Below are 548,877 nucleotides of genomic sequence, written 5' to 3'. Positions count from 1 at the left end.
AGCAGTGTTGGCCCTGCTGGAAGGAGCCCAAAGCCAAAGCTGGCTCAGCACCCATGGCCTGAAGTCATTCCATTGGCTGCGGGGGGGGGGGGGGGCTGAAGAAGGAGACTCCTGCTGCCTGCTGCTTCAAGGAGGGAGAAGGGAGTGAGAAAGAGCAAGTATGTATGTGTGTGGGAAAGTGAGAGAGAGCATGTGTGTACGTGAGTGGGAGAGTGAGAGAGCATGTGTGTATGTGTGTGGGAGAGTGAGAGAGAGCAAGTATGTATGTGTGTGGGAGAGGGAGAGAGAGCATGTGTGTATGTGTGTGGGAAAGTGAGAGAGAGCATGTGTGTACGTGAGTGGGAGAGTGAGAGAGCATGTGTGTGGGAGAGTGAGAGAGAGCATGTATGTACATGAGTGGGAGAGTGAGAGAGAGCATGTATGTATGTGTGTGGGAGAGTGAGAGCGTGAGAGAGCATGTATGTATGTGTGTGGGAGAGTGAGAGAGAGCATGTGTGTATGTGTGTGGGAGAATGAGAAAGCATGTATGTACATGAGTGGGAGAGTGAGAGAGCATGTGTGTATGTGTGTGGGAGAGTGAGAGAGAGCATGTATGTATGTGTGTGGGAGAGTGAGAGAGAGCATGTATGTATGTGTGTGAGGGAGTGAGAGAGCATGTATGTGTGTGTGAGGGAGTGAGAGAGCATGTATGTATGTGTGGGAGAGTGAGAGAGAGCATGTGTGTATGTGTGTGGGAGAGTGAGAGAGAGCATGTGTGTATGTTTGTGACAGTGCATGCATGTATGTATGTATGTGTGAGAGAGAGAAAGAGCAAGCATGTATGTATGAGAGGGAGCAGGTGTGTGCATAACAACCCCATTTCCTATCTGCCTGCTAATCCATGACAACTTCAGGGCACCTGGGGGATATTAAAAATTCTTATTAGTTTTAATTATTGGAACTCATTTAATGTGTCTATTTTGTGAAATAATGAAAAGATTTTATAATTTTAGTTATTGGATGTTATTCTATTCATTAATTGTTGTGAATTATTCTTTTTATTGGTATGGGGTTACTAATTGTATTGTTTTATGAGGCATGGTAATGTTTCTGTTTTTCCATTTTTGCAATGCATACAGAATTTGGCTTGTTGTGGTTTCCAGTTCAGTTTTTGCCTGTACATTTCTATTTATACTTTATGCTCTCTTTATTCTGTATTTGAGGGTCTATCTGTGTTTTCCATGTGTGACTGAGGTGAGGTATTCCAATAGTGTGTAGTTTCTAGGTAGGGATTTAGAGCAGTTTGGCTTGTTCTGTTTTCCTAACAGGGAGTGGATTGGTATATTAGGCCTGGAATAATATTTGCAGTGTAACCTTTTCATAGGTAGGGTTATTGATGTTTGAGTGCTCACAGTTAGTGCTGTTTTGATATACAAAATGTAGAGAGTGAGAACATATGTATGCATGTGTGTGTATGTAAGAGAGAGCATGTGTGTGTGTGTGTATGTGAGACAAAGCATGTGTATGTGTGTGTGTGTGTGAGAGAGAGCATGTGTGTGTGTGTATGTGTGTGTATGTGAGAGAAAGCATGTGTATGCGTGTGTGTGTATGTGAGAGAGAGCATGTGTGTGTGTGTATGTGTGTGTATGTGAGAGAAAGCATGTGTATGTGTGTGTGTGTATGAGATAGAGCATGTGTGTGTGTGTATGTGTGTGTGTATGTGAGAGAAAGCATGTGTATGTGTGTGTGTGTGAGAGAGAGAGCATGTGTGTGTGTGTGTGTATGTGTGTGTGTGTGAGAGAGAGAGAGCGAGCGAGCATGTGTGTGCACAACACCCCCATTTCCTTTCTACCTGCTAATCCAGGCTTAACCATTCCACTGAATATCCCTGTAACTTGGTCGGATAAGCTATGTCCAGCTAAGTTAATTAGCCGGATGGCCTTTGAATATCTACCCCTACATTTCCCCTAGGGGTCCTGACCTTATATAGGAACTGGCAGCAAACAAACACTGCAGCAGCCTCACGTGGGGGCTGTGAAATACAGTAGACGGCCCGCTCCTCTCATACTGCTCTACCCGCCCGATCTCTCTGCCAAATACTCTTTAGCAGGGTCCCAGTGGGGCCCTACACTTTTACCCACTAAGACTATTTGGCACCTAGTCACAAATTTACTTACATGAGATTGTATAAAAGGTGTAACCCTTTTCTCTGGATTGTCACTGATTCCAAGGACCCAGAAAAGAGTTTCTAAAACAGGGCCACCTCCTCAGTCTGTTTCTCCACATTCTCTTCCCAAAGGGTGGGCCCTTTCTGTGGGGGAGAAGGAAAAGCTTCTTGGCCCAGGCAGAGATGTTTGATCTCCCTTGTGTGTGAGTTACCCTAGCTTTTCAGGAGAGGTGCACTTAGAAACCAGACTGGGCTCACTGGATGGGGGTTTCACATTAGCGAACGAATCAGCAGGTGCAAAAAAAAAAAAATAAAGTGTCCATTTACATCCAGTGTCCTCATCTGTACCCAAGCCAGGATTTAAGGGATCTCTACCCCTGGGCATTGGTCCCTTCAGGCAGGAGCATGAAACTTGCTTATTCTCCATGGAGGGGGATGATAAGTGCCCCAAGTGGGCTGGATCCCCTACCCAGCACCTGAGGTCCATGTTGAATCCCAAACTCCAAGCTGGCAGTGTCCTGTGTCCTAGGGGTGGAAACTCCGTTGGGGATCTCCAGATGTCCTTTTTCTCCTCTTCTCCCGCCTCTTTGAAAACAGATGCAGCCTTCCTGAAGGAAAGGCCCATTACAGAACGCAGTCCTTCCAGCTTCCAGCTCAGGGTAAGGAAGAGCGATAGGAAATATTTCCTTCCTTCTTACCAAAACACGTTTCTCTCTGCACGGTCACTGCAGCCTCCTCTTAGAATGGGTGAAGAGGTTACACAGCTCCTCCTGACCCTCTGAGCAGGGGATTCTGCCTGCCAGAAGGCTTAGGGCAAGGCTGTGAAAAGCTTCAGAGAAACTGCAAAAATCCTGCTTCTTTCTCTTCCCTACAGTCCACTTCAGGGGACCTGGCAGGGCAATGTTTCTCCCTTCTGTGCTAAACCGGGGGCCTAATATGGAGAGCACATTAAAATCATTCCTTCTCTCTCAAAATCAAATCTGCAGTGCCCCACACTAACTGGAGATACCCCCCCTTCCCCCTCCCCCGCCAATGGACTAGGAGATCATCACTCACAGGCAAGTTTCTGGGGGAGGGCCTAAGGAGGAATGCTGTATCCACATAAGTTGATGTAAAATCCTAAGGGCTAAGATCTAGGGCCATCTAGTTGCTGACCAAGGGTCACCACACTCCCCCCCCCCCCCCAAAAAAAATGTGGGGACAGGCAACTTCCATAGATTTTTCATAAATTTAGCATAACAATGTTAATAGATGTTACAATACCAAGTCTGGCCACCTGAGGGAGCTCTAACCCAGTACAGCCTGTAGACTCTAGCTTTAATGATGATAAAATTACATCACTTACAAAAGACACAATACATTTGAGACAACTCCCTCTTCTGGAGGATGAATATTTCCTTGCAAGTTGTTACCTACTCTACTACACTTTCCCATATCCTGTATGGCAGTGGGAACCACCATAAAAATAGAACAAAGTTAAAGCACAATTTTCCAAAGTTCCCCTTCCATCTGCCTGACACATGGAGTCCCAAGGTTTAAGGAGGGCTCAGTCCTATCCAAAGCCACTATCCCATGCAATCCAGCAAGGAAAAATTTCAGAAAAATTGCTGGATACCATAAGTACTTGAGCTACACTTTCACCTTGTGGACACCAGAGGGGTATTCCAACTCGGCAGTGGGAACACTATCCTGCCAGCAGGGGGTTCTTTACCCAGCTAATATGCACCCTATGTCCCTCTTACACATCACACCTTAATACAAAACCCAAGCACTTCACTTCACACTTCTGCCTGAGACATACAGAAGGCCATGTCCCACAGTATAACCACATGTATTTCACCTTCTACCATCTTTCATCATACTCTTCTGTCACATTCCTTTCATATTACCTGGAAAAGGAAAAGCCTTTATAATAGGGACACAGGACAATAATTGGAACTTGGAAGAAAAATAAGTTAGCAGCAACTGGTAAGATGTCCTGTTGGAGGACTCCCACCTAAAGGAATGAATGGTTAAGCAATTGATTAGACAAAAAAATAAAAAATCAACGAACATCACTTTTTTTCAATTTTTAGCTTTTAATATTTTTTCTAGAATGTTTTTTTTTTCCAACAATATAACTTTGACATTGCAACAAAAGTTTTGGCTTCAGCCAACATATTTTTTTCCAAAATTGCTTTTGTCAAGAATACATAAATAAAACAATCCTGGAGGCAACCCTTCACCTCAGGGTAACTCCCCAGAGTCCATCAGGGCTGGTCTTCGATGGCCTCTGGACTGGCCAGGTCATCTACTTGCCAGTAGAGATCCTCAGCTGAACCCAGTCCATGCCCGCCCACAGACTGTAAGGTAACAGTTCTTTCAACAACTGCAAATCTTCGGCTTTCCAGGCCTAACTGGAACCGGTGTCTGTAAGAAAATCACAAACAGAGAAATGTCCAGGCCACTTCTGGAGGTGTCACAGTGAAGAACTCCCTGCCACTCAGGATAAAGATTTCATTCTTCTTCTGTTGGACATGGCTTGACTGGCGAGGGCTCATAATGCGAGGGTCCAGCGTCTTTACTTCCTTGCCATTAGGTAGAAGACAGTCAGGTCATACTTGACTTGCTGTCTAGTTTTTTCCTGATAAATGACAACTGCATGTTTGTATGTGTTGTTTCATCCCGGCTATTTTTCTGTCCAATTCCCTTGGTGATCTGGATGTGATCTTCCATACTCTGGATCTGCAGAGCCTTTCAGATCACATTTATCAGCGTATTCCGTAATCCAAGTGTCCCTTTGTACTTCAGCGGAATTCATGACATGAATTGGCACGAGGGCTAGTGCAATCCAAATAAAGCGTGAGACAATTGGTTCAAGTCTCCTGAGAGCCGACCAAAGGGTGCTCTGGCACCCTTTGGTCGGCTCTCAGGAGCCCTTTTGCAGCCTTGACCCCCTGCCACTACCCTCATGCCCTCTGAAGGCATTTTGAGGAGAGACCAGACACCACTGCAGAAGAGCATCAGACTGAGCCAGTCCAAGGCACCGGAGCCTTCTCCACAAAATGAGGACGTCTTAGGAAGGATAGGAGGAGAGACAGAGGGGGAAAGGAAAAACCTAGGCCACACAATGCCTTGAGGTGATTTTAATTGAAAACTTACTGGAAAATTGCTCAAGTTGTATGCTTGAAGAAATTAAACAAGTTGCCTCTCCATTAATATGAACTAATGTTTCCAAATCAGTTGCTGTATTTTATAAGAAAGGGGAGTATGAGGTAGAGACCAGGCAAACCCTAACAGGCTGAGGCCTACACTGATGAACAGCAGAGAGGTCGATATTCAAAGGGTTTGTCTGGCTAACATTTGGAAAAAGCCCCTAATGGTTCAAATTCTGGGCCCTCCCCCAGCTACATTTTTATTAGGGCACGCCGACCCCCAGTTTTATAACATGCGCGCACATGTACGCCACACGCGCTCCTTTTAAAATCTACCCCAAAGTGTTTGCAGCCATGACATCTCTCAAGTTGTCCCCATAAATATTAGGTACCTCAAGGGCATGGTGGACATCAATGCAGTCCTCTTAACATGTTCATTATACTGTCCTTGAAAGAAAATATTACAGGATAAGGCATCTAACCATTTTTGCAATGCATTCCTCGTGTAATTTCCATGATTCTGTTCTCCTATCCAATAATCTAAGGAGCTAATTTGAGGCACCTCCATATGCTTTAGTATTGAGAGGCGCTAAAATACGTTCTGAGATATCTGTGAGATTGTGAAGAGCTTATAACATGAAATGGTAGCTGGGAATGAAATGAGGCGGTAGGTATCAGTATTCTTCACCAGCAATCTTCTGGCCCCACTTCATCCCAATGAAGGAAAGAGGAGAATCTACAGGTAGCAGAATTCATTTGGTGCAACACAATAAAACCTGATATTATATCTGATTCTGGGAACAACTCTGGCAATGCAATCCAACAATCCCAAGAATGGTCTGTACTTTAGGAAAATATGGAGAACCAGCTAGCATTAAACCCAGGGGATAGATACGCAAAGGCTATAAGATACTTATCCATAGGTTCAAAAGTTACTGTCCTCATACTATAATGGTGCAAAACTTCAATAAATATGTTTGTGATACTGACCCGACACCCCTGACATGGTGCTGCACTTTGCCGCAAAACTGTGTCATTAACCCCTGACGTAGATTTCCATCGAAACCCAGTGCCGAGTTAGGGTGTTAGTTGAACATAGAAGCTAAGTATTTGTTCACTATCACGAACATGTTTATTGGAGCTTTGCACCATTATAACAAGGGAGTTATGAGAATTTATTTGCACAAGATGAATGTTCATATAGGGCCAGATTTTCAAAAGGCCCGGTGACGCACATAAAGCCCCGGGACGCGTGTAAGTCCTGGGGCTTTACTAAAGGGACGGGGTGTGGGTGGGGTGGGGCGGTCCGGGGACCAGAGTGGAATCAGACTCCCGGCACAGCGGCCATATTTGCCACTGTGCCGGTGATCGCGCGTCGGCCAACTCCCAGAGGCAAGCACAAAAGGTAAATTGAAGGTCAGGAGGGTTAGAGTACGACTGGGGGGGAGGAGGGGGTGGGAAGGTCAGGATAGGGGGAAGAGAACGGGGGAATAGAACGGGGGAAGGCAGCGCGCAAGTTATAAAATCAGGCGTACATGTGTGCATACCGGGTAGCGTGTGCACATGTACACCCGCGCGCTCCTTTTAAAATCTACCCCATACTGTACATTTTGGACCTATGGGTATCTATCCCCTGGGTTTAACCCTAGATGGTCCTACATATTTTCATAAAGTAGAGATCAAGATATCATTCCTGAAATCCTTGTAGTTGCATACAGCATGCAGTTGTCTGACAAAATGATGCTGACCTTAGGGTCATTTGGCACCATTATCAAATCAGAACCCAGCGGGGCAGGAGCAACTGGGCATCACCTGTGCCCCACAGATAGAGTAGGGTGTGACATGGATGGAGGGTAGGGGCTGTGGAGATAGCACAAGACTCGGGTCTTGCCTATTTCGGTGGCACTGAAAGTAGAAGTTGGTGGGAGGAAGGGAAAAGTGGCTCCTTCCATTCCTTTGCTTGTTTTTCTTTGCTTTGAAAAAACAATGGGAAATGAAAAATATATGCAATCACAGTCATTACTGGAAACTACAAGCTTAGCGAAAATCTGTGCTCCCTGAAGACAATCGAATAGTTCTGAGATGGGGAGTAAAGGATAACAACTGATCCTGGTGATAGCATTAAGGCCCCTGTAATTAATACAGGGCCTGAGAGCCCCATCCTTCTATCCAACAAAGAAGAAACCGGCCCTGCCGGAGAAAAGGAGGGCCGGACGAAACCCCAGTCTGGTGCCAAAAAGGAGTAGACCCACCCTCAAGGTGGCATCTTCCTGGGTAGAAGATCGATGGTAAAATCATAAGATCTATGCGGTGGTAAGGTTTCTGCCTTTTGCTTATTAAAGACATCGGCATAGATGGTATATTGTGGTGCAGGCCAGACATGATAGTGGCCAGAGCCATGATAATGGGTGGCTGGACCAATGCTAAGTATGTTTCAGTACAGGTAGGACCGCACTGAGCCAACTGCAAGGTGCCCCAGTCGATGGACGACTGATGTTGCTGGAGCCAGGGCAGCCCTAAGATAACAGGATTGACAGCCCTGGATCGCACGAGAGTGAGGGTCTCCTTATGGAGAAGACCTGACCACATAGTAAACAGCAGTGTCACGTCAGAGATTTGGACTGGAAGAGGCTCTCCTTAAACTGACAAAATGGTGAGAGCATTCTCCAAGGTAGTTGTGGACAGACCATACCGGTGAACCAATGCTTCCTTGATGTAATTTCTGCCTATTCCTGAATTCAAGAAGGCCTCTGTGTGGATTGAGGACAGCCCCAGGTCAGGCAGACAGGTACCAGAATCTGTGGAAAGGGTGGAATCCGACCTAGAATGGCCTCTCCTATCTACCCTAGGCACGGAGCAGTGATTTGCAAAGTGCCTCTGGCCAGTGCAATACAAACAGAGCCCAAGTTGCCTCTGCTTTTACTTCTCTTCTTCAGAGAGTCTCGAGGGATCCAGATGCATGGGTTCCTCTGCAGGGGGTACCAGCTCCAGATCAGGAGAAGGCTGCAAGGGATGTTGGAAGCGAGAAGCCAGGCGGATAGGCTGTTGGGAGGCCTTATTCTTCTGGGTTCACTCTTGGAATCGCAAGTCTACTCAGATAGCCAGGGCAATCAGACCGTCCAGGGTGAGCAGAAGGTCACGACCAGCTAGCTCATCTTTGATCTGACCAGACAGCCACTGCCAAAACAAGCTGTCTGGCTATTTTTGCTGCAACAGAGTTCCAATAACAGGATGTGAAATTGAATGGCGTATTCCCCCACCATGCATGGCCCCTGATGGATGCACAGTAGCTTTGCAGCTGTAGATGAGATGCGGCCAGGCTGGTCGAACACCAGGCGGAGCTCTTCCAGAAAGTTGTCCAGGTTCTATAGGATCAGGAAGTTGCATTACCACAATGGAGAGGCCCATGCAAGGGTTGTGCCGCCCATGAGGGAGAGCTTATAAGTGACTTTAACCTGGTCTGAGGGGAACATAGCTGACTGGAGTTCAAAGTGCATGCGGTACCATGTCGAGGTACCTGTGTGGCAGTGGCAGTGTGGCATGGGTCCACGGGGGCCGGTGCTGGGATCAAGGCCTCTATGGTATCCATCTTCATCACCAGTCCTTCGAGTAACCCAGTCATTTTGTCTAGGACTCCTTGTTGCTGCTGAATATGCTGAATCAACCTAGAAATAAGCTGCAGCATAGACAAGTCTGCCGCATACATGGCCTCAGCAATCTGTAAGGAAAGTGGACCCCTGTGCTGTGGTGTGGTTGGTGCAGCCTAGTAGGCCACTAGGCCTACACAGACAGTTGGAGAATGTGTCCTGGGACAGGATGGAACAGGAGCTTCACCTTTATGAGCCCCTTTCCCCATAGGTTGATCCCTTGGGTTCCAGGTCTTAGACAATGGTCCCACAGGGCAAGAATAGAGAGAGAGCCCGGGGCCTAGCTGAGATCAGGGTAGGCGGCAGTCAGAGTGTAACTGGGTACAAGCCAAGGGTTGGGGAAGGCTGCAAGCAAGCAAAGTCCAGGTCTGGGCAGTGGTCAGTGGCAGGTGAAAGAGTACATCCGGTCCAGTCAGTGGTCAGAACCAAGAAATCAGTCTGATGCAAGGGTAGGAGCAAAGCAGGGATGACTAAACAAGGCAGGGCAGGCTGGAGAGACAAAGATAAGATAGACTGGACGAGGGCAAGGCGAGGCAGGGCAGGCTGGATGAGGACAAGACAAGGAAAAGTTGGATAAGACAAGGCAAGGCAGGACCGGGTAGAAACCAGGAACAGAAACACCAGCAACACGCACTGCAGATCAAGGCAGGAGCCCTGTATTGTGGATTAGTGTAAAACTGGGCTACCAGGCTGCATCTCCTTTGTCTGATTCCACAGTATCCCTGACACTGGCATCATTAGGTCGCAGTGTCCAGGTCACCTGTGTGTTTAACTGTTCTTATCTCATTTTCTGACTATCAAACACAGTAAATTTCTTCCATCAAAAGGAAAATTTAGATAAACTCTCAAAGCAAACAGGATGTGCACCGGACCCTTCTGTCTTCCTGAGCAGCTTTGAACTCTGTTTATAGAGCGCCCTGAACAAAAGGAGATAAAAGCAGCTGAGAAGAATGGCTCGGTTGTGTTATAGGATGCAGGTAACTATGTCACAGAGGTGCATTTGTGTAAAAAAAAAATCCATCAAAGGAATTAGTCATGTCTTGAGCAATTTTTTGAGGTTTGGGCTAGAGAGTGAGCTGATTAGTGAAAAGGAATTTCAATTCATTGCAAGAAACATTCATTACGACCTGCAATTTGCACTCTATCCCCAGGAAGTTACCCCATGGAGCCGCCATGCTGTTCCTCCTGATGCTGATCCCCTTAGGCATGCTCATACACCACATGCCTTGTTAAGAAGGCCCCGTGGTGGGAAACCTCAACCCAGTTCTCCCTGATGACATCAATATGGCTGGGTATTTAAACCCCAGCTGTGCTTCAGTCTGATGCCTCAGCAACTGGTCTCCTGCCTTGATCTGCAGTGTGCGTTGCTGCTATTCCTGTGCCTGGTTCCTGCCCTGCCTTATCCAGTCCTCCCTGCCTTGCTCTTATCCTTGCCTCGGACTAACTTCTTGGATCTGACTACTGCCTGGATCTGAACTACTCTTTCGCCTGCCCCCTGACCACTGCCCAGATCTGGGCTTCGCTTGCTCACCACCTGCCCTGACCCTTGACTTGTACTCTGCCTGCTGCCTGCCCTGACCTCAGCTGGGCCCTGGACTCTCTCTCTATCCTTGCCCCGTGGGACCATCGCCTAAGTCCTGCAGGCCCCCAGAACCCAAGGGCAAAACTAGCGGGGAAAGGGACTGGTAAAGATGAAGCTCCCGTCCTGTCTCAAGGCACATTCGCAAGCTGTCAGTGGGGGCCTAGTGAGCTCACCCACTAGGCTGTGCCAACCACAGGGGTCCAGTCTTCTTTCAATATCCCAGTAATGCACGATAAAGACCACAGAAAAACCTTGTGTGCTATTTTGCTTCTCGGCTTATTTGTATAGAATGCCCAATGCAATAGCAAAATAGCGAGCTAAAAAGAACTAAACAGCACAGGCACTTCAATTTTACTTTACTACTTAGGCCTTTAAGTTTTTTAGCTCATTAGCCTGATGAACATTTTTCTACCTGCAAGTCTATAAGTGAATTTTCAAAAGGAAATATCTTTGCAAAGTTTCCTTTTAAAAATTTGAGCATTATGAACAAACGGGTACTTTTGTACCCATGTGCTTTGCACCTGCAATATGCATGGTGAATTTAACATGCAATCACAGCATATATTTTACCTTCACTTTATGCAGGTAAAATAGCACACATAATTATACTTGTATACAGGAGAGCTAATTTCCAAACCAGGTTTTAAAGAGCATTACCTGAGAGAGCTGTTGAATATCTGGCTGCAATCAGTACTTGCCATTTAGCTGGATAACCCTTGCTGTAGTTACACAATGTTAGGTTCCCTACCACCCAGGAAAGAGATCTAGGTGTCATACTGGATAACACATTGAAATCGTCGGGACAGTGTGCTGCGGCAGTCAAAAAAGCAAACAGAATGTTGGGAATTATTAGAAAGAGAATGGTGAATAAAACGGAAAATGTTATAATGCCTCTGTATTGCTCCATGGTGAGACCGCACCTTGAATACTGTGTGCAATCCTGGTCGCCGCACCTCAAAAAAGATATAATTGCATTGGAGAAAGTGCGGAGAAGGGCGACCAAATGATAAGGGGCATGGAACAGCTCCCCTATGAGGAAAGGCTAAGGATGTTAGGGCTGTTCAGCTTGGAGAAGAGACAACTGAGGGGACTTGAAAGAACTTGAACAGGTTAATGTAAATTGGTTATTTACTCTCTCAGAAAGACTGTGAACAGGTCTGTTAAGAAGTAAACTGCTAGAAACCCCACCAGTGAGATACAAGTGTACTGTGTTATATCCATCCAGATGGTCTATTTTGTTTGCTGGGCATTCACATAAAGAAACTGTCAGGTGTTTGCTATTGTAGACTTGGCCTACTAACTGCTAATGTCTTTTCAGCACGTTTTAAAACTTGCAGTTTTTATAACTTGGGTTTTTGTATGGATTACAGTTTGGTTAATAATGTTAACTGATGTGTTTGTGGCATTTGTGGACCCTTGGTCGTACTGCAGATGAGTCTTCCCACGGGGAGGGGCCCCGTGGGGAACCAATATGATATGGCTAGATTCTAGAGATGGACACAGAGCAAGGATACTTTTATTAAACTGCAAATGCTGGTAATGATACTGTCCGAGGATGGACCATGCTGGCATCAAGCTGTAGTTCAATCCTTGAATGTCAAGTAGCAGCATCGCGGCGCCTTCACCCGGAAGTAGCGAGGCTCGATGGAGATCCCGTAGAATGGGGCTGGCTGCAATTCAAGGAGTGCTCTTAGAAGGCTAGACGTGTAGCAATACGCACAGCTTGGCATAGGTAGTAAGCTCTGTTGAAAAGAGAGCGAAGAGGGACCCAGGGTCGAGCAGGAAGATTACCCAGAGCTTGATAGGCCCCGAGGAGCGAGTACCTACAAATATTGAGGGTAGGTTGTAGAGTAGAAGATGGCTTCCTCTGTATGATGGATGAGCGAACCGGTCCGTGGCACAGGATTCCCAGAGCTGGATGGGCCTCGAGGAGCAAGTACCCACAAATACTGAGGGTTCCTGGAAGTAGAGAAACAGAGAGGACCCCGGAGGAGTGGGTATCCGGTTAGTAGAGCGAGAAGCGAAAGGCCCCCGAGGAGCGGGTACCTAGAGCTTCCGCCAGCGAACAATCCAAAGGCGAGGTAGGCACTAAGTGGGGTGCTTAGTGAAGGTTAGAGTAGCGAATCGAAGTCCTTGCTAACTTGCTGGACTGCAGCGGAGCGGAGGTTCAAATAGCGAGCGGTGCTGATGTCATGCGGTGGGGCCGCCCCCGAATTTCTCGCCATGACGTGTACAAGAACATGGGTGGCGCATGTGCACCTTAGGAGACCCCCAAGGAAGGCATCGCGGATGGGAACGCCCATGCTGGTCCAAGAACGCCGAGAGGCATGGCAGGCCGCAGCGGAGACAGCCATTCTTCCAATAGACCAGGAGAGAGGAGAAAGAGAGGTGAGGCAGAGCTGTCACAGCTGTCTGCGACCGATGGCCATAACAGTAACACCCTTCAAAGGGCCCCCTCCAAGACTTCTCCCAGGGGGTCTGGGTTTTCGAGGATGAGAGAGATGAAACTGATGTTCCATAGTCTTGTCTGTGATGTTAGCCAGTGGTTCCCAGGAGTTTTCTTCTTCTCCATAACCTTCCCATAAAATGAGGTATTCCCATGTCTTGCCTCGTTTGCGGACATCTAGAATGTCATCCACTGTATACTCGATGCCGTCCTCAGCATCCAGATTAGTAGGTTCTGGGGTCTTATTGGAGAACTCAGAGAGCTTTACAGGTTTCAACAGAGAGACATGAAAGGTGTTGTGTATCTTCATTGAAGATGGTAATTGTAGACCGTAGGTTAGATTACCTAGGCGACGAAGAATAGTGAAAGGTCCCACAAAGCTAGGTGCAAAGCGTGCTGATGGCAGCTTGAGATGAAGGTACTTGGTGCTTAACCAGACTTTATCACTGGGCTGGAACTGAGGAGCCTCTCAATGATGAGCATCGTAGGTTCTTTTAGTTCTCTGTCCTGCTTTCTGGAGCAAGTCTTTTATTTGTCTCTATAGCTGGGATAATTCTGTAGCAGTGGCTTGTGCTGCAGGAGATGCCACGGATATTGCAATTGGCAGAGGTGGTAAAAGTTGTCGTCCATAGACGATTTGAAAGGGGGAGGTCCCCGTAGATGAGGCAGGATGTGAATTAATGGCAAACTCTGCCCAAGGTAGCAGTTCGGCCCAGTAACTCTGCGTAGAATTTACATAGGACCGAAGGAACTGTTTGAGTGTCCTATTCATTTGCTCAATCTGACCATTAGACTGAGGATGATACGAGGAGGTCAGATCCAGGGAGATGTCAAATTTCTGACATAAGGATTTCCTGAACTTGGCAGTAAATTGGACTCCTCTATCCAACAGTATGTGTTGCGGCATGCCATGAAGATGAATTATATGCTTGATGAAGAGTCTTGCTAACTCTACGGCTGAAGGTAGGCCTGGTAAAGCTACGAATTGTGCCATTTTGGAGAAGTGGTCTACCATGACCCAAATAGTGTTGTTGCCAAAAGACCCCTGCTGGACTTTTGGCAAGTCTTGTGGGGGACAGAAGGGTCCCCAAGACTTGCCAAAAGTCCCTGGTGGTCCAGCGAGGATCCAGGAGCGATCTCCTGCACTCAGGCCGTCGGCTGCCAGTAATCAAAATGGCACCGATAGCCTTTGCCCTTACTATGTCACAGGGGCTACCGGTGCCATTGGTCAGCCCCTGTCACATGGTAGGAGCACAAGATGGCACTGATGGCCATGTGACAGGGGCTGACCAATGGCACCGGTAGCCCCTGAGACATAGTAGGTCAAAGGCTATCGGCGCCATTTTGAAACCGGCAGCCGAGGATGTGAGTGCAGGGGATGGTTCCCGGACCCCCCACTGGACCACCAGGGAGTTTTGGTAAGTCTTGGGGGGGTCAGGAGGGTGGGGGGTTGTAGTTAATTTAATTTTAGTGGGGAAACAAATAGGAATTAACGTATAAACGTATCGGGGGGCCCCCTTGCAGAATGCAATGTATCTGCCCCCCGATGAATAAGAATCCCAAATGCAACGTATGGCATCCCTCTGCACATCCCTAGTGTCTGGAGATCTTGGGAAAAGATCAAAATATCATCAAGGTGTACAATGACACACTGATAGGCCGTATTGCCAATCTTCAAAATGGCGCCGGCGCTACCTTTGCCCTCACTGTCATACGGGCGACCGTTGCCCGTATGACATAGTGAGGGCAACCGTCGCTGGCGCCATTGGCAATACGGGGCCGTATTGCCAATCTTCAAAATGGCGCCGGCGCTACCTTTGCCCTCACTATGTCATACGGGCAACGGTCACCCGTATGACATAGTGAGGGCAAAGGTAGCATCGGTGCCATTTTGAAGATTGGCAATACGGCCCGCGTGCAGGAGGTCGCTCCCGGACCCCCGCTGGACTTTTGGCAAGTCTTGTGGGGGTCAGGAGGCCCCCCCCAAGCTGGCCAAAAGTCCCTGGGGGTCCACGGGGGTCCACGGGGGTCCGGGGGCGATCTCCTGCATGCGTGACGTCGGGAGCCAGGAACCAAAATGGCGCCGGCGCTACCTTTGCCCTGTCACATGATAAGGGCAAAGGGCCACCGGCGCCATTTCTCAATGCAGCTGTGGCCAGAGAGCTGGAGATTGCGTCGGGACCCCCCCCCCACTGGACCCCAGGTAATTTAAAACATTTGGGGGGGGGGGGGTTCAGGAGGGTGGGGGATTTGTTTTAAAGGTTCGGGGTGGGTTTTAGGGTTTTTTTGGTGTGCTGGTTTTCCCGTGCCCTATTTAACGATACAATACAAATGCCCCTGACGATAAATCGGGGGCATTTGTATTGTATCATGCACTCTAACGATTTTGGACGATTTTAAAATTATCTGACGATAATTTTAATCGTTCAAAAACGATTCACATCCCTAGCAGACATCCAGGATCCCGGTGTAGTTCAGCTACCAAAGTCTTGAACTCTATAGCGTAGTCTGAGAGCGGCTGATTGCCTTGCTGGAGATGGAGTAGAATAGAACCAGCAATGGTAAGGCGAGCCCGGTCATCAAAGACAGACTTAAATAATTTCAAAATTCTGGTAAATTGTTCAGAATAAGGTCTTCATGTTCCCATAGGGGTGAGGCCCAGGCCAGAGCTCTCCCATCTAGCAAAGAAAGGATATAAGTGGTCTTGGAGGCCTCTGTGGGAAAGAGAGTGGGTTGTAATGAAAAATGCATACTGCATTGGTTGATGAATCCTCTGCACTTCGGTGCTTCGCCGGTGAAGCGGGTAGGTATGGATAACGGAACGGTAGTCTTGAGGGTCACCGTTGAAGACAGTTGTTCCTTCACTGGAGTTGCAGCAGTGCTCATTTGTACTTGTAATTGATGAAAGGCGACAGCCAGGTTCTCCAGGGTCTTTTGTTGCTCAGTCATCCGCTGGGCTAGGCCAGGGATGGCCTGCAGACTGAGAGCTGAGCTGAGTTCATGGAGTTAGCTATCCAATGTGTTTGTGGTATTTGTGGACCCTTGGTCATATTGGAGATGACTCCTCCCATGGGGAGGGGCCCTGTGGGGAACCAATACGATATGGCTAGACTCTAGAGACGGACATAGAGCAAGGATACTTTTATTATACTGCAAATGCTGGTAGTGATGCTGTCCGAGGACGGACCATGCTAGCATCAAGCTGTAGTTCAATCCTTGAATGTCAAGTAGCAGCATCGCGGCACCTTCACCCGGAAGTAGCGAGGGTCGATGGAGATCCCGTAGAATGGGGCTGGCTGCGATTCAAGGAGTGCTCTTAGAAGGCTAGAAGCATAGCAATACGCCCAGCTTGGCATAGGTAGTAAGCTTTGTTGAAGAGAGAGCGAGGAGGGACCCGGGGTTGAGCAGGAAGATTACCCAGAGCTAGATAGGCCCCAAGGAGCGAGTACCTACAAATACTGAGGGTAGCTTGTAGAGTAGAAGAAGGCTTCCTCTGTAAGATGGACGAGCAACCCAGTCCATGGCACAGGATTCCCAGAACTGGATGGGCCTCGAGGAACCCTACAAATACTTGAGGGTTCCTGGAAGTAGAGAAACAGAGAGGACCCCCGAGGAGCGGGTATCCGGTTAGTAGAGTGAGAAGCGAAAGGTCCCCGAGGAGTGGGTACATAGAGCTTCCGCCAGCGAACAATCCAAAGGCAAGGTAGGCACTAAGCGGGGTGCTTAGCGAAGGTCAGAGTAGCGAACTGAAGTCCTTGCTAACTTGCTGGACTGTAGTGGAGCGGAGGTTCAAACAGCGAGTGGTGCTGACATCATATGGTGGGGCCACCCCCGAGGTTCCCACCATGATGTGTACAAAGACGTGGGTGCTCGCGCACCCTAGGAGACCCCAAGGAAGGCATGACGAATGAGAACGCCCATGCTGGTCCGAGAATGTCGAGAGGCGCGGCAGGCCGCAGCGGAGACAGCCATTCTTCCAATAGACCAGGAAGGAGGAGAAAGAGAGGTGAGGTAGAGCGGTCGCAGCCATCTGCGACTGACGGCCAAAACATTAACATCTGGAACTCAAACAAAGAAGGCTCTGATCCAGGTCCTCATTTACAATATCAGTATCAACAAATCATCTGAGATGCGGCACAACACATCCCAGGGAATATTGTAATCCTGTGTTTCATATGGGCAAGATCAAATAACTAGTGCAAACAAAGTGGCCCCTAGGTAAATGACAGAATGGGTTTAATTAAATAATTAAGAGAGTATAAAATGAGCCGCTTTTCAGTTTTCACCCCAAACTGCATCCCAGACTTCAGAGCTCTCAAGAGTCCAGAAGACGGAGGACCAGAATATGGCATCCCACTTCTTTCCAGTGCTGCTGATAGCCCTGGTGTTAGGGACTTGCTGTTTGGCTGACGAAAATGAGGATTCAGGTGAGTGCTTCAGTTTCAGTTTCACATTGCTGGGTGGGGCTCTGAGTTTAGGTCAAGACGAAAGCTTCTGTGGAGGCGAGAGGTGAAGAGAGCTGGGACTGCAGGGGGCAAAAAAGGCGGCTGGCCCTGGTGTCAAACTGAAAGGGGCATGTCCCTCCCCTCGAGCTTTATTGCAGCTCATGGATCAAAAAACAAAATAGCTCCCACACATTGACATTTCCTATTTTGTTCAAACAAATGCGCATCCCTGTTATCAAGTCCTGAGCTGTTCGGAGCTAGTACTGCTCTGCATGTGGCCTTGCTTGCTTCGGCTTTCTGTGCAACTTGAGTTGTTTCCTGCTCGTAGATCTGTTTTACCTTGGTAACAAAAGCAGGGCTGTTTTCTGCTCTTGCAAAGAAGAAACCTTTTTATGTTTTCCTTTAGAAGGCATTCACTTATCTAAACAAATTCTGGCGTGTCACAGAACTCAATCAGGAAGGATATCAAATCTGTTAAAGTATTAAAGTTTGAAAGTTTTGTTAACTGCTCAGCCTCTGCCAATTCTCAGTTGAATCCCATGAAAACAGCACACTGAGGGGCCGATGCAATGCAGTCCGCCCCGCTTAAACCTGTGCAGGGACGCGGGGTTTGGACGTGCATCCACAGCCCCTTATTCTATAAGGGAATTAGCGGGTCCAAAACGCGCGTCCAACTCCCCCACGAAACTAATAGCGTTAGCAAAGCAGGTGCTCAATACTGAGCGCCCGTTTTCCACAAAGATTTATTGCATTGGCCCCTATGTAGGGAGGGATTTTGGAAGAGATCTCTGGGAGTGAACAGGTGCTTACCCAAGGAAAAAAAACGTGCTGTGATCAGAGAAAAAGGGGCACTTCCAAAGCTAAGGTTACGAAGGGGCTGGTGAAGTATGGAAGAACATAAGAACATAAGAAAATGCCATACTGGGTCAGACCAAGGGTCCATCAAGCCCAGCATCCTGTTTCCAACAGTGACCAATCCAGGCCATAAGAACCTGGCAAGTACCCAAAAACTAAGTCTATTCCATGTTACCATTGCTAATGGCAGTGGCTATTCTCTAAGTGAACTTAATAGCAGGTAATGGACTTCTCCTCCAAGAACTTATCCAATCCTTTTTTAAACACAGCTATACTAACTGCACTAACCACATCATCTGGCAACACATTCCAGAGTTTAATTGTGCGTTGAGTGAAGAAGAACTTTCTCCGATTAGTTTTAAATGTGCCACATGCTAACTTCATGTAAGGGGATTTCATTTTGAAAACCCTGCACCTGCTTTACCCTGTGCACTTTGCATCTGCTCAGCACACGGGAGAAAGACTGCCCATGGTACCTGCCTGTCACTGAATTTTCCAAGAACATCTTTGCAGGGATGTTCCCTTTGAAAATCAGCTGGCAGGCCGATAGGAAAATTGCTGTATTTTGTGGATTACCTCATTTCATTTATTTGAAAAGAAATAAACAAACTGAAAAAATAGAGGAAATAAAATGCAAAAAAAAAATAAATTAATGGTGTCAGGTCGGGCCTCACCCCCCCCCCCCCTCACCCAAGTTTATGTTTCTAAACTAGCTCCCTCCCACCCCTTCTATCCCCAGAATCCAAAGGAGGCAGAAACCTCACCTATGCCACAATTCAAAATGGCGCCAATTGGTCCAGAGTCAGCTGGAGCCATTTTGAAATATGGCTCCTGCTCTGGGCATCGCTCCTGCCACATGTGAACTCTGGCAATGGGGTAAGATGGGTCAGAGGGTCCAAGGCAGCTTTTTAAAAACATCTTTCACATGTTCAGTCGATGTGGGGTGGGGGGTAAATGAAATGAAAAACAAACTGAATTTTGTTTGGTTTTCTTTTCCTAAAAAAACAAAATAAAATAGGAAAGGTTGTTGACAGCTCCTATTTTGTTTTCAAGGAAAACACATCCAGAATTCCCCAGGGTAATTTTGTAAGAGCCAACAGATATGTACAGGCTGTGACACGCAGAAGATTTTCCAAGCGACCTTACCCGCATGCATTTTGCTTGGAAAATTGCGTCCTGTGAACCGACCTGCACGCGAGCTTATGCCTGCTAAATCTGTGCGGGTGATTTTGCTGGGAGAATTTATGTACATCTTTTTTAAAATAAAAGTATTAGGAGCATAAATGCAAATCCTGCCCAGATCCCGGCTCCCTGGAACGCCTGGGATCACCTGCTGGTATGGACATGGGTTTCCCTGTGTATCACGCAGGCGGTTTTGTAACATGACATGTCTGCACGCTACAAAAAAGATTCACTGGTTTTATGTGCAGGAATGGCTTTAAGTAATGACTCCCATATGAATATAAGGAGTCACCAAAGAGACTGAGATTAGTTCTCTACCCCCTTTAGAGACAGGACACAAAATGATAGGCGTCAATTTCAACGAAGACTTAAGGGAGAACGTTCCAACCATAAGGACAGTGACGCACTGTACAAGTTGGCTAGGGAGGTGGCAGAGGCTCTGCATTTAGGTTTTATAAATGTATTTTATTTTTATTGAGACAAGATAATACTTAGAAAATGAAAAGATCTTGTTCATTAATATTAATACTTTACAAAGAGCTCTTATCTAGTGAATACATTTTGGACTGGTTTCAATATTGCAGAACTTGATAACAGGCCCCAACCAAGAGGACTATTTGGCTGTTGGACAAGTTCATTACTCAGACGGCAGTGTGGCAAGAATAATATCAGTAAAGCTCAGTGCCTTAAGCTACGCTGTTGTTACGAGAGGCAAAAGTGTTATCTACCTTTCCTCGGAGCAGGTAATGTGTCCCTCATTTTCAAACTGACTGAATCTTTCTAGAGAAAACTGGGTGAATTTTTGCAGTTCAGAGCTGTATGTACTTAACTCTTACCCCCCCCCCATTCCTCCACCCCACCCCGATTTCAAAGATGATTGGTTGTGAAGAGGCGTTGTTAGCAGTGTGTGCAAGGCAAACTGAAAGTAGCTGTGATGGGGTACAACCCGGTTACACTGGCTTACGTTCTTATCCTGTAATCCTGGCAGATGTTTTACACTGAGGAGCCAGGCCTTTGCAAAGCTGATGTGGAAAACCCTTAGCACTGAAGGAGAGTCCTAATGCTAATCAGGTCCAAGGATCCCCTAGGGAGCAGCTGATTGTGCTGCACCTGCAGACTTCCCCCTAATTAGGAAGCAGCAGAAGTCCCCTTGAGAAGCTTTGCTTGCTGCCTAGACAAGAGCCAGATGTTGAGGGAGACTGTTGTACAACTTCCAGAAGAGCATTTTAAGACCCCAAATGAGTTTTCTCCCTGAAAGAGAAATGCTAGAGGTGCTGAGAGACTTCAGAAGCCCTGCTAAAACGTCAACAAGGAAACCACTCTAGAAGAAGGGCTACCTGTCTACAGACACAGCCTCCTGATGGTTTCTGAAGGTAGAGAAAGGGCTTAAAGAAACCACCCGAGATCCAGGTGCTCTTGCAAATACCCTCTACATAGATTGTGCTAAGGACTACAAATAGAAAGCTGGCACCTTCCAGAGTCCATGTGAATCGGAACCAGAATCGGGTCAGATTTCAGTTCCGATTCACATCTCTATAGATGTGAATCGGAACCAGAATCGGGTTGGATTTCAGTTCCGATTCACATCTCTAGGATCCATGGTAAAACTATTTTATAATTTTCTGCCTGTTTGATCTCTAGAATGTGCTTTAGTATCTTCCTAAATAAACCTTCACTGAGCCATTCACTTGGCTGGCAGACCTGTCCTGCCTACGCCCCCACTCCTGTCTCCCTGAGCAGCTCACCTGGCTGGACAAGTTGCCCCAGGCAGGTCTTGAGCACTTCTTGATTCTGCAGGTGAACTCATTTTGTAAAACAGCAATAAAATTCAGGCACATCTTAATAGAAATAAAAGATTAAATATTCATTTATGCTCCTTTCAACACATCAGACTCTTCATCAAGGTACACAATACTTAATTCCACATCTTCATACTCACAAGCAAAACTGATCAACTTGCCTCCACATTTTCCATAGCATCTATTTATGTCACGATATGATAACATTAATGGCTCTTGGGCCTCTGTCACCATCAGAAGTCCTTAGACAGAACTGCACATCTGTGAATCACTGTACCTCATTCACAGTCCTTTCTAAAAAAAAACCCCCAAAACATATTAGTCATAGTTCCAGAACCAATCTGTTCGATTTCCATACTTCTCCTCACACTCTGCGCCCCCATTCTCTTCATCATGCACCCACAGACTTGCTCAAGCATTCCAGCCCCTTTCCCTGTCACCAAAGCAAGTACTGTGTCATCTCTCATTCCCATGATACGTAAGCTTCTTTCACACTGTTTCAATCTAAACATTCAAAAAACTTTATTGATATCCCTTATTTCACCAATGGCTCTCTTATTTTTACAGATCCAGCTGAAGAATGATTGTTGCAATCATCATACAAGAAATCTCTTCTGTCTACCAGTGACCTAAAGAGAAACTAATAAATAATAGAAAATAATAATTTAATAAACTAATAATAAAAGAAAATCACAATAAAATCCTTTGTAGCAGATCATTTGTTGCATTTCACTTAAGTTCGTATATAAATTGCTCCAACACTAACTTAATGTTAAACTATACAATTCATCTATTTAAAATCTTGGGCTTTAAATGCAAACCACACAATGGTTTATTGTCACAAGAATCCCTAAAACTATTCTCCTAAATTTAACAGTAGGAGATGATATTACCTAGAGATGTGCATTTGTTTAAAACAAATAAGGACTCCATAACCGAATCATGCATATTCATTTTGGTTTGTTGAAAACTATATGAAATGGCCGGTGCCCCAACAGTCAACAAAAATTTGAATTTGCATTCAAACTGCAGAGGGGTTTTTTTCCCTCTTGAAGGCTGCTAGCAATCAGCAATGTCACATTTGACTCTAGACCAGGTCTTTCCAAACTGTGGGTCAGGACTCCAAATGGCATCACAAATCCTTCAGCTGGGGTCACAAGTGCCTCAGACAGCGGCACTCTTCAGGTGCCAGCAGCAGCAGCATTAGTAGTGAAAGTCAGCATGGGGCCTTTGAGCCACCACATAGAAGCCCTGCAGTGGCACTGCCCTCGCATGAATTTCTGTGGTAACAGGAAGCCCTGCATGAGGAGACATCACAGATCCTGTGCTGACTTTCATTACTGATGCTGCTGCTGCTTGCAGAACACCATTGGGCTAGGGACCAGCCATGAGGGGAGGGGAGGAGAGGGCTCAGTTTGATGGGCTTATGGGCATTACCACTGCTCCTTTCTCTTCACCACCGAATCTACCTAAGAGAAAAATGTTCTCACCAATTGTCATCCATCTTTGGCCCAGGACCCACAGAAAAATGTTTTCGCTGACCCTGGCCATGAGGATGTTTGGAGGGAGGGCTGTTGGAAGGGAGGGATCAAAGGAGAGGGATTGGCTGTGGAGGGTGAGAGTGAATGACAGAAGATCGACTGGAGGATGTAAGAGAGGAGCTGGAGGATGAGAGAAGGGTTGCAGGGGAGGAGATGAGGCTGGGAGGTGAGGAGGGATGGGAATGAGAGGGAGAGGAGAGGAGAGAGGGGATGATAGAGGCTCAGTTGGGGATTATAAGAAGGGCTTAGGGGTGACAGAGGATGTGCTGGTGTGGTGCAGAAAAGGCTGGGGTAGATGAGAGGAGTTGAGGGAGGCAAGGGGATCAGCTGGAGGGGCAGAGATTAGGAGAGGGGGGTCTGCTGGAGGGAAGGAGGTTAAGAAAAGAAGCTCTCTGGAGGGGGTAGAGGTTGCATGAGAAATCAATGAGATGGTGGAGGTTCAGCAGGAGTGCAGAAGGGAAGACGTAGGCTGATTGTTGGAGGGGGACCACGTCTTTGCTGATTTGTTTTGATCATTCTTTAGGGTCATGGTAACTTTCAAGTTCTAAAATGGGGCCACATTGGCTAAAGGTTTGGGAAGTCCTGCCCTTGCCTGACAGAAGCTGGGGCAGGAAGGGAAAAGAAACAAGATAGGAAGTAGGACCAATCAAGGTGAAGCATTTTTTTAACTAGCCTATCCTAGCTGGCATCTGCATGGATTCACAGTGATTTCCTTTCATTTCAACCTGAATGTGAAAGAACGTTTCAGCCGGGCTCATCAGCTCACTCGTCTCTGGAGTAGAAGGTGCTTGGATTTTGAGATCTTAGAGCTGAAGAAAAATTGGCAAAAGACAGAAGAGACTGGGACTAGAAGAAGTAAAACATGAGATGGACTACAGCTATGTAGTCTCCGTTTATTGGACACACACTTTGTTACTGTCTTTCTTACCTTTTATGTGTTTTGCAGTGATACAGCTTACATAATGGTGAATTTTAATAGCCAGGCGTGCCCCTAAATCAGGAGAAGTGCACACACCTAGCATATGTGCGTGTCCACCTGATTTTATAAGCCGTCCACATACACACACATGTACTGATGCACGAATATCTCACAATAAAAAAAAGGGGAAGGGGAATGTGGGTGGGGTCTGGGCATTCTGGGGCGGGGCCAAGAGATATGCGTGAAAGTAACTTCTTGCCTGGGCATGTGCCCAGGTATATTTGAGCGAAAATGTACTTCTACTATGGAAGAGGCGTAAGTCTTTATAAAACTATTTCCAGGCATCTATGAAGCGTTTGAGTGGTGTAGGTTAACTTCGAGGAGTACAGGCTTAAGAACCAGGCGGGGCTGGAGGACCTAGCTCTAGCCTGGGCAAACTGGTGGACGAAGTGGTGAAACTGGTCATGGCCTGGACGCACATCTGTTTTAAAATTATCTCGCTTGCATGTCCCAAAGCCGACTTATCCAGCTATGTGCGTACAAGCTTAAAATTAGGGGCACACATACGTATGCCAGGGCTATTTTATAACATGCAGGTGTACCTGTACGAGGGATATAAAATCGCTGCGTATCTGGCAGTGTGCCCGTATACACATGTTTATGTGCGCCCATATAACCGTAACACTGCAGATGGAAAAGTAAAACTCAGTGCGAGTTCTTTGTAGTGCAATACAACATAGAGATTTGTAAACTTCGGACATACATTGTAGTATATGTGAACTGACTAGGAAAATGAGTAAAGGAGCCAGTCTTGAATTTTGCTCCTAGGAGTCTCATCTTGGCATGGGAAAGTATGTTAAAACGTGTGTGCGGTGGTCTACTGCTTTTTCATGAACTGTCATCATCTGTTGGAAAAGCAGTGTCATTATCTCGACACGAGCAGTGAGTGTGAGAGTGGTGAAAAGTGGAGAACACACGCTAACACTAAACTACAGTATTTGTCAAACTAAAAACAAATGCCTTTGCACAGGCAGTGGGCAGTGGACATTGGGCAGGGGGGTTACTCCTAGTGAATGCGTCAACTTTCCATCATTGCACTGGGAATGGGAGGAAGAGGAAGGTGCAGAGGAAGCAACTGCAGAGGGAGAGGAAAAGTGTGGCCTCCTTTTGGAAAGACGCCGCTAAGTAGAAATTCGAACACATCTGGTAGCTCTCCCCTGCCCAAGCTTAAAAGATTTATTTTTCTCATGGGTAAAACCCAGGCACAGGCGGCATCAAGCAAGAAGTACTGCCTGCTGACACTGTTAGCTCTATTCCTAAGGTGCAGGGACAGGAAAAAGGCAGAGTCAGTGGAGGATGGAGGATGTGCAAAGGTAACATTTTGTTTTGATTTGTTAATTCATTTTGTAGATCGACAAAATTGGTTTGTTTAATATCGAATGAAAAGGAAAACAGTGTATTCTGTTGAAATGGTTGATGCCAGACCTGCCTATGATTGACATGTGGTAGATTTGGCTTGGGGCATCATCTAGTTCATTGAAAGCTGGCTCCTATGCTAAAACTCTTAAGCAAATTTGGGGGCTGTTTCTAACTTTGGTGCCAGGAGATATTCGCCTACGTATCGAAGACTCGTACTTTCATCACCTACCTGGAGAGAGTAGGTGGCACCTGTAAGGCTATATGATGGACATGTAACATAGGACTTATAAACTCTTGACAGTATATATCCATGACTGAGTACTATATTATATACATCATGAGTGGGAAGGGGGAGGGGGGGAGGATTGCTAGACATGTTAAATTGGTTGCTTATTGGTATTGTAATGCACTTCTATTTCTTACAATAAACAACCAGTCGCACATACACACACACCCAGACACACACCATTTAGACCCCATGACTACTCTCTGTCTCTTCCACACCTGTGATCTCCCCGATCAGTATCTCTCTCACACCATTCACATCCTGACCAGTCTCTTTCTCTCTTTCACACACCAGTCACCTCCCTGACCAGTCTGTCTCCCTCACATACACAAACACATGCACTCACCAGTCATTCCCTGAACAGTATCTCTCTCTCTGACTCACACATATACACCAGTCACCTTCCTGATCAATCTTTCTCCATCACACCAGTCACCTCTTATGTGTATGTGTCTCCCTCACAACACATACACATAAGAACATAAGAACAGGCCATACTGGTTCAGACCAAAGGTCCATCAAGCCCAGCATCCTGTTTCCAACAGTGGTCAATCCAGGCCATAAGAACCTGGCAAGTACCCAAACACTAAGGGGTAGATTTTCAAAGGGTTACGCGCATAAGATACGCGTGTAACCCCTGAAAACCTACACCTGCACGTGCCGAGCCTAAGCCCCAGGACGCGCATATGTCCTGGGGCTTTAAAAAATGGGTGGTCTGGGGCATGGCCGGGGGCGTGGTGGCAGTTCGGGGGCGGTCTGGGGGAGGGTCAGAATCCTCCTGCACAGTGGCCTGTGCCGGAGGATGGAGAGCTGGCGCACGCAAGTTATGCCTGCCTCTGGGGGGGGATTCAGGTAGGGCTGGGGGGTGGGTTAGATAGGGGAAAGGAGGGAAAGGTATGAGGGACCAAAAAAAAAAGTTCCCTCCAAGGCTGTTCCGAATTCGGAGTGGCCTTGGAGGGAATGGGGAAAGCCATCGGGGCTCCCCTCGGGCTCGGCGCACGCAAGGTGCACAATTGTGCACCCTCTTGCTCGCGCCATCCCCGGATTTTATAACATATGCGTGGCAGTGCGTGCATGTTATAAAATCAGGTGTACATTTGTGTGCGCCGGGTAGCGCGCACAAATGTACCCCACGCACGTAATATTAAAAATCTGCCCCTAAGTCTATTCCATGCTACTGTGGCTAGTAATAGCAGTGGCTATTTTCTAAGTCAACTTAATTAATAGCAGGTAATGGACTTCTCCTCCAAGAACTTATCCAATCCTTTTTTAAACACAACTACACCAACTGCACTAACCACATCCTCTGGCAACAAATTCCAGAGTTTAATTGTGCGTTGAGTGAAAAAGAACTCTCTCAGGTTAGTTTTAAATGTGCCACATGCCAACTTCATGGAGTGCCCCCTAGTCTTTTGATTATCTGAAAAGTAAATAACCGATTCACATCTACCCATTCTAGACCTCTCAAGATTTTAAACACCTCTATCATATCCCCCCTCAGCCAGCTCTTCTCCAAGCTGAAAAGTTCTAACCTCTTTAGTCTTTCCTCATAGGGGAGCAGTTCCATACATACCATTCACCTCCCTGACCAGTCTGTTTTCCTCACAAACATATCAATCACCTCCCTAACCAGTCTCTGTCTCCCTCACACACACCAGTCATCTCCCTGACCAGTCTCTCTCTCAGTCATACACGTGCTCTCTCTCACATTACACACATTGCTACTGAAAATACATTCAGCCATGTATTTTCAGTAGCAAGTCTAAAGTTATCTCGGTAACCAGTCAGATAATTTAGCTGAGTGTATTCTGCTGGTGACTTGTCTTACTGAATATTCAGCTAAAGCAATGTTTTTGAATCAGCGTGCCATGGTGTGCCTTCAGACCTGATCAGATATGCCATGGAAAAGTCACTACTGCTTGATGCTCAGATCCATGCCTGCATCTGGACTCTGCTCTCAAAACCTCACAGGAACAAAAGACACCAGTTGTGGCACTTAAAGGTGTAAGAGCTCCTTTCTGAGAATGTGTTTAGCTAGGAAGAGGATGTATGAATGATTATAGCGTGTGCCCTGGAATATGGTAATTAATAAACTGCATGCATGGCATGGATCACTGGTCACTGCTTAGTGCAGCACACACAAGTCACCCAGTGCCCTTTCCTGCAAATCCTTCCAGCTTCTGTCCTATCACCAGGTTGAGTGAGATAGAAAAAGTATTCGCTGAGCACTGGATGTAACTCATTCTGAGTGTTGGGAGCAGCAGGAATAAAGGAGCTCTGGCAGCTACATGCAGTAACCAAGATAACTAAAGGAGATAGCTGCCTGCACCACACTGACTTCTTCCTTATCCAGTACTTATATTTAGAGGGAGATGATCCATTGTGATGGGTTCATCATTTATTTATTTATTTATTTAACAGTTTTTTATACCGACCTTCATAGTAAATTACCATATCGGATCGGTTTACAGATTAACAAAAGGGAAAAACAACAAGAGTAACAAATCCACGTAAACGAAAGATAACAATAAGTAGGAATAAGTCAAAAATTACAATCAACAAGGGGAGAGAACTTGGAAGCTTGCAACAAGCTGGAAGGAAGATAGGCCGGTAAAAGAAATTTTACCATAGAAAGTACAAGTTAAAAACTTAGACGGTGTTTTAACCTTAATGACTCAGAGTCCATTTATTTATTTATCATGTTGTCTCTGCTCCCTCTCTCCCACTGTTTTGAAATTTGGAAGACATTGATGGGATTTGCAGTGCTTCTCTAACTCTTCTTTTGACCATAGAAGTCCTCTCCATGTCCACACTGCCTGTTCAGTAGAGACTGGTGTGCCACGCAATATTGAGCTTGAAAAGATTGGGAAACATTGAGCTAAAGTTATCCTGGTAACTTTACTGCTTGCTGACCAATTAAATATGGATCTCTTTATGCTTTGGGGTGTTGATGCCACTTTTCTTGCTGGTTACTCTGTACATATACCTTGGGTTTAACCCCATTGTTACTTCTGCTGTGTGCCTCTCTTGGTGCTTTGTTTTTGCATCTGCTCCTGCTGGCTTCAAAGTTCTTTTCACATTCTCTTCCGGTATTTATTGACTATTGGTCTTGCCATGCAAATCTGAGGTTTTTTTGTACTTGCTGCACTTTTCATAGCCTTTTGGGATGTTTAATGATATACATTCATTTCAAACAAATAAGGAATCCAGACTGAAAAAAAACCCCCTTTTTCATTTTGGCACATTTCAAATGAAACAAATGCCTGGTGGCTCAAAAACAAAAAACGTTTGGGCTTTTCATTTTGGGAAATGATGCTCATTATTTCTGAATAGTATGTACTGTTTGCAAATAGAGCACACTATTCAGGAATAGTCTGTGCTATTTCCTAAACTGAAAAAGGTCCCCCCAAAATAAAGAAACAATGAAATGAAATTCATCTGGAAAATCCTCCCTGATTAAAGAAAATGAACTGAAATGGAAGTTTGCGACCTGTTCACCCCTAGTGTTTATGCTACTCCTGGAACTGCTTTAGGGCCTTGGGATGTTGGGATGCCACTCTTCTCTCTACCTTACTCTACATCTATGCTTGGGGGTTTTAACACCAGCGCTCCTTCTGCTTTGCCCTTCTTTTGGTGCTTTGGGGTGGTGATGCCACTGTAGGTGCGTTTTGCTCCTCTTTTGGTACTGTGGAGTGTCAGTGTCAATGTTGTTGGTGACCTCTGTCCCTCTTTTGGAGCTATGGGGTGTTGATGCCACTCTTGTTCCTGCCTTACCCCTTACCCTGTGCCTTGGGATTTTGATACCACTGTGCTTACTGTCTCGCACTGCACTCGGTACAGTGGAGTTTTGATGCCATTCTTGTTGCTGTCTTGGTTTGCACCTGTGCTTTGGGGTCGACAATAAGTATCATTTTAATTATGAAAACAATCAAATCAATCTTGAAACAAAAATAAGGGATCTTGGTGTTTATCTAGACCCAGAACTTAATTTCAAAAAACATATCGCAACAAAAACTAAAGAGGGCTATAACAAATTATTATTGTTAAGAAGATTAAAACCGTTACTAAATATCAATGAATTCCAAACTGTAGAACCAGCATTAATTTTTACAGGTATTGAATATTGTAATGCCTTGCTCCTTGGTTTACCCCAAGCCACAATCCGACCCTTGCAAATCTTACAAAGCTCAGCAGCGAGAATACTAATCGGTTCACGCAAACAGGATCATATTACCCCAATATTAATCAACTTATATTGACTACCGATTGAACAATGGGTTCAATACAAAATTTTATGTATTTTACACAGATCAATTCATGGAGGTTGAATGATTAAATGCATCTATACGGCTTCATACACCACAGCGAAACCTAAGATCAGCAAATAAAGGACTATTATCTATGTCATCATTGTCCTCGGCCAGACTGACCTCAGTAAGAGATAGAGCAATATCTCTCGCAGGGCCCAAGATATAGAACATTCTACCAGAAGAACTAAGGCTTGAAAATAAGTACATAGAGTTTAAGAAAAAGCTCAAAACATGGCTTTTTAACCAGGCAATTAAGTAGGGCACAAAATGAGCAACTTAGACATCATTCTTTCGCAAGCAGTCTTTACATTCATTTGAATGATGTTGCAACAAACTGGATTTCTATGTATATTAGTAATTTTAATTCCCATATTAGCAATATTTTTATTGCTAATATGGGAATAGGAACTACAATTAAGGTAAAAATGATTGGTTTTATGTCAAAATTGTATTTTATTTGACTATACTTATATTTATTGTGATTTTATGTTTATTTTAAATATTGTAAACCAATGTGATGGTTTTTCCAAACACCGGTATAAATAAATTTAACAAATAAATAAATGTCATAGCTCCTACTGCTTTTCTCCTCTCTTGGGGCCTTCGGGTTTTATTTATTTATTTAATCTTATATACCATAAATCAACATTTCTGTGCAGTCTACAGCCACAGTTTATTGCCTCTGCTTCTACTGCTATGACTTTTACTCAATGCCTTGAATGTCAGGATCATTTACACATGTCACGGGTGATCTGCCACTCCAACCCATCCCATTGGTTTAAATCCTTCAGGCATGCTGCATGGAACTTACCCATTTACTTCCAATGCTTTTGTGCCATCTTGGATGCTTTTTTCAAATATCTTATCAACTTTCCTTATGGCACTTACTGACCATTGGCCTCATCTGGTATTTAGCATTCAATGGATCATACATATTTTAGACATTATTCCCAAGTATAAGAGAAGGTCTGCTCTCACTGCTTAACTCCATCTAAGGTCTGAGGCTTGGTCTGAAAGACTTGAGTACCTGAGTGGCATCAAGCTTTATGTATGCAACATTTCTTCCATCCATCAGATAGAAAGGGAATTAGTGTTGGGTTGTCTTGGTGCATTGGGGTCTTATTACTTCAGAATAGGCAAAGCAAAGAAGAAGGCATTCTTCAAACTTGACACCTTTCCATAGCTCCTTACCCTATTGAAGCTGTAGGGGAGCTATATCAAGACTGCTATAGACCTCCTGTAAAGGCTTTGCCCTGCCCAGGGATAGTAAGTTCACCATCTAGATGGTTCAATTCAAGTTTGAGGACAAATTTGCATATCAGGACCACTACAGATGAAGAGTTTTCTTGGGCAGCAGCAACACAGTAATAATGGATGACTTCAATTACTCCAGGATTGGCTGGGTGAATGTCACATCAGGACATGCTAGAGAAATAAAGTTCCTAGATGAAATAAATGATTGCTTCATGTAGCAGCTAGCACAACAACCAAAAAAAATCTATTTTAGACCTAGTACTTAGTGGAACACAAGATTTGGTTTGAGAGGTAACAGTGTTAGAGCCACTTGGCAATAGTGATCACAACATGATCAAATTTCACTTAATAACTGGAGGGAGGACACTAAAGAAATCCAATAGATGCAGACAGCATTTAACTTTCAAAGGGTGACTGATAAAATAAGGAAAATGGTTAGGAAAAAATTAAAAGGAGCAGCCGCTAAGGTTAAGAGTTTACATCTTGGAAGTCCAAACCATATGTATTCCATGCATTAGAAAAGGTGAAAGGAAGGGAAACAACTAACGGCAGGGTTAAAAGGTGAGATGGCAGAGGCTATAATAGCTAAAAGAACAACTTTCAAGAAATGGAAAAAGGATCCGAATGAAGAACACAGGAAACAGTAGAAACATTGGCAAGTTAGATGCAAACCATTGATAAGGAAGGCAAAGAGAGAATTTGAAAAGAAGCTTGCCATGGAAGCAAAAGCTATAATAAAGACTATTATAGGTACATTCAAAGTAAAAAGCCTGTGAGAGAGTCAGTTGGACAATTAGATGATCAAGGGATAAAAGGGACAATTAGGGATGACAAAGCCATAGCAGAGAGACTAAATAAATTCTTTGTTAGGGATGTGCATTTGTTTCATTTGTTTAATTCATTTCATATGTTTCCCATTATATACCAGTTAGATATGCATTCATTTCATACGTTTCATATTACATGCTTGTATAGGAAACGTATGAAACGAATGCACATCCCTATTCTTTGTTTCGGTATTCACTGAGGAAGATGTAAGAGATATATCCATGCTAGAAATTATATTCAAAGGGGATTATTCAGAGGAGCTGAAACAAATCTTGGTGTACCTGGAAGACATAATAGGGCAAACTGACAAACTAAAGAGTAGCAAATCACATGGACCTGATGGCATACATCTAGAATGTTGAAAGAACTGAAAAATGAAATTGCATTGTTGCTATTGGTAATTTGTAAACTATCATTAAAATCATCTATGGTACCTGAAGACTGGAGGGTTGCCAATGAAATGCCAATTTTTTAAGAGAGTTCCAAGGGTGATCCAGGAAACTATAGACCAGTGAGTTTGACATTTGTGCTGGGCAAAATGGTAGAAACTATGATAAAGCACAAAATTACTGAATATATAAATAGGCATACTTTAATAGGACAAAGCCAAAGTGAGTTTAGTGAAGGGAAGTCTTCCCTTACCAATGCTACATTATTTGAGGATGTAAATAAACATGTGGATAAAAGAAAGACTTGATACAGTGCAAGAGTAGCCAACTCTGGTCCTCAAGAGCCACACACAGGCCTTTGAGGGAGGGCAGTTTTCAGACAGCCAGTTAATATGGCTAAAATGCTCTTTCGTCCTTGCAAATCACTTTGAAAATTGACCTGTCCCAGTTGCCCCTCTGCTTTTTTGTGTGGGTGGCCGCAAAGGGCAAAATAGCAGGCATGCTTTTGGAAATGTCGTGCACGCATGCTCTCTTCTTGCACCGACCTTAACGTATCCATTGCAGCTAAAAGTGTGCGCTCTGTGAACAGCCAACATACTTCTTAGGCACTCCAAGGGCAGTTGTCACATAGGACAGTTGACTTTTTACTTGCATAAATGGCTTTGAAAGTTATCCTCTCCCTGTTGAGTCTTATTTTTTAATATATGGGCTTTACATGTCAATATATGCATTTTAATTATTTAATAAAGTAGTATATCATCTCTTTCTTATAGTTTTATATTTATAAATTTTTTAATGTATTTATTTATTTATTTATATGGTTTACAATTTATTCTTTGCACAGCATACTTGCCTATATTTATATCTATATTTATTTTTGTTCATTACCACTAACATCTGCCTTTTCAAAGACATTAACTTACTTGGGGGCACCTACTGAGGACCACACAAAGATTAAGTGCCTTCCAGGATCTTTGGCTAACAGAAATACAAATCAGATTGTGGGTGTGATCAGAGAAGAAAGCAAGGCCTTTATATTTTTTGATGAGTTCCAATTCAGTAGTTTCTCGCTGGAAAGTCCCTTTGAAGTTCTCTGTAGGAGTATGGCAATCTTAAGGTCAGGTAGAGAATGTCCTAGAAGGTTGGAGAATATTTCAACCTTTCAGGATGTTCTCTGTCTGACCTTAAGGAAACAACTTCAAAGGGACACTCTAGCGAGAAACTGCTGAAGTGGAACTCATCAAAAAACTTAGCACCGTCACTCTAGGTCTGAACGGAGACAATGACTTCATGGCTCACTACAGCTATCTATGGGGCCGATGCAATAAATGGGCACAGAAAGTGGGCTTCTGGGTGTGCAATGCAATATATAAATGAGGGGTCGGGCTGCCAAGGAGGCACTAGGAACAACAACAACAAAAAATGCGAGTTGGGGTAGTTTAAGGGTCTGGGAGGAAAGGGGAAGAGGGGAGGGTTAGGGAAGTTCCCTCCCAGTCTGCTCCTTTATTGGAGCGAACATGAAAATCCGGGGCGCATGTGCGCGCAGGTATCCCATTTTATAACATGCGCATGCCGGCCTTTAAAAGTCTGGCTTTAATTGAACCATCTAGTAGCTGGTATCCTTCGAAGTTTGCCTTAGGATAGCTGGTGCTCTGGCTGTTGCCATTTTTCTCTGGTAAACCTAATGATTAGAGGTCTTGAAATGGGTAAGGAGCTTGGTTTACTGGTATGGAGAGTTCTTTTTCTTTGTGAAGCGCAGGGTGCCCTGGAATGGATTTGTCCTGTGAGAGGGCCCGGGCCTTGGAAAGTGTTGTGGCTCCTGTGGTGTCTGATCCTTGAAAATGCTGGGGAGAAGGAGTAACTTTCACCTAGGGGCTGTACACATATCTGCAGCAGGTCTCCACGGTGAATATCCTCTAGCACATAAGAGCAATGTAGGTAAAGGAAGTTGGTAAGTCAGATCCGAAACTTCAGGATAAGGATTAACTCTAAGGGCTGGGTCGCTCAGGCTTAGGAGTGAAGCAGGGCAGAACAGTGCAGCACAGACAAAATTAGAAGCAGCCAAAAAGCTTTTCTATAAACTTTGAGAGAGCTCCAAAATTCCATGTCCCTCTCAGATCAAGCCTGGAGAGGAAACACTGTGCTTCTTGCACATGATCAGAGCAGTGGAGGAAGCACCCTAAGGTAACAAGAAGACCGGCTTGGAGAGGTGTCAGCAGCACATTATAGGGGTGTGAATCGTGTGATCGATCGTCTTAACGATCGATTTTGGCTGGAGGGGGGGAGGTAAATCTTATTGTCGTGTTTTTGTTTTTTTTTTAAATCGTTAAAAATCGTAAATCGGGGGAGGGCAGGAAAACCGGCACACCAAAAAAACCCTAAAACCCACCCCGAACCTTTAAAACAAATCCCCCACCCTCCTGAACCCCCCAAAATGTTTTAAATTACCTGGGGTCCAGTGGGGGGGTCCCGGCGCGATCTCCCTCTCTCTGGCCACGACTGCGTTAAGAGCAATAGAGCCGGTGGCCCTTTGCCCTTATCATGTGACAGGGCAAACGTAGCGCCGGCGCCATTTTGGTTCCTGACTCCCGATGTCACATGTGCAGGAGATCACCCCCGGACCCCCGCTGGACCCCCAGGGACTTTTGGCCAGCTTGGGGGGGTCTCCTGACCCCCCACAAGACTTGCCAAAAGTCCAGCGGGGGTCCGGGAGCGACCTCCTGCACGCGGGCTGTATTGCCACGGTCGCCCGTATGACATAGTGAGGGCAAAGGTAGCGCCGGCGCCATTTTGAAGATTGGCAATATGGCCCGCGTGCAGGAGGTCGCTCCCGAACCCTCGCTGGACTTTTGGCAAGTCTTGTGGGGGTCAGGAGACCCCCCAAGCTGGCCAAAAGTCCCTGGGGGTCCAGCGGGGGTCCGGGGACGATCTCCTGCACGTGTGACATCGGGAGTCAGGAACCAAAATGGCGCCGGCGCTACCTTTGCCCTGTCACATGATAAGGGCAAAGGGCCACCGGCGCCATTGCTCTTAACGCAGTCGTGGCCAGAGAGAGGGAGATCGCACTGGGACCCCCCCACTGGACCCCAGGTAATTTAAAACATTTTGGGGGGGTTCAGGAGGGTGGGGGATTTGTTTTAAAGGTTCGGGGTGGGTTTTAGGGTTTTTTTGGTGTGCCGGTTTTCCCGCGCCCTATTTAACGATACAATACAAATGCCCCTGACGATAAATCGGGGGCATTTGTATTGTATCGTGTACTCTAACGATTTTGGACGATTTTAAAATTATCCTACGATAATTTTAATCGTTCAAAAACGATTCACATCCCTAGAGAGCAATACAGCAAGAAGAGAAGCTGTGAAACTCCAGGGGTGCACCTCGAGGGCAGTGGTAGGAAGAGGAAGAAAGGTATTAAAAGCCTGAGGAGTGGTGCAACAAGCATGGAAAACAGGTCAAGAATAGCTGATCCATAATTACCGCACATTTCCAAGGGTAATCTATGTTAACTTTAGGTGTAACGTTTCTGCATGGAGGTAAAGTTCCTGGACCAGCAGCTACAACTCTTAGCAGAAGGCACTGGGTGAGCTGCACGGAGCGGCAGTCATGACCAAAAGCAGCTTGCTGGGCAGACTAGATTGGTCATTTGCAGGGCCCTATTCAAAAGCCATTTAAAGGGATAACATACGTATGAAATACGTATGAAGCTAAGTTTCTTTAGTTTCATCGTGAGAAATTCATAGAACTTAAATTTCAGTAAGTTGCGTTGTAAGAAATACGTCCATTGTAAGAAATAAGTAACCCCCCCCGGCTTATTTCCTTTCCGTTTGCTGTCAACCGATGTGACATCACTGATCTAATGTCAGTATATAAAAATGTATAAATAAATAAATAACATAAGAGTTATCCGCCTAAATGGCTTACCTGGTTATATTTTGCCCTTGACTAGTTACCCGGCTAGAATTTAGCTGGATAAAAAAGGGGCGTTTCAGGGTCATTCCAGGAGGGGTAGAGTTATCCTGAATATCGGGCATATCCGGCTAGGTTAGCTGGATAACTTTAGGCGTGCTACACAGCAGGCCTAACGTTATTTATTTATTTTATTTATTTAAGAGTTTTTATATACCGTCATTAAGTTATTCACCATCACAACGGTTTACAAAAGGGCACCAGTAAAAAAATATGGGTTGTACTTTACATAGGTGGTGCCAGTAGTATTCGGTAACAATAAGGCGGTTATTAGGGGGATTAAGTGTTTCATAGCAATATGTCCTGAAGGTTGCCTACAGTTAAAAAAATGTTGAAATAATTCAGTAAGGATTTATAAAATTAGGCATTCGGTGCTTTATGCCGCATAACTTTTACTTCATTGCCCGCATCAGTTTTCTTTCTTGAAGGCTTGTATGTAAAGCCAGGTTTTGAGCTGTGTTTTGAAAAGTTTGTGATTGCTCTGGAATCTAAGGTCAAGGGGCATGGAGTTCCATAATGTGGGACCGGCTAGAGGCAGAGCTCGCTCCCTTACTTGGGTAAGTCTTGTGGTTTTCACAGAAGGAATGGGAAGGAGTGCTCTGTTTGCTGACCTTAGATTTCTGTGTGGGACATGTACCCTAAGTGCTGTGTTCAGCCGTTCTGCTTTATCGTCGGGGATAAGTTTGTGTATTAGGCACAGTGCTTTGAACTGTATTCTTTGTTCCATGGGAAGCCAATGTAGGGTGGCGAGTGTATCTGTTATGTGATCTCTTTTGTTTTTTCCAGTGAGAATTCTTGCAGCAGCATTTTGTAAAATCTGTAGAGGTCTTACTGTAGTGTTAGGTAGGCCTAGTAACCAGGGCATTACAATAGTCTGTGCTGGCGAAAATCAGCGATTGGAGCACAGTACGGAAATGTGGTAATGATAGTAATGGTTTGAGTTTTCTTAGTATCATGAGTTTAGCATATCCTTCCTTAACCTTTATTGATATGTGTTGTTTGAGGCTTAGTTCATTGTCAATTATTACTCCAAGATTGCGAACTTTCTTTGCTAAGTCAATTTGTTTGCTTGTTATTGAGAAATATTGGGGTTTGTGTAATGTTCATGCTTTTCCTTTCTAAGTGTATGAATTCGGTTTTATCAATGTTGATTATTAGCTCCATTTGGTTTAGAAGTTGTTTTATTATTTCAAGATACATCATGGCTAGGCCTATTGTTTTTTCAATAGTTTCATCGATTGGTAAGATTAACTGGATGTCGTCAGCGTAGATGTAGTGTATGATTCCAAGTCCAGCGAGGAGATGGCATAGTGGCAGAAGATATATGTTAAACAGCATAGCAGATAGTGCTGACCCTTGTGGTACTCCAGTTTTCAAGGTAATTTTGTCGGATAGCGTGTTTTTAATTTGAACTTGAAATGTTCTGTTATTTAGATATGATTTAAACCATTTGATTGTTTTGTCTTGCAAACCTATTTCTTCGAGCCTTTTGATTAGTATTATGTGATTCACTGTGTCAAAAGCTGCAGATAAATCTAATAATAATATCAGAATATCCAGCCTCGTGTGGCCCCATAACTCGCTACTTACCCGGATATCTTTGAAGGTATCCAGGTAAGAAGCGTGACTTAGGGGAAAAAAAAGCTCCAAGTAGAGGGTCCCCCTGGCCCGATGCCCACCCTCCCACCACCACATGTATGTCTCCCGCTCCCCCTTTAGCTGTGCCCACAAGCTGGCCCAAACTTTTAAAGGTTGGAAAGTTGACAGCTTCCATCTGATGATCACCGCCGGCCCCTCCCCACTAAAAATACTTTAACTGCCCCTCCTTTGCACCCTTACTCATCTCCCCTCCCCCACCCTTGGCTGATACCCTTCTACCCACCCGTTACTTCCCAAAGTGACCCCCTCTTCTTTGTGCCGGGATCGTTCTTCTTAGCGATCCTGGCCGCGTCTAATGTAAAGTAGGCTGTTACCTACGTAACTCTTCCAGGGTTACGTAGGTAATGATGCTAGAAGCGTAGCGTACCGGCGTTCAGTGTAAAATTGCTTTCAATCAAGCCCACACACTAAAAGTGAATTACCCACATCTTCCAAGAAGGAGGTATAACTGTACATGAGGGAATGTGTGTGCATACTCTGCCAATTACCCGAGTGTTTTCAGAGTGAATTTGCACGTGTAAATTCACTTTGAAAATACTCAGCAAAGTCTGTGTGTGCAGTGTGCGTGCGGACTTTACCACTGTGTGGGGGCTGTTTGAAAACGACTCTCTTACTGTTGGACAAATTTATATACAGTCATAAGGGAAACGCAACAAGCGATCTGCTACAAAGGATTTTATTATGGTTTTATTTTTCATTTTAATTTTTCACTTCTTGCTGTGGGAATCTTAGGTTTTCTTCAGCTCCTCCGGTGGATTCAGGGGACTCCTGAGATGACGATGGTTGTAACAATCATTCTTCGGGTGTTTCTGTAAGAATAAGAGGTATTGGTGACATAAGGAGTACCAATAAATTGAATGTATTGGTTATAATAGTTTGGAAGAAGTTGATGTCCTGTATGTAGTCTCTGTGGTGCTGGTGTAATAGCTGAGACGACTGAGTCCCTAGTGATCCTGCCCAGGTTTTGCTAAGTATGTGAGGTCATGGCTGAGACATACTGAGAACGGCAGCAAGCCTTGTCCATTAGAAAGGAGGTGTGCGGAGCCATTTATCACCCGGGGATGTAAGAAGAAGCAAATAGGCAATATTTCATGTGCAGGGAATTTTATTTTCAGTTTTATTTTATTTTTCCTGGGAATTTCAATGCCATAACAAAAAAGTCACTGGATAAATGTGTTTGTTATAACATGAAAAATGAGTGTAAAAGTCATTTTTCCACTTATGATTTTTGTTATAACAATTAAAAATAAAAGCTGAAAGTGGAAGTCCCTATGCATGAGTGTTAGGTAGAAAACTGCTAGCAACTTGGTCTGACTGCCAACAGTTATTTGGGGAACCTGTGAGTCCCAGACTGAAATATATCCAGGATTGCGGGTACAGTGGAGTTCTACCAGTTGCGTAGACCTTTTGCTGCATAATTCATTTGAACACCGTCAGAAACAGTAAAGATAGATCTGAATTTAGCAGCCAAGAGGGTAGTGAAAAATATCGGTTGTCCCAGAACATTTTAAAAATCTGTATCATTGCGTAGAACCTGAACTGTCAGCAGAATGCGTGTAATAACTCAAGATAAACTGAAATGGGTGATGCTGAGGGACCCTTCTCAACTACTGTCAGGTGAAGGAAGGAGGGGACCCAGTTTGGTTCAACCGGGAGCACTGGGGGTGCGTTTTTTGGGCATTGAAAGAGTATGGGTGGAGGTCTGGGAGGGTCATTACATTTTGCAGAAGAGGGCACTGTTGGCCTCTAATTTACTTTTTAACTTTGTCTGGAAGGAAGGGTGATTGCAGAGGAGGCAACAGGCCGATAGGACCCATGGCCCCCACGATTTAATTGTGATGGGTGGGCAGTGGGGATGTGCTTTCATTGAAATAAAACGTGAAATTGTACCAACATTTCCCCATGTTTTGTTTTGAAGCTACTGCTGCTTTAAATAAATAAAGAAAAAAGAAAAAGAAAAAAAGCACTGAATATAAACGCAGGTCCACAACGAGGGGCCCATCACACTCACACATGACATTACCTTCCTTATAAACGTAGTAGCACCGATCCGAAACATACGTGCAGCCTAGTCTCCGGCAGTCCCAGTCACTGATACCAAGGAAGCCGCATGGTATCAAATTAAGTGGTGCTGCTTGAGGTTCATCCTCGGTCTCTGCAATATTCAAGCCAGTTTAAGATTTGTTAAAATCAGTAGCCAACTGTTTCTTTAAAAACAAAACAAAAAACCCATCCAAGTAAGGAAAGGCTGCAGAAGTATGGCTTCAGGAATCTTTCCAACATAGATGTCTATAAGGGGGGTTGGGAGAAATTTAGGGTGCGAATGCATGGAACATAGTAAATGACAACAGACGAAGATCCAAATGTTCCATTAATCTGCCCAGAAAGTGCCGTTCCATGCAGGTATATCTCCCTGTGCCTTCTATTAAGGCAAGGCTTCCTGTCCTGCGTGCCCCACAGCTAGTCGGGTATTTCAAGATAGCCACAGTGAATGTGCATGAGATAAATTTATCTACACTGTGGGCCTGATTTTAAAAAGCATTTACCTGCTTAAAATTGGGTTTTACATGTGTAAATGCACTTTACCCGTGTAAGTGGGCTTTTGAAAATTGCTACAATAATAGTTACATTTGCACATGTAAATCCTTTAGAAAATTACCCCATATAATATGTAGATTTATCTCATGCATATTCATTGTGGATATCCATAAAAATCCGACTGGCTGTAGAGCCCCCAGGATAGGTTTGGGAAGCTATGGTTTAAGGGTAGTAACTACTGCTCCATACAGGTTACTCCCATTCAGAAATGTCACATCTAAAGTTAGCAATAGGTTACCCCTTGTCTTCATTTCCATCTTCTAGCCATTAGGGATCCTCTGCGTTTATCTCATCGCCCTTTCAATTTCATTACTACTTTTGTCTTCACCATCTCTTTCATGCATCTGTCATTCTTTCCGTGAAAAAAAAAAAATCCTGACATTGTTCCTGAGTCTACCCCCTTCTACAGCTTTCTTTCCATCAGAAAAGGTTTGATTCTTTTGCATCATTTATACCTTTAAGATACTGAAAAGTTTGTATCATATCCCCCTGTCTTTCCTCTCTTCCAGAGTGTACATATTTAGGTTTTCCACTTTCACCTCGTAAGTCTTTCAGTGCAGGACGCGCCCCATTTTGGTCACCTTTCTCTGGTCTGCTTCTATCCTGTCTCTACCCTTTTAGAGATATGGCTATTACAAATGAATGCATTACTCCTCTTTTGTCCTACTGATTTTGACTCTCTAAGAATCGCAACATCCTTGTATGTGTGAGTGGGGGTTCTTTGGGGTGTAATATGTGTAAGGGAGGTTGTGAGGCGGGGCTGAATTATGGTTGTATGTGTGTGGTGGTGTATTTAGGGGATGTTTGGGAGTAAACTGTGGGGCTGTGGGAGTATGTGGGGATGAATGTGTGGGGGGAGTTTATGTGTGGAGTTTGAAAGTATGGGGTGGAAGGTGTGTTTGAGGGTTATATGTGTGATAGTGAGTTGTGTGTTACTTTGGGGATGGAAGTGTGGGGGAGAGGGTTTTTTGAAGGTATTTTTTTTTGTATCATCTGTCGCCGCCAAACTTCAATTAATGTCCCCTGTCTCTGACTGCCTGTATTGCTATGAATCAAAGTGCAGGATGGATGAGGTAGGGAGAAGGTCTTTCGGAATGGAGCACTACCATTGGTCAGCATCTGCAACAGAGATGTGCAGAAGCAAAATATTTTTTGGCTCATTTATTCATTTATTTTGTAGGTCACATTCATTTGTTTGGTTCAGCTCAGATGAAAAATCATTTTCATTTGTGTGTTGCATTCATTCATTCATTTTCTGTTAAAGTCAAAGGGGGAGGTGATGCAGCTTAATTTGGGCTCCCAAATTGGGGGTTCCCAATTATATCTACTGAATATTGTGGGTAGACATCATTAGAAGGGTGAGGAACAATCCAATGCAACAAGACGGTGTCCACTTGGCAATAAAACTGGCATGAGGAGCCCAAGGAACTGTAAAGAGGTAAACGCCACCAACTGTGGCAGTTCTCCAAGGCACCAAGAGAGAAGCAAACCATCAGTAATAATGGCCATATCACACCAAGGCTCTAAAAGAGGGGAAAGAGCACCAACAGCAGTGGCATGAATGCCCAAGGCATCATAAGTGTGACAAAACAGCAGCAAGAGTGACATGAACATCTCAAGACACCATGAGGGAGGAATGAAGCACCAAAGACACCGATAGAATGTCAAAGCAGCAGAAAGAGTGGCATGAAGACCCCCAAAGCACATGTGAGGTGCCAAGTAGCCACTCACAGTAGCAGAAATACCTCAAGTCTCCAAATGAATGGTAAAGAACATCAACAAAATTGGTACAAAGCCCTAGGCAGGGAGAAAACAGAGGAAATCCCTGGAGGAACCCTGATGAAGTTTCTGTATAGTATTATTTGTGGAAGAGGCTAGTGGTTCAGGCTTGGAAATGGTTTTCCCCTTTATTATGATATAATCTCAGCCCTGTTAGTATCATCTGCCTCTTCCAATTCCTCACTGTAGGCTTTAATGCTACTAACTAGAGGCTCCACATTTTCTTCAGCCGTTAGATGTTCAAAACCCTGTGATTCATGGAATCCAGGACATGATTCTTCTCCTGAATCAGTTTTTGTAAATACTGCCTCCATTACTTGAGAAGCAGTAATCATAGAGAAGCACAGTGCTGTTTATGGGTGCTGAACTTCTTTTCTCCTTTCCTTGCTGCTGCCCTGCTAACACCAACTTCAGATGGCTCTGCCACCTTTTCCCCCTGTTCCAAACCAAGAAGGAGAGGAAAAAAAGGCAATGGCACATGTTCTCCCAATTTGAATTTCTTATGGCTTGTGACAACTTCCTCTCCTGGATTTCTGAAGCTAAAAATGTTTCTTTTAAGTTTAGGGGCAGAATGCCCTTTTTTCTCATTACAACTACTGCTTGTGCTCCTTATAGTCTGAGCTGGTTCTCCTGGAACATCCAATCTCCTGCACTTGGCATTCTTCTTCTCATTGCTATTCCCTCCTCTCCCCTTTCCTTGAAGTGGCATAATGGAACTGGAAGTGGTTACTGGGGATTCTGATGTCACAATATAGTTGTTAATGGACTGTTCCACTCACTTTTACTATTCTAATACTGAATACATGTCTGTCTGTCACACAATCAAGTAAACAGAATTAGCAGCTTGCATTGGTGCAAGCTCTCTTCTGACTGGCTATCCCTCAGAGTATGTGCAAAAACATCTTCTTCTCTCTCACTCATACACAAAACGTACAGTATATATGTGTGCACTGCTGAATGACTCCTTTGCATACAGAAAAAATTCTCAGAAAGAGAAGAAACTGACAAGACTGGCAAGGTTGCTCATCTATTCCCTGCAATCTCTCTTTCTGAAATCTGCAGATAAGCATTTCTTTGTTCAGAGTCAAAGACAAAAATGTCACTGCTGTTGACAGTTTCTTTGTCCTTCTACCCTGCCTCAATGAATACACAGAATTCAGCACCTTTGTCTCTTTCTCACTCTGAAAGTACTGTTCCAGTTCCACTAATCTTTATAGCATCAGACAGGCGGAATTTCAGCGGGCACCAACATCTTGAATCAGACTCTTATGAGTCATCCCAAATTCTTCCTGCTTCTCATGGAGAAGCTGCCCGGCTTTCATGCTTTGATGGCAAGAAGCCTCCAGCACTGCGGGCATTTGCCCCTGTGTTGGAGGATCGCGTGCTGGCAGTCTCAAGAGCTAAGATAAATGTCGGGGGGGGGGGGGGGAGGGATTAGTATAGAACTAGGGAGGCGGGAGGTTTAAGGGAAGGGGAAGGGAGGTTAGGTTAGGGGGTTAGGAAGTTCCCTCCCAGGCTGCTCCAAAATCGGAGCAGCCTGGGAGGGAACGGGTGAAGGCTGTGGGCGTCGGCGTGCGCGCATGTTATAAAATCGGGCGTCCATGTGTGCGCGCCGGGTAGCGCGCACACATGGATGCCCGCGCATGGGTTATAAAATCTACCCCACCGTGTTTATGGGTTTATTCTGCATAGTTCCTTTGTTTGCTGTTATACTACCAACTGGTGGACAGCCTGCACATTCATAGTTTCTCCTGTATTTTTAGTGCAGCTGGCTCTAAAGAATAAACTTCTGACTGAAGCAGAGGTGCCTGGGAGTTTCTTGCCCCATAGGTTTTTTTTTAGTTATCTCTGGTCATTACTAGTTAGGCCTATGTGAATCAGGAACTAACCTGGTCAACCCTGCATAATTATCCTCATTTTACCTGTCCTTATTTCTGTGGCCCAGACAATGCTGGCAGCTGTTACTTCCAGTTTATGCACTGTAAGATTCTGTTATTAGTTTTGCCTGTTAATAAAGTTGAAGAAATGACCTCCTTTGCAAGTAAGGCCCGAGTTAAGGTATCTGTTTAAGCTGCACATAGGAAACATATACCGGGGACAGAATACACCCCATATGTGAGTAAAAATAGTAGGTGAGTTGGGCCACAATGCGCATACCTGAATTCTCAAAGTGGGCTTAGACCATGGGAAACAACAATGCATGTGGTTTTGCATTTCCAAAACTCCATGCATTGTTTTTGCCTGCATATCTATCCACAGAAAAGCAAGTGGAAATTTCTGTGGCTACTTTTTCCTTGGGTAATTTTCAGAGGGACAGTAGGCAGGCACTTTCCCTTTGAGAGCTGTTGCGAAACCTGTAGAAATTTGCAACCATGGACTTTGCACCTGCCCACACAGTTTTGAAAATTGCCCCATGCTTTAGAACAGCCTGAAACGTAAGGACACATATTGTAAGAGAACAACTGCAACGAATGTACTTTTCTCTGTGGTTTGGAGCTTGTTTCTATGTACTTTGCACCTAAATGTTCTCCAGCTGATTCTGGAGCTTGTTAGGGAGCTGATGTGGGCTCCACACTCATCTCAGGGGCCTGGAAGGACAAGGAATGCTCAACTGCTCACAGTGAGAATATTTCATGTAAAAAATAAACCTGCAAAGAGCATTTTAATTTCTGACTCTATGAAAGGCCTCTTTAAAGGCCTGTGCAACGATGACTGAGAAAATCCTCCTGGTTCCTGCTTTTCCCAGTCTCTTTGGTAGAATCCCTCGTTATACACACAGCACCACTCAACAAGGTTAAGCTAAAACTGAAGCACTCACGTGAATCCTCCTTTTCTTCGGCGAAACAGCAGGACCCTAACACCAGGGCAATCAGTAGAGCTGGAAAGAAGTGGGATGCCATTCTGGTGCTGAACCTTCTGGTATCTGGGGAGATCTGAGGTCTGGGATGGAGTTTGGGGTGGAGAGAGGTTCATTTTATACTCTCAGGATTATTTAATTATCCCTGTGTTGAAATTTACTTAAGGGACCGCTTTATTTGTACTAGTTCTATGACTGCTTAAATTACATCAAAGGATTACAATATTTGCTGGCATACGTTGCTTCACTTTAGATGATTTGTTGATACTGATAAGGAGACTGATGGTCTATATAGGAGCCTTCTTTGTTTGAGGGCCAGAAATTAAAATAACTAAATATTAATCCACGGAAAGACCAAAAGTTAAAAACTGCAAACTTTATAGCTGGGTGGCTGCTGGGCAGAGGATTGATGCTTGGTAACGGGCCTGCCTGGTGCCAAGGTAGTGGACCTCATGTATCACCTAGATAAGATTTTGGAGCGTGCTGGGAAAGAGCTGGCTGCATACAATGGCATAGGAAGGTACAGGAGGGAGGTTCTGGAGGCTAAATTTAAGCTCCTAGGTAGGAAATTGAAATCCAGAACCTCCAGGGTTGCTTTCTCAGAAATGCTCCACGCTCAGGACTCCAGAGTCAAGCTGGATGAAACAATGGTGCAGGGAAGAGGACCTTAGATTTGTTAGGAACGGGGCAATATTCAGGGGAAGGGGGAGTCTATTATGATGGATGAGTTCCACCTTAACCAGAATAGAACCAGGCTGCTGGCGCTAACTTTAAAAAGGTGATAGAACAGCTTTTAAACTAGAGTATGGGGGAAAGCTGACAGTTGTTCAACAGTGCATGGTGTGGAGGAAGGTATTTTCACAGAATACTGGCAGATCAACAGAGAGGTTGTTGTATACACTGAATAGGCCCAGATGTATTTAAATACAGAATATGCAGATAAAAATGACTCTAAACTGCCAGTATCTTATGATGGTAAGCAGGTTGTGGGTACATATAAAAATAGAAATACAAATAAACCTACTTTGAAATATCTGTATGCAAATACAAGAAGTCTGAAAAATAAGACTGGAGACTTAGGAAATATGGCTTTAAAGGAAGATATAAACAAAACAGGCATCTCAGAGACCTGGTGGAAGAAGGATAAACAATAGAACACTCTGGCTACAAATTATAGCAAATTATAGCAACATGACAGGGCAGATAAAATTGGTGGAAGGGGTGGAACAATATGTTAAGGATGGCATAGAGTGAAGCAGGATAACAATTTTGTAGGAAACAAGCTGCACTCTAGAATACTAGAGGTTCATATTCAAAAGCATTTAACCAGCTAACTCAGAAGTTAGATAGCTAAATGAATATTTGGGCACATATCCGGTTAAATTCTAGCCAGCTAATAAGTTAGGAGGCTAGAATTTAGCTGGTAAGTTAAGACTGTTCCAGGGGCGTAACTGGGAAGAGTTGAGTTAGCCGGACAAGTTAACTGGCTAACTCCAAAATACAGAGTTAGCCTATGACTTAGCCAGCTAAGACTGGTCAGCCCAAAGAGCTTCACTATTGAATATACCTCCAAAGTTAGCAGGATAAGTTTATCCAGTTAACTTTGCTCTCCAGACTGTGTCTGAATATGGACTTCTTTATGGATAGAAATTTCAAGGATAAAAAGGTATAGTAGTTGGGATATTCTACTGCTCACCTGGCCAGGATGAGGAAATAGACTGTAAAATGCTAATAGAGGTTCGACTGGGCAGTAAAATGGGCAATACAATAATAATGATTTGATTATGGAACCTACCAGAAAGGGAACTACATTAGATAATGATATAGTTCTCGTGGAATGCAGGATCTGTTGCAACAGATAAAGGTGGTAGATCCATTTGACAACTGTGATCATAATGGGGCCAATGTAATAAGGCTCACTAACATTAGTGCCCAGTTTTTATTCCTATTTTAGCATGCATTTTTCTGTGGTAAGTTAACTCTGGTATTTAACAGGGGTTTTAACTTCTAAAAAATGCATATTAAACCAGGAGTAAAATCCAGCATTAACATTAGTGCAGGTTCATGAAATCCCTTGTAAAAGAAGGCATTAGCTCTTTCCCAGCAATGCAGGGAAGTGTGTTAAAGGGCAGAGAGCTTAATGCACATTTTCTTAATGCTGAAATTTAACTCCAGGGTCAGAGCAAGAGTAAAACTTTACTCACATTTCTGGTGACCATGTTATACTATGGCTGTGCCAATTGTGGCAGTGTCTAACCATTTCTATCAGACTGGACACAGCCATAGAATAACTTTGACCACCAGAAATGTGAGTTTACTCCTCCTTGGATCCAGGATTGGATCCAGGATTGGATCCTCATGAGAGGCTTCTAGGAAAAGTAAAAAGTCATGGGATAGGTGGCGATGTCCTTTCGTGGATTGCAAACTGGCTCAAAGACAGGAAACAGAGAGTAGGATTAAATGGGCAATTTTCTCAGTGGAAGGGAGTGGACAGTGGAGTGCCTCAGGGATCTGTACTGGGACCCTTACTGTTCAATATATTTATAAATGATCTGGAAAGAAATACGACGAGTGAGATAATCAAATTTGCAGATGACACAAAATTGTTCAGAGTAGTTAAATCACAAGCAGATTGTGATAAATTGCAGGAAGACTTTGTGAGACTGGAAAATTGGGCATCAAAATGGCAGATGAAATTTAATGTGGATAAGTGCAAGGTGATGCATATAGGGAAAAATAACCCATGCTATAATTACACAATGTTAGGTTCCATATTAGGTGCTACAACCCAAGAAAGAGATCTAGGTGTCATAGTGGATAACACATTGAAATCGTCGGTGCAGTGTGCTGTGGCAGTCAAAAAAGCAAACAGAATGTTGGGAATTATTAGAAAAGGAATGGTGAATAAAACGGAAAATGACATAATGCCTCTGTATCCCTCCATGGTGAGACCGCACCTTGAATACTGTGTACACTTCTGGTCGCCGCATCTCAAAAAAGATATAATTGCGATGGAGAAGGTACAGAGAAGGGCTACCAAAATGATAAGGGGAATGGAACAACTCCCCTATGAGGAAAGCCTAAAGAGGTTAGGACTTTTCAGCTTGGAGAAGAGATGACTGAGGGGGGATATGATAGAGGTGTTTAAAATCATGAGAGGTCTAGAACGGGTAGATGTGAATCGGTTATTTACTCTTTCGGATAGTAGAAAGACTAGGGGGCACTCCATGAAGTTAGCATGGGGCACATTTAAAACTAATCGGAGAAAGTTCTTTTTTACTCAACGCACAATTAAACTCTGGAATTTGTTGCCAGAGAATGTGGTTCGTGCAGTTAGTATAGCTGTGTTTAAAAAAGGATTGGATAAGTTCTTGGAGGAGAAGTCCATTACCTGCTATTAAGTTCACTTAGAGAATAGCCACTGCCATTAGCAATGGTAACATGGAATAGACTTAGTTTTGGGGTACTTGCCAGGTTCTTATGACCTGGATTGGCCACTGTTGGAAACAGGATGCTGTGCCTGATGGACCCTTGGTCTGACCCAGTATGGCATTTTCTTATGTTCTTATGTTCTTAGGAGTTTAATTTCCAGTGTAAGCTCTTGAGTCAGGAACCTGCTGAACAGTTCACTAGCACTGTGCATTCCAACTTTGGTGTACTGTTTAACTGTAGATGCCCATCCCAGGAAGCTTATGCTTTGTTCAGCTAGTTGTACATGCCCACTACAGAAAGCAAATTCTTGCATCCTAGGCTAACTCCTTCTTGGAGTAAATTCACATTTCTGGAGTTCAAAATCATTCTATTATTGTGCCCAGAATACTAAAAAGAGCTAGACGCTATCACATGGGCACAACAATAGAATATCATGGTCACCAGAAATGTGAGTTAACTTTTACTCCATCTCAAACCAAAGAGTTAGAAAACACAGGAGTAAGGAGGTAAGTGCTTTAAATTGGAAGGAGTGTGACCAAAATGACCTTGCATATGAGATTGGCATTGGACATTCCAACTCATGCAAGGCCAATATTTATCTAGCACCCATCTGCAAAAGTTTGGTAAATCTCAGTGAGGGTTACCGGACTTTTGCAGATGATACCCAGTTTCTTAACAAAATACAGTCTACATGGACTGATACAGTTTGTGCAATTGGGATCAGCTTGTCAGCCATGAAACAATGGCTGCATCATAACAAATTGGCGCTTAATGTGTCAAAAACAGAATTCATAATAATTCAATGCTCAAATAATGAGTTCATCCCCGATTTCATAAGTTTGGATAATCATAAATTCCCAATTCTTCCCTTTGCCAAAAGCCTGGGGGAACTGTCATTTCACCATCACATTAAAACAGTTATTAGGAGTGATGTTTTTGAAACGGGATAATTTGTGGTTCAAAACACTATTGGAACCCAAAAACTTTAAACTAGTGGTTAAAGCATCTGTGTTTCCCACTGTAGACTATTGTAGGGCAATCTACCTAGTCTTGCCGGCTTCTACACTTAAGCCTTTACAGCTGAAACCCCCCCCCCTCCCTCCCAAGGGAGATGGAGGTTAAAGAGCAGGCTACCATTTAAGTGAACTGCAGCAGGCTTCATGAAATGGAGGTATGGAGTCAAAACCGTGAAAAGATTGAGTGCCACCCTGGATCAGAAGCAGAATAAGCAAGTGCTTATACTTAGTCTAGATGCTGAAAAAGCTTTTGACTCCCTGGCCTGGGATTACTGATTTTGGTCCTTGGAACAATTTGGTTTTAGAGGGAATATTTTGATTTGGATCATGTCCTTATATAAAAACCTTAGCACTTGTTTTCTAATCAATGGCTCAGTTTCACAGCAATTTGATATTTGCTATGGAGTATCTCCAATACTGTTTATATTAGCTATAGAGCCGCTAGCCAAAAAATTATGGTTGGAGACAAAGTTCACAGGTATTACTTTTGGCATGCAGACTTAAAAAAAAATCTTTATTTGCTGATGACATTTTGCTTTTTGTAAGGGGACCCTGTGCAAGGAATCCCTGTGATTGTGAATCTATTGTCTAACTTTTAATTGATAGCAGAAAATTAACTTTGGAGCCAAAGTTTCAAGATTCCTGGTGTGGTCATTTTCCTTTTCTTGGGTGTCATACAGACTAAAATATCTGGGGGGTTTGATTCCTAGAGATTTCAAGTCATTGTATGAGATGAACATTGGAGATATTTTGTCTGGTATAGAAACACAGCTAAACACTTGACAGGAGCTTCCCCTTTTATTTGTGGGGTGCTATGTGCTCTTGAAAATGGTGATCATCCCTAAGATCTTGTATAAATTACAAATGCTGCCTTGTTGACTCACAAAGGGTGATCTGGATAAGATTAGGACCTATTTTCGTAGTTTTATTTGGAAGGGCAAAAGGGCATGAATTAGTTATGATAAGTTCATGTACAGTAAGGAGGAGGGTGGAATCAACTTCCCAGATCTTAAAGTTTGCAATGTGGCATGTCGGCCATGTTTTGTTGGTGATTGGGTTTCAGACAAATATATGCATTGTAAGTGGGGCAAGGCTTCTTGGACTCCATTATATATGCTATATGCATATATATTCTATTCAACAATTATCACTTAGTAATGTGCTTCTATGACCATGTATACGTGCCTGGAGATGACTCTTATAGTGTTGGGGCCTTCCAGTAAATGTATCTTTGATGTTGCCATTGTAAGATAATAAAGATTTCCCCCCAGGAGAGAATATAAAAATCTATATACTGCATAAAGAGACCAGGGATTACGCTGTAACTTGGACTGCTATGCAGAGGATAACCTAGTTTGTTATTCTTTCAATACACTGAAGGGCTTGTTCCAATTACCGACCTCACTGTTCTTTGCTTTTCTTCATTTGTGGCATTACCTAATACCTAGCTTCTCTACGATGGACGGAAGACTGTCTCAAACGTGAACATTCTTTTTCAACAGATATCTATGATGTTCTTATAAGGAAAAACTCTATTACTTGATGGCATAAACTTTTGAAATTGCATCTTCTTGGATCTCCTGTAAACGCATTAAGCCAGTTTTGGAATGGGGCTTGGGAATTGAAGTATCTCTACTAGCAATATGAAACGTTATTTTGCAAACATATACTGACTCAATTGATTCTTAATGTATGAGAAATGAACTACAAATTACTTCACCATGCTTATGTTGATGACTACAAAAGGTATCATATGAAGCTTGCTCCATCCCCTCTGTGTAAAATGCGGTGGTGAAGATGGTACTCTTATTCATAGATTCTGAACATGTCCAAAAATAATTGCCTTCTGGGATAAGGTTCTACAGATTATAAATATATGCACAGGGGAGGGGAAGGTAATGTTGTTGCAAGCCTCTCCAGAGTGCCTTGGAGGTGTTAGGATAGCAGAGAAATTCATACATTTAGCTCTGCATGCAGCCTGTCAATGCATCTTTCAAAACTGGATTCAGGATTCTCTGCCTACCTTAAATCTGTGGGAATCCCGAATGGTCAAAGTCATGCAAATGGTTTGATGTGAAAGCCATGAAACATAAGGGTCAGAAACCATACATTGATGCATGGTAGTTATTTTTTGGCCAACTTTGTGCTGATTCACAGAAAAATTTGAAAGATAAACTCCAAGTGGGTTTAATTTAATGGGTTTGGAACACATTGAAATATCATAGTTTTTATAAGGTGGTTCTGGGTGGTGAGGTGTGTGTGGTAGTGTGAATGTCAATGGTATGTATGGCTTGTTGGAGATGTTTGGAGTAACAGGGGTAGTAGGAAGTTGGAGTAACAGGGGTAGTTGGAGTAACAGGGGTAGTAGGAAGTTTACTAGAGTGGAAATTTAAGGTGAGGATGTTTCTCTATGTAGTGCATGAATAGGAGGCTATTTTTGGAAGAGGAAAACTATGGCATTGTATCACATTTAGTACATGTGCCAAGCCATTTGTACTGTTTTGTTAGGGCCTGGCTTCACGTCTGAGTTGTTTGCACTCCATACATTGCTACAGAATATAAATTATTTTGCAAATAATAAATATTACAGGATAAGACACCTCACCATTTTTTGCATGGATTCCATGGATGGTTGACATGATTCTATTCTCTTATCCAATAATCTAAGGACCTCATCTTGAGGCACTTACATATGCTTTAGTACTGAGAGGCGCTAAAACACATTCAGAGATGTCTACGAGATTGTGAAACATTTCTAACATATGATGATACCTGGGAATCAACTGGGGCTGTATGTGAAAGTATTCTGCACCAGCACTTTTCTGCTCCACTTCATCCTACTGAGAAGAGGATCGTCTACAGATGATGGAGTCCCCCATGCTGGCTACATCCAGCCCATGGCTGTTGAGCAAAAAGGAGCTAACCTCAGGGCCAGCTACTGGATATTCAAATCAGGACCCAGCGGGGTAGGATCACAGGCCCTTCTTTTCCTTTTTTTTAAATGTTTTTTCACTTTGATGTTTATTTCAGTTCAAATAAACAAAATGAATCAAAATAAACATAAAAAAATGCAAAAAGATGAAAAAAACAAGTGAAATGAAAAATACTCCCTGGGCTATCTTTTGGAGAGTGCAAATTACAAGTATTAATGGATGTTTCTTGCAGGGAACTGAATGAAGTCCCCTTTTACTAATCAGCTCACACCTCAAAAATTGCTCAAAACATGACTAATTCCTTTGATGGATTAATTTGCAGAATGCACCTCTATGACATACTTATCTTCATCCTGTAACACAATTGTGCCACCTTTCTGGGCTGCTTTTATCTCCTTTTATTCAGGGCGCTCTGTAAACAGAGTTCAAAGCCTGCTCAGGAGAGCCAAAGTTGTTCCTGGTGCATCCTGATTGCTTTGAGGATTATATAAATTTGTCTTTTGATGAAGAAAATGTCCCTTGTTTGACAGTCTGTAATTGAGATACCGTCACACATACACAGGAGACTAAGGCAGTGTGCGAATGTGCCACTGCGCGGATGCCACTTAATACATTGATCCACGATAAACTGCTTACAGCACCTCTGTGAGAGGAGACATTTTTCAACTGTGCTTTTGAAAATGTTGCTACACACAATTATTATATAAACAAAATCTTATAAATAGAAAATTTGATGTAAAGAAAAATTTTTTTTTTACTTCTGCATATATTACATAAGCATTGGCATGATCTGTCTCTTCATTCGATCTTTACAGAACTTCTGGTACCACAGTCCCATGCTCATTCTATTCTCGAAAATTTTCATCAGCAGAGCAGAACTACAGTATTGGGGACCGCGAACTGCTCACCATTAAATTGGCTCTTGAAGAGTGGTGCCCGTGGCTTGAGGGTACGCAACATAAATTCACGGTGTTCACTGACCACAAAAACTTAGAACATCTAAGTCACGCCCAGATCCTCAATTCCCGTCAAGCTTGATGGGCCTTATTTTTTTCAAGGCTCAATTTCGAGCTCCGCTGCCACCCTGCGGATTAGAATCTCCGGGCAGACGCCTTATCCCAGTCTTTTGAACCTGAGGACATCCCCGAAGAGCCAACTCACATCATCGACCCAGCTTGTATTTCCTTGTCTGCTACCCATCCAGTTCCTACTGGGAAAACTGTGGTGCCCCGACGACTCCGGGAAAGAGTTCTTCGCTGGGCACATGACTCCAAATTTGCCGGCTACCCAGGATATGCGCGAACCGTGGCACTGCTCCAGAGGTTCTTCTGGTGGCCTACTTTGGTCTCCGACGCTAAGGCATATGTCGAATTCTGTAATGTGTGCGCACAACAAAAAGCCCCGATCGGGCGACCTTGGGGACTTTTGCAACCACTTCCAGCACCCGAGGAACCAGGGACTCACTTATCTATGGATTTCATCATGGATCTGCCCCCTTCTAAGGGTAATACCCGTGAAATGGGTCACCATAGACCGTTTTTCAAAAATGGCTCATTTTGTACCTCTTCCAGGCCTACCATCTGCACCAGAGCTAGCACGTCTCTTTTTTCATCACATTTTCAGACTACATGGCCTACCAGTGGAAATTGTAACTGATTGAGGTCCTCAATTCGTCCCCAGATATTGGTGCTCCCTTTGCCGAAAATTCGGTATTAACATCTGCCTCATGACTGCCTATCATCCCCAAGCCAATGGGCAAGCTGAACGGATGAACCGCTCCTTGAAGGCGTTCCTGCGGGCCTATATCAATGATCATCAAGACAATTGGTCAGACCTCTTATCCTGGGCAGAGTTTTCCCACAACTCTCACATCGCCACAGCTACTGGAACATCACCATTCTCTATAGTCTATGGGAAACAACCTCGACCACCATTACCCATACCTCTCTCCGTGTCACCTCCTGCGGCACAGGCTTCTGCTGATACCCTTAAGACATTGTGAGAACAGACGAATCTTCATCTGCGCCAGACCGCTTCCTGGGCCAAGAAAACTGATAACAGTCATTGCCGTGCAGCTACTGAATTCCTTCCTGGCCAGAAAGTCTGGTTGAGTACCAAGTATATTAGACTCCAAATTCCTTCACAGAGATTTGCTCCAAGATTTATTGGACCGTTCCTGATTACCCAACGCATCGGACCTGTGACTTACCAGCTCCGCTTGCCTCCTTCCTTGGGTATACGTAATACCTTTCATGTTTCTTTGCTTAGTGATGTTCTGGCCTACCTGGAAGGTCCCTGAGCCACCTGCATTGCTGGCAGAGACTGATACGATGTATAAGGTCCATAAAGTTCTAGACATCCACTGTGGAGGCCGCCGGTGGGAGTACCCTCCTTTCTTGGGAGGGTTATGGACCTGAGGAAAATTCGTGGGAGCCTGCTCATAACATCTTGGACAAGACCCTCCTCTCAAGTTTCCATCGTGCCCATTTGGGCAAACCCAGACCTCCAGGAGGGGGGCGTAAAGGAGGGGTACTGTTACGCTCGCCGCCTGCGGCAGCCCTGGGATACAACCATCTCACCTCTCTACACAAGATTCAGGCTCCAGCTCCTCGTCGCTGGTGGCTATGGGACGCCAGTCCTGACCTCGGATTTCCGTCAGCACCTCCAGCCCTGTTCCGCTTCCTGGGACCTCCATCCATTGGACCTCTCCGCGGGGTTCATAGACAGATGCCACTGGCTGCGCTGCTCCCCTCCCTAGGCTTGCACACACCAGTGAAACCTTTAAAGGGCCCATGGAGGGAACCTGGCTGCGGACCTGGATGCTGACGTGAATTCTCTCAGCACTTAAATGCTCAGGCCTCACACTGAAGCGTTGCCTTTGCAACAGGTTTCCTTGGTCTCCTGTTTCTGACTTCCTCGTACTCATTGCTTCTTCATGAACCTTGCTTCGTGTTCCTGTTTCTCCACGTTCCTGATTCCTGTTCCGTGTTCATCTCGTCTGTGTGCTGATTGACTTCCTTATTCTGACCATCGCTACGCCTGACCTTGCCTGCCTTCTCCAAGCCTGACCACTGCTATACCTGACCTTGCCTGCCTTCTCCAAGCCTGACCATTGTTATGTCTGACCACGCCTGCCTTCTCCGTGCCTTTGCCATTGCTACGTCTGAGCATGCCTACCTTCTCCGTGCCTCGACCATTGCTATGTCTGACCACACCTGCCTTCTCCGTGCCTTGACCATTGCTACGCCTGCCCACGCCTGCCTTCTCGATGCCTTGACCATTATTATGTTTGACCACGCCTGCCTTCTCCATGCCTCGACCATTGCTATGAATGACTTCCCCTCAGACGTTCTTGAGTCCAGAGTTCCACGTTGTTTGCTACACCTTCCAAGTGCCACCAGCTTCCATTCAAGCTTGACAGTGATGCCTCTGTCCCTATCCTCTGGACACGGACTATTAAGGCTTCGGCTTTACTTTGCTCAGGCACCTTCAGTTGCTTCTTGTTCCATGGTGCTTGAGTTCCTATTCCACATCCCATCTGGGATAGGACCACGCCATCTGCTGGCTGCTGTCTCTGGGCTGAACCTGAAAACCTTGAGACCCGCCTAAGTCCTGCCAGCCCTGGGACCCGAAGGCTCAACCCGAGGGGAACGTGGGCTGGTATAGTTGAAGCTCCAGTGGCCTCCAGCTTCAGCCCACTCTGCCTGCTGACGGTGGGGACCCATAGGCCCTCGCCTATGGGTTGTGTCAACCCCACCTCAGCCCAAGGATCAACCTCCTACGCAACACCCATCTAAAGGTTAGCCAGATTAATACTGGTAATATTGAAAACTCAGCATTTGTTATGATTATCGCTGGGGAATTTATCATGTGACTAATTGTGTTCTGGGTCTAAGTGCTGCTGATACCTCTTTAGCACTTTATGAAATTAGCAGTTTCTAACTTGGGTCTTTGTGGGGAATGCAGTTTTTTTACTTTAAATTTTGGCACTCAAAGAAGACAAGACTCTCATCCAGCACATTATTCTCCTTATCAATATCAAAAGTGATCTAAAGAGAAACAACATATGCCAGGTAATATTGTAGTTCTGTGTTGTAATATGGGCAGAGTAATATAACTAGAGCAAATAAAAGTGGGCCATAAGTAAATGTCAGCATGGGGCTAATTAAATAATCCTGAGAGTATAAAATGACCCACTCTCCACCCCAAACTCCATCCCAGATCTCAGCTCTCCTCAGACACCTGAAGATTAAGCGCCAGAATGGCATCCCACTTCTTTCCTCTGCTGCTGATTGCCCTGGTGTTAGGGGCCTACTGTTTGGCTGAAGAAACGGAGGATTCAGGTGAGTGCTTTGGTTTTAGATAAATATTGTTGAGTGTTACCATGTGTTTAGCTGAATAAGAGGAATTCTATGGAAAGACTGCACGACAGACTGAAAAAAGCTTGAAACAGGGGATGCTTTCTCATTCACCCTAAAGCTCCTTACAAAGGCTTTTCAAAGAATCAATACGTTAAAATTCTCTAAGAGTGGTTACAGTTCTAAATTATTGTGTACATTTTTTAAACAAAAACTAATTTTCCCTGAGACCTAGCCATGTGCTAAGAGCGTTATTTATTTATTTATTTGTAGCTTTTATATACCGACATTCGTTTAGTAACATCACATCGGTTTACAATTAACATAACATTTAGCAACGATGCTTTACAAATGAACAATTGAGCTAATTAGAATAATAACAAAACTAGTTACATCTGAAGAAAACGTTGAAGAAGTTAGAAAAGAACAACTAGTTAAGTTAATGATTAATTAAAGGATTAAAACACATTTTAAATAAAGTAAGTTAAAATGCAAATTGCAAACAAGTTATGAGAATATGAAACTTAAATGATTAAATCTCATACTACATATTGGGCCAGATTTTATAACATGCGCGCGGGCGTAGATTTGTTCGCGCAACCTGGCGCGAACAAATCTATGCTCGATTTATAACGTGTGCGTGCAGCCACACGCATGTTATAAAATCCAGGGTCGGCGCGTGCAAGGGGGTGCACAATTGTGCATCTTGCGCACGCCGAGCCGAGCAGCCTGCCTCCGTTCCCTCCGAGGCCTCAGAGGGGACTTTCCTTCCGCCCTCCCGCACCTTCCCCTCCCTTCCACTATCTAACCGGCCCACCAGCCCTAACTAAACCCCACCCCGACCTTTGTAGAAGAAGTTACGCCTGCCTCCGGGCAGGCATAATTTGCGCGCGCCGGCTCTCCATCCCCCGACCCGGTGGTTGTTCCGGAGACCTCAGTCCCGCCCCAGAATGCCCCTGAGCTGGTGCCCCACTCATGGCCCCGCCCCCGGAACGCCCATTTTATCAAGCTCCGAGACTTATGCGCGTCCCGGGGCTTGTGCGCGCAGGGGGAGGCAGGGGTAGGTTTTCGGGGGTTATGCATGTACCTTACGCGTGTAACCCTTAGAAAATCTACCCCATTGTGAGATGAAAAACAAATTGAAAATATGAACAGAAATTTAGTATATATAAGACAGGAAGGGGATTATCAAGACAAAGGGGTATAATCTGGTTAAGTCTAAGGAACAGGAGGGATATTTATATGGATAAAGCATATAATAAATATTGTGGGATAATAATATGAGTTGAAATTTGAGCGAAAGATTGAAGCTATGTAAATTAGGAGGTAGATTATTAAGGCATTGTCAATATGTGGTAAGCAGAAGGGGGTAAATGGGGGATATGCCTATTGCCATAATGACAGTCCTTCCAGGCCGTTATGGAACCTGCCAGAGAGCATAGCAACCTAACAAGCGCCACAAACAGCTAGATGCCATATGGGTGCACAACACCTAGCAACAAGCCCCAAAATTGCAGAGAAAATTAAGTTAATTTAAGCTTTTGTCACTATTCAAAACTGGATAGTGCATTTGTTTAAACAGAATAAGGTATCCAACCAAATCAGGCATATTTGTTTTGATTTGTTGAAAATGATAACAAATGGACAGTGTCCCAAAAAAACATTGAAAATGTTCATTTGCATACATTTTTGTTGCCCATTAAAGTCTATGGGACAAGCAAAAATGCAAGGTTTTATCCTCCTAAAGAAGGCAGCTAGCAAGCAGTGATGGCACTTGACCCAAGTTTGACTGGAGCCAGGACAGGGAAGAGGCTAGGAACAGGACCAAGCAAGGTGAAGCATTTTTTACAAGCTAGCATGTGCATGGATTGGTGCTGACTTCCTCTTTTTTTCAAGCTGAAAGTGAAAGCTTGAGCCAGGTATTTCAGCTCACTTGTCTCCGGGTGACAGGGCAGAGTGGTGGTGTAAGAGTTGAAGAAAAATTGAGAAAATAGACTAAGGATGGACTAGGAAATTGTGAGGTGGACTTTGTTCTGTTTTCTGACACACTGTAACTGTGTGTCAAAAATCTATTTATCTGTTTCTCAGAGATAAAGCACACACAGTGTGACCACACAGTGTAACTGTAACACTGAAAAAAAAATAGAAAGAAAATGTATTCAAAGGTTTCTCTAGTGGGTGCAGTAGTCAGTATACTAAACCAGAGATTTTAAAACTGAAGTGTACTTACTGACTAGAAAACATAGCAAAGCAGTCAGGCTTACATTTTTGCTTCTTTGACGTTCATCTTGGAGTGAAAAACAATTCAGTGTGTGTAAACTGTGCATGTGGCATGCAGTTTTTCCATAAGCTGTGCCATTATCTCTAGGAAAAAAGAATACGACTATCCAGCCCAGGCAGACCCTCACTAGGCAGGCAGGCAATGTCACTGAACAACAGAAAGTGTGCCTGCCTGTGTGCATTGCACTCTCTGCCTCTGGGTGTGTATGTGAGTGACAGTCTCCACATTAGTGTGCATGTGAGAAAATAGTGAGTATTGAGTGCACACATTAACACGACTTGCGTAAACAGCCTTTCCATAGACAGTAGGCAGTGACTGTGTCAAATTTTCATCATCCCACGGGGAATGGGAGAAAAAGGGCGGCACAGTGATGACAGAAGGAGAGAAAAAGCAGTTCCTTCTTCTGAAAAGGCCTCACCTATAAGTGCAAATCCCAGTACATCTGGTAGCACTTCATGCAAGCTAAAGAGACTTTTTATTTTTCCACAAAGGGAACTCTCACGCACAGGCAAGGTCAAACAAGAAGCTGAGGCTGGAAAGATATGTGCTGCTCGCTGTCACCGTTAGTTCTTTTTCTAAGGTGCAGGAGAAGGCAGAGTCAGGGAAGGGTGGCATTGGCACTAGTAGTGGCGGGACAAGGCTAATGGCACCGCCAGGAATGGAGCAGTCAAAAGCAGCACAGCGCTCCTCCCTGATGCCTCCTGAACAAATGTCTGCAGCAGGTCCTGCAAGGAAGTTAAACTACCCACTGAGAGGAATCACAGGAGGGCTTCCCAGAATCGGAGACAGAACAGCCACTAGTTATGGAAAACTTCCTCACTTGCCCCCTACACTGACAAGCTCATGAGGAACCTACCAACAGGACCCCTTGTCACTTTCTCTTCAACCCATCACAAATAAATGTATCTAAACCGCCCCCCCTCAACCCCCACCTTTATATCCCTTCAGCACCTTTTGTTAAAGTTGCTACCTCTTCCATCCTACCTCCTCCCTATTTATTTCCCCTCCCATGTCCATCTTAATCAATGTACGTCTATCGCTAAAATGCATGATACATAAACATATCAAGTGATTTTAATTGGCTAACTATATTATTTATGTCATGATGTAGTGATCTTCACTTGGAACGACAGGATATAAAATGGTTAAATAAATAAATAGCTTGGAGGTAGGTCTAGTTACTAGTGTGTTATCCTTTATTGAGCAGATAGAGGAGGCAGAAAGCAATACTTCTGGGGCAAATAGTACCATCCAGGAAGAGGAGGCAATGGAAGGCTTGAGGGCAGGCCCTGGACTTTTGCCTCTCAGCCCAAGCCCCAGCATTAGTCCTTAATTTTGCAGAGAGAAAGAGAGGAAGTGCTGGTAGAAAGCTGAGGTGTGAAGGAACCTCAGAGCAAAGGAGGACCCAGGATTTGCAGAATGCACTCACTGTTGTAAGTGCAGCAGTAGAGGAAAAGTACTCCGACATCTTACAAACAGCGGTATGTTTCATCATATAAAAAGAGAACACCCATTAGTGGGCTGTTCAGGGGAGGGCACAGTGCTAACCCATGGACCCTGTCTGCCAGTCAAAGAAGCAGTAACAGCAGCACTAAAACAGGGGAAATCTGTTGTTGGCATGGAACCTTGGTCCAAGGGGGAGTTGGTACAACCTGCAGGATGGAGCCCTGCAGGTAACCCATCATCGGCTGGCGAAGCTGGATGAGGCAGAGGCCTAACTGGAGCTTTGCCTGTACCCACCCATGTTTCCTTTAGGTTGAGCCTTTGGGTGCTGGGGCCAGCGGGTCTTATATGGGGGCCTCTGCTAAAGAGCCGAAGATCCGTAGATGAGGTTGAGGCGAACAGGAGCAATCGGAGGCGGGCTAGGGTCAGGGCAGGTGGCGTTCAAGGATGGTCCAGTACTCAGGCAGTGGTCAGTGGCATGGGATGTTGATGCCACTTTTCTTGCTGTATTGTTTTGCACTTATAGTTTGCAGTTTTCAACTTCAGTGCTTCTGCTGCTCTGAGCCTTTCTTGGTGCTGTGTGTGGTTCTGCCTGTACTCTAGCTCTCTTCAAGGTTCTCTTCAAATTCCCTTAATGACTATTGGTTTTGCCATACCAAACTGATGCGTAACACACACTTGCTGCAGCTCTCATGATCCCTTGAGGTGGTATTCAAGCCATTGTTGATACCACTTTGAACCTCTTTTGGCGCCTTAGGATGTTAATGACATTCTTGTTGCTGCTTTGCTCTACATCTATGGTTTGAGGTAATAACACCTGTGCTGTTTCTGCTTTGCCCCTCTTCTGGTGATTTGCAATGTTTGCAATATTTTTGTTGCCATTCCTCCTACTTTGCCTTTTACTCAATGTCTTGGGTGTCAGAATTGGTTACACATGACGAAGGTGTTGGCAATCTGCCATTCTGACCCAACCAATCAAACTGTTGGTTTGAATTCTCCTGGCCTGCTGCATGTACATTACCCAGTTACCTCTCATTGTTTCATGCCCTCCTGGACTTTTTCTTCAAACTTCTTTTCAAATTCTCTTCCTCTACAGTTCTTACTGAATATTGATCTCATCCATTATTTAGCCTTTGATTGATTTTTGTCTAAATTTCCAAACAAACCAAGGGACCTCTTCCCAGGAAGCCAAAGGCTACTACAAGCCTAACACCATCCAAGGTTTGAACCTTAGTCTGAAGCACTTGGGCACCCAGTTACTACTGGGGATGTGGGCTTCTGTATGACCTATTTCCTTTACTCACCAGGTGGAAGAGAAATGTATGTGTTTCATTTACTGTTCGCGGGAAGGCACCATGAGAGCTTCACTCATCCCAAACATTGCCAACATGTGGCAGACACAACTGTTCATGTGATACCCTTCCTTACACATGCACGTGCCTGGAGCAAATTCCCTTAAAGGGCCCGCAGTGGGAATAGCCGTGGTGCCCTTGGATGACATTACAGCCACTCGTCCTATGAAAGGGGTTTTCAGACACTCCAGCCTTTCCTCAGCAATAGGTCTACTTTCCTGATTTCAGTCTTGTTCCAGGGCTTCAGCTTCAGCCTTGATCCACATCTGTCTTCAGCTTCAGTCTCAGCCTTGCTCCACATCTGTCTTCAGCTTTAGGTCTCAGCCTTGTTCCACATCTGTCTTCAGTTTCAGTCTTAACCTTGCTCCATGTCTGTCTCCAGCTTCAGCCTCAGCCTTGCTCCACCTCAGTCTTGCTCCACGTCCATTTCCAGTTTCAGCCTGGTCCTTCAGCCTTATCTGGTCTTTAGCCTTGTCCGGCTCTTTGGATCTGACCGTAGTCACAGCCCTTTGGGCTTTGTCATAGCCTGGCTCATGCCAAGTCTTGTTTGCCTGCCATTGGGACAGACCTTAAGGTCTTGCCCTCAAGGTTGCATAATTGCACCACAGCAATAGGGTCTCATGCTCATGTCGTTTGCAACATTTGGCTAGGCTGACTGGTTCACTGGGATATTTTTACCTCAGTACACACACAGCAAAGGGGAAACCAGTTTCCAAATTCGACACCTCAGCCCCTTCTCCAAGTGATGCCAAAGGGGAACTAGAACAAGTCTATTATAGACCTCCTAAAGAAATTGCCTCATGCCTTCTCTGCCCAGGGATAGCAAGTTCACCTTCTTCCAGCTCCTAAATAGTTCAGTTTGTCTTTTTCCTTATGGATACATGTCTAAGGTGTGATTTGCACATCATGATGCCTATAGACCTTTTCCAGAGTTTTCTCTGGCTTCAGGTCATCATATGTGATTATTTTTCCCCATGGTGATTTACAGATTTTAGCAGGAGAGCCCCTTTCTATGTGCCTTGGGGTCTTCATATCACTTTTATTGGTGACCCTTGCTCCTAATTTGTAGCCGAGGAATGTTATTGCCACTGGGGGGGGGGGGGGGGCTGCTCTTTCCCTTCCATGGTGCTTTTGGGTCTTTAAGCCATTGTTTGTGCTGCTTTGACCCTTTATTGGTGCCTGGGATATTTCCTGCCACTTTTGTGCTTTGTTCCCCCTCTCATGGTACCTTGGGCTGTTCGTTTGTTTATTTATTATTTGGATTTCTTACCCAGTTTTTTAAAAATGAAATTCTTCCAAGGCAGGGTACAACACATTAGAATAGCAACGGATAATCAGATATCATTAGCAGCTTGACAATGCAAAGGTGCTTTCAAGGACTAAAGTTTAAAGAAATCAATAGTAATGACTAAGCTCTAACCGTCACACAGCAGAACACTAATAGCTAATTCAAACATAAAAAAATCTTATCAAAATAATAAGTTATAATAGCATATTCAGGGCACCCGAGATGATGCCAGTCAGTTTCCTGCAGTTAGTTCAGCAGCTTTCCTACGGTGAGGGAGTTTGCATTTGGTATTTAGAAGCTTGTCAGGAGAGCCAGGCATTTATTTGCTTTATAAAGTGGGTGTAGTCATATATTTGTCAGAGTTCTTCTGGGAGGGAATTCCATAGGGCGGGTGCTGCTCCCTTGAAGGTATCAGTCCTTTTGATGTCTTTTATTGACAAGAGTTGTTGTGGAGGATCCAAGTGAGGATCTTAGTGGTCTGCAGGGGATGTATGAAGACAGTCTTTCTCTGAAGTAGGTAGGACTATCTTTTCTTAGAGTTTTGAATATCAATGTCACTGTTTTGAGTTTGGTTCTCTGTGGGACTGCTGAGCAATGAGGTTTGTGTAGCATGGATGTGATTTGGTCATGCAGTTTGTGTCCTATCAGTTGTGCAGCAGAGTTTTGTCTTATTTAGTGTTCATAGAGGGCCTTATTTGTTAGACCATTACATAGTACGCAGCAGTAATCCAGCCCTGTGGTTACCTGTGGCATGAAGAGCTGTGAGCAGTTGGTGCTGCTTGGTTCCCCCTGTTCATCCCGTGGTTTCTGGTGCCTTGGGGCTTTGCTCCTCTTACTGCCTTGGAGTGGCTGCCTCTGTTTGGGTTACTTAGTCCTGTCATGAAGCCCTGGACTATTCTTGCCATTCTTGGTAACATTTTGACATAGTCTTGGTGTCATGAAAAGCTCTTTCCTCTTCCAATGATAGGTCAAAGGGTTTCTCAAGATGAGAGGGGCCTACTCTCCCTTGAGATAGTAGACCTGAGTCCTGGGCCTTTGAGAATTCCGGCAAAGAAAGCAGTTTCCAAAAGGTAACCTAAAATGATAAAAGAAAGGTGGCTAGAACTTCATCCTCCAAAGAAAATGGATAAAAGCTAGAATCATTACAATGGGAGAAAGGGACCTTTTCTTCTACACCATACCGTAAGTTTCTTTCCAAGAAACCCAAAGTCCTTGTTATGAACGCTGCCTGCTGGTCCCCCTGCGAGCAGGCTTACTGACTCACCACGTTTCTTCGCCAACGCGGCAGGATGCTGCCGTCAGCCTGTCCTCGCGGCCCGGAGGCCGCCCTGGATCCTCTTCTGCTCTGCGGTCAGAGCCGCGGCCTTCCGGTGCCTCCCACGGGGCTGGGACCACCCCCGACGCTGATTCTATCTTCGCGGCTGGAGGCTGCAAAATCCCTGGGCTGGGGTAGCGGCAGGAGCCGCCCCCTGGGCCTCCGGCAGCGGCTGGAGCCGCTGCTCATGTTGGGCCTGTGTTCCAGGCCAGCCCTGCCTCGTCTGACGCTCCTACGCTACTACGTCAGTGCAGGCCGCTGTCCACGGTCCTGCACAGCTCCTGCACTCTCCTAGGAGCGCAGCCGCGTCTTTCTTCAGCATTTAAAGGGCCAGACACAGGAAGTGTCTGGGCCCCACCTTGATGACTGTTTCCTGCTCAGCCCTATAAAGGGCTGCTCTGTTCGTTGTTCCTGGCCTTGCATCATCATCAGTCTTCGCTCAGGAGGCTCCTGCCTGCCAGAGCCCGTGTAAGGTCTTCCAGTTTGTAAGGAGCTCCTTGTTTCGTCCAGCTGTTCCATGTCAAGTGTTCGTGCCTGATGTCCATGTCCAGGTGTCTTCGTAATCCTCTACGTCCTGGTGTTCCTGCCTTCCGTGATGTTCCTTCCTACGCCATGCCTCATCTTCGCTCTCGAGCCTTCTGGTCAGGTAGGCCGGGGGTCCCTCAGATGCAGTACTCCTGAGAGAACTAGCCTGCCGGTGGACGGTTGTCCTGTGCTTCTGAGCCGTCAAGTCCCGGATGTGTCTTCCTGTGCTGTCCCACTCCCATCGTGGTCCGTGACCAGTCTGCAAGGGCTGTGTAGAGCGTGTAATGGGAAGGGTGGTCTGCGACTCAGTCCCGTGGGTGGCCTGAGTAGGGCGCCCTGAGAGACAGTGCCAATGTCCATGCCTCGTGTTACCTTTGTGGATGTCAAGAGTCTGGTCTTGGATGCCTCGATCCCAAGTGTCTTCGTCCCTGGATGCCGTTGCATCAGCCATGTGTCTTCGTCTAGATGCCGTCGCATCACTCCATAGTCATGTCTTCATGTCATGTCTTCATGTCAAGGCCCATCTGCCCTCAACCTCAGGCCAGGCCTGCTGCTCCATGCTGCTCGCAGCAGGTCCGAAAGGGCTCGGAATGGTCGGAGGACCATTCACCTTCCAACATCCTTGGATGTTGGCCATGGGAGCTTGCCGGCCTGGTGGAGGGTAGACCGTCAGCCATGCGGGGCCACCATCAACCCTTGGCTCGGCCCTGAATGTCTGGGTCCGGGCTGAGGCCCATGGGCACACGAAAACACCATTCACAACACTAATCATCATTTTTTTATTTATTTAAAATGATTTACTAAATCGCTTAAGTGATGAAAATCGTTCTAAGCAATGTACAACATATTACAAAAAAATCTACACAAATCTTGATTAGAAAACTATAAAAAAAGAAATATTTCAATAACAGATCATCGTCCAATAATTAAACTCAAAAAAGTTTTCAAAAGTTTTCAAAACCCCAATAAAATATTTCAAAACAGACATATCAAATAACATCCCAGAATTAAAACTATAAGAAAAAAAATCCCCCACTCCATATCTGGGATCTTTTGATTTCCAATCACCCTAAGATTGCCGTGAATTGAGGGGAGAAGGTACAAAAACTTTATCCTCTCTCTCTCACACACACTCACAGGCTCTCTCGCACACAAGAAAGCTGCTTCACTCTTTCATATACACACACACAAGTAAGCTGCTCCTCACACACAAACAAGCAAGCAAGCTGCTCTTCATACACACACAAGTAAGCTGCTCCTGAGACACACAACACAAAGCAAGCAAGATTCTCCTCATACACACACACACACAAGCAAGCTGCTCCTCATGCACACAGGCACGCTGCTTATCTCATATACACACACAGACACAAGCTTCCTCCCCCCCCCCACACACACAAACATGCAAGTTGCCTCTCTCACATACATACACACACACAAGCAAGCTGCCTCTTCAACACACATGCAGGCTGTCTCTCTCTCTCTCTCACACTCGCACATGGCCTAGACCTCTGCCACACCGAAATGAGATCTACTGCAAGGTTGTTTTTCTGCATACGGGGAGTCCAGCACTTCATCCAGCAGTGTCCATGGGTTGTCTTCTTACTAGCAGGGTGTGGGAACCTCGCCAGCGCGTCATCCAGTGGTGCAGGGTCCTTTGCTGGCAGGGAGAGAGAGACCCATCAACATGGCATCCATGGGGTCCTTTGCTGGTGGGGAGAGGGAACCCTTGCCAGCGCATCATCTAGCAGTGCCTGCGGGGTCTTTTGCTGGCGGGGAGTAGGAACACCTACCAGAATGTATTCCAGAGGCCCCGGTGGGGTTCTTTCATTGCTGACGGAGAGTAAGAAGCTGCGAAGCTGCAGTCTTCCTGCCAGCGGGGCATGAGAAACCCACTGGTGTTAGCATCCTGAATATAAAGGGATAGTGAAGCAGCCACTGCAAGGGTATTTTGGGGGCTGCCTGCTGCCACTCCCAAAATGTTGCTACTTGAAGCGGCTGCCTCACCCTGCCTCATTATAAAAATGCCCTTGTACGTCACTTTGGCAGGTTTTAAAATAGCAACTTATTTGCATAAATGGTGGCCCTGTCCCAGAATGCCCCAGCATGCCCCTTTTGTACACGCACAAAGCTTCTTGCTGACGCCAATGTACACGCATAAGTTGCAGTTTTGAAAATGGTACGTATTCGTGTTTGTGCTATTTTATGCATGCGAATGCTAATTTTATTTGCTCAGTATTTGAAAATTCACCGGTAAATCTCCTCTCTCTCCAGTTGTATGTTATCTAATTGCTACTTCAATTATGTCTTCTCAACCTAGTTTTTCCCCTAGCGTTATATAGTGAATGCTTTATACCTGTCTCGCTATTTCTCCCCTTTCTCTTTTCCCCTGTATTTATTCACCTCTCCTAACATCTCTAAGTTACTCCCAAATTGTTATACATATGTTACTTTTAACCAACTTAGTTTTCCCCCAGTTGTGTTATCAATCTCTTTGTTCCTTAATTTTTGTCAATTGTAAAGCTCTATTGCTAAGTTATGTTAAATGGAAACCGATGTGATGTTTTTCGAAATGAATGTCGGTATACAAAACTACGTAAATAAATAAATAACGTAAATAAATATGAGGGCAATTTTAAAATGCCATCTGGGTAAATGAATGTTTATTCAGGTAAAAGCTCTTTTTGAAAACTGCCCTCCTTTATGTGGGCAAAAGTATGCTCATTGTTCCATAATGTGTGCACTTTGACCTGCATTTTCGTATAGGGGTTCACAAGGTATCCGGCTAAATGCCAACTTTTAAATATTTACGCTTCTTATCCAGCTAAATGGCTAGAATTTAGCTGGATAACTTAGGAGTGTTTCTGGGAGGTTATCTGGCTACGTTAGCTGACACACTCTGACAGTCAAAGTTAGCCAGATAACATATGTATACGATAGCCATCTATATTCAGTAGTGTGGCTGCATTACTGAATATCTCTCCAAAGTTAGGAGGGGAAGTTTATCTGGCTCACTTTGCGATCCGGCCAGTGACTGAATATGGACCGCCAGGAAGACCTTTTCTGGCACAGGGTAGCTAGAAAGGTGTCAAAGTCTCTGCATTTAGGTTTTACAAACTATTTTTACTGAGACAAATGAACACGTACCAGATAAAAGGATCTCGTACAACGATGTTAATACTGATGCGTGACAAAGATTTCTAATCTAGCAAATACGTCTTATACTGGTTTGTATATTGCAGAACTTGATCCCCCCAATCAGGATCCCCAAGCAGCCCCTCTTCGCTGTATATTGAGCTTAAGAAGGCCATGTGGCTACAAAGGTATCAGTCGGAAAGCTTGCAAGAATCTACACTGCTGCTACAGTAAACTTCAGTGCTTCCGTCCTCTCGTAGGCGAAGGTAATGTACTAGTGTGATGTGATTAGCCTCTCATTTTGGATCTGCATTACATTCAGAAAAGCATCCAACTTATTGAATCTTTGTCAAGAAGGCTGGGTGGATTTTGGTTATGTAGTGCAATCTGTACTTAATTATTTTCAGAACTACAAATGCACATACTTGCTAAAATACCTGTTTCTGCCTTTAGTTCAGCGTTATTAGGCGGACATGTATATTTTTACTCACACAATATAAGCACTTACATTTATAAAATAGGTAGAGAATTTAAGTGCTTTCCAGCATTGGAAATATATGCATTTGCTATAACATGCATGCATACTTTCATGGCAGAAATATGCGGTATTTTATAAACTATGTGGCAACTTTCAGCCTATTCAAAACCCACTTTGTTGCCTGGACAGATCTGGAAGATGTCTCCCCTTCAGCCCCAGTGACATCTTCTTGCCTGCTGCATGTTCCATAACCTTGCTAAAACTCATGGTTGGCTTCCTCTCTAGGATGAACACCCAAGACGATGACAATCTTGAGGATGAGGACAGGATCTTTCCCTGCTGCTCCCCAGCAGATCTGGATATCTCCACCCCCTGTTGGCAGACAGGAGGCCTTGATGGTATCTGCATCTGCTGGACACCAGCAGTTCAACATTGCCTCTGCTGCCCCAGCTGGGGCCTTTCCTGTGCCTCTCCCAGCTGTGGTCCCTCAGACCACTGCTGTACCTCTTATTCTCCCTACAGCTGTCCCCCACCCCAGATAGCAGCCCTCAGCAATTCAATCATCTTCACAGCCCTCCTCCTTGCCATAGGTGGAGCCAACCATGCCCTCCAAAGGCAGTGGCAGCCGTGACAGGCCCCCACTCAGGAGATGCACATGCCTTAGCCAACTAAGGGAGGCATTTCCACCACCAAAAAGAGGGGCCTCTCATACATACTGCACTAACATTGTATGTACCTTCCACCTGGCTCCATACAAATTAATGCACATTCACTTCAAAGATATCTCTGTATCAATGTATTCCTTTGGTAGATTGCCTTATCTTCTGATTCTCCACCTCTCTGCCCTCATCATCAGGATTGTCATCGCCTTGGGTGTTCATCCTAGAGAGGAAGCCAACCATGAGTTTTAGCAAAGTTATGGAACGTGCAGCAGGCAAGAAGATGTCACTGGGGCTGTAGGGGAGACATCTTCCAGATCTGTCCAGGCCACAAAAGTGGGTTTTGAATAGGCTGAAAGTTCACCCTATGACTGTCCGTCTCTATCTGTGGGTCTGGTTGAAGTGCTTTTTTGCTAAACTCTCAGGCTGTGCTAGGGGGATCATGATCTGGGTTTTGAGGGAGTAGCCACTAACACCTATGGGGAAAAAGGCAGAGAAGAAGCATGTAGGAGAGCCCAAGATGGAGAGCTATTTGGTTGGGCCTAGGTGAGGCCAGGGCTACTCTTTTTGCACAATGTTGCAACATCTGCTTGAAGCATAAGGAGTGAAAAGACAATGGTTAGGTGTAAAGTAGTGAGCCGCAGTAATGACTGTGACCTGGAAGCGGTCATGAATGCCTGACTATGATGGGATCTAAGCATCATGGCAGTAGCATGGAAACCTGAGTCCAACATCCGTTATCACACCTGTTGCATTGCAGATGCAGACCACATGCATGTTGAGGGAGGGGAAGCCCTTGCAGTTACAGAAGTTGGCTTCACTCTCAGCAGGTGGCCTGAATGCCACATATATACAATCTAATGCACCCAAAACTGAAGGGAAATGAGCTTTGGGTAAAAGTCCATCATTATTTGCTGTTGATGCTGTCTATCATCAGAAAATAAATATATTGGTGTGTTCTCCTGAGAAATGCAGCCAAAAACTGGTCAATACATAGAGAGCTGGCTGACTGACTTATTCCAGCTGTGACCTTGAGAAAGGTCAGAAGGCATCCTGATAGAGAGGTTGCAAAAAATTCTGAAAGAACCCAGGTGCCTTAATGTGAAGGGCAGAGAAAGGAGAAAGATTCTAAATTACCCCATAAGCAGGTTGTTAATACAAACAAAAAAACTACTTTGAAATGTCTGTATAGAAATACTGGAAGTCTAAAAAATAAGATGGGAGAGTTAAATTGTACAGCACTGAATTTAGAGTTAGATATAATTGGTATCTCAGAAACCTGATGAGAGGAGGATAACCAATGGACACTTTGATACCAGGGTACAAATTATATTGCAATGATAGGATGAATCAAATTGGTAGAGGGGTGGCACTATATGTTAAAGAGGGCATTGAATCAAACAAGATAAAAGTTCTGCAGTAAACAAAATACAATGTAGAATATTCTTTATGGATAGAAATTCCATGTGAGAAGGGAAATAGAATAATAGTAGGGGTGTACTACTGTCCACCTGTCCAGAATAAGCAGAAGACAATGAAATACTAACAGAGAGTAGGAAAGCTAACAAAATTAGCAACACAGTAATAATGGATGATTTCAATTACTGTACATATTTATTACCTGACTTTCTACAGCGGCGCTTGTCTGCTACAGGACTCAAGGATATTTCCAAACAATTTGGTTGTGGCAAATATGAATGTATTATTGCATATCCTTGGGAGCACAGATGCCAAACCTTCAATATAGGCAAGGCATTACTGTGTCTCCCAGTCTCTTGTGAAAGCTGCATTATATAGTTTCAAACCATACATAGAAAATGCTTGTGAGAGGATCATTTATGCAATATGACAGTGTAATAAACTGACCTTCTCTAGCCTGAGAAATTCCCTCCCACCTTAAAAATTCCTTTGTCTTAGCATTGCTTTGATGTACTCTGTTTCTTCTGATCTTCTGTGTTTTGTCAATAGATCAATTATTATAGTAGGTCTGTGTTCTGTTGCTGGTTCCAGGCCTTTATTTAAAGCTTTGACCTCAGGGGATCTTCAGTTCACCTGGCTTCTTTCAGTCGAGATAGGAATCTGTGAGAACAAAGCTTGGAATATGGCTCAGCCATCTGCTATCGATAACCTCATGACCTTTCATCATATCTGGTTAGGTCTGAATTCATTCCAGATGGCTCTCAGTAGCCATTCACACACAGGTCAGCTTAGGTTCATTGCCTGCCAGCAGATTCAGTTAGATCAGAAGAGCAAAGGACTCTGGGACAAGCAGAGTGAACCAAAGGCCTGAACCAAGATCTTCATTATATCATTACTCCAGTGCTGATTGGATTAATGTAACATAAGGACTTGCAAATGTAACACGAGAGTCGGGGGACAAGTGAGGTCTGGGTGGGCAGCAATTAGAGAGACACCAGATACAGGCCAATGGTTGAGGCAGGCAGCAAGCAAAACATAGTCCAGGTCAGCATCAGTGGTCAGTGGCAGGCAGAGAATAGTCCAGGTCCAGGCAGTGGTCAAATCCAAGAAGTCAGTTCAAGACAAGGTGAGGAGCAAGGCAGGAAGGATTGGATGAGGCAGAGCAGGCAGAAAGAGGCAAGGACAGAGCAGGTAGAACAAGGCAAGGACGAGGCAGGAAAAGGAACACATGGCAACACAAACTGCAAGGCAGGACAGGACACCCATTGCTGAGGTACTGGCTGGAAGCAGGGCTGGGGTTTAAATATCTAGCTGGTCCATCATCACAGAAGCTGCAGAGCTCCTTCCCACCACAGGGTCTAGACAGCTGGGAGGAGGGCATGAATACATCTGGTTGGGGCCTCAATGGAGGCATCCAGCCACTGAAGGGATTGATGGGTGTTGGCAGCCTTCCTGCCACTCTAGGTTCCTGGGGATTGAGTGCTGCCAGTCACAGGATGGCCCCATGACCAGCAAACATTACACCAGGAAGCTGCAAAAGGTAGTATCTGCCACTCTGTGCAGTTATCCCCAAGCCTTATGATAAGTGGTAGTAATATTTACAATCAAAACCAAGCAACTATCAAACCCATAACAATTACTGCCAGCAACATTTTTTACTGAGTGAGGAGCCTTCTTGAAAATTCAGACAATGCTGCTTCACATGCTGTACTTTTGGACTTGGCCATAAAAGCAGTCCTGTGCTTTTTCCCTTATGTCTGCATAACAGTACCCCAGACAAAAAAAGTAAGGGTCGCGTGTAGATTGTCATCTGAATCCAATTCCCCGTTTTTCCCCCTTGCCATTGAAGCAGACAGTGATGTTGCATTTGCGTTAAAAGCATCAAAGCTTATTGGTTAAGGGTAGTAATCCTCATGCCTTCTGTTAAGGGTAGTAACTGCTACTCCGTGTAGGTTACCCCCATGCTTATCAGTATCTAAGACCATAAAAGCTGGGACCCTCATTGTTTGTTGTCTGTATTCAATTCCCCATTTCTCCCCCCTCCTCCCTGCTGTCGAAGCAGAGAACAATGTTGCAGTTACTTCAAAAAGATCAAGGCTAATTGGTTAAAGATAGTATTCCTCATGCCTTCTGTTAAGGGTAGTAACTTCCACAAAACTTCAAACAAAACTCCTTTTCTCTGAGCTTAGTCCAACACACTGGAAGGTCCTTGAATCAGGTCACCACCATGCCTCTGGTCTCTGAAGAGGTTGCAGAAGGGCAGGTCTTCCTTACCCTGGGCCCCCCACAAGGAACAGGGTTCCCCATGCCCTGAACCCAGGCCACACCCAAGGGTCTCTGAAGGCTTCCTACAACTGAAGGCCTGGCAAAAACTCCAATGAAAACTCTGGAAGGGAACTCAACCAGCCAGTTAGTCAGCTTCCCAACCCTTCTCAGGATCCCCAGGCAGGGTGTGTCTGGCTCGTCCGAGCCGGCAAAAATCCAAAATAAGAAAATGTTCCCACACTGCCACCTAACTCCAAAAGTCAAAGCACTTCCTGCAGTTTGTCAGCAGAGAGCTTCTTAGATTACCTTACAAGGTGGGCAGCCATCCCAGCACCCTCAAAGGGAGGGGCTGTACTGAATGGCACCTCCCCACACTTTCTATCTTTCCTGTCTGTAGCTAAAGAGTTACCAAGGCCACTAGTGGTAATGAGCCCATAGGATTATTACACCTGCCTCCTCATTTTGTATATCTGGTTATATCACTATCTGCCGACATCATTGTCTCTTGTGCCTCTGTCACCATCAAAAGTCCTCAGACGGAACTGCACCACCAGTTGATCAATGTACCTCCTTTACAGTCCTGTTGGAAAGCATATTAAGGTAAATTTTAAAAGCCCAACACATGTGTTAATTAGGGGGCGCGCAACAAGCAGATTTGAAAAGGAGTCAAGATACGCGTGTATCTCCTGCAGCACGCACATCTCAAATGTTTTGGAAAAGGGAGGGGCATGGGCATGGTCTGGGCGGGACTTGGGCTTTTTGGGGCATGAAGCGGAGATGTGCACGTAAATACTTATGCGATCCAGTGCGCGCCGGAGGCCTCATGCTGCGTAACTTTACTTTTGCTATAAATTCTGTGTAAGTTATTTTATTTAATTTATTTATAAAATTTTATATATTGTCATTTAGAATTTTCCATCACAATGTTTACAAAGATACAAGGTAATAGACATAAGATCAATAATACAAATAAAATCAATAAAAAAGGCACTTAAGAGCTAATACATTATACATAAAATCAATAATAAAACAATAAAAGGCTAATAACTAATTCAGTATTTTAACGTCCATCAAAAATAAATAAAATAAAATTCCACTTGCTATGTCATCTGGTTCTGTTCATCGTAGGCTTTGTGAAATAGCCATGTTTTCAGGTCTTTTTTTAATGTTTTCTCATTTTGCTGCATTCTAAGGTCCTCAGGTATAAGATAAAGATAAAGTTATAAGATAAAGATAAATAGGCCTATCTGAGGGGTTTTAAGGGTCGGGGATAACCGGAGGGAGTGAAGGCTATCAAACTGGGTGGGGGGGGGGGGGGGTTTGGAAGACTTAGCTCTTAACTGGGCGAACTGGGGATGATCTGGCAAAACTGGAAATGGCGTCGGTGCATGTCGCTTTTAAAATCCCCCGGGTTACGTGGTAGAAACGACATTTGCACGCACCTGCACGCGCCCACTTAAAATTTGGCAGACAAACGCAGGTAGCCAGGCTATTTTAGAACATGCGCACATATACACGCACAAGTTATAAAGTAGCCACATGTGTGCCCATGCGCCGGTTTGAAAGTTACCATCAATGAGTACAATTTTCAGTCCTCCCAAGGTGCATGCACAGGAGTCACAAGCCTGCAAGCTAATTTTCAAAGGGAAATTCCCAGTGGAATTTCCCTTTGAAAATCCCTTCCCGGCAGGGACCATGGGTATAAAAGTAGGCACTGACAGGGAGGGACTATTAGCTTTTCCTCTGCCCATGCTTTCTCTTCCTTTGGGGCCAGAGGCTAGATCTTTCTGCTTCCCTAGGCAGAGGGCTCCACTGGCAGCTGGGAGTCAGCCTTGATCCTGGCGTGGAGGCCCCCAAGGGTTTAGGGACGGCAGGTGGCTGGAGACTCCTCCCCCTTCTGAATTAAAATAAACGCCGAGCTGATGCAAAAGTCTGAGTGCACACTTTCATTCCAGTTTGCACACTTTGCTTAACTTTCAGTGCATTAACATACCATTTGCTTACTGCATTGAGAGTTACATTTCTTTTACCACACAGGTTAAAAAGCCTGTGTGCTGAATTTCAACACACGGTTTTAATGTGCATCTTTCTACATCAGGCCCTGAGTTTGCAGAAAGTACATGCAAAGCATTAAAAATAAATTCTCTGCTGGGATGGCCTCAGCACTGCTCCTTTTCCCCATGGAAAATAGTAAGCACACTGTTCTTAGTGCTCGACTACTGCATTAGGTGGGGAACATTTTCAGAGGGCCGTTTACTACGGGTAAACATCCATTTACTCATGGAAAGTCCCCTAGAAAACTTCCCCTATTGTTCCTATTCCCCTGAGTCCGTCTGGTCCTCTGCCACACTTTTCTTCCACTGCGCATCATCCTCCTCTTTATCATGCAAGCAATCCAGTTCCTTCCTTGTTACCAAAGCAACTAGTATGGCATCTCTCAACCCTTTGACATATACATCATAAGCGTCTTCCAAACTGTACTAATGAAGGCATTCACATTTTATTGATATCATTTGTCTCACCAATGGAACTTTTATTGTTACAGATCCAGCTGCAGAATGATTGTTGGGATCGTCATGCCAGAGGTCGCTTCAATCCACTAGAGGCCTGAAGAAAATGTAATTATCCTACAACAAGCTGCAAAAGATTAAAAATAAAATTAAAAGAATGTCACAATAAAATCCATTATAGCAGATCCTTGTTGCCTTTTCTTGAAGTTCATATATAAATTACTCCTTGCAAATGTACCGGGTTGTATGATCCCTTTCAACTGATACGAAACCCCAGTGAAGATGAATAACTTTGATTATATTATATTATTTATACAGTATATATTACCTGCAGCTATCTAACACTCTCAAAAAGAACAGTTCGTGCCTTCCTTCAATGACTGAGCTGCTTGAGAAATGAGATCTCCTGGAGGATCACAATGTTCTTGGCCCCTGTGGATTTTAGGGGCCATGGGACAGTCTTTATTAAACACTCTCCATTAGGGATGTGAATCGTGTGATCGATCGTGTTAACGATCGATTTTGGCTGAGGGGGCAAATCTGATCGTCTTAATTTTTTTAGTTAAAAAATCGTTTTATCGGGGGAGGGTGGGAAAACCGGCACACCAAAACAACCCTAAAACCCACCCCGACCCTTTAAAATAAGTCCTCCACCCTCCCGAACCCCCCCAAAATGTTTTAAATTACCTGGGGTCCAGTGGGGGGGTCCCGGCGCGATCTCCCACTCTCGGGCCACGGCTGCGTTAAGAGAAATGGCGCCGGTGGCCCTTTGCCCTTACCATATGACAGGGCAAAGGTAGCGCCGGCGCCATTTTGATTCCTGTGACCCGACGTCACAAGTGCAGGAGATCGCTCCCGGACCCCTGCTGGACCCCCAGGGATGTTTGGCCAGCTTGGGGGGGGCCTCCTGACCCCCACAAGACTTGCCAAAAGTCCAGCGGGGGTCCGGGAGCGACCTTCTGCATTCGGGCCGATTTGCCAATATTCAAAATGGCGCCGGTGCCATTTTGCCCTCACTATGTCGAGCATCCTCCCGGCCTCGATATGAGGACAAACAAGCCCAGCATCATAGCCCCGCCCAGGGCTATGACGTGATAGGGAAGCGACGGGCAAGGACCATAGACGAGGCAGGCCCTTTAAAGGGCCGCAGCACCCGGGGGGAGATCCTTTTCGGATCCCTCCCAGCAAGAACCCACCCAGCCACCCTACATGAGGAATGGGATAAACACAGGAGCAGTGGAGTTCTTAAAATTACGTTATGCGCTGTTACAAGTTGTAGCACGTGTATGCAGGTGATAGGTAGGAAACTTATGTTAGTTAGTTATTTAACTCCGGTATAATGTTCGGTGGCATTGTCGCAGCTCGGTGGGAGGGCGGTAACCCGGGCCGGTTGGGGCCTATGGCAAGTGGTGCCGGTGATAACGCAAGACGGCGGGGTAGCCGATCAGCGCTGGGGAAGCGCAAAAATGTGACGGCTTAGAAAGTGCCGATGGGTGGGGTCCCCTTGCTGGAGGACAAAGCAGGGGGCCAAGGATTAATGCTGGCTTGCTCGGTTCCCACGGCGGGCAGCGAGGGACACGAATTACTGGCCCGGGTACCCAGGAAGGTTTATGATATAATTTATAAATAAAAGCTGCGGCTTTATTCAACCAACATCAGTTTCAGCGTGGTTAATATGATACAAGAAAAGGGTAACACAAGGTGATATAAGGTATGGGAGTATCTCGACGGACAAAGCAAGTATTGAGTGACGACTGCTAGTGTTATGAAGTCTGCTCTTCCTAAAGATTGTTGGGAGGAGTTAGAAAGATGTTTTCAGAGAAGCATCTTCCTGACAGATTCCCTGTTTTGCCTTCTCTGATAGTATCACCTAGATTAGAGCAGGCTGCTGATAAACTTGCTCATTCATTAGTTTTTATAGATATTAGGGATGTGAATCGTTTTTGAACGATTAAAATTATCCTGACCCCCACAATTATCCTGACCCCCACAATTATCCTGACCCCCACAAGACTTGCCAAAAGTCCAGCGGGGGTCTGGGAGCGACCTCCTGCACGCGGGCCGTATTGCCATCTTCAAAATGGCGCCGGTGCTACCTTTGCCCTCACTATGTCATACGGGCGACGGTCGCTGCTTCCCTTCTCCACCTCTCTCAGCGTTCTCTCACCAGCAGCCAGATTTTAACTGCTTCCTGCTTCCTGTCGCCGGGTCCGCCCCCTGACGTCGGCAGTCACGCTGATGGTCAGCCTATTTGCCTTTCTCCATTGATAAAACTGACCATTCCTACCTTCTATTTCCTATCCTTTAACCAGTTTGCAATCCACAATAAAACATTGCGTCCTATCCCATTACTTTTTAGTTTCCTGTATCATAAGGGACTGTCAAATACCTAAAATTTGTGATTTTAAACATCTGCAGTACCTGTATTTAAAATCATAAATAGTAGGTGCAGAGCATAAGACTTGCCATACTGGGTCAGACCAAAGATTTATCAAGCTCAGTATCCTGTTTCCAACAGTGGCCAATTCAGGTCACAAGTACCTGGCAGGATCCCAAATGTTTGATAGATTTCATGCTGCCTATCCCTGGATTTCCCCAAGTTTACCTTAACAATGATTTATAGACTTTTCTTTCAGGAACTTGTCCAAACCTTTTCTAAACCAGCTACACTAACAGCTTTTACCACATCCTCAGCAATGAATTCCAGAGCTTAATTGTAGAGAACCTAAAGGATCTCTGCTAAACTGGGATTGTTCCATTTTACCCTAGGTTGAGCAGAGAAGCAGAATTACTGTAGATTTTAGCTCTTCCATGTGGGAGCCTGAGACAGTGGACTCTCAGGGGCAGATTTTCAAAGGGGTACGCGCGTAAGATACGTGCGTACCCCCCAAAAACCTGCCCCAACCTCCCCCTGGGACTCGCGTAAGTCCCGGGGTTTTGCTAGGGGGCGTGTCGGGGGCGTGTCGCGGCGACCTGTCATTTGGGGACGGGGCCGCGGGCTTGGTTCCGGCCCGGGGGCGTTTTGGGGGCATGGCCGAGGCCTCCGACACTACTCCCGGGCCAGGGAATCGCACGCTGGCCTCAGGCAGGCGTAACTTTTCTAGCGCAGGCTGCCGATTTTGGGCAGCCTTGCATGCGCTGACCCGGATTTTAAAGGCTACGCGCGTATCTATTAAAATCCGGCGTACTTTTGTTCGTGCCTGGTGCGCGAACAAAAGTACGCGCGGGCGTACTTTTATAAAATCTGCCCCTCAGAATACATAAAACCCTGCCAGGTACAAAAACTTAGATTGTAAGCCCTCTGGGGACAGAGAAATACCAACAGTACCTGAATGTAAACTGGTGTGATATCTCGATTGAGATCGAATGTCGGTGTATATAAAAATAATAAATACATAAAATCTCAGGGTATGAACTTTATAGTTATCCTCAGTAGGGGGCAGCATAGCTCTATGCTGTTCCCTGTTTGGTTTGCTTGGGGAAAGTATCCTTGGACCTTTAAGTCTGAGGTCTAGTTGAGGAAAAGCAGCAAGGGTGCTTCGGCTATTCTTATGGAAACCTTTTGCTTTTGGAGGAGGAAGTTATTTCACCTTTCCTTTCTCTATTTATGTTTTCCTTATTAAAGGCTTTTAATTTTTTTCTTTCAAACCTGTCTTACCCTTATTTTAATTATTTACTTATTTTATTTATATTCCACTTTTCAGGCACTTCACAGTGGATTATTCTCAGGTACTGTAGTTATTTCCCTATGCCCAGAGGGCTTACAATCTAATGGCCTCATTCACTAAGCCATTCCCTCTGGGAAAAATATCTTGAGATGTACAAACATTTGGTAAATGATCCAGCAGCTTGGTGAATCCCATGGTATTCTTCCCTATAGAAAAATATCACAGCAGCAAAATATCTCCAGAGACCATGAAGTGGTGGCTTTGGGACTGTGGGGCTCCCATCATTTAAAGGAGCCACTCAGCCCCGAGAAAGTCCCCTCCCCCCTTTATGAGTTGGAAAAACCTCTAGGGATGTACCTAGACTCCTTGTCCCACCCCCACTCCTCTACCACCCTTGCAGGCAGCCTATAGTTGAGAAAAAGTTAAAAAAAAAAAACAATTTTCATGAAAAGTAGAAGCCCCAGTCCTCTAGAGGCCAGGAACAAGGATCCCACCCCCATCCTAGCCCATCCTCTGGACCCCTTTTTCTGGTGGTCCAGAAGACAGCCCAACCCTCCTACCCTGTTATAGAAAAAAAGCCTCAGGGTGGTCTAACCCCACCCCACAGATCCCGCCCTTCAAATAAGATCATCGGTGATGCAATAGGAGCCTGGAGAGCCCCCCTAGGCTTCGGCCCTGGGTAGTGGCCATTTTCCAAAATGGCGTGCCCTGGCCTTTGCCAGTGTCGGACTCATTCTCTGAGGCTTAGGAGTTCTTTCCATTGAGTGCAAACATGCAATCTTTCACCAACCGTTAGAGAGTCATTCATATGGCACTCGGATAGCTCCCCCTGTTGCTGTTGGACTACTATTTGCCATCTTAATTTGGTTAAGTTGTTAATGTAAATCACTCCAGCTAGGAGCTTCTTTCTCCACTGTCACGATGATGGTCAATGATTAAGGCTTTGGGGTTGCCAGTAAATAATGTGAAAGAAGTTCGATGGATATTAAAGTCACAGAGAATTTACACAGTTAGAAATAAGTGAATTTTATTTAAAAGATGTTACGCTGGCAGAAAGATTAACTAGTTTTTAAATAACAAAACTCTTTCATTCCATGTAAATTTTAAAATATGTTTCCACATTAATTATAATAAAAGAAAAATAAAGAAAAGGATGTGTGGCAAGACTTAAACTGCTCTGTTTCATAGTATTTAAGACATTCAAGATAATCACAGTCTTTGGTTGTGAAATAACATATAAGGGGAACTTATAAATATATAAGTAAACTATGAAACAAAAGAGTCTACATCTTGCCACACATCCTTTTCTTTTCTTTTTAATTTTATGTCTGTGCTCTTTACTCCACAATTTTTTTGTACTCCACATTAATCTATCTCAAGGTGTCCCGCAAGGTTCCTCTCTATCATCAACTCTATTCAACGTTTACCTATCTCCTCTTTGTCGACTTCTGGTGAAACTGGATCTCCGTCATTTCGTATACGCCGATGATGTACAGATCCTCATCCCCATCTATGATTCACTCGCTAATGCCCTGAAAACTTGGGATTCGGCCCTTGCTGAAATAAAAAATCTACTCACAGAAAACTGTCTTGCTATAAACACTACCAAGACAGAACTCATCACTCCACACAAGAACACCGCCGCTAACACCACACCTATATCAACAGCAGACCATCCCCATTTGCAGCAAGTCCGCAGCCTTGGCGTTATGATTGATAATCACTTTTCCTTAAAGAATTTCATCTCGGCCACAATCAAAAATGGTTTCTTCAAGCTACATACGCTAAAAAGAATTAAACCTCTCTTACACCCACAGGACTTCCGGACTGTGTTACAAGCCACAATACTGCCGAAACTAGACTACTGTAATGCCTTACTACTAGGTCTCCCGAAAAACACATTTCAACCATTGCAGATGCTACAAAACTCTGCTGCTCGCTTACTCACCAATACTCGCCGACATGAACATATCACTCCAGCTCTTATGTTCCTGCACTGGCTTTCTGTAGCTTACAGGATTACATTTAAAGTACTCTCCCTCATTCATAAATCAATACATAACCAGGAGATGCAATGGTTTTCCGATCAGTTTATATTCCGTACATCTAATAGACCAATAAGAAATATCCACCAAGCTAAATTTGCCTCTCCTCCTCTTAAACACATCAAACACGTGACCACAAGAGACCGTTCTTTCTCCATAGCTGGTATCAACATCTGGAACAAAATGCCCATGGACTTGCGTCTCGAATCCTGCCATAAAACTTTCAAACAAAACCTCAAAACCTGGTTGTTCGAACAAGCTTTCACGCAATGATCATCGATTAAACTGAAATGCCATTTTCTTGTTTACTTTTCACTAGCTCCCTGTTCCTTTTCTCTCCCATATGTTTGTTTCAATCTGCTAATTTCTCTGTTCTCCCTTTACGCCTGCGATCCCTATTTGCAATATTTGTGACTTGACATTAACTAATGGAATAGGCCTGTAGCAGGTTAATTGCATATTATCTCTCCTGCTTCGTTATTGAAATAGAATATGCATTTGTTCTTAATAGTTAAAGGAGTTATATTAGGCACTCCTGAAATCCGTTATTTATGTAAAGCCTGTTGCTGTTATTTGTTTACTTCCTGTAAAGCCTGTTGTATGTAAAGCCTGTTGCTAATTTATTGTTTACTGTAAACCGAGGTGATGTATATCTTTACGTGCCGCGGTATATAAAAATCAATCAATCAATAAATTAATTAATTATCACACTTTTGTTAATAGAGAGACACATTTTTAGAATGTCAGTTTTTAATAGAACATTTACAAGCAATAATTTAATGATTTTCTTTTCTTATTTTTCTTAGCTATCAGATTGTAAAAACAGTGTATTCAAGTTCACAGACCTCTATCAGATAAGCTTTATTATAAGCACAATTTCCTTTTACTTTGTTATGCTAATCTTTATCTTTTTCTGGAAACTGATTTTTTTGTGTTGATTTCTGTTTTCAGAGACAATTCAAGTGTTAGAAGATGTACTAAATTTTACTCACTTCAAGTAAGTATTTATACTTTCTCTAGTGTGTTGTTTATATGCATTCTCTTCTTTTTCTAATCTATCTTCCTATGGTTTTATTTTCATTCAATATTGTTGTCTGTGTATATGCGTGCACTTAACTCAGTTTGTAACAATATAAAAGTTACTAGAAGTATGGCTAGTGTATGTGGCTTGTGAGCACGGATACTGCGTTACCCTGGTAGAGATTGTTTAGTTGCTTGTATTCAAGGCTTGAATTTGAGGTTTGGGTTCATCAGCTGGAACTCTTGATCCCGATGATCTCAGCAAGGTACTACCAACTCCCTATTCTTTACCAAACTGAAAAATGAAACTGCCTTCATTGTACTGTCAATTTTCCGCAGCTACTATGTACCCTAATTGTAGTGTCCATGACATCTTATTGTACTGTTACAACTAACTATACAAACAAAAGAATAAAGGGTGGATTTTCAAAAGGCCACACATGAGCCGAGCCTATTTTCAAAAAGGCCCAGCCGTGAGCGTAAAGGCCGGTATGCACATAAGCGCAGTCCTTTCTGAAAGGGGCAGGCCGGGGGGGAGGGGGGGGGCGGTAGTTAGGATAGGGATAGGGGAAGGGCGGTTAGGGTAGGGTGTTGAGAAGTTCCCTCCCAGTCTGCTCCTTAATTGGAGCGGTCTGGGAGGGAACTGGGGAAGGCCCCGATGTGTCGCCGCATGTATTTGCAAATTTATACCCCCCTTGCGTGTGCCGACCTGAAATTTTATAACATGCGCGCGTCCATGTGTACGCGCCGGGTAGCGCGCGCACGTTTTGAAAATCTACCCCTAAGAAGGGATGAGCATGGGGTGGGGGGGGGGTGACTTTTGAATTCTTTGGTGTGGGGAAGGGATGTATTGTCAGGGAAGTGGAATTTTATCCTAGGGTTGTTTAAATGGAGGTTCTGATTCAGGAGAAGGAGGAAGGAAAATTATTTTAATGGGGTCACCATTTGAGGCTAGGTAGGACACTGGGTAGGGGCACACTGAAAGCATAGGTAGGCATGTTAACCTGCCATTGCCCATGGGGAATGTTAATTTATTTAAATATTAATAAGCTGCTTGCATGCATTTGTATGTGATGCAGGACATAAATATCTGATGTGCATTTCAACGTTTCCCAACCCTCTCCTGAAGGCACACCTAACCTGTCAGGTTTTCAGCATAGCCATGATGAATATGCATGAGATATATTTGTAAATATTGGAGATCCAGGGTATGCTAATATATCTCATGCATATTCATTGTGAAATCTTGAAAACTTGACTGGCTAGGTCTAGCTCCAGGAGAGGGTTGGAAAACACTGGTGCAAGTGACCTTTAAGTTTTGCACTATCGGCAATGCTTATGTGACAGGGCCACCACCTGGCCTTTGTTGCCATGGGGACCCCGGAGATATTCTGGGTGGAGGAGATTTCTAGACCTGCCACAGAAAGAACAAACTTGGGGAAGTATTTTACTATAAAAGATCATCAGCTGTCTTTTGCTGTCAACTGAATATGAAAGGTAGAGTATTGAGAATGATCACTAGATGGCATTCATTCTGGTAAATTTACACAATGCATCTGTACTGGGTCAATAGGGAGTGAGTTGATGTTTAGTATAGGAAGGTTCCCTTTAAGAAGAATGGGGCGCAAACTCCTGTAGAGAATAAAAGGCGGGGGGGTTTGAGGATTTTCGAGGAGAGGCTCAAGATGGATTTGAAATTGGGAAGAACCCAGCCAAGGGCTGGTTTTTAGCCTACAGTAGCCTCTCAGTTAAGAGGGCGTGGCAGAGGCTTTCCCCTCAAAGGGAAAGGTCTGAGATGTGAGATGTTTCTCCTCAAGGGGAGCCTGATTTTAAAAAGCATGTACTCAAGTAAAACCGGGTTATACGGGAGTAAATGCATTTTACTTGAGTAAGTGGGCTTTTGGAAATTGCTATGATAGTGTATTACGAGTATTACTCCTTTGAAAATTCGCCCCTGAAGGCATAATTTACTTTTTTCCTAGTTTCTGTGATATTGTGTTCACAATTGTTTGAATTTAAGCAACGAACACTCATTTTTTTAATAAAAGATTTGTTCAACGAAAGTTATCAACCTTCAGTGATTCATCAGGCTTACACAATTTTCAGACAGACTGCATCTTTTCTCTGCTTTACCTAAAGGGATAGTGATGATTCACCAGCCATCATTTTTGCTCTAAGATGTTCTAATTTTTCATCTAAGGTAGCTAGGATTGTGAAGAAATATAGGAAAGTTCTTGCTTTACCCAAGTGTTTTCATCAGTCAGTTTGTTTTGCTTACACTAGAAGTCATAATTTACAGAACATGCTGATTTCATCTATGCTTCCCATGTCTACATCTGTTTATGACGCTACTTCTTTGGGGCATGTAATGTGTGGGCGATGTATTTTTTGTGGCATTAATGATTTGAACAACCTACATTGAAACACCATTTCCCATTAAAACATCATTCAACATGTGACTCTTCCTATGTGTACATTACTGTATGCCCATGCAAACCTTTTGTATATGGGTAAAACCTGTCGCAAATTAAAAACTCACTTCACAGAACATAAAAGTTGTCTAGCAAATTGTTAGTCCGATATAATTGCAAGGCCTTCTGAGATGAACAGGGTAATTTGGCATAGGAGTCCCATGACATCGTGTGTGGTCATAGGACTTGGATCCAGGGCTGTTCAGAGATGGTGGGGTCCATTTGTCTTTTATCGGTTTGGATTTGTTCTTGACCTCATTTCAGGAGGCCTTGGAGGAATCAGGGCCGCATTTTGGGGGGTAACAAGTTATTTTCATACCTGCGCCTGTGGCGGGTTGCCCGAGCCAGTTTGGGGGTCAGCGTTATGCTGAATTGACTGCTGACTTGACGATGTCATGTCTGGATTCATTGGGGAACAACAGGGTGCAGTTGTCCTCATACAGCTCCTTGATGGGCGTTGGCAGGGTCATGGGACTTTGTGATATGCGGGAACCTGCAGGCTGGGTGGCCTGGTGATGATCATCTTCCTGGCTGGTGGTGATGTTCAGTGGGAATTCCTTAAGTTTGGCTCTGGTGGGCTCGGGCACCTGGTTGTTCATGGTAATAAACCTGGGGCCTTTTTGATTTCACTCTGTTGTCTGTGTATTTATTGTATGGTTCTTTGTAAAAGGGTGGATGCGGAGGGAAGTGTATATCCTGGCTACCCGTATTACATATTTTAAGATGGACATTACACTTTAGATTTGTGTGTTGAACTTTAATCAGTCTAGCAAAATATAGTCATAATTTTAAAACTGAAATTTTTGGGGGTTTTTTACTTATGAGAGCAGTGAAACCTTTCCTATTTCATTTTATAATATTTTCATAATGAAACGATAGAAAAATAGTGAGATTTCATTGCTGTATTTTTTGTTGCATTTTGAAAAAAAAAAAAAGGGAAACCCCTTGGGTGTCAGGCCTTGTTGGGCCCCTGGCCCACACTCAGACCCAATGCCAGGGCTCAGCCTGGAAGCTGGGTCCCAATGCTGAGTCCTCAGCCTCGGCCTAGGTCCAGGCCCAACACTTGCTCAGGAGGAAGGTGCTGGAGAGGCCTTCACTTTGGCCCATCCTCTAAGTGGAAGGTGATCTTTTGAAGAGAACTTTGAACAAAGAAGATGTCTGGAGGCCCGATCCCCAACTTACAGGCCTGGATCTAAGCTGAGGCCAAGGCCCCAGCGGCGTGACCTGACCTTCAGGCTGAGCCCCAGCCTAGGCCCAAGACATTAGCCTGGGCCTAGGCTGAGACTCCAGCAACAAGATCTGACCTCTGACACCAGTCGTGGGCTTAGGCCTCAAGCTGGCCACGATGACCTCACCTGCCACGTATAAGGTAAGTGGGGGGCTGGGGAGGTTTCTGTCCCCAGCAATTTTTAGGGAGAGACGGGGCACAAAGGGGCCTGCAGAGGCTTCATTTCCTTTTTTTGTTTTGTTTTTGTGTTTTTTATTTTAATGTTTATTTCATTTCTGTAAACTACAGAAACAAAAAAACATTAAACAAAATGATAACTGGAGGGGAATAAAACCCCAAAAAGAAAAAACAAACTGAGAATTTTTTTTCCCTGCAGATCCCTAGAAATTAGAGAGAAAGCAATGAATTATTAAATCAAATCTAAAGTTTTAAGGAGATTACAACATTGGAAGCAAGTCTGTAGTGTCCTTTTTGCTTTTTATTGTAATCAAATGACCTGTAGAAAAGGATGAGAAATTATAACAGAGACATAGGGATCATTTATTAGGTGGGGGAAGATATCCAAATGGAAGGAATCCAACGATCCATGTATTCCAGAGCACATAGCAGGAGGTGAGGGACACGAGGTTGGTCCAGGGGCAGAGGAAGGATGCGAGGATGCACATATATTACAAGACGCATTCTGAAAAACAAAAACACCAGAATCAAGTAATTATATTATGTGGAGCACTTTCAAAGGAAAAGGTCCTCTGTCATTCTGAGCAGTAGACAAGTGGCTTTTTTAAAATTCCAAACCATGCTGAGATAGATATTGAGCCACTGTGCAGCCACGTCGCTAAATATATCCTACTGTCTTAAAGTTAGCAGGATGAGTTTATCCGGCTAGTCTTAGGACAGCCCTACGTGTTGACCAGACTTAGCCAAATAAGTTATCTAATTCTGAACATCCAACTTATCCGGCCAAGTCAGCTTCTCCCTGAAATGCTAACAGCTTAACTGGATAACTAGTTATCTAGCAATTTTAGTGGGGCTGAGTGGGGCTGAGTATTCAGTTGCTGCTACTTAGCCAGATAAGTCCTAACTTATCCGGCCACGTGGTACTGAATAATATCGCCCTCGACATGCACAGTATTAGATGAGGAGGGATTGTGCTACTGCTGAGGGTGATCAAGGAATACAAGTCACAAATCCCAGTTTTATCAGTGACCCTGTGTGAGCCTGGATGCATCACTTTATCTCCCTTCCAGACCCACCTCCCCCCTCCCCCACCTTGCCTCACTTCTAATCCCCAGCTCTGCCCCTCTCTGTGTGAGCTTGGATCCATATGTATCAATTAACTTCATTGTACTTAGAAAATAATAATGGTGTGGGGTGACTTGTCAAAGGTCTTACAATAGAAGGCTAACTCTCTGCCACTAAACATATCAATTTAGCATCCAAAATGTACAAGGGGATTGAATGTATCCAGTGAAAGGAATGGGTGGATCCAGGGAAGGGCTTACAGCTTAGCGGGTTAGCACTGATTTTCAGCACCAACAGTGAAGCTTAACTGGACACATTTTGATTATCTAGATGTAGGCAAATGTTTCAGCCAAAAACTCTTGCAACAAAGTATGCTGAAGATATGCTAGGTTTTAGGTGATGATCTTAGAAGCTCCCAGCCAAGCTGAAAATGTATCCCCGATGCCCCTTTTTCTCTTTCGTCTTTGAAAATTATTATAAAATTTGGGTATCAGACAGGCACATGCAGCTCATGAACCGCAGAAGTGGCTGCAGAACATTGATTTTTCTGTAAGGTCGCACATCTGAAGAAGGGATTTGTGCGATTTCAAACACAAAAGCCCTGTAGCATCTTTACAGAAACCATTGTAGATTGCACTGGACCAAAGTCCCAGAAAGACTGAGTATCAGAGCTGAGGTTAGAATGAGGAAGAGATGGTCAGTCAGAAGGTAGGGTAAGGGGGTCAATGCAAGTAGAGGTCAATATTTAAAGCCATTTAGACAGATAACTCACAAGTTATCCATTTTAATGGCACATTTTGCAACATTGAGCTAATTATCCAGCTAGATTTTAGCTGGATAAGTCGTTATCCAGCTACTCGGTTCCTAAGTTATCCAGGTAACGTAGCCAAATTTCAGAAACTATCCGGCTAAGGCCTGGATTCATCTTTCATCACTGAATGATGAATCCAGCGAAAACGGGGGCGGGCCTGCGAAAGCCGGCAGCCTTCGCACTACCGCGGTGTCTTCGCTGCCGGCCTTCGCACCGAATAGCTACCGGCGACGTTACTAACCTTATCGCCGCCAGCTAAGACACCACCAAGTCCACTCCCTTGCCGCCCCGACTCCTCCCCTCGCCGCCCCGACTCGAATTAGCGAAAAGGGCCTTCAGTAAATAGCCCCGTAAGTTAGCTGGATAACTTAAGGGGTGCTTCAGAGTAAGCCTAAAGTTATCCAGCTTTGTTTGGATGGATAACTCTCTGCTTAATCAGATATCTTCAAAAAGAATCCAGTTACGTAGCATTCCTTTGCTGAAAAGAAAAAAAACATTAATTGTGGGCCTTACAATCTGATTCCCCCCCATATACAAACGTAACCTCCTGCTGGCCAGGATCCCTGCCCACCAAAACCCCTCCAAATGTAAGTGTTAATGACACCAGCACTCCAGTCCTGGCCCCTCATCCCTCCGTGCCGCCACTCTCCCCCTGAAGACCTCCCCACCCACCCAGTATCTAAGTCATATCCCCATTTTAAGAGCTGGGGACTGCAGGACGCTTCCAGCATTGTCCCGGTCATAGACCTGGAAGTGTCACGTTCCAGCACCATTAGTAGCGCAACGCTGGAAGCACCTGGGATGGGGGCACAAATCAGGCAGTGAGGGCAGTGGAAGGACTTCGAGGGGGAGGGTGCAGTGTGAAGGGAATGTGCAGGCTTGAGAAGAGGAAGTATTTGTTTTTTTAGTATTTACCAGGAAGGGAGGGTGGATTCCTGGAGGGCTAGCGTCAAAATTTTCATTATTGCTTAAATACGGAGGGGTTTGAGGAGTTCCTGGCCAGCAGAGAGTTTGGACTTTTGTGGTGGGAGGGAGGTGAAAACTGGACCAGGAAGTTGTTTTTTGTTTGTTTTTTCATCAAAAGAGTGCTACTTAACTGGGCATCTTCAGAAAACATCCAGTTACGCAGTTAGTTTTCCGGTCACACAAGGCAGGATAACTTTAGGCCTAACTGGCCTATATGTAGCTGGACAACTTTAGGCATAGGCAAGTATGTTCAGCAGGACATTTACTCTACTGAATATCCAGGACAGGTTTTCTGGCTATCTTTAGCTGGATAACTTGTCTGCTCACCAACTTGCTGATTACAGCGTTCACATTAGCATGCAATGCACCAGTGACTTACAGGTGGATTTTCAGCAGAATCTAAGCCACACAACTAGGGATTTAGGCAGTGAGATTCTGCGAAGTGAAAATGCTCCTTCTCCCAACTACTCAGAAAATGAGAGGCCTCGAGGCAGGGTAAAGATGGGGAAGGGAATTTTGGAGCCTAGCACATTTAAATGAGGAAATTTGGTATGCAAATTGTTTTAGGAGGCAAGGATGACATAATATGGTATGAGCTCCATATTCTATTTTGCACATGCCCACAAAGGTTTAAAATTTAATAGCTGCCTTGGAGCAGATGTTAAATTGCACACAAATCCTAACCCTGGATAGCTACATTGTGTCGTTCCCCATACTAACAGCCTGACCCATGCACCCACTCCCATGAAGCCATGACCCTCCCCTGGACATGGCCTGACATTCCCCCATCAAGCTGCAAGCGCACCCCCTGATCAAGGCTAACCTTCCCGGTTAAGTTAGCCTTACCCCTGCCACTTGATGTAGGTTGGGCCTTGATTGTTGATAAGGTTGGGCTGATCTTGATGGGAGAAATGGGGGGAGGGGAATGAAATCCCCCATGCTAACAGGCCTTTTGACTTTGAGCCAATTAACATGAGGGATGTTGCTATGCGCCATGTGCATGCTGCATTTTGTGAGGGTAATAGTCTGCGTAAGTCGGTGCATTGAAAGTTACAGCAGTATTTGGTAAACTTTGTAGTGGGAGATGTACAGTCGCGCGCATGTTATAAAATTGGCGCGTCCATGTGTTCGCGCGCTTCTTTTAAAATCTATTCCTATCCGTCTAAATGGTTTACCCGACTATATTCAGCCCTTATCCAGATAAATTCTAGCCGGCGTTCTGGGATGGAGCAGAGTTAGCTGTATAAGTTAATCGGCTAACTCAGATATTCAGAGTTAGTCAGTTACCTTCTGCAGCTAACTCTGGTTGGGCCATAAGGCTTTAACTGTAAGACAGCTGGGTATATTCAGCGGCCCGACTGCACCACTGAATATACCTGCTAGTTAGCCAGTTATGTATAATCAGCTTGGTAGCACAGCTGCACAGAAGCTGACTATGGGCCTCATAGCTTTCCCCATGGAAATGCCTTTGAAAATTAGTCTCCCTGTGATGCCCACCCATTTCCCTCTGCCAGAGCCCAGTAACTAAACAAAAACTATTGTAGAACAATGAATGGGAGTTCAGATTTAGCTCTCTAGATCAGCGTTTCCCAACCCTCTCCTGGAAGCACACCTAACCAGTCTGGTTTCCAGGATATCCATAATGAGGACGCATGAAATAGATTTGCATGCACCGGGTCTCCAGGGTATGCAAGTCTAACTCATGCACATTCCTTCTGGCAATCCTGAAAACCTGGGTGAGGCTGGGTGTGCCTCCAGGGGAGGCTTGGGAAACGCTGCTGTAGATGTGTCAGAATGTTTAGCACAAGTGACGATGCTCTTAGAGTGAACACATTACCTTCTTCTGCCTGGGGATAGTAGCACCAGGCCACTCCAGCTGTAGCTGAGTCGAAGCAGCATCCTTTATTGTTGCAGGCCTCGGCAGAGATGCCTGGAGTACCACAGTTTACCCTGGAGCTGGGCTGCACTTGGCACTGGGCTTCGCCTGTCAGAAACAAATGCAAGTAATCTATGACTCTTGTGGCCAGTCTTACAAACTGGATCTCTAGTATCTGATTCTTATGTATTTATGTTAATTTGATCACTTGCCTTTCCTTGTACAGCCCAAAGCAAGTTGTCATAAGTACCTGAAGACTGAAATTGCAAGGGAAGTCATGTCAACCACGCCGACTTAGAAATTCAGGCAGATTATAGAGCTTACAAGAAAATTAGTGCTAAAATAATGTTTCATACTCTTAAAAAGATAAAATCACTTTTAAATAAAAGTTAATTATCTTAGTAATAGGGCCAGCTCTAGGCTAACCGATGCCCTGTGCGAAAACTGAAGTTGATGTTCCCCAGGGCTCATTCTGGGGGAAGGGAGTTCACTCCAAACATAAGAACATAAAAAAGCTGCCATACTGGATCCGACTGAGGGTCCATCAAGCCCAGCATCCTGTTTACAACAGTGGCCAATCCAGGCTACAAGAGCCCAAACATTAAATAGATTCCATGCCACTAATGCCAGCAGTAGAAGCTCTTTTCCATTCGGAGCTATCCTCTGAGCCCTAAGATTGAAAACTAGTTGGTATTCTGCCGATCTGACTGCTTTATTAAAGAGAGGCCAGCAGCCTGCAGGACCTTAAAACCAGCAATGTAAGTATTACCAATCTGCCAGCTGCCATCCATCCTCAGGAGTGGACACTTCCCACCAGTGCCTCCTTGACCTCACTCGCTCCTCCCTCATCCCTGGTCAGCTCAACCTATAGCTGGCCGGGCATCAGGTGCTGCTCCAACAGCCTGAAGAGAACAGTGCCAGAACATGAGAGCATGGGGTGTTTGATCCAATGTGTACACATGTTCACAGGCCCTGCATTGGCTTCCCCTCCATCCTTGTGCAGCTGAGCCTCTGGGAGGTATGTGAGCAAATGTACGGTATATCCTGGAAACACAGGCCCTATGCTCAATCCCATGCTGGCACTGCTCTTTCTCAACTGATGGAGGAGAGTTAGGGAGAAAGCTGAGGTGAGCAGCATCGCAGGTCTGAGCATGGAGGAGGGTAGCGAAGGAGCCCAGGCTTAGCCTAGGTTGGGAAGGGAGAAGAAGCCCACTTCTGGGGTGATAGCGGTGATGGCAAAGGAGCTTTTGCTCTGCCAGAATCTGGGAGGAGAAGCTGAGCTACAGGTGTTGTCCATTTTCTTTTACAACCTAAGAGGTGGATTCAATAAGCTGTGATATGTCGATATCGCGCAGTAAAGGCATTTAACAAGAGTTAAATGCCAATTACCAGGCAATATCGCCATATCGTGGCACTATCATGCGATATAAACAAAGATTTCTTCCCCTTATGGAAGTAAGCTGCTTTGCATGCATTTGCATGCATAAAATTTCCTAATGCGTGCAAAGCAGCTTATGCATAGGCAATCCAATGCTAATAAAATAACGTGACTTACTTTAAAAAAAATAGTCGGCCCCGTTATTTTATTGCTATGGAGGGAGATGTAGATAAATGTCCCATGGGAGCATTGGGCCACTAACACAGAACCCTGATGCTCCCTTGGAAAATTTTAAGGGCCAAGGTGCTCAAGACACCCCCTGAAAGGCATCAACGTCGACCCCTGCTGGCACTCCCCACCCCCCTGCCACTGCCTAATGAGGTGGTACTGGGCCCCCATGAAAAAAAGCTTTTACCTTCTGCCCCTCCCCTTCAAATCACAAAGTGCCATGATAGCCCACCCAGACTTCCACTCCCACTCCCCACCCCATTAGAAGCCCCCTTCCAAATAAAAAACCCTGTGTGTGTCTATCACATGATGGGGCAAGGTCTGGTCGGTGATATTTTGAAAAATAGCACTGATTGGACCTGGTGCTAGAGCAAGCCATAGGCCCTCCAGCGAACTATTGATGACTATTTGGCAAGATCCTGGACTTAGGGGGAAGGGTGGGGTGTTCCAGTCCCCTTCAGACCAGCAGAGCCCTACCAGGGGTATTTTTCATTTGGAAGGGGGATTCCGATAGAGTGGGGACTGTGGGGGCTATCATGGCAATTTGAAGGGAGAGGTGATGGAGGGTAAGGGCCATTGAAATGTGAGAAGGGAAGGTACCATGGCTGGATTTTTGTTGCGTGTTTTTTGTTGTGATTAAAAAAATCATGCCACAGTACAGCGGTGCTAATTTGTTGGGGAGGGGCCAAATTTTGTGGGGGCACCCCCTCTCGGCAATATTTCACCCCTCCCGCAATAAACTATCACAGCTTAACAACATAAAAACATAAGAAGTTGCCATACTGAGTCAGACCGAGGGTCCATCAAGCCCAGCATTCTGCTTCCAACAGTGTCTAATTCAGGTTACAAGTATCTAACAAGCACCCAAACACTAAGAAGATCCCATGCTACTAATGCCAGTAATAGCACTGGTTATTCCCTAAGTCAATTTGATTAATAGCAGTTTATGGACTTCTCCTCCAAGAACTTATCCAAACCTTTTTTTAAACCCAGCTGCACTAACTGCCTTAACTGCATCATCCAGCTACAAATTCGAGAGCTTAATTGTGCGTTGAGTGAAAAAAGAATGTTCTCCAATTTGTTTTAAATGTGCTAATTGATATTATCTAAAAGAGTAAATAACTGATTCACATTTACCCATTTTAGTCCTCTCATGATTTTAAACACCTCTATCATATCCCCCCTCAGCCGTCTCTTCTCCAAGCTGAACAGCCCTAACCTCTTTAGTCTTTCCACATATATGGGAGCTGTTCCATCCCCTTCTCTGTACCTTCTCCATCGCAACTCTATCTTTTTTTAGATGTGGCGACCAGAATTGTACACAGTATTCAAGGTCGGTCTCACCATGGAGCGATACAGAGGCATTATGACATCCTCCATTCTTCCCAATAATTCCTAACATTCTGTTTGCTTTTTTGACTGCCACAGCATAGTGAGCTGACAATTTCATTGTATTCACTATGATGCCTAGATCTCTTTCCTGGGTGATAGCTCCTAATATGGAACCTAACATCGTGAAACTAAGGCATGGGTTATGTTTCCCTATATGCATTACCTTGCACTTATCCACATTAAATTTCATCTGCCATTTGGACGCCCAATCTTCCAGTCCCGCAGGGTCCTCCTGCAATTTATCTCAGTCCGCATGTGATTTAATTACTCTGAATAATTTTATGTCATCTGCAGATTTGATCACCTCACTTGTATCCTTTTCCAGATCATTTATAAATATATTGAAAAGCACTGGTCCAAGAACAGATCCCTGAGGCACTCCACTGTTTACCTTTATGAAATGAGAAAACTGACATTTAATCCTACTCTCTATTTCCTGTCTTTTAACCAGTTTGCAATCTATGAAAGGACATTTCCCCCTATCCCATGACTTTTTAATTTTCTTAGAAGCCGTCTCTTGGGGACTTTATCAAACACCTTCTAAAAATCCAAATATACCACATCTACCAGTTCACCTTTAACCTCATGATTATTAATTCCTTCAAAAAAATGTAGGAGATTGTGAGGCAAGACTTCCCTTGGGTAAATCCATGCTGGCTATGTTCCATTAAACCATGTTTATCTATATGTTCTGTGATTTTTTTCTTTAGAATAGTTTCCACTATTTTTCAGGTCACTGAAATCAAGCTCACCAGTCTATAGTTTCCCACCCTGGAGCCCTTTTTAAATATGAGGGTTACATTGGCCACCTTCCAGTCTTCAGGTACAATGGACAATTTTAATGATAGGTTACAAATATTTACTAATAGGTCTGAAATTTCATTTTTTAGTTCTTTCAGAACCCTGGGGTGTATACCATCTGGTCCAGGTGATTTGCTACTCTTCAGTTTGTCAATCTGGCCTACCACATTTTCCAGGTTCATCGCAATTTGGTTCAATTCATCAGAATTATTATTCTTGAAATTTGTCTCCTGAACCGGTATCTCCCCAAATTCCTCATTAGTAACCACAGAAGCAAATAATTCATTTAGTCTTTCCACGATCCTTATCTTCCCTAAATATCCCTTTATCCCCTAATGCTCCAACTGATTTCCATTCAGGTTTCCTGCTTCAGATATATTGTTTAAAGTTTTTATTATGAATTTTTGCCTCTACCACCAATTTCATTTCAAATTCTCTCTTAGCCTGTCTTGTCAATGTTTCACATTTAACTTGATAATGTTTATGCTTTTTCCTATTTTCTTCAGATGGATGCTTCTTCCAGTTGTTGAAGGAAGTTTTTTTTGGCAAAAATAGTCTCTTTCACTTCGCTTTTTAATCATGCTAGTAATTGTTTGGCCTTCCTTCGACTTTTCTTAATGCATCCAATATGTCTGGACTGGGCTTTTAAGATGGTAATTTTTAACAATGTCTACATCTTTTGTAACTATTAACCTTTGCAGCTGCACCTTTCAGTTTTTTTAACTATTTTCTTCATTATATCAAAATTTTCCTTTTGAAAGTTTAGTGTTAGAGCTGTAGTTTCCTTTCAGTCATTAGTTCATATTGATCATGTTATAATCACTATTGCCAAGTGGTCCCACCACCGTTATCTCTTTCACCAAATCATGCATTCCACTAAGAATTAGATAAAAAATGGCTTCCTCTCTTGTCAGTTCCTGAACCAATTGCTCCATGAAGCAGTTATTTATTCCATCCAAGAACTTTACCTTTGCATGTCCTGATGTTACATTTACCCAGTCAATATTGTGGTTATTGAAATCTCCCATTATTACTGCACAGACAAATTGGTTAGCTTCCCGGATTTCTGTTAGCATTTCACTATCCATCTCATTTTGGCCTGGTGGACAGTAGTATACTCCTATTGCTATACTCTTACTCAACACACACGGGATTTCTATCTTTATCCTGTTGGACTCTATGCCAATCCGAACATAAAGTGCCTCCACCCTCTTCCCCACCACCACCAAGTTGATCCTCCCTATCATTGTGATATAATTTGTACCCTGATATAGCACTGTCCCATTGGTTTGCCTCCTTCCACCAGGTCTCTGAGATGCCAATTATGTCAATCTCATCAATTGCTGCTATACACTCTAACTCTCCCACCTTACTTCTTAGACTTCTAGTATTGGCATACAGACATTTCAAAGTGTGGTTTTTGTTTGTATTAACGACCTGCTTTTTAGTTTTTAGTAAATCTCCTTCTAAGTTGGCAACCCTAACAAACCCTGTGACTTTAAGGGCAGAGACAACTCATCTAACCTCCTTTAAAGGTAAGGTTGATTTATGTTTAAACTCACAGAGTCGATGCATTTCCTTTATTAAGGCAGCTACATTGGCTCCGAGTTCAACAAAGAGTACAGTTTAAGATCATGAGCTTAATGTATAAAGTGACTAAATGACAGGGGCCAAAGTACTTTCAACAGCAGGTAGAGATTTATAGGCCAAGGAGATGTTTCTGCTTAGCATCAGAGATTTTATTTAATGTTCCAGCAGTGAAGGATGTATCAAGAAGTACAAATAGGGAGAGGCTTTTTTCTGTCATAGACCCTGAATTGTTGACTTCAGCACCGAGGGTGTAGCGAATGGAGCCAAATTACCTTCTTTTTCAGAAAAAGGTGAAATCTTGGCTTTTTCAATGTTAGATTTGTAAGCAGTATTTGCTAATCTCTGGCCCAGTGTAGGTAATTTTTAAGTTTTTGTTTTGTACACTGTACCAACCAGGGATTTCCTGCATTAGCGGTTAATAAGAACGAATGAATGAATGAATAAATAAATAAATAGAAAGCACAGGGCTGGTGGACTGGCACAAAGACAGAAACATTGATGTGCCAATGCCTCGGAACATCCCTGCTCCTACCCACCATGATATCTTCCAAGGTCCTCACACTCCTACCCCAAACACATGGCCCCTTCCTGGGCCTTCATCTTTTTAACCTTCCTCCATGGCCTCTTCCTGGATTCTAGCCTTCTTACCTTCACCCCTTCCCCTTAGCCTTTTCTTGGTTTCTCTCCCTCTACTCTCACACCTATGGCCTGTTCCCCAGTTCTTCCATTAATTTCCAGTTCTCCCCACACCTTGTCTGGCCCTGGGACAGGATGCGGCTACAAGACCGCAAAATGATGCAAATAGAGAAAAATAATCCTGAATATAGGTACACAACATTGGATTCTATATTAGGAGGAAAAAGATCCTAGAGTCATTCTGGATAATACATTCAAATCCTCAGTTCAGTGTGTAGCAGCAGTCAAATGGAAAATAAAACAGGGAATATCCTGATGCTTCTGCATTGATCCATGGTGTGCCCGCACCTTGAGTACTATGTGCAGTTCTCGTCATCCCATCGCAAAAAAGATATAGCAGAACTAGAAAATGTAAAGAGAAGGGCAACAAAAATGATAAAAGTGATTGAATGGCTCCCTTATGAAAAAATGTCTAAAAACAGTCTAGGGCTGTTCAGTCTGGAGAAGAGGTGACTAGGAAGGGATATGATAGAGGTTCCGTATTGAAAATTAAATTTAAGGTGGACAAGGGTAAAGTGATGCACACAGGGAAATACTCCTATGTATACACAATGCTAGGCTCCATATTAGGAGTTACCATCCAGGAAAAAAATCTTGAGTCATTGTGGATGGACAACGTGTTGCAATCTTAAGCTCAGTGTGCAGCAGCAGCCAAGAAAGCTTGTTAGAAATTATTTGGAAAGAAATAGAAATCAAAACTGGGAATATAACGCCTCTGTATCAATCCATGGTGCAGGCCACACCTTTACTGTGTGTGATTCTGGTCACCACCCCTGAAAAAGAATACAGCAGAGCTAGAAAAAGTACAGAGAAGGGCAACAAAAGTGATTATGAGGATGGAGTGGCTCCCATATGAAGAACGAATGAACAGGATAGGGATCTTCAGCTTGGAGAAGAGATAACTTAGAGGGGATAAGCTAGAGGTTTATAAATTTTATCTGATATGGAAAAGGTTAAAAGGGAACAGCTATTTCCACTATCAAATAAAACTAAAACTTGGGGACACTCCCTGAAACTAACAGGCAGCAAATTTAATACAAATTAAGAATTTATTTTTCAGTCAAAGCATAATTAAGCTATGGACATGGTTAAAGCTAGTAATATAACTGAGGTTAAAGCAAGTTTGGAAAAGTTTCTGGAGGACAGATCCAAAAATAATTATTAGCCAGATACCTTGATTTTTCCACCTCTAAATTCTTGTAGAGAGCAACATGAAACTGGGATTTGCCGGGTACTTCCAGGTGGCTCAGACTGGCCTGGCTTGATGCACGGCATTTCTTATGCTCTTATGTTTATGAAATCATGAGTGGGATGGAGCAGGTATATAGGGAATGGTCATTTACTCTTTCAAACATGGCTAGGACATGAGGCTACGTCATGAACCTACAAGCAGCAGATTAAAAAAATAAAATAAAAGTGGAGAAAGTGCTTCTCTGCTAAATGCAGAATGGTCCTGGAACAAGAGGGAGAGCTATTTTAGATCTAGCCATCAATATAAGGAAGGGCCTGGTTAAAAGGGTAATGGTGGGTGGGATGATTATAATGTAATCACATTTGATATAATTAATGGAGGGAGGACATTAACTAAAATGACCGCAGTAGCATTTAACTTAAAAAATAAAGATAAAAAAATAAAAAAAAATAGAAAAAAACTAAAAAGCATTACAAAGGTTAAAAGCTTGCATTATGTGTGGACATTGTTTTTTTGTATTATATATATTTCTATTTATTTATTTAAAAATTATTTGCTTTGGAAAAATGGGTTTTTTTTATTAAGCGGTATAGAAATTTAATAAATAAATACATATTAATAAACCTCCTTATCAGTTTAGATAAATCATCCAAGGCGATGTTCAACAATCAAATAACAACCTATTCACCCAAAAAACCACCGTATTCCAGTGTACCGTAGTGTCTAACAACAACGTCAAAATCAATGGTACAACAGGTATTATTAAGGTACACTACCTTTGGAGATTGCGAGACAATTGATGACTGATTTTAATATAAAAGAAAAAAACTTCAACAAAAAGGATATATAATTTAATCTAGGATTTACCATTTAAAAATTAAAATTAAAGCAAGGTGAACCTGTACCATAGCAGAGTCTGACCCATAATACAGACCCTCGAAGTAAGGGGCCTACATATATTTGGCTAAGAAAACCTTTGAGGTGTTTAATAATACCTGTTATACCAACAATCAAATAAAACATCAAAACAATACAACCAATTTCTGCAATACCCATAACATACCAAATAAGAATATCTCAGCATCACTATTTCAAAAGATCCTTTTACTTTCCAACATTAAGCATTAGCCAGGTCTTTAATTTCTTAGATTTTTCCTTCCGAAGTTTGGTTTTATTCGAGCATTGATTAAAAATATCATATGGGGAACACAGATAAAATGTATTTCAAACATCAAAAAAGGTCAAAGGATAACTAAATGACTTCCATATGTTTGAATATTGAGGTGAAAGTGGCAATTAAAGTCAAAAGGGCATCTTTCAAAAAATAGAAAGCAGAACCAAATGAGGAAAATAGGAAAGAGCGTAAGCATTGGCAGTTAGATATGAAACTTAAATAATGCAAGCCAAGAATTTGAAACTTGTCAAAAAAGGCAAAAGCAAATAATAACTTTTTCAAGTACATTTGAAGCAAGATGCATGAGAGGGAATTCAGAAGGACCACTAGATGACCAAGGGAGTAAAAGAGGCAATGGCAAAAATACTGTGGTCCTTACTGAGAAGGACTTTGGGGAGATACCCAAACTGATAACATTTTTTTGTAGTGATTTTTCAAAAGAAACCTTATGCAAATCATTGTACCAAGTCACCAAGTCTGGATGGTATTCACCCCAGAGTTCCGAAAAAACTCAAATATGAAATTGCAGACTTGATACTAGTAATCTGTAACTAGTACTAAAAACAGACTACTAAAGACCGAAGGGTGGCCGAGATGTACTGCGTGCACTTTGTCGTGCGCAAAAAGGTTCGCCACAAGGGAGCTTGTTTGTGTGCTCCTTGGTGTGTGTCTTCAGGCACGTTAAGAGGTGTGTCCTGAGCCGTCCCTGTCTCTAGCAGTTGTCTCCTTGATATGGATAAGGTTAATGATGATTTATCATTTTCCAATCCGGTAGTATGGGGTAATGGGAAATATGGGGCCAAATGCCCTAGCGCAGGCAGAGTCCAGGTTAATTTGGTCCCCATTATAACTCAGTCATTATCTGCTGTAGCTATGTTTTCTGCATTCTCCCTTCTGCTTGTTAATGCACAGTTGATTAACAAATAAGGCCTTGTTATTTTTTATTTGCTACAGGATGAGCATCAGACTTTTATGCATTAGAGAGCAGGGAGGTGCAGAGAAAAAAATTTCATTTTTGTTTTTTGGTTCGTTTTCAGGAGGCTTTTTCCCCATGAATTTTGGTTCGTGGAATGTTTGATTCATTTCAATAGTGTGAAAAAAATGAATCAAACATTAAAAAAAAAAAAGGCCAAAGAAACAAAAATGGGACCTCCCTAGGCTTCCTACCCACCCGGAAAAAATGCTGGGGCCAGGTTCCCCTGGCCCTCACTTGCCTGGCCTACTCCCAGGCCAAACCTTGGCCTTGCATAGGCCGAGGCCAAAGTAGGTCACCGTAACCTCAGCCTCAGCCTCAGGCGTCGGACCTGGGCTTAGGTCGAGTCCTCAGCATTAGGATCTAGGCTCTGGGCCGGGCCACAATGTTGGGTCTGGGCCCAGTCTTCAGCCTATGCCGAGGTTGAGGCATCGGCCTTGAGTAAGCTGAGGTCGAGGTCATGGCAACCGGTTGCAGCCTCAACCAAGCCAAGGCCAATGTGTCAGAACTCAGTCTCTGCGCCAGGTGCCGATGTCAGGCCTCAGCCCGGACTCAGGCCTGGAGACTGGGTCCTGATGCTTGGGCCTAAGCCAGAGCCCAGGCTCAAGGCTGACACTGTGGCCCAGCCCAGAGACCAGGTCCTGATGCTGGAGCCTCGGCCCAGACCCAAGCTCGATGACTGGGTCTCAGTCTAGACTGGAGCCCGTGCCCAGACCCAATACCACAACCCAGCCCAGAGGCTGGATTCTGATTCCAGGACCTCAATTTGGACTCAGGCCCAGAGGGGCCCGGTCCCGGCCCAGAGGCTAGATCCTGGTGCTGGGGCCTGTCCTAGAGGTGAGGTCCTGGGCCTCAGCATAGGGTCAAGCCCAGGCCTGGAGCCCTGGCCTCAGAGCAGCTCTGGCATATGACATAGTCTGCTTGGGTCACGCCAGAGTTAATTAACTCCAGCACATTCACCCTAGCAGACGGAGCCATTTTGATGTACAGCATTACCGTACATAGCCGTACATCAAAATAGCACCATCTCCTTGGGTGAATGTGCTGGAGTTAATTAACTCTGGGGTGACCCCAGAGGAAGGCATCAGTTGAAGAACAAAAGATGAGGCTGTCGGACACCTTTGAGCTGCTCCAAGGCCTAGGCTTTGGGCCTGGGCTTGACCCTAGGCTGAGGCCCAGGCATCAGGACCAGGCCTCCAGGCCAAGCCCCAGTGTCAGGCCTGGATCTAGGATGAGACCCTATCATCAGCATGTACATCCCTATAACAGAGATCTAGCTCACAAATTACAACATTGTCGTTTTAAACCAGCATTGTTGCCCTCGGTATCCAATTATATCGCAACTGCGCCCTAATTGATGGGGCAGGGTGAGTTAATAATATTGTGTAAACAATATTTTAAGGTATTCCAGATGCAAGTTGATATTGTGTTTCCATTCAAGGTTTTGTAGGTAACATCATCAGGTTTCAATATCTGCTTGGATCTATGCTCCTCCTGGTCTCTTGAACTACAATTTTTCACCATTAATTGAGCTATTGTCCGGTTCCTGTATTGATCTGCATTTCACAATAGTCATGAATGATTTCGATTTCCACTTGCTAATATTGGCTTTATCCAATGTTTGTGATCTATTTCTAGACATAATGGCAGCCCTAGTTTGGAATCGGTTTGTCTATGGACCCACCCATAAAATGATATCTAAACTCTGGTAATTCAACCTTTTTAGCAGAGACTCCTGCAATACAAATTTTTTCCATTCCTTGGCCAGACCATCGACTACTGATAGTGAATGCTGAGGTTATGGAATTAAATAAGAAAAAAATCGCCAACTCCAGCGTTGTGATAAAACATGGCCACTTAGACACTGGCCAGTTTGGGGAATTGCTTCCTTCCTTATTGCCTGAAAGTGTTCATGGTTTACTAGATTTATTTATTTATTGGATTTCTATGCTGCCTATTCATAGCTCAAAGTGGCTTATGAAAGAAAAATTACATATATAATATGTCAATAAAAAATAAAAATGAGCCCATTTTATGCACGGATATTCTGCCATTATTGTTCACTATAATAAGCACTGAGACATTTCCAGGAAAAAAAAAACAAACTGAAAATGAAGGTCTCTAATGGTCTGGAAAAGGGAGCAATGAATGAGGTGATCACATTTACAGATGGCACAAAATTATTCAAAAGTGTTGAAACATGCGTAGATTGTGAGGGACTGCAGAAGAAACCTGCAGACTGGGGGACCGGGCATCTAAACGACAGATGAAATTTAATGTGGGCAAGTGCAAAGTGATGCAGCTAGGGAAAAATAATCCCAGCTGTAGGTACATGATGTATAAGGGAGTCCTGTATAAGGAAAAGGATCTTGGGTTTGGAGTTTGGATATTTTAGATGCACTTGTCTCCCTTCAATGTACAGTGGAGATAAAAAAAAGCAAACAGAATGTGAGGAACGATTCAGAAAGGACAATATCATTTCACCTCTGTATTGATTCATGGTGTGACCACACCCTTAGTATTGTGTGCAGTTCTGGTGGCCTTATCTCAAAAAAAGATAAAATGGAACTAGAAAGGTACAGAGAAGGGCACTAAAAAATGATAAAGGGTATGGAATGGTTCCCTTATGAAGAAAGGCTAAACAGAGCTCTTATGCAGAGAGGGGATATGACAGAAGTTTATGAAATCATAAGTAGGGGGAAACAGGTAAATAGGGGATGGTTATTTACCCTTTCAAATAGTACTAACACTATGGGAAAGTCTATGAAGCTAATAGGTAGAAGATTTAAAACAAATTGGAAAGAGCATTTTTTCACTCAAAACGCAACCAAGCTCTGTAATTTCTTGCCAGAGGATGCAGTTGAAGCATCTAGCACAGCAGGGTTTAAAGGAGTTTCTACAAGTTCTTGGAGAAAAAGTCCATAAACAATTATTAGTGTGGCAGACTTGGGAACGTCACCACTTACCCCTGGGAGTAACAGGGAACATATTTACTCCTTGGGATCTGCTGTATTCTCATCCAGCAGGGTCAAAGAACCTGCCACCAGGGTTAGGACATGCCTGAAGTGTTATACCAAAGGGGTCGCCCCTTTGGGAGCTCCTGGGTCAGGTATTTTAGGTAGGAGTGTTTGTAGATTTTCCTGATCCAATGTCAGATAAGGGACGGAGAGGGGATAGTTATTTTTTTGTATTTATATATTATTGTATTGTATTTAAAGGATATGTTTTGGTGTTATTTTGTAAGCTTCCTGGGCAATTTTGGAAGAAGGCAACATTTAAATCTAACGTGAAATGCAATGTACTTCCTAGTGATCCAGATCAATCACTATTGGAGACAGGATGTTAGTCTCGACGGACCTTTGATCTGACCCAACATGGCACATTTGATGTTCTTATGTTCTTTTAGCTCTTTGGGGCAGAACTTATTGCAAATGAATGCTAATAATGATTTAAGCTGCCTTGAGCATTATTTGGAAAGGTAGGTTAAGAATCCAAAATATAATTTTTTTTAGACATGCAGAATTGGAATACAGATGTACAAAGAAAGCCACTATATGTGTAATGAATTTAGAATGACATAAGTTAAGCATCTAACCAGAGTTAAACATATGCATCACAAAAATTGGAAGGTCTAATAGTGTGGCTTTCCACAGGACAGGATCATTTTCAACATGTCCGACATTTAGATGCACTAAGATTTACTCTGCCACATCATTGTAACTAGGCTTCCCATTCAGGTGTCAATTCTAATATGCAGAGCCATTGCAAGGGGTGAGCAAGACAGGAGCCTACCTGGGACACCATGCCAGGAAGGGTGCCAAGCTGCCACCATCATTAGTGGCATCCTACAGCCTCATCAGTAGGGATGGCCGCGTCATCAAATGGGTACCCCTCCCCACAACGGCTGCCAGGGATGCAATTGTGCTTGGCAGCCGTCCGGCTCATATGATTGATGAAGGAGTAGACTAGTAGGGAAGCAGGATGAGAATCAAGGAAGCAAGGCTTAGGGGCCCAACAACTGTACCTGAATTTATAACTCGACCTGATCTCTGAATTGCAAAGATGAATAATTATATTAAAAAAAATCCAAATCCATTTCCTGTTGGATGGGTTCTCTGGGGTCACGAGCTTTGCAGGCGATGCAACGAAGCTCCAGAGATGGAGGGATGAAGACAGTCACTGCCAAGATAGCCTCTACTGTCCACGATGTGTCACTGAGGATTAGCCTTTAGAAAGGCTTCCTGACACAGGGGCATGCTCTCTAGGGAGGGTGGGGAGGAAATACACAAAAGCTGGTAAATAGGGGGATTACAAAATCCTTTGGAAGCATAGATTTGCTTGTCTTTGGAAACGTGAAAATGTGCCCCATTCTGCTTATAAACACACTTCTTCAGAGATCTTACAGAAGTGACTGCTGTTATAAAATGATTCGGATTATATAAATAAAACCAGTCTTTCATAGTTCTTATGCACAGGTGAGGCTCCCCTTGACGAGGGACAATTGGTAGTTGTTTTTTAAGGTTTTGTCTAGATTAAGAGCAGAACGTACATTGCTACCGTCTTCAGTGCAGATGTCCTGCTGGGTTCCTTTGTAGTAACCACAGCATTCCATGTTTAGGGAGACAAACGAAGCCAGTCCTGGTTGTGCACCAGCATATGCTGGGAGATACAGTTCAGGTTTTTCCCTAAGTTTTCCCTAAGTTATTCCTTAAGGAAAGTAGGACTTCAAAAGGATAAAACTAGGACTGGCTCAACTTGCCCCCTGGTCACTCTATTTAAGGGGAATACATTTTTGTTTTTAAGACATTTTGCTTACCCAAACATTCCTTCTGAAACCCCTAACTGACTTTTATCTTGTTTCTAAATATTAACAGTAAGCCAATACTCTCTTAAGCAAAGCCAATCTCAGCCTTTGGCCCTGCTTCCAGTCATCTCTCATTAGAATCAGATGGACCAAACTTCCCACCCGCGGTAAACGTTTAAATTCATGCACTTACTGAATGATGCCTGTCCCTTAGCTGGGCTGCCGAGCCCCAGAACCAGGGCGATGGCCAGAACCCAAAGCACCTTGCACTCCATAGCAAGTCCTCAGCCGTCACGCTTCTGGGGGAATCCGAGCAGAGACTGGAAATGTTTCCCTTGGTCTTTATCATTTTATACATATCCACCCAGTCAAGCTGCAGGATTACTTTCTAATAACATTTACTAAAGGAGGTCTCTCTCTCTCATGGCTGGGCCTCACCTCCCAGTTCCTTATGATTAAAACTGTACCTAAGACTAATCTGGCATTGATAAGGAGGGATGAGGAACTGAAAAATGATCCTAATCTTTGTTTAAGTCCTGGGCTTTGGGTGGCACATTTGAGAAGGTAATCATTCTGGTGAGTCACTCTCTGATCTGCAGCCTGTTAACTCAGTGTGTGCCTTGTCCCCAGGCTTGACTCTACCAATTCCCATATCTCAATGGGCGTTATTGTGCCAAGGCCCAGAGATATGATATCTGCTATACAGCCTTCCTGTTTCATTGTAATTAGAAAGAAGAGAAGAATGTGAAAAGAGAGAAGAGCTGAGACTCATAATCCTGGCTCGGCCTTTGGGTAACTGTATAACCGGAAACAAGTCGCTTTTAGGGTCTGTATATGGTCAGCCATGCTTTGTCAATCTGTTATTCCCCTATCCGTAATATGTTATCTTGTATTGTAACTACTGAAAATTTTGCATGTCTGATAATATGCTGCTTTTATGAATGTAATTTTGAAAGCCGCATAGAGCTTTGGATAGAGTTGCCTAGAAATATGTTAAATAAACAAACAAACAAATAAATAAATGCTAACCCATGCTTATTTATTTATTATTTCAGTTTATAAACCATCTATCTAAACAAAAAGCTCTAGGAAGATACAGAGCATGCAATGAAAATATAACATAGGTGAAAAATCAGTTAACATAACAGCATAATCACAAAACACAGTCACATGTTACTTTCCACTTTAACGCAGGATATATAATAGATATTCAGAGGGATAAACATGTTAGTCTGGTGTAGCAAAAATGGCACGAGATGGGTGGCACCTTATAGACTAACCAACTTATTGAGGCATGAGCTTTCGAAGGCAGAGTCCGCTTCGTTCGATGCTTGAAGTGAAGTACAGAGGTGGGTAAAATATATGAGGATAGGGGGTGGAGATACGGAACAAAGAGAAGGCTTTGAATAGGCAGGCAGGGTGTGGAAACAAGGTGATAATAGCATTATAGTTCAGACTTCTTACAACTGAGGTAAGCGCGAAAAGGCAGAATGGTCTGAGAACAGTTAAGTTCATAGTTGGTTGTAGAGGTCCATGAAGTTATTGTCTGTGTTCAGACCTAAGGTGATGATGTTAAGTTTTTTTGTTTAGTTCCAATTCAGCAGTTTCACACTGGAGTGTTCCTTTGAAGTTCCATTTTAGTAGTATGGCAACCTTAAGGTCAGACGGAGAATGTCCTGAAAGGTTGAAATGTTCACTTACTGGTTTCTAAATGTTGCCATTTCTAAAGTAGATTTATGTCCATTCATTCTTTTCCTTAGGGATTGACCTGTTTGTCCTATGTAGACAGCAGAGGGACATTACTGGCAGGTGATGGCGTATATTACATTGGAAGAAGAGCAGGTGAATGATCCCCGGATGCTGTAGTTGATGTTGTTGGGTCCTGTGATGCTGTTGCTTGGGTTAATATGTGGACAAAGTTGGCGTTTAGGTTTCTGGCAGGGTCTGATTCTTGAGCTGGTGTGGCATCATTATTGTACAATTTGTGGTTGATACCAGAATCTGTTTGAGGTTGGGTGGTTGTCGGTTAACCACGATAGGTTTGCCACCCATGGTCTATGAGAAGGTGGTATCATTGTCCAGGACGTGTTGTAGATCCTTGATGATATGCTTCAGTGGTTTCAGCTGGGATTTATAGGTAACAACCAGAGGTGTTCTATTTTTTTTTAGATGATTCTATAGCAGAGTATTCCTGGATATTTGTCTGCCTCTATTGATCTTTTTTCTTATCTCATTGGATGGATATTGTAATTCCAAAAATGTCTGTTGTAATTTCTCCAGATGGGAGTCCCTCTCCGAGATGGAATTGTACTGCAGGGCTTGACAATGGACCAGGTGATAGGGGTTGGGTGGAAGCTGGAGACATGTAGTTATGTGTGGCAGTTGTTAGGTTTCTAGTATAATGTGGTTCTTATGTGCCCCTCATGTATAAAAATAATTAGATGCAGAACACTGTGATATTAAAATGCTGCATTAAACTGAATGCAACCATTTTAATACTATGGTATTCAGAAGGTGATTAATGTAGTGCCTTAGGGATCTGTCCTATTCTGTTCAACATCTTTGTGAGCTATATTGCTAAGAGAGTAGAAGGAAAGTTTTGCATCTGCAAACAACTCAAAGATGTGCAACAGAGTGGACACCCTTGAAGGAGTTGACGGAATGAGTCGGTTGTCTTGATACATGTGGATATCAATTCCATAGGAAAGTGTAGGAGGGAGGTTCTGGAAGCCAAATTTAGGATTTTAGGTAAAAGGTTGAAATCTAGACCCTCCAGGGGAGCATTCTCAGAAATGCTTCCCATTCCATGTGCAAGACCCCAGAGGCAGGCAGATCGCCAAAGTTTCAATGCATGGATGAGACCCAGAGAAGAGGGTTTAGGTTGTTAGGACCTGGGCTTCATTTTAGAGAAGTTGGGGGGGGGGGGCTTTTCTGAAAGGATGGGCTCCAGCTTTACCAGAGTGGAGCCAGGCTGCTGGCACTAACCTTTAAAAAAGAGAGAGTGCAGCTTTTTAAACTAGATAATGAGGGGAATGCCAACAGTTGCTCAGAAGCGCATGGTTCGGAATGATGTATCTTTGAAGGATCCTAAACGAACAGGGAAATTAAGGCATCCCAAGAGAGAGGTTGCAAGAAATGTGAAAATGGAACAGGTGCCTTTAAGTAAAGAGCAGTCAGGGAAGAAAGATTCCAAATTATTCCTGTCAACTGATGAGCAGGTTGTTAATACAAACAAAAAACATACTTTGAAATGTCTGCATACCAATGTTAGCAGTCTAAAAAATAAGATGGGAGAGTTAGAATGTATAACACTGGATGAAGGATTAAATATAAGTGGCATCTCAGAGACCTGGTGGAAGGAGGATAACAAATGGGACACTGTGATACTAGGGTACAAATTATATTGAAATGATAAGATGGATCAAATTGATGGAGGGGTGGCACTATACTGTATATTAAAGAGGGCGCAAACAGGATAGAAGTTCTGCAGGAAACAAAATGCAATGTTGAATCTTTAGCAATATAAAAGATCAAGTGGTACATTCGTTTTATAAAGAAGATGGAGCAAGGGGAGCTGAACAAGTGGGACATTTCCCATGTAATTCTTGTTCAATGTGCGCACAAGCACATTCTAACAGTCGTTTACCTTTGCAAAAATCATGGAGTCATAAACCTAAAACGAGGGCACCGTGCTTATCAAGCAAACTTGTGTATGTAGGGTGGTGTCCCTGTGAATTGTTGTATATAGGGAAGACAATGAGGAAATTTAAAACTCGTTTGATTGAGCACAAAAGTGCCTTAAAATGTAAAAATGTAGAGGCTCCATTGGTACTGCACTGTTTAGACAGGGGACATGAATTTGAAGACCTTAAATGTACAGTCTTAGAAGTGTTGTGTTGTGATGCTAGGGGTATTAATGTAAATCTGAGGTTACTGCAAAAAGAGCAACGTTGGATTTTTAAATTGAGTACGGTACATCCCGCAGGATTGAACAAAGAAGTGGATTGGTCAGTTTTTATGTAAAGAGTGAGATCCGATTGGATGAAAGTGAAGTGGGGGTTTGCCACTATACTTCCGGTTGAGGATGCATAAGCGTTAAATGCCATCTTTGAGAGCTGTGGATAGGAGTTCGGTCGGGCCGTAAAAAAGAGTTAAGTTCTATTGTAGCGCATTAAAATGAGGAAAAAGTTAAATAGTTGAAATAAGTGATAGGTGTTTGTTGTGTTCTATTTTAGAGTAATGTTGTGTCCCCTGAGGAAGGCATGGTAACATCCCGAAACATTGTCAATGTCAGGCTTAGAGAAGTGGGAGCACCGCAGCGGGTAGTAAAAGTACCACAAGGTTTTTTCAGTATATGAAAGGTCTTAAGTGTACGTGAATTCAATACAAGAAAAGTAAAATAAATTCTTTTTAATAATGGGAAAAAGGATTTAAAAAGAAAAAATAAGTTTATGGGAAATGAATAAAAAGCAGTAAAAAATGATATATGGGAAGCAGTAAATGATGTAAAATGCATGATACTGGTTGAAGCCCATTGCGGGCAAGAGCCTGGAGATTGTATTGAAAAGAGCACTCTCAACTTTGATACTAATTCCCTATATAATTTTAAAAGTATTTTTCAGAAAAGAATGTTCCTCATGATTGGGAGTGTTTTTGTTATATAAAATGGGTGACATCCCTTTAAAACTTTCATGGGAGGGAAGCCTTACCCTTGGAGAACCGCACCGAAAGAAGCGAGGGCGAGAGGGACTGAGACTTGGTTGAGCTTGAGAACTGACTCCCCCCCCCCCCCCCGACGTCATCCGGGATTGACTGCTGCACCTATTTAAAGCTCAGCGCAGCAGCGCGCAGCCGCCGGTGCGCTGCCGAAACCGCATACCAAAGGGGCGCGCCCCTGGGGAAGAATTTGTGGAGAAGGTTTTCCCATCAAACCCATGGGGAAAAAAAGGAAAATGAAGATTGTGGATTCCACACCTGTGATGAAGGAGGTGAAAGGCCCGATGGATACTCATCTTGTTCAAAGGGTGAGTCAGACATCGAGGGAGGTAATACCAGATATTTCAGTCTCGTCGAGGGCCACTGCTAGTCCTGCCCAGGACCAGTTATCCAATGTTACACCTAGAAGTGATGGGGTAGGTGTTACAATAACTACCCCTAACTTGAGGGATTTAATAACATCTAAGGATAGAGAGAACAAGTCACCGGAACGGGCTTTACTTGTTAATGAAGGCTGGAAGTAGTATGGTGAGGAGTGCAAGTGATTTGCCGGTAGAAATAGAATCTGAAATGACTGAGCCTGAAAACATCACTCTGGTTGACGTGTGGAGAGCTGTTAAGAAAATGGAGAGAAGGTTATCTCAATCCATGGCCCAATCCACAAATGTTTCCTGTGAGACCAAGGAAATACTGGAGGACCACGGAAACTGAGTAGAGCAATTAGAATCATCAGGTGCAACCTCAGCAGTGCAAATTACAACTTTGCAGTCAACTGGGACTACCTTTAGAAAGGACACTTTGATTAAATATAAACAACTCGAGGGAATGGAAAATATCATGAGAAGTAAAAAATTTGTTTTTTGAATTTCCCTTACATGAGATTACTGTCTGCACAGGAATTATTTAAGAAATATTTGAAAGAGATATTAAGTATCCCTAATGATTTGCTTATCTCTAATATATATTATATATCAAATTTAAAGAGAGATTGGGTAGCACCTGAGGGGGGGGAATAGATGTATTGTCTGCTGAAAGCCCAAATTTAACATCTTTTCTAGAGGCTTCAGTCGACGACATCCAAACAAGAGCCACTTTGAATGTGGCTTTTGGGTTAGAGCAGGAAAAAAATCTATTATTACAAAAATATTTCAAAAATAAAGGGTTCTTCTGTTTCTGTGGTCAATTAGTTCAGGTTTTCCCAGATGTCTCTAGGAATGCGCAATCAAGAAGAAAACAATTCCTATCTTTGAGACAGAGGGTGTTGACCTTAGGGGCCACCTTCTTTCTCAAATTCCCTTGTAAATGCTTAGTTGCATTTCAAAAGAATAAGTTTGTCTTTCTTGATCCTGCACATTTGGAAATGTTTCTTTCGGATAAAGGTGGATGAGGGATTTGTAATAGCTTTCTTTGGATAATGATACTGGTTAAAAAGTAAATATCTCCGTATGTTCATAGAAGTATGATTTTTGCTTTAAATTTTTCTAGTGAATGGCTTCCCATAATGTGGACGTAAGTGTTGGAATTACATATGACTATTTTACTTATATTTTACCAATGCAAGTTTGCTTGAAGAATTGCAATGTAATCCAAATATTTTCTTATTTTCTTTTTCATTGTAAAATGTATTAAGAAATTGAATAAAGTATAAATTACAAAAAAAAAAAAAAAAACTTTCATGGGAGTCTGTTTGGTCTCTGCTCATAAAAATCACTAGAATTTGGAACATTAAAACTGAAAAACTGTTTTTCTATCAAAAACAGTCTACAGGCATTTTAATAGGCAACCGCTGATGTCATCAGTGAGGGTGATTTTAATGTAAATAAATCAATACCTCTATGAACCATTTTGCAGATAATTTGCAAGTTATATAAATTAAAGCTGAAAAATAATCCTTTAGAATCATAATCCCATTATTCACAGTATCAGGAGAGATGATAGTGTATGTATGTGAAAGATTGTTGAAATTCTTTTATATTGGTTTCTGTTGAAGAAGACGAAGACTACAAGCAACAATAACACTAAGATAGTCATTTTTAATAAATCTCATGAGAAGTGCCCACCCAGGCCCACCCATGGCTACACCACTGCCCCAGGCACTCTCTCACCAGTCAGTTCCCAACACCAAGCTGTTTCTCTATCTCCAGTCACCACCCCAACCAGTCTCTCTCTCACCTGTCACTCCATATACTCAAACCAGTCACTACCTTTCTCACCAGTCACTCCACATACCAGGCTGTTTCTTTCTCACCAGTCAGTGAACTCAGCACCCCAACTAGTGTCTCTCTCACTTGTCACTCGATATGATCATAGCATTCACTCACCCCTCACCAGTCATCCCCCCACACAAGGCTGTCTGTGACCAGTCAGTAACCACCCCAACCAGTTTCTCTCTCACCTGTCACCCCCATCCAATCACACAAATCATTTATCCTCTCACCAATCAGCACCTCACACTTGGCTCTTTCTCATCAGTCACCACCGAACCAGTCTCATTTCTGGGAAAAACAGTTTTTAAATCATTGAGTATTTGAGATCCTGCTTGTTGGGTAATTGCGAATGTAGGGCCTCATTTACTAAGGCTTTTCTCCCATTCTGTGCCTATGGGAAAAATGCTTAGTGAATGAGGCCCTAAATTGGCAAATAGAAATTAGAAATAGGATACTGGGCTAGGCTTGATGGACCTTTGCTTTGACCCAATATGGAAAATCTTATATTCTTGGTTTTATTTTTTCGAAGCTTACTACTTCAGGCTACACGAGGGGGAGTTGCATGAAGAAGTCCAGAGAACTCTGCATTGTTTCCTTACCAGATAGGTTGAGTTTTTAGAATCCTACTTGATGTTTGTGATACAACAAGAAAAGTATCATTGTATTGTTGTTATGAACCGCTCTGCCCGTGGGTCTCCCCGCGAGCAGGCTCAGTTACCGCGCTGTCTTGTCTTCACCGACGCTGCAGGACGCCGCCGTCAATTTGCCCACGCGGCCCAGAGGCCGCCCTGTATTCTCCTGGCTTCCGTGGCCGGAGCCGCGGCCTTCTTCAGGGCTGGGACCGCCCCCGACGCTGATTTCTTCTTCACGGCTGGAGGCCGCAATAGCCCCGGGCTGGAGTAGCGGCTGGAGCCGCCCCTGGGGCCTCCTGCAGCAGCTGGAGCCGCCGCTCACATTGGGCCTCCGTCCCAGGCCAGCCCTGCCTCTTCTGACGCACTACGTCGGTGCAGGCCGCTGTCCGCGGTCCTGCACAGCTCCTGCTCTCCTCCTAGGCACGTGGCCGCGTCTTCCTCCTTCATTTAAAGGGCCAGACACAGGAAGTGTCTTGGCCCCATCTTGCTGACTGTTTCCTGTACCAGCCTTATAAAGGGCTGCTCCATCAGTTGTTCCTGGCCTTGCATCGTCATGGAGTCTTCGCTCTGGAGGCTCCCACCTGCCAGAGCCTGTGTGAGGTCTTCTTGTCTTGTGGAGCTCCTCATCGTGCTGTCTTCTCGTCACACTATGTTATGTCTTCGTGCCTGAGGTCCTCGTCCAGGTGTCTTGATCCTCTACGTCCTGGTGTTCCTGCCTTCCGTGATGTTCCTTCCTACGTCTCACCTTCAACGCTCTCGAGCCTTCTGGTCCGGTAGGCCGGGGGTCCCTCAGATGCAGTACTCCTGAATGGACTAGCCTGCTGGTGGACGGTTGTCCTGTGCTCCTGAGCCGTCAAGTCCTGGTTGTGTGTTCCTGTGCTGTCCCGCTCCCATCGTGGTCCGTGACCAGCCTCTTGGGGCTGTGTAGGGTGCGTACTGGGACAGGGTGGTCCGTGACTCAGTCCCACGGGTGGCCTGAGTAGGGCGCCCTGAGAGACAGTGCCAATGTCCATGCCTTGTGTTGTCTATGTGGATGTCAAGTGTCTTCTCCTTGGATGCCATTGCATCAGCCATGTGTCTTCACCAAGGATGCCGTCGCATCAACCCCGAGTCTTCGTCCATGGATGCCGTTGCATCAACCCAAGTCTTCGTGCCATGTGATGCTGTTGCATCAACCCAAGTCTTCGTGCCATGTGATGCCGTCGCATCAGTCTTCATGTCTACGTCTCAAGGTCCATCTGCCCTCAACCTCAGGCCAGGCCTGCTGCTCCATGCTGCTCGCAGCAGGTCCGAAAGGGCCCGGAATGGTCGGAGGACCATTCACCTTCCAACATCCTTGGATGTTGGCCATGGGAGCTTGCCGGCCTGGCCGAAGGCACGATTGTTCAGCCATGCGGAACCACCGTCAACCCTTGGCTCGGTCCTGAAGGTCTGGGTCGGGCTGAGGCCCAAGGGCACACGAAAAACACCGTTCACAACAATTGTATTGGAATTGAAATGAAATTTAGTATTCATTGAATGTATGAGCTTCAGTTTTTTTTTCAAAATGTCATCTTCTGGATGCGTCAGTAGAAGCTCATCATGACATATATATACTTAATATTCTTTTTCCTTTTTTTTTGTTTCAATACAGAAGATCACATCACCAGGTCAGCAGAGGACTTTTCTGTGCCGAGGCAGTCTTCCACTTCAGAGGAGGTGCAGCCAGTGGAGCAGTGGGGGCAGGTGAAGTATCTGACACTGCAATCACTTCGGTTGTATTGAGTGGCTGATGGGATATGTGTGCAGCTATGACTTAAAGGGAGGTTTGTCTGAATGTGATGTATTATAAATAACTTATAGGAGGGAGCCAAAATTGAATAATATCATAACACTAGATCTGTTGCTGAACTGAATTAATAATGTATATTAAATTTCAGAAATCCAGTATCCATTCAATCTGAAGTAAATAGTGACTGTTTGCAGAGCCTGAGGGATATTTACTTTATTTACTGATTTCTGTTGTGTATTCTGTGCCTAGGTTTTTAATATTTTGTCTTTATTTTTCTTATCAGGTGACATTCCTGAAGAAGGAGAAAGCCTCCACTTCCACTTCTCATGCTCCTATTTTACCTCCCTCTCTTACGCCCCAGTCCTGGACTCATAGCCCCTCCTGGATTTCCTACAGGATTTGCTACCTGTACCTGCAGTGCAGCGGCCAAATCTCTCCGACGGCAGATCCTAAAGAAAATCCAGGGTATACGGGAAGACCGGAGGGTGCTAGGGATGTCAGAGGGACGCCATACATTGCATTCGGGATTCGTATTCGTCGGGGGGCAGATACATTGCATTCGGCAAGGGGGCCCCCCGATACGTTCTATACGTCAATTCCTATTCGTTTCCCCACTAAAATTACATTAACTACAACCCCCCACCATTCTGACCCCCCCAAGACTTACGAAAAACTCTCTGATGGTCCAGCAGGGGGTCCGGGAGCCATCCCCTGCATTCACACCCTCGGTTGCCGGTTTCAAAATGGCGCTGATAGCCTTTGACCTACTATGTCACAGGGGCTACCGGTGCCATTGGTCAGCCCATGTCACATGGCCATCGGCGACATCTTGTGCTCCTACCATGTGACAAGGGCTGACCAATGGCACCGGTAGCCCCTGTGACATAGTAAGGGCAAAGGCTATCAACGCCATTTTGATTACTGGCAGCCGACGGCCCAAGTGCAGGAGATCACTCCCGGACCCCCGCTGGACCACCAGGGACTTTTGGCAAGTCTTGGGGGACCCTCCTGACTCCCACAAGACTTGCCAAAAGTCCAGCTGGGGTCCGGGAGCGACCTCCTGCACTCCAGCCGTCGGTTGCCAGTATTCAAAATAGCGCCGATAGCCTTTACCCTCACTATGTCACAGGGGCCGAACATCGGCCCCGGTAGCCCCTGTCACATAGTAAAGGCAAAGGCTATCGGTGCCATTTTGATTACTGGCAGCCGACGGCCCGCGTGCAGGAGATTGCTCCCAGACCCCCGCTGGACCACCAGGGACTTTTGGCAAGTCTTGGGGGACCCTCCTGACCCCCACAAGACTTGCCAAAAGTCCAGCGGGGGTCCGGGAGCAACCTCCTGCACTTCGGCCGTCGGTTGCCAGTGTTCAAAATGGCGCCGATAGCCGTTGCCCTCACTATGTCACAAGATGGCTCCGATGGCCATGTGACAGGGGCTGACCAATGGCACCGGTAGCCCCTTTGACATAGTAGGTCAAAGGCTATCGGCGCCATTTTGAAACCGGCAGCTGAGGGTGTGAGTGCAGGGATGGCTCCCGGACCTCCCGCTGGACCACCAGGGAGTTTGGTAAGTCTTGGGGTTGGGGTCAGGAGGGTGGGGGGTTTGTTTAAATTGGCTCCTAGGTGGCCAAATAATTCGGCGAAGATTCGTTGTATTCATGGGGAATCGCGATACGTTTCGATTCCCCACGAATACAACGAATAAGGCCCTATATGTTGTGGATTCCCAATTCGTAGGGAACAAATGCACACCCCTGGATGCAGGTCCTGGAGTCCGCTCAGGAGCAGGGGGGTAATTTGAAAAGGAGATGTCAGTGTCAAATGCTCCAGAGCAGAATCCCGAGGCTAGTACACCTTCTTCTCCAGTATGAGGTTAACAGGAGTCCAGGACCAACGTTCTAATTGCCCTACTGCTTCCTTTTTCCCTAAGACGGTTTCCCTTGTCCTTCTTGAAATATATAATATTTAGCTATATTTTTATGTTATTAAAAGTTGTTTTGAAAACTTGAATTCATTATAGGGAGCTCAAGCCTGGAAGCTCATGATTAATTTTCTGCTCAGGGTTATTAAAGGAACTGTCTTCCAAACAATATATCACCCACACATATGACACATACACATACACACACACACACATATGCACATGCACCATACATTCAAAAACCAATCACACTCACAATGAGGTTGACTTAGCCAGTGCCACAGTAGTGAAAAGACATGCAGAGTAACAACACTCACACACACAGTGACACCCTTAGCTACTAGTAGCACTAGAGTAGCTAGTTTTAGTAAATATTAAGAATATCTATGATATTCCCTCCAATAATCAATGGCAGAAAAACTAATTTTTCCACTAAGGCCAACTCATCACACCACCATTGCCAGACCAGTAATATTACCTAGTCAGATAATAAATAGCAAGAAGGAAAAGCAGTAGTGAATGTAAGTGGCTGACTGCTTGCCACTAATGCATCACTTACACACTAAGGGCCAGATTTTCAAAAGGGTACGCGCGTATCTTACGTGCGTACCCCCGAAAACCTGCCTGAAGTTCCCCCTGCGCGCGCCGAGCCTATGTTGAGTAGGCTAGGCGGCGCGCACAAGCCCCGGGACGCGCGTAAGTCCCGGGGTTTTCCTGGGGGGGGGCATGTCGGGGGGGGGCGTGTCACGGCGGTGCGTCATTTGGGGGTGGGGTCACGAGCCTGGGAATCGCGCGCTGACAGCCGGCCCCGCGCGAGCGCAAGTTACGCCTGCCTCGGGCAGGCGTAACTTGTGCAACAAAGGTAGGGGGAAGTTTAGGTAGGGCTGGGTGGGTGGGTTAGGTAGAGGAAGGGAGGGGAAGGTGTGGGGGGTGGAACGGAGGCAGGCTGCGCGGCTCGGCACATGCAGGCTGCTGATTTTGCACAGCCTTGCGCGCATCGATCCCGGATTTTAACAGATACGCGCAGCTATGTGCGTATCTGTTAAAATCCCGCATACTCTTGTTTGTGCCTGGTGCACGAACAAAAGTACGCATGTGCACAAATTTGTAAAATCTACCGCTAAGGGCCTGATTTTAAAAAGCATTTATGCATTTAAAATTGGGTTTTACACGTGTAAATGCACTTTCCCCGTGTCAGTGGGATTTTGAAAATATATACCATTGAATTGTCCTTAGGATTTATCCACGTAAGTGCACTTTCGGGCAGATTTTAAAACCTGCGCGCGGGCGCAGATTTGTTCACGCAACCCGGCACAAACAAATCTACGCCCAATTATAAAATCCAGGGTCGGTGTGCGGAAGGGGGTGCACAATTGTGCAACTTGCGCGCGCCGAGCCGTGCAGCCTGCCTCCATTCCCTCCCGCCCCCCCGCACCTTCCCCTCCCTTCCCCTTTCTAACCCGCCCCCCAGCCCTACCTAGAACCCCCCCCCTTACCTTTGTTGAGGAAGTTACGCCTGCCTCCTGGCAGGCGTAACTTACGCATGCCGGCCAACAGCCGGCCCGCTGTGCCTGGAGGATCAGGCCACGCCACGCCACACCACGCCACGCCCCGTCCCCAGACCGCCCACGCCCCGCCCCTTTTTGCAAGCCCCAAGACATACACGCGTCCTGGGGCTTGCGTGCGCCGCCTAGCCTATGCAAGATAGGCTTGGTGCGCGCAGGGGCAGGCAGGGGCAGCTTTTCGGGGGTTACGCGCGTAACCCTTTGAAAATCTGCCCCTTTATGCTCATACATTACTTTTTAAAATTGCTACAATAGTAAGTCACATTTATGCATGTAACTATTTTGAAAATTACCTCCTAAGTTGGTAACTAAAAGTGGCGCATGGTTGCACGTGCGCACTTCTTTGACCTGCACCCAGGACATGGCCATTTTATAACATACACAAGCTGTTAAGCCCATTAAAACGGGCAAGAAATTTGTTTGGAAACATGTAATGGAAGAGTCGAAGAAGTCAATTTGAGTTAATGTTTATTAATGTTTAAAGGACACTTTTATATACTATGTTCTTTGTGTAAACAGAATTAGACCCTTGAATCAATTTACCTTGTTCAGATGTCTCTTTAACTAATACTTTGACATCTGAAGCTTTTCTAACTCTTGAAAATGCCACATAGTACATTCAGCTGTTCATGAATAAGGACTGGGTTTGGTAAGTATATTCCAACCTTATCAAATGTTTGACCTTGTGACTTATTAATGGTCATGGCAAATGTAAAGTTTACAGGGAATTGATGTCTTCGAAGTTGAAATGGCAATCCAGAATCTGTAATCAAATCTATTCTTGGAATGAATACTGTGTCACATTCTGCTCTGCCAGTTATGACTTTTGCCATTATTAAGTTGGGCTTTAAATCAACCACAATCAATCGTGTTCCATTACATAAACCTCTATTAGTATTTAGGCTCCTAAGCAGCATAATGATTGCTCCCTTCTTAATTTTCAAACTATGAGGGGCTGTACTGGATGGACATAAGGTGTTCAGAAATTCAACTGGATAGTCACTAACATCGTCACCATCTTCACTTACTAGGCTGTCAGAACTTAGATACGTTTTTTCTTCTTCTTCCAGCTTTCTTAAAACTTGTATATTAATTTCATTTACATCTTCATATTTTGGTGATAAAATAGCTATTTTAGAATATGCTTCAACATGTTTGGATAGCAATGTAGTTCCAAATATATCGGAAATAATATCCTCAGTTACCATAGAAGATGGAATTTCGATAATGTTTTCAGTAAGGCCAACATTATTTGTTAATTCACCGTTACCAAGTTTAATAAGCCATTCACTATAAGTGAAGTCTGTAGACCTCATATTGTTTTGCAGTTTCAATTGCTTAAAATTATGCCAAATTCTATTAAACTTCAGGGAAGCCTGAACTACTTCTGATGAATCACCTCCAGGTATTTCAGGTAAACATTGTCTAAAGTCACCACCCATTAATAGTAGTTTTCCTCCAAAAGGAAGACTTGTATCACGTCTTATTTCCCTCAGCAAACGGTCAACACAATCAAGTGCTATCCCAGGAGTCATGGTTGCTTCATCCCAAATGATTAATACTGAATCACTAATATTTTTTGCATCTTTGGAGTTCATTTTGATACTTGATACAGATGTTTCATTAAGTTTTAAAGGTAGTTTAAACTGAGAGTGGTAGGTTCTTCCATATTTCAAAAGATTAGCTGCAATTCCTGTAGATGCTACGGGCAGTACAACTTGTGCATTACCTCTAACATAACTTAGTAAAGTTCTGTATAAATGGGTTTTTCCTGTTCCACCAGGACCATCTAAAAAGAAACATTTAGGGGCGGATTTTAAGAGCCCTGCTCGCCTAAATCCGCCCAAAACCGGGCGGATTTAGGCAAGCAGGGCCCTGCGCGCCGGTAGGCCTATTTTACATAGGCCTACCGGCGCGCGCAGAGCCCCGGGACTCGCGTAAGTCCCGGGGTTTTCGGAGGGGGCGTGTCGGGGGCGGGCCCGAACCACGCGGCGTTTTCGGGGCGTGTCGGGAGCGTTCCGGGGGCGGCCCAGGGGCGTGGCTACGGCCCGGGGCGGCCCGGGGGCGTGGCCGCGCCCTCCAGACCCGCCCCCAGATCGCGTCCCGGCACGCTAGCGGCCCGCTGGCGCGCGGGGATTTACTTCTCCCTCGGGAGGCGTAAATCCCCGGAGAAAGGTAAGGGGGGGGGGTGTAGACAGGGCCGGGCGGGTGGGTTAGGTAGAGGAAGGGAGGGGAAGGTGAGTGGAGGGCGTTAGAGGATTCCCTCCAAGGCCGCTCCGATTTCGGAGCGGCCTTGGAGGGAACGGGGGTAGGCTGCGCGGCTCGGCGCGCGCCGGCTATACAGAATTCATAGCCTTGCGCGCGCTGATCCAGGATTTTAGTGGATACGCGCGGCTCCGCGCGTATCCACTAAAATCCAGCGTACTTTTGCTTGCACCTGATGCGCCAGCAAAAGTACGCCTATTCGCGTTTTTTGAAAATCTACCCCTCAATTTGTTGTGTGGTAGAATTCACAGCAGTTTTTATTGCATCTAAAGCTTGTTTTTGTTCAGGGTTTAAACTTGCTTCCAATTCTTCAGATAGTTGTCTCTCAAGTTGCACTTTAATTCCATCATTAAACTGAATCAGCAGTTCTGCCAAAGGTATTTGTAGGCAAAAGTCATGGCATCTTTTTCCATGTACACACAAAAAAAGAACTTATCTCAATTTCCACTTACTGAAAAAGTCCTCCAAAAAGAAAAGATATGCTGAAATATCATTGAAATAGGAATGCCACTCACCAAAAACATTAAATATGAAATTTTAAATGTATAGCCGCATCATCAAACCTGACAGCGTGCTCCCTGTATATTCAAAGCGGGGGCCGCCCGGTCTTCTAATCATCTGCGGTCACAGTTTTTTTCAATTTTTCTCTTTTTTTATCAAATTTTCTTTGAAAACAGTTTTTGCATATATTCTGCATGTCTGGTCACTATCTTCAGTTCTCGATCCCACTCATTTTTTGTGTATATGATCACTGTTTATAATTCTCAAAACAGCTCGACAACCGGCCGATGTTTCGCAGAAAAGACTGCTTCATCAGTTCGTGAAAATGTATTTACTTAATGATATAACACTCCATGCAGAAATAGCACTATTCCATATGTTCTCATTCAAATTTCTCTGTCAAATCAGTTCCTATATGGAGAAAAAACAATGTCAAATAACATATCTTGTAACTATACTTGCGTTACCTATCTGGGGTTGGCATAAAATCAAACCTTCTAGCAGGACGGCCATCGTCTCGAAACCTGATTAGACAGAAGGAACAGAGACCATCTTTACGTCAGACGTCAGCTTATAACCAAGCCACATCCAATCACAGTAAAGGAACGTCATTGCTCACTATGACGCAATCATCAGGTTTTCTTCACAAAAATACATTCAGTTCAAGCTCAGCATTCAGACCTCTAGGATGTAGAGTGTCTAAAAAATGTATCCATCTTTGTTCAGCCTGAATTAATTTCTTATTCATGTCTCCTTCACGCCAGTGTGGTAAAACTTGTTCTAAAACACAGAATCGTAATTCATCAAATGCATGTCCTTTCTCAAGGTATGGAGACGTTACATAGACGATATCCTGATTTTATGGCAAGGGACTCAACAGATGTTTAATGATTTTTTGGCTTGGTTAAATTTGCGTAATTAATGCCTCCGATTTACCGCAATTTTTCAAACACACATAATCACTTTTTTAGATATCACAATTATGAAAGTGCCAAATGGATTCAAAACTTCTGTTTACCGTAAACCAGTGAGCAGTAATACTTTTTTACATTTCAGTAGTGCACATCTGCGGAGCTTGAAAGAAAATTTGCTGACTGGGCAATTTTTTAGAATTCGACGTCTCTGCTCATCTCAAGAAGGTTATCATCATCAAGCAGCAATTCTAAGTGATTGTTTCTTGAATAGAGGATATCCAAGACAATGTGTCAAACGAGCATATCTTCGAGCCAAATACACAAATCAGGATTGGTTGTTTTTACCGAAAGAAAAAACAGCAGAAGATATGTTGACTTGTGTAGTGCCTTTTTCTCCCATGGCGTCAGTGTTTAAAGATGTGATCCATCAAAACTGGCACATGTTACAGCTTTATGATGAATTTGAGTTAAGACCAAGATTTACATATATGAAAGGCTCAAGTTTAAAGGATCAGCTGGTACGTTCAGATTCAACAGTTTATCCGTTGAAACAAAGTGTTGGTTCACATGCAGCCTGCGGGGCTTGTTCAGTTTGTGTCAACATGCTTGTGACTACCCAGATTCAATTTAAAAATCCACAAATTTTAATCAAGCTAAAGCAACATACCACATGTAAATCAATGGGAGTAGTATACATCATTCAATGTCCGTGTGAAATGACATATGTGTGAAAAACCAACCACACGACAATTGTGAACAAGAGTGATTGAACACTGCTCCAGCTTAACCACACAGCGTTTAAATGCACCTATAGTCACCCATTGCCTTGAGAAAGGACATGCATTTGATGAATTACGATTCTGTGTTTTAGAACAAGTTTTACCACACTGGCGCGGAGGAGACATGAATAAGAAATTAATTCAGGCTGAACAAAGATGGATACATTTTTTAGACACTCTACATCCTAGAGGTCTGAATGCTGAGCTTGAACTGAATGTATTTTTGTGACGAAAACCTGATGATTGCTTCATAGTGAGCAATGATGTTCCTTTACTATGATTGGATGTGGCTTGGTTATAAGCTGACGTCTGACGTAAAGATGGTCTCTGTTCCTTCTGTCTAAACAGGTTTCGAGACGATGGCCATCCTGCTAGAAAGTTTGATTTTATGCCAACCCCAGATAAGTAATACAAGTACAGTTACAAGATATGTTATTTGACATTGTTTCTTCTCCATATAGGAACTGATTTGACAGAGAAATTTGAATGAGAACATATGGAATAGTGCTATTTTTGCATGGAGTGTTATATCATTAAGTAAATACATTTTCACGAACTGCAGCTCCTGATGAAGCAGTCTTTTCTGCGAAAGATCAGCCGGTTGTCGAGCTGTTTTGAGAATTGTAAACAGTGATCATATACACAAAAAATGAGTGGGATCGAGAACTGAAGATAGTGACCAGACATGCAAGAATATATGCAAAAACTATTTTCAAAGAAAATTTGATAAAAAAAGAGAAAAATTGAAAAAACTGTGACCGCAGATGATTAGAAGACCGGGCGGCCCCCACTTTGAATATACAGGGAGCACGCTGTCAGGTTGATGATGCGGCTATACATTTAAAAATTTCATATAGTGGGGTAGATTTTCAAAAACCGCGAATAGGCGTACTTTTGTTGGCGCTCCAGGCGCCAACAAAAGTACGCTGGATTTCAGTAGATACGCGCGGAGCCGCGCGTATCCGCTGAAATCCGGGATCGGCGCGCGCAAGGCTATCGATTTTGTATAGCCGGCGCGCACCGAGCCGCGCAGCCTACCCCCGTTCCCTCCGAGGCCGCTCCGAAATCGGAGCGGCCTCGGAGGGAACTTTCTTTTGCCCTCCCCTCACCTTCCCCTCCCTTCCCCTACCTAACCCACCCGCCCGGCCCTGTCTAAACCCCCCCCTTACCTTTGTTGGGGGATTTACGCCTCCCGGAGGGAGAAGTAAATCCCCGCGCGCCAGCGGGCCGCTAGCGCGCCGGGACGCGATCTGGGGGCGTGTCCGGAGGGCACGGCCACGCCCCCGGGCCCGCCCCGGAACGCTCCCGACACGCCCCGAAAACGCTGCGCGGTTCGGGCACGCCCCCGACACGCCCCCTCCGAAAACCCCGGGACTTACGCGAGTCCCGGGGCTCTGCGCGCGCCGGTAGGCCTATGTAAAATAGGCTTACCGGCGAGCAGGGCTCTGAAAATCCGCCCCTTAATGTTTTTGGTGAGTGGCATTCCTATTTCAATAATATTTCAGCATATCTTTTTCCATGTGCCATCAAAACATCTTGTATATCTCTTAATGCACTCATGGGACAGGAAATGACCATTTTTTTTTTTTTTACAGAAGTCATCAATTAAACTTGCTTTATGATTATTCCATAAACTGGTCATGTCGGTGAGCCCACTGTAAATACAAATATAGGCAAATAAATCCCTTAAATTTCTGGGCATAGCAGCACCTGCAGCATCAGCTAATGCATCATCCCAAACATTTTCATCGGTTGTCAAATCTTGTGCTTTAGCAGCCTGAAAGTATGTTTCATACTGAACTCCATTAACGGTTTTTAAAAATTCAAAAGACGTTGCTCCCGGGACATGTAGTAGTGTCAATCTTAAGAAATATCGTTCAGTATCACTGATACTTATGGGATACATTCTTCCAATTGTTTTTCCAAATCCAGCTTTTCTAAGTTGCCATTTGTGGTCTTTTTGACTGAATACAAAGGGGTAGATTTTCAAACCGCGCGATTTGGCCTACTTTTGCTGGCGCATCAGGCACAAGCAAAAGTACGCTGGATTTTAGTAGATACGCGCGGAGCCGCGCGTATCCGCTACAATCCGGGATCGGCACGCGCAAGGCTATGGATTCTGTATAGCCGGCGCGCGCCGAGCCGCGCAGCCTACCTCCATTCCCTCCGAGGCCGCTCCGAAATCGGAGCGGCCTCGGAGGGAACTTTCTTTTGCCCTCCCCTCACCTTCCCCTCCCTTCCCCTACCTAACCCACCCGCCCGCCCTGTCTAAACCCCATCCTTACCTTTGTCGGGGGATTTACGCCTCCCTCTGGGAGGCGTAAATCCCCGCGCGCCAGCGGGCCGCTAGCGCGCCGGGAAGCGACCTGGGGGCGGGTCTGGAGGGCGCGGCCACGCCCCCGGACCGCCCCGGGTCGTAACCACACCCCCGGACCCGCCCCCGAAACGCTCCCGACACGCCCCCAAAACGGCGCTGCGCTCGGTCCCGCCCCCCGACAAACCCCCGACACGCCCCCCTCCGAAAACCCCGGGACTTACGCGAGTCCCAGGGCTCTGCGCGCGCCGGTAGGCCTATGTAAAATAGGCTCACCGGCGCGCAGGGCCCTGCTCGCCTAAATCCGCCCGGATTTGGGCGGATTTAGGCGAGCAGGGCTCTTAAAATCCGCCCCAAAGTGTTCTGGGATCTCAGTGTATTTGCACACATGTGCTGCATCATTTTCTTGATTCATGTTAAACCATGCAGTTAAAGTGGTGTTCTTATGTTGTTGAAGAGCTCTGGAAACACTTTGTAAATCAGGTCGATATAGAACAGTGTGTTCACCTTTGACATGAATTGCTAGTCTCATTATTGAGTGGCTTTGCCACAAATCGAAATATTCTCCACATAGCTTCAGGAGGGCTGACATAGCGAGAATCAATATAAGTTTGTACTTCATTGACTTTAAAATTCACATTGGCACAATCATTGCCTTTAAATGCATATTTGAACAAATATTTAACACTTTTAAAAGAAGCATAAATTTCAACAATAATGTGTCAATTGTAACGAAGCGATAAGTAAGGATTGTAAGGAACAACCCAACTGGAGAAGATACAGAGAAGGGCAACCAAAATGATAAAGGGGATGGAACAGCTCCGCTATGAGGAAAGGCTGAAGAGGTTAGGGCTTTTCAGCTTGGAGAAGAGACGGCTGAGGGGGGATATAATAGAGGTCTTTAAGATCATGAGAGGTCTTGAACGAGTAGATGTGACTCGGTTATTTACACTTTCGAATAATAGAAGGACTAGGGGGCATTCCATGAAGTTAGCAAGTAGCACATTTAAGACTAATCGGAGAAAATTCTTTTTCACTCAACGCACAATAAAGCTCTGGAATTTGTTGCCAGAGGATGTGGTTAGTGCAGTTAGGGGCGGATTTTCAGAGCCCTGCTCGCGTAAATCCGCCCGGATTTACGCGAGCAGGGCCCTGCGCGCCGGTGCGCCTATTTTACATAGGCCCACCGGCGCGCGCAGAGCCCCGGGACTCGCGTAAGTCCCGGGGTTCTCCGAGGGGGGCGTGTCGGGGGCGGTCCCTGTCGGCGCGCCGTTTTGGGGGCGTGTCGGCAGCGTTTAGGGGGCGGGTACGGGGGCATGGCTACGGCCCTGGGCGGTCCGGGGGCGTGGCCGCGCCCTCCGTACCCGCCCCCAGGTCGCGGCCCGGCGCGGAGGAGGCTCGCTGGCGCGCGGGGATTTACGCCTCCCTCCGGGAGGCGTAAATCCCCCAACAAAGGTAAGGGGGGGGGTTAGACAGGGCCGGGCGGGTGGGTTACGTAGAGGAAGGGAGGGGAAGGTTAGGGGAGGGCGTTAGAGGATTCCCTCCGAGGCCGCTCCGATTTCGGAGCGGCCTCGGAGGGAACGGGGGTAGGCCGCGCGGCTCGGTGCGCGCCGGCTATACAAAATTGATAGCCTTGCGCGCGCCGACCCAGGTTTTTTAGTAGATACGCGCGGCTCCGCGCGTATCTACTAAAATCCAGCTTACTTTTGTTTGCGCCTGGAGCGCAAACAAAAGTAAGCTATTCGCGGAGTTTTGAAAATCCGCCCCTTAGTGTAGCTGGGTTCAAAAAAGGTTTGGATAAGTTCTTGGAAGAGAAGTCCATTAACTGCTATTAATCAAGTTTACTTAGGGAATAGCCACTGCTATTAATTGCATCAGTAGCATGGGATCTTCTAGGTGTTTGAGTAATTGCCAGGTTCTTGTGGCCTGGTTTGGCCTCTGTTGGAAACAGGATGCTGGGCTTGATGGACCCTTGGTCTGACCCAGCATGGCAATTTCTTATGTTCTTAACTATTATCAATCCTATGTTTACCAAGTGCTACTGGATTTAGTTTTCTTCTCCGATAAGTAGGATATCCATCCTCATTCATAGCTATTTCATTTTAAAACGTCTTTGGAAACCCTTTAGAACACTTTCCATCAACTAAGCATGGGGAATTTGGATTTCTTCCATCACATGGTCCATGTATCATATTTTTTTTTTATAATTTGGTGCAATGTAGGTTGTAGGTCAGCATCTGGAAGTTCTACGGAAACAATTCGATCAATTGTGACTACATCTTTTGGTTTGTCGCTGAAAGCTAAGGTAAAGATCATATGTGCATGTAGGCGCCCTCGTTTTTGAAACTCGATTACCTGAACATATGCATTTACTTTTCCAAATATTTCATCCTTTACAATTTCTTCCATAAGTTCTTTAAGTTTAAGTTTAAAAACACTATCAACCAAGTCTGGTCTCTTTCCAGGTGCTTCACCACTTGCCAAAATATTTTCGGTAATTTCTTTCCATTTTGGATTACATGTCATTGTAATAAAAAGGTCTGGTTTACCATGTTTCATTGTGATTGCCATTGCATCTTGGTAACATTGTTGCATATTTCTGGGGCTACCGGAAAAACTTGATGGCAAAATAACCCGTGTTACAGCATTTTTGGCTTCGCCATCATCTGCAGTATGTTGTAACTCATTACGCTTTTCTACTCTCAGCTCTTTTTGCTTGCTTTTTACGAAATTGAGGTCATTGCTTTCAGCTTTAACATAAGCATCGACAGCGTATTGTTGTGTCAACCGTCCTGCTCTTAGAAAAGGATTAAAATTGTCTCTAATTTGCAAATAATAGGAATAATATTGTTTAAGGGATATTTGCCTTGAGCTTGTTGCTCTCACATTGTGTAAAGCTAAGCCAATACCCCAACTTTGTTCACCAATAAGAAATAAAAGGGGATAACAAAGAGCATCCAAATTTCTGTCTCTATAGTCCACTCGACTTGTTCCACGTTCACTTTCATCAGGTCTCAGATGAACCAATAAATCTCTGTCAATCGGGGGTTCTCTGTCAGGGCTGACAAACACCATAGCGACCTCATTGCAACGTTGTGGATTGTATCGTCTAGGATCTGAAGCCCTGTTTTGTAAAATTCTCATACGTATATTAGAAGAATTAACATCATTACCATGTAGTTATATCTGTTCTTTTTCAAACTCATGCATCATTTTGTATGCTCGGGCTAAGGGATTAGATCCAATAATATCAGCTAACTTTTCCATTATATGTCATTTGCAAGTCTTGTTTGCAGGATTATTCATCCTTTCATTATTTGCAAGTGACTCATCAAAAATATATAACAGCATATTGTGGATTCTTATCTTCAGGTGGATGAAGGGTTCCTGAAAGATGATACATTTGGCCATGTATTTTAAAGCAATATGGACCGAAACCTGTGGGGACATTAATCTTTGCTCCAACTGACACAAAGGCTAATGTACTGTTGTAAGATCTTATATTTTCCATAAATATTTTAGAATCTGGATCTTGTTCACTCATCAGGTTAATAATGTAATCATTTGTAGTTATACCTGGCAAAACAACAGCTCCTTTATTGCAACACACATTAAACTTTTTGTCGCTTGGGCGTTCATTTTTAAAATGTTTTGCATTACAATGTTCACAGATATTGCTGAAATTACCAAGGTCGCTAATGTATATATTATTTTCCGTAAACTCATCTAATCTTCATAAACCTTTCTTTCTAGGTATTTCTAGGTCGATTAATCGATTTTGAATCCTTGAGTTTTGACGTCTTTGTCTTTCTGCAGCCCTTTGTTCTTCATTCCGATTCACTCTTAAATTGCAAAGTCTTTCCAGCCTCTGTATTTCATTCTTCTTGAGATCTATTTTGACGTCTAATTCTTTTGCTTTCAGCTTTCCTCCTTTTAAACTGAAAATCATGAGCAACGCACTCATTGTCCGCCATTTCTTGTTTTCTACGAAGCATATTTTTTTCAGAATCAATTAGGCACTGGGCCAATTTTCAGTCAAGTACCCAGTGGGCTATGTTTAATACATGTAGGTACTTTGTCACCTGGAGTGTATATTCAGCATTAAGCAATATTTTTTCAGAATGAATTAGGCAGTGTGGCAACTTTCAGTGACATAGCCAGTGGTCTATGTTTAATACATGTGGCCACTTTGTTAGCTGGAGTGTATGTTCAGCGTTAAACAATATTTGTTGAGAACCAATTAGTCAGTGAGACAACTTTCAGTCAAGTAGCCTGTAGGCTATGTTAAATACGTCTGTTTGCTTTCTTGCCTGGTAGCTATAATCAGCTGTCACCAAGATTTGTTCATAACAAATTAGGCAGTGTGGCAACTTTCAATCACTTAGCCAGTGGGCTTTGTTTAAAACGTCTGGCTGCTTTGTTGCCTGTAGTCTATATTCAGCACTAAGCAAGTTTAGACAGAAATCGACAAACAATATAAGTGGACTTCAGTCAGCATTTGGTACTTCACTTACATCTGCTCTCTCCAAACACAGTTTAAGCGGGACATTGGGAAATGCACTGTGGTCTGCGCATGGGCGGCACCTGGCTGACAGCTCCTCTCTCCAAACATAAATGCAGCGTGCTTGATTTTTGTTTCCTTTCCGCTGAAGAGTTTGCTGTGCTCTTGCCAGACCTTGCAAAGTTCCCAGGTCTGTTGTATGTTTGAGACTGATGACAACACGGAGTGCCTTTGCGTGACGATCCCGCCATCCCTATTACCTCCCCCCCTTCCCTGGCGACAGAGGGAGGGACTCAAGCTGCGGGAAACAGGTGACTGTACTTGCCGTTCTGTTCTCGGGGGAGGGGCTGGGGGTTGGACGTTTGCAAACTACAGTATTGCTCCAAGCTTACCTGAGATGACAAAGAAGTCGCAGCGCTTGTGATGCAGTGTGCAAGACGCTGGCTGCTTGCCCGCCATTAAGCACGGTCTCCCTCTTGCTAGACGGCGCAAACACATAGATTTCAGATCCCCAGGGGTCTCCCTTTCTCGTGCGCACGCGCGCACCTCCCCGCAGCCCTCACCTGGCTCCATTTCCTCCCGGTGCTGCTCCGCTCTGACCAACGTGCTCAGCCCAACGTGCTCTCGCGCCCGTGCATGCGCAGCATGTCGGCCTGAGCCGCACTCTACTGTGCATTTGCGGGCCATCGGTCAGAGCCCATTTATAAGGTAGATGCATATATGCGCACATGTTATAAAATAGGATGGCTGCACGCTCATGTGTGCTCAAATTTAAGTAGCTACCTGCCTCTGCGCACAAATGCCACTTCTACCACATAAGTGGTTTTTTTTTTTTAAAAAGGACGTCTGCCGACACTATTGCCCATTTTACCAGTTCGTTCCCAGTTTGCCCAGTTAAGGGATAGGTCTTCCAAACCTCCCTAGTTTATTGGTCCTGACCCTTAAAACTCGGCTGATCTGTCTAGACTTTTCTTGTTTTATAACTTACACGTCATCCATAGCAGAAGCAAGTGCGCGTAAGTATTTCTGTGCAAATTTCAGGTTAAAATTCTGAAATGCCCGTGCCTTCGCAGACCATGACCAAGCCCCGCCCCTTTTAGAAATCTTTTCATTTGTGCATGCAGTGGCATTTATGCGCTTATCCAGGCAGCTATTAAAATCTGCTCGGCATGCAACCAGCTGACATATTCTCGCAGCCTCTAATTGATACACAAGTCGAACTTTTAAAATTCACCTTTAAGTGTATGTAAAAAGACTTCCCAGCTCAGTTTGTTGCTCTTAGTCTTAATTTAGAAATGCGCACTGGCACCGATCTGTGCTGTGTGTGGTTAAGCTATGTTTGTGAACCCATCACTAGAACTACAACTGAGATATTAGAAGAAAGTGGATCAGTCACTGAGATCAGTGAGCCTCAGCCAGTGGCCAGTGACCAGATTGCAGAGGCCAGGCCACACAATAGAGGACAAACACACACCTTAGCTAGCTAACACGGTGTGAAACTCCATCCAGTTAGAACAAAGAATGACAGCAAATCACAATTTAATTTTCAGTGCACTGCAGTGCACACAGAGAAAATAAGGGCAATGCAGTACACAAACATACACACACACAGACACAGTGTCTATACGTAGCTGGTTGGTCAAGTGCCTCTGTAACAAGTGCGCCACTGCTATTGTTGTTTGTTTTGTGTGTTTGCAGAAGGAGTTCTGCTCTTAAATTTATAGAAATAAATCAATTGGCTCTATGCAATGTGTGGCTGGTTGTGTGAATCCATTACCAGCACTGCACCCGCACACAGTGGGCTAGATTTTAAAAGCCCTGCGCCGGCAGCCTATTTTGCATAGGCTGCCGGCGCGCACAAAGCCCCGGGACGTGCGTAAGTCCTGGGGCTTCGTAAAAGGGGCAGGAGGGGGCGTGTCCGGGGGTGTGTCCGGGGTCCAGGGGCGTGGCGATGGTTCGGGGGTGGGCCAGGAGGGCGGTCCCAAGTCCCCCGGCACTGCGGCCTGTGCCGGGGGATGCGAGGTGGCGCGCGCAAGTTACGCCTGCTTCAAGCAGGCGTAACTTGCCCAACAAAGGGGGGGGGGATTTAGGTAGGGCCGGGGGGTGGGTTAGGTAGGGGAAGGTAGGGGAAGGTGGGGGGACGCGGAAGGAAAGTTCCCTCCAAGGCCGCTTCAATTTCAGAGCGGCCTCAGAGGGAACGGAGGCTGGCTGCGCGGCTCGGTGCGCGCAGGCTGCTGATTTTGCGCAGCCTTGTGCGCGCCGACCCCGGATTTTATAAGATACACGTGGCTACGTACGTATCTTATAAAATCCGGCGTACTTTTTAAAGATCTACCTCAGTGAGTGTAAATAGTGCTCGCTGACTGCTCACTGCCTGCCTGCTTGCCAGGCAGTACCACTAGTGTACCATTGCAATTATTATGTGTATGATGTACAAAGAGTGGTGCTCTTAAATAAATTTATAATTTAGGAATGAGAATTGGCACTGAGATCAGTGGATAACCAGTCAGAGGAGGAAGGACATAAAAGGTTTCATAATGTCCATAAGGTTCAAAAAGCAAGGTTTTATTATATTTAGGCAAGCAAAATATTCAGTCTGTCAGCAATGATCCAGAATGTTCATATCAAGAAAGCAATGGTCCCCTGACACAGGCCGTGTTTTGTGAAGACTGCATTGGAAGGGAGCCCCCAATTGCATGGTTCACCCAGGAAAGGTCAGAATTTCTAACAATCTCATAAACCTAACCGGTTCAAGGTTTAAAATGGGGTGAGTGAGATGAAACAGAGAGTTTGCCTTTTTTTTTTTTTAAACACCAGACATACAATACAGAACAGAAAGCAGTAAACAAACAGCTGTAACGCCCCCTTGACCGCATACCTTATGGGGGCGTTCCTGGGTCAGGAAACGACCTGGTGGGAGCCCCCCTACGGCAAACTCCTTCTGTCCTCACATTCTTGGCACCTGGGGAGGAAAGTGTTAGTGGGTGGGATTTCCCTCCCTTCATCCCAGGAAAACAAATGGAGCTGTGAACAAGGCTGGCAGTATGAACAAATATATACAGGTTTATTAGACCAGCTTCCCTTCTCCCCAGGGGCAGGGCCGAAGAATGGAGAGACCCTGCGCACTGCTGGAAGCCTGGCCGGCAGCGGCTGGAGAGACCTGTGCACCGCCACTGGAGGTCAAGCCAGCGGCTGATAAGTGGAGGCCAGGCTTATTGGGCCAAACAATGCGAAGAGGCTCCATGTGAGCTTGTGTGTGTGTGTGGTGGAATGGGTGCCTGGGTGCATGAGTGGCAGCTTTGTGTGTGTGTGTGTGTATGTGTGTGTGGTAGAATGGGTGCCTGGATGCATGAGTGGCAGCTTTGTGTGTGTGTGTGTGGTAGAATGGGTGCCTGGATGCATGAGTGGCAGCTTTGTGTGTGTGTGTGTGTGTGTGGTAGAATGGGTGCCTGGGTGCATGAGTGGCAACTTTGTGTGTGTGTGTGTGTGGTAGAATGGGTGCCTGGATGCATGAGTGGCAGCTTTGTGTGTGTGTGTTAGAATGGGTGCCTGGATGCATGAGTGGCAGCTTTGTGTGTGTGTGTGGTAGAATGGGTGCCTGGATGCATGAGTGGCAGCTTTGTGTGTGTGTGTGTGGTAGAATGGGTGCATGGATGCATGAGTGGCAGCTTTGTGTGTGTGTGTGTGTGGTAGAATGGGTGCCTGGATGCATGAGTGGCAGCTTTGTGTGTGTGTGTGTGTGGTAGAATGGGTGCCTGGATGCATGAGTGGCAGCTTTGTGTGTGTGTGTGTGTGTGTGTGTGTGTGCATGTGGTAGAATGGGTGCCTGGGTGCATGAGTGGCAGCTTTGTGTGTATGTCTGGTAGAATGGGTGCCTGGGTGCATGAGTGGCAGCTTTGTGTGTGTGTGTGTGGTAGAATGGGTGCCTGGGTGCATGAGTGGCAGCTTTGTGTGTGTGTGGTAGAATGGGTGCCTGGGTGCATGAGTGGCAGCTTTGTGTGTGTATGGTAGAATGGGTGCCTGGGTGCATGAGTGGCAGTGTGTGTGTGTGGTTGTAAGTGACAGAGTATATGTGAGCATGTATATAAGTGATAGAGCATGTGTGTGATTGAGAGAGAGAGAGACTGGTCAGAGGTGATGTGTTTCTGTGAGAGATATACAGACTGGTCAGCGAGCTGACTGGTGAGAGACAGAGACTGGTCAGGGAGGTGACTGGTGTGTGTGTGAGAGACAGAGACTGGTCAGCAAGGTGACTGGTGTTTGTGTGAGAGAGACAGAGACTGTTCATGGAGGTGACGTGTGTCTGTGAGAGACAGAGACTGGTCAGGGAGGTGACTGATGTGTGTGTGAGGAAGAGATACTAGTTAGGGAGGTTACTGGTCTGTGTGAGATAGAGATTGGTTGTGATTTGTGAGTGCTATTGGCCTGCAAGGGAAAGGAATAGGAGAGTTGCTGGAGAGGGTAAGTAAAAGCGGCTTTTAAAGTTTATTTTTCTTGATTGACTGCCATTTTAATTATTGGGTATTATGTGATGTTTCTGCTGTTTTTAAATATTTTATTGATATTTGGACAATTTTTAATAATTTTATGAGTTTTTGTTGGATGTTATTCTGTTCAACAGCTGTTTTGTAACATTTATTAGTATAGTTTTACAATTATTTCTGAGTGGGGATCTATAACAGCTTGGCTTGCTCTGTTTTCCTAATAGGAGGTGTATTAGTGTATAGGGCCTGGTTAAATATTTGTAGTCGTAAATTACTGTCTTTTCATAAGGAGGGGTATTATGTCTGCCAGTAAAGAGAGTTTGTTTAGCTTTTACTGAGATGTCATCAGAACCAGAATATCTTTTTTTGTATGGTGAGTTGTACGGGTAATGCCCTTGTTCTGCTCTGCACCCATTTTTGGGGGTCGAGGGGATTCCTGAGGATGCAGAATATATATTTACATTTTGCCCATGAGGGTCACATATTCAGTATGTCACGCATGTGAGAACCATCTGTCAGGTGTGTCCCAGCCGAAAAAAGGTTGAGAACCACTGTATTAGACTATACAAGTATATACATGTCTACATGACTATGTACATTGCTAATAGGATGTCAAGCAGCTCACTTATCTACTCATGGTTAGTAGTCTCAGTCTACATAATTATATACATTTCTACAAGGTAGCAAGAACCTTTAATATTTGGCAATTTGGAGTTGCTGGCCCCCCACAGTATAGAGTAGAAGGGACCTCTTATATTCCCACTTACTCAAGCATTATTATTATCATCCTCCTTTTATACCAAGTCTCACCCATGTGAACAGATGCAACTGGGCTGGTGGGCAGTGTTGGCCTGGGAGGGTCCACTTTATCTAAACCATCTCCTTCCACTTTGCTGAAAGGTCCATGTCAACTCGGGGGTCCATGCCCTCCTGGGGGATCTGACTTTGTCTCCTGGTCTACCGCTGGGGTCCATGCCCTCCTGGGGGACTTGACTCTACCTCCCAATCTGCTGCTGAGGTCCACGCCCTCCTGGGGAACCAACTCTGCCTCCTAGACTGCCGCTGGGGTCCCTTTGCTCAAGGGGGACCACTCCACCTCCAGGCCTGCTGCTGTCCTTCAGTTTTCCTCCCTCAGTAGGAAGGTTTTTATTTCCCTGGCTTGGGTTTACATCTCCACTAGACTCATGGCTATTTTAGTGTTCAGTGGTTCTGGACTTCTAGTCTCAGCTTTCAGTGATTTTAGCTCTGGTAAGCTCATGGCCAGTCATGTGCTGTAACCCAGTCTGGATAAGTCACCTTCTCTCAGCCTGGCTTTTGCTTTATCAGTTGTCTGACCCTGTATGGGTCACCTCTCAGCCAAAAGGCCAAGACCCAGGCTGGACCACAGAGTGAGACCATGTGCATGCCCCTCTATCCTGCCTGTCCAATCCCCTATTGTCTGGGATCTCGGTACTCTCTTGTCTGAATAACATTTCTCTCATAAATCCCTTCCACTGTCATGGTTCTGTAATTTAGGAGTTTGAATCCTCTGATTTTTTTGGTGATATTTCCTACCAATTTCCAGCAGAAGTCCAGGGGGTTGTGACATGCAAATCCCCTACCTGAATATCTGACTAATATATTCAATGGTCAGTTAAGTACCTTCATACTAAGGGTTTCCTGGGCTGGTGGCTCAATTTAAATAGTTGCATTGTCCTCCTTTTTTTTTCTCTGCTGCAGTTCACTTATATGGTAGCATATTCAAACCTCTGTATCTTGTGAGACATATAGTGACAGCAAAACAGAAGCCTATATTACAAAGTCACTCTAAGGGCAAAGCAGCCAGCAGAGCCATAGCCAGTCCAATTTGGCTACGGCTATGACCAAGTGAAAAAAGTGCACCCTTGCCCTGTGTACAACATGACACCATGAGCTGGAAGACTCTTAATTTTTTTATTTAAACCATCCTTATCCTCTACAAGGACTGATCCTTAATTCTTGTCACAGGAGATATAAATAAATGTAACATGAGAAAAAAATAAAACTGAGAAACAGGAATAAATAAAGGATGCAGTAAACAAAATAAATATACACAAATTGAAATAAATAGTAAAATAAACAATAATGCACAGTAAATTACATTATTGATTTGTTGATTGCAGTATATTTTCTTACAAGGGAAACCTTCTGGTCTTCATCTAAGCAAAATCATTTATAACAGAATTCTTCTAATTTGTCGTTTTCTATGGACAGACTAGCCAGTCCTGACAGCCTTGTCTGTCCCGTTATTGACCTTTTAAAATAACTACTTAAGGTAGTTATTTTTGCATCTTGTGAAAGGTTTTCTGAAACTCCTTTCACAAGATGCAACAGTCACTGGTAGAGTTAGAAAAATCCTTAATGCCATGGATAGGTTAGAAATATATATAAGACTTGCTAGATGGAATTTCTCTATTAATAAGCTAGTCAACCTTCATACGATACCAAAAGAAAATGGTTATCGTGTGGATAAGCTCTTATAATTCAAGGGCTTTGTAAATCATTAGGTGACTAGATATTGTGCTATTACAGTCCAGGAAAAATAATCCTTGGATATAGTACTCTTGGTACTTATCTTTAAATCCACTTGCAGTGATGGTTGTTGCCGACCGACATCGCGAGGTTTCGGGGTGAATAACCCCTTCTTCAAGGACACAGCATTAGGTAAAGTGGTCAGTGGATAGGTTAGGGCATGCCTCATGGAGATCTCATTTGACCATACCATTCAGGTGGTTTAAGGTTTCAAAATCACTAGAGAACAACACTTTGGCTTGATGTTTGAAGCACTCCATTTCATTCAGAAACTGAGTTCTGTCAAGTTATGTCAAGTCACACAAGTGCTGGGCACACCTTTGGGAATCTACTTTTGGCAGTGAGGATAACTTTCCACCAGTTAAAAAAATCAAAATCAGATGCAACACACTCAAAACTGTCAAATCTTCTCTTTATTTGGGCAGATATTGCATCAACTGCGTCATTGAATTGCATTCTGAACGAATCTGTGGCTGTGAAATTTTGAAACTCGGCTGCTGCTTCCTCTCCTGCCCTTTGCTTGAATTTTCACCTGGCTTGAAGAACAGGCTCAGTGTTGACTTTTTCACAACTTTAAGCCACTTTTTTCATTACCGTTTCCAATCCATTGCTTCTAAAATCTTGAGAAGGATAGTGCAGTCCTTTTGTAAGTTTAGCTGCTCGACTGATGTCTTGTGACTTTTCCTGAAGTTCTTTATAGACAAGTGGCAGTTTGCTCATAATCATGCTCCACATTGTCAACAGCTCAGCAAATTGGAAGCTTTTCATGTCTCGAAGTAGAAAGCGGGCAGTTGGCACAGAATCACCAAAGTTTGCATCCAGGAATTGCTGGACCCATCTGAGGTGCAGGGGTACTGGCCTGTTTCAACCCAGTTAACACCTAGGGCCGGAGTTCCTTCACCTTATCTTGGAGCTGACAATCAATCCGAGTAGCTAAGGCTATCAATTCTTCCAGTGAGTCAGGTGTCTGGCGAGTGGCCAGCTCGTCTTTCAAGCGGGTATCCAGGCTTCTGCAGAAGAGAGTCTTGAGACATATGGGGTCCCAGCGAAGTTCCGCTGCAAGAGTCTTGAATTCTATGGCAAATTCAGCCAATGATCTGTTGCCTTGCTTCAAGTCCACCAAAGCAAATCCGGCAACAGTATTACGAGCAGGGTCATCAAAAACGGATTTAAACAAGTCCATAAATCCTTCTATGCCCTGCAAAATAGGGTCCTTGCATTCCCACAAGGTAGATGCCCACGACAAGGTTTTCCCATCCAAATAATGCAGGATGTAGGTGGTCTTAGAGAGACCAGTGGGAAACAATGAAGGTTGTAAGGTGAAATGCAAACTGCACTGGTTCAAAAAGCCTCGCGTCTTCTGGAGTTCTTCGGAAAAGCAAATAGGAGCTGCCAGTGGAAAAGCAGTCTTTAAAGTTACCTCCTGTAACTGACCTTGGGTAGAAACTGTGCCTTGTATCTTCTGTGTGTGAAGCTGGTGGAATTCTGCAGTGAGTTTCTCCAAGGTTTCTTGCTGTTCTGAGATGCATTGAGCCAGGCCCGGTATAGCCTTCAAAGTGGAGAGGTGTGCCAGGTCCATGGGTTACTGACATCCCATACCTTAAGCTGGATTCCCAGGCGTACTGCTTCTCCAAATTTAGCCAGATCTACTCGAGTTAGCAATCTGTTATGAATCTGTTATGAATCTGCTAGGAAACTCCTCCAGGAGAGGGAGGAGTTAGCAATCTGTAATGCTCTTCTCCAGGAGAGGGAGGAGTTAGCAATCTTGTTAATGTATAGACTGCGGCGTTAGCAATCTTGTTGTGAATCTACTCCTATGGAAGGAGGAGTTAGCAATCTGATATGCTCGGTTCCTGTAAAGGGAGTAGATAACAATCTGTTATGAACTGTTGCTGAAGACCCCTGATGGAAGGAGTAGCAATCTGTACCAGCGGAGTGCTTGGAGAGGGCACTCAGCTGTAGAGGAAGGTAGATAGGTGAATCCTTGGGCCGATGGCAGATGACAGCGCCCCCAGGAAGATATCCTGAGAGGGACCACCCGCTAGGCTGGGTTATGGAGACAGACACAGATAGTTCTTTTATTAGACAGATTAGTAGAACCACCAGAGGTGGCAGTAGCCCAGCAGGGCTGAAGTCCCTCAGGTACTGGAACAGCGATCCCAGGGTGGCTGAGCTGTAGAGAGACAATAGATAGTGAGTAGACAGGGTATGCTGTGTTCATAGCCAGAACTAGATAACCAATCTCACATAAGGTCTTAAAGAGGCTCAGTAGCTGGAAAGGGTTAGACCCTCGAGGAGCGAGTACCTGGTTCCAGGGAAAGCTCTGAGAGAGCGACGGTAACTCACAAATGTCTGTATCTGCGATAGCTTCCAGGCAGTAGAGAATCTTCAGAGTATTCAGGAACATGGACCCTCGAGGAGTGAGTACCAGTTCCTATCTGCAATCTGAAATAAAGAAAAGAGAGCGAGACCCCCGAGGAGTGGGTACCCCTGGTAAGTCAGAGGAGGCAGAGTAGCTTGGACGAATTCGTAGCGAGTCCGAATCCTTGTCATTGTCCGTGGCCTTGTCCTTGCTAACTTGATTAATTAGCGAATACTGAGACCTTTTATATTGGAAGCGGATGATATCAGCTCAGGGGGATGCTCCTGAGGTTCGCGCCCTTGCGGGTACAATAGTCGAAGCGCGCAGCCTACGTCATCAGGCAACATGGCAGATCTGCAGCGTTGAGCCGGTCCAGGGACGCTGGAGGGAGACACCGCTGCTATAGCCGTCCATCAGACCCGGAAGGAGTCGCCACAGAGGTAGAGAGGGCGAAGTGAGTGCATCGAGCAGCGACGGACGCAACACCTCCAGGCAGACAATGTCCATTCTGGCGCCCTACTCAGCCCAGCCGGACTGGTTGCGGACCACATTGCAGGACAGGACCTGTCCAGGGAAGGACACGTCAGGCAAGAACATCAAGGCAAGGCAGACATCAAGGTTACGGACATCAAGGCAGACTGACAAGGGAAGAGATGATTTCTCGGTGCCGCCTGATGGAAAGGCCCACCAGCACCCTACACACCCCAGCCGGGGTGATCACGGACCACTGGGCCACTACGCGCCCTACCAACCCAGCCGGGCTGGTCATGGACCATGAGGGATGGGTCAGGCGGAGCTGAAGACATCTGGAACAGATGGACATCTAGACATCAGAAACGGATGGGCAACTGGACATCATGGATGGCAGACAACTGGACATCATGGAACATCAAAGAACATACGGACATTGGAGCAGAGACCAGAACATGGAACGAAGACATGGGAACCCACACGGAACAGAGTGCCTAGGAGGAGAAACAGACGTGGAGTCCTAAAGAAGACTTATTCCTTGTGAAGGCAAGGAAGGACTGAGCTGAGGAGACTTTTGTAGGCTGAAGAGATGGATCCAGGAAGATGACAACATCAGGGTGGAGCAGGAACCACTCCCTCACTGGCCCTACAAGAAGTGCAGAGAGAGGCGGCCCCGTACCTTAGAAAAGGCAGGAAGAAGAAGTCTGCAGACCCTGGACAGCGGCCCTGCAGACGCCGACGTCGAGGAGGAGCTGGAGCTGGGCCATGCAGGCCCCGACGTAGGAGGCAGCTTCCATACTGCTCAGGAAGGACTGAGGGTGGCTCCAGCTGCCATGTGAGACCGGGGATGGAAGGTAGGGATGTGCATTCGTTTTGAACGAATGCACAATCCGCAACGTATTGGTCCTTATTCGTTGCATTCGTGGGGTTCCGAAACATATAGTGAACCCCCACGAACGCAACGTATCATTAACGAATAAAACCCCCACTCTCCTGACCCCCCCAAGACTTGCCAAAAGTCCCTGGTGGCCAACAGGGGTCCTGGAGCGATCTCCTGCACTCGGGCCGTCAGCTGCCAGTATTCAAAATGGTGCCAATAGCCTTTGTCCTTACTATGTCACAGGGGCTACCGGTGCCATTGGTTGGCCCCTGTCACATGGTAGGAGCAATGGACGGCCGGCACCATTTGTGTTCCTACCGTGCCGGCCAAACAACATTGGGGGTTGAGCCGGCTGGCCTGAAGAAGGGTGAGAGCCAAGAGCAGGATCGCAACATATAGCACTTCAATTGAAGATATTCAGATCCATGAGAATCTGCCAAGCTGGATTTCATTGCCCCTTCTCCTTTCAGTACTTGATTCAATATCCATATGTCCTGTTCTTGTAATGCAGGCCAATCAATGCAAGAGCTGTCAATCTTAAATATTAGGTTGTACCATTGAAGCATGCAAGCATTTTTCTCTGTCTAATCTTCAATGAATTGTCCAGTTTCTGAAATGCTCCACAGATTGATATCAACATCAAATTATCTTCAACAATTTCTGCAGGAGCCTTCCCTGGAACATGGCATGCTGGAACTCTGTGGAAATAAATTAAACTAGGACCCTTTCTGCAAGAGTAAGGAGGTGAACACCATTGTCCTAAATTCTACCAGAGGTCATATATTTTGGAACCCACTGTCTTTGTTGATGTGCTGTAGAAAGAATCTGATGAAGGAATATTTCTGCTTTTCTAAGTCACTAGATTAAAAATCATTTCAAGTTACAGCAAATGGACTATTTTGCCCCCTAAAAGTGCACATCTTCGTTCTCCAGGTCTCCATCTATGGCAGAGAACAGTTCAAGCTCTTCCTGACAAAGAGTATTTTATTTATTTATTTTATTTAAATTCTTTTAATATACCGATGCTCAAGACAAAGTCTTATCGTACCTGTTTACAACAAAACCAGGGGAAACCATAATTAATCGAATGAAAGAAAATTACAATGAACAGGGAGTACAATTCAGGACAATTGAAAGGAAAGAATTAGATTAACATAACACTTCTAAAAGTAATTTGAGATAGCAAAAAACAATTAATTAGCATGGAAAGCTAATTTAGCGGTTAATTTAACTAAGAGATTCGATCTTAATGGCTCCTTTAGATAAGTGGTAGGGGAGGCATCATACCGGGGAGACAACAAGGGCTAGAGATGGGGCAGTGGCAGGCAGGGTTATAGGCTCGAGGCGAGGAGGGAAGGTGATAAGGGGGTGTAAGAGTCATTGCTAGTTGTGGAGTGTCTCATCAGGGGAAGGCTTGAGAAAATAGCCAAGTCTTCAGTTTCTTTCTAAAGGAGAGAAGACATTGTTCCTGGCGTAGATCTGGGGGTAGTGTGTTCCATAAATGTGGTCCCGCAGAGGACATTGCTCGTTTTTGAAAGGAATTGTGGAAGAAGGATTTGTGTGGGGGCACCTGGAGAGTTCCTTTGTAAGTGGATCTAATCGGCCTGGTGGAAGTATGGAATTCGAGTGGGATTGTGAGTTGGAGTGAGGAATGATGGTAGATGGTTTTGTGGATGATGGTCAAGGTCTTGAACAGTATTCTATAATGGATGGGAAGCCAGTGTAGGTTTTTATATATCGGTGTGATGTGGTCCTTACGACAAGAATTTGTGAGGATCCTGGCTGCGGCGTTTTGCAGCATCTGTAGAGGTTTAGTTGTGGAGGAGGCTAGGCCGAGCAGTAGCATGTTGCAGTAGTCAATCTTTGAAAACAGTATGGCTTGGAGGACAGAACGGTAATCATGAAAGTGCAGGAGAGGTCTTAGCTGTTTTAAAACATGTAGCTTATAGAAGCATTCCTTAGTAGTGTTGTTGATGAACTTTTTGAAGTTCATTCTGTTGTCCAGAATAGCACCGAGGTCTCTCAACTGGTTTGCTGAAGGTAAGATTGGGTTGCAGACGAGGGGGTTATTATTAGGGATGTGAATCGTTTTTTGACAATTTTAAAAAATCGTCAGATGATTTTAAATCGTCAAAAATCATTAGAGTGCGCGATACAATACAAATTCCCCCGATTTATCGTCAAAAATCGTTAAATGGGGCACGGGAATTATTTGGGGGAGGACGGGAAAATTGGCACACCAAAACAACCCCTAAACCCACCCCGACCCTTTAAAACCAATCCCTTACCCTCCCGAACCCCCCAAAATGTTAAATTACCTGGTGGTCCAGTGGGGAGGGTCCCGGCGCGATCTCCCGCTCTCGGGGCCATCGGCGCCATTTTGGCTGCTATTAATATAAATGGCACCGATGGCCCGATAAAAAAAAACCCCACCCGACCCTTTAAAACCAATCCCTTACCCTCCCGAACCCCCCCAACATGTTAAATTACCTGGTGGTCCAGTGGGGGGTTCCGGTGCAATCTCCCGTTCTCGGGCCATTGGCGCCATGTTGGCTGCCACTAATATAAATGGCGCCGATAGCCTGATTAAAAAAAATCCCACCCGACCCTTTAAACCGACCCCCTTAGTCTCCCCCACCCGACCCCCCAAAAACCTTTTTAAATTACTTGGTGGTCCAGGGGGGGGCGCGGGGAGCGATCTCCCGCTCTCGGGCCATCGGCTGCCACTCATAAAGATGGCGCCAATGGCTTTTTGCCCTTACCATGTGACAGGGTATCCGTGCCATTGGCCAGCCCCTTTTTTAAAGGGGCTGGCCAATGGGGCCGGCCCCAATGGCCCATGGGCCCCAAAAATGGGGGCTGGCCCCATGGGCCAGCCCCCATTTTTAAAGATGGCGGCAGCCATCCAGTGCTCCTACCATGTGACAGGGACCGGCCAATGGCACAGATACCCTGTCACATGGTAAGGGCAAAGGGCCATCGGCGCCATTTTTTTTTTTGCGCAGCTGATGGCCTGGGAACGGGAGATCGCTCCCCGCGGCCCCCCTGGAACACCAGGTATGTGTAAAAAGTTTTTTTTGGGGGGGGGGGGGGGTCGGGAGAGTGGGGGAGGCTAAGGGGGTAATTTGAAAGGGTCGGGGTGGGTTTTTTTTGTTTTTTTTTTAATCGGCGCCGGCCTCACTAAAAAAAATTAGTGATGTGAATTGGAATCGGAACCGATCCCAATTCACATCTCTAACAATCAAATTCCCCCCCCCCCCCCCCCAGCCGAACCCGATCGTTAAAACGATCGGGCACACGATTCACATCCCTAGTTATTATCATTAGGAGAGATGACAATGAGTTCAGTTTTGGATGTATTAAGAACCAGATTGAGACTAGAGAGTAGGTGGTTGATGGAGTGAAGGCAGCTGTTCCAGAAGTTTAGGGTGCTGGAGAGGGGGTCCGTGATGAGGATTAAGATCTGCACATCGTCAGTGTAAATAAAATGGGTGAGGTTGAGACTTTCTAGTAACTGGCATAGGGGTCGCAGATAGATATTAAACAGGGTGGGGGATAAAGAGGAACCTTGGTGGACTCCTTGATTGGAGTGGACGGGGTGGGATTCTTTATCGTTTATTCTAACTTTGTAGTGCCTGTTGTTGAGGAAGGATTTGAACCAGATCAGTGCAGATCCTGTGATGCCGATTTCCTCCAGACGGTTGATGAGGATTGAATGATTAACTGTGACGAACGCTGCTGAAATGTCGAGAAGAGCCAGAAGGTAGGATTGGCCTTTGTCAAGACCCATCAGAATTTTGTCTGTTAACGAGAGTAAGAGTGATTCCGTGTTTAAGCGTTTCCGGAAGCCGAATTGAGAGGGGTAAATAATGTTATGTGAGTCAAGGTAATCAATGAGACGGTTGTTGACCAGTTTTTCCATTAGCTTGGCGATAAATGGTAAGTTGGCGATGGGGCGGAAGTTTGCCAGGTTGGCTGGATCCAGGTTAGGTTTTTTTAGTAAGGGTTTTAGTGAAACAGTTTTTAATGCGTCTGGGACAGATCCTTGAGTGAGGGAGCAATTTATGATGTCGGCCAGAGGTTTGGCTATGGTGTTAGGTATGGTAAGTAAGAGTTTGGTAGGTATTTGGTCTGTTGGATATGACGAAGGCTTCATCTTCTTGATTATAGATTCGATCTCCAGGGAGGATGTGAGTTCAAAAGATTCTAGTATCTGTTTATGGGTAGCTGGGGAAGGGTTTAGGGCAGGAGGAGGCTGGGTGTTTGATGAGGTCATCGTTGTGAGTACATTTTTTATTGAAGAATAAGGCCAATTCCATAGATTTGTTTTGGGCTTCTTCTTCTGGGATGATTGGAGGAACAGGAGTAGTGAGGGATGCGACATATGAAAATAGAGTCTTAGGGTCGTACAGAAAGCTATGAATTTTTTTGGCGTAAAAATCTCTCCTAGTATGTAGAATGGTGATCCTGTAAATGTTCATAGCGGTTTTATAAGCGCCCTGGGCAGTTGGGGAGGGGTCCTTACGCCAGCATTGTTCTTTATGTTGCAGGTCTTGTTTGAGCTTTTTCAATTCTATAGACAACCAAGGTTTTTGTTAGGATGGGCTGGATTGATTTCTTTCGAAGCCATGGGGCAGATTTTATTTGCTACTGAGCGAGTGATGTTTATCCACGAGGTCATAGCAGTGTTGGCGTTGGAGAGGTCCAGTTTAGTTAGGTCATTGGAGAGGCTGGTGCTAAGGATGTCCAAGGAACAGGGTTTTCTGAACTGGATAGTAGATTTAGGGATGAAGGGAGTCGGATTTTTCCTTATAGCTAATTCCGTAGAAATCAGCGAGTGATCTGACCAGGGGATGGGGGGTTAGTGGATGAGATGGATTCATTAATGAAGATGAGGTCCAGAGTGTGGCCTGCTTTGGGAGTGGGTTTGTTTATGATTTGTTTAAATCCCATGGCCTGGAAAGATGATAGGAGGGCTTCACAGTTGGAGGTGGGTGAAGGGGAGTCAACATGGATGTTGGAGTCTCCTAAAATGATGGCTGGGGAGTCCGTATTGTTGTGTTTGGCTATGATTTCGATGAGAGGAGAAGGGTCAGATTCTAGGAGCCCGGGGGGGGGGGGGGGGCCGTATATTAAACATATTTGTAACTGATTAGATTTGAATAATCCAATTTCTAGTTTAGATGTCGATTTAAAGGCTTGGTGGGATAGTCTCAGTTCTTTTTTTGCGGCTAGCAAAATTCCACCCCCTCTTTTTTTAAGTCTAGGTAGAGAGAAGAAGTCGTAGAGTTGAATTGGTAATTGGTTGATTAAAGCTGTATCTGTGGATTGCAGCCATGTTTTGGTTATAGCACAAATATCAGGTTTGTGTCCCAGAGGTGGTCGTTGAGCAAGTGTGATTTTTTTTTTGAGAGGGATTGGGAGTTGAGAAGAGTTAGGGTGATTAATGAGAGACCCAGGAATTGGGTTAGAGGAGAGATCATGATGGGAATCATTGATCTCTGAGCATTGAAAATTGTGCGTGGGTAGATGGTTTCTGTTAAGGAAAGGGAGTGAGATAATGGGGATGGGGTACATTTGTAACATGATGATTTTTGGAGAGAATTTGGATGATTTCTGGAGGAGATGGGTGCTAGAAGGTTGTTGGTAGAGATGAGTGCTGGTTGGTTGCTGGACGAGATGAGTGCTTGATGGTTGCTGGTGAGGATGAGTGCTGGATGATTGCTGGAAGAGATGAGTGCTAGATTGCTGGAAGAAGTGAGTGCTGTATGGTTGCAGTTGGGGATGAGGGCTGGATGATTACTGTAAGAAAAGGTTGCTAAAGGAGGCTAGAAGAGAGTGGAGCAATGCAGGATGCCTGGGGGGATCCTGTATAGTAGTGGAAGGTTTTCGGTCAAGGTTGCAAATGGCTTAGAGGGCCCTGTCTTGGGGCTCACACCGGGGACGCTGAAGGGAAGCCCCTTAGAACTCGCTCCGACGGGTGTGAAAAATTGAAAGGGGTTGACGGAGCCCTAAGATTGGCCTGGTGCCTCTCAGGGGTGAGGTTGACTCACAGTTGGATTGAGGAGGTATAAAACGGCTTTAGCTTTTAAATCAACTGAGAGGTCAGTCTCCACGGAGCCTGGCTGGGAATGAGTTCCGGAAGAAAGAGGTGGATTAAAGGTGGATTAAAGAAAGATTAAAGTGAGGCATTAGCCCTCTGCAGAAACCTAAAGAAAGATCAACAGTTATAGCTTTGCACATTAATGAAATGTACATATTCAAGCCTAAAAAAAAAAAATCACACCACAGCAGAAAATCTCCTTACGTAAACATTAGCTTAACCTATAGAGCAAACACGATAACGTCTATAAAATGATGAACCACCTGGAGAGAACTGAGATCCGCTCAGTAAATGCGAAGATTGAGAACGGCCACGAAATACAAGATGTTCTGTGTTGTTGCCATCGCCCTGGTTCTGGGGTTCAGCAGCTCGGAGGGAAAGTCATTTTTCCGTAAGTGCCCGATTTAACCTTTCTGTTTGGAAATAATTGCAGACAATCCAAGAGGCAAGGGAGGCTGAGGAGGGAGGGGGTGAAGCATCACTAGCGTGTTGATCACCTCCCGCTCCCCCCCCCCAAAAAAAAGAAAAAATAAGCACAAAAATAGTATTTGGTGGCGAGGGAGGGTAATTCTGTAACAGCCTGCATATAGAAAGTACACGTGGACGTAGACCAAATTTTCAGTGAATTTAGACATGTAAGTCTGTTTTGAAAATTAGAAAGTGCACACAGATCCCTCTGTGCATCATACATGTACTGGGGGGGGGGGCAGGTAAGTGGTTTTGCAACCTCCAACTCTGCCCCTCCAGATTGCCTCTTTCTAGTACAAAAAGCCCAGGTTTTATGGGGCCAATTTTAAATATTACATGCGCGGGGTACATTTGTGAGCGCTACCCGGCGCGCACAAATGTTCACCCGATTTTATAACATGCGCGCGCTCCCGCGCACATCTTATAAAATACAGGGTCGGCACACGCAAGGGGTGCACACATGAGCACCTTGCACGTGCCGAGCCCGAGGAAAGCCCCGATGGCTTTCCCCGTTCCCTCCAAGGCCGTTCCGAAATCGGAGCGGCCTTGGAGGGAACTTTTTTTTTTGGCTCCCCCCCCCCCCCCCCACCTTCCCCTCCCTTCCCCTATCTAACCCATCCTCCAGCCCTCACTAAATCCCCCCCCCCCACCACCTTTGCTTCCGAAGTTACGCCTGCCCAAGGCAGGCGTAACTTGCGCGCGCTGGCTCGCCATCCTCCAGCAGAGGCCGCTGTGCCGGAGGATTCGGGACTGTCCCCGGACCGCCCCCAAACCGCCGCCATGCCCCTGGCGTTGCCCCCGACCACCCACAAACCACTGCCATGCCCCCGGCCAGCCCATTTTTGAAAGCCCCAGGACATATGCGCATCCCGGAGCTTGTGCTTGCTGCCGAGCCTATGCAAACTAGGCTCGGCGCATGCAGGGGTAGGTTTTCAGGGGTTACGCGCGTAACCCTTTGAAAATCTACCACTATGGGGCAGATTTTTAAACTTACTTGCACGGGGTACATTTGTGCACGCTATCCGACGTGCAAAGATGTACACCCGATTTTATAACATGCGTACGCTGCCGCACTCGTGTTATAAAATCTGGGGTCGGCGCATGCAATGGGGTGCACACTTGTGCACCTTGCGCGCGCCGAGCCCTAGGGGAGCCCCGATGGCTTTCTCTGTTCCCTCCAAGGCCGCTCTGATTTCAGTTCGGGGGCGGTCCAGGGGCGGACCGAAATCCGTTACATCCCGATTTCGGAGCACCTCGGAAGGAACTTTTTTCACCTCCCCCCCCCCCCCCCCCCACCTTTCCCTCCCTTCCCCTATCTAACCCACCTCCTTGCCCTACCTAAATCCCCCCCCCCCCCACCTTATTTTGGCGAGTTACGCCTGCCCGATGCAGGCGTAACTTGCATGCGCCGGCTGGCTGCTGTGCCCGAGGACTCAGGACCGCCCCCATGCTGCCGCCATGCCTCCATCCCCGCCCCCAGACCATCACCCTGCCCCCTGCCCCGCCCATGGTCCGCCCATTTTTGAAAGCCCCGGGACATATGCGCGTATCTTACGAGCGTATGCCCCGGGGTTTTCGGGGGTTATGCGCATATCTTATGAGCGTAACCCTTTGAAAATCTACCCCTATGTGTGTAAATCCTTTTGAAAATTCTGTTGTAAATACCAAATACAGAACATAAACCGGCAAGGCTTTTTAATTTTTCCACAATATCAGAGCTCTTTGTTCTCATAAAATTATTTAACCCTCCACCACATTACTGCATATCATAAAAAGAAATGCACAGTTGAATTTCTCATCTACTTCCAATTATGGGATTCTTGGCACAACTGTTTTTTTTTTAATGTATACGCACTTCTGACACTTAAAACATAGATCCGTTTCCTGCATCATCTATCAAAAATCTTCTGTTACAAATGATCACAACCATACCCTTCTATTTCAATGATTACAATATACTCCACATACCTGTATGATATAGAAGTTATTAAACACCAATCACCATCATAAACTCAAACCTCGGAAAGTCCCTTATAATGTTTAGATTGCTAGGAAAACAGCCCCACAATACTGTGAACATACTGGGGCAGATTTTAAAAGCCCTACGCGTGCAGAGCCTATTTTGCATTGGCCCGGCGACGCGCACAAGCCCCAGGACACGCGTGTGTCACGGGGCTTGAAAAAAGGGGCAGGAAGGGGGCGGCCTGAGGAGGGGCATGGGCGTGGCCAGAGGCCTCCGCAGGGCCTCTAGGTACAACTTACAAAACAAAGGTATTGGGGGGGGGGGGGTTAGGTTGGGCAAGGGAAGGGAAGGTGGGGGGGGGGGGGCGGAAGGAAGGTTCCCTCCAAGGCCACTCCGATTTCGGAGCGGCCTCGGAGGGAAAGCCATCAGGGCTCGGCGCGCGCAAGGTGCACAAGTGTGGACCCCCTTGCGCGCACGGACCCCGGATTTTATAACATTTGCGCACAACGAACGAATTAGCCACCTACTTTAAGACAAAAATCTCAAACCTTACTCGCTCCCTTACAACCCATCACAATCTACCAACACCTCAGAGCACATACCAACCCACTCTGAATGCTAAACTAGAGTCATTTGAGCCCACATCCACCATGGAAATTGAAAATTTACTTTAAAAAATTAAACCATCTGCACATCCCTCTGACCCACTTCCTACTAATTTGCTCACCGCCATCCCTAGCACCGTCGCAAAACCTATTGCAGAAATCATTAATACCTCCTTAGCCCTGGGCACAGTTCCTAAACAGCTAAAACTTGCAATCCTCAAACCACTACTGAAAAAACCAACTGCTTCACCCATGGACCCAGCCAACTTCAGACCCATTGCAAACCTGCCCCTGATCTCCAAACTGATGGAAAAAGCTGTAAATAAACAACTTTCCGAATATCTCGAGGAGCACAACATTCTTTCCCCTGCTCAATACGGTTTTTGTAAATCACTAAGCACAGAGTCCCTTTTGCTTTCTCTCACTGATAAATTACTTTTGAACCTGGAGAAAAAACAGTCATTCTTACTGGTCCTGTTAGATCTATCTTCAGCGTTCGACACGGTAAATCACTCACAACTCCTAGATCAACTATCAAACATAGGAATCAAAGGCACAGCTCTCAGTTGGTTCAAATCGTTCCTATCAAACAGGTTTTACAAGGTCAGAATTAACAAGGAATCTGACCCCATCCTATCAGACCAAGGCGTACCACAAGGTTCATCCCTCTCTCCCACCCTGTTCAACATTTACCTCCTCCCCCTCTGCCATTTGCTATCACAACTCAAGCTTACTCATTACCTCTATGCAGACGACATCCAGATCCTCATCCCCATCACAGAATCAATTCAAAAAACCTTCGCCTACTGGGAGAATTGTCTTCAACCAATTAAACAACTACTCTCCAGCCTGAACCTGATTCTAAACTCCAGCAAAACAGAGTTGCTACTGATTTCACACAACCTAAACACCCACCCACCTAGCCTTGCACAACCCACATCTTCAAACATGGAGCTCTCTGCAGACGTCAGGAATCTAGGAGCATGGCTTGACAACCAACTTAACCTAAAAAAATTCATAAACACAACCACCAGGGATTGCTTCTTTAAACTACAGGTCCTAAAGAAGCTAAAGCCACTCCTTCACTTCAATGACTTTCGCCTCGTTCTACAATCCATTATTTTTTCGAAACTTGATTACTGCAACTCAATCCTACTTGGCCTCCCCTCCAACAGCATAAAACCTCTACAGATGGTACAAAACACCGCAGCCAGAATCCTAACACTAATAGAAGAGACCATATTACCCCCATCCTGAGCAACCTCCACTGGTTACCCATCAAACAGAGAATCCTATATAAAACCTTAACCATTATTCATAAAGCAATTCATAACGTCGCACCTATATCTCTACAAACTCAACTTCGTCCACATTTATCTTCCAGACCCATCAGAAGCACCTACAAAGGCACATTAGTCGCAGCTCCAGCTAAATCAACTCTAAGAAAAAGAGCACTCTCAACTGCGGGACCACACCAATGGAATGCGCTCCCACCAGACCTACGACTCGAACCCAGTCTACCAGAGTTCAAAAAAAGGTTAAAAACCTGGCTCTTCAGGCAAGCGTTCCAATTCCCAGGGTGTAACTAGGCACCTCCTCCTGACTTTCAGCTCCAACCATTGCAGGGTGTCACTAACACCTTGACACTTTATGTACTTGCTTATTCGCAATGTTTATTTAACAGTCATTAATTACATACTATATAACTGTATACTTGTAGACTATATATGCTACTAAAGTTCCTTGTAAAAAGTTGAACACACATACTGTTTCAAAACACGAATAATGTTAATTGTTATTTGTTAAATGTTATTGTTACTTTCAATGTTCCTTGTAATAAGCCCAGGTCGGACCGCCCCAACCAGGGTTAATTTGTTTATTGTAAACCGGATTGATTTGTATTGTATACAGGAATTCCGGTATATAAAAAATTAAAATAAATAAATAAATCTACACCTGCGCGTAGGTATTAAAATCTGCCCCACTGTATGAATTTTCAAAAGTAAATCTGTTTAAAAAAAATGCAGTTATACTGTTTTCCTAACACACTTTGAAAATTGTTCTTATTTTCACAAGATTTTTTGAGTGTTTTTTTATGGCGTGTGATGATTATATATGATTTAATCTCCTGCTGCCAATGATGTTTGCACTGCAGAGTGCATATGTACTCATCATTTTTTCACACAAGGCCAGATTACTTAAAAACTTAACTGGGTATATTCAAACACAGCTGGTTATATTTTTAAGTTATTTGACTACGTGTAGCCAGATAACTTTAGGCAAGTGTATTCAGTGGGATGATTATCCCATTGAATATCTAGGATACGTTATCTGGCAAACTTTAGCCGTCTTACTGAATATGGACTTTCTTGTGCCTAATTTACTTTACTAGACGTGACCCCAATCCCTCTCTGCCCATTTATTCTGAACTTAACTTTAGATACCAGTACAAATAGAGACCTGAATTTAGCTCTCTAGCATGGGAAAATGTAAATTTATTCAGATCTAGGCACCTAAGTCGTTATGGAGGAGGAAGGCAGAGGACCACAGATTAAGTAAATCCTGTAACAGCACAGGAACAAATGGGCAGAATGGGTGGATCAAATGGTTATTTTTCTACCAACACCTATATTTCTATCTATCTTTGGATTATTCTTGTGGCTCCAATGAATGGCATCACAGCCTCCCCCAGGGGCAAGATAGTCCCTAGAACACTGTGCTACCTATTCCAAATCCTGATCTAAAAAGAAAAAGTTTCTCTACTTCTGTTCAGGGCTTTTTTTTTCTCACTCTCTTGGCTACCTTATCCTAACTTTTCTTCCAGTCTCCCCTTTCCTCACCTCCTGTCTGCTTTATATCCTCCTCCACATCTCTCTCTCTCTGAAACCCATCTTTCTCATTAATCTGATTTTCCAGTATTTCTTTCTTGATTTCCCCCTCTATCTTTGCTATCATTTCTATCATTTCATCTCCCTCTCACCCCTCGCTTTCCTTATATTGACTTTCATTCATCTCTTTACCACCTCTCTCCTCTTTCTGAATCCTCCAGACTACTGGCATCTGAAAAGGAACTTGTGCCCTTAAAAACCCATAAATAATAAAAAATATGTTTACATAACTTTGTTAGAACAATTAATAGTATTGCAGATCTATTAATAATCCAGCTTTCTACAGTGACATCACCTTCAATACATTTTGAAAACGTACAATATGAAGGTACTCTGTAATACATTTAAGACAAATAGGAGAAAATATTTTTTTACTCAATGCAGAATTAAACTTGATTTGGAGGATGTGGTAAAAGCTGTTAGTATAGCTGGGTTTAAAAAAGGTTTGGGCAAGTTTCTAGAAGAAAAGTCCATAAACCATTGTTGGACATGGGGAAATCCCCTTCCTATACCTGGGATAAGCTGCATGGAATCTATCAACCTTTTGGAGCTTGCCAGGTACTTGGGTCCTGGATTGGCCACTGTTGGAAACAGGATACAGGACTTGATGAAGCTTTGGTCTGATTGTATGGCAAATTTTATGTTATGTTCTTAAACCTCTTGGAAACTAAAATGTCTGCCCTCTTGTCCCCATTGCATTGTTATTTACATTTGTATTTTTGTCAAACAAGGCTTAAATGTTTCCTAATGATTGATAAATACATTTTATTTTTTACTCTTATCTACTTTCTGTTAATAGTAAGTATACTGTATATCACATTGATACTATTTATTTGAAATTAAAAGCTGTTTCTCAGAAGTTCATATTCAAAGTTAAATGAACAAAAAAGTTTGAACATTTTTCCTCTCTCATCAAGGAAGATGTAAAACAAATTGTAGGAAGTATTTTTTCACTTAGCACCCATCAAGCTATGGAATCTCCTGCCAGAGGACATGGTCAAGGCAAATAACATTGTGAGGTTCAAAAGAGGATTGGATAAGATCCTGAAGGAAAAGTCCATGAACAGTTATTAGACAAGTAGACTTGGGAAAGCAGCGCTTATGCCTGGAAGTGATATACAAGAAAGAGATCAACTATTGGGAATCTGCCGGGTTCTTGAGCTCCAGACTGGCATTCTCTCAGAGACAGAACGCTGGGCTTAATGGAGCTTGGTCTGACCCAGCCTGGCACTGCTTTTGTTATTATGATAGAAAGACTCCATTTTTTCATCTTCCATAGATAAAGTACACATTACTCTAATCCTTTTTAGAAAATGTATAAGCCTTTTCTGTAAGAGCTTCCAATTGCAAACAACTTCAGAAATACATTCACATTACAGTTCTGTTCATATTACCCAGTGGAACAAGTTTTATGAATGCTGAGTGCTTTGAAATGAAAGGCAGACACAATATCTTGTATTTTGTTTTTAACAGAGCAAGGTGTTTGTAAAATTCCACCTCATGCAAGGATAGAATGCGGATATCCAGGCATCTCTTCTAATGAATGCACATTGAGAGCATGTTGCTTTGATTCCAGTGCTGTTAATGGTATCCAGTGCTACAAGAACCGGGTGAAGGAAGGTAATATATTATGGAGGTGTATTTCTTCGAACTGAATGTGTAATCCAATACAAATCAGAGAATTTTCATTTTGTTATTAAAAATGAAACAGATAATTCCCCTGAAAAAATATTTTCATTTTCATTCATTTTCAAATTCCATTCAAGTTTGAGGTAGGCAAAACTGCAGAGATTTTTTTCTACTCAAGGCAAACCAGGGAGGAGCAGGACCAATCAAGGTCAAGAATTTGACCTGTCCCAGCTGGCATCTGCATGGATTGAAAGTTAGTTTCTCATTTTTTTCAGCCTGAACTGAAAGTAAGCTATTACTTGAGCAATCAACATTTTGTATTGAGTTATTTGTCTCCTGGATTTCAGACTGAGAGGTTGTGCTTCTGAAGCTCTTTCTCAAAGTAAAAGGAAAAAAAGATTAAGAAAGGAAGACTTTCAAGTCTTGCAAATCTCCACAGCTCACCTGAGTCTCGGTGGGTAGTGGTGGGGGCATTTATTTTCGTGACTGCATGAATTACATTGGCTCCCAATAAAATATTGTATCGACTTCAAAATTTTGGTTATGGTGTTTAAGGTTCTGAAGTTAAAGCACTATAGGCCGGATTTAAAAACTCCGGCGCACATAAATCCCAGGCCTTATGTGCGCCGGGCCAATTATCAAACTGGCCCGGCCACGCGTGTAAGCCCCGAGATGCGTGTAAGTGCCGGGGCGGCCCAGGACAGCGCCATTCCTCGCTGTCCTGGAGTCTAGCGCACCAGCCCGCTGCCGGCGCGCGCAAGTTACTTCAGGTCGGGCCCTGAAGTAACTTGCAAAATAAAAGGTACAAAAATTTTAAAATGGGTTTTAGAGGGTGGGGAGGAGAAAGGAAGGGGAAGGGAGGTTAGGGTAGGGGGTAGGAAAATTCCCTCCCAGTCCACTCCTAAATTGGGAGGGAACTGGAAAAGGCCGTGATGCGTCGCCGCACGAATGTTGCCACAATCAAACCTCCCCTTGTGTGCACCTCCCCCAATTTTATAACATGCGCGCACCGGCTCTATATCTGTCTTTGGATTATTCTTATGTTGCTCCAATGAATGGCATCACAGCCTCCCCCAGGGGCAAGATAGTCCCTAGAACACTGTAGGGATGCGCATTCGTTTTTGCCATATTGGCGATCCGCAACGTATCTTGCACTATTCGTTATATACGTGGGGAGGCGAAACGCATCGCGACTCCCCACGTATATAACTTATTATCCATCTAATTTGGTGCGCCCCGCGGCGCACGCTTTTCTTCACCCCCCATTAGCTAGCTATGATTTCATAAAATGGCAGCGCCCATACCCTACATTCCGGTATCCATGCCGACCTGTCTGACCCTTTTGTGTGAGTCACTCACAGTGACCCACTTTTCCTTCCGGGCTTCTTCTCCTTCACTTCCGGTGGAGGAGCAGGGAGGCCCCAGGACGGTTCGTCGGCACTAGCTGCAGCAAGGTCTGTCAAGCTGTCGGTGGCCGGCATGAAGTCGGTGGTCACCGGATCGGGTCGGTGGTCAGCGCACCAAAAAATATGGGGGTAACTGGTTCCGGTGGAAGGGTGCTAGACGGCAGCAAGCTGAAAGGAGGCCTGGTTAGTATGTGCGATAGGAAGGCGCGCAGGAGACGGGGGTCAGACAAGACGTGGAGCAAAGTAAGAATGAATAAGCAACGAGAAATGGGGCAGGGGGCAGTCCATGAATGCATCTGAAACTGGAAACCAGGAGAATGAGCAGTGAGCAGCAGAGCCTGACAGGAAGCCAGCGAAGAGGAGAAGCAATAAGCATAGCGAGGCAGCATCTAGAGAAGTCTGGCAGCAGAGTTCGGAAGAAATCGCACCGGGCAACAAGGAGAATCGGGAAGATTGGCAAGGAAGCTATTGCAATAATCCAGGCATAAAAAAAAAAAAAAGACAGCATGAAGAAGGAGGCATCAAAAGCTGCGAAAGAGCAAATATGGATATTAAACATTTAGAGGGTAATTTTCAAAGGAGTTAGGTGTGTAAATGTAACATACTACTGTAGCAATTTTCAAAAGCCATTTACTCAAGTAAAATGCACTTGCGCAAATAAACCCTATGGATAATTCAATGGCCTGTATTGTAGCAGTTTTCAAATGGCCACTTACATGGGTAAAGTGCATGTACATATGCAAAACCCAATTGTAAATGTGTAAATGCTTTTTAAAATTAGGCCTTTGGGATTGATTTGTAGTGTTTTCTGTGTTTTTTTTTTATCAAGTAAGGATCCTCTATACAGAGCTCTGATGGTATCTATTTTGTTCCCTGCATAAGACTTGCCACAGGGGGCAATGATCAAACAGATATCACTATTGCTCCCATGGATAGTAATAGAAGCTACAGTGTGCGGCAGCACCCGGTCTGGACTTTTACCATCCCTGAGCAGGTCTAAGGCTTGCTGAAGGTGAACGTGAAGCACTCATGTAGTTGGGCGTTTGTAGGGTGCTCTGTAGGCAGAGTGCACTATCTTTGTTTGGATAAAATAAAATAAATCCAAAATCCCACCGTGAATTTTGCAAAACTGTATTTTCTTATCAAGGTTTGTCAGATGTTTAAATGCCTGAACTAATGTAGTTTGAATGGTCCTTTTAATGATTTTTTTGTTACATTTTTTTTCATTGCATGTTGCGGAGCACTCGGAGAGCGATCCCACTTCCTGAGAGAGGTGTGTCCTTGGGCCGCAGCTCGCCCCAGAGGATTCCGAAGAGGGCCGCGGGAGGCGTGGCATGCCCGAGCATGGGTAGGACGGAAGCAAGACTGGAGTGATGACCAGGCGACAGGCCCTCCTCCGGACCTGCACGCTTCGGAAGACCCAACAACGCAATGTTGGTCTTGTGAACAGTCCTCCGACCGTTCCCAGCCCTTTCGGACCTGCCGCAGGGTACGGCACGAAGCGGCAGGCCAGACAGAGGCCAGGGCAGCGAAGACTGGAACATAGATTCAGACGAGACTCAGGAACAGGGTACTGGAAGTGCAGACGTAGACTCAGAAGCAAGATACTGAAGGTGTAGAGGTAGATTCAGAAGCGAGGTACTGAAGATGCAGGGGTAGGTTCAGAGGTGAGGTACTGAAGGTGCAGATGTAGACTCAGGAACAAGGACTGAAGGAAGACTTGAGCACAGTCCCTCAGGGTACCCTGCTCAGACCACTCCTGGGACTGAGACACGAGCCACCCTGTCCCACGCATCCCCAACACTGCCTTGGAGGGCAGGTCACGGACCACGCAGAGAACGGGATAATGGAGGAGAGAACCAGGCGACGCGAACTCCGATGCTGGGATACTGTCATCCGAAGCCCCGTCGGCTGGCAGGGCAGAAGCTCCTAAGCGCAGGGACGAATCCCACCTGTTGGCCACTCCAGGGCCCAACAGGCCAGAAGGCTCAGGAACCAGAAAAAGACGAAGGGCAGCACATATAGGACTGGATCAAGAACTGGATCTGGCACCGACATCAAGGTCACAGGGGAGAAGCTGGATTGCTGCGCACCGGCAGCCAAGGCAGGATACAGGGTCAGGAACAAGGACTTCTCAGAGACTTGAAAACGAGGTACATGGCTTGCATCACAGATGGCCCTAAACAGCCTGCCCCGAGGGCTGGTCACAGACCACGGCGTGGCTTGCTGCGAGGTACCAGGACATTAGAGGACACAGGATCAAGGTGCTAGCTTTCAGGAGATTCAAGGCAAGGTACTTAGCTTTCAGGCGGGTTTCAGGAACAGGTGCAAGGCTTGTACTATCTGGACTGGATCATGGATACTGGATAGGAATCGGGCCTCGAGACAGGAACAGGAACAAGCAAACATCAGGACTGGAACAACTGAAGACATCAGGACTGGAACACAGGACAGGAAGCTTCAACGGAAAACATGGACCACTTAGACCTTGCAGAAGGCTGGACCACAAGGCAGCTCCTGGAACGAGGACCTCAGGAGTGACCAACTCCTTGTGAAGGCAAAGACAGACTGGACGCTGAATCCCTTTGTAGAGCTGAGGTGGACAACGCCCAGGGAGGAGCCAGCAGGGGCCACACCTGGCTGGCCCTTGAAGAACAGATGAGAGGCGCGCGCTCGCGCCCTAGGGAGCTGGAGAGATGAGTGCTGGAAGCTGGTGGTGTTCCCAGCCACGTGGAGGAGCCATGGAAGCCAGGCAAGCATGAGGGCAGCCCTGCCCTGAAGCTGGAGAAGTGGCAGGCTGCTGGAGCGGCTTCCAGCCGTGGAGTCAGAAGCAGGAGAGAAGGTAAGGCTGGCTGCAGGGGCTGTAAAGCTGAGTAGACTGCAGGCACCGGCAGAGACGGCCTCCCTGCCGGGCGAGGACCCAGACTGCAGCACGGGCACCGGCAGGGACGCCCTCCCTGCCGGCCAAGGACCCCGGGATGGCAGAGGCACGTCGGGGGAAGCCCGGACAGACAGCGGGGTTCCCGGCCGCGAGGGGGAGCTCGCAGTGGGTCGGCCCCGCTGCACGGAGGAGCAGGCAGCCGGGGAGAAGCCCGGACACCGCGGAGGGACCGCGGCAGCGGCAGCAGCGTCGGCGGCTCAACTAGCCGCATGAAGGTAGGAGCCTGCCTGCGCTCCTCGCGGGCAGGATCGTAACATTGCATGCAGCCAGTCTTTTAGATGACCCTGACATGGTGCCGTGTTTCGAATCAGTCTGTGTCAGGGGGTAGACCCAGGATTCCTGTGTGGTTGAGCCACCTCCGTGACTCGGATCTACTGCTTGAATGGGTCCCATGGGGGTCCTGCAACCCCAAAGGTGCACAGCAGAAGTGAATGCTGATAACCGATGCAGACTGATTCAAAACATGGCACCGATGTCAGGTCAGGATCATTTAAAGGACCGGCTACCTGCAGCTAAGTTTAATTTTAGTTTTCATAAGCACCATTGTGGAATAACTGACGTGGCTTGAAATTTTACTGCAATGAAATTATACTGCACTCTGCCGACAGAGCAGCCTCCAAATGCTCATTAACCCAACTACAGTTTCCACTGCTCCCCACGGGAGCAAGTGTTACACTTACAGCACTTTTCTGAGCTACGGGAAAAAGAAGGGGCAGCAGGAAGGAACCTTCTTCTTTTATTCTGTCACATAAAAAACATGTTTTTTGATGTTGGGCTTCCAGGTTAATTGAAACCATGGCTGGGCTCTGGTGCCATAAAGTCTTCATTTGCAACTTTGTGAGGATTTTTTTCCCACTATTTAATCTTTCTTCCCAACTTACCTTTATCCCGGTCATTGCAGCGAGCGTCCTCAGCCTGCTGTCATGCATCGGGGCTCCTTCCAGACCCTTGCAATCGTGGGCCCTAAATCCGGCCACCAGGTGTCACCCTCGAGCCCTGACTTTGACTCACTCGCATGGCCTCTATGGTATCCCCCAGCTCCGGCTGATCCGGGGAGCAGAAACCTAACTTGGGCGTTGAACACAGGTCCCTGCCACATGACAGGATGCAGCATTACCCCTGAGTCACCGGGACAACGGCTTCAAAAATATTTTAACAACCTTCTCATATATTTAAAGATTGTCTAATGTTTTGCATATAAAAGCTGCTTTTTAAGGGCCAGAGCTGCTTTTTTCCACCAGAAATCAAGGCATTTTCATTTTTTTTTTATGCTGCTAACTTCCATTAGCCTAGGCAACAATCAAATCATCTTGCTTATGCTAATCTGAGTCTCACTTTCCTTTTATTCACATTGTATACCCTGCCCTCTCACACGCACACGTTCTGTCATGTCACGGAGGAAGTGCAGTGAAATCCATGTTACCACATACCCTGGAATGCCTTACTGCATTTATAATGCAGAAACAAAATCCTCTAATTAGCTGGTTTACAAGTGATCAAGTGCGTGGATCTGGATGACCATGGGAGTAAGTGGAATTTACTGCATGGACATGCAGTTTCACCTGCCCAATCACAGTACTCTATTTAGAATGATGCTTTATGCATATTTTTGATGTCTGTGTCTGAAGACTTCAGGGCAAACTCCATGGAGTTAAGTTATTGGCTAAAGCTGCACTGGACATGCCCGGGATGGTTCAGGTATAAGTATAACCTACCTGAACGCAAGGGGATAGATTAGATGACCTCTTAAGATCTGTCTTTTTATCAGTGCATGAAAAGAGGGAAATGATCTTCAAATGCTTGGATCTCCGGTGAAGGGGAGGCGGCGTGGCAGCTGTGGAACAGACAATGACCTGTGCTTCTTCCTTTTTTAACCAGAGTTGGTCCAATGCGGGCTGCAGCCTAAGGAGAGAATCGACTGTGGCGACCCTGACATTAGTAGGGAACGCTGTATGAGTAGAGGATGCTGCTTTGATTCCAGCATCCCTGAAGTCATCTGGTGCTTCTATCCCCAAATAAAAGAAGGTAATGTATATATGCAGGCACATCCAATTGTAGAATTTCTGTGCATAGAGACAATGATTAGGTCATACCCAGGCACGCAAGAACCACTGGAGTCATGTCTGAAGTGCCAGTGTACCACATGCTATGTTAGTCCTCCAGGGTTAAGTAAAAAGGCGTTAGGCAACAGAGGTAATGGTAATGGAGTTAACCCTAAAAAAAGGGGGGATATCACTGGAATGCCTTACAGATCATCCTGGGTCTAGTTCTATTGAATATTTTCGTGATATTGTAGGGGGTGAGTAGGAAAGTTTTAAGCAGCCTGACATTGATTTTGGGCAAAATGGTAGAAGCTATTCTAAAAACAAAATTCCTGATCACATAGGTAGACATGGTCAGAGGGATAGCCGTGTTAGTCTGGTGTAGCAAAAATAACAAGGTGGATGGCACCGTATGGACCAACCAATTTATTGAGGCAGGAGCTTTTGAAGACCGAGTCCATCTGATGAAGTTGGTTACTCTATAAGATGCCACCCGCCTCTTGTCAAGGCATGGTTTAAGGAGGGAGAGTCAACATGGATTTTGCAAAGGGAGCTCTCGCCTTACCAATTTACTAGATTTCTTGGAAGGTGTAAATACACCTGCGAATAAAGGCGAGCCAGGTGAGATAGTTTATTTGAATTTGCAGAAGGCATTTGACAGTCCCTCAGGAAATTGGGAGATCAAGGTATAGGAGGCAGTTGTGGATAGGTACATGGTTTAACACCCCACCCCCCTCTTACCGGAGGGATCCACCTTCTCAGTCCTGGAGAGTCCTGGGCTTACTCAGCCAGAGTGGAGGAACATGAGCCCTGTGGATTGCGGGGCAGGCTCTCCTGGGTAGAGATCAGTCCACAAAGCTGGTGCTCCAAACAATAAAAAATGGACTTTAGCAAAATAACCAGTTCAGCAGAAAATAATTCAGGTACAGTCCGCAAGAGAATAGTAAAGTTCATCAGTTACACAAGCAGGATCAAAACAAGGTCCAATAATCCCACGGTCCAGTAGCAGCAGCTCCCTTCCACAATGCACGTCTCTCACTCCACAACTTATTCCAGTGCTCCCACTTCAAGGAGCAGCCCATGATAAATGTCCTCACTTTCCGCTGGCGGTTGGAATATCCTGGCCCCCCTTCTCTCCCCCCCCCCCCCCCTTCTACTGGTTCACAAACACTGGAAGCCCAGGAGAGGCCACGACACAGCCCCTTGCTGTACATCCCTGTCTCCCCAGCACTGAAACACGGATCTCTCAGCTTCCAAATTCATTCCCAAAAACCTTCCTGTTCGCCTCATGGGAGGCAGTTTTATAACCCCCAGATGAGTACAAAATCTTGTCACTCAGATAGCTTTCACACCCAGCCCTTAAACTACAAGCCTCTCAAAACCTCCTCAGTGAATCTTCCCTGCTTGAAGAAACTCCAAGATTAGGATAAAAACAACACTCTGGTACACGCTGGTGGCCAAGCAGGGGCCACACTGAGAGGAGAGGATCACCTTGCTGGTGGCTGAAAGGAATCAGTAAGTTTTTGCTTGGGACATTGTCTTTTTTAAAAGTATTGGGGCAAAGTTAACTATTTGGGAATATTATTTAGTGTGTTTGTGTTTTTAATAATCAGAAAAGCAGTGAATAAATAAGTTAGACTGTTTGTATTTTTAAATAGTCAATAAGGCAGCTAGTAAGCAGTAGGTAGTGTGTTTATTTTTAAAATTCTGCAGAACTGAGTGTTCTGCAGACTTTGCATCGAGTGTCACATGTATGATTTTTTACCCACTGGTGAGAAGTTGTACATGTGCACGTGATGCAAAGAGCTCCTGGCTATCAGAGAACGAGTCCGATCTCTGGAGGCTAGAGTGGCAGACCTGGAGGAGCTGAGGCAGACAGAGAGGTATATAGATGAAACCTTCAGGGACATAGTAGCCAAGTCCCAACTTCAGACTGGCAGCCCTGGTGCTGTCTTGGAGGAAGAAGGTCTCATGATTGGAGAGCATCAACCGGGTGCAGCAGGAAAGGATCCTATAGCAAGGACCTGCTCTCCAGGTGATGCATTGTCCTTTTGCACTGAGGATATCTCCCCAAGGCCTACTGCCCAGGAGGGAAGGGTTAGGTCGGCCGTCATAGTTGGTGATTCGATTATTAGGAATGTAGATAGCTGGGTGGCTGGTGGGCCTGAGGATCGCCTGGTAACATGCCTACCTGGTGCGAAGGTGGCGGACCTCATGCATCACTTAGATATGATTTTAGACAGTGCTAGGGAGGAGCCGGCTGTCGTGGTACATGTGGGCACCAACGACATAGGAAAATGTGGGAGGGAGGTACTGGAAGCCAAATTTAGGCTCTTAGGTAGAAAGCTTAAATCCAGAACCTCCAGGGTAGCATTTTCTGAAATGCTCCCTGTTCCACGCGCAGGTCACCAGAGGCAGGCAGAGCTCCGGAGTCTCAATGCGTGGATGAGATGATGGTGCAAGGAAGAGGGATTCAGTTTTGTTAGGAACTTTTGGGGAAGGGGGAGTCTCTTCCGAAGGGATGGGCTCCTCCTTAACCAGGGTGGAACCAGACTGCTGGCACTAACCTTTAAAAAGGAAATAGAGCAGCTTTTAAACTAGAACAAAGGGGAAAGCCGACAGTCGCTCAGCAGCGCAAGGTTCGGAGAGAGGTATCTTCAAAGGATACTAATGATGCATTAGAATTAGGGCATCCCGACAGTGAGGTTCCAATAATAAGAAAAGTAGTCCAAGTGCCTGTAACTAAAAACTCACCTGAGCTAAAAAATTTCTAACTTATCCCTATCAATTAAAAAGCAGAATGAAAATACAAACAAAAAACAAATTTTGAAATGGTTGTATGCTAATGCCAGAAGTCTAAGAAGTAAGATGGGAGAATTAGAATGTATAGCAGTAAATGATGACATAGGAGGTCAGTCTCGGTGGGTAGTGGTGGGGGCATTTATTTTCGTTACTGCATGAATTACATTGACTCCCAATAAAATATTGTATCGACTTCAAAATTTTGGTTATGGTGTTTAAGGTTCTGAAGTTAAAGCACTATAGGCTGGATTTAAAAACTCCGGCGCACATAAATCCCAGGCCTTATGTGCGCCGGGCCAATTATCAAACTGGCCCGGCCACGCGTGTAAGTGCCGGAGCCTCAAAAAGGGGCGGGCTGGGGACTGGAGGGGGGCGGCCCGGTACAGCGCCATTCCTCGCTGTCCCGGGGTCTAGTGCACCCCCAGCTTCCGGCACGCGCAAATTTCTTCAGGTTGGGCCCTGAAGTAACTTGCAAAATAAAAGGTACAAAAATTGAAAAATAGTTTTTAGAGGGTGGGGAAGAGAAGGGAAGTGGAATGGGAGGTTAGAGTAGGGGGGTAGGAAAATTCCCTCCCAGTCCACTCCTAAATTGGGAGGGAACTGGGGAAGGCCCCGATGCGTCGCTGTGCGAATGTTGCCAAAATCAAACCTCCCTTTGCATTCACCTTCCCCAATTTTACAACATGCGCGCACCGGCTCTATATTTCTATCTTTGGATTATTCTTATGTTGCTCAAATGAATGGCATCACAGCCTCCCCCAGGGGCAAGATAGTTCCCTAGAACACTGTGCTACCTATTCCAAAGGAAAGGGAACTCTCCCCGGGTGTAGCCTGCCTGTTTCTACCCTCCGACCCATGTTGAACCGCTGCTCCATTTTGAAATCAGCCTCTTTCTATGTCAAGCAGTACTCTGACTGCTTTCCGGCCTACCTGTCTTTTGTCAAGGACATTCTCACACTAAAGTCCCTTGGGGTCCCGTGTGTAGCCTGCCTGTTTCTACACTCCGACCATGTTGAACCACTGTTTAGGGGCGAACCGATTCTAGGGAGCCCTTTCCTGTGCAAAGGAAAGGGAACTCTCCCCGGGTGTAGCCTGCCTGTTTCTACACTCCGACCATGTTGAACCACTGTTTAGGGGCGAACCCATTCTAGGGAGCCCTTTCCTGCTCATAGGAAAGGGAACTCTCCACGGGGCTCTTGTTTGAATATTTGCTACTACCACCAAAATCTGCACCCGCAGATGCTCCACCCCACACAGGCATAGTTCATCATGTTTCAAGTCCTAGCACTCCCTGGTTCCTGTTTCATGACGGGTCAGGTGCACAGTATGCCCAGTTGACAGTCCCGCCACATGCTGAGCCTCGTCTTGTCTTGCCTCCTTGTCTTTCCCCTATCAAACCACAGGGACCTGACTACCTCGGCTCTGCCAGCCTGTCTTGCCCCTATCAACTTTCTGCCACTCTGCCTTGCTGCCAATCACCAGAAGACTCACTCAACTCCTTGTGGTGTTCTTGCCACTATCATGGTTCCTCAGTTTGTTGGTGCTAGTCTTTCTGTTTGCTATGTTCCCCCTTAATTGTGCTGTAGGATGTCAATGCCACTTGTCTTGCCACTTTGCCTGTCCTGCTGCCTTTGAGGGTTCATGCATCTGTTATCGGTGCTCTGTTTTGAAGCTGTGGTGTGTTTTTGATACTCTCGCTGCTGCTTTGTGCCTCTGTTAAAGCACTCTTGCCACTTCTGGTACCCCTTTCCCCCTTTAAAGTACCTTAGGCTATTCATGTCACGTTGGTGTCACCTTGCCAAGTCTAAGTACCTTGGAGCTCTTTTGTTGTTCTGATGATTGCTCCCAGAAGTTTCATCAAAATTGATAATAAAACCACAATTCTGCGGTCTGAAAGGATACTTCTTGGTGGGCCATGTAGTCTGAAAATATGCTGGACGAACAGCTGGGCTAGTTGTGGTGCGGACGGCAACCCTGGGAGTGGCACGAAGAGTGCCATTTTACTAAACCGGTCGACGACCACCCGTATGACCGTGTTGCCACTGGATGATGGCAGATCAACCGTGAAGTCTGTCGACAAATGGGTCCATGGTTCCGAGGGAGCTGGTAGAGGCTGAAGCAAGCCTGGGGTCAAACCAGGGATCCTCTTATGGCGAGCACATGACTGACAGGACTCTACGTAAGCCCGGACATCTTTGTTAACCTTAAACCACCAGTAGTATCGGCACAGGGTCTGTAAGGTCCGGGATTGTCCTGGATGACTGGAACAGCGGGAATCGTGAGCCCACGCCAGGACTTGTTTCTGCAAGTGCGGCGGAACCAGCGTTTTCCCGGGAGGGATGGTCGTGGTGGCAGACAGTAGGATGCGTGATGGCTCGATGATGAACTGCGGGTCATCAGAAATCTCTGTAGACTCGAATACATGTGATAAGGCGTTGGCCTTGCGATTCTTCTCGGCAGGTCTGTAGCGTAGAATAAAATTGAATCGGGTGAAGAATAAGGCCCAACGTGTCTGTCAAGGGTTGAGTCGCTGTGCCTGATGCAGGTACTCCAGGTTTTTATGGTCCGTGTAGACCGTAAACTGGTGTTGTGCCCCCTCTAGCCAAGAGAAGGGAAGGTGAAGGGAGGTTAGGGTAGGGGTAGGAAAGTTCCCTCTCAGTCCGCTCCTAAATTGGGAGGGAACTGGGGAAGGCCCCAATGCGTCGCTGTGCGAATGTTGCCAAAATCAAACCTCCCATTGCATTCACCTCCCCCAATTTTATAACATGCACGCACCGGCTCTATATTTCTATCTATCTTTGGATTATTCTTATGTGGCTCCAATGAATGGCATCACAGCCTCCCCCAGAGGCAAGATAGTCCCTAGAACACTGTGCTACCTATTCCAAGTCCTGATCTAAAAATAAAAAGCTTTCTCTACTTCTGTTCATGGATTTTTTTTCTCACTCTCTTGGCTACCTTATCCTAACTTTTCTTCCAGGCTCTCCTTTCCAGTTTACTTTTCTTTTCTCACCTCCTGTCTGATTTATATCCTCCTCCACATCTCTCTCTCTCTGAAACCCATCTTTCTCTTTATCTCGTTTTCCAGAATTTATCTCTTGTCTGCTCTGGGTCTTTGCTATCCATTTCTATCATTTCATCTCCCTCACCCCTCTCTTTCCTCTCTTGACTTTCCTTCATCCCGTCACCCTTCTGAATCCTGCAGACATCCACAGAAGAACTTATGTGCCCTTTAAAACTCATGAATAATAACGTTTGCATAATTTTTTGTTGGACTAATAAATGGTATTGCAGACTGCAAATAATCCAACTTTGTACAGTGACATCATCAATTTCAATGCTTTTTCAAAATGTACAAAATGAAGTTACTAGGTCATGCATTTAAAAAATCTAAGAGAAAATATTTTTTCCTCAATGCAGAATTAAACTATAGAATTAGTTGCTGGAGGATGTGGTAAAAGCTGTTAGTATAGCTGGGTTTAAAAAAGGTTTGGGCAAATTCCTGGAAGAAAAGTCCATAAACCATTAAGATGAACATGGGGAAATCCACTGCTTATACCTGGGATAAGCTGCATGGAATCTATCAACCTTTTGGAGCTTATTTATTTATTTATTTAGAATTTTTATATACCGACATTCTCGATACAATATCAAATCAAATCGGTTTCCATTATAACAAAAACAGTCGTGGTTGAGGCGTTACATTAAACAAGGTATCTGAACAATAGAACATAAATATTAAATAGTGATAAATGAATCATTGCCAGATACTTCGGACCTGGATTGGCCACTTTTGGAAACAGGATACAGGACCTGATGAAGCTTTGGTCTGATCGTCTGACAAATCTTATGTTATGTTTTTAAGCCTCCTGGAAACTGTCTGCCCTTCTGTTCCCATTTCATTGTTATTCACATTTGTATTTTTGTCAAACAAGGCTTAAATGTTTACTAATGATATCATAGATACAATATTATATTTCAAATCAGCAAGCTGTTTCTGAAATAAAAAATGTATTTTTCATTCTTACTCATCCTGCTTTCTGTGAATAGCAAATATACTGTATATCACATTGATACTATTTATTTATTTGAATTTATAACCTGTTTTTCAGAGGTCCATATTCAAATGTATAGAAACAAAAACTTTGAACATTTTTCCCTTCTCACCAAGGAAGATTTAAAAAAATTGTAGGAAGTATTTTTTCTCGTGGCACCCTTCTGCTAAGTGTTGCCAGAGGACATAGTCAAGGCAAATAACAAGGATTCAAAATAATAATAATAATAATAATAATAAGGTTCAAAAGAGGATTGGACAAGTTCTTGTAGGAAAAGTCCATGAACATTTATTAGCCAAGTAGACTTGGGAAAGCCACTGCTTAACCTGAGAGATACAAGAAAGAGATCAAATACTGGGAATGTGACGGGTACTTGAGCTACAAATCCAAGCAGAAGTAAAGATAATATATTATGGATGTGCATTTGTTTTAAATGAATGGGTAATCAGGGAATTTTTATTTTGTTTCATTGAAAACCTTAGGCCCGGATTTTAAAAAGGTTACACGCGTAAAAGAAAATTAGGTCCTTACCTTTTGCTAATTTTCGTTCCTGTAGTACCAAGGATCAGTCCAGACTCCTGGGTTTTGCCCCCCCCTCTAGCAGATGGAGACAGAAGTTTACAAAAACCAAACTCCGCCTATATCTAGGCTGGTGCCACCTACAGTCTGGCAGTATTACTTAATGTCAAAGCAGTACAACACCAAAAATACGAACCCAATAACAATTAAATCACCTCAACACCAATGTTAACACCCCCCAACTGGGGAACCGAACTCGAGGTATCAACAGTAACACATCTTGATTGATAACATACAGACTACACAGCTTCTCCCGACATAAACCCAAATACAGGGTGGGACTCTGGACTGATCCTTGGTACTACAGGAACGAAAATTAGCAAAAGGTAAGGACCTAATTTTCTTTTCCCTGTATGTACCAGGATCAGTCCAGACTCCTGGGATGTACCAGAGCTTACCTTACTTGGGGTGGGAGCCGGAGAGGCCTGCTCTAAGCACTACTTCTCCAAACCCCGTCGACCCTGGCGCTTCAACATCCAAACGGTAGTGCCGGGCAAACGTATGGACCGATTTCCAGGAGGCCGCCCTACATATCTCCTCTGTAGGGATGTGATGACACTCTGCCCAGGAAGCGGCCTGGGCGTGAGTAGAGTGGGCTCGCAGTCCAGCGGGCAACGACCTACCCTGCAAAAGGTACGCCGACCAAATGGTTTCTTTCAACCAACGAGCAATCATAGTCTTGGAGGCTGCCTTCCCCTGCCTCGGACCACCGTAGAGAACGAAGAGGTGGTCCGACATTCTGAATGCATTTGTGATCTCTAAATACCGCAGCAGTGAGCTTCGGACATCCAACTTATGAAGATCCTTCGCCATAGGATCCGAAGCCTGCACCTGCAAAAACGATGGCAACTCGACCGTCTGATTCACGTGAAACGATGAAACCACTTTGGGCAAAAAGGATGGTACCGTCCGCAACGAGATCCCCGAGTCCGAAATCCGCAAAAAAGGCTCCCGACACGACAGATCCTGAAGCTCAGAAATCCGTCGCGCCGATACAATGGCCACCAAGAATACCACCTTCAGAGTTAAATCCTTGAGCGTGACCCTGCGAATAGGCTCGAATGAGGCTGCACACAATGCTTTAAGGACAACATTCAAATTCCAGGATGGGCAAGGCTGCCGAAATGGAGGACGCAAATGTCTCGCCCCCCCGAAGAAAACGCACTACATCCGGATGCGCTGCCAACGATGTTCCCTGAATCCGTCCTCTCAAGGAACCCAGCGCCGCCACCTGCACCCGCAGGGAACTACAGGATAGACCCTTGGACAATCCCTCCTGTAGAAAAAGAAGTATGTCCGAGATAGCCGCTCGGGTAGGTGCCACGTCATGCTCAAGACACCAGGATTAAAAAACTCTCCATACTCACACATAAGCCAACAACGTAGACTTCTTACGGGAATGCAGAAGAGTAGACACCACCATATCCGCGTACCCCTTGGATCTCAACCTTTGCCTCTCAAAAGCCATGCCGCTAGACAAAAGCGATCCACCAGGTCGAAACAAACGGGCCCCTGATGCAATAGGTCCGGGAGAAACGGAAACCGAAGTGGCCCCTCGATCGCTAGATTCAGTAGATCCGCGAACCACGGCCTCCTTGGCCATTCTGGAGCGACGACTATCACATCCGCTGGGTGTTTTTCGATTCGACACAGCACCCTGCCTATGAGAGGCCACGGAGGGAACACATAGAGTAGCACGTCTGTCGGCCATGGCACCACCAGAGCGTCTACCCCTTCCGCCGCCGTCTCCCGACGGCAAGCAAAAAACCGGGGAGCGTTTGCATTCTTGAACGTAGCCATCAGGTCTACCGCTGGCGTGCCCCACCGAGCACAGACGAGTTGGAATGCTTCCTCCGCGAGCTCCCACTCTCCGGGATCCAGCCAGTGGCGACTGAGAAAATCTGCCTGGACGTTTTCTACCCCGGCTATGTGAGAGGCCGCAATACTGCTCAGGTGGGACTCCGCCCATATCATCAACGACCGGGCTTCGGACGTTCCTTCCTTCTTGGGTACTACGAAGTAAATGGAATATCGGCCCTCTCGGAGCTCATCGGGAGGTACCGGAACAATTGCCCTGAGATCTCGTAGCCGAGTTAGTGTCGATCGGCGTTTTTCTGAAAAACCACAGGGCAACACTAGGAAACACCGGGACGGCCGGTGTGAAAAATCTAACACGTAACCGTGTCTTATCACCTCTAGTACCCACTGATCCGACGTGATTCTGGTCCATTCCTCGTAAAACCGGCTCAACTTGCCGCCAATCTTGGGCATGAAGGAATGGACTGGCCTCACATCATTGTGCAGGCTTTCCGCCCTGCACACTCTGACCGGCTCCCGGACGACCAAAACGGCGCCCACGAAAGGACTGAGAATAAGATTGCTGTCGGGTAGCAGTGTGACGAAACGAGGAGTTCGAGCCTCGGGCCGACCGTGGCCAGCGACCGCCGCAAAAATGAGGACGAGAGGCTGGAGCCCCACGGTATCTTGGCCTATCCTCCGGCAGTCGATGCACCTTATTCTTGCCTAAGGATTCAATCAGATCCTCCAATTCCTTGCCATACAACAACTTCCCCTTAAAAGGCAAGGAGCCCAACCATGCCTTGGAGGTCCCATCCGCCGACCAATGACGGAGCCATAGCAGCCGCCGTGCCGCTACCGCTGATACCATAGTTCTGGCCGATGTGCGCAAAAGATCATAAAATGCATCCGCACTATAGGCAATGACCGCTTCCAAACGACTTGCCTGGCGCACCTCATCAGAGGACAAGGACTCATTGGCTATGAGCTGCTGCGCCCAGCGAAGACCTGCCCTCAGAGAAAAATTACTGCAAATTGCCGCACGAATTCCCAGCGCCGAGACCTCAAAAATTTGCTTAAGCTGAACTTCCAACTTCCTATCCTGTAAATCTTTAAGCGCGGTACCTCCTGTCACCAGGATAGTGATCTTCTTTGTTACCGCTGCTACCGCCGAATCTATCCTCAGCAAGCGCAACAGCTCCAGCACGTCCTCCGGCAGGGGATATAACTTATCCATTGCTTTTGCCACTTTCAGCCCCAATTCTGGAGTATCCCACTCCTTAAAAAGCAAATCCGAGGCCAAGAAATGTAAAGGAAAAGCTGAAGGAGGACCCCGGAGCCCCAACACAAACCGGATCCATCTGTCCGAGACGAGACTCCACCTGCGGAAGCGGGATTCCCAGCTCCCCCAGGATCTCCGGAATGAGGGGCTCCAGTTCGTCCTTCCTAAACAACCTGACTACCTTTGGATCATCCCCCTCAGCTCCATGAGGCGCTCCGGAGCCCTTGGACCCCGGTTCTCCGTCTCCCTCAACCCCTCTCGGGGGCTGGGACGGAAAATCCTGATCCTCCGATGGCTCCTCCGGCTCCTCTGACTCCGTAGAGGAGTCTTGTTGCCCTCCAGCCCCCCGGGACCGAAGGGGCCGGACCGTGGCCGGACCCTCCGCCCCCGGACCAGACTTCGGCATCTTTTCTGCCGTAGAACCTAACTCCGAGGGCGGGTTCCCTTGGGTCCTCTTCCGGGCCATGCGGCGGGCCTTAAAGGCCTTGTGCATGAGGAGCACAAATTGAGAGTTAAAAGAGGAATCGGAGGACCCCTCATCGTCCCCCCCCTTCCACGGGGGAATCCTCGCTGGGGCCACTGGGCCTCGCTGGCCTTATCCCCCCAGTAGCCCTCTGCTGGGGTGACAAACGCGGCGGGGCATCATCCTCCCCACTCTCCCTTAGGCCCGCGCTTGCCTCGGCTCCCCGAGGAGAGAAAATGGCCGCCGTTCCCGCCAAAAAGGTTCCCAAAATGGCGGCCGTCCCCGGCACCGCCGAAGACGACCCCCCCGAAAACGCTGAGGAATCCGCGGTGGACCCGGCGCGAGGCTGCCTACCCCCCCGGGTCCCCGACGCCGGCGCCGATCCTCCCTCTCCCCCTCCCACACACCCTGAACAAAGGCTGTCCCTGGACAGCCGCGGACCCGCAGCCCCGGCAAGCCGCTTGCCGGGGCATGGTCTGCCGCGGAGCGAGACGAAGAGCCCGTGCACCAAAAAATCAAAACGAGCCCTCCCTCGCCCGCCACGCGACCCTGCAACCCGAGAGAGAGAGAGAGAGAGCGAGCGCGCTCGGGACCCCGGCGGAACAGCACACAACAAAAAACAGACACCAACTTTTTTTTTTTTTCCCAAACTTTACCTCGGGTCCGGAGCCAGCTGGGGGGAGAGAGCCGGTATCTCCGGTATCACCCCCAGGCCTGAATTGCCGGAATATGGGGCTCCCCCACTCCTCGGCTGCCTCGACCAGGGAGAACGGTCCCCTCAGGACCTTACCCTCCCCTGGGAGGCGGGGACTGGGACCAGCAGGCAAGCCTCTGCGGCCCTCCCCTCTGACAACAACCACCTACCTTTTTACCTAACTCTAATTACTTTTACTTTTTTTTTTTTTTTAACCACCACCTAAATCTTATGCCAAACACAGACTATAGGTTTTGCACCCTCTCCACCTGCTAGGAGACAGAAGAATACTGCCAGACTGTAGGTGGCACCAGCCTAGATATAGGCGGAGTTTGGTTTTTGTAAACTTCTGTCTCCATCTGCTAGAGGGGGGGCAAAACCCAGGAGTCTGGACTGATCCTGGTACGTACAGGGAAATCGTCTTATGTGCGCCGGGCCTATTTTAAAAGGACCAGTCATGCGAGTATGTCCCAGGGCAGCGGTGAGTGGGTAGGCAGGGAGCGTGGCAAGGTGGTCCGGGGGTGGGGCAGGGCTAGAGGCCCTCGGCACAGTGGCCATGTGCTGCTGTGTTGGGGGATCACGTGCCGGTGCGTGCTACTTGCACCTGCCTCCAGGCAGGCACAACAGGTAAAGTAAAAATTGGGAGGGGTAGGTTAGATTAGGGTTAGGGTGCAGGAAGGCTAGGGGAAGGGATATTGCCTCGTTTTTGTGGGGGGGGGGGTTTGTAAGCAAATGGGATTCTTCCTGGATTATGTGTGCATGTGTGCGTGAGAGAGAGAGAGAACATATAGGAGAGCCTATGTGTGTATATATGAGAGTCGAGAGAATGTGGGTATGAGAGCCTGTGTGTGTATGAGAGAGAACATGTGGATGTGGGAACCTGTGTGTGAGAGATCATGAGAGTGGGAGCATGGGTGGGAGTGGCAGCCTGCTTGTGAGAGAATGAGAGATTGTGTCTCTATGGGAGCAGAAGCCTGCATGTGAGAGAGCAATGTCAGAACCTGTGTGTCTGTGGGGGGAGAGGGAGCCTGCATGAGAAAGACAGCTTATGAGAGCGGGAGTTTGTATATGTGAGAATGGGATACTGAATGTATGAGCATGTGAGAGTGAGAACCTGTGTGTGGGTGTGTGTGTGGGGGGGGGGGAGAATGTGAACCTGTGTGTGAGAGAACATGTAATAGTGAGAGCCTATGTGCGTTAGGGGAGGAAATGGGAGCCTGTATGAGAGAGAGAGAGAGAGAGTGTGTGTGTATGTGTGTCTGTGTGTCTGTGTGTGTGTGAAGGAGTAAGGAAAGAAGACAAGAGTTGAGAGAAAAAACAAATAATAAGAGACACTGAAAAAGGAATTAGGAAAAGACAGACAAGGGGAACAAAAAGGCAAGTACCAACTGATTAGAAATATAAGATCACATGATTTTCCAAGGATTCCAGTCTTTTTGACTGGATTCCGTGATCTTTTATCAATTTCAAGTTCACAGTTTGAGCTTGTAATGAGCTTTGTTCCACCATTTCAACTCTTTTGTTAAACATCAATCCTGTATAACAGATCCCCTATGATAGTCAAAAACGTAAGCCACCGAAACCATTAAGCCAGTTTATCATTGTATTTCTTTCTTTAAATACTCCCCTTAAATATCAGGGACTTTCTCTTTCCTAAACTGTAATATTATACCTCGCTGAAAACTTTGTAATTAGTAATTGTTATCCTGTATGTTAAGGTGAAATTACGTATGTTACACATTTTACATATCTTTTCTTTGCATTCAAGTAAGATGTATGATTACTTTATGAAAAATTAATAAAATATGAATTATATAAAAAAAAAAAAGAAATATAAGATCAGACAACAAAGGTAAAAAAAAATGTGACTTTCAGCAATTTGAATATGCCAACTTTGGGAATGTGCACTTCTTATATATTTGTATTTTGCACTTTCTTCTGAATTCCAGTGTTTACAGGTTTCTCAGGCTTTCCATTTCAGTTTTGTCTGCATTTAGAGTCCCTTATTCTATAATAGTTAAGGGTCTGACTGTGATGTGCATGTGTGAGAGAAGTGCAGTATTTTGGCTAGCTTCTGGTTTCTCTGTAGGGATTTGTAGCAGTCTGGCTTGGACTAGTTGCCCACTAAGGCCTCATGTAATGTTTGCTTTTTTGTAGATAAGGCTGCTGCGGTTTGAGTCCTGAGAGATATGCTGTTATGGAATGGTAAGTTTTGTTTTGTTTTTTTAGGGGGAGTTGTCTTATTTCACAAAGTAGAAGAGTTTGTTTTGCTATCACTGAGGTGGCACCACATTTTGAATATATTTTTTGTGTCCTAGTTCTTTTCTGTACCTGTTGCAAATCTTCTTATGATGATTATTGCTGTTTTATTGCAGTTATGATATTCTCTGCATTTTTTTAAAGAATACATTGATATTTGTTTTATTATGTAATTGAATCTGATGTTTCTGTTAAGTGTTCTTTGTTTACTTTTTATATGATGTATATTTGTATATTTATAAACTGCAATAAATACAAAATAGATTAATAAGATATTTCTAATGTTGGTAAGTGCTTGAAATAATAGAATTAAAATATTTTAAAGCATCAATCATGATAAGATTACTTAGGTGCACTCTAAGGCATTATTTATCTATAAGAGTACAACTAGTAGGGCCTAGATCTATATGTCAACTGCCCACCGATGTTAACCTTGGGACTCCCTCCAAAAATTATTTTCTGGCTATCTCTCTGGTTAGCATTAAATGCTTATTTGAACCACCATGTTTTTAATAGCTTTCTGAAGGGGAAGGAGGTTAGGGGCCAACCTGATGTACGGGGGCAGAAAGCTCTACAGAGCCCATAAATGTTCTGTTCCTAATGCCAATGAGTCATATAGTTGTCAGGAATGGGGCAACAAAGCAGGCTTGCAACATGATCACAGTGGGCAGGAGGGTTCATATTAAGTAATAGCATTACTGATGCATGATGGAATCAGGTCTTTGAGAGACTTGTAGGTCAGATCAAGATCTTGATTTTTGTATGACAGAGCATTGATAGCTAGTGTAGATTTTTCAAGACTAGTTGATGTGGTCAAACTAATGTGCTCTCAGTATCAGGCAGGCCGCAGTATTTCTGTATAAGCTGTAGGCAGAGGGTTAGGGTAGTGGGGATTCCAACATACACATACAGCGAGTTGCAGTACTCCAGGCAAGAGAAATAGGGAGGAGGAATAGCCTAGTGGTTAGAGCAGTGGGCTATGAACAAGGAGACCAAGGTTCAAATCCTGCTGTTGCTCCTTGTGACCTTGGGCAAGTCACTTTAACTTCCATTGCCTCAGGTACACAACTTAGATTGTAAGCCCTCTGGGGATAAGGAAATACCTACAGTACCTGAATGTAAACAGAAGTGATATCTCAGATCAAATGGCAGTATAAATAAATGACAGTGAAATGAATAGAAGTTATGAAGTTGGTGTTGTCCAGCAATGGTAGTGGAGTTGGCAGAGATAGCTTTTAGTTATTGCATGTACTTGTGCTCTGGTCGTGAGTTGGAAGTAAAAAATGAAGCAAAGACTCCAGTGAGGATTATTCCGCCAAGGATTACATTTGGGGATTGAGGCTTAGTTTATTCTGGTGTAGCCAGGTATTGATTTTTTACAAGGGTCTATTGAGATGAGAGATGCTTAGATCCTAATTTGGACCAATGGGAATTGGATGTCATCAGCAAATGAATAATGGGTGATAGTTTCTGAGTTCACACAGAAGAGTGAGGTATATGTTGAACAGTTGGATGATAGGATGGAGCTGTGGGGCACTCCACAGTATAAGGAGTGGGGCTCTATGAGTACTGTGCCCATGGAAACAGCTTAGGTGCAGTCTTGGAGGAAATATGCGAATCAGGCAAGTGTGCTGCAGCAGTCAAAAAAGCAAACAGAATGTTAGGAATTATTAGGAAGGGAATGGTTAATAAAACGGAAAATGTCATAATGCCTCTGTATCGCTCCATGGTGAGACCGCACCTTGAATACTGTGTACAATTCTGGTCGCCACATCTCAAAAAAGATATAGTTGCGATGGAGAAGGTACAGAGAAGGGCTACCAAAATGATAAGGGGAATGGAACAGCTCCCCTATGAGGAAAGGCTGAAGAGATTAGGGCTGTTCAGCCTGGAGAAGAGATGGCTGAGGGGGGATATGATAGAGGTCTTTAAGATCATGAGAGGTCTTGAACGAGTAGATGTGAATTGGTTATTTTCACTTTCGAATAATAGAAGGACTAGAGAGCATTCCATGAAGTTAGCAAGTAGCACATTTAAGACTAATCGGAGAAAATTCTTTTTCACTCAATGCACATTAAAGCTCTGGAATTTGTTGCTAGAGGATGTGATTAGTGCAGTTAGTGTAGCTGGGTTCAAAAAAGGTTTGAATAAGTTCTTGGAGGAGAAGTCCATTAACTGCTATGAATCAAGTTTACTTAGGGCCAGATTTTATAGCATGCAGACAGGCGTAGATTTGTTCGCACAACCCGGCGCAAACAAATCTACACCTGATTTTATAACATGCGTGCGCTGCCGCGCTCATGTTATAAAATCCAGGGTTGGCACGCGCAGGGGATGCACAATTGTGCAACCTGCGTGCGCTGAGCCAAGCAGCCTGCCTCCATTCCCTCTGAGGCCACTCCGAAATCGGAGCGGCCTCGGAGCGAACTTTCCTTCCACCTTCCCCTCCCTTCCCCTCCCTTCCCCTTTCTAACCCACTCTCCCAGCCCTACCTAAATCCCCCTCCTAACCTTTATCAAAGAAGTTACACCTGCGCGCGCCTGTTCTCCATCCCCCAGCATGGAGGCTGTGCCGGAGGCCTTGGTCCCACCCCCGGCATGCCCCCGGGCCGGCGCCCCGCCCACGGCTCCGCCCCCAGAATGCCCCCTTTTGCAAGCCCCGGGACCTACGCGCGTCCCAGGGCTTGCGCACGCCGCCGAGCCTATGCAAGATAGGCTTGGCGCACGCAGTGGGAGGCAGGGGTAGGTTTTCTGGAGTTGCCTGCTTATCTTACGTGCGCAACCCTTTGAAAATCTACCCCTTAGGGAATAGCCACTGCTATTAATTGCATCAGTAGCATGGGATCTTCTTAGTGTTTGGGTACTTGCCAGGTTCTTGTGGCCTGGTTTGGCCACTGTTGGAAACAGGATGCTGGGCTTGCTGGACCCTTGGTCTGACCCAGCATGGCAATTTCTTATGTTCTTATGATCAATACTGTAATATGTAGTTTAAGGAGGTCTACAGTGTACAAGGCTGCCAAGAGGTTCAGTAGGATGAGTGAGATTGTTTCCCTTGTCAAGATTAAGTCGGAGTTGATCTACCAGGCTTAGCAGTGTAGTTTGGGTAATGTAATGAGGCCTATGTAGCATACAGGTGGTCTGTTAATTGTGAAAGTACTGCTTTTTCAATGGCTTTACTTAGGTAAGGGAGGTTTGAGACAAGAGGGTGGTAGTTCACATCAATGGGGTCAAGACTAGCCTTCTTCAAGACTCAAGCTGATTGTGCTGATTGTTTGTTGTCCCATTTGCAACATGTCATTATTTTATTGTGATTATATTTTTCAGGACACCAATTATAAATGGATGCTCCTCCAGGAAAATTGCCTCCGCCACCGTGATCTCCTTAATGATAAGGATAGGACGTTTTCTCCTTCCATGCTTTCTACAGACCAGTGGGTTATATCTGTGCTAATAGTCCTATCCAGCTACTGCATGCATGTGTGTAACTTTCATTTGTTCCTTACTTCTTTTTGTGCAACCAATTATTTTATATTGTGTCTACTGTCATTGTCCATTCCTTCATATAGAAGCACCTAAAACAATTTAAAAAAAGCATATCAGATATTACAAAGTCTATCAGTAGATTTGTTTCCGTCAAATGGTCGCATTTATTGAATATATTATCTGATTGCACAAGACAAAGTGTATGTGATTTCTTTTTTTTTTATCTATTTATTCTTTCTACATAATGAAACATCAAGCAATACATTCTTGAGTAGAATTACAGGTAACAGAAATAGAAACAGAGAGATGTCCACCTATTAATAACTCAACAAGAAAATAAAAATTTTCCATACCTGTCTAGCAAGCCCTCTAAAAAGGATCCAAGTTTACAAAACTTCAAGTATAAATATAAGTATAGTATATAAGAATAAGCAATTTGGCTATAGGATAATTATAACAAACTTAGAGAGATCTATCTCCTTCATAAGAGTGCATTATCTGGTTCCTGGTGATGAACTTAACAATGGTCTTCCCTTATTAACTAGAGATGTGAATCGGAACCAGAATCGGTTTGGATTCTGGTTCTGATTCACATCGTGTTTTTGGTTTTCGTCCAGCCCGATCGCGGTTTTGTTTATCGGCTCCGCCTGAGCCGATAAACAAAAAACCCACCCCGACCCTTTAAAACTAATCTCTTAGCTTCCCCCACCCTCCCGACCCCCAAAAATCATTTTACAGGTACCTGGTGGTCCAGTGGGGGTCCCGGGAGCGATCTCCTGCTCTTGGGCCGTCGGCTGCCACTAATAAAAATGGCGCCGATGGCCTTTGCCCTTACCATGTGACAGGGTATCCGTGCCATTGGCCGGCCCCTGTCACATGGAGGGAGCACTGGATGGGAAACTGCCTCTGGAGTTCCAACCAAATGTGTGCATGTCCCTCACAATGAAGCAATCGCTACCCATTTTGAGCACTCATCAAACCCTGAAGCTGTACATCCCAGCTGCCACACATGTCATACCAATAAAACATCAATCTCATGGTATGAGTGTGCAAGTCCCTGGCTGTTCTGCAGTATGTCCTCCAGAGATACACATTTGTCTGACCTGACACCGTGAATATGCTAGGGCCAAAATGCACAGGCTGCAGCTTCGATTGTACCTGTGATGGGCCAAACTGTGGCTGACATCCTGGCTGACTCATCACTAATAGGGCACACCTGATCTGGGAGTCCCTGCAGTATGGACACTAAAAGGTTGTGATTAACACATGAGATTTCCACTGCTCCAAATGGGAGTATTGTAAAAGGCAATTCTTTACAGTGAACCCCTAGAAAATGTGTAGTGGCCCTGTCACCCATCAAGTTTTGTGACAAGTGCATTATTTGGGCATACCACGTTAGCAGTCCTCGCTAGCATGAAGAGAGAAAGCTGGGCCCCGGTGCGACTGCTTGTAGACCAACCTGTACAAGCTACTTGTCATGTAACCAATGCTGTCATATCCCCCACAGCCCTCCCCCCCCCCCATATTCATGCCGTTTGCTGGAAACACATAGCCAGAGAGGGAATAGAGAAAGAAGCATCTCTCTTACCTACAAGCCAACTGTCACTGTAGAGGCTGACCTCAAAATTGTCAAACAGGCCCGATTATCTAAGTATAAAGGAACCGTGGGTGGCTCCCAGGTACCTGGCCACCATGTGACCGATGTGCATTTGAGCGTCACAGATCACTTGTACGATGAGGGAGTGGAAGAGCTTTCTGTTGCAGTAGATTTCCTCCCTGCCTCGGGGTGGGATGATGGCTATGTGAGTGCAGTCAATAGCTCCCACTACATTTGGAAAGTTGGCAGTGGCATAAAAGCCTCTCTTGATATCCATCAAGTTCTGCCTGTCCTGAGGGAATGCTATGTAGTGATTAATACGTTCACGTAGAGCTGTTATAACCTGCCCCAGACAGCGGGAAAAGAGGTTTGGGACATTCCCCCCCCCCCCCCCCCCCGATGACCCCGACAATCATTTGGAAGAAGCCGGAGGCCATGAAATGCAGGGCAGACAAGAGTTTGATGAGGCCCAGTATAATGTGGAACCTTTTCTATGACTGAATGCAGGTCCCCTCTGATTTCTTGATATAATTCCAGGATAGTCCAAGAAAGCAAAGAGGTAGGCGATCTATGATAGCCGTCAGGAAAACAAAAAAGGAATAGATGCCTCGATCTTTTCCAATGTTTATTAAAATAGAGACGTGTTCATGTATTGCCCGACTCAGGCCGAGTTTCGCAGCTTAACAGCTTAACTTTCAATGATTGAAGAAATCAGGACTGTGTGCAGTGCGTTTTTCTGAAAGTTGGTCAGACAATTGTTGTTCACTGGATGAAACTAAAATTGCTGAGTTTCATCTTTGAATTTGAAGTGTTCAAGTCCCTGAGGCAGCGGCTGTTAAGCTGCGAAACTCGGCCTGAGTCGGGCAATACATGAACACGTCTCTATTTTAATAAACATTGGAAAAGATCAAGGCATCTATTCCTTTTTTGTTTTCCTTATAATTCCAGGATAGCCTGAGAACTGAGGTGATACTTGCTAACCACATATTCTTCTGGCATGCCCAGCAATGTGGTTTGTGGAGGAAAAATGCGCTCCCTGTATCTCCACCAGGCCCGCCTATGTGGCAAGCGCTGTTATGGGTCCCGATGCTCTCCCTGTGGGGCCAGTGGCTCTGGCTTTAGTGCATGGACTTCCCTAGGAGGGGTTTGAACTTCCCTTGCCTGTTGTTGTTCTTGTTGTTGCTCTTCTTATTGTCTGCGCCTAGTATCCTGAAGCAACCAGTATCTCACTACAAATAAACTCACTCCAAACTTAGTAGCTTTAGGAAAACAGGCCAAGTAAGAAATGGTGTTTTTATTGGCCCAGGAGGCTTGGTAGGTGTGTCTGATAAAAGGCCTAATTTTATTGCCCGCAATAATAGCCGCGATGCACGACAGCAGCTGCTGTCGCATGATAAAAACTTTTTTCCCCCCTCTAACTTAAAAAAAGGTGTAGTTATTTCCCACATTAAATCCCACATTATTGTGTATTGTGTACTGTAGAATGCAGTAGGAGAGCCTAATTTGCATTAACTCCTTCCACTTGCATATTAAAAATAAAATTTGCATGCTACCTTGCTTTGTGCTATTTATCACGTGAGTGCATTAGGCCCTCAATGCAATTTGATAAATGACCCTGTAAGCCTTTTGCAAATTTATCACGACAGATGGTATTCACAAGAGTAATATAAGACAAGATTTGTTTGTTGAAAGGGTGGTGGTTGCAAGGAATGATCTGCCATAAGAGACGGTGGACATAAAATCATTAATATAATTAAAAAAAAAAGAGACTAGTACAAACGATCCTTAGAGGTGGGGGAATTGATGATAAAACTGTTGTAGGACCATTAGCAAAAGGTTACACTTTACACTGTACAGCAAGGGCTTAACATTCCCCACTTCTGTCACTTGATCCTGCAACGGAGGGGGCTGGGACTTTAAGGTTTACCTAAATTGATTGTAACCTGAGTTAGCCTGAGTCTGCTGCTCTTTCTCCCTGCTATTATGTCCAATCATATTAGCGCAACCTCTCATGAAGAGAACCATGTAACCATGAATTATTTTTCTATACTAGTTTTACATGTAAAGTATCCTTGCATGCTACCATAAAAGAGTGCCGAGTTATTTCAACTTCACAGTAAGCATTTTGACTTTAGAGAGTCAGGGTTCTCCACTGCATACACCCACTTCAGATCTTGAACAAGAATGGGTCAGGCTGGTACTATTCTGACAATAAGTAATGGGCCAGAGAAGGCTGAGGATCCAGAAAAGAGGTTTGCGACACAAGCTGCACTGATCCAGTAGACACTCCAGATTGCAAACTCAGGGAAAAAGCTACAAAGCAGAGTGCTCAGGGGAGACAAAGGACCTAAAACTACCACCCTGCTGACCTAACCAAAAGGAACTGTAAGTTGAACCAAAAAAAGTTAACTAGCTCAGAGAACATGGATTCTACCATAGACCCCAGAGTCTATGGTAGAATCCATGGTAGCTATATGGTAGCTATAACTAAATTAAATGCAAGCCATTATCAGATATGAAAGTTTAAAATGGTCATGTTGCTGAATAAGGATAAACTATGGGATGTGATTATGCAAGGCAGACCTACTGTAAATGCAGAGGACTGGGATGAGAACATATGCAGACAAAGATTATGATTTCTTGTGGAAAGAAGATGTGGGATCATTAAAGAGATTATATGAAAGATATAATTTAAATAGCAAACTGTTTCTGCTTCACAAATTATACAGTCTAAGGAAGAAAAAGACCCAAGAAAAATTGGAACATATTAATGCTGTGGTAGCAATCACAGAGAGACTGAGATACTTGGGAGAACATAATTGTGGGTCACCAGCATTACTGTGCAGCTTGCCTGATTCATATGATCATTTAATAAATGCATTAGAAATCAGATCAGAATGTAGAACTGAAGGAGATACAGAGGCCAGCAACAGAGGCAGTTTAGCTTGAGGGAGGGAGAGAAAAAGACAAAAGATTTTCAAACTCCTCTCACTGCAGGGGGAAGGCTAATGGGTGAACACAGTCCAGAAAAGGGTGTAGCTGATGAGTGGTCACAACCCAAGGTCTGCTAGCACTTCAAAAAGGCAGGGAATTTGAAAATGAACTATCCAGCTTGCAAATCTGAATCCCAGATAGTCACAGAGACAAAGGAAATCATTAAGACTGTGATCAGAAAATTTGAAACGGAATGAAAGCTGGGTGGTTATGGAACTGCAGTTTTAAATTCACTGAGGGGCAGATTTTAAAAGGGTTATGCACATAAATCCTCCTGCACACGCCGAGCCTATTTTGCATTGGCCCGGCGACACACACATGTCCCGGGGCTTTGTGAAAGGGGCCGGGGCGGGACCGAGGTCTCCGGCACAGTGGCCGGCTCGTGGAAGTTACGCCTGCCTCTGGCAAATAACAAAATAAAGGTGGGGGGGGGATTTAGGAAGGGCTGGGGGGTGGGTAAGATAGAGGAAGGGAGGGGAAGGTGGGGGGGCAGAAGGAAAGTTCCCTCCGAGGCCGCTCCAATTTCGGAGTGGCCTCGGAGGGAATGGGGAAATCCATCGGGGCTCCCCTAGGGCTCGGTGCGTGCAAAGTGCACCAGTGTACACCTCTTTGCGTGTGCCAACTCTGGATTTTATAACATACGTGCAGCTGCACGCGCATGTTATAAAATTGGGCGTACATTTGTGCGCCTACATTTGTGCACGCACAAATGTAGGCCGCACGTGCAGGTTTTAAAATCTGCCCCTGAGAGAAGCAACCTGGCAGATTTGGTGTTTTGATTCAAGAGCAATAAGCCACATGACAACCAATAAAGATGTTTTCATAGAAATTTAGCATAGTCTGAAAAATGTATTCTTAGCAGGTGGAAAATGTATTCCTATAATTGGAAAGGGAGAAGAGGGGCTAAGATGTTTCACCACTGCTGTACACAGGTTCAAAATTCTCATGAAAGATGTAATGTATGTGCCAGATCTGAAGGAAAGTCTACTTTCAGTGAAATGCTTGATAAGCAAGAATTTCATTGTGCACTTCCACTAAAAAATATGCATCACTAAGAAGAGGGCAAGTATAGTGGCAAAGGGGATCCACCGCCAGCCTTCCTACCTGACCTGAAGATCATGGTGGTGGCACAGGAGAGAGAAGCTCAGCCAGGTAGGCTGCTACTCCAGCACCACTCACCTGCACCAGGGGCTGCGGCCAGGATGCTCTGGGAGTGCTCCTACCCTGGGAATGAGGTAGGAGAGGATGGACCAGCCAGCACCACAGTGGCTTCCCGCCCACAGTCCACCCACCGATCTGAATATTGTGGCGATGATGCCGGAGGCTCTTGCACCGAGAGGTCTGCAAACGAAGAAATGCAACAAAGGAGCTTGCCCCTTTGTGCGCCCCTTTGTTCATGCCTGAGATACTAGCCTGTGGTGCACATACAACAGTAAACTTTCCTCTTGACAGAAGTCAACCTAACAATGGTCTACAAAATCATGAAAGGACTTGAACAAATTAATGTAAATCGGCTATTTACTCTCTCAGATAATAGAAGGACTAGGGAGCACTCCATGAAGTTAGCAAGTAGCAAATTTAAGACTAATTGAAAAAAATTCTTTTTCACTCAGCATATAGTTACCGTATTTTTCGCACTATAAGACGCACCTGACCATAGGACGCACCTAGGATTTAGAGGAGGAAATTAAGAAAAAAAAAATTCTGTCCCCATGATGGGCTCTGTACGGAGCTCCCCCCTGGTGGCCGTCCGTGGGATTTTTTTTTGTTTTGTTTTTTTATAGTAAGGCAGAGAACATCCACACAGGTACTCACACTCACTGGTTTTCTGTCCCTCACATACATACATAGGCTCTTTCACATTCACTAGCTCTCTTCACTTATACACATACCCACAGACAATCACACACTCAGACTCTCCCTCATACACATCTCTCTCACACCAGTTATTTTAAACTTTCATGACTGCTCCAGAGTTCAATAATAAATAGTCAGGGCTATATTACATTGATTAGGAGAGCAATTGCTCCTAATATTTCAACAGGTAGTCACTTAATCAGCACAGGCAGTAATTATATTTGCTGGTCTGTGTCATGTGTCCTCCATCCTAGGCAGTATACCACCCCCATGACCCTCCAATACATCCAAACCACAACGAGTGAAGTTCTTACTTTGGACTGCAAGTGAGAGCCTCCGACGGCAGAGCCCGAGCTCCCTGCCGGTTCCGGGTGCATCTCACTGCAAGATCGGCGTGGCGCAGGTCAGTCATCACCTGTTTAAACCGCGTGGGCTACGGAGTCCCCTCCAGTTCAAACAGATCCCTGCCGGTCTGCTGTTCCCGCGGTGCAGCTTGCTGCGAGGGTCGCCGCGGCGCAGGTCAAATGCCAGCCGTCTGAACTGGAAGGGCCTCCGTAGCCCATGCAGGTCAAACAGGTGATGTCTGACCTGCGCCGCGGCGACCCTCGCAGCAAGCTGCACCGCGGGAACAGCAGACCGGCAGGGAGCTCAAGTTCCGCCGGCAGAATACACACGCCTACACCACCATGCTGATTGGGCGGAGTTGGGAGGAGGCGGGGGACGGCGCGCGAGAGGGAGAGCTGCTACATTCGCTCCATAAGACGCACCCACATTTTCTCCCCATTTTTGGGGGAAAAAAAGTGCGTCTTATGGAGCGAAAAATACGGTAAGCTCTAGAATTCATTGCCAGAGGATGTGGTTACAGCAGTTAATGTAACTGGGTTTAAAAATGGTTTGGATAGGTTCCGAGAGGAAAAATCCATAAACTGCTATTAATTATTAGGCAGTAGTAGCTTGAGATTTATTTAAGGTTTATTTAATGTTTGGGTACTTGCCAGGTACTTCTGACTTGGATTGGCCACTATCGGAAACAGGATACTGGGCTTGATGGACCCTTGGCCTGACCCAGTATGGCAATTTCTTATGTTCTTATGTTTCCATAATGCTATAAAAAATGTCAATAGCACACAATGGGCAATACTTCAGTCACATGTGAGTCAGTTTTCAAAGGGATCTAGCTGGCTAAGGGGTCGATGTAATAAAGCACACAATAAAACCTGTGCTATTTTTTAGTGTGGATTTTCTTCTAGAAATGCTACATCAATGCAAGATGCATTGATGTAGCATTTCCTAATAGGAAAAGCATGCTTGTTTACTCATGGGCCATTTGCATGCCATTAAAGTGCACATTTTTGCTAAAAAAAAAACTGGCTCTCTCTGCTCAAAGTATTATTCTTTTATTTGAGAGTGATTGTGTTCATGGCCTTCCCTTTATACTAATTTTACAAAACTGCCAGGTACTATTGTAGAATGCTCTTCCCTTTACCTTAAATCTCCACTCCCTTTGTAGGTAGTCCTGAATGGAGGCCAAAACAAGTGAGGCAGTCATTTGCTGTCCTCAAGGAGCAGGTGGCTGGGCCACTGCTGTTGTTGGAGTCAACTCTGGGTGCATCTTGCCCAGGTCTGGCTTTGCCTTCCCATACCCCTGGTACATCCTGCTGCCTGGGAAATGAAGGGAAAAGAGAGGCCAAGAAACCCTGCTCTCCCTAAAAAAAAAGAAAAAATATCTGAGCAGCTTCTGACTACTGAGCCCCAGAGCAATCCAAGGTCCAGGGGTGCCAAGAAGCAAAACGTGCTGGGAAATCCCCTGGCACCCAGTTAGAGGTGGCTTCCTAATCCAGTCGACTGATCTGCTGTGGCAAAACCAGGGAGGATAACGTTCAAACAATTGTGCACGTTGGTAGAGGTGCGCGTTAGTGGCTGCGTGTAATTTTACCATAGTGTTTTTCAACTCGTGCGTATCACACACATGCATATCTTTACCCCGCAACCTACGTGCATATATATGCTTACCCCTGAGGTTTTCAATGCACTGAGCATGCATACTTTTCCTACCTGTTTTTTAAAAATTTGCACGTTTATTTTACGTGCAAAAATAAAGTGGGACTTACTCGCACAAACCTGTATATTTTAAAACATGCACATGTAAATGAAATTAACAGTTTTACCAATTACTCCAGCAATTCGCCCAGTCCTTCTCCAGGTCATCGAGACCCTCCTGGTTCTGCAGCCTGAACTCCCCCCCCCCCCCCAGTTCCCCCAGACTTTGTTGCGGTTCCGGTCGCACGTCTTGTGACCGGGTCCTCACCTTCGCTCTCAGGCCGGCAGCGCCAGAGCAGCCCACTCCCTCCTGGAATCGGATTCACCTCTCCCACACTGCAGGGGAGCCTTTCTATCACTTAGTATGAATTTATTCACTTCATTTTAAGAAAGGAGACCAATCCCCAGTCAGAATGTCCACAGTAGGTGCTTATTTATTATACATGGCAGACTGGAGTGTGAAACACTGTTTACAACAGGCCAGGCTGAGTATTCTTTTAAACCAATGGGAGCAAGACTGTCATTTATACCTTAGACAACCTTTGTAACGTTCTGTGTCTGCAACACCAGGTGCATCAGGCTATGAAGAGCTGATAGTACAGGAGTCTCTCCCAGCATACCAGCAATGCAGTGGCTCCAGCTGCTTGTTCTTGGGTCTTCGCAACTATACTGAACAAGCGATGCAACTATTTTTTCTGAAGAGCAGGGTTAGGATTGACATCATCCAGAAGATCAGTATAGAATATCATGCTTTCCGTTCTTCTCTCTGAACATAAAAAAACCCAAACAAACCAGGAACATTACAAGTTTCCTCTCACATTATCATAAGGGGGGGGGGAGTATTACATAATTGATGATAGCACACCCAGTTTTCTTGCTTTAGTATTCATACAATGGAGGATGACTGACGTAGTGATTAGATAATTCCAAATATGGATTGTGAAAAATTATATTTTCATTTTGTTAGTATTCATGAAAACTTTTTGGACTTACAAAAAACTTTACCATAATTATTAATAACAGTCAGCTCTGTCACAACCGGTGCCAACTAGGGCTACTATAGCAAGGGTCTTCATTTGCAGCTTCCTGGGATGGCAGAGAGTCACCAGTTTTTATCTTCTCCTTTAGTCCAGCTATTACAGCAACTGTCCTGTGGCTGAAAGGCAAAGACCATGGCTTCCACCAAGATACAGGCGCCTTTACCTAGCCAGTAGGCAACACTGATGTGGCATGCCTTCCCTCTCTTCCTCCCATGCATTGAAAATGCTCTCTCTACAGCCTCTTTTGCCTTGAATGGCTTGAGGTTCAGGAAAAAGGTCTGGGAATCAAATCCAAATCTGCCATATAAAATCATCCTGAACAGCTGACCCCCAAAATGTCTTGATTCCTTCCTCGGGCAATTATTACAATTAGAATTGGGGCCAGATTGCTTAAGGAAGAAACTCAGCAAACCTGAAATCTTGTACCTTCAAGTACTGGGTAGGCTAAGAAAGGTAATATCTTTAGTCAACTATGTTTTTTGTGGTTTTATTTATTTATTTATTTATTTATTTATTTAAAAGCTTTATATTCTGCATAATCACATTTTGACTAATGTTCTTTTTTGGGTGACCTAACATAATACAAAGAAAGCCAAAAGGTAGGAAAAAGCTTACAATTTGTGTAGGTTTGTCTTTTTCTGCTTCCCACCCGCCCCTAGCTAATCCTTTGATTTATTGGCAGGAAACACTTGCACATTAAAAATCAATCAGCCTTTTATCTAAAACATAGGATTACCCCAGACCTTATCAAGAGTTTAATTATCCCATTGCAGAATAGATCACTGCCAGATTAACTAGTGAATATAGAAACAAATTTAAAGGACTCTTATTTACACATTCCTACTCTCTTAGCAACATAAACTTAATTAAGAACTCAATCAAATTTAACATAAAGGCAGCAATCCAGCAGCAAGGGGGGAGGGGGGCCTTCCAGTCTTCTGAATCAAATGTCACATATATGACTTTTTATCCTCAGGTGAAAATAGGAAAAAAGCATAAGCATTGGCAAGTTAGATATAAAACAATGATAAGACAGACTAAGAGAGAATTTGAAAAGAAGATGGCTGTAAGAGGCAAAATCTCATAATAAAAACTTTTAAAAATATATCTGAAACAGGAAGCCTGCAAGGGAGTTTTGTTGGACTCTTAAATGATCAAGGGTTTAAAGGGGCATTTAGGGAAGATAAGGCCATCACGGAAATACTAAATTAATTCTTTGCTTTGATGTATACATATGTGGATGTTAGGGAGATATCCATTCTGGATACAGTTTTCAAGGGTGATGATTCAGATGAACTGAACCAAATCATGGTGAACCTGGAAAATATAGTAGGCTAGATGGATAAACTGAAGAGTAGTAAATCACCTGGACCAGATGGTATACATCCCAGGGTTCTGAAAGAACTCAAAAATGAAATTTCAGACCTAGTTGGTAACCTATCATTAAAATCAACTTTGTACTTGAAGACTGGAAGGTGGCCAGTGTAACCCCGATATTTAAAAAGGGCTCCAGAGATGACTTGGGAAACTAGAGACTGGTGAGCCAGGAAAAATCGTGGAAACTGTTATAAAGAATAAAATCACAGAACATTTAGATAGACATGATTTGATGGGACACAGCAAACATGGATTTACCAAAGGGAAGTCTTGCCTCACAAATCTGCTACTTTTTTTTGAAGGGGTGGAGAAACATTGGATAAAGGTGAACCGGTAGATGTGGTGTATTTGGATTTTCAGAAGGTGTTTGACAAAGTTCCGCATGAAAGGCTTCTAAGAAAACTAAAAAGTCATGGGATAGGAGGCAATGTCCTTTTGTGGATTGCAAACTAGTCAAAAGACAGAAAATAGAGAGTAGGATTAAATGGTCTGTTTTTACAGTGGAAAAAGGTAAACAGTGGAGTGCCTTAGGGATCTATACTTGGACCGGTGCTTTTCAATATATTTATAAATGATTGGAAAGGAATAAGACAAGTGAGGTAATCAAATTTGCAGATGACACACAATTATTCAAAGTAGTTAAATCACAAGCGGATTGTGATAAATTGCAGAAAGACCTTGTGAGACTGGAAGATTGAGCGTCCAAATGGCAGATTAAATTTACTGTGGACAAGTGCAAGGTGATGCATATAGGGAAAAATAACCTTTGCTGTAGTTACACAATGTTAGGTTCCATATTAGGAGCTACCACCCAGGAAAGAGATCTAGGTGTCATAGTGAATAATACATTGAAATTGTCGGCTCAGTGTGCTGTGGCGGTCAAAAAAGCAAACAGAATGTTAGGAATTATTAGAAAGGGAATGGCGAATAAAACCGTGGATGTCATAATGCCTCTGTATCGCTCCAAGGTGAGGCCGCACCCTGAACACTGCACAATTCTGGTCGCTGCATCTAAAAAAAGATATAGTTGCACTGGATAAAGTACAGAGGAGGGTGACCAAAATGATAAAGGGCATAGTCCGACTTGTTGTGTTTGAGACATTTGTGGACCCTTGGTCACTGTGGAGATGACTCCTCCCACGGGAAGGGGCCCCGGTGGGAACCACAGCGATAGGCTAGACTCAGATAGCAGACTCAGAGGATGGAAAGCTTTATTGTACTGCTATAGGTAGATGGTATGCTGCAGAATGGTAAGGCACTGATCCGTAAGGTGCCAATACATTCAACAGTCTCTATAAGGATGGATTCTCACCCAGATGTTCTAGATAGCCAGCAACCCGCGATGCAGGCAAACGTCAAGCCCGGTGGGTGGAGTTGGAGTACCAGATCATAAAGGTACTCACGGGAGCGCAGTGCGCCGTCCTTCTGTAGAGAGGATGGTAGGACCTGTGGTCCGAGGTGCAGTATAGTAGAGCGGAAGGCCTTCGAGGAGTGAAAACCTGGTAGTCAATCCTGAAATAGAGAATGAGAGAAAGACCCCCATGGAGCGGTTGTCTTAAGTAAGGTAGAACACCGAAGGGCAAGTTGAAAGCGAGAGACCCCCGAGGAGTGGGTGTCAAGAGCTTCATAAGGAGCGAGATCCCCGGAGGGTAGTGAGGCGTCTAAGCGAGCAGCTTAGAGCAGTCAGAGAAGCTAGAACCGAAGTCCTTGCTAACTCAAAGTGGTAGCGTTTGTAGAGGCTTTAAATACCCGGAGGTATTGACGTCATGTGGTGGGGACGTCCCCGAGGTTTCCGCCATGATGTGTATTTGAGTGTAGGCAACGTGCGCTCGCACGCCCTAGGCGGCCACAGGAGGAAGCACGGCGGTCTTGAACGCCCATGCTGAGTTGGAGACACCGAGGGTTTCGGCACCGGAGGCAACCATCTTACCCAAAGAGGAGGAAAAAGGAGAGAGAGAGGTACCACAGAGTGGTCGCAGCCGTCTGCGACCGACGGATGCAACACGGCTCCCCTATGAGGAAAGGCAAAAGAGGTTAGGGCTGTTTAGGCTTGGAGAAAAGATGACTGAGCAGTGATATGATAAGAGGTCTACAAAATCATTAAAGGATTTGAACAGGTAAATGTGAATTGGTTATTTACTCTTTCAGATAACAGAAGGATTAGGGGACACTCCTTAAGTTAGAAAGTAGCACATTTAAAACAAATCGAAGAAAATTATTTTTTACTCAAGGCACAGTTACGTTCTGGAATTCATTGCCAAAGCATGCGGTTAAGGCAGTTAGTGTAGCTGGGTATAAAAAAGGTTTGGCTAAGTTTCTGGAGGAGAAGTCCATAAACTGCTATAATCAATAAGGAATAGCCGCTGCTTGTTACCAGCATTAGTAGCTTGGGATCTTTTTAATGTTTGGGAACTAACCAGGTACATGTGACTTGGATTGACCACTGTTGGAAACAGGATACTGGACTTCATGGACTCCTGGTCTGACTCAGTATGGCAATTCTATAATGCCCTTTTACATTTAGGTTTAATTTACTCTAAACAGAAGAGAAACACTCTTTGTAGTATAGCACAATATAGCCTTGAAATGGTCTACCATTGATGTAACAGAGAGAATTTTAAGAATTATTTGTACATATTATCAGCTCCTACAGGCTTAAATGGGAACAGGGACGTATAAACAGAATCAGCAATACATATCTTGGGATATTTGAGAGAATGTGAAGAGATAGATAAATGTTCTTTATCAGTTTAAAACTATGCAACAGCAGATGCACATGAGAACGTAAGACATGCCATGCTGGGTCCAGCATCTTGTTTCCAACAGTGGTCAATCCATGTCACAAGAACCTGGCAGAACCAAAGGTTAGATCCATTCCTTGTTGCATGCTCTCAGGGATAGGTAGGTGGTAGCTTTTCCAAGTCTACCTGGCTAATAATTAGAACATAAGACTTGCCATACTGGGTCAGACCAAAGGTCAACCAAGCCCAGTATCCTGTTTCCAACAGTGGCCAATCCAGGTCGCAAGTACCTGGTGGGATCCAAAGGAGTAAAGAGATTCCAAGCTGCTTATAATAGGAATAAGCAGTGGATTTCTGCAACTCCACCTTCATAATGGTTTATGGACTTTTCCGCCAGGAACTTGTCCAAACCTTTTTTAAATGCAGCTACACTAATAGCTTTTACCACATCTTGTGGCAACAAATTACAGAGCTTAATTATTCATTGAGAAAAAAATGTTTTTTTCTTATCGGTTTTAAATGTATCACCTGGTAAATTCATTTTGTGTCCCTTAGTTTTTGTACTTTTTTCAGAGTAAACAACCAATTAACATTTACTAGCTCCATTCCACTCATTATTTTATAAACCTCTATCATATCTCCCCTCAGCCGTCTCTTCTCTAAGTTAAAGAGTCCTAACCTCTTTAACCTCTCATCATAAGGGAGTTGTTCCATCTCCTTTATCATTTTGGCCGCCCTTCTCTGTACCTTTTCTAATTCTGAAATATCTTTTCTAAGATATGGTGACCAGTACTGCACACAGGACTCAAGAGGAGGACACACCAAGGAACGATAGAGAAGGCCAAGCCTTCCCACTGGCCTCCGATGCGGTGCGGCTTCTCCTGGTGAGTCAACAACAATGCTCCATGCAGCTGGACACCACTGACTCTGACTGACTCCGTTCTTCCTAAGGCACGCACATGCCTGATGTCATCCTGCTTAAAGGGCTCAAAGACCTCACTTGCTCAGGTTTATAAAAGGCCCTTGTTGGCTCCCCTTCGATGCCTCAGCAACAGGTCCCTTTTACTCCTGAGTAGTACATGTAGATCCAGCATTTCCTGTCTTCGTCCAACTTATCTTCAGTTCTTTGTCTAATTTGTCTTTAGTTCTTCATCCATTTGTCTTCAGCCCTCATCCAGGTGTCTATGATTTGTCTCCTGTCCTCATCTCCTTCATACTGCCCTCCTGTTCTTCTCCTTACCTGCCTATCCTACTTATCTGCCCCTCTCCTCCTTCCTCAGATGGATTCCTGGTTTTGATCTCTGCCTCACTCCTGATACGCCTGACCATTGCTGTCTATGACCATTGCCTGGTCCTCAAAATCACCTGACTGACTCCTGCCTGGACCTTGAACTTGCCTGACTGGTGCCTGCCCTTGACCTAAGCTATCCATGGACCTCCACTTCTGCCACTAACAGAGACTCCAACCTAAGTCTTGCCGGTCCCAGGATCCAAATGATCAACCCAAGGAGAATGAGGGCTGGTATAGGCGAAATTCCCATTGGGTCTCTGCTTCACCCGAGTTCACCTGCCAATGGTGGGAACCTGCAGGGCTCCTCCCTGCAGGTAGCACCAATACTTCCTTGGCCCAAGGATCCACAGATGCAACATCAGCAACAAATTCTACAGAACTAAGTTTAGGGGACATGACATGAAACTAACAGGTAGCAAATTTAAAATAAATTGGAGAAAGTATTTTTTCACTCAATGAAAAAATACTTTCTCCAATTTGCTTTAAATCTTCTTAGTTTCATGGAGTTTCCCCTAATCTTAGTATTGTTTGAAAGGGTAAATAACCATTCCCTATTTTCCTGTACAGCCTCACTCATGATTTCATAAATCTCTATCATATAATTCATCTCAAAGCTGAAGAGCCTTTCTTCTTAAAGTAGCAGTTCCATCCATTTTATCATTTTTGTTGCCCTTTACTATATCTTTTCTAGGTCCGTTATATTGATTCTGAGATGTGGCAATCAGAACTGCACACAATACTCCGGAAGGCATTTCCACCATAGATTGATACAGATGCATTATATTATTTCCATTTTTTCTTTCCAAATAAATTCTAATATTCTATTTGCTTCCTTAGCTACCACCACACACTGAGTTGAGGATTCAAACTATTGTCCATAATGATTCCAACATCCTTTTCCTAGATGGTGATTTCTAATACAAAACCCAGCATTGTGTACCTAAATCTAAATAGTTCCTCCCTGTGGTTGTTCCCGTCTGGTGCAGACTGGCTCTACCAAGTTTTCTTTGGAGTCTGGCAGAGATGGAGATCAGCACTTCTGCCTCCTCCAAAAACCTCCTGTCTTCTCTGCCAGTCTCCATGTGCAAATTATTTTTCTTCAGACAACAGATCCTTGCTCCACTAGTGTCACCCACTTTTAAAAATTCTTAATTCCCCTGGTGCTGCCACTCTCAACTTTCCCAGTGTCAGGGCATAGGTGTCTGCTACCTCTATTTAATTACTATAATCTTTTAAAGTAGTTGCACTGTCCCAAACAAGGTCCGCAGGGGCTGGCCACCTTACTTTTTTAATGTCCCTATGCTGGCATATAATTGGCCAAGACAAATGCAGGAGCAAAAAACTGCACTTCAAGCATTCAATAACATCAACGAGGGAAATGCAGTGAAGATCAATGAGTCCCCAAACAGCATGAAATCGGTTTTAGTATATACTTTTTATTGGCGGCAACTCCATTGCTTAAAGAGGACCCAGCCTAAATTGTGCCTCTTTAAGCAATGGAGTTGCCGCCAATAAAAAGTATATACTAAAACCGATTTCATGCTGTTTTGGGACTCATTGAACTTCACTGCATTTCCCTCATTGATGTTGTTAAATCATTGGCCAAGACCATGAGGCTAGCACTCATGCTTTTGGGTCTGTTACATGGTCTGCAGTGAGCTTCAGGTAAAACCTGGACTAGATTCTTTCAAGATCTGGAGCCCCAGCACAGTGGTTTTCCCAGGACATAAAAATGTACCAAAGCACCCTTGCACAGGTGATAGGGGCTAGTAATGGCCATCCATCACACACAATTGCCCAAATACTTAATTTTTAAAAGATTTCCTCGGGGGCTGCTCTGACTTGCTTTCTGGGTGTTCTTACTTTCCCAGGCATGTTCTCCCATACACAGCAGCAGCAGGGGTTCTCCCATAGTTCTCCATAAACCCAGCAATTCTTTTGTTAAGAATAGCTTCCTCTATTCTGCTCGGCACCAACAGCAGGCTCACTGGTCTCTGGTTTCCTAGGTCACACCTGCAACCCTTTTTTAAAAACTGGCATTATATTGGCTACCCTCCAGTCTTCAGACACAGTAGCTGATTATAATGATTGCTTACAAATTGCAGTTTCATATTTGAGTTCTCTTAGAACTCTGCATTGAATACATCCAGTACTGGTGATTTCGTCATTTTTAGTTTGTAGAGTTACTCTTCCATTTTCCACTTTCACAGTTATTTGCAACAGTTTCTCTGAACCATTGCCTTCAAAGATAGTTTTCAAGGTGAGAATCTCTTTAACATCCTCCTCAGTAAAGACCAAAGCAAAGAACTCATTTTGTTCTTCTGCATTAAGTAGCTTGCTTATTACAGCGGTTACTACCCCAAACCAATTAGCTGGATACTTCACTAGATGCAGCTCCAGCACTGCTATCTATGATGGCGGGGGTGAAAGGGAAATAGAACCAAAAAAAGTATTTAAAGGGTCAAGAATAACAGAAAAGTATGAAAAAAAAAGTGTGAAAGCTTGCTGGGCAGACTGGATGGACCGTTTGGTCTTCTTCTGCTGTCATTTCTATGTTTCTATGTTTCTATAATACTCCCTGGATAGTTAGTGATGGGTAGTGTTGTATGCTGTTCACACTGTGCAGGAGATCAGCAGACAAGAAAAGGACCCCAAGCAATATCCTGGGCAGATACTTCCAGCCCAGCCAGTCAAAGCCAACACACAGGCCACAACAGCTAACATACAGGTTAATTTCCAACATGTATTGCTATTAGCAGAAGGTCAGTTTAAATTTTTAACATCCTCCTGCTTTCTTGGGTTTTTTTTAAGGCTCTTGTTTGATTTCCAATGGAGACACTTAACAGTTAATCCTGAATCTGTTAACTGCCTGTATGCGCACTATTTTGTGAACTGGAACCCAGGAATGCCTGGCTCATTTGAATATTCACTTGCACAATCAAACTCCCAGTACCAGATAAAAATAATCTCTGGAAACTGCTCTCTCTCTCTCTCTTGGTCAAGACTAATCTGGGGAAAGTCAGCAGGATGATAAGATCTAGGTGTATATACATAGCATATACAAACATGTTCACATAGTATAGCACACACCCTCCTCCCACCACTGAACATCTGGTGGCTGTATACTTCAAGTCATAAGAAAGGAATTTTATTTCATTGACCGTCAATAACTTGTGGTTTTCTATCAAGTGTACAACTAGGGGCAGATTTGATAAGGCCAAAATCCTGCAGTGTTATTTCTGCATCTTTAAGCAGCCACAAGCTTATTTTTCCTCCCAAGTTTATGTCTGGTGTCAAATATATGCTTTGGGCAAAACTTATACAATGTCAGAACTGCATGGGTTAAATGATTCATAGCATTTTATATACACTTTTTTTATTTTTAGGGCACAGTGACGGAGTCCTGGGGAGAATTATTGTGCAAACCTTGAATTTGGATCAAATATAAATTCTCTGCACAAACAAACCATTGCTGACATTTTTGTGCCTTTGTTGGCTCAGTCCTCACATGTGGCCCCTTATTTTGAAATCCCCAGCCTCCATTGTATCTATCCCTCATTGCTTGGGATAAGAACAGAGAAATTCCAATGTGGACACAGACAAATCAGGAACAAGAACTCAGACTGCTGGGTGAGAATGCTAGCTTGCTCAGGGCTAGATGTAATAAAAGGAAAATAATACATGTATATGGCCCTCAGAGCTTATTCTTAGCCTTCCAAGGCCTCTTCTGTAACTGCAATTATGAATATATTAGAGGAAAACGTGAAATACAGCAGAAACAGGATTTCTACCTTTTTCAAAAAATGCTAAGAGCTACAAACATTTCAGGAAAATTTGATGAAGCAAATTCGACATGGCAAAACTTGGCCTTGCTATGAAAAGTAGTTTCACAAATATGCAAATTTTGCAGACTATTCAGAAAACCATTTATGAAGTTATAATGGCATGCATATATTTATCTGAAAGATTTCTTACCTACACAGCCTACCATGCTTGGCAGGTGCCATAAGAATACACATACGCTACACTTAATTCAAAAAAGCATATAAATAAATGTTTCCCTCCCGTTTAAATGCAAAAGCCTCTTAACCTGGCAGTGCTGCAGTTTCCCAGCCAAAGGAACGTTCCTTGTATGAATTGAAACAGCTGCCTTACATGTCCCTGTGGCTTGCCTTAGGTGCACGGTGTGTATGCGCCACGGAGGGGTCAGAGCGAAAACACAAACCTCCATTTGTTCGTGGATCCAGTCCAGGAACGAGGTGATGCGCGAATAGACCCCTGGCTTGTTTTTCTCGGCGCAGCGCAGTCCCCAGCTGGTAGCTCCTGTCAGCTTCCAGACCGTCTGGTCCTCGCACGCTAGGGGCCCACCGCTGTCCCCCTGTACGGCCAAAGAAATGAAGCAAATGTCAGCAGATCAGAAAGGAACCAACAGGCAGTTGAGTCCATATTAAGCCAGGGAAAGAGGGGCTTGTGGGGGAATGCTACTGAGTTAGACATTGGCAGGGTCAATTTCGAAGTTTTTTTCCCATGGGTAAGCAGGTGTTTACCTGTAGAAAAACCCTACCGAAAAATGCCCCCTCACTGTCAGGTGAATTTTCAAAGGAGTTACACTAAGTGTGACATACAATCGCAGCAATTTTCAAAGGTCATTTCCTTGTGTTTACTGCACTTAAGGTGGGTAAAACCTATGGACAAGTAGCAATTTTCACGTATATAAGTAAAGTGCATCTATTCATGTAAACCCCAGTTTTTAGCATATAAATGCTTTTGAAAATCAGGCCTTCCAATTATAACGTACCTGTGGATTTGCAAGCACCATGGGCTGTATAAACATTGCCCCCTAAGAACAGGGATAGGATAAATGTATTTATTTAAAAATTATTTCTATCCTGCACCCTCCAAGGTTTGGGGGTGCTTACATGACATACAGACACAATTTAAAATAGCAAAAGACGTAGCGAAACGCGATATAAAATCACGACCTAATTGATGGCCATTGCTAGACTGTGTGGTCAGCGGCCCAGTGGAAGGCTTTTCAGAACTTAATGACATTTTAATATTTTTGAACCAATGACCTAGAAAAAGGAATGAAGAGCAGTACTGCCCCATTTTGCAGATGACTCCAGACTGTAAATGCACCACAGGACGCACCGATTTTCACGAAGGAGATAGTCACTCTATGACATGGGCAGATAATTAGCAAAGGAAATTTAGATCCAGGGCTGGTAACTCTCAAACCAGCGTGCGGGCCCTCTTTGGCACCCGTCAGCACACGCCCAGCCGTTTCATAACTTGTGAGCGCATATGCGCGCGCGTTATAAAATAGGCTGAGTGCGCGCATACACGTGCGCCCAATTTGAAGCGGGCGTAGGCCTAGGCACATAAATCCTACCTTCTACCATGTAAGTCGGGGGATTTTAAAAGGGGCGCGCGTCCACACCATTGCCAGTTCGCCCAGTTTATTTATTTATTTATTTATTTATAGATTCTTTTATACCGAGGTACGTATAGTTATACATCACCTCGGTTTACAGTTAAACAATAATTTAGCAACAGGCTTTACATATAACAGTTTAAACAGTAAAACATTTAACAGCAACAGGCTTTACAGAAACATTGGATTTCAAGGGTAATATGCTAACATCATTAACTATAATAACCATAAAATATTATTAATCAAGTATTACGCAGGATTAAATTAACTGTCAAATGCAAGACCAAAGTCATATTAAAGTCAATAGCCAGATTTGAGTTACAGAGGGGGGGAATGGTATAGCAGAATGATAAATACAAATGGTTAAGATAAGAACCTGGTGAAGGTGAGTAATAATATGCAGTTAACTGCATTCCTCCCAGTTACCCTAGACCCTTTAAACCTCTGAGAAATGGCTCTTCCCTTTTATTTTTTAACTTCCACCTCGTCCCTACCAAAAGTAAACTTGGGTGGTGGGGGATCTGGGTGTGCGCCGAGGCGTAGAAGTATTTACCACACATCCCCTGGCCACGCTACATGCGGAAGGAACGTGCGAATCCTGTGATGCTAAGATGGATGGGGGTGAGAGGACTTTTTGGCACTGCTCTGCAGAATGGCCCACAGGCGCACAGAATCTTTTCACCTTCTCTCGCTCTACCCTGCAGAGGGGGAGCGGTGGGGGCAATCTGAGGCAAGACTGGACTTGATGGACCTCTGGTCTTCTTTCAACCCAAGCCATCTGTACAATCACGGATGCAACCATACAGGTTCCTTGCTTTATCCTCTGCCACACGCATGAACGCCTGACCACTGGTGGCAGAGCTTGACCCTGACGAGAGGTGGAGCTGAGCCAGAGCCGGGCACTGCCGGTCAGGTTTGAGCTGTCAGAGCCTGAACTAGCTGTTCCTATTAGGGACCCTGACGCACCCAAGGAAAATCAGGGCGTGTCTTAAGCATATTTGTGTTGAAAGGATTGCACATTTACCTTACAGTCCCAACAGATAAAACTTATAGCAGTAGGTGGCTTGTTTTATGAGAGCAAACAGTAATAATGGAGACACCCATTATGTGTGTATGTAATACATATATATATATATATGTACAGATCAATATTATATCTCACACATTTTTCCAGGAAAGGTATGGTCTGCAATATCTCATTTAGGGCCTGATGTATTAAGGGATTTCTCCCCAAGGGAAGTTAATTTTCAAAGGCAATTCTGTGGATTAAGCAGTGTTTTATCCATAGAAATGGCCTTGTACAAAACTGTCCGCCCAATCGATGCAGGTAATCTTACAGGTGTGTGTCTTGTGCAAGGCTTACCCGGACTGAGCAGAGGCATTCCTGGGGACAGACTGTAGGAGCAAATTTCAAAAGTCCATTTATCCACGCTAAGTGCACTTAACTCAGGTAAAGCCTTTTCAATAGCATTTATTTTAGCACCAAATGTTGAATTGTCAATAGGTTTTATCCACATTAGGTGAATTTTCAAAGGAGTTACGCATGTAAATGTAACATACTATCGTAGCAATTTTCAAAGCCCATTTACCTGCCTTAAGTGCACTTAATGCGGGTAAAACCTATTGACAAGTCAATGGCATGTATTGTAGCAATTTTCAAAAGCCCACTTACATGCATAAAGTGCATTTAGATGTAGAAAACACAGTTTTAAGTGTGTAAATTAATTTGAAAATTACCCTATGTGGACGTAACATAGGTAAATAGGCTTTTGAAAATGGATATGATAAGTATGTTACATTTACATTTACATTTTCCTTTGAAAATTACCTCCTGTGTATGCACGGCTTTCAATCTAATTAACTAACATAATAAAAACTGAAATAGTTCCATACCTGGCAGGTGTCCACCCCTCCTTCTAAATAGCCAGCACAAAGCATGGAGGGGCTTATCATGCCCCCATACACACTCTTCGCATTGCAAACTTTGTTAGAAATCAGGGGGATGCCAGCATACGCCATAACCTGGCTAGAATCACCTGTTTCAAAACAATAGAACAGTGTCACCAAGTCCTCGTTAGGCGCCTGCAGTGGAATGCGGAGTCAATCCCGGTCATTAGCTCCCGAATCTCCTGCTGTCTTAGACAGTTGCTTTCATTCTGATGTGCGCGTGTTTGTCGGCCTGCGCCCAGGAACACGACTATTTTATAACATACGCACGTATATGCGCACATGTTAGGAATAACTTGGCCGCACACGCCCGTGCGCTGAATTTAAAGTGAGGGAGTTTGAAAATGGATGTGTGCCGACGCTATCGCTAGTTTTCCCCAGTTCATTCCCAGTTCACCCAGTTAAGGACTAGGTCTTCCAAATCCCCTTGGTTTAATAGCCTTCCTCCCCCCCCCCACCGTTAGTCCTGACCCTTAAAACCCTGCTGATGCCTAGATTTTTCTGTTTTATCACTTACACGTCATCCGTAGCAGAAGTGAAGTTACGTGGCAGGGGACGCTGGCCTGCGCCAGTGCGCATCAGTATTTAAACGCAAATTTCAGGTTAAAATCCTGGAATGCCCATGCCTCCCCCGCGCCCTGCCCCAAACATGCTCATGCCCCTCCCCTTTCTCAGAGGTTCTGAGATGTGCGTGCAGCGCCATTTACACGCACATCCGGCCGGCTTTTGAAATCCACTTGGCAGGCGGCAGCATCCCCTGATTGATGCATGCATCGGGCTTTTCAAATTCGCCTTTTTACAGCGCAATAACTGAATGTGCTGAGAACTTGGTGAAGCTCAGCAGACATGAGAAAGTCGTAGACCAGACTCATCGTACCTGAGAGAGAATGCCTTCTGTACGTAAAGTGGCTTCTCCGATTCCTATTTTAAATGTCTTTCTGCTCTGTGATTTACTCCATGTAATTCCTATGTGTGTTTTTCTCCTCTGCAACTCCCTTTAGTTAATGCCTTTGTATGTTTTCCTGCTCTGCAACTCCCCTGAGAGGGTAGGGGTAATTTTGTATCAGCTTAAATAAATTAGACCGCAAATCTGTGCACAAATTGCACCAATTTTCAAAGGGAAAGTCCATGTATATTTTCCCTTCTGAAAATTATCCCACGGAAGCTAACTGCACACATTTATATCTGCTAAATTGTGAGCAGCAACTTTCCAGGAAATTTTACATGCATGCTTTTGAAAATGCAAAACTATGCCCGCAAGGACAAACTTTTCCCCAACCTGCCCCAGGACGGACTCTGCTTAGTCCAGGTAAACTTATGCAAAAACACGGAACACACGTGCAAATTTACCCAGATTATCGGGCGGGCAATTCTGTAAAAGGCCGTTTCAGCACATAAAACACCATTTTACTCACAGAAGTCCCTTTAAAAAAAGATCTCTTGTGTATGTGTGCAAGCGTTCTCTGATCCCCTTCAGGTAATACTTGTATGCGTCTTGGCTCTTTGCCTCCCTCTAGCTAATACTCCTATCTGTGTTTATGTCTCTTCTCTGTGACTCCCTTCAGGTAGTGTCTCTGTGCTGGGGGAGGGAGGGAGGGGTGCTCTCTGACACACCTTGGGTAATGCCCATTGAGGTGCTTGAATGTGTCTCCGCTTGGGATGGACGTGCTCAGGTTTCCAGGTAAAGCCTCAGTGCTATCCAGCAGTCTGCAAAATATCCCTTTGATCATTTTGGCACTTGACATCTTCTGAAGTTGGCCTTGTTTTCAGGACATTTTTTGTATTTGTTTCTATATATTTTATGCCTTACAAGAACACATTTCAAAGAGCCTGCAGAACTGCAAGCTATGAACTTTTAACACCGGGTAAATTCCTTTAAAAGTTTCCCTCCCTATTTCACATTGTTAGATTATATGCGGTGTGCACCATCTATCGTGCTCCCCATGCCACTGTTCAGATATTCATTTTACAAGCATCGGATGACGTCTGTTATGCCAAAGCATCTTTGCAAGCAATCACAAGGTAGGCAAGAATGTGACTCTCTCAGTGATGTTTCTTGGTATCCTTGATGCAGATCATTTTCAAAATGCTGTCTGTATCAGGTTTATCTTACTGCAGGTTTCATTCTTACATTACATTTTTTTAGCAGTCTGAAAAGAGGATTTATCCTACCTGGATTATAATTAACTGCTCCTCATGCATAGTTGTTGTATTCAACTATAAACACAGTGGTCTATATTTTAAAACTCAATGCTTGTTTTATTCACTGTGAGGCAGTGCCCCTAGTGTTCCCCTAGTTACCTGTGCAGGACCAAGCTAGATGCCTGGTCTACCTTAAATTCCTTAAAGAGAGTATGCTCTATGGGTGGGATCCTACAGGGCAGGTGGGGCTCAGAGGGCATAACCAGAAACTGGGGAATAAGAGCTGGGATCCAGGTGGGGATAACCAGACCAGGCCCAGGTCTCCAGGAGGAAGGCAGCTCCTGTAATGTAACACTGTCCAAACACTGAGCTGAGACGAAGCTGAACAGTGAGTACTGAGGGAAGCAGTACTAAACTGTAATAAAGAGAGTACATTGTTCTGAAGGGAAGACAGTCTACTGTTGTGGATGTATGGAGCTGTAATAAAGATATACTGTTTTAAGCAAGGCTGGAATCAGACTAGTTTGTCTCCAGGCCTGTGGAAATCACCACTCATTCCCACATTCACTTTACTTATTTGAGTTTCTAACTCTTGCTATTAATCATTCTTTTTGTGTACTGCAATGGATTTGCTCAAATTTCACTCTAAAGGCCTGACAGGCATGCTCATTTTTCATTGAAGCCTCCTGATCAGCGAGGGGGGGGGGGGGGGGGGAAGCGGGAAGAAGGATTTCTCCCTGCCACTGTGTACAGAGTGAGAGAGCTTCCTGCTACATCATAGGTCACTCTCTAGCAGTTGTTTGGATTTCCAGTGATGTCATTAAAAAGCAGACAGTCCATTACTTGCACTGTCATCAAAAGCAACATGTGCCAGGTCTGATAACATTATAAGACATGTTTGGGGTAGGGTTGCCAACTGGCCCCAGATTTTCAGGACAGATTTATCCAGTCCTGGTTTTACCCCATTGCATGCAGGGAATTATTGTTCTAATTTCCCTATTGCAGTTTATTAGAAAAGCAAGGCTACAAATCCCTGCATGCAATGGGGTAAAACCAGAACTGGATCAATCTGTCCTGAAAATCTGGAGCCAGTTGGCAACCCTAATCTGGGGCAGGAAGGGGGCATGGCTTGGTTAGACTTCCAGTTATGTCATCAAAAGCAGCCAGGGCCAATAACTGCGACAACATCAAAAAGTGACAGTGGGTATTTTTTCTTACATCATGGGCAAAGCTAGGCCCATTCTAATGGAGTGGGTGGGGTATGGGCAATGTTATAGGCAAGGGTGTGGGTGTGGCCTAGATCCAAAATGAACATGGATTGGCTGACATCATCCTTATCTCACCTATCAATCAGTTTGAGAGTTGTACCCATTCTACTATGACCCCCTTAGATTGTAAGCCCTCTGGGGAATGGGAAATATAAACAAAAAGATATGTGCAGATGAAGGAACCCTAAGGATAATACACCTAAAAGTAGTAAGGCAAGGTTGTGAGCGCCTCTCTGTGCTGTGTTATTTCTGGCAAGAATGTTCACAAGAAGAAGCTTTGTCTTTATAGTGAGGAGCTACATAGGGAGCTTCCTGGAACGAGTGACACTGTTGATGATACATAGTAAGGCAACATCACTGATAAGGAGCAGAAAGAGGACATTACTGATGATGAACAGGATATAATATCATATATATGATGAACAGGAAGGGGACCATCACTGACAACAAACATGGTTCAGTCCCAAGGCCAAACAAGGAGGTTGTGAAGGGCTTTTAATGCAAATTTTTGTTAAAAAAAAAAAAAAAAGAAAGAAAGAAGTTGAGATTCTTGATGGGCAGCTGAGATAAACAAACTGTTTGAAGATCTCAAAGAGGCAGTTAAAGGAAGCCAGAGAGAGAGCTTAAAGCACAAGTCTGAACAGAAGACTAAGCTACATTGGGAGCTGTCAGGCATTGTTAGCATTTATGACATGATCAATGACATCTGGCTAAAGGATGAGCTGCAGGAGGCTCTCCAGAAATTTCTGAAAGAAAGTGTCAAAAAGAGATGCCCTACTTGATGTCAGAGTAGCTGAACTGAAGATGGTCTTGGCCAGAATGAGTAGAAGGCTAAGTCCAAGAATTAGGCCAAACTGAAGAATAAACATAAGGTTATGATCACAGATCTAGAGGCGTGCCTACCTAGAGAGAAGAAGGGATGGCAATAGCAGGAAAAGGCTCAACATAAGGTGGAAAGAGACTTATACAAATCTCCAAGACCAAATGGCTTTGCTTTAAAGGCAACATGCCAAAAAGGGAGAACAATTGCAAACTGCCTTGCTCAGCGTGGAGGGTGGAGCTGCATAGAAGAATACAGCTCTAGAGACAATTTGGGAGTTGGATTACCAGGTTGTTATGCTACAGGAGGACCTAGAGTCCAAGCATGCTATGCAAGATAAGGCAAAGAAACAGAAGCAAGGGTACAATGAGGTTCTGAGAGTGCTGAAAAGGAAGTGGAAGAATGCCGAACAACAGGAGCTTGGAACAGACCAGACGTGATCCAGCTGCAGGCAATGTTGGATGATGTGACCGAAATAAATGAAATCCATGTCCAGGGAATGAAACTGCCTTACTCCCAGCCTATAGAAAGATTGTCCAAGCAACTGGAGCAAAATGAACAGATAAAAGGACCTAGAGAAATACAAGCAAGTCCTAGAGAGGGAGCGGAAAGAACTGGCTAAGAAACTGGAAGAGTGGAAGAAAGTAGAAGTTAGCCTGCTAGATTTCTACGAGACTTCTCACCGTGTTTGTGTGCATGCTGACATTACAGTTCTCACCTCCTTCCTCAGTTGCTCCCCATCCTGTTATCCAGCAGAGTTTCCCCTCTGAGAAATCCTCCCCGTAATTCGGCAGGCAGATTGGTTGAATGACACCTGCGTGTGCAAAAACAAATCTGCTTGAAGCTCAATCACTAATTTTCAGTTTATCCTTAAATTATAACAATTATTATTCTAAATCTGTTTATCTAGTGCTTCTTTCCAGAGTATGCGACAATTCAATAAGAGATTTATGTATTAGAAAATGAGGCAAAGAATTTCGGAGCATAATTAAGTTGTTTCTATAAGAGCTATCTGGCAGGCTTTAGATTAAACTCATGCTGATGTTTAGCATCCACTCATGACAAGCGCCTTGGGATCAGGGCCAGCTCTTCCATTAGACAAACTATAGGTGATCTCCAGTTTTGAGGGTGACACCAGAGACTTTGCTATGCATGAAACCACAGAGCTCTGCCCCAATGATTCTCTTGACCAGTGCCCGTGATGGGCTGATACAGTAAAGTCTGCGGGAGAGCGGGCGCCTGCTCTCCCGGCGCGCGCACTGGCCACTTGCCGGTGCGCGCGATTCTGTATTTAAATTAGGTCCGGCGGTAGATCCGGGCAAAAGGAGGCGCTAGGGACACTAGCACGTCCCTAGCGCCTCCTTTTTGACAGGAGCAGCGGCTGTCAGCGGGTTTGACAGCCAACGCTCAATTATGCGGGCATCGGTTCTCGAGCCCACTGACAGCCACGGGCTCGGAAACCGGACGCCGGCAAAATTGAGTGTCCATTTTTCGGCCCAACAGCCGTGGGCCGAATTCAATTTTTTTTTTTTTTTTTACTTTTTTTACTCTTCGGGACCTCCGACTTAATATCGCTATGATATTAATTCGGAGGGTGCACAGAAAAGCAGTTTTTACTGCTTTTCTGTGCACTTTCCTGGTGCCGGAAGAAATTAGCGCCGACCTTTGGGTCGGCGCTAATTTCTGAAAGTAAAATATGCGGCTTGGTTGCACATTTTACTTTCTGTATCCCGGACGCATACCTAATAGCGCCCTCAACATGTATTTGCATGTTGAGGGCGCTATTAGGTGCCGCGGGTTGGACGCGCGTTTTCCTCCCCTTACTGAATAAGGGGTAAGGGAAAACGCGCGTCCAATAGCAGGCTAACAGTGGGCTCCGTTGGAGCGCACTGTACTGTATCGGCCTGTCAGGTAGCAGAGAACAGAACTTCTGCTCCAGCTCCTCCCCTCCCAGGCAGTGTGCATGGGACAGGAGAGGAGGGAGTGAGGTTAGAGTGAAGAGAACATAGAAAAGAAGAACCACTCTGCTCCCTAACCAAGCCCCTTTCCTCCTGCAGAGAACAGGAATGGAGGAGTGAAACTAAGCTGCTCTGCTCCTTATTCCAGCCCCTCGCCTCCTGCCCTGCAGAGAACAGGAGGGGAGGAAGTGAGACTGGACTAGATAGGAATTCAGTTTTGTCTGCATATCTCAGTTTATAATCTGTGGTCACTTATTCTGTATTTAGTTCTGTGTGAGTTATACCAATGTGAGATATTCTGCTAATATAGAGTTGCTATGTAGTCTAGCTTGTTCTGTTTTCCCAGCTAATTAGGAGTTCTTTGAGGTATCCAAAAACTGGTGTTTATTGCTGTGTTTGTGGCACAGGTTCTATTATTGGATACCTTTTCCAATTGAATCAAATACATAGATTTGTGCATCTGAGGACTCATTAGTATTGAAAAGGCACAAAAACAAAGCAGAGGATCAAGCGTGGGGAAGGGAGGTGTGAGAGAGTGCTAGGATAAATATGTTTCCAGTCTTTAGCTAATAAACACCTTTTCTTTTTTTGCTTTAGGGGTGTTTTATCAAGGTTTATGAGTTAAAACCTAAAATGTGGGTTTTAGCCTACCTTTCCAAATAATGCTTAAAGAGGCTTACAGCATTAGTGGAATTCAGGTACAAGTCCCTGCTCCCAAAAAGCTTTCAATCTAAATGGGCAATTGGAGATAATGGAGGAGTAACCTAGTGGTTAGAGCAGCAGGTGCCCGGGTTCAAATCCTGCTGCTGCTCCTTGTGTCTTTGGGCAAGTCACTTCACCCTCTTTTGCCTCAGGAGGTAACATTTAAAAGGGTTTGTGCATGTAAAACTTGGTTTTATGTGTGTAAATGGGCTTTTGAAAACTGCTATTTTTACTTGCATAATTCCTTTGAAAATTCACTCCATAATGCTGAATTGTCAAAAGGTTCTATGAGTGTAAATTGGCTTTTGAAAATTGCTAAGATGTACGTTACTTTTACATGTGCAACACCTTTCAAAATTACCTCCTTAGGTTGTAAGCCCTCTAAGAACAGGGAAATACCCTTGAAGTGCCTAAAAAGTGGAATATAAATCAAATAAATAGAGCAATTTGCCTAAGGTCGCAAGCGGTGTCAGTGAGGGAAGTGGAATTTGAACCTGGTTTCCCTGCTCCTCAGTCCAATGTTCTAACCTCTAGGTCATGCCTTTTCCCTGTGGGAAGAACAGTAATGCAGTCTAATATTTGTATTGGTGCCTATTCATAGGTTGAGATGTTACTGTTTGAGTTCCAGAAGTAAGTGCTGTTTTGGTATCACAGGTTTGCTTTACTGGTTCTGAGTGAATTTTTTTGTAAGGTTTTGTTATTTCACAAAGCTCCTGGTAATGGAGGAAGTCTGTGTCATTGTGTATTAGTGTGTGATGATTTCCTATTTGAGGTATCAAAAAACTGGTGTTTATTGCTGTGTTTGTGGCACAGGATTGGGACTGGCCCTGGATTGGAATCTGTGAGTGCAAGAAGTGCCCCAGGGGGTGGGAGACAAGAGAAGTTCCAGGAAAAAGGGGGTCCTGATTCAGGGAGAGCAGAGCAAGGAAGTGATCCAAATCTGTGGACGAGGAGGAATCACAAATTGAAAGGTGAGCTGAGCCTGCCAATGAAGGGAATCCTAACTGCTGGTAGGAAGGGGTAGGTGAATCAAGCCTGCAGAGAAGGTTAGCTGGCTAAGGCCTGGATTTTCCAACGCCGCAAGCCTCTCTGAATTCGGCGGTAATGGGGGGGCAGGGGGCGAAGCGGGGGGCAGGCCTGCGAAAGCCGGCAGCGATCGCACCACCGCGGTGTTATCGCTGCCGGCTTTCGCACCCAATAGCGCCACCGTGAAAGGCGGTGCTACTGGACGCGCTACTGGCGGCGATAAGGGGTCTTACCTTTTCGCCGTCAGCGAAGTTTCCACAGCGTCTGCCCCGACGCCACCCCGACTCCTCCTCTTCCGGTGCCGATGCCGCCCCGACTCCACCCCGATTCAGCTATCGCACGTGAAAAGGGACTTTTTGCATGCGATATCAATTGAAAATAACCTCCTAAATTTGTAAACCGTTGAGATCTTATTTTGGAACAACAGTATATAAAACAACGACATACATACATACATAAATAAATATCAGTGAAGAGGAACTTTCTGGGGAATGGAGGGATGGGAAGAAGAATTGATAGAGGAACAGAGAAGGACAATGAAGAGCAGAATAAGCTAAGGAGATGTAGAGAGTGGAGCTGGAGTGCTATTCAACTCCCCTTCTCTCCCCAAATATAAAATTCAAAATATGTCCAGGCAGGATGGGAAGAATTAAGATTGCAGAGGAAGTAAGATGGGGAGGGGGAAAAGATGGGGAGTGGAGGAAGAGTAGATTAGGAGAATGAGAGAAAAGGGGGCTAGGGTTGAGAGAGAGTGGTGGTGAGGAAAGTGCATAGGCTGTTAGGGTGGAATGGAACAGCAGGGATGAGACTGGTGGGGATGAACGGAGTTTGGGGTGAGAAATAACTAATAGGACTTTGAGTCTTCCCCTAGCTTTTGTTTTGGCCACATGAGTCGGCCACTTTACCTACTCCTCTCCGGACACTTAAATACAGGCCGGTCAGTCAGACTCATGATCCACTGCGTTCATTCTTTTTCCTTTTTGCTCGGGGCGCTGAGTTCATTTTCAGAAGTTGGCTCCCAAGGATCACTGGATGGCTTGGCTCAGTATGAGGGCGCGGGTGGGGATGGCTCATTCTAAGGCGAGGGTCCGAGACTTTGTTAAAATGGGCGAGTACCTTACAGAGTTGTTACATGGATGGGAAAATCTAGGGGAAATGGAAAGCAGTGGACAAAACTAAAAGGAGATATCGCAAGGGTAACTAACATTTCTGTTAGAAAAGCAAATGAAGGTAAGGTGAAAGAGGCCACTATGGATTTCTAAAGAATTAGTTGAAAAGGTACACAAATGATTTTCAGAAGAGTGTGTTTGTGATGATCCTAGCTAAACTAAAAGTAGATAAAGCAGTGGGATGGGCAGGATTCATCCAAGGGTGTTAAAGGAACTTAGAGAAGTTCTGGTAGAGATGGGCGGCCTAGACAGGCTGTATGATCTTTTTCTGCCATCATGTTTCTCTGTTTCTTAAAATTACCCTCTCTATGCACAGCTGCCAAGTTGTCCGGTTCCAGAAGGCAGACTTTGTTACGGTCCCGGTCGCGACGGTCGCAACCCGGCCCTCACCTCCTTGGTTCCGTTCCGTCTCTGAGAGCCTGCGGCCTGTTTCGTGGCGTCCCCACGGGGGGGGACGCCGCCGAGAAACCCTTCCTGGATGCCGTCTCCTTAGGCGCGTGAGCGCAGGAGCCGCGCTTATGAAGGCCTTTTCCCGCCACTGAAGGCTCTGCCTTACCCCTGACGTCAGACGCTGCGGCCTATGTAAGGCCACTGCGGAGCCCAGAACTTTGCCTTGCAACGGGGTTCCTTGTAGTTCCCAGTTGCTCCGAGCCCTGGAGCGTGTTATTGCGTTAGCAGCTCTGTTCCTGCCTCAGACTTGCTACGCTTCTGTGTCCAAGTCCTGTCTTTGCTCCTGCCTGGTTCCAGTAACCTGTCCCGCTTCAGTTCCAGCTTGGATCCAGTGCCTGTCCCGCTTCAGTTCCAGCTTGGATCCAGTGCCTGTCCCGCTTCAGTTCCTGCTTGGTTCCAGTAACCTGTCCCGCTTCAGTTCCAGCTTGGATCCAGTGCCTGTCCCGCTTCAATTCCAGCTCGGATCCAGTACCTGTCCCGCTTCAGTTCCTGCTTGGTTCCAGTAACCTGTCCCGCTTCAGATCCTGCTCGGTTCCAGTAACCTGTCCCGCTTCAGTTCCAGCTCGGATCCAGTACCTGTCCCGCTTCAGTTCCTGCTTGGTTCCAGTAACCTGTCCTGCTTCAGTTCCAGCTTGGTTCCAGTAACCTGTCCCGCTTCAGTTCCAGCTCGGATCCAGTACCTGTCCCGCTTCAGTTCCAGCTCGGATCCAGTACCTGTCCCGCTTCAGTTCCTGCTTGGTTCCAGTACCTGTCCCGCTTCAGTTCCAGCTTGGATCCAGTGCCTGTCCCACTTCAGTTCCAGCTCGGATCCAGTACCTGTCCCGCTTCAGTTCCTGCTTGGTTCCAGTAACCTGTTCCGCTTCAGTTCCTGCTTGGTTCCAGTACCTGTCCTGCTTCAGTTCCAGCTCGGATCCAGTACCTGTCCTGCTTCAGTTCCAGCTCGGATCCAGTACCTGTCCCGCTTCAGTTCCTGCTTGGTTCCAGTAACCTGTCCCGCTTCAGTTCCAGCTCGGATCCAGTACCTGTCCCGCTTCAGTTCCAGCTCGGATCCAGTACCTGTCCCGCTTCAGTTCCTGCTTGGTTCCAGTACCTGTCCTGCTTCAGTTCCAGCTCGGATCCAGTACCTGTCCCACTTCAGTTCCTGCTTGGTTCCAGTAACCTGTCCCGCTTCAGTTCCAGCTTGGATCCAGTGCCTGTCCCGCTTCAGTTCCAGCTCTGATCCAGTACCTGTCCCGCTTCAGTTCCTGCTTGGTTCCAGTAACCTGTCCCGCTTCAGTTCCTGCTTGGTTCCAGTACCTGTCCTGCTTCAGTTCCAGCTTGGATCCAGTGCCTGTCCCGCTTCAGTTCCTGCTTGGTTCCAGTACCTGTCCCGCTTCAGTTCCTGCTTGGTTCCAGTAACCTGTCCTGCTTCAGATCCTGCTCGGTTCCAGTACCCTGTCCTGCTTCAGTTCCAGCTCGGTTCCAGTACCTGTTCTGTTTCAGTTCCTGCCTGATTCCGGATCCCTGCCCGTCTGCTTCAGCTCCAGCCTTCGTGATCTCCCAAGTCCCAGCGGCCAGACTCCTACGGGCTCCTCCTGAGGGAGTACCAGCTTCCTGGGTGAAGCTCACCGTCCATCGCCTGCCTGGTATCGGCCTCCCAGCCTGCCCTCAAGCAGAGACTATAGACCATCTCTCTCCAGTCTCCCACAGGCCGGCCCAAGGGTCCACTAAAACAGCTTACTCACAACAGACTTTGTGTCATTTCTGGTTTTGGAATTACATCCCAAAAGCAGCATGGTATTTGTAGTCCCTGTTTCTACTCATTGAAATCCTTAAATTCCAAGGACTTTGCGTTCTTGGAATAAAACAACTGCTTAGCATACCTGCTACTCATCTTATAAACCTGAGACAACAAGATCTCATGCATTTTCATATGTAGCAACTGTGCTGTTGATTTCGCTGCTTATTGAGTTGAATGGTGGTCTGAGACTGCTGGGTACCCGCTCCTCGGGAGCCCCCCCTCGTCTCTTAGCTATCCGCTCCTCGGAGGCCCTATCACCTGGTTTCCAGCCTGCCTTCTCCTAAGGCCTTCTATGGTACTTCTGCTTACTTCTGGTCACCGCATCTCAAAAAAGATATAATTGCGATGGAGAAGGTACAGAGAAGGGCGACCAAAATGATAAGGGGAATGGAACAACTCCCCTATGAGGAAAGGCTGAAGAGGTTAGGACTTTTCAGCTTGGAGAAGAGACGGCTGAGGGGGGATATGATAGAGGTCTTTAAAATCATGAGAGGTCTAGAACGGGTAGATGTGAATCGGTTATTTACTCTTTCAGATAATAGAAAGACTAGGGGGCACTCCATGAAGTTAGCATGGGGCACATTTAAAACTAATCAGAGAAAGTTCTTTTTTACTCAACGCACAATTAAACTCTGGAATTTGTTGCCAGAGGATGCGGTTAGTGCAGTTAGTATAGCTGTGTTTAAAAAAGGATTGGATAAGTTCTTGGAGGAGAAGTCCATTATCTGCTATTAATCAAGTTGACTTAGAAAATAGCCACTGCTATTACTAGCAACAGTAAATGGAATAGACTTAGTGTTTGGGTACTTGCTGACCTGGTGGAATGATACGCTTCTCAGTCTCCATACCATGACAGTCTATAGATTGTTTCATAAAAAACTGAAGGCCCTCTTGTTTCAGCATGCCTTTTTTAACTAGTGTTATTTGCTTGTTATCTCTTAATGTTTGCAGTTTGAATTGTTCATTTTAATTGATATGATATGAATGTAAGTTGTACGCCGCTTAGAGGGGTCGATTTTAAAAAGTCCGCGCGTGCGCATTTATGCGCACGTGGTTCCCGGTGTGTGCACACGGCACGCACACGTTATAAAATCTGACGGCCGCTCGCACATGCACACCGGATTTTAAAATCCACGCACACATGTGTGGGCAGCCTGCAACCCGCGCATGTATGGGGGGGGGGGGGAGAATTTTATAACCTGTGCGTGACGAAGCAATCGGGCCTCCCCCAGTTCACTTCCATTTAAGGATCGGACTGGGAGGGAACTTTCCTATCCCTAACCCTACCCTTCCTACCTCTTCCCCTCTCCTCCCCAGACCCCTAACCTAACCCTACCTATCCCTAATTTACTTTTGTTACTTACTGCTCTGCCGGTGCGTGCTTCCCCGAGACAGCGGCTAATGGCGCCGTCCTGGCCCGCCCCCGCCCTGCCCCTCCCAGACCACGCCCCTCAGGCCGCCCCCTTTTCCCTTGCGTGCGTACTGGGGTTTACGGCCTGGCCGGGCCTGTCGTAAAATGTGCGTGGCCCTTTGAAAATGTACTTGACTACGTATTTGTATTTGTAAACAAATAAATAGGGCAGGCCTGCTGTGTTCACAGCTAAGCTCCTTCCAACAAAAAGGGCATCAGCTGGTTCCATTTCCTTTTTCAGGGCAGGCTAATCCTGTGCTGCTCTTATCTCATTGTATGCAGGGCCTTGGAGCTCTGATTTCCCTAGGAAAAATGGGAAGTACATCTCCATGCATGGAACAAGGAGAAACTAGGCCTGAGGAAATGAAGTCAGCCAGTAACTGTACATTCAATCCCAGCAAAGACCTCTCTCATTTGTATTCTGTCAGCAAAATATCTTTGCTGACACAAGAGAAGTCACATGAATAAATGAACAAGTGAAGGGGAGTATCTTGAATGCCTACCGTTGAAGGTGACAGGTGCAGTCAGCTTCATGAGTGCTATGTCATTTACCATCGAGCTAGATGTATACTTGCTGTGATATATAATTTTTTCCACGCTGTTCAATGAAACCTGGTTGTCGAGTTGGTTCACAATTCCAAGCTGCACACGCCACAAGGCAGGAAAAAACAACCTGAAAGAAACAGGAGACTTCTGAAAAAGTGTAGCCAGATATTGTAGGAAGATGATGCCCTGTTACCCAGAGTTCAGCTCTCACTGATAGCTCTTTAACATACCAGGACCAGTGCTGCAACTACGGTGCACTACACAGCACTTATAAGATATGTAGTGCCACAATGCCCTATTGGAAAGACACAGAGCCAGACTACCAGAGAACATTCCCACAGCAGCTAAAAAACAGGGACATTGCTTGTATTCTCATTCTCATTTTATTTATCTCTTTTCTATACCGACATTCATGAAACATATCATATCATATCGGTTTACATGGAACAGGGGTATTATAACATTAACATTAAGGAATGCTTATGCATACTTATTCTTAACATGGATAAGCAAATTCCATGTCATTCAACAAAGTTGTATCCCTGCTCGTTGACTCTCTCTCCTGTACTTTCATATGTTATCCAGTGTCGTATATTATCCAATTATTTCCCAGTTAGCCCTCCATCCTCGTTCATTGTAATTTCCTTTCTCAGTTACTTGTGAACCGACATGATGTGTCCTACGAATGCCGGTATATAAAAAGTGTTAAATAAATAAATAAATAAATAAATAAATAATGGCCAGTACTCAAGAATTCCAGGCAGCACAAAATAGCCATTCTGCTTACTGCTTGCTCTATCCCCTCCTCTCACAGGCAGCATGCAGGCAACAGAGAGGGCAGGAGGTTTGACTGGAGTGAACAGAGCATAGTTAGGAGGAGCTACTCTGTTCCTTAATGCAGCTCCTCTCTTTCTGTCGTTTTCCCTCTCCTTCTTGCCAGTGTAGGGAACAGGCGGTGATAAAGGAGTGAATTCCTGGTCATTTTCAGAGGGGGTGAATGTTGGAAGAGACGAGAAAGCGATGAATGTAGGGGAGGTGAAGAAGAGGTTGCAAACTGGGATAAGCACGAGGAGATGGTGAATGTGTCTTTTTCCCCAACTCCCTGAAGTTAGCAATACAAATTTGGATAGTCTAGCAGAGGGAGAGAGGGAGGGTTAGAGAGAGAAAGGCTTGCACAAACACACACCCACACACTTACACACACCCATCTCAGCTAATGCAGCAATTCATAAAGTTATGTATTTCTTGATTTTTTTTTTTTTTGCAATATACCAACAAAAATCACCGATAACACATTCATCATATACTGCCAAACTTTCTGAAACATCGAGGCGTAACTCGACGAAATAAGCTGGGGGGGATTTATGTAGGGCTGGGGAGTGGGTTAGATAGGGGAAGGGAGGGAAAGGTGGGGGGGACCAAAAAAAAAGTTCCCTCCAAGGCCGCTCCGATTTTGGAGCGGCCTTGGAGGGAACGGGGAAAGCCATCGGGCCTCCCCTAGGGCTCGGTGCACGCAAGGTTTACAAGTGTGCACCCCCTTACGCGCACCAACCCCGGATTTTATAACATGTGCGCGTGGCAGCGCGCACATGTTATAAAATCGGGTGTACATTTGTGCACGCCAGGTGGCGCGCACAAATGTACCCCGCGCGCATAACTTTTAAAATCGGCCCCTTTATGTGTTAAGCACTCTCCCTAGCCCCTGAAGCAGACGGTTCCTGTCGACTGACTGTCAGTGTCAGGCATGATACATCGAGCAGGACATTACAGACAACACAGAGCAAGACAAAGCAAAATGACACTGCTCAAAAGACAAAGATAAGTTGTAAATGCACACCTTTATCTTGCAAGGTGCTTTGACAACGAGAGAGTGATGAACTTATGAATTATGACAAAGAAATGATGATTTATAAATCAGATTTTATTTGCATATAAAAGAAAAAATGGAAAAATTTCATAAAATAGATCAAAAGAAAATGTCATATTATATCGGTGCGGTAGTTTGATTATGGTTATAGCCATAAGTGTGGCTATAACCTTAAGTCACGGTATCAGGCAAAAAGAGCTCACCATAAAGTATTAACATTGCCCTTTTTGCTGTTTTCTGTTGTCTCCTTTACAATATGTCCTTCCCAGGTCTGACAAGGCAGTGAAGTCACACATGACTCCCTAGACTGGTTGGCTGGCTGGCTGCTATACTATAACAATTACAAACTGCCTGTATTACACCTGTTCTTCTCCTATAATGGTCATTGAAATGAATACCGGATTAAACAAAAGAAATGAATAGGATTTGTTTAATTCAGGGGTCCCCTACAACTCATTTTAGGGACCTCCAAAGGAAACAAATTGGACCCAATTCGTTTTGAATGCCCATTCGTTTTAAATGAATGTACATACATACATTTTTTTGATTTGTACATAGTTTGTAACTCCCAAAGCTTTACCACAACATTGGGATTTAAAAAAAAAAAAAAAGCTTGTGAGTTAAGAAACTGCACTGAATGTCAGCACAGTTTTAAAACTGAGCTTTTGGCAGCGGCCCATTTGGTAGCTGTTTACAGGGCCAGTGGCAAGGGTTTTAGGCACTCTGGGTGGACCTTCAGCCTTGTGCCAACCCCCAACTCCTCATCCACCCAAATTAACTTTCAGGCCCTGCAGAGATTTTGATAATTAAATTCAACACTCATGATCATCCCACTAGCATCCCTTCCAGAACAATCCTGAAAAACACATAACTGGACATCTTACTTTTAATTATGAAACTTTGTTTCATTGATGTTTTGCTACAATTTTGTATTAATCAAGAATTGAATAAACTAAACTAAACTAATCGGGGGGGGGGGGGGGGGGGGATGTGGCACAAAGTTGAAAGTTCACCTAGGCTGCCTAATACCTTTGCACCGGCCCTGTAAACAGCCTCCAAAATTAGCAAAGCTGTAGCCCTGGCATCTGACCTCCTAAGATCCCTTGTACATAAATATTGGATAGTACTCAGGGAATGGCAGGACAAGACCCGACAAAGCAACATGATTTGGCATATTATGCACCACTTTGAAAGTATCTTTGATTTTCTAAATTGCCATCATAAATTTGAAAATTATTGTATTAAATTGACTAATTAATTAGCTATTTGAATAACTATCAATTGATGTAACTAGTACTGAAATTAGCTATTTACGAAAGACCTGAGATTTCTGTGTTAAAGGTAATTTATAATTTTCGGTTAGGGGGCATGTAACATTTCACCAGCAATATTTCACCGGTGCCTACCCTGCAGCTGGTGCTCTCTTACCACCACAGCCGTCTCGGCCTCCACAGCTCGCAGGCTTCCTCCAACATAGCTGGGCTGTGTTCCCTTAGGCGCACCACTCAGCCTAACGTATAATGCCAGTGGCGGGAAGGCACACTTCAGCGCTCCTTGATGATGTCAGAGGCCTGGGACATTTAAACGCTGGTCTCGCACTTGATCAGCGCTTCAGCAACCGGTCTGCCAGAGCCTGCCATTGGAGTGCATTTCTTCTGCACCCCTGTCTCCTGTCTATCCTGCCTTACCATTTCCTGGTTCCAGCTGCTCCTTGTCTCGTTCCTGCGTCTTGTTTGTCTTGCTTTCTCCTGTGCCTCCTGTCTCTCCTGTGGTCTCCTGTGTGTTCTATCCCTGTCTGTGCCCTCCTGCCCACCTCTTCTTATCTTTCATCCTGGTTTGACTTTTCTGCCTCAATTGTAGCCTGGATTTCATCTCTGCTGTCTGCCACCTGTCTCGACCATTGCCTGGATCTTGTCTCTGCTGTCTGCCGCCTGCCGACCGTTGCCTGTACTTTGATCCAACTACTGCTCGTCTACCCAGAAATTGGCTCTGCCGTAAGTCTTGTGGGCCTCAGAACCCAAGGGCTCAATCTGTGGAAGAAGGGGCTAGTCTAGGTGAAGACTTCTTGCTCCTGATGCTAGCCTGCAGGGGTATCTGCTACTCTCTGTCAGGGCCTGACCAGCATCTTACAGTGGCCTAGGGCTCACATTCCTATATTCGTTATATATTCGTTACAGAGCAGGGTTGGGGGCGGAGTCAATATAGTACTGGAAAGAAATCAAATCTATACATTCCCCTGGTTACAGCCATATTCACTGAAACCACTTCTCCATTGATGATATGAGGTCTACGGCAAGGTACAAGTTACTGTAAATATCATGTTACAGATTTACAATTTATATTCCTCTTCCAGAACAAAACTATTCCCAGAGAAATCTGTATAGTCAGCTGAGGTACAGCCTGCTTTCACAGTGTACAGCATATGACATGTGCGCACATGCAGATCCCTGTAAAAGGGAGTTGTTCTAGCTGGTCTGTTTCTGCTGGGACTCCCAAGAGCTGTATACCAACAGATTAGGATGGCATACAAAGAACAGAAAGTCATCTACTCTACCTATTAACACGTCCTAATGCAGTACCCAAGACCTGGTTGAACTGCAACTTTACCATCGTTTCTCTCTTCTAAAAATCCTCAGTTTCTATCCCAAGCCTTTCCAAAATTATGGTAATAATTTTGTTTGCATCACCTGCCCATGTGGCTGTTCCATGCATCCACCATGAAGAAATGTAAGACCTAGAATGTCATTAGCACAAGGAAGGAGTGGTATAGTCCCTTGCACTCCTTTTGTTGGGTATGGAAGTGGGACATGCTGGAAGAGAGCTCAGGAGACTGCTTAGTAGTATTAAGAGAGATTTTCTTGGCAGTAATAATCTACGCATAGAGAGGGCCGTTGCAATAAAGTATGCCCAGCCTAGCGCACAGGTTAAAGAGTAGTTGAACACGCTAGACTAACACCTGATGCAATAAGGGGTTTAGCATGTCCAAAACATGTGCCCAAACAACTGCGTAGATGATTGTGCTCATCACATGTAAATTCTATGCAAATGAAGCTATTAGCTATTGCACCCCTGATCCTGTGAATCCTCAGGCACCCAATACACATCTCAACGTGGCAAATTTAATGCCAGCCCCAGAGCTGGCGTTAAGTCATTCCGCAAATCACGGGCTTATGAAAAAATCAAAAATACTGTTCTCTGTGGTTCCTCCACAGAGGAAGAACTACAGATAACAGTAGATCTACTGCTTTTGGTGATTAACAATAAAGAATTAATGAAATGGATCTATTACAAAAAAAAAAATTTCTGGACACACAATATACAGGCTCCAGGCTGATTTCACCCTTACTTAAGGCAGATTAAAGGTCTCTATGAGGGATCATCATTCATGCATCACAGAGACATTTTCTTTGTACCACCTAATCCATATCCCAACTGTACTGGGGCCTGTACAGCAACCTCCTGTGTAATAAAGAGTAGGAACCTTCCTTCTATAAATCATCTACTGTCATACTTGAACTGGTTGTATGTTCTCACCATTAACCCTGCCTTTTATTCTACAGGCTATAAGAACAATATCCATTAGCCTGGGATATGAATCTTTGCTGTCGTGCTCCAGTGTCTACCATTCACCCTTTTTGACATGGCACCCTGAGAAGAAACCTGAGTGTAAGGTGATGGTATAGAAAGGTACTTACTCATTAACACAATGGGCAGCTGTTACAATCCACTGAGAGGTTATCAGAGATCCACCACACAAATGGATTCCTTGAAACTGAAGACTGACCTGCCATGGCCACTGGCCTTCAGATGACGCATTTCCACCAACTATGCGTGTCATAAATTTGGGCCTTCTACCACACACTGTGGGAACAGAGAGAGTGAAAGAAATGTGACGCTTCTACCTGTAACAGTCCTTAAAAATATATTTCTTAGAATTCAGAAAAGTACAACTGAAATATTTTTAGAGGTTGATATTCAAAATCCAGGTAACTTTCAGAGTTACCCAAACAAAAGCTGAGAACTGAAAATTTTCTCCCACTGCCCAACTAAATTTTGTCTGGACAGAATTTATCCAGATAAAGAAGGTGGTGATAGAAGCATAGAAGCATTTCAGAGACATGGTTAATATTTAGTTGGTGAGTGCTGATATTCAGCACCTCCCTGGCAAAAGTTAGCTGGGTAAGTCTGGTGGGAAAAATACCTGTCCTACAGATATGTACCACTGAGTATCCAGGAAAAGGTACCTGAGTAACTTTCCTGCTCACTGTTCCACAGAATATCTACCTCTCATTTATTATGTTCCGACAATAATGGACAGATATAAGGCATTGGATTGATGACACATTATGACAGCCTTTAGCATCTGTTTTTAGTTCTAGTAACAGCAGGATACAACTCTATCATGGGATTATCTCACCCAAGGTTGAATCACTGCTGTCCAGAAGTGCCTTATCCAATCAGTTAACCTAGTCACAGTCATACCAGCCTGGCAGGATTCTTGGGTTTTCACCTTCATCTGAGATAAGTATTATTATAGAAGGGTCAGTCCCATCCCATAAATGGATTTAATGAGCTTCCAGAGTCTTTAGTTTGACCCTTTCTGGAAGGATTTGTGTAGTTTGTCGACTTTGTTGAAAAACAGAGATAATTTCTCTTTGTCATGTAATTGGTTATAGCTTCACTCTAAATCCTCATCAAGTTTGGGAGTCCTTCAACCAGCCCAGTGGCCAGGGCCAACTCTAGAGCAAATGGCACCCTGGGCAAAAATCTGCTCCCTACCAGCTCTTCAACATAACAGATGATGCCAGCGGTGCCCAGAATGCCCTTCAGCTGATAGCGCTCCAGGCGACCAGCCAACATGCCTACCCAAAGGCCAGCACTGTCAGTGGCTTAGTAGTATTGTTGCACTCTGCTTTCAGAATGTTCACAATTTGATCCTCATTCCCCAAGTCAGGTCTTCCACTCCCTGGGTCATGTCAGGTCATGCTGGAAATGCCATAAAAGCAACATTCACAGTCACCCCTATCCCCCTCCCCCTCTTCCCCTGGAGTGTCGGTGGAGGATGTTGTAGTTATTCCTTAAGGGTAACACCTAGTGACCAGATTCAAGGCTCATGATTGCAGGGTTCTGGAAAGAGCCTGGGTGAATAACATCTGGACTAGGACTATTGCTACAATGACCAGACTAGGCATATTGGGAAAGGGATTAATATAAAATTGTAGCAAAAAAATCCCCAGGTAGTTATGAATGATGCTAGATCCCAGCCTGGTTTTGATTATTCTGATTGACCTGGACATACAAAAGTGCAGCGGTTCCTTGTTCTCCATCAGCTGGCGGGGTGAGCTCCATCAGCTGCCACGGGTCAGGTTAGGCGGGTTTGTGGGCGTGGCCTCCTTTTTCAGCAGCTTGCAAGATGAGTTCTGCCATCTGCTAAATATGGAATGGGCAGGCAGTGGCCTGATTTCAGACTGTGGAGTGAGTTCTGCCAGCCGTCCCATCCCGGCATAGCAAGTATTTTTTAAACTTGTGGGTTGGGCCAGCACTTCCTGGCTGCTGCTCTCACATGATTAGCAGCCAGGAAGTGCCAGTGTCCTCCCCATCCAAGTTTCAGCAGTCTTCATGGTGCAAAGCTGGTGGTGCCTTAACTACGTGGCCCCAGTTTCTTTAGCCTTGAGCTATGGCATATTCATGAAAAATCTTCTTGGAAGTCTGATGTAGATGTACCACAGCTGTTATGGTTATAAATGCCTCTCTGTTCAGGTTTTCAAATGCTTTCTTTCTTGGAAGCCTGATGTAGCAGCACTGCTACTTGAGGGGTTTAACTGCCGCTCCATGCAGGTTACCCCAATCCTTCTTTGCCATTCTGGGTAGATAAGCATACAAGATTCCATACTGAATTCAACACCTTCAGGCCGATACAGTTTAGCATGCAATTGACTGCGTGTTTTCACTGCGCGTCTATTACCCTTTATTCAGTAAGGGGTTTAGCGCGTCAAAAATGCATTGAAAGCGAGCGGCCAACTCACCACCCTGAAAACTAATAGCGCTCATCACATGCAAATGCAGGTTGATGAGGCTATTAGCTAGTCCCCGGGATACTGAAAATAAAATGTGCGGCCAAGCCGCACATTTTACACTCGGAAATGTGTACGGAAAATATTGCTTTTCTGTACACCCTCTGACTTAATATCATAACAATATTAAGTTGGAGGAACCAAAAATTAAAAAAGTAAAAAAACATCTGTCCGCCGGTTAGCATTTAGCAAAACGGACGCTCAATTTTACCAGCGTCCGTTTTCCTAACTCATGAATGTCAGCGGGTTTGGACACCGACGCCGGTAAAATTGAGCATCGGTTGTCCAGACCCGCTGACAGCCACTTCTACTGCTAATAAGAAGGTGCTAGGGACACGCTATTGTCCCTAGCACCTCCTTATTAGCGCGACTCCTCATTTAAATACTGAATCGCGCGCCCACTCCCCCTTGTTTCTTTCTGTATCGGCCTGTTAGCCTCCTTCTCCACATGTCTTACCACCACGTCAGGCCAGGCCTACCAGGTGTGCACACCATGCAATTGCACAAGGCGGCACACTCAGGGAGGCAGCCAAGAAGAGGATGAGGCCCGCGAGGCTACCGGTGGACCCCATCACATCGGCTGCCAAAGAAAAAAAGAAGGAGCCCATTCTCCTGCTCCTTCTCGGTGCCGGCATGCACTGTCCAAAACACGTGCAGCTAGTCAGTGCTCATTGCTGATCTTATAATGCATGAGATTAGCATAGAGGAAGTGCTAGCCCCATGAGATTTGATTAGCACAAGGGCCAATGCACAAGGAGGAGCAACAGAATGTCTCCCAAAGGGTGTGTGCGTGTGTGTGTGTGTGTGAACAAATGAATGAATGAATGAATGAATGATGAACGAGTGTCTTACTGGAGTGCGATATGTGTGAATGACAGCTTAGCCTGGGGGGCGTGGTGTGTGTGAATAGGAGTCTGACTGGTGTGTGCATGTGTGAATGGGAGCCTGGCTGGGGGGGGGGGGGGGGGGGGGTGTATGTGTGAAAGGGAGCCTGGCTGGGTGTGTGTGTGTTTTTGTGTGTAGGAACCTGTCTGGGATGTGTGTCTATAAATGGGACCCTGATTGGGAGGTGTGTGTTTCTGTGTGCATAGGAACCTGACTGGTGGGGGGGGGGGGGGGGTGTAGGGGGTGTATGTATATGGGAACCTATGTGTGTGTGTGTGTGTGTGTGTGAGAGAGAGAATGGGAATCTGGCTGGGGAGGTGGGAGTGAATGGGAACCTGCCTGGGGTTACAGCCACATATCATGTGCTCCCATTTATGAATGTTAGCGTAAAGGCAAACACTCAGTATTAAAGAACAAAGAATAATTTTTGCAGTCACCTACTCTTTTGGAGCAAAACACAAGCTTGCTAACGCTTTCAGTTTTTCTGTGTCCAGGCCCAGATTACAGATACCAGGCTTGGAAGGGATGAAGGGCCTACGTTAAACCTTTCAGAGTTCCTGTTTCCCCAGCAAAGGGGCAGTACGGACCAGAACAGCCCACACTGGACAATCACATTTTTCCTCTGTGGGTAATGTTCCCTCGCAGAAAATATTTGAAACTGACCGAGATATTTCTTTATGAAATTGGCCACTTGTATACGATCTTGCCCTCATTAGCATGGGGGTGTTACATTTAGACTTGCAGAAGTGATAGCCTTCTAAAGCTGGTTCTCTAATTTTTGTTTTCAGCTTTTAGCAAGCCTAGGATTTTGATTATCTTCCAACACACAATATGTATGTGCATAAATTTATATTGTTTGACTTATAATGAGTATTCCTTCATTTAGTTCACCTCCGGATAGGGGATTTTCTTTATGGTCAAAAACCTATATCAGACGTTTGTTCTCCAGATGCTGTGAATAAGTTCTATTGAATCAGTGTTAGCTGATGGAGTATCTTTATCCTGCAAGAACTGAAAATCAGAAACTACTGCAATGTTTCATATCTATGGTTGGAGCCCCATTAACTGTCACCAAGGCGCTCAAGTTGCTCCACAATGCCACTGCCCGTCTAATCTCAGGTTACAGCGAACGACGCCATATCTCACCTGTGCCCTGAGACCTCCACTGGCTTCCTGTGCAGCGGAGGATTAAATATAAAACTGTTGTGCTAGTAGGCAAATTGCTGGCCCTTGGGTGGGTTGCCATGGATTAGCGCTCCGCACAAGGGAGCTTGCTGGACGTCCCCTCGGGACGGCAGCTCAGGTTAGCAGACAGGAGGGAGCGAGCCTTCGCGGTTGCAGCTCCAACACTTTGTCTCAGGCACTTGGGCCGAGGGACTGCCCATAAAACCTTCAAGAAAATGGCCAAGATCTTTTTCTTTAAATTGGCCTTCCCTTGGCTTTTTGTCCCTTTACCAGGAAAGGTCTACGTTAATTATCCAGGATCAGACGTGTATACATTTGCTGCAGTCTTTGTACATGTCGCCTATATGCTTTAATTATATGTATATTGATTTGTACGCTGCTTAGGGCCTGGTGGCTTAGGGTGCTTAGGGTACCGCGTGGCTTTCTGGCAGGAGACTTTTGACTAACTCTGGGTTTTTGAATTTCACGTCCAAGTGCATTGTGAAATTTCTGGTCTCCGCTTCTCCCATTTTCAAATCGATCCTACGAGTGCCAGAATGCATCATGGAGGGAGCCAAAAAGTGAGAGACTGTCCTAGAGTGTCTCTGCAGCAACTGGGTCACTTGCTAACTCAGCACTGCATCAACGTACCTGGGAACTCTCCGGAGACTCAGGAAAGTTGCATCAATGGCGGGGCCTCAGGGGAGAAACGCTACAAAGCTGCGAGCTTCTCTCTTTACCGCTCCAGGCGCTCCCCTTCAGTAACGCTGCAGAGAGGGGAGAGGGTGGAGCGCACCCACTGCAGGCAGCATGGGGGGAGAGCTTGCAACTGGGATTCAGCTGACGCTCGAGAACGCCTGCGCAGGTTTGTGAGCGGTGACTTTTATAAGGGGGGTGGGAGGGAGGAGAGGAAAGAATGCTGGCGTCCTCCCTGGAGGGGAGAAGTGGTGCTGAGGGCAGAGATGGTGGGGATTGGGTGGGAGGGGGGTGGAACAGAGAAAGTTGATAGGATGAGGGTGAAAGGGGGTAATCTAGGGAAATATTTCTTTCCAGAAGGGGTGCTGGGTGCATGGAGGTGGTGGAGACAAGGACAGGATCTGAATTCTAGAAAGCATGGGATAAGCACAGAGGATCTCGGAGGGAATGACAGAGATTGTAAAGCTGAGCAGTTGGTGTGGATGGGCAGACTAGAGAGGCCATGATACGCATACGTTCCCTCCCCCACTAATCTCAGGGTGACCCCAGGTCCCAGGTATGTGGAGTTTTTGTGCTGCACCAACACAAGATATCAGAACCTGAAAAGGAGTCAGCTCACTGCATAAATAAAGCAAGACAAAGACACAATCCCCAATCTTGCATGCCAATGAAGGATCCACCTCACATCATTCTTCCCTTGATACTCACCCACACATTTTAAAGTGATAACACTACCAGACGTACACTGGTCTCTGTAATGGAAAGACAGGAGAGTTAGACCACATGGCAGCTTTCTGTAAGTTTCCCAGACAGAGAAGGCATTGGGGGTTGATTAAGCAACAATGGTGACCATAGTGCCATCAGTTGGGCAGTTTTTGTATGCAACACATTCATTATATTTACCAGAACGTCACAGAAAAGGTTTCATTCTGAAGCAATGCTAAGGGCCTGGCATAGGCCTGCAGGTAGGCCATGCATTCACAGTGGCTGTTTTCTTGTCTTGCTGGTCAGTGCATGTAATGGCCTGCGATGCATCATGTTTCCTAGACAAAGGGTCATGGGTGACTGCACCTGCCACATAGCTGTGGCCTCCTGAGTGAAGAAATGCAAATAAAATATTTGCTGCACAAAACAGCTAAAATATCTGAGCAAAAATATTTCAGAGTGTTTACAATAGTAACATTTTTGCTATATTTTTCCAGTGGCTGGGAAAGCAGTATAACCCAGACATACATTAGAACATAAGATATGCCATACTCAGTCAAATCCATCAAGCCCAGCATCTTGTCTCCAACAGTGGCCAAACCAGCAGATCCTAATAGGGAACTCCATTCCAAGTAATAAATGGAGACATCCCAGTCTATCTGGCTAATATTTGTTCATGGAACCATCCTCTAGAAAATTGTCCAAACCTTTTTTTAAACTCAGCTATACTACTAGCCTTCAGCAGATTGTAGGGCAATAAACTTCATAGTTCAATTGTGCATAAATTGAAAAATAAATTCTTAATTTTTTTTTTTTTTAAATCTGCTACCAGTTGCTTTCATAGGATGTCCCCTAACCCTAGCACTATTTGATAGAATAATAAACCATTCCCTAGTAACTTGCTTCAGACTATGCATACATTTATACACCTCTATTGTATGAGTAAAGACCCCCTTGGGATGGAAGAACGTATCATTTTCTTAATAGCATCCCCTGTAAGGCTGCTTGAGTGGTGAACTCCTGTCGCTTCAGGCAGGCAGAACGGGAGATCTAAGGATGAGGAGTGATTCTTCTGGTGGGCTAGGCCTTACAGCCTGGTGTCCTAGGATATGAAGGAGGCAGTATACCTCTCTAGTCCACAACCTGTCGGGTGAGCTTGCCTCAGGGATTTGTATCTTGTTTAAGGAATTTTGAATGCTATTTTTTGGTGGTTTTCTGGATCCCCTTGTACTTGCCCAAGAAGGAAAGGACTGAGATGAGAGAAGACCTGCTGTTCCCATCTCACACCCTGTGGATGGACAGTGATGGTTTTGTTTGGAGTGTTTGAGTATTTTCATGGGGGAGATCTTTTTTTTTGGGGGGGGGGGGAAGGAAGTTTGTTCTGTTGCCCTTCCTATCCAAGTCATGGGAAAATTGGAGGAGCTGTTTCCCTGCTGCATTCATCTGAAAGATCCCATATTGTTTAGCATCTGGAGAGGAGAACCAGCAGTAAGAAGTCTGGCATCTGGAGATCCCCACCAGAGACTCTGCCCTGGAAGGAGGACTGGAGGTTTTGGAGAACCTCAGCTTTTGTTTTGGAAGGGATTGCACCATATCTAGGATACGTTCTGCCACCGGGGATGCTTACTGCTCCATATCGGGGAGGGTGTCACCATTTCTGAGCTCCACTATCACAGATAAAAAGAGATTTGGAGAATTACTTTGCGACATGGATGTGACCGGAATCAAATGTGCATAGAGCCAGTTATCTACCTTGAAAGATCTGCAATATTGAGTTGGACACCCATCCAGAGTGTCCCATCTATTTATTCGGCACCTACATCCATCTGCATGATTCATCTAATGAGATAGCAAAGAGCCACTCCCACAGCTTTTGCCCTGGAGCTCTATCCTTCCCGCCGCCCAGTTCCACCGAATAATCCATGCCTCAGGGCTGCTGGATGGTCCAGCAGTTCCACCTGGGACTGAGTGTGATCCCGACCTTCTCCATTACATAACAGGAAAGAGGCTCCCTGTCCCCTCTCCAAGCTGAGAGCCCTAACATGTTCAGCCTTCTGGGAGCCATTCCATCCCTTTAATCATTTGTGTTGCCCTTCTCTGTACTTTTTCTAGTTCTGCCATATTCCCTTTTAAAGATGTGGTGAGCAGAGCTCAAGAAGGTCTGGTCCCATCTTTCATCAATAGACAGGCATTTTTATTTATTTTTTTATTTTATTTATCACTTTTCTATTCTGCAAAATCTGATTTCATTTTTATATTCCCAGTCCTATTTTCTATTCCTTTCCTAATATTGCCTAAACCTCGTGTTACTTTTTTGGCCGCCGCTGTACTGATAATTTGAATGCACCGAACACAACGCCAAGGTTCTTTCTTTGTGAACGGTAACTCTTAATATTGTGTGTACATAGGGGCTCATTTTCAAAAGGATTTACCCGTATAAACCCCAGTTTTATGCACGTAAACAGCCTTTTAAAAATTACCTGGGGGGGAGGGTGGAATTGTGAGCGCAAAAATATCCTCAGCTCCGCCGAGACCTTATGCTTCCAGCCCTGCTGCCTGAGCCACACCGGGAGGCGCCCTGGATCCCAGCGTAGCACAGTCCCAGCTCTGGAACCTGGGGTCTCGCAGGTCTCGCAGGTACTGGGTGTCAGGAGTGTTAGGGTTTGGGACCTGGAATGGGGGTAGGGGAAAGGAGAGGTGGGGACCTTATTTTCTGTTGGATTTACAGGGGAGGGGAGGGCCAGTGCCGATAGCTTAGTTTCACTTTTTTAAATTTCCTGCTGGAAGGGTTGGGGGCAGGACAGGCTCAGACAGCAGGGGGCTTTTGTAAAATGGATGGGAAAGGTGGGAATCGGGCCGGGAGTCCTGCGGCACAACCTTTCTGTTTTCTAAACAGACCCGACATCTATGTCAAGGACTACAGGAGCAGGAAGGGAAATGTGAGCTTGGAGAGCATTTCCACCGGGCCCTGTGTGCGACCGTGTCATTACTCCTCCTCCGCTCGAGCTTCCTGGCACCTCCGCAGTGCCACATTTCTCAGACGAGCATGAAGCTTACCGTGGATACGTCACCTGGTGGAGGGGCGTCATGTGGCCCAGGGTTGGTGGTGCTTGCGTGACAGAAACAAAGCGCCTTTGAAATTCCTCCTCCACTGCCACCAGAGGCAGAGACCCTGAGCTCACGTAACTGCAGATCACAAATGCAAGAGATTTCAGGACATGCCCAGGTCTGCCTCTCTGACAGGACCGAGGCCCATGCTTCATTTCCCATTATCAGTTCTGCTGCTGCCACCCCAGCCCCACCTAACCCTCTGTAGCACAAGTAAGGGTAAGTGGAAAGGAACGTTTTCAGTTAACACATAATTAGTGGGGGAGACCGACCTCCCAGGCCAGATGGACGCAGGAGAGGCCTTTTCCTGCCCCCAGTAAAATTAAGTGAAACCACAGCGGCGACCGCACGTTCCACCGCTCTTCAAAGACAGCCGGCACTGCAGGATCCCACCGCAGGGGCTGGGCAGCCACGGGAAGGAGGTGGGAAAGCTTTCCTCATGCAGTTACTCTCCCTTTCCTTACCTTGGGAATCCCAGCTGTTTACATGTCATGTTTCCATATAGCACCTTCCAGTCCTCGGAACAGACGGTTCTCCAGGAGCCAGATGTGAACACCTGCAGCACAGCATTTTTCCCACTCAGCCTGACTGAGATCACAAGGACACAAAGAGCCAGGGGAGCACAGTTAGAATATGGCCCGAGATTCTGCTCAGACATTCACCAAAGTCTGAATATCGTGCTAAAGACTGCCCTGACCTATTTCCTTTATGACTTGTTTAAATACATGCAGCTTGAGATTTTAGCAACACAAATGTTGCCAGCTTTTTAACTGTGTATATGTACACAGTTAAAATCAGATTTTAGCCAAGTAAATCTTTTGCATATTGGCCCCATAATAAATAAATAAGGAGCAGGCTGATTTAGTCCTAGTTGTGCCCTATTGCATGCATGGAGATGTAGTTCCTGTTATCTTAGGGAAGTGTAAAGATATAAATCCATGCATACTGTGCAGTGTAATCAGGACTAGATTAGCCTGTTCTTTATGACATATGTTCTTAATAAACTTAGGTCCCCTCATTTTTGACCAACCAAAGCCAGATCCAATCGACTTTACCAGCTGCCTAAGTGGAGTTTTCAAGCTTCCAAGGCTCATCAGTCTGCCACGTGAATGGAAGCGGGATCTCGTTCCCTTACCACTAACTTCTCCCTTTTCCATCTCTAAGCAGAGTTTTGGGCATTTTTTGCGCCAACTCTAAGATTTTTCCCCACCTTGGGGTCAAGCACGCCCTTATATAACCTATAATTTAGCCAGATAAAAAGGGGCATTCGGGGGTGGGGGGGGGGGGGCTGAGATATCCGGCTAACCTAGACTAATACGGGGTACATCCAGCCCGGTCAGCAGAGAACGTTAGACCTGCTTCTGACAGTTGTGAACCGGGATCGTGAACCCGGCCCCTGGCCCGATTGTACCTTCCAAACGAGCTTATCCTGCCTCCCCCCCTTTCCCACCCACAAGGAAAATAAATGTCGCTCCCACACCCCTTCCTCCCTCCTCTGCCTCTCCCCATCCCCCCGCTACCCGTTTCTTCTCAGCGGGGGGATGGGGAGAGGCAGAGGAGGGAGGAAGGGGTGTGGGAGCGACATTTATTTTCCTTGTGGGTGGGAAAGGGGGGGAGGCAGGATAAGCTCGTTTGGAAGGTACAATCGGGACGGAGGCTCGGTTTACAATTCCCGGGGGATTGTTGGGGGATGGGTTAGGATACCATGTATGGCTTGAATTATGCTTTGGGGGAGAGGAAGGGAGGGAAGGGGACGGGGGCAACATTTTTTCATTAGTTCAGTAGATGACAGCGCTACTTTTCTGAGATAACTGGTTAAGTAGCACTTTATCCGGCCACACAAGGTCGGATAATGAAAAGCCTTCACAATTATATTGAAACATAGCCGGTTAGGTTTTTATAGTTATCTGGCTATATGTACATGGATAACTTTAGGCTGGTTTATTCAACAGGACATTTCTACCACTGACTATATGGGACAAGTTATCTGGTTGACTTTAGCCAGATAACGTGTCCACTAGCCAGCCTACTGAATATGGACCTCTTGACGTTTTCTTTCAGACTGCATCAAGAGACTGCAAGATTCATTTCTGTGATTTTTATAAAGTTTTCCTGAGTTACAGTAAACATAAGAACAGGCCATACTGGGTCAGACCAAGGGTCCATCAAGCCCAGTATCCTGTTTCCAACAGTGGCCAATCCAAGTCACAAGTACCTGGCAAATAACCAATCAAACAGTTACCAACAAGGTTGTTGAAACAGATAAGTATGGGAAAATAAGTGTGGAAGCTTGCTGGGCAGACTGGATTGGCTGATTGACCTTTTACTGCCATCATTTTCTGTTTCTATGTTTCTAACTAAACATTAAATGAATAGATCTCAAGCTACTAATCCTTATTGATTAACAACAGTTTATGCACTTCTGCTCTAGCAACTTATTCAAAACTTTTTTAAACCCATCTACATTAGCTGCCGTAACCACATCCTCTGGCAATGAATTCCAGAGCTTCATTATGAGTTGAGTGAAAAATAATTTTATTTGATTTCTTTTAAATGAGCTACTTGCTTACTTCATGCAGTGCCTCCTAGTCCTTGTATTATCCGAAAGAATAAATAACAGATTCACATTTACCCGTTCAAGTTAATTCATAATTTTGTAGACCTCTGTCTTGTCCCCCCTCAGCCTTCTCTTCTCCAAACTGATCAGCCCTAACCTCTTCAGCCTTTTCTCATAGGGGAGCTGTTCCATCCCCTTTATAATTTTGGTCACCCTTCTCTGTTCTTTCTCCAGTGCAACTATATCCTTTTTGAGATGCGGCGACCAGAATTGTACACAGTATTCAAGGTGCGGTCTCACCATGGAGTGATATAGAGGCATTATGACATTTTCTGTTTTATTTTCCATTCCCTTCCTAATAATTCCTAACATTCTGTTTGCTTTTTTAACTGCCACAGCACACCGAGCCAACGATTTCAATGTATTATCCACTATGACACTTAAATCTCATTCCTGGGTGGTAACTCCTAATATGGAACCTAACATCGTGTAACCACAGCAAGGGTCCACATTAAATTTCATCTGCCATTTGGAAGCCCAGTCTTCCAGTCTCACAAGGATTTTATCAACAATTTTATCACAATTGGCTTGAGATTTAATTACTCTGCATAATTCTGTCTCATCCGCTAATTTAAGCACCTCACACATCATACCCCTTTCCAGATCATTTATAAATATATTGAAAAGCACCGGTCCAAGTACAGATCCCTGAGGCACTCCACTGTTTACCCTTTTCCACTGAGAAAATTGACCATTTAATCCTACTCTCTGTTTCCGGTCTTTTAACCAGTTTGTAATCCACGAAAGGACATTGCCTCCTATCCCATGACTTTTTAGTTTTCTTAGAAGCCTCTCATGAGGGACTTTGCCAAACGGCTTCTGAAAATACCACTTCAGGTGTCCAGCCTGCTTTATCCAAATTCAAGAACAAGGCTGCTGAGATGTGCAGGAGCGAGTAGCATTGTGAGAAAGATGGAGTGGAACTTGTGGGACTGGAGAGACTGTGCATTTATCCCTACCCTCATGCAGCTAGGGCCTCGCCGGTAGAACCTCAGCATCCCAGTGGTCAATGTGCAGGAAGAATGAGAAGCTTGGGAAGATAGGATTGGCCCTGAAACTGTGACTGGCCCCTATATTCTGGACATCAGCTGAAGGAGGAAAGAGGGCTCCCAACGTGGTATAAGAATAGAGGAGAAGCCTGGTGGTTAGAAGAGCGGGCTGTGAACCAGCGAATCCAGGGTTCAGATCCCACTGCCGCTCCTTGTGACCTTGGGCAAGTCACTTTACCCTCCATTGCCCCAGGCACACACTTGGACAGTATCTTTAAAACAAGCATGCGGGCACCCATAGAGGCATGCGAGCGGACATACATTGGAATTTAAACCATGCACATGCTCGCACGTGTATGATTAAAATAAGCCTGTATGCTCCTACCGTCAAGCTGCTATTCAAACAAATGTACTTCCTGTATCTTCCTTAGGACTTTGTAGGCTTTAACAAGCACAGGTAAGCAGATGTTAAAACATGCTTGCATGAAGGGCATTCCCAGTTTTACCAAGCAGTTTGCCCAATCTATCTCGAGGTCATCCAGACCCTCTGATTCCCTGCATGCTCCCCTGTTGACCTGGACCTGTCACGCGGTTAACAAGCCGCCGTGCGCTGCAGCCTCTGGTTTTAAAATGCGGGTTTGCGTGCGTAACTGTAGGCCCGGTCCGGAATGCCCATGCCCCATTCCTCTGCTGCCGCCTCCCTTTTTTTTTTTGCTCGAGCACGTGCATATCCACGAGTAATTAGTGGCTTTTAAAATCCACGGCGCTCACGCACGTCCCACATACTGGTGTACATGGACCTTTTAACGCGCGCAATGCTTTTAAAATTCACTCCTTAGATTATCAGCCCTCTAGGGATAGGGAAATGCCTACCGTATCTGCATGTAATCCACTTTGAAGTGCCAATAAACAGTTTTGTGTGTTTGTTTTAAATAGCTAGTATCAGAAGCAGGCAAAAGCTAAGAGGGGGGCCTTCCAGGCTTTTGCATCGAGTGTGTCACATGTATGATTTTTTTACCCGCCAGTGAGAGGTTGTATGTGTGCCCCCGGTGCAGAGAGCTTCTGTCTCTCAGATAACGAGTCCAGTCTCTGGAGGCTAGAATGGCAGGCCTGCAGTCTCTGGGGCAGACAGAGAGGTAAGTAGATGAGACTTTCAGGGACATAGTAGCCAAGTCCCAACTCCAGTCTGGCAACCCTGGTGCTGCCTTGGAGGAAGAAGGTCTCATGGTCAGAGAGCATCAACTTGGCGCAGCAGGAAAGGATCCTGTAGCAAGGACCTACTCTCCAGGTGGTGCATTGTCCTCTCACACTGAGGATGGGTCTCCCAGGGATACTGCCCAGGAGGGAAGGGTTAGGTCGGCCATCATAGTTGTTGCTTTGATTGGTGATATGTACTTTATTTTACTATTCTCACTGCCTCTGGAAGGTAGACCCACAACCCAGATTATTACTATTATTCATTATTACATTTTAAGGGCATGTCTGTCCCAAATTTTCCTGAGGATCTCTAGTTGAGTAAATTTATAGTATGTATGCTGTATGCACCAGGAATTTGGTGGGACATATAACTAAAAGTCCTTGTAAAGCCTTTTGCATTTCGGTTCAAGGCTAGGTGACACTTATAGAAAGTATCCGTAAAATCTTTAATTTTGATCAGACTGATGAGATTTTAGATTATTGAAAATCCCTTTGGTACCTTTTGAATTAAGGTGATAGACTGAGTGATAGTCTTTTGTAAAAAGTCTCAGTAATATCTTTAGTAAATTGTGGTTAGAGACAGGATGAGGCTTTATAGTTTAAAATCCCTGTAATTCCTTTGTTTGTTGTTCAAACCTGGGGACATGGTAGTCATCTATTCTAAATGAATATATTGTACTGATCAGCTAGTTATGGTTTGTTTAAATTGGCAGAAATCTTTCCCTTGTGTGAGCAGTTTAGAAAGACAAAGATATTCTGACTTGTTTTGGAATTGGTACACAGTAAAACAATCCCTCATTTAATACATCTCGCATCTGATTTAAGCTCCTTCTGATCTCTTTGCATGCTAGCCTGTGTCCTAGTAAATGTGTGGCTTGCCCATAACTAGAACTGACACCTATCAACTCTAATTTTTGTATTTAATGAAACTTGACTACATACCTTTTCCTGTTTATTCTCATTAAACTCCTTATTGTTCAGTATCTCTCAAATCTCTTTTCTTCACATAATAAAGTATTTCTATATCTAAGGTTGCACATTTATAGGAAAAAAAATATAATCAATAAAAGACCTTGTTCCTTTTATTGATCTCTCTCAGCAGTCTCAAACTTGGAAGCATTTGATTTCAAAGTTGTTAAAAGATTTAGTGCATGCTTATTATAAGAGAAAACGTGGCCTATTCGAGTTTGAGCCCACTGATTTGTCAGGCCATGGCATCCAACAACAAATGAGAAAATATATCCAGGAACTCAAGACAAAGAATTTTAAAAAATGCCTATTTATGCAAGGAATCTGCAGCTGTTTAATCGTGATTAAAAAATGACAATACTGGCCTTTCTAATCAGTGTTTACTTTCAAAGGATTTAGCTCAGATCTCCCTTATCATGCACAAAGGACCCAAGTGATAAAGTGAAGAATTAAAAGGACTTAAGCATTTAAAGAGCCAATTGGCATCCCAGGAACAGATTAACAACTCAGTGTCCTAGCCAAAGGTTTACATTCGCCCTACTGTCTTCCGAGTAAGACAGAAGTACGCAAGGCAAGGCTAAGACATGAGAAAACTACAGGACATGGTGATCAAATGGAAGAAGACACTGCCGCCAGTCCAGGGAGCACAAACCATGGCAGCAGGTCCATATTTACACTCTTCTGATTCAGATGAGGAATGCACTGAACTTGTAAAAGTGGTGTGATATGACTCCTTAAAGCAAAGTGAGGTTGAAAGGATGGCTGAGAAAACTGCTCCTGTGCCTCTTAATTCAAATGAACAGATATACCGACTCATTGGGGTCTAGGGAAGTATAGATCGGAAAATTCAAGTTTTCACAAGCTCATGTAAATTTCATTTTAATTTTCAAGAAAGCTCATCGCCCAGTAAAAAATGTTGCTAACTGTGGTTTTTATGGTTTATCATAAGGCTTGGGGGTAACCTGCATGGAGCGGCAGTTACTACCTCAAGAAGATTGCTGGGCAGACTGGATGGACTATTTGGTCCTTTTCTGCCATCATTTCTATATTTCTATGTTTTCTTAGGAACCCATACCACTTGGTGGCAAGGGCGATATAACAATTGTTCCACCTAAACCCCATCCAAGTGCAGAGAACTATTTTACCTACTCAGTGTTAGCTCATATTGATTTGTTAGCTTTTGTCATGCTTCTGTTTCACTTTCTGCTTTCTTTTACCTAAGTCTCATTACGGGAATTATTGTCAGAATGTGTACATTTGGTTGGGTTAATTCTGCAGGTGGAGGCTATCCCTATCAGGAAGTATCCTCACCTTTCCCTGAGGTAAAAAACCTTGTCATCCTGAGTTTTTGCTCTGTACAGAAAGAGCCTATGGTCTTTTCGCTAAACATCACTCGAGCACAATGGACATCACCTTGGTTCCACTTCTCCTGAAAGAACACAATTGAAGACTTCCCCCGAGACTATTTTTTCCCAACATGCATTCTGCACATGCTAAGGTAACAACTTTCTATTCCACAATGGGTGATAAAAAATAGAAAAGTATCTACAATTAGTAAGTACATTGGAGGGTTTAGAAGAAGCCTCATTAACTGCATGTTGTAAACGTAATGGACTTGATTAGTTTAAGTCTGACTTCTCTGGTTAAGGATGGATTCAGAAGCTAGGCCTTTAGTGGACTCAGGGTTCTCACACTGACCCACATCACATAACTATAACAAGTGTGAGAGCGGAAGATGTAAACATACAGGATCTGTGGCGGGGAGCTAGAATTGCAAGGACAGCATTTTTTTTTTTTAAATGCATATATTTCTCAAAACATAATTTCAGAAGTGCATACAAAAATGGTATAATGAACAGAGGTAGGGGAGGGAGATGACAGAGGGTCAGACAGCAAGAGAGAATCCTCACAGACAGAAGTAATACAGCTGCCTTAATAACCGTATGAAAGTATTTATACTACACATTATTATCATTGCACTATTGCCTTTGCAGTATCTATGTATTCTGCCTTGCTTTCTGGAATGTAATTTAGCATTAATAATAAGCACTGCTTACCCTGATATTTCAGAATGTGAGTGCTTGAGTATGGCTTTGTATTTTCTTAAAGAGCAGATCCTGTCGGGAGGGAGGAAGGGGGCCTGCAAGTTACTGCTTTGTGTCTTGAAGTAGTGGAGCTCAATGGGGGAGTTGCTCGGGGGATACCGGCCTTGTGTCTTGAAGTGGCCAATCTGACCAAGGGAATTACCCGGGGGATACCAGTCCTTTGTGTCTTTAGGTTTTACCACATCTACACAGAGTGAACCTGCAACAGTAAGGCAAAACCTTCAGAACCGTGTTGGGACTTGTGATGCACTGAAAATATTCTCATTGTCTAAGGACGCCATCTCCAGGAGACGTTAAGTAATTATGACTGATATTCTGAGCATCATTTTGAAACCATGATTTCTTTTTTTTTTCTTTTTTTTAGAGATTTTGCTGACACTAGGATATTGATTTGATCACTGCCTTATTGCATAAGCGAAAAAGACTGGCATAGGATGACATGGGGTGGAGTTCTTCACTAAAATCTATTGTGGTGAAGCTCCAGGTTTGATGTCTTAAAAATAAAATTGTATGTTATTAGGTTTGATTAATTTTGCATTCACGTTATTTTTGGCATTGAGTCATGGATCCCACCTTTTTTACGGGGCAACTTTAAATCAATTGAATTATGGCATCAAGTGCAGTCCCTGTGCCACATAAAATCATATTCAATAATTCATGCTTATGTGGCAGGGTCACCACAAATGGTTGTCCCAATCCCCATGAGCTTACCTATTCATAGCTGTGCGGTTTAACTATGAGCCTTTTGTTGAGTGTTGGGCTGGTTCTTACAGTGTGTCATAGTTGTACAGCAAATGTGCTGCTTCGTACTGTTTCCTTTCTTCCTAAGAACTGAGGGTGTGCCAGAGGAAAGCTTTTCAGTTACCCCAGGGCTTGCCTTGTGCTGTTGAGTGACTGTCTCTAAATAAACCAGGAAATGCAGGCAGCTGAAGCCACAGGGACAAACCTAGCTGCTCTGCCTCCAATGACATCGCGCTGAGTGAGAGAGCAACTACTGCAGGAGCCAATCAGAGCAGCAGGATCACCAAATACTTTTTGAGTTTTTCTTCCCAGGTAAATCTTTAAGCAGTTGGGTCATCAGGGAAGCATCTGACTAGGCTGGAACCTGAGCGGATGACTGAAAGGGCAGAATTGCTACAGCAGCTCCTGTTCAAGCAGCCTGAGAGCAAGGAAAGGAAAGGAACGGCTGGAAGGCAAGAGAGCAAGGGAATGATCCCCGCTGCAACGAGATCTTCACCTAAGGCTTCCCCATAGGCCAGGCTCGGATTGAGGGCCTATCCCCCTGGACAGAGATAAGCATTATATAACTAGCCTACGCAGTGTTCCAGCAAGAGGAGGAACAAGCTTTGGACTGCAGTGTCCCCTGCTTCAAGCAAGGCCCAGACTACCTCCATAGGTACAAGCAGCTAGGGCACTCATTCAACGTGCCAGGGACCTGCTTAACTGTGTTTTGGCTTTTACGTCCGCCCCTCAGCAGTGGAAAGAGCAGAGGATTGCGTTTTTGCCCTCAGGAAGTAAACACTCCATTGGATACGGCTTTCAACTTTTGTGCACGCACCTTCTATTTTTTCCAAAAGTAGCAAAGGGCCCAGGTTTTTTTTATTTCTTCTTCGGTTTTTGTGTGCACGGGGTTTTACTAAGGACTTTGAGACTTGGGATGGAATCCAGGGGTAACTAATGACAAACCTCTGCGGTAGGGAGGTCACTGCTAACTGGTTCTGAATAAGCCATACTGCTGTTATCACCACAGTTGCTGCGTCTATATTTACACTGCATAACAACTGAGCATGTTTGGCACTGCTTTTATTACTGTGCATATACGGTACTGTGCCTTTGCTACTTATCTTGTTTTCCACCCATTCATTCTTCTTACTTGATCATAAGTTCAAGGCAAAACATTTATAATTGTCCTTTCCTGTGTGGTGATTTTATATGTTACATGGTGTTGCGAGCAATGGGTTCCTAAGAAGGGACATCAAATGCGGTATGGGGGTGGGGATGCAGTCTTCCCACTTTCAAGGCGAGCGAACCCACAAAGATTTATCTTAGTATTTTCTTCTATGGTTAACAACCCCTGCCTTAGTCCGGGTAACCTTAACTACCTCAGGGAGGTGCTACACTTGCATTGAAATTGATTAGCTTGGGACGTGACTGACTGCTTACTGAACCAAGCATTAAGCATATGCATGTGGTCAGGGAGAAACTGAAAGGAACTTGGATATTTGTGGGTAACTAAAAACTAATTAGAAAACAGGTGCCAAGTAAGAAAATGGTATTCTATGATGTCCATATTCAGCCGCTACGAGGTTCTGGCTAATTAATGCTATATATTCAGCAGGACAGTCACTGAATATACCCAGCTGAATACACCCAGCTATCTTAAAGTTAGCCCGATAAGTTTATCCGGCTAACTTTAGGACAGCTCTTCGAGCGACCAACTTAACACCTCCCAGTTACGCCTTCGGAACGCCCCCTAACTTATCCCTCCAAATTCTAGCCAGATAACTTATTATCCAGTTAAATGCCCAAATTTTCATTCAGCTGGCTAACCGCTTTTACATATGGACCTCCCACATCATCTAAAACATCATGAGGTGCATCTTCCTGAATGTGATCGATATGAGAAAGAAATCCTGGTAATATACTGGAGATATTATATATAATCAAAGCAGAAGGACCAAGAGAGTAAGTCTCTGGGGAAGTGTTTCAGTTATTATGTTCTTTCTAGAGAAGTGGAAATACTTGGTGTCCATTGTGCTTGTGTGATCTTTAATGAAGAGACCACAGTTTTTTTCTGTACAGAACAGAAATTTACGATGACAAGGTCTTTTCCCTCTTGGAAAGGGGTGTGTGTGTGTGTGTGTGTTGATGGAGAGGATTACTTCTGAATACTGTTATACTCCATCTGTGGAATTAGCTCAACCAAATGTGCAAATTCTTACAATAATTCCTATAATGAAACTTAGATATAAGACAGCACAAATAGCAGCAATGTGAAACAGAAGCATGATAAAAGCAAGCAAACATGGAATTCACTAAGCAGTACAAATAGAGAAGGGTGACCAAAATGATAAAGGGGATGGAATGATTCCTTTATGAGGAAACGCTAAAAATGTTAGGGTTCTTCAGCTTGGAGAGAGAAGGCCGAGGGAAGATATGATAGAAGACTATCAAATAATGAGTGGAATGCAACAGGTAAACATGAATCAGTTGTTTAATCTTTCAAAAAGTACAAAGACTAGGGGACATTCAATGAAGTTACTAGGTAATGTTTTTTTTACTCATAATTAAACTTTCAAATTTGCTGCTGGAGGAAGTGGTAAAAGCTGCTAGTGTAACTGGGTTTTAAAAAGGTTTGGAAAAGTTCCTGGAAGAAAAGTCCATAAATCATTATTAAGGTGGACTTGGGAAAATCCACGGCTTATCTCTGGGAGCAGCATGGAATCTATCAACATTATGGGATCCTGCCAGATACTTGTGTCCTGGATTGGCCATTGTTGGAAACAGGATATTGAGCTTGATAGACCTTTGGTCTGACCCAGTATGACAAATCTTATGTTTTTATGTTCTTAACTAAATAAAAAGAGCACAATTCCTTTTTGCAAAGAATGGGATAAAACTCATCATTTACTTAATATATATATATATATATAAAATATATTTGAGAGAGTGTACAAAAAACACCCTCAGACTACCTTAAAGGACCTGGCACAGCTTTCTTGCCTGGTCTTCCTTAAGGTTGAGACCCACAGGGAATCTTGGGTGAAGGGAGGAGATATTCATCAGGATATAAGACTTCAGGGCCTAGAAGGGTTAAGCGGCCCCGCGGAAGAGACAGAATCTCACCATATGAGAAGAGCTGCTACCTTTAAGGTTTGAGGCTGACATTGTTAAGACCTGCTATGTTTAGATTTGGGATGCCTGAAGTCAAGGTGAGCTGCTTCTAAGTAATTGTTTTGCTTTGCCAAATCCTTTGTGAGATACCTGAAACCAAGGTGAGCTTCTTAAGTTGTTTTGTTTTGCTGTGCACTGCAGTTTTGTTTGTTTTCACTGTAAATAAAATGTGCTTAAGGAACAGCCAGAGTCCACCTCCTTTTTATCTCTGGCTGTTCCCAAGCTGCTACTGCTTGAGTTACCCCACAGATATTATATAGGACTAATCAAATATACAGCAGAACTAAATAAAATGTAGCGGTTACCATCCAACAGGAAACCTTTTTCAGGCAGTGTCCCAGCCAGTAATACCTGAAAACAGAAACCTAGAAGCACACATATTCATCATATGGTTTCAGTTGAGTGATATGTGTCCAGCAATGCTGGTTGTCAGGCATTTGAATCTTGTACAGATTTGGATCTAATGCATCAGTGATCAAATATGGTCCATTCCACTTTGCTGCATCGAGGTAACGTTTAAGCTAGGGTTGAGAATAATGACCTTACTTCTGACCTGAAGTGGCCTGAAGTCACAGCCTTTAGCATATGCATCCTGCAAGTAATCCCTAGAATTTTCTCTGTTAGCTACCACAACAGTCTGTCTTTCTTTCAAATCTTCCATACATCACAGAAGATCAGGGCCAATTCAAGCCAAGATCCCAAGAGTATTTCCCTAAAGTCCTGTTTTGCCGATACCTATTCCAAAGCATTTTGTGATTTCTAGTCCTACCATTCATAATGATAAAACTGAACTAAAATCCCAGAATGACCTGCAGTGGAGGTTTGTAAAATAAGGTGGTATAAAGTTGACCCGTGAAGCCACCTGCTCCCTGGTCGCCCTAGGGCAGAAATCCAAAGTTTGCTGATACTATGGATTGCAGACAGTATTGCTGAGCATTTGTTCGCTTATCCAAAGCAAGGATTCAGTTATTACATGTAGGTGTTATGACCGTCGGTCGCAGACAGCTGCGACCGATTCAACTCACGTCATGTGCTGCCCTGCTCTCCTCACCAGGTCTACTCGCAGCTGGGGCTAGCCGCTACCACCGCATACCTCCGGGTTCTCAAGGCTCCTCATGGCAGCCGGGACACCACTGCCACCCACACCGACTCTGGGCTTTCCTAGGCGCGCGCGTGCACCACCGGGTCTCCCTTTGAAGGCCCAATGGCGGGAACCTCAGGGGCGTCCCCGACTGATGACATCACAAGGTTGAGATTCTTAAGCGCCGCCTTCACCCTTTGCTAGCTGACTTGGCAATGAGTTCCTTCACTACTGGTGCTTGCTCCTGTCTCCTCGGACCCATGGTTCCTGTATCGGATCTACCTGCGACTCTGGACTCTGGCTCGGGTACCCACTCCTCGGGGGCCTGCTTGTGCTCCATTTGGAGACCTTGTCTCCAGGCATCCCCCGCTCCTTGGGCTAGCCCCTGCACCTTCCCGTGGTCCTGCCTGCCGGCCTTCCTGCTCCTCTAGGTTGTCCCTCGAACTGCCTTACTGCTTTGGAGATTAGACTCTGAGCTTCCTCGCTCCTCGGGGCAGTGCCTACGTTCTACACCAGCGACTGTACTCTGCACCTCCCCACTCCTCGGGGTAGTGCCTCCGTTTCTCTACCAGAGATTCCATCGTGGCAGCCCCGCTCCTCAAGATTGCTTACATCACTACTTCGAAGATTCGACTCGGGCTTTCCCGCTCTGCGGGACAGCCTACGTCATCACACCAGAGCCTCTCTCGCTACGCTGTCCCGCCCCCTCGGGACAGTCTCTGCCGCATTCCTCCAGAAGTTCCTGTCTCATGCTCCCCACTCCTCGGGGCCTGCCTAGCACTTCTCTGTCGGAGGTTCCTGCTCTGGTACTTGCATCTCCAGTTCTGCCTGAATACTGTGGGTCCCCTCTGAACAGTGTCTCTTGCCCCGCTCCTTGGGATCCCTCACAGTACTCTCTCTACAAGCTCCTGCGATCATGTGGCTGTGACACAAGATGCTCTATTTCTCTACCACCTCTACGGTATCTCCTGCTGCAGCTGACCTCGCCTCCCGATGTGTGAGGACCTGTGGGGCTCCTCCCCGCAGGTGGTATCAACCCTCACTTTGGACCAAGGATCCACGAAACCCACGAATCCTAACACTAGGAAAGCTGCAGTGAGTGCTGTGGAGTTGTACTTTTCTCCATTAGATGAAACTGTAATCACTGAATGCTCTGTTTGGCTTGGCTAATACACAGCTCTTGGATTAAAAAAAATGATTACTCAGAATTGTTAATTTCATTTCCACTACAACAAGCAAGGAAACCCCACAAAAATCCTCTTAACAGTGAATAGAACAAATTACCGCATCTGTACTCATCCTCCCCTTCTGGACAGTTGAAGACCCCATCACACCTCGCTGATTTCATAATACATTTCAGGGATGTTCGGCATCGAAGCTTCCCCGGGCAACCATAGTGCACTAATGACAAGGATAGAAACAGAATTGTACACATATAATATTTTCCTTTCACAGTCACTAAACAGTATAAAGGCACTGGGACAGAGCCTACACACTCAACCAGACCTACAGACAGATGGGCCAGGCAGCCTAGATGTACTGAAGCAATGAAAAGAACTCAAGGGACAAAAGACTTATGTCTGTAAACAAAGTTACAGACATAAAAAGAAACACAAAAAACGAGTGTTCTTGGGGCAGAGCTGTAGCAGAGAGAGGGGAAGAGCCCCATGCAAAGCAGCCCTTACCTTCCAGAGCCCTAGAAAAGGGACCAGACGAGAGAGAGAGTCCAGTGTGTGCAGAGAACTGCAGCGAGACAGATGTGACACAGATCCAGAGAAGATTTCTTCAAAGGGGCTCTTGGCCAGAGAAGTATCAGGGAGAGAGAAAGGTATTGGGGGCATAGCATGAATGCCTATAGAGAACCTCACCAAATGTTTGCTTTGAAAATCCATGGGTAATCGCCCGAGTATGCGCACAAATTACCGTGCACAATGTTACACCTGCTCCAAGCAGGGCGTAACTTGTGTAGGGCAACTTGTGCACACACTAAAAAAGTATGCACTTAAGTCGCAACTCCGCCCCAGCTCCATCCCCTAGAATGTCTCTCCTTGGTGCACGTAAACGTACACGCATTATATTCCTTATATTATGAAAACATGTTACTTTGATAGCAAAAGTTTAACCAAATATAAATTTATGTGCCTCTCTGTAAACCGTTGTGATAGTGTATTACTAAACAACGGGATAGAAAATATTTTAAATAAATAAAATAAACACATGAACCACATGTTTTATGCATGAAAATGGCTTTGAGAATTAGCCCCATTTAGAGTAAGGCTAAACAATATTTACATAGTCATGTAGCAAGAGCAGGAATAGCAGGGCTCATGGAGTAGGGGAAACCCATGGCCAGAGGCCAAAAGTGCTCTTAATCCATCCCTAGTCAAAGGACCTTCTCATAGCAACTGATCTTATAATATAGCAGTAATAAAGGCAGAAAAGGCCCAAATGGTCCATCCAGTCTGCCCAGCAAGCTCCTGGTAGTTTTTGCCATGCTGTGCAGGTTACCCCCGTGTTTCTCTTAAGAGTAGCAACTGTCGCTCAGTGCAAGAGACAAATATCCAGGAATATGGTGGGCTCTAGTAGATTAAGGCCTGGAGTGAAGAGACATCCTCTGTCCACACTGATACTCTTACATAATGCCTTTTCTGCATTGGAAACTGAAGCTGCTCCTCCAACAGACAATAAGTGGATGTCTGTACAGGAAGAAGTCACCCACTGCAACCAAAAACCTCATAAAAGAAAGCTCCTTCTGATAGGAGACTCAATCATTAGAGGAACTAATTTGGGATCTCTTTTCAAAGGCAACCCAAACATGAAATGCCTTCCAGGATCTTGAGCTGGTAGAAATGCAAACCAGATCATCGGTGCAATTATAGAAAAAGTAAAGACTCTCATATCTGGAGAAGAAAAGGGTGCATGGGTGTAACTTGCTGGTGCAAAAGTTACTACCCTTAACCAATAAGTCTTGATACTTTTGATGCAACAGCAGCATTGCTCTCCAATGGCAGAGGGAAAAGGGAAGATGAATTCAGACAACAACCGAGGGCCCCCAACTTTTATAGTCTGGGGTAGTCTGCACCAAGCAGTAATTGCAACCCTTAACAGAAGGCAAGGGATTACTACCCTTAACCAATAAGCCTTGAGGCTTTTGACGCAACTACATCACTCTTCACTTTGATGATAGTTGGAGGAAGGGTAGAAGAGGAATTGGATTCAGATAACAACCAACACGGGCTCTGATTTGTATGGTCTGGGGTATTGATATGCAGACATAAGTGAAAAAGCATCAGCATTGTCTGAATTTTCAGGAAGGCTCATCACCCAGTAAAAATGATACTAGCAGTACATTTTTTATGAGTTATCATAAGGCTTGGCAATAACTGCACAGAGAGGAGTAAAATATGAATGGACTCACTGAGACTGTCAAAAGGGCTTATCTAGTTACAGAATTACATGGCTTAGTTGAAATGGGAAAACAAGCCTCTCACTGAAGCCATTACATACCCCTAACAAAGGAGAGGATGAGGGAGGGATCTTCAGTGGCAGGAGGAAAAACAAACCTTTGATGAAAAGGAAGATGAAGGAATATGGGACACAGAGAGAATAGGAGATAGGAGCCTCTGGCAACAGAAAGGCAAAAAGGAGACCCATGCTGGCAGGGTGATAGAAGAGGTTTCCAATGACATGGAAGAGCACCAAGATTGAACTACTAGGGACACTGTTATAATCAAGAACACCCCCTCTTGGGCCTAATTTAATAAATATTTTCCTTAGACCCAAATGGGATAAAATTGTTTAGAAAACAGAAATGTTTTTGACCTGTCACTATGTATAACACTTTCCTCTTTAAGGAAGCATATGATCTACCTGCTTAGGGTTTCTTTTGAGTGCTCTGTAGCTGCTCAGTATTGCCCTTACAATACCTAATAAAATTTAGCAATATAAGCCCCATGTCTGTTTAACACTGACCTTATAAAGCTTAGTATCTTGAGCAGTATCTGCATTTATGTATGGCTGTTTTATTTTGTTCCCATGGTTTTGTATTTACTCCTAATGTGTTTTTGGAGTTTGTTTGTTTTTTGCTTTTTCTGTTGTTTTTATTGTACCCTACCCCCCCCCCCCCCACCCCCAAACTGGGTAATAAATATTTTAAATAAATTCCACCGAAAGGTATTATGGGTGATGTTATGCAAGAAATGATGGTATCACCAGTGCCCATGCTGAAATTAGCATGTGAGAAGGACAAGAGAAAAAGTGAATAGCTGCAAAAAAGGGAAGAGATAGGGACAAATTTACTAGCAGCTGGGACTGTCTGGCAGACTACAAGTAAATTAGTAACTAAAATTGGAAGTCATAGCAGAAACGCAGACACTCATGTAGCCAGGTCTGTCTGGCAGGCTGTGATAACAGAATTACTTAGCAGCTGGGTCTGTTTGGCGAGCTGCTAGTACATGGAATGCCCTCCTGGAAGAGGTAGAGACGAGTAATGGAATTCAAAAGGGTTTGGGATAAACACAGAGGATCCCTAGTGGCTAAAGGATTGAAATGAAGATAAGAGGTAACTTGCATGGGGGTAAACAGCACAGACGTGCAGATACTACCCATTAAAAAAAAAAAAAAGAAAATTAAAAAATAAATAAAACTTGCTGGGAAGACTGGATGAACCATTTGGGTCTTTTTCTGCCTTCATTTACTATGTTACTGTCTTAAGTCTTAGGAGAAACACAGGTCCTCATGTAGCCAAGTCTTGCTGGTAGTACACATGCTACTTGTGTTGACTGGATTGGTGCAGCAGATTGGTGGTGGCGGGGAACCATTGTAGTGGAGGGACCATGGGAATCTAGTTGGTCAGATGTTTGGATTGTTGTGGGGCCATGTGGTTGGATGGACATAAGAAGGGAGGGGTGCTGGGTGTAAACTGAAGAAGGGATCTTGCGTGCTCAGGTTTCCCAGGAAGGTGGCGCACAGTGGAGGACGATGTAGGGGTTGTCTTGGATGGGGAGTAATATCTTGTGAGTAGTCACGTTCTATGGCTAGCAGCTGAGCTGTATTCTGGTTAATGTGGACGGGAGTGGTCAAGTGGACCAGAGAGACCATTTGGTCTTTTTGTGCTGTCATCTGCCATGTTGCAATGAACCTGAATACACACCGGATCAGTAAGAAGAGTGTGGGAAGAAGTACCAGTAACAGGTTTGTTCGATATTCCATTTTGAGGGAGCTCAGTAGATGTTTCCTGCTTAAATAAATGAGAATTCAATAAATAATGGATGACTCACCACCCAGACCAATGGCAAAGGCGAGGATGACAAGAATTAAAAGAATCACAATGACTGGAAGAAGCTTTGCTGGGATAACACTGTGGCACTTGGAAGACACTTCTTTGGTTCCTAGAGGAAAGAGAAAGCAGAAGACAACTGCAGAACTAGAAACATTCTAAAGTTTATATAGCACCAATTCCTCATCTGGTCTTATTCCTAGGTCTTCATTCTTTTTTTTTCTATTAGGTCCCCCTTGAAGCCTTTGCCTTAAGAGGTTTTGTTTATTTTTATCTACAGATTGATCCTAATGTTGTACTGCGGTGGTGGGGAGAGGTCACGTTATGTGATGATACAGAGCAAATTCCAAGATTAGAGCCTCATTGCTGCAGCAAATCTAGATAATCCTATTATGTTGGGGCAGTGTCAAATTTCAAAGGGAAACAATGTGAATACTTTTATCTTTAAAAACTGGTGCAACGTCTGTGAGTAGAAACTACCCCTGGACTTTGTCCCAATGTGAACAGCTTTGAAAAATGCCCCAGTACTGTTTTGATAGGGTTAGGGTTAGGGTGAGGGTTAGGGTTGTGTAAGTAGCATGTAAATGTGTACCTATTTTGTAAAAGACTGTAGTATGTGCATACTAGCCATATAACGTGTAAATGTATTCGGCAATTTTACAGCATTCTGGGGTGAGGTTTCAAAATATTCACATAAGTAAATATTTTATAAGTGAAGTATGCCTGTACATTATCCAGTTTCCGTGCACACTTTTGTACCTGCTATTTAAATTGCAGAAACCAAATATTTCTCTTATATTTTCAGTTTTTGGGTAGGGCATCTGGGTCAACTGGTGGAGGGTCTGGGTTAACTTAAGGAGGGTCTGGCTAAAGTGGTGGATGTCTGGGTGAACTGGTGGTTGGAAGAAGGTGCACAAGTATTTCATAAGCAGAGTACACACGTACATCATCCAATTTTATAACACATGCAACTCCGCACATATATTCAGAGTTATATGCACATGGTAAAAATGTTGTACATAAATTATATATGCATACTTTTATAAAATAGATGTTAGAACTATGTTGGGGCCTTCTGTGTATGCAGTTTTACAGAATTCATGCACATATCTTCTATATTTACTATATGCTTGTATATTGCTTGGTGCTCTTTAAGGGACATTTTTAACAATTTCTTCTAGCTTTTCTATGGTGTCCTGAGCCTTTAATTTATTTGTATGAAAAACTGGAAGTATTTAAGAATTTTTAGGATGTTCATTCTATTAGAACAGAGGCCTCTTTCAATGTTTAAATTATGTCTTGGTTTTAGTGAAATAAATGAAAGTCCAAATGTTAAAGTTGTACAAATGTGGATGTTTAACAAGATTGATTAATGTGCTGCTGAATGTTTGGGATTCTAATAGTTGTTGAAAATTGGCCTTTGCTTGTGGGAAAAACTACAATCTTTGGGCCACATGTTGGTAGATGTCAGCCAGCTGCTAGAATGAGAGAGTTAGGTGTAAATGGCAATAAAATTTAACCTCTACCTATAGTTACTTTTACTGCTAATAAACAACCAGTTAGAGTCTGATATTCAGCACCACTTACCTTGATAAGTTCAGACTTATCTGGTGTTTAGCCCCACATTGGGTGCCAATTGTTTAGCCTGACTGAATTTTACCCTACATTTACTATTTATAACTCTGTAAATAGTTGTGTTTCACTTCTCCTTGTAGGAGATGACCAATTTAGTCAGTCTCCCCAAATGTCTCCCAAATGTCTCCTTTTCTCTTATATCTTATATACATATTTCACAGGAGGAGAAAGACTTGTATTCTGAATTATGTATTACAATTCTTTTATTGCTTGTGGGAAAAACTACAATCTTTGGGCCACATCTTGGTAGATGTCAGCCAGCTGCTAGAATGAGAGAGTTAGGTGTAAATGGCAATTTCTGGTCGCCGCATCTCAAAAAAGATATAGTTACGATGGAGAAGGTACAGAGAAGGGCAACCAAAATGATAAGGGGAATGGAACAGCTTTCCTATGAGGAAAGACTGAAGAGGTTAGGACTTTTCAGCTTGGAGAAGAGACAGCTGAGGGGGGATATGATAGAGGTCTTTAAAATCATGAGAGGTCTAGAACGGGTAGATGTGAATTGGTTATTTACTCTTTTGGATAATAGAAGGACTATGGGGCACTCCATGAAGTTAGCAAGTAGCACATTTAAAACTAATCGGAGAAAGTTCTTTTTTACTCAACGCACAATTAAATTCTGGAATTTGTTGCTAGAGGATGTGATTAGTGCAGTTAGTGTAGCTGTGTTTAAAAAAGGATTGGATAAGTTCTTGGAGGAGAAGTCCATTACCTGCTATTAAGTTCACTTAGAGAATAGCCACTGCTATTACTAGCAGCAGTAACATGGGATAGACTTAGTTTTTGGGTAATTGCCAGGTTCTTATGACCTGGATTGGCCACTGTTGGAAACAGGATGCTGGGCTTGATGGACCCTTGGTCTGACCCAGTATGGCATGTTCTTATGTTCTTATTAGTAAAAATATGAAAATTATTACAAGTTAGTTATAATCATTTCTTTCATAATTATAATTTGTATAATAATCATAATCTTGTGCTCAGCTATAAGTATTATTAAAAAGCACAAAAAGCAATGTACCAATCAGTTCTCTTATTTGTTTAGCCTGGAGAGAAGGTAAGGAGTACCACATAATAACGTAGTCACATGCCTCAGAAAATATGCTAGCCTTCTCCAAAATTCTCAGGCTTTCTGCACCTCCTTATATACCTGATCTTTACAATATCTGGTGTGTAATAAATTAAATTCTTGCCACATGATGCCAGGATACATATTTTTCTTTGTCTTGTCGCTTACACATTACTCCCACTCCTGCATCTCTCTGGATTATTTTTATCATATATTTCCAATGTATGCACAATTTCCTCTTTCCCCTTGTGCAAAGGTACAAAAGTTCCCAGTGAACTTTTGTACCTGCATGTGTTTGCATGCATATATTTTATTATCCCACTCCTTTACATCAACCACCCCACTATCTGCTTCCTTCTGTGGTGTTCTCACTTCTGTTCTGTCAAAAATAAATCATCAGACATAGGGGTCTGCACTAAGGTTCTCTGCTTAGCTAAGTTTCCATTTTTGCAATGCCACTTGAAGGGAACAATGAGTATTTCTTATCACTTCTCCTTTCCTTGCTGCCCACATCTCAAAATAGTGTTTGCAAAGGCAAGCACCATGGGAAGAGCAGGGCAAGGGTAAAAGTTTATCACTTTCCAAGGTTCAATCTCTCCAGGTATATCTGGGTATACACTGGCTAAGTGGCACTGTTTCAACATTCAGCCATGTTATTTATTTATTTATTTATTTATTTTTATTTTTTCTATACCGATGTTCCTGTATACAATACATATCGCACCGGTTTACATGGAACTGAACTGTCGCCTCAGGGGCGGAATACATTATAACATTATAACATGTTGACATGTTCAAAAGCCGCCACTTATCTGGATATCTTTTTATATGGCTAAAAAGTTATTTTTTTATATTCTGCTTTTTGGCACTTCAGAGCAAATTATGTTCAGGTACTGTAGGTATTGCCCTATCCCTAGAGGGGCTTACAATCTAACTGGGTCATTCATCAAGCCGTGTTAGGGTCTTATGGTGTGAAAAAAGAGGTCTAATGCACGATAGATGTGCAATATTTATTGCGTCGTGTGTTAGTATGTAAATATGATAATGAATATGCAAAAGCTAGAGAATTATGTAAATGTGTCCCTATAAAGCACTTTCCACTAAGGTCAGCGTGTGACTGAGCACTACAGACTTTCAACTGGTCAGCTTAAAACAAGTGGCAGTTCAAATCCTCTCTCTTGGTGCCATTGAAAAGTCACTTGTCTACCCAAACCTTTTTGGGTGCACAGTGTAGGGACTTCTGGGTCAGGTGGGTCCTGTTAGTGCTATGTCAGCCCTCAGCTAACAGTGCCCATATTGGGATCCTGTCTAAAGCACTCCGGCTCTGACAGCCAGGATGTCAGCTACAATCTGTCTTCACCATCACAGGGGTATACAGGTTCAATGGAAACTATGGAAGTAGCCTTTTGGGACAATCCTATTCAGTGTATCATGTCTGACAAATGTGTATCTCTGGAGGACATACTGCTGAACAGCCAGAGACATGAATAATCATACCATGAGGATGATGTCTTTCTGCTATGACATGTGTGGCAGCTGTGATGTATTGCTTCAATGTTACAGGAGTGCTAGAACCGTAGAGATTGCTTGCTTGTGAGGGACTTGTACACATTTTGCATGCACCTCAGAAGTATGTTTCCATTCATGAAGATCTGATCCATCATAACAAAGTGCTATAGCGTACATATAGTAATATAGTAAAAAGTGACATGGACTAAGGGTTTGGAAATAGTTTTTTAGGCCTCACATCAAGCTAGAGCTTTGCTTCTAGTGTCTTATAGCATGCTGTGGGTTGGCAGCAAGATAACTAAATGACAGGGGTGTGAGTGATGCTGCTGTTCTCTTTGGCTCAGGAGATTCTGGCTATGGTTGCAGGACCTGGCTTTTCATACCCGTCACTCTTTTGAGCATGCCAGCAGAGACAAGATGCAATGAGGCTTTATATTCTACCCTCTGTGTCATAAAGTGCACCTTCGCAGTTCTCAAAAGTATATTTTGCTGTTTGGACAACATGGGGGGAGCTTTCATGTATGCCCCACAAAGAGTCACCGAGATAGTGCTGCTCTGCTGTGATTTCCATAATCTGACTCTACACTATAACATCCCAGTAGACATTCCAGATCTACCTGAGGATCCCCCAAGTCCCCATGCAGAATCCAAGGAGAGCACATGGACTAGCAGCCAGCTTCGGCAAAGTGTTAAACAATGCTACTTTGCCTGTTAGTCATCATCATCTAGTCCTTCTCCTTCCATGAAATATAGCCCAGCAGAGTGGTTCTAGCTGGTCTCATCTCTAGCTTTCTTTTCTCACAGGTCCTCTGTCTGGTCAGTGTGAAACAGAAACCACTTATGCCTGGTTAGGTAACATTGTGATAATGGAGCATTAAGTGCAATAGACAGTAGCAGACAATACAAAATAAATGTAACACCAAAGAGATGTGGCTGAACTAAATTATTCATATAGATTGTCAGTCCAAAAGAGTCACATCTCTCCATAGCATTCATGAAGGACTGCCAGCACAGTGTACAGTGCTTGCCTCGGCTACGCATTTGACCCTATCCTAGCCCTCAGAAGTTGGCAAGATAGTTGCATAGGTATGATAGAACTCCAGCAAAGCCTAGGACATGGAGCCAAGAGCTCTATAAGTCATTGAAATCATAAGTAACTCAGCTGCTTAAAGACACAGCCTGAAGCTACAAGTTGACAGTTACAATCACAGACTCAACATGTTACAGCCAGATTCCCTAGCTGCCATCAGTGTGCATCAATATAGCCACATGTATATTGAATGCATAGTGTCACATGGGCCTGCAAAGACACAGGTGTCAGCATTACCTCTGCTGTTTCTGAGGCAGTGCTGACATCTGAGTGCTCACTTAACAGGCCTTCACTTACAGCATTTTGGAATCAGGCAGACTTCAACAGATTGGCTCCCACCCCTGCACTACCTGTTTGAGATCATCCTTAGCTAATAGGTATGTACAAATCATCTGATCCCAAGCAACAGCAGGCCTCATCACTGTCTGCTCTTGGGCACTGAGGAATCTGTCCTCCATACCTCTTTGACTCCTCAGTTGTCACACAGCAGCATCTATGAGCTTTTTATAGAGGCAATTTTCTGGGATGAGATGGTGTTCTAGCAGGCTGCAAATAGATGACATCTTTTCTAAACTGTCATATCTATAAAAGCGTTTTTTAGTGCCTTTTAAGTAGAGTGATGAGATAAGTAAGAAGCCCTAAATAATCTTGTAGATTGATTAGTGTCACATCACCTTACACCACACAAGATTTACATGTACACTATGTACTCTCCAGGCCTGGCACCTGCACATTTCTGCTCCCTAGAGACGAACAAGATCTAGTGCTTTAAGTACTTTTCAAGTAGGCTTTTGACTAAAGACTTACGTGATGACAGCATTCATTGCTAGACCTAGAGAGAAGGCCATTGTTTGCTCAGAGGTGATAGATCTTCACAATGGAAAAGGCCAATGGTTTGTTATAGCTGCACTATGACATTCAATAGCTATACAACTGATTGGTCACTAAAAGATTGAAGACATTGCTACAGAACCTCTAGCCAATTATTTCTATATCTTCTACTGGACAGTATATAGAGATAAACACTAGCTAGATAGTGCCCATCTCACATACCTGCCCATGTACCCAAGAGTTATCTAAGAAACATAGAAACATAGAAATGACGGCAGAAGAAGACCAACCGGTCCATCCAGTCTGCCCAGCAAGCTTCACACATTTGTTCTCATACTTAACTGTTTCTCTTGGCTCTTAGTAACCTTATGTTCTAATTCCCTTTTCACCCCCACCATTAATGTAGAGAGCAGTGCTGGAGCTGCTTCCAAGTGAAATATTAAGTTTGATTAGTTGGGTAAGCGGCAGCATAGCTCTCTGCCATGAAGCAGAGGGCAATGCTGGAAATGTGTGAAGTATCAGTTTTTCTTTTCCCCTGTCATTGAAGCAAGGAGTCATGCCGGACATGCACCGAAAGTGAAGAATGCCTTGAAAGTCACATTAACTATCATCAAATATTGAAAAGCCTAATAATTGGTAATACCTATAAGCCCATGAACCCATCCCTGTTTTTTTTTCTTTTTTTCTTTTCTTTTTTTAATTGGGAGATGGATGCCCTTCATCCTTCTACTCTGTGAAGGTGGACACCTACCACCGGCCACTGGCATCCCGCTCCGTTAATGCCTCTGTGGCTACTGCCGCTCCATGCAGTGTTTTACTACCTGCTCTTTATATGCGTCCTCTAGAACTGATGGATCCCATCCCTGGGTTTTTTTATTATTTATTTAATTGGGAGATGACAGCCCTCCATCCTTCCGCTCCGTGAAGGTGGACACCTACCACTGGCCACTGGCATCCCGCTCCGTGAATGCCTCTGTGGCTACTGCCGCTCTGTGCAGTATTTTACTACCTGCTCTTTATATGGACACCTACCACTGGCCACTGGCATCCCGCTCCGTGAATGCCTCTGTGGCTACTGCCGCTCCGTGCAGTATTTTACTACCTGCTCTTTATATGTGTCCTCTAGACCTGATGGATCCCATCCCTGTTTTGTTTTTTGTTTTTGTTTTTTATTTAATTGGGAGATGACAGCCCTACATCCTTCCGCTCCATGAAGGTGGACACCTACCACTGGCCACTGGCATCCCGCTCCGTGAATGCCTCTGTGGCTACTGCCACTCCGTGCAGTATTTTACTACCTGCTCTTTATATGCGTCCTCTGGACCTGATGGATCCACAATATTTATCCCATGCCCCTTTGAAGTGCTTCACAGTTTTGGACTTCACCACTTCCTCCGGAAGGGCATTCCAGGCATCCACCACTCTCTCCGTGAAGAAATTCTTCCTGACATTGGTTCTTAGTCTTCCTCCTTGGAGCCTCAGCTCGTGACCTCTGGTTCTGCTGATTTTTTTCTGTTGGAAAAGGTTTGTCATTGTCTTTGGATCGTTAAAGTTTTTCAAGTATCTGAAAGTTTGAATCATATCACCCCTGCTCCTCCTTTCCTCCAGGGTGTACATATTTAGATTCTTCAATCTCTCCTCGTATGTCAACCGATGAAGACCCTCCACCTTCCTGGTCGCCCTTCTCTGTACCGCCTCCAACTGAGAGTATGCTCTCTGGAGAAGGCAACACAAGCCACTTGTGAAGTTCCACAGTAAGGAGTTTTCTGTTTGGCTCTTGCTGCCTCTTGGAAACATACATTGAGCTACCAGTTTTAGTGCTTAGGCCATATGGTCTTGCATGTGAGAAATGTGCCTAGATGGAATGGCCACTAGCACTCTAGCATGCAAGGTCATGTGGTCCCAAACCTTTTACCTAGTGAACCCTTAAGACAAAATCCACACAATGAAAAGACATCAGAAAGTGAAGTTTCAAAGCATGTGACTACTTTATTAAACATTTGAAATCACTAGAATCAAAGCAAGTCAATGTATTTGGTAATCACATTCTGCAAGGACAAGATATTGAATAGCACATGACATTTTAACTGAAATGACCAGCACATTCAGTGGAAACAGGTACATAAATAGTTACAAAAGGCAATATGCATACACTATTATGATCTTATCCTTTTCCAAAATCATGATTACTGCAAAGAACCTAGAAAGTGGAAGTGGCAATCCAATAGCTACAGTACAGATCTAAGGTTAGAGCTGATGCCAGCACAAGTATGTAATGGCAAGCAAAGTCCCAAAACAGTCGATGTTGAAAAGTGCACTCAAAAAGGAACAGCCGAAGGGCCATGGCAGCAAAGTTCAAGTAGCAGGCAGCATGACCAGAACTGGACAGCACAGGATGGAGGCAGGAGTGCCAGGAGATGAGCCAGCAGGATGAGATGAGAAGAGACATCAGCATGGAGCCAGCAGCAGGATGAGATGAGAAGAAACGCCAGTAGGACTGTGACTGGAGATCGCATCAAGGAGTCAAGACTACAGTCAGAGCACAGAGGAGGGCATAACAAGTAAGCAATAGGACTACACAGGCAGACAGTAGACCATCCACACCATCTAGCCGGCACAGGAATTCTGTAGTCAAGATGGGCCCAGGGGACATCTTCCATCTAACCAGCATAGGATGGGCCCAGCAGGTATCTTCCATCTAGTTAGCACAGGAACTCTGTACAGAGGACCGGCCTAGCTTGTTTGGACAAGATATCTTTGAGGGAACTTTTTGACCCTTTACAACTTGGTGTTTCCTTGCCTGAGCTTTTGGCAGGTTAGGGATGGCATTTCTTTGGGGGGCCTACCCCTGTGCCAACCTGAGAGCTGGGGACTATTGTGTGGTGTGAACTCCTGGGAAGAGGGGGATGCCATGGGTGCACACTCTGGCAATCATTGAATTAGTTGTGTTATCGCTGATGTCAAATTGTTGACAGAGGTATAGATGGTGGTTAGGCCCTGCATAAGGGCTGCTTTCTGCACCTGCATGGCCTGGGTGTGGCCGATCTGAGCCCTCCTCAACTGCACCATCTCTGCCTGTATATGGTGCAGGTGTAGCCTATGCCTCCTCTCAATGTGGTTGAGTGTGTCCTAGACTGTACGAACCATTGTTGCTGGAGGTACTTATGCTGCAGCTGATGGCCCGAGGTGTTAGCCAACCATCTCAGATATTATCCCTAGCTTGACTTCTCGTCTTTAGGGAGCGGCTATTTCAAACGTTATTCTTGGCTGATATTTTGTTATTGTGCCAAAATACCAGGTCCTGCCTGGTATTCTTTCTATCTTTTGGGACTTTGGTAATTTCTCAAGGCTCAAATTGAATTTGGATAAATCAGAGGCCCTTGAATTTCGGAGTTCATTGCAGGGAATCTGAGTGAACTGACCATTGAAGTGGGCTGGAGAGAGCATTTGATATTTGGGATTACAAATTCATATGGATCTTTCTAGTAGGTATAGGGATAATGTGGGTCCTATTTTACAAGAGTTTAAACAAGACAGAGATGCATGCACTTTCCTCTGTGTCAGGGAGGATAGCTTTAATCAAAATGGTCTCAGTCCTCTAACTGCTTTATGTTTTGCAGATGATTCTCTTGGGCCTTCTGAATAAACAGATTCTCTTGTTCTCAATTTGTCTGGAGAGGGACGAGGACAAGAGTAGTCCTTGTTAAATTAATGATGCCCAGAGAAGAGGACAGGTTGGGGTTCCCTAATTATTAATTTTATAACATGGCTTGCCTTATCGGGGCCTTAGGGAACTGGTTACTAGTGAAGAACTGGGGTTTTTTTTTACTGATATTGATATGGAAAAGCCTTAGTTTAAAACATATTTTACATACCCCAAGAAAAACTCTGTCCAGAGAATGTTCCAATTCTTTGGTTATCCGCTCTATGCGGGGAAATTTATTAGGAAGTTTGGAAATTTCACATTTTTTTTGCCATTGATGAATAACCCACTATTCCTCCTAGTTATTTATCCATTGTTTACACAATTGCAGGTGGTAAGTAGCAGAATACAAAGTCTTATTAATCCCTCTGAGCAGATGCATTCTACTGATCGTGCGTCACTGTTGGGTTGTCCAAGGAGAAGTGTGTTTGCATATCTGTAAATTCGTAGTTACATTGCTCTACTGTTCAAGTGGGTATAAGAAATTGTACATCAGGCAGCTTTCAATGGTTTATATCTATATAAATCATTAAAATATTCTCTAGCGACTATAAGTATATACACACAGTTAAGACCTTTACTATCTTACCGAGCCTGGCTGCTGCATGGAATGTGGACCTATGGGTACCCTATATAAGTATAATATGATTAGGAGCAAGTCACAGATATTTGTTACAGGAACTCCAATTTAGAATTCAAAATCGAATACATTTCTCCCAGTATAGAGCTGCTAAGGCCGAGACAGCTGTCTCAGATGTGTGTTTGAAATGTTGGGGGTCGGATGCTTCTTTATGGAGCTGCGCTGCCATACAGGATTTCTGGCAGTATATTATACATTTGCTAGTACTTTTTACCTGTAAGTGTTAAGCTCCCTTGCTCTTTGTATGTTGGGCCATGTGTCAGAGAATGCTCTTTTGGGGATGATTTCCGGCTTGTTTTTACAGAAGGTGTGCTTGATAGCTAAATGCTGTATTCTAAATGTCTGGATAAAGTTGCCCCAGCCCCTGCACTATGCAAAGCTGGATGCTGGATTTTCTACTGATGGTATTTTCAAATTTGGCAACCAAACCTCCATTCTTTACCTAAAGAACTGCAGGATAAGATCAAGTTCATGGTCTCGTGTTAGTGATTGCTCCTTGGAGTTCTTAGGTTGAACTATTGCTCCAGTCCCTTACTGTACACTGATAGTCATACATGAAGTCATTTGGGGGTATATTTGGGGGAAAATGTTGATGGATTTTGTACATGATATTTGAAATAATGTGTATGTGTGTTAAGATATTTAAAATATGCTATACACTGTTGAATACACATGACTAAACATATATAGTCTGTTGCTCCTTCCAAACCCATTCCTAAGATTGATTTTGGCTGTTACTGAGATGAGCAGTAGTCCTAAATTTTTCATTATACAAAAATGCACAAACGACAATAAAGGTTGGATATATACAGTAAATATACAGAGAGAAAGTGCACAGGATTGAATTAGCTTTCCTACTGACTTAGAGTACCCCTTCCTAGACATGCTTTTATAACTTTATGACATTATACCATGCATTCGGTCTATTTGTTTACCTTGGAAAATGCTGTTGCCCATACTGTCAGCAAGCATTTTATGAAAAACTAATAACCACTATAACATAAAAGACTAAATCCTTACCATTTCCACCTTCTCCAGGTTCAACTTTGGTTTGTGATAAGAAGAATCTTAAGGAGGAGACCGGAACCTCCACTTCAGGTAAGTCTTCCTCTGTTACCGACACTACTTCTAAATTTGCTGTATTATGGTTCTTTTCTGGTGCCTGCAGTACCAAAGGAAATGTAAAATGAGTGCTCAGTAGTTGTGCATAGTCACCACGATTTCATGATAAGTACACTGCAAGGACACTCAATTCTTCCACCAAGGTACATCTGCCATGCCAAAGATTATGGGGTAGATTTTAAAAGGGTTGCGAGCATAAATTATGCGCGGAACCCTTTAAAACCCTCCCTGCGCGTGCCGAGCCTATTTTGCATAGGCTGGGGGGAGGCCGAAGGAAAGGGAACGGGCAGCGCGCACAGGGCTCGGCGCGCACAAGGTGCACAAATGTGCACCCCCTTGTGCGCGCCGACCCCGGATTTTATAAGATACGCGCGGCTCCGCGCATATCTTATAAAATCCGGCGTACTTTTCTAAAATCTACCCCTATGTCTTCAGTATCCATGTATCTAAGTTAGCCAGATAAGGCTTAACCAGCTATCTTACATGGGATATTCAGCAACATGGCTATACTGCTGAATTTTTCCATCAAAAGCACTACTTAACCGAATAAGTCAAGCAGGCCTAACCTTTCAGATTAACTTAAACAAATAAGTCTAAACGTCGGCATTTATCTGGTTAACCAGACAAGAAGCTCCACCCTGATTCACCCATTGCTCGCCCACTGACTATCTGGCATTTACCAAGCGGATCTCACGCGATACCAAGATGGGGGCGGAGTCGGGGCGGCGTCAGCCCCGGAAGAGGAGGAGTCGGGGCAGCACCGTGGCTGATGCTGTGAAGACTGCACTGACAGCGAAAGGTAAGCACCTTTATCGCTATCAGTTTCGCGCCGAATAACTACACCTTTTATGGTGTAGTTATTTGGTGCGACGCCGGCAGCAAGCGCACCGCAGAGGTGCGATCGCTGCCGGCTATCGCAGGACCGCCTCCCCCCCCCCCGTTTCGCCCCCCATTACCGCAGGATTCAGGGAGCCCTGCGACTTTGGTAAATCTAGGCCTAAGTGACTTATCTGGCTAAATGGTGGCTGCTGAATACAGCTGGATATTCAGTGGCTGCCACTTAGCCAGATAGGTCCCTATTTACCCAGCTAATTAGTGCTAAATATCAGCCTCCCCAAACATTGCATGTTCCAAATCTTTAACAACGATGAGGTCCATATTCAACAGTGGGTAAGATATCCAGGTAAAGTTACCCAGATAGCTTTACTCATATATTCAATGGAACGCGGCCGTTGTGTCCCACTGAATATGCCCAGATAAAGTCATCCATATAACTTTAGGACTGCTCTTCAGCCTGAACAGATTTAGCCAGATAACGTTGAATATTGGCATTATCTGGCTAAGTAACTTTATAAATACCTCCAATTTATCTGGGAAAGTTTTACCTGGCTAAAAATTATCTGGATAGATCAGCAGCAGGAAATTCAAGTCCTGTGGTTTGTCCAGCTAAATTTAATCACTTTCAATATGAATCTCACTAGTCCTAGGTTAGCCTCATCTCCTAGGGAATACATTTAAAAAAGCTAAATCCCTAAATTAGGTGCCTTAATTTAGGGGGATTTTCAATTAAATTGATAACCAATATTTTCAGCTGAAAGGGACCTAATTGTTGGTACTAACTCTCAAAGTTAAGCATCTAAACTCTTTGAAAATTGACCCCCCAATGGCTAGTGCTCAGCATTGCCTTTGAAAATTCTAGATATCCCTGGAAGTTGTCATCCTCCTTGCTCCTTGGGAATCCACTAGGATATGCACTAAAAGCCTCATTATCAAGGACTGAGTCAAGAACTGTTCTTGATGTATTTAGTGGCCATTCAGAGAGAGTTTCACTGATACTAGCTCTGAAGGAGCAGCTATGCTGCCTCATTCTCATCGTTACATTTGGTCCTGTGAGCCACCACACTCACCCAAAACTGCCGGCAATCTTTCACAGCCTGGACGCCAACCTTGAGACCAGCATAGCACTAGACATGGTCATTCAGCCACTCCTGCATTCCCTCCTAGGCACGCACATGCAACACACAGTGCTTCTTAAAGGAGCCTTGCAGGGAAGCACTCCGCGGTGCCTTGGGACGACATCAGCTATCCTACTTAAGGACTCTCCAGTCCTCCTTGCCTTGCCTCAGCAACAGGTCCCATGGCGTGCCTTCTGTCCCACTGCGTGTTACTAGTTCATGTCTTGTTTCTTGCCTTGATCCTTGTGTCCATTGCTTGTCCTTGGTCTGCCCTGCCCATGTACTTGTGTTTGTCCTGCGGTCTTGTTTGTTTTGTTCATCTTGACTGTCTTTGGCTTGATTTCCAGGACTCTGACCTTGACTTGGACCCTGACCCCTCTTGATCACTGCCTGGACCTGACCTCTGATTTAGACTAGTCTACTCTGCTGTCTTCTGCCTGCCCTGACCTCCACCTGAACGGACTCTGACTTTGGATTACCCTGGGTTCCCACCTAAGACCTACTGACCACCCAAATTCAAGGGCTCAACCTGCAGGGGAGGCAGCTGGTATAGGTGGAGCTCCAGCTGATCCCACCTGGGGCTTCTCTACCAGCTACTGGGGTGGGCCTAGCAGGTTTGCTCACTGGGCTGCGCCAATCACACTGCAGCACCAAGGCTCCACTTTGCCCATTGGTGTTACACTGAGTCGCTCACGCCTGAACTCTGTCTTTTTATGGGAGGGAATCTGGAAGGAAACTGAAAGAATACTAAATGCCACTGCCGTAATAAAAGAGTAACATAGTAAATGATGGCAGTTAAAGACTTAAGTGTTCCCTTCAGTCTGCCCACAAGTTTAGATTAGTAACTGCTGCTCCATGCAGGTTACCCTTTCCAGTAATGCTACACTGAAGATAACTCAGGTTACCCCTTTTCTTTGTTTCCATCCTTTAGCCGCAAAAATCCTGTGTTTAATCACACGTCTTATTGAATTCCATTACTATTCTTGTCTTCACCACCATTTCCAGGAGGGCATTCCATGCATCCACCATCCTTTCCATGAAGCAATATTTCCTGACTCTGTTCCTACCCCCTCTGAGTTTCATATCATGACCTCTAATTCTACAGCTTTCTCTCCATCAGAAAAAGTTTGATTCTTGTGCATAATTACCTTTCAGGTATTTTAAAGTCTGCATCATATCTCACCTGGTCTCTTCTCTCTTCCAGGACAGCTATTTGGGTCTTTAATCTCATCTCATAAGGGTTTAGATGCAGATCCCCAATTCATTTTGGTTGCCTCTGTTTCACTTCTATCCTCTCTATCCTATTTGAGATGAGGTCTCCAAAACTGAACACTAGTCCAGGTGAGGCCTCATTAATGACCTCCATCTTTCTGCTAGTTATGCCTCTTTGAAACACTCCACCTTATCACATTGCTTCACTGCCTTCAGGTCAGACACTATCACCAATGCTCTCAGCCTATGCACCTCAATCTTCTCTTCCTCCCCCCAATCAAGTACAGCTCCTTTGCATTACTGCACCTCAAATGTATGATGTTGCACTTCTTGGCATTGAATTCCAGCTACCAAACCTCTGACCACTTCTCAAGCTTTCTTAGATCACTTACTCTCTTACTCTATTGCAGATCTTAGTGTCATCCACAAAAAAGTTTTTACCTTCTAACACAATATTGCTCACAAATATATTGAACAGAACAGGCCGCAGTGCAGATTCTTGAGGCATTCAACTTATCACCATTCTTTCTTTATAGTTGGTTCCATTTATATTCTGTATTTATAAAACTGGTTAGAAGAGAGGTTGTACAGGACAGTTCCCTAATGAGAGCTGGGTAGGAAAGGACAGAAGGAGGCCATCTATGATAGATTTCTAATAAGACTTGTAAGGCTTCTAAGGAAACTAAAAAGTCATGGGATAGGAGGCAGTATCCTTTCATGGATTACAAACTGGCTAAAAGACAGGAAACAGAGAGTAGGATTAAATGGGCAATTTTCTCAGTGGAAGGGAGTGGACAGTGGAGTACCTCAGGGTTCTGTGTTGGGACCCTTACTGTTCAATATATTTATAAATGATCTGGAAAGAAATACGACGAGTGAGATAATCAAATTTGCAGATGACACAAAATTGTGCAGAGTAGTTAAATCACAAGCAGATTGTGATAAATTACAGGAAGACCTTGTGAGACTGGAAAATTGGGCATCCAAATGGCAGATGAAATTTAATGTGGATAAGTGCAAGGTGATGCATATAGGGAAAAATAACCCATGCTATAATTACACGATGTTGGGTTCCATATTAGGTGCTACAACCCAAGAAAGAGATCTAGGTGTCATAGTGGATAACACATTGAAATCGTCGGTTCAGTGTGCTGCGGCAGTCAAAAAAGCAAACAGAATGTTGGGAATTATTAGAAAAGGAATGATGAATAAAACGGAAAATGTCATAATGCCTCTGTATCGCTCCATGGTGAGACCGCACCTTGAATACTGTGTACAATTCTGGTCGCCGCATCTCAAAAAAGATATAATTGCGATGGAGAAGGTACAGAGAAGGGCTACCAAAATGATAAGGGGAATGGAACAACTCCCCTATGAGGAAAGACTAAAGAGGTTAGGACTTTTCAGCTTGGAGAAGAGACGACTGAGGGGGGATATGATAGAGGTGTTTAAAATCATGAGAGGTCTAGAACGGGTAGATGTGAATCGGTTATTTACTCTTTCGGATAGTAGAAGGACTAGGGGACACTCCATGAAGTTAGCATGGGGCACATTTAAAACTAATCGGAGAAAGTTCTTTTTTACTCAACGCACAGTTAAACTCTGGAATTTGTTGCCAGAGAATGTGGTTCGTGCAGTTAGTATAGCTGTGTTTAAAAAAGGATTGGATAAGTTCTTGGAGGAGAAGTCCATTACCTGCTATTAAGTTCACTTAGAGAATAGCCACTGCCATTAGCAATGGTTACATGGAATAGACTTAGTTTTTGGGTACTTGCCAGGTTCTTATGGCCTGGATTGGCCACTGTTGGAAACAGGATGCTGGGCTTGATGGACCCTTGGTCTGACCCAGTATGGCATTTTCTTATGTTCTTATGTTCTTATGTCCATTTTCTCAGTGGAAAAGGGTAAACAGTGGAGTGCCTCAGGGATATGTACTTCGACCGGTGCTTATAAATGATCTGGAAAGGAATACGATGAATGAGGTGATCAAATTTGCAGATACAAATTATTCAGAGTAGTTAAATCACAAGGGATTGTGATAAATTGCAGGAGGACTTTGTGAGACTGGAAGATTGGGTATCCAAATGGCAGATGAAATTTAATGTGGACAAGTGCAAGGTGTTGCATATAGGGAAAAATAACCCATGCTGTAGTTACACGATGTTAGGTTCCATATTAGGAGCTACCACCTAGGAAAAAGATATAGGCGTCATAGTGGAAAATACATTGAAATCGTCAGGTCAATGTGCTGCAGCAGTCAAAAAAGCAAACAGAATGTTAGTAATTAGGAAGGGAATGGTGAATAAAACGGAAAATGTCATAATGCCTCTGTATCACTCCATGGTGAGAATGCACCTTGAGTATTGTATACAATTCTGGTCACCGCATCTCAAAACAGATATAGTTGCGATGGACAAGGTACAGAGAAGGACAACCAAAATGATAAAGGGAATGGAACAGCTCCCCTATGAGGAAAGGCTGAAGAGGTTAGGGCTGTTCAGCTTGGAGAAGAGACGGCCTAGGGGGGATATGATAGAGGTCTTTAAGATCATGAGATGTCTAGAATGAGTAGATGTGAATCTGTTATTTACACTTTCAGATAATAGAAGGACTAGGGGGCATTCCATGAAGTTAGCAAGTAGCACATTTAAAACTAATCAGAGAAAATTCTTTCACTCAATGCACAATTAAGCTCTGAAATTTCTTGCCAGAGAATGTGGTTAGTGCAGTTAGTGTAGCTGGGTTTAAAAATGGTTTGGATAAGTTCATGGAGGAGAAGTCCATTAACTTCTATTAATCAAAATGTCTTAGGGAATATCCAATGATATTACTGGCATCAGTAGCATGGGATATACTTAGTGTTTGGGTACTTGCCAGTTTCTTATGGCCTGAATTGGCCACTGTTGGAACTGTTGGACTTGATAGACTCTTGGTCTGATCCAGTATGGCAATTTCTTATGTTCTTATGTGAAGGAGAAAGGTAAGATATGATGACTTCCTGATGAGCACAAGTGTTCTTTGGACTGATTTGCATCAAGGAAGGAATTTGTGATACTGTAGGGTGCAAAGTCAGCCAATGTAGCATATCTCCCCCCACAGCATGTGGCTTCAAGCATCTGGCAAAGTCTATGCTGTGTTTTAGAAGAATTTACTTAGATGCCATTCAGAAATGGCTATACCACAATCACTTTTCCTTAAATCCTGAAAAAAAATAGATTCTCTATTTGTCACATCGGCAAGTATTAGAGGCTTTTCAGACAGTGGATATGACATTCCATGGTCAGAGAACTAGGTGTTTCTTCTAGATAGAAAGTTATCAATGATAACACATTAAGAACCTGATTAAAGTGGTCTACTACAAGTTGAGAATGTTAAAAAAAAAAACCTTAACTTGAGCCAAGTGACTTTCGTCTTATGCTACACTTATTCAATGGACTCGATTATTATACTTTGCTACATTTAGGAATCCCAGCAACACGTCTTAGGGATTTCCAACTGTTACAAAATCAGCTGCAAGTGTATTGCAAGGTTCATCAAATATGACCATGTAACACTACTACTTCATGAACTGCACTGGCTCCCAGTTTGTTACAAGATCCAGGACAAAGTCTTGCTGTTGATACATGAGATCATGTATAACCCAAGAACAGTCTGGTTGCACAGGTTTTTCAGTCCACAAATAGACATTCTGCCAGTTAATCAAGCACATCTAGGGATGGTTAGAGAAAGCTGTATCAGTAGCTGGCCCCACACTCTGGAATACAATGCCTGTCTCATTGCAAGTACTGGAGGTTGTGAAAAAATCTAAAATAGCATTGAAAACGTGGCTTTTAAGGAAGCTTTCAGTGTTGAATAATTCATCGGGAAATAACTTTTAAGGATGACAAAAAAAGGCAAAGCAAATTGTGTTTGGCCAAGTGTAGATCTGAGAAGATTTCTGTTGGTATAAATGTATACATATTATATATGTTATCCTGTACACCACCATGATCTGTGAAGTAGTGGCTTACAAAGGTTTTTAAATAAATAAAATAAAAGCCACTAAAGAGAATTCATGCAGAACATGAGGCCTTTGTATGGGGATTTGTGGTGCAAGAGCCCACTTGTTATAATGACTAGAGATTGCTTGAAGCTCCATGGTGTACTGGCAGCACTACTCAGCAGATGCACAGGGACAATAAGATGTGCATCTAAATGAAGTTTTGTTAGGACTGAAATAACAACTAAATAATGTTTCTATCAGTGCCCATCTCCTGAACCCTCCAGTCCTAGATGTGAGAGCTTCTGAATCCCACCCAGTCCTAGAAGGGATAGACTTTGTACCCCTATTCCCATAGCTGACCAGTCCTACAGGGAACACCAGTCCCCTGCACCATCCAGTTCGAGAAGTGATAGGCCCTGTAACCCTGTGCCTATTCTCAGCCATCCAGACCTACAGGTGGCAGGTTCAGTATCCCTGTTCTCATTCCCGGATCTATCTTCAGTCCTAGCAGAGAGAGGCTCATGGAGGCCAATATTTATAGGCATTTAGCCAGATACCTCACTAATTATCTGGGTAAATACCGTCCTTTCAAAATCTCTGGTATTTATCCAGCTAACTTTTAGCTGGATATGTTATGGTGTTACAGAGCAGGGGCAAGTTCACCAAGAAACTCATCCTAGCACCAATATTAGGAGTTAGTCAATTAAGTTAATTGGTTGAAGCAATTCTAAAGTTATCTGGAAACGTGTTTCTGAATACCTTTAACTTTACCCTTAACTGGCTATATTCAAAAAGGTATAGCCAGTTAGATGATATGAGGTTTAAAAACATTTAGTGGAGCATAGGCCTGGTGGCCCTATTCCCAACCCCCACACCTCCCAATGAAGAACATGTTCCCTGCCCCCAACTTCCCAAATTTACAGTTCTGTTTAATTTTGGCTACAATGAGCTCTTCTGTTCCTCCCTGCTTCCCACCCTCCCGGTACCTTTTCAAATGTCTATCTTCTGCCGGCATCCTGGTATGCTTCTCCCAGGATCCCAGTCGGAACTTTCTGAGTTGCTATGTTACCCAACTAAATGCTGACTTTTCAATGTTTCTGGTTACCAATCAAATTCAGGATCCTCTTTAAAACCCTCATGATGATCCACAAGGCGTTACATAATATCGCCCCCCTCAATCTAACCTTCCAAATAAGGCCACACACCTCAAACAGACCCACTAGAAGAGCATACAAAGACATGCTATATACCCCACCTGCTAAAACCTCTTTAAGGAAGCGCGCCCTCTCCACAGCTGGGCCTCCACTCTGGAACTCGCTCCCACCAGAACCCTGCCCTTCAGTCTTCAAAAAGAAACTGAAAACCTGGCTCTTCAGACAGGCCTTTTCGGACAGATAATCCCCTCACCTATGCTCTCTCTCCTCCTTGAATCCTTCCAATGCTAAACATCCCTTTGCTCATTGCGGTTTTCTCCCTCAATTCTCTCCCTTTTCTCCGCCACCGGCTCGTCTCCCCAAGGCCTAGGCCTCGTTCCCATTCTTTTATTATTAAAGTTACTCATTTTTATTTTATGTTATATCTACTACATTATATGATAGTGTTTTCTCTTATGTTGCTAAAGTTTTTCACATATCTGTTTTATTTTCCCCGCACGGTTCCTATGTTTCATTGTATACGCCTTCCGGCGACAGTTTTCAGTTCCATGTAAACCGGTGTGATATGTATCCTGTACAGGAGCATCGGTATAGAAAAGTTAAAATAAATAAATAAATAAATAAATTTCTGGTACACACCCGGTTAACCTTTAACCAGATAAGTCATTATCTGGCTTAAAATGAGTTGAATTATAGTAGTCATCTTGTCCTACCGTGTTCATTCTTAGCAGCTCAGCAGAGGAGGAGAGTCAAAGCTGGTGTACAGAGGGGAATCCAAAACAGTCAAGGAAAAAATCCCTGGAGTAGCCTGAAAGAGTCCTAAATTCAGGGAGGCCCCTGCATGTCTTTGAATTGCTTAAATTTACTTTATGGATCTCACCAGAAGAAAATGTGTTTGTCAACCATTCTCTATACAGCAAGTTATCAATCAGTAAGCTCTACTCATATTGGAACCCCACAGGGTTGTCATTATTTCAAGACCATAGGAGTATCAATAACCCTAAAGGTCCCCGTCTGGTGGCGCCCCATGAGTTGTATGGTGGCTCAGCAGCTCCCCGATTCCCTTTTCCAGTGAGGTATTGGAAGGGAGGGTTAGATAAGTCTCTATTTTGGTCACATTTCCCTTTTCCTTACCTCAGTTTTGAGCTCTGTTTTCCTTTCTCTCCTCCTACCCCCTTTTCTTTTCACCCTACCCTTCCTACACTGAGCCTCTCCTCTCCACCTTCTTTTCTTCACCTCCCAAGCACTGGTTACGCTATCCCTTTTTTCCTTCTACATCCTACTCTCATTCCCTCTTCCTTTCTACCATGTCCCCTTCACTCAGTCTGCTTCCCTCTTCTCTTACTCTTGACTCACTAATGTTTCTATCACACATACCCCTTAGTCTGCTCTTTCATCCTTCTACTTTCTGCTCCTCCCTGGCCTTTACTAGCTGTTCCTCCTCCTCACATATAGCCATCCTCTTCTTGGCACTGCCCCTGCACGGGTCACCACTGTGCACACTGGCTTGTCCTTTAGGCCTATGCACAGAGCTGCCAAGTTACCCAACTCTAGGAGGGAGACTTTTTGGCCAATCCTGGGTTTGAATTTCCATCTCAAAGAATGGTGATGTTTGCAGTCCCTAATTCTGCCCATTGAAATGAGTGCAGCAAGTCCACAATGCAGCAAGAAAGCGACGTCAGGAATCCAGGACTGACCTAAAATCTCCCTCCTGGAACTGGGTAACTTGGCAGCTCTGCATGCAGGATAACTTCAACAGGGCCCTTCCACCCAGGAGGCCCCACCAGCCACCCTTAATGACCAGGGGAAGGAGAATAACGCAGAGAGAAAACAAAGCTGGGAAACGGTTTAGCTTTGGTGAGGATTGCTTGCTCTTTCATCCCCCTGTGTTAATTCAGTCAACTAATGCTTGGTTCTGAGATTCAGGCCTGACTTTTTGGTTTGAACTTCTCTTGCTTATCAAATTTTCCAGTATATTCCCCTCTATCTACCACCAGCCTTGTGAAATCATCAACTTCAAATGCTTTTAGAAGGCACTAGGGTGCAGTACTTGCTTGCAGCATCATTTTGCAGTCTCTTGATATTCTATTTTAAGAGAAATCGCACTTAATTCTGAAAGGATTTCAGGCTACGTATACTCCAAACAGTTTGGTTATCAAGCAAGCATAAAAAGGCAAATTAAAAAAAAGACAATGCAAGTTTAGGGAAACTTGTAGAAAACTGTTAGCCACTTTTGAAAGTGACTTCAGGTCAGCCCAGTCCTGGTTTTGGCCCCATTCTGATTTCTCTGAGAAAAGTAGGATTACGTCACCCTGCATGCAGTGAGGCAAACCTAGGGATGGATTGGCTTCTTGGCTGGCAGCCCAGTCCATGCCCAGAGTCTTAAAAGTCCCATGGAACATCTTCCACCCTTAGCTTTCAAATGGATATTTATTGCAAAAGGCCAACTCTGCATTTCATTTTATATTTATTTTGTGTACCTGATCAGAGATTCTGTTAAATCATAATTCTTACACAGAAAAAAGAAAGCCATCTGCACCAACATGGAATTAATCTCATGATTTTAAATAAAACTTAAGAATGGCCCCTTTAAAAAGGAAAGAAACAACAATATTTTCGGAGTTGATTACTCCCACCCTCTTACATTTTTAGAGTTGGGGGGCATTAAGAAAACCTCCAAGCTGAGGTTTTTTCAATTTCGAGAGATGTCTCTTTCCTAGAGAGCCTGTAATCATGCTAAAAGAAAACAGTTTTTAAAGCTTCTCATATTCCTGTGACCATATTCACCTTCTGAACAGGATTATAAAACTGTTCCCGTCCTATAGACAAGAAAAACTATACAGGTAAGACATAACAAGGCTGGTAAAATATATAACACTACTAAGTAATAATAATCATAATATTCTGAATATTTAGCTCACCTTTTCCAATAAAGCTCAAGGCAGTTTACAGCATTTTGAGAATTCAAGTATAAATGGGTGAAATTAATTGCATTCTACACGATCAGTGTATGGTTTGGAAAACCAATGAACGGAAGTTTAAAAATGATTTTTGGCGAGTTTTTTTAATTTGGAAGAGTCTCCTGCACATTAAGGTTTCACTTACCTTCTGTTCAGGAGCCATAGTTAATAAATGTCCCTCTTCTCATAACCAAAAGAGCCTGGACAGCCAGCTGTCATAAGCACCAGCCTGTTTGTACTGAAGCATCTGGGCTATAAACAGGTCCTGAAGTCAGTCCTTGCAATGAGCGATAGCAGCAGTATCAGGTAGCCACAGGGGATGTGGCTATGGAGACCAGGTAGGTGAAACCCATTAGTGTGATAATGGTAACTGAATATTGGTGCTACAGAGAGAGAGTAAACACTTGGGTGCCTGCCTGCCCCCTTCCACCCCGCCACGCCACCCTCCCAAATGCTAGGACAGTTTGTTGATTACCTGTTTTATTCAAAGCACATATCAAGAGGAAACAGCGGGAGCCATTCCTGAATACCAGTGGTTTGATTAGCTGTATTTCCTGTAAAGTAAATAGGAAAGTCATTTAAAAGTGTGGTTACTACTGCAGAGCTGTTATGTAGGTTGTGGCCAGTCCTCATGTTTTAGCACTACATAGGATCCATAATTGAAAGGCAATGGAGGGATAAGTCCAGAGCATTGAAGATCCATGGACACAGACAGAGTGAGGAGTCTCAGTGCTCCAAGAGCCATGGGATTATAACGATGAGCCTGGAAGAGCTCTATGGACACACGAGATTACAGAAAGGAGTTGCCAGCAGAGCGGAAGCAGCTTTTTTGGTGGAATTAAGTTGAATGATGTTTTCTGCAGGAAGGGCTAAGAATGAAATTTTCAGATAAGATAAGAAGACTTCGGGAGAAGAATGGGAGTAGTGCGCCTACTGCCTGCACGTAGTGGCATGGCACGTCATTACACCATAGTCGGTGTGTGGACATGGTGTTTGCTGGGAGTACGAAGAGAGGGCTGAGCTGACTGCCCTGTGGAATGAAAGGAATCTGTAGGAGATAGATCCCAAACTGCACTTGTGACGTGCAGTGAGGAAAGCCACACACAATGGCAGAGAATGCTGATTTGATAGAAAAAGGGGGAAAAAAATCTAGCAAACTTCAAGGAAACAAAGGAAGATCTTTAAAAGGATACATTCTAATGTGACTTAAGGATTCAGATTTGTTTTCTTGGTTTGTGTTAAACTGAAAATTCAAAATTAGCAAAATAGGTGTGTGCATAGAAAAACCTTTTGTTTCCTCATTTTGTGTTTGCATTTTGTTTGTTTCGTTTCAGTTCACAAGTTATGTGTATTTCAGTATCAGAGCGTTGCCTAGTCACTCTTTTTCGATTCTGCACTTATTTCAATCTGTCATTTCCATTAAAAGGAAGGGGAAGCAATGCGTCCTATTTTGGCTCTAATACTGGGGCTTTCTATCCAAGTTTTATGAAACTTGCGGGCAGGCACCAGAAGCCGCTCCATTTGCCACCACCCCCCCCCCCCCATGACACCAACAGTGGGACAAAATGGCATAAAAAGTGGCATGAGCACCCCATGGGACTATGAAAGGGGCAAAGCAGTGCCAACTGTGGCATGAAAAGCCCAAGGCACCATGGCAGGGGCAAAACAGCACAAACCATGGCATAACCACCTCAAGGCACCATGAGAATTGTGTTATTCTGAATGCTGCACCTTGCTGAGATCGGGGTATATCATTTAAATAAACCTGAAACTTGACGGGGGTCAAAGCATCACAGACAGTGGTTAGAATAGCCTAAGGCATCATGAGAGGGGCAGAGCAACACAAACCATGGCCCAGGGAAGGCAACTTTCACAGCGGCGCACGGGCGCTCATGCGTGCATGTTCTCTGGCCTGCCCCCCGTGGGACACGCGCATGTTATACCACACGCCCCTATGGGCATAATTTTAAGTGGATGTGCACCTCTGCGCGCAAATGTCGCTTCCACCGCATAAGAGTTTGCCCAGGAAAAGGGACAGGACTTCCAAACCTCCCTAGTTTAATAGTTTCCCTTCTCCCTGACCCTTAAAATCCCACCAGTCCTCTATAGCAGAAGTAAAGTTACGTGGCAGGGGAGCCCCGCCCTCGCCTGTGCACATAAGTAATTTACATGCTAATTTGAAGTTGAAATCCAGGAGTGCCCATGCCCTGCCCACGCCCCTTTTCTGGAAGTTTTCATTTGCGTGCGCAGCAGAAGCTGCGCGCATTCTTGGGTGGCTTAAAAGCCGCTTGGCGCATGCCGGCCTGACATATGCGCATTTCTACCTGGTTTGACGCGCATCAGGCTTTTAAAATTCACCTTTAAGAGAGGAACAAAGTGGCACAAACAGTAGTGTAAGAACATAAGAGCATGCCATACTGGGTCAGACCAAGGGTCCATCAAGCCCAGCATCCTGTTTCCAACAGTGGCCAATCCAGGCCACAAGAACCTGGCAAGTACCCAAAAACTAACGGGAGGATTTTAAAAGCCCTGCTTAAACATAGTTACACCCATTACAATCCCATTTATACTACACATAACTACAACATACCTGCTCATTCACACGTTTCCAACTATCATACCCTTCTCCCTTCTTCCCTTTATCTCATATAATTTTTACGCTCTATTTCTCCCACTTCCCCTTCCTCCTCCCGTTCCCCTTCCCCCTCTTTTTCCCCTTTTCCCCCAAAACAATAAGCCCATGGTTCCAAACTTTTTATATTTTTAATAACCTTATATACTAGCATTCTGTCTAGTTATTACCAATTTTTATGTAAAGTTTAAAAATTCCATTTTATTTTGATTATTTTATTTTTGGTTTTAAATCTGTGAACCGTTTTTGATAAAAATTTCTTTTTTAAAAAACGGTATATAAATACTTTTTAAATAAATAAAATAAAATAAATCCGCCCGGATTTACGCGAGCAGGGCCCTCGCGCGCCGGCGCGCCTATTTTGCATAGGCCGCCGGCGCGCACAGAGCCCTGGGACGCGCGTAAGTCCCGGGGTTTTTTGAAGGGGGTGTGTCAAGGGCGTGTCGGGGGCGGGGCCGAATGACGCGGCATTTCGGGGGCAGGACCGGGGGTGTGGCGCCGGCCCAGGGGCGTGGTCCAGGCCTCCAGACCAGCCCCCGGGTCGGATGACAGCGCGCCAGCAGTCTGCTTCTAGCAGGCGTAAATCGAAGGAGAAAGGTAAGGGGGGGGTTTAGATAGGGCCGGGAGGGGTGGGTTAGGTAGGGGAAGGGAGGGGAAGGTGAGGGGAGGGCGAAAGAAAGTTCCCTCTGAGGCCGCTCCGATTTCGGAGCGGCCTCGGAGGGAACGGAGGCAGGCTGCGCGGCTCGGCGTGCGCAGGCTGCCCAAAATCGGCAGCCTTGCGCGCACCAATCCAGGATTTTATAAGATACGCACGGCTATGCGCGTATCTTATAAAATCCAGCATACTTTTGTTTGCGCCTGCTGCGCGAACAAAAGTACGCGATCGCGCTCTTTTTTAAATTCTACCTCTAAGTCTATTCCATGTTACCATTGCTAGTAATAGCAGTGGCTATTTTCTAAGTCAGCTTGATTAATAGCAGGTAATGGACTTCTCCTCCAAGAACTTATCCAATCCTTTTTTAAACACAGCTATACTAACTGTACTAACCACATCCTCTGGCAACAAATTCCAGAGTTTAATTGTGCGTTGAGTGAAAAAGAACTTTCTCCGATTAGTTTTAAATGTGCCACATGCTAACTTCATGGAGTGCCCCCCAGTCTTTCTATTATCCGAAAGAGTAAATAACCGATTCACATTTATCCGTTCTTGTTAATTTAGAATAATGCAGCACGGCTGGCATATGGGAAGTCCAGGTGGAAGAGGATCTCCTCTTTACATTGGCTACCGATAGCTGAGAGAACAAGATTTAAATTGTTGATCTTGGCCTTTCACTATATGAAGGCTAATGGACCAAAATATTTGAAAATGGCCTGGTGTTTAGATTTTATATGAAGTGAGTGGTGGATGTATGGGTGTGAGTGTGTGTGTTAGTTTTTAAATGTTTAGCGAGGTGTATTAAATAATAAAAGTGTTGAAACTATAGTTCTTCTCTTGGTGTGTATTTCATTAAGCCTAGGCATGAGCTTAGATCCTTCCAGGCTTTCCTTTTAGGCTTCTCTCAGGGGGTTCAGGTTTAAAACTAGTCACTGTTCAAAATGGGCTTTCACACCTGGAATCTACTTAGAGGAGAATAGAATTATTTGAGATTTTGGAAGTTGATAAAGGCTCGTTTATTTCCTTTTTAAGGATTATAAATGATGGTTGATGATAGGCTGGCGGTTTTTCTTTTTTGCACGGAAGAAAATGGGAGGGGGCAGTAGGGAGGGTTGGGATATTAGCAGGATTGGAGGAAAGCCAGTAGGCAATGGATGTTTGTTATAGTGTTAATAGGTTTTATTATGCATGTTTTGTAAACCCTTTTTGTTGTTTGTTTATGCGATATATACATTTTATAAATAAATTAAATAAAAAATAAAAGGAACACTAGGGGGCTAACATACATAAGCAAGGGTATTAACAGTAATACCCTTGCTTATGTTTCCATTAATGCTGAAAACATGCAAATTCATACAATGCAGCTCTTTAGTATTAAAATGGGTTATCACAAATTGCATTAAGTCACAACTTACAGTAACCCACCCACTAACAAAAAAAGCTATCTACACCTTAAAAAAAGTATATAGTTAACTTTTTGAGAGGGCATTGGCAGGCTAACACGTCCAAGTGATAACAAAGGGCCCTTTGAACCCTGATCCTACAATTTTCTGAGCTGATTCATCTCAGAATATGTTAATCAGAATGAAGATCCAATGTAACCCAGGGTCAGTTCTGAGGACGCTGCCAGCAATGTCTTGGAGATGAAGATGTAGATTTGTCTGTGAAAGGATCAAGATGCAGACTTGAAGGCAACACTCACTCTCTAACGAATACAGCAAGGTACACAGTCTTAACGAATATCAACTTATCCCATATTTCTTTGCAGTCTGACTCCATATTTCTTTATTCAACTTAGCACAAAAATGTGCTTTGCAAAAGGTGATCTGGGCCGCACAGACACCACCCTAGCTAGTAACCCTCCTCCCACAAGAGGTTTTAAAGGGTTCTAAAACTAATGTACCCTCCCACATCTAAACCAGATCCCCACTGTTATACCCCTCACTGCAGCTCCAAAGCAACTCCAACAAAACCTCCAGCAGCATCCTGTTCCAAGCACCCAGCAGCGGAGTTCATTACCTTCTAATAGTTTATTTATTTATTTATACATGTATTTATAGGCCCTAAGCGAGGCGCGATGAAACATACATATCAGTAAAACAATAAATGAAATGACAAAAACAGATGCCCAGCAGATCTGACAACAGTCAGTAAGTATTGTGACAGGGAAGCTTGCTGGAGAAAGAACTCCAGTTCTGCCATAGAGAGTTAGAACTAAAACTGAGCCTAGCATTTTTCTCTTCAACTCTGTGTGAGAGAACCTGAGCTAAAAATAACCTTGGATTTGAGAGAGCAGGATTATTTTTGTACCCATGAAGTCTCATGAAGCATTAAATACATTACTCATACCGTGTTATACAGTTTGCTCAAAAAAAAAAAAGCTTAAGGGTTTCATTTGAAACATTTAAAATCCTGTATTGATGGTATGTAAGCACCATCTAGTGGGCGATGTGTGAAGATGAGTTAATTATTTAGAAGAAATGCTGGGCAGCCATTTCTCACAAGGCTGTCTGTCCTCCAGAGAGAACGTTTTCAGAGCAGAGAAGTCAAGGGTTAGGTCATCAGAAACCTGAGATCAGTCCCATCAATCCCAGGCATGGCAGGGTGAAAGTCCGTGTCGTATGGAAATGAGAGCACGCTCAGTGACAAAAGAGAGAGAGAGAGCAAATTTGGGAGGATCTGGGGGAAGCAAAGTAGAGTGGCAAACAGAGAGAAACAGAGAGGTTGAGTAGAAGGAGGGCATTTGATTTGCTTACAGCAGTGATCCATCCTACATTATTATACTACTATATTATATAACTCAGCTCTTTTGCTTCCTTTTCTGCCCTTATTTACAAGGCCCTTTTTTCCTTCCTTTTTTTCCTGCTAAATTATATTTGTTTTGTTTAGCTGCTTATTTTGGAACTAAAGATACCTGTGTAATATGGGCTGGTTCTGTGACTCAGACTGCGCTCTGAGGGATAAGAGTTCCGATCTCCCATTATATAATGCCTGGGTGTACTGCTGAGGTAGTGTGCTAAAGATCCCAAAACCACAGCTGTTGTACGGCATGGTGTCACCTGCTGGCCAGAGAGAGTTACCCTTTCAGGCATCTTTAGGCCCGAGTCCTGCATTTCTTTACCACAACATATCTGTACAGTGTGGGTATGAGAATGCACACACATATAGATAGATAGATACAGATACGTAATTCCCAGACTGGGTAGTCCTGGAGAGGAGTCCAGGGCACACATCTCAGATCAGATGTTCACTGCTCATTTCTCAAAGAGGTGTCAAATCCCTCTGATTATCCAGAATTCCCTGCAGGGGTGGGGAGATTAAGGTCTAGGCCTTATTTATGCATTGCTTAGCTCATAACTGCTCTTTTCATCCAATATAAACAGCACTACTAATATCAGAAGGTAGACAGCAACAATAACTACACTGGAAGCAGGTCTGGTTTCCAACTCAATTTTTACTGATAATTTGTAGAACTGAATGAAATGATCTTTACAGCTGTTGATGCTACAGTCCAATTGATCTACATGTTATTGCCTCAATACATTTGTGACCTTAAACTTCCAGCAAATGTCTTGTAGATGGTAAAGCCACTTTCTTTAATAATTCAACTCCTTCTTCCCAATCAGTAAGGTTGCTTGAGGTTTCTTCCCACTGTGAAATGGTGAGAAATGTAGTCCAGGTTACTTTGAATCTTGAGCCTCCTACTCACCTGTAGTCTTCCTTTTGGTAGCACCGGGTTGGTTCTGTCTTACTCCTCTCCTCTCTCACCTGGGTCAGTAGTGATATGCTCTTGAATCACACTCCCAGTACTCCTCCTTCCTGTGAATCTATTCCTCCTGGAGGACATATATATATATATATATATGTATATATATATACATATATATATACATACATATATATATATATATATATATATATATATGTATATATATATACGTATATATATATATACATATATATATATATATATATATATATATATGTATATATATATACGTATATATATATATACATATATATATATATATGTATATAAGCTCTTCAGATACTTTCTAGGTGAATGACATCACTTCCTCCAGCAAAGGAATCTGAGTCCCTGGGCCCTAGGGTACGCGGCAAAACAGAAAATGTTACTCAAAAGGGAAAACAAACAAAAGGCAGGAAGGGTGGAAAATCTTCCTCCTCAAATAACAAAAAGATTTCCAAAACCAGAGGAAAAAAATAGGGGATAAGGCCCTCTGCCCAGGTCTCAGTCCAAGAGCCCCCCCCCCCTCCCCGTGTCCTTTTCCCAGATGAAATAAGCAAAGATATGCAGGAAAAGATATGCTGCCCCTAACAGAATCAACAAAGAAAAAGAAAAATAAGAATCTATGCCTGAGATGGTGGCAGGGGTGTATAAACCATTAGGGCACACCATCTGAATGGGGGAACCAAAACGCACAGCTACTACTAACTACATCACTCTGCTAGTTCCCAAAGAATTGGATTAGTCTTTCTAGTAGAGAATCCTTTAGGTTCTATACATCTATATAAATAAATGTGTGTATAGCCCCTCACCCCTCCCATGCCCTTACTGGTAAGGGGGATCCACTGCTAAGGTTGCTGAATCTTAACAAACTCGTATCACCCACTGTTGCATTCTAATTAAGGGGAAGCAAAGCTTCAGGGTCCTTATGTGCAGGACTATAAGATAACTATGCCAAGAAATACTCTGCACACAGAATGGTGTTCAACAAATAGTTAAAATTTACCGGCTCAAATGTCCTCAGTTTTTATAATTTGACAGTAGATATGTCTCAGGAGTTGAATTCAGAATTACAAATGTTTCAGTCCATTGGTGTACTTTTCTGGAATTTACATCTCATTTGCCTAAAGTTATCAGGGCTCAGCAATTAGCAGCCACCCCAGAAAGAAAATGCATACCTGGAGAGGCAAGGGCAAGGCACAATGGTGGAGCTCAGGAGTTGGACAGGAATCAGGTGCACAGGAACTAGACAGAATGTTGCAACAGGCAACACTGGAAATAAGATTACTAGGCAGGAACACTGGAAAATAGGGTCATGGTCAGAGGCCAGACAGCTAGCATTGCCACAGAACAGATAACAACAAGGTTGGTTGGACCGGCATTGTGTGCCTTCTGAGTATAGTTTATATGTTGGTCTCAATTTGGGTCACACCCAGTGCTAGTCCAATTGGAGTGCGGCAGAGGTGTGGCTAGTTCTCCATAGTATACAGGGTAAAAATGCTAGGAATCCCTGGAAAACCAGCAATCTCTAAAGCTTTGTAACAGGTTCACTACCTGAAACTTCCAGGGGTATGGCTTCAAACCCTGTCAACCCTAATAGAATACTCCCCTCTGACAGGTGGCCTCCAGACACTTCAAAGACTTCTGGGGTCCAGATTAGAAATGGGGCCAGATTTTTTCAGGTTTGAATGGGATCTGAAGCAAGATCAAGAGTAGTTCCAATCTCTAAGGCAAGTGGAGCAAAGTCAAGAGCAGTTGCTGTCTCAGAAGCAACTTTCAAGTTTGGATATAATACATCATGGGTTTGATAGTGGGACAAGTTATGTTCTACTTAACATTTGGAATCATTCCATTTTGCTCTCCTGTTTGAGAGAAATTATTTTGGGTAATGTGCTGCAGTGGTTCACTTTGTACATCTCGGGTGCAGACACAGTTTATTAATATTGCATGCTGTTCTATCTCAACAATGTATTTGTATGTTTCTTTAGTACACTGCTACTCTGTGTCACACTGAGGGATTATGTGGCTTAGATTTTCTATACAGTACAAGTTTTCTCTATCTTGATTGGTTAATATTGGATCTGTTCCTGTTTGCTCTCTACCTCTCTGTGTGTCTCTCTCCTCTTCCTATGGTTCCCTTGACCAAAAGCAGCCTGGGATGGTCTCTCTTCCTGTGGGTTTTTTCAGTTGGAAAAAGGCTCTTGCCAAGCTAATATTTTTTCCTTAATCCTTTTCTTCAAGTTCCTAGAAATATTGCTTTATATACCTCATCCAATAATATTCACAGCTTCTTTTACAGCTGCAGCTGTCTGCTTCTGACTACTGGGCTTTCAGAGAGCATCACAGCTGTACCAGATTCCACTAACTGTGCAGTTATCCTTGACACTATGTCATTCACAGTAAGTGTTAAAGTGTTCATCATTCAATAAATGTTTTGGTATTAAGAACTAAATTCTCTCTGATTATATGAAGCTGGGAAATAGGTTTAGTTGATTATTTAGCAACTCAAGCAAAGGAAGATGATTTGTGAGAACAGTACAGAGAAAAAAGAGTGAAATGAAATTAGTTTTAATCAGAAGATGATGCAGAGTTCTACCAATATGGACTGGTCTAGAGAGTAAATTTAGAAGATTTCCCTCTGCCAATTTAAAGCACAGACTTGATTTGCTGCTTGCATCCTTCTTACTCATACACACTGTTCAAGTCAGTTATTCAGCATGGGACCAAAAGTTCAATCCTGTTGGCCCACCCCCAACAGTGATTACATCAGTAGTCTGAGATAAGAGTGCTGGGCTGCTCAGAGTTGTAACCTGATACTGTCAGTGTTTATCATTGTTTCAAATAATGGTAGAAAACACCCCTTCAGTAAACACAATGCTCTGTGATGATGCAAATGAGTCTACTTTTGCAGTCACAGCTGCTTCTAAGAGAAAAATGTTTTGACAGCTAAAGCCTTAGAAAATTATGAATCTGAAAAGGCTGAAGAGAGTTAAAAAGCATTGGAAGAGTCAGAATCTCATAGCCATAAGCTTACCAGTACTACCATTACAGAATAAATTTTAGAAGCCATAAGTCAACTTCAGTACAGCTATAAATATTCAATGCCAGTCAAATAAATACTTTGTATTTCTAACAAGAACCAATACCAAAGAAAGTACTGAGGAAAGAGACTTTCGAAGGGACACTGATTTAGAATGTGACAATTTAGTGCAGGGCACTATTGCACAAGCACAGCAAAAAGTTGAGAAATTAAAGGAAACTGTATCCCAATATTCCAACCTTTCCAAATGCTAAGCAAGGCCAGAAGGTCATTGAAATCAATCCACTTGAACCTGTTCTCAGCAAATGCGGCTGCTGCCTAAGCATGTGCAAAAGCAGAAGCTTCTTTTCAAACCCTAGTAAAGACAACAGATAGACCAGTCTGACCAGCAAGTTGCACATGGTAGTAACTGCCGCTCCATGCAGGTTACCCCATGCCTTCTGTTAAGGGTAGTAACTGCTGCTCTGTACCGTGTATACCCATGCCTTCTGTTAAGGGTAGTAACTGCAACTCTATACAGGTTACCCCCTCATGCTCAACTTTTTCATTTCCAATATCTAGTATTTAGCGATCCACAGTATCTATCCCATGTTCTTTTGAAGTCATTTACCGATTTCATCCTTACGAACTCTTGTGGGAGGACATTCCAGGTATTCACTACCCTTTCTGTGAAGAAATATTTCCTAATGTTGGTTCTGAGTCATCCCTCCTGTAGCTTCATTTCATGACCCCTAGTTCTATGTTTCCTTTCCAACCAAAAAGGTTTGAAGTTTGCACATCATTAATACCTTTTAGGTATCTGAAACTCTGTATCATATCTCCCCTGTACTTCCTCTCCTCTAGGATATACATTTTCCAATACCAACCCTACACCTTTTTTATCTCCTTTCTCTGGACTGTTTCCATCTTTTCTCCTTCTCTTTTGAGATATGGTCTCCAGAACTGAACACAGTACTCCAAGTGAGGCCTCACCAAGGACTTGTACAAAGGCATTATCAGCTTGTTTGAGGGGAGTGCATGCAATAGTATGTGAGTATGGGTATGCATGGTGTGTGTGAGATTTCAATCAGCAATCGAAGCATGGCTGTGGGTTCTGTTTGAAGAGGAGGGGGGATATAGACTAGGGGATCCCTCCTGTTACTATGAAACAATGTCTTGCAATTAAAATTGTAATTGAGATGTATGACTAATCTGGTCTTATGTTCGCTTATTTTTGATGGCTTGCACTCCCCTATAAAGAGAAAAATTTATTAATGGAGCTTAAAAAGAAAAATACTGATATTGCCTTTGTACAAGAAATGCACCTAGATGACAAGGAGCACTAAAAGGTATGCCATGAATGGGTGGGCCAGCGTTATTCTACCTCACTGAATTCTAGACAACGTGGGGTGGCCATTTCGGTCAATAAAGTCACACCACTGGTTGTTGAACAACATATAGCGGTCCCAAATGGTAGAGATATATTAATGCTGGGTTCCTTGTATGGACATAAGGTGTTTTTGCTAAATATTTATGCAGCAAATCACTACTCACATACTTTTTTTTTTACAGAGATACTTGCGTTGGTGAGCAGATAGGAGAGATATTTTATTATTTTAGGTGGAAACTTTAATATCTCTGATAATCAATCCTTTGGTGGATTGCAAGCCCTCAAAAATGCCCAGCAAAGATCAACGGTGATTGAGGTGGTGTTTATCCAGGGAACTATGTCTTGTAGATGCATGGAGAGTGCTGCATCTAGTTGAAATGGAATTCTCCATTATTCATGTTTATTCGTAGATTGATTACATTTTGTTGTCTGAGTCCTTATTCCACACTTTACACAGTGCTAAAATGTTGGAGGTAGCTTTTTCTGATCATTCTTTGTTAAGAGTGCAGTTGTTAATCATGTATTGGGGGGGGGGGGGGGGTTACTCATTCCTCTTGGAGAATGCCACCTGAATTAATTGAGGACAAGGCTTTGTTCAGTTTCTAAAGAAAAAATGGGAAGAATATAGGCAGGCTAACTATTCACCTGATCTTAATCTCATGGTTTATTGGAATGCTGCAAAGGCTGTACTAAGGGGTCATATACTAAGGGGTCATATACTAAGGGGTCATAGTTTAAATTCTGTACTGTCTTCCATTGCCCAGGTTTTACGCTCCCTGTTTAATGTAACTTTACTTTCTACCTTGATGTTAATTGGTTTCCCCTCAGTTACATTGTAAACCGGTACGATAAGACCTAGTCTTGAGCATCGGTATAGTAAAAGAAATTAAATAAATAAATAAATAAATAAATAAATAAATAATACTTGCCTATTTGTGTCATTAAAAAAAAAGCGGATAGACAAAAATACCTAGACGTATCACATAGGCTGGCAGCCTTGAGGAGGCAATATGTTCAGAACATGTCGCCCGCCCTGGCACACAATTTTTTGAAACGAAAAGGGAACTTTATGCTTTATTGGCTACCAAGGTGAAATCTAATATATGGTATTATAAGTAAGTATCACCTTTATCAATGGGGAAATAAATCAGGGAAATTATTGACTAGGTTAATTAAGAATACTAACATATACAAGTTGTAGTATGGAGGTATTCCTGCACCACCACTACTGTGATTAGTAAAGCATTTGAATCTTTTTATAGGGAATTATATTCTGCTGGACCCGTTAATATGGAAGCACGGGAAAAATGTTTCAGTCCCTAGGTTTGCCGCAGTTGTTGCAAGAACAGATGGAGCTTTTAGAGGCTCCCATTAGTATACCTGAAGTCCAGAGGGTAATAACTATACTTAAACTAGCAAAAGCCCTGGATCTGGATGGGCTTGGCACCAACTTTCATAAAATTTTGAAAGAAACGGTGCCCAAACTCTTGATTAATATGTATCAGGTGGCCCATGATAAGGGGTGTTTTGAAGAAGGATACAATCTTGCTACGATTGTACTTCTTCATAAACAAGGCAAGGATCCAAGTTTAGCAACCACCTATAGACCAATATCTCTTTTAAATCAAGTTATCAAGATATTATCTGCTGTTTTGGCTAAGAAAGTGAATTTGATCTTACAGGATTTGATATCTTCGGATCAGATGGGCTTTATAGCGGGGAGACTTTCATCCTCAAATCTGTTAAAGGTCTTACTTCCTATCAGAGCAATAGCTGACTGTGTTATATAACGAATGTTTGTTAATCTGGATGCAGAGAAGGCCTTTGGCCATGTTGCGTGCTCATATCTACATTGGGTGTTTGGTCGTGGCGTGAACCTGGGTCCATGCCGAGGCCCTGGCATGGACTAAGGGGTCATATACTAGAGCCCATATACTAGAGCCCAGACACAGGCCCCACAGCATGGGGCCTGTGTCTGGGCTCTAGACTCAGGGAGGCTGCATAGTAGGTAAAACTGTAACATACATGTAAATCTTTTTGACAATTCAGCTCTATGGAGTAAATTTTCAAAGGAGTTATGTGTGTAAAAGTAGCAAAAGCACTCATAAAATCCATCTACTTGTATAAAACCCAGTTTTACATGTGTAAATCCTTTCAAAAATGACCTCCTTTCTGAAATTAACTTCTGTTGTTTATAACCCAAGTTTTCCAGAAGCAAGAATCAACATCAGATACAGTAAGTACTCCCAACTATTTATGTAAAAACTGATTGTGGTGCACAATTCTTTCCTAAAAATTCCTTCACTTTTGTGATGGACCTCCCAAATAGGCCCTATGTCATTAGTATATGGCCTGGGAGAATCTGGGTGAGGGAGACCTTGACTTACTCCTTGGGTTTGTATATGGTAAATAAATTGAGTTTAGTAGAAGATATATACAGGCCTATACAGTACAGTGCGCTCTGGCGGAGCGCACTGTTAACCTGTGATTGGACAAGTCCAAAACGCGCGTCCAACACCCCCCCCGCCCCCCCCGAACCTAATAGCGCCCGCAACATGCAAATGCATGTTGCGGGCGCTATTAGGTATTCGCGCGCGATACAGAAAGTAAAATGTGCAGCCAAGCCACACATTTTACTTTCTGAAATTAGCGCCTACCCAAAGGTAGCGTTAATTTCTCCGGGCACCGGGAAAGTAAAAGCAGTAAAAGCAGTAAAAACTGCTTTTCTGTACACCCTCCGACTTAATATCATGGCGATATTAAGTTGGAGGTCCCGAAAGTTAAAAAAAAGTAAAAAAAATAGAAAAAAAAAATTTGAAATAGGCCCGCTCAATTTTGCTGGCGTCCGGTTTCTGAACCCGTGGCTGTCAGCGGGCTCAAGAACTGATGCCGGCAAAATTGAGCGTCGGCTGTCAAACCCGCTTACAGCCGCCGCTCCTGTCAAAAAAGAGGCGCTAGGGACGCGCTAGTGTCCCTAGCGCCTCCTTTTACCGCGGGCCCTAATTAAAATATATTAAAATACTATATCACGTGCACAGGAGAGTGGCCTGTGCTCGCGCCGGGAGAGTGGGCGCTCATCCACTCTCCCGCGATTTTACTGTATCGGCCCGATACTTGGTAGGCAATTTCTGTGAACAGCCACTAGATGGCATTGTGTATTGTATAGTTCTGGATAGAATGTTTATTGAGTTCTAATGATGAGGTTCTTTTAATAGGGGGATTATTATTAGGAGTATGAATGCCTGGTTCAAAATTTGATGAGGAGCCAGCAGAAAGCTCGGGAGCCTAGAAACCCCCTCCTGCTAAAAGATGAAAACATTACGCCCCCGATTCACACCTGATTTAAAAAAGATGAAGCAAAAGCTCAGATGTTTAGAACGTCATTGGCATAAACATCAAATTCCTCAAAGAAAATCAGATTATTTTTCTTGGTTATAGATTTACCGAAATAAAATAAACATTACTAAAAACAAAAAAAACCTTTACTCAAAAATAATAAATTCAGCTGGGATCAACTCTGCAAAGCTATTCAACATTGTGATATCTCTATACAATTTGAACTCCAAATCCTTTAGAAGATGCAGCAGAAAACTGTAATCAGTTAGGTCAATTTTTCCTTAACAAAACATCCAAAATCTATGACAGTTTTGCTTATCTCCCCATTCCCACAATCCCTGCAATACCTGACTAAAAATGGGAAATTTTGCTTTCATCTCTGTAGATACTATTCGGATTACCTTATCCAACCGCCTCCTCCCCCATTAAATCTATGCCCTTCAGCATTGCTACAATATACAAGTGATGACATAGCCCCAGTCATACCTCATTTAATAAATTTATCCTTAACTGTAATAAAACAAGACTCCGCAACACCAATACTAAAGAAATCAACTGCTGACCACACTGATTTTGCTAACCACCAGTCCATTTCTTCCCTTCCTTTCTTTGCCAAAATCTTGGAATCAATCAGTAATATTGCCTCAACTGATCAACTACATTGAAGATAATTACATTTTTGACCCCCATCAGCACGGTTTCAGAAAAGGTTACAGCACTGAAGCATTACTACTTTTGATACAATCATCCATGGTTTTGATCAATATACAGATTGCATTCTAGCTCTTCTCGACATATCTACCTCTTTTGATACTGTAGTTCACTCGATCCTACTATCAAGATCAAAATCCATAGGTATTTCTGGTATTGTTCTAACATGGTTTATGTCATACTTAGCTAAATGTCCACAACAAATAAAAATAGGATCCACATAATCCAACGGGTTTAATATAGTCTCTGGCATACCGCAAGGCTCAGCCCTTCTGCCATTCTATTCAACCTCTACCTAATTCCTCTCTGTAAAATTCTTGCCTGCCTAGTGTTAATTATAACATATATGCTGACTATGTTCCATTTTTCTTCCCTTACTCTAATTCTTGGTCAAATACATTTGATTTAGTATCTCTTTCTTTAACCCATTAAGTCTCACATTTTTTAAGAAGCTATCCTCTAAAAAGGACATTGGAACATAATGGGTTAAGCTCAGTGCAACATTGGTTAATGTACCACAGACTGCAATTGAATATTTCAAAAAAGGAAATTACCTTACTTCCTAGTATTAAGTCACCTTCCTATTAGACTCCCACCACTTTTTCCTTTTCTGTCAACTACCAGTTAGAAGCTTAGCAAAGATTTAAACCTTTCTATGGAAAATCACATATCAATAGTCAAATCTTCCTTTTACAAACTTCATCTGTTAAAACATGTAAAACCTCTGCTTGAGCCTCATGAGTTCAGGTCAATATTGTACTAAACTCTCTTAATTATTGTAACTCTCTATATCTAGGCCTCCCTGCAAGCGCCATTCGCCCACTTCAAGTTGTGCAGAATTCGGCTGCCAGGATTCTTACAGGGACAAAATTAATTAAAAGCCAATATCTCCCCTACCCTTTCAATGCTTCACTGGTTACCTACTGCATGGCTTTCCCAATATAAAGTTCTGGCCTTATTTAAAGCCTCATATACATTATACAACGACTCATCAGCCTGGCTAACATCTGCCCTATGAACGTATAAACCTTCAAGACAAATATGGTCCACTACAAAAAACATTCTTGAAGTTCCAACCCCAAAACAGGCAAGAGTAGACATCACAAAAACAGAGCAATATCAGTCCCTGGCTCCCTGAACAGTTATGATTGCCCACAATCATAACTTGAAATCTTTAAAAAAAAAGATTTAAAACCTATCTTTCAAATCTGATGAAGGGGGCCATAAGCTGAATTTGTCTTTGTGTATTTATTACTTTTATAATGTTTTTTTTAATTGCAAATATACTTTTGTAATTCGCCATGAGCTTTCATATAATCCCATAATATAAAATTTTAAATAAATGAAATGAAATGATTTGGAAAGGGCCCTGCATGGGTTTTCCTCCCTCAAGGCAGAATAGGAGTTTCATCCCATGGGGAAATGGTCATGGGGCTTGACCTGGGTCTAACAGGAGCAGCAAGAGAGATATGTGGCCCCGCAGCCCATGGAGGAGCAGAGAAAGAGAAGCTGGAAAGACGAGTGTGCCGAGATACCGGGGAAATCCCCGGATATTGCCTGAAAAAGAGTTGCGGAGTCAAGGATACAGTTACTTTTCGCAAGGAGAGGTGTTACCCTATACCCTGTAGTCCATAAGTGAGTACATGTGGATGCCTGGAATGCCCTTCCGGAGGAAGTGGTGAAGACCAGAACTGTGAAGGACTTCAAAGGGGCGTGGGATAAACACTGTGTATCCATAAAGTCTAGAGGACGTGAATGAAGAGTGGGTGGCTCGCAAGAATGACGGCTACTACCTGGAGATAATACCCTTATTCAATAAACATACACACGGTTAATGCGACTCCAACATTGCTCTAAGCTTCAACGGCAAGAGGAAATGTGGAAAAAAGGATTTGCATTCACAAAAAAGCAGGGAGTAGCTTGCTTGTAATGGCAGTTACTACCCCAAACCAAATAAGCCTGATACTTCACTTTCAATGCATATCCAGCATAGCTCTCTGCTTCAACGGCAGGGGAGAAAGTCTGATACTTCACTTTCAATGCATATCCAGCATAGCTCTCTGCTTCAACGGCAGGGGAGAAAGTCTGATACTTCACTTTCAATGCATATCCAGCATAACTCTCTGCTTCAATGGCAGGGGGAATGAAGAAAAGTGGATCTATATACAGACAACAACCAACAAGGACTGAATTACATAGTCTGGGTAAACAAATAAGCATGGGTGTAGCTTGCTTATTGCGGTGGTTACTACCCCTAACTAATTAAGCTAGATATTTCACTTAGATGCATTTCCAACACTGCTCGCTACATTAATGGTGGGGGTGGAAGGGAAATAGAACCAAAAGGTTACTAAGAGCCAAGAATAACAGATAAGTATGAGAAAAAAAAAAGTGCAAAACTTGCTGGGCAGACTGGATGGGCCGTTTGGTCTTCTTCTGCAGTCATTTCTATGTTTCTATGTAACTAAAGTGATGAAAGCTAGTGACGGCAGAGTTGGGATGATGTAAATCCAGAACTGAGAATCACAAAAGAAATGTGAGTGACACATTTTTTAAGGATTATGAGTGAGGAGTATTTGAGTTCATTTTTGAGACAGGAAGAAATCATCTGACTTTTATAATGGTTGTTGGTAACTTGTTAACTTGATATCACTAAAGCTGGGGGACACTCAACATGGTTTTTGCAAAGGGAAGTCTTGCCTTACCAGTTTACTCGATTTCTTTAAAGGTGTAAATAAATATGTGAATAAAGTTGAGCCAACTGATATGGTGCATTTGGATTTTCAGACAGCATGTGACAAAGCCCTCCATGAGAGGAGATTGGGAATTCATGGGATCAGAGGCAGTGTATTATTGTGAATTAGTAACTGGATAAAAGACAGGAAACCGAGGGTTGGACAGACTGGTAAGTTTTCCAAATGGAGAAAGGTCATTAGTGGAGTGCTCCAGGAACTTGTGCTATTTATCATTTTCATAATGATCTGGAGAAAGGAACGAGAATCGCGCGGGAATACAAAATTGTTTTGAGTAGTTAAAACAGCAGCGGATCTTGAGGAGCTGCAGAAAGAACGTGTGACACTCGGAGACTGGGCATCTAAGTGGCAGATGCAATTTAATATGGACAAGTGCAAAGTAATGCAAAAATAATCCCAACTACAGGTACACAATGCTGGGTTTTGTATTAGGAGTCACTGTCCAGGAAAGGAATCTCGGAATCTTTGTGGATAATACCTTGAAATCTTCAGCTCAGTGTGCAACAGCAGTCAAAAAGGCAAATATAATGTTAGGAATTCTTTGAAAAGAGGCTATTTTAGCCAAAAGAAACCCTCAAAAATTGGAAGAAGGAACCATCTGAAGAAAATAGGAAAAAGCATAAGCATTGTCAAGTTAAGTGTAAAATATTGATAAGGCAGAATTTGAAATGAAGTTGGCCGTAGCGGCAAAAACTTATGATAAAAACTTTTAAAAATATATCTAAAGCAAGAAACTTGTGAGGGAGTTAGTTGGACAGTTAGATGATTGAGGGGTTAAAGGAAAGATAAGTCCATTGCAGAAAGAATAAAGGGTCAATTTTTAAAGGGTCACGTGCATAAAACGCAGGGGTTATGTGCGTGGCCGGGCCTTGCGCGCATCACATGCTTTTTAGAACTGGCCCGACCACACCTGTAACCCTCATTTCACGCAGGATTGCCAGGCCCTGAAAAAAGGGTGGGCCAGGGGCATGGTCTTAGTTGGGAGGCGATGCCATTAAATCCAGCACTGGTAGACAAATGTCAGGGGTCCTTCCCTTTTAAGTGAAATGTCCACAAGATTAAATATCTGAGTGTGTGGATACCTCAGGACCTAAGGTCTTTGGATGAGTCTAACTTCAGGGATTTATTGGTCAGATTTGCTCAGCAACTAAAACGTGGAAGGATCTGCCAGTTTCCTTATTCGGTAAGAATGCTCTTTTTAAAATGATATTACTTCCAAAATTGTTATATTGACTGCAAATGTTCCATGCCGGTTGCCATTGGCTGATTTGGCGTATCTGAAATATATGTTTATAAGCTTCTTGTGGCAGAAAAAGCAACCAAAAATAGGCTGCGATATTGTTTCATGGATTATAAACTGGCTAAAAGACAGAAAACAGAAAGTAGGATTAAATCATCAGTTTTCTCAGTGGAAAAGGGTAAACAGTAGAGTGCCTCAGGGATTTGTATATAGACCAGTGCAATTCAATATATTTATAAATGATCTAGAAAGGAATACGACAAGTGAAGTTATCAAATTTGCAGATGATACAAAATTATTCAAAGTAGTTAAATCACAAGTGGATTGTGATAAAGTGCAGGAGGACCTTGCAAGACTGGAAGATTGGGCGTCCAAATGGCAGATTAAATTTAATGTGGACAAGTGCAAGGTGATGCATATAGGGAAAAATAACCCATGTGTTATGTTCTGGTACGGCTGTGGACCCTGGATCGTAGTGAGAGCTGTCTCCCCTCACAGGGAGGAGCCCTGTGGGGACTCACCACGATAGGCGTGGCCTCAGCTGAGACGGACACAGATAGTAACGAGACTTATTAGACTGGAACATAGGTGAAGTACCCACCGAGTGGGAAGGAAGACACAGTCCAGAGTAGTAAGATTGCTCAGTGATGATATCCCTGGTAGTGGCCCGTAGAGCAGGGTACGCCGGGGAACTCCTCCTTTAGATGATAAACTTCTCAGGGTAAATCCGGTAGTAAATCCGGTAGTGGCCCGCAGTGTGGGGTACGCCTAGAATGAGTCCTGGACTCAAACTGCTATAGAATTGACCTGGACAGAATAGTGATCACACTCATTTAAAATCTAGCATTGATTAAAAAACTATGTTACCGAACCTAACGGCACCTGTGTAAACTGATAAATTTTAATAACATTATTTTTGGTGCCTTACTATAAACCGTTGTGACGGTACCCACCTTAATGACGGTATAGAAAAGATTTAAATAAATAAGAGAAGTGCAGGAGGACAGCAGAGCTGGGTAGATGAAGGTACTCACTCTGAAGTGTAGAAGATGGTTTGCTGAGGCGAGCATGGTAGTGGCCCAAGACATGGGGTAAACCAGAGGTTCCGTCAGCAAGATGGTAGCAAATGTGAAGAGTATTCACAAAGCTGAACAAGGCTGGGTCCCAAACAAGAGTAGATGGATTCTCCAGGCAGGAAGGCCCTCTGAGAAGCGGATAGCCAGAAAGTGACAAGGCCCTGCGAGGAGCGGGTACCTATAGCATCCAAGTCCCAGAGTTCAGGAACATTTCAGTGTAGCAAATAGCGTAGCATCTCCAACTGGAGTGGAATTCAGCAGGAAGGAAGTCCTTGCTAACTCGTAGGAAGCATAGGCTGGATAGCTTAAATGCACTGGCGGGTGACATCATGTGGAGGGGACGCCCCCGAGGTTCCCACCATGACGTGTATAAGAGAGGGCCTGGCGCGTGAGTGCCCTAGGTAATCCCCGATTCAAGATGGCGGACGGGATCACCCATGCCATCCCGGGGACACCAGGGAAGGCGGCATGTGCAAGTGGAGGCCACCTTTCTTTCAAGAATCGCTGGTACAGGGAAAAGAGAGGTGAGCAACAGAGGTCGCAGCTATCTGCGACTGACGGGCACAACACCATGCTGTAGTTAACGATGTTAGGTTACATATTAGGAGCTACCACCCAAGAAAAAGATCTAGGCGTCATAGTGGATAACACATTGAAATCGTCGGCTCAGTGAGCTGCAGCAGTCAAAAAAGCAAACAGAATGCTAGGAATTATTAGGAAGGGAATGGTTAATAGAACGTAAAATGTCATAATGCCTCTGTATCGGTCCATGGTGAGACCATACCTTGAGTACTGTGTACAATTTTGGTCACCACATCTCAAAAAAGATATAATTGCGATGGAGAAGGTAAAGAGAAGGGCTACCAAAATGATAAAGAGAAAGCGCACGCCAGCAGCTGGCTGGTGTGCGCAGATTACTTCTGCTCCGGAGGAGCAGTAAGTATTAAAATAAAACAATTAGGGATAGTTAGGGTAGGTTTAGGGGACAGGGAGGAAAGGGGAAGAGGGAGGAAGGATAGAGTTAGTTGTAGGAAAGTTCTCTCCCAGTTTGCTCCTTAATTGGAGCAGACTGGGAGGGAACTGGGGGAGGCCCGATTGCGTTACTGCGCGTTGCTTTGTAAAATTCCCCTGTCTGCATGTGCGAGTTGCAGGCTGCCCACACATGCACACGTGGTTTTTAAAATCCAGTGCGCATGTGCGTGCGGCCATCGGATTTTATAACATGCATGTGCCAGTGAGCGCATGTTAGAAAATTGGTGAGTCCATGTGCGAGCGCCAGGAACTGCCAGGGTTCCTTTCTCCCACTAAGAGATTACAACTTGCAGGTATGGGATACTCTCCAAAATGGAAAACCACAAAGATCATTAGGCAACGGGCTGGACACAAATGAGTTATAGGGAGGAGGGGGTATGTGAATGTAGGTGGATAAAAGAGTAAGGAAGTGTTTTGGTTCTTTTGGGTGGGAAGGGAATGGAGGGGATTTACTGAAAAACTGTTAGGCAAGAATATGCTGTATTCAGTTTTTTAGTGTTCAATTGATTATGCTCATCAGTATGCTTGTTGGATGTTTTGCAGGCTGGTGGGCTATATTGTCTGGACTATGTATTCCTTGTTTTATTCAATAAAAATGATTTTGAAAAAAAAAAACCAACCCAGATATTCTTTCTGAGTTTATAAAATCCATAACTTCTAAACTGTGGACTGTTGTCAGCCATCACAAGATTTGGAACAATAAATCTGGTAAATACTGATTTGATATGCACTGTGGCTTATTCAGCAGATGTACTTTCTAGCAATATAATTTCTAGGAAATCAGAATGGTAATCCATAATTAACACATTTTCTTGTCCATTAAATGTGACAAAAATCAATGCCCACTTCAATCCATGGTGTTAATGACTCACCAGTGGTTCCTTAGACTACTTCAAGCTAAACCTCTGGCAGATATAACAAGTATTGATGGGTCTCTCAGTATCTGTATTCATGTTTAACCAAAACATTAAATCCCCACCCACCATTTAGCCTTCTTAAAAACAAAGATGTCCTTTATATACACTCTGCTTAGCATTTATTCCCACAGACGTTAGAATAACAGTCTATGATCCCTTCAATAGGACCCCCAGTTAACATCTCAAACTCTCCTATATATTCTTGGCCATAACCACATACACATTCATACCACACACCACACACCACATCCACTTAAAATACACCACCATGTAAAATTATTCACTTAAAATACAGAGCTCGTGGTATTCCAAAAAAAGTCTTCCACATGATAAACTCTTCTCTTCTCAATAACCTCGTCCCCTTCTTCCAGATAATAACCTCTTCCCAAACTCTTCCCAACAAGGAGCCTTATTTCAACCGTTGGGGCTTCCTCAGAGGGTATTTCTCAACCCTCTTTCGATCTTCAGGGGAACAAACCCCTAATTCCACACACAAACTCCTAAAATATATGCACACCATTAATATCCCATTATCCCTATATAATACTATAAATACACCCCAATGTAACCACTTACTAATATATAGTCACTCTGCTCATGTCCATACTCTTCCCATGATATTCTCCTCGGTCCACTACAAAAATTTAAACATATTTAAATATCCAATCTACTAGATAAATGAAGCTTGACCAACGTGCCGCAAATGCGCAGTAGAGAGCAACTCTATCGTGCATGCGCGGGCAGCACGTCGGTCAGAGCTTGCCAGTAACCAAAATGGCGCGGCGAGGAGCACGAGCAGTAACGGCGGGTGGCAAGCAGTAGCGGCGGCGGTGGCGCGCGGGAGGGAGGGAGGGAGGGACCTCCCCCGGAGATCTTCCGTCTGCGCCATCCAAAGGGGTTGTAAATGAGGGGAGGGAGGAGGAAGTGACTGAGGGGAGGGGAGGAGAGAGTGACTGAGGGGGGGGAGGGGAGGGAGGAGAGAGTGACTGAGGGGAGGGTGAGGGAGGAGAGAGTGGGGGAGGGGGGAGAGAGTGACTGAGGGGAGGAGGGGAGAGAGAGACTGACTAAGGGGAGGGAGGAGAGAGTGACTGAGGGGGAAGGGGAGAGGGGAGGAGAGTGAGGGGAGGGGAGGGGAAGAGGGGAGAAGAGTGAGGAGGGGGAGGGAGGAGGTGGGGAGAGGGGAGGAGAGGGAAGGGAGAGGGGAGGAGAGGGGAGGGGGAGGGAGGAGGGGAGGGGGAGGGAGACTAGAGGGGGAGGAGAGAATGAGGGGAGGGAGGGAGAACTAGAGGGTGTAGGGAGTGTGTAGGGGAGGTGAGGGGAGAATGAGGGGAGGGAGGGGAGGGAGGGAGGGGAGAATGAGGGATAAGGAAATGGACTGAAAAAAAAAATGTTAATGTAGCTTGTTGTTACGGACTTAACGGCTAGTCTTTAAATAACACACACTTCTTAATGTTCTTAACCCCAAGTACTGTTGAATAATCTAATCGCTTATACAAACCTCTTAACTGGCGATACCAGCCACCTCCACATGCTTTACAACCGATTGATCTGTCATCAATCCTCCAAAACAACTGCTTCTACTTCCAAATACCTGTAATAGCACATATCACCCATTACGTATAAAATAACCCCACAAACCATTGCATACTCCATAAAATGTACCAAATCTCACCTCAAATTTTCATGGCGTTTTCACAAACCAAAAAGTTGTCCACGGCCGGCATACATCAGGACAGTTCCAGTTTATCATCTGGAAGGGAGTTTATCATCTGGAAGAAGTTTTTTTGGGATACTGCGAGCTCTGTATTTTAAGTGAATAATTTACATGATGGTGGTATATTTTAAATGGATGTGGTGTGTATGGTATGAATGTGTGTGTGGTTATGGGGATTGAAGCCACCCCACTGGCCAAAGTGTGGACCAGATCATAGCTTGCGTCTGCCAAGAAGGCAGTAGCTGGTTCCATAACTGCCCTGGAATTTACCCCAAGGACATCAACCTCCTGGGAGAGAAGCAAATAAGAGTGAGCCATCATGGAACAAGAAGTGATCTGCAAGGACATTGCCACTGCTTCAAATGCTTGCTGAAGGATATTCTCAATCTTTTTCTCATGAGCATCCTTCAAGGCCACTCCACCTTCTATGGGAATAGTGGTCCACTTGGAGATTGCACACCCAAGTGCATCTACTTTCATAAAACATAAGTGCTTTATTACCACTGGATCCAGAGGGTACAGACCTTCCAAAACCCAACACATTTGAAATTAGCCTATGGGGTGCCCCACTCAAAAGCAATCAATTCCTGAATGGCTTCCATCATGGATTTCTCTTTGGCTCAGACACTGAATGTGCTCCAGGAACTCCAAGCATTTTCAGGATCTGGGAAATCAGAGCTGGCAGTTCATCTCTATGAAAGAACCGTAATATAGTTCTATACGGTTCTAATCTGGGAGGAATTTCACCATTCTTAAGAGAGTCAGGACTGGTGTCATCATCTGTGTCATCTGGATCTCAATCCGGAGGTCCCGCTGCTACTCTAGGAGTACTCTGGTGCTTAACAGAAGGTCCAGGCAAGGTTCCTACCTGCACCTCTGCTGTGGGAGCATTGGACAGGGCTGCAGACTGTTCCTGAAGAAAGGATTGTAACCCCTGGAAAAAATTCTACCCATGAAAACATAGAAGTATCCAGACCAGGAGGTACCTGAGGAGTATTCCCTGAGCTAACTTTCCCTGCTGAGGAACCAGTTAGGTGAATTCCAAAATCAGGCGCTCCACCTGAGTCATCTTTACCCAGACCCACATCTGTCTGGGAAGAACCAGGCTTAGTGAACCCAGAGGAAGACAAGTCTCCCTGAACCTCCAAATAGCACTAGCACAAGTTAGCAGGCACATCTGGCTGAGATGCCCAAATATGACAAGCAGTGCAAAGGACTCTAAAACAGGCGCTAATATGGCCGACAGTGTGCTGAGCGGCAGCCGGAGGCATGCATCTAGCTGTTTTTCTTTTTTTTTTTTAATATGCAAGCTCAACCTAGGCGCCCAAAATTATGCATCCAACACTTAGGCATCACACACCTAGGCACCTACCTAGGCGCTCAAAAATAAGCGAGACAAAAAAACGTACACACACAGTACAAATTGTGCGCAGAGGTAAGCATGTGGCCACTATGGTGGCACTTAATGTGGATGTACAGACTACAAAGCTCAACTGTGCATCCAAGAACTGGGTGTACAACCTGGACACACAGCTAGACGCACACGACAGACCGACAATCCTGTAGAGGGCAGCCTTAGAAAGCGCACGAAATGCCATTGCGGCCTACCATGCGGTGTGCAGCGAAAAGCCTTGGAGTGGGGCCTAACCTAAGGAAACTGCTCAACCCGCCAGGCTGCCTACATCCCTCGACCTCCCACGGAGTGGGACAAACATCGGAATGGCGTGCCTAGCATGGATACCGGGGGAAGGAGGAAGCCCAACAACAAAAAGCCTCTAAGTCTCTGTATAATCTTTTATTTTTTTTAACTTACCAGATCTCAGCCTTTCCCCGCTGAGTACAGAGATGGTCTCCGGGTATGGGGGAAGAGGGCATGCACTGTCACTGCCGTGCTCAGCTTCCTGCACCCGCTGCCTTTTAGCTGCTTAAGCAGCTAAGTCCACGCCAGCTGAAAAACCAGATACCGGACCAAGGCATTCATCTGAGGGACCACAAAAATCACCTCAGGAATTCTCAACTGTGGGAGGGACCATTTGGTATCATCACAGGAGAGCGGGGTGAATTTATTTCCTCAATTCTGATTTTCTTTAAAATGCAGCAATCCCCAGTGGGGAGATGCATATCCCCTATCTGCTGGAGACGGAGAATACTGGCAGGATGATGCCACTGCAGAGGTATATGTACTGTGACATCAGTTTGCTCCGTCTCCATCTGCTGATAGAGGTGCATAACCCACTTGTTCTGGATTCATCTGACTTGATGCTAAGAAATTAAAATTAGCTAGTTTGTGGAATCTAACTTCGACCTCTACACTCAGAATTCCTGCTCTGGTTCTGTTTGCTTGCTTATTTGATATATTGGATGTATGAAGTGTCTTATTCTTTCAGTCTAAAAAATATATTTATAAATCTATGGGGTATGTAGTTTTGTGTTGTTCCTTTTGTAGAATCTTGTTGCTGAGGGTATAAAAGTAAACCAGAGCAACTAGGAATGATTACCATAAAGATCAACTAAGATGATAACTAATTAAGTACAGAAGAAATTTACTTAGGTTTTAATCTGTTTATCTATAATCTCTTCACTAATGTGTACCAACTATAATCCCCCAATCACATAGCCATTAAGGATGCAAATATTTGACTGTCATAATAGGCTTCATTGTACAATAAAGGTTCTCTTTATTGCTCTGCCTTATTTTTAATCATAGGCCAATATGGAATGACTTATTTTTATCAATTTTTCAAAGTGCTGTGTATCCCAAAACTATTGAAAGTTCGTCAATTTCTCATATTGCATCAATTGTCGACATTCATATTAGAACTTATCTTATCCAAAATGAAGCAGTGTTCTTCGCCCATCCTGCTAATCAACGGTGCCAATGTCTGACACGGGGCTGTGTTTCGGACAATGGAGTCCTTTTTCAAGGGCTATTTCTGCATCAAAATATACATGCAGCCTGGATACAGTCAACAGAGTTTCTTAGAGACAATACTGAAGATACATGAGGTATTTCGGGAGTCACCCATTATAACCTATTGTTGAGGCAAAAATATTGGAGCTATGGTGACACATTCATTTTTGAGACCCATTCCAAATTCAGATAATACATTACCATCTGGACATTGGTCGTGCCAACATTGTTCAAATTGCAGTCGGGCCATCGTAGGTGCTCAATGGACAGATGCACATGGGAATATACATATTGCACGGCATCATACAGATTGTCAGTCCTCACAAGTGATTTATTTAATAGTTTGCCCTTGTCAATTATATTACATTGGGGGGTAGATTTTCAAAGGGGTACGAGTGTAAGATACACGCGTACCCCCGAAAACCTACCCCAAACCCCCCCTGCGCGCGCCGAGCCTATTTTGCATAGGCTCGGCGGCGCGCGCAAGCCCCGGGATGCGCGTAAGTCTCGGGGCTTGCATGGAGGGGCGTGTCGGGGGGCATACCGGGAGTGATGCTGCATTTTGGGGGCGTGGTTCTGGCCTGGGGGCGTTCCGGGGGCGTGACAGCGGCCCCTGGACCAGCCCCCGGACCGGAACATGGAGCGAGGCAGCCGGCCCAGCGCACGCAAAGTTACGCCTGCTTCCAGCAGGCGTAACTTTTGGGATAGAGGTAGGGGGCAGGTTTAGATAGGGCCGGGGGGGTGGGTTAGGTAGGGGAAGGGAGGGGAAGGTGGGGGGAGGGCGAAGGAAAGTTCCCTCTGAGGACGCTCCAATTTCGGAGTGAACGGAGGCAGGCTGCGCGCTTGGCGCGCGCAGGCTGCCAATTTTGGGCAGCCTTGCGTGTGCCGACCCCGGATTTTAATGGCTACACGCGTATCTATTGAAATCCCGCGTACTCTTGTTCGCACCTGGTACGCGAACAAAAGTACGCGTGTGCGCAGATTTATAAAATCTGCCTCTGGGTGCACTAAACATTCCATCCGAGTGAGACTCACAGAACATCGGAGTTGTAACACAATGGGGAAAGTCTTCGCACCGATGGTAGCACACTGCTTGGAAAAACAACATACGTTTCAGCAATTGCAATGGTGAATTATGGAGCAAGTTCCTATCAATTCTAGAGGTGGTGATCCAAATATAGTATTAAATGAGCGAGAAATGCAGTGGATTTTTCACATGAATACAGTAGCTCCAGCAGGGCTCAATGCAGCAATTGAGTAGAATTCCTTAAATTAAACTGGGTCGAGTTAAAGAGATCCGTGACGTCATTAACCTTTTTTGGATTTAGATGCTAGTCAGGTGTTTGGTGACGTATTTATGTAGATTGCTTATAGCATGGTTCCGGGGCAGACCGGAAGAGAAATATCGGAAAATGCCGAGAAACTCCATGATGGTGTAGGCTGCCGGCATAGTAAGTTTTACCTGCGATGAGTCTAAGAAACTCTGTTGACTGTATCTAGGCTGTATGTATATTAAGTCTATCATTATTTTGACGCAGAAATAGCCCTTGAAAAAGGACTCTGTTGTCCGAAACATGGCCCTGTGTCGGGCATTGGCACCGTTGATTAGCGGGATGGGCGAAGAACACTGCTTCATTTTGGATAAGTTCTAATATGAATGTCCTTTTTATTATAATAATGTGCCACGATCTTCTCTGCTTAGATTATTACAGAATTTATCATTCTTGTCTTCCAAAATTTTGACATCCTTCAAAACCAGTTGTCGGAATGTATCTATACAGGGATGAACCGGTCCCGGCGGTAACCAGGAAGATGGATTATGAACCAAACTGGCATCATTATTGAATTCTGAAGTTTGAAAAACATTTTTTAACATCAATTTGCAAACAAATTTTTGAAGATCTACACGAAATTGAAGTGAATCGTGTTTCTCTGTTGGTACATAAGATAAACCCAAATTCAAAATTTTTTCTTCTTCAGAATTTAATGTTACATCTGATAAATTGAAATGAAAGAAATTTCGCTCGCTTCAGTATTATACAGTCGGGTGGCACAATATAAAACTGTTATAGTTTAACTTCAAATTTGACGACTCGAGACCCTAGAGGTTCCAAGTTCAAGTCCAACATCTTGAAGTTGCAGTGCACTTGATACACAGTTTTATTGCACGCTTCAGCACTAACAATTTTAAAGCAAAGTAAAAATAAAAGGAAGATAATAGATCAGTGATTGTATCAACTGGTGTCAAACGTTTCTGTTTACTACCAGAATTCTATGCCGGTCCTGAGTCTTACCTTCCGCGTCACAAAGATTTAAATAAAAAGATAAAAAAGAAAAAGAATACATAAGGTGGTAATTTTAAATATATGATAATAAAAAAAATATGTTTTTTAATATCTTTATTTATCATTTTTCATTCAAATTACAAGAAACATAATTAATCTAAACATATGAAAAATACTATATATATGAAAACAAAATACAATAAACAATGATTTAGGGAAAATTATTATTTAAGAAACCTTCTAAATTTGTTATCATATATCAGAGATCAATAGTACTAAACTGAAAAAGAAACTATAAATAATAGCAATAAACATAAGAGAAAAAAGAGGCTGAATTAAGGAACTAAGAGAAATTAAGGAGATACTTAAGATAATTAAACAACATTAGGCTTTCATAAACCAACTGTTTATAATTCTATGCCCTATCATAGCTACTCACTTATCGGTAAAACACTTGTGGGAGATGATTCTGCTATAGGCGCTTCTATTGCGCCTACACTAGATTGCTGGGCTTCCACAAATTGTTGTAATTGATCTATTTGATGGAAGACATATACATGTTCTCCTTTCTTAAGTTCACATCTACATGGGTAACGCAGGAAAAAGACAAATCCCAAAGAGACAATCTGTTGTCGTAAAGCAAGAAATTCCCATCAGTCCAAAGTGTGGAAGATCTCCTGCAAACAACATCAGGGACTGGCCAGGTAACTCTTGAAAGGATTTTGGAAGCGGTTAACAGTTTGAGTACTGCTATGGCTCGAATGGAAAGAAAGATTGATAATGTGACAACAGATTTTCAAGGAAAATTATTGACTGTGCAGAATCAGAATAATGAGACAATCCGTAGAGTAAATGAAAATGAAAAGAATTTACAATCATTACAACAAGTTAATGTTTGTCTAATCAAAGACCAGATTGCCAGTGCTAGACGTTTGGAATTATTGGAGAATAGAGTACGACATCTAAATATAAGGATAACGAATTTTCCGCAGGTCCTGGGAGAGATACCTTATATATCTCTAAAAAGATATTTTAGAGAAAAATTATCTTATGCGGAGGAAGCAATTCCTCCAATTAACACTTGTTATTTCCTTTCTCAAAAATCTCCAGTCCCTGCGAATTTGACAAATTTCTTAGAAGATTCCACTTTAGATGTCGTACATAGAAATACACTAATTGTATCCTTTATTACAACTCAGGATGTGAGCAGTGTTATGAAAATATATTTTAAGAAATTCCCAACGATCGTTCATGGGCAGGTGGTCAAGTTATACCCTGATTTAGCACCAATTACCAAAAAAAATATTTTAATCGTATGTTGCACTAATTGGGCAACGTTCTCTCAACCTAGCTTGATGGAAGCTAGGTTGAAAGAATGTTGCCCAAATCTCTTCTTGGAGTGAGTTTCCTCACTCCGACGGCCAGCAAATCTTCACTAGAGACCACTGTTCTTTCCGTAGGTCTCATGTTGAATGTGAAAGTGGCCCCCAACCCCCTACGCTCATACCTAATCCCCACCTCGAGTTACTAGGTGGCCCTCCCATAGGGATACAAATACCTGTCTAGGGCATAGGCATTATAGGAAGTCTCTCTCTCTCTCTCTCTCTCTCTCTCTCTCTCTCTCTCTCTCTCTCTCTCTCTCTCTCTCTCTCTCTCTCTCTCTCTCTCTCTCTCTCTCTCTCTCTCTCTCTCTCTCTCTCTCTCTCTCTCTCTCATTAAGAATTTGCAAATCACATTAACTCCTTAGAAAATGACCCCCTTAGTTTATAAAATGTATTATATAAGAATCCTGTTACTAAACATAATACCACTTATAAATAAATTACTTGAAGTATATACTATGGGATTATTAATTAAGTGTGTTGATTCCAAAAATTACTTCTGTGTTACTCTGCCAGCCAATGTCAAGTTATTCTGTGTAGTTCAATTCCCTAATTAGTGAGTTAGCCTTTGTGGGTAGGGAGACCCCTTACCTTCTACTATTTCTTTCTAAACCTAAGCAGTAATAATTCCCATGAAAAAAAAAAGAAATGCAAAATATCCCTTTTTCAAAAATGACTGTGATGGATTGGAGGAGAAAAAGGGCTAAAAGTTTTAAAAAGGAAAAATACCTGGATACTTGCTAATAAAAGCTCATGGTGCCATAACAAGTAGAGGCCGGTACCGATTTAGCAGAAAGCCCAAAGAAGCAGGAGGGAACTATGGGACTCAGAAATGAAAAGGAAGTTCCTCATGTATTTACATAACTGTACAACAAAATGCACACAGGTGCCTTACAGAAAAGGCTAACAATTTAAAAGCATGATTTGCCCACGATCACAGGAAATGTCAGAAATAGGACATGAACGCCAGCTCATTCATCTAAATCACTAGTTGGGGAAACAATGGAATCCACAGTATATAAACTGAGCAGCCACAGAGTTTCCTTATTAACTCAAGGGAGTATAACATCATTACTGTGGAGAATTGTTACCCCCATGGTCTTATCTTCCAGATCATTTGAGAGTGAGCAATTCCTCCTGCGAGACTGGAAGAGAGTACAAGGGAGTCATTTTCCCAGAGTGGCAGGGAATGTAAGTTTACATTGCTCGAAAGTCTCAGTATATTACTATCCCGGGTATTGGGATAGATCATAAAGTTTATTGACCTCTCTTCTGAAAAGATCTCAGTGCAGCTTCTGCCTTATTACAAGTGATTTTAAAAGTGCTGCTTCTCTACCATGGGAAGTTTAACTCTTGCTGTGACCAAGCAGTTACATTTCCTGTGTAATGAAGGCACCCTAAGCAGTCTCCCTGCATGGCTTGGAATAAGTAATGCTCTCATTTACAGGGGTATTAGCATGTATTTGCACTAGTCCTAGGGTGCATGCTTTTCTGTACTAAAACCCCGATTATATACTGGGGTTAGATTAGCGCAGAAAACAAATGTGCTAAAATCCACACCACAGTGGTTTATTATATGGATCCCGATAACCTTAGGGGCCAGGCCTAGAATTTTCTTCCAATAAATGGATTAAGAGTCTGCTGCCCTTCAGCAGCCCCCCCCCCACCTCTCCAAGCCTGGATGCAGAGAGAGTCTAGATTCAAGGAAGGGAGCTGCTCTGCTGTGACTCTCGGCTGTCCTTAAAAGCATCAGAGGCGCCTCGTTTCTAAGCACACACACGGCCAGGACTGCCTGGCTAGGCCCGGCCTGCTCTGTCTGTCACTAGCGCCTCAGCCCGTATTCTGGAGAAGGAAGGGCGGGGGCGAGGAGGAGGAGGAGTGAGGGTGAAGTCTTGTTTGTGGTTTGTCAGCAATTGCTTGAGACAAGCTTCCATGTGTGAAAGCTGCTTGGCAATGAATGCCTGGGCTGTACCAAGTTTCCCGGCAGCGAGAGGGGGGAGGCGGGAGCCGAGCCTGGCCGACCCCAGCAAACAATAGGCCCCTGAAGACTTCCCCCCCAAGTTGCTTTGATGTTGGCCTGGTGTCTTGCTGCCAGGGGGGCCAGGGATTGCGGGCGAGGGGCCTTTTTCGGTGGCCGCCCTCTCCTGCCACTTTACCCCCTTTTTTTTTTTTCCAGCTTTCAAGGTGAGAAATCGGCCGGAATCCTGCTCTGAGAGAGGTGAGAGGGCTTTACAGGCTGAGGCCTGAGGGAGGGGGGGGCTAGCGGGTAATTTCAGCCGCCGCCACTGAACCTGGCGACCGTCTCCCGAGCAGCCCAGGGATGCGATGACCCCCCCCCCCCCCCCCCCCCGTGAGGCTGCGGGAGGCGGCTGCTCTGAGGCCAACTGAGGACTTGCAGTGATTGCAGCAGCCAGGGGACGGGGTGGGAGAGACCTGCTCCGGGCCGCCCCTCACCCGCAGCCCCGGGCAAAGCCAGAAACTTTCCCAGCTGACATGCTGCATTCTTCATTTGCATTTTTTTTTTTTTTTGCAAAAGGTTTTCAGTCCAAACCCTTCCTACGGAAGGTCTGGCTTGATTGCATGGGTAGCCCTAAACCTAAAGGCTTTATATTTCCACCTGTTGGGTTGTGTGCCTTTTCTTAGGGGGGAAGGGGTATTGGGTGACATTTCTTTTTGTGGACAGTTTTGCTGCTGGTTGCAAGGAGCGTTGGGGGAGCAGATTTGCTTGAAAATTAATGCAGAAGCAAATGTGAGAGGCCAGGCTTGGGGGATGTTTTTGGGTGGGGTTTTTTTTTTGTCCCATTTCAATGCTAGGAGCTTGTGTTTACTGGGAATTAGCCGAGTTCCAGACGGCATGGCAGAGTCAGATTTTTTCAGATTGATGTTAGAGCTTGTTTACTCATAGTAGTTTTATGACTATGGCTTTGGAAATTAAACTGTGTTTCTGCATAGTGTGTAGTGGAGAAAGTGGATCTGTTGCTGCGTGTAAGAATTTGAGGCTTATGGGGTTAATGTGAGTTTTGACCTTTTCGTTCTTGGATTTTTACATTTTTTTGTCAAGGCTTTCAAATAAATGCCTTTGTGGCTAAGGGGTTAATTTGATTCATTGCAGATCGTGCTACCTTTTTTTTTTTTAAATAGGAATAAACCAAAATTATATAAGGATGCAGGTGTGCATGAGCTTTGGAGACCATATAGCCCTTCTTCAGATGTGACCTATGTGGGATCTGAGTAGCTCATGTTCTTGTATCTCACCATCATCTCTGGATAATTCTTGGGTCAGTCCAATAAAAGATAATACAGCCTGCAGAGAATCCAGTTTTCTCCAGAACCCAAATGGCTAATAGCCTTCTGCACTTCTAGATAAGGGCTTCAAGAGCTATTTTTGGGCACGCCCCTGTAACCTTCCAAATTCTGTCCTGTGTATCTCATGGAGTTTAGGTTCCTAGGCCTGGATCACAGGCTGATCCAAAGTTAGGTTTACAATAGCTGTTCTTCACTTCTAGCTCACAGTTTGAAACCTGATTTTTGGGGGGAAATGATATGATGGTAAAGTCCAAGTAAAATGAGTCTGTATTCCCGACCAATAGAAAAAACTAATCAGTGCATCAGAAGAGTTTACCCTCTTCCTTTTGTATAAAACAGAAAAAAGATATTGGACTTGTGCATTGTTCTTCCTTCTGTTTTACTATTGACTTCACTGTTTTTGACTATCAGCATCCTTAAAAGAATAATAGTAAAAACAGAGCATTATGGGTTTCTGATGATCTGTTAAATGCTATTGTTACATTCTATGTTATTTGTAATAATGTTCAATGGTTTATTGTTATTGTTCCATGTTCTATGTAAAAAAACCCAGGTCTAACTTCCCAGACCAGGGCAACCTCTTTCGTTACTTGTAAACCGGACTGATTTGTATTGCATACAGGAATTCCGGTATATAAAAATTTAAAATAAATAAATGATGAGCAGCACAGCAGCCCTGATTGACTTTAATTTGTGGCCTTGTGAGTAGTTGAACAGGAAGAGGTTTCAAAACTTCTAACCGCCAATAGTATCTCTAGACTGAATTAATCAGAAAAAAAAAGGATGGTAGTGACTTTCCTGTTTTGGCTGCCAGCCAAAAAGTTAGCCGGTTAGAATTTAGCTATGGCAGGTGCAGTTTGGGAGCATAACTGGGAGCAGTTGAGAGAGCAAGCTAAGTTATCCAGCTAACACCAATATGCAAACTTAGCATCTGGTTGCTTCATTTTTTTTTTTTTGAAGGAGTTAATAAACATGTGGATAAAGGTGAACTGGTAGATGTAGTGCATTTGGATTTTCAGAAGGCGTTTGACAAAGTCCCTCATGAGAGGCAACTAGGAAAAGTAAAAAGTCATGGGATAGGTGGCGATGTCCTTTCGTAGATTACAAACTGGTTAAAAGACAGGAAACAGAGAGTAGGATTAAATGGACAATTTTCTCAGTGGAAGGGAGTGGGCAGTGGAGTGCCTCAGGGATCTGTATTGGGACCCTTATTTTTCAATATATTTATAAATGATCTGGAAAGGAATGCGACAAGTGAGGTAACAAATTTGCAGATGATACAAAATTATTCAGAGTAGTTAAATCACAAGCGGATTGTGATAAATTGCAGGAGGATCTTGCAAGACTGGAAAATTGGGCATCCAAATGGCAGAGGAAGTTTTAATATGGACAAGTGCAAGGTGATGCATATAGGGAAAAATAATCCGTACTGTGGTTACACGAAAAGATCCAGGCATAGTGGATAATACATTGAAATCATCATTTCAGTTTGCTACGGCAGTCAAAAAAGCAAATAATGGTAGGAATTATTAGGAAGGGAATGGTGAATAAAACAGAAAATTTCATAATACCTCTGTATTGTTCCATGGTGAGACTGCACTTTGAGTACTGTGTACAATTCTGGTTGCCACATCTCAAAAACAGATATAATTGTGATGGAGAAGGTACAGAGAAGGGCAATCAAAATGATAAAGGGGATGGAACTGCTCCCCTATGAGGAAAGGCTAAAGAGGTTAGGGCTGTTCAGCTTGGAGAAGAGACGGCTGAGGGGGGATATGATAGAGGTGTTTAAAATCATGAGAGGTCTAGAACGGGTAGATGTGAAACAGTTATTTACTCTTTCGGATAATAGGAGGACTAGGGGGCACTCCGTGAAGTTAGCAAGTAGCACATTTAAAACTAATCAGAGAAAATTCTTTTTCACTCAACGCACAATTAAGCTTTGGAATTTGTTACCAGAAGATGTGGTTAGTGCAGTTAGTGTAGCTGGGTTTAAAAAAAGTTTGGATAACTTCTTGGAGGAGAAGTCCATTAACTGCTATTTATCAAGTTGACTTAGATACAGCCACTGCTATTACTGGCATCAGTGGCATGGGATCTTCTTAGTGTTTGGGTAATTGCCAGGTACTTGTAGCCTGGATTGGCCACTGTTGGAAACAGGATGCTGGGCTTGATGGACCCTTGGTCTGACCCAGTATAGAATTTGTTCTGTTCTTATGGCCATAGAGCTGTCCAACTACTACTTAACATTTCCTTAGTGCTGCATTGTACTAAGTTAGCCAGATACAGTTAGTCTGCTATATTCTATTGTGTGGCTGCATTTATTGAATATACCTCCAACCTTAGCCAGATTAGTTTATCCGGCTGACTTTGTTATGCAGGCAGAGGCTGAATATGGACCTCGGAGCCTTCTGGGCTCAAATTCATCTTAAAAGCATATTACATAAGAAGGAAACATCAAATACATGGTAAACTACTTTGCATATCAATTAAACCTTTTTATATTTAAAAGAAAAAAGCCTGTTAAAGAAGTACCCAAGGAATTTCTAATAATATATGGATCTGGTCTGAATATCTTTCCACTGGTTGATTCAGCAATCCTTTTGACTGCTTCTCTGAGTTCTTTGGGAGCAGATCCGTTCACAGATAATGTCATGATGGGCCCAGATGTGCAAAGGAGAGTTTCCCACTTTGTGTCAATGGAGGGTAAACGTTTATTCCATGTCATAGGGTCGGATTGGTTTTTGCAGCCTGCGAGTGATGGCATCTGTGACAGTTCAGATTTAGGATGGGATGTGACTGACTTAGCCGGACTGCGTTCAGGGTGAGTTGTCAATTTCAGGGGAGTAGCCGGAGCTGAATTCAAACTGGTCCATCCAGTCTGCCTAGCAAGCTTAAGGTAGTAACTGGCACTCCGTGCAGTTATCCCCAAGCCTTATGATACCCATAAAAATTGCAGCTAGCAACATTTTTTTACTGGGTAATGAGCTTTCTTGAAAATTTAGACAGTGTTGCCTGATGCGCTTTGCTTATTTTATTTATTTATTTGTTTTTTGTATACTGATATTCAACCATGGCCATCACATCGGTTCACATATAACAACAATGATAAAAAAAAATTACAAAGTAGAGAAGAGATAATGGAATTATACAATATAATGGAGAGAAAGAAGGAGGAAAGAAGAAGGAGAAAAGGAACAATAATGGGGAAAAAAATGTAGTATATAATTAATCATGTTGGAAAAGCTTTTAGAAAAAGTATGGACTCTGCCATAGAAACAGTCCTATGCTTTTTTTCCTTATGTCTGCATATCATACCCCAGACCATAGAAATCGGAGCCCTCTTGGTTGTTGTCTAGATCCAATTCCCCTTTTTCCTTGCCGTCAAATTGGGGAGCAATGTTGCAGTTGCATCAAAAGCATCACGGCACATTGGTTAAGGGCATAATCTCCATGCTTTTTGCTAAGGGTAGTAACCGCTGCACCAGCAAGTTACCCCCTGCATGCTTTTCTCATTTCCATCCTCAGGCCCGGGGTGCTCAGACAGGCCCTATGGACCCCCAAGGATATCTCTAATGAATATACATGAGAGTTATTTGCATGCACTACCTCCTGGGTATGTAAATATTTCTCATGCATATTCATCAGGGGTAAGCTGACAACCTGACTGGCTGGGGGGGGGGGGGGGGGGGCAGTAGGACAGATATGAGCAGCCCTGCTCTAGCCTTTAGAGAACCACAGTGTTTATCCCATGCCCCTTTGAATTCTTTGACTGTTTTCGTCTTCACCACCTCCTCCAGAAGGGCATTCCAGGCATCCACCTCCTTTTCTGTGAAGAAATATTTCCTGACTTTGGTTCTGAGTCATCTCCGTTGGAGTTTCATTTCGTGACCCCCTGGTTCTATTGTTTTCTTTACAATGGAAAGAGTCCAAAGTTTGTGCATCATTATAACCTTTCAGGTATCTGAAGATCTGTACCAAATCTCCCCTGCACCTCCTTTCTTCCAGGGTATGCATATTCAGGTTCTTCAACCTCTCCTCATATGTCTTCTGATACAGATCCCACACCATTTTGAACCACCTCCATCCTCTCTCTGTCGCTTTTGCGATATGATCTCCAGAACTGAACACAGTACTCCAGGTGAGGCCTCACAAGGACCTGTACAAGGGTATCTCCACCTCCTTTTTCTTACTGGCTATTCCTCTCTCTATGCAGCCCAGCATTCTTCTGGCTTTAGCTATCGCCTTGTCACATTGCTTTGCCATCTTCAGATCATCAGACACTATCACCTCGGGGTCTCTGTCCCGGTCTGCGCGCACCAGTGTCTCATTCCCCATCACATACAACTCCTTTGGATTTTTGCATCCCAGGTGCACGACTCTGCACTTCTTTGCATTGAATTCCAGCTGCCAGATCTTCAATGACTCTTCAAGCTTTCTTACTTTCATTCTCAACTTCTTCAAGTGTGTCCATGCTGTTGCAGAATTTAGTATCATCCACAAGTAGACAAACTTTATGTTTGATCCCTTAACCTGGTTCTCTCTTCAGAGTGGTTTCCATTTACCATTACACGCTGTCTCCTGTCAGTCAACCAGTTTGTAATCCATTCCACCACCTTGGTGCTCACTCCCAAACTTCTCATTTTATTCACAAGCTTCCAATGCGGGACCATATCAAAACTTTTGCTGAAATCCAAGTAGATGACATTGAGCGGCCTTCCTTGATCCAATTCTCTAGTCACCCAATCAAAAAAATCTATCAGATTTGTCTGACAGGACCTTCTCCTGGTGAATCCACGCTGCCTTGAGTCCAGCAACCCGCCGGATTGTAGGTAGTTCAGTATCCTTTCCTTCAGCAGAGTCTCCATGAATTTTCCAACAGCCCTAACTGGCCTGTAGGTTCCAGCCTCCTCTTGTGTGGCAGGACCACTACCACTCCAGTTTCCAGGGATCTAGTGAACAGGTCCTTCAGCGGACATCTCTGAGCTCTTTCAGTAGCCTGGGGTGTATCTCAGCTGGCTTCATGGCACTTTGTTTGCCTAACTCCTCCCATATATTCTCTTCAGTAAACAAAGTTTCATCTACTCCACCCCCCTCCATTTTTTTGTTAACTGGCGACGGTCCTTCTCCAGGGTCGTCTTTAGTGAATACCAAGTGTGTAATATTTCTGCCATTTCTTTCTCTCTCTCTCCACACATTGCTCCTTGACACCTTTCGGTTTCACTCTACCACTTCTAGCCTCCCTTCTTTCTCTGATGTATCTGAAAAATGTTTTGTCACCTCACTTTACCTCTTTAGCCATCCTTTCTTCCGCTTGACCTTTTTGTTCTCCTTATTTCTTTTTTCGTCTCCCTCAGTTTTAATAGATATTATTCCCTGTGGTCCTTGTTTTGGGTTCCTTTAACGCTGTTCTTTTTGCCTTTATTTTTTCAGCCTCCTCCTTAGAAAACCAGATCGATTTTATTTTCCTCTTACTCTTGTTTAGTTTACTAACATATGGATTTGTTGCCTTTGTAATAGCTCCTTTTAACTTGGACCACTATTTTTCCACCTCACCCGGCTCTTCCTCCAGGTACGTCCCCATTTTGACAAAGTCCGTGTTTGTGGAATTCAAAACTCGGGTCTTCGTGTGACTTCTCGGTTTCCTATTCGTGATATCGAACCATACAGTCTGATGATCACTGGTGCTCAGGTGAGCCCCTACCCGAACACTAGAGACATTATCCCTATTAGTGAGCACTAGATCGAGGATCACATCTTCTCTCTCTTTTGCTTGAGTAGAGCCCCTTGAAAGGCATCCACTGTCATTCTGCAGAAGGGATACTCCAATCCACATCCGACTGATTCAAATCTCCACCAAGCAACCCTTCTCCCTCCTTTCCCACTTTTGGATGCCCTGGATGACTGTTCTAGTCGAGTTGGTGACCTGTAAACCTCCCCAATAAAAATGGAAGAGCAATTTTTTTTTTTTTTTTAGAACGGTCTGTAATGCTGCTTCCTGATCCCATATCCCTTGCAGGTCGTTGCTTGGATATTGTTGTTGATAGAAAGAGCTGCTCCTCCCCCCCCCCTCCCCCCATCCTTCCTTAACAAGTTGTAGCCCGGGATGGCCGTATCCCATTTATGAGAATTCGGGAACAGTGTCTCCATAACAGAAACAGTGCCCAATTCTGCCTCCACCATTAGGGCCTGCAGATCTGGGATTTTGTTGCCCGGACTTCGAGCATTAGTAGTCCTAGCTTTCTAGTTGCTCTTCCTAGTCACCTTTCCTGCTTTTCTGAACCGCTTGACTTTATTTTCTCTGCCCTCTTCCTATTTTGCTTGGGGGGGGGGGGGTGACATGCCAAATTCGCCGTCCACCTCCTGCCACCCCCGCTTCCTAGTTTAACTGCTTGGTAATGTAGGCTCTGAATTTTTCTCTTAGCATCCTCTTTCCTGCCATAGACAAATGTCGGCCATCCTTACCATATCCTCTCTTATTGCTCCATACAGGGCCCCAGACTCCAATGTGTCCAAGACCACTTGCTTTACCCCAGGCTTTGAAGTTATCTGTACGGCATAACCTTTCCCAGAAACTGGTAAAACGTCTTTGCCATGTGTCTGACCTTCTCCCCTAGATTTTGGAAATCTTCCTGTACTTTTAGGGACACCGTTTCTAGCGAGGTCCTTGCTCCCCAGATGGATGATAACCTTGATGTCCGAGTCCTTACTCTCTTCTAGAATTGGGTTGACCCCCCCCCCCTGGTTTGCATTTCTGGGAGCCGAGGATCCTGGAAGGCATTTAATTGTTGTGTCCCCCCATCACAATGAGTTCCCAAATTGGTTCCTCTGACTGAAAAATGTTTCCTCTTGGAAAGGGCAACCAAAGTTTCTTCTACTAAAATGGCACCCGTGTGTATTGATGGGGGGGGGGGGGGGGGGAGCATGTCGGTTTCCTCCAATGATTCTTGATCAGCCCAGGAAGTGATTATAGAATTTTCAACCCCACTGAGCCACAGCCCAAAAAAAAGGGGTTTTATTTCCTCCCCAAAATGCTCATCTCTTTTCCCCACACTCACAGTTTTGAATAGAGGATGAAATGCGCCCAGGATGACCATTTTCTTTGAAGCAGCTGGAAGAAAGTGCAGAATGAGGAGGAAAACATTTAGAGTTAAAGTGATCAAAGTTTGAGGAGCAGTTCAGTAGTGCAGACTTGTGGTCTCTTTCTCCTTTCCCGAAAATAAGTGGGACTGTTTCCACCCCAAAATGTACCATTGCCTCATGTGAGCTTTTCCTCTGCATTCTCGCTCAGATTAACTTTTCAGCTGTTGGCAGGTGACCCACCCCATACAAAGCTTGTCCTCCTCTGGTTGCAAAATTTGATTTCTGATTCGGGGAGAATGTCTGTCTGTTTTCTACACTTCAGGCTAGATTTAAGGACTGGGTAAAAAAGAAAAAAATTGCAAGAAGCTTATAAAACTGCTGTATGCTCAGCTGTGTCAGGTTTAAGGTTTGCACAACTTCTGTAGAGAAAATATTGCACAAATAAAAAAAAAATCGGCAAAAAATGACGCAATTTACGCTTTATCAAACCTGTGCAAGAAAATTAAAGTTTTTTTGCTTCTGGTATAATATTGGCACTGTGTAAGAACAGAAGAAACAAGTTGCCGTACTGGCCCAGACCCAAGGGTCCATCAAGCCCAGCATCCTGTTTCCAACAGTGGCCAATCCAGGCTACAGGTATCTGGCAATTATCCAAACACTAAGTCTATTCCTTGCTACTGATGCCAGTAACAGCAGTGGCTATTCCCTAAAACGGCTTGTTTAATAGCAGTTTATGAATTTTTCCTCCAGGAACTTATCCTGCTAGAAGGGGGCGTCTAGCACTGCAGGGCTTTTGCTCAGGTCTGTCTGGCCCCTTTTTCCAGCAGGTTGGCAGCAGGCAGTGGGACTGGGGGGTGAGAGGCACAGCAGCATCTCACTCTAAAAGAGGGCTTCCCGTCAGGGGCCACAAACGAGCCGGATTTTCAGGATATCCACAATGATTATTCATCAGATTGGGGAAACTGTGGTAATCTCCGTAGCAAAGATGGCTTGGGTATTTCATGGGTGTTGCCAGCCCAGAGACTGCCTGTGACAACCATGAAACAAGACCGGTCTTGCAAATATCTGGACCCAGGGATGCAGTCATGGACCGCCAGACCCTAAAGAAAAAAAACCCAGATGTCGCATGTAAAGTTTTCACATTGTTTACTTGACTTCAAAAGCAATTGCACAAGTAAACATTTAGTACTGACTTCAAAATGATTGCATAAAAAGCAAGGTTGCTAATGCAGCAAACGTCCACAGATTCCAGCAACAGATTCATAAACTAAGAGGCTAAAAGCCTGGCAGGGCAGATGAAGTATCCTTATTCTGAAGAAAGAGTTGTAAATGATCCACCATCTCTTCAAAACTCCAGTAACGAGTGAGCTGGGAGGGAGCCACCATCTCCGCACACTGCAGTGACAAGCGACAACATGGCAAGGTTCAGGAACGGTCATTGGTGGTCTGGTATGGCAAGGTTTAGGGACTTTCAAAACAGCACCGAAATGTTCTGGGGAATTGGTATGTAATAGTCAAAATATATGAAACACCCCAGTGAATTTTAAATTTTTGAAAATTATTAAATTATTATTAACAATTATCTGCTCGCAGCCAAGTCCTTGTTTGAGTGACCATTAAAAAAATTTTTTTTGAAAGGTCAACTGCAATGTGTGGTGAAACACTTGCAAGCTGCCTAATTTACTGAAACACAAAAATTTTTAAGCAAGTAGAGGAAGGGTTTCATATATAAATTTTTCAGCCCAACACAAGGTCTGCCAGATTTCCATATATAATCATCAACCAATCCTCCTCCACCTGTTATATTATTTTTAACTCCGTGCAACCCTAGTGAAAACTGCAACACATTTTTTATCCCGTTATTCCTTAAAAACGGTTTTCTTTATATATATGTAATTCAATTAAACATAGCTTTCAGAGTCCCGACTTATCTGATGATGGATTTAATAATTTTTAATAATTTTCAAAAATTTAAAATTCACTGGGGTGTTTCATATATTTTGACTAAGGTTTAGGGACTGTCATCTGTGGTCTGGCATGGCAGCAGACTCCGAGATAGTTAATTAGTTATTGGTGGTCCAGATGGAGTCTACAATGGTGCATCATAGAGTTAGGTCCAGAAAAAATGTTGTTGGGAATCAGCGTGATAGGAGCTTGTCTCAAGGATTCTGCTTGTGACTGTGGGGGGGACTGCAGTGCTCTGAGGTTTCAGAAGAAGGGGATGTTCTTGCCTCTTGGGGGGGGGGGGGGGGGAACATGAGCCTACTCAGACGGTTCATTAACTGATATCCTGCAAAGTGGAGTCAAGGCCATGCAGGACACCAGCAATGTCGTTGGATGAAGCACGAATGAGATCAGACATCGCGTTAGCTGCAGATGTGCTCTCCGTGTTGACGTTCTGGCTTCTTGACACATCCAGCACATTTTCTTTTGCATGTGCTCCATCTCTGCATGTACAGTATAGCCCTCCATCTGGTTGTCACATTGGACTCTATGAGTTCTTGACTTGCGATCAGTTCCACCGCTGGCTGATCCACTGTCATATCCATGGAGGAAGGCGATGCTTGTATCTGTGAAAAAATAGCGTCATCCGCAGGACCACCACTGGCCACGGCATGACCTGGAGATCCACCGCCCACACAGGTGCCAGGTGTGACTGTCTGATCTGAGATTTCAGGCAAGGATGTTTCTGGCCACATAAGGTGGAGCTTGACCAGCTGACTTTCCTCTTGTGTGGCTGGCGGAGGCTCACGAAACAACTGCAGATCGGGTGGTTCTTCAGGTCCCATGAGTGCATCCTGGGCCTGGCTCTGGCCATGATAGGCCCCTGTGCTGCAGGCACCTCCCAATTCGTGCCCCCAGTATGGATACCTGTCCCATAGTCCCTCTGCAGAGTCACCTGGATCAGTTCTTCTGTCGGCGTCAGCTGGCACTTCACACGGCGGGCCCCCTCCTGTCCACTCGATCTGGCAAGCTTGCCTTTGACAGCCGACCTGGTGTCCCCACCAGAAGTGCTCGAGCTGCTGCGCTGTTTTGCTGGCCGTCGACAGGCTGCTGACATCCTTTACAATATTCTCCCAAAACTTCCTTTTCGCTTGGTGGATGTCTTCTGCCTAAAGAGCACAGTGTGCTTTTCAGAGACCATCGCACCAGAAAGTCCTGAGAGGCGCACATCCCACTGCCGCCGCTTCTCCTCCTGTTGGCTGCTGGTTTGCTTTTGTTCATTGCTGTCAAACGAGTGGTGTGGGTCCCTACCTTCCTGGGCACTACTTCCATTCCCAGCTTCCATCCCCCCTCCCAACTGCACCCTCTACCTAACCATTATCCCCTCCTCTTGCCCCATCTTCCCTCCTTGGCTACGTTCAACCAACTCGCTCCCCACACTCCTGCCAGTCTGTCACCACTCGCCCACTTGTCAAGCTCATCCTTCCCTCCACATGCACCCTCTCTATTAACCCCCATTCTCACTACAGCCATGAACATCCATCTGCGTCCAGCCCGCTTCTGTTTTTGGGCTGGTAACTCCCAGCAGTATGCCGTTACAGACAGTGTCCAGATATTCAAACACGTTGACATTTTTCTTGTATCTTTTGAATAACATTATCCTGGAGTTTTGTTTTTTTTTGTTTTTTTTTACTGCCCCTTGTTTGGCATATTTTAACTTTTGCTTCAGATTTGTAACATTTGGTTTCTTGTGGGACAGCCTCACCAGTAGCCGCACTTATCCTGACTGTGGCATGCCACTTAATCTCCTCCGGCAGTGTTGATGCAGCCAGTCCAGGCCCCCTCAAAGCCAGCCTCCCTGTGCAACGCGTGCCGGCTTAAGAAGGCTTTGTGGCGAGAAACCTGCAGCTGACGCTGCTGGGATTTAAATCCCGGCCGTGCTCCGGCCTAGTCCCTCAGTAACAGGTCACCTGCAGCCTTGCAGTGTCTGCTGCTACTGCCCTTGGATCCTGTTGTGCTCCCGTTCCTGGTCCAGCCTGCCTTGCCCTCGAGTTCCAGTCTCGCTTTGTTCCTGCCTGTCCCGTCCGCCTGATCTCCTGGCACTGACCTCTGCCAAGGACCCTGACTGCGCCGTGATCGCTGCCCTCCTCGACTCTCTGCCTGAACCTGGTAACTGTCTGGTCACTGCAAGCCCTGACCTTAGCCCGGCTCTGGACTCTCTCGTTCTGTGACTGCCCTTTGGAATAATCTGTGGGGAACGGGACTGAAGATCCAGCTCACTCCCAGCCTAGGGCGTGTCTGCCAGCTGTTGGCGTGGGCCTACTGGGTTGGCCTGGTAGGTTGCCTCAGCCACGTCACTGCACAAGGGCTCGGAACCGTGACAGGATTTCCCTTCAAAAAACAGAAACTACTTGATTCTTCATCCAGGAAACTGGAGCAAATTTGGGTTTGCTATGACCGTGTGTGACTGCTTATTGAATGTAGGGTTTCTGAAATCCCTCTATAATTTGTTCTTTCATGATTAAAGTGTAACGTGTATTGTGTGGATAAGTGAAACAAAGTCCTGCTTTAATGCATCTGCGCGATTCAGTATTTAAATGAGGGGTGGCGTTGCCCAAGAGGCGCTAGGGACAAATGTGCGCCCCCAGCGCCTCCTGCTCAGCGGGCACCCAGGAGCGGTGGCTGTCAGCGGGTTAGGAAAACGGACGCTCAATTAATGAGCGTCTGTTTTCCTAACCTGTGGCTGTGTACAGATTAGAAAAAAAAACCGGGCGCTCGTTAAATTGGGCGTCCGTTTCCCTAACCTGATCACCGGCACTCTTTTTTTTTTTTTTTTTTTTTCTTTCATTTTTTTTGTAATCTTTTGGTTCCTCTGACTTAATATCGCCATGGTATTAAGTCGGAGGATGTACAGAAAAGCAGTATATTTCTGCTTTTCTGTACATTATTTTGGGCTGCTGAGAAATCAGTGCCTGCTCCGGGCAAGCGTTAATTCTGAGCGTAAAAAATGTGCGAGTCGGGTGCACAATTTTATTTTTTTTTATTTTATTTTTTTTAGATTTGGGGAGAATGACCAATAGCTTCATCAACTTGCTTTTCTGTACATCCTCCGACTTAATATCGTGGCGATAATAAGTCGGAGGAAGGAAAGATTAAAAAAAATAAAAATTTAAAACAGTACCGGTGGTCAGGTTTGGGAAATGGACGCTCGGTTAACCCGCGTCCGTTTCCCGAACCCATGGCTATGCGCCGATTAGGAAAACGGACGCCGATAAATTCAGCGTCCATTTTCTAAACCGGCGGACAGCCGACCACTCACGGCTCCTAATCTAAATATTGCGACGATTAAATTCAGCGCCCGCTTTCAGTGCATTTTATTTTATTTTTTTTGGCATCGGCCCCAATATGTCTGAGCTAGGATCAAACATCCACCCCTTTTTTTTTCCCCATCAGAGGCTGCTGAAACCCAACTTATTGGCTGGTTCGAATGAAATCATTTAGCCTAATTAGTTCCCAGGCTAATTATCAGTAATTATCCCAACATGGGAGTAATATGGAAGGTGGAAGTGGTGGGCCTGCGTTTGGCTGTGTAATTACTGCGTGCTCTCTGGTTGCAGCCCCAGCCTGTGATTTGTTTCACGGCTGGTTAGACGCTGTGCCCTGCAGGCTGGAGCAGTGCAAGGCTTTACTACCTGAAGGGGATCACTTAGGTGCTTGTAATTCCTCTTACTACATCTAAACCTTTCAAGTCAGAATGTGGAGACACCAATTAAGATTAAAGCAGCAGCCAGCCTAATACACTGGAGTTAGGAGTTGGCAGCTTGCAGGATTCTGGTTTGTCAGCCAGGCTAGGCTGGGCCTGATTTTTGTCCCATTGTACGTAAGGACGAGTTCCACTTTCTCCGGGGAAAGACCTACAAAGGGCGGCAGCAGCAGTCCTGAGTCGGCCGGTCCCTTACGTCCGAGGTTCTGCATCCCAAGAGTTGGAAAACACTCAGAATTCACCGTAAAGACTAAGAGGCCAAGATTCAGTAAGCTAAGAGGTAGATCTTAAAAACGTACGCGCGCGCGTATTTTTGTTCGCACGACCGGCGCAAACAAAAGTACGCTGGATTTTATAAGATACGCGCGTAGCCCATAAAATCCGGGGTTGAGGCGCGCAAGGCTGTGCAAAATCGGCAGCCTGCGTTCGCCGAGCCGAGCTACGCAGCCTGCCTCCGGTCCCTCCAAATCCCCCACCCCCTACCTTTGTTGTGCAAGTTACGCCTGCTTGAGGCAGGCATAACTTGTGCGCGCCGCCTCGGCATCCCCCGGCACCGCGCCCCCGAACCCGCCCCGGACCGCCACCTGACCCCGGATACACCCCCGGCACACCCTGGCCTGCTGACACGCCCCCGGACATGCCCCCTCCCGCCCCTTTTACGAAGCCCCGGGACTTACGCGCGTCCCTGGGCTTTGCGCGCGCCGGCGGCCTGTGCAAAATAGGCGCGCCGGTGCGCAGGGCTTTTAAAATCTACCCCTAAGTGAGGGAAAAATATTTTGGGGTAAAGTTAAGTATGTAACTTTTCCCGGATATTCAGTGGGACTTCTGCATGCATAAGGCGCCCACTGAATATCCACGGATAAAGTTCTGCAGGCGACTGTGCCTATCTATAGCCAGTAAGCGCTCTCCAGCTAAAGTTCAGGCCCGGGGCACCTCCACTGAAGCCCCTTTTGTTGTCACAACACTGATGCAGTCAGCAGGGGAAAATATTGAAGACTTTTTTTTTTTTTTATGCATATCATTTGAAAATCCATCTGCATAGAGGCTTTAAATATTGACCCGTTCTGAAAAATTGGTTCCAGTTTGACATTCAGAAGAGGCATGGAGGAAGATATGGCAGGAGGAGAGAGTGCCAGACATCCTGAGGCGGATATTTAGAAGCCATTTAGAAGGATAACTGTAAATGGCTAGCCGGAGATATTCAGCTCCATACGCGAGGCACAATTTTTCAGAAGGGGACCATAAAGCACCATAAGGGCTGTGTCCTCGAGTGATCTCAACATCATTAGCTCTACTGCTCTGTCACTTCCTGCTAGATTCAGTTTGGATTCAGCAGCAACAGCATTTGGTGCGTGCTTATGACAATCAAATATGAATTGAAAAATGAGCCCAAATATCACACTGAAATGGGATAAGCTTGCTATGCCTATCAACAAATCACACCATACTGCTCCCTGCCTTGGATAAATTCTGTTCCTCGCATCTATAAACCCTCCAGGTCTCCAGGATCTGCACGTTGTGGCTTCTTCATCGCGTGGAAACACGGGATTGGGTTTTTTGGTTACCAGCCTGCTGTGGTGGAATTCTCTGCCCAAACATTTATGCCTGTGACCAATACTCCAGAATTTTAAACAAAATGTGTGCCTAGAATAAGTCAGAGGCATTCCAGGGGCGGGCGGGAGGCATTTCTGGCTGGCACAGAGTTAGCCGTCCCATAGGACTGGCCTAAAGTTAGCCGGTTAGATTTAACCGACTAACCTTAGGATAGCCGAGGATATTCAGCAGAGCAGCTGTGCCGCTGAATATCCCCGTTAAATTAGCCTGATACCTATATCCAGCTAACTCAACTAGCCGCTCCGCAGCTGACCATCTGCCTCCCCAAGTTTACATCGCTCATTTTAGAGAGGTGGACACCGCCCTAGCCATCTGACTTCACCCTACCTCACTTCTCCCCACATCATAACAATATGCTAAAAGTAATATTTGGTGTATTGTATACACATTATTGTATATACATTGTATATACATTACATACAGTAACAAGAGTGCAACAATGCTTTTTGTCAATACTTCACTCACAATTAAAGTAAAAATATATTGCATGCACATAGAATATGACATTTCTTACTTCATGAAGTCAAATGTGTGTGTTTCTATCTTGATTGCTTTCATCTTGTCTGTCGTCTAACTTCATGTTCTGGTTCTCTCTTTCTGTACATGTCCACCAGTCTGAGAGATCTTATTTTTTTTTAATCTCATTTCTCTCTTTCTTTTCCAACTATCCCTTTCTGTTCATCCCCAACACTTTTTTTTCCTCTTTCTTTTCAATCTACCTGTTTACTTTCCCTGTTGGCTCATCTGAGCCCTCTGTCTCTTCTTTGCTAGGTTTCAGCCCTTCCTCTCCCCATCTTTTGCTTTCCATCTCACTCTTCCTGCAACACACGCACCAGCATTCCATTCCCGCTCTCTGTATTTCCCTATCTCAGCCACTATCCTGTTCTTATTTTCTTTCCTCTCCTTTTAATCTTCTGTCATGCATAGTTCTCCCCCCCCCCCCCCCTTAGCTCATCCTACCTTTCACTTCTCCCACTCCCCAATCTTTCTCTGTCCCCATGGCAACTCGGAAGCAGAAGCAAGGCAATCGCCACAAGAACAGGAGCAGCAGAGGAAAAGGCTCTGCTTTTGTCCCCATGGCCACCTCTTCCTCCTGCCCCCTGTGCTGGTTTAATTTCTAATTGGGAAGCCCATGCAATAGGGTGGTGGGGAAGAGGCAGCAGGTATGGGGACAAGAACCACAATGCATTCCCGATGCCACGTGGTGTCTGTGACGACTGGCTACATCTCCTGATCTTCTCATGCTAGTGGTGGCTGTTATGTCTGCTCCCCAGCAAGATGTTGCAGGTGATCTGGGAGGTGGGAGACGGTGAAGGTCGGTGCTAGCAATGAGGCTGACGCTCCCTATGAAGTTGGCAGGTGATTGTCTCCTGTAGGTTGGACTCCCCTGTCCTGTGCAATAACGTGTGAGGCCCTGTTGGCCAATTCTTGGCTCCTGCAAAGGGCCTCAGTGGGCCTCTTAGACACTGGTTAGTTCTCACAGAAACATAGAAATGACAGCAGAAAAGGACCAATGGTCCATCCAGTCTGCCCAGCAAGCTTGTCGTGGTAGTATCTGCCGAGCTGTGTGGGTTACCCCCATGTATCAGTCAAGTTTTGCTTGACATGCTTTGCTTATGGACTTGGCCATAGAAGCAGTCCTGTGTTTTCTCCTTCATGTCGGAGCATCAGTACTACCTCAGTCTGTAAAAGTCATGGCTCGTGCTGGTTGTATCCGAATCCAAATTCCTCTTTTCCCCCCTCCCCCCCCCCCTCCTTCGAAGCAGAGAGCGATGTGGCAGTTGCATCAAAAGCATCATGGCGTATTGGTTAAGGGTAGTAATCCCATGCTTCTTTTAAGGGTAGTCACTGCTGCTCCGTGCTGGTTACCCTCATAGTTCCCCTCTAAGCTGAGCGCGTAAGCAATTGTTCATACATTTTGGAGCGTCGCTCACAGGATTTACATAGTGGCTCACATACATTTTTCTTTGTGCTATATACAGAAATGCAACGCTAACACTGGTGCTCAAAAATTGTTGGTTGAAAAAAATTGTTGCTTACACGAAACATTTGCGCACACCTAGTCACTCCTTGACGAGGTTTCCCCCATTCTCTCCTAGCTCTGGGAACCATCTTATTCCTGTTTGGACAGTTATAGTCTCTTATTTGGTCCTGGTTTCTTCCCTATGTTTTGTATTCTTGTTTGTGCTGCGTACCCAGTGTTCTTCAAAGGTCCTGCCCTGCCTCTGTGAGCGCCTTTGAGGCTTCAAGTCTATATTCTCTCTGTCCGAGTCTTGCCAGCCCACCAACACCTGAGGGTTCACGCCGAGGGGAAGCTGGCCATCCCAGGCAGAAGACGCCCTGCCCCGTTTAGAGTCTGCTGGTCTTGCCCTGTTGGTGCCCTGCCCACTCTTGGCTTTGTGGGGGTCACACCCCTGGCAGAGTAGCCGTCACCTAATGGTAGTCTGGTTGTGTAGTCTCTGACAAGTTTCCAAGTCCCATAGCCCTGGCTGAGAACCACTGCCTTCTGTTGTATGATAGGGAGATACTGTATCTGGTGAATATACAAACTTCATAGACTGCAGGAGGAATCCGAATTAGCCGCTTTTTTTTTTTTTTTATCATCAGATAACAGTGTATAAAATATATCAAATTCTTTTATAACCTGTCTTCTGCAGGAAAGAGAGCAGCTGTTGGCAGAGCAGCTTCCTGATGTTTTGGGGGGAAGAGTTGGGTTTTTTTTGTCACATACCTCCTGTCTGGTTGCATCTGGACTCTTGTCTTGGTAGACTGGTAAAAACTTCATGTGGGCAGCTCTTGAGGGCAGAGGCCCCTTAGGGAGGTCAGAATCAGCTAGGGGCAGGGGAATTGGAGAACTGGAGAACCTATTTTCTTTCAGGTGTTTTGAAACTGCTTCTTAGTAGGAGGAAAGCCCAGTGTTTAGACTAGGATCAGTCTTCTCCAACCTGTCTATGGATGTCTGGGCTCCATTGCTTTCAAAGTGCTCTTTTTTTTTTTTTTCTTTTATTTATAACAATATTGTTATCCTTGTATACAGAAACCAGGCATGAAAAACACAAACCAAACAGAAATTGGAGTGGCCTTGGAGGGAACAGGGAAAGCCATCGGGGCTCCCTTAGGGCTCGGCGTGCGCAAGGTGCAATGAAAGCACAATAATTCATTAAAAGTACATAAATACTTATACTTGTGCACCTTGCGCGCGCCAACCCCGGATTTTATAACATGCGCACGCATGTATAGAAAAGTTATAAATAAATAAATAAAATCGGGCGTAGATTTGTGCTCACTGGGTTGCGCGCACAAATCTATGCCCGCGCGTAGGTATTAAAATCTGTCCCTTAATATTTATAACTATTTATGTACTTTTAATGAATTATTGTACTTTCATTGCTTCCATGTTATTGTGAACCGTTGTGAAGGTTTTACTGGTGCAACGGTATATATAAAAAAAACCCAATAAACTAGAAACTAAAGGCTGTAAAGTAAGAATAAAGAATAGTGGCAACTGCAGGCAGCGTTATCTGCTCCCTTTTGAGCGTATGGTGTGATCTGACGTCAAACCTTTAGCAGATTTTTGGGCAGGGGATTGGAGTAAAGTGCGGGTATGTAATCGTGCGATCTCTCCTGGAATCCATACTTCTGGAGCTCCTGCCCCGTCAAACACGTTTTCGGTGTCAAATCCCACGGACATGGGGTCTGGGACTCCACCAAGGTGAAAGCTTTCCAGGGCTGCTGAGAGGTTTTTGAACGTTTATACTAGATCATCTCCCAGAAACAAAATCCACCTTGTCAGGTTGAAATAATTGAGGGAATCATGGACTGCGGTCTACTAGGTCCTGGTTTATGGGATGATAACCTGGCTGTAGAGGATCTCTCTCCGCTTTTAGGCAATGCAGCGATTAGGGCATTTTGCAGCGGGTCTGGCATACAGCCCAGATCCATCATAGTTTCAAAAACATCTTTTAAGGTGCCACAAATCAGCTCAAGCAAAGGTTTTATAAAAATGCACATCCAGTCCTTCAGGCCCTGGAGTTTTAAAAGTCTGCAATGATCCAATCATCTGTTGTCTTTCTGCAAAGGAGATGGGAGCATTTAATTTCTGGGTAAGTCAGGGAGTGGAATTTGGGGGAGAGGCAAACCATTTAGAAACTGCTCTCTGGCCACGAAGTCATCCAATTCAGCTGAGTAAAGTCATTCAGAATATTTCCAAAATACGCCACAAATATCAGCTCCCGAAGTGTACCACCTACCCTGCTCAGTGCAGGCAGCAGAGAGAAATTTGGATTCCAGTTGCGTCCTTGTTAAGTTTGCCAGCATCTTGTTCGCGTATAGATAAAATCTGTGCTTCAGGTCCTGTAATGATCGAGTCATTGACCTGCATGCTGATGCAGCGAGTCATTTAAGGATTGTTGAACTTGTACGTACGTTTGTTTAGAATCCCGAGTAGGAGACCGAACCTTTCTGCGGCTTTGTCGTTCCAGCTAGTACGTAAAGCCAAGATACCTGCATCCAGCTTTTTCTTTTTTAGCAATCATCTACCTTATGATTTTACCTCATAAGACTGCCTTCCAGTATAAAATAGGATTTTTTCTATGTGCCATGTTAGTACTCTCCTATTCCTTCCAGCTTTCTCTCAAATATTCTGCAAGTTTCTGATCGTGAGTTAAAGTTGGTGACATTCCCCCAGATTCTCTGCCTGCCTACTGTAAACCCTGTGCATAACTGACGTAGGACCGGACAATGATCCAGTATTACCCTGGGACTCCGTCTTGGCTCCAGCCACTAAACCAGATATTTTCTCAGAGATTAAGATGTAATCAAATCAAGTATTATGCGCCCTTGCATGATGGGTATAATCTTTAACAGTTGGATTCAGTACCCTCCATACATCTAAGAATGCACGACTCTCTATGGCTGGGGGAATTCTGCACATAACATTTTAAAAATTGGTCAAAATAACACAACATACATTACAGTTTTTGAGTAATTAACTTAAAAAGTAAAACATAAAAATTATTATTCAAAGATGCTGAATTCCCCTAGAAGTATACTATAGGAGTATCCCTTCTATCCTATCTCCCTACTCCCCTGGCCAGACCTCTTTCATTCTGCTCTCCACAACCACTATTTCTCCCCTCCCCCTTCAGGCTCAACCCCTTCTACCATCTCCATCCCCCCCCAGCCCTCCACTCTTAGAATTTGACCAGAGTCTCATACAGCATTTCATAGACTCCCCCTCTCTTGTGTGCACACACATACACCCCTGAACATAGGCTCTCTCATACCTTCACACAGGTTCCATCTGTCCTTCTCTCTCTCTCTCTCTCTCACTCACTCACTCACTCACACACACACACCACTTCATACAGGCTCTCTCTCTACTTCTGTCAAACACACTCCTTAACACAGACTCCCTCTCTCTCGTGCACACACACATACACCTTCACACAGGTTCTCTCTCTCTCTCACACACACACATGCTCTCTCGCTCTCACGGGCACACACCCCCCCACCATACAGGCTCTCTCTTTCTCACACGGGCATACACACCCCTCACACAGGTTATCTGTCTACTTCTGTCAAACACACTCCTTCACGCAGGCTCCCTCTTTCTTACACACACACCTCTCAAACAGTCTCTCTTGCATACACATACCCACTCACACAGGCTCAGTCTCTCTTGCACACACAATCCACCCTCACATAGACTCCCTCCACTCACCCCTCTCCTCTTACATAGACTCCATTTCTCTCTGGAAAACACGCATTCACACAGGTTCCTTCTCTCTCTTGCACACTCATACACCCCTACACACAGGCTCCCTCTCACACACAAAAACACACCCTCACAAAATCCCTCGCTCACACCCAGGCTCTAAATTGCGCACACACCTGACCCTACTGTGACTGTCATTCTGCGTGAGCACGCACACTCGCACTCAGTCTCACAGGCCATGTCAATGTTGTCAGCTGTTCACTGCTCTTCGGCCATGAGCGGGATGGGTTCCGCTTCTGGCCCACCAGCGCCCTCCTCCACTTCGGCTGTGAGCAGAATGTGCTTTGCTTGCGGCCCGCTGAGCATCTTAAAATACTGCATAAAAAAATAAAATTCTGCACAAGAGGGAAATTTTACACAAATTCTGCATCCCCAGAATAGTGCAGAATTCCCACAGGAGTAATTCCTGCAGAGGAATGGTATACCCTTATGTGGCAGCATACCTACCCATATCAATGTCTGCTACACAATTGAAATCCCCAGCCGAAAGAATAGGCACATAATCCAAACGCATTATTTGATACTCAAGAATATGTAAAAAAAAAAACAAATTAAAAAAAAAAAACAAACCCCTTGATCATACTGACTGGACACATATACAGTGGCCAATATAACTGGCTTCAAAATAAGTCACTTATCAATATGATATATCTGCCTTCCTTATCCAATAGAGATTTAGTCAATTTGAAGGAAACAGATTTATGAAATAAGATTGACACTCTTCTGCTTTTAGTTGAAGTTGGGATAAAATGTATTTGTGAAACCCTCTTTAATTTTAAATGTTCAGCCCTAGAAGGATGTTTTCTGTAAGATGGCACCAGTGCATTCTAACCTAGCCAAATGACTTAAGTACCTTCTCTCGTCTGGTAGAAATACCAAGGCCAGCAACATTCCACGATACACAAGTCAGCTTATTACAGGCATTGCAGCAAATTAGCATATCCAGTCGTGAAGTCTGTGCCATTCCAGCTGTGCCACCAGAAACACTCCACCCTCTCAAAGGGAAATAACAGAAAAGCCTGGTGCAATCCAGTGCCATTTTGTCCCCTACAACAAAAACCCTTCCACTGTCCCTCCCTTAACTCCCCACACCTCATTCTCTACCCAGAACAGAATGAATAAATAAACAAACACATTGAACATGACATACATAGCTCCTTTAAAAGTCTTGAGATCAAAATGGATGTGAATGGTTGCCATCCTCCAACTTATTTGGAGCTCGCAAATTCCCAGAAACCCTCAAGGCATCAAACCCACATGTAAAAAGACAAAATTCAGCACACAGGGCCCAACAGCGTCTGAGGAGATGTCAGTGCATTTGAAACGAAAGGAGGGAAAAAAAAGGTCCACACAACTGCATCTCTCTCTTCCGGACGCTAAGTGAGAAAGCTCTGATAAGCTGAAAGATCTGGGAGACATCAAGCAGGTATCCACCTCGCCTCAGATCATCCAAAAACTTTAGAAAAGTCTTACAAGATAACTTCTCATGTAGGCCTGCAGAATCTGTAATAGGAGAATCAGATTCGGCGGCAGTGCAGAGCAACCACCAATGAGCTGTTCTAGAAACTCTCAGGCCCTAGCTGCTTTTCCTGATGAATCCACGAACCCCGCGTGCACAACTTGAGTGCATAAAGTCCTCCAAAAGTAACGAGCACTCTGTAAAGTAGGCTTTCCCCTGCCTCGTGCGGGATATATGCCCGGTATTATGTGGTTGAAAGGCGCTTCACAAATTCTTTTGCGACACAATTGTGTCTTGCCATCGAGCCAAAGTGAGTTTCACTGGATATTGTAGCATAAAACGCACATTGCAACTTTAACAGCTCTGTGCACACAAGAGCAAATTCTTGGCGCTTGCTAGAAAGTGAAGGGGAAATTTTAGTCCTGAAACAGGACTCTTTACTGCCTTTTAAATTTAACTCCCTCATTTTGCAAAATGCTTGTAAAATCTGTATTTTGCGCATAGAGCTTAAGAATCACGCCATCACAAGCCTCGGTTTTACTTATGTTGACGATTTGACCCCCATCCTACTTGCACGCTCCACCATTATTTTCCCTTGCCCTGTAGCTCAGTTGCCTGTAACTCCTGCACCAGCTTGTCTTCATACAAGTCAATCGGATCCTCATCAGCTTTACTTTCTGATGTTCCAACCAGGCGCGGGTGGTTGCGACTCGACCCGTTTTCAAGATCGCCAATTTTGGCCTCCTTTTCAGCCATCTGCATTTCAAGTGCTGTGGTTTTCCCATCCAGGGTAGCGTTATCCTCTCTCACAGAGGAGATTCTGCCTTCTGCCTCATCCATAAGTTTCCCCATGTCAAGCATTGAAGATTTTAGCTCAGCAATCTGAATGTTTAGCAGCTCAAAACTTGCTATCCAGTGCGTTTACCACGGAGTGAGTAAGAGTGAGGATGGTGACTTCTTCCAGTAAACGACCGCATGTTAGCCATTTTGGGATCAGAGGTCTTACTTTTTTCCTTATCCTTTTTAACTGTTTTTGTCAACCTTGTGAGGCTGGAAAATTGGGCATCAAAATGGCAGATGAAATTTAATGTGGACAAGTGCAAGGTGATGCATATAGGGAAAAATAACCCATGCTATAGTTACACAATGTTGGGTTCCATATTAGGAGCTACCACCCAAGAAAGAGATCTAGATGTCATAGTGGATAACACATTGAAATTGTCGGTTCAGTGTGCTGCGGCAGTCAAAAAAGCAAACAGAATGTTAGGAATTATTAGAAAGGGAATGGTGAATAAAACGGAAAATGTCATAATGCCTCTGTATCGCTCCATGGTGAGACCACACCTTGAATACTGTGTACAATTCTGGTCGCCACATCTCAAAAAAGATATAGTTGCACTGCAGAAAGTACAGAGAAGGGCAACCAAAATGATAAAGGGGATGGAATGGCTTCCCTATGAGGAAAGACTAAAGAGGTTAGGGCTGTTCAGCTTGGAGAAGAGATGGCTGAGGGGGACATAAGAGGTCTACAAAATCATGAACGACTTCAATGGGTAAATGTGAAATGATTATTTACTTTTTTGATAATACAAAGACTAGGGGGCACCAAGAAGTTAACAAGTAGCACATTTTAAAACAAATCAGAGAAAATCATTTTTAACTCACTGCACAGTTAAGCTCTGGAATTTGTTGCCGCAGGATGTGGTTAAGGCAACTAGTGTAGCTGGGTTTAAAAAAGGTTTGGATAATTTTCTGGAGGAGAAGTCCATAAACTGCTATTAATCAATAGGGAATAGCCACTGCTTGTTGCTGGAATTAGTAGCTTGGGATCTATTCATTTAATATGAGGGTACTTGCCAGGTACTTGTGGCTTGGATTTGCCACTGTTGGAGACAGAATACTGGGCTTGATGAACCCTTGGTCTGATCCAGTAAGGCATGTTCTTATGTTCTTGTGAGTGAAACTTGCAGTCCTGCTCCCTGTGCAGGGCAGTGTATTGGTGTGTGTAAGGAATATTGTACTATTGCTGCCCATGCTATACCTGTTGGGTATGGATGTGTCTGTACATGAGGGAAGTTTGCACTGTAGCTGCCTGTGCTGTGCCTGTTCTGTAATTGGGCAGTGTGTATGTATGTAAGGTAAAACTTACACAATTGCTGTCTCTGTAACTGTTGTGTAATGTGTGGTGGGGCTGTGTGTGTGAGAGCAAAGTTTTCACTTCTGCCCATGTTATACCTGTTTTTTAGTGGGGACAGTTTGTATGTACATGTTCTATGATGGGACAGCATGGATGTATGAGAGAAGCTTGTACTATTGCTGCCTATGGGAGTACATGTTCTACAGTGGGTAATGTATGGGTGCATGAGTGTGACGGAAGCTTGCACGGCTGTTGCCCATTCATCTCCATCATCATCATCATCTCTCCTGAGTTAAGCAGAGTGCTTATTCTGGCTTCATAATAGATCACTGTTAGTCCATTTTTTTCCTTGGTCTGTCTTGGACCCCTTTTTCCTGAGGGTCAACACTAATGCACTTCTTTTGAGACTCTTCCATTTTCCATTCTTTCTACATGTTTCCATTGTTCTCGACAAGCTGGACTGAATTAGCCATGACATGAGGGTGAGATCCAGCAGCACTGAATGCACCCCTTTCTCTTAGCTTGTAGAGCTTTTGCTTTACTGAGCATGTATGGGAGTTTCTACATGGGTGTTGCCTTGTGAGTCACCTTCGTCTTTTTTTTTTCAACCAAGCACCAGCTTGGATGTGATTCTTGCACTCTCATTTATATAAAATTATTAACCTTTTTCTTCAGATTGATAACCTTTTCTCAGCAGGCTGCAAACAGCACGTTTCAGTGCTATTTAAATCAAAATAAATGAAGATTTTTTTCTTCAGGGTGTCTTGCAAAAAGAAAGCCACCATGAGTAGTGGTTTCAAGGACTGTATTTGTGGTAGGGAAATTTCATAACCGATAGACATGACATATACTAACGCTGCCCTAGGATTGGCCCACAATCAGGCCAGATGTCTCTGCATTCCCAAACGTCAGGGGCCTGGAAAATGAAGGAATTGTGTACCGGTAAGTCTCTAAGCCACAGTCCTCTTTCTGTTGTGCAGCCTTTGGGAGTGGAGCAGGAGCTCCTCTAAAATATCTCCCCCCTTCAGCGGAACAGACTGAATCCTTAAGGTCAAGTAAACATTAGCAGAATGTGTTAGATTAAGAAGTGCCATTCTGTGGAGCTGCCGGTGCAGTTGACCCCCAAAAGTTGAGTCTCTGGTCTCTTTCTGCACTCTACGATACATTGACGCTATTGACACCTAAATCCTTGATGCATGAGAAATAACGGCTATTAATCAAGTTTTTACTCCGGGAATAGCCACTGCTATTAATTGCATCAGTAGCATGGGATCTTCTTGATGTTTGGGTAATTGCCAGGTTCTTGTGGCCTGGTTTAGCTTCTGTTGGAAACAGGATGATGGGCTTAATGGACCATTGGTCTGACCCAGCATGGCATATCTTAAGGATCCATGCATTTCATAAGAACACAACACTTTTGGCATGAGAGCTGGCTGCTCCATTGATGCATCATACTGCAGTGTTTCCAACGCAGCTGTTTGCTGACGTACTGAGAAATCTGAAAGGGTTAGAAAGGGATATGATATCACTGCCCCATCAATTACCAGAGCATTTACACCACAAAATGAATGGAACAAATTCTGGAGACGCTAGATCCCGTTTGCTCAATGGTATCTCTCACATCTAATCTGCCCCCACTTCAGATTTTGTAGAGCCCAGAAAATGTGCAGGAATCCATTCTAGTATCAGAAGAGAATGTCCTACCACCCATGCCAGGACAGAGGACGTGCCAGCCCCTTGACCAAGTAGCGGAGTTGGTGAAGGATTTCTTTATATCTTTATAGTAGTGGCTAAGGATAAGGAGAGTATCTTTGAACATTTCCTTTCCAGGATATCAGATTTAGTACCCCGATAAGTCATCCCAGTATCTCCTGTTTGTACAGATACTTCATCAGAACCCCTGCGAGTTGGTTCTAGCCCATGGCATTCATTTGCCACAGAGTCGAGCCAGTCAGAGGATGTACACCAGCAGTATACCTCACTGAGTTGACCAAGACCCTCTTCTCAGTCGTCATCTTCATCATTGCAGTTCTGGGTTAGTTTTCTCTCACCTCAAGGCCCTGAAGAGGCTTCAATGGGTATCTTCTTTGATCCACTCTGGTGCCTCCAGAACACTCTGCTCCACCGGAAGACCTTTTCCTACTCCAGAATTCTGGACAAGCTGGGGAAAGCCCACAGTTAAAGTGCATAAGAACAAAGATCCTCGCGCAAAGGACTCTAGCCGTCTCCAAATTCCGGAAATTCCAGCAGAACTAGCAGCTATCCTGATCCATGATATCCATCCATGCACATTTTATCTCGTGCATATTTATTGTGGCTATCCTGCAAACCTGACTGACTGGGGGTCCCCCAGGACAGGTTTGGGAACCACCGCTCTAGGCAGCCCTAGATGTGGAATGCCCCTACTTGTTCTATTATTTTGGTGACCCTCCTGGGAGGTAGGGACACACGTACTTCTACCATGTCGAAGACAGTGCCTGGGAATGCCGGGGACTGCGAGGGCTCTAAGCTGCTCTTTGCCTAATTTACCACCTAGCCCAGATTCTCTCGCAACTGGACTCTCCTGGCTGGGGCATGCCGGTTCTCCTGGGTGGTCTTCAGTCCGATTTAACTGGTTGTCTGGTAAATCCCTATTTTCCCATGCTTGCGTAGAGCTACTGCCACGGCTACCATGACCTTGGTAAAGGTTCTTGGAGCAATCGCAAGCCCGAAGGGTAGAGCCTGAAACTGAAAGTGTTCACCTAGCACAAAAAAAGCGAAGAATTCTTTGTTGAGAGGTCCTCATAATTATATAAAAATGGGTTTCTGCAAATCCAGTGGTAAGACACACTTCTGCAATGACTGCAATGACTGTCATCTAAAGCACCACCTACCTGATGGAGCTCTGTCCTCCGGGAGCCTTTGGGACTGTCTGGAGCAGAGTGTTAGATTATCTCCGGTTACCGGGAATAATGACAGGCACCAAAGACTTAGTATCATAGACCGGTGCACGTAAGCACCTGATACAACTGCAGACGAGCTAGTTTCCAGCCTGCCAGAGCTACCACCACCCCTTCTGAATCTTCCTGCCGCCAGTGGAGAAGAGTCTGGACTGGTGAATCTCTCCCAACATTTTGAAAAGGATGGAGCTACCCGATTCCGATTGTTCTCACCAGATGCCAGCACGTGCAGGCAAGGTGCACATTGCTAGGGTCATCTATCCCAAGGATGGGCAATTCCAGTCCTCCAGAGCTGCAAACCAGTCGGGTTTTCAGGCGATCCCTAATGAATATATGTGAGAGAGATTTGTATGCAAATCTGTGTCATGCATAATTCACCCGGGATATCCTGAAAAACCCGACTGCTTTGCAGCCCTCGAGGACCAGAAATGCTCACCCCTTGATCTACCCCAAGAGAATTGGTCAGAAGAGGAAGCTGTGGGGCCGATTTAGCAGGTTAGAGTTTAGGGCCATCGGGTTAGCACTTTTTTTCTTCCAAGGTTAAACGGAAAGGCAGTCGGAGTTCTCTCTCAGAGCAATGGCAGTCGCGTACATGAACAAGCAGGGGGGAGGCACTCACAGCCCTAGACTTGCAGAAGAAGTGAGCAGGGTGTTCATTTGATCAGAGAGGAATCTGTCCCAGCTGTCAGCATTGTTTGTTTGTTTATTTATATATTTAGAAAATGTATATACCGCCCATCAGTTACTGAGTGGTTTACATGTTGTACCTGTGGGGGGGGGGGGGGGGGGTCTGTGGGTGTGAAGGAGAAGCTTGCACTGCTGCTGCCCATGCTGAACCTGTGCTGTGATTATGTGTGTGTGTGTGTGTGAAGCTTGCACTGCTGCCCGTGGTGTGTGTGTGTGTGTGTGTGTGAGGGAGAAGCTTGCATTGCTGCTGCTGCTGCTGCCCGTGGTGTGTGTGTGTGTGTGTGTGAAGCTTGCACTGCTGCCCGTGGTGTGTGTGGGAGAAGCTTGCATTGCTGCTGCTGCTGCTGCCCGTGGTGTGTGTGTGTGTGTGTGTGTGAAGCTTGCACTGCTGCCCGTGGTGTGTGTGTGTGTGTGTGTGTGTGTGTGTGAGGGAGAAGCTTGCATTGCTGCTGCTGCTGCTGCCCGTGGTGTGTGTGTGTGTGTGTGAAGCTTGCACTGCTGCCCGTGGTGTGTGTGGGAGAAGCTTGCATTGCTGCTGCTGCTGCTGCCCGTGGTGTGTGTGTGTGTGAAGCTTGCACTGCTGCCCGTGGTGTGTGTGTGTGTGTGGGAGAAGCTTGCATTGCTGCTGCTGCTGCCCGTGGTGTGTGTGTGTGTGTGTGTGAAGCTTGCACTGCTGCCCGTGGTGTGTGTGTGTGAAGCTTGCACTGCTGCCCGTGGTGTGTGTGTGTGTGGGAGAAGCTTGCATTGCTGCTGCTGCCTGTGGTGTGTGTGTGTGTGTGAAGCTTGCACTGCTGTCCGTGGTGTGTGTGTGTGGGAGAAGCTTGCATTGCTGCTGCTGCCCGTGGTGTGTGTGTGTGTGAAGCTTGCACTGCTGCCCGTGGTGTGTGTGTGTGGGAGAAGCTTGCATTGCTGCTGCTGCCCGTGGGGGGTGTGTGTGTGTGTGTGTGTGTGTGTGTGGGAGAAGCTTGCATTGCTGCTGCTGCTGCTGCTGCCGCCCGTGGTGTGTGTGTGTGTGTGTGAAGCTTGCACTGCTGCTGCTGCCCGTGCTGTACCTGTGCTGTGGTGGAACAGCGCCTGTGTGAGGCAAACTTCCCTGCTGCTGCCTGTGATGGGGCTGTGTGTGTGTGTGTGTGTGAGAAGCTTGCACTGCCTCTGTACTAGAGATAATGACAGAGGAATCCAGCCAATACTTTCTCTCTCTAACAATGTGTGCATCCGTTTTGTTGGCCTGCTCTGAAGGGTTGATTAGGCTGTCTGATCGACCACGCAAGGTTTTCTCTTGTGGCTTGCTTGCAAGCCTCTTCTGGGCATTGTCAAACGCTGGAGCTCCCGCCTTAGGCTGCTGCTATTTTTGTATTTCTTCTGTAAGGGGGCTATTAGTGCCCCAGCAGCCGCCTGCGATTGTGACTCACTCAGGAGTACCTGCAGCCTGAACCTTTACGTTTCAGAGCAGCGGCATAAGTGGCTGCAGTGAGGATGAAACGGACTCCTCCTGGGCTCAGATTTATTTACTTCCAGCTTTATTTTCCGGATGTACTACAAATCCCCTTTCTGTGGGGGTGTCTGGTGCTCTGATACAAAGGAGGTGCAGTAAATCAGGCTCAGCTATTTAAAGCAGCACTTCATGATGGTGTCGGGGCTGATTTTTATCCATTTATTTATTTATTTAGTCTCTTCAAGCTTCCTTGGATTTTGAATTTTTGTTTTTAGCTTCGTGTTAACCACATACATTGAAGGGGGGGGGGGGGGGGGAACGCCCTTCGTCTTATTTCAGAAATACTTTTTCTGCAGAGTTGAGACCCATGGATCTCTGACCATATTCACTCAATGCAAGGGATACCCAGTCCTCATGTCATTTAGTGCCCAAACCTTTAGCCAATAAGATCCCATTTTAGCACCGGAAAATTCACATGACCCCTGAGGATGATGAAAACAAATTTAGCAGGGGTGCAGCCCCCCCTCCACCCTCTCCAGTCCATCCTTCCTCTCACCGAGCACCTCTCAAATATCCCAGCTCATCCCCTCTCTCACCCCCCTAACCCTTTTTGTATCATCTCAGCTGATCCTTATTCACCTCCCAGCCATTTTTATAACCCCCAATTGTTCCTCAGTCACTCTCTTTCACTTCTGTAGCCCCCACTTGATCCTCCGCCATTCCCTCCCTCTCATCACATCGCCCATCCCCTCTTTCTCCTTCCAGTCTCGCCTCCTTTTCCAACCCTTCTCTCACATCCCTCCCAATTGATTCCCTCTCCCTCCCGGCTCCTCTTCTGCCACCATTTCCCCCCCCCCCCTTGCCCTCTACAGCCAGTCACTCTCCATCTGATCCCACCCTCAAAGCCTCTTGCATCTGCTCCGTCCCTTCAGACAGTCCCGCTTCTAAGTACCCTCCTGGTCAGGGTCACTGACAACTTTGTGCTTTAGACCTTGGGCCAAAAGTGGATGGCAGCTGGTAGGAAGAGAGGGCAGGCTGTTGATAAGGGCAGTGGGTTTTCTCTTGGCTGGGTTCAGTGATGGGTGAGGAGGAACAGTGTCAGTTTCATTGTGTGCACTCGACCCACCCTTCCCTTCATGGCTGGTCTCATACCCGACTCTGCGAGTGGCAGCAGCATTAGTAAGGAAAGTCGGCATTGGGCCTGTGAGTTGACGCAAGTTCACAGAGCCCGCAGTGGTCCTGCTGTCTCCTCGTACAGGGCTTCCTGTTACCTCAGAAACTCATGCGAGGGCAGGGCTACCCCGGGCCCTCCGAGTGTGTGCTGGCTCAAAGCCTCATGCTCTTCCACTATTGATGCTGATGCCCGAAGAGTTCTGCCTTTTGGGACACTTGCGACCCCAGCTAAAGGTTTAGTGACCCCGTTTGTATGCCCTTGGATCACATGCAGTGCCTGCCTGTGATCCTCTGTGCAGATGCTGTGGGAGAGTGCAGGTCGTCATGGCTAAAATACAGATGGGGGGAGAGCTGTAGTCCTTGTGTCACGCAGGGTCGGGAGAGTAGGATTCGGGTCCTTGTATCATGCAGTACCAGGCGTGATAACTCACTGTTCAGGTGCTCAGGGAGACTGCAGGTCCTGACATGGGTGAGATGGTTCAGGATGGGTGCTGGGGAGAGGGAGACTGCAGGTGCTCACAGGCACAAAATGTCATGGCTCAGTTCAGGGGGGGCGGAGTAGAGGTTTAAGAACATAAGAAAATGCCATACTGGGTCAGACCAAGGTTCCATCAAGCCCAGCATCCTGTTTCCAACAGTGGCCAATCCAGGCCATAAGAACCTGGCAAGTACCCAAAAACTAAGTCTATTCCATGTTACCATTGCTAATGGCAGTGGCTATTCTCTAAGTGAACTTAATAGCAGGTAATGGACTTCTCCTCCAAGAACTTATCCAATCCTTTTTTAAACACAGCTACACTAACTGCACTAACCACATTCTCTGGCAACAAATTCCAGAGTTTAATTGTGCGTTGAGTAAAAAAGAACTTTCTCCGATTAGTTTTAAATGTGCCCCATGCTAACTTCATGGAGTGCCCCCTAGTCTTTCTACTATCTGAAAGAGTAAATAACCGATTCACATCTACCCGTTCTAGACCTCTCATGATTTTAAACATCTCTATCATATCCCCCCTCAGCTGTCTCTTCTTCAAGCTGAAAAGTCCTAATCTCTTTAGTCTTTCCTCATAGGGGCGTTGTTCCATTCCCCTTATCATTTTGGTAGGTTTAGATGTTCATGTCATGCCCCTGTATAGGTTCTGGGAGGACTGAAGCGTTTTGCCACATGCGGGGACAGACTGATGAGTCTGTGGGTGCTGGGGAGGGGTAGGGTGTAGGTCCTCACTGCTGGTGGGTTTGCCCTGTATTTTGCTCTGCTTTATCTATTGCCTAGATTTTTCTAGCTTGTCTGTTTCGGCTGTGTTAAGGTCTGAATGATTCTGGCCAACTGCTGGAGGAATGTGGCAAGGCCAGTGAAAGAAAGCAGATTAACTCCTGATGGGGCAGACCCAGTAAGCAAACACCAACTTTGTACAGGAATGTGAGTCAGGTTCCTGTGATCCGAGCCCCTGGCTCTTGCTGAAAGTAGTTTGTGAACCTTTTACATTGCTCTTTCTCAATGATTTCTCATTTCACTTTGCTACTGTGAAATAAGGTAATGGTAGCATTCCTTGCCTTATATTTGTACTTATATATTTTACTCTGTGATGAGAAACTGGAGTCCATAGCACTCTGAGCACCTCAAGGGGAGGGAACAAGCACTTAGCAGATGTAAGAAAAGGATTAAGGGAGGGAGCCAGTTCTGGTTCTGCCATTCGGTGTCACGGTCACCCTAGTATAACTGGGTGCCAGGATTGTCTTCACGTCCTTTCCTGACTCGCAGGAACCAGAGGTGAGCTGTCAGGCATTGCATTCTAAAGTTGGCTTTTTTTTTGTGGTTCCATTGCATTATAATGTACTACACATTTAGGATTTTCTTTGAGTGGAGATACCCAGAAAAATAATTAGATTTTTATAGTATCACCCTAAGATTTGGACATGTTAAGCAGAAGCTCCTATCTTGCCCCTTCTTGGAAAACACCAGGATTATAACTTTGGGAGTCACCGTGCTGGTACGAGAGGAGTAATGAAATCTTCATGGTTACTCACTCATCCCTGAGCTCACGTTTACTTCTCACCAATGGATCTTCGGACAAGCTGGGGACCTGTGCCTTTTAGCTGAAATACCCGGGGAACTCTCCAGACTGACTGTAGTATACTCTGATCTTTGAAGCAGAAGGTTCCCGTTGAGCTGGAGTCCCAGATGCACAGGAGGTAAATAGCAGGCGGTGGTAACAATACAATCCACATACCTTTTTAGACCCCCAAGTGTGAAAACGCAAGAAATAAAATAAAGTAGGACCAAAAAAAAAAAAAAAAAAAGACCTAGGAAAAAAGGTCATATGTATAAGCAACAGAGATAAGGAACAGGCTTGCTGATAACCTGAAGATTGTGCCCAGCACTGGTTTTAATGTTCACAGCAATAAGCATTCAGCCCATGCTTCACCCAGTCTTTAGGGTGGCCAATCGCCAGGCAACTTTAATGATACTTGATGGAAACAGAAACTCTGAAAACAACTTAGTAACATAACCTTTTTATACCCATCGTATTTTTCATTAGAATTAATTTTTGTAATAGCAGGAGAATCATGAGACGGTATTTGGAGAGTACAGTTGCAGCATTAATTTAAATCAGAGGATTTGGAATCACATAGACATGGAATAAAGAACCCGTCAATGTTTTATCTTTTTCCTGTGTTTTGGCATTTATAATTGCTATAGCTTGTTGGAAACACTTGGTCAGGCGTTCTATGAGAGAGCATAGGCAGCTGAGAGAGCTTTTCTGTTGGTCAGAGCTTGTAGCAGGATCCATAGGCACCCGAGTAACCTCTTCTATTGGTTAGAAGCTGAGGAAAAGAGCACAGTTTTATATGTAATAAAGCTATCCAAATGCTTAATAAATTAACAAGTTAGTAAAACATAAACTATGCCAGAGGGAGGTGAATGGAGGGGAGCATATGGATTTAGAGGCTGGATGTTGGCAGATTGGAAGTATTTGAAGATTTTCAGATATTTGCCTCTTGCATCTCCAAACCAGAACTGTAGTGATCCTATGGCCAATACGGTGAAGGGTGCTGTGGTGGCGCTGAGGCTCCTGCCACGGGCTCAGATGCCTCTTCTCGCCTCCCTTCTGTGATCTGCGCAGTTGAAACCTTGAGTTGATTTGAACTTTGTGACTCTCTATGTGGCCCTGAACGGTGCTTCAGATATCAGCTGTTTGACGTGCACAGGGCCTGTGTCTTTCAAATAGCTGATGTCTGACGTGGGGGACCTCCAGAAATGCAAAATCTTGTGGTTCAAAAGAGCTCGGGTTTCAACCATGTGGGTGGCAAGAGGGAAGAGGTGTCCGAGCCAGCTGCAGAGGCAGTAGCACCGGGTTAAAGGTGTTGGACCACAGGTTCTTTAAAAGCTCCTAGGGAGGGAGGAAACGAGAGTTTGAGGGCACAGAAATTGGTTGGGGGTTAGGGGAGAATGGGGGCTTGGAAGAGGGTTAGGGACTTGAAGAATGGGGGGTGGGGGGGGGAGCAGGAAAAGGACAAGGTTGGGGAGAAGGGGGTCTGGAGTGGAGAGCAGGAAATAAACAGGGACTTGATGATTTGAGGAGGGAGAGCAGAGGAAGACTGGGACTCGTGGACCGGATGGGTAGGCCGGGAGAGGGGGATAGGGGAAGAACAGATTCTTGGGGGAACTGCTGGATTGAGCAATAGAAGAGTGGGGGCTTGGGATTTGAGATGAATGGATGCTCCAAGTTTGAGGCAGAGAGCAAGAATTTGGAAATATAGTGGGGTGGGAGGTAGAGCAGGGTCTTAGAAACTCAGCAGAGATTTGAAGCAGGCAATGGGATTTTTAGCAACTGGAGGGATATGAGTTAGAATGTGAAATGGGGGGTAAAAGAAGGGGGCTGAAGGGTGAGGAGGGGTTGAGGAGGTGTGAATGATCTGGAGGACTGGTGAGAGAGAGGTCTGTGAAGAGGATTAGAGATGCTTGGAATGGTGATGAGGCAGTGGAAGATAGGTGAGTTGATAAGGGGGAAATTAGGGGACCAAGGAATGAGTGAAATATGGAAAATAGGCTGGGAAAGAATGAGATGGGAATGGGAGGGCTGGGTAGGGGGTGAGAGTGGGAGATGGAAATTTGATAGGTGAGAGGTAAAAAGAGCGACTGAGGACTGAAGAATTAGAGGAGAAAGAGGGGTGAAATGTAATCACTATACAGAGAAGCAGGGAAGAGAGAAATAAGAAAAAAAAGATGAAAGAGAGAGATCAATGTCAGACACAGATGTAGGGAGAGACCCTGGAAAATAACTTAGAAAGATGAAAAGAACAGGACCAACATAATTAAAAAAAACAAACAAACCAACCCACATAAAGCAGAAGTGAAAAACTTTTATTTTCATTTTTTAGAGATTGGAATCCATCAGCTTTGAGACTGTGCATCGCAGAACTCATAAAGTCTGGCTACTTAGGGGTTTTATTTCAGTTTTTTGCTGCATCTTTCTGTTTCTAATTTGTGGTCCCTTATTCTGTATTTGGTGAGGGTTGATCTGTGTTGTGCTTGTGTGCTCAAGGGGAGGGATTCTCCTAGTGTGTAGTATCTGTGTAGGGATCTATAGCAGTTTGTCTTGTTCAGTCTTTTTTTTTTTTTTTTCCAGTAGAAGGTGTATAGATGTTCTAGGGCCTGTAATAATTGCAGTACTGCCATTTCCCAAGTAGGTTTGTTGCTGTGTTAGTACTGTTATAATGTAGCAGATTCGCTACAGAAGTTCTGAATGTGGTTTTGGCAGGGTTTTGTGGTGCATTACAATGTGTCTGGTAGTGGAGGGAGTTTATTGTAATCAGATCTAGAATCTAATCAGTTTTTTTTTTAAATTGTTTTATTTAAACAATTGACAAACACTTAAAGAACAATACATTTAAAAATGCATTCATATAAAATAGCTCATGGGCACATAAAATCTGAGTATTAAAGACTGACCATCACTTATGTGCCCAACATCCCTCCCACATGCTCATCATTTATTCCCAGCACTGTATGTTTGAACAGCTTGTTATTCACCCAGCCACCTCTCCCTCAGCCATATACCTTCAGTAGTGTCCCCAGACTTTGTTATACAAAAACATCTTCTTACAAAAAACAAAAGTCATCTTTCCAATAACAGCGATATCATGAACCTGTTTATGCCAATGAGATTTCCAGCACATTGCAATAGTAAATTTGGCAGCATGGATAAGAGCGCATAATTTGCATTGAGAGCTCGCAAGAGACTTGTCAGCCCAGAAGCTAAGAAGACAGAGCACCGATGTAAGACCCACAGAGCCCTCCAAAGTATCTTGGATTTTGCTTTCTATCTTTGCCAGAAACTCTACACCAGTGGGCACGCCCACCAAACATGAAAATAGGATCCATCCTCCCCACATCCCCTTCAGCAGAGTCTAGAGGCCAACGGTGAAAACCTGGCAAAGAATAAAGGATACCGATAGGTTCTCCTCACCTATTTATAATTAATTCAGTTCTTCTGCAAATAGAAATATAGTGCACTCTCTTCCAAATGCTCCCCCACTTCTTCTGATAGATGTAATCCCAGATCAGCATTCCTTTGCACTGTCAAGGTGCCATTAGTCTCCCTGTCCTCGTAAGACAAGATAATTGCTCTATAAAGCATAGCTATGATCTTTCTATTTGTCCCTGATGACATAAGTACCTGCTTTATTCGTCTAGGCCTTCTTCCAACCAATAGTGCACCCTCTATCCTGATCAGATGAGCCTTGATTCTCTCAAAACTCTCTCTTGATCCTTCTAACTCAAACTTGTCCTTTAAAGTATCAAAAGAAAGCCATCCTTCTTCATTCCACTATTGGCCCAGATGCCTCAACCCCTCATTCCACCATGCACTAACATTGGCGTTGATGGTGACAATATCAATTGAGGGATTGTCTTTCAGAACTGCCATTGGTGCTTGAGCTCCCATGACAATCCCCAGTTGTTTACACACATCTTGCCACACTTTGAGCATGTGAGCTATGATCGGGCAGGATCACGCAGCCTTCCTGGTTTCAGGAGATGCGGGTCATACACTTGGGAGGTAAAATGGCTAGGTCCATTTTCTGCTGCTACCACCTCCAGCGGAAGCCGTGGTTGAGCCTGGTCCCTGCCCATCCACACCTTCAAGCATACACGTCTTAAAGCCCAGTAATATCCCATAAGGTTGGGCAATGCCATATCCTACCCATTCTTAGTTCGCCACAAAGTACTTAGCTTCACTCTGAGGGATTTCCTTGCCATATAAACCTTGAAATGTATCCATTGAGATTGTCAAAAAATTTCCTTGACAGCTTGAAGGGGGGTATGATGAAAAAGATAAATTAGTCATGGTAAAATAGTCATATTGAGTATCCCAGTTTGACCCACCCAGTTAATCGAGTCCTGACCAGGGTCGCATATCCTCTATTACCCTGTTGTATCCAGATGCGTAGTTTGTCCTATACACGTAAGACCACTTCTGATGGATATAAATTCCCAGATATTTAAAGCCATCTCTAGCCACCCAGAAGTGTTGTACACAGTTCAGGAGCATCCTATCAGTAACCCCTCCCAATAGAAATATCTCAAATTTCTGAAAATTAACCTTGTACCCAGATACCCTTCCGAATTCCTCCAGTACCTGGAGGACCCTGGGTAATGTTCCCATGAGGTCTGTGAGGTATAGGAACACGTTGTCCATGTACAGGGAAATCTTATGCCTCCGACCGAAAAACCTGAAGCCCTTGATCTCCCTGTCAGACCTGAGCCATAACCTCTATAGACAGGTCAAACATCAGAGGTAAGAGTGGGTAGCCCTGCCACGTGCCTTGTCTTATTCGGACAGCACTGGACAGAGAGCCATTTGTCAAAACCTGCGCCGTCGGGTGTGTGTACAATGCATGGATCCATTCCACAAACACCGGACCCAGGTTGAAATCATGCAAACCTGCAAAAGGAAAAGAACATTGTAACCTGTCAAAGGCCGCCTTTGCACCTAAGGCCATCAATTGTCCCTGTATCTTCTGCCGACTGGCCAGTGTTATGATATGAAGAGCACTTCTCGTGTTAGCTGAGGACAACCGCCCTTTGACAAACCCCATTTGAGCATTCTGAACCAGCCCAGGTATAATGTTTTGCAACCTCAAAGGCAACGCCTTTGCCAATATTTTAATGTCCGTATTCAATGGTGAGATGGTATGATAAGAACCTGGATCTGTTTTGACCCGACCCTTCTTGTGAGTTAACACAATAGTAGCATTAGTTAACATATGTTGACAAGACAGGTCTCCTCTCAAATGCAGGGCTAGGTCAAGGAAGAACTTCTTATGGAAGACCAATGGAAAGCTATCAGGGCCAGGATTTTTGCCCGGCGGAAGCCTCTGCACTGCCCTCTGTAATTCCTCTAGAGTAAAAGGTGCTCTTAAATATTCGCTTTGTTCATCTGTAACTTGAGGCAATTGTACTCTTTCCATGTATGCTGCAACCTCTTCCAGGGAACACATTTCCTTCCCAGCATACAGTTCTTTATAATACAACTGTAAGGTGTTGTTAATAACCTCGAGATCACAAGTCAGATCCCTATTTTGCCGCCCGAATACCTCTGGCCTTTTTCTTGAACATGCTCATGAGCAATTTATCCGCTTTTATTACTGTGTTCATAGAATTGTTGACAAGTGAAACACATGGATTTCTCTGTTAAATCTATGTGTAGTATTCTAATTCATGCCTCTGCGCCTATAATTGTCTCTCAATTCTTTGCAAGCCCCTCCTCCTTTTATGTAGCTGTTCTAGCAGCACAATATCTCTTTCCAATGACTTCTCTTTGAAGTCATTGGAAAGAGATATTGTGCTGCTAGAACAGCTACATAAAAGGAGGAGGGGCTTGCAAAGAATTGAGAGACAATTATAGGCGCAGAGGCATGAATTAGAATACTACAGGTGTGACCTGTTTTAGTTGGCTAGTAAACCCAATTATTCTACCCCTCAAGACAGCTTTCAAAGCCTCCCAAAAGACCACCGGATTATATTCCTGAATGGAATGTATTTCCTTGTAATCTTTTATCTCCTTCATGATCAGCTGTCACAACCTCTCCCTTGGCAGCATCTGCGCCATGTTCAGAATGACTTCCACAGGATGATGGTCTCTCATATACCAGGACAAGATATCCACCCTCGTCACTTTGCTTGCAAGATTCTTGGAGCAAATGGAGTCTAAGCGATTGTATGTGTCGTGCACCTCCGAGTAATGGGTATAGCCCCTACTGCCAGGAAATTTGGCCCTCCATACATCTGGAAGGTCCACCCCTGAATTAGCAATGTTAGCCCCTTATTACTTTGCTCTCCCACTGCCGGATTTAAACAAGCCTTCCAGTCCCCTGCTGCTATTACTGGGCGAGGCAATAACTTCCCTCAGCTGTGAATAGAAAAGATTCTGATTCTTGTTGGGTCCATAAATATTTACCACCACCACCTTCCCCCCCCCCCCCCCCCCCCCCATACAAAGTACTCTCAATAAAAATGAATCTACCCTATGGGTCTTTCTGCATCTCAGGCACTTTTAGAGGCACGTTTTTATGGATTACCCCCAACTCTTGGAACTGTAGGATGTGTAATACACTTGCCCCACCCACTCTCTCGTCAGCTTTTATCTGTCAGGTGGGTCTCTTGCAGTAGTGCAATCTGGGCTGAACGTCTCCTCAAAAATTGAAAAATGTGTTTTCTCTTCACCAGAAAAATATGGCCTTAATATTCCAGGCCACCAGGCTCACTTTGGAATCAAACACTAAAATGACCAAACAGGAAACTTTAATCCAGAGACCCCCACAATGTAATGACCACAGTATAAATAATGGTCCACTGGTCATCTACTTCAAACCCACCATAACTCATACATTTTTAAGAAATTAACTCTTTTTTTTTTTTTTTTTTGTATATTTATTTGTAGGACCGACCACAATAGACCCCAATGCCAAAGCCCCTTTAATTGGATAGTCCAACTTTACTTTATTTTATTATTTTTCAAAAACTTATAAGATTAATTCAGGGATCTAGATGAGGATAATTAAGGATTTACTTAGAGAGAGCAATCTCTCTGTAGAAGAGGAGACTACTGGGGAGGTAGAGGGTGGAACTGGCACAAGCTGGGTGGGGAGATCCCTTAAAGAAGACTGGAGAGCCTGCAGCTCAAGGGCAGAAGTGTAATAGGAGACAGGTAAGGGTGCTTGGTTGCTGAAATGGTGTATGCTAGCCTATGTTAAAGCAGTTACTACCATAAGCAACTTGCTGGGCAGACTTGATGGAGTATTGGTCTTTATCTGCCTGCTGTACATATCTGGAGTGACCTTAGTGCCTCAGAGGTACTGAATTGAACATTTATCTGTGGGAGAACAGCTATTGAAGGAAAATTGGCTGCCAGTTGTACAGCAGTGTAAGTTTGAAGGCCATATTCAGTGGTAAGAAAGTGAGCAGGAGTTGAGATCTAATTTAAAATCACAACTTCAGTTGCCCTCAACAAAAGTGTTTAAACGCATTCGTCTACAGATTAACTTTCTCTACAGCAGTGGTTCCCAAACCTGCCCTGGAGGACCCCAAGCCAGTCGGGTTTTTAGGATATCCACAAAATATGCATGATATAAATTTGCACATCATGGAGACTCATTATATGCAAATGTATGCAAATGTATCTTATGCATATTCATTACAGATATCCTGAAAACCCAACTGACCGGGGGTCCCCCAGATTTGGGTATCTCTGCTCTCCAGCAATCCCAAAGTTAGGGAACAAACTCCCAGGAGCTTTAAGAGAAGAGAGAGAGAGATGTTGACATTTACAAAAGAGTTGAAAACCTGGCTTATGAGCAATAGGAGTTAAGGCAAGCTCTTTGCAGGGCTGATGAAGAAGGCAGCAGCAGATATATCTAAGATTGGGAGGGTTATTTTTTAGTTTAGTTGTTTTAATTTTAATTTTCTGATTTGCTGACGTTTTACCATTTTTGTTTTTAAGGTGATGTTTATTTGACGTGTATTGTACGATGATTGTACATCGCTTTGAACGACTTCTAGTCTGGTAGAGTGATTCAGAAATGTTTTAAACTAAAATATGTGGAGTATGTCACAAACGGTGTGTTGCCATGGTGATCTGAGCTGTTCGCCTTGCATCTTGCTTACCCTTTCCAACAGACGCAGCCCATCATTGCAATAAATTTTTGGATCCCTCCAGGTAAAACCAGAGTTCTCAAAACATTCAGTATTCTTTTCGTTACACCGGCTCTTCCCCCTTACCATACATAGGTTAAACCTCAGAAAATACCACTGTCCTTGATAGCTGTGTCTCTCATTTCTTGTGCTCTACTGACTTGGTTCCTATCCAGTTCTTTTGTCCCCAAGTGGAGTATGACATAAACCTCACCTTCCCTTCTATCTGTGCCAACAATACTAAGGTATTTGATCGTCTTGTTTTCCTCTGCCCAAAATCTGTTCTTCTGATGATCAAATCCCCCACCAGAAGGAGGAATTTCTTCTTCTGGGATACCCTAGCGTTACATTTGACGTCTCCTTTATGGTGATCCTCCATGTTCAACTCCATCTCTACATCAAATGCCTTTTAGGACTTTCGTTTATTGCCCGTGTCATGAAGGAACTGTTTTGCAGTATCATTTTGTTTTAATGTGTCTCTGATTCACAGACCTTATCCTACTGGAACCTCTGTAAGCCATCTATTCCTCATTTTTCAGATCTTTTGTAGGAGTGGGGCAAACTTGATTGACTGAGTCTGTAGCTGGATACCTTTTAATTGTGATCAGTTCTTCCCAGAGATCTGGATACAAATATGGTGGAATAGCAGGAACTATTCAGGATGGGCCACAGGATCGGTCTCATGGAGATTCACTCTTGTGCGAGATGTTAGGCACACCTCTGAATTCCACCGCGGTACATTCCTCTGTTGTGAAAGCTGATAATTCAGGTGATGTTACACCAACATGTGATATCCAGTTCTCCCAGTTACTACTGTTACTTTAAATAGGAACCCTCTGTGCTCTTTATGATTTTAAGATGTCGTTTAGTCTTGACATTTGGTGAAAATTACTCAGCTGACCACAGGGAAATATTTTGACTATTTGTTCTGTATTCAGATCTATATTTAAAATAATCCATTTGTTATGGCAGCAAGCAGGCATTACACGCCAGTATTTAATTAGCATGGTTTGGCTCATCAGCCTGGATTTGCCAAGGAGAGGCTCCATTTCTAGCTGCACGGCTTTCTGTCTTTAAAGCTGCCGCAGTGCCAGAAACGCATCCTTAAATCATGCACTCATCTCTTCCAACAAGCAAAACCAGCAAGGGATCCCCTTATACTTCTGATTTTCTATTTATGTAAACTCACATTATATAATCCTTCCACCCTTTGCTGCAGGGCTCTTTAAGATGAGATTTGGCTGTAGTTCCTGCACTAATACACAAGAGTACAGTTCCCCGGTCGCCTCTGTACAAATGCTGCTTGTAAGCTTACAGTAAGTCTGGTACTCTATAATAATGAGGCCGGATTAGACAGCGTTGCAACAGGTACATTTTATCGAAGCAGTATAGCAAAATTCAGTATACAAATAAATGTTAGATATACATGAATCAGCAATAATAGTTTCCACCCAGTATAAATTGTAAAGAGAAATCTATTTGGATTGCGTGAATTAAGTATGTAACCATATAATATGAAAAGGCGCAGTTTGTCCTGAGAAGCATTTGTCAGTTCTCCACAGTTTAAACTCTTGGTTTTGGGCTTTGAAAGCTCTAAACAGCTGTGCCTTGTTCTAAATGAGCCACCATCTGAACCCCTAAACGCCTCCCTACTCTCTGTGCCTGACCGCTGCCGCTGCTTAAGCTCCCACACCTCACTGGTACCAGAGAGAAGATCTTCCTAGGCCCAGTCTCAGCACTGCGGAACTCCCTGCCTCTCAACATCGGACTAGCACTGAGCCTGCTAGCCTTCAGAAAACTACTAAAATGTGACGCTTTGAAGCTGCCTTCACAAATCAAGACACAATGTGCTACCCTCTGAACCTTAAATACTTAATAGTGAGGGTACTATAAAATGCATCTCAAAAATACCACCTTAGCAGATACCCACCCTACTATAAATATAACCATGCAGCTACGTACACTGTTAGTATTGTATGTACTTTACTTGATTCATACTCTAGTTATGATTATTCCTTCTGAAGAAGGAATAAGAACTTAAATTTGTAAAAAGCTGCCTCTGATTAGTTACTGCCACTAGTATGCGTGCAACTAACAATGGCATAGGGTCAGACCAACAGCCTTCGGCCTCTAAAGTATTTGATGCAATTCGAGTTGGACCTCAGCGAGGATTGAAAACAGGCTAAGAGTCGTTATAAAAAGTGCATTCCTTTCATTCCCGCCCCCCAAAAGGTTTATAGATATATAAAATATCCCAGAGGGAGGCAAGAACACAGATCGAGATACAAGGTATGATTGTACTGGGAGGTCTGTAAGGAATTTTCCATAGGCATGCTGTTCAAGCAGCAGATTTAGGGTCAGGGGAAGGCCGCAGAAGCACAGATATAGCATCCTACGCCCCAGTTGGTGCTAAAAATAGCAGAACCAGGAGCAGTTTGCAAATGGTGAGCTGAGTAATTTGCTAGAAATTGCTTCAGCCACTGACAGGGCGAAGGTCACGATACCTTGCAACATGTGAGCGAATGGAGAGTCAAGAGTCGGTAACATTAAGGGCAAAATAATTATCTCCCAGTCATCTGTCCTGGTTGTGGCCCACAGTCAATTCGCTCCAGCTTCCGACATTAAAAGGTAAATTTGCAAAATTTGCAAATTAAAGCTGAAGATGAAATTCAAAAAAAGATTGAAAGTTTGGAGAACTTTACGAGAGCTATGAATTTACGGGTCATCAATTTTCCTAAAATAGAGAAAATTAGTCCAGTGGAATTATTTAGGTCATATGTTGTTCAGGTATTAAAACTGCCTGAACAATGTTTACCAACTATAACGAAAGCCTTTTTTGTAAATATGAAGGTAACAACTAAAGATGGTGGAAAAGGCTTAAATGATCAGGAGATTATAAATAAGGGCCTAAATGAGCAAAAAATAGAGGTAGAACCTTCTTCTTTAAATTTATCAGAATTCTTAATGAAGTCACAAGAAGAAATTCAAATAGATAACAGAGGTACAATGTTGGTTACCTTTGCGTTTATCACCGATAAAGAGAATATTTTAAAGTATTTCCTTAGAAATAGAGAAAAACTATTTCATGGGCAAAAGATCTGGATCTATCCGGATCTGGCTAGATCCACACAAACAAGGAGGAAAAGATTCTTAGTATTGAGGAAAAATGTAATAGATGCTGGAGGGCAATTCTTGTTAAAATATCCTTGTAGATGCCTTGTGAAACTCAAAGGACAGAATTATCAGTTTAATAACCCTGATCATCTTAGAACACTGTTGGGGAACGAGGAACAGGCAGTAAGTAAATAAATGGGGAGAAACCTTATTTTTCAATTGGTATATTACATTTGAGCCGCTCAGTATGATTATAATGCTTTTCTTATTTTTCTTCATGGTATACAGTTTATTGTAAACAATTTATACCTAAGTTGAAAATGACTGAATTCATTTGTCTTATACAACATTCTGTAATTCTTATGCAAGTGATACTTGTATGTATTATTTTAAAAATTGATAAATAAAGAATTAAAAAAAAAAAAAAGGTAAATTTTAAAACCCGCCTGCGGGCGTCCATGTGCACGTGGTTCTCGGCACACGCGCGTGGACGCACTGATTTTATAACATGCGCGCGTTGACATGTGCATGGTATAAAATCCGCTATTCACACGCGTAAGGGGGGCGGGGGAAATTTTACAAGATGCGCGCGGCATCGCGATCGGCCCTTTCCCCAGTTCCCTCCCAGTCCTCTCCAATAAAGGAGGGGACTGGGAGGGAACTTCCTAAACCCCCTAGCTAACCTGCCTCCCTTTTCCCCTATCTGCCCCGACCCTTAAAAGTCTGCTAATTACCCTTCCTTTTTTTGTTTGCCAACTTACCCGCTTCTCCCATGCAGCAGCATCGAGATTGTGTCGGTCGGATTCCGGCGCGCGCTTCAGCGCTGTCCCGGCCCGCCTCTTTTTCCTTAAGCAGGTCTTCAGTGCGTACCGGAAGATACACGCGTGTGCCACGGGTGTTTGAAAATCCCCGCTGCACGTGGCCCGGCCACATGCGTATCTCCCGGTTTTCACGCACGCCGGGTTTTTAAAATCGGGCCTTAAGGTTTTACTCCACACTTTTAATACCCAAATTGCCTCAATGTTTAAGACAGGGGCTAATAATCTTCTTTTAAATTAAAACAAAGCAATCCAGCAATAGTTTGGGTTCTGACTGCCTTGTGCCCTACTCCTCACTCCCCTCCTGTCTCGTGTTCTGGGTCTTAATTTTGGATCCTAGCACACAGATTTTAAAGCCCTGCTTTGAAGTGTGCAAGGAAGCTTTCATCTTGTCCCGTAGTAACTGACATACATTCTAATGCCCCTCAGATAGCAGATACGCCTAAGAATAGAATAGAATACATTCTAATGCCCCTCAGGTAGCAGATACGCCTAAGAATAGAATACATTCTAATGCCCCTCAGGTAGCATATACGCCTAAGAATAGAATAGAATACATTCTAATGCCCCTCAGGTAGCAGATACGCCTAAGAATAGAATAGAATACATTCTAATGCCCCTCAGGTAGCAGATACGCCTAAGAATAGAATACATTCTAATGCCCCTCAGGTAGCAGATACGCCTAAGAATAGAATAGAATACATTCTAATGCCCCTCAGGTAGCAGATACGCCTAAGAATAGAATACATTCTAATGCCCCTCAGGTAGCAGATACGCCTAAGAATAGAATAGAATACATTCTAATGCCCCTCAGGTAGCAGATACGCCTAAGAATAGAATAGAATACATTCTAATGCCCCTCAGGAAGCAGATACGCCTAAGAATAGAATAGAATACATTCTAATGCCCCTCAGGTAGCAGATACGCCTAAGAATAGAATAGAATACATTCTAATGCCCCTCAGGTAGCAGATACGCCTAAGAATAGAATAGAATACATTCTAATGCCCCTCAGGTAGCAGATACGCCTAAGAATAGAATAGAATACATTCTAATGCCCCTCAGGTAGCAGATACGCCTAAGAATAGAATAGAATACATTCTAATGCCCCTCAGGTAGCAGATACGCCTAAGAATAGAATAGAATACATTCTAATGCCCCTCAGGTAGCAGATACGCCTAAGAATAGAATAGAATACATTCTAATGCCCCTCAGGTAGCAGATACGCCTAAGAATAGAATAGAATACATTCTAATGCCCCTCAGGTAGCAGATACGCCTAAGAATAGAATACATTCTAATGCCCCTCAGGTAGCAGATACGCCTAAGAATAGAATACATTCTAATGTCCCTCAGATAGCAGATATGCCTAAGAATAGAATACATTCTAATGCCCCTCAGGTAGCATATACGCCTAAGAATAGAATACATTCTAATGCCCCTCAGGTAGCAGATACGCCTAAGAATAGAATACATTCTAATGCCCCTCAGATAGCAGATACGCCTAAGAATAGAATACATTCTAATGCCCCTCAGGTAGCAGATACGCCTAAGAATAGAATACATTCTAATGCCCCTCAGATAGCAGATACGCCTAAGAATAGAATACATTCTAATGCCCCTCAGGTAGCAGATACGCCTAAGAATAGAATAGAATAGCATCTAGACGAACTGTATTTCTACCCTGCGAACCCTAACACAGAAAGCATGTACAAGGATAGTCACGTCACATCTGAATACTTTGGGCACACCAAATTGGGTCCAGGTCTAGAAGTTTGATATTTGGAAAGACTTTGGGTGGGGGGAGCCTTAGAGGTATCTGTTGGAAGTTTTGAGAAAAGAAAATGGTGTAGGTTGCAGTACCACTGGATGGCATAAGAAATAGTGAGGCGTGCAATTTGTATGTATTTTAATGGGAATGGAATACCTCGGGGCCACCAGGATGGAATTAGGAGATCTGGAGTGAGCCAGCCCTCCGGGCTGAGAGGTCCAGGGACCCCTCCATTTGGATGAATATTTAGAGGTAAAGAATTCAAGAAACAAGGAGATACGAAAAGCAAATTGCTCTTGAACTTTGAAAACAAATATTCCATATGGAAGGCAACACTAGACGTTCTTATGAGTATCGCAACTGTTGAGAGGAGAGATAGGGAGAGATCCAAGATGTAAGGTAAGAAGGGGGTAGGTACCCCAATGTAAAGCTTTGAAAGTAAGTTTTAAACTGGATGCAGAGGGACCCTGGGAACCAATGTAGATCAACTAAAAGGGGGTTACATGATCACATTTAGATTTATTGAAGATAATCTGTGCTAGCTGAAATTGTTTGATTTGTGGAAAGGCAATATAATAAAGCATTACAGTGGTCTAATCTAGAAAGTACAAGAGAATGGATTAGTTTTAAGATCAAAGCTCTCCAAAAAAGGCCGAAGATGATGTATAGATCTAAGAAAAAAGATAAACAGCCCTCAGAACTTTAGAAATACGGTGAGAAATGTTAAGCTGATTGTCAAAAGTTATGCCTAAGGGTGGTAACTGGATTCTTAACTGGAATGGCCTAGCCTGCTATTTATTGCAGGAGCTGGAAGAGGAGTTCTGAGTAAACCAAATGGCTTCAGATTAAGGGGCGTCGGCTTTGAGCTTGGAAGAATGTAACCAATCGGAAACTCAAGATAAGCCATTATTAAAATCGGAGAGAGTGTCAGTTGTGAATGAATTAAAGCTCACAAGAATCTGAATGCCATCGGCGTCAAAGTACCCCGAGAAACCCAAGCTCTGAAGTAAAGTAGCAAGAGGGGTAAGATATAGATTAAAGAGGACAGGGGAAAGAATAAAACCTTGAGGCACGCCGTTAGCGAGTGAAGAGGAGGAAAAAAACTCAGAATACCAACTATCATGGAAAATGGAAATGGCCAAGGACCAGGAGAAGGGCTTTTCCTAAGAAGAGGAATGCCTTGAAGAAGCACAGAGGGTGGAGGATGCCAGGGAAGTCCTCCACCCTGCTGGAGATGGATGGAGATGGTAGCTGGAGGCCTGTGAGTACCTCAGTCAGACGGATCCCAAGGTGTGGGAAGATGGAGGTAGGGAGCACAGTACTGGTGAAGTGAGGGAGGGGCCCTGATGTTGTAGGGGGGTAATCCAGGCATGCAAGTGGCACTTTCTCGCTGGGCGGAGTTTATTTAAAAGCTCTTATATACCACCTGTAAAGGAAAAAAACATACTAAGCAGTGTAAATATGGAGAATGGAAAGGTGGGAGGAGTGTGGAAACTGGAACCCTGAACTGAGGAGCACTGTTCAGTTGATTTTGTTAACTGTGTTTTGGCTGCAAGTCCTGTCGCATCCTGAATTATTTGGTGAATTGTTTACCCTCTAGAATCTTGGAAATAGCTGGTAACCCCAGAAATAAAAGTTACTTGTTTGAATTATACCTGGACCTGGCTTGTGGTTTTTGCGTGGGTACCTTAGCTAACAGCAACAAAGATAAAGGAGACCTAGAGGGCCAGGGTACACAGAGGAGAGACCGGACGAGGAGGAGGTGACTTCCTGTCCAATTCCAGAGGAGAAACCTACCCCGCTGCCTCTGGCCCAGGACCACGTCCCCAACTGCAGATTCAACGTCCTGAACCCTAGAAACTTGACCCTTTGTCAGAGCCTCTCACTATTTTATGTGCCCTGTTAGGGGGTTCATGACATAGTCGTGCAGCGGCATGTGAGTGCACACTGTAGCAATGACACCGACCTTTCCGAGTGCTATAAATGCCGTGTGCCCGTCCGTAGCACTGTAGGTATCATTTCATTTTGTTAGGAATGTATAAACCAGAGCAGCATTCATAGCCTCTGGAAGGGCACGCACCTATCGCACAATAAGAAATCAATTTATCCGATTTGGGGTGCTCATGTGAGCTGGAGTCTGTGCCCCCCCTGGCCGAGGACTGTAATGGCTGGACAAGAGAAGGTGGGCCTTCTCCTCCCAGAACTTGTCCAGACCCTTTTAAACCCAGCTTCGTTATCTTCTTTCACCACATCCGCTGGCAACAAATTCCACTATTTAATTGGGTGTCGAATGGAAAAAAAAAAATACTTTCTCTGATTTGTTTTAAAAGGCTACATTTTAGCTTCTTGGAATGTTTAAATAACCATTCCCTGTTCCACCACCCGTAGGATTTTATAAACCTCTATCATATCCCCTCTCCAAACTGGAGCCCTGATCTGTTTGGCATTTCCTCATAGGGAAGCCGCTCCATCCCCCTTATCATTTTGATCGTGCTTCTCTGTATCTTTTCCAGCTCCACTATATCTTTTTTTTTTTTTTTTAAATTTTTTATTATTCAATCATTTTTATTGGCATCGTACAAAAACAATACCAGAGAAGTACTCAGAATAATGAAAGCTGAGAACAGCATAAAAAAATCGCAATTAAACATAAGTAACATACAGAAGGATTGTAAAAAACATTTATTGAACGATGCCTCATTTTTCACCTTGTTTTTCTCTTATCCCTATCTCCCTCCCAACAGAGTATGTGCAGGTCTTTGCCTTCTCAGACTAAAGCTTTGCTTTTTGATTTTCATGTATATCATTTTTGTATGCTATTGTAGGCTATTTTATTTAATCTTCTTTTGTCAGAGTAATATAAGTACTTGCCTCTTGCTTATTACTTGTTGCAGATCTTTGTGGTTTAAAGCTGGGTTTGCTACCATTGAGGGCGTCTGCGTATCTTTTTTGAGATGCGGTAACCAGAGCTGCACACGAGGTGCGGTCGCGTCATACAGGGGCATTATGATATTCTCCGTTTTATTTTCCATTCCGTTCCTTATAAACTTTGGTTTAGATTCTAGATCTGAAGGTTCTCCTTTGGAGACAATATTGCAAGCCTTTGCTTGGCAGGAATCTCTTGTTGTGGCTAAAACTGAGTCTCAGAACATGAAGTGTTGGTGAGATATGAACAGAATATTTATTCAACGGGAAAAATCAATTGAGCAGTCCAACATGAACAAAGCTAAAAGATGCTTGTGCTTCGTCTGTAAAAGATAAATCTGCTATTAATTTGATGTTACGCCGTAAAGTGGAATACTCTAGAAACGTGATGATGTGTAGAAATGCGCGTTTGGTTTATTTCCCTAAATTGTCTCCTATCTCTGGTAGTGATTTGTTTAAAAGTTACGAGAGGAAACATTGGAGATACGTTGATTTCTGCATAGTAGATGCCAGTATGTGGTTCGAATAATTCTCAACTCTGTTCCTCTGCAGACTTACCTTTAGGCCTCCTGCCAGAGTCTATGATTCATGCTGCTCTGTTACTTGCTTTGTTGCTAGAATCTGTTAAAGCTTGAATTTTAACATTATTTTTGTCTCAGAGGCTTAAGAAAATTTTGGGTCAATTCCTAAGAATTTATCCAGAGAGAAAAGAAGTTTGTCAGTAAGAATTCAAGCTTTAGCTATTGGGGCTATGTTCTTTTTAAGTTCTCCTTATAAATGAAAAATAATGTATCTACATAAAGTTCATATTTTCTTTGAACCAGATCAATTGCCTGCTTTTTTTTTTTTTTTTTAAGAGAATTCATCCTGTAACTCTGATAATGACACTGCTTGTACAAAATCCTCTTTGGAAAATTGATTTGATTTCTTTTTTTGCTCTGGCTTTTTAGCTGACATACTGCTGAATGTTTGGTCTTCTTGGCTCATCTAATTGTGCATTTAAATGGGAAGTTGGTCTCTCTCTTTTTTTATTGCACTTCTGCTTTTCTATTTTTGATTCGTTTATTTCAGTAATGTTGAGATTATAAGTGCAGTAGGACTGGAATATGGTTATTCTTCATTTGTAAGATTTTGACGTCAGTACCTGGGATCTGCCAGGCACTTGACACTGAGATTGGCCACTGTTGGAGACAGGATGCTGAGCTTGATGGACCCTGGTCTGACCCAGCGTGGCACTTCTTATGAGAGACAGAGGGCAGAGGTAAATTAAATTAATTCCAAGGAGAGGAGCACCTCAAGGCTCAGGTTGCTGGTGCAGATCGTTACCCATGCGGATACTCCTGACTGAGGAGATGGAATGAGATGTGATCTAAGAACGCTCAAGGAGCGACTGAGTACTTGGAAGCTAAGATTCAGTGCAAAAAATTGTAGCGTCGTGCATTTGGGGTGCAGATATTCAAGGGAGAAGTGCATGATGGGGGAGGCGAGTTGTAATATGCCAAACAGGAGAGATCATATCAGATGATGTCAAGGGAGCGTAACAGTGTGAGTGGCCAGAGCCAGAGGGTCGGCAGGGTACATTTCCCCAGCTTCTTTTTTCCTATATGTGTTGTTCAAATTAGACACATTTCAAAAGAATCTGAGGCCCTCTGTTTGTTTATTTTTTTTAAACAGTTTCTAAACTTCACGTATCCCTGTAGTTCACAGTGGTTTTCACAGGTAGCATACTTAAATTGTGTGACAATTTAAGGTAAATAAAAAAAACAGTAATACACATTCAAATGAAGACCACACATTCTGTAAAAGATTAGTTCTCCCTTGTTACTGGAAAGGCAAATTCAAATAAATGAGATTTTTTGAAGGCCCAGCTTTCGGCCTGTAGTAGCAACACAGACAAACCTCCCTGCTCCACTAACCTCAACCCTATATCTATTTGTCTGTATGCATACTTATTTATTTAAACTATTTCTCACCCACCAATTCAAGGCTCTTGGCGAGGTACTTAAAAAAAACCCAAAAAAACCAAAAACATTTATGAATATGATAAAAATTATAGGTAGGCTTCCTTTGTTCTGAAATGCATGTGGAAGGAGGTGATAGTTTTGTAGACCTCATCTCTTCAGTTCTGGAGGTTATATCTTGAATAATATATAAACAGAGTAGTTGCACCCCAAAGAAGCTGTCAGACTGGTGCAGTCTGCCCTATGACATGAAACTTAAGGTCCCAAGTGTATATACTTCAGAGGAGGAAGAGAGAGAGAAGAGGGATGACAAAGCTATTCAAATATCTGAGAGGTATAAATAATATACAAGAACCAAGCATCAATTAGTAGTTCCAGAAGAAGAGGTCATGATATGAGGCTCAGAGGACTGATGCAATAAGCCACGATGAGCCTACCGCGGGCTTTTTGGTGCTAACCCTACTCATATATGTAATATAGGTTTCAGCATTGAAAAATCCTGTGCTAAGAAACCCCCAGGATGCTTAGCATGGGTGCATGCAAATTGTATTTAAATGAAGTTGTTAGCTATTGCAGCACAATGAAGAGAGCCACATTAGCCCGGAGATGTTTTAGTGTGTGTTTTTTAATGCAGGAAATGTGACATTTGGGTCAGGGCAGGAGTACATCTTAACTAACTTTTCCATGTTATTCTATTTGCTGTACCCAGTCTGGTAGTGTCTAGCTGCTTCTACCAAACTGGGCACAGCAATAGAATAACTTTGGCCACCAGAAATATGAGTTTACTCCACCTCAAACCCAGAAGTTTAATTTAAGCTCTCGGGGCAGGCACCTAGAGCTGAACAGTGCACACACACTGTGCGTCCTGTTTAACTGTAGATGCCCATGCCAGGGAGCTTACACTTGGTGCCCACTCCAGAGAACAAATTCTTGCATCCATGGTCATTTTGGCAAGGAATGGCAAATAAAATCATAGCACCTATAGCTGGTGGGCCCCTACAGCTAGCTTAAAGCATAAACTCTGGGGGAGGGGGGCATCTGTAGCTGAATAGGATGCCAAAGTCGGATGCACAGCGCAAAAGTGCATGCTGTTCAGCTGAAGGTGCCTTCCCCAGAGAGCTTAGGCTTTGATTTTTCTTGCCAGGTTTTGTCAAAATGGCATTGCATGTGAGATTGGTGCTGTGCATCCCAACTTGTGGGCACATTTTCTCAGTCCAGGCCATTTTGACAAGAATTGACAAGTAAAATAAAAGAATATGTCTTCATCGGGTGGGATCCATAGCTAGATGAATAAAGCATAGGCTGTCTGATGGGCACTAACAGCTGAACAGTATATATTTTAACACTGCGCAGACTGTTCAGCTGTTATGGAAAACAAACCCTGTCACTGATTCCTGCCTCAGAGAGCTTAGATTGGAAATTAAATTCCTGAGTCTCAGGTGGAGTAAACTCCCATTTTAAGTGGCCGTGTTGTCTATTGTGCCCAGTGTAAGCTCTCTGGGGCTGGCACCTACAGGTGAACAGTATGCCAAAGTCAGGCTGCAGAGCAGCAAAGTGCATACTCTTCAGCTGAAGATACCTGCCCATGTTTTGTTCAGCTGTAGGTGCCAGCCCCAGAGAGCTTACGCTGGAAATATAACTCCTTTTTTTGGTCTGACGTGGAATAAACTCACATTTCTGGTGGTCAGACGTTGATCCATTGTTGTGCCCAGTGTGATAGGAACAGCTGGACACTACCACCTGGGCATGGCAATAGAATATCATGGCCACTAGAAATGTGAGTTAACCTTTACTCCACCTCAGGCCAAGGAGAGTTAACAAAACACAGGATTAAGGAGGTAAGTGCTTGAAGTTGGAAAGAGTGTACCGAAATAGCCTTGCATGCAAGATTGGCACAGGGCACAATCTCACATGCAAGGCATGCCAAGAGAAATCAAAGGATAAGTTCTCTGGAACGGGCGATCATAGTCATTAGGGATGCCCAGCATCTCAGTGCCTGCCCTAGACATCTTACCTTCGGATTTAACTTGGCCTGCCTTGCCCAAATGGCCTTGTGTGCAAGATTGTCAGGATGCCCAGTGCCAGTCTTGCATGCAAGGTCATTTTGTTCAGCTTCCAGCATCGGTTTTAAAGCACGTTTCCACATTGGCGCGGATCCCATTAGCTTACTGCATCCTGCGCCGACCCCTGTTTTGAACTCGCACGGTTAGTAAAACCCGTGCTAAAATGTAACTCCAGTTTTACCGCGGGTTTCATTCCGTCTGCCCCAGAGAGGAGTAACACCAGAACCTGTCTTCTCAGAAACGGCAGTGGATATACAGAGCAACCCCGCAGGGCAGGTGGTGGAGACAAAAACAGAACTTCTGGAATTCAATTCTTTTTTTTTTTTTTTTTGTAATTTGCATACAAACAATTTACATGTAGTACAGATAAAAGTAGGACATAGCCAGGTATTTTCAAACTGGAAGACATTTAGCCATAATCAGATAACTTTATTCCACAAATCCCTTTTTATCCCTCTCCCAGTCCACCCTCCCCCTCCCCCCATGCTTAAGGGTGCCATAGTGGTCTCATTACACTAATGAAGGGGCAGTGTCTGGTTAATATACCATCTTGCCAAACACTGTAACTAATTAGTCCTGTTCCAATAATATTACACATTAGGGAGTTTCCTAATTTGTTCGGTAGTGGCTACTGTCCAAGCCGTTTATCCAGGGGGAAGCAAAGTTTGTAGAATTGTGGAAGTTTGGCCCTGCGATTAGCAGTTACGTTTTCCATCTACGCCACTCTTTGTATTCCGGTTTATAGCTGGCTTCGGGTAGGGATCTTCTCGCTGTTCCAGGGTGCCGCTGCCAACATCCTTGCTGATATACCGTTAAGTAAGGAGAACAAAACGCTGCTGATCCTGAGGTAGGTCCGGGTGTGGGAGCCCTAACAACCATGCATCTACTCGTAGGGACACCTCGCCTGCCAGGCTTGATTTTGGGACAATCCCACCACACATGCAGGAATGTACCTTCCATGGGACAGTGTCTCCAGCAGGGAGGACCACCGGGCCACCCTTATCTGAAAAGTATTTTCTAGTTATTTTCTGACATAGCTGCCGATAAGCAGGACTTGCTCCAATGCCCACCCATATCGGTCTCCCGAGCTGCCATATGTTTAGTCTTGAAGGGGAGTCTCCTTATTTAAAATCTGGTACATTTCTGGAATCCTTTTCTTCATCTTCTCAGCCTCTGCACAAAATCCTTCAAGTAATGATCGTCCCCTTTTCAAGTCTCTCTGGATATCGCCCATCGACGTAAGATGTTTGAGCTGGGCGCATGCTAAAAGGTCTTTATTTTCCAACCTGAGGAGGAGGCTATTTTTCCATTAGCCCACGCTTGCCCTAAGTATACCAGGCCTTTCTCCTCCCATATACGAAAAATCGGGTGTTCTGCCCCTGCTGGAAATTTCACTGCAAGGCGACTAGGGAGTTAAACCTGAATATACTATCGTAGCCACCAAAAACCTTTTCCACCTTTTCCAAATATATAATGGCGACACTTGTTCCCAATCTACTGCGTATGGTGCTTTCAGCCAGAACACGGCATGGATGGGAACCAGCTTTGAGTGATATTGTTCAATTTGGACCCATTGTGTCCTGGCTCTCAGTGATACTTTTAATTTGGGAGGCAGTGTAGTATTTCAGTACATTTGGTACCTCCAAGCCCCCTTCTGACCTTGGATGATATAACACACCCCCAGATACCCTGGGAGGTCTCCTTCGCCATATGAAGGAAAATATTCTTTTTTGAAAATGATGTAGTATTGTGTCAGAGACTCCACAGGGTAAGGTTTGAAATAGGTAGCCAATTCTTGGCAAGATATTCATTTTAACTGCCGATATTCTGCCTAGCCAAGGTAAATTCAGGCGTTCCCGCTGACAAAGATCTGCTTGTAAGGATTGCAGTAAAAAAAATCTTCTTGAATTTTGGGATAAGCACTGAGAATCTTTGGTTGCAAAGAAGTGAAGGGGAAGCCAGAGATCAACTGGGAACTGTGGTAGTGCAGCAGGAAGCCAACTGGGCAAACAGGAGCTGTACCGGAAGACTTATGAGGAAAGGCTGAAGGATCTGAATATGTACACCCTGGAAAAGAGGAGGTGCAGGGGAGATACCTGAAAGGTTTTAATGATGCACAAACTTCAAACCCTTTCTGTTGGAAAGAAAACAGTAGAAGTAAGAGTCACAAAATGAAACTCTAGAGGGACGACTTAGAACAAACATCAGGAAATATTTCTTCACGAAGAGGGTGGTGGATGCCTGGAATGCCCTTCCAGAAGAGGTGGTGAGGACAGAAACAGTAAACAAATTAAAAAAGGCATGGGATAAACACTGTGGATCCCTAAAGGCTAGAGTTGGAAATGAAGAAAAGGGTGCATGGGGGTAACCAGCATGGAGCGGCAGCTGCTACCTCTAACAGAAGGCACGAGGATTACTACTCTTAACCGATTATCTTACTTGATTTTGACACAACTGCAGCATCGCTCTTCACGCTTCGATGGGTGGGAGAAAAGGGGAATTGGATTCAGACGACAACCAACGCTGGGCCCTGACTTTTACAGTCTACGGTACTGATACGCAGACATCATGGCAAAAGCACAGGATTGCTTTAACGGCCAAGTCCAACAGCAAAGCACGTTCAAGCAGCAGCATTGACTGAATTATCAGGAAGGCTGCTAATTCTGTAAAAATGCTACCAGCAGCAATCTTCTTATGGGTTTGACAGTTGATTTCTAATATTACTACCCTTAATATAATACTTGGGGGGTAACCTGCACGGAGGAGCAGTTACCACCATTAGAAACTTGCTGGGCAGACTGGATGGACCATTTGGTCTTTTTCTGCCATCATTACTTTGTTACTATGTTAGGGCGAGCCTTATGGTCTATATGTCTTTATTTCTGAGGCTAAGGATTTTGGTGAACTCTGTAGCAGGTGTAAAATAAATCCCTGCTATATGCACATGTAACCCCTATTCTTTCGGTTAGTCCATGCTTCCTGAGTTTGCTCCCAACAGGGGGGGAAAAGAGTATTCTTTCAAGCCCTTGATTTGTGGACTGTCCTTGCACCTCCCGGTAAAACGTATCACACAGTCACATGATATGATGCTTCTCCAGTATAAATCGGTTTACTGAGCACTTGATGCAGATGAATAATGTCACCACTTGAATCTGGTACAATCCATACAGAAATCAAAAGAAAATCAACACACTGTCAATGATTACAGACACAGAAATCTGCTATAGTGGAGGATCCTTTTCTCCAAGATTGCTTCACAGTGTACTCTGTAGAGAAGCTCCCCTTCTGGGACTTATCCTGGATTTGTACCTGTTTTATGTTGTGCAGATCTCTGTAGTCCAATTGATGGAATTTGAAGAATCCATATAAATTAAAAAAAAAAACAAAAACTGATCACAATAAAAAATAAATTCACCAGAAATGCATAAACAACAAATATTGTTACTACACTCAGTATCTGCTTCCAGTCAATTCACAATGATATCTTTTCTTGAAAAATCTAACCATTTACAGATGAACGCTTCTGTTGACACTCCTCTAAGCAGCAACTCTCTAGCAGATTTCCATGTTGGCAGTCCTTCCTCTGACTCCAGCCTGAAAGTCCACCTCTTAAAATAGGCAAATTAATTTTCAGTATAGACAAGGAACTGGGGAAAACTGCCTTTCCACTACAAATCTCTGGTCTCGCAGTTTCCTGAAGACTGCCAAAGTCTGGAGGCCCGGGAATCTACCCTTCAATCTAAGGATGGGAAGAGAAGAGCAGGAGCCAGGGCATTGGGATGTCTTTGCAGAGAATGTGCTCCTAGTTACTCCCTTATGGGGTGAATAAAGGAGCAATATCGTTGGGTTTCTTTCCCCTATAGGGAAGGGGGTAGGCCTTTAAGAGCTCCCCTCCCATTTTGGCTTATGCTTGGGATCCCCTTCTTGGGGAAGCCTCCAGGGCACAGTCTCTAGCATGTTCATTACTTGGGCTAGAGCCATGATTCCCATGAAACATTACACCTCCTTGCAGGTCCTCCTAGGGGAGCTGGGAGGTTGGGATGGTGGAGGGGAAGAAGGCAGCGGGGAGACTGGTTATGTCGTTGAAAGAACCTCATTGGTCAGCGATTGTGCACCACTCCTATGCAGAGAGTAGTAAGGGTTTCCGGGATCGGGACAACCTGGTTCATGTTGTGCTCTCCCTCCCCATTGGGGAAAGGGTACTATGACTCTTTGGCTTTCCAGGGGCAGCCTTAGTTGGTTCCCCTTTGGGTGCCTTTGTTTTCCACTTCGGGAAGGAGGCGTTATCATTCCCCATTCTCCGGGTGCGTGTTGCTTCTTACTGATGGCCGTTCTCTGTTCCTTGCTGGATCCGTCGGGCAGGAGCGCTAACTCTGCTGTGGTACTACTGCACAGCGGAGCTGCCTCATGATGGACAGGGAGCTATTCCATCCTCAGACTCCCTGCAGTATTGAAGATTTCCTCTTGTGGGAGTCCACTGCCTGTTTTCGCTTTGTGTCTGCTCTTGCCACACTGTGGGACGTGTGGGTGGTACTCTACTTTTAGGAAGATAGTTCTGGCCCCTCTGCATCCCGAATGGCTTTTGTACCTTCACAAAACTCGTCATATCCATGGCTGCATGCGCCAGGGGGCGGCGGATCTTGCGAAACAGGCCCCGCACCCTTGTTGCGGTACCTTGAAGGTTGTCCTTCCCTCTTTCGGGTATAACCCTGTCAGTGAGAGTGGTCATGAGCTGACAGGGCAGCCCTTGTTCCTGCAAACATTGTGCCACTTTGTGTGCCACGAGGTTATTAGGTGGGAAGTACAAGTTGTCTTGGCAATGGGGCTTTTATTTAAACTTTTTATTTAGAGAATTTTACATAAGTGCAAACCAAATCATTGCACTATAAGAAAAGTTTTCTTTTGAGGAAAATTAAAATAAAACTAAGAAATACATCAACATTGAAATCACATCATAAGAAAAACTTTTCCCTAAATGGAGAGAGAGATGGTATCAAATTAGCGAGCACTTAAATTCACTAACGGCAGTTATACAGCTTCACCAAATAAAGTACTAAAGCCTTAATTCTCTGCCACACTTGACATGTCATTAAGAAATGTCGTTATCTGCTTTGCATGAAAGAAAACACATTTATTCCCTTGATTATACTACTACACATCTGCAGAGAAATGTAAGGAAAAAAAAAAGATGCACCAAAGTCCAATCTTTGGGATTTTTTTTTTTTTTTTAATAATTTTATTTTTATTGCATTTCAATTTTAACACAAATATTATTTGTGACAGAAATTAGGGGTACATAGGAAAATCAGTTTAATCCAACTACATGCATCATCGTCTGAAGAACAATATAATGATATACCCCGATAATATAAGAAATCCTCGGGGGAGGGGCACAAAAATGACCAAGAGCCGATAATAAGAAATATAGCAAAAGGAAATCTGAGGTTACGCCGATATAATTGCCGTACTGCACTGATTGTTGTCACTTGGGGTGAGAGTCTAAAAAGAATCGCAATTGTGACTGTTCAAAGAAAATGTAACTGGAATTGTGAAAATGAACACCACATTTACATGGAGAGCGCAAAGTGTACTTAGAACAAATTGTCAAAGCCTCTGATCTCATGACTAAGAGCTTTCCTCGCCTTTTCTGTGTAACCCGGGTAATGTCTGGGTACAGCCATAATTTTTGACCATGAAATAACGAAGATCTGTTACGAAAAAAGAGCTTAAGAACATTATTTTTTTCACTTATAAATGCAAAAGTCACCAGCAACGCTCCTCTTCGAGTGACTTCATCTTCTTGAGAGAGTTCCAGAACATCCGTAAGATTCAATTGCTGTGCATTATCCATGTTAACTTGTATATTCTCCATAGATTTCTGAGGCAAATAATATGCCTTAGTTATTAAAGGTATAGCTTCAACTGGGATTTCAAGGTGGTGGACCAGGTAATTCTTAAATAAATCCACTGCTGGTAACTGTCGGATAACAGGAAAATTAAGCTCTCTAATATTAAGGCTTCTTAAGGAATTTTCTATGAACACTTTCTGATTGTATCAAATTCTGCTGAAGTTTTTCAATCGTAGTTAATCTTTCTTCAACGATAGTTAATTTCCTTTCTTGTACAGAAACCCTTTCTTCATGTACCACAAAAACCTGAGATCTGCAAATAAAGCTCTACTAACTGTCCCCTCTGTCAAATCAGTACATCTCACGCAAGTAAGGGAAAGAGCACTGTCACTGGCTGGCCCCGTGCTATGGAACTCCATGCCACTCGAAATAAGACTACAGACAAATCTGAAATTATTCAAAATTAATCTGAAAACCTGGCTTTTTAAACAAGCATTTTATAAAGATAAAGAAAAGGAGAAAAATAGTTGATTGATAGATAAGGATGTACCAAGCTAGAAGTTATTAGTAACCTACATAAGCATATTAATGTTAAAATCAAATGGCCTAATTTGTTCCTAACAGTCAGGTTTAACTTACACACTTAGTTTATTATTTTACATTGTTACTGTACTATGATGGCACACGAGTAATTTGTAATCTATACCACTCATATTTCTCATTATCGTGTCCTTCTGTAAACCATTGTGATGGTATTTAACTTAACGACGGTATAGAAAAATGTTTAAATAAATAAATATTTATACTGCGCTTGTTTGTATCCTGGTAAATTTGTGTTAAAGTAACGATTGCAGATTCATTTGAAGCTAATGCTTCCCATACTGATTCCAACGTTATTTTAGAAGGTTTAACAAGGAATGGGCCTGGTACATGCATTTCCTCACCCCTGTCCGTGGCTTCAGTGTCAGTGTCCCGAGTGTAATCCAGCGCTGCTGGAGCAACTCCGATGTTTCCCAGCGAGGAAGGCACCTGAGCCCTAAATTGGCCCTCCAAGTTCTCTCCATAAGCTGAAATCTTTACAGATCCTTCTCCCGCTGCTCCCAAGTCGCTCTCCTGTAGAGCATTCAGCTCTCTAGGGCAGACTGGGAGAGCTGCTCCAGCAGCCTCACGCGCTGCATTCAAACGCTGGGGGAGGGGACGGCATCTCAGGTGCGCTGGGACTGAGCGAGATCTCATCGGCCTCTGGGGGAAGACGTTCGCTCCGTGTCTCCTCCCTCCGCGGCCCTCGCCTCCGACTCAATCGGCGTGGAGGAGAAGAAAGTCTCTATAATTTAGTTTGGAATCCAGAGTTTTTGAAACCACCAGACTTTCTCGAAGCCTGGCTTTACGTTTCGTATGTGGCATGAAAAAGTTAAAAGAAAACCAGAAACAGAGCAATATACAACGAGGTTGTTATGATATCGAGGTGTTTGGTGGATTCTTAGGGGCAACAGTGATAGTGACTCCCACGGGGAGGAGCCCCGTAGGGAACTGTAGCACCAGACTAGACTCAGATGCACAAACACAGAGATTATATCTTTATTATGCAGCTTTTATGGTTCACCAGAGGTGGCAGTAGAGAGTGGATTAGATAGCAACAGTCTGTGATCCTCTGTGGAGGAGACCCGTCCCACAATGGTGGTATAAGGCCCGATGCAGATATCTGGTGAGGCGCTGTAGGAGAGACAGACTGGCAGATGTTATTACACACTCCCTTGTAGCTGAGTAGATAGAGTTCCCAATAAGCAGTAGAGAGAGGATAGGTAGTAATAGTCTGTGATCCCCTGCAGAGGAGTCCCGTTCCACAATGGTGGTGTAGGGCCCGATGCAGATAGACAACGAGGAGCTGTAGATGAACAGACTGGGAGAAGTAGTACTCACTCTCTGTAGCTGACAGGTAGAAGAATTGGTAGCAGGCACCAGGATAGACACACAGGCCCTCGAGGAGCGAGTACCTGGATTCAGGATAGGCACCTGGAAATAAGCAAAGGACCCCCGAGGCGTGGGTACCCAAGTAGAGAGAGGGTTGTGTCATCTCCTTCTCCCCGCTTAAATCCTGCTTACCTCCCTGATTTACAGAGGAAGTCACCTGTTACTTTTAAGAAGAATGTTTCCTCAGAAGATTTAGCTCTTTCCTTGCAGCGAGTGGAGGGGAATTCTAGAGGACTGTGAGGTACGATTCTGTAAATTCTCAACTGATGCTTCGAGTCAGACTGCGTCTCATGCTTCTTTGTTAACTTCTCACGCTTTCCTCTTGGAGTCCCTCGCAAGTCAGCTCTCTGATTTTTCTTCTCTCCAAGGTGCTCTGCTTAAAGATAATGTGTTTCTCTGCACTAGATTTGAGATGTTTGATTTGTCAGTTTCCCTAGAAGTAAATGTATATACATCACCTTATAAAATGGTTAAAAGGTATTTATCTGAAAATGTGAAGATGTTGCTTCAGAATATGCCACCTATGTATAAAGTTTATTACATCTCCTCTCAGAACCGTATTTCTTAATGTTCAAGGAGACAATGATGTTTTGGTTTCTGCTGACAGGTTTGATGAATCTGCTCTGTTAGAAAATTCTCAGGAGGATATTTGTGACTGGAGAAATCCTGATAGTTTATTTTGCTAAGGAAACAGATAGGGATCTAGTACTGAAACTTTTCTCAAGGAATTGATCATTCCCTTTTTTAGGAGAGAAAGATAATGTTTTTCCAGATCTTTCTAAACATATGCAGAGGAAATCTTTTCTTCAGTTAAAATCCCAAATATTGAGGGGGAGAAGCCAAGATGGCGACCGAGTGAAGAGTTGGAGCAGAGTCTCTCTGTTACGTCCGTCGGTCTCGGACGTCTTCGCCCGACATGCCACCTGAAGGCACCGTGGACTTTCCCCGCTGTGTCTGTTTCGGGCAGCTTGTAACTAGGGGTTCACCTATGTGTGAGGACTGTTATCCTGCTTGTCCTCGGAGAAGGCAGAGTTGCTTGCCTGTAACAGGTGTTCTCCAAGGACAGTAGGATTTCACAATTTCCCTCCCACCTTCTCTGGGAGTTGGTTTCTCCATGTATTAGCCTTATCATAGACTGAAGGGCTCTGCCTAGTGGGCAGGGAGTTGACTACCAGCTGCACATGCTCAGTAGAGCATGTTGAAAGCTCTAGAATCTTTTTGATACCAAAGTTCCGTCACGAGCTCCATCAGATGATGTCACCTGTGTGTGAGGACTGCTGTCCTCTGAGAATGCGTGTTACAGGTAAGCAACTCTTATACGTGTATGTCTACCCCCCCAAAATACGCATGTATAGTTTTGCGCGAATACCTGCAGTGCTTTGAAAGAGCTTATTTCAATACACTAAATAGGTGCATTTTTCCTAACTGTGTTAGAAATGTGCGGCTTGCTCATTTAAAACCCTGATATAGGTACCTATATTATAAAACCTGTGTGCATAATGGAAGCAACAGAAAGCTGGTCATTTCAATCTGTTCACCTGGTCTTTCTCCAGGTCATCGAGACCCTCTTATTTCTTTAGCCTCAACTCCCCTCAGTTCATCCAGACCTTCCACCCAACCAGTAGCTGAGAGTAGAACCATCTGATATTAATTGCGTGAGACAAATAGGTGTGAAATTGTATGACCTTGTGCATAAGTGTCTTATAAAATAGCAATTTATACGCATAACTCTTGGCCACGCCCTGGAACATCCCCAGACTACGCCTTTTTTATGTGTGTAGCTGTGTGTGCAAAAGCAAAACTGTGCATATGTGTGAGGTTTATAAAATAGCATGTATGCAAGTTTAAGCTTTTTGCACATGTATATGCTGAGTTTTACATGTGGAATTCTTTGAATATTCACCCTTTAGTGAATTGGGCCCTTTGTTGTCATGGAGCTGGGATTTGCATTAGCATTTCCACTCTAAAGGAAATGAAATGTTCTGCTGCATTGAAATTTGTTATTGCAAATCTCCTCTCTGCCATGGAATCTCTGTGACCCTAGAGTCACTTTATCTCCCTGTGCCTTGCTTATAATCTCAGCTCTGCCATGGACTCCCCATGTAACCTTGGACATCTCACTTCATCTTCCTGTGCCTCTGTTCTAATCCCAACTCTAACAATGCTCTGTATGGCCTTAGACTTTTATCTCCCTGTGCATCTGCTAATTGAATTGTATTTTATAATAAGTAGTAATAAATGTAATTTTTGGCTTTGAACTATTTGTTTAAAGTTACAATTTGATTGTCTTATTCAACTGTTTTGTGATGTCATATCTATGAGCCATAACTACATAAGACTTCCCATACTGGGTCAGACCAAAGGTCCATCAAGCCCAGTATCTTATTTCCAACAGTGGCCAATCCAGATCACAAATACCTGGCAGGATCCCAAGGGGTAGACAGATTCTAAGTTGCTAATCCAAGGGATAGGCAGTGGATTTCTGCAACTCCACCTTATTAATGGTTAATGGACTTTTCCTTTAGGAATTTGTCCAAACCTTTTTTTAAATGCAGCTACACTAATAGCTTTCACCACAGCCTCTGGCGAAAAATTTGAGCTTGTATTGTGTATAAAAAAGTATTTTCCCTTATTAGTTTTAAATGTATTGCATAGTAACTTCATTGTGTGTTCCCTAGTCTTTGTACACTTTGAAAAAGTAAACAACCAGTTTGCATTTCCCTGTTCCACTCCAGCCTGGGGAAAAGACAGCTGATGGAAAATATGATAGAGGTCTATAAAATGAATGAAGAGTCCAAACCTCTTTAGCCTTTCTTCATAGGAGAATTGTCCCAGCCCCTTTATTATTTTGATTGCCCTTCTCTGTACCTTTTCCAATTCTGCTATATCTTTTCTGAGATGTGGTGACCAGACCTGCACACAAGATACAGTCACACCGATTAATTTATACAGAGGCATTCTCTGTTTTATTCTCCATTCCTTTCCTAATAATTCCCAGCATTCTATTTGCTTTCTTGGCTGCTGCGGCTGCACACTGAGAAGTAGCAGAGCAAAGACTGGAACCCACAAAACTCCAACTCTGTCAGTTGCTCTACACCTTGGATGGCTCTTCTCTATGAAACATGAATGCATTCAGTCTGACGTGTACATTAAAATATTTAGCATTCTGTGCTTCCTCCCTTGCACCACAATTTTTTTTTTTTACAAAATACTCATTAAGATGAAAATTAAAATGCACCAATATTAAATGTATAATGTTAGCTATAAGGTTTTTTGTTTTTTTTTAATTTTTCCTATTAATCTTGGTTTAAAAAAATTATTGCTGGATCCTGGAGCAGCAGCAAGTGGTGAATTTTAGGCAGATGCATCACAGAATAAGAGAATCTATTGAGGACTCCTGTTTATCCGGAGAAAGTGCATGTCCCTAAAAAGCAATAACTGGGACCTGCTTGTCCTGGTTCCCTTCCTCTTGTGCACACATGCTGGGGTTTCTCTCTCTGACCTAGCAAGCAGAGCACAGAACTGGGAAATCTGGGGACGCAGGTTCCCATGCCTCTTCACTGACTGACTTTCACCGAGTCACCTAGTCTCCCTCTGCCTAAAACCTTAGATGTTGAGTTTTGGATCCAGAGTTTAAAGCCACATGGTAGGGCAGCACTACTGAATTAATAAATGTTCTTTTGTGGATTGTGTACAGTACGACTTAGGTTTGCGTATTCTGACACACGGCATCAAGCACGTAGCCCGTTAGAAATCACTAACTGTCGTGATCAGTCTCTGCAGCAGTGCTAGAGTTCACTTTTATTTTTTTGAATCACTAAGTACTGTGAATAATCTATTTTTCTGACGAGGTGTAATTATGAGCCTGATTTCCTAAATTTATTTTTCCATAGAGACAGCATGAGAGAATACTGTAACTTTAGCAACTCGGGACCTATCTGTAACTATTGTCTCTCACTTTGCTACGTTTTTTGTGAGGACTTCCCGCTCTTTCTGCAAATGGGAGCATGGGGGAAGACAGACAGACATACCTTTCTTTGATTTTGTAATTTGCATTTTAACTTGATGATGAATGGTTCCTCCCTGAGAAGCCAGCCTTTACATCGGTGATTCCCAACCTTTTGTGTGTCATGGCACACCCGACCCAGGGTTCCCTTCATCATGGCACATCACCACCACCACCATCATCTTCTCTTCCCCCCCTCTCTCCACGTCTGGTGTCATCACATTCCCTCTACCCCCTTTCCTTTCTCCCCACCCCTGGCACCATCACCTTCTCTTCCTGTCCCTCTTCCTTCCATCCCCCTGGCATCATCATCACTTTATCTTGCCTCCCCCCCCACTCAGCATCATCACCTTCCTCCTTTCCCTCTCTCTTCACACCCCTTGGTATCATAACCTTCTTTTCCTTTTCCCTGGCATCATCTTCCCTCCACCTTTCTGGCATCATTACCATTGTTCTTCCCCTCTCCCTATTTCTCCGCCCTTCTGGCATTACCACCATCACTTTCCTTCACTCTCCACCCATATGGGCATCATCATTGCCTTCTTTTTTTCTCTCTCTCTTTCTCTCCCTCCAACCTTCTGACTTCGTCATCATCATCATTTCACTTTTGTTTATAAAAGGGGGAGTGGTCACTGTTGTAGTCTCTGTCTCCTGCAGCCGTGAACAAGTATAGATGGATTCTTTGGAGCTCCAGAGGAAGGGCGTGGCCCCAGTCTGGTAGAACCTGTGAGCTCCTGGGTTATCAATCTCACACTGTTGCTTCCCCTAGTGCAATTGCCTCCCAGGTGGGACCCTGGTGTTAGGTGCTTGGGTATGGATCTCTGTTCCCAAGGGACTGAGGATCCCCATCTTTGGGAGTAGAGCATCTCAGAGGACCTGGACCCATTGGAAAAGGAAGTTAGGGATTCTGGTCTTCCCTCCCCATATTTCTCTGGCTCCTTCCCCTTGGTTATCTGAGCACCTCTACCTGTTTCTTTGAGGACTGTAGTGGAACATAAAGCTTATTAAGAAAACACCATCACCAGTCCCTTTGGGGAGGCAGGGACATCCAACCTTTCCTTGTGTCAAAGAGCATGCCCAAGAAATCTAGTGACTGAGAGGGCTCCAAGTTGCTCTTTGCATATTTCACCACCCAGCCCAGCTTCTCTAGGAGCTGGACCACCATGGCTGAAGTCTTCCAGCTCTCCTGCCTCCCCAAAGGGTCACCAAAGTAATGGAACAGATTAAGGTGTTTCTCAGGGTGAAGGACTTAATCATTCCATTGTTATCTGGAATGCCTCTTGCCTGGATTCCAATTCTCCTAGGTCCAAAAGTCTACTTGCATATTTTCTCTTCCTGCAATGGTGAGATGCTGACAACTGGGGTAGGTTCTTCTCTGCACCTCTGAGTATCCCACTTGCTTCCTTCGCAAGCCTGGGGCTGTGTGTGCCTCACTGTTTGTTCACATTATGCCATGACCATGATGATGTCTGAGAAGATTAACTGCTTTCCCCTCTATTCTCGGCAGGAAGGCCTGAAGTGCCAATCTAATGGCCCTCAACACCCTCCTGTTTATTGGCCATCAAGCTTCCAACCAATTCCCTTGGTCCAGATGGCCCTGGCAATGTGCTCCCCGCCCAACCATACCCATGTCTTTAGTTAGCACAACCCAGCTGGATGGCTCTAAGTCTGCCCCATTCCTAAAGTTGAAGGGATCTATCCACCAATCTGAGCTCTCCTCTGCTGTGTAGGAGACCAGTAGGCCACAGTTGTAATTCTTAGATGCTAGTGTCCAGCGGGCTTGCCAGAGGCACATTTGTGCCCTGACCCAGGGAACTAAATCTATCATGACAGTCATTAACTTCAATAATTAGAGACAGTCCAGTACCCTGGGTGATTAGTGGGACCTTCCTTGCATCAAGGTGCCACATCAAGGGAGCCCTGATAGCTACATATCCAGACGTAGTGTGCTTTGTAAAAGGGATGAAGGCTAGATCGATCGTGCCCTAGTGGGACCTTAGCCTGGTTGTCAGAGTGCTGGTAAGGGCAAGGGATTTGTTAGCACTGGGCACATGGAACCCCATGCCCTGAGTCTCATGTTTGGTGACTCAAGTCTTCAGCCATGGGTGGAGCAGAAGAGGACCTGCAGAGCTGCCGCCATTTACTTCAGCTAGCGGCCAAGGAGGAGACCCTGCGAGGCTGCCATGTGCCTGTGCATGTATATGAGAGAGAGTGCCTGTGTGTGTGTGTGTGTGTGTGTGTGTGTGTGTGTGTGTAAGAGTGTCTGTATCTGTTTGTGTGTGTATGAGAGGAGAGTGAAAGTACCTGTGTGTGTGAGAGTAAGAATGCCTTTGTGTGAGAGAAAGTGAGAGTGCCGCTGTGTCTGTGTGAGTGTGCCTCCATTTGTGTGTGTTGAGAGAGACTGCCTTTGTGAGTTTGAGAGAGAGAGCCAGAGTGTGTGAGTGTGTGCATATGAGAAGTTAGTTTGTGTGCCTCCCTCCAATCTCAGGTTGACTGGAAATCTAGTCCCAGGTATGGAGAGCAGGGGAATTTTTTTAGCTTTATTGATATCATGTGTCTATTGTTTTGAAATATTTTTTGTAATTTTTAAACATTTTTGTATGCATTTTTAATTATTGGAAGATATTGTATTCATCAGCTGATTTGACATATTATTTTTATTGGTATGGTTGATGTTTTATAATTCTTGATTATACTTAATGTTTACGAGGAATGCTGATTTTTCTTTTCACTGTTGCACTGTATAGAGTCTTGCCTGTTGTGGTTTCCAAGTCAGTTTTTGTTTGCACATTTCTATGTATACTATAGGTTCTGAGTAGGTTTTTGCTCAATTTTGAATTATTATACAATGTTACAGAGGTGTGCTAATGTGTTACTGTTAAAGGGGGTGACACTAGAGTTTCAATAGTATTTTTCTAGGGTGAGTGGTAAGGGGTCTACGCCAGACTCTTAAAAAGTACTGAAAAAACTCAGCCAGCGGAGCTGCCAGGACATCTCTAAGTTCCCTTAGCACTGTCGGATCTATCCCATCCAGCCACATTGCTCAATCTACTTAAAATTGAGTTAGTTCCTCATGAACACACTATGCTGAAAATTGGACATGAGGTAAACCTCAATCAATCTTATTTGTGTTTGTTTTATGTGGTCCTGCTCCAGGCCCTTCCACAGTGAACATAGAACAGAAATATTTGTTAAGCAATTTTTCTTTTTCCTCCTCAGCCTCTATATATTCTTCCCCTACATCCGAGTCTCACAATGCTACTTTTGACTTCCTTCTATCACTACCATGTCTTTAAAAAAAAAAAAAAAAGTCTTGTCCCCTGTGTTATAATGTATTTGCTATTTTTTCTTCTATTTGAATTTTGTCTATTGATCTTACCCAGATTGGCATTTCTTATGTTCTCTGTCGACAAGCAGGCATGAATTAGCCATTACATATGCATGATGTCATCCTACAGTGCTGACACAGATCTATATCCAAAGACTGAGCATGAGCAGCAGTTCCCGTGCACGCATGCTGCCTCATGAGCCCCTCAGTCTTTTTGTCTGAGTTAAGGCATGGATATGTCGCAGTCTATCTTAAATTTTTTTTCAACTTTTGGTCTTGTTTTGGTCTTGTTTTTTTGCTGCTGCCTCAGCAGCCCCTCAATCAAAACTTTTTAGTTCTAACCATAGAAAAAAATAAAAGAACTTGAGAAATCAAAGATGAGTATAGAGAAGTCCAAGGCTGAGAAGCCTGTGCTCAGTGACTTCAAGGCCTGTATTTGTGGGCGCTAGATGTCCATTATGGATACGCATTCTGTCTGCTATTGCTGCCTGCGCCCGGACCATGATTCCTCCCGTTGCTACAGCTATAGTTGGATATCCCCTATGATGCAGTAGAACCATGCCTGAAAAATGGAAGCCTTAAGGAGGGGGCTGGCAAGAGTCCCAATCCTCGGCATGAGGCTGGGTCATAGAGCCATTCCTTGTCCAGGAACAAGGCACTATTGGGTTCTCGATACAGAAAGTCAAAGGCAGAAATCCTCCCCATGACAGTCCCACAATCACAGGAAGTTTCCTTCCCATGGTGCCGGTTCCTAGATCTGCCTCCAGTCAGGAGTTGAGCATGGCATGGAAACTTGCTGTTCCAGTTGAAATACCAAGAAGAGTGCCCAAGAAATATGAGGGACCTTTTCAGGGCCATCCGTCTTGGAGTCAAAGAAGAAGTTGGCACCAGTGGCAAAGTCCTCCACCAGATCAGGCCCCTCCTGGATGTCAAGGTGGGAGATAGCCTCGTCAACACAGATCCTTCATGGTGTGGAAGATTTCCATGGCACAGGTCATTTGTTTTATCTTGACCCAAGGCTGCCCAGGGCACCATGTGTTTCTTCAGTGCACAGCTCACACCCTAAGGGACAGTTATCCCATTTGGTGTGGCACACCAGGGCATAATTGGTTGCCCTGGAGCGTAGGGTTTTTGCATATAAGGTCAAGAGTCCTACCGCTGGATGGATCAGGGCCAATACCATGCCTTCAGTGACCCAGAAACTGGATTTAAAATACTGGGTTCAAATTTCCCTCAGTGTTGGGGTTCGTCCAACTTCCCCACCACTTGTGGAAGTGGTGGAGTTGATGTAGGGATGTGCTAAGTACTCTCGTCATCACCCCAGCATGCCTTCTAAGAAGCATCCAAAGATGTTGGACACGTTGGGGGGGGGGGGGGGGGAGAGATTTTCCAGGGGTCTATGTTGAGAGCCCGGATTGCGGCTCATCAGTTCTATATAGTTGTAGTATCAGCATGAATGCATGTAAAAGCTAAAGTTTCTGACGGATTTGACAGACCCAGAGTAGGTGGGCTTCTGTCAAGAAGTGGAGGACATGAAGGAATGTGAGAAACCTATGAAGCTTTTGATGCTGTGACCAGGACTTCGGCTGCTTCTATAAGCCGCATGACTGCAAGTGAGTGGCCTTCAAGAAGATGGACATCATCTTGTGGATGTGCCATGCTTGAAGGACATTTTATTTGGTGACAAAGTTCAAGAGATAGTGGCTTTTATTAAAGAATATCTATCCACCTTGCAATCATCAGCTGTGGCACAAGGATCAATTGGCCCTCATCTATCACTAGTATTTTCCCTACAAGCATCCTTTCTTTCAAAGATACCCCTTCTTCTCTGCTCCTCCAGCAGCTGCTTGCCTCAGATTAACTGATGGCCAAAGGCTCTAGCTGCAAATGCAGCCTAAGCCCAGTTTTTGACAATTTTGAGACCTGCTTCCTTCAGAAGGGTGAAGAGTTCAGTCCTTCCTCCTGGAATGAATCTGTCTCATCAAGGACTGGTGTGTCTTGAAAATTGTGAAGTATAGCTATCATTTATGCTTCTCTCATCCTCCTTTGAACCAGTGGATTTCAGCCTTTCTCATTCCACCCAGCTACAACTGGAAGCAGAGTCCTTAATTCAGCAGAAAGTGACCAAACCTGTACCTTGTCAGGACTGTGGCCAAGGATTATATTTCCTGATCCCCCAAGAGATCTGGGGAACTAAGGCGTATACTGGACTTGTGGAGGCTGAACAGTTTATTGGTATGGGAGAGGTTCAAGATGAATTCCCTCTAGAAAATTCTCCCTTACATTCAACTGAGGGATTGGATGTGTGCTCTGGATCTGAAAGATGCTTATGCACATATCCCTATTCACCTTGCCCGTTGGAAGTTCTTCAGGTTTGTGGTGAAGTTCTCTCCTTCAATCTCTCCACGGCCCCGAGTGTATTCACAAATGCCTTGCCGTAGTGACAGTATAGCTTCATCGGCAGGAACAATTGGCTGGTGACAGGTCCACCCCATCAGGAGTTCTAGGATCCCTCAAAAAAGACCATACATCTCCTCCAGTCCCTGGGTTTCCTGGTCAACTTTGCCAAGTCAAACCTGGTTCTGACTCAAAGAATTTAGTTCATAGGAGTCTGGAAAACTCGCTTCAGGAAAAAGCATTTCTCTCTGTTAAAAGAGCCACATTGCTGAGGGGCCTGGTAGTGTCTTTCAACAGTCGTATGTCAGCAAGGTCATTCCTACTCCTCATTGGACACATGGCTGCTGCGGTTATTCTGATTCATCTGCACATGAGAAGCTTGCAGTGGGGCATTCAAAACCAATGGGATCAAATCTATCAGTCTTTATCCCACCAAATCTCAGTGATCCCTGGGATGGGAATAAATAAAAAAGCTTGGGGGTAACCTGCCCAGAGCGGCAGTTACTACCTTGGGAAGCTTGCTGGGCAGACTAGATGGACCATTTTGGTCTTTTTCTGCCGTCGTTACTATGTAAAGGTGGGCCTCTTGTTGCATGTTCCACCACATCAAGTAATTCTCTATTGACATCTCCTCCAAAAGATTGGGGTGGGGTGCAATACACGCCAGTGCAGTTTGAATCCAAGGATTGTGTTTCCCAGCGGAGAATCATCTACAAATCAGTCACCTAGAACCACTCCAGGAGAGAGGGGGTGCCAGCATGGCCATTTGGTTAGGGCCTACAATGTTCAAGGGGCCTACTTTTGTTTGGCAAAATTTAAAAAAAAAAAGCTAAATATATCTATTTCTAATATGTATAAATAAAAATTTCAGTTGTAATTGAAGAATTTGCTAACAAAAAAGCTCATAAATCCTTCTTAAATAAAAATTATTTGGGAAATTTAGAAAACGATTTCTCTTATTAAATATCACATCAGAACCTTACATAGGGGCCTACTTTTCTTAGCTGGCTCGGTCCTAATTCCTGCTCTCTCTGGCCCTGTGTTTTATAAATCTCAAAATGCACATGGGTGCACGAGTAAATTTGCATGTGGCCAACATTTATGCAAGAAAGTTGCTATTTTCTAAGCTATTGACGTATGTAAACTTGGCATCTTATTTGCCTCTACCTGCTCTATATCTGGAGTGATTGTAAACGTCTTAAATACTGACAGGGGGGGGGGGTTCAGGCTGAAGAGCCAGGAGGGTCTTGACTGGGCGAACTGGCAGACTAATTGGTAAAACTGGTAATTCCATTGCCGTGCGCAGGTTTTTCCTATGCAGGACCAGTACTTTGGAATAGTTTGCCAATAGAAATCCGTGGGGAAAGAGATGTCAAAGTTTTTAGGAAAAAGCTTAAAGCGATCTTATTTTGTAGATGCTTTTTATTGAGATAATGTGAAATAATGGTTGCATTATGTTTATGCACATTAACACTAATCCGCTCTGCATACAATGCAGAAATGTCAGCATAGACATTTGAATAAATAAGAAAATCTCCCGCCTTGCATGAGTAAAATCCAACTTACAGTCCTGGAGTGCAACAAACAGGCCTGGGTGTCAGGACATCCATAATGAATATGCATGAGGTAGATTTGCATGCATGGCCTCCACAGTAGGCAGCGCTGTCTCATGCATATTCATTGTGGGTGTCCAGACCTGTTTGTGGCACTCCAGGACCAGCATTGCCTCCCCCTGAGCGGCGGGATAGATCAGAAAACAGGATGTAATCTGCTGGAAGTCTGGTCTTTAAGCTTAACTGTAGTAAATTATAAAATGGGCTTATATCTGTTTTAAGAGAGAAGGGCCGATGTAATAGGACCCACGGCGAGATCGGTGCTGACTTTCAGCACATATTTTTTAGCTCGCGTGGCAAAAGCAGGCGCCTCCACGGCATGTACCAAGGAGTAGGCATACATATGAGATACCTGCACAAAACCAATATCAGCATAGATATGCGCGCTCAAACGCATGCTGAAGGCCCTATGCAATAAATTGCGCATAAACCCGCATTAATGTGGTGACACGTTTCATTGATTCTTGGTTGAAAGCCTTTAAGCCAGTAGTGAGTTAGTGGTCTGGGAGTGGGGCTTAAGGTGGGTAGAGCAGTGTCTAATCCCTTCATGATCCATCACCAACCATGTGGGAGCTGTAATGGTGGATGCTGGTGAGTTGGGGAAATGCAGCAGAGATTTGGAAGAGGATACAAAAGCATTCGGCATTTCTGACATGTGCCTGTTCCCTCTCTGACCTCTCTTCTGGTTTCTGCTGCTTAATTTTTCAACCTCCAGACAGGCACTTACACTTAACTCCTGCCCTGACCCAGGCACTAAAAAACCCACGTAAAACCCGCACCAACACCAGTGCGGCTCTCCTCATTGCCCATGAATAGTTAATTGCCTTCTTTGCATGGACTCTGCGGTAGACCAGCCCGCGGCTGGTTTAGCAAGCTTATTACATTGGTCCCAGAGTATATATCTGCAAACATATAATGCATATATGTCACACACACATCAGGGCCTCCCAAACATGTGGAGACTTTGTATATGCTAATTTATCTCATGCATATTCATTGTGATATCCTGAAAACCTGACAGGGTGTGGGGTCCCCAGGACAAGTTTGGGAAGCTCTGTACTATTCTTTTAACAGTGTGCTTAGTGTGTGAATGTGGCGCATGGTGTGCGCTGCATGCATAAATATCATGCGTGCAAAAAACGTGCGTCCGTTTTTTTGAATGCACGCTCGCACATCCCTTCTCTGGGGCGCTCGATTTTATATTTTAATGAGCTGACGAGCAATGGATAATTTGCACGTCCATGCTGTCGAGCGCCCAGGAAATTGAGTGTCCCTTTTCGTTAGCGGACCGCTGTCAAGTTTTGGGGGGGGGGGGGGGGGGATGGTGGTGTTTGTTTTTGTTGCAGCTTTCTGTACTTCCTCCTGTTTAATATCGCAATAATATTAAGTAGGAGGAACCCCAAAAAAACTATTTTTTTGTTCTTCTGACCATGGCTTGGGGGTGCCTCAAAATTTATCACCAGCTCTGGACTGGCGTTAATTTTTGAGCTTTAAAATGTGCGCGTCAGGCACACTTTTTTTTTTTTTTTTTTTAGAGCGGGGGTACTAGCTAATAACCTCATCAACATGGCAATTGCATGTAATGAGCGCTGTTAGCTACGCGCCAGTTTGGACGTGCGTTTTGGATGCGCTAATCCTGATACTGCATTGGGCGTATGTCTAGCACATCCAAAATTAACGTCCAGCCGTGCGCTTAGTGGCGTGCTGAGCTCAGCGCCTGATATTGCATCGGCCCCTATATTCTTTAATGGGTGCCTGCTGCATGTAACAGATGTTACGTTCTTTAACTGGGTGCCCTGCATGGCTGACAGGTACCACCCTCCTTAAGAACATGCATGATATGTGCTGTGGCATGACACAGGTACTGCATGTTTTAACAGTGTGTGCTGTATGTTTTGCACATGTGACCCATATCCATCTGTAACAGGGTTTTTAATCAGTATGGTAAATATCCAGCTCTCGGCTTCAATTATTTTTCATAATTTTGGGGACTCTGGGTTCTCTAGCATTTATTTCTAATTCTGCAAACTAAGAGAATTCAGACTCGGGCAGGGGTAGGTAATTCTGATGCTCCTCAAACAGGTCTGGTTTTCAGGATATCCGCAATGATTATGCAGGAAATAGCTTTGTATGCACTGCCTCCATCGTATGCAAATGCCTCTCATGCATATTCACTGTAGGGATCCCGAATACCAGGCCTGTCTGTGGCACTCAAGGACCAGAGTTATCTACCCCTTAACTACGGTAAATCCCAGAGCTTTAAGTCTCTGTTACAGATATTTGTAGAGAGAACTTGCCGTGGGTTCCCACACCATCGACCTCTGTCACCGAGCTTCCCAACCCTTTCCTGGGGACCCCATAGCCAGCTGGCTTTTCAGGATATCTACAATGAATATGCATGAGATAAATTTGCATATACTGCATCTCCATGATATTCTACTTTATCTCATGCATATTCATTGAAGGGGAGTGGAGGGAGATGGGGTGGTTGTCACCAGGACAGGTTTGACGAGCCCTTCCTTGGTGTCTTCCTCTCTGTGTTGCTGCAGGGCTGGAGTTTTGTCCTAGTTGTCATGGAAACCTTTGGGGGGGTCATTTTCTATGGCCTTAGCTTCCCTGAAGTTAGCTGTATTTGCATCTTGCTGTAAATTTTCCATCCTTGTAATTATTTTTCTGTATTTTCCCTGCAAATTGCAAGCCAATATTTTTAGCTGTCTGTTCTCTGCTAAGCTGCAGATTCTTCTTGCATGTGGCTTTCCATGTTATGCAACCCCTTGTCAGGCTGTTTTCTATTGATGAGGGCCTTCCTTGAGCCTTTAACTGCCCCAGCCTTGGTCTTTGGGACCCTACATCAGGTCAGGTTTTCAGAATAACCAGCGTGACTGGTTCCGAGACCAAATATGGCTCATAAATATCTATTGTTGATGTCCCAAAAACCAGACCTAGATTACAAAGGACCAGGTTTGGAGGAATTTAAAAATGGAGATGTGTGTGATCCTTTACCCTTTCCCTCTCTACCCCAAAATTGGTGAATTTAGTACTCTGTATAAAACCATGGAGGACATGAGCATTGTGTGAGGAGACACACAGCTGGCTTTCTAGATAGCAAAATATCTAAACGAACCCCAAACAGAAGCCATGAATGTTTATTGTGTCTGTCTGGCGGATGCGGCTTGTCTCAGGGTAGTGTCACTAATTGGGCTTGTCATGTGCACACCATGACGGGAATGAACTTCGCTGGAAAACCAGCGTACGTTGGATAGGATCCTGAGCTCTCAGATTTCCTGCCAGTGCTCATTTTTAATCCTTGCACTGTGCCAGAGAGAGTTTCCCGTAAGTCCTGTACAAGACCCCTGTGACCCGAGTTGGAAGGGTTTTCAGTCCACTTACAGACTTGCCAACTCTTAACTTTTGTGAGAAGAAAATAATTTTAGGACTGGGGCAATAAAGTGGAATTGGAGGCCATTTATGACTGTGGGTGCTTCCCCCCCCCCCCCCCCCCCCATTTTCATACCTGGGAACTCTGCAGATTTGGCCTGGGGACCCCAGGAATTTGCATACATTTGGGGAGGGGGAGGAGAAACAGAGGAAAGCTCTGGGCAAGGCCTCCTGCAGGGAACCAGAGGGGAAGGGCTGAAGGAGGGAGGAGAGCAATTTGCTTTCTACTCTGCAGCGGACAGGGAGAAACTGATGCTGGAGAAGAGACATCTCAGGGCCTGTAGCTGGCTTCGATCTCCTTACCCTGGACTCAGCTGAGGGCAGAACGGAGGAGGAGAAATGGGAAGACTTGGATCACAAGTCAGGGAGCTGCGATTTATAGAGGGGGAAGGGCGAGTAAGAAGAGTGCTGGGCGCAGATACCGGGGGAGGAGTTTAGTTGTTATGCAGCCCTCAACCCTATGGGGTAGATTTTAAAAGGTGCGTGGATTTTATAATCCATGCGCACTGGGGGGGGCGGGTGACACAATCGGGCCTTCCCCAGTTCCCTACCCCCCTGCCTAACCTTCCTACCCCCTAAGTAAAATAATTGTTTTAATTTTTTTTACTTACTGCTCTATTGGAGGAGAAGCAACTTCCACGCGCTGGCCGACTGCCGGTGTGCGCTTCTCCGGGACAGCGGCTAATGGCTGCTGTCCTGGCCGGCCTCTGGCCCGCCCCTTTTTCAGGGCTCGGCAGTTGTGTGCGTATCGGCACTCACGCGCGTGGCCGGGCCCTTTTGAAAATGCGCGCAGCACGTGCAGTGCCTGGCCACGCACATGAGTGCCGATACTTGCGCGCGTAACCATTTTAAAATCCGGCCGTATGCTAGTAGACAGCAATCTCAGGGTGCCCACAACTCAAAAGTTCCCATTTTTTTAATCCACCCCCTACCACAGGTGGCATGGCTAAAGCTGGAGGGAAGTGCCTTCTGAGACGTTCCATCTCTGCTGCAGCAGTGGCAGTCACTTTTCTCCTTCCCTAGGGTTGATTGCTGGGCGCCTGATCTCCGCTTACGCCTATGGGAAACTAAAACTTGGACTTCCCTTGGTACAATGCTGTGGCCTAAATTCCCAGACATTAATACCCAGACAAATTTTCTGGGTATTAATTTCCAAGTACAATGTCTTCTCCCTCGGACCCAAATTTTTCATTAATACTGTTGGTTTAATCTTTTTTTTTTTTGTTTTCCATAATTAATATCCCCCATCTTTCTAGCCTCTCCTAGTACAGAGGCACTCTCCGCTACTCTTCTAGGTGAGATCTTACAATGCAATAGAGGGGGAGACCAGGTAAATCTGACTGAGTGCCCGAGATCTTGTGAAGTCACTAAGAGCCAGGGTGTGGTGGAGCTGTGTGTTCCAAGGAGACCAATGGAAAACAGAAATCATCAGATGAGAAATGTCCTTTTTTTATTTTTATTTTTAGTAAGGTCTTCAGCTGATCATTTTACTTAGCAAGAAAAGGATTATTTCTTTTCTGTTTTTTTTAACTCTTTATTTTAAACTTTTACCATGGCTTACAAAAAATGCAACAAAGGAGGAGCACCTCCACAAAATACAAACAAATTATCTTTCTACAAAGAAATAATACAGTATAGGCATCTGGTTAGGCAGTAACATACAGCTTCCAAGTTTTCATGATAGGGACCCCAGATTTTGACATATTTAGCTTGCTCATTTTTAAGATCAAACCTTAACATTTCAATATTAACAATGTCCCTAACTTGTGCCTTACAATAGGTAATTTGAGGACACAACTTCCAAAAAGTGACGATAGTAAAGTGTGCTGCTAAAAGCAATTGTCCCACCAGTAGCCTATACTTGACAGGAATTAAAGACCAATGCCATCGAGCCAGCAGCCCCAACTCAGGGGTCACCTGAGCTGGGATACCTAAAATATCAGCTGTCTCCTGAGAAACAAGCTTCCAGAACGTGGCAACCACTGGGCAGAGCCACCACATGTGTATGGAGGAACCTGTCTGTCCACACCCAACCCCAGCACCTGGGAAGCACTTTGAGTAAAATATAGGTGTACGATAGGTTCTGTTCAATAGTTTAAGCATTAGTTCCTTCCGCTTAGCACATATTGAAACATGAGATGCAGAATTCCAAATGCGTTTCCAGGCTCTATGATCCAAGGAAAGGTTCGGATCAGTATTCCAGACATCTGTTATAGGCTGTGGTGTGTGGGTGCTGTACTTACTCCACAAAATACCCAAGATTAGAAGGGAAATACCTTTGCGAAGCGCATCTGGATCGCTTAAAAAGGATTCCAGCCCATCTTGTTTACAGAGGCTGAGTTAGGTCAAATTTGTTCCTAAGACCTCCCTCAGTTGAAGGTAGAAAGCATGAGAGTGTGGTGACAGGTAATAGTCCTCACTTAAGGACTGAAAAATAAGAAATCCATCTTCATCCCGTAGTTGAGCAAAATGGGGCTGGAGTTAAATTTGCTGTGTTAAAAAGTGCTCGTGGGTGCCCGGGGATTTACTGCATCAGGGGGTAATAGCCTCATCTCTATAGAATTTACATGTGATAAGCTCTATCGTCTATGCTGTTGTTTGGGTGTGCTAATCCCCTTATTAAATTGGGTGCTAATTTACGGGCCAATACAGTACAGTATGCTCCGGAGCGCACTGTTAACCTGCCATTGGACGAGCGTTTTCCCTTACCCCTTATTCAGTAAGGGGCGGAAAATGCACGTCCAACCCGCCGAACCTAATCGCGCCCTCAATATGCAAATGCATGTTGATGGCCCTATTAGGTATTCGCGCATGATTCAGTAAGTAAAATGTGCAGCCAAGCCGCACATTTTACTTTCAGAAATTAGCGCCTACCCAAAGGTAGGCGCTAATTTCTTCGGGCACCGGGAAAGTGCACAGAAAAGCAGTAAATACTGCTTTTCTGTGCACCCTCCGACTTAATATCATGGCGATATTAAGTCGGAGGTCCCGAAGGGTAAAAAAAGTAAACAGAAAAAAAAAATTTTGAAGTCGGCTGGCAGGTCGAAAACCGGACGCTCAATTTTGCCGGCGTCTGGTTTCCGAGTCCGTGGCTGTCAGCGGGCTCGAGAACTGACGCTGGCAAAATTGAGTGTCGGCTGTCAAACCCACTGACAGCCGCTGCTCCAGGCCAAAAGGAGGTGCTAGGGACGCGCTAATGTCCCTAGCGCCTCCTTTTGCCCGTTTCTACCACCGGACCTAATTTAAATACTGAATCGCATGCACAGGCGAGTGGGCGTTCTCCCGCGGACTTTACTGAATCGACCCATTAGTGTGTCCAACCATGTGTTAACCTCTAGCTGGTCACACTTTATTGCATCAGCCTGTTAGATTGTGAGCCCTTTGGGGATAGGGATATACATACAGTACCTAAATGTAATGTTTTGAAGTGCCAATATAAATTAAATTATGCTAATCCAAAAATACAGAATTTATCAAAAAATAATAAAATATACATAAAACAAAACATTTTCATATGACTATCAAACTACATAACTAAACCACGTAATAGCATACATAATGTTTCCATTACCTCCACAAGGAGTTCCAGGCATCTATCACCCGTTCTGTAAAGAAATATTTCCTTAGATTACTCCTGAGTCTACCTCCTTTCACCCTTATCCCATGACCCCTCATTCCAGAGCATCCTTTCCATTGGAAGAACTGTGCCTCCTGTGCATTTAGTCCTTGGAGGTATTTAAATGTATCTGCCCTATCTCTTTAGGCTATATATGTTTAGAACTTTGTCTAGCCCTATATTCTTTATGATGAAGACTATTGTAGTAGCAGCCATCTGGCCAGAAACTATTCGGTTTATATCCTTTTGAAGATGTAGTCTCCAGAATTGTACATAGTACTCCAAATTAGGTCTCATCCGAGCTTTATACACAAGCAAAAACCTCCATTGTCCTGCTGCCTTTTTTCTCTGTCTGTGCACCCAGGCATCTTGCCTTTTGGTGTCACCTCCTTTTCCTACCTGTAGATTAGCAAATATGATCACCCTCGCATCCCAGTCTTGTTTGGGCATAGAACTGCACCCTATACTAATACTGTACTTTCCATAACATACAATGTTACTTGACTTTATTTTGTCACTTGTGCCTTCGTTTTCCTACCCTTTTATTTTAATCATTCAATATACTGTGTATATATTGGCAGTATGTGTACAATTGTCATGCTAATAAAGTTGTTTAAATCGAAATACTATTGCTGTATATGAGGTTTAATTCTGATCCAATTTTGTAATCGCAGTGGGGTTGGGTAGCAGAGCATTGCTCCTTCCTCCCCTCCCCATGTTCTCAAACAGGACCAAAAGTCAGCCCAACTCTGAGCCAAAAATAAGCCAGAGAAGTAATCTGAGGGGGTCAACTGCCTAACACTTTCTTTAAGGAGTGACGAAGTGAAGTCTCTGTCGCTTTAAAGACGGAGGCGCGTGAGTACTGAGTCGGTTAGGAATCGGTAGGAGCCGTAGCAAGGAGGAGGTGCTAGGTCGCCTTAACCGCCGATGGGCTCGCGACGAGAGACTCTCCGGGGAGGGCGGTACCACCGTGACGAGGAGGGGGGGCGGACTTTCTGTGGAAAGCGATGCGGTGCCTGATGCCAGGAATTGTCGCCCCTTTAAGAGGCCGGCCCGAACGAGGGGGTGGGGTTGTTGTGCGGAGTGGGGAGAAGGACGGGGAGGTACCACTGGCAGTGCCGGAAAGGGGGAGGAGTGAGAGGACAATGGAGCTTGTGTGTGGCTGTGAGGGGTTGAAGCCGCCGCCGGGAGCCGCGGCCGTGCGCTGCCGGGTGTGAACCGAGGCCGGGGAGCCTGGGCCTGTGCCGTTCGGTGAGTGATGCAAAGAGGGGCGTCCGCGCTGCGAGGCGTGCGGAGGGGGGAAGGCTGCCCGCCAGGCCCTGGGAAACTTTCCGAGAGCGAGAGAGAGAGTTAGTGAGAGGAAGAAGGGGGGCAGACCTGGGAAAGGGTAGGGAGACCCTGGGGGAGGGGCGACAGACACTGGGAATAGGAGACCGGGCTGGGGAAGAGACTTGGGAGATGGGCGCAGGGACACCAGGGGGGAGAGAAGGCCCAGGGAGACCCCTGGCCAAGGAGTGAGCACCTGGGAAGGGGAGACCCAGGGAGCGAGGGTTCATAGTTACTGAAAGACGCTTTGATTTCGATTATAATGCTATCCTAAGGGTTTAATTATCATCCTAAATATAGTGGGGAAAGGCTGGGAGGAGGGGGTGTGTCATGATCTTGGGTATGAGAATGAGGAGGCTCTGTGTATGTGGCCCCTGGCCCAGAGGGATGATGGGGTTGTTTGCCCTTATCCTGAGTTTGAGAGATGGTGGTTGGCTTTTCTAAATCTGAACTCAAGGCCAGTTACAAATTCAGGCCTGATTGGTAGGCCCCTGGCCCAAGGGCTTACATTCAAAGTTGTTCCTGAGGCAGTGGAGGGTGAAGTGACTTGCCTAAGGTCATAAAGAGCATCATTTAGAGAAGTGGGATTTGAACCCTTGCATTACTGACTCTCTCTGCTGTTCTAACCAGTAAGTTACTTTGGGGGGGGGGGGGGTGACTGTTCTGATCCTGGATATGAAGTGGGTTTGGGGCAGAGGGGATTGTTTACCTTGATTCTGTATATGAGGTAGGTAGAGGAATGAGTGGGTATGTCCCCTGTTCCTGGATATCAGGTGTGCCTTTTTCTGGATATGAGTATGATCTGGGTATGATTCTGGATATGAGTATGATCTGGGTATGATTCCAGATGTGAGCCAGTTTCTGCACAGAAGTACTGTATGAGTGATTCTTAACTTTTCCCAGTTACTGTATTCCTCTCACATGTTAAAGATGATTATGTAATCCCCCCCCCCCCACACACTTGCAAAAATTCACAGTACATTTAAATAAATGTTATAGGTGATGTTGTTTATTTTAATAACATATTTCTAACTAGTTCAAGTTGCTCCCTTCATTAAGTCAAAGAAAAATGAAAAAGTTAATGCAGAGGATGACATTGCCACATATTCAGGCATCACAAAGAAGCAAGTAACTTGCCAACCCCTTCACTTGTAGGTGCTTTTTGTAATAGCACAGAAGCTAATACAAATGTCATAATTTAATCTGAATAAAATGTAAAATAAATTCTAATACAGGTTTTCCACCAGCAGAAAGGACAGAATTAAAGTTAGAAAAAGTGGTGTCCCTTCTGTTCAGTCCCTCCAAAAACAGCTCTTTTTGATATTATGTGAGTGAGGGCTTTCGTGGTGGCTAGCCCACACTGCGGGAGCCTCTTATCTGAGCAATTGTGCTGTGTGATGTACAAAATTATCTTAAAAAGCCATACTGATTTTTAAAGACTTTTTATGTAGAATCCTTTACTAGAAGGCCTTACACTGAATTTAATGTTAATTATTTCAGAGGCAAATCAAAAAGACTTGCATAGTTTGTGTGTGATTATTTTCTTCTGTTTTTAATACTATGTTTTCCTAGCGTGTAGCCAGATGGACTCAGGACCAATGGGTATTGTGCTCTTCTGCTAGCAGATGGGTGATGGAGTCCGATTTCAAAGCTAACGTCACTCTAGATATACCCCTGCAGTAACCTCAGCTCTCTGTCTCCTAGCAGATGTGGACACTATCCAAGGAATCGACGCTCTCGTTCAGACTTGGCCAGAGGAAAATTTACTGTTTGCCTTCCCCCCATGGCCACTACTGGGCAGGGTCATCCGCAAGATAGAACATCACAGGGGACTAGTTCTACTAGTGGCCCTGGATTGGCCAAGATGACCATGGTACGCAGACATGCAAAGACTCCTTGCGGGGAACCCTCTGTGCCTACCTCCACACAGGGGCCTTCTCCGGCAGGGCCCGATCCTCCATGAAGATCCGTCTCAATTCTCTCTTACGGTCTGGCCCTTGAGAGGACTCGCCTGAAGAAGCATGGTTACTCAAAGGCCGTGATTGACACCCTTCTCCGAGCGTGCAAGTTCTCTAATTCGTCCTGGTTCGGGGACCCCGAAACCCGAACAAATTTTTCCCGAAATTTCAGGAAAAATTCGGTTTCAGGTTAGGGCGCATTAAGCCGAAATTCAGGTCTCCCCGAATTTCAAAGGCCTGAACCGTGGGAAATACAATATTTCCTGCAGCGGGCCGAAAACAAAGCCCAAACCGAAAGGTTTGGGCTTTGCACATCCCTAGTAGTTAAGAACCACCCCGTGCAGAAATGTTACCTTTAAAGTTAATATAGTTTACTGCAGTTCTTCATTCCTATCCTTTAGCCACTAAGGATCCTCAGTGTTTAACCCATGGCCTCTCTGTGAAATATTTTCTGATGTTGGTTCTCAGTCGACTCCACCCCTTGAGTTTTATTGTAACTCCTAGTTCTACAGTTTCCTTTCCGATGGAAAAGGTCTGAAGTTTGTGCATCATTAACCCTTTTCAGGTATTTGACTGTCTGTATCATATCTCCCCTGCACCTCCTTTCCTCCAGGCTATGCATATTAGATTCCTCAGCCTCTTCCCATCAGTCTTATGATAAAGACACACCACCATTTTAGTTGCTTTTCTCTGGACTGCTTCCAACCTGTCTATCTTTTTGGAGATATGTTCTCCAGAACTGAATATGGTACTCCAGGTGAGTCCTCACCAAGGACTCGTACAAGGGAATTAACACCTTTTTTTCCTGCTGGTTATTCCTTTCTCTGTGCAGCCCAGTATCCCTCTGGCTTTTGCCACCTCCTTGTCACATTGCTTTGTTGCCTTCAGATCTCCAGACACAATCACTTGAAGGGTCCCTCTCCTGGTTTATGCACGTTTAGTACTTCACCCCCAATCGCATACAACTCTTTTGGATTACTGCACCCCAAATGCATGAGACTGCACTTCTTGGCATTGAGTCCCAGCTGCCAAACCTTCGACCACTCTTCATGCTTTCTTAAATCGCTCTCCATTCTCTCTACTCCTTCAGGTGTGTCCACTCAGTTGCAGATCTTAGTATCATCTGCAAAAAGACAAACTGTTCCTTCTGACCCTTCCACAGTGTCACTTGTGAAGATCTTGAACAGAATCAGTCTCAGAACTGACTCTTGAGGCACCCCACTTAATGCTCACTTCTCTCTTCAGAGTATGTTCCGTTTACCATTACTCACTGTCTCCTGTCATTCAATTTGTAATCCATTCCACCACTTTGGTACTCACTGCCAGGCTTCTCATTTTATTCATTTCTTTATTATTTATTAGCTGATTTTGTATACTGTCGTTCGGTGGGACCATCACAACTGTTTACAACATAAAAAAAATACAATATGTAAAAACATAAAAACAATGGATCATCATAATAAATAAAAGAATAATAAAAGTAATAAAATGGTTATTAATAGTAGTCTGTAATATATAAAATACTAAAAACATAGTAAAAGAGTTAAGATCATTAAATAATCATAAGAAGACAGAAATAGGGTACGTAAAGTGTTTGGGGTCTTGGTATACCTTCATAAATAGCCAGGTCTTAAGTTCCTTTTTAAACATTTTTATACTCGGTTGTAATCGTATTTCCGCTGGAAGAGAATTCCATATCTTTGGGGCCGCTAATGAAATCGCACGATCTTACTTGGCAGCGATGTGCAGATCGAACAGAGGGGATAGTTAATACACCTTTGTTTGCAGATAGTAGGTTTCATTGAGGGGGGGGTGAAGTTTGATAGCTGCATTTAGCTTCCTGTGCAGAACTGTATCAAAAGCCTTGCTGAAATCAAAGGTAAATTATATCTAGTACTTTTTTATTCTCTAGTTGTGCAGTCAAAAAAAAAATCAATCAGGTTTTTTTGGTAGGACTTCCTCTGGTGAAAACATGCTGCCTTGGATCCAGCAATCCTCGACATTCTAGATAGTCCACTATCCTTTCCTTCAGCAGAGTCTCCATCAATTTTCCTATTGCCAAGATAAGGCTAACAGGTCTGTAGCTTCCAGCCTCTCCTCTGCTATTGCCATTGTGCAGTGGGATCACCACTGCTCTTCTCCAGTATTGCAGCACCACTCCTGTTTAAGTATCTATTGAACAAGTCCTTCAGTGGGCTCTCCAGAACATCTTTGCGCTGCCTTAGTATCCTGGGATGTATTTTGTCCGGTCCTGTGGCCTTGCCACTCTGTTTTCCTAGCACTTCCCAAATATTCTTTTCTGTAATTTGAGTTGCATTTACTCCATTCCCATCCATGCTCTTGCCAATCAACAGCGGTCCTTCTTCATGGTCTCCTTTAGTGACCTCCAAACTGAAGTATTTAATGTTTTTGCTATTTCCTCATCTTTCTCTACACATTGCTTCTTGTCTTCTTTCAGTTCTGTTTCCCTCCTTTCTCTGATGTATCTGGGAAATGTTTTGTCACCTCTCTGTCTTCCATTTTATTTTCTATTCCTTTCTTAATACTTGACATTCGGGCCGATTCAGTAAAGTCCGCGGGAGAGCGGGCGAACGCCCAGGCCACTCTCATGTGCGCGCGATTCAGTATGCTAATTAGGCCTGGCGGTAAAACCAGGTAAAAGGAGGTGCTAGGGACACTAGCGCCTCCTTTTGGACCAGAGCGGTGGCAGTCAGCGGGTTTAACAGCTGACGCTCAGTTTTGCCGGCGTCGGTTCTCGAGCCCGCTGACAGCCACGGGTTTGGAAACCGGACGCCGGCAAAATCGAGCATCCGGTTTTCGACCCGACAGCCGCGGGCCGACTTCAAATTTTTTTTTTTTTTTTTACTTTTGGAAAGTTTTGGGACCTCCGACTTAATATCGCCGTGATATTAAGTCGGAGGGGGCTCAGAAAAGTAGCTTTTACTGCTTTTCTGTGCACTTTCCCGGTGCCCGAAGAAATTAAAATGTGCGGCTTGGCTGCATATTTTGTTTTCTGAATCGCGCGGGAATACCTAATAGGGCCATCAACATGCATTTGCATGTTGCGGGCGCTATTAGGTCGGGGGATTGGGCACGCGTTTTCGGCCCCTTACTGAATAAGGGGTAAGGGAAAACGCGCGTCCAATGGCGGGTTAACAGTGCGCTCCGGAGCGCACTGTACTGTATCAGCCCGATTGTTTGCTTTTTTGACCACTACTGCATGCTGAGCTGAGGATTTGAAAGCATTGTAACTGCAGAATGGGAGGTGAGGGACCTCAGTAGGTGCATAGCCTACAAGCATTTTCCAAGGTGGGAACATTTCTTTTTAAGTGTAAAAGGAAGTTAAGTTTAGAAATTGCCTGCTTGTGGCATAGTACAAAGGCACATTTAAGTCCTGCAAAGTCTGACATGGCTCTGCTGTCCTAGCACCTTTTTTTGGGGGGGGGGGATACTCATTGTGGATGGATATGAATTAAATTTAGTAGCAGAACTGGAACTTTAGTAAGACAGGCCTACTAAATTCCAAGCAAAGATGTCCACGGAAAAGGCCCTGATTCGTGCTTTTGGGTGGACAGATGTGGCAAAATCGAGATTCACTTTCCACTGAGGAAAAGCACCTAAAAATTGCAGGAGCATGAGGTCTGCATTGTAAGCCTAAATATTTATCTAATTTTAAGATGGGTTGGAGTGCAAAAGTGGGAAAATCTTTAGAAAATGGGGATGGAGAGTTTGTTGTACATTTTTCTAGTTTAGCGATACTGATAGTGTGATGAAGGCAGAGCTATCTACTGAAGGTTTTTAGCACATGCTCACATGATAGTACTGTATAGCTCAGTTTTTCTTTGCCCATTGGTTAGTGAGTTATATTAATGGTACTGGTCATTCTAGGCATGGCCATTGGCCCATCAGATCATTGTTTGATCCAGGTTTAATGGTGGGTCTGGACTGAAAAGAAATGCTATAATATACTTGTTTCCTGCTTTCACATGGTTGGACAGAAAATAGTCCTGGTACATAAATTTCTCAAATGAGCCCTGAAATTGTTTCTAGAGCCTTGTAAAACACAAACTGATTGGCCTTTGGTGCTGTGCCACACATGTTTGTTCTTATAGCCACAGGCAATAGAAGACAAACCATTATCAAATTGAGATATTTAACCTTTAATGTGCTGCATTTCTTGGAATGGGTGCTTTCAGGTAACTAGTATGATAAAATCAGTGTCCTGGTGTTTGTAAATTTTTCTTGTGCTTGTGAGAGGAAAATGCTCCTAAGATGCTTTCACTTAAAACTGGATCTAGATTTTACTGGCGCATGCCAAAATGGTGCAGTCATACCTGAAACAACTGTTATAACTGAGAACTATACTGACCAGGGCGATGCTTACCGAAGGGGGGGTGCTGTACATTTTATTTTCCTTTTATTAGAGGAATAGAGCAGCATCACGTTGTGATGTGAAATCTAACCATTGGGGATTTAAGCCTGGCTTTCCTCCAGAATGTTGTGAAGCTGAACTGATGGGGTGGTTTTGTCATTGCAGGACTGTTGGAAATCGCATCATCTGTGGAAAGTTTTGGGGCTAATCTGCTAGCGTGTGTGTTGGCCTGAAAAGTGATCTCCTGGGGTTTGAACTCCTGTACTGACGGGCTGCAGTTTTTCTGAGTGGAGGAGTCTGATGATTTTGAGGTCTGGGCGTTCTGAAAGGTAATGTTCTTTGAGCTTACTAAGCTCCAGGTGGATTGTGCATCTCATACCAAAGAGATTAATGGATACAATACAAATGAGACCCTTTAACCCAACTCAAAGTAGAATGGGAAAACCCCATTTTATAGTTTTGGGATAGCTAAATATGCTATTGTGCACACTTGCTGGAATAGTTAAAGAAGCTAAATGACTTGTGAATACTAATGAGATGAGGGAGAAAACCAGGGGCCAGGACAGGGGTAGGGATACTTCACCTGCTAATTGGTTTCAGTTCAGTGCAAGGGCACAGGATAGATGTTGGGTATTGATACTTCAGAAGCTGGATTTTCCTTGGGCTGTAGCTTTAGCACAAGGCTTAACAAATCCCAGACACTAAGTTGTCCTAGTGCCTGGTATCCCCCTGCTTGCCCCTCATGTCTTGCCATGGCAAAGTCTTGGAACAGCTCTTTCTTCTTTCTGGCACTACTTGGCTCTCAGTAAGCTTCAGCTGTGCAGCCCCTGAAATCCTGCACTGGTTTCTGTTTTGTGAGACTTCAGACCAGTATGGGCGTTTGAGCACTTGTGTGGCTGAAAATCACTGAGTCCAAAGTAATAAGGCTAGGCTAAGTACCCATGTTTTCTCTCAGTTGTGTGAACATTTTTGCACAATAAAATCCTTATTAAACCATGAGTAAAGTTACGTGAACACAAACGGGAGTATAGGTGTGCACAAATTGGCACATCTTGTAAATCTCATGTTAATGAAGGCATTAGCTATTATTCCCCAATGCAAGGAGGTGCATTTAAATGCTGGAAATGTAACTCCTGGGTTAAGTTAACTCATATTTCTGGGGCTAGTGTTAATCAGCGTTCTGTGCCAATGTGGCCCTAGACTTGGAATGCCTGAGTGTGGTGGTCTAGGATGGGCCATGACTTTTTAATTTCCTGTTGATAGCAGGGCTGAATTAGCCATGCTGTCACGGGAACTGTCCTTCAAGGCCCAGTAGGCGGAGCTTCAGTAGTAGAATACAGAGCTTTGCTCTGTGCGGCTGCACATGCCTTCCCACGCAGCAGAAGATATTCTCATCAGTCTCTTCTTTCCACGCGTGGGATAGCACACGGGGCTTTGTGGTCTCCTCAGACATGACAACTCCAAGGCCCTCTGGGTTTAAGAAATGTAACTCTGGAAAGATCATGGACAATGATCTATGTTATCGGTGCCTGGGGCCTAATCATATTCAGCCTCATGCCCTCATTGCGGCCGGATGTTGCCGTGAGCTCAGCGGACTCAGCAGCTAAATTTAGCGGCAGAAGAGTCTCATGGCCCACCATCAGAGGCCCATTCCTCGCCGGGGCTATTAAAAGAAACAGGCCCGAAGGTAAGAAGATCCGCGTCCATCGATCCTCACACCTCCAGGACTGGAGGTTATGAGGGCCGCAGGCCAGATGAAAAATGGCGCCAAAAGGCCTCAAAAAAGACCAGAGACCCATCTCTGCCTCGATTGACTGCGTCAGAGGAGCTCTTCGAAGACAAAAAAACGGTCGAAGACAGGGGACGCTGCGTCGCACAAGACACACGACACAACTAAGGTTACATCGAAGCTTGCCAGAATCAATGCCAGCTTCTAAGACGATGCCATCGACACCCCAAGCGATGCAAGATGCGTTGAAATCAATTCCAATAGCGTTGACATCGACGCATATGTCGGGAGTGACGCCACATTCATCACAAGCGTCGACTGGAACATCGGGATCGAAGCACGTCCAAAGGGGCGTGTCTGGATCAACGCATGGAGCGCCGTCAATGGCGCACAGGATGTCTGGATCACAAGAAACATCAGCCATGACACAAACAGTATCGAGATCATTGCAGCATGCATCGGGATCGACGCAGGGTACCTTACCCTCGACTCATGAGCTCTCATTTCTTCGAGGAGTAGTCATTCTTCCAGAGAACTACTACCATCGGGCAAAGAAAGAGAATGGGCCACGTCACATTCTTCAACATGGTTATCCTGCTCATCTGTCAGTCTGTTCAGATACATCATTCAGACATGTCTTGACTGACGAATTGTCACAGGAACCTCCATGAAAAAAGAGGAGAGAAGAGTTAACTCATGACTTACATTCTCCACCTTCTCCACCTACCAAAAGTCGGACACACACCCCATCTTGGGAGTTAAAAACCGGCTTCAAGCCAAAAATGCCGACCCAGACGAAAGAAAAATTTATGCAACTTTCGTTAGCGCACTCTGACTTTTTTGGAGTCATGCAATCGTCATTTGACATGCCGACTTCACCGACAGGAAGTGACGCCCCCACGTTCTTCCTCATCCTCCTCCCAAGAGGAAGTAACAGCAACACCAACAAAGGAGCCAACCCCTCCACAAGCGATACTTACACAAATTGAACAAGAACCTGTGTACGATACGGACCTGAATTCCCCTCAAACATCACCTTCTTCATCTACGGGATTCCCATCTGATCCTCCAGATGAACCCCCTGAACCATACTCTATCCTATCCTATTCAAAATTCCTGGAAAAAGTTGGATCTCTGTTAAATCTTGAGATACAAAAACTGCCAGATCCACGGACAGACACCTTGGATTTACTCAAAATATTTGACGTGCTACTGCTTAGGGAAGCTTTCAACGTCTGTCAGTTCCGTGGGTAAAGCGGTATTAAGTTCCATGGGAGATAATTAAGGACTGCCACTAAGTTGGACGGGTTACAAAAAAAAAAAAAGAGGAAAGCTGAAACATTCACAGCAACCCTTAGCATGGGACTCCCCAAGACAGCATGGCTAATTCAGCCTGCTTATCCACAGAGAAAAGCAAGTTTGCTTACTGTAAATGGTGTTATCCGTAGATAGGATGAATTAGCCATGTATACCCACCCGCCTCCCTGGCAGCCTCTACCTTCTTTAATAGGATGTTGTTCATGCTCTTTATCAGGTGAGGAGGTTGCCAGCTGGGCAATCGTGTGGGAACTGCTGTGCATGAGCATAGTGTCAAAGCTCTGCTACTTTGAGAAGGCTCCTCAAGACAGCATGGCTAATTTATCCTTTCTATGGAAATTGTGCCAATTTGTTTATGATAAACTGATGATAAACAAGCAAATTTGCTTTTGCTTCCATAGCAAGCTTCTTTTCAAATTCTGTTTGCCTTCCTTATCAGTGCTTTGCATCTAACTTTTCAGTGCTTATGTTTCCTGTTTTCTACATTTGGATCCTTTTTCCATTTTTTGAAGGATGTTCTTTTGGCTTGAATAGGCTTTCTCACCTCATCTTTTAACCTTGCCGGCAGTCATTTGGCCTGCCTTCCATCTTTTTTTAATGTGTGGAATGCACCTGGTCTGGGATTCGAAGGTGATATTTTTAAACATCCATGCCTGATGTAACCTTTGTAGCTGCTCCTTCGTGTTTTCTAACCATTTTTCTCATTTTCTCATCTCCCTTTTTGAAAGTTAAATGCTATCGCAGTAGATTTCTTTAATGTCCTCCCTCCAGGTATTAAAGTCACATTTGATCATGTTATCGCTAATACCATTACCTCTTTCACCATATCATGTCCCACTAAGGATTTAGTCTAACACAGCTTCCCCCCCCACCTTTGTCGATTCTTGAACTAGCTGCTCTATTAAGCAGTCATTTATTTCATCTAGAAACTACCTCCTTAGCATGTCCTGATTGACAGTCAATACTGGGGTATATTGCTATTTTTGTTGTTAGCATTTCATCATCTGTCCTTTCTGGCCAGGTAGTACACATCTACTGTTCTATTCCCCTTCTCACATGGAATTTCTATCCATAAAGATTCTCCAGTGTATTTTGTTTCCTGCAGAACTTTTATCCTGTGACTCTGCTTTCTTTAACTCATAGTGCCACCCTCTCCACCAGTTTGATCCATTCTATCATTGCAATATACCTTGGAGATATACATGGCAGTTTGCCACAGGGACTCTTGTTCCTAAGTAATTAGGAAGAGAACTATCAAGTGAATTTGGAGTAAGGAATGCTTCCAGGAGTTCTCAATTGGACCAGCATTAGTTGTGTTCTAAATGGGGGGCTGACTATAAGGAGCAATAGCCTAACAAACCTTTGCTGGTCCAAAGGTCTGTCATGTTTGCTCTGGAAAATCACTGTTCATCTGGCCTAGTTCCCACTCTGCAACTGGATCCTGACCCATCCTGGCTCTCCCCTATTGACTGCCTGCACTCAAGGACTCAACCAATGGGAACAGCAGCTGCCACAGATCAAAGACCAGCTTTGCTAGTACCTAGCTTCTTGGAGGCACATCTCTTATCAAGGCAAGATACCTCTTCCTGGCCTCCTTAGTGTGCCACTGGGCCGGCCCCCCTTTCTATTTTTCCTTTTAATTGTCAGTTCCCTCGTGATCCCATACTGCTGGGAGACTTTGGACATAGTTATTGCTTCTCTTAATGATGCTCATCTCAAGAGTGGCTAGGTTATTATTGCATGTTGTCTTCATCCCAAGTAATGGAATGGATCACTGTATAGGACTGTTGGGCGTTAAGAGCCAGAGATGCAGAGAGAGACAGCCAGCCAGCCTTCAGTTGCCAGAGTATAAATGTGTTAACAAAGTTAAACTTCATTAACAAGTCTTCCATGATTAATTATGTATTGTTGGGTTTCATATTGCATGCAGTTTTTTCCCCCAGCACTTCCAGATGCAGTCAGAAACTGCTAAATACTTTGCCAAGGAGTTTGGTTAGCTCATGCATGGTTAGAAATAGGACTGTTGGCAGACAAAAACAGCAAGGTCCTTGCAGTTTGTCCAGTTTCTCTGCCTACCAGAAATATTTATGTATCTCCAGCTCAATCCTTCTCCACACCTTTAATGATCTCTCTGCTTCTCTTTCTACTTGCAGTTCTGAAGCTTCTTTCCCTCCATTGCTTTCACTAGGAGTCTGTTCCAAGCATCCCCTATCTTTCCTTTTACTGTTGTGGGTGCTCCTTTCAGCCTTGTACTCTGACTGTCCTAGAACTTAATTTACAGTTAAATGCTTATGCTTTGATGTATATCAAAGTAGATTACTGTAACTCGTTGTTGCTTGGGCTCCCAGCTGTCACCATTAAGCCACTTCAGATGTTACAGAACTCAGCCGCCAGGATTTTAACGAGTACTAATAAGAGGGATCACATCACACCTATCCTCTACAACCTCCACTGGCTTCCGATTAAATATAGAATCATCTACAAAGTGCTGACCATCATGCACAAAACCTTCCACAAACTTGCTCCAATCAATCTCACCTTCCAGATTCGCCCCAATACCTCCACAAGACCTAAGAGAAGAGCTTACCAAGGTACTCTCTTCGTCCCTCAAGTTAAAACTTCTCTAAGGAACAGGGCCTTTTCTTCCGCAGGTCCCATTCAATGGAACATTCTCCCACCAGACCTCAGACAGGACCCCTGCCCAATCTCCTTCAAGAAAAAACTAAAAACCTGGTTATTCAACCTAGCCTTTCCCGAAACAGCATCTTAGTTAACACCTTCCCTCCTCTTTTCGCAGCATATCTCTGCTCATTCCTCACCTCAGACTTGGCTTGTTTTATTTCTGCTTTCATATTTCACTTTTCATTTTCTCTAACTCATTTCCCTTGAAGAGACTTCCAGTTACCCTTTGGTCTTATTCTACCTTTTTCTTCCCTTTTTCCTATCACTCTACACTTCATCTCATTTTCTTCAACCTAATTGAATCTAAGCCCAATTTAATGGTATCAGTCACTTATTGTGACTTTTATTGCTATATAATTCAAATTGTTTTTCCAAGTTCTTCCAGGTTAATGTTCATGGTTTTATGTATAGCCTACAGGCAAGTTTACGTTCTTTGTAAACCGGTTTGATTTGTATCTAATGCAAGAAGATCAGTATATAAAAACCAAAAATAAATATCTAGAGACCTTTGTTTTCAGATTTATTTATTTTCTCCAGGAACCTAATCAGTGTTTGTTATAACGAACAAAAAAGGGAGAAATTTGGTGGAAAAGTAATTTTTTTTTTCACTGATTTTTCTCCACTTTATTTCATTATGATAACGAATACATTTCTGAGGAAAATTTATCTATACTGCATTATCTTTTTTTGTAGGTGGTTTACAAGTTAAATGAAAACTGAAAACTAAGGTCCCTATGTATATCATCTCTTCTCTCCTGGTTTTGGAGGGACCTGGAGAGTGATGAGGTCTTACAAGGGCGCATACTTTGGTTAGTTCACCTATCAACATACAGAGAATGCACTGAGTGCAGTTAAGTCTGTGTCTGTTATAATTGTAATCAATCAATACTGCTGGTAAGTAGGATCTACGTAAAACTAGCTGACGTAATTTAGCTTTAACAATGAAGTAGTTACTTGAAAGGAAAGATGGATTCTGGTGGTGATTTTGGTTTGTGGTAATAAGTGATTGATTTTGTGCTTCATGATGTGTGTGTTTTACTTGTTTCTCTGGCTTCCCCATTCTCCTTTGTCAGAATTGAACCTAGATGGGAGAACCAGTTTGGTGGCTATAGGAGAGGATGCTTTGTGAAGAGCTGCTGTGACCTGTGCAGATAACTTGCTGATTGAGACTATGAGCAAGCATAAGAGGGAGGGTCTGTGAAAATACCTTGGAGTACTGATTTCTCCCTAACTGTAGCAGAGTTCCATTCCTAAGCTTTTCACATGCTTGCCTATTTTGGGGGTTTTTTGGCCAGAGTCTTTTGCCATTTCAGAGAGGGAGGCGGCTGGATGCCAAAGTTTCCTTGTGCCACAGCAAACCAGCTGTTAGCCCTATTTCAGTCTGTCCTACTAGTGCCAGCACTTAATTTGCCTGGCAGATACTTGGGATGTGCTGTTGCCAGTGTTTAGGAACCCAGGGAGCAATGTTACCTCCAAGGAGTGACTAGCTGTGTAAATTTTTTTTTTCATGTGAGCAACTATTTCTAAATCTACAATTTTTGAGGGCCAGTATTAGCGCTGCATTTCTGTATATAGCACAAAGAAAAATTGAGTGACCCATGTAAAACCGCTCACATGCTCAGCCTTGAGGGAACTATGCCAAGGAGATCTCTGGAAGAACAGGTACTGCTGCTGGTGGTGGGGAGAGGCAGAGGATTAGAGATGGAGTGCTGGAGCCACTGATCTCTGTCCCAGGATAAGCACTGCCCCATCCCTTGAAGTTAAAGCTGCAGTATCTATTTTTTATAGGAGGCTTTGTCTTAAGAAACCTAATGTTATACTGAGAGCATCTGGAAAGGTTCTTACATCAGTGGAGCAATCTGATTCCTGCAAAGCAGTGATTACTACTGACATTGATTCTTGGATATCAGCTCAAGAAAATAATCTCTTGGCTTGGGCTAGAAGGTTATATAAGTTGGAACAGTGCCCGGCTGTCCTCTGTGCAGATGGTTTGATTCAGGACAAAATTTTAATGCAATGTAAACTTGAGAATTTGGAAAATTCTCTGAGAGCTGAATCTGCAAATTCTGAACTTCCTTTTCATCCTGTTAGACCAGTTCAGACTTGCGAGTTTATTCTACCCCACCAGCAAATGGGGAGAAGGCCAAACTTTAATGATTGTGTCCCTGTTTTTAAGGTGTTCGACTAGGCACTTGTCATGATCTAGTCTCCAGCATGTAGCGGACTCATGCTGTTCTGGTGCAGCAGTATAAGTTGCCAGGAGTTGGTCTTCAAGCCTTAGCTTGGTTGAGCATTTGTTGGTTGGCTCCTCTGGCAGCGGTACCTTTTGAGATGATTCTCCTCAACAAGCAACATCACCTTCCAGGTCAACAGATTTTTATTTTCTGTTTTCCTGGTGGAGCTCCTGGTTGTCCTCCTCTAACAGGGGCTCCCAGTTTCTTGGCCTGGTTAAGCTTGGGGAGGGGGGAGGGGGGGCATCCTTGTGGAAGTAGGAAAGAAGCTCAGAAAGTTTTCCTCCTTCCCTCTATCTGTTTCTCCCTTTTGTGCCCGGGTGAATAAAGTGTGTAGTGTATAAAGGAAAAAGAGGCCTGAGTAGTCTGAAGAGGCAGCTGCAGCTGAAAGGTAGTTTGCAGCTATTGGTGGGGGTGAGCCTTGGTGGGATTGGTGTGGGCTGCGCTTTTTGTTGGTAGGCTTAGTTGGGCCTTCCCACATGTCTGCTACCATTTTTATTTTGGTGTGAATATGATGTGGGCAATTCTGGATCTTATATCTTTTCTAGTTTGAAACAAGTTTCGCTTCATAACATCATGCCAAGTGGGGAGACAGATATGGGAGTTGTGGAGCTGGAGCATGTGTACTGCGGCCAACTCCTTTTTGCCTTAAGTATGATGGATGCTCTTCCTCTCCCTGCTCCAAGTATGGACTTCTACCCCCAGTCCCTGCAGGAGATCAAGGGGGAGCTAGTGACCTCATGATTGCACTGTATAGCGACAGGATCTGCTGCCATTTTGTTTTGTGCATGGTCAGGCTTCCCCAGCTCTGGTGACTGAAATTTCTGTCTCTGGGTTCTTGGGTCCCTGATTCTGCTTCCTGTAGGGGGAGGGGCTTTGGGAGTCGCCTCAAGTGCCCCTCCCCAGGGGCTTTTTTTTGCTGGATTTTATATTTATTTATTATTTATTTATTTAGAGTTTTTATATACCGGCAATCATGAAAGCATATCTTGCTGGTTTACATCGAACAGGAGTGCATTATAAACAAAAACTAGAACTGTGGTGTCCGAAAGTACAGTTACATTTAACAAGGGTAGCCGAACTTGGAGAAGGAAGAAGAGAGGAGAGAAAAGAGATGGTTAAACAATATACAATTTAAATATAGTATACAGAATAAATGTTATATACAAGAGGAGTGGTGTTTTAGGAGTCATTGGAATGTGTCATTGGGTTGTGTCCGGAAATGCTTGTTTGAATAACCAAGTCTTAAGTTTTTCCTAAAAGTTGGGAGGCAGGGCTCCTGTCTGAGGTCTGTAGGAATGGAATTCCACAAAAGAGGGCCAGCTGTGGAGGTGGCGCGATCTCTTATGGTGATGTGTCTGGTCGTTTTCGCTGGGGGAACTTGGAGGGAGCCTCTATAAGCATCTCTAGTAGGTCTGGTAGAATTATGTGTTTGGAGAGGGAATTGAAGATCGAGAGTGGTAAGTTGATGTATAGTTTTGTAGGTGATGGTTATGGCTTTGTACATGATGCGGAAGTAGACTGGTAACCAGTGAAGCTCTTTCAGGACGGGGGATATGTGGTCTCTTTTCCTTGCGCCTGTCAAGATTCGGGCTGCTGAATTTTGAACCATCTGTAGGGGTTTGGAGTATGATGATGGTAGACCTAGCAATAGGGAATTGCAATAGTCTAGTTTCGAAAAAATGACTGCTTGGATGATTGTTCTGAAGTCTTGAGCGTGGAAAAGAGGTCTTATCCTTTTCAGGACCTGAAGTTTATAGAAGCAGTCTTTGGTTGTTTTGTTGATGTGTGCCTTGAAGTTTAGCCGGTTGTCTATTATTACTCCTAGGTCTCTAGCTTGTGTGGTAGGCAGATTGGTAGGAAGAGAACTGTTGGAGGTGTTGTTCTCAGGAGAGATGAGTAGGATTTCAGTCTTAGAGGAATTTAAGATGAGGTGTAGGCTGTTGAGTAGTTGTTTGATTTTTTTGTGGCATGATTCCCAGTAGTCAAGAGTATTAGAGTATGTGTCTTTGATAGGGATGATGATTTGAATATCATCTGCGTATAGGAAAAACTTTAGATTGAGGTCGGTGAGAAGTTGGCAGAGAGGAAGAAGGTAAATATTGAATAGAGTCGGAGATAAAGACGAACCTTGTGGGACTCCTATGGCAGAGTTGAATCTTGAGGATTCCTTGTTTTGGAGTTTAACTTTGTAACCTCTATTGTTGAGAGAGGTTTTAAACCAGGAAAGGACGGTGCCGCTGATTCTTATGGATGACAACTGGTTAAGGAGGATAGCGTGGTTGACCGTGTCGAACGCTGCGGACAGGTCCAGCAAGATCAATAGGTATGAATTTCCTTTGTCAAGGCCCAGTAGGATATGGTCTGTCAAAGAGATAAGGAGGGATTCTGTGCCTCGATTTTTTCGGAATCCGTGTTGTGGGGCGAAGAGAAGATTGTTGTCTTCGATGTAGTTTGAAAGTTGAGAGTTGACTAGTCTTTCCATATTATGCACTAAGCCTTCTGCACTATGCAAGGGCCTGGTGGTGGAACAACCCCTGTTGCTCCCTGGTTTGGGGCTTGCAAGCGCATTTTTTTTCTATTGCGCTTCCAGCCCTACCCTATGGAATAGTCTCCCACTGGAAATTGGAGAGCAAAGGATCTGCTTCGTTTTAGGGAGCTGCTAAAGTCTTATTTTTTTACCCTGGCTTTCCCTGACTGATGTGATTTCTTCCACCTCTTACCTTTCAGGTTTCTGGTAGCTTTTGCTCCTTAATTGCTAGTACTGCTTAGTATTAAGTTATTGTTTGTCCAATTTTATTTTGTATGTTTTTTTGTACTCCACTGAGGTTTGCGGATCAGCGGAAAAGTAGTTTATATGAACGAATAAATAGTCTCTCCTGTGAAAGGGAACCAAAAGGCAAACTTTTTGATGATGTGTTTGAGTTCTCATGGTACAGGGAGGTGTTGCAGGGTAGTTGATTGCAGCGTATAGCAGTTTTGTGTTGCGATTGTTATCAGCCTGAAATCCTTTAATTTTGGGATACTGGGGTTTGTTGATGCAGTTTTATCATTGGGTTCAGAATTAAAATATTTTAAAACTTTGTATATAGCTGTCTCTCTTGATCTGTGACTGTGGGAAAATGACTAAATATATCAAATCTGGTGTGAGGGGCCGTTCAGCTAGATACGCATCCTGAGAAAAAGCAGATAGACCATTCTTATTGAAGGCTTGCTTGTCATCTTATGCTAGAGATGCTTAGCTCACATGTGCAAGTCTCACCTTAGATAAATGTTTAAGCTGAATGAGCTCTTTATTTTAATTTCTTGTTCTTCCTGTTTTTATTTTCATCCTCCTTGTTGCTTTCCCTCTTCCTCTTGTAAGAAAGCCATTGTATGTGCTTTCAAAGTTTTCCGGTATTCTTGTGCAAAGCACTACAGCAGACATTTTGGTTTATTTTCAGAAGACATTTATCTGAGTAAACTATCTTTTTTTTTTTTTTAACTGGGTAAAAGGGCTGTCTGAAAATTGTTCACCATCTACATATCTAAAAGAATACACAGGGTTCTACAGCTTGCAAACATTTAGCTGCATAAGGAGGTATTCTTGAGACCATATTTAGATTGGGGAGAAAAATTAACATGCATAAATTGCATTTCAAATCTATATGCTTTATTTTTCATGGGGAAAAGTATCAACATGGCCCGTTATAATCTGTTTAAATACAAACAGAAGCACATTTTATCAAAATAATTCAAACAACTTCATACTTAAATATTAAGGCTACTAAATATAATTGATTACATTTATTAGCTTAAAGAAACAGATATCTAAGGCGGAAAATGTATACAATAAATGTAGAATAAACTTTCACAATATGATTACACGTACACATTTACAAAAGCTAAAATATCATAATCCACACCTAATAACTCATTGATAACCTGATCAGAAAGCATTCATGTATTACCCTCTCAATAATAAAAGCAATTCTGCTTGTTTACCAAAAACGTACATAACATATCGTTACTTAAACTTGTTTCTAAACAAGTATAAATCATTTTTAACGTATTAATGGCTTCTATATGCCATTTACAACTTTGCATTACATGAACTACATGTTCCACAACATTGGATATTAATTAACAACTATACATATTCAATTTTATAAATGTGTAGCCTTGACTCTACTGATGTGTTCTATATGCAGTTGAGGTAAATTTTTCCTTTCAGATGTGCCTTCAGTTAATGTCCCAGCAAGGAGCCCTCATTTCACCTGTATGCGACTTCATCAGGGGACAGCACTCAGACAATTTCATATGAGTTGTCGCATTATAATCTATAAATAAATCAAACCTAGATAAGTAGGTTGAAATGTCAGCATTACACCAATCCATAAAACAGTCATTTACATACCCTTGCTGAACAGAATGTAGATGTCATGGGACTTATAACTTAAAACTGTATATTAACTAATCTCCTCTGTCCCATCTTGACATCTCATATGATTTATAAGACCTTCTCCAATTCTGAATATATAAAAAAAAATTGACAAATTAAATCAAATCCTTTAATAAATTCCTACAATATGGAGAAAAAAAACAAGTCCGCAACTTAGTGTATGCTCACACAAATAATGTCTTCCATTGCTTTCACACAATAAAGGTTAATATGTTCAAAGTATAGTGCATAATACTGTTATAGTGTACTATAGGCATGATTTAGATAACCAATCCCCAAGTACCCTAGTACCTCTTAATGCAAATGCACGTTTTTATAAAAAAGCAGACCCCTCTATGGTCATGTTAACACCATAGGGACTAACTATTCCATTGAAAAATAAACTTTTGTTCCCATTGAAGTAATTTCTGTCCACATTGGGAATTTTACTTGCATTAATACAAAAAATTTTAAAGCCTCTATTGTATGATGTAATTCATACCAATGACTCACCAATGATGCTGCTTCCTTCCTTAAATGCAAGCAGCTTCTATGCTCAATAATATGGCACCTAACCACACTTCTTGTTTGTCCAATATATTCTCCCCAGTAGAACATAAGGTTACCAGAGACATGGATGTTCAGAACTTTTGAAGGGGTAACACATGACTGCATACAGAGCATTCACTGCATGTAAATTCACCCTGTTCCTGATCATTTAAAGGTTTTGATGGGGAGCAGTCAGTCAAGCTCTCACATTTTCCCCCTTTTCATAGCAAAAATAAGTAACTCTTTAAACAGAGCTATTGATGACGACATATGCCAGTGATTAAGCACAGTACGTTTAATCATTGTTCTAGAGTAAAATGGAATTCAGCATATAATAGGGGAGACCGTTGTGCGAAGAGACTTAATCAATAGATTTTGATGGTTTTCCATAGAGGACTCTCTTATATGCCCTTTTAATGCATGTGTTAGGCATATTCCAGATTAATAAGTCATTGTATAAGTCCCACTGATTTTTGTTTTTTATGTGGTCGAAAAAAGGCGTCTATACTTTAAAAATTGGCTAATTGGAATGTTTTCCTTCAAAGCATGCTGGTGTAATGGAGTAAAGTATTCTTATCGGTACTTTTTCAATTTACCGATGATTTATGGACCTATACATTCAAAAAGGAAATAATTGGTAAATGGGATTGAATGTTAAATTCTAAATTTGGATCTAAATGCAGTGAATTCCAAAAAATGCCTATTACCTGACCAGATGAAAAAAAGATTGATGGTGCTTCCAAAACTGTATCACTACCATAAATTCTGAAGAATATATTTGTATATGTAATGCATCTCTAATCTAGATATGTATAGACATGCTATTCATGGCGCTAAGGATGCCGCTGATTTTATAAATATTCTCAACCATAAAATAGAGTAATAGCTAGATTCACAAGCTGTAAAATAAAATTGTGCTTACTTTCAGTAAATTCCAATGTAATTTATTACTGTTCCTCAATACAAAAACACCTCGGGGAATATTGCTGTACAATGAGGTTATATCAGCTGTAATTTAGAGACCAAGAATCCCCAATATTAACTAAACTTGTAGCATTGAGAGAGAATGTGTGGAATCCCTTACATAGGACTGGATTTTACGTAATAAAGGTTGTAATAAACTGTGTATAAATTGTGCCACTGGTTCTAAAACAGAATCAATCCTGGATAGAATAGGTCGCCCCGGTGGATTATTAAGTGTTTTATGTATCTTGGGCATGACATAGAAGTAAGGAATAGATGGGCACGACTGGAAAAAAAAAATCTAATTCTTTAAATGTAATCTTCACACACCCCCCGAAGGAGAATACCTTCGATCTCCTTTTGTAACTCGACCGTAGGATCACTTTATAGTATGATTATTCAGTTGTCTAGATATCTTGTTATCATATTATATCTTATCCAATGCCACAACTCCACCGCCTTTATTGGGTTTAAAAATGAGGATATTGTCTTCACATAGAAACATGATTGCAGAAAAAGATCACATGACCCGTCCAGTCTGTCCATCCATTCAATTAATTTCGCATTATAATTCTCAGCACTTCTTTAAAGATTCCCTATATTTATCCCATGCTTCCTTGAATTTAGATGCTGTTTTTGCCTCCACCATGTCTATCACTTCTCTATAAGGAAATATTTCCTAAGATTACACCAGCCTCATCTCATGATCCCTTGTTCTAGAGCTTCCTTTCCCCATTGAAAAACTCACCTTCTCTACTTGGAAACCTTAGAGATATTTGAATGTCTGTCATCTCTCCTATCTCGCCTTTTCTCTAGTGTATACATGTTTAGATTAAGTCTATCTCCATATGCTTTAGAAAGAAGACCACTGACTATTTTAGTAGCCACTCTCTGGACAGACTCCATCCTGTTTATTTCCTTTTGAAGGTGCAATCTCCAGATCTATAGACCTATACAGGAGGAATATCACCTCCCTTTTTCTGATGACCATGCCTCTCCGTATGCAGCCAATCTTCACTTTATCCACCTGTTTGACAACCTTAACATCATCAGATACAATTTACAATTACCTCCAGATCTCACTCTTCCTTTATGCTTATACTGTTCTCTCCCTTGTTTTTTGCATTCTAAATGCATTACTCTGCATTTTTTTTAGCATTAAATCTTAGTTGCCAGATCTTAGACAATTCCTCGAGCTTCGCTAGATCCTTCCTCATATTTTCTGCTCATTCCTGGCTGTCCACTCTGTTACAGATTTTGGTGCCATCAGCAAAAAGACAAACCTTTCCTGACAAGCCTTCCATTATGTCACTCACAAAAATGTTAAAAAGAACCAGTCCAAGGACTAATCCCTGAGGCACGCAGCTAGTAATAACCCCCTCCTCAGAGAAAATCCATTTATTACTACCCTTTGTTACCTCCTACTCATCCAGTTTCTAACCCAGTCAGTCACGCTAGGATCTATACCAAGGGTACACAATTTATAACTTTTGTGTGGAACAGTGTCAAAGGCCTTGCTGAAATCCAAGAACACCTCGTCTAGCATCTCCATCTTCACATAAAGAATGTATCATCTTGCTCTCTGCTTTAGATAAGTTATGTGCAACACTGTCTTTAAATCTCTCAATACTAGCATGTCAGATGCAGCCACGAACGGATTAGGGGGATGAGGAGATTACCATTTGGATCTTCTAATAAATTTAGACTTTTCTCTCTCAAAATGTTTTTTCTTTAAAAAAAATTCCACAATCCTTAACCTCCTAAAAAATTCATGAAATTCTATCCTAGTAGCAAAAGGATCGTATTTGAACACTGGGATAAAATAATTCTTTAACATTGATAAAACATCTTTTGACAAATATTTCGATGACAAGTTAAAAACAGATCCTGTGCCTTCATAGTGTGTTTGCATACCATCAAATGTCTGATAGTCCGCAGAAGCTTTCTAATATACCACTATATTCTACCTGAGAAGGTTATAATTCCCTCGGATAGGAAATATGGATTTTTGACGATTCCCTCTCCATCCTCTGGGATGTTTCATACGAGTTCCTTAAAAAGGTGAAGAGGAATTGGAGACATTCTCCATATTCTGTTCCATGGGTGGTAAATTGAAAGAAGATTTTTTTTAGACAGATGGATACAAACAAGGATGAAAAACCACCCTTACCTTTATTATAAGTAACACTGTGCTTCTGCGCAAAAGTTTATTTTTCAATGGAATACAGTTAGTCACTATGGTCTTAATATGGCCATAGAATTGTCTGCTTTTTTATAAATATGTGCATTTGTGATAAGCTGTATTAAGGTACTTGGGCATTGGTTATCTGGATCATGTGTTTGTTTAAATGGGGTTATGCATTGAACATATTGAGCTGTTATTGTGTGACAAAGTTCTAAAAAGTCATGGGATAAGGAGCCATGTCCTGTTGTGGATTGCCAACTGGTTAAAAGATAAAGCCACAGAGAGTAGGGATAAATGGTAGATTTTCCCAATGGAAAAAGGTAAATAGTGGAGTGCCCCAGGGATCTTTTCTGGGACCCGCTTTTTAATATATTTATAAACTATTTGTACATGAGAATAAGTGAGGTGATCAAATTTGCTGATGAAACAAAATTATTCAAAGTTAAATCACAAGAGGATTGTGAGAAATTGCAAGAGGTCATTGCAAAACTGGGGAGACTGGGCATGCAAATGAAATTTAATGTGGACAAGTACAAAGTGAAACAAACGGTGGTGATCGGTGTATCAAGGGATTCTTTATTGGTATTGCCCGATTCTGTCTGAGTTTCGCTCACGCGGGAGCTGCCTCAGGGCTACTGTATCAATGGTTACTTTTCATATATCACACTTCAATGTGATAACATCACAAAGCATTAATTGAGAATTTAACAGGCTGATGGATAGTAAGAAATCACTTTAGTACTTGGAGTGCAGTCAGTGCGTTCAATATGGAGCGCCAAAATTGGTGCAGTATCTTTCTGGGTCTCAAAGTTCTACATTTATTGATTCTACATTTATTGAATATATTCACTTTCTGTCACTGTTTAAGCTAATAATTCAAATTTCATACATAAATGTGTGTTTTGATATAATTTGGAAGGGAGCTCTGTCTGTGTGTGTGTGTGTATATATATATATATATATATATATATATATATATAGATATATATATATATATATATATATATATATATATATATACACACATACACTCTGTGTTTTGTTTGCCTTGAATTTTATTGTGTGGTTGCCATTATAATCTGCATATTTTCGTTCTTGGCATGGTATCATATAAACCAGTTAATCTGTGACTTTCCTCTCTCTACTTCACAGTTAGGAAATCCCCTGTACATATCCCATGCTTTTTAAAATTCCCTTACTGTTTTGTTTTTTTTATTCCACTTCCACTGGGAAGCCATTCTATGCATCCATCACCCTTTCCATGAAGAAATGTTTTCTGATGTTGGTCCTGAGCCTACGTTCTTGTAGCCTCATACTGTGACTTTTGTTCTAGAGCATACTTTCTTCTGGGAAAAAGGTATGCTGCTTCTGCATTATTTGTAACCTTAGATATTTGAAATCTTTGTTATTTCCAGTCTGTCTTTTATCTAGGTATACATATTTAGGGCCTTAAATCATTGCATATAGCTTTTGATGTATATACTGCACTATTTTGGTAGTCTGTCTATATCCTTTCAGAGGTACAGCTTCCAAAACTGAGGTCTCATCAATACCCTGTACAGAGGCATGTCCCCATTTTTATCTAATAGTTATGATTCCCCATGTATTCACTACCTGTAAATATTTTTTAATCTTATTCTTTAGTCTAACACCTTTTGCCTTCATCCCATGACCCCTTCCATTGAAAGAGGCTCATGTCCTGTGCATGGAAACCTTATAGGTATTTAAATGTCTGTCATATCTCCCCTATCTAGGGTATACATGTTTAGATCTTTGGTTGCCCCATGTGATTTAGAATGAAGTTCACCGTCCATTTTAATAACCACCCTCTGGACCGACTCAAACCGGTTTATATTCTTTTGAAGGTGTGGTCTCCAGAACTGCACAGTATTCCAAATTAGGTCTTATCAGGGACCTACTGTATTCGGGGACAATATCTCCCTTTTTTTTCCTTCTGAGCGTTCCTCTTCCTAAGCAGCCAAGCATTTTTTCTAGCTTTTGTGATACTATGTACCTTAGTTTCACTGTGGCTATTTCCTTATTGCAGTTTTGCTATCTTGAAGTAATCAAACACAGTTAGTCCAAGGATCTCACTTGGTTGATCAGTATCTCACTGCCCATCATGTAATAGCTCCCTTGGATTTCTGCATCCCAAATGATTCTGCTTTTTATTTTATTTATTTTTGCATTAAATCTTCTCGATCACTCTTGAAGTTTTAGATCACTTCTTGTTCTGTCTGCTCACTCAGGGGTATTTGTGCTGTTGGAGATCTTAGTCATCTGCAAAAAGGCAAACCATTCTTTCTAACCCATCTGCATTATCGCTTAAAAAATATTGAACCGAAACAGCCCAGGACTCATCCTAAGACACTCCACTAATCACCTTTTTTTCTCCTCTGTATGAATTCTATTTAACATTATCCCTTAGTTATTTAACTAGTTTCTAAGTCAGTCCACCACTTTGAGTCCCACCCAAGGCTGCTAAGTTTAAAACCAACTTTTTCAGGCTGCTTTCAATCCTAAAACTGGTTCTCCTTGATCATGGCTTTGTTTTTAACCAGTTTCTATAATTAAGATCCTGAAACCTGTTTGTAAACTCCATAGAGCCAGGGACTAGTTCCTATATGTGACTTGCCTATTACTTGTTTTAGTAATAGTAATTTCTCCTATTCTAAAAAATATCAAAAGCTTTGCTGAAATCCAAGTATTCTACATCCAATACATATCCTAGATCTAATTTCCTAGTCATGCATTCAAAGGAATTGTTCAGATGTGTTTAAGACAATCTCCTTCAGGTAAAACCATGCTGCTTTGAGCACTGCAACTTGCTGAATTCTAGATATTTAATTTTTCTTTCCTTCGGTAGACTTTCCCTTTAATTTTCACACTTCTGAGCTAAGCATATGTTCTGTAATTTCCTACCTCTATTAGCAACTTTATGAAAGGGGACATATGCTTTGCTACATATCCATAGAACAACTAATACCCCCTAAGGATGATTGAAGAGATCCTTCAGCAGATCCACTAGATCTTCTGAGCTTCCTTCATATCTTAGGATATTTCCTATTGGATCCAATAGCTTTGTCTAGTTTGTTTTGCTGGTGTGGCACAGACTCTAGTCTGTTGGTGTGACTTCTACCCCACTGCTACATGTATCCTTGCCAACAATTGGCAGTCCTCTTATTCTCTCTTCAGTGAATGCTAAGCAGAAGTATTTGTGTTTCTGCCAAAATCACAGCTTAGCAACCTTTTCAATTATTTTTTCATTCATCCCATGGCGGGAATGGGCTTCATGCTTAACTGAACTACAGAGTTCTAATAGTTATGATAGCTCTTGAGGAAACTTGATATAATTATCCAAAGACACAGTTGATGGTAAGATGTTAGGCCAAGATATGATAGGGTTGTCTGAGCACTCACTTTTCTTCCCTACATCCCTCTCTTTTTTTTGTGTGTGGGGGATGGGGAGGGAAGGGGCAATTTGGGGAGATGTAGGCTAATTTTATTATAATCATGATTTGTAGAGTTGTCCTTTCTGCAGACTTGTTTAAAGTTGATCAATAGGATTGTCATGCAAAGACCACTTGTTCCTTTTTCCTTGTATTACAGAGAGGAGCTTTTCAATAGGGCACCTGTTAAATTTTGTCTCCAAAGTGGGGCGGTGCTGAATTCTCTTGAGTCGCAATCTCATATAGACAGATTATAGTCAGTTGCAAGAGGCCTATTGACCTGTGATCTTCTTTTTAATAAACATCTCTGTACTTTTTTTTTGCCACCTGCATCTATCAAAACAAATGGAAGGGGAACAGGGGTGGCGGAAGTCCCTGTTAATAGCTTTTCATTCCTGGTGAGTAAGTGTAAGAAATAAAGAATACCTTTGGAAATTTTGTCTATGCCATAGAGTACATTATAACTTTGTTAGATCTTTTTTTGGGGGGAGGGGGATGTAAGCCTTTTTGGTAGGAAATGCAGGGTGTGGGATGAAAATGTGGAATAGCAGATTTCTCATACAAGTCTCATGAATGCAACTCAGGGAGCCAGATGTTTGTTCTACTTAATTTTACAGTTAATATTTCTAGGAGGATTCAACTGCAGAAATTGCAAAAGGTTTGGTTTATTGTTGATACTAAAGCAGTATTATACAGATGTGAGTTGCAATCTTTAAAATTTAATTTAAAGCTAGGTGTATGGAACTCAGCTATAAGTTTACGTGGGAATCATGCCCGCATCTTGTGGCTCTCTGAATAGAATGAATCACCCAGTTAAGAAGATTTTAAAATATTGAATACTGAAGAAAAGGGAATTGCAGGTATTGCATCACTATGCCTTCACTCTTCGCCTATAAATACCTTCATTCTTCAGCACCTCACCACATCTCCTCTCATCTCTCTACACCCCTCCTCCTGCACTCTGCTCATCTGATAAAAGTCGCTCCTATCCATGCCCTTCTACACTACTGCCAATTCCAGACACTGCTTTCCACCTGGCTGCACTATGTGCTTGGAATAGTCTTCCTGAACTAGTGTGTCGTGCTCTCTCTCTTGCCATGTTTAAATCCCATCTAAAGACCCACCATTTTGAAACTGCTTTTAAATCTTATTGCTTGATTGTCTGCTTTTAGTCTCGACTGACTTTCTTTTCTTTGAACCAATTCTCTTATTCTGTATATTTGTCTTAATAGATTGTAAGCTCTGTTGAGCAGGGACTGTCTTTTTGTATGTTTGTACAAATGTGTTGGTCTATAGTAATGTTTATTAGTAGTAGTTAGGGACCAGATTTTGGGATGAGACAGTTTAATTGCTGTGGGTTGGAAAAGGAGACCTAGGCACCAAAGTAATGTTCAGTGGGTTAGCTCATCCATTCAGCCATCAAGTTCAGAGCCTAGGCTACATGCTTGACTCAAACCTTACAGCAGAATCCCATGGCCGGGCAATGACTAAAGCAGCTTTTTTTTAAACTGCAACAAATAAGTCCTCTCCGGCCCTTTTTTTGACAACTTTTGCAACAGTCATCCAGGCTACTGTAATCTCCTGCCTGGACTAGTGCAATTCATTATTTATCGTAATATCCATTAAACTAAGCTAGTCATTGCAGCTTATACAAAATATTTTAGCATAGCTGTTGAGCAACAAAAACAAGTCTTCAAGATCACACCTACTCTAAAGGCCCTCCACTAGATTCCTACTCTCTACCGTACAAAATTCAAAATCCTAACTCTAGCCTACAAGGCTCTTGCTGGAATTGTCCACTCTTACCTCTGTGACCATCTCCCCCCATACCTGCTATCCTGCTCCTTGCGCTTACTGTCACAAACCTACCTGGTAGTCCCTACCATTAAGGAACTACGCCTCATAAGCACCAGAAAGAAGACTTTTTGAGGTGCTGCACAGCCCTCTGAAATGCACTGCCAATAAACATCAGACAAACTCCAGACCTTCTAGCTTTCAGAAAGCTTCTGAAAATACGGCTCTTTAAATTGGCTTTCAGGCCACTCTAATACCTACACTTCTGCACCTTACTGAGTACCCTCCTAACCTTTGCTGAAAACATCTCCACCCTACCTGCTTCCTTCCCTGTTTTCCCTGAACCATGGCTTCTCCCGAACATCCAGCACCTCTCAATATACTGTTGGTCCCTGTCCCCTGTGCCCATCCTAAAACCTTCAAATCCTGTATCAGTAACAACCCCTGCACTCCCTTTACCAATCCTGGTCCAATGCTTCATATAATTGTTCTGCCCCCTTCAAACCCCATACTATCAAGTCTACATGCAATTTGGGATATATATATATATTTGTCTTAAAGTACATTTTTATATAGATTCCTATGTCAAACTTTTTCTCGCCTGTACTGTAAATTTTTGTGTGAATTTTTGAATCTGCACTTTTCTCTCTGCAAACAGCCATCCCCACCCCACTGTTTACTCTTAGATTGTATTGCAACATTAGTCCTTTGTACCTCACTTTGAACTCTTTGCTGGAAAAGCATATAGCAAATAAATGGAGAAAGTAATTCAGGGTTTTTTTTATATTCTGTGAAGGATTGTCTAAGATCCTTCTGGCTGATAGGAAAGATTTCACTAGAAGGCCTTATGGTTTTAGAGGGAAGAGGTTTGACATCTAGTGTAAAGGCAAGGCTCTAGATCATTTCTCATTTCCCACAGAAAAAATTTGAAAATGGACTTTGGTTTTGCTCTAGCCTGAGGAGCTACTGACTAGCAAAGCTCCCGCACAGGATCCTTGAATAGCCACACTTTTGGACTCTACTCCTTCTAAATTTCACTAAATGTCCAGCCAAAGGAGACTGGCAGTCAGTCTTTGCCCTCCATGTGGGCAGATCATGACAAAAGGAAAAACAAGAATGCGAGTAAACCTGCCCATGCTGAAAAAATGGTGCCGGAGGATGCAGGTGCCGACATTGGTGTTTGCTCACTGGTAGATAATGAGGCTTATTTGTACCAAATGCTGGATAAATTTTCTGAAATAAAATCTCCCAAAAACTAAACAAAAGAATGGGGATAATTGTTGAAAAGGTTGCTAATTTTGTGCAATCTGTGCAAGAAAACTCATCTCATATTGAAGAAGCGGAGGGCCAAGGTTGTGGAACTCAAGATTGCCTCCACATCGCTTAGTGCTAAAATTGACAAGTTTGAAAGAATCTGAGTGAAGGACAATCTCGATGATCTATTCTAGAAAATAGATCACGGTGATGTAACATCCGTGTGCTAAGGATCCCAGAAAAAAACAGAACGTCCCTAGGTGGAGCAATTTTTCTCTAAATGGCTTGCTGATATTTTGACTCAATCTTGTGAAAAAGGATGGATTAAAATAGAGCACTCGCATCTATGCCGGCACAAGGTGTCCATCCGAGAGCTGTAATAAGCTGCAGCACTTTCGAGATAAGAGTGTATCCTGAACGCAGCCATCGGATTATGATATTCCCCAACTTTTCTGCTGACCTGCAGAAAAAGAGACAGGCATTTGCAAACACAAAGCAAGAACTGCAAAAATACGACCTTCACTACGTCATGATTTAGCCGGCTCGACTGCACATAATGGTGCAGGAGAAAGATGTGATTTTTTATTTTTTTTTAAAGTTGAGACATGGAAGTGTGGCTGCAGAAAAGGCGGGCTAAAACTTTGTCTGAGTGAAAATGGCTGGTTGTGTTTTCTTGGGGGTCTAACTAGCTGCTACGGGTCTAGTGACCAAAGAACGGACAGTTGATAGTAGGCATCGTTGAGCAACGGCATAGCTTGACTGAGAGAGGTTTCTTTTTCCCCACTCATTTGCGCCGGTTGCACATTTTTTTATTTAATCTTTTTTTCTTCTGCTGCCGCCAATTTATTTATTTAAACATTTTATATACCATCCCATCTGTAGATCACAATGGTTTACAAAGTGACATTCATAGTTATAAATTTAGCAAAATCAGTAACAGAACATTGGTTACAATGTTGGTAATCATCTGTAGGTATTCATTTCCCTCTGACTAGAGGCAGTTTCTTGGATAGGAATGGTAGCATACATATTTAAGACTGTTGGTTGTTTGAGAATCTTGGCGATATCTGTCTGTTGATTTATTCTTTGTGATACAATTATCTTTTGTCCTGATCTCATCTGTTGCCTAGAAGATTTCTCTACCACGCATCCAGAGCCAGCAGTCAAAATCGTGTTTTATTTCTTGGATAAGACTTGGCAATCAATATATAATTTGGTGTTCTCTATTTTTGGTAGAGACATCTCTTTTCAGCCACATGGGGTACTCATTACAAAAGACTGAACTATGGCTTTCTATTTTGAAGTTCTCCTGTATCTTGGTATTTCATTTTTTTATTTTCCTAACATGTTTGCCGGCTCCTGCATTTACTTTCTGCACTTCGTGAAGTATGTGTTTGTTTGTTTTTTTAATGTTTTTCTTCACAGCATTGTGGAGAGTGTATCAGACAGCCAGACGTCATGTGATACACAGGTGTATGAGCCCATGCTTCGAGGCCTGGCAATCTATGCTGGGGGGTCAAGTTATTTTGTTCTTGTGTCTCCTTGTTTTTATGTATGAATGTTTTTAATTATTTGTTTATGCTTTGCTCTCTGCAAGCCGAATGTTGGTCGATGGAAGTCTCTGGGGGCTTATTTCTAGGACAAGCTGGGGATGGATTGTTTGGGGTGTGGTAGGGCCTCTCCTTACGTCCCAATGGCTATCACTTCTTGAGGGGTTTTGAGCTTGCGGACTTATGTACTGCAAGTAGTTTTGGGAGTAACTGACTGTTAAGGATTTGTTGAGGAGTTGGTTTTTGTTGGGCCCTTGAGATGGTTGTTATGTTAGGGATGTGTGATTTAGTTGGGGTTGAAAAATGCATACTATTTAATGGTTTGTACTGCAGCATGCCTTAAACTCATTGATTATGGCAAGTTCAGTCAGGTGTGATGTTTTGCTCTGCTAAACTGGTCTCAATGTATGATTGGCAATTTTATATCATAAATGATCGTATTATGTTTGCCCTACTTTGCATTTTTATAGTTATTTACTCATGATTGACATTCATTGAATGTTCGAGGGATTTCATCTCCCATTAAAGCAAGCAAATTTTGCAATTTGCTCATAAAAATAAAGCATGCATTTTGTTTTTACAGGAGACTCACCTGACATCTAGGGAGCACAAAAAGATAAAAATGGGCTGGGTTGGGCAAATTTATTATTCCTCATAAAATTCTTGAAGTAGAGGGGTTTGCATCCTAATTGACAAAATCTTCCTCTTAATAAAATGTACTCTGTTGTGGAAAGGAGATATGTACTATTGGATTGTACATTATATTCCATGATATTTACTCTAGTTAATATATATGGGCTAACTGCTTCTTTTGGTTTTGATAAACTGTTTGTTGGGGGTGACAGGAATGTGTGTCGGGATCAGATCCTTGACAAAATCTGTCAAGTTAATGTAAATCAGTTATTTACTCTCTCAGGTAATAGAAGGACCAGGGGGCACGCCATTAAGTTAGCAAGTAGCTCATTTAAAACAAATTGAAGAAAATTCTTTTTCACTCAGCGCATAGTTAAGCTCTGGAGTTCATTGCCAGAGGATGTGGTTACAGTAGTCAGTGTAACTGGGTTTAAAAAAGGTTTAAGTTCCTAGAGGAATAATCCATAAACTGCTATTAATAAGCAATAGTAGCTTGTGATGTGATGAAGGTAAAGAGAAGGGCTACCAAAATACATAGCCGCGCGTATCTTATAAAATCCGGGGTCGGCGCGCACAAGGGGGTGCACATTTGTGCAACCTGCGAGCGCCGAGCCCAGCGCGCGCTGCCTGTTCCCTCCGAGGCCGCTCCGATTTCGGAGCGGCCTCGGAGGGAACTTTCCTTCACCCCCCCCCCCCCTTACCTTTGTTTCATGATTTACGCCTGCTAAAAGCAGATGTAAATCTACGCGCGCCAGCAGGCTGCTGGCGCGCGATCATCCAACCCGGGGGCTGGTCTGGAGGCCTCGACCACGCCCCCAGGCTGGCGCCATGCCCCCGCAACGCCGCGTCACGCCCCCGAAACGCCCCTTTTAGAAAGCCCCGGGATTTATGCGCGTCCCGGGGCTCTGTGCGCGCCGGCGACCTATGCAAAATAGGCGCGCCAGCGCACAGGGCATTTAAAATCCGCCCCTTAGAGAACAGCCACTGCCATTAGCAATGGTAACATGGAGTAGACTTAGTTTTTGGGTACTTGCCAGGTTCTTATGGCCTGGATTGGCCACTGTTGGAAACAGGATGCTGGGCTTGATGGACCCTTGGTCTGACCCAGTATGGCATTTTCTTATGTTTTATTTAACGTTTGGGTGCTTGCCAGGTTCTTGTGACTTGGATTGGCCACTGTTGGATACAGGATACTGGGCTTGATGGACCTTTGGTCTGACCCAGTATGGCATATTTTATGTTCTTTTGTTCTTTACTACTAGATCTGGTCAGGCTGGTGATCCTCAACATACTGATTTAACCCATACATTTCAGTTGGTAGATGTCTGGAAGCACCTACATCCGGGTGAGCACGACTACTCCTACTACTCCCCCAGACATGCTATGTATAGCAGAATTTATTATTTTGTGTTCCCCAAATGCTTTCTCCTTAGTCTCTAACAACATTTTGACTGTACGCTTTCAGACCACCACCCCATTCATTTAAGAATTGCTCTGAACCAGTTCAAACCCCATAGTACACTGGTGGTTGCATACTTCCCTTCTTGGTGATAAGCATTTCCCTGTGCTCCTTGAACAGGTGGTGTCTGAGTTTAATGAGTTTAACCTGGAGACAAAGTATTTTCCCAGCCTTTGTTGGGTTACTTTTAAGATGTTCCTGCGAGGGAAAAATTATTAGTTATGCGTGCTACCTACAGAAGATCCGTAGGCAAAAAATAGAGGAATTGTTAGATAGAATCAGAATGCTGGAGGGGCAATACAAGCTGGACTTTTCCAGGAAAACTTATAGGCGGCTGGAGAGTGCCCGTAATGAGCTTAAATAACTAGAATTTGGGAAAATAGCACATTCCCTGACATTCTCTAAGCTTCACTTTTATGAGCATGACGATAGGGTAGGACTGTTGTTTGCTAGATCCATTAAAAAAAAAAAAAAAAAAGTGTGTAAATTCCATACGTAAAACCTCAGCAAGTATTTTCAGATTTGCATGGCTTAATGGGGACATTTATTTGGACTTATAAACCAGCTGGAATTAAAATGAGTCGCTTATGGCTACTCAAGTGATGGGGGGGGGGGGGGGGAGCAGTGAGCCTACCTAATCTTCATCTCTGCTGGGCGTCCAGGTTACTGTGTCTCCATTGTCTCTTGGTTGTCCATGAAATTCGAACAGGCGGATGTTATTGACCTGGCCATGCTCCCATTTATGCCTCCAGATTTGCCGCCATGTCTCAAAGTTCATAGAAGAAGCCCACTATTGGCCCATACGTTATGTATATGGTGGCAGGTCAAAAGATTCTTAGGGTTAGCTGGAGAGGAGATATCTATATATGGTAACTCCATCTTGTCTGGATGCCATGGATTGATTTGCATTGATTTGCAAAATTTGCATCATGCAATTTTTATTGGTCCAAAGTTGGCATTGTTGGGCAGTTGAGTGAGCTCCTTTTAGTGCCGGTTAAATTTTGTACTTTGGTGGGCCAGCTGTTATTGGCAGTAAAATTCATAATAACCACTTTTTGGAAAATGAATCCCCCAGTGTAGTATTGGCATTATTGCATGAAATTGCTGATATTGAAACATTATGCTGTGACCTAAAGAATAACCCACACAAATACAAGCAAATTTGGGGCTCTTACTTGGAATAACGTAAAATGTGACTCTATTAAGATTTATGCCTATGTATATGTTTGTATATTGTATCTGGTTATATGATGTGTTGTTTTATTGCTGCCTTATATGAGGAATGTCTCCTCTTGTGTGCCTGAAATGTTTACTAACTAGTTTATAAAAACGTTTGAATACCTTCTACATCTTTCAGAATCTAGTCTAAAAACAAACTGTTAAGCTCTAAATACACTGAGGTGAACTTTTATCACCACCAGGTAGAAGGTAAACCCATCTCCGCACACTCTTTAGTTGTCTGATTCATGTGGGGCTTATTTGAAGCCTCTTATCAAGTCTCTGGCTATGTCTTGGGATCTCAATATGGTACTAACCTAGCTGATGAAGTCTCCTTTTGAGACTCTGAATTCTTGTATGCTGAAGTTCCTGACCTGAAAGTCATATTTTTGGTGGCAGTCACTTGAGTCCTCAAAGTTGATGAGGTCCAGGTCCTATCCACTTCTGTGAGGGTGGTTTTGCACACACATCCCAAGTTCCTGCCTAAGCTGAAGCCTAATTTCCACTTGATAAGTCAATCATCCTTCCAACATTTTTCTGCAGGCCACAGATCCACAAGATGAACAAGCCCTGCACAGTTTGGACCACAAAAGAGCATTAGCCTTCAATGTGGCGTGGACTAAAGTCCATAAAACATTTAATATTAATTTGACTGCCTTTTCATATATATATGTCTTGGGTAGGCATTTTATTATATTATAACAAATTAATATAAATGTACTATATGTTTGTATTTATACTGGTGTTTTTATATACCAATTTTAAACACAACACACTACAGTAATATAATCTCAACTAATAAAAATTGACTATACAATGCAAAAAAAATATGAACAATTCTAAAACAAGTTAAAAAAAACCAACCTAAATAATCCATACTTCAAACTTGTCTCCATTGTACACATAGTGGCAGAAATTTGCTCCCAAAAACTCCCTAAAAGTAAAAATAACACTCATTTCCTTTTATAAGAGCTTGAGTAAAAGTCAGCATGTTTTTTCAAAGTTTAACCCTAGAACTTTAGTTCACACAGACAATGGGCATAGCGGGGCACAGAACTGCCACTAGGCTGGCCCTGCTGTCCTTATTTTTGCCTGTTGAGGTATTTTAGAGGATGTATACACAGATGCCAGAATCACATTCCTAATAAAGCTGAAAAAAAGGAGAACCGTAAAAATTAAATAAAAAAGCGTCGTCAGCGGTCAGGTTAGGAAAACGGGTGCTCGTAAAATTGAGCATCTGTTTTCCTAACCCGCTGATAGCCACTTATCTTGGGTACTCAATACCAGGAAGGTACTAGACGCAAAATGTTCCCTAGCGCCTCCTTTTTAGTGCGGAAGCCTATTTAAACTTTAAATTGGCGCATGTAGAGAGAGGGCACTCGCACGCCAATATTGCATCGGCCTGATCATGTATATATGAGGAGGGATGGAAAGAATCCTGGATATTGGTTTAAGCATGTCTACCCAGAATTGATAGAGGACAAAAAAGGAAAAAACGGGCTTGGAAAAGGTGTGAAATACTTCAAGTGCTCAAGCTTGCATGGAATATATCCTAATTAGGGTAGTACTGAGTGTGCCATTTTGTTTTGTGTTTTTTATTCCTGGAACAACCAGGCAGACTGAATGGGCCAATTGGTCCTTATTTGCTCTCATTTACTATGTTTTGATGGAATTTCAGGGATGAGCCAACTCATTTGGGTCTCTTGCCCTTAAACATTAATCTTGTGCAAGCACATGCAACAGATCAGGCTGCAGGGTTTCCTATCAAGTTGAGTCAAATTAGAGTTCTTTTTTCTGGTTTGAACCAAACTCCAGACTGTTTGTGAAGTAAGAATAAAATCCTGCAAAATACACTCAATGCCTATGTAGCAAACCTACCATACCAAATAGTACAAACCTCCAGAGCCCACCATATCTATGAAAAGGTAGCACTGTACATATTGCTATGGTCCCTAAAACACCAATTGCATCCTACTGGAAGATGCAAGTTGAGCTAGCAACCTCAAGAAACCAAATTCTATATGCGGTGCAGCAGTAGAGAAATAGAAACAAACATGCGCCTCGTATTCTCCTGTAGTTTGCAAAATTGAAAGATATCGGAGATGCACATTTTGTAAAACTGACAGAGAAAATTAGGTTTTCCACATAAGAATAAGCAGGAATAACTTGGTGTAATCCTTCAGGAAACAGGAGAAAGAGCAGTTATAGCAACCTAATGTCATAGCCTGCCACCAGGCCAGAAATTTACTGTGACCAGCAGTAATAGTGATCACCACTGTTAGAATCCCAGAATTGGCCTTTATAGTCATTTCTTTACTTAGTGGTTCTAGTTTACTTTTATTACTATTGTATATTATTCTTTTATTTATGTACTTCCTGTATTACATTGGTATCATATGTACAAATAAAGTTTCTTAACTCTGAACCTGCTTAAGAGTTGAGAGGGTTGGAATTACATGAGTTAGCTTGCCCATTCTCTTTATACTCTTGAGTATTTGGGGCTTGATAGAGAGAGAGAATTTCTACATTTTACTGTTTCTGTGTAACTGAAAGGGAATGGTATGGAATGCTGAAAGGAAATCTCCACAATCCCCCACCCCCAAACACCCACTCAATACCTCTAAATGTGTACTCTCATCTGGTTCTCTAAATGCGTACTCTCATCTGTCTCTACTTACTCTGCACATTCTCTGCTGTCATCTGAGCATGCACCCTCCCTTCTTGTCTCTGTTTACAATGAGCACTCTGTTCTCTTCCATTTCACAGAAGGCGCAGGAGGTACTAAGAAGAGGGTCCTTGGCACATTACCTGCAGAGCAAATATGGCTGTGTCGTGACACCAGGAGACCTGGTGAGTATCATACTATTGGGGAAAATGAATACAATTTTGCCATCCCTTTACAAAAGTAAATGACTTGCTAGCAGTGAGGATGTTTGCAACAATTGGTAATTTGGGGAGATTATCTTGCTTTTCAGCTTCCTGATGTGCAAGTTAATGGTCAATGGCTCATACATTGGATAATGATCATCACAACATATGGTTCTAGGGGCTACTGGCAGCAGGACATATTCATTCGTTATGCAAGTCAGAGCTCCTGGAAGTTGTAGAATGATCTTAGAAACTTCAGGGGATGGGTATGAAAATTGCAGATTTATTTTGCAGGTGGACTAAAAAATTGTAAGTTGGGAGCCCGAAAGCCCCTCTCTGGATCTCAGCCTACTGGAACATTTTGACATTTTCTCCCCAGTTTCTAGATGCATTAGCTATTGTCTTATCACAGTCTAGGATTTTAACTTAATACTTGTGTGTGAAAGGTCAGATAAAAGACAAACGCCAGGGTCTCTGAAGCTACCAGTTAAGCACCCCCTTTATTTGAGAAACTATAGCAAAATATACAAAAATGGCAGGCCACAGAGAGCTGAGTTTTTTTTTAATTCTGCATATGCTGATGTAAAAACAGCCACTCATTTTTCATGGAACCAGTACGGAAAACCTTAGCAGGTGTAGAGCGGTGAAATATAACACATGCCCTTCAGAGAAGGAAGGAAATAAATAGAAATAGTCCTGACATTTTATTTTTTATTATACTTTTGGCTACTGTTGTTGGACAGTTGAGAATTAGATCGGGGTCCCCAAACTATGGCCTGAGGGTCAAATGAATTTCATCCCAAGTAGCAAAGACAGAAAGCTTAATCTGGCCTGTAGTGGCAGCAGCAGGAGCACATTACACCACTGCTTGTCCTGACAGTTGAAGTTAGACTTGCAAATGGCAGCTGGGCACACTGGTGGAAGACCATCGTTGATTGCCCGCAATGCATAATTTAGCCATTAGTGCTGCTTGTGCAGGTGCAGCCGCTTTGGGCCAAAGATAGGGAGAGAGGCTGCAGCACAGCAAGAAAGTTTTTTCCACAGTTGTGAAGGGCAGTGCAGGCTACGGAGAGGATGGTGCTGAACCATGGGTTCTGTGGGGCTGCCAGGGAAAGCTAGGTAAGGATGGTGGTTCCTGGGGCTCCCAAGCATGCTGCCATCTTTTCAGAGCTGTGGGGAAAGGGGCATGGACATCGTCCCTAAAGGATACAGGCAAAATCCTTAATATTATAATCCAAATACTTTCCTTGGATTAGGGTCTCCTGGGGGGAGAAAGGGCAAGGAAGTGGAGAGTGAGTAAGAGTGCACGATAGGTGTGAGAGTGTACCACGTGCACACAAACACCCAGTCCTGCCATCCATCCACCTTCCTCTCCCCCTGCTTCCATAGGCAAGCAGATATTGGGGACGAGGAGAGGCAAGTGGCAAGTTTGTTGGGGCTGGGGCAGTGTTGCCAATTTTGGAGAAATCTAGAAATATTACTGACATTCTATTTGCCCTGCCCCGTTCCCCAGTCTTCTCAACAAACTCCTCTGAGGGACTCTCTCCCTTCTTACCCACCCATCTCAGCGAACTTTGAGGACCACCTCCTGCCCTCTCATAGGCCGATGTAGTAATATAAGCATTAAGAAACTGCTGGTTTTCAGCGCACACTTTTAATTGCCACGATTAATTTCTTTCTATAACTCCTAATGCATTGGGAGTTTTAAAAAACAGACCTAAACTTTAAAATTATGCCAAATGTATATTTTAACTTGGGAAGGGGGAATGGAGGTATCCCTGACAGACTCTCAAGTAAATGGCAACAGCCACCACCACCACTGAGCCAAATACATATTGATTTATTCAACTGTTTGGCAGTGGGAAGCAGCTGCCAGATAGCCAGATAAGCCAGATAAGTCTGGCTGTCTGGCACTGTTCGCTGTTATTTACCCTGATAAAGTACATATCCAGCTAAGTAGCAGCAAACCTTGCCAAATAGCTGGATAAGTACTCACCTGCCAGCTGTTTCCTGCTGCCAGATATAAATCAGTACTTATCCGGGTAATGGTGGCGGTGGCGGCTGGCATTTACCCAGAGAATTCCTGACTGTTTAAAAACTTTTTGACCTTTTTTTTTTTCTATTTTTTTCATAGTGCTGGAAATTCCAGTGCTGACCCAGGGTTAAATTTCCAGCACTGAAAAAGGTGCATTAGCTAGTTGCAGTCTCTATCAGGGAGTACTGCTTAATGATCTCATTTGCATGGGATTTCCATGCGAGGATGCTAAACAGTACTGGGGACAGGGAATTACCTACAGTACCTGAATATAATCCTCTCTGAAATGCCAAAAAGCAGAATATAAATGAATATAATTAGTACTTACATTTAGGCATACATATTTTCTACACACAAAACTCCTTGCTGCATCAGCAGTATATTTTGCAGCCAGAAAATGTGCATTCAACTGAACGTACCTTTCTGCATCAGCCTCTCATTGATTTGAAGTGTCCTATATGGCATTTTTCTTGAAACATTTGGGGAGCTTGGAGTTAGATGTGCATTAACACCTCCCCCATTCCAGTAATTGAAAAAGAATATATCTCATGTTGTGCATAATCAGAAGAGCTGGCTGGCTGATTTTCTAATCAATTACTGTTACTGCCAAATCATTAATTTTTTTTTTTTAAAGTTTATTGAACCGACAGTGCAACCCAACAAGAAAAGTCTTCAAATACTATCCAAAGTACATAGGTCCAAATCGTTTATTTATCAGTCTCTAAAATAAACAGAACTTTTAATCACCTGAGCTAAATTTTTAACTCACATTTTCTTTATTCAAGCAGTGAAAATTGAGTTAACTCTTGATGCACTAAGCTAATGGTATGCTAATGCATTGAGAGTTAAAAATAAATAAATAAACAAAAAATGCTAACCCCAAAATGTCTGTAGAAGACATGCGTAGGATGTATAAAATACAATCATATCCTGTTAGGCTATTCCAGAATCATGCATTTACACTGCCTACTAGCAGATGGCGACAGAGGACACACCTTTTTCTGTGACATACTCACCAGTATAGAAGATGGTGCAGTGCAGACTAAAGCCATATTCTGTCTGCAGCAGATGGTGGCATGTTCTGGACTAGTGAAGTAGGGCATCTAGCTCTCAGATTTTGGCCCACGGCCCCAATTGGTGGAGCATTCCTCATCTTTCTACTAAGGCAATGTTTTTATTTAACTTTTTTCTTTTTGTGTGTGCTATTTCCCTATTGAAGCATTTTTGGGCTAGGCTTCCTGGTTGTCCCTGGCTGAGTGAGTCAGGGACCTGACTCCCAGGTTACCTATGGGGCCTGGTTGATTCAGGGGTTGCGGACCAGTTCAGGATTTTTCCTGAGAGCAGTAATTTCGCTTGGTGGGGCTCCCCCCCCCCCCCCCCACCCCCTTCATTCCTATTCTTCTCTTCTGGTTTTAGCTGACTTTTTGTCGCCTCATTAAAATTAAACAAAATAAATAAATAATTCTAGAGAAAAGCAGCTCAAGAGTGGTTGAGTCAGCCAGTTATGTTGTAAGGCGAGAGGATATATGTGTGTGTGTGTGGAGGGAGATAGTTTGAGCTTAGGTTGCCTCCGGGCATTGGACTGTTGGCTCCTCCATCCCCTACTAATGGGAAATCCATTCTTCTGGAGTTATATTTTAGCTCCAGCTTGTCATAGGCATGGACGAGCAGACCCACCAGTACAGGAGTTGGCACATGAACACCTAACTAGCTCCTGTTGTCCTATATGCAGTGGGAGGGTGACAGTCGAGGAAGTCTCCGTCTCTCAGTGACTGTCACTCAGCATGGGCATGCCTTAATTCCTCTTCCCTTGCTGTGGAGAGAGAGCGGCCACTGAGCCTCTGTTTGTCCTGGTTTTAGTGTCCCAGTGTTAACTCCGGAGGGGGAGACTGAACAAGAGGCCCTTGGAAGCTCCACCTTCCCCTCTTAAGGAGGGTTTTCACTGGAAGTTTCTGTATTTTTGCACCAGGCCTTCTGTACCTTTCAGAGGCCTGATGAGGGAGAGGCTCTGGCAGCCAAGAAACTCTCCCCAGATTTTCTCCCTGGTGAGGTTCAGTGGCTAAGTGCCCAAGATTGTGTAAAGAGTTGCTGGATTTAGTGGCAGGATCCTTTTTTGACATCAGATTTTCGAATGAGCAGGAAGTGGACAGTCTCTCTTAAAAAAAAAAAAAAATCAGAGGGAGAGAATTCCTTTGTCAAGGGTAAGATTGCCTTTCTCTGAGGGTAAGCAGAATGGCAGTCCTCGCACATGGGTGACATTCTCCAATGGAGTCTAGAACAGTAAACTTATGTCAATGTTTCTAGTACTTTGACTGTTGCTCATTGAGCACGCTCATGCATGCTATTATGCAACATGTCCACACGGGGTCCCTTCATTCTTTTTCTGTGGAGCCCTGTGTTGTGGTTGTGTTGCCTCCCACGCCTGTTTTTCTGGGCCTTGAGTTTTTGCCAGATCCATAGGATCATTCATCGTGGGGTCTTGTTTTGTTCCTGATAGTTTCCCTAGGTAAGAGTTTTTAGTAATTTCTCTATTTTTGTTTGTTCCCATTCTGCAGTGGTATGCTGTTGGTGCCTGCTGACTAGCAAGCCATCGCTGCCATTGTTTGATTTTGCTTCCTCTTTGTTTGGGCCGAACATGTCTAGCTCGTTCCAGCAATGCCCTCTGTGCACAAGAACTAGTCTATCACAGACCCCGCATAATAGGCATATCTTATGTCTGGGGCATCGCATGATGTCCACAGGTATCACAAATGTGCGACCATGACCCTGAAAGGATGCCAGTCCCAACTAGAACTCCTGGAAAATATTTTCGGCACCAGAAAACAAATACATAGGCATTGATAGACCTTGGAGCTGTGTTGGTGGAAGGACCATCTTCAGTACCATTGGATCATCTGGCCTTCATCTTACTTTTCCTAATAAAGGTGTTGTGTTCTGCCGCTTCATTACCGACATTGAGGAGATCCAATACCAAGCATAGAGGGAAGCTGAAGAAGCCTTGTTCTCCATTGGTACCAGGAGCAGGGTCAATCTGGCACATGCCAAGATCTCCCCCTAAGCATCCTCTAAGAAGGTCAGTGAGTCGCAATGGCCTATAGCAGTCCAGGTGTTTGCCACCGATCCACCTCTTGGTTCCAAAGAGGATGTGATCACCTCTCCTGCCTCCTAGTCAAGGCTGGAATCGGCTATCTTTGAGGAAGAGTTGGATAGGAAAATCCAGCAGGCCTTGGAGAAGGTGATGTAGGGCTTCTGTGTCTCAACATTGAGGGCACAGAGGCAGGCAGTAATAAATCTTTGAGCCTCTGCTAGATTCCTTAAGTTCACTCTGTGCTGGATTTGATGCCCAGAGAGGATTGAGGTCAGTGACAGTTGCCTTGTTTATCTCTGGAGCCTCAGAAGAGGAAACACCTCTAGATCTAGGCCAAAACAGCCAAGTAAACCTGTCCTAGACACCATGGCTGGGTTTGAGCACCTAAGATGTCCTTACTAGTGGCAGAACAGGGTGAGATGGACTTTGGACTTGGGACTTGGAATACCATTGGGGATGTGGCTATGACCTTTCTCCTCTACTTCAGCAATGAAACCACCTGGGAGATGAGAAAGCAGAATTGCTTACCTGTAACAGGTGTTATGCAAGGACAGCAGGATGTCAGTCCTCACATATTTATTTATTTATTTATTTTTAACTTTTGTATATCGATGTTCCTGTATAGGATACATATTGCACCGGTTTACATAGAAACTGAACTGTCGCCGTGGGGCGGATACAATGAACATGAGGTAGAATGAATTTGAAGAAACAATGAACAAGTGGTACAGTATAAATATACTAAAATACAATAGAAACATAGGGCTAAACATGGTGAAACTTCCAAATAATCTTAGGGGAACGCCATAACGGGAAAAACTGGAGTAGCTGATGGATAACAGGTAGAGCTGACTTAGCTAGCGGGCAAGTTACAGTGAGAGGATTATCTCTCCGCAAAGGCCTGGCTGAATAGCCATGTTTTTAGCTTTTTTGAAAACCAGAGGGCAGGGTTCTTGGCGGAGGTCCAGAGGGAGGGAGTTCCAAAGGTGGGAACCAGCTGTGGAAAGGGCACGCTTCCTTAATGAGGTTTTAGCAGGTGGGGTATACAGAGTGTCTTTGTATGCTCTTCTGATAAGTTTATTTGGGATGTGTGGCCGTAGTTGGAAGGTTAGATTGAGGGGGGCGATATTATGCACGGCTTTATGGATCATCATGAGGGCTTTAAAGCGAATCCTGAATTTGATTGGTAACCAGTGAAGGTTCTGAAGGATGTGATCTCTTTTGTTGGCGTTGGTGAGAATCCTTGCAGTCGCGTTCTGGACCATCTGTAAGGGTTTAATGGTGTTAGCCAGTAGACCCAGAAGAAGGGAGTTGCAGTAATCAACTTTGGACAGGATAATTGATTGGAGCAACAAGTGGAAGTCCCGGAGGAGTAAGAGTGGTTTTAGTTTTCTAAGTACTTGCAATTTGAAAAAGCATTCCTTAGTGGTGTTATTGACAAATTTTTTCAAGTTAAGCTGGTTGTCGAGCAGAACACCCAAGTCTCTCACATGTGGTGAGTGATTAAATGAAGTTTTGGATAGATGGGAAGAACTGGGGGAGTTGAGAGGAACGTTGTTGTTGTCCTGAGATATTAGAAGGATCTCTGTCTTGTTGGTATTGAGGACAAGGTTGAGGCTGGTGAGAAGTCGGTTGATGGCCTGGAGGCAATTATTCCAATGGGACCATGTTTTGTGAAGCGACTCTGTGATGGGGATGAGGATCTGAATGTTGTCGGTGTAGAGGTAGTGAGTTAACTTTAGGTTGGTGAGTAGATGGCAGAGCGGGAGGAGGTAATGTTGAATAGGGTGGGTGAGAGAGATGATCCCTGGGGGACTCCCCAGTTGGATCTGACTGGGTGTGATTCTTTATTGTTGATCCTCACCTTGAAGAACCTGTTTTCAAGGAAGGATTTGAACCAATTGAATGCAGTTCCCTTGATGCCAATGTCTGCAAGTCGCTGTAATAAGATAGTGTGGTTCATGGTGTCGAAGGCTGCGGATAGATCCAGAAGAGCGAGTAGATATGGTTGTCCTTTTTCCAAGTTTAGGAGGATGGTGTCCGAGAGCGAAGATAGTAATGATTCCGTGTTTAGAGCCTTACGGAAGCCAAATTGTGTTGGGGCGAGAATATCATTTTCTTCAAGGTATTCAGATAACTGTTTACGATTTTTTCCATGAGTTTGGCGATCATATGGGTGACATCTGATGGAGCCTGGCTCAGAAAACTTATGTCAGTTTGTAGAACTTTGACTGTGCCTTGCTGAGCATGCCCATGAATGCTATTATGCCACACATCCACGTAGGGTCCTTTCAGTCTTGTATGTTAGCAATAAAAAAAAAAAAGAGAGAAACCAACTCCAGGAGAATATGGGTGGGAATCATGAGGACTGACATCCTGCTTTCTTCTGAGAACACCTTTTCTCACAGGACAAGCAGGATGGTAGTCCTCACATATGGGTGACATCACAGGATGGAGCCCAATCACGGAAAACTTCTGTCAAAGTTTCCAGAACTTTGACTGGCCCCTACTGGGCATGCCCAGCATGGCACTAACCCTGCAGCCAGCAGGGGTCCCCCTTTAGTTTTTTTCTTTTTTTCCACGCAGCAGTAGCCTCGCAGTTGAGGAGCTCTGCAGAGATTCCTGACAGGAATTTTCCTCACGGAATTGCTAAAATTTAATTTGCCCCACAGGGGTCCCTCCTTTAACTTTTTTCAGACCGCGGTACTCCGGTAAGTTTTTACCTGTTTTCCGTCGATTACTGTCGAGTTTGGCCCTTGCGGCCTACTGGCCGTCGATCATACCGCAGCTCGATTTTTTTACTATGGCCATGGCGTCGGGGTTTCGTCAGTGCCCGGACTGTACACGCACCATGTCCATTACAGACCCCCATAAAGTCTGTGTAATGTGTCTCTGACGAGAGCACGATGTCTTGACCTGCACCAAATGTGCCCTAATGACACCAAAAGGTCGCAAGGCCAAAATGGAGAAGATGGAACTTCTCTTCCGTGCTCAAACCCCGACTCTGTCCATTGCATCGATATCGTCTGAACCGGCACCGTCAACTTTGCGCCAGCATCGATGACTTCTCAGCCTTCGAAACCCTCTACTCCCCCTCGGGACTGAGGGGATCGTAGGGAGAAACATTGCCATCGGCACCGTAAGACTTGGATCATCGACCTCGCCGTCGTCGAAAAACCGACTCACTCTGTCTGTCTCTCACCTGGTGGACAAATCAAATCAATCTTCTACAGGGCTTGCCCTTTCAGGCGCCAGACCCTCAAATAATTCTCACCACCACTGCTTCCAACTTCGGATGGGGAGCCCACGTGGCCGATCTGCAGACACAAGGTTCTTGGTCTCCGGAGGAAGCCAAACACCAAATAAATTTCCTGGAGCTGCGAGCAATCAAATACACTCTCAGGGTATTTCAGGATCGCCTCTCCAGTCAAGTCATCCTGATCCAGACGGACAGCCAGGTGGCCATGTGGTACATCAACAAGCAGGGAGGGACAGGCTCCTACCTTCTGTGTCAGGAAACTGCACAGATATGGGTGGAGGCCCTCTCCCACTCGATGTACCTCAGAGCTACCTACTTGCCGGGAGTGGACAATGTATTGGCAGACAACCCCTGAGTCGCACTTTTCAACCGCACGAATGGTCTCTCAACCCTTCAGTAGCGAACTCCATCTTCCAGCAGTAGGGATATCCTCAGATAGACCTCTTTGCATCACCACAGAATCGCAAAGTAGGCAATTTCTGCTCTCTCACTTGCAGCCAACATTATCCACCAAGAGACTCGTTCTCCCTCTCATGGACAACAGGTCTCTTATTCGCATTCCCTCCACTTCCACTTCTCTCAAACTCTCGTGAAGTTACGTCAGGACAAGGGACGCATGATCCTGATAGCACCCCACTGGCCACGCCAAGTGTGGTTTCCAATACATCAGGATCTCTCCATTCGCAGGCACATTCCTCTTGGAACAGACCCGCTTCTTATCACTCAAAACAACGGGTGCCTTCGCCACCCCAATCTTCAAGCCTTGTCCCTGACGGCATGGATGCTGAAAGGTTAATCCTTCAACCACTTAACCTTCCTGATTGCTTCACGAAAGCCTTCCACGAGAAAATCTTACTCATACAAATGGAACAGATTCACGTCTTGGTGCTCTTCTCAGGCCCTTGACCCTTTTACCTGTCCAATTCCGAAGTTTCTGGACTATCTCTGGCACTTGTCAGTCAGGTCTAAAACTTCCTCCATCAGAATGCATGTTAGTGCGGTAGCCGCCTTCCATAAAGGTGTTGGGGATGTCCCTATAACAGTACACCCCCTTGTAATGTTTTTTGAAAGGCTTGCTTCACCTAAAGCCTCCACTGCGTCCTCCGGCCCCTTTTTGGGACCTTAACCTGGTTTTGGGTTGGTTCATGAAACCACCATTCGAGCCTCTTCACTCTTGTGAACTTAGATATCGCACATGGAAAGTGATTTTCCTTTTGGCAATCACTTCAGCTCGCAGAGTTGGTGAATTACAGGCCCTAGTTACCTATCCGCCTTACACTAAACTTCTGCAGGACCGGGCAGTACTCCGCACTCACCCAAAATTTTTACCTAAGGTATATGTTGTTCAGGGATGGTTTCCGTGCTCCGGTGGTATGTTTCTTCAACCGTTTTCAACCACCGGAGCACGGAAACCATCCCTGAACAACATATACCATGGCCCTATGAAGAAGGTGAAAACCGAAACACGGACCGTGTCGGGCGAAACTAACCTCATGGCACAGAGTCGGACAGTTTCTTCACTTCATTTCATTTCAACAAGCTAAGTAGCAATGATAAAATACTACGAATATATGCAAAGATTTAAGAATTTATTGATGGACTTATGAATATCACTAAGGTGAATTGACACACACAAAGTTAAAAAATCTTTTTGAATGACCAATGATTATATACCGAGTGGTAGTGCAATATAAACTACTTGCTATTCAGCACACTCATTTACAGTAAGACTTCGTTCAGAATTGCCTATATGAGGTCATTTATTCAGATTAAAATAAAATTACCAATGTCCTTTGAATTTTTGTGGAGGAAATAGAGGCGTTTTGGTCTTTCATTTGTGATAGCGTCTAGTTGACTGAATCCTCGAGAAAAAAGTCAGAGAAGTTTTTGCTATCCGTAATCATTCACTGCTATACATTCTAATTCTCCCATCTTACTTCTTAGACTTCTGGCATTAGCATACAAACATTTCAAAGTTTGTTTTTTGTTTGTATTTTCATTCTGCTTTTTAATTGATAGGGATAAGTTAAAATTTTTTAGCTCAGGTGAGTTTTTAGTTACAGGCACTTGGACTATTTTTCTAATTATTGGAACCTAACTGTCGGGATGCCCTAATTCTAATGCATCATTAGTATCCTTTGAAGATACCTCTCTCCGAACCATGCGCTGGTTAGCGCCAGCAGTCTGGTTCCACACTGGTTAAGGTGGAGCCCATCCCTTCGGAAGAGACTCCCCCCTTCCCCAAAAGGTTCCCCAGTTCCTAACAAAACTGAATCCCTCTTACTCTTTCTAACATACCCTCAGATTCTGGACCCCAGACATCCTTCGCATGGGTACACCTCAGTTCTAATTCGGCATACCACTTGGGAGTGGAGATGCCTGATTAACAATTCAACCCTTTCTGAGTCGGCTTACCATGGGTTATCCACTGATTAAGCCACCTCTAGGTTCATTGGTTACAGAATGAGGCCTACATTTAGTGCTTACAAGACTCATATGTTCCCCGTTCGAGCCTTTACATTCCTATAACTTACCAGTCTGGCATGGGAACTTTTTTCCCTCGTAGCCATCACTTCTGCCAACAGGGGCAGTGAGTTACACACCCTTGTTCCATACTCACCCGACCCTGCGTTCCTCCGTGACCAAGTGGTCCTATGTACTCACCCTCATACTCTTCTTAAGGTACACGCAGCCTCTCACCTTACTCAGAATATACTCTGCCCACTTTTTCCCAATGCCTCTCTCTCACCAGGGTAAGAGGGTTTTCCACTCCTTGGACTGTAAGAGTGCACTTGCATTCTATCTAGACAGTACTACACTCCATAGAAATTACACCTAACTCTTTCCTTCTTTAACAAAAGACAAGCTACGAGTTCAAGTGGGCAAATAGACTCTCTCCAACTGACTAGCAGACTGTATCGAATTTTGCCATGACGTACCAGGCCTTCCTCTCTAGGAGTGACTGCAGGCACATTCTATAACGGCCATGACAATATCAGTACCATAATATCATTCAGTACCAATTGCCGACATCTGCTAGGCTACGACTTGTAGCTATCTTCACACATTCGCAGCCCCCTACTATTTATCAATGAAATTCTGTCAAGACTCTGCCTTTGGCCAATCTGTCTTGAAAAGCTTTCTTCCACTATAATCCCCAACTCCTTCCACAACCACCTGCTGTGATGTCAGGCTGCCTCATCATTGCCAATAGCACCCCAATTGTGCCTCCGCACGACTTGTCTGCTATTGGTTTGTTGTAATGTGAGTCAGCCTGTAGCTTGCTAATCACCCATATGTGAGGACTACCATCCGGCTTGTCCTGGGAGAAAGCAGAATTGCTTACCTGTAACAGGTGTTCTTCCAGTACAGCAGGATGTCCTCACGGAACCCACCCGCCACCCCACGGAGTTGGGTCCGCTAACATTTATTTTTTTTAGTTTTCGCTCGTACTTTTTGCTACAAATGAGACTGAAGGGAGACCCCTGTGGACACAGTGCACTCAGTGTGCCAGTCAAAGCTTTCTAGAAACTTTGACAGAAAGTTTTCCGTGATAGGGCTCCGTCCAGTGACGTCACCCATATGTGAGGACTACGTCCTGCTGTCCTGGGAGAACACCTGTTACAGGTAAGCAACTCTGCTATCTGTAATCACTGAAGGATCACTCTTGGGGCTCTTCGGCAAGGGTCTAATAGTGGTCATCTTTGTGAGGTCAGGAAGGCAAGCTTCTTATAAATATAAATTAACTACTTTAGGCCTGGATTTTCTAAGGTCACAGAAAATCCGGTGATAATGGGGGGTGGGGTGGCGTGGCGAAGCGGGGGGCAGGCTTGCGAAAGCCGGCAGCGATCGCACCTCCACGATGCTATCGTTGCCGGTTTTCACACCCAATAGCGCCATCGTAAAAGGTGGTGCTATTGGGTGCGAAAAGGATCCTTACCTTTTGCCATCAGCGACGTCTTCGCGGCATCTGTCTCTGTGCTGCCTCGACTCCTCCCCTTCCGGTGCAGATGCCGCCCAGACCCCGCCCCGATCTAGGTATCACACCCAAAAAGTCCCTTTTCGTGTGTGATCCCTTTTGAAAATGACCCCCTTAGTGATGTAAGGTGAAATAAATTCACAAACAGCTTTTAATACACCAATCTGATTCAATACACAGTAAGAAGGATTTAGCTTCGCAATTATTTGCTGCACTTTCAGACACAACACGGTAAAAAGTATCCCAGTGGCAAGCAGATATCTCCATTGGAATGATCAGACTCTCTAGTAGCTCATGGAAGTTGCTACCCAATTTCTGATTTTTTTTTTTTTTTCCCATGAAAAAATTGAGGCGAATATATCTTCGTTAAATGATAGTCTGCTAATACGAGCTGAGGATGTACTAGTCAAAGTTTTAACAGCAGAGAAAATAAATTGCCAATACCTGTATTATGATTAAAAAAAAAATTTTTTTTGCAACTGTTATTTCTTCACTATATATCAGCTGTGCTCTATAAGCCCTAAGGGTCTCATCAGATTTTACTTTCTAGTATGTTCTCTCTAACTGATGTACCTTTCTCTCTTCCTCTCTAAGATTCTGAGAATACCATGGCTGATTTAATCTTTTTTTCCTATTTTTAAATCAATACTGCATGTTAGTGCATCAGCTAGATTGTCGAATCACATTTTTCAATTAGCTAATGCTTCGGTGATAGTCTTAATATCATCCACATTGAGAAGGCCAGGCAATTTTTCTTTCAATTTATCTATATCCATAATTCTGCCATAATTCCCCATCTAAAAGAAAGATACAGCAGAACTAGAAATGGTACAGAAAAGGTTTAAAAAAAAAAAAAAAAAAAAAAAATGAAGGTGATGGATTGGCTCCCTTTAAGAAGAAAGGCTAAACAGGTTAGGGCTCTTCAGCTTGGAAACTAGATGACTGAGAGGAGATATGATAGCATTTTATAAATCTCTGTGGAATAAGTTAATAGGGAATAGTTATTTACTCATGAATAATATTGAGATTAGGGGCACGTCATGAAACTGGTAGCAGAAATGAATTTGAATATTTTCAGTCAACTCACAATTAAGCTGTAGAATTTATTGGTAGAGGATATAGTCAAGGCTAATAATGTAGCCGAGTTTAAAAAAAAGCTTTGGACCAGTTTTTGGAAGATAAGCCTATTAGTTATTAACCAGATAGACTTGGGTGTCTCCACCTCTTACTTTTGGGAGTAAGTAATTTGAAATGTTGGGATCTGCCAGGTACTTTACTGTCCAAAACACGGAACTAGACTCGATGGAGCATTGAGCTGATCCAGCCACAGACTTTGCTTATGGCTTGGAATATTTGACTTTAGGCATGGTGTTATCTGAGGAGTGACTCCTTTACTGGAATATTACTTTATAAAAGTGCTTTTGACTTATGCAGGTGATAGTCCGCACATGGAAGATCTTTAGAAGGGAAGGTGTGAAACGTAAAAGACTGAAAACACTTTTTTTTTTAATCAGAAAACAATAACATAAGAGACCCAACCAAAAATGAGAGAGCAAGAATGGAATTGGCAATAGAATGGAAAATAAAATGAATGTTATAGTACAAAGAAAATAATCTGGAGAAACCTGGGTGATATTACTCAAATCCTGAAGACCTACAAGCAGCTCTGGTTTTCAGGGCAACAAAAATATAAAAATTAATATGGTTCATGATCAAATGTATGCAGATACCCAGAATGAGTATTCTAGAAGTATATCTTCAGAAATAAAGGTTAACAAATAAAAACAAAAATGTATATATTATCAGGTGATACCAGGGTATTCTGTCAACCAGATCTTTTTTTAGGTCCTGGAGAGAAGTGTCCAGCACTCATGCATTGCTGTGGGTTACCTGTCTGCTTGAATGTGACCTGGAAAAGTTTCCAATTCCTTTCCTCTTCTGGTCTCTTGCTGGGTCCCTGCGCAGTGTGCCCTGGAGATGAGCAAAGGTCCCTTGCCAGCGGGAGGCACCCGTCCGAAGAATGCTGGAACTGCAGGAGGGAAGAGCACAGTTCAGCAAGAGAGAAAGGAACAAGAAGGAAAAGGACAACACTGACAAAATCCCTGCACACAAAGCCCTCCGAAGCCAGCCAAAGTCCCCTAGCCCCTCAAAGAACCTGCCCAGCCCCTCTGCATCTCTGAGCAGCAACTCTGCAGCTCCGTCAATGCATTCCAGCAACCCCAAAGTGAGGAATTCACCATCAGCAAATACACAAAGGTAAGAAACAGCAGCAAAGGTCTCTATATGTTACTGTCAAGGAGGTATATGGGATGCTAAGGGAGAAGCAGTGTGCTTCGGCTACCCTGGGGAACATGATGCCTTGAAGAAATGCATGGTGGGGGAAGAAGTGGGGTGGCGCAGACAATTCTTGGTCCCGGAGACTGTGCTACTGTCATGATTGAGGGCATGACTGGGAGGCCATGGCATGCTGTCCTGGGGAATGTTGTTTTCAGAAGATATATGGGGTTGTTGAGAGCTCTCTGTCCTGACCCTGGGGTACTTACTGTTAGGAGCTGTGGTAGGCAGTGAGGGCTCATGGAAGAGATCTGGTGTGATTATAGCTTTGGAAGCTCCTACCGGGCTGAATATTGTGCCATATATTTCATACCTACTTTGGTGTGGTTTTGTTCATTTTTTGATGGACGTTAGACGCAGTGGCAGATCTGTACAGCAATATGGTAAGACTTTTGGATGGTGTCTTGCTGTCTTTTACTAATATGCAATTATGTCAATAGTAAAATATCAAAATATGTGTAAGTCTAGCGCAAGTAAGGAAAAGGATTGTGTGAAAGCATCTGGGGAAACCTCATATAGTGCCTTCAATGGGCTGCTGATGCCTTTCGGGCTAATGAAACTCCAACCCCACAGATGTGTATGTTGTACATGTTATAATTGGTTACCCCAGAGCGTGTGATGCTTTCATAGTTTGTAAAGCTATCACTAAAGTCAGGTGTAGATCCACCGAAGTGGATGTGCTGGTTTACAAAATCTTGTTTTACCAGACTGTTGCATGTGCTCACTGCTGTGGCGCCAAGATCATAGTTGGAATATTTTCATGCTGGCTGTGTATCAATCCCGACACTGCAGTGTTTCGAAAATTAATCCTTCGTCAGGGAATCACTAGTAAGCATGATGTCGGCACATAAATCTCGGCACTGTCATAAATACTTTATTTTTGATGGTCGATGCATCACGATGAAAACTCTTTGCACGGTGTGCGGTCTAGGTCTGCATCATCCGGTTGTTTTGACATTGTTGCATCATTGACCAGTGTCGGGATTGATACACAGCCAGCATGAAAATATTCCAACTATGATCTTGGTGTTGGAGTTTCATTAGCCGAAAGGCATCAGCAGCCCATTGAAGGCACTATATGAGGTTTTCCCAGACGCTTTCACACAATCCTTTTCCATACTTGCGCTAGACTTTCACATATTTTGATATTTTCCCAAGTGTCTAGCATTTTTGGATTTTTTTCTTGTGTATTTATATGATGTCAATAGTGGCATTACAATTTTTTTATGCCAGAAAATGTACTTTGCCTCTGTAAAAGTTTTACGATAAAAATCTTATACATTCTTTCAGTAACATTTTCTTAGAAATTGTACTATTCTGCCAATAATGTATTTCTCTTGAATTAAAATAATTTTCCTCCTTTGGTGTATTACGAAAGTAGAGAAGATTCGGCAGAGGTGGGATTTGATGTGGGGTGTAAACACGGCGTTATGTATTTAGGTATGACCCAATCATGTACTGTTCTTTGTACAGTTTGCTTGTCAGTGGCAATGCTTTTCTTCTGTACGTATATATACTACACTTCTTCCACCCTCTGTACGCGAGGTGTCCCCAGTCTGTGGGTCAAACCTGGCCTGTGGTGCTAATTTTTCTGGCCCCCCCCCCCCCAATGCATTTACTTTTTACCACTGCAACTGGTCCAAGAAGGGGAAGGTCGGTTTGGTTTTTTCCCTCCTGCGTGGAAGCAGCAGGAAGGCTGGCGGAGTTTCCCAGGCCATACCAGTGGGAGGAGAAGAGGACTGGATCCACAGTTACTGTTGGCGGGGAGGTCAGGCCCCACCAGAGGGAAGTGAGGCTAAGTAAAGATCCAGAAGATGTCCAGGTGGGAAAGATTGAAGGAGAGAGAGGGGATTAGTGAAATGGAGAAGGGATAAGAGTTGAAGGGTGTGGAGGGTTTGTAAGGCAGAAGTGAAGAGGTGAAGGGAGTGAATGAGAAGGAAGTAAAGAAAAGGAGGGAGTGAGTGGGAATGGGGTTGAGTGAAAATGGAGGGAAGGGAATGATTGAGAGGAGACTGAAAGGAGAGGGGGGAAGGGAGTGGAGTGAAGGAAAGGATGAAGAGGAAGGAAATTAGAGAGGAGATGTTGAGAGAGAAGGGAAAAGGGGGGAAGGGAGTGAATGAGAGGGGTGAGTATGGCGGGAAGGGTTGGGAAAGAGGAAGTGCCACCTACAACCCTCCCCCTACACACCTGCAAACTGCTGGGGGTGCTTCTGATATGTAAATAATATTACGGACACCTTGACCTTATGCCACAACCCTGGCGACCTTACTCTCTGTCCTCCCAACCCAATTTTAAATCATCAAAAGGGTCTGATACATCCCCCATCCCTTGCTTAGCAAACTCCATTGCGAATATCATGTACAAACACTGGCAGATTTTATCTTTACATGATGTGTTTAAAAATATGCCCTGTTTCACCTATAAGAGGAGATGGAATATTAAGGAACATGTAACTAAGGTGGCTTTATTAACACAATATGTATATGAGGAGTCAGGACTGTGTGAGAAGTGTTCACATGGTGTCGGCATACTAATAGACCAGGTTTGGATTTAGCCAGGTACAGGGGAGCTTTCTTAGCGTCCCGTCAGATGAATACAGAGCAAGTGGGTTATGCACCATTACCAGCAGATGGAGACAGAGCAAACTGACGTCATAGTATATATATCTCTGCTGACTGCCTGCTAGTATTCTCTGTCTCCAGCAGATGGTGGACATGCATCTCCTCACTGGGGATTGCTTTGATTTGAAAAGGAGAAATAAGGAAAATTAATTTGCCCTGCTCTCCTGCAGTGATACCAAATGGTCCCTCCCCCAATTTTAGAATTCCTGATGTGATTTCTGTAGTCTCTCAGAGGTGTGCCTTGGTCCGGTAGCTGGTTTTCAGCCAGCATGGAATTAGGTGTTTAACAGCTGAAAGGCAGCGGGTGCAGGAGCCGAACATGGTGGTGACAGTACATGCCCCCCCTCCCCCCACCGCAGCCAAGACAGTCTCTGTACTCAGTTGGGTAAGGCTGAGCCCAGGTAAGTTTAAAAAATAAATATAATTAAAAATACAGAGACTAGAAGGATGGTTTTTTTGTGTGGAGCTTCCTCCTCCTCTGTGCTCGGTACGCTATTCCAACGTTTGTCCGCTCTGTGGGAGGTCAAGGGACATTGGCAGCCTGGTAGGTTGAGCAGCCTCTGTAGGCTAGGCCCTGCTCTGAGGCTTTTTTTGCTGTGTGATGCATGGTAAGCCTCAACGATGTTTCACGTGCTTTCTTTAGGCTGCCCTCTACAGGATTGTCGGTTCGGTATGTGCATCTAGCTAGGTGTCCAGTTTTTGGATGCTTAGGTGGGCCTAGTAGTCTGTGTGTCCAAGTTAAGCAGCGCCATAAGAGGCCGTCTGCTTACCTGTGCGCTTAAGGTTTTACGGTGCCTATTCTAGGGACGCCTAAGTCTTGGATGCCTATGTGTGAGATGCCAAAGGGGTGGTTGCCTATGGTGGATGCCTAGAATTTTGGCCTATCCCAGGACCTTTTGTCCTGGTGGTGGGTAAATTCAGATCTGGAATGGGGGATCTCCTTTCAAAGTTGTCCAACCCGAATTGTCCTCACCACTGATGGTGAGAACCTCTGGGTTGGGGAGCTCATGTAGATGGACTCAAGCACTCTGGGCTTCTGGTCTGCCCAGGAACATCTTTGTCAAATCACTTTTCAGGGGCTCTGGATGATCAGGTACACACTATGGACTTTAAGAGATCAGCTGTCTAACAAAGTTGTCCTGATCCAAACTGACAACCAAGTAGCAATGTGGTATGTCAACAAGCAGGGAGGTTCAGGATCATACCTCCTCTGCCAGGAAGCAGTTCAGATGTGATCATGGGCCCTGTTCCAAGGAGTGGTACTCAGGGCTATGTACCTGGCTGGAATGGAGAATATGAAAACGCATAGACCAAGTCGTGCTTTCAGACCTCTGGAGAGGTCGCAAATCGGATCTTCCGCATCTGGGGAAGCCTGGATGTGGATCTCTTCACAGCTCCTTGGAACAGGAAAGTACCTTAGTTCTTCTCCCTGTACAGGACATGTGGCAAACCAACCTCGGATGCCTTCACCGGGCATTGGGGCGAGGGTATCCTCCAGCTCTACTGATAGCGAAGAGTCTCTTGAAGCTTCACGAAGACAAAAAGGGACTATGATCCTCATAGTTCTTACTGACTGAGACAGGTCTGATTTTCGCTCCTGCAAGAGCTGTCCATCCGGAAAACCAATCAATCTGGAGACTTCTTCAGATCTCATCACACAAGATCAAGGCAGGTTGCGGCATCCCAACCTCCAGGCCCTGTCGCTCACAGCCTGGATGTTGAGAGGTTAATATTGCAACTGCTTGATCTCTCAGAAGATGTCTCTGGTCCTGATGGCTTCTAGAAAAACTTTCACTAGGAAGTCCTATGGACTGAAATGGAGGAGGTTTTCCAGCTTGGAGAAGACTGCTGAGGGGGGGATATGATAGAGGTCTTTAAGATTATGAGAGATCTGGATAAGTTCTTGGAGGAGAAGTCCATTAACTGCCAAGTTTACTTAGGGAATAGCCACTACTATTAATTGCATCAGTAGCATTGGATCTTTTTGGTGTTTGGGTACTTGCCAGGTTCTTGTGGCCTGGTTTGGCCTCTGTTGGAAACAGGATGCTGGGCTTGATGGACCCTTGGTCTGACCCAGCATGGCAATTTCTTATGTTCTTACGTTCTTATTTGGTGTGAGCAGAAGGCCCTAGATGCTTTCTCTTGCTCCTCACAAAAACTGCTTGATTACCCTCTACACCTATCGGAAGCTGGCTTAAAGACCAACTCCGTTAAGAGTTCGAGTGCAATTGGCACATAGCATCATGGTGTAAATGGTACACCCATCTCTTTACAGCCTATAGTTGACTTTTCATGCTGTGTCTTGGGATCTCAACGTGGTGTTAGCTCAGCTGATAAAAGCTCCCTTTGAGCCGCTGCACTCCTGTGACCTGAAGTATTTGACCTGGAAGGTCATAGTTTTGATGGTGGTCACTTCAACGCGCAGGGTTAGTGAGCTCTAGGCTTTAGTGACGTATCCACCTTACATGACAGGGTAGTCTTAAGTATGCACCCTAAGTTCCTGCCAAAGGTGGTGATGGACTTCCATTTTAACCAGTCCATTGTCCTGTCAACATTCTTTTCCAGGCCCCATTCACACCAAGGCGAACAAGGTTTGGACTGCAAAAGAGCCATAGCCTTTTATCTGGAGCAGACAGAAGCCCTTAGTCAGTCCACCCAATTTTTTGTTTCTTTTGACAGGAATAAGTTGGGCATTGTAGTTGCCAAACAAATACTTTCTAATCGGCTAGCACACTGCATCTCCTTCTGTTATGCTAGGCAGGACTGCATCTTGGGAGCCATGTCAAGACTCACTCTGTTCAGGCCATGGCAGCGTCTGTGGCACACTTGCGAGCAGTTCCCATGGAGATCTGCAGAGCTATGATGTGGAGTTCTCTCCACACATTCACAACACATTACTGTCTGGATAGGGATGGCCAATGCGACGGTTTTTTTGGCCAGTCTGTCCTTCGGAACTTGTTTGAGGTGTAGAAGCCAACTCTGTTCCCGCCTAGGGCCCGTTCTTTGTATTCAGGCTGCCCCCTCCCCCCATTGCTAATAAAATCTGTTGTACCCATTGGCACCTAATTTAGGTGTTTTCTTTGTCCCCTTTTTCGTGGGGGGGCAGCCTATAGCTAGGGATTCACCCATGTGTGCCCCCCCCCCCACCTTACCGCTTTTTCTTGGAGAAAGCAGAGTTGCTTACTTATAATCGGTGTTATCCGAGGACAGCAGAATGTTAGTTCTCATGAAACCAGCCCACCACCACATGACATTGGGTTTCCACTATGTGAGTTTCTTCTCTTATTTTTTTATCCTTGAATTCTGTATTATAACACTGAAGAGGACCCCTGCATGGACGCATGGTATAATGCATGCTGAGGATGCCCAGTGAGGCTCAGTCAAAGTTCTAGAAACTTTGACACAAGTTTCCCATGCTGGGTTCCATCTGATGTCACTTATGTGTGAGGACTAACATTCTGCTGTCCTTGGAGAACACCTGTTACAGGTAAGCAACTCTGCTTTATCTATGCAAAACAAAACCTTGATGAGCCTGAAAAATTTTGGAACAAAGTGCTTTGGACTGATGAAACAAAGATAATGACCTCACTTAGATAATGTAACTTCCATTTCTTTAGGTTTTTTTTTCTGACAGCTGAAATTGCTAGCAGGAAGCATTTAGAGATTTTTTTTTTATATAGCTTGCCCCTGCTTTGTAAGAATGAACTATCATATCTTCATTTTCAAATGCTCAGACAGCTGCTTAAAGGAGCCTATGATGTTGAAAGTGGACAGAACAGCAATCACAACCTTTTAAAATCAGCAAATTGTAATTTTGCATTAAATTGCAGGAAGATGCCAGGTTTAACTGTCACTATCAGAAAATGGAGTACAGTGCAACAAATGATTTTCAGTGTTCAATTAGAATAGGTGTCGTATAAGTGGGGCTAGATTTTTTTTTGTTGTAGAAACTTGTTTAACTCTGTACCATATAAAAGGTGTCAGCTTTTATTCTCATAGAGATTCATTGATGCCTAGAATATGGCCAGAGGTGCCTAAACATTTGCATTTAACTGTATGTCTACAAAAAGGCTAAAATATTCCTGCAATTTAAAAAAAAAAAAGAAAAAAAAAGTTTGTATTGAAAATCTTTTATAAAAGTGAATGCATGTCCCAGCTACAAAAACACAAAGATAGACATATCGGATGATTAACATGTCCATTGGCAGCAACTTGTTTGAAGAAAAACTGAAAACAATGCACATTCCATGCCTGGTTATGACAGAATTAGTAAGCCAAAGAATGGGTTTCTCCAGAGGCAAATTTCAGAGGAGGACATATTATTGCCTAAATTGTATCCCTTGGTGGCCAAACAGAAGGAAAAGTTTAGGCTCCCAAGGGTAGACTGCATGTGATGTGTTCAGTAACCAAAGGAACCACTATTTATTTATTTATTTTTAATTTTTATATACCGATGTTCCTGTAAAGAATACATATCGCACCGGTTTACAAGGAACTGAACAGTCGCCTCCAGGGTGGAAATACATTAAATACTATGCACAGGTTAGGAAGATAGTCAATGTTGAAACAAGCCTTGGAGGCATATAGAGTATGACACTCCTGTGTGTGATATTAGGTGTTCTGTAACCTGTCTAATACTGTGCACATTGCTTCCTCCTATACCTATCAGGGACCTCCTATTTCTACACAATACGAATAGATCAGAAAAGACCTTGTGTTTCAGCCACGGAAGCAGGCTCTTATTTGTCAGATTTTGCAGAATTAGCATTTAGAAGAAATAAACAGTAACATAGAAACATAGATGTCTCTAAAGTCCTTGCTACTTAGCATCGGTTTATACTAAATAAAGCTCTGCATCATTAGTGGATTGAAACATGCCAGATCTTACCCTGCTTAGAGTGTTAATAAAAGTAACTAGATTTGTAGCCCCACCCAACTTTTGAAAATTACCTACCTCTAGAGCAGTCTCGTGCTAGAGATCTCTGGGACTGTATCCGAGGGAAAGAGCTTGCTTCCTTGTCCGAGGGACTGGCTGGGCTTAAGGAGGTGTCTCTCAGCTCTGGGGCTGTCTCTGGCTTTGTGACAAGTGGCCAGATATCAGGCAAGGCTTTCCTCTCTCCCCGTTTCACCAGACAGCCCCAATCATTTACCTCTTCTTCACAGGGAAGGGCAGGATTGATACCTTCACATCGTCAGCTGTTGACTGTCTTTTCTTGTTTGCTCTCCTCCAGCCCTCTCTTGCTTCCTCTTTTAACAGCCCATACATGCATATGTAAACAGCTCATCCATAGTGAAGAACGGGATGGACAGTGTCATTTCTTCACTCCAAAGTGCTGGCCCATCTTTCTCCATCAGGGAAGTCACTGCTTCTGCTGCATGCAATTCTGGAACGGGTCAGGTCACGACTTGACCAGCACTGCTTTGCCATGTCAGAGATTCTCTTCATTTCAAATTGATGACCCCTCTCTCCCTTTTGGGGAGGGAGGGGGGGTTGTCACTGCTAATTTCTAAATTGTCCTTGGATAGGATATTTTTCTGCTCTGGGGAATTAAGTTGTCTTTGAGTTTGACCTGGCTGTACTGAGGCCACTCACAGCTCTTAAGCAAGCAGACCGTATAAGCTGGGTAGCATTGTTGTCCTGATCAGTTCCTTATCTTGTTTTTCTCTACTGAGACTTACATGTCAGCATCCATATTTTAAGGGCTATGTCTCTCTGAGGTCAGTATTCATAGAAGGTAAAATTCATATTTAGTTGCATACAGTGATAGAACATCTAGTATCTCTCTTACATTTTCCCCTTTCTTAAACTGGATGAGCTGGCAAGGAAGCTTATCACTGCTTAAGCCTAGCTACCAGACTACTGAGCTGGCCTCAGCCTTCCTGACATGAACGCCCACCAATGATAACATAATGAGGTAATAATAGTCATCATACTGATAAAGAATAATAATAGTAGTATTGTAACGTGGAATAATGAATATAAACATAATAGCGGAAAGTAATAATGGGATAAAGGATAATTAATTGATAATAGTAATGGAGAATATAAAAGCCTAAGATAAATGCTGTAGTTCTCACACAGTGCACTTGTAAAAATATGAGGTAGTAACGTCAGTCTTAGACTTTAGGGTAGAGTATGTGTATGTGCACATTTCCTTTTCTTAGTCTGAAAGTAATGAAGTGTAATCACTGATTAATTATGTAACTCATATCCTTAATTACTTTCATAGCAATGTGTAAGTATGCTAAGCCAAGCTACGGTTCCAAACACTTGGGCGGTGTGAGGTCATGCAGTTGCATGGCCTTATAATGAGCGTTTTCCCTCATACATCTGATTAGGGCCATTACTATTCTAAAGAGAAAAATAGAGAATATCAAGTGAATAACTGATATTGTGGCTAGGCCAGGTAAGGCATAAGTCAGAACATAATTGGTTTGCTTAATATATCTTCATCTCTGGAATCATAATTGTAGTCTGTGATTTTTGCTATGACCTAGTCCACAGACAGTTAAACAGTGGAAGAGTTTTTATAATCTAAAAGATATAACAGTTTTCCTCAAAGTTGATTTCATGGCCCTGAAACACATACAGGATCTGTACCTCTGTGGGAACTGAGTTTGGTTCTTGTTAGTATAAGGTCACCCCTCCATACAGTAACTATAGAGGTACCCTTCGCTCAGGCAAAGACCGTGGAGTCAGTTCAACTGCTTACACAGCATCGAAGCAAAAAACAGCATCATTCCCTGGAGCTGATCATACCTGCATCAAAGAAACAACATTCAAAGTGAGGTGCATCTGCAGAGGTACCATCGAAGCGTCCCTCTTTGGCACCAATAGTGCACAGAACAGCACCACATGGTGCATTACCTCATCCAAAGCATGATTCATTGAAGCACCATAAGACTGATGCATCAACGTACAGTGTATCAGTGCACCTAACTCACAATGCATACCAACACTCTCAATTCAAGCTGTTATGATGCATCATATATCCACAGTGATGCTTACTCCACACGATGCACTCTATGCAAGCCACTTTGCACTCAACATATGTTTTGTTCCACAGTATACCTGGGCAATCCTGCTTGCAAGCAGTGAAACATGACAAATAGTCCTCTAGAATACCCAAGCATTCCAAGTCCTTCACTTTCCTTCCTGGGTCCCAGCAGGGTTGCGTACACAGCACTTTACTACTCATCTAAGAAGGAGTCAGGTTACTCTTACCTCTTCAAATAATAGCACTAACGTCCCCTAGATTGGTAGTGGAAGGTCCATGCTTCGAAAGAGTGGATCCTGTCTATTCAATAGTTCCTCTTGCCTTGAATAGACCACCTATTACAACACAAGAACCTGTCTTAGTGTCGGAAGAGGATGTCCCCCCTCCACCTACCCCAGGCCAGAGGACACAGTAGTCATATGACCAAATTGCAGGACTTGAGGAGTTTCTTTACCTCTTGCTTGAAAGAGTAAATGGAACACTCCAGCTTGCTTCAGCTCTCGCTTCGACAGTTCCACAGTCAAGAGTCTCAAGGTCACCTCTGGGTGTCGTCTTTTCAGAACCCCAAATTATGAGCTCTTCATCAACACTCAATTGCAGCAGAGTCTAGTTGATTGGAGTCAATAGGTCAGATCTCTCCTGAGATCTCAACCAGAGGAACTTCTTTCCCCTTCTTTATTGGCGTTCTGGTTAAGTGAGCCTGTACCACCCTGGCTTCATATGAAGAATCCACTAGAATACTGTCTGATTCTCTGCCAGATCTCCCAATTACTCCTCTCAGGAAGATCTTGCCTACTTTAAATTTGCTGAAAAGTTAGGAGCATAAATAACAAAAAAGAGGACAATATTGAAGTTCATTGGTAAATGTTATTGTCCAGAAGGTAGCCAGCAGTCGTAGCCTTGCCCTTTGGCTACTGCTGAATGTGTACTATACCATTTTTAATGCTATTTTTATTTTATATTTTTATTTTTCACCTTCGTGATCAATTAGTACATTCAGCTTATTACACACAAAAGACGAGCCAACTGTCACATCCAACACAAGGTTTCTTGTTTTTTTTCTTGTGGTCAGTGCAATATCCATGATCATACGGTCCAAGGACCAGAATTTAACTTGCCTCATCGGAAGCCATTTAGATTTTCCAACATCTCTCCTATATTTCAGAAGGCATGATCTATGCCTTGTGGTCCCCTGTATGTCTGTATAGATATATATCCTCACCACCTCAGAATAGCTGTTTCCAAACAATCTTTATCCAACTGGTTACCTGATTGTATTCATCACTGCTATGACTTAGCAGGACTTCAACTTACAGATTCAGTTAAAGCTATTCAGGTAAGAACTATGACTTCTTGTGTTGATCGTCTAGGAGATGTACCCATTGAATATCTGCAAGGCTATGAATTCTTCAGTCCACACATTCATGTCCCATTACTGACTTCATAACATCTCAAAGACTGACAGATTTGGGCAAGTAGTTTTGCACAATTGGTTCTTGCTATAGTTCACGCTCCATGGTGGAGTCTAAATTGCTAAGTAAATGCTCTGCTGCAGTTTGGAACTCCTCACATGTAATGTCTAATTCAGTCTGCTTATTGACGGAAAAAGCAAGCTTGCTTCACTTAATTGGTGTTGGCCATAGATGATAGGATGAATTAGCCAAAGAATACCCGCTCACCCCTCTGGAGAGTCAATTACATAGCTAGGTTCAGTTCTATTGCTGACTGAGGAGACTCGCAAGACAGTGCCTGCATAGGAATTCCTATTCACATGCTCAGTAGAGTTCAAAGCTCTACAGCTTGGAAAGAAGTCTGTTCAGTATGACCGGATGATGTCACCCACATGTTATGGAAAACATATATATATATTTTATTTTTTATTTTTTTATGTTGACCTTTGTTTCTATGCAAGTTAACAATTTGGAAAGCAACATTGTGTATTGTTGGGATCATCAGAACTGCAAACTATGCTCTATTCTGAACCAATCTGAAGCAAACTTGGGATCTCCCCCTCCCCCCCCCCCCCCCCCCCCCCCCCCAAACTTTCAGTGGACAAACCACCTTACTGATTTTCAAGCAAATTGGTATAGTGGTTGTGCTGCTGCAACATGTGGACGGAGAAACAAAACAATTATTGACAATAGATATTTTTGCAGTGATGCACATGCCCAAAAAATAAGTTAGGAAAATTTCAGACTGGTACAGGCCAAATGCTACCATACTCTGTTTTGAAATGCACAGGTTACAGAAGTTGCAGCTTTCTTTTATAGGACTGATGTTTTACTTTTTTGCCCATGAGATTGCAACTTTCAAACTGCATATTCTGCTCAGCTTTATTTCATCTACTCTTTGTTTAGTGTGCTGGGATAAAGTTCTTGAATATCTGAGATTTTAATGCAGTGGTAGACGGGATCCCTAGTGGGCAGGAGAGGAAGTCACAAATGGGAGGCCCAGCAGGTTCATTGTCCAAGACTGGTGCAAGCTTTCTAAATAGTTACCACTTTTCTCCCCCTATCCACAGCCTTCCCACGCGATTTTTCATTTATTTATTTATTTAGAAGCTAGATTACAGCCCCCAAACCCAGGAGTTGTCAGTAGTGGTACTCAGCCAGTATACACCCACAGTCCCTGAGTAGCACCTCCTCCCTGTAAGCTTCCTGTTTGGAAAGGAAACCTGCTGTAAAGAAGAGAACTGTGCTTACATGCTGACTGAGTGCTGCTGCTGATAGTGGTCAGGCATGAAACCACCTGGTGCAGCAACACAGCTTTTAAGGACGTTCTGGCCTGACTGAAGTGGCAGGAGGACAGAGAAGAAGCCAGATAGAGAGTAGGGAGAGAGGCCAAGGAGAGGGAGAAGGGAGATGTGCACAGAGGAGTAAAGGGGAGAATATGGAGAACAAAAAGGGAAGGCTGCTGAGTAGGAGTACCTGCCAGTTTTGTGGTGGGGAGGAGCTGCCACAGCCTTGCACCGGTGCAGGGATTGAATAGCAGGTAGTGTCAGTGCGGGAAAGAGAAACCAGCCCTGCCCTGATGAGTAAGGAAGAGAAATACATGTAGACCTGAGAGCGAGGAAGATGATAGGGAAATCTGCAGAAGGGGAGGAAAAGTCTAGGCCTGAACAAGCAGAGAAATACTCAGGGAAGGGAAAGAAACAAGGAGGGGAATGAGCTGCTCTTTTATTTTTGTAAACCAAATTTACAGGCCGTTCCTTTCAAAGTCCCTTATTTCACTGAACTGAAGCAAGCGCAGTCTACCTATTGTGTAACTAAAATGGAATTACTTTTCATCCCTTTGATTGCAGTGGGTAGTAAAAGTGTGCTATAATGTTTCCTGATGGTGGAGTTAGTTACAATTGCTGTGTTTATCCTGCATTCTAAAAAAGAGAATATTTGAGATAACCATGTCTGTGTGATCCCCTTCCAACTTTTGTGCTTGGTGTCCTAGCCACACTAAATTTTCAGTATGGTAGGAAGTCCCAGGGGGTGCTCATATATGTCCAGATGTGTGCCTGTTCCAGAAAGTGGGCTCCACTAGTAGTGTTTGAAACTTCTTGTTTGTTTTTGGTGGTGGACTAAGATCACTAGGCGACTGGAGTTTTTGGAGAAGAAGATCCTTTGGGTTTCTACGTTGTGTACCAGAATTTGCCTTTTCCTTTTCCCACTTGTAGGATGGCCAGGCTGTAGGGAAGCCTGTCTATGGCAGCTTTTTCCCTACGCGTAATATGATGGCCATCTTGGGGTGAGGCATGTGACTGACTGTTTGCCCATCAGTGAGATAACCATGCTCTTTGAGGGTGGGGCATGGAGAGGGATACTGTGACTGACCGACTTGTTCTTTTCCCACCAGCCTTGTGGCACTACTCTGTACTTTGTGACTATAGCTGTTTGCTCACCTGTTGGATGGCAGTAGGCTCCCTTGGTGCTGTGTGGCTGGTTGCCCTTTGCCCACCTGTGGAATGGCAGTGCCAGGATCTTTGACAACCTGTTTATTTACTTTGAGTAGATCTTGGTGTTATCTCAGTGTACATAGAAACAGAAGCCTCTGTTGACAGAGGCCACAGCAGCAGTGGGTTCTCATGTGATTGGGCCAGTGCCTGGATCTGCAGACTGTATAGTCAGTACAACATGGATCAGAGACGGGGAAACGTTGCTTATGGGTATTCAGCATACAAAAGGTAAAAAAAAAATAAAAGTTGACAATTTACATCTCTAAAACCTGATATTGCACATTTTGTTTCTGCTGCTTTCCTTTCCTGTGCACACCCCCACTCCCCTCCAGTTATCTAATTGTGCATCTTACTCTTTTGTGCAGACCTAAAAAGGCCATCGTTGTCTAGCAGAGGCCACTTTGGGTATATGACCTGCGCTATTACAAGTGGTGATTCTGGTGCTGTCTGGGCAAGTGAGTTGAAGCAGGGTACAAATGAGCACTGCTGTGTGAGGATGTGTCCCATGGTGGGATTCTTAGCTCCTATTAGTTGTGCGTATATAGTTGGAGTGGTTGTATGCGCAAATCTGCAAATTTTGAAACTCCCTGGGATCTTGCAGTAACATTGGGATTTTTGTTTGGCTCTGCAGCGAGTTTGGTGAGGAGTATATGGTTGGTTTGTTTTGAGGATGGGCTATCCTGAAGTTTTTTTCAAATGTCTTCTCTTTGCATCCAAAAATTATTGATCAGTGATGTGCCTACCTCCAATCTATAAGCTGTTCACTACCGCAGATGCAGATAGAATATATAATCATATTGACTCTAATAGCAGCTTGATAACAGAAAAATAACAAAAGAGGAGCATGTGTGCCATAACTGTAGACGTTTTTGTTTTATGTCTAATTTTATGTTCTTATGTTTGTTTTTTATGTAAATGATTTGTGAATGTTCAGTCTGTAACCCACCTAGAACTGTGGATAGAGTGGGATACAAGTTTTTAAATAGTGCGCCTCCAAGGCAGTGCTTGGAGGGGAGAGAAGAAATCCAAGGTGGCAACCCCATGCTTTGGAGGGTGCCGTATGGCCATGGTTCCTCTGCTACCAGTACCCTTTCTCTTTGAGTGTTGGCAGACAAGGGGTTGTGATCATGGCAGCGGAGACATTAGGGACGGTTTCCCTTTTGAAAATATGGCTTGTGCATGCGACGCAAATACGTTTTTGAACCTGTATATCATGCACCTGGATGAAAGCAGGCGCAAAGTACTTGTGTGAAAGTATGCACAGAGACTTCAAAAAGAAATCTCTACATATACTTTTATCTCTTCTCCCCTAACCTAATACCACCCCAACATTCGTGTTCCTGGAGCCTTAGGGGAGCGGTGAATAAGAAATTGAAATAAGTATGGATAAAATCTTGATTATGGACCCTGTTGAATGTTGGGAATTAACCTTCTTTGCCATGTCCGATTGCCATTTTCCCCTGTGCAGAGTGAGTGTGTATAGAAAAAGTTTTGTGTTGGGGGTGTCAGCCACTCTTCTGTGCACTCTATAGTGCTTTATAATGCCAAGAGACAGCTTTGTGCTTGCTGTTTTGAAAGAGAAACCTATAAAGCAAAGCTAAGCAGTGACTCCTCTTGTCAAGATATAGTGATCATCCTTTGAACCACTTATACTGGCGACTGCAAAGGGAGGAAATGCAACGCGGAGCATCTGATGGAACTGTAATTGCTGTTTTTCCATGTCTGTGATGAGAGTAACATGATGGAGAAAGTCGTGCATGTCAAGGAGACAGAGATCTCTGATTTGTTGATACCTTTATCAGGTTGGCCCTGGGTATCTGATTGCTAGTGAATGCTGGAAGCAGCATCTGGATTTCAGACCTAGTTATGGATTTGCTACATTTTTCCTGAATGCCCAAGTGAGCTGATGACTGGAGGGTACTTGTAAGGATAATGAATACAGAACAGAGCTGACTCTTGTGTACATAATTTAGACATGCTGTGTGATTTTTTTTTCTCTGCTGCTGTTTTTCCATCTGTAATTGGGGAATCATGATGTTTCATCTGCCATTTCTTCTTGGGAGGGGTAAGGTGATCAGGGTGTACAAATTGTGGCTGCATGTATGCTCATGACTTAGGATAGAAACACAGCAAATCTGAAAGTTTTTGCTGAACTCTATAGACAAAGTTGATTGGAGAAGCTGGGCCCTTATGGAGTTTGGAGTTTGTTTATGAAGTAGTATTACAGAGGGCAGTTTTCAAAGGGAAATTATGCACAATTATGCTTTGTGTGCAGGTAGAATTTTGTCTGAAAAGTATGTGTGTAAAATTAAAAATGCAATGTGTGTGTGTACACCATTTCTCTGACCTAAACACATCTCTGGGAACTCTGCCTCTTAATGCGTCTAAAGGATGTGTGTTGTGGAGTAACCACACAATTTTTTTTTTTTTTTTTTTAAATTTTTTCCTTTTCACTTCCCCCTCAGGGCTGGGATCTAACACCTTGAGCCGCCTTCACAACTATCCTGGTTTTTCCCCTGGTTTTGATTTTGGTTTTCTTTATATTCCCCTTTTATCTCAGCAGCCAGGGACCCAAAAATTAGCTCCCTAGACTACCAATAATGTGGATGCTGAGCATGGCGGCGAGTTGTCGCCAGTGAGCAATGGCAGACACTCTCTCTCAAGGCTCTGTGAACCCTCCCTTGTGGAATTCCCAGCCCCTGCAGGTTTAGGGAGAATAAAACCTAACTCCTCTACGTATCAGTGCATATCACTTGCCACTGCACCAGGCCCCATGGAGCATTTTCTTGACCATCTGTCAGAGTAGTTCCACTAAGGAGTCTTTGGATTATATAGTAAGCATGGACCAGTCAATTTGTGTTTTGCTCTGTTTTTCAGCAGTCCAAAATCTAAGCAGGAGGTGATGGTCCGACCTCCCACCGTGATGTCCCCATCCAGTAATCCCCAGCTGGACTCCAAATTCTCCAATCAAGGGAAGCAGGGAGGCTCTACCAGCCAATCGCAACCCTCTCCTTGTGAGCCCAAGAGCGGCAACCACACTCCTAAAGTGCTGCCGGGTCCTGCCAGCAGTATGGGACTGAAGAATGGCGCTGGGAACGGGGTGAAAGGCAAGGGCAAAAGGGAGCGGAGCGTTTCTGTGGACTCCTTCGATCAAAGAGACATGGGGACACCCAGCACAGATTCTGAAATCAAAGGTATTGGGTATGGGGAGTATAGTGCATAATGTTAACATATGGATATTTATTGTAAAAATGCTTTGCAATGCCCTGTATCCTGTCACCCACAACCAGTATGCTTGCTGTGAGACCCACTTCTGTCACTAATGCTTGCTTGCTGCCTTAGGAGTGTGAGTTTTCCTTTGTTACAAGTATGTGTGAAAGTTAGGCCTTGCATGTGTGTCATGTGGGGTTTGGAGGACAGCCTTTGCCTATCATGGGCATTCTACTTAGACAGACTAATGTATTGCCCCCACCACCCCCCTCCCTCTCTCTTGCTCCTACCTAGACTGTAACTCTGCGGACACCGTTTTATCACAGGATTCCCAGCATACATCTCTCTCCATGACTCCATCCAATGCCTCTGCACCCCGGTCTTCCACGCCTTCTCTTGGGCCAATGCTGATGCCTGACACGGCAGCTGCACAAAAGGCTTCATCCAAAGTAGTTTATGTTTTTTCCACTGAAATGGCCAATAAGTAAGTAACTAGTTAATCTTCCCCTTTTCTGCACTTGTAGTATGTTGCTTAACTCCATGCCTTCACCAGTAGCAAAGAGCTGACAGACCAGAGACACTGAAGGCAGAAAATCTGATGCCTTTGCAATTGCTTTCATGCTACTGCCTGATAAAGCTAGCCCAGCCGCTCTCTATGGCTGATGCTGAAACTTAGCATGTTGCAGTCTTGCACTGGCTAATGTTAGTGATTTTCTATGCATTTGTAATCTGGGGTTGTGCAGTTTCCTGATTCAGTGTCTCTGAAGTTCTGGCTTCACACTTCTCTACGTTTAGAAATGTTTTGGATCTAGCAGCACCAGTCCTGCCAGTCTTGGGTCAGTATATGTTGAGTTTTTGCTTAACCAGTAGATTTGTAAGTGGTACAGACTTTGACTCCTGAAGGATGCAGAAAGAAAATGTGGGGCTGACAATTTATATTGTCTGTAACTTCAAATTTGCTCCTCTGCACATAAGCTTTTCATTTTGAGTTAAAATACAGATTGCTGTGTTGAATAGGATGGAAACATTTGCAGTTGTGCATTTGCTTGGTTTAGTATTTGGTTTTCTTTCAGAATTAGCAAATACTGTCCCATGTAAAAGTCTTCACACCAAAGTAGGAGTTAGTTTCACTGATCTACACAATATATACACTTTCATTGTGAAAGAACAATTAATATTCTAAAAGTAAATAACAAAAATGTCTAGATTGTATGCGTGCACACCTTTTGTTATAGCAAGTGCAAGTTACTTCCTGCTCAATTGTCTTAAGACCCATAATTTAAATAGTCCGCCTCTAATTCAAATACTTTGGATGAAGAATCAAGCTGTTTGTTATAGGAAGTGAATTTCAAGTGGGTTGAATAGGCGCTAATGAATCCCCCTAATCAGCCTCTTCGGTTCCAGCATCACAGAGCCCTAATGATGCACACATCAGGGGAAGGCGAAGAAGCATCGGCATTGGTCTCCATCAATGCACAATGCTGGGAGAGGGGACATTTTGGGGGCAGAGCATCTGTGCTCCAGCATCAAGAACATTGGTGTCCTTGCAGACAGATATCCAGCTGATTCTGGAATCCTTACTGGTGCCCAGCAGAACAGCATTGATACTATTTCCAGAAGGGGAACTGACATGGGGTACCACCACATCATTGGTGATTTCCAGCTCATCAGGGGAGGAAACGTTCCTGAGACATAAGAGCTAGTCAGGGTCTAGAGCCTAACAGAGAAGTGCTCCTCTCTCTGGATGAGATCCAGATCCACACCCCTGACCTACCAGTCTGGCTCGTAATATTCCTGGCAGTATGGCTATGAATATGAAAACTCCTCTGATCTAGAGGGGTTAAAAAGCCTTCCATCACACTGCCCCCAGCCCTCTGCACAAAAGAAAAAATTCTCTTCCAGAGGCGTTCTTCTTTGCCAGTTTTATCCAAAGAACGGCGGATGTCATTCCATTTATTTTGCAGAAGGGACTCTTGGTGGTACCAGGTAGCAAGATACATAGCTCATCTGAGTGTAGTGAAGAGAACGCAATTCTCAGTTGCCTTCATTGTGAAACTCTATGCCTGAGCAGTTCAGGATTTGGGGCATGCAATCAAGATCCTTAACAGGCAAAGGGTTGTTTGGTTCATAGCCATTTTAATTCCTAAGACACTGCATGCCAGCATCTTCAGATATGGGGCCTCAAGTCACAAGCAGAATGTCTTTTGAAATGTTTGGTAGCCTTTTGTTAGCGATCGTTGATTGTGTATTATGTATGCTTTTTGTAAATTACTTTTAGTTTTGGAATGTGCAATTAATAAATACTTTTAGATAAATAAAGGAGTCCAGAGCAGAGATGCTGGACATTCTGCAATTCATGGCAGTCCCAGGCCATGAAATCCTTCTGGAGGTACAGATGAGAATGTGGGAATGTGTTCTCCCTCCCTTAGCTCCAGTGAACAAGAAGGCAGGTGAGATATATTGTGTCCAGAAGGCTCTAGGATTCAAGAAGCAACAGCTGCCTTACCAATTGAATCCTTTCTCAAGAAAGCCAAGAGATCTAGAATCAGGACAGGATTCTTATATCCTGGATTCCCTTGGGAGGAAGGCTTTTCAGGGAGCTATGCTACATGCCCTCATAGCATGCTGTTGGCTTTTCATGAGCCAATATATGCTTGAAATTCTGAAGAAAGTGAAAGAAGCAGCATGACGACTTTGAAGCTCTGATGAAACAAGGGCAGTGGTGTGGAAAACACATGCATGGTCTAGTTGACCTTTGTTTTTGAGATGCCTTTCCAGATGCCAACACCCACTACAGTGGGTGTTGGCTTCTGGAAAGGGGCTTAAGATGTCCCACTGGATGTCTAGAAAAGGCTCATAAATGTAGCTTGCAATGGAGAGAATCCCTTTAGAGATGAGGTCGAGGAAGCGGTGGTTCCCTATTCTGGTGGCTGATCCATTACATTCTGGCCAGGGATATACCCTTCCAAATTCCTCCAGTATGAATTGTTCTAACTATGGATGTGTTCAGCCTGTGATGGTAAGAAGGGCTGTGCACACAGGGCCTTGGGTCAACTCAGGGGAAGCTTCATTAAATAAACTTCCTAGAGCTAAGGGCAGTTTGAATGCTTTCAGAGATTAGTTAGCTAATAAAATTACCTTTGTCCAAATGGACAATCATTTGGTGGTGATCTACTTTAACGAACAGGGTCATACCTCCCATGTTACACTGTCCAGGTTTTGGATTGGGCCATCTCTCAGGGGATGGTTATCAGAGCCATATATCTGGCAGGCAAGGAAACTGTCCTAGCAGACAAGCTATATCTGATCCTGGAACCCTATGAATGGTCTCTGCATGGAGGGGCAAACCAGATATTCTAGATCTGTTTGAATCTCCTGTGAACAAAAAGGTCCAGCTCTTCTGCTTCAGAAAGAGGACTCAAGGCAATCTAATGTTAGACTTCTTTTGCTGTAAATTGGGGCCTGGGTCTACTGTACGTGTATTATCCAGTTACTCTCTTCGCAAAGATGTTGAAACCTGAGAGACCAGAACCAGCAGGTCTTGAACTGCTGATTGTGGAAGCTGCAGGCTGGGAGAGCTGGAGAAGCAGTATTTCTATCCTCCAGGTATTAGGGGGTGAGAGACCCAGAAAAGTTTCATTGGCCCAAAAGGAGACCCACCCTTTATAGCATACCTGTTTAAACCCCTAGCCGGTAGAGTCTGCCAGCACAACAAACTCTTTATTCACTGGAATGGATCTGGAAGGGCTGCTCTGAATCGGTTTGAGCTGTGTTGGATCTCACTCCTTGCTTGCTTGATAAAGAAGCACTCTTGAATACTTTCCTTTCTCCTGCATATTGTAAGAAAGGAACTCATGTTATGCTTGATGTTTCTTTAAAGCTGTTTGTGAACTGTGCCTGTTGTGCTTATGCCCTGATCAGACTCTGACACTGTGATTCTCATAGCACCTGTTTGGATTGAGACCGATTTCGTTTCTACTCCTGATGTCCAATCAGGCTGGGGAATTCCCCAGCTCTCATCACTCAAGATTGGGGGCTGTTGTGCCATCCCAGCATTGGCCCCCACAGCCTGCATGTTGAGGGGACAGTTCTAGAGTCTTTGAATCTTTTAGAGGATTTCTTGTGTTCTGGCTTCCAGGAAGGATTCCACAAGGAAATCCTATGGCTCAAAGTGGAGGTAGTTTGCCTTTTTGGTGTGAGGGAAAAGCTCTAGATATTTTCTTCCGTCTGGCAGACAGCCTGCTTGATTGCTGCCTTCATCTTTCAGTTAGGTCTTAAGACCAACTCATAATTCATGGCACTTACCACCACCATGTGGAAGGTAGACCCATCTCTACACGGCCTTTAGTTGTTTGTTTCATGCGGGGCTTACTTCCCTTGAAGCCTCCCATCAAGACTCTTGCTCTGTCATGGAATTTCAGTGTGGTATTGACCCAGCTGATGAAAACTCCGTTTGTGCATATAGACTTCTACAAGCTGAAATACCTGATTTGGAAGATCATGTTTTGGGGGGCAATCACTTTGCCCCACAGAGACAGTGAGCCTTAGTGACTTATCCATCGTATACTAATTTTTTTTTTTTTTTTTTACAGTAAAGTGCTTCTGCACATGCATTCTTCGATCCTGCCTAAAGTAGTATTGGACTTGCACCTTAACAAGTCAATTGCCCTTCCAACATTTTTTCCCAATCCAGATGTCCACAAAGATGAACAAATGCTGCACAATTTTGACTGCAAGAGAACTTTGCCTTTTGTGAACTGAAGTCCTTATAAATTCCACCCAGCATTTGTTTCTTTTGACACAAACAAATCCGGAATTGCTATTGCCAAACACAGTCTATCAAATTGGCTAGCAGAATGAATCTCCTGTTTTTGGTGAGTTATGTCAAAGTTCACAATGTCTGGGCCATGGCAGTGTTAGTGGCCCACCTAAGACTGGCTTCCAGGAAGGAGATCTGCAGTGCTGCACTATGGAGTTCTAGCCACACAGTCATATTGCACTATTGTTTGACCAGTCTTTCCTGAGGAGTGTTTTTGATGTGTAGAACCCCAACTCCATCTCTCATAGGGGCTTGTTATTTTGATTCCAGGCTACCCCTATAAACAAATATATAAAATATATATATAATAGAACTGCTTGTTGCCATCAAAACAATTTTGCCTGTTTTTGTGTTGAGGACTGCCATCCTGCTTGCTTTTTGAGAAAGTAGAGCTGCTTACCTATAACAGGTGTTTTCTGAGGACAGCAGGATGGCAGTCCTTGCAAAACCTCCCCTCAGATTTGGTTCCTCTTAAGTTTAAGAGAAAACTATAGATTGAAGAGGACCACTGTGTAACATAGTAAAGATGGCAGATAAAGACCAAATGGTCCATCCAGTCTGCCCAGCAAGTTGCTCAGGATAGTAACTGCGGCTCAATGCAGCTAAGCCCCGTGCCTTCTAGTAAGGGAGTAGTAATAGCTGCTCTGTGCAGATTACTCCCTTGCTTTCTTTTTTCACTTTCAGCATCTAGTATTTAGGGATCCACATTGTCTATCCCATGCCCTTTTGATGTAATTTACCGTTTTCATCCTTAGCACCTCTTCTGGGAGGGCATTCCAGGCATCCCCACCCTTTCCGTGAAGAAATATTTTGTGATGTTGGTTCTGAGTCGCCCCGCCTGGAGTTTCATTTTGTTACTTCTAGTTTTATTGTTTTCTTTCCAACAGAAAAAGCTTGAAGTTAAGGCATCAATACCTTTTAGGTATCTGTAGGTCTGTATCATATCTCCCCTACACCAAGGTATATATATTTAGATCCTTCAGCCTCTCCTCATAAGTCTTCTGATACAGACCCCACACCATTTTGGTCACCTTTCTGTGGACAGTTTCCATCCTGTCTCCTTCTCTTTTGAGATTTGGTCTCCAGTACTGAATACCGTACTCCAGGTGAGACCTTACCAAAGAAACATAAGAAAATGCTATACTGGGTCAGACTAAGGGTCCATCAAGCCCAGCATCCTGTTTCCAACAGTGGCCAATCCAGGCCATAAGAACCTGGCAAGTACCCAAAAACTAAGTCTATTCCATGTAACCATTGCTAATGGCAGTGGCTATTCTCTACGTGAACTTAATAGCAGGTAATGGACTTCTCCTCCAAGACTTTGTACAAGGGTTTTATCACCTCTTTTATTTTTACTTGTTGCATCCCAGCAGCCTTCTGGCTTTAGCTATTGCCTTATCACATTACTTTGCTAACTTCAGATCACCAGACACTATTACCCCAAAGTCCCTCTCTTGGTCTGTGCATATCAGCCTCTCTTCTCCCCCCCCCCCCCCCCCCCCAAATCGCATACAGTTTTCGGATTGCAACATCCAAGATGCATGGACTCCGAACGTCCTGGCATTGAATCCCAGCTGCTATATCTGACACTGTTCAAGATTTCTTAAATCACTTTTCATTTTCTCTACTCCTTCAGGCATATCCACTATTGCAGATCTTAGTATCATCTGCAAAAAAGACAAACTTTACCTTCTGTCCCTTCTACAATGTCGCTCATGAAGATATTGAACAGAGTCTGTCCCAAAACAGATCCTTGAGGCACTCCACTTCAAACTGTTCTCTCCTCAGAGTAGGATCCATTTACCATTACTGTCTCCTGTTAATCAACCAGTTTGTAATCTATACCAGTCCCAAGCTTCTCATTTTATTCATGAGCCTCCTATGTGGGACCACATCAAAAGCTTTGCTGAAATCCAAGTAAATCACATCTAACGCTTTTTCTTGATGTAGTCAGATTTGTCTGACAGAATCTTCCCCTGGTGAATTCATGCTGCCTACAGACCAGCAACCCACCGGATTAGTGATAGTTCACTATTCTTTCCTTCAACAGAGCCTTCATCAATTTTCCCATCATCAAGGTGAAGCTGACCCGACCTATGGTTTCCAGCTTCCTCTCTGCTACCACTCTTGTGAAGCGGAACCACAACCATGCTTCAGTCCTACGGCACCACTCCCCTTTCCAGGGATCTATTGAACAGGTCTTTCAGCAGATCTGCTAGCACATTTCTGAGCTCCTTTAGTTTCCTGGGATGTATCTCATCCAGCCCCATGGCCTTGTCCATGTTCAGTTTTCCTAACTCCTCCCATATATTCTTTTCTATAAACGGGGTTGCATCAACCCTACTCCCATCCATGGTCTTGTCAACCAGCAACAATCATTCTCCAGGGTCATCTTTAGTGAACACCAAACTGAAGTATTTGTTTAATATTTCTGCTATTTCTTTGTCTTTCTCTACACATTGCTCTGTCACCTTTCAATTTCACTAAACCACTTTGGGCCTTCTTCCTTTCTCTTATATATTTGAACAATGTTTTGTCACCTCTCTTTACGTCTTTGGTAGTCCTTTCTTCCACTTGACCTTTTGATTTCCTGATTTCTTTCTTCTCCTTCAGCTTCACCAGGTATTTTTCCCTGTGCTCCTCTGTTTGGGATCCTTTGTACTTTTCAAATGCTGTTCTTTTACCTTTTATTTTTTCAGCCAAATCCTTTGAGAACCAGATTGGTTTCTTTCTCCTTTTACTTTTGCTTATATTTTGAACATATAGATTTGTTGCCCTTTTAATTTGGCACACTGTTGTTCCACTTCACCCATTTCCTCCCAATCTTCTGGTTCATCCTCCAGGTACGTCCCCATTTGGACAAAGTCTTTATTTTTGAAGTTCAGAGCCTGGATCTTCTTGTGACTTCTCTTTCTTGACTGCAGTATTGAACCATACAATCTGATGATCACTTGTACTTAGGTGAGCCCCTACCAAAATATTAGAGACACTATCCCTATTTGTGAGCACTAGGTCCTTCCCTCATGGATTCCAATACCATTTGTTGGAGCAGAGCTCCTTGAAGAGCATCCACTATCTCTCTTCTTGCAGGTTCAACAGTAGGAGTACTCTAAACCACATTCGGTAGATTAAAATCTCCAACAAGCATCACTTCTCTATTCTTTCCCTCCTATTTGGATGTCTTTCACCAGATCTCTGTCCAGTCCTTCTGTTTGAGTCGGAGGCCTGTAAATCACACCAGTGTAAATGGAAGCTCCATCTTCTTTTTCTAAGACAACCCATAATGCTTCTTCATTATCCCATGTCCCTTGCATTTCAATTGCTTGAATATTGTTCTTGACATAAAGAGCTAATCTTCCCCCTTTTTTGCCCTCTCTGTCTTTCCTTAACAAGTTAAAAGCTGAGATGGTTGTATCCCATTCATGAGACTCTGTGAACCATATTTCTGTAATAGCAACAATGTCCAAGTCCGCCTCCATTACAGCCTGCAGGTTTGGAATTTTATTGCCCAGACTACGAACATTTGTAGTCATAGCTTTCCAACTTTTCTCCCTTGGTGTGCTGCTCTTCTAGTCATCTTTTCTGATCCTTTAAGTATGGAATATTGTTGATTTATTCTGTTACTTCTTGTATTGCTTGGGGGTTACATTCCAATTTTGTTGTTCACCTTCTACACCCTTATCCTCTAGTTTAAGTGACTAATATTGCATGACTGGAATTTCTGGCTTAAGATATTCTTTCCTGCCAATGACAAATGTAAGCCATCCTTACAGTATAGTCTTTTATTGTTCCATAATAGGCCCCAAATCCACTTTCTTTGCACCATGTTTTGAGCCATGTATTGAAATTTTCTGTCTGGCTTATTCTTTCCTTTCCCCTTCCATGAACAGGTGGTAATTCAGAAATTCATATGTCTAATCTTCCCCAGATTCTGGAAATTATTCTGTACTGCTTGGTGGCTGTTTTTAGCAAGGTCATTGGTCCCTAGACAGATGATAACATTGATATTGGAGTCCTTACCTTCTTCTATAATTGCATTAAGTACTTGGTTTGTGTTTCTACCAGTTGAGGATCCAAGAAAGCATTTAACTATTGTGTCCCCTTCGAAATGAGTTCCCAGATTAGTTCCTCTAATGTTCTTGGAGAAAACTTGTTACAGGTAAGTAGCTCTGCTTTCTGTCACAGTTTTGATTTCTACCACTTTTGCTGGAAAGGTTTTCCAGGTGTCCATCACTATCTCGGTGAAAAAGGATTTTCTCATATTTCTCTTGGGCTTCCCTCCTATCAGCTTTATATGATTGACTCCTTGTTCTTGAATTTCATTCTTTCTCTCGTAAGCCTGGCAGTTTCCCCTTGCTCCCTTGAGCTTCCATCTCACTCAGAACTAGAACTGGAAGACTTCATTTACTTAGAAATTATTCTTCTAGTTTTATATCTCCCTTTAAATTCATATATCCCAGTTATTGAAATGACAGTTTGTGGCTGGGTGCTAGGTACCAGGACTCCTTATGAAATCTTGCAATCTTAGGCCCTAAATTCAGCTGCTGGTACTCCTCCTTAGGCACTGTGAACACTGCCATCTCAATGTCTTTTGCCGACCCATGGAATGGAACTGGGATTTGAGCCCAGGGCCTTTGCATACTGGGCTGGCCAAAGCTTCTTGTTCTTTGAATAAAGTTATATTCTGGTACTTCATTGAAGCATGCTGGATATTTGAATGCTTGGATCATATCTTCCCTTTCCTCCCTTTTTGTCTGTGTATGGCTTATAGTGCAGACCATGTATCATTTTGGTGGCCCTCATTGTATCACCTCCATCTTCTCAATGTCTTTAGTAGATGTTGCAAAAACTGAAGGATGTTCATTTTAGTAGGGATTCACTAACAGAAAAGTCATTATGCTGCTTAAGGTAAAGGGCCAAAGAATTGAGTATCTGCATCCTTCCTTTAAGCTAGTGCTATTGAGACAAAAGTTGGAAACCAAGATCAAAAAGTGAAGCTCCAGGGTATGTATCTGATATTTCTTCCTCTCTCTGCAGAGCTGCTGAAGCTGTGATAAAGGGACAGGCTGAATCTATTGTTCTGTTCCACATTCAAAGCACCTCAAACAGCAAAGCTGAGCGCACGTCTCCACCCATGGTAGGTACAGGGGTTCTCTCATTCTGCAGTGAGCTGAAAAAGTGGGGATGAGCGTGGGTGGGCACCAGAAAGAATAAAGGTTTGGCTCCCTGATCAGGAAAGCTTTCATCAGTTTTGTGGCAGCAAATATGGACTTAATTTTGTGGGTGTCGAGCCAAGATTTTTCTTCTCTTGTGAAAGATTGAGTCTCAGAGTCTGATCAAAACCAGATTTCATCTGTAGATGGCCAAATTATCTCCAGTTTTCAAAGGACTTTCAGTAGTTATAAGTTTTTTGGTTAGTGACATGAATTAATTTGTATAATGCTAGCTTGTGAATGAACAAAAGATGCACAAAGTGGAATGGCACAGAATTTTTTAAGATTTGGAATATGGGGAGGACAAAAAATTGTTCTCCAGTGGCAATTCTTAGGGAAAATACATGAAGTGACATAGTCTTATAAATTTATAAGGATATATTTGCATGCCATGGGTGGGTGTCAATGCTTGAGACATCAGAAATTTACCACTGAACAGACTGTAGGGTACTATTGCACTTATAAAATGGTAGTTTAATTTTGGCAAAAAAAAAAAAATAATAATTTGAGTATGCTACTAAATGGAAAAATTATACCTAAAACCTTGTGAAGCTGCTGGAAAAATATTGGTCACCTAGGTGCCCGGACAACTAAAATTTAGTGCCTGGTGCCCAGTGCTGCCCCAACTTGAGGAGGTGCCTTGGCAGCTCAAGTGACTACTGGGACTCGTGAAGGAGCTGACACAACAGCCCAGGGCTTCCCCTGCCTCCAAGATGCACAGAGAACTGGAGCAGCAAGAGAGTGGCAGAAGAAGCTAAGAAAAGGAGAGAAAACCAGCAAATTAAAGACCTGAAAAAAATAAGAAGAAAGCATAGAAGGGGAAAATGTTATTCTCTGGCTCCTACAAATTTTAGCTGGTGACTGTTTTCAAAATATTTCCCAGCTTTAGCTACAAACTATGCATATAACAATTGTTCTTTATGTTCATTCTTTTCAACTGTTGCTGCCATAGAAGGATGTCAGCTTTATATCTGAGGTAAAAAAAAACACAAGGCTGACAAGCTGCTGTGAAAGGAGACAGGCAGCACCTGTCTGTGTACTGTTTGTGCCATTGCCTGGTTTTTAGTTTTTCAGCAAGGGTTGGGGACCTTCAGGGAGCGCTTGGGGTTCAGATTAGTTTTTCAGAAGGCTTTTCCAGAACCAGCTGAGAGCTGACAAATATTCTAATGGCTTACAGACAATTCTGTTGAGCTAATCAGTTCTATCTTTTTTTATATTATTTTTGCCTAGAATCTTATTTCTGATGAGAGCCCTCTGTTTTAGGATGTTTTATGGTTTAAGTATTTTAAACTAATTTGCTTATCTCTGTTAAGTTGTCATGATTGTCCTGTCCTTTAATCTTTTTTGTAACTCACTTTGAGCAAGCAAAAATGTGATCTAATAAATACTAATTTTCTAACCATGTTTATTTCACTGATTCAGTTGATATTTTAAGTCAGTGTGATACTTTTGTGGTACAGTCTCCGCGGGTACTTTATACCCACAGACTTTATACCAATTTTGAAAAACTGTATACGCCTACTCTTAGACGAGACCTAGACCAAGAGAAAGCAATCTAGTTAGTACTGTTGCAAAGCTGCTGAATCAAAGCTTCAAATACTGTTGGCTAGCCCCTGTATGTTTGCTTTGATTAGACTGTAAACTCTACTGAGCAGGGTCTCTATCTTGTGTGTGTTTGTACAGCACTGCATACATCGACTAGCATCATAGAAGTGATAAGTAGTAATAGAAGCCAATGATTTTTATAATTTGCAAGCTAATCTCCTAAAACATCTCTCTCTGTTCTGGAGAATCAGAAAGTATACACTGAAAGAAGCAAATGTGGTCATCTTTCTTTTGGAGGTTATTTCTTTAGTAGCTGATTTTTCCATAATATGGGAGCTGGTAAGTGTAATTGTCTAACTGACTAACACCATTTTTGAACAGCTAATTCGAATTTTCACATATCTCGAGTGGATCCTAAAGGGTGGTCGGATGACCCTGGCAGTTGTGGGTTATATAGGGTCCATTGCTTGAGATGCCAGCCCCTCTTGGAAGAAGCATTATCTATCTGCCATTTAGAAGGAGATGGCTCTGTGCCACTTATCGGAGAAGGGAACAGCAGTCGTGTAGTACTGTTCGGTGTAGGGAATTAATTAATGAGGCCTTCTCTATAATTCACCTGAGAATAGCATCTGTCAGTGACCAGTGGTATGTGAGCCCATTGAAGTTAGGCTCACATACCACTGTGAGCCTAACTTCAATGGGCCTTCTGATCGTGTGGGGCCATTGAAGTTAGGCTCACATACCACTGTGAGCCTAACTTCAATGGGCCTTCTGATCGTGTGGGGCCATTGAAGTTAGGCTCACATACCACTGTGAGCCTAACTTCAATGGGCCTTCTGATCATGTGGGGCCATTGAAGTTAGGCTCACATACCACTGTGAGCCTAACTTCAATGGGCCTTCTGATCGTGTGGGGCCATTGAAGTTAGGCTCACAGTGGTATGTGAGCCTAACTTCAATGGGCCTTCTGATCGTGTGGGGCCATTGAAGTTAGGCTCACATACCACTGTGAGCCTAACTTCAATGGGCCTTCTGATCGTGTGGGGCCATTGAAGTTAGGCTCACATACCACTGTGAGCCTAACTTCAATGGGCCTTCTGATCGTGTGGGGCCATTGAAGTTAGGCTCACATACCACTGTGAGCCTAACTTCAATGGGCCTTCTGATCGTGTGGGGCCATTGAAGTTAGGCTCACATACCACTGTGAGCCTAACTTCAATGGGCCTTCTGATCGTGTGGGGCCATTGAAGTTAGGCTCACAGTGGTATGTGAGCCTAACTTCAATGGGCCTTCTGATCGTGTGGGGCCATTGAAGTTAGGCTCACATACCACTGTGAGCCTAACTTCAATGGGCCTTCTGATCGTGTGGGGCCATTGAAGTTAGGCTCACAGTGGTATGTGAGCCTAACTTCAATGGGCCTTCTGATCGTGTGGGGCCATTGAAGTTAGGCTCACATACCACTGTGAGCCTAACTTCAATGGGCCTTCTGATCGTGTGGGGCCATTGAAGTTAGGCTCACATACCACTGTGATCCTAACTTCAATGGGCCTTCTGATCGTGTGGGGCCATTGAAGTTAGGCTCACAGTGGTATGTGAGCCTAACTTCAATGGGCCTTCTGATCGTGTGGGGCCATTGAAGTTAGGCTCACATACCATTGGTCTACATCTTGCCACACAGGAGGCCAGGGTGTGGGTTTCCTTCTAGCCAGTGAACCCACTGCTCTTGTCATATGATCATGTGGGGCCTTGTTCCAGCCAGACTGTGCTGGCTGGAACAAGGCCCCACATGATCATTTGACAAGAGGAGAGAAGCCGGGGGATGGTGAAGTAAAAGTACAGGATGGAAACAGGGAAAAGGAAGCAAATGGTTAAGTAATAGAGGAATAGAAAACTTCAAAGGAGATCAGTAGGGGAGAAAGTGGAGGTGATTCAGCATTTTATGGTATACATGGTAATGGCAGAAATCACAGAACAGGTGCCAGCGCTCCTTCCCTTGTAGCTAGGTGCTATCAACAAGGAAAACTGAAGGACAAGTTCTCCAGTGGTACAAGCAGGGCAGGTCTGTGCAGTCTTGTTCTCCCTTACCGATGTTACAGGAATCTTCCTGTAGGCAGGGATCACCAGCAGCACCTTTCTAATTAATTTTTGGCACTATTATGTACAAAAAACTGCTGAATTTATCCTTAAACCTATACCCACTAATCCAGGATAAGCAAAACTTCAGTGTTTCTAGTTTTTTGATTAGCATGGGAGAGAAACTTAGCTAAAGGGCCTTTGGTGGAAAAACGTTTAGATCTAATTAGTGTTAAGGTTCATACCCAAAGTATGTGGTTGATACCAGATATTGTAATATTTTTAAGTGCACTTATCGCAGGCCAGATTGGGTGGTCATTGAATTATGAATATATTTTAGGTAGCATAGTAGATATTTATGTAATGTAATACATTTCTTTAATTTCTATTTTTACATTGAAAAAGAGATCAAAGTTGTATGGTTGCCATGTTGGTACCCAAGACTGCATTGAAATAAGTCAACCAAAAGCTATATATAAGTTGATTACTTCTTATTAAACTAAATTCGTTTCTCTACTAGCTTTTTTCATCATTTCTAAACAGAAGATAGAAATTTCACACACAGTGAAAGTGTGGAGTGTTGCATGACATGATGAGTTGTAATATTTAGGCCTAAATTGCAAAGGTCAGGAAGTAAAATGTAAAATATGCATCTTTATTCTTTACTGTCTGTCTTTTAGTCATGCCTGCTTGGTACTTAGTCTGATGTGCAGTCGTTAAAATAAGTACATGCATATCTCGTGCTAGCAACATATGATTTACAACTATTTTTTATTATAATCCTGAATAAATTAAGAGCTTGATTAATCAGATGGGCATTGGCACCCTGTCCTCTGAAACAAGTCCACGTACACACATTCTGGGTGCTTGAGTGCTCAGTCAATATGAGTTTTTATCCGTGGTTGCTGCCTAATGAGATTACTAACACAATGGCTGAGAAAGGAATTGTACTTAGGTTGGCTAAAATCACAGCCCTTATTGGTTGTAAGACATTCAGGAAAGATAACTGCTAAGCATTTCAGCATCTCTAAACAGACAGTAAAATGGGCAGATTTTGATTACTGGCCAGTTTTGGTATCCAAGTGCGACTGACAGCAGCCATATTATTTTACTGGTTGGCCAAAACAGCATTCAAGGTCAATGTATAAAGCAAGGCTTGTGGGGGTCGGAGGGAGGTGGGGTTTTTTGTTTTGTTTTTTTTAATATGGATGACAAAGAAAACCCTCCTTATCTTTAAAATTGCAACCTAGTGCCTCCTTCATGCCAAACTTGCTCAACATCTCTCCATGCAAAGATATTCTTTTTGGCATTTTCCCCTGCTAATTTAAACCAGCTTGCTCCTGACATAAGATGCTACTCCTGGCTCCTTGATACAGTAACTTATTGCTGCAAACACTTTGCCACCTAGACTCCCCAGTACAAGAAAAAAAATTGGCTTGCTTGCTCCTGACGTAAGAAATCCCTCCTCCTGCCCACTTTTCTGCTGTTCTAATTCTTCCATATTGGCCCAAACATGAGTTGTTTATAATTAGACCAGTACAGTATTATATCACTAATAATCATAGGGAGAGTATATTTGAAGAAATAGCCTTGTAACATTTCAGCAATGATGTGTGACTATATATTTTCTAGTTCCATTCATTTCTGCTTGTTTTTCTTGTCGTATTTGGAGCATTTTCCAATAAAAATTAAAAATTAGACTAAAAGAGAAATTTCTGAGGAGGTTATTTTTTTTACATCGGGGTTATAAAAGTGCGGTGTATCATGGTTTTAATGGTGCACCCAGTGGGGAGGGGGTGCAGATAGGGAGGGGCCATGCTTCCTGGTGTTAGGCTGTGGGAGAGTGCTGATGGGCCTGGCTGTCACCACCACTGCTCAAAGTACATATCTGGGAAAGGGTCAGATTTCCCTCATGTTCCCTGCAGGCTGCCTAGGAGGGAAGAGGTTTGATTAGGGAACAGAGCTTGTTCCTTTTTGTTCTGCCCTGTCCTCTCCAAACTCACCCCCGCCCCTCCCTTTCCCTGCAAGACAGGGGCAGGAGGGCTCCATCAAATGACTTATGAAGAGAGATTGAAGAATCTAAATATGTATACCCTGGAGGAAAGGAGGAGCAGAGGTGATATGATACAGACTTTCAGATACTTGAAAGGTTTTAATGATCCAAAGACAACGACAAACCTTTTCCATCAGAAAAAAATCAGCAGAACCAGGGGTCACGAGTTGAAGCTCCAGGGAGGAAGACTCAGAACCAGTGTCAGAAAGTATTTCTTCACAGAGAGGGTGGTGGATGCCTGGAATGCCCTTCCGGAGGAAGTGGTGAAGACCAGAACTGTGAAGGACTTCAAAGGGGCGTGGGATAAACACTGTGGATCCATAAAGTCTAGAGGACGTGAATGAAGAGTGGGTGGCTCGCGGGAATGACGGCTACTGCCTGGAGATAATACCCTTATTCAATAAACATACACACCGTTAAGGCGACTCCAACATTGCTTTAAGCTTCAACGGCAAGAGGAAATGTGGAAAAAAGGATTTGCATTCACAAAAAAGCGGGGAGTAGCTTGCTTGTTATGGCGGTTACTACCCCAAACCAAATAAGCCTGATACTTCACTTTCAATGCATATCCAGCATAGCTCTCTGCTTCAATGGCAGGGGGAATGAAGAAAAGTGGATCTATATACAGACAACAACCAAGGACTGAATTACATAGTCTGGGTAAACAAAAGCATGGGTGCAGCTTGCTTATTGCGGCGGTTACTACCCGTAACTAAGCTAGATATTTCACTTAGATGCAGTTCCAACACTGCTCTCTACATTAATGGTGGGGGTGGAAGGGAAATAGAACCAAAAGGTTACTAAAAGCCAAGAGAAACAGATAAGTATGAGAGAAAAAAAAGTGCGAAGCTTGCTGGGCAGACTGGATGGGCCGTTTGGTCTTCTTCTGCTGTCATTTCTATGTTTCTATGTTAGGAAGAGGGGTTGCATTAGGGAGCAGAATAGTTCTTCCCTTGTCTGCTCCACCCTCAGCCTCCACCACCTTCCCTTCTGTTCCTGCATGCAGCCTCATTGGAGAAGAAAGTAGAAGGCTGTTCACTGAGTGAAATCCCATGCAGTAGCCATGTGTGCCCATGCTTAGCTGAGATAAGGATGAGTTGGGAATTTGCTGAGGTCAAGCTTGAGGACAGAGTGGAGAGTGCTGGGGTCATCCAAGGAGTGTGTCTGTTACGGAGAAGGAATCTGCTTGTGCGTCTGTGATTGTATATGAGAGGAAAGTTGTGAATCTGTGGTGTGTCTAATGGACACTGTTCTCCCCTCCCCCATGCAGCCCTCAATGTTATCTGTGTGAGCTGCTGCTTCTCGGCTGAGCTTTCTGTCATTATTCTGTTAGCACTCCCTCCTTGAGTCCCGTTCAAAATGCAGCTTACCACCCAAAACTTTCAGCCATGCTGCTGCCATTTCCCCTCCAGCAGTTGGCCAAAACCAGGACTTCATTCCCCTGAATAGCTTTCACCATTGGTTTTATGGCCAGTGTCCATAGCCTGCTGCATTTGTATGGTTGGGAAGAAACAGCATCATTAGCTTGTTGCATATTTTGCAGTCTACCACAGAATCACCATTCTTGAGAGCTTTAACGCCTCTTAATTCAGGCCTTTGAACAAAGCTGCAAGGATGCTGTCTATATAGTCTTGGCTGAGTCTGCTTTTGCTACAGCCCCTCCCCTTGCAAATTGCCTGTAGGGAACCTTCTGTTCCCCCCCCCCCCCAACCCCCTTTCTCTTGTGCTGAGAGGGTGGGGGGAGATGGAGTGGAAAGAGAGAGCAAAATACTTGATCCCTCAATGATCACTTAAATCATTATCATACTAAAGATGATTTTGATATAATTCCTGAATGGCACGATGTCACTATAGAATTTCTTTATACAAGGTTCTGGCACCTCTATATGCAGCCAGTCACAAAGTCCTGGATGTGTTTTGGAAGTCTGCAACTGCTGGTATATCACAGCAGGTGGAGAGAGCATTAATTTCAAGCTTTGATGGCAGACACTATTGGTAATTCAACACCTTTCTGTATCTCTTACCATGTGCCCAAAATATGCTGCTATTGAGGCCAGGAAATAGGATGGTTGCATTCTTTCAGTTCAAAAGAAGTGACCTTTCACTTATGCTTTAACTTGATAAATTGATTTTTGTACTTTATTTGTATATTGTTTAAAAACAAACAATACAAATGTTTTTCAATAAAAAAAAAAATCTTGTGTTGCAAAGTTAGATGCAAAATTGCCACACAATTGCTGCAGAATTTTGAAAACTCTGCTGCAAGAAGCTGGGGGCTCGAATTATGATCCTTGCTGAGGATCTGCATGGCCCCCATAGATCAACACATCTGTTCTACATGAGGAGGTGGGAAGTGTGATATAACAAGTCCAAAGTGACCTGTGAAAACCTAGGGATGAAAAGGGAAACCTTCAGATGAAAATGTTTTGTTCTGTTCCCAGAAGACCTCCCCCCAAAAAAATAAAAGCTAATAATAAAAGGCCACAGGTGGGAACGCTCCATTTGGTGTTTGTATAGTGATTTTGTGTTACTTAAAGTATTGTTACAAGGATTGGGGGGGGGGGAGCTAAATGGAAGCATAGGCCCTTAGATATCAGAGACCCATTGTAAGCCACTGCATGGTTTTGTTTAGGACAGGATTTAAGATTATGGAGCCCATAATCAAAGGACTGAGCACGGTGGGTTTCGCCTCTCTGAAATCAGAAGCAGGAGTCCTCAGTTTTGGGTGCTTTCAAAACTGGGCCCTCTAGAAACAAGCCTGTTTTGCCTCTTCCTAGATCTGGCTCTGGTTTTGTGAATGGGGATTTCTCACAGCCATTTATGGGCAGAAAACTGCTGCTGCCATGATGGAGATCCATAATGTGATTCTGAGGCCGTTTGTCATTAGTATGCCTGGAAATTTTTGCATTGCCACTTAGCTAAAAGTACCTCATTTCTGGGAGTAGGGTTGAATTTTGAGTATGTTCTGGGTAAGTGGCCTGTGGACTGGTGGTACTGGTAGTGAAGATGTTGCTGCTTAATTGCATTTGCAAGGAATGTAGAACTTTGCTCAGATTGTTTTGTTCATACAGCCAAAATACTTTGTAGATGTAACTTAAAGTGCATTGAGAAAAAAAAACACTGAAAATGTGAGCACATTGGAACTGTGACTTATGATATTTTTATCTGTTTATTTTCAGAATGCTCAGCTCTCTGCAATTAGAAATGAACCCAAACCCCAGCCTCAGCTGCCTGTACCCCAAGAGCAGAACCATTCGCAGACCACCACGTTGCAGACAAATCCTCCTGCCCCAGTCGCCACCTCCAAAGCCATTGCCTCCCATTGTACACTCAACCAGGACAGTGCTGGGGTGGAAAGTAAAGTGGGAACTGCTCGTAGCCCTGCCAGCACCACCCCGCTGGCAATGGAAGCGTCGCTGCAAAGCACATCCCCCAACAATCAAGCAGTCAGCCCCCTTCCCCAGGGTAGCAGTGCTCTCCCAGGGGACCCCAAAGTGGAACTGAAAGGTAGCAGCTCCTCTCAACAGACATCTAGCAGGGATGTGCCAGGGTTGGGAGAGAGTGCTGGTGGTTTGTCACAGGAGCAGCTGGAGCACCGGGAACGCTCCTTGCAGACACTCCGGGATATCCAACGCATGCTGTTCCCAGACGAGAAGGAGTTTGCCCTGAAAGAAAATACAGGCCAAAGTGGAGGGGCTCAGCAGAGCTCTGGGCTGTTGGATGGGCCTCAGAAGAAACCGGAAGGGCCAGTACAGGCTATAATGGCTCAGTCTCAAAGTTTAGGCAAGGGGCCTGGACCTCGGACAGAGGGAGGGGTTTCATTTGGTCCCCCAGGACATCGAGATATGCCTTTCTCTCCAGAGGAAATGGTTCCTCCAGCCATGAATCCCCAGCCTGGACAGGACCACTTGGATCATATGACACCAGAGCAGGTTGCATGGCTGAAGCTGCAGCAGGAGTTTTATGAGGATAAGAGGAGGAAACAAGAACAGGCAGTGGTACAACAGCGCTCCCTACAGGACATGATGGTGCATCAGCATGGGCCAAGAGGGATGGTCAGAGGGCCTCCGCCTCCTTACCAGATGAACCCTGGAGAAGGTTGGGGCCCTGGAGGGCCAGAGCCTTTTCCTGATGGAATAAGCATGCCACATTCTCTGCCTCCCAAGGGCATGGTACCACATCCCACTGTGCCTGGCAGTCAAATATCACGTCTCCCTGCATTTGTGGGGATGATGAACCCAGATATGGAAGTCCCTAATGTCCCCAATCCCGCATCCAGACCTGGGCTTTCAGGTGTTGGCTGGCCAGAGGAAATACCAAAAATTCCAGATGGCCGAAACTTCCCTCCAGGGCAAGGAGTCTTCAGTGGTCCTGGGCGAGGTGAGCGGTTCCCAAATCCTCAAAGTTTGTCAGAGGAGATTTTTCAACAGCAGATGTCAGAAAAGCAACTTGGTATGCCTCCTGGTATGGGCATGGAGGGCATCCGACCTGGTATGGACATGAGTAGACCAGTGCCCTCTCAAAGACACATAGAGCCAGGTGGTGTCATCTTTCCTCGAATGCCAGGTGATGGGCCCTTGAGCCCCTCAAGAACAGAGTTCCATAAAGGAATGCCATCCCAGTTGGGCCCTGGCAGGGAGGTAGAATTTGGACTCAGCCCCAGAAATATGAATATGAAAATGGATATGAACTTGAACGTCAATATGAATTCCAGCCCTCAGCTGGTGCCTCAGAAGATGAGAGAGGCAGGTGTGGGGCCGGAGGAAGTGATGAAAATAAGGTCTGGTGGTTCTGAAATGCTCACCTCTCAGCAGAAGATGATGCTGGCTTCTCAGTTTGCTGAACATCCCCAGCAGGAGTATGGCATGAGCTCCAGACCTTTTATGTCCATGTCACAGAGTCCAAGTGGAACTTTAAGACATTCCCGAGAACAGATTGGGCCTGACCAAAGGACTAACAACCGGCTTAGCCACATGCCACCACTACCTCTCCATTCTGCCGGTAATCCAAACAGCCTCAGTGCTACTCCCCCAGTTCAACGCAACTTGGGTCGCAAATCTTTGGATAATGTTTCTACTGCAACCAGTCAGGTGAACTCTCCAGGTGTCAATCCACTAAAGTCTCCAACTATGCGTCAGGTTCAGTCGCCTATGCTGGGTTCCCCATCTGGCAACCTTAAATCTCCCCAGACTCCATCCCAGCTGGCAGGAATTCTCACTGCTCCAACTGCTGCTGCTGCTGCTTCTATAAAATCTCCAGTTTTGGGATCTGCTGCTGCTTCTCCCGTCCATCTCAAGTCTCCATCCCTCCCTGTACCTTCCCCAGGGTGGACATCATCCCCGAAGCCTCCCATGCAAAGTCCAGGGATCCCCCCAAGCTCTCACAAACCACCTCTTGGCATCACTTCCCCAGCCATGATGGGAAATGTGGACTCAGGTCAGTGGGCACCTCTTTTTTTTTTTTGGTTGATTGCTGGGACTGTGTAAATCTGGGAGAGGGGCACATTCTAAGGGAAAATGTAATAGCTCAGATTACTAGGAGAGCTGGGGTTTTGTAATTCTGTATAGAAATGTTTATATTGTACCACAGTTTTGATCAGGCATATAATACATTTAATAATTAAAAAAATAAATGGTCATAACAGACCTTCAGAAACAGGTTCAGAGTCACCAGCTTCTGTAATGGAGACTTCCAATATAAAATGCTTCCATCCTTTTGAGCTGTAAGAATTGTCTTGAGTACTACTCGACACCACAACTACAAAGTCATGCTATGGGTGTAACTCAATAATAATCCTATTTTCATTGTTAACTGGAAAATGCATAATTCTTTAAAGATGAGCATTTCACTATAGTTGATGCATTGAATGACAACATATGTTCAACACACTGTTTTTAGAGCTTTGTAAGAAATCTTTAGAGATCTCCCTGGTTAGGAGCAGTAGTTATCCATAGACAAGCATTAATAATACAGCAACACAAGTAGGGTGATGGCACCCAAGTCAAGACTTGATCTCTTATAGCTAAGGAAAAAACAAAACAAAAAGGCTTTTCTGAGTATGCGTGGGAGTTCCCATGGTGCTGTCGCCATTTCTGCTTTGCTTAAAAGTCTGATTCTGTTCTCTTAGCTGTCTGCTGCAAGTTCTTTGAAAGTTTTTGGTTTTTGGGGGTTTTTTTGGCAATTTTCACTTTTTTCCTACTTTTTTTTATTGATTCTTATTTCTTGAAAAAAAGAGAAAAACTTACATAATTTTTCTTTTTACTTTCTTAATGTTCGGAAAATATTCTATAGTAGGTAAGAAGCTATTTAAGCCATGCTCTAAATGCTATCTTAAAATGGCAAGTCAGAGCCTACACAACCTTTGTTTAAGGTTCCTGGGCATGACACAGCGACTTGCAACTTCTGTGGTAAAATGTCACCTCGGGCATGCATCTATTGAGATAATGAAGCTCAAGTACAAGCTTTGACTGAAAAGAAAGTTGATTCATCAGATAAACTAAATCTTTCATCTCCTCCTGATAAGGGAAGATCTAGTTTGAAAGAGTCATCCAGAAAGAGTAGATTCAAGCACACCCTTCCACATTAGCCAGAGAAGAAGCATCAGAGAACCACGTCCTGGATTCAGTCTTCAGCAAAATTGAAGGAATGCTGTGCAGAGGAAACTTTAGTGCAAAGCACAGAGCCTTCGTGCCCACTTGGATCAGACAGATCAGTGCCAACTTCATAACAATGAGTCTCAGCATAAATGTCTATGGCACCAAAGGCCATCAGTGCTGTTGACGTTTCTTGACAGAAGTTATCTCTTTGCCTGCTTCTTAGAGATCAGCACTAATTCTGATCCTTGAAGTAAGACACATTAACTTATCACAACTATGGGCTATAACTAAGTGAAACGTAAAACAGAACAGTAAATAACTAGCATTTGATACCCCTATATTTAATAACAGTTTGAATCTTTTTGAAACCCTGTTTATCCCCCTTAACATTATAACCTTCATATTTGTTGTAAACCGTTATGATGGATTTATGATGATGAATCCGAATGACGGTATATAAAATTCGATAAATAAATAAACAAATTCTACTTCCTTCATTGTCTATATGTTGTTGTTTTGTACAGAAATTGTGGGCTGACTTTGTCAGACCTTATAGGGTTGAAAAGCCATCAGTATCTTCAGCACACATCTATACTATGATTAGTAGCAGAACTTCAGACTCAATTGACAAAAATAGCTTATCAGAGGCAGCAGAAGAAATCCAAATCTTCATTTTCTTTCCTCAGAGGGCAAGATCTCACAAAAGGAATCCCTGTGATACTCTTCAATTTGGAGGACTCCTTGAGTTCATACGACTCTTTATTTTGAGTCTATGATCAGTTTCCTGTGTTACCTTCCAATCCTTCATCAAAGCTGCCCACAAGTTCCACCCTACCAGAAGACATTGTTTTATTGGTTTTTTTTTTAAATACAAAATATGACTGACATGACTAACTTTATTCTCTTTAAATTGGAGAAAGATTATCAACAGTGAAAGAAATTTCAGGCTGTGTTGAAATTTATTCAGCCTTTAAAGCAAATAAAGGTAATACCAATTCACAAACCTTTGCTGCAGTATGGAAAACTTCTTTCCATTCTTCCAAGAGCTAAAAACATTGATTTAAAATACAGAGCACAGAGTTGCCCAGGTCATACCATATGATTCCTTAATTGTAGAATCAGCAATGAAAAAAAAGTCAAAATCATTCTCTAGTATAGTGATTTCTAACCTTTCTGGGAGCATGAACCCCTTTTCAACATCCAAACATTTTGCAGACCCCCACTGGTTTCTTTCATTTTTTCCTGCAATTAGTAATGTAGTAATAAATAAATTATATGCACACCAGATTCATAATATATAAAACTTACTAAAAAATGCTTAGTAATATAAACTGAATACATATAATTGCAAAGAATAGTAGCAAATGTGCAAAAATGTACTGATGTTCAGTAACTTGCATAGTGTAACTACAGGCAGCCACACAGATGTATCTGTCTGGATCTGGAGTGATTAGGAAGAATGGACTGGTGGAGGACAAAAGAGAGAGACTGACCAGGATGGACTTGTAGAGAGAGAAAGAAACAGATTGGCAAGAAAGGGACAGGTGGAGGGAGAGAGAGTGAGAGATTGGCGAGGATGGACCTGTGGAGGGAGGCTGATGGAAATGGATGGGTGAGGTGAGAGACAATCTGGGGGGGATGGATTGGTGAAGGGAGAAACTGGCTGGGATGGACTGGTGGAGAGTGAGAAAAAACTGGTGGGAATGGACTGGTGGAGGGAGAGTGGAACCGTGGTTAGGATGTACTGAGGAGCAAAGACAGATTGAGAGATGGTAGAGACGGGAGGAATGTCGGAGACAGGCCCACATCACTAAAAGGGAGAGGTGGAGAGAGGTTTGGTCCCTCCTAACACCCCCCCCCCCCCCATACACACTGTGTGTGTTTGTTTTTGTTAAGAAAATTACCTGTTTTGGGGTTACCACCCTGTTCGATCTTGGTGGGAATCCAGTCGTTCCCCTCACACCTGCCTGTTACCCAATTCCATACAAGCAAAGACCGGACACCCCTGCTCATAAAGCAAGAGGCACAACTACAAACATTTTTGCACCATTATTGCAAGGTGCTGGGCTTGCATGTCACTGGTATCTCTAGATAGAATACTCCTGGGGGAATTCTGTGCTACTGAAGGGCACAGAATTCCCCTCCTGCATTGAAATATTTATTTTTTTGTGCAGAATTTTAAGATGCCTGGTGGACCGGGAGCAGAGCCCATCCTACTCACAGCCAAAGCAGAAGGAGGCCTGGCAAGCCATGAGTGGAGCCCATTGCCCTCATCGGTGAAGACAGAGGCCCCAATGGGGGCGTGAGTGGAGCCCATTCTGCTTGTAGCCAAGGAGCTAGTGAACAGCTGATGACTGACGTGGCCTCTGTGTGTGTACGTGCGTGCGGAATGACAGGCAGAGGAGGGTTTGTGTGTGTGATTTTGGAGCCTGTGTGTTTGAGAACGAGAGAGAGCCTATGTGAGGGGGTGTAATGAGTGTGCAAGAGAGAGGAGGAGCCTGTGTGAGTGCATGTTTGCCAGAAAGATGGAGCCTATGTGGGGGAGAAGGGATGTATGCGATAGAGAGAGGGAGTCTATGTGAGGGTTTATGTATGTTTATTTATTTATTTGAAAACTTTTTTTATACCGATATTTGAAGGGACATCATATCGGTTTACATCTTAACTAAAGAGAGGAAAATACAATGAACAGGTGGGGGGGAGAGGGCTAACATAGGAACAAGTAAGACAGCAATGAATTGAGAGGAACATCAAGGGCTGCTCAAGAGAGCTGATAAATAACATGAAGGAGGCAACTGTGCCCAACAAACTTTGTACAAGGTTCAGGGAGTAGTAGTAAGGGGCAGGAGGGTAAGCTTGCTTAAAAAGCCAGGTTTTGAGGTTGGCCCTGAATTTAGAAGCGCAAGTCTCGAGCCAGAGGTTGGGGGGTAATGAATTCCAGAGTGTGGGTCCGGCAATGGAGAGGGCCCGGTCCCTCGTGGTGGTGAGGTGTGCCGTTTTTAGGGAAGGCACGTGGAGGGTCCCATTGTTGGAGGCTCTGGTGGCATGGTTAGATCATATTGGACGGAAGGGCTCGTCAAGCCAATTTGAGTTGTGAGAGTGTAAGGCTTTGTGGATCACAGTAAGGGTTTTATAGATGATGCGTGATGGAATCGGGAGCCAGTGAAGATTTTTCAGAATGGGGGTAATGTGGTCATATTTGCGGGTGTTAGAGATAGTTCTTGCTACAGCATTCTGTAGCATTTGGAGAGGTTTTACGGAGGAATAGGGGAGACCTAGGGAGGAGGGCATTGCAGTAGTCCATTTTTGTTGAGAGGGTGGCTTGTATGACAGTGTGGAAATCAGCGGCATGAAGCAAGGGTTTTAGTTTTTTCATCACATTAAGTTTGAAAAAACCTTCCTTTAGGATCAGGTTGATGTGTTTTTTTAGGTTCAGTTGTTGGTCAATCTGAACCCCGAGGTTTCTTGCGCAGGGCTGTGTAAGAAAGGCTTTATAGGCAGGGTCATTTGCAAGTGCAGGTTTGGGGGAGAGTGTTGTGAGATGAGGAGGAGTTCTGTTTTTGAGGCGTTTAAGGTGAGGTGCAGGTCAGTGAGGAGTGCGTTGATTGCGGTGAGGCAGTTTTTCCAGAAGACAAGTGCGTTTGTCAGGGAGTCCTGGATGGGTATGATGATTTGCTCGTCGTCTGCATATAGGTAGAATTTGAGGCTGAGATCTGAAAGGAGTTGGCAGAGGGGAGTCAGATATATGTTGAAGAGGGTGGAAGAGAGGGAGGAGCCCTGGGGAACTCTTGAGAGAGCGCATAGTGGGTAGATTCGACATTGCCTATTTTAACAGAGTATTTTCTATTAGTAAGGTAGGATGTAAACCATTGGAGTGCGGGGCCAGAGAGGCCGATACTGGTTAAGCAGGCGAGGAGGCAATTATGGCTTATAGTATCAAAGGCGGTGGAGATATCCAAGAGAGCCAGGATGTAAGTGTGTCCTTTGTCCATGCCTCTGAGGAGGAAGTCAGAGAGGGAAAGCAGGGGGGTTTCAGTAATGAGGTGTTTGCGGAAGCCGAATTGGGAGGGGTGGAGTATCTTGTTGTCTTCCAGGTAGTCTGTTAGTTGGGTATTAACCACTTTCTCCATGATTTTTGATATGAGGGGAACATTGGAGATGGGGCGAAAATTGGCTAGGTCCTTTGGGTCTAGGGAGGGTGTTTTTTAGCAGGGGTTAGACGGCTGCATGTTTAAGGGGGTCAGGGACCATGCCAGAGGAGAGAGAGCAGTTGATAATGTCAGCCAAAGGTTTAGCAATGGCGTCAGGTATCATAAGTAGGGCTTTGGTAGGGACAGTGTCAGAGGGGTGGGTGGCCGGTTTGATCTTTTTGAGGATCGAAGTTATTTCAATGGAGGAAGTGAGGTCAAGGGAGTTGAGGGGTTGTGGTGGTTAAGCGTGGGCTCACGGGTGGGGGGGGGATGGTGTCGGGTTAAATCTGAGGTTCTGTATTGGTGAAGAGCAGATTTGAAGGCAGAGGTTTTTTGTGGAGACGGGTCGTTACGCCATGCTCTCTCCTTTTGTCTTAGATTGTTTTTCATGTGTTTAAGGTCAGTCGTGTACCACGGTTTCTGATTTTTGGCGGAAGGGTTCAAATCCAGTGTACTTTTGTTTGCGCCTGATGCGCCAACAAGGGTACGCGAAGGCGCACTTTTTAAAAATCTACCCCCTAGGGAATAGCCACTGCTATTAATTGCATCAGTAGCATGGGTTCTTCTTAGTGTTTGGGTAATTGCCAGGTTCTTGTGGCCTGGTTTTTGGCCTCTGTTGGAAACAGGATGTTGGGCTTGATGGACCCTTGGTCTGACCCAGCATGGCAATTTCTTATGTTCTTAAATCGCGTGTGGTGATGGGGCATAGTTTGTTTGCGATGTCAAGTGTGATATTGCACCAGGACTTGATTGCTGCATCTGGATTGGAGCAATTAAGGTTGGGCAAGGAGTCAGTGAGAGCTGCTATGAGCTCTTCGGTAGGGCAGGCTTTTCTGAAAGCAATAGAAGTATTGGAGGTGGGATGATTGAGTAATGGTGTCTTGATGGAAAGAGCAGTTTTGATAATGGCGTGGTCTGACCAGGGGACAGGGGTACATGTAGGTGTATTAGGGGAGATGATGCAGGGGTTGATGAATAAGAGGTCGAGGGTGTGGCCTGCTTTATGAGTGGGGAGGTGATAATTTGTTTATAACCCATAGCATCTAGGGAGGTGAGGAAGGTTTTGCAGGATGAGGAGAGGGGAGATACGTCAACGTGGAGATTAAAATCTCCTAAAATAATGACGGGGGCTTCAATGTTGATATTGTCAGTGATGAATTCGATGATGGGGGATGGATCGTGTTCTAGGAAGCTGGGTGGGGCATAGACTAGGCAGACCTGTAGTTCGGGGGATTTGTAGAGCCCGATCCCTAGCCTTGTAGGGGGTTTGATGATGATGGGTTTGAGCTTTAAGTGCTTTTTAACTGCAAGGAGTAGACCTCCACCCCGTTTCTTAGGTCTCGGGGTGTTGAAGATATCATAGGTGTGACTGGGGAGTTGATTTAGGAGGACTATGTCTGAGTCCATGAGCCAGGTCTCGGTGATGGCGCAGACATCTGGCTTAGAGTCGGATAGAAGGTCATTGAGGATTCTGTTTTTTTTGGGGAGGGATTGGGCATTGAAAAGAATTATGAATAAGGTGGTGAGTCCTATGAACTGAGTAAGTGGGGAGGTGTGGATGGGTAAGAGAGACTTGTAGTGGGGGGGGGGGAGGTGAGGTGTGGGGCGGGGTGTTCTACGGGAGGGGTAGTGTATGCAGGGGATTGAGAAGCTTGCATGGTTAGCCATTGGGAGGCAAGGGGAGGAATAGTAACCGAAGACTCGGTAGAGGGTATCGGGTGGGGTTGAGCGCTGTAAGGGAGGATTGCACGGAGTAGAAGGTGTATTGGGAGGATGGCGTATGGAAGGGGGCAGGGGTAAAGTTCAAGAAAGGGGGGCGTAGCGTGTGATTAGAAAACTATAGTGGAGGTGTGTAGCAGACAGGATATAGGAACATACAGGAATGTTGATTGAAGTAGCCTGCGGCTGAGGAGGTGGAGGCATTGAATAGTTTGCAGTTCTGGAGGACAGGTTGAAACGGCCGCCACAGATCCGGGGAGCAGGCAGGAGAGCACAAAGGGGCGCACTAAGGGGCAGGCCCCTTAGTCGCGCTCCTTCGGTGAGCGGCGTGCGGCGCCCAGAGTTAGCAGAGGGCCTTAAGGGCCTGTTGCTGCCTCTGCCTCCTGTGATGTCGATGGGGGTGGAGCGTCGATGCTGGAAGGCGGACGGGGCCTGGAGAGGCCTGGATCGAGGTCGGCCCTTACCCCGGCGGGTGCGCGCCGATCACACCAGCTCTTCGTCGGGTCCGGCGTGGCCCGGGGGTCGGGTCCGGCTTCCGGCGTGATTCGGCTTCGGAGGTAGGGTCCGGCGTGGTTCGGCTTCTGGGGTCGGGTCCGATGGGGAGCTGGGCCGCGGGTCGGAGGGCTTCCGGGATGGGATGCTGGTCCGATCGCGGCTTCCAGAGCAAGAGGGAATTCTTTAGTTTGCAGAGGGCCTTAAGGGCCTGTTGCTGCCTCCGCCTCCTGTGACATTGATGGGGGCGGAGCATCAATGCTGGAAGGCGGACGGGGCCTGGAGAGGCCTGGATCGAGTTCGGTCCTTACCCCGGCGGGTGCGCACCGATCGCACCAGCCGCCAGCTCTTCGTCCGGTCGGGTCCGGCTTCCGGCGTGATTCGGCTTCGGAGGTAGGGTCTGGCGTGGTCCAGCTTCCGGGGTCAGGTCCGGGGAGATGGGCCGCGGGAGGGCATCCGGGATGGGATGCTGGTCCGATCGCGGCATCCGGAGCAAAAGAGAGCCTATGGGAGGGGGTGAGTTTAGGGAAGAACAAAAGGAGCCTGTGTGAGAGGAGGTGTGTGCGAGAGAGAGTGTATGAAGGGGGGGGGGAATATATGTATGAGAGAGGGACAGAGGGAACCTGTTTGAGGGGGTGGCGGTGCAAAAAAAAAATTTCAAGATGAATTCACTAGGTACCATTCTTCCGCTTCTAGAGACTGGTTTGGTTCAGCATCTTGGATCTAAAAGATGCTTTTATTCATGTATCAATTCATGAGTCTGACATGAAATACTTGAGGTTCACTCTAGAAAATCGACACTTCCAATTCAGAGTCATTCCATTTGGACTAGCGGCAGCCCCCCCAGTATGTTCACCAAATGGCTGGCAGTAACAGCTGCTCATCTGAGGAAAAATCACATTCGTCTTTCCACAGTTAGATGACTGGCTAATATTGCACGCATCTTACGAAGACTCCAGGATGTCTAATATGAGATCTAGGGGTCATGAAATGAAACTCCAGGGAGAACATCTCAGAACCAAAGTCAGAAAATATTTCTTCATGGAGAGGGCGGTGAATGTTTGCCATGTCCTTCCGGAGGAGGTGGTGAAAACCAAAACAGTGAAACAATTCAAAAGAGCATGGGATAAATACTGTGAAACCCTAAAGTTTAAAGGATGGAAATGAAGAAAAGAGTGCATGGAGTAATGTGCTGGTGCGACAGTTACTCCCCTTAACCAATAAGCCTTGATACTGTTAATGCAGCTTCATCATTGTCTGCTTCAACGGCAAGGGGAAAAGGGGAATAGGATTTGTAGAGCAGCCAACAAGGGCCCCGACTTTTATGGTTTGGGGAAACAAGTATGGGGTAACTTGCTGATGCGGCGGTTACTACCATTAATAAATAAGACTGAATCGCATCAAAGTATCAAACATGGCTCTCTCCTTCAACGACAAGGCATAACAGGGAGTTAGATTCAAACAGCAACCAAGGAGGGTCCTGACTTTTACGGTGTGGGAAACTGATAAGCATGGGGTAACCTACACAGCGCAGCAGATACTACCATAAGCTTACTAGGCAGACTGGATGGACTATTTGGTGCTTTTCTGCTGTCTTTCTGTTTGTGTTTTCACTCCAGATTTTTGCAGTTCCTGGGATTCATAATAAATTTTGAAGTTTCAGCTGATACCTATCCATCTACTAAAGTTCATAGAAGCACTCTTCAATATTTGGAAGGGAAAAGCTTTCCTTCCAGTCAAAAGGAAAGGCACACTGGTACAAACAGTACAATCTCTCTGCAGACTGCCAGATCCTTCATAAGAATGTTGGGACACATATAAATGACAGCAGAAAAGGACCAAATGATCCTTTCAGTCTGCCCAGAAAGCTTATGGCAGCATCTGCCATGCCGTGCAGGTTACCCCCATACTTATCAGTTTACCAGACCATAAAAGTCAGGGTTCTCGTTGGTTGCTGTTTGAATCCAATTTACCTTTACCCCTTGCTGTGGAAGCAGAGAGCAATGTCGGAGTTGCAGCAAAAGTATCAGGCTTATTGGTTAAGGGTAGTAAAAGCCGCATCAGCAAGTTACTCTCATGTACTCTTCTCTTCATTTCCATCCTCTAGCCTTTAGAGATCCACAGTGTTTGTCCTATGCCCCTTTGAAATCTTTCACTGTTTTCATCTTCACCACCTGCTCCAGAAGAGCATTCCAGGTTTTCACCAACCACTTTGTGAAGAAATATTTCCTGATGTTTGTTCTGAGTCCTCCCTGGAGTTTCATTTCATGACCTCTAGTTCTACTGGTTTCTTTCCAACGGAAAAGGTTTGATGATTGTGCATCATTAAAACCTTTCAGGTATCTGAAGGTCTGTATCATATCTCCCCTGCACCTCTTTTCTTTCAGGATATACATATTCAGATACTTCAGCCTTTCCTCATAAGTCTTTCGATGCTGACCCCACACCATTTTAGTCGCTCTTCTTTGGACTTCCTCCATCCTGTTTTTATCTTTTTTGAGATATGGGCACCAGTATGCTATGGTGCATGTTATTCCTTTTAACATGTATAATATGAGACAAGCCCAATGTCATCTCAAACTTGTGAACTAACACCTTCATCCACTATCTCATAGAATAAATATTTCCAGTCATCTCGTGTTCCCTACAATGGTGGATGAAAATGGAGAACCTTCTCTGCAGTCAGTTTTCATCCTCCACTGATTCAACAGATTTAAATGACAAATACCTGGCTATGTAATCCGCTTAGCATGCATTTCTTATAGGCAAACTATATTAATCAAAATAAAAATAATCAAGGCTAGAGATTTCATGTCCATGTAGTTTGTTCTCAAGGGACATGGTCTCTTGGAATTCAGGTTTCACATCAGCTTACAGGAGTTCAAAGTTAGTGCGAGTTACAAGGTTTTAAAATTTTCAACATTATTAAGCAGGTAACAATATTACATTCATAATTAAGAGTAAAAACAAAACTGAGCTCTTTGGGTTTTTGAAGTGTAGTTGAAGTAAACAGTAGTTAACATCCAAACAATCAAATAGCAAGGTCAAAGTTTTCATCCCCTGCTGATTTGACAGATTTTAATGCCTCCCATCAAAGCTGGGGAATTCACCTCAATGCAGTTTGTTCTCAAGGGATGTGGTCTCTTCAGGAATCCATACTTCACATCAACTTATTGGAGCTCAGTGCTATAAGCAGAGCTCCTCAGGTTTTTGATACATGGTTAAAGTAAGCAGTAATTCAGATCCAGACAGACAATCTAGCAAAAACAGGAATGCACAGGATCCTCAAAACTTTGCAAAGAAGCCTTCAGGATATGGAATTGGACTATTGTAAGAAATATCCATGTTATTGAAATTTATCTCCCAGGAAAAGACGATATCTTGGCAGATGCCCTGAGTAGTCATCTTCAACCTCATGAATGGTTGCTTCATCCCAGCATAATTGAGTTCCTATCTCATCATTAAGGAACTCCAGATAAGGACTTATTTGTGTCTTCCTTCAACAATTTGCCCTGTTATTGCTCCAGGAGACCAGCACAGGACCCCCCCTAGTGTCAGAAGCATTCTCTGTTCCCATGGAGCAAGGAGTTCACGTATCTCTATCCTCCCATTTTTCTTATTTCAAAGGCAATACTAAAATTAAAAAGGGACAAAATAATTCTTGTGGCCCCATGGTTGCATTGATGACTAACTATAACTCCACCAATATGACTTCAGATGTTTCAAAATCTCTTCACTTAGTTCTAAGACTCTGTGCTTCATCCCAACCTTCAGTCTCTAGCTCTCACAACATGAATGTTGAGAGCAAAATAGCTCAAGCCATGCCTATCCCGAAAGAAGAGAAGCAGGTGATTTGAGCCACAAGAAAAGCCTGTTACCAAACTGTCATAATTTTAAATATAAAAGATTTTCTTCCTGGTGTTCCTTCATAATGAAGATCCTTTCACATGCTCTACCGCTCTGATTTTGAAGCTAATTCAGGATTAAAATCAAATTCTGTTAGGGTATATCTGAGTACTACAGTGGCAAACCAATACCATTTAGGAGGCATGCTGGTATCACAGTAGTCTTTATTATCCAGATTTATCAAAGGATTTTATCAGCTACATCCTCTACTTAAGGTTCCTCTGGCTCAGTGGGATTTAAATGTAGTACTTTCACAACTAATGAAGTCTCCCATTGAAATCTTGGCTACTGCAGACTTAAAAATATATGATATGGAAACTGTTTCTTATAGCTTATGCTTGCTCAGTTTAGTACATTGTGCACTTTATATGCATATTTTTAAAAAGTGTTTTTAGGGACACATCTGAAATTTTTACCTAAAAGAAAAATCTCAATTCCATTTGAATCAGTATATTGTGCTATCAGTCCCCCACCCCCATCCCAGAGCCTTGTTCTTCATCAGCAGAGCAGTCTCTTCATACTCTAGGCTATAGAAGAGATCTGTTCTACTTGGACCAAATCAGATCTTTTAGAAAATCTCAATTGTTTCTCTCATGATGCCCACAGGAAGGCTCTAACCAGTCACAAAACATTATCAAAATGGCTGTTTTTGTTCCTTTCACACTGCTTTAAGATTGCAGGAGTTTATCTTCCTCAAGATACAAAAGCTCATCAGAATTGAGTGTCTGCAATGTCAATGGCTCATCTTCAATCAATATCGATTCAGGATATTTGCAAAGCGGCCAATTGCAAATAGTCACACCTTACCAAGCAATACTGTTTAGGCTAGAACTCTTGCAGTGACAGTAACTTTAGCCAAGCCATTTTAAGAAATCTTTTTAAAGACTTGAGCTTCCTACCTCTTTCATTTGGGTTGCAGGACTTTAAAAGACAAATATCTCTGTTGGGCGCACAAAGCGAAATTGCTTGCCTGTAACAGGTGTTCTTCATCGATAGTAGGCTATCGATGAACATTAACTGAACAGGGAGGGATTGTATGGCTATACAATCCCTCCCTGTTCAGTTAATGTTAAATGGGAAATGGACTAAGGGATGCATGCAGTGTGGGAAATCCCACGCATGCTCAGAAATGCCTTTTTGTTTGTTTTTCTGAGCTATGAGAGTAAGACCTGACTCAGCACTGTTGGATGATACCACCCCAATAGTGTAACTGTTTATTCTTCTGTCCATAGACAACGCATGTTTATAGGTAAGCAACTTCACTTTCCTACACTCCCACAGTTCATTATTTTCAGCAGTGAGCATCAGATGGGTTTTTTTGCACTACTTCAGCAGTTTTATTTCTGTAACTGGTTTTGTAGAGTTGTTTGATCTATTTTGTCCTGGTATTTATTTTTCAGAGCAGTGCCTTCGCCTGTGTTTTTTTTTTTCTTTCCTTTCCATTTTCTCTTTGTTGTGAATGTAAGCATGGCTTGGTGCTTACAACTGCTCCTGAGAACCGGAGAAGCCAAGGTTAAAATACCATGTCTTCCACCCTCCATTGCTTCAAATACCACTTTAGATTGTAAGTCCTCAGGGGCAAAGTCCTTCCTTTGTAACTCATCTAGAGCACAGATAAGTTATCAACTCTAAATCCAGCTACTTAGGTTTTTTTGTCAATTTAAAGGGTTTTTTTGTTTTGTTTTTTTGCTGTCCATGTTGACTGTGGTTTGTTACAGTTTCTGATCACAGTACCTTTTTTCCTTCTTAAGGAATCATACCTGGGGAAAATGTTTCAATTTTGTTTAATGGCTAAGAAGGCTGGCGACTTAGTGTAGTCCAAACTGCAGGCAGATGATGTACAATATCTAGATCTTACAAAACCACCTACAAGTGTCTGGGTGAGGATCATGTGGTGTTCTTTAGGATGTGAAGGACCATCAGGTTCTACAAACTGACTGTCTCATCTTGAACTCAGTCTGATTCTACCAAAAAGCACCATTAAAGCATAAGAACCATGGAATTGTATCAACAGCTGGAGGCAAGGAATTGCTGAAGGAAGCATAGACTCTCTTGCCAAAGCCTAAGGAGAAGCCAAAAGATCGAGAGGTCTTCATGTCTTAGCTCATGCTAAGCAAGGGGCTCTGAATAATAGAGCTACAGACCCAAGGAAAGTGCTAAAGGATCATCAAAGGAGGTCTGTTGATACTGACCTCCTCTGACACAAGGCTTTGAAAGTAGGGGTAAAATGTAATGTTCTCTTCAACCCCCAAATCAACTGTGCCTAGAGGAAAGTTGTCAAGGGCAATCGCTGTACCAGTCTCCAGAATTCCAAGCTTTGTCATGTTCAAGACACCTTGAAAAAAAGGTCAGCCCTCTTGCTAAAGTCGATCAACTCTTTTGGGTCAGCAATCTTCAAGGAAGAATTTGGAGAAAATTAGAGGCAGAGTATCAGCACAGAAAGGGTGCCAAATGGCAAATGTCGTCAAGCTTACCCCCACTCGACATGGGGTCTCACAATGCCTGTAATGAATGGGGGAGTGGGTAAGGTTGCTAGGTAGCTCTTTAATTCCCACAATTGCAAAAAGAAAATATCTGCATATATATATAATACAAACTAACACTCCTTTCGGAACAGGGTAAAAGCACATTAATTGTTTTAACAATTACCTCTTTCATTAAATCCTTGTGAAAGAACACACAACAAGTGTCAGCAAAAGTTACAAACACTCATATAAAATAGCTTAAATTTTACATACTTCCTCAACATTCTATTAAAATCAGCACTCATTCATACTCATCCATACCACCCTTTTCAACATTCATACACATACTTTGTGCAAAATTAGCCTTTAAATTACTTTTATATCTTCCAAGCGCAAAATTACATAATATCCCTTACAAAGTTTTCCAATGGTTTTTTTGGAGGTTTGACAAGATGCCACGATTCTGCTTTTGTGTGTTTTGTAGATTGTATATGGCGGTAGTTCAGCGTCAACTTATGAATTGAAGTTGAGCGTCTGAAAAGGACAAGCATTTTCGAAGTGTATTTATGCCTTGAAATTCACTAAGGGAAGCACGAGAGAATGTGGGTAAATTCTTTGAGGAAGTAAATAGAAAACGGATGTTCTGGTAAGTAGGGACATAGGTTGGGGGGTTGGAGGTTATGGCGCTTTGTGAAAGATAAAGGTTGATATTTTTTGATTTGTAGATTTGTCCAAGGACAACTAGAAAAAGACAAAGGATTTTGTGGGAAAGCTTTTTCTTTGTTTTTTACTCCCTCCCTCCACACATTAAAAAAAGGTGGAAAGAAGACAAAACGATTACAGGCATGGTTAAAAGGGGAGGTGAAAGAAGCTATTTCAGCCAAAAGATCTTCATTCAAAAATTGGAAGAAGGATCCAACAGAAGAAAATAGGATAATGCATAAGCGTTGGCAAGTTAAATGTAAGACATTGATAAAACAGGCTAAGAGAGAATTTGAAAAGAAGTTGGCCGTAGAGGCAAAAACTCACAATAAAAACTTTAAAAAATATATCCGAAGCAGAAAGCCTGTGAAGGGAGTCAGTTGGACCGTTAGATGATCGAGGGGTTAAAGGGGCAATTAGAGAAGATAAAGCTATCGCGGAAAGATTAAATGATTTCTTTGCTTCGGTATTTACTAAAGAGTATGTTGGGGAGATAGGTTCCGGAGAAGGTTTTCATGGGTAATGATTCAGATGGACTGAACCAAATCATGGTGAACCTAGAAGATGTGATAGGCCTGATTGACAAACTGAAGAGTAGTAAATCACCTGGACCAAATGGTATACAACCCAGGGTTCTAAAGGAACTCAAAAATGAAATTTCAGACCTGTTAGTAAAAATTTGTAACATATCATTAAAATCATCCATTGTACCTGAAGACTGGAGGATAGCTAATGTAACCCCAATATTTAAAAAGGGCTCCAGGGGCGATCCGGGAAACTACAGACCGGTTAGCCTGACTTCAGTGCCAGGAAAAATAGTGGAAAGTGTTGTAAACAATTAGAGCTCTCAATTTGAGAGTAACTAATTTTCCTATAATAAAACATATCTGTCCTGTTGAATTTAAATCTTATTTAACACAGATATTAAAATACCAGACCAGTCTTACCCAGTGATAATTAGGGCTTTTTATGTTGGGATGAAGAAAAAAGAACGAGAAAATGGTGATCAAAGTCAGAATAAATACTTGGAAAAGAAGGGGAAAAAATATCTGGTCAAGAACGAAGTATTCAAGAATCTTTAGATATTTCAGATTTGTTAAATCACAGGAGGAAATAGAAGTTAGAAATAGAGGCACGCTCTTAATACAGTTTGCCTTTAAAACAGACAAAGAAAACATCATGAAATTCTTTTTCGGTAACAGAATTAAAACATTCTATGGGCAAAGAATATGGATCTTTCCCCACTTAATAAGAAATACACAATTACGTAGAAAAAAAATTCTAGCTTTAAAAAAGGAGGTTGTAGATAAGGAGGGGTTTTTTCTGTTAAAATACCCATGCAGATATATAGTTAAATTGGAAGGAAAGGATTATTCCTTTATAGATCCTGAGCAATTGAAAGGCCTTCTGGGAATTAGGTAAGCCGGTATAAAAAGTAAATAGGGCTATTATTGTACCTTCTTTATTGTTTATTACCTATATAGAAATTATTGCTCAATTTTTCCATCTTTTACTGATAAAGACGGATTCTCTTAATTTCCTTTATTTAGTTAGGATAATCAGTATATTTGATTTTCTTGTTTATTATTGAATTGTTATTAGGATGGTTATTCTGTAATACTGATACCGCAATTACCAAAAAAACAAGTAAATGCTTGTAACTTATATTGTGAAAATGCATAAAGAAAAAAAAAATATATGGCTCCAGGGGCGATCCGGAAAACTACAGACCAGTTAGCCTGACTTCAGTGCCAGGAAAAATAGTGGAAAGTGTTCTAAGCATCAAAATCACAGAACATATAAAAAGACATGGTTTAATGGAACAAAGTCAGCATGGCTTTACCCAAGGCAAGTCTTGCCTCACAAATCTGCTTCACTTTTTTGAAGGAGTTAATAAACATGTGGATAAAGATGAACCGGTAGATGTAGTATTCTTGGATTTTCAGAAGGCATTTGATAAAGTTTCTCATGAGACGCTTCTAGGAAAAGTAAATAGTCATGGTATAGGTGGCAATGTCCTTTCGTGGATTACAAACTGGCTAAAAGACAGGAAACAGAGTAGGATTAAATGGACACTTTTCTCAGTGGAAGGGTGAGGCTGGAAAATTGGGCATCTAAATGGCAGATGAAATTTAATGTGGGGGGCACTCCATGAAGTTAGCATGTGGCACATTTAAAACTAATCGGAGAAAGTTCTTTTTCACTCAGCGCACAATTAATCTCTGGAATTTGTTGCCAGAGGATGTGGTTAGTGCAGTTTGTATAGCTGTGTTTAAAAAAAGGATTGGATAAGTTCTTGGACGAGAAGTCCATTAAGTTGACTTATATAATAACCACCGCTATTATTAGCAATGGTAAAATGGACTAGACTTAGTTTTTAGGTACTTGCCAGGTTCTTATGGCCTGGATTGGCCACTGTTGGAAACAGGATGCTGGTCTGACCCAGTATGGCATATTCTTATGTTCTTATGTTATGATAGCGGAGTGCCTCAGGGATCTGTATTGGGACCCTTACTTTTCAATATATTTATACATGATATGGAAAGAAATACGACAAGTGAGGTAATCAAATTTGCAGATGATACAAAATTGTTCAGAGTAGTTAAATCACAAGCAGTGTGTGATAATTGCAGGAAGACCTTGTGAGACTGGAAAATTGGGCATCCAAATGGCAGATGAAATTTAATGTGGATAAGTGCAAGGTGATGCATATAGGGAAAAATCACCCATGCTACAGTTACACAATGTTAGGTTCCAGACTAGGTGCTACAACCCAAGAAAGAGATCTAGGCGTCATAGTGGATAACACATTTAAATCGTTGGTTCAGTGTGCTGTGGCAGTCAAAAAAAGCAAACAGAATCTTGGGAATTATTAGGAAGGGAATGGTGAATAAAACGAAAATGTCATAATGTCTCTGTATCGCTCCATGGTGAGACTCCACCTTGAATACTGTGTACAATTCTGGTCGCCGCATCTCAAAAAAGATATAATTGCGATGGAGAAGGTACAGAGAAAGGCGACCAAAATGATAAGGGGAATGGAACAGCTCCCCTACAAGGAAAAACTAAAGAGGTTAGGACTTTCAGCTTGGAGAAGAGACGACTGAGTGTGGATATGATAGAGGTGTTTAAAATCATGAGAGGTCTAGAACGGATAGATGTGAATCTGTTATTTAGTCTTTCCGATAATAGAAAGACTAGGGGGCACTCCATGAAGTTAGCATGTGGCACATTTAAAACTAATCGGAGAAATTTCTTTTTCACTCAATGCACAATTAAACTCTGGAATTTGTTGCCAGAGGACGTGGTTAGTTCAGTTAGTATAGCTGTGTTTAAAAAAGGATTGGATAAGTTCTTGGAGGAGAAGTCCATTACCTGCTATTAATTAAGTTGACTTAGAAAATAGCCACTGCTATTACTAGCAACGGTAACATGGAATAGACTTAGTTTTTGGATACTTGCCAGGTTCTTATGGCCTGGATTGGCCATTGTTGGAAACAGGATGCTGGGCTTGATGGACCCTTGGTCTGACCCATTATGGCATATTCTTATGTTCTTATATGAGGATAGTTTTATATCAGTTTTCCTAAGAAATGTAACTGTGGCTGAATGCATAAGTATAAACCTTTGTTCAACTTATTGTGTTGCTTTTTGCTCGTTTTTCTTTCCTTTTTTTTTTTTGTTATCCTCTTATTTCCACAACAAAGTTGTGTATATGCTTTGTTCAAAACTTGCATAAATAAATAACATGAATGGTGAAGTAGATCTCAATGCCCTCCTCTGTTTTTCTCTTATGACAACTCTTGTGTTCTAATAAAGTTGTGCATACTTTTCTTTTGGTTTTGCCACTATATAATAAATTACATAGGCAAACAAAATTGGTGGTGTTGCAGTCGGAGAAGTTTTGCAGGTTATATTTTTCTCTGGTAGCTGGATGTATAAAGACTTTTACATTTGACATTTGCAGCAACAATTAATTTGACAGTAGGCAGATTCTTAATTATATCTTGCTTGTGTAATACTGAGGAAACCAACTTATCTGTGAGGTTTCTCCCTCTGGTAAAAACTATAAAATCCCTTTTTTCAAATGTTGAATTCATTTTTACAAGCTCAACATAATAATCTCACTTTAAAAGATCAAAAGGTAAACATTCTATGTTGAAAGTGATGACCATCATATAGCACCAGGATAGTTCAATAGTTTCAAATTCCGAATGTGTGCTCAAATTATAATCATCAGTCAAACACTCTGGCCTCTCTTTGTAGGATATAAATATTTTTAAAGCATATTTTCACTTGCATTTAAAATTAAGTTTAACTGCAGACTTAATGTAATATGAAAGACTGCACATCTTGGTGGTTGTACCTCTGGGTATTGTCACAAACTTTGCAGAGGCAAATCAGTGTTCGTTAGTTTATTAAACCCCATCTTCAACCCGACATTGCAATGTTACAGAAAGACGACTCTTCTTCAGGGATTTAACCAGAGTATACAGATGTCTTTAATATAAGCCCAGATTTGACTTTAGATCTGGTTACTTAATAACGATGCTGTCGTTATTGGCGTCCACTTCTGCGTTCTCAAGAGAAGTGAGATTATTGTGTTGAGCTTGTTCTTTCGACTCTTACACTTTTTGGGTTTGTTCTTTGAATTTGTTTTTACAACATGCCAATTTTATTTTTTTTTTTTTTTTAAATCTCTTACTATTGTTTGCCATATATGAGAACTTTACAAGGCATACTGGTCTTGAATTCTCTATATGAGTTTTGTAGTTGTTTGTCTCTGATTCTTTTGCCCTCCAATGTGCTCAGTCAATACAAGAATAGTGTATCCATGTTCTTTGAATCTGTTTTTCATTATTCTGAGTATAACTTGAGTGATATCTTGTGGGCTGGAGCAGGAACCAGACTCTAGCCTTTTCTCATGCAGCTTCAAATTTTATTAACATAAACAGCAAATAATAGCAGCAATGACTGCCTACCTTTGCAGTAATCTTAGAACACAACTTCTGAGAGAGAGGTTCAGTAGCTCCTACTCCTGGAGATATGGGAGCCCCCTGATCCCAGCTGGACTCTGCCTCTTAATCTGCCCAGCAGGGTCCTGCCCACAGAGCTTTCTCCCTATATGGGATTTAAGGTGATCCAGGCATCCAGCCTGGTCCCGTACAGGTTAAGGAGGGGTAGTAAGGCCATTCCTTCACATTGCCTCCCCCTCAGCTTGGACCCTTTGGTTTGAGCGTTTACAGTCCCCCTGGATCCAGTTCAGGGAACTGTCTCGAATCCCCACTCCCTTTCATCAGGCCTCCCACCAGCTAAGCTTGAGGTCAGGGCTCTATGGTGAAACTCGCCCCTACACATTAGGGTTACCCCAATAGCACTATCACTACCACCCACTGTACCCTTTGCTCATAGTCCTTTATCTGATTCCATCTCTGTGGATTCCTTCCAGACTCTGAAGTCTTTCTTCATCGCTCCAAAATAACGTCACAGAGTATGCTTTCAGTTTCCATATCTTGATCTTGCCATTTGCGTGGGTCTCTTCCTCCCTCTCATTGTGGACAAGAGACATAGAGGGAAAGGGAACAAGAGATCTGAGTGTAGACTGTTTTCCACCAAACATGCCCTACCACGCAGGTCTAGCCACCTTACTAAATGAACACAAATTCTGCGCCTTAATATTTTATCCCTTCTACACCAGCATCCTTGACTACCCTGGTCCTCTTGCCCAGTAACAAAATATGGTGCAGCATTCCCTGTTGTCTGTACTCCTCTGGACAGTACATCTAGCCCCATATTGCACTCTGCACAGCTCTCCTTGAGGCCTGGTCTGCTCCTGTGCCTCAGGGCTAGTCCTCTCCTCACTCTGCCTGGGCTCTTCAATCTTGTCTTGGATTGGGGGCATGTCCATGCATGTCAGATAACTCCTTTTATTGCTATGATATTTTTTTAAAATAAGACTGTCCAAAAAAGGAATTTCAGTATCACTAAAATTCATCTCGTATTTTACATTCTTATCTTTAGAATTCAGCCAGTGGTGGAAATGTTTGTGTTTACCTTTCCATATGACTAGAACATCAATATTCTTCCATAGGAATAACTTTCCTTAAGGATTGATCATGTTGGAATTTTTCTTCAATTTCCACCATGTTAAGATTGGCTACATCTGTCACCATGTGGCATCCATAGTTGTATTTGTAACCTGTTTTTCAGTTTCTAGGGTGTGTTTTTTAATTGTTTTTAATTGATGCTATTCCTGCTAGTTCAAATATAAACTTTGTCGGTATATGTAAGGGTTCTCATCTGCTAGTAAGGGTGTCCCTGCTGATTTCAATCACTTCTTTCTCTGGGATGTTTTTGTAAAGATATTCAATATCAAAAGTCGCAAGGAGGAACTTCTCAATATGCATTACTAACTTATTTAACAGGGTGAAATGTAAGACTGTTTTGGGGTATAAATAGACATAGAAAGATATCTGTAAAGACAGAGAGAGGCTCCAAGATGAACTCCGTGGCTAAAACAATGGGTATCCCAGTGGGGATGATAAGCTCTTGTGTATCTTTGGGAGAATGTAGATGATGGGAGGTTTCCCTTGCTGTGAGGAAACATTAATGGGAACATTGCGGTTTACTCCATCATACATTTGAAGAACTTAAGTTTTGTGTTCAGCTTGTAGTAACACTTTCATGATAAAGTGGTGATATTAATAAGATACTTTTGGGAGAAGCGAGATTGATGCAGGCATAACTTGCCGAAACATGGCCATGTTGAGTTTTTAGAGTTCCTTTATCATTTTTTGATTTATGTATACTTTTGTTTGGTGTTGTTTCACCATTAAATATTGTCAGTATTTGTATTTTTAGTTAATCTTGTGGTCAGCTTTTTGCCTCTCCTTTGTTGCTGTTAAGATTAAATAGCAATTTGGGGCTGGGCTCAACAAGTGACAAATACTGTAAACTTATTTTCCTTGACAACTAAATACATAATTTAAAGCATTCTTCAGATCCAGGTGCCATTGCATCCGGGTAATCATGTCCTGCTTACTGAGATCTCCTGTTTTTCATTTATTTGAATGCAGAGCAGCAAAATTCTTTGCATCCTGAGTGATTAATGCTTCTCCCTCTTTTTCCTTTAGGAGGCCCACCACCTCCCACTTCCAGTCAGCCAGCTTCCATCAACCTCCCAGGAAGTCTTCCCTCCAGTAGCAGCTACACAATGCCTGCTGAGCCCACCCTCTCACAAAACCCTCTCTCCATCATGATGTCCAGGATGTCCAAGTTTGCCATGCCCAGCTCCACCCCTCTCTACCATGATGCCATCAAGACTGTGGCCAGCTCTGATGATGACTCCCCTCCTGCCCGCTCTCCGAACTTACCATCGATGAACAATATGCCAGGTAAGCTGCTGATCCTGGATTAATGATATGGCTAGTCCGGTATAAAGATGAGTAAGGAGCCATTCTCCAACTGGAGTCGACAAAGGAAACCAACTAAATGAGGATGTCGTGACATCAAAATCTAATTCCTTCAAAAGAAGGGGGCTGGTAGTGAAACATGGCACAGAGAGCAAGTTGAGAAGGGGAGCCACTTGAAGATATAAATCTGCCTGAGGTGCCTATTGCCAAATATTGCTAGATAAGAAGAAAATAGAATGAATCATTTGGGTACTTGAAGAGAAACTGGATATGTTTAAGAGTAAAAGATCTACAGGCTGGCACTACAGATTTTGTGTGTGGGGGTTTTTTGTCCTACAGAACCTATACCATGCTTTTTCTTCCACATCTAATTAGAATCACTTCCTACTCTGCACATTTTTTTGACAGGGATTATCTGGAATTTATGGTACTGTTTTTCTGTCCTTCATGTCTTGAAGATTGTATTCTCTGAAGACAAGATGAATCAGTCACACTGATGGGTGATGTTATCATATAACACCAATACAGAGCAAGTTTTCAGAGCTTTCCAGGAAAAATCCAAAGTTGTGTCTGCAGTCATGGAGCATGCCTCGGTTCATCATTTTCTGTGGAGCAATGGATACTTTTTGTCACTGACCACTGTAGTTAGCTGTTGCATTGGTGTTTTTGAGCAAAAAGTGTTCCTAAGCATTTTGACAATTTTCTTTGTAATATTTTTAACCCCTTAATTTTAGCTGTATTCTGCTTTGAGTACTGTAGCTGTCTAGTCAAGAAAGATGAAATATAAATCTCAGATTATTTATTTATTATTTATTTAGGTTTTTTTATATACCGGCATTCATGATCAGATCACATCATGCCGGTTTACATTTGAACAAGGTGTGCAAAGAACAATAAAACTGAAACAAGTGCAGAGGAGTTGCAGTTACAATGAACAAGGGTAATGAAACTGGGAGAAGAGAGAAAAAACAGTAGTAGATTAAACATCATAAATTAATAATTATTTACAGAACCAGTGTGGCTACATTCTTTGAGTGGATATGGAGGGAATTAGGAGTGGTCTGGGGAAGGCTTGTCTAAATAGTCAAGTTTTCAATCTTTTTCGGAAAGATCACAGGCATGGCTCCTGGCGAAGATTCGTGGGGTTGGAGTTCCAGAGTGAAGGTCCGGCTGTCGAGAAAGCCCGTTCTCTTGAGGTTATGTGCCGCGTGGCTTTCATATTAGGTACCTCAAGGGATCCTCTGTAGGCTTCTCTGGTCGGTCTTAGGGAGTTATGAGGGCTGAGCGGGTATTGAAGGTCAAGTGATGTAAGGTGGTGGATGGACTTATATATGATGGTGACGGACTTGTAGATGATTCTGAAGTGAATAGGGAGCCAGTGAAGATTTTTTAAAATGGGTGAGATGTGGTCTCTTCTTCTGGAGTTTGTGAATATTCTTGCTGCCGCATTTTGGATCATCTGTAAGGGTTTGGTGTATGAAGATGGGAGACCTAGTAGGATAGCGTTACAGTAATCTAACTTTGCGAATATTATTGCTTGCAGTATTCTAAAGTCATGAAAGTGGAAAAGCGGTTTTATCCTTTTCAACACTTGGAGTTTGTGGAAACAGTCCTTGGTAGTACGGTTGATACAAGCTTTCAAATTCATCTTGTTGTCAATTATAGCTCCTAAGTCTCTGACTTGAGAGGAGAGTGGGATGCTTGGATACTAACCAAGATGAAAATCAAGCATTACATCTACGCGGACGATATCCAAATTCTCATCCCCATTAAGGATTCTTTACAAAAAACTGTCTCCTTTTGGAACAATTGCTTCCAGGAAATCAGCGCTTTACTCTTTAAAATTAACCTAGTCATTAATAAAGACAAGACAGAATTCCTTATCTCTCATGATGAAAACCTTCTTACTAAAGAAACTATCTTTCACCCAAATGCGCAACCTCAGGCTGATAACCATTCTCCGCAACACTCTTCAACAATACCTGATAACTTCAAAAATTCCTCGTTTGTAAGAGATTTAGGCACTTTCTTGGATAACCAATTCAATTTTAAAAAATTTGTCAACAATACGACTAAAGATTGCTTTTTCAGATTACAAGTCCTTAAAAAACTTAAACCTCTTCTACACTTCTTTGATTTCCGTCTGGTCCTTCAAGCAATCTTACTTACAAAAATTGATTATTGTAACTCTTTGTTCGGTCTCCCTGCTGTAACTATAAAACCATTACAAATGTTAATGAATTCAGCTGCCAGGGTTCTGTCAAACTCATCGAGGAGGAATCACATCACTCCAATACTTTACAACCTCCACTGGCTCCCCATCAAATATAGAATCATCTATAAAGTACTTACCATCACACATAAAAACCTACTCAATCTTGCCCCTCTAGATCTTACTTTCCAAATTCGTCATAATCATTCCACTAGACCCTTGAGAAAAGCATACCTAGGGACCCTCTTCATCCCTCAAGCTAAAACAATTCTAAGAAAAAGGGCCTTTTCTATTGCAGGTCCTTCTAACTGGAACTCTCTCCCTCCAGAACTCCGACAAGAGACTTGCCCTATCTCGTTTAAGAAGAAACTTAAAACGTGGTTATTCAAGCTTGCTTTTCCAGAACCTTCTTGTTAGCTCATAGCATTACCTCCTTCTTTAGCTACACCTCTCTGCTTATTTCTCACTTTTTTGGTTTGCTTTGTTTTTAGTCTCCTTCTTTTTTTCAGGTTCCCTGGAAGAATCCTTCAGTTACTCTCAACCTATTTAAGTTCAACACAAGGACATCAAATGTTCACTTTGATTACCATTTAATTCAATTTTGTATAATTAGTTGACTCTCTTGACAATGTTATTTAATGTTGCATAATTGTTCATTGTTTTATGTAATGCCTTTTAGCAAGTTTCTTCTTGTTCTATGTAAACCGGTTTGATTTGCATCTAATGTAGGAAGATCGGTATATAAAAACCAAAAATAAATAAAATAAATAAATGCTTGGAGGGGTGCTGGAGTTGTTGTTGTTTTCTGGAGAAATTAGCATGAGTTCAGTTTTGGTGGCATTTAAAATGAGGTTGAGGCTGGCGAGCAGGTCATTAATTTTTGAGCGGCAAGATTCCCAATATTCGAGAGTTTTAACGAGGGATTCTTTAAGAGGGATCACTATCTGAACATCGTCAGCATAGACAAAGTGTTTGAGTTTTAGGGTCGATTAGAAGCTTGGCACAGGCGGGAGTAGGTGAATATTGAACAGGGTGGGTGATAAGGAGGATCCCTGTGGGACTCCTACAGGAGCATCATGGCGGGGAGATTCTTTGTTATGGATTTTCACTTTGTAGCCTTGTTGTTGAGGAAAGTTTTGAACCATGCTAGAGCCGTACCTGTTATTCCAATGGATGAGAGTTGGTTTATGAGGATGACGTGGTTAACGGTATCGAAAGCTGCTGAGAGGTCCAACAGGATCAGTAGGAAAGATTGACCTTTGTCGAGACCCAAAATCAGGTAGTCTGTCAGCGATACAAGGAGGGATTCTGTGCTGGAAGCTTTGCGGTACCCATATTGGGAAGGGAAGAGGAGTTTGTTGTCTTCGATGTAGTCTGATGATTTGAATGTTAACTAGTTTTTCCATGATCTTAGCTATGAGTGTAGGTTGGCGATCAGTCGGAAGTTGTTCGGGTCAGCGGGGTCTAAGTTTGGCTTCTTTAGAAGAGGTTTGAGAGAAGCCAGTTTGAGATCGTCTGGGTAAAAGCCTTGAGATAAAGAGCTGTTTATGATGTCCGCCAGTGTTTGCGATATGGCGTCAGGGATAGACAGGAGAAGTTGGGTGGGGATATGGTCTGCAGGATGAGAGGGAGGGCTTCATTTTCTTCAAGAGTGATTGGATCTTTTGGCTGAGATGGGTTCGAACGAATCAAGATATATGGATTTTGTTGTTTGTTAGTTGGAGTGAACTCAGGTGAGAAGGGGAGGAGTTGGGCAGCTGAGTTAGGAGATTGATGATTTTTGTTATGGAAAAAACAGGGGCCAGTTCATCGGCTTTTGCTTGTGCTTGATTGATGGGGATAACTGGTGCATTGAATTGGGTTAGGTTGGAAACAGAGGTGAAGAGAGCTTTGGCTTCGAAGACTAGTCTGTTTTATTGTTGCTTTCAAAGTTTTCTTTATTTTTGATGATCCTGTCAGCAGACTCCATTTTGCCCCGGTCTCTAACAGATCTTCCCAGTTGTGAACCCTTTTTTTTCTCCTCTGCTCCTTTTGATTTTACTTTAGCAATTTTTGACAGTTACCAAGAAAGTCAGCAGCTTTAAGAAGTGCTCAAACCGCAGCAAAAGATGTCTTTGAGGAGGTGGCTCAGAGGCAAAGAGCAGAGGGAATTGATTTAGCCCATGCATGGACTGGCTCAGCCTTACTCAGAGCATCAAGTGATCCATCTACTACTACTTCCTCTTTGCAGTCAAGTGTCTTCATCGATCTGTGAACATTGAGGATCAGTGGTGGCACCTAACAGCCTCAAAGAGAAACATCTCTCAAACCTTAATTAAATGTTGGCTCCTTGAGTCATGCATCATCTCCGAAAGGCAGTTTAGGATTGGCACATACTCAGAAGTCATCCCCAGTTTACATAGAGTGGCTCTGAGCCTTCATGAGATATTACAAGCCAGAAGAGATGGTCCAGAGAGGTCTTCTCACCTGAACTCTCCCTGGACCCCTCTCCTCCACAGGCAATGAGTAGGTTTCCATCTGAAGACCTTTTCTTCTCATATTTTGTTCAATATGGTCAAGGAAGAGCCCAGAGAACACTTATTCAGGCTCAAGTATCTGGTGCCCCAAAGAAGTTGGTGGCAGTGCCCATCCACTCTTTTTTTCTACCAGGAGGTTCACAAGAGAATGTGGGAAACTTCCATACGCTATCCTCCCAATTAGCAAAAAATGCAGATGCTATGTGTGTCCAGATAGTTGAGGAATTTGAGTCCCAACTGCCACCAACCATCCTGTGGTTGTCAGATCCACTCAAAAAAAAAAATTCTAAGTCCAAGCAAGCATACCTCTGTGCCCTCAGGGCACAAAGGGTTGGACATTTGATCATTTTTGTTGGCATTTTGAGAAAGCACAGTATTCTACCAGAACTACATAGTCAAGCACTTGTATAACATTCTGGGAAGGATGTGCAAGAATTGATCACCAGATTTGAGGATCATTCTCTATTAGCTCAAGGTGAGGAGTGTGAAAAGAATCCAACTGACTTAGAATGCTTTTGACTGCAACAAGCGCCTCTGCAATGGCTGTAGAAAAAAAGGACTTTCATGATTGTGGGCCTCTTATCTACATGAAGATTTGTCAGAGAGGCTTGCTTTGTACTGGTGGTTATTTCTGTGGAGGTAGTTTGAGGGCTGAGGATGTTCAAGGACCACTATAAATGCTTTAGGCTCCCCGGTATCACTTCTAAGCTAGCCTGCACCTTGGGTGGTACTGTAGTTGGGACCTTTGAAGTTATTTTAAAATCTAAGAAAGTACTTCCAGGATTCTGGCTTGCTTCAGGCCTTGCCAATCACAAAGGCAGAAGTTCCGAGTCCTACATGGCTACCCAGTCAATACTGGGGATAGATTTTTTGACTCATTCCAGAGTCAGTAGTAGGTACTAAGTCTTCATGATGGAGAAAAACTCCCTGTTGGAGGGCAACTGAAGTCTTCCAGCAGCTATTGGCCCATAATAACTTCTGACGATAAGGTCTTCAGATTTATTTTTATTTATTTAAAAGTTCCTTTATACTGCATCTTCAAAGCCCCGAGTGGTTACAAAATAAAATATTCATAATCAAAATAACAGAATAGGAACATTACAAAATACATAAGAAAATCAACGATAAATGGCTAGCCCTTCCGTGTCAGAGAGAGCTCCACACATCACCCTTCACTGTAGTGTGTCAGATGTTAAATAAGCTAGCTCAAAACAAATGTTTTTTAATAAAGTCCTTGGTACAAGAAGACACTCTCAATGAAACTGACAAAGAGTTCCAGATTGTTGGGACTGCTACAGAGAGTCATCTCTCAAAACTCAGCAAGCCTCACATAGCACATTCAGGGAATATCCAATAATCCTCAATGGAAGGATCTTTGTTCACGAAATGGCTAATAAAAATGCAGCATGGAGTTGGGCCCATGGCAATGAAAACAGTCAGATTATGTACTAATAAGGCAATCTTATACTGTATCTGACAACACAACCGTAGCTAGTAGATCTTCATCAAAAACAGGAGTAATTTGATCACGTTTGTCCAAAATTTTGATGTGCAGTAGAATTCTGCAGCATATGCACTGCTCATAAAGCAATAGCTGGCAACCTAACCAACAAGGAGTTGCAGTAGGCTAGACTAGTTAACACCATGACTTGAACAATAGAACAAAGTTTTTAGTGGACATAATCGGAGCTTATAGAAATTAGATTTCATGATTGTTCTAATGTGATATTGCATTTGCAAATTTGAATCTTAAAATAGTACCAAGATTCTTCACATGATTAACTATAGGTATTTGAATGTTATCAAACATAAAGAAATCAGGTACAGAAAATTTGGATGACCTTTGTAAACCCATTTCAGTTTTTTATACATTTAAGACCATGATCATGCGACATCCAGCTCTTAGTAGCCCATAGGTAGATGGTAACATGTGGCAGAAGTGGCAGATGAAGCAGAAGAAAGCGGTACAAAAAATTGAATATAATCCACATATATCTGGTATACCAAACCAAGCCCAGCTAGCAACCTACAAATAGGCACAATAAAGATGTTAAATAGGGAAGCTGACCAAGCTGAGCCTTGGGGGACATCAATCTATATTGACTGCCCTGCTGAAACAAAAGGACTAATGGTCACATACTGTACTCAAACAAATAGGAGCAGAACCACTGTAGGACTACTCTTTAGATTCCAGCCTCTCTCAAGCAATAGAGCATAATGTCATGGATAACGGTGTCAAACACTGCAGAAACGTCTAACAGCACAATCCAAAGTACTTGCGTTACAAAAAACATGCATAATAAAAATATGAACTTAAAAACAAATTACGGTATTCAAAAATACATAAAATCAAAACTCTGAAATTCATAAAAACAGAAAACAGCTCCTCAAAAATAGCTGTTACATGAACTAACACTCTGCCATCAAATGCCTGCTTAAAACAGAGCTTTTGCATATTTTCTGAAGGTTAGATAGCATTGAATTGTTAAGATCTCATCTGGTAAACTGTTCCATAACATTGGGACAGCAATAAAAAAAAAAAAGTTCTCTTTCTAGTTTCTGCCAGGCATGCTTGCCGAACTGATGGGATATCTAACAATTTATGGCCATCTGATTTAAGAGCATGCTGAGGATTATAGATTTTAAGAAGTGAGTTTACACATATGGAGGGTATTATTGCTTAATGCACAGTCTTATGAATTCTCCAATATTGGGGAGCCCATGTAAAGATCATAGGACTGGAGTGATGTGGTCAAATAACCTGACACCTGTAATCAGCTTTGCAGTTGCATTCTGTACTGCCTGTAAACACTTCAGCATAGTTCCAGAAGCTCCTACATATAGCAAATTGCAATAATCTAATCTAGAAACTGTAAAACAGCTCAAAAATACTAGTGAACAAGTATGGTTTAAAACCTTGCAACACATGTAATTTGTTAAAAGCACTTGTTGCCACAGTTTTTATCTGTTACCTCAAAGACAAATCAGGCTGAAGTTTCACTCCCAAATTCCTTACTACTGTTAGGTTAATCATCCACTCCCCAAATTGAAAAAGAGTGGGGAAAAAATCTGAGAGGAATCTTAGTATCAGGAAAGCTGTCTTCCAGTATTAAGGGCCAGCTTATTGAAATACATCCTTTCACTAATAGCACATAACAGACGGTACGAAGTGCTTCAACAACTATAGGTGTAATTGATACAAAAATCTGGATTTTGTCAGCATAGTCTGTAGCCCACTCCTAAATTAGCAAGTAGGCTATATACCAGCTGAAGGTTAAAAAAAAAAAAAAAATGAACGAGAGGTCACAGCGGACCCCTGGGGACCATCAATGGCTATAGGACATCAATTGGATGTTTGTCATTCTTTATTTGCTAGACCTGATTAGTTAAAGATTCGAACTGTCATTACACATCTAGAAATTTTCAATTAAGACAGTAATTGGTTTACTGTGTCAAATGCGGCAATGTCATCCAAAAGAATTAAAGCATACCTATTGAGCATCTTAAAGCTGCATCTGAACAGATCCAAGGTCATAAGGAGAAGAGTCTCATTGCTATGACTGGAGCAAAAACCAAACTGGTAAGTGTCAAGAATATCATGATCTTCTAAATATTGTAATTGCTTTAAAATAGACTTTTCAAGCACTTTAGAGAGAAGATAAAGGATGAAATAGGACAATAGTTTAAAGGGTCATTCTGGTTTAGTTTAAATTTTTCAATATCTGCCTTACCGGCTCTCTTCAGTTGGTCAGAAAAAAAAACCTTCAAGAGAAGAGTTCACCAATTTAGTGACAAAAATAGCAAAATCATCTTGAAGCATCTTCAGTATTAGTGTTACATGGGTTCAAGGAACATAAGGAAATACTCAAGGGCACAAATCATTTGAAGTATTTCTAGTTCAGAAACATACTCAAAGATCTCTTAACATAAAATCTCATCAATGGGTGACACCTGAACTTCCTTAGAAAAAACACATATTGCCTATTGAGAAAACCTCCAAATTGTCCATTAAACAGAGCATTGATTCTCTGAGGACAAGCAGCATGGTAGTCCTCACACATGGGTGACTTATTTAATTAATAAAATGTTTGTATACCGTTGTCCAGAGCCATCACAACAGTTTACAAGCTTAAGATACAATAAAAGTTACAATTTAAATTCATAGACAAGAAACCTAATAGCATGTTATAAAATTAAGAACACATTTAAAAATAAAATAAAATCAGCGCAATAGAAAAACAAATTAACTTAAATTAGTAAAATATACTTCACTGTTAAAATTGCGTACATGATGTAAAATAAGTAAAGGACTGTCTTGATGTCAATCAAATCAAAATAAAAGTAGGGAAGTATCATGTTAGTCAAATTAAAATGAGCATTTTTTATATAATCTATACAGTTAATACATCATTCACTGAATTAAAGTACTATCAATAAAAACGGAAGCCGCTCTGAATAATGAATAAAATGAAAAATATAATAAAGCATATTCAATCACTTTCTTTAAAAGCAATGCCAAATAGCCATGTTTTTAAGTTCTTTTTAAAAATTTGATATCAGTTTGCAGTCTCAACTCTGTGGGAAGTGCGTTCCACTGTTTAGGTCCAGATAGAGCACAGACACAGAAAACTTATGTCCGAGTTTCTAGAACTTTGACTTGTCATACTGGGCATGCCCAGCATGCTCTATACCACGCATCCACAAGGGGTCCCTCTTGAGTCTCTCTTTTTCCTCAGAGCTGCAGCATTGCGGTTGGTGAGCGCACTTTCAACCTCTTTGGCCTATTTTGGAAAGCTTTCACTGACGTGACACAGAATGGACCAATCGGCAGTAAGTGAAGGAATGAATAAATTAGTATTAAGTGCCCGACAATTTATTCACTCCTTCGCTTATTGCAGGCAGGGCTTCCAATTCAGCCAGACTTTGGGGATGCTGCTTTCTGTGGTTTCCCCTGTGAGGAACCACAGAAAGTTGGATTTTTTTTTATTTTGAGCCTTGAGCACGACATGATTCTGCTTTCTGTGGTTCCTCCTACTTAATATTGCGACGATACTAATAGGAGAAATCATAGAAAGCAGTATTTTTTGGTTTTTTCTGTGAGCCCTTGAGCACGGCATGCTTTAATGCCAGCTCCCGGGTAGATGGTGTTTGCCGCGATAAATGGGTGCCTTGGCCACATGGCAATTTTTTGGCATTGTGGGGTAATAGCAAATAGCTTCAGCTACAGGGAATTTACATGTGATGAGCGCTGTTAGCTATGCACTGGTTTGGATGCGTCTCGGGTGTAAATCTAGCATGTCCAAAATGTGCATCCAACTGTGTATTTAGCAACACGCTGACCTGATTGCCTGATATTGCATCAGCCTGTTGGGTGTCTGCAGAGGAGGAAGTGGGATGAAATCAGCAGACATCAGCCTGGACCATGCTGAAAATCTAGGGCACGACATTCAAGCCCTCTGGTCCCCCAGGAAAAAAGGCAAATATATATCTGTCTTTTGGAGATGATTTTTTTTATTTATATTCTTCTTTTTGTGACAGTTCAAAACAGATTACATTCAGGTGCTGTAAGTATTTTCCTATTTTTAAAGGGTTTACATTGTACCTGAGGCAATGGAGGGTGAAGAGATTTGCTCATGGTGACAAGGAGTGTAAGCATTTGAACCCTGGCGTCTTTGGATCACAGCCTGCTGCTCTAACCACTAGGTTACTTCTCTGTTGTTAAAACAGGTGGCCAATCAAAATGTCCTGATCTAAACAATCTGTAATCCATGTTCTTCTTGAACAAGCAGGAATGAACAGGATCTTCTCCTTTGTCAGGAAGCTGCCAAGACTGTGGAGCTAGGTCATCTTGTGGCAACAACTGTAAAGGCCACTTATCTGGCAAACAAACTGATTCGTTGCCAGACCCTCATGAATGGTTCCTGAATCAGTGTATTAAACGTGATTTTTGTTGGGTGCTCCTAAGATAAATCTATTTGCAACAGAACAGGAAGGTGCCAGTTTTCTGCTTCAGGAGCTCAAAGTTAGACTAGTGTTCTCCCTTCACTGAAGAAAGACTTCTGTCCACATATCCTCCTTTTCATAGCTCCCTCTTAGGAGACAGATTTGTTTCCTATTCTTTGGGACTTACCCATCAGGAAACCAGAAATTTTTCCCCACTCTAAACCAGGGAACATTGCTTCACCCCAATCTCCAGTCTCTCGCTCTTACAGCTTGGATGTTGAAAGTGAGGTAGTCTGACCCAATAAACCTGGGATTGCTGTTTCAAGAGAACACTAATTGGATAGAAGACTGCATATCTTTCTCTTGTGCTCAAATTGGTTTGATCTTATATAATAACAATGACAGAAAAAGGCCAAATGGTCAATCTAATCTGCCCAGCAAGTTTCTTATGGTAGTAACTGCTGTGCCATACAGCTTACCCCCAAGCCTTATATTAAGTGTAGTAATATTTACAATCAAAATCAACCAACTGTCAAACACACAACAATTACTGCTAGCAACATTTTTATGGGGTGAGCAGCCATCTTGATAATTCAGACAATGCTGCTTGAATGTGCTTTGCTTTTGGACTTGACCATAGATGTAGTCCTGTGTTTCTGCACTCCAGACTGCAAAAGTCAGGGCCTAGTATTGGCTGTCACCTGATTCCAGTCGTCCCCCCCCCCCCCCCCCCATTTCATCAAAAGGAGAGTGATTTGCCCAAAAACATCAAGGTTAATTGGTAAGGGTTGTAATCCCCATGCCTTCGAAGGGCATGTCAAGGCTCATAATATGATAGCCATGACTGCATCAGTATCCCATCTAATTGTCAACCTCTGTTGAAGAGATCTGCAAAGCTGCAATGTGAACTTCAGTTGATACATTTACATCACATTGTTTAGATGCTCTCATGTAACAGCAAGTTTGCAGTATATTCTTCCAGATTATTTTTTTGAGGAATAGAGCTGAAATCCTGACATCCCTTGGGCCTATTATTTAATTTAGCATTGTCTTCCTGTTTAAATATGAAATAGGATGTTTTAACCTTCCAAAGAGTTCCACCCTGTTGGTTGATGATTGTTCTCCCTTTTTTGTTGTTGAAGACAACCCTTAACTAGGAAGCCCATCACTATAACTTGGTATTTTACCTTTCTTGTAGAGAAAGTGAAGTTGCTTACTTGTAAAAGGAGGTTTTTGAAGACCAGGAAATCACCAGTTGTGTATACCCTGCATTCTTCCCTTATGGAGAGGGACTTATTAGCTTAACAGAACTGAAGCATGCCACAGTGGCATGGGAACTGTTACACTTATTTTGTTATGTTATGTGAGTGTGGGAGGTTTGGGGTTGGGTTATGGTTTAGTTTTTTTATACATATGTATTTAATGTTTTACTGTATTGTATTTTGGTTTTAAATTCTGTATATCACTTTGGGATGTTTATTTGTATGAGGTAGTCTATTAATGTAAAATTGAAATGAAGGGGATTTTCAGGTTTTTCCTGGAAAGCTTTGGAATGTTTCATGTTGATGCCATCAGATGTTGTATACCTAGTGTGATTGGTGATGCCCCTGACAAGAATACCTGTTACAGGTAAGCACCTTCTCACAGGACAAGCAGGATGGTAGTCCTCACACATATGTGTGACATCACAGGATGGAGCCCAATCACGGAACACTTTTGTCAAAGTTTCCAGAACTTTGACTGGCCCCTACTGGGCATGCCCAGCATGGCACTAACCCTGCAGCCAGCAGGGGTCCCGCCTCGCGGTTAAAGAGCTCTGCAGAGATTCCTGACAGAAATTTTCCTCACGGAATTACTAAAAGTTAATTTGCCCCACAGGGGTCCCTCCTTTAACTTTTTCAAGCCGCAGTACTCCGGTAAGTTTTTACCCATTTTTCCGTCGATTACAGTCTAGTTTGGCCCTTGCTGCCTAATGGCCGTTGACCGGACCGCGGCTCAATTTTTGCCTTGGCGTCGGGCTTCCGTCAGTGCCCGGTCTGTAATCGCACCATGTCCATCACAGACCCCCATAAAGTCTGTGTAATGTATCTTGGATGAAAGCACGATGTCTTGACCTGCACCAAATGTGCCCTAATGACACCAAAAGGTCACAAGGCCAGAATGGAGAAGATGGAACTTCTCTTCCGTGCTCAAACCCCGACGCCATCTATTTGCATCGACGTTGTCAGAACCGGCTCCTTCAACTTTGCGCCAGCATCGACCACCAGCTGGTGACCATCTGGTATCGATGACATCTCTGCCTTCGACACCCTCTACTCCCCCTGAGGACCAAGGGGATCGTAGAGATAAACATCGCCACCGGCATCGAAAGTCTCGGACCATCGAGGGAGCGAAATCATCGACCTCGCCATCGTCCGAGCCGCTGTCGAAGAAACCCCATCCAGAAAAGGCACCGACCTTTTCGGCAACCGGGTCACCGAGGCAGCCCTCACCCGACAAAGTATCGGGAGCCGCAGCTCCACCTTTAACGGTGGTCCCTCCAGCTATGCCTCTGCCTCCTCCTTCTGTTTCGGAGCCGTCTCCGAGAAGAACTGGACTGGATAGTTGAGGAGGCCATCGACAAGTCGCTGTATCGATTCCAGGTTCCCCCGACACCGGTGCCGACAGTGGAACCAACCACCGACCCGATTCCGGCAGCATTGGCACCGCTACTATCCAGGATGGAAGCGCTTATCGCCACTTTTCCACCGATGGACCCCGGGTCACAGATGGCTCCAGTGCCCTCCCCGCTTGCTCTGTCATCGGGAGGAGAAACATCATTCCGCATCCCTCCATCGGGAGTTCTGGCGATGCCTCAGTCTCGATGCCGTTACGTCCCCTGGATGCCACCGAGCATCCATCGATGCCGGTGCCTTCGATGCCTTCATCGGTGCTCCACTCAATCCTTCGGAGCCTAGCCAGGATCTTCAGGGATCCCACCGCCCCGGCCTCCTCTAGCTCCTAGAGGAACAGGTGCTGGATCCCTACAATACCTGGACTGATGATTCTTCACCAGACACCAAGGATTTGCCTTCACCACCTTCACCTAATGAAAGCAGAAAGCGTTCTCCTCCAGAGGACCTTTCCTTTATAAATTTTGTGAAGGAGATGTCTGAACTGGTTCCCTTCCAATTACAGACTGAACAAGATGACAGGCATCAAATGATGGAGCTGTTACAATTCCTGGATGCTCCCAAGGAAATAACCTCCATCCCCATCCACCAGGTTCTTCTGGATCTCCTCAAAAAGAACTGGGAACATCCTGGCTCTGTGGCCCCAGTCCACAGGAAAGCTGACACCACCTATCTCGTCCAGTCAGCTCCAGGTTTTCACAAACCCCAATTGGATCACCAATCTGTGGTTGTAGAATTTGCCCAGAAAAGAGCAAGGAGATCAAAATCTCACACTTCCTTCCCCCCAGGCAAGGAACAGAAATTTCTAGATGCCATTGGTTGCCGTGTCTTCCAGGGAGCAGTGCTCATCTCTAGAATTGCCTCTTATCAGCTCTATATGACCCAATATAATAGGGTCTTATTTAAGCAGATATAAGACTTAACAGACTCCCTGCCTCAGCAATTTCAAAATCAGCTCCAAACCCTAGTAAACAAGGGTTTTGAGGCAGGCAAGCATGAGATCAGATCATCTTACGACATCTTTGACACTGATACCAGGGTATCTGCAGCTGCTATCTTGGCAAGATGATGGGCCTGGCTCAAGTCTTCTGACCTTCACCCTGAAGTACAAGACAGACTATCCGACCTGCCTTGTGTAGGAGATAATCTGTTTGGCGAGCAGATTCAACGAACAGTGGCGGAACTCAAGGATCATCGAGACCTTAAGACAGCTCCCTTTGATACCTTCTGAGTACTCTTCAAAACAACCCTTCCGGAAGAACTCTAAGAAGTCATTCTTCCGCCCGAAGAAATCCCACCCGCCACCATCTAGAACTTGTTCTAGGAGACCGTTTCAAAAAGCCCAGTCTTGTCAGACACGAAAACAAAAACTGCAAGCAGCTCCTCAGCTGGGCCCTGCTTCCGGTTTTTGACTCCTGCATAGAGAGCAGCAGCCAGATTCCATTGCCCCACATACCAGTGGGAGGTCGATTGTGCCACCTGTTGTTGAAATGGCACAATCACCTCAGATCAGTGGGTCCTGACGATAATTTCTCAAGGTTATCATCTGAACTTTCTCTCCATTCCACCGGACTCCCCACCTCTACTACATCTGATCACTCCATCTTTCTGAAACAGGAGGTCTCCCTCCTCTTCCAGTCCAGGGCAATAGAACTAGTACCCTACTCTCAGCACAGCCTAGGGTTCTATTCCTAGTACTTTCTAATCCCCAAAAAATCGGGAGGCGTTGGTCGAATTCTGGACCTACGTGCCCTCAACAAGTACCTCCAGCGAGAGAAGTTCAAAATGGTAACCTTGGGCTCTCTTCTTCCTCTTCTACAAAGAGGAGACTGGCTCTGCTCTATAGACCTCCAGTCGCATACACTCATATTGCGATAATTCCATCTCATCGCAAATACCTGAGTTTTCTAGTAGGCCCCAAACACTATCCGTATCAAGTGCTTCCATTCGGCCTCGCATCTGCACCACGAGTCTTCACAAAATGCCCCATCATAGTTGAAGCCTTCCTCAGGACTCAAGGTGTTCACGTCTACCCCTATCTAGACGATTGGTTGATCAGGGCTCTCACTCAGCAAGCTGCTCTGTCATCCCTGCATCTTACCTTACACACTCTAATCTCGCTAGGATTTCTCATCAATTACAAAATATCCTACTTAGTCCCATCACAAACCTTATCGTTCATTGGGGCAGCCTTGTACACCTTGCAGGCAAAGGCTTTTCTGCCTCGACAGCGAGCTCTCACTCTCGTGTCTCTTGCACACCAGCTGCAGTTTCAGCACTCCACAACTGCACACCACTTTCTCATCCTACTGGAACACATGGCGTCCTCAGTTCAGGGCACCCCAATGGCCTGCTTGGCCATGAGAGTCATGCAGTGGACTCTAAGGTCACAATGCACTCAATCCATTCAGCCCCTGTCGATCATTGTCCACGTAACCGACTCACTCCGTTAGTCTCTCGCCTGGTGGAGAAATCAGGACAATCTTCTCCAAGGCTTGCCCTTCCAGGCTCCAAATCCTCAAATAACTCTCACCACCGATGCTTCCAACCTTGGCTGGGGAGCCCATGTGGCCGATCTACAGACACAAGGATCTTGGTCTCCAGAGGAAGCCAAACACCAAATAAATTTCCTGGAGCTTCAAGCAATCAGATATGTTCTCAGGACATTTGAGGATTGCCTCTCAAATCAAGTTATCCTGATCCAGACAGACAACCAGGTGGCCATGTGGTACATCAACAAACAGGGTGGTACAGGCTCCTTCCTTCTGTGTCAGGAAGCTGCACAGCTATGGACGGAAGCTCTCTCCCATTTGATGTACCTCAGGGCCACCTACTTGCCGGGAGTGGACAATGTGTTGGCAGACAAGCTGAGCCGCATCTTTCAACCGCACGAGTGGTGTCTCAACCCCTCGGTAGCGAACTCCATCTTCCAACAATGGGGATATCCTCAAATAGACCTCTTTGCGTCTCCTCAAAACCGCAAAGTAGAGAACTTCTGCTCTCTCATTCGCAGCAAACATTCTCAGCCCAGAGACGCATTCTCCCTCTCGTGGGCAACCAGTCTACTCTATGCATTCCCTCCACTTCCTCTTCTCTCGAAGACTCTTGTAAAGTTACGTCGGGACAAGGGAACTGTGATCCTGATTGCACCTCACTGGCCATGCCAAGCATGGTTTCCAATACTGCAGGATCTCTCCATTCGCAGGCACATTCCCTTGGGAAAGGATAAAAACGACAGGTGCCTCCACCACCCCAACCTTCACGCATTGTCCCTGACAGCAAGGATGTTGAAAGGTTAATCCTTCAGCCACTTAACCTTTCTGAACCAGTTTCCCGTGTCTTGATTGCTTCACGGAATCCTTCCACGAGAAAATCTTACTCTTACAAATGGAACAGGTTCACATCATGGTGCTCTTCTCAGTCCCTTGAACCCTTTACCTGTCCAATCACGAAGTTTTTGGACTATTTCTGGCACTTATCAGAGTCAGGTCTAAAAACTTCTTCCATCAGAATGCATGTCAGTGCGGTAGCTGCCTTCCATAAAGGTGTCGTGGATGTTCCTATATCAGTACCACCCCTTGTAACACGTTTTCTGAAAGGCTTGCTTTACCTCAAGCCTCCACTGCGTCCTCCAGCCCCTTCTTGGGATCTCAACCTGGTTTTGGGTCGGCTCATGAAATCACCATTCGAGCCTCTTCTCTCGAAGACTCTCTGGTGCTCTTTGCTATCTCACATGGAAAGTGATTTCCTTCTGGCAATCACTTCAGCTCGCAGAGTTAGTGAATTACAGGCCCTAGTTACCTATCCGCCTTACACTAAACTTCTGCAGGACCGGGCGGTACTCCGTACTCACCCTAAGTTCTTGCCTAAGGTAGTATCGGAGTTTCACATTAATCAATCCATTATACTACCTACCTTCTTTCTCAGGCCCCATTCCAATCCAGGAGAACAGGCTCCTGCATACCCTTGACTGTAAATGGGCTCTAGCATTCTACCTAGACCGTACAGCTGCCCACAGGGAAAGCACTCAATTGTTTGTCTCTTTCCACCCTAACAAGTTAGGGAAGCCTGTGGGTAAGCAAACTCTCTCCTCCTGGTTGGCGGACTGCATATCCTTTTGCTATCAGCAAGCGGGCATTCCATTTCAAGACTGTGTTAAAGCACACTCTGTGAGGGCCATGGTGACTTCAGTAGCACACCTACGATCGGTGACGCTTCTTGACTTTTGCAGGGCTGCCACCTGGAGTTCTCTCCACACCTTTGCAGCCCACTATTGCTTGGACAAAGCCAGAAGACAGGATTCCATCTTCAGCCAGTCTGTCCTTCGTAACCTATTTATAACGTGACGTACCAACACCCTTCTGCCTGCCCATTAGAGACAGGATGCCCTCGGCCAAATTTTATCCCAGTCCTAGTGTCTTGCACACCTGGGTACATTTGGTGCATTTCTCGCACATCCTCAGCTCGGTACTCACCCATATGTGAGGACTACCATTCTGCTTGTCCTGTGAGAAAGCAAATGTTGCTTACCTGTAACAGGTGTTCTCACAGGACAGCAGGATGTTAGTCCTCACGAAATCCGCCCGCCGGCCCGCGGTGTTTGGTTCATTATGTTTTATTTTTCGGCCCTGCCTGTAGCTTTTAAATAAGACTGAAGGGGGACCCCTGCTGGCTGCAGGGTTAGTGCCATGCTGGGCATGCCCAGTAGGGGCCAGTCAAAGTTCTGGAAACTTTGACAAAAGTGTTCCTTGATTGGGCTCCATCCTGTGATGTCATCCATATGTGAGGACTAACATCCTGCTGTCCTGTGAGAACACCTGTTACAGATAAGCAACATTTGCTTTCCCCGCAGACCCTAATCCCTTTTCTACCCAGTCTGGAATCGAAACATTTAAATGGGAGCCCACCAGGGATCCATGACTAAAACAGAATTTTTTTCAGGAACTCTTATTAAACTTACTGGCCTAGGTCTGCAGTATAGATCTCTCTTGCTCATGTTGCTTCTAAGCCATCAGGCCAGCCTGTGTATTGTATTCTTTGGTTTACAATTTAACTGCTTAATGCTAGAGAATCCTGATGCAGCTGCCATGCATCAAACCACAGCTCTACCAAAAATTCCTCTTTGAAAATGACTAATATTGGTATTTGTCTACTTAAAATGTTATGCTTAAGGTGCCACTTGCTCTGATTGCTGAGATTTGCTGTAGAATTAGAATTCACGTATATAAATCCAAAGAGAGAATACCGATACAATCTTATATATAATAATTTTTAATTAATTATACAAAATTTCAAAATACACACAGATATCCAATGCATTCATATTTTTATACAAAATTCAGTACAAAACAATATACTCTTAGATCTAATCGCCCTTTGGATTTATATACATTAGTTGTATGTGAGATATAACATTTTTAGAATTAGAATTCACACCAGTTCAAAGCAGGATGGGCTCAGCTATTAACAAGGAGATAATCAAATACTTAAAAATGAATCCCCAAACTCCACATCCTAAGAGAGAAAATTGTAGCCCAATTGATGACATTGTTTCAATATGTGGGAGAGAATGAAGAATTGTGATCTCATCGGCTGTGCAGCAGTTTGACAATGTTAACACTTACACTGATTTTTTGGTATCTTCCCACAGCCTGAGGGAGAAAGTACAAATATTTGTTCTGGGCTCAGGTAGAATCATCTTGTGAGTCTTGCAGCCTCTGTAATCTGTTCCTTTCCTTTCCTCCATAGGAACAGTGATGAGCTCCCAGAATCCGCCTCGGTTGCCAGGCCCACACTCTATTGGTCCAATGCCAACACTTAGCCCAATGGGGATGACCCAACCTCTTTCTCACACCAACCAGATGCCCTCTCCAAATGCTATGGGACCTAGTTTACCGCCTCATGGGGGTCCCATGGGATCTGGGATGCTGCCACATAATTCCATGATGGCTCATGGTTCTCAAGAACCTCCAATGGTACCTCAAGGACGCATGACATTTCCCCAGGGGTTTCCTCCAGTGCAGTCTCCTCCACAGCAGATTCCCTTTTCACACAATGGTCCCAGTGGAGGGCATGGGAATTTTCCAACTGGAATTGGCTTCCCTGGAGATGGACCTATGGGCCGTCCAAGCAACCTTCCCCAAAGCTCTACAGATCCAGCACTTTGCAAGCCAGGAGGTCCATTGGGATCAGACTCCTTTATTATGGGAAATAACATGCCTTCAGTTTTTACCGATCCAGATTTGCAAGAAGTCATCCGACCAGGAGCTTCCGGGATCCCTGAGTTTGATCTGTCCAGGATTATTCCCTCTGAGAAACCCAGCCAAACACTGCAGTATTTCCCTCGTGGGGAAGTTTCAGGCAGAAAGCAGCCGCAGGGTCCTGGGCCTGGATTTTCACACATGTCTGGGATGATGGCAGAGCAGAATCCAAGAATGGGACTTCCGATGCCTGGCATGGGTGGTCCAGGATCAGTGATTACACCAGATATGCCCATAGCAGCTCCTTCCATACCAGGCCACAGTCCTATGAGGCTGCCTACGTTTATGCAGCAAGGATTAATTGGTCCTCATCATCGAATGATGTCACCAGCACAGACAGGAATACCCAGCCAACCAACTATGATGGGTAACCCAGCAACTGTGGGCATGATGGCAGGCAAAGAAAGGGTGTCTGCAGGGCTGTATAGCCACCCAGGCCCTGTGGGCTCTCCTAATATGTTGATGTCAATGCAAGGAATGATGGGAGCTCAACAGAACCTTATGATTCTCCCGCAGATGAGACCCAGAAGTATGGCTGCTGATATGGGAATGGGTGGTTTTAGCCAAGGGCCTGGGAATCCAGGCAACATGATGTTTTAAGCTGCTAAGACTTGACATAATACCTGGAGAAGTGGGACTCATGTTCCCAAGGGATCTTCTGGGATCTGAAGAGTATTGGCTGGCCATGCAAGAGGTAGAATAAAAGGACCCAAATGTTGCATCAGAGAAAACTCGAATGTATGAAACTATCCAGGATTTACTTGCATTTACTCAACAAGGTGTGCGCTTTTTTAAGATTTATTTTTTAAAAATTATTTTTGTGGACTTGGGTACCCTACGATGGCACCTCCTTCGAGAACCTTGTAGCTGTATTTTGAGAATTGCCATTTGTCATGAGTTGCACCATTCTCTGTATGTTTACGTTGTTTTTTAACTGACTTCTCCCAGGACACCTTTTTGGTTTTGTTTTTGTGTACTGTACTATATTGTAAAAGGGAATTTAGCAGAGACTTTAGTCCTTGGGGTAAGAGGAGTATGTGATTCAGTGCTTTTTTTTTCTTCAGGTGGGTAATCTATCTTCAAAACTTGTTACTATTTTCCTTTGAACTTCAGTGTATAGTAAACCAAATTATGACCTCAGACAGAGTATTATTGAAAAGCACAAAAAAAAGAACTATTGAGTCCAGTTAGGGGAATTTTGTTTCTTAAAAACCACAAAGACATTTTTCAGATTGCAGAGTGGATGAGTATTGTCTTTCTCCCTCATTCCCTTCCTATTCTCTCTCCTACACTGGTAGCTGCTAATTTGTATATTATGGGGAGTCGAAAACACAAAGCAGCTGACCTGTGTTGGGACATGGTCTCTCTTGCTTTAGAGAAGTCAGGTTTGGACGCTGTTACCCACAGACTATATGCAGTAATCTTTCTATCACGGTTTATAGTTTACTTTTGTTTTTGTTTTTTTATTTTTAATAGGAATCCCAAGTGATTTTTAATGTGGCGAGTGGAAACCAATTTGGGATTTTTTTCCTTTTGTGATGGTTACTTTATGCCCTTCTCCCTTTGTGTAAAACATTCTGTGTAACCTTTGTTAAATTTGGTACAAAACCACTTGCCAGGGCTGTGGTGTCGGAAAAATAAAATATATTGTTTCTTATAAAACGAGCTGAGCCTTTGTTCCTAAAGGGGCTGCTAATCCCCTCCCTAGAGCACACTCTGGGTAGGAGGGAGAAAAGGTGCAAATGATAAAGAAAAATAGAAGGGTACCTGGTGCAGCTGTTGAATTCAGGGAAGCACTGCCCTATTCCCCCAAAATTTAGAATTTAATAAAAATTGATGAATAGTTTCATAATCTAGATCTTCAGTACTTTTATGTGTAGCAACTTTGTACTTCCTATTATTCTGATGTAGCATCTTCCTTCCTCCATAAGACACTAGTTATGAATTCAATACTGACAGACTACACTACTGTGCTTGCAATTTCTTGGATTCTAATCCTGAGCCACGTATGAAGCAAGATCATTGTACTGGTTGGGACTCTCTTCTGCAGACCACTTGACAAATGCCGTATCGCAAAGAGTTTATCAATGTATAAAGATTCTATCTCTTGGAAAATCACTGAGACCCCTCATTGTCCGAGGTACGTTTATGTTTAGATCTGCTTTTTCCCTAATGTGAGTTCAACAGAAAATTGCTCAACTAAACTGTGTTCTCTTCCAGTCCTGGTTTTATAATAGTCATTCCAAAACATTTGGGGGGAGGGCTTCAATGGGAAGAGAACCAGGACTGACTCACCTTGAAGTATGCTATCCAAGCAATGAGCAAACAATCAAATAGGCGACAATCCAACCATCAAAAATGGATAATCAATACAAGAAGGAAGGACACAAAAGTTCAACAATGTCCTTAAAGTTTGAATGCAAGATTTTATTGTGTACAGGCAAACAAAGAGTTCAGTTGTCCATTTCAAACCAGATAAATTATATCAATAAATTCATAGTCCCCCAACATGGGCCATGTTTCAAAGAGACTGCATTGGGAGGGAGCCTAAAGAAAAACAGGTAAAAGTTAAAGAATGTTTAAACGAATGATGACATATACATCTGGAAACACAAAAAGAAAAATAAAGTGTAATATATATATATATATACACTAATATATATAGGATATAGAAATAGACAAATTACAAATCAGAATACATGTTAAGTATGGTAAGGGCATATATAAGTGAAGGGAACTTTTATTTATTTTCTTCTTTTCCATACTTCACTTTTCAAAAGCACATACAAATCCATGATGTATAATCATGTAAAACTATCAACAAACAAGGCCTTACCCACAAATCATTAGGGAAACATCTAAGGAAAGGATAGTGACATATTGAAGATATTGAATCTAAAATACTGTGAAAAAATATATTAGGGGCAATAAAAGATGGAAAAAACTGTATATAGAAAAGGATGAGTGAATGTCTAGACAACTTACCCCCACAAGTAAAGAACAAAGTATGAGGAAACTTTTTAAATACTTAGATAATTTAGATCTAGAGAAAAAATGTAAAAGAAAAGTTAGTGTGCCGACATGACCCAGCAGTGTGGGAGAATCCCAGGAGTTCATAAACTTATCCGAACAAAGTAGGAAGATACAGGGAAGGTGTCAGTGATTGTCCTCGGCACAGAGACTGGTCACAAAAGAATTAAAGCCAATGACGGCAAATGTAAGATCACTGAAGATTATAGGAGTGCATACCATCAAAAACAAACTAACAAGGGATGCCTGTACAAAGTGAAAGTAAGAGTAAGCGATAGTAAGCAAAAGACAGGTCAAAAGAAAAGTGTCAATCAGGAGAGGGAAAAATAATTATAAGTGTTTCTTACCGGACAACCTTTTTCAATGGTCTTACCGGACAACCTTTTTCAATGATCAAATTTGAATTAATGACTGGAAGAGGAACAGTATGCAAATCCAAGGCTCTCGTGCTAAACTTTCAAAAGGGAAACTAAAAATAGTTAGAAAAAAACTGAAAGGAGAAGCTACAAAAGTAAAAAGTGTGCAAGAGGCGTGGTCATTGTTAAAAAAACACAAAAAAAAACCCATTCTAGAAGCACAGTCCAGATGTATTCTACACATTAAGAAAGGTGGAAAGAAGGCAAAACGATTACCGGCATGGTTAAAAGAGGAGGTGAAAGAAGCTATTTCAGCCAAAAGATCTTCATTCAAAAATTGGAAGAAGGATCTAACAGAAGAAAATAGGATAATGCATAAATGTTGGCAAGTTAAATGTAAAACATTGATAAGACAGGCTAAGAAAGAATTTGAAAAGAAGTTGGCCATAGAGGCAAAAACTCAGAGTAAAAACTTTTTTTAAATATATCCAAAGCAGAAAGCCTGTGAGGGAGTCAGTTGGACCGTTAGATGATCGAGGAGTTAAAGGGGCACTTAGAGAAGATAAGGCCATCGCGGGAAGATTACATGATTTATTTGCTTCGGTGTTTACTGAAGAGGATGTTGGGGAAGTACCCGTACTGGAGAAGGTTTTCATGGGTAATGATTCAGATGGACTGAATCAAATCATGGTGAACCTAGAAGATGTGGTAGACCTGATTGACAAACTGAAGAGTAGTAAATCACCTGGACCGGATGGTATAAAGCCCAGAGTTCTGAAGGAACTAAAAAATGAAATTTCAGACCTATTAGTGAAAATTTGTAATCTATCATTAAAATCATCCATTGTACCTGAAGACTGGAGGATAGCTAATTAACACCAATATTTAAAAAGGGCTCCAGGGGCGATCCGGGAAACTACAGACTGGTTAGCCTGACTTCAGTGCCAGGAAAAATAGTGGAATGTGTTCTAAACATCAAAAGCACAGAACATATAGAAAGACATAGTTTAATGGAACAAAGTCAGCATGGCTTTACCCAAGGCAAGTCTTGCCTCACAAATCTGCTTCACATTTTTGAAGGAGTTAATAAACATGTGGATAAAGGTGAACTGGTAGATGTAGTATACTTGGATTTTCAGAAGGCGTTTCACCAAGTTCCTCATGAGAGGCTTCTAGGAAAAGTAAAAAGTCATGGCGATGTCCTTTTGTGAATTGCAAACTGGCTAAAAGACAGGAAACAGGGTAGGATTAAATGGACAATTTTCACAGTGGAAGGGAGTGGGCAGTAGAGTGCCTCAGGTATCTGTATTGGGACCCTTACTTTTCAATATATTTATAAATGGTCCGGAAAGAAAAAAGACGAGTGAGATAATCAGATTTGCAGATGATACAAAATTGTTCAGAGTAGTTAAATCACAAGCAGATTGTGATAAATTGCAGGAAGACCTTGTGAGATTGGAAAATTGGGCATCAAAATGGCAAATGAAATTTAATGTGGATAAGTGCAAGGTGATACATATAGGGAAAAATAACCCAAGCTATAGTTACACAATGTTACGTTCCATATTGGGTGCTACAACCCAAGAAAGAGATCTAGGCGTCATAGTGGATAACACATTGAAATTGTCGGTTCGGTGTGCTGCAGCAGTCAAAAAAGCAAACAGAATGTTGGGAATTATTAGAAAGGGAATGGTGAATAAAACGGAAAATGTCATAATGCCTCTGTATCGCTCCATGGTGAGACCGCACCTTGAATACTGTGTACAATTCTGGTCGCCGCATCTCAAAAAAGATATAATTGCGATGGAGAAGGTACAGAGAAGGGCGACCAAAATGATAAGGGGAATGGAACAGCTCCCCTATGAGGAAAGACTAAAGAAGTTAGGACTTGGGGAAGAGACGGCTGAGGGGGGATGTGATAGAGGTATTTAAAATCATGAGAGGTCTAGAACGGATAGATGTGAATCGGTTATTTACTCTTTCGGATAATAGAAAGACTAGGGGGTACTCCATGAAGTTAGCATGTGGCACGTTTAAAACTAATCGGAGAAAGTTCTTTTTTACTCAACGCACAATTAAACTCTGGAATTTGTTGCCATAGGATGTGGTTAGTGCAGTTAGTATAGCTGTGTTTAAAAAAGGATTGGATAAGTTCTTGGAGGAGAAAGTCCATTACCTGCTATTAATTAAGTTGACTTCAAAAAATAGCCACTGCTATTACTAGCAACGGTAAAATGGGTACTTGCCAGGTTCTTTTGGCCTGGATTGGCCACTGTTGGAAACAGGATGCTGGGCTTGATGGACCCTTGGTCTGACCCAGCATGGCATTTTCTTAGAAGATAGCAGGTTTAGAATGGGACAGTGTTAGCAGCTGAAGTGCATGTAATCTGGAACTTACCAGAGCAAACAAAAATGCTGACAGAGCTTGCCAAAGGGCAGCTCCAAAAAGAAACCAGTTTTGTACTGGTTAAAGGCGTGAAAAACCAGGTCTCTGTAGTCTCCTGCTTTTCACTTCTTACCTGTCTTCCAGCTTTCCATCTCACCTCTTCCACTCCCCTTCCCAGCCTCCCATTCCTTCTTTCACCCACTCTGGTCCCGCATTTCTATCCTCTTTACTTTTCCTCTTCCCAATACTCATCTTTCTCTGAGTTTACTTTCCTCTCCAGCTCTTATCTCCTTTACTGTCAGTCATCCCCTTCTGACATCCAACCCCTTTCTTTTACTCCCTACCCAGCTTCCCATTCCCCCTTTCACATCTTCCCGAGTTCCATTCACACACTTACCCCCTTTCACAGATCTGTTTAACACTGCCTTTCAAACCCTTCCAGGTCCTTGCACTATCTCACCCTCTCCCTTCCAGATGCTCTTCTCATTCCTTCCCTTCCCCCTCCCTCAACTTCTCCTGCTCCCTTTCTTGCCCTCAGGCTTAGTTTCTTCCTCATCCCTACTCCCCTTTCTGAAGCATCTGTCTCTTAAAAGCTCTTCTCCTTTTCTAATACCACACTAAGCTTTTCACCTTCTCACCCTGTCTTTCCCAGCTTCTTTCCTCTTCTCACCATCCATTCTCAGTACTGGAGCTGTCCATAGCAGACTGCAGCTGTTTGTCCTCTGGATCCTCCTTACTGGCCAGTATCACAGTAGGAGCTTTGACATTGAGCAGTTTCTATCTCGAGACTATCCTTGTGGTTGTTGCACTGTTGAATAATCCCAGTTGTTAGCTGAATAGATATATCAGACTAGCTTTAGACCTGCCCTATAGCGCAGCCAAAGGATAATTTAACTAGCTATGTTCCTCCCGGAGATATCTATTGCCTACACTCCAGCTTACCCAGCTAGAATATAGCCAGGTAAGATTTGTAATATCGCGATTTGGCTATTTAGATGGATAACTTTTCTCAGTTATCCATCTAAATGGCTTTTGAATATCTACCCCTCAGTATTTAGACCTCCTTCCCAGCCCAAAGGTCCATCAAGCCTAGTATCCTGTTTCACAAGTATCTGGCAGGATCCCAAAAGGTCAATAGATTCCGTGCTGCTTATCCCAGGAACAACCAGTGGATTTCTCCAGGTCCACCCTAATAATGGTTTATGGACTTTTCCTCAAGGAATTTGTCCAAAACATTTTTTAAACCCAGCTACACTAACAGCTTTCACCACATCCTCAATTTCCAGAGTTTAATTATGCATTGATTAAAAAATATTTTCTCCTATTTGTCTTAAATGTTATTACCTAGTATTTTCATTAAATGTTGCCTAGTCTTTGTACTTTTTGAAAGGGTAAATAACTGATTTGTTTACCTGTTCCACTCCACTCTTTATTTTATAAATCTCTATATCTTCCTTAATCTGTCTTCTCTCCAAAAATTCAAAACAGAACACTTTTTTTTTAATTAGATAGATAGATACACACACTACAGGGCCAAGAAAACTGGCCTAGCCCAAGCCTTAGCCAATTTTACTAAACTTTGCACCCATTTACCTATCATTTAGAATCAAGCTATTGTCCAAGCCTTTGACAAAGAGCCAAATAATGTAGTTTCACTTATAAAGACTCAGCCACCAATTCATAATCTGATCTGGGAAAATCCATGAATTCATCTAGTCAGACCAATCCAGACAAATGGTTTATGCACCTCAACTAGCAGAAGGAAAAACAGGCTGACTGACGTCATCCTTACATGCATCCATGTTGACAGCCTGCCAGTATTCTGTCTCCAGCAGATGGAATGTGTGCATCCCATGCTGTGAACTGAGGCCTGTCAGGCTGAATTGGAATTCTAGTTGGGGCAGCTCCCTCAGTTGATCAGTGCCCTAGAGTAGCAAAAAAAAATAAAATAAGATGACTCCTGAGATGAAAGCGGAGTACTCCTTCAGTTGAGCAGGGTCTGGGCCAGGAAGCTTCCAAACTGGGTTGGGGTCTAGTCATTCCTTCCTCTTTCTCTCTCGCCCCCTCCCCACTCTTGCTGCCTGTATTGCTTTGATTAAAGTGCCATAAAATTATGTGTAAAAAAGAAAGGAAATCAGAAGAAGCAAAGGCACAGGAGAGTACCGTGGAACTCTCTTGAGCCTCTGGACTGCTGCAGCTTTGCCTAGGAATGTGGGCAAGTTGCTATGTGTTTTTTTAAATCTCCCAGCCACAGCAGTGCTGCAGGAGAAGGGGTCAGATGTCATGGTGGTGACAGCAGAGCATGGGAAGAAAACCATGCTCTGCTCAGTGTGAGATTCAGTGATTGCCTTCTGGGAGAGCAACGAAAGATGCCACATCTGTGCGAATGAAGAAGTAGAGTTGCTGAACAGCGATTTGGCCGCTCCAGAGGTATCTGCAGTAGTGGAGCAAGCACAGCAGACTGCTTCCTTTGGCTCAGTGAGGGGGGGGGCAGAGTTTGGCACAGTGGCCATTTTGGATCTGCATCGAAGTGAAGGGGAGCTAGGTCCTCCTTCCCTCAGTGCTTAAGGTCAAGCCAGGGGGGGGGGGGTGGTCTGGAATGGCCTCCCATTCAGCTGCACCTCTGGTTTCTGCAGCTGCTTCCCCTGTACTTGATGCTGCCTCTATTACCTGCACTGACTTTTCTCTTGAATTATTAAAATGTTTTCAACAAGCCTTTTCAGTGTTGCAGGGTTCAGTTCCTGGATCCTCTTTAGGTTTTCAAGACTCTCCTGGAGGTAGGGGCCCTGATTTTATAAAAAAAACAACAACAACAAATGCCCAGATATCTCTGTGGAGGATCTTGAATAAGGGGAATATCTCCCTGAAGGGGATGATAGCTCTGTCATGGTATAACATTTTAATAGAAAAGAGTTAATAGCATTGATTGTGCAGACCTTAAGTATGCTGAATATAGAGGAGGATCCTGTTATGTTCAGTATTGGGAAACCCTCCAAATCCTTTCCCTTACATCAGGTTGTAAAGGATCTGGTGGATCTGGAGTGGGTTTCTCCAGAAGCCAACTTTAAGGGAGGTAACTCCTCAGCCAGGTTGTATCCCCTGGTTTCTCAAGAAAGGGAGAGACTGTGGTTTCTGAAGGTGGATGCATTGGTTCAGTTATAAAGCAACTACAATATCAGTGGAAGTTGGTGCCATTCTGAAGGATACATAGCACAGAAAAATAGTCTATCTTGAAGCAAGTATTTGACATGACTAGCATGGTGTTAGATGCACTCATGGCAAGGTCTGGTTTCCATCTGGCACAGTGCACTCTTCAGTTGGAACTGGGGGCAGCATACCTGGTGGATGCCTCTTTTGATCTGGTGTGAGTGGCAGCAAGGAGGCTCCTATGGCTACGGAAGTAGTCTGCAGATTTCATTCCTAAGACCAATTTAACCAAATTGCCTTTTAAGGGGCAGCTGCTGTTTGGAGAGGAACTTGAGAAGATAGCCAAGGCCTAGGGTTTGTCCAAGGTACCCAGGTTTCTGGAGGACAGATCCACAGGTTCTTCCCAGCTTCTTCCAGCCTGAAATAGGTTTCTGGACTCTAGATACTGTTAGCAAGGGCAAGTCACTCGGCCAAGAAAGGAGGTAGGCTCCTCCAGGACAGGTGCTTCTCGGTCCTCTGAATCATAGCTTGCAAGCCCAGTCTCCTTATTTAATTTATTTATTTATTTATTTTATTTAGACATTTTTATATACCGACAACCGTTTGCACATCGTATCGGTTTACAGTTAACTTAGAACAGATAGGCGAAAGCCTTTACATGGAACGGTAAATATAGTTAACAGCAAAAACCGGAAACAATAACTATAAAACGGAAAGCTAGTTTACAAATATTTACAAGTAGTAATCAGTGAACGATGTCAAGAATATTTCAGGTAACAATCATGTGGAGGGATTGGCGGACGGGTAGGCCTGGAGAAAAAGCCTTCTGAAGATAGATGTTACAGTGCTTACAAGCCCCCCATTACAGACATTAAAGTAGTGAAGAAGCAATTAAACACTTCTTGACATGTTATTTTTGTTCTCGGTTTTTGATTTTTGATCATAAGCAGTTTTGTAAATAGTAAACATTATAATCTTGTACTTCTTTCCTAGACAAAAAGACTATATAATTTAGATCAAGATGCTGAACTACAAGATTAGAACATTTTTTAACAGAAACAAGGCCATTTTACATTCCATCTTAATTGCAACCTAATCTACATACGAGGCAAGAATAATTAGCATGGAAGCCGAGAGCAAATTACCATATGTCCATTCAGATCATTTGTTTATAATAGAAAAACAATTATAAAAATTGACGATTATGTAACCTAGCTTGGAGGTTGCAAATATTCAACTGTAAATTCTATAAAATGCTTGGTTCAGTAAAATCATTTGAGGGAGTTTTGAAGCCTTGCTTGGCAATCTGCCTCTCCATAAAGGTATCTTATTTAATGTTTAAGGTTTATATTATTTTATAGCCTTTAAATAAAAATGTTTCTTTACAGCTAGTGGCTTTAAGCATTCTTATTTTCAGAGAAGCACAACATGAATGGTCATTTGTCCAGGTTCTATTGAAGATATCCCAAAATCACTTCAGGTACAGAAGGTTATTTGGGAGGGCTACACTCTGGAGTTCCTCTGGTTGGTTTCTGACGCTTTTATGGCTTCCCCTTGCTAAAGCAAGATGCGGTAAAGGCAACACTGGATCAACTTCTCTGCTTGAAGTCAGTGGTCCAGGTTCTCAAGACCTAGTGGAGATAGGGACGTTATTCAATTTACTTCGTGGTGCCCAAGAAGGATGGACCTTCCATCCTATTCTGGATCTGAAACAGTTCGAGTGCTTACGGATACCTTGTTTCAGAATGGAAACTGAAGCAGGGAGAATTTCTGACTTTCCTAGTGTGTAGCCAGATGTACTCAGCACCAGTGGGTTATGTGCTCTTCTGCTAGCAGATGGAAGTCAGAGTCAGATTTCAAAGCTGACGTCACCCTAGATCTACCCCTACAGTGACCTCAGCTCCTCAGTATCTCTCCCGTCTCCTAGCAGATGCGGACGCTATCCCACACTTTAGCAGTGTTAGAGAAATTACAAAGAAGAACATTTTACCTTAAAGTGGATCGAACCCCGCTCTCCTGCAGTGATACTTAAGGGTCGATTGTCGATATCCCTCAGAGGTGTGCCTTGATCCGGCAGCCAGCTCCCGGGGTGGACTTAGCCCCTAAAGCGGCTGAAAGGCAGTGGGTGCATATCAGAGCGCGGCAGTGAAGATTAAACCCTCCCTCACCCCCCACCCCCACTGGAGACCGTGCATGCACGCAACAGATAAGCACCGAGACCAGGTAAGCAGGAAACTTTTACTTAAGGTCTCCAGGGTTCGGAATGCCGTACTGACTCATTTTCTTCATCCAGCGAGGTAGAAGGGAACACCAATCGGGTTGAGCAGCCTTGATTGGGCTGGGCCCAGTCCGGTGCAAAGGTCCAGACACGTGGAGACCCTCGGAGGCGCCGGCACCATCTTCCCTTCTTGAACGGTGGTATGCGTGGGGCAGGCCGGACAGTCAATGCACCCAACTTGTGCGTCCCTAACATAGACTGCGTACAACCGCGTGCACAACTAAACGCACAGTCGCGCTCCAAACTACTTGCGCGCATAGTGCACGTGCGCATATCAAAGCACATTACCTGTGATACATGGCGATGTCCTTTCATGGATTGCAAACTGGCTAAAAGACAGGAAACAAAGTAGGATTAAATGGACAATTTTCTCAGTGGAAGGGAGTGGACAGTGGAGTGCCTCAGGGATCTGTATTGGGACCCTTACTTTTCAATATATTTATAAATGATCTGGAAAGAAATACGACGAGTGAGATAATCAAATTTGCAGATGACACAAAATTGTTCAGAGTAGTTAAATCACAAGCAGATTGTAATAAATTGCAGGAAGACCTTGTGAGACTGGAAAATTGGGCATCCAAATGGCAGATGAAATTTAATGTGGATAAGTGCAAGATGATGCATATAGGGAAAAATAACCCATGCTATAATTACACAATGTTGGGTTCCATATTAGGTGCTACAACCCAAGAAAGAGATCTAGGTGTCATAGTGGATAACACATTGAAATCATCGGTTCAGTGTGCTGCGGCAGTCAAAAAAAACAAACAGAATGTTGGGAATTATTAGAAAGGGAATGGTGAATAAAACGGAAAATGTCATAATGCCTCTGTATCGCTCCATGGTGAGACCGAACCTTGAATACTGTGTACAATTCTGGTCGCCGCATCTCAAAAAAGATATAATTGCGATGGAGAAGGTACAGAGAAGGGCTACCAAAATAAGGGGAATGGAACAACTTCCCTACGAGGAAAGACTAAAGAGGTTAGGACTTTTCAGCTTGGAGAACAGACGACTGAGGGGGGATATGATAGAGGTATTTAAAATCATGAGAGGTCTAGAACGGGTAGATGTGAATCGGTTATTTACTCTTTCGGATAGTAGAAAGACTAGGGGGCACTCCATGAAGTTAGCATGGGGCACATTTAAAACTAATCGGAGAAAGTTCTTTTTTACTCAACGCACAATTAAACTCTGGAATTTGTTACCAGAGGATGTGGTCAGTGCAGTTAGTATAGCTGTGTTTAAAAAAGGATTGGATAAGTTCTTGGAGGAGAAGTCCATTACCTGCTATTAAGTTTACTTAGAGAATAGCCACTGCCATTAGCAATGGTTACATGGAATAGACTTAGTTTTCGAGTACTTGCCAAGTTCTTATGGCCTGGATTGGCCACTGTTGGAAACAGGATGCTGGGCTTCATGGACCCTTGGTCTGACCCAATATGGCATTTTCTTATGTTTCTTATGTGCATCTATACACGGAGGAAATGGCACCGGCGTCCATGAAGCTCAGAAGGCACTCTCTTTTTCACAGCCTGCCACATCAGAGCCGCACAGCCTGAACTGGAATCCTGCCTGTGTCATCATTGCGAAGAAGCCCAGGAGGTACCGGAGCCCTTACGGTCTGAGGATGGCTCCGGAACTACTCCATACGATAGCACCCTGGACCTATGCAACTCTGAAATAGCCTTTCCACAAGAGGGCATTTCAGGGGCCCCCTACTCAGACTCCCCCTGGGGCTAACATGGACCCAGGGGGCCTTCTCCTGGTTAGAATTTTTCCAGCAATTGCAAGCCTTCGTTCAGGCGCAGTCAGCTCCGGCTGCGACCTGGGTTAATCCCCAGTCAGGAGCACCTACCCTCCCGGCCCTGCTCGGGTGCCTCAAGATATGCCTCGCCTCACCAAGACTTTTACTGACAGGGATCCAGACACCTCAGATGATGATGGGGGCTCACTGGAGGAAGGGGAAATCCCTCCAGGCCTGGAACCATACAGAACCATGCTTCACTTCTTCCACAGGGATGAATTACCATCTCTTGTTTCCCAGACTCTGGGGATTCCTGGCACGGATCCTATGGTGGAACCAAAGAACCCCATCTTGGTGTCCCTTCGTAAGGCCTCATGCTATTTCCCAATGATGGAAGCCATCCACGAACTGATTGACCTGGAGTAAGATGCCTCGGAGGCAAACTTTAAAGGAGGTCGGGCCTTGGAAGTCTTGTACCCTCTGGAACCAGCAACCAAGGAACGCCTGTGTTTCCCGAAAGTGAATGCCATGGTCTGCGCCATCTCGAAGCGAACAACCATCCCCGTGGAGGGAGGGGCGACATTGAAGGATACTCAGGATAAATGATTAGAATCCATCTTTAAGTAAGCCTTTGACACAACAGCTATGACACTGCAGATCACTTCCTGCTGCGCGTTGGTGGCACATTCCTGCTTGCTCCTATTGAGAGAGGCAGATAATTCCGGAACGTATGCCGGTGAAACAATTGAACCTGCAGCAGCCTTCCTGACGGATGCAAGCTCAGACCTGGTGCGTACCTCAGCCAGAGGGGTAGCCTCAGTTGTGGCGGCCAGAAGACAGTTATGGTTGGGGAACTGGTCGGCAAACGCAACTTCTAAGGCGCATCTCACAAGAATGTCCTTTAAAGGATCTCTCCTATTCGGAAGCGAATTAGAGAAGTTAGCCAGCATGTGGGGCGAATCTCCAGTGCCTCGGCTACTGGAAGACAGGGGTAAAAGATCCCAACGCCCCTCCCCCAGAAGAACTAGGGCCAGAGGCTCCCAACGCTTTCGACCCTACAGAAACTCATCATTTCAGGTACCTCGCCCCTTCGGAAAGTCCCAGGCCTTTCGTAATCAACAAACCTAGAGATGAACAGGTCCAGGGGCAGGCTCGAACCATGCTTCCCAACAAGAATGGGCCAACCCATCCACAGGAAGAGGAAATAAGGGGTCGGCTTTCCCTCTTCTACCAAGGATGGGTCGAAATCACGTCTGACAAATGGGTACTAAACATCATTCGAGAAGGTTACTCTCTGGAGTTTCGCTGCATCCCTTGGGGCAAATTTGTATCACATCACCCTGCCATTCCCACACCAAGAGACTGGTAGTGGAATCCACTCTGACAAGACTACTCAGTCAAAAGGCTATAACTCCGGTACTTATGCCCCAGCAAAATACGGGGCATTATTCCATCTATTTTATCGTTCCCAAGAAATAAGGATCATTCCAACCCATCTTGGATCTCAAGAACATCAACCGTCATCTGCGGATACTACACTTCTGCATGGAGACTCTCCGCTCCGTAATAATGGCAATACAACCAGGAGAGTTTCTAACCTCCCTGGACCTTTCCGAAGCCTACCTTCACATCCCAGTCCATCAAGATCACCAGCGTTTTCTACGCTTTGCGGTACTGGGACACCATTACCAATTCCGAGCGCTACCCTTCAACCTAGCAACTGCCCCCAGAACATTCTCAAATTATGGTGGTCGTGGCGCAACACTGAGGAAGGAAGGGATCTTGGTACACCCTTACTTGGACGACTAGCTGATCAGGGCAAAGTCTTCGGAAGAGAGCCAGCAGGTGACCAACAGAGTCAAGAACCTACTGCAGGAACTTAGTTGGGTCGTGAACAAAGTCAAGAGCAATCTGCAGCCCTCTCAGTCTCTGGAGTACCTGGGGGCCTGTTTCAACACCAAACAAAACAAAATCTTCCTCCCTCCTACGAGGAGGAGGAAGCTGATAGAACAATTATGACGATTGATGACCAATACAAGCCCCAAGGTATGGGACTATCTTTAAGCCCTCTGGCTCATGGCATCAACCCTGGAGATCGTTCTGTGGGCAAGGGCTCACATGTGACCACTCCAGTGCTCCTTATTGTCATGCTGGAACCTACTGTCCCAGGACTACTCAATTCTTCTCCAACTACCAGCAGAGGTACATTCTCAGCTTCAGTGGTGGCTACAGGAAGACCACCTAAGCAGAGGAGTAAGCCTATCCCCACCAAACTGGATTGTGCTCACCACAGACGCGAGCCTATGATTGGTGAGCCCACTGTCAGGAACTGACGGCCCAGGGACAATGGAACAAGGAAGAGGCGGGATGGAACATAAACCACCTGGAAGCTCGAGCAGTCAGACTAGTAGCATGCCTGCGATTCAGCCACAGGTTCCAAGGGCAAGCGATTCAAGTAATATCAGACAACACTACAATGGTTGCCTACATCAACCGCCAGGGAGGAACCAGAAGCCAGCAGGTGTCTCTGGAGATAGACCTTCTCATGGCATGGGCGGAGTTAAACCTACAAGGGATCTCTGCCTCCCACATCGCAGGGAAAGACGTCTCAGCAGACTTCCTCAGCAGAGAAAGCCTGGACCCGGGGGAATGGGTGCTGTCGACCAGAGCATTCCAACTGATAGTAAATCACTGGGACCTCCCAGCCATGGACCTACTGGCCCCCTCTCTCAGTGCCCAAGTCCCCAGATTCTTCAGCCGCAGACGAGAGCCATACTCCCCAGGGATCAATGCCCTCGTCCAGACCTGGCCAGAGGAGGACTTACTGTATGCCTTTACCCCATGGCCGCTACTGGGCAAGATCATCAGCAAGATAGAACACCACAGGGGACTAGTTTTACTAGTGGCCCTGGATTGGCCAAGATGCTCATGGTACGCAGACCTGCAAAGTCTCCTTGCGGGGAGCCCTCTGTGCCTACCGCCACACAGGGATCTTCTCCAGCAGGGCCCGATTCTTCACGAAGATCCGTCTCTATTCTCTCTTACGGTCTGGCCCTTGAGAGGACTTGCCTGAAGAAGCGCGGCTACTCAAAGGCCGTGATTGACACCCTGCTCTGCGCACGGAAGTTCTCAATGTCTCTGGCATACGTATGGGTCTGGAGAATATTCGAAGCCTGGTGCGAGGACCGCGGGGTATCCCCGCGAGCGGCCAAGATTCCCATGATTCTGGAATTTCTACAGGACTGTATGAAGGAAAGGGTACTCCCTCAAGGTTCAAGTAGCAGCCCTCTCCCACTTCAGAGCCGAAGTGAATGGAATCAGTCTATCAGCTTATCCGGACTTGGCCTAAAAAGGGGTTAAGCAACTTCGACCACCCCTAAAGTGGTCAGTCCCCCTATGGAACCTCAGTCTGGTATTGGACTTTCTAGCGGAGGCTTCCTTCAGACCAATGTGCAGTTGGTCACTACGCCTCTTAACATTGATGACAGTATTCCTGGTGCCAATATATTCTGCCCATCACATCTCCGAGCTGCAGGCACTATCCTACCGGGGCCTGTTCCCTCCTTCCTACTGAAAGTGGCCTCAGAGTTTCACCTGAACCAAGCCATCTCCCTACCATCTCCGGATGAACATAAGAACTCTGAATACTCCCGCCTTCTTCGCCATCTAAATGTCGGCAGACTCCTGGTACGATACCTGGAACAGTCGGAACCGGTTTGCAAAACAGATCACTTGTTTGTTCTCCACAGCGGGAAGAATCAAGGCGAAGCGGCCTCACGAGTGACCATAGCTCGCTGGATCAAGGAAGTAATCAAGGCAGCCTACATAGAGGCAGGAAAGCCCTTACCCATGCAGGTTAAGGCTCATTCTACTAGGGCCCAGGCAGTATCTTGGGCAGAAGCCAAACTGCTGTCGCCCACCGCGATCTGTCCAGCGGCAACGTGGTCCTCCCTATACACCTTCTCCAGGTTCTACCGCCTCAATATCCAGGCCCGAGAAGATGCAGCCTTTGCAAGGGCAGTACTAAGTGGGCCACGGGCAGCCTCCCGCCCTGTCTGGGAGTAGCTTTTATAAATCCCACTGGTCCTGATTCCATCTGGCTACATGCTAGGAAATAGAGGAATTACTTACCTGATAATTTTGTTTTCCTTAGTGTAGACAGAGGGACTCAGCATCCCACCCACGGCTGCCCCCAGAGAAGGGAGGACCTTGGAAAGCGAACCTCGAGCTTAATTAAATATGGGTAAGACGTTGCTGACCCATAGTTCAGGACACCCACAGTTAGACTGGTGTTGGCGTTAACTTTGAGTGCACTGGTGGTCTCCAGTTTTTGCAATCAGTTGAATCAGTTTTTAATCAAGTTCCTTAAGCGATATATATGTCCACAATGGCTTTTCAAGGAGGATACTGAAGAGCTGAGGTCACTACAGGGGTATATCTAGGGTGATGTCAGCTTTGAAATCTGATTCCATCTCCCATCTGCTAGCAGAAGAGCACATAACCCACTGGTCCTGAGTCCATCTGTCTACCCTAAGGAAAATGAAATTATCAGGTAAGTAATTTCTCCATTCCTTGGACCTCAAAGAAAGTTATCTAGATATTTCTAGAAAGAGAGAGCACTAACAGTTCCTTTGTTTTACAGTGCTGGGACAGCATTTTGAATTTCATGCTCTGACCTTTGGCTTAGCCACTGCTCTCAAGACCTTTTTGAAGGGGAGGGTAGTGGAGGTGGTGGCACTGCAGAAAGAAGGTGTTTTGGTTCACCATTACCTGAATGATTGGCTAAGGGCAAGATCAGAACAGTAGAGTACAGTAGCCATCAAGAAGGTGGCACAATTTTTGCAGGAGCTGGGTTGGGTAGTCAATTTTTTTAAGAGCAGTTTAAACGCTTGACCCTGGAATATCTGGAGCCCTGTTTGACATAAGGGCATGTCAAGTGTGTGTGATGGAACAGAGGATTCAAAAGCTGCATCAGCAGATTTGGGGTTTTTTCTGTCTGCCCAGAAGCTGATGTGGAGTTATCTTCAGTTCTTTGGCTCCATGGCAACAACATTGGACTTAGTTACCTGGGCATGGGCCCTGTCTGACAGTGCTGAGGAAGGTCTGGTCCTGTTTGAAATGGCTGAATCCCAAGAATTTGGCCCTTGGAGTGGAGCCAGAGGCCTCAGCTTAGGTGTCAGTGATGATGGATGCCAGCCTAGTGCATTGGGAAGCCAGTTGTCTGGGGTGGTTTGTTCGGGGCCAGTGGTTGAAGAAAGGGTCGCAGTGTTCCATCAATTGTCTGGAAGCTAAAGCTATTTGGCTAGCTCTCCAACACTTTGCCCTGCTTTGCAGAGGTCAGGCAGTCAGGATAATGTCAGATAATGCCATAGTGGTGGCATATGACCTTCAGGATTGCCAAGGTCATCATGTTTTATAGATATGAAGAAGAGAGATGCGATCTTCTGGTGTGGATAAAGTTGGTTGATAAAGGCACTTTTTACATATTTCCTCCATGGCCCTTAATAGGGAGAGTAATTCCGAAGATATCTGGGCATCCAGACCAGGTGGCACCAAACTGGCTGAGGTGTCCTTGGTACGCGGATCTGGAGCAGTTTCCTACACTGCAGCTGTTGCGCCTTCCTCAACAAAGGGAATTGCAAGCTCAGGGTCCTGTCTATAATAAGGATCTGGATTGTTTTAGTCTTACAGGTTGGCCCTTGAGAGGACTCAGTTAGGAGAGAATATTCTCTTGTAAAGGCAAGGAAGGTCTCTACTTCCTTGGCTTATGTTCCAACCTGGATAATGGTTGAGCACTAGTATACTGAGAAGCAGCTATGTCCTGAGAAAACTTCAGTTCCAGAGGCTCTGGAGTTTTTGTAGGACATGCTCTCCAAGGGATTGCCTCTTAATTAATTGAAGGTTCAGGTGGCAGCTATCGCATAAAGGGAAGGGATACAGGGTAAGTCCCTATCTTCTCATCTGGATGTATTGCATTTTCTTAAAAATGTCAAGCATATTAGGCTTCTGTTAAGGACTTTGGTTCTTTCCTGGGACCTCAATTTAGTCTTGGGGCTGCAGTTTGAACCTATTAGAGAAATTTTGTTCATATTGCTTACATTGAAGACTGTTTTTGATGGCAGTTTGTTTGGCCAAGAGGATTTCGGAGTTGCAAGCCTTGTCTTGCAGGTAACCCTTTTTGGAAATTGCTCTAGATATGGTCAGGATTCAGATGGTATCCTCCTTCCTTCTGAAGGTGGCTTCCGCCTTTCTTTTGAATCAGTTGGTTTGTTTTCCTTCCTTCAGTAGGTGTATTGATGAGCAAATTACAGGCTATTGCACCATTTGGATGTGCGCATGGTACTTTTGCGATATCTTAAGGTCAAAGTGATAAGGCAGCATCTAAGGCTTCGAAAGCTCATTGGGTTAAAGAAACTATCACAGCAGTGGATATGAATAATGGTAAGTCCTTACTTAAGCAGGTTCAGGTGCACTCTACTAGGCTCAAGCGGCATCCTTGGACAGAGCTGCATTTGGTTTCTTCAATGGGAATCTGTAAAGTGGCGGCTTGGTCCTCTTTTTGTATTCTTTCTCTAAGCATTATAGACTGGATGTAGGAGCTAGTCAAGAACTGTTTTTGCTGCTGAAGTACTGAGAGCGGGTTTGGCAGCAACTCTCCCTATTAAGGAGTAGCTTAGGTACATCTCATTCATCTGGGCTGGAAAAGAGGAAGGATTAATTAGGTTTTACCTGATAATTTCTTTTCCTTGAGTCTAGTCAGATCAGTCTAGAACATTCCTTATGTTTACAATCTCCTGTTTTGTTACAGTGCAAAAAGAGTAGTTATGCTCTAAGACAGCGATTCTCAACTGGTGTGTTACGACACACCAGTGTGTCGCCAAACAGCGGCAGGTGTGTTGCGTGCTACCGGTCTCCCGCTGCTCTTCCCTCCTCTTCTTTCACCGAGCGAGAGAGGGACAATCTTCCACTGCTGCCGTTGCCGCCTGGGCTATCAGCATGTTCAAGCCTGGATAGGAACGGCAGCAGTGTTGGTGGAGGCTGGCAACTGCGGCTGGGCCTTTTCTTCTTTCCGCACCTGCCTCCTCCCTGGCCCAGAACAGGAAATGATGCGTAGTGTGGTACACGGGAAGAAGAAAGAGCCATGCCGCATGAAAAAGTAGCGGCGGCAGCATCAGCCCAGAGCAGTAGCGTGGGCCCGAAGCAAAATCAGAAACAGCCAGAAATCGGCACAGGAGACAGAATTAGCCTCCCGTGGCCGATGGGATTCATCTTTCTTGGCCTGCGGGGGCTAGAGGAGGAGGCTGCTGCAGCTACCATTTGTTCTCAGGGGGGTGCAGGAAATGAGCCAGCCTGTCTGTAAGTGAGAGAATGTATGTGTGATTGAGAGTGTGTATGTGTAACTGATTGAGAGCCTGTATGTAAGTGAGAGCATTTGATTGAGATCATCTAGGTAAGTGTGTGAGAGAGAGCATGTGTGTGATTGAGAGAAACTGGACAGAGAGGTGATGTGTATATATAGAAGAGACAATGGAAGTGACTGGTCAGGGAGATGACTGGAGTGTGTGTGTGTGAGAGAGAGAAAGTGATTATGGAAATGAGAAGCCCTTGCAGTTGGAGAGAGCTAGGATAGGAGTGAGAAACCTGGGTGTGCGGGTGAGACACAGCATGGGGGTGAGAAGCCTATATATTTAAGAGAGAACATGGGAGTGGGAAGCCTGTGTATGTGTGCATGAGTGAGAGAGACTGTTCGGGAAGGTGACTGGTATGTGTGTAAGAGAAAGACTGGTCAGGAGATATTGGTGTGTGAGAGACAGAAACTGGTATGTGAGTGTGACTGGTATGTGTGTGAGCGAGAAAGAAAGTGATTATGGGAATGAGAAGCCTGTGCATATGGCGAGAGCTACCATAAGGAGTGAGAAGCCTGGGTGTGTGAGACACAGCATGGGAGTGAGAAGCCTGTATATGTAAGATAAAACATGGAAGTGGGAAGTGTGTGCATGAGAGAGAGAGAGACTGTTCGGAAGGTAACTGGTGTGTGTGTGTGTAAGAGAGAGACTGGTTGGGAGATGATTGGTGTGTGAAAGACAGAAACTGGTCATGGGTGCGTGACTGGTATATATGTGTGTGTGTGAGAGTCAGAGAGACTGGTCGTGGGCCCTAAGGAAGAGGACCATGAGTACAGAGCTTCAGCCACTACTGCTTCTGGTGTGTGCTACTGGACTGCATGGAAGAGGAGTAGGAGAACTGCTGGAGGGGGTTAGTAAAGGTGGCTTTTTAAGTTTATTTTTCTTAATTGACTGCCATTTTAATTACTGAATATTAAGTGATGTGTCTGCTGTTTTGAAATATTTTATTGGTGTTTGGAGAATTTTAGATAATTTTTATGAGTTTTTAATTGATATTATTCTGTTCATAGTTGTTGTGAAACATTTATTCTGCTTATTAGTATAGTTATACAATTATTTCTGTGTTGGGATCTATAGCTGCGTGGCTAGTTTTGTTTTCCTAAGAGGAGTATGTTAGGTCAGTTCTATGTATGTGACCTAGGTGAGGTATTTTACTAGCATGTAAGCGTTTGTATCAGTCTTATTTGTTGTATTTTCTCAAGAGGACATGCATTGGTGATAAACTGCTGTCTTTTCTTACGTAGGGCTATTGAGCCTGGTAGTAGGAGTTTGTGTTGCTGTTACTGAGATGACACTAGAACCAGAGTATCTTTTTTGTAAGGTAAGTTATACGGAGAATGTCATAATTCTGCTTTACATCCATGATTTTATTTATTTATTTATTTATAGATTCTTTTATACCGCGGTACGTATAATTATACATCACCTCGGTTTACAGTGAAACAATAAATTAGCAACAGGCTTTACATATAACAGTTTAAACAGTAGAACATTTAACAGCTACAACCTTTACAGTAAAAAAAAAAAAGGGTTCAATGGTAACATGCTAACTTCATTAACTATAATAACCATATAATATTAATGTTCAAGAATTACGTATGAGACATTAACTGTCAAAGGAAAAGTCCAATGTCACATTAAAGTCAATAAACAGAGGTTGTATGAAAGATGGTGGGAAAAGATTAGCAGTATGATAAAAATAAATGGATAGAGGAAGAACATGGAGTAGGATAGTAGGAATATGGGATAGCTGAATTTTAGGTAAACTATTAATTACTGAGCAAAGGCTTGTTCAAACAACCATGTTTTAAGGTTTTGTTTGAAAGTTTTGTGACAGGATTCAAGACGCAGGTCCAACGGCATGTTGTTCCAGATATTGATACCAGCTATGGAGAATGAGCTGTCTCTGGTGGATACGTGTTTGATGTGTTTTAGAGGATGAGCAGCTAATTTCGCTTGGTGAATATTTCTAATTGGTCTGTTGGAGGTGTGAAAAATAAACTGATCAGAAAACCATTGCATCTCTTGGTTGTGAATTGATTTGTGGATGAGTGAGAGTACTTTAAATGTAATCCTGTAGGATACTGGCAGCCAATGTAGGAACATGAGTGCTGGTGTAATGTGTTCATGCCGTCGAGTGTTAGTAAGTAAACGAGCAGCGGAATTCTGCAACATCTGTAATGGTTGAATTGTATTTTTTGGGAGACCCAGAAGTAGTGCGTTACAATAGTCAATTTTTGGTAGAATTGTGGCTTGTAACACAGTCCGGAAGTCCTGAGGTTTGTGGGTCAGGGGGGGGGTTCTTATGGATGCAAACTATACTTTTACATTTAGCCCTATGATGGTCATATCTTCAATGTGTCACGCATGTGAGAACCATCTGTCAATTGTGTCCCGACAGAAAAAAGGTTGAGAACCACTGCTCTAAGAAGCTGTATATTCAGGTATGTTATGAGAGTTTTCATAGAATTCTTACAGTTCTTTTTATTTCTGCTTTTTGGTTTCTTGGTCTTGGAAGCCCTGTGGTTTAATAAAAAGAAAAAAATAGGTATGAGGTTTTATATTGTCCACAGTTACTTTGTTACAGATTATACTGGCAGGCTGTCAGCACAGTGAACCTGTCTGTCTCCATCTATTGGTCGGGGTGCATAACCCATTCGTCTGGACTAGTCTGACTGGACTCAAGGAAAAGAAATTCAGGTAAGACCTCATTTCTCCTTTACTTTTTTAGAAAGTGAAGTAATTCTTCTACAGCCATATATCTGATATTTCAGTTGTTAACACAGTTCCTATATTTTCTCTCTCCCTTACTTTTTTACTAACTTTATCCTTCCTGCTACTTGTGCGCTTGCTGTCACCTGGCCCCCATCTTCTCCTTTTTCCAATTCTGCCCCCTCTCCCCCTCCCTGTTATTTGTAATTTTTCTCTTTCACTGCTTCAATGTTGATTGTAAACCGGCATGATATGTCCTATGAATGTCGGTATATTTTAAAAGCATCCAAATAAAATAAATAAAAATAAATATCTAAAGGAAATATGTTCCCAAAAAGAGGAGCTATTGCTGAGAAAATTCTATCTCTCAGACTTACTCTCTCCACCTCTTTAAAGGAGAGAGCAAGAAATACACTGAGGTGGGTACTAGTCCAAGTTATTTTTAAGATAAAAGTGAGCTGTTTCCTCATCACCCAAAAAATCAGTGAGAAAATTGTTAAACTGTATTTGGGCACTGATTGGTAGCTAGTGTAATGAATGTAAGACTGGCTGTAGTATTCTGGACTATTTGTAGCGTATCCATGAGTTCAGGAAAGCCCATACATAGGCCTTAGTCCAGCCTCTATCATAACCAACCGGATCACTGTCTGAAGAAATTTTAAATCCAGGAATGGGTGGAGCCTCCTCCCCAATCTTAATTTAAGAAAGGTAAGATGTACTACCTACAAGACCTGGCACTCCAAATTAAAAGTTCAGTTGTAACTCATCCCACCTGAACTGAATTTATAGTAATAGGGCAAACATCCAGATCATTATTGCCAGTTTTCAAGATCTCAGCTTTGAGGGTTCAGTGCTGGGGAAGAGCTGCCAATAAACTTCCCTTTGCACTCGGTGCCTGATATTCTGGACAAAAACGAGTCCACCCACTGCCCCCTACAGCTATCGAAAAGGATAGACTCGTTTGCCAAATCCTGGATCTAGCTTTTGCCTTTGAAGCCCAGCAGAACTTATTCCTCCTTATCTACTTGTCATGGGGCATTGTTGCTCAGAGACCAGAATGGTCTCTGTGCTATGTCCTGCAAGAAAACCTGCTTGGGAAGGATGCAAACTTGTGGTTTCCTTCCCAAAGACTGACAATTGAAGGATTACAACTTTCTCAAGTTTTTCCCAAAACAGAATACTAGAGACTGATCTATAGCTTGAACAAGCTAAAGTATCTAAGACATTTTTAAAATAACTGATTTACACAGACGAGGTGGGAGGGAAAAGCCTTCTTCCAATGAATAATTCACTACCCCTAAAAGATGTTTTAAGATGGTTTTGGAGTAAACCTTTCAAGAGACTAGTGGGGCAGAGTTTTAGAGCACAGAAAGTTAGCCTTGTATCACATAAAATGTGTTAAACTCCAGTATAGCTAGTGCACCAAATGTCTCTAAAACCTGTCAGTACTTTGATTAAAAAAAATGCAGTGAATTTTGAGAAATCTTTTTTTCACTGAAAATAAACAGGTTCACCAGTCTCACAAGCAGGTCATGTGACTGTGTGGCACCAAGCATAACATTTTCCAGAGTTGTTTTTTTTTTTTTTGGGTAAAGGCTGAAAGTCGTTACTGCATAAATACAGGACTACCCACTGTAATAGCCCTGTAGCTATTTCCAGCATTTTTTTCCTCTACCTAGTCAGACATGTTTCCAGCAGGCCATGTGGATTCTAAGGAGAAAGCAAAAATGTTGCTTTCTCCTTAGTTCCCTAATCAGGTGGCTAATGTAACCCTGATATATAAAAGGCTCCAGAGGTGATCAAGGATACTATAGACCAGTGAGCCTGACTTCAGTGCCAGAAAAAATCGTGGAAACTATTATAAAGAATATCACAGAACATATAGATGATACAGAGCTAGCATGGATTTACCCAAGGGAAGTCTTGCCTCACAAATCTGCTACATTTTTTTGAAGGGGTGAATAAACGTGAACCGGTAGATGTAGTGTATTTGGATTTTCAGAAGGCGTTTGACAAAGTTCCTCATGTGAGGCTTCTAAGAAAAGTAAAAAGTCATTGGATAAGAGGCGATATCCTTTCGTGGATTACAAACTGATTAAAAGACAGGAAACAGAGAGTAGGATTAAATGGTCTGTTTTCACAGTGGAAAAAGGTTTCTCTTCGGAATGAGGAAATATCTCAAATAGAGCCCTCTGCCCTGCTGAGGGATAGGAACAGGCTCTACTGCTCCTGCTGAGAGAAGGGTGGAGAGTTCTGTCCGAAGTAAGACCTGCTGCGAGGATGAAACCCCACAATGGACATGGGGGAGAGGTCTCTGGGAGCAGTCTGAAATTGAGTCTGTACCCCTGATGAACTATAGCAAGGACCCATTGGTCCAAAGTGATGTCCTCCCAGTGATGGGCGAAGTCAAGGAGCCTGCCTCCTACTGGGGGATCCGGTGCCAGGGGATGCTCGGCTGACTCGTGCTCCCTCGCCACCAGTCAAAACCCTGTAGCTGGGGCTTGCTGGGGTGCTAATTGAGGCCTAGGTGTGCACTGCTGATGAGAGTGGCCCCTGGAGCTAGTGCACAGCGTGCGAGCTTGAGAGGCTGGAGGATAATATTTCCTCTACCAGCAACAGGACTTTTTAGGAAATGAAAAAGATAGGGTTCAAATGACCTCTCATTTACCTGTGAGAAAAATATAAAAAATTATTGGATTTGGTTGAGGAGGCTTGTGGTATGAAAAAAATGACTTTGAAATATATGCAATCCTTTGTAGTTTAATTTTCGCTTGTAGAGTCATACTGATAGGAAGGATTTTTTTAAGGAGACTATCGGCATATCTGAAAGGATTACAAAGAAAATATTTTATCAGAATCACAGCAGCAGTATGGGAAGATTTGATAATATGGAAGACTTTTTTGCAGGAATTTAATGGCTTATCAGTTTGGCAGTCTGAAGCTTTTCATAGTAATGATTTGGAATTATATTCAGATGCTGAATGGAGTCAAGGTTTTGGTATATAATGTCGTGGTATGTGATCTGCAGCACCCTGGCCTGAGGAATAGAGAAATTCTGGGATCACAAGGAATATCACTTTTTTAGAGCAATTTCCTACAGTGGTTGCAGTGGCCATTTGGCCACAATTGATCAAGAATAGAAAAGTGATATTTTAGTGTGATGATCGTGCAGTGGTAATTATTTATTTATTATTTAAAGGTTTTTATATACCGATAACCGTTTGCCCATCATATCTGTTTACATAGAACACTTAATAATGAGAGAAAAATTACATGGAACGATTTGATTACATGGCATGGTCAGAGAAAGTTAATAACATTATAAGCAGAGAGTGCATAACTGTTGATACATATGTAACTATATACAATGTAGTTATATTTAAATGAAGGAGATAACTGTGTACAAGGGGTTGAATAGGCAATGTTAATAGGCAATTAGCAAAATGTCCTTGAATATCTGCATTGATATTTAATACTTTTTTTACGGAGTAATGTTACTGTGCAAGTTAAACATGTTCCAGGCTATAATAATAAAATTGCTGATTATTTGTCTCATTTTTCATGGCCAGCTTTCAGGAAACTAGCACCTGGAGCATATTTGGAGGGAGCAGCAGCCTCAGAATATTTATGGAACCCAGCACCATGGGAATTGCTTGGCAATTCTGTAGCACCAGCAACATGAGCAGCAAATTCCAGTGGATGCCCCTCTAGGCAACTGCCTAGTTTACCTAATGGAAGCGCCAGCCCTGCAAATCTGAGAGATCTCCTGTGATTTGTGTATATCCTTCTTGGGATCCAGTGAATGCAACCAGCAACCTCTGTTTAAAAGTGGAAGAACAGTACCTAGGGAAATCATGTTGAATTTTTGTTTTAGGAATTTGTTCCAGTAGTGTAGCTAGGTTTAAAAAAGGTTTGGATACGTTCCTGGAGAAGTCCATGAACTGTTATTAATCAAATTGACATAGGAAAAACCATGGTTTATTACTGGCATTTATTTGTTTGGGTATTTGCCAGGTACTTGTATTCTGGATTGGCTACTGTTGAAAACAGGATGCTGGGCTTGATGGACCCTTGGTCTGACCCAGTATGGCACAATGTTTTGTTCTTGTGTTCTTAAGGTTGTAACCATACCTCTCAAATCCCATTGGTAAACACTTAGAAAATACAACATATTAAAATCTGTAACTTATCATACACTACCAATTATCACTATCACTATACAGCCACAAAAAACATATTTATGCAAAAGATGGAATGTATAAACTATGCATAAACAGATGCAAGTGGGGTCCCTTTGGTTCTGGGATTTGTGTTAATCAGTGAGATTTGAGGTGTGGTTACAATATTAAATTCTGCCTAATGATTGGCTGGTGATTGTACACATAAGGCTGTTGGTGTTTTTTGAGCAGCATCACCATTACTATCGGTGAACAATTGGAGTGGTAGTGTTTACCAATGAGATTTGAGGGATGGTTGCAGTTTCAAAATCTGGCCAGTGATTGGCTGAGTAAGGCTCTAGCATTTTTTTGAGCTACATTACTAGCAGGGAACTGATTTTGTGAGCACAATTGAAACACAAACACATAGAAATGATGGCAGAAAAGGACCATCCAGTCTGCCCAGCAAGCTTATGGTAGTAACTACTGGCCATACAAGCCACCTTTATAATTATCAGTTTCACAGACATTCAAAGTCAGGGCCCTTGTTGGTTGCTGTTTGAGTCCGATTCCCCGTTACTTCTTGCCATTGAAGCAGAAAGCAATGTTGGAGTTGCATCAACAGCATAAAGGCTTATTGGTTAAGGGTAGTAACCACTGACCAGCAAGCTACTCCCATTCACTCTTTTCTTCATTTCCATCCTCTAGCCTTAAGGGATCCACAGTGTTTATCCCAATACGCTTTGAAATATTTTACTGTTTTTTGTCTTCACACCTTCTCTGGAAGGGCAGTCCAGGCATCACCACCCTCTCTGTGAAGAGATATATCCTGACATTGGTTCTGAGTAGGTCTCCCTGGAGTTTCATTTCGTGATCCCTAGTTCTACTGATTTCTATCCAATGGAAAAGGTTTGTTGTTGTTTGTGCATCATTAAAATCTTTCAGGTATCTGAAGGCTTGTATCATATCTCCCCTGCAACTCTTCTCCTCCAGGGTATACATATTTAGGACCTTCAACCTCTCCTCATAAGTCCTTTGATGGAGCGCCACCACCATTTTGGTTGCCCTTCTCTGGATTGCCTCCATCCTATCTCTGTCCCTTTTGAGATACGGGCTCCAGAACTGAACACAGTATGCCAGGTGAGGCCTCAGAAAGGACCTGTACAAAGGGATTATCACTTTCTTTTTCTTACTGGTTATTTCTCTCTCAATGCAGCCCAGTATTTTTCTGGTTTTTGCTATTGCCTTGTCACATTGCTTCATCGTCTTTAGATTGCTAGACACTATCACCCTAAGGTCTCTCTCTTGTTCCGTGCACAACAGCTCTTCACCCACCATGACATATACAGCTCTTTTGGATTACCATACCCAAGATGCATAACTCTATACTTCTTGGCATTGAATCCCAGTTGCCATATCTTAGCCCACCATTCAAGCTTTCTTAAATCCCATCTCATTCTCTCTACTCCTTCCGGCATGTCCACTCTGTTGCAAATCTTAGTATCATCCATAAATATACAAACTTTACCTTCTATCACGTCCACAATGTCGCTCACAAAGATATTAAACAGAATCCATCCCAACACCGATCCCTGTGGCACTCCACATTACACCGTTTTTCTTCGGCGCAGGTTCTATTTACCATCACACGCTGTCTTCCTTCACCAGTTTATAATCCAAGCCACCACTTTGGTGCTTACTCCATTGGATGCTAGAAGTAAATCAGTGAGTTATTTTTGTTTTATTTTTTAAATTTGTGATATTGAATTAGCAGTAATGCTTGCATGTGGGTTTGGGTTTTTTTTAGATACAGCTGAGACCCCTGAGGGAAGGCAGCATAAGTTCTGCTGAAACTTTGGCCATGTCTGGAGGGATTTTGGAGTGGGAGGGTCTGACAGTGTTTGAAGCTACAAAATATCTGTGATTCCTTTGTCTTAAGGACTTTCTACATGCCTCAGATAAGTATAGCATTCTAAGCCATATATTAGTTTGAAGAATTCTTGGGTTTTTTTTGTTTATTTGTATCTCTGGAGTTGTTTGGGGTTTTTTTTTTTGAGAACATAAGAGTTGAATAAAAATAAAATGTAAGATTTGTTTGGAACTGGTAGATGATTAAAAGTGAATGTGTGCCATTGAGGGCAGGAGACAGCAGATTACTACTCCATGCACCTATTTTTCTAATACCAAGTTTTTTGTCAAAGATATTAATAAGAATTTTTGAAAATTGACACTTTTTTGTTGTTTGAAGTTATAAGAAATGGTGGCCTGCTATACTTTGTAGTCTTGCAAATGAAAACCATTGAAACAATATGAACTAATTTCAATAATCTATCCAAAGATGATATAAACCATGTGAGGAAAATAAATCAACTAAGTGATTAAAATCCCTGTAGTATGAGCTCTAATAGAGGATATTTCTGATTCATTATCTTATTTAGTAAACACCTCTTTAGAATAAGGGATTCTCCCTTAAACTTTGAAGCAAGGCTCAGTTCGTCCACACCTGAAAAAAAAACCCTACAGCCGATCCTGCTTGTTAGGGGCCTGCTGGCTGGTTATAGGGTAACTCCCTGGACTAGAGCAACACTTGACTAGCACTGGACTTGTGGGTAATATACTTCTTCAGTTGTGGGCTATGCAGAACGAGATCTTCAGCCTGTACCAGTCACTTCTGCCTCTGGTTGAGCCCTCTGGTTCTGGTGGTCGTCAGTACTTAGATGGAAGACGCTGACGGCACAAAAAGACACCCAGTGGGCAAAGCTGGCTGCAGGGTTCTGAAAGGTGTCCACAAAAGCAGCAAACAGGATTGAACAAACAACAAAACACAGAATGGAAAGGCCACATGCAGGATAACACAATTCTTCAAGACAAATCAACCCACAGAATGGGAAGGCCATACCCCTCCTTCCCTATATATTTATTTTGTTTATTGCTATGTTACTGAGTTTGTTACAACTGTTACTTGTAAAGGCTATGCCTATATATCCTTGGTTATAAGTTATCTGTAAACCGGCACGATGTGCAAACGGCTGTCGGTATATAAAACAAAATAAATAAATAAAATAAATAAAGGTCACAATACAAACCACACAAGAAACAGAAGCCATAAACAAAAAAACCAAATGAGCCTAAGGCAGGGCACTAGGATAGCCACAGAAAAGAGTAAGAAGACTCCCAGGTGATGCAGGCTTTTATGAGTGTGGCAGAGTTTGGAGAGTATTCAAGGCAATGCGTGTGCAGCTCAGAGTGCGTTCCACCAAGGGCCCCTGCAGGCTAGAGGACCACACTGCAGCTCGGATCCTCATCCTGCTCAACTTAATTATTATCTTCTCTCATCTACTCAGTTTTTAGCTAAGATTATTTGAAGCAGCTGCTGTTGTGCAATTACAAACCTTGCTCGTTCATGACATTTTCAATCAATTCAGTTTTAGACCGCATTTCAGCACTGAATTACTTTTGAAATCCAGGGTCAATGTCATACAGAGAGGTTTTGATAAAGGTGCCAACTTTATATTGGTTCTCTTAGATATTTTGGCAGCATGTGATACACTTTGATCATGACATACTTGTGGCCCGTTTTGTCCAGATCGGAATAGGTGGATTGTTTTCAAACTGTTTCAGTCTTATTTATCCAACTGTGCACAATAAGTGAGATGTGGAACCTCTGTTTCATCTTGCAGCTCCTTAAAAACTGGTGCCCTCCCCCATCTGTTCCTCATTATCGGTGTCCCTGTTCAATATATACTTGAGACCAAGTTGTAAGTTGTGCGGAGACTTAGACTTCTATTATCGCCTGGACACTACCAATTTACAATTTTTTTTCCAGCTTCTTCTGACGAAAAGATTAATATGGGGATGACTTCCATAGATCTGGTTGCTCTAAAAATTTGGTTGAAATGTAACAGGTTCTCTTAAAAAATTTGTTTTTGCTACATTTAATCTTAACGTCCCCCTTATTCAACCTTTACCATCTTTCAATTTTCAGGGCCTTACCCTGCAATTCACATAGGTGGTACATAATTTGGGAGGAGTTTTCAGTACAAGCCTCTGTTTTAAAACATGTGAAAAAAGTTGTATGAGAAGCCTTGTGGGAGCTGAGAGTTGTGCAGACTCTCAAATCATATCTGCAACTGTTAATGATTACAAAATTAAACTATTGCAATTTGATCTATTTGTGTCTGCCAAAATATACACGGGAAGGTGCTTCTGCTTGTCAAATTCAGCAGCTCGTTTTTTCTGGTACTTGAAAATGTGATCATATTTCTTCAGTTTTAGCCTCACTCCATTGGCTTCTGCTTGAGCAGAATGTCCAATCCGAGGTTTTCAATGCGATTCATAAAGCCAAAAAACTTAGTCTAAGAACTCTAAATTACAATAGGGCAAAACATAACATGAAATCAGAATAGAGCACTATAAAAGCCTCTCTAAAAAGGTTAGCTTTTGTCTTATTGTGCTGCAGTTTTTTTTTCTTTTTCCTGTCTTTAAAGAATATTTGGGTATGTGTTAAACTCTGAGCTATTTAGACCCTGGCATGGTGTGGCATATCATTTTTTTAAATAAAGAAAAGGGAGAAGAGTCCCTGGGTTGAATGGGGATGCTGCAGAGGCAGTGTTCCCTGCCCCTGAGGGGGGTTCAAGGTTTTTGCTTAATCGTGACCCCTACTGGCTAAATTCAGTGTGCATGATTCTGAAAGGGAATCTGCTGCATGCCTGGCTCAGGACTGTCACTGTAATGATCAGCTATGGATGTTGGTGGGAGGATGGGGGATGCAAAATAGAGGAAAAATACCCCATAGCTACAAATGAAGGCTCATAATACTAGATCTTAGTCCTAGTTCTGACTGTTGGAAGGCAAAAGAAGTCATACCCGAAATTGGGTCTAGCTGGACTCCATTATTTGCTACCTTTTAATCTAGGATGACATGAGTGGAAGAGAAGCCTAGTGGTTTTAGCAGGCTGGGAACCAGGGAAGCCAATGTTAAATCCTGTTGTCACTCTGTGTCAAGTTGAGCAATTCATTTCACCCTCTGTTGCTTCAGGTATTTACCAAAGGATTTCTCACATTTTGTAGCTATGAGAAAAATCCTTAGTAACTTAGGGCCCTTAGATAGTAAGCCCTCTGGGGACAGGGAAGTAGCTACTGCACCTGAATGTAACTTGCCTCAAGCTACTAATGAAAAGGTGTTGTGAGGATCTGGGCTGCAGTATAGCCCTCCTGCCAACAGAGGCCCTCAGTGTACCACACTCTGAGCTGCACTGCTGCTGCGTTAGAGGCTTTCTGAATGAGCACTGCCTCACTCACACTACCCTTGCCTCATCTTGGAGACTCTTTGCTGGGGCCAGTGTAGGGCCTTGCCTTAGCTCTTTTGTTATCTTTTTATAGCTTCTGGTCTTTATGGTGGCCTTTATGGTCTGTGTATTGTTAGCCTTTCCGTCCTGTGGTGCACTCCCTGTACCCTGTTTTGTTGTGGACATCTTTCAGAACGCTGCAGCCAGCTCTGCCCCCACTGGGTCCTTTTGGTTCTTGTGAGCATCTTCCACCTGTCAGCCACCAGAACCTGAGTGCTCAACCCATAGGGGAAGTGGCCAGTACAGGATGAAGATTGTCATGAGTTGCATCCATTGGTCTCAGACTGCTTCGACCTCTGTACCTCACCTTTCTTTCTGCTCTCCCGGCTACCGCCACGTCTGCTTGCTGCTCTCTGTGGCGTCCCTGGAACGGCTATGGCATGGCTATCTGCCATGTTTCTCCTGAGGGCCTCCTAGGGTGCGCACGTGCATGCCATCCATGTCAGGGCGGGAACCGCTGGGGGGCTTCCCCCTCGAGTGACGTCACACCAGCCAGGTATTTAGCCTGCCCTTCGTTTGCTAACAATTTGAGTTAGCAAGGATTGGAATGCCTCTGGGTCTGAGCTACTCTGCTGCTGGAAGCTCTCTCTGCCCTTTGGCGTATTTCATCTAACTTGGGTATTCACTCCTCGGGGGCCCTTTGCTTTCTTTCAGGTGCTTATCTGGGAAACCAGGTACTTGCTCGAGGGCCTGCGCTCCCTGCCTGTAATACAACTACTTTTGCCTGCTGGGATCTACATCTATACAGCTACCAACTTACAGATCGATACTCTAAAACCGCGGCAGAAAGAGTGCGGCATTGCCAGGCGCACCCTTCCTCCCTGCACGCACAGTTCTCTTGACCTAGCGCCTGATACTCTCTTCTAATTGCATGCAAATGCATGCCGCGGCTGTAAATCGTTAGGGAAGGGTTATGCCCGCGTAACCCATTTTACTGTATAGGCGCTGAGTACAGCGCCTATACAGTAACCTGGGTGCGCTGGTACCTGTCATTTCAAATGACATTTGAAATGACAGGCACCAGGAAGTGTAAACAACAAAAAACCAAAAATATGTAAAAACCTGAATGTTATAAAAAAAAATAAAAATTTTTAAATACCTGTCACTTTCCGAATCGTACGGTCATCCAGCCAGCGGCGGGAGCCGGAGGGCCGCGTGGGTCCAGGCGGCCGGCGGCGGGAGCCGGGTGTTCGATCATCCAGGCGGCGGGGGCGGGTGGGCGTGCGTTGGTTTCAGGCGGGCGGCGGCGGGATCCGGGGGGGCGGGTGGGCGCGTGTTCGATCGAGGCCGCGGTCGCGTGGGCGCCTGTTCATCCAGGCGGCGGGGGCGGGTGGGCGTGCTTTGGTTTCAGGCGGCGTCATCCGGGGGGCGGGTGGGCGCGTGTTCAATCTAGGCCGCGGGCCGGGTCGCACAGGCGCGCATTCATTCAGGCGGAGGGAGCCGGCGGCGAAAGCGGCCTCCGGCAGCCCCCACCGGCAGTGAATGAATGCGCGCCTGTGCGACCTGTGTGATTCGGCGCTCAAGGCAGTCACATGCCGTGACGTCAAGCCTTGAGCGCCGAATCGCACGGGTCGCACAGGCGCGCATTCATTCACTGCCGGTGGGGGCTGCCGGAGGCCGCTTTCGCCGCCGGCTCCTCCGCCTGGATGAATGCGCGCCTGTGCGACCCGGCCCGCGGCCTAGATTGAACACGCGCCCACCCGCCCCCCGGATCCTGCTGCCCGCCTGAAACCAACGCGCGCCCACCCGCCCCCACCGCCTGGATGAACACGCGCCCGCGGCCTCGATCGAATACGCGCCCACTCGCCCGCGGCCTCGATCAAACACCCGGCTCCCGCTGCTGCCTGGATGACCGCACGATTCGGAAAGTGACAGGTATTTAAAATTTTTTTTTTTTTTCTGACAGGTTTTTGTGTGTCCCACAGCATTACATTTTCTCGATCATCTCTGTATCGCTTTTTTTTTTTTAAATTGTTTTTTATTGTGTTTGAGTATCTTAAGTGGTGTCGATGGATTTGTTACAAGACTCACAGTCCTAACACCTACTAGGGGGAGGCGGTAAACTAACACGTTAAGGCTGCGGCAAAACAGCGGGTTACTAAGGAGATAATATCAGTGCCCGTTACAGAATCGGAGGGGAATAGCTAATTCCTTCATTATACAGCTAATTCGTTCATTTACACATCATAAAGATGCTGCGTGCGGAAAGGGTTATGTGTCTATTTTAAGAAGCGCTACGGACGCGTGAAACTGGAGACTGTATCGCTGGATCGCCTTACTCGTCTGTATTGTGCGCTCCCAGCACGTTAGACGGGAAATCTTCAACAGCACGTTACTGTATCGACCTGTTAGTGAGTAATCTAACCTTTATCAATCTGTCTCAGCTACAGCTCCGCACTGGGAACCTGCAACTGGAACTCCCTATACTACTGTGTGCTGCTAACATCTACCATTGTGAGATGAGTCTCTGCAGAGGGTCCCTGGACTGCTACTAGTGGATCACCTCACTTCTACCACCTCTGGTGATATCATCCAGCTGAATAAT

The 548,877-nt window shown here is 43.9% G+C and overlaps 4 protein-coding genes and 1 long non-coding RNA gene across 12 annotated transcripts; 3 read left to right on the top strand and 2 right to left on the bottom strand.

Annotated features, from left to right (window-relative positions):
- Positions 1 to 68,282: 68,282 nt before the first annotated feature.
- On the top strand, positions 68,283 to 75,635 carry LOC115076884. Its single transcript, XR_003852895.1, has 2 exons — positions 68,283 to 68,385; positions 75,486 to 75,635. It is a non-coding gene; the product is annotated as an uncharacterized LOC115076884 (long non-coding RNA).
- Positions 75,636 to 86,340: 10,705 nt separating this feature from the next.
- TFF1 (trefoil factor 1) lies at positions 86,341 to 105,420 on the bottom strand. Its single transcript, XM_029578857.1, has 3 exons — positions 105,199 to 105,420; positions 90,739 to 90,885; positions 86,341 to 86,564 (listed from the first exon to the last, which is right to left on the bottom strand). The coding sequence occupies exons 1-3, from the start codon at positions 105,278 to 105,280 to the stop codon at positions 86,551 to 86,553; spliced, it is 243 nt and encodes an 80-aa protein (XP_029434717.1). The 5' UTR covers positions 105,281 to 105,420; the 3' UTR covers positions 86,341 to 86,550.
- A 23,835-nt stretch (positions 105,421 to 129,255) lies between these two features.
- LOC115076882 (putative gastrointestinal growth factor xP4) lies at positions 129,256 to 177,449 on the top strand. The gene is made up of 5 exons (XM_029578856.1): positions 129,256 to 129,401; positions 153,338 to 153,484; positions 159,719 to 159,865; positions 173,712 to 173,759; positions 177,137 to 177,449. The coding sequence occupies exons 1-4, from the start codon at positions 129,290 to 129,292 to the stop codon at positions 173,729 to 173,731; spliced, it is 426 nt and encodes a 141-aa protein (XP_029434716.1). The 5' UTR covers positions 129,256 to 129,289; the 3' UTR covers positions 173,732 to 173,759; positions 177,137 to 177,449.
- An 8,769-nt stretch (positions 177,450 to 186,218) lies between these two features.
- On the bottom strand, positions 186,219 to 308,064 carry TMPRSS3 (transmembrane serine protease 3). Its single transcript, XM_029579209.1, has 12 exons — positions 308,037 to 308,064; positions 245,516 to 245,626; positions 241,521 to 241,637; positions 227,849 to 227,972; positions 227,334 to 227,462; positions 224,280 to 224,323; positions 218,448 to 218,613; positions 212,843 to 213,012; positions 204,562 to 204,657; positions 199,560 to 199,702; positions 196,458 to 196,610; positions 186,219 to 186,549 (listed from the first exon to the last, which is right to left on the bottom strand). The coding sequence occupies exons 1-12, from the start codon at positions 308,062 to 308,064 to the stop codon at positions 186,529 to 186,531; spliced, it is 1,302 nt and encodes a 433-aa protein (XP_029435069.1). The 3' UTR covers positions 186,219 to 186,528.
- On the top strand, positions 301,052 to 515,740 carry BCL9 (BCL9 transcription coactivator). Of its 8 annotated transcripts, none has more exons than XM_029578279.1 (11): positions 382,668 to 382,801; positions 389,372 to 389,535; positions 415,225 to 415,307; positions 419,406 to 419,489; positions 433,834 to 434,124; positions 450,645 to 450,961; positions 451,272 to 451,461; positions 460,834 to 460,933; positions 469,860 to 472,116; positions 493,884 to 494,144; positions 513,254 to 515,734. In XM_029578279.1, exons 5-11 carry the CDS (start codon positions 433,889 to 433,891, stop codon positions 514,363 to 514,365), a joined length of 4,473 nt encoding a protein of 1,490 aa, XP_029434139.1. In that variant the 5' UTR covers positions 382,668 to 382,801; positions 389,372 to 389,535; positions 415,225 to 415,307; positions 419,406 to 419,489; positions 433,834 to 433,888; the 3' UTR covers positions 514,366 to 515,734. The 8 variants fall into 8 exon arrangements, with proteins under 8 accessions (XP_029434141.1, XP_029434139.1, XP_029434142.1 ...); XM_029578282.1 differs by lacking the exon at positions 415,225 to 415,307 and adding an exon at positions 395,628 to 395,743; XM_029578281.1 differs by lacking the exons at positions 382,668 to 382,801; positions 415,225 to 415,307 and adding an exon at positions 301,052 to 301,392.
- The last annotated feature ends 33,137 nt before the right edge of the window (positions 515,741 to 548,877 follow it).

Source organism: Rhinatrema bivittatum, chromosome 15, assembly GCF_901001135.1.
Source record: "Rhinatrema bivittatum chromosome 15, aRhiBiv1.1, whole genome shotgun sequence".
Lineage (NCBI taxonomy): Eukaryota > Metazoa > Chordata > Amphibia > Gymnophiona > Rhinatrematidae > Rhinatrema > Rhinatrema bivittatum.
The sequence above is the reverse complement of the archived record's forward strand: the minus strand, read 5'-3'. Positions and strand labels throughout refer to the sequence as shown.

Coding starts and splice junctions, on each gene's coding strand:
- TMPRSS3 (XM_029579209.1), bottom strand. CDS start 308,064: ATGGGGACGTACCTGGAGGAAGAGCCGG. Junction 224,324..227,333: donor CACCAGGTGACGTATCCACG/GTAAGCTTCATG, acceptor TTTCCATTACAG/AGACCAGTGTACGTCTGGTA. Junction 204,658..212,842: donor TGCACCTGTCACCTTCAACG/GTAGGCATTCAA, acceptor TTGCACACGCAG/GTGTCATTCAACCAATCTGC.
- LOC115076882 (XM_029578856.1), top strand. CDS start 129,290: ATGTTTGAGACTGATGACAACACGGAGTGCCTTTGCGTGACGATCCCG. Junction 129,402..153,337: donor ACTCAAGCTGCGGGAAACAG/GTGACTGTACTT, acceptor TGTTTTTAACAG/AGCAAGGTGTTTGTAAAATT. Junction 159,866..173,711: donor CTATCCCCAAATAAAAGAAG/GTAATGTATATA, acceptor GCTTTTTTGTAG/ATAAGGCTGCTGCGGTTTGA.
- TFF1 (XM_029578857.1), bottom strand. CDS start 105,280: ATGGAGTGCAAGGTGCTTTGGGTTCTGGCCATCGCCCTGGTTCTGGGG. Junction 90,886..105,198: donor TAAGGGACAGGCATCATTCA/GTAAGTGCATGA, acceptor TGTTTCTGACAG/GCGAAGCCCAGTGCCAAGTG.
- BCL9 (XM_029578281.1), top strand. CDS start 433,889: ATGCTGGAACTGCAGGAGGGAAGAGCACAGTTCAGCAAGAGAGAAAGG. Junction 450,962..451,271: donor CACAGATTCTGAAATCAAAG/GTATTGGGTATG, acceptor GCTCCTACCTAG/ACTGTAACTCTGCGGACACC. Junction 460,934..469,859: donor AGCGCACGTCTCCACCCATG/GTAGGTACAGGG, acceptor GTTTATTTTCAG/AATGCTCAGCTCTCTGCAAT.